Here is a 576,716-nt window from a genome sequence, read left to right as displayed (position 1 = left end):
TCTATAAGAAATAACTGCTCTAATGGTACAGATAGATACAGATAGATACAGATAATCAGAGTTGGAAGGGACCTTGTAGGTCATCTAGTCCACCCCCCTGCCCAAGCAGGAGACCCTACACCATTTCTGACAAATGGCAGTCCAATCTCTTCTTGAAAGTCTCAACTGATGGTGCTCCCACAACTTCCGAGAGCAAACTGTTCCATTGGTTGATTGTTCTCACTGTCAGAAAGTTTCTCCTTGTTTCCAGGTTAAATCTCTCCTTGTTCAGTTTCCATCCGTTATTCCTTGTCTGGCGGACAGGAGCTTTAGAAAATAGCTTGACCCCTTCCTCCCTGTGGCAGCCCCTCAAATATTGGAAGACCGCTATCATGTCTCCCCTGGTCCCTCTCTTTACTAGACTAGCCAAGCCCAGTTCCTGCAACCGTTCATTGTATGTTTTAGCCTCCAGTCCCCTAATCATCCTGGTTGCTCTTCTCTGTACTTTTTATAGAGTCTCAACATTTTTTTTATAATGTGGTGACCAAAACTGGATGCAGTACTCTAGGTGTGGTCTTACTAAGGCTTTATAGAGTGGTATTAGTACTTCCCTTGATCTTGACTGTATCCCTCTATTAATACAACTTAGGATTGCATTAGCTTTTTTGGCTGCTGCTGCACACTGCTGGCTCATATTTAGCTGGTTGTCCACTAAGACTGCAAGATCCCTCTCACAGTTTCTGCTATTGAGCCTGGTTTCACCCCAGTCTATATGTGTACTTTTAGTTTTTCTTGCCTAAGTGTAGGACTTTACTTTTCTCTATATTGAATTTCATTTTATTAGATATGGCCCAGTGTTCTAGTCTGTCAAGATCCATCTGGATCTTGAGCCTATCTTCTTGGGTGTTAGCTGTTCCTGCCAGCTTAGTATCATCTACAAATTTGGTAAGTTCCCCTTCTATTCCCTCATCTAAGTCATTAATGAAGATATTGAAGAGTACTGGGCCTAAGACGGAACCTTGTGGTATCCCACTGCTTACTTCCCTCCATGTAGACTTAGACACATTAAGGACTACTCGTTGAGTACGGTTTGCCAGCCAGTTGCAAGTCCATCTAGTGGTGGTGCTATCTATTCCACTTTTTTCCTAGCTTACTAAGAAGTAAGTTGTGGTCTACTTTATCGAATGCCTTGCTGAAATCTAAATATATTATGTCCACAGTATTTTGCTGGTCTACTAATTTAGTCACTGTGTTGAAGAATGAAATAAGACTGGTTTGGCATGATCTGTTCTTAAAAAACCCGTGCTGACTGCTAGTTATTACTTTACTTGTTTCTAGTTGTTGGCAGATCTGTTTTTTTATTATCTTTTCCAGTATCTTCCCAGGTATTGATGTTAGGCTGATTGGTCTATAGTTTCCTGGGTCTGTTTTTTTTCCTTTTTTGAAGATGGGAACCACATCAGCTCTTTTCCAGTCTTCTGGTAGTTCCCTGGTGCTCCAGGATTTTTGAAAGATATGGTGCAGTGGTTCTGAGATGTCCTCTGCCAGCTCCTTTAAAACTCTGGGATGTAATCCATCAGGCCCCGGTTATTTGTTTTCATCAAGATCAGACAGGTGTTCTCTTACTATATTTTGCTCTAAATCAGCTCTCATGAAAACACCCCGCCTGATTATCACAGGCTATTATATTCCTTTATTGAATCCAAGACTGCTCACAAATTGTCATAAAGAATCCCCTATGGATAGATCCATTCAAAGAAACTCATGGTGAAACCCATTAAAACAGGTTGTCTATTTGTATTTGGGGTACTCTGAGCCATAAAGAATCACACTTAAGTATTACATAGTCTCAAAGATAAAATACTGCAGCATTTGGTGAGCAGCTTTTTCCTACCCAGTACTGTAAACATGTTCAAAGGAGTATTCTTCCTCCTTTATAGAGTTCTGTTCCTAAAAGTAGGAGAATATCAGGTTTGGAAGGGACCATAATCCAAACCACTGTTCAAGCAGGAGACTCCATTTGATACAAATGGTTGTCTAATCTCTTAAAAGCCTCCAGTGATGGAGCACTGATAGCTTCTGGAGGCAAGCCGTTTCACTGCTTAATTGTTCTTACTGTCAGAAAATTTCTCCTTAGTTCTATGTTGGTTCTCTCCTTGATTAGTTTCCGTCAATTACTTCTTGTTCTGCCTTCAGGTACTTTGAAGAATAGGTTGACCCCTCTTCCTTGTGGTAGCATCTCCAATATTGGAACACCAAGGGGTGGGATTCTACCAGTTCAGTAGAGGCTCTGGGAAGGGGAAAAACGGGCCTTCCAGAAGTCAGGAAATGGGCTTGTTTCTGGCTTCCAGAGGGCCTCCAGAGCCTGGGGGAGGACATTTTCGTCCTCCCAGAGGCCCAGGGGAAGCCTCTGGACCCTTGTGAAGGCAAAAAAAACAGCCCTCCCAGAAGAACCAGAAGTGCAGAAACAGGCCTGTTTCCGGCTTCTGGTGGTATCCAGAGACCGCAGGAGGCCGTTTTTGCCCTCCCAGAGCCCCAGGGGAGGCCTCCGGATCCTTGAGAAGGGGAAAAATGGCCCTCCCAGAAGTACCAGAAATGCAGAAACAAGCTTGTTTCCAGCTTCCATTGGGCTTCCAGAGCCCGGGGAAGACTGTTTTTGCCTTCCCAGAGGCTGGGGGAAACCTCCAGATCCTTGGGAAGGCGAAAAATGGCCCTCCTGGAATTCTGGTAGGTCACGCCCACCATTGCCACACCCACCCAGCAGCTGGGCAACAAACCAGTTGCTGGGATTTTTGAATCCCATCCCTGAGAGCACTGCTATCATGTTACCCCTAGGCCTTTTTTTCACTAGACATACCCTATTCCTGCAACTATTCTTCATATGTTTTAGCATCCAGACCTCAAATCATCTTTGTTGTTCTTCTCTGGATTTGTTATAGAGTCTCAACTTTTTTATTTGTAGATTAATGAGATTACATGCAGTAGGTACAGAGAACTACTGAGTGTATCAGCAGGATGCATTTTTCAGTTGTTTCCTTCTTTGTGGTTTTTATGCAAACACACGAGAAGATTCACTGAAAATGGTACTGAAACTAAACAGAAGTTCAGCAAAACAATGCCATAAAGATTTCAGAGAGAAGTCAAGAAGGAAGTATGAGCTCTGCTGGAATGAATATAGGTAACTTTTTATATATTCCTTAGACTCAGAACTTCATCTGGTAATATAAAATATTAATACTAAGTAGGCCAAGCCAGGCGTGAATGCTCAGATAGAAAATAAGAAATGTTGAGAGCTACCTGGAATTATCATGCATAAAGTAGGTGGCAATATATATTTTCTAAAAATAAATAAACCAATTAGGATGAGGTTAGTGATAAGAGAGGGAAAGATAAGTTGATTGTGCAGATTCAGGTTACAGTACATTGGAAAGAAATCATAAGTACCTTACCATTAACAATTGTAATGCATTAGAACCCACTAATATTTCCAGAAATCTCTTGATGAATGTGAGTTCAGAAATTTCTCACTCAATGATGCTTTTAAAATTCCACTTTTCTAAATAGGATTCATGAAGTCAATCAGTACCTTATTTTCTAAATCCTATTTAGAAAAGTAGAATTTTAAAAGTATCATTGAGTGAGAAATTTCTGAACTTTCTTGAAGTCCTAAAGATGACTTGGTTTGCAACTTGAGAATTTAGACAATTTGCTGGAAATTCTGAGTTGCAGATTCAACATATCTTAAGGCAGGCATGGCAAACTCAATTTCATTGAGGGTCGTATCAGGGCTGTGGTTGACCTCAGGAGGCCTGATGGGCATGGCCAACTGGGTAGATATGGCCGGCTGGGTGGGCGAGCCCAACTGGGTGGCCATGGCCAGCTTGACGCCATTTCCCAAACTGCTGGCATGTTTCCTCTTTGCATTGGGTAGACTGGGCTGAAGCCATGCTGGTCTGATATTTCCTCTTCACATTGAGTAAATGGGGCCGAAGCGATGCAGGCTGGCCCCTTATATGTTCCAGGATGGCCAGATTCGACCACATTTGTGTTTAACACCTCTGTCTTAAGGTATGAAACTGAGGAAGACTGTCAGGGAATTTATAAAACTGTGCCATTATCAGTTTACCATAAAGGGAATTGCATACAAGGTAAAGATTTCCAATTCTATCCATACCTCTTGACATGTGCTCAAAAGGGATTCAATAACAATATATTTATACACCTTCAAGAAATTAGCCCTTTTTCCTATATATAAAACCCATATAAACATATGGGGTTGAGATTATATATTTAAAAAAGAGATCTTGGAATATTGATTCTTTTACAACCAATCAATTTTGTTTCATAAAATAGTCTAAATATGAATTGCCTTCAAAATTCAGAGACCTGTTTGTTTCCATATTTTAAAATATTTGCTTTCCTGAACTCACTTAACGACCTTTGTATGCCTGTTCTTCAATAAGCGTCATTAATATGTAACCCTAATTAATCCTGGTTGAAATGATATCTCATAGTTATGCACTTTATTTACTTCTAAATTTTATATGCCAAAGTCAGTACAATGAATAATAAACTGAATCAGTCTTTTGTATGTGTTATGGTTATCGGCAGTAGTTTTTAATTGTTAACATTAACAGACAGGGTTAATCTTTGCATTTCACATTTCATAGTATAAATAGTGACTGAGTCCAGACAACAACAACAGCCTGGTTTATTTTAACAATGTAATGAATTAATCCAGAATTGCCTGGATATTGCAGAATTGCTTGCAATATCTTCAGACCCAGAACATTATTTATAAGCCACAATAACTGAATTTACACAGCACATTAAGCCTTCCAAATTTTGGAGAAAGTTGCACTTTATTGACATCAGAGAGGGCTAAAAATTTCTTACTCTCAGCCCCATACAACTTAGCATGATGTGAGGACTTCTCCACTATAGTTTATTAACAAACCATGACTAAAACCAGCCCTGACATATTCAGACATATTCATACAACAAATGAGCAAACTGCCAGAAGCTAAAAGGTCTTAGAAAGAAAATATTATAGAGACCTTTATGCTGGCTGAATTAAGACTGAAGAAGTTTCCTTAGCAAGATAATGGTTAAAACTGTAAATTGTTAAACAGTAATAGTTAAATTCAGTAAGTCATTTTTGTTACATAATAAATGTCCAGCAAACTTACAATCATTTAAAATATGTAAGGATATTCCTATCCTTTTATATCTATGTATTTTACTTTGTCTGGAATGCACTAAGCTGGATTTTACAAAGTCTACTTGCCAGAATTCTTAAAAATCAGGAAATGAAGCTTCTGAAAGCTTCAATAGTCCTATAAGACAAAATTCAGCCAGCAAGCCACTTAGGATTCCAATCAATACTGTTTCTGCTTTTGGGCCAATCAGATTATTATGGATAGTAATCTCCATCTGTTCCTAAAGTAAATGCCAGGACTGCTGAAGTATGGCAACTTGCTGCTTTAAGTCAGGACCAAAAATCTTATCTGAGTGTATATAAAAACAGATTCTTGATTGCTCAAAAAAAAAAAAAAATAGAGTGGGGGGGGGATTATATATTCCTGGGTTTAAAAATCTACTTCACTGTAGTCAACAGCTCCATTTGGATTCCATTACCCTTCCCCTCACCCCCATGATTGTTGTCAACCCAATATTATATCATGATGGCAGCAGAAAGTAAGAGCAGATTAACACAATTACTCTGTGCATGGCTGGGTGCTTTTTCCAGCCAGATTGAACAGCACAGAAGACAAATGGGACATCTGAATAATTTGCTATGGGCAGAAATTGGTTGCATATTTCTTTTTTGCATAACTCAGCATCTGCTATAAACTTGGATTTAAGCACTAAAAGGAAATAAAAGAAGTTTAAATTCATAACAAACTGGTCCTAGTAACCTATATGTTGCAGGTACAATATTACTTGGACTGGTACAGTATTACTTGAACTGGGAAATGACATTATTTCAGGGCTGGATTCAGACTAAATTAGTCATGCTTTATTACTATAGTAATCAGTGAGGTAGGCTAATCATCATTAACTTAAAATCCATTGATTTTTATGGGATTTAAATGTGACTGAATTAGCCTGTATCTGTTATGCAGAACGATTTTAGGAACGAACCTTATACTTAAGGCTTGTTTGTTTAGTTGTGGTACTAATAGCTAGATGGCTCCCCCTGCTATATTTATCTATTGTAACATGTTCTAAATGATTAAGTTACCTAAATCAGTTTTCCAAATCGTGTTTCAATAGCTCTGGGATTCTTTGGAAGGTTGTCAAATATTACTCAGGGAGGAAATCAGCATCAGAGTTCAAATTTTCCAGGAAGATAGTTCGCCACCATTGATGAGACATGACATTGCTTGTTGGAACCACATTGTTCTTTTGAGAGAAACTCAAGGGCAAATACAGTTGCAGAAAGCTCTAGGCCTCTCTCCCTTTCTTCAAGGCAGATCCCATGCTGTTAGAAAATAACACAAAATGAATTCATAAATTGTGTTCAACCAATGTGCGGCTTGTTTTGTTTGGATTGGCATGTTAAGAAGATACACATAGGTCAGGGTTCCAAGTAACACACCCATAGCAAACTAAACTCGGAGGCAGTTTCTTTCTTCCTCAAAGAATAATTTTATTGGATATCTCATATTGGCACAGTTCTGGTGAAAACCTACTCTGAAGGTTCCTGCGGTTTTCACCTAATTAAAAGTTTTTCCCCTTCCCCAAACAATTATTCACATGGTTCCAATCAAGGTGCCGTATGGTTGCCTGGTAACATCTCTCTCTCTCTCTCTCTCTCTCTCTCTCTTTTATTTTGTTTTGGCTACAAAACCCAAGCTATCTCTATTCCCCACTCCCTATCCCGCAACTCCAGTATGGCAACACTGAAGCTTCAAAATGGCCTTGGTCAGGTCAGGTCAGCTTCAGGGTTGACACATAGTTTATAAAGTATTGTTTATGAATTTGGGTAATGTGTGATCTTTGCCCCTTTCAAGAACCCACGGTTCAAGTGTGATGCACAACCCCTAACTCTCTTAAAAACATACAATATCAACATAATACATTGTTGACCATGAAATGCAGCAACAAGGTTCAATAATTCTCACCTTACTAAGGTTATAGAAGCACTTGAAAAATATTCAGAAAATGGTTCCTGTTCTTGAGTTTTAAGCAACTGCCCTAAAGGTAAATGCAGGATGAGCACTAATTTTAGAAAATAATGAAAAACATAGAGCAAAGGCACATCAGGAAAGGCAAACCTCAGGAAAAGCAAATGTTGATACTCATCTTTTCGTGTGAACCAATATTTTGGACACCTGTACCTCCATGTTTCCTATCAGTTACTGATATTTGCATATCTTCCCTCTGTCTTTGGGGACATCCACACAACAGTCCCATTTCGGATCGTCCCTTCATCCTAATCATTCTTATTTAATATATAAAAACTAGTTTCACCAAAATAATATATTTGGCCATAAGACTCTGACTGTGCTATGTAACTCAGAGCATTGCATTTACATTATAGTTTCACTGAAATCAAATAGAAACAACCTTGTTGAATCAGTTTGTAAATCATAAGAAATTGGAAAAACGAAAAAGAACATTACATTGCCAACTGCTTAGTAAAGCATAAAAAATGAAACCTATATTAATGCTGAAAAGAGTAAATTTAATATTAAAAGATGAATATTTTAGAGTCTTACTTTTGCAAACTTTTCATTTTTTTCTGGCAACAATAACAACTGAAATATCTAGATAGATTGGTCTAGAAAGCATTAAATGTATTGTCTGAACTATCCTGCCTCAAATATGTTTTATACTTAGATAAGTGGCAATATTTCAATATATCACTTGAATATAAACTGTGGCACAGGGGCAGAGAATGCTTAGCCCTGCTAAGTTGAATATATTACTCTGCTCACTCTGTGTTTTTCATAACCTGCCACTTTTTAAACCAGTGGTATTCTGTAAGCATGATAGATTACAAGAGAATATTTCTCATGCCTAAAAATGGCAAACCTTTGAGTTTATTTTTCCCCCCTTAAACTGCAGTTCTCAGTATTGAATGGATCTGAATTTTTTAGCATAGTTGGTGACTGCTTGGTCTATTATCTTTTAAGGGTATACTACCTTGCAACATATATATGTATGTATGGTGCCTTTAAGATCAATAGTACATGTAACTCTGTTGAATTCTAATCTCACTAGCTCTTTCTGTAAGATGAATATAATGGCAGCTTGAGAGCCCGTATGAAGAGATCTGTCATTCTATAATAAGTGGTATATATATATATATATGTAGAACAATTAGTGATAAGTTTTTAAAAAGAGTAATAAAATGTACTTTACATATTTTACAATTCAATATAAATACGTTCAGATAGGTTTATTTGAACAATATATACCTGAAAGTATCTTAGAATAGGAAAGAGGAGGAGGAGGAGGAGGAGAAGGAGGAATGACAGAATAACAGAGTTGGAAGAGACCTTGGTGGTCTTCTGGTCTAACTTGCTCAAGCAGGAGACCCTAAACCATCTTAGATAAATTGTCCAGTTTCTTATTAAAAGTAATGAAGTTCTGAAGGGAAATTGTTCCACTGATTAATTGTTCTCCCTGTTTGGAAATTTTTCCTTAGGTCCAGGTTGGTTCTCTTCTTGGTAAGTTTCCATCCATTGCTTCTTACATTGCCTTCTCATGCTTTGGAAAAACAGATAGATCCTCTATTTAAGAGGAGGAAGAGGAGGAGAAGGAGAATGAGGAGGAGGAGGAGATGATCCCAGTTGTAATTAAAATATTATTTTAAAAAACTGAAGACAACAATATTGTCCCTAAAGCAGTTGGTCATATTACTTGTCTTTAAAATCAAATGGGCCAGATAATCTCCATGAGGAGGGAGAAGCACCCCAAGTCCAGAGTCCAGATGTCAATACTGGAAACAGCCAGACATGCCAATTCCTTACTGTTCTCACAAATCAACTGGGCAATAGCTTCTCTCCGAGGCAAGAGGAAGGTCCACAACCTCTTTCTATCCCATTGCAAGACATGAATATATTACATATTTTTCTTGTGTGAATCCACTATTATAATTATTATGTAAAAATGTATAGGACTGAAGTACTTTAATAAACAGTCAGGACTTCTTGAATTAAAGGATTGTTTTCCATGCTAAGTTATAATACATTTCCCACGTATGGGTTTCCAAATTTATTTCTAACATTGTTGAATCTTGCTGTCGTAGGACAATTCCTTTGGTACAATGTCCAATGATCATTTGATTAATAGGATTTTCAGAGCAAGAAGCTTATTTGGTACTTAATTAGAATCTGGGAACTGGCAGTACTATCCATCCCTCTCTATAAAGGAACTTATTGAACCAGGCTGCTTATTTGAGATTTGACTGAAGCTCCCCTTCAATTTAACAGGAGATTATATTCAGAGCTTAATTTATCCTGATGCATTTTGTCAAAGCGAGTATTAATGTATTTTGCTACTGGCGTGGCAGCACACCAGAGGCAGATCTGTTATGCATGCACTAGAGATATAAGATAATTAATCCATAGTGGTTGGAAGAAACAAGACATATCAATTGAGTTTGGCACTGGGCTATTTCCCAAATATCAGGGTCAGCAATAAATATCAGAAAGCTTGGAGTTGTAGAACAGCCTTGATTGCTAAATGGATTGCATTAAGAGCTTGGCAAGCTAAATTCCTGCTAAGCCACAAAATGGGGTTATTGGAGCTATCTGCTTTGGAAGCCAGCAAAATATTTGCATATGAAATAATGTTGCTTGAGATAATACCTTTCCTGTAGTGCTTCATATGGATAGCAGGTCAGCTGCCCTTGATTCTACTCATCTTCTTCATATATATATATATATTTAAGAAAGCCTTTTTCTTAAATTACTTTTGTGTAATTTGGTGCCATAAATTTGATATGTGTAGTAGCTGGAGATCATTATTCATTGTAACGTGCTTCACAAACCTGCTTCACAAAGCAATATTATCAATAAAAACAAAATGAAAAAAGTGCTTCTGTTTTAATTGTGATTTATATTACAGCAAATTTGGCTGGGACTCAAATTTCCAGCCCTGTATAACAATAAAAAGAAACCTGACAGAATTGAATGTTTAAAAAATGATGATAGATAATGCAACCATTTATATTAAATATATTTTAAGAGCTGTAATCTTTAAATATAATTGGAATACTGATTTTAATTTTTCCCGCTACCAGTCATGCTTTTGAGAGATTGATTTCAGAGCTTACCCAACAGTGGATGGTCAAGAAGTAAAGGTGATAGAGGTTAAGATGAACAGTGTGCTTGAAAAGTACAGAAGGAAAGCAGTGTTAAATGTAGGCTTGAGCATAAAATTATATGTATATTTCTATGACAACAAAGATCAGTACAGTTAAAATAATGCAACCTATCACAGTCTGCAGGAGAATAGAAAGGTGGGTTCCTGTACTAACATTTTTGCACTTTTCCATTAAACATTTATTCAGCAACTCATCTAGATTGACAGCTGATAGCGAAAGCTTTATCTAGAAGCTGTTTCATGTAATAATAGGGAGGCTGTGCCCATCTGTCCTTGTTGCTTTTCAGATATAGCAGAAGTTGCTGGATTCAACTTTCATGGAATGTAGAAGAAGCATATTCTTAATTGAGGATCTTTCTATTGCCTAACCAATATCCCTGTATATAACTAAAAGTTTTCAGGACCGTTAAAAACTAAATTACATGATCTGAAGAAACACCAGAGTAAAGTTGGCTAACTTCTGAAGATTCTGGCTCCTAATTACAATTATCAACATGATTTTTCAATATTCCTGAATCAACAGTGTTCCTCATAATTGAAAACTGTGACTATTTTCCTCTATATGATACTACGCGGTGGTTTACTTCTTCTCATGCTTGTTGCTGAATGAGGATATACTGTATGTGGGCTGAACATGCCTCAAACTGACGTGTTAAATAATGCTGAAGAAACACTTGTCACCTCTGAAATAAATACCTTAAAATTTTTCCAATGCAATGTTAAATAGTTTGAATGAACCATGTAGGTTTTAAAATTGTTTATTTTTCTATCAGTCCCAGAACATATGTTTTATGAAATATTCATTTCTGCACCTATTTGCAAGTATGTATTAATGTCAGTGGAAATAATATTTATCATCAATTTGTGTTGTAAAGATTGTACTCATTATTCACTGATATGTACTTATGAAGTTATAATCCTTCTGAGCTTGACTAGATAATAATACAATTGACAGTGTCCCAATGGGTGAGAAGAATGGAAGAGCACATATATGGAAGCGTGAGAAGAATGGAAGAGCACATATATGAAAGCATAGAGTCTAAGAAATAATTAGAACAAGTTGATACAGAGAGAATGTGCCAGTATCACTACAATAGCATGAACAAATTTTAAACTTTGTATTAAGATATAGCATTGACATTGTGCCCACACCATTACCAAGTATTTGTAACGTATCCGTTATTTATGAAAAATAGGATGATTTTTTTTTGTAATTTACTTAAGGCAGAATCTCATCTCCCTGTCTCGAAATATAATGTACTCAGTGAAGGGAGAGACTGAAGTCATTTGAGGTGCATTTGAAGATGCCCATCTATACTTCACCATTCCAGCCTGTTCTGATGCTCACGAATCCTCCACTAGATTCAACTGAAGTTTTATCTTAGTGCCTAGGAGCTGTTGGGATATGTATGGGGAAAATCAGATTGAAGTTGAACCCAAGCAAGTTACAGCTGCAATGTTCTTTGTCAGCAATCATGTTATTTCTCAAAGAGGTGGCATGTGAATAGATCTGTGACTTTGGAATCATTCTGGTCATATGGCAACTGCTGAATGGTCAAGAACAGATAATGATCAAGAGATCTTCTGCTCAGTTTTAGCTGATATACCAGTTATGATTCTGCCTGGAGGAAGGAGGCTTTGCAAGTTAACTAATGCTCTCAGCACCTTGGTAAAGTTATCATAATGCACTCTGAATGGGACAATTATTTGAAGCCACCCAAAACTCTAATTGATACAAAATGCAGTAGTGTCTCTATGTTAAGTGGTTTTAGATGCATGATGTCATACCTGCGCTATGGACGCTATGGTTGCCAATAGGTTTCCAGATGCAATTGAAATTGCTGATTTTCACCTATAACTATGTTCTTCAAGTAGTACCTAATTATCATGAAGTTGGAAATGGGAAGTTGAGGCCAGGATGATGTATTTTTCAGTAGTAGCCCCTGAAATATGGAACAGCCTTTCCTAAAAGCTAACTAACCCCAGTGTTATTGTATAGAACACTTCCATAGGTCTCTATAAATGTGATTTATGGAAGGAACACCCAAGACTGAGGTAGATACATACCACCCATAGGGTTAGAAGGGATTTTTAAAAAATATTTTAAAATATTTAATTTAATATTGCTCTTAGTTGTTTTAATTTTAGTAATTGCATTATTGTATTGTGGATATTGTATGATTATGTAGACCACCAACAGTAACTTGACTGTGGCCATTTAGTAACAAAATAAATGAATAAGCTCCTGTCTCCCTGTTGGGAGCAATGGATTTTTACATAAATATTCAGATACTCGTTTAAAAATAACGTGCAACTTATCTGAATAGCAAACTTTGCTAATCATTTCCCTAGCAAAACTATATTTATAGTAACAAGCTTTTAATGCTTCTTCACTAGGCTCTACAGTATGACTATCAAACTCTGGAGCAAAACCAGAGCTTGTTGCTCTATTTAAATAATAATCTCCATCTAATCCAAGACAAGATTTTCAATTGCACTGTTGTTTGTTAGAATAACCACCTGCTTGGGTATTAAGAGGAAATTCTCAAAGCTCACTAACTTTGATAGATTTGATAGTGATAACAATAGCATTTAGACTTACAGTACTATATATACTGCTTCATAGTGCTGTTTAGCACTCTCTAGGCCAGTGTTAGTGAACCTTTTCGGTACCAAGTGATGAAATGGGAGTGTGTACGCACATGCCGGAAATCGGAAGAGCAGCCACCCAGCAGGCATGTTTGTGTCAGGTGGCTGCTCTTCCATCTTCCAGCATGCACATGCGCACCAGCCACCTGGTCTTCCAGTTCCTGGCGTGCAGCACACACAAAGACCATCTGGGCAGTGCGCATGCATGTGCCGGAAAGTGGAAAAGGAACCGCCCAGTGTGCATGGGCATGTTGGGAAGATGATCTTCTCATTTCTGGTGTGTGCATGCACAGTGGCCAGATGGTGTTTGCATGTGCATGAATGCCAGAAACCAAAAGACCAGATGGCCAGTGCACGTATGCGCTGGAAACCGGAATATCATCTTCCTAGTGCCTGCATGAGCACTGGGCAGCTGCTCTTCCATTTTCTGGTGCTCCAGTGCATGTGAAGACCAGATGGCCAGCGCACCAGAACCCAGAAGAGCAATGGGCAATGGCTCAGTGTGCCACTTCTGGCACACGTGGCATAGGTTCGCCATCATGGCTTTAGGCCATTTACAGAGTCAGCACATTGCCCTTCTAAATCTGGGTCCTCATTTTATCGACCTTGGGTGGAAGGTGAGTCAACCTTGAGCTGGTCAAGATTAAACTCCTGGCTGTGGGCAATTAACCTGCAATACTGCATTCTAATCTCTGTGCCACCACAGCTCCTATCAATCAATAACAATCAAAGTTTATTTATGGACTAAGGCCAAACACTGGGTATGATGGGGTGTTATTGTTTTAAGCCACAGACAAGATGGGTTACATCTTGTTACAGGTCATTCAGGGGGATTTGCCCTGGAGCAGGATAAATATGTTCAGAGCATTTCTTTTGCTACAAATCCTTGAAAGCCAAAGCTTCCTATCCTGAGCTTAGTGGCCAGAGGCTGAATTAAAAGACTGTCTTTTAGGGAGAACAGGCTTCCTAAAAAATGACCAGAACCTGTGCTCTTGCTGTCCTGCCTTTTTAAGCCATCCCACCAGAGTTTTCGATAAAAGTTATGATGCGAACAGCTGAGTGTGGTGGTATTGGTTTGTGTGAAAGAGGGAAGGAGATGTTTGTGTGTAGAAAGAATGCAATCTAAAGCAGCTAGAAAGATATAATTTTCTCCAGTAGCAGGACTCACAATGAATAGTGGTTGGAAGAGCAATAGCGGGAGGGGTAGTAGCAGTGGTGTAGAGTGGGTAGTCCTCAACTGAGGACCACAACAGAGCCCCAAATGTCTGTTTTTGCCACAGTTGATAAGTAAATTGCTGTAGTTAAGTGAATCATGAAATTGTTAAACAAATTCCATCTATTGATTTGCTTGTTAGAAGCCAGCTGGGAAGGTTACCAATAGTGATCATATGAACCCAGGACAGTGCAATTGCTATAAATACATGCCACTTGCCAAGCGCCTGAATTTTGATCACGTGACCATGGGGCTGCAACAAGAGTCATAAGAGTGAAAAACTTATAAGTCCCTTTTTCAGTGCTGTTGTAACTTCAGTCACTGAATCAGAGGTTTCCAAACTTGGCAACTTAAAATTGCCATGTTTGGGGGACCCCTGCATTAAATGAATGCTTATAAATCAAGGGCTTCCTGTGTTGAGCAGTGAGAACTAGTGTGTGTGTTGCCTAGGGAGATGTATTGTTGTATTGGAATTTGGCTCTCTTGTGCTTTGGACCCCACTAATTTAGACATACTTAAAAGAACCATATATGTATTCAAAGATTTTTCCAGATTTGCCTGACTTCTGAGCTTAAGTGGATAACAACAATCAAGAGGGGTCCCCCCCGCCATCATTTAATAACCAAGCCCCATTTGGTCTCAAGGGATTGCCTTCATGCCATGATGGTAGGTAACCTGGTAGTTTTAGCAACACTAAGAGTAAGGCTTTGGGAGCAGAAGGTCCTGCCTCCTTTGCTATAAAACCAAAGGGAAATTATGAAATTAAGGCTAATCTATAATGGAATAAAAGCAAGAGGGGCTTCAGAGGGAAGTCAAGTCATGTAGCAGAACAAACTCCAAAGCAAACACTTCCTGCTTTATTGCCAAGAGAACTATACAGACTTTCCGGCAACATTTAGATGACTTTATTTGCCAGATAATCAGAACTCCCTGCCTGGAAGAAACTCCTTTAGTTACTGTGAGAAAGCACTGAATTTTCATAATAGAATTGGTGGTAACAGTATAACCAGACCAAAAGCGCAAGGAAGTTTAGACACTGGTGGTGTCAGGTTTTAAAGAGTTCCTCATTGTCTAATAACTCATAGAATTGGAACTAGAAAAAGGGGAAGCATATACTCAGGAAAATTTGTGTACTGTATTCTATCTTCCAAAACAAGAAACATGTATTTCCAAAAGCCCTGGATTCAACTGATCCCTGTTAATAACATAGTAATTGATTTAATTTATGCTTTGTTCAAAATATGTTTTTAAACCAGAGATGTTTAATAGAGATAAGAATAAATTGCACATATTTGTTAACAGGTATTCCTTTGGAACTCATATAATGCTAATAGCTATTATAAAAGCTAGTGGTATTTTGTTAACTGTATAGCAAATCCTATTCACCAGAGCATAAGAATGACCCCCATCCATCCTCATGTTTATCTTCCTATATAAAATTATAACCACTTCCTATTTAATTGTAACCACGTGTTGATAAATTCCCAAATATTTTAAGTTCATTGGGTGAATAAAGTACCTGACTTCATTCATCCAGGCAGTACACATTATTAGAATGAAAAATATCATATTAAGGTGTGTTTTTCACTTCTCCAGTGCTTGCAAAAACAATTTAACCTTTATCCTGAAGCAACCACAGCTACGTTAGTCTTCGAAAGATGAAATCGTGCTTAGTAGTGAATTCAACATCAACCTGACCTTTAGAATACATCAATGTTTCTTGGGAAAATATTTTGGGCAGAATGCCTTCCACAGTAAACAATATAGCTGCTCCAACCCATTGTTGCTTCATACTGTGCTACAGCTTATCAAAATAAGGGGTTAGAAATCAGCAGGGACCAGAGTTCTTCTGACAAAACTCCACAGGATATGAAGAACAATGTAAATTCTCCAGTCCTGGCAGATATTTTTCTATATTACTGTTCCAGAGATAACAACTACAGTGAATCATTTCCAACCACCTACAGTACCAAATGATTTCAGATTCTGAAGGGATCATATTTATTTCATTGCTAGCTAGCAATTTACCTACCAAAAGATCATTATATTTATATGTATATGAAATGCTCACAATAATTACACATCTGAGTTCCCTCAGAAGATTGTGTGTGTGTGTGTGTGTGTATGTGTGTGTGTGTGTGGCATTCAGCTTTGTTCGGGTATTTTCCCACATCATTGTAGTTGTGCTTTTAAAGTTGTAGCAACGTTTCGGCAGAATCTCATCTGCCATCATCAGGCTTCTGTATTGTGTTCGTCTGTGAGTCAGACTTTCACAGCCGTTTCTGTTTTAAATTTGATGCTAGCCTACGCTGTGCCAGAATGGTTTTTTTCTTTATCCATAGAGATTGAAAAAAGACCTGAAAGCATGAATAGAAGAGATGACTCTACCAGCCAGTCAATTATTTGGAAGCCTGCACTCACAAACAAAAAAAATTTCCACACCACAAGCCAGGCACAATCAGACCCCCCCTGCATATCTCCAGCTCAAACACACCCCAACCAGGCACCCAGATGAAACCTAGCTTCCTAATAAATGATAGCCATCTGTTTACTCGGAGTTAAGCCACACTAAAAGCCTCCAATACAGGAAACACAATGTTGCCAGCCAGTCAAGACAAAAAAAAGCTACAAAACAGACAGAAGATATTAGAAACACCAATCAAGCAGAACACAGCAAACTCCAAGACCAATAAACACAGACCAAGACTCCCAACCAAACAGGATGAAGAAAAAAAGCTGAATACCATACATACATACATACATACATACATATCCTCATTAGTCATGTATTTCCAAGAATTACAGTTTCCCTCCCCGACAAGCTTTGTGATGAAAATGGAAAGTGCTATACTGCATCTGGCTTCATCTAGTTGTTTTTAAAAAAGACATTAGTTTAATCAAACAGCAGGGTGGCCAATACAGTATTCACATGCAAATGCTAGAAATAGTGTTGAGGAATTAAACAAAATGACTTCACTATAGTATTTCCTTAAGAACAGAGTGAAATGTTCAAGAACACGAATAAAGTTTTGTTTTTTATTAATTTCCATGGAAGCTGTAAGAATGTAGTGGGTTAGATTAAAATGATTGTCTGAGATTCAAGTGCTCACTGTACAAGGAAAAGTATTTTCATGTTTCTTGTTAATTTCCTCTCTTATGGGTACATTGACTAGGGAATTCTGGAAACTGAAATCCACACCTCTTAAAGTTGCTATGTTTGAAAAATACTGGGCTATATTATCTTGTTTATCAAATCTTACTTCAGAGACAGGTATCGGGGTATGTGAGGCCTGGCTACAACTGTGCAAAGGTAAGCAGTAGGGTAACTCTACCCCCCATTTCCATCCTAGCTTAATTTTTATCCATCCACTCTGGAGTGGGCGGGATCTTAATTAGGGCTTATTTTAGGGGTAGGGCTTATATTGAGCGCATGTGTAAAAATCAAGCTAGGACTTATTTTCAGGGTAGGTCATATTTTCAGGGAAACAGGGTAGATGGCCTCTTTATTCCATCTTTCAAACTAGCGGTCCTCTCTGTCCAAAATGTGAAATTTGCTATGCTCTCTGAATACAATTCAATGTAGTGGCTATTACTTTTAAAAACCCTTCGTGGCATATGGCTTGGTTATGTGAGAGATTGTCACTTTCTCATCATTTCTATCTGCCCTATAAGATAGGACAAAGTGGCACAATTCGTGCCTCATTTACTAATCTATGACATCTGATGGGATCTAGAAAGCTTTTGTCTTGCAGTGCTTGATCTTTGGAATAGCAAATCTGCCCCCCTACAGTTGAGATTGGCCCAATCCTGCAAGCTTTTAAATGAACTCTGAAATCATGCCCCAAACACCCACAAGCTCTGGAATAAATCCAGCTATGCATATCTGGTGTGGTATCTATTTCAGTTAGTGAATATCTTATTCCTCCATTATATTTACTGATTTTGTTTTGTTTTAGGCACTGTGTTAATCTGTATACTGTTCAGAGACAGTGTTGAGTGGGCAATCTTACAAATATAAATTTTAAATAAGTAAACATGTTTAAATTTTGGGAAAAATCTATCAGTGTTGTATATTTACTCAGGAAAATTAGATGTTTTTCATGTTTATTGATTTGCAGTGGTTTCAATAAATTGTTAAACTAAAATATATTCAGAGACTGAATTGATATCTGCCATCACATATAAAATGCTTATAGCTGTAGATTCATATGGGGTATTTGTACAGTTTTAAAACACTGGTTATATCAAATACAAGAATGCTGTGCTGTATAATTTGGGGGCTCAATACAAAATGCAGCATAAAAATTACCATTTCTTCATTATGAATGATTTCTACTCCACCTCCTTGGACACAACTGTAAGCTTGAATTCCCACTGCATCTAATTTATTATTACTGCTGTAGATATTGTTTTGTGTTACATTACATAAAGTATTTCTAGAAATATATTGCAAAAACCTACAGGGGAGGAAATGGCAAAATAAAACTGCTTTGGAAGTTATTACATTTTTATAATAGACTAGCACATTATTCCCATAGAAAAGCACTTTAAGAAAATGGTTTGGGTATTTTCATCATTTTTTTTTTTGCAAGCCCATTTTATTTAGACTTTGTGCTGGCAACTTGGAACAGATATTTCAAATAAATTACATATGATGTTCTAGTACATGACCTAATATGCTTAATTTCTTCAATTAGCATCTCCTATCAATGAACTCTTTCATCAGAAACACAGGAAATAGATGTTTTTCCTTCCATCTACTTTCAATTCTGAAAGCAGAGAAACAGTTTTCCTACCCAAATTAAAATTAGATAAATTCTTAGAAACTGCTTGTATAATCAGAAACTGATTGCATTCAAGTTCAGGGGACTGATTCCCAATATGTACATACTGTACCGAACTCTTTTTCAACACTTTCTTCTCCACTGGGAAGATCTAAATAACTTTCCTTTAAAGATGCTTGGAGACAGACTTGCAAGACTGGAATTTTCAAACTACTTATATAATATGGGCAGTTGCCTATTGAGAATTATTTTTTTAAAAAAATCTATATTTAAATATATCTATATTTTAAAATTATATATGACATGGGTGAAGATAGACAGAGCATTTAATAAATACTGAAATATTGCTTTGGTTTGCCTGTATTTGCTAATGACAAAATTCCCTCAATCTGAGGAAGGAGACATATGCATCCATTAGAAATTTGTATTCCTAGCAAATTTTACGCTATGTGGTAATCCTTTATTGAGACTCACAATAGGTTATACAGCATTCATGTGTTGAGATTACAGACAGGTCACAAACAGTAGCATAATGCAATTGATGGCTCTCCTGCCTGAAATATGTGAGAAATCTTAATACTATTGTACCATTACTTATGAAAAATAAGTAGTAATATCCTTATTTATTATGTTCTACTCACAATAATCTTTTGTTAATGTTACACTTTATCCTGGGTTAATTATATCAATGGTCCTTTTGTCCTGCTTTGCAAGTTCAAGATGCTAATGCCATTTTCCATAAGCTCAGGCTCATTTTTCTGTGCACAAATATTGGTCTAATCCTGTTAATTAGAATGGATATCATCTAATAAACAGGGATCTACATAATTATGTGCAAGTGAAATATAAAATTGAAAATCTTTATGAAATCTAGATTATATAGAATTAGGTAGAATAAAGTAATTTGGAATCTTTGATTGCTGCTATAAAATGGCTTGCTGTATTCATTTGTAATGTTAAACCCGCGATAAATATTACAAATGTAAAAAGAATGTGTTTTTCCTTCCACAGGAGGACCCAGACTGCCCTTGCGTATGCCCAAAAGCATGGAGTACTTCACATACTATGCAACTGGCGTGCATTTTAGTTTGGAATCTGCTCAGGGATGAAATTCTTGGCTAAAGTTCTGGAAATTCTGATACTGCAAGAGAGTCCAGGCTGCTTTAATCAGTGATGACGTAAGAAACCACTTCCTTTTAACAATGCCATGCTCTTGGCTTTGTTACTTTCTATTGATAATGTTAATTGTTACTTTCTATTGATAATGTTAATTGTTTTGTATTTAAAAATGTGCAGCAGCACACAGGGATCTCAAAAGGGAGTCTTTTGGAAACGAAATCATCACCATTTTTACCATATTTGTTGAGGGTACATACTACATTCATTTGGAAATATTCCATAAAATGAAGTATATCATCAAATGGCGTACAATTAATATGCTGAGTGTGCATACTGCACATAATTTAAATGAGATGCTTCTGTATTGGCTTAGAATTTTATTGCTGATTCATCTCGCATTAGTACTTTTGGCAAAAAGGCTTAACTGCATCTTGATGGTTGTATGCTTCACACAGAAAACTGCAGAATCTTCTAACTTCAGTAGACAATTTTAACAACTAGCCATGAGAAAACAATGATATTTCAATCAGAGCTGAAGAAGCTTCTTGGATGAGAAGTGAAACGTCTTCAAAGAAAAACAAGAAAGTCCAGTTGCCTCTTGAAAAAAACATCTTTGGGACAACCATAACCTGGATGACTGAGAATCTCCATAGATATTCAATCATTAAGCCAAATTCATTTCAACCCAATCACTTAAAAGGCCTTGAGTTTGGGTGGCATATGACCTCAATGGTTGACAACAGTTGATAACATTCAGCAGAATTAATGAGATTGTGCAAAATAAAGAATAACTGATGACATGGTCTGTACTGTAAAAAAGTAATGTTGTCCAATAATCATGTATTCCTAACACTTTCTTTGGTTGCGAAAATGAATTTTATAAATATAGTTATAAAATAAGTGATGTCCATGGATTAGTGTCTTGATCAGGGAAGACAATGTAACTAACTGATAGGTCTTATCAATTAAACCTTCAAGATCTCAAATAGGCATGGAAAACTTCAAGTAGGCATGGAAAACCTTTGGGCAATTCACAATGATCTTAGTTGAAACCTCTTTCCAATCCACACTTCCTTTGTTTTCTTATTCGGGATATTTACTTCCATCACTTCATTCTTGCCTTATGTTTCCTATCATTCAGATCATAGTTTTCAAGACTTTTATTGCCATGTTTTCAATCCCCCTTTATGCTTTCTATGTAAGAGATGAGAGCAAACTTAAGATTCATCTCTAGTGTTATGGCCTTCTATAAACCTGTGGCTCAAAATGGAGACCTGATACCAGGTCTAACAGACTGGGGAGCCATCAGGCAATCAGACAATTGCGGCAGTTCAGAGTCAATGAACCAGAACAGGTGAAATCTAACTCAAATCATAGGGGGCTTGATCCAGAATCCTAGTCCAAGAATATGTCAACAATTATGAAGGGAAGGACAGAAGTAGTCAGCTATTTTCCTCAAGAGATAACTCCCTAATTATGTTATGCCAGGAACCAGGGCTATGTAAGAGTTGTTGTTGGAAACAGCTTCCTGTTTCAGGACTGGCATGCCATTGGCTTCTTGTTTTTGTCTCCTTGCCAGACAATCTGAACATCTGGTTATAATCCTGGACTCAATTCCTGGATTTCTCTGCCCTGGCTATTCTCAGTGGCAATTTGCCCTGGTTAAAAGGTAAGAACTTACCTTTTCTGTAAATGGCTCTATTTACAACCTCTCAAAGTGCTATGTCTGCCCCTTAACTCTTGCATAACCCCCCCACCCCCACCCTTTCCCCCGTTAAACTACACAATTATTGCTTGGGTGAATATCGGGGATATTCTGTCTTTGAGTACTATAGACAATCAGGTTTAAATTTACATGTTCATGTATATGAAACAGTTGTGTAAACATAACTTCAAGCACCTCAGAGGCTACATACCTTAATGGGGTGACAGTGACCACTGCGTGTGGACTTCTATGCATCTGACATAACAGGTTCCTCCATCTTGGAGAACTGAAGTACCATTTCCCCATTTTTTCCTAGCCTAAAAATAGCTTTAAAGATGTCTGCTTATGACAAATGAATAGTCCATTTAGTATGTATGAGCAGATTATTATTATAGTTACTTTATAGGAGTAACTAGATGAAGTCACAATAAGAAGTGAAACAAGTTAATATTTACTCTGAGATGGGAAAACTAAATGCATATTCAAAGCAGTATTAAAAGTTTGCTTTTCCTATGACAGCACTGATCTTGTAGGAAAATAAACTGTATGAATACAACCATTCATCCAATTGTCATGACTTTAATGCCATTTAGATTATTGAAATCATTTCAGAGAAAGATTGGATCCCTTATCTTTCTTTAAAAAGCATTTTTAAGTCCTACATGAAATATGCTTTACTATTATGAAAACCTGAAGATTTATTTTATTTCTTCTTCAGCCGCTGAATGTTTTTCAGGTTCTGAGCTTTTAGCGGCCTCTGTAGGAGCTATATGATTAGAACCAGTGTAATATTTTGAAAACCACATGTAATCATTCTTAGGTGCAGAATGTAGAGCAATGCATTTATCAATATGGTTTTTAGGATACCGACCTAGAATGGAATGTTTAATATCTGGATATTGGACAAATGAAGTCTGATAAACAGAATGGTAGGCATTGCTGCTAGGAATTTGTTCATGGGCCAAAAAATAGTAGTTTTGAGAATAGTGTTGACGCTTATCTTGAAATTTTCTTACTCCTAGTCCCTAAAAGAAATGAGGAGAAAGCATTATTTTAGAATGATATTTAAGATAGCATGTTCTGTATTGTGTTAAAGCACCATCAGGAAAGACTTTACTAAAAGATCTTGGCTAGCTTGTTGATAATTAGTTACAAACTATTTCTCAAATTTATTCTCATCTGATACTTAGTAAAAGTAAGTTCTTGCAACCTCATTGCAGTAGAAGGGCAGTAGAAGTACTGCATGTTCATAAAAACATGTATCTTGGCAAGACCAATCTCTTTTCCTCAAATGTGAAAAAGATGTGTAATTCCTTCACTCGTTACTGAATAGATGCAGGTAATACATTTTTAATATGTATATGTTTCTAACTAAAGAGTGCAAAGCAGTTCTGGTAAGTACAGGTAGTCTTCAACTTCCAATAGTTTGTTTAGTGACTGTTCAAAGTTATGATGGTACTGAAAAATGTGGCTTATGACCATTTTTCACAATTACCACCTTTGCCGCATCCCCATGGTCATGTGATCAGATGCTTGGCAACTGGTTATAACTGCTGCTGTGTCCCAGGGTCATGTGATCACTTTTTACGATCTTCTCATAAGCAAAATCATTTGGGAAGCTAGATTCATTTAACAATTGAGTTACTAAGTTTTCAATTGCAGTGATTCACTTAACAACTTTAACAAGGTCATAAAATGGGGCAACTCACTTAACAAATGTCTCACTTAACAACAGAAATTTTGGGCTTAATTGTGGTGGTTAGTCGAGGACTACCTGTATTTCAGGCCATATATAAGACAACTTCTGGATGGATCTTAGATGACCAAACCTGCATGTCAGTATTTTTTGATATTACAGGCAGTTCTTGACTCACAACAGTTCATTTAGTGACCATTCAAAGTTACAACAGCACTGAAAAAAAGTGACTTTTGACCATTTTTCACATTTATGACCATTACAGCATCCCATGGTCACGTGATTTACATTTGGATGCTGTACAACTGACTCACATTTATGACAGTTGCAGTGTCCCGGAATCATGTGATCCCCTTTTGTGATCTTCTAACAAGCAAAGTCAATGGGGAAACCAGATTCACTTAACAACCATGTTACTAATTTAAAATTTGCCGTGGCTCACTTAACAAATGTGGTAAGAAAAATCGCAAAATGGGCCAAACTCACTTAAGAAAATTCTCACTTAGCAACATATATTTTGGACTCAATTGTGGTCATAAGTTGAGGACTATCTGTATACATATGTCTCTGCATTTTCAAGAACTAAATAAAGATCCTCTAGTACACGGATGTCAAACTTGATCGTGTCACGTGATGTATCGTGACATATCGTGACATTTTTTGCCTTTGCAGAACCAGGGTGGGTATGGCCTGTGCATGATGCATCTGGCTCACAGACCACCAGTTTGACAGCTCTGCTCAAGTATGTCTCAAATTTTGGGGAAATATGAATTGCTCTACTAAATAATAAATGCTATTAATATACCTAAATTTCTACAAAAGAAAATTAACAGCCTATAACTTGATATATAATCAAGTTTAGTTATGTGGCATAACATTTCAATAAGCTGTCATCAATTTTTCCATTCAGTTTAGAAGAAGGAAATTCTGTAATACAGAATGAATATAAACATTTCCATAATACATTACATACCTTACAGAGAATTATTAAAGAATATTTTAAAGAAAATACCATTAAAACAGAATACTTACAGAATCTAAATACTCTCCCATAGACAATAAACAATGTCTATTGTCATGGATTGAAAATGGAAATGTATTTACTGGTTTCTAAAAGAAAATGAAAAAAAGTCTTGCACATTCATACATAGGATCATAGCTTTCATGTTTACAGAAATTAAAATTACATGCATATATATAAATATGTCTGATACAAACCTACTTTTTCTATTAGTAAAGAATGTACACTATATTAACAACAGAATTTAATTTCATCTCATCTTATGCTTGCAGAGCTATTGAATTAAATCAACTTTATTTTTATGGGAACAAATTACTAAAATAATTTCAAGATATCTTTTAGCGGCTTACTACTGAGTCCACTGCTAATAAAAACTCAGCTTCAAGAGGAAACTCTTAATTAAATCAACCTGAGATTTATGAGCTCAGTACAAAACACTGATACTATATATTAAATGGCAGATTAAGTATTTAAAAGGACTAAATTCCAAATCTAGAAAACATATGGATGCATGTTATATTTTATTATTAGCCATCTCCTTGGTTTTGCTCTCCTCACTAAACAAAATCAAAGAAAACTCTAGTTTTCTTTGAAACAAAGTCAACACATTTCTACTTTCCAATAAGACCCTAATAATGTTATTATTCTTAATTTAGAATCATAGAAAGCCAAGCAGTGTATTTACCTGAAAAAAGAATATTTTTGGTGTTCAAAATATAACCAGAATATAGACCAAAAAATGCAATGTATCTAAATATTCTCAGGATTGTGTTAGGAATTAAAGGACAACAAACACTTGGAACCAATACATTTCTAATTTTTTATAACTAATATTTTTAAGATATTCCACCTTCAAGTTATTACAGATGTATAAACACAGTACAGTTGGTAAGCCTCTATCTTCTATCAAAATAAGCTATTGGCATTATTTGAAAGCAAGGTTCTGTAAAAGCTTGTCTTGGGCAATGGGATGTGAGTGACTGTAAATAATGTGACATTCTTTGTCCTTCTTTAAAGAATTGGCATTACTCAGCTAATTAATATGCTGAGCTAATGAACATACATACATACATACATATTACAATCTCTCTCTCTCTCTCTCTCTCTCCCTCCCCCCCCCCCCCATGTTTAGGAAATTTACTAAAACTGATTGGACAATTTGCTGTGATGTATCATTAAATTTTGATATATAGCATTCATAATTTTTATTTAATTCAGCAATTTTAATACTTAGAATGTCCTTCAGACAGGTTAGTGGATTCAATATCAAATTAAACATATAAAGGGCATTGTATAATATAAAATACAATATATAATATTCTTTGTTGGCCAAGTGTGACTGGACACACAAGGAATTTGTCTCCAGTGCATAAGCTCTCAGTGTCCATACAAACAACAAAGTAATACAATCGTAAAATACCAATAGTAGACAAGGTAATAAGAAAGATAAGAAGAATACTATAATATAGCCCTACTACATGGGTAAATATCCTTAGACACAAGATAGTGCTGTGGTAATTAAGTGTTCAGCAGAATGATGGCATGAGGGAAAACCTGTCGTTGTGTATGGTTGTTTTGGCATGCAACGCCCTATAGTGGCATCCTGAGGGGAGGAGTTGAAAGAGTTTATGTCTGGGATGTGAGGGGCCTGTAAATACTTTCTCAGCCACTTTCTGGCTTGTCCATTATACAAGTCTGCAGTGGAAAGCAGGCTGGTTGCAATTTTTTTTTCCGTAGTCCTAACTATCCGTTGAAGTCCGTCCTGTTGGGTTGTTGCACCAAACCATACAAAGAAGTACAAATGACAAATTAATAATTCCTCTATCATCCAATTAATGAAAATGGAAATCCATATTTGGCCTAAACTTGTCCAAAATCCTTATCTCTACCATACACAAGGCCCTTTCTGCATGCAATGAAATTCTGGACTCCCTTTTTTCTGAACGTGTAACTAAAGTATCAATATTATCTGGGCCTTGTCATCCTTTTATAAAAAATCAGATGGCACAATAGACAACTAAAAATCATGTTTTCTGTAATCGACATGCCAAGTTCACTGTACAAATTCTGGCAACAACTTGTATGAAATTGGGAAAACGGTACCACAGCAATAATAAATAAAATAAACAATAAAATCTCCAGCAATATAGGACTGAAAGAAGATCAAGATATTTCTTATATCACTCAACAGGATAGCTATCAGGACCAGGAATTTTTCTGTTTCATATATTTAATATATACCTTTTGCTCCCTAAATAGAAAAAGGTGCAGCCTGATATTATCTTGACTGCATGTAATCTTTGAAAAAGCTCTTTATCTTTTTACAAGTAACCAATTTCTTCCTTGGTAACCTCATTCAGTACTACCTGCTGATTTACTATTTTAGAGTAATTATATAGGTTGTTCCAAGCATCATTAATAGCAGAATTTTTTTAAAATAAAGTTTTTTATTTTTAAACACATACACATACAAAAACATAAAATCCTCTTCCATTTTATATACATACAGTATCAGTTGGTTACGTATCTTTTGTGCTATACTTTTGTAGTCATTTACTCACAATTTATATCGGTTTTCACATTGTCAAACTAACATATGTTTATCTATTTATCAGTTATTAATCATCCATGACTAAACTATTTATTCCATCATTTTATACGAGATGTTCCAAGTTTTATCTTAAAATTTATGTTATACTTTCAACCAGTGGTTTTATATATATATATATATATGTTTTATATATTATGTTTTATATCAATCTATTAGATTTCTATCACAAAATTATCTAGTCTATTATATTACCATGCCTTTTTATCCAACCATTGATAAAACAAATCCCATATCAATTAATAGCAGAATTATTATTACTTAGTTGCTGCTATTTCAGTCAAGAGGTCAATAATTGATCAGGTATTTCATCTCATCTTTCAGCTCACTCCCCATGTTTGCTTTTTTACAATTCAGTGAATATGCTGTATATACTTCACAAAGGAAATTAAGTTCCAATTTCACAGACATGAAAGGTTTATATAATTCCAGCTAACGGTGTTCAGATATATATGCCATAGGGAAGATCCTTCTGTTTCTTTAATTTAAATGATCCCAGATCAATAAACATTTCTGCAATCTCTAGATTGAAAACTTTCCATATCAGAATCCAGGGGAAAAATTAAAATCGCAGGGAAAAAAGAAGATATTGTCTTTAATATCCTATTTTATACACAGATCTAAAAAATGCATTCCATTCTGATGATATGGTCCTGTATTACAAGTATTAAAAATATCATACTAGGATTTGAATTCTGAAGTGAATAGCAATGGAGGCACACACAAGTAGCTATTTTAATTTTCAGCTTATATTTCAGCTGCACTAAGAAAAATCTCCCATATAAATTTGTCTCCAAAGACTGATCTTGCTCCATTCCTCTCAGAAGTATACCTGATGTAAGACTACAAATAATGGAAACTAATATATTACTTGTAACCAATATAGTTTTAACTGTTTGTAATTTATGAAAAGAGAGAAAGCAAAAAAGAGAAAGCCATGTAAAAACCTTTTGAAAACCAGCATTTTTCTTTTCTACTATTAAGTATTTCCTATTGCCAATTAATAAACTTTAGTACTGTACCACTTTCTTTATGTGCTGCTTTTAATCTCTTCCTTGCATGCAAAGACATATCTTTAAAAGAACAAGTGTGTAAGATTCAGTTGCTTTTTAGAACCATTACTAATTATTGTATGAAATTGTCAAGTGTGTACCTCAGAACTCAGATGTAGGATCAGGGTTATTATTTAAAATATTTATGAATTGGATCAGGGCCTAAATTTGTATGACTATCAAAAAATAGAAGTGAGATAATTAACACCCTAGAAGACAATATCACAAATCAGGAGAATCTTACAGTATATGCTAGAACAATGGATGGAATTAAATAAGATGAAGTTTAGAAGGGACAAATATAAAGTCATACATTTAAGTAGGGAAAATCCAAATCATAAATATAAGATGGGAAGAGATCAAACTCAGCAGCAATATATGCAGTAAAAATCTGGTTATCTTGATACATCATTAGTTGAACATGAGCTTCTAAAAATCAAAAGCAATTCTAAGATGCTTCAGGAGAAATACAGAATCCAAAACTAAATCAAGTTATAATTCTTCCCTATTTTGCTTTGATCACATCACATTTAGTTTACTGCATCCAGTTCTGGGCACATTTTAGGAAGAGCATTGACTAATATGCAGAGAGAAAAGAGAATAAGATAAAGGGATTGGAGAGAAACCACTAAGGAGCAAGTAGAGATACCGGATGTGTTGAAGAACAGAAGAGATATGAAAACTGTTTTCAAATATCTGGAGGGTTGTCACTTAAAAGATGGGACAGAATTGTTCAGATTTGTTCCAGGACATAGGACAAGAAACAATGGTTTTAAAACACAAAGAAGTGGATTTTATAACATAAATAAATATATGTTGGAGCAATGAAAGATCATTCATTTGATAAACCAGTAAAGTATAAACCAAACGATTTTCACAAAAATGCCTAGCTTTTGCTTTATTACTCAATATGCCTAAAGTGTGCTTGCAATTACTACAAGCACAACACCTACCAGATTGCAAAACTGCTCAGATATTATAGGTTAAAAATGTATTTCCTTCCCACAAATAAACTCCTTCTCTATGAAAACATACTATAAAACATTACACTGATTAAAACTATAGTTAAATATATTTCTTAACATGTCAATCTTTCCTTTCTAAAAAAGCAACTGTTCATTACAATCATTAAGGTGAGACATTTTGCATTCCATAATATAGTCTACTTAGTTTTGGCTTACAAAATTGGATAATGAAAAAATAATATAATTTCTAAACCAAGCAAAGTTCATACACTGAGTTCTGGGCTACTTAACCATAATTGACTTTGAATAAGTTCACACCATTAAGCGAAAATCCATTGTTTTATAAAATATTAGCCGATAACTGGGCGTTGCCCGGATATTTATTTATTCCAATCCTGTATTAGACAGGAAATCTGTAGTCGGGACTCACGCTGTTGTACTATCTCTTGCACATCGTCACAATTTCTTCTATTCCTCCACAAGAGGGAGCCCCCTTGTGGAGTATTGTGAAATAGTTACCATGGCAAGTCCACTGTGCTGTCGGGTTTTCTCCCACGTAAGATTCGAAGTATCTAGGCAACGTTTCGATGAAGTCTCATTCATCATCTTCAGGCTTCTGTCTCCGGCTCTGTGCTTCTCAGAGTGATGTGAGATTGCAGCTGCTTCTTCCTTTTAACTGCTAGTGGGGTGGGACTTGATTGGGTGGGGGCTTGGCTGTGTTCTGATTGGGTGGGGTGTGTTCTCATTGGTAGGGGTTTGGCTGTGTTCTGATTGGCTGGGGGTTGGCCGTGTTCTGATTGGTTGGAGGCGTGTTCTGTTCAGGTGGGGGCTTGGTTGTGCTCAGGTTAGTCTTAGTTGCTGGGGGATTTGAGTTGGTGAGCTGTGATCTTGCTGTTTGGCTTCGAGTTCGTGGTCGTGCTGCATTTTCATAGTGGGTGTTGGTTTGCTTCATGTATGGCTCGGAGGGGTTTGAAGTGGGTAGTGATGCAGCTGCAGTGCAGCTTCTGGTCCATGGTCGTGTCTCATCTTCTGAGTGGGTGTGAGTCTGTTTTCTACATGGAAGTGTGGTGGTGGCATCTTGTGTGGCTCTCATGGGTGTGGGTCTGGTGTCCTTCTTCATGTTAGGCACTCATCTGTTCATGAGGGCGGGTTTCCAAATGGCTGGAAGGCGGGAGGTGTCATCTCGTTTGTTCATGCTGTGTGGGCGTTTTTCTATCTCTATGGCTTCTCTGATTATTCTGCTGTTGAAGTGTTCGGTTTTGGCGATAGTTCTGGTATTTTTAAAATCAATTTCATGTCCTGTGGCTTTGAGGTGTTGTGTTTCGGCTCTCCAGACAGCGAGTTGTTTGGATTTGTCCCAAAGTAGGGGGTGAATCTTGTTGCTGAGTCTGAGGTGGAGTGTGAGGAGATCTTTGTTGATTTGGTCTAGGAGAAACCTTTTTGTGTGAAGTTCATTTCTAATTAGGGCCAGTTCTGTTCTTTTTAGGATGCGTTTGGTGGCTGCTGTGTTGGTGTGGAATTTCAATTGGAAGCTTGTGGGAATTAAATTTTGATCTCGGCAGTTGCATAGGAATGCAAGGTCACATAAAATGGAGGCTCTTTGGACTTCAAGTTTTTCATAAGTCCTGGTCAGATGGTGGGTTTCCTCCCCGTAGAGGTGCAATATTTGTTTTCTGAGGTTCTCGCGGGTATTTGTATGTGGATCTTTGGTTGTTCGGCTATCTACATGCACTCTCACACCACCACCCAGCACAGATCAATTCCGTAGCCAAGACACTCATCTCCAGAACAAAATGCTTAGCCGATGAACAACACCAAAAAACCGAACTACACACTCTCACCAACGTACTTACAGCCAATGGATTCCAAAGAAAGAAGATTACCCACCTAATCCAAAAAGAAACCCCAACCAAAATCCAAGACAGAGAACAAGAAAACGGCAAAGCCCTCCTCCCATATATAAAAGGCACTACAGACAAAATCAGCAAGATCCTCCAAAAACACAACATCAAAACAGCATTCTGCACAAACAGAAAAATATCCACCATCCTAAGAAACCCCAAAGACAAAATCGAATTAGAAAACCAAGGAGTATACGAAATCCCCTGCACTGCCTGCCCTACCACATACATTGGACAAACTAACAGAAGAATAAGTGCACGCATTGAAGAACATAAGAACTCAATCAAAAAGAAGAAACGACCTCTTCCTGGTCCAACACCTCAAAGCCGCAGGACATGAAATTGATTTTAAAAATACCAGAACTATCGCCAAAACCGAACACTTCAACAGCAGAATAATCAGAGAAGCCATAGAGATAGAAAAACGCCCACACAGCATGAACAAACGAGATGACACCTCCCGCCTTCCAGCCATTTGGAAACCCGCCCTCATGAACAGACGAGTGCCTAACATGAAGAAGGACACCAGACCCACACCCATGAGAGCCACACAAGATGCCACCACCACACTTCCATGTAGAAAACAGACTCACACCCACTCAGAAGATGAGACACGACCATGGACCAGAAGCTGCACTGCAGCTGCATCACTACCCACTTCAAACCCCTCCGAGCCATACATGAAGCAAACCAACACCCACTATGAAGATGCAGCACGACCACGAACTCGAAGCCAAACAGCAAGATCACAGCTCACCAACTCAAATCCCCCAGCAACTAAGACTAACCTGAGCACAACCAAGCCCCCACCTGAACAGAACACGCCTCCAACCAATCAGAACACGGCCAACCCCCCAGCCAATCAGAACACAGCCAAACCCCTACCAATGAGAACACACCCCCACCCAATCAGAACACAGCCAAGCCCCCACCCAATCAAGTCCCACCCCACTAGCAGTTAAAAGGAAGAAGCAGCTGCAATCTCACATCACTCTGAGAAGCACAGAGCCGGAGACAGAAGCCTGAAGATGATGAATGAGACTTCATCGAAACGTTGCCTAGATACTTCGAATCTTACGCGGGAGAAAACCCGAACAACCAAAGATCCATATATATATATAAATAAATAAATAAATAAGATAGAAGAAGATAGAATAGATAATGGTTGGATTCATGCAGTGAATTAAATTACAGTGTAGTTTCTTCACTTTTGGATTAGCATGTTGAGTGAACACTGAGTAAGTGACTGGAGATAAGACATTTTCAGTAGTGGCTACAACTTTTGTTCCAGAGAATTTTGCCTGCCATTCTTTTTGACATGAAGTAACAGATTTCTTATTTAATCAAACCTAACCAATAGTTTATACTGCAAATCTATTGTTCTTTTTGGGGATTAAGTAATGTAAAATGAAATGGGCTTTACTTGTCTTAAATAGACATTTATAGGATATGTTATATCAACCTAAATGTTACTTTATGGTCTCTTTATATTAGTCTATTGAAATATCTGATTTGCAATTGTGTCTGTTAGATATTTTCCTGTTTTCTTTTTTCAATTCTGAAAGCTACTGTGAGGGCTTAGGCTGAAGAGCAGCTAAAAATGGCATGTATACATAAATGAAAAGGAACTTAGAGCAACTAGTGGGAATAAGCAGAATTCTAATACATGCCACTTGATCATTTTTATATGGCAATGCCTGCCAGGGAGTACAGCTAATATTGATTGCTGCATCCATGGTTAGTTAATTATTAATTAATTCCCGGTTTCTGTGTAGAAACAAATTATGCACAGAGGCATCTAAGGTTGTTATCCGCACCCTGAGGCAGGAGGAGTAAAAAAGGGTGATCAAGCATATTGATCAACATACTAGTTATTATCAGATATGCCAGCATTAAAATGCAAAGTAGATACCATACTTTGATACAAACACATACATACTCTATCACTCCATATAACATCAACTTTATCTGCTTTGGATAGAAATAGAAAGCGGAGCAAACTGCAGTTTTTGATTGGAATAGTCAGCTCAGCTAAAGCTTCAGGATTCTATAAGAACAATAAAAAACTCCAGGTGCTATACAATCATTTCATTACTGTCTCGAGCACATTTCAGACACAAATCCTTCCTCAAGGGTTAATTTTAAAATCCTTCCTATAAATTACGTATCAATTTCTTTTAGAAGCTGTGCTGTGTAAAAAGTTTTGAAGAAACAAAAGCTCTTCAGGATGGATTTGTACACTATCTAAAATATAATAAACAATTTTATCAAGAGCCTGAAGCATTTTTGTGTCTTTGCTTCTCCCTCATTTTTTTATTTTATAAAGGGATTAGAGTTAAGCCTATGGTGACCTCATCCCAAACTGAACTTGATTAAGTGTTCTGAAACTGGAATTTCTGGCTCCTTAGAGAAATTGAAGCAAACATAAAGGAATTTGTACTGTTTATATCAAAAATTGTTGCAGCACATGTCAGTGATCAGGTCAGACCATATTTATCTATAGGTATATGTTTGAGAAAAGACAGATATATTTGCTTGGGAAAATAATGTCTATATAAACTGTCACCTTACAATTGCATAGTGTAAGGACAGTTTGTATGGAGAAAATGACTTTAATTTGTATTCTTCTAATAAGTGAATGTAATATTTATTAATATCACCAAGGTATACTATCAAAGAAACCAGGTTGTGGTAGATTTATTTTAATTTACTGTATTTGTTAAAAGGCACAGGCACATGACTCTAGGTCATGAGGTGAAAGTTCTGAATAAACAGGAATGTAACATTGAGATAAACACAATTTCATTACATTTTACTGGCAAGTGCTATCTTAGTAGCTAAAAAGAATTATACATTTAATATAAGGGTTATCAATTTCACTGTACCACAGTGCCTTCCCCCATGATAAATATTTGTGTGATGGTATGTGATTAAAACTACATAATTAAGAAATAAAACTGCTACTATTGGTAGTTATGCATATGGCTGCAACCAGGTGCTATATTGATCAACATGAGATTTAGCCATCTCTCAAAACTCATTTGGTATTTTGCTCTGTCCACTACAGAAATATCTAAGCAACAAATTTTGATAGTGCTGCCACTTTGCCTGTGAAAGTCTGATTAGCTAAAAAGAGAAAGAGAGAGAAAAGACTATCCCTCTGATGCGCTCACAACAGCCCAGGACTTTGACTAGTCTGAGAAATCCTGCATCAATTTTGAAATTCCAAAATAGGTTATACTGTAAATGAAAATCTGTTAATGCCAGAAACAAACAGCTGGTCTTACCATACCAGTACTGACTTAGCAACAAATTAAAATTGAGAAGTTTCAAAATTTAAAATAAACTTAGATTTGTATTTATGGTAAGCTGGAGCATTGGAAAAATTGAAAAAATACTTACTTTCTCACGTTCTTTGTACACCAGTGGCACATTTTTTTCAGTTTGACAATTGGGATCTATATTAAATATCTGCTTTTGCATTGTAGCTGTAAGAGATTCTGGATATATTTGCAGGTGTCCACACTGTTTGAACTGCAAAACACAAACAAAATAATCTATACAACTCAATACTTAAAAAATGAACAAGAGATTTTATAATCTGTATTTTATTGTTTGTATTACAGCAACACCTAGAGGCTCTATATAGAAGCAAAATCTCATTCTATTTTCACTTTATAAAAATATAACATAAATAATTTCTATTTTCCAAGTTACATGATATATAAAATATGCTAATACATCACACACACATATACACTTCTTGGTGGATTGCATTTGAACAGAACTATTTTATTTATTATCTCATCTAGAGGGGGATCTGAACAGAGCACATCACATTCATGTTGGAAGCACCAAAGTGCTTCTAGGCTGAAAGGATTAGTTAATGACATCATCATTGCCTAGAGGAAGCCCAATAGGGGGCTCCTTTCATGTCTCCAATAGGACATGAACAAAGGATGGGGGTTCACCCCAACTCTCGGCAAGGTACAAACATTAAAGCCAATAGACATTAAAATGATATAGCAATAAATAAAAAGTACGATTAAAAGATAGGGAGGAGGGAAAGCACGAAGGAGATGGGGAGAGGAGGGGTCACCTACAACAGAGTAAGAACTGTAACTGTCACTATGTAGGACATACAGGCTGAAGACCAGCAGATCATCAATGAACACCAAGTAGTCAGATGACATGATCAAAACTTTTTAAACTCTCAACACACGGACAAAGTCAACCGTGGAACACCATTAAAAAGAAACAATAAGCCAAGAATGAAACAAAAAGACAGAAAATATATTATACAGTAACCAATAGCCAGACAAGCATAGATTAATCCCAGAAAAGCAATCAAGCAGAAAACAATAGCCTAGTCAAAGAACTACTAAGGAGAAAATCACACCTCTACCAATACTGGCAGGGCAAGATACTGTAGATAAATAGGGAGCAAACCTCACACTCTTTAGAATTGAGGATGTTAACTATTAGGTTAATGAAAAGTCTGCAAGCAAACACGAGTTTTTAAGAGCATCAAGGACTCCACATGAATTTCTGTACTACGGTATGTTAATAAAGCCGCCCAACTCAATATTGATTTAATGTGCAAATTAAAAACAGATACAATACTTACGAACAAGAGAGAGAGAGAATTCCTTTAGATAGCCAGGCTTTATTTCAATTATACATGCCAGGTTAGCAGTCCTGAGTGGGAAGACTTGTTATACACCGATCTGTTGTTTAATTGCTAGAGTTCAGAGCAACTGAGGATCTAGTTACCTAGCAATGGAACTAAACAGTGGAAGCTGGAAGGCATAACTGGCATCAGATATTGACTCAGACATATATATGCGTAAAACTGGTAGAAAGATAGTAGGTAATAACCGCTAACTCATAAGTAGAAAGAAACAAAACGGCTTTGTGTGCATCTAGCCACCTTGTGGGAATGATATCTAGAAGTTGAGTGTGTTTGAAGAAACATAAAATATGTGTCAGAAGAAACTTAAAAATATATAATTAAGTGTGCAGGGTAAAACAAAAAGATTCTTGAGAATGAATGGGTGCTGAACGAATATGGATTAAATATAGAAGTGATTGACTAGTATAAAGGAAGTACATTAAAGCAGTTTGGTCATACAGAGAGAATAAATGAGGATTGCAAAACAAATATATGAACAAAGAGAATGGAAAGGAATGGAAGATTCATAAAGATGTGGATAGGCAGATTTGATGAGATTCTCAAAAAGAACTGTGAGAACAGCAAAGAACAAAAAGCAATGTATAAATGTTGTGTGAATTCAGCCAATTTTATTCAATTAAATAATGTTGAACAAATTATCCCTTAGTGCAATACCCAACCAATTAAGTATTATTATAGGAATAAAAAAGACAATTCATAAGAATAAAGGGCAAGCATGTTTGACAAGGAGACTTGCTATTAAGGCCAAATTAAAAGTGAAAAAAGAACATATTAAAGTGCATCTTCAGCATGATTGCATTGTACATATTTTCAACAAGAGCTTTCATAAGTTTTATTTTGCATGATGTAGAACAATAGCTCTCTACGTTCAATATGAAAGAAATAATCTATATTAACACTGTGTGTTCCTTATTAAAGCACAGAGCAATTTGGCATTTCATAACAATAATAGTGACTGCTTCTATTGTAACATATACTCCCATTAGAGAGCAAGGTAATGAGCCATTCTCTTGCCAAAAGGGGAAAAAAGAGGAACAGGGGAAAAAAAAGCAAATTAAGTAGATTGCATGAAGAAGGAAACAATAAATTGGAGGGTGGAAAAGGATGGAGGCAGGAAATGCTAAATTGTATGCAAAGAAAAGCATTACTATTATATACAATGCTTCTACATCACAATTATATTTTCTTCAAATAAAAATGAAGAATGGTTTAGGAAACCATTTTTGGAGCGGGTGCTTTAACTGGTAACATTTTGCACAGACATCAGTAATACTAGGCAGATAAATGTTTGTGTACTCTATGTTAGACTGCAAGTGTTATACTCAATATATTTATTATATATTATTATATTTATTTATTTATTATATATTAATATATATTATATATTATATTGAGATATTATATGTGTATATATATATGTATATATTATTCCTTATTCTTCGGCCTCCTTTCCTCCAAGCAGTCAGAGCAACATTTACTATAGATTGCTCTTCTCTCACAAATCTGGTGTGACAAAACTAGGATGACCATAAGAGTCACTTCCTCCAAGATATTATAAGTTTTTACACCACACAAGCTGTTAGTCAAACTCAAGGGGAGAGGACAAGTTTATCTCCATATTAATTTTAATATTTTAATCTATTCAACCCAGGTATATGCTTTGCGAATTATAATTCTGTTTCATAAAGTTTCAAATTATTTTCCTTAAATCACGCAACGAGGCAGAGGGCAATACTTCGCTAAGAGGTATAACTTCGCTTTTAAGTGCTTTAGTGCAAGAGACAGGAATCTCTCTGTATTTACACCAGAGACCGGGATTTAAAAAGAAACGAAGGGCGAAACAGAGACATCTTTCCTTGGACGAAGCAACATTTGGCACCCCTATATCGGGATCTATTATGCCTTTTTTTTTCGCGGACCGTCTCTCCTTCAGGTTAGGGCTCTTCCTTGTCTCCATGTGCCAAATCGACCAAATGAGCTGGACTCTGGCCTGACCGTTGCCACCTTCCTTACCCAGATACCATCTCGGGTGGTGTTTGGATTGGCCCGCCTCCCTTTCGGCATGGTGAGGAAACTGAGGCCGAGCACTCCGATGACTCCTCGCGTGTGGGTGTTAACTTCGCCAGGGAGCTAGAAGGAAGGGTCGCCTCCTCCAAGTCGGAGGAAGAGAAAGAAAAAGAAGAGCAAAAGGTACAGGAGGCAGTTCTGGTTGCCACGGCTACCGTTGTCAAGTTCCTTGCTTCTGCGTCACGCTGAGGGACTTCTGTTGTGTCCAGCGCTCTGAACGGCTTTCCCGACCATCGAAGAAAAGGCGGGAAATCGCTTCTGTGTCTCTTTACTTTTCTGCTTGAGGTAGTTTCTGTCTTTTAAAGAGCTTCCAGCTGACATCTGGGGAGCTCAAATTGATGCAGGGAAATCGTCAGGCCAAGAATTAAAGAAAGATGGAGGAATTCTTTTTGAGGCGGGAGTGAATAGACTCCAGGGTATGGAGCGATGTCAACTCCATCTCTCCACAAGAGAAATAATAGGTTTCTGAATGGGACTTCTCAAGCAAATATATTATGTGATAATTGAATTGCAGAGTTTAGCTTATTGGTGAAACTAATCTAATTACTGCAGCCTGGCATGTTCCTGTCACAAGTTTTCATCAAAACCTAAATAAGTTGCATGGAGTCACCGAGACAGTTGTATGGCTATGTACATTTTTGTAATAAATAAATATAATAAACAGCATGAGCTATAAAATGTTTTTGGGAAGTTGCCGACACTGAAAAGAGTGGTACTTTTTTAGTGATCATTTGGGAGAAAGCTTATATAAATTAGGATTTCTACCACAAAGGAATGAGTGGAACTAAAAAGGTGAGAAGGCCAATGTTCATTTGCTCATCTACAAGTAGATCTCAATTTACAACAGTTTGTTTAGTGACTGTTTTTAACACTTGTGACCATTGCAGCATCCCTATGATCACATCATCAAAATTCAGATGTTTGGCAACTGGCTCATTAAGATGGTTGCAGTGTCCCAGGGTCATGTGATCACTTTTTGCAAAAATCTGATAAGGAAAATCAATGGGGAAGCCAGATTCACTTAAAAACCATGTTACTTAACCACTGCCCTGATATACTTAACTGTGGCAGGAAAGGTCCTAAAATGGGGCAAAATTCATTTAACAAATGTCTTGCTTAGCAACAGAAATTCTGGGCTCAGTTATGGTCTACTTGTCATTGTATGTATGTACTCCAGATATTGGGAAACATTTATATGAAATGTGGGTTCTATTAACATTTAGTTCTGTAGCAATCTTTTATAGATCAGTTTTGGTCCATGTTAAATAAGCAAACTGGCAGACCTTTTGTACTTCATTTCCTATTTCAAAGCTTTTGACCTCATCTAGAGGTCAATTTTTCCACAAACCCAATGTCATACTTAAAATAAACTTCCTAATTTTAGTATATTTTTCACAGTGTATAAAACATAGTAACATAAAATAATTCTGTTTAGAATACATTATCCTAGATTGCTGTATAATTCCCTGCTGTGATTTCTTCTTGCCCGATTACTTCATATTCCTACTGGAAGCAATGAGACATTCTGTGAATAAGGCAAGATAAGATTTATTTTTACAAAGAGAAAACACCAAGTTAAAGAAGTCCCTAGAAAATTGGCAGTCAGATGCTCTAAACTTTTTTGGTTCAAATCTTAAGAACATTTAATAGGCTCTCACAATATACTGTGGTTGCCATGGAAAAGCTTTTTCAAAATGACTGTCATAGTGGTTAGGAACACAAGGGAAGGAAAAAATATGCATCATCCTTACATTTTATATTTATGCTTTAGTTTGCTTTCTTTTACTCTTTTGTATCTATGTTTTTATCAGCTTGAAAATGTGAACTAGTTACATATATACTTTAAAAAAATCAACAGTAAAACCAAAATCAATAATCTATGAAGTAGATTATGGCCATCACAAACATTAATTTATAGTTACAATGACCATATGTCCTTTATTATAAAGGACAATTCAATATTTCAGAAATCCGTTCATTAGACTTTTTTCAAAATCTCTTGTTTTTTAATGCAGTCTTTCACATTTATGTGAAAAATATGGAATTTGAATTTCAGGTATTTTGATTAGCATGTCTTTTTGTACAGTTTTTGTTTTGCTCCTGAATTTTCCTTTGTAGGTCAACATTATAAATAATTAAGTTTAATCCTAATGAACCTTTTTCAGATCTGCTCCATTCTCACTTTTGTCTTTTTATTTTTTTCAAATAAAATATGTCTACCATTTTTATAATAGGCTTTCTGCTGTGACTGTCTGTCATGCTCCTGAATAAATTTCACCTAAACTTCAAGCAATAGTCCTATATTCTCTGGAAAACCTGGCTTGGATCAAACCAATAATTTATTTATATGCTTCTCGTCTCACTGCTAAGCAACTCTAAATAGTAAAATTAACAAAGACTAAATGATTTATTTTAAAAAATAGAATACAATGGGATGGGATCTTCTTCCTAGTCGACTATCTATCTCCAATATGGAGTATCCCCAGGCCAATTGGCAAAGCCAGGTTTTGAGGCTGTTTAGGAAGATCAAGAGGATGGGGGAGGATCTCACCTTGAGGGATAACATAATATTCTGGTGGATGAAAGCCACAGTAAAAAAAGACCCTTCTCTTGAATCTTACAAACCAGACCCTTTTGGATTAACAAATTAGCATTACCCTTCTGCCAAAATGAACAGGCCAATTCCATTGGGGAGTTCCTTTGGTAGCTTGACCCACGCCCTAAAGTTTTGCATTCCCTTTAAAAAACAGGCCAGCAGTTTGGACAATTCTGCATCTTCCACTATCACTGAATTTCTCTTTAGGACTAGTTTTATATAACCAATACTATGTAATAGTATCTGTGGCAAGGACTGTGTTTGGGGAATTGCTTCTAATATAATCAGAGTTTTTAGGTAAACAGAAAAGAAAGATGAAAGCTGAATTAAAAATTCCAAATAAGCACACAGTAATAGAATTCTGCTGGGTATGTTATAATTTGCTGCTACACATATCTGTTCACAAGATACTTTTGTGAAGTAAAAGCTGTTATTTAGAGCATAAAGAAGAGTTAGTAAAAAAAAAAAACTGAGCTACGGGAATTATGGAATTGCAATAAGCAAAATAAAAGGAAACTTAAACTGAGTTATTTCAGCACCATTAACAATATCACTTCATAATTTTATATTCCTGCAAGTGAGCCTTGGTTACACCACAGCTATACCACTGCTGCATAATTTTCTTTTCTCTTTACAATTTTAACTTCTGTCATTTGAGGAGCTCATCAACTCCAGTCAGGAATTCCTTGGTCTTCTTTTTGATTAATTTACTCTTCCTTCATATATATGTTTCTTCAAGTCAGACTTCATTTGCTATATGTGACCAAATTTTATAAACTGCTTAGAGCGGGCTGTAAAGCACTTAAAGCGATATATAAGTCTTAAGTGCTATTGCTATATCCTGTATCTACCAATATAGGTATCGCCCCACCCCCACCCCCACCCGTGCGGGTTTCCTGAAAATAAGAAGAAGTCTTATTTTCTTTTGGGCCCAAAAATAAGCACTAGGGCTAATTTTGGGGTGGTGTCTCCCCGCCCCCATGTATGGGAGGCCCACTTCTTCTGCTTGCTTGCAACCAGGCAACCCATCCCGCCACATCTGCTTCATCTCATGGCCACAGAACCAGCACACTGCTCGGCCTCCTGCTCCGTTGTGGCCATGAGCAAGCAGGTAGCCACTTGGCCTGCTGCTGCACATGGCTGTTAGTGCTGCCATGAGGCAGGTATCTGGGCGTGGAAGGCCGGGTTGCGGGGACCCTGAGGTAAACCAGTGTGAGGCGCGTGGGACAGCTTCACCACCACTACCTTGCCTTGTGGCTGTGGCAGTGTGAGGAATGGGCGGGTGCCACCCCCCCACCCCACACACAGATGCTGTATCTACCAATACAGCTTTAATTGTCTACTTCTTTATGCAACACAGAAAATACTTCTGTATGGATGTCTCAAAGCAATATACATCTAATATCACAAACATTCATAATGTGTTTATAAATTAACCAAGGGGAAATCATATAGTATTGTCTTTCTTCCTGTTCAGTGCTAAAGCATTCACTATGCCTTCTATTTATTTCACATGTAGCGTATTTCCATAATATATGCCTTTATTCTATTCAGCAAATAGTTCCATATTTATGCAAAACATCTCATGTTATATCCATTTTATTGTAATTTTCAGATTGCTACCTGGCAAAAATGCTGTGCTGTGTTCCCAAATTGTACTCATTTTCATTCAATCAAAATTTTGCCAAACTACATACCCAAGGACACTGAAGAAAAGAATTCCCCTGAAGTTTATAAACTCCCTCTTCCCTCTCCCTTCCTTTCCTTTGTATGAGAATAGCATTCTTCCAGTCATCAGACATCGATACTGTCTTTACATATTTCTAATGTTCCTTCTGCATTCTTTCTTCACCTAATCATGTCATCATTTTTTAAAAACTTCACAGCATTTCATTATTTTTTCTTGGATACTAATATTTATTCATTTCAATTCTACTGTTTAGTATATCACTAGCATTCCTATATAGTGGCTAAAATATTTTTTTCCAGCAATCCCTCAGTTTCAACCTTAGTAATTTCATCACTTTTATTTTTAATTCTCTTCATTTTGGGGAGCTACTTGTTTAATTTCTTTAATTGTTCTTCATCCACTTCAAAGCAATGTTGTATTTACATCAAAATTGCTGGGCATTTATTCCGCTTCAGTAACTTGTTCTCTTTGACTGTTTTCTCTTCAACAAACTGGATACATTATGTAATGTTTTACTTTTATGTTTTCTAGCAATGATTATATACAAAGTTATAAGTTATCATTTACAATCTACTCTACCTCAGGATTTCACCAGAATCCTTTTCAAAGGTCACATTAGCACACCTGTGTCGGTCTGCAACATTTTTACTTCCTTACATCTATTTCCAATCATTCTTTTTCTTACATCTATTTCCAATTATTCCTTTGAGAGACTAATCTATTTTCTAGGTCATAATGGATTTATGATTTGTCCTAGAGTAATTTTACATTCAGTGTAGTTTCTTTCCATATTTTCCACATGCATTGTTTCAACTGTGATAGTATCTAAAATCAATTTATAGATTCTGTATCTCTAACCACTGTCTATTTTTAAATCTTTTGTCATAAACAATCTAGATATTTTTAAATTTATATTTGTTTCTTGTCATGTGTTTCTTGCCATTTTTCTAAGCAGATATTCATTAGACATCATTCTCATTCATTCTTGTCTCCAATTGGAAAATAACTTTTTCTGTATTTTCTTATCTCCACCTAATGTTGCATAATTTCCCCCAAAACTCAACTTTATTTCTTTCATTATTACCACCTACTGTCAACGTAATTTGCAACTATTTTTTGCATCACCACTCTATTGGTTCCTATTTTCCAATCCGCTAACAACAGTCTAGATGACTTCAATAGATACATATTATAGCTGTTTCACTCTTAGTGTATATCTTCATTGCATGTGTTCATCAACTGCATGGCATATAAGCTCAGTGTACTTTTCCAGATTTATTATATTCTCTTTTCTCTCACCATCATAAAACACAATAAATCTATTTTTCTCTCATATTATTAATGTATAGTATTTATTTACAATTCTTATATTCCAAATCATAAGCTTCCATATAACATGGTCACATATCTGTGTGTGTTTGTATGTCTATCTACTTACCCATTATGGCTTTTGGTCAGTCAGGGCTTTTACAAAATATTTGTTTAAATAGATAGAGAAAATGTGGACTAGATTACAGCTTTAATCACACTTGTGACATATACATCATTCCCAGCTTGGGCAGTAATAATTCATTTTTGCACATTTTATTTAATACACCACAATCAGAATTAAAACCCAGTTTTATCCTGCCGTGCTCAGGTAATTCTATATAAGCAAGATTTCTAATTTAAAGGCTTACCTTGAAAATCAACATATTGTTACCTCAACTCACCAACCAGATGTATGCAGTGTATAAACAAACTTTGAAGATATTGAACATGCCAAAAAATCAACCAGAATTGAAATAGTAAAACAGATAAGAGATGATGGATAAAAATAGAATACCTACTAATACAAGATTTGTGTTATTAAGCTTTAGAATAGAGATAGAAATTAGAAAGGGGGAAAATATTGTTATGCATATTCCTATATAATATTTTAAAAACAGTATATAGATGAAAGGATCAGAAGTTAAAGATGATTGTATTATGTACATTTAAACAACATTATTATGGTTAGTACTGTGTATTAAACTACTGAATAATTAAATGATGAAGGATTATATACATGGTGGAGCAAATACTAAAATGTTAACAACTTTAATTGTAATATTTATAATGTTATAATGATGTATGATTAATGTAATTAAGATTATCAATATTGTCAATATTATCACTATTATTTGGTATCAAAATTAACAATACCCAGATGCCACACTGTTCATGTATTCAATACTTATATATATTTAAAAATAAAACATTATATATAGATATATATAGATATGAACATGTTCATAATCATAACCTAGTGTAACTTGTATAATTTACAAATACAATAAATGATTTGAGCCACTAATTTAAAACCTATAATTTATGGGTTAGTTTGGTTAGTTTGGCTGGACATGTTTATATGACAAGCTAAATTAGTCTACTTGATAATGGTTAATAGGCAATCTTAACAGATTTAACAGATAATCAGAGTTGTTAGGGACCTTGTAGATCATCTTCTTCTCTCTCCTTGGAAGCCTAATAATAACATGAACTTTAAGGATGAACGTATTATTTGGACCAAAAGTGGCTGCTGTTTCAAGGTGATTTTTAGACCAGGGGTTGCCAACCTTTTGGGCCTCAAGGACCACCAAACTCATAATTTTAAATCCCAGGGACCACTAATATGAATTTTGACTGACAGTGGCTTGCTGACATTGGTGGGAGAGAGAGAGAGAGAGAGAGAGATCTGATCTGATCTCTCTCCCCCCCATACACACATAAGCACAAACAAAGAGGCATGGGTGGGATTCAAATTTAACAACTGGTTCTGTGGGTGTGGCCTAATTTGTGGGTGTGGCTTGGTGGTCATGTGACTGGCTGGACATGGCTTGTATGTAAATATTATAAATATTTATATAAATATTGATTTTTTTATAAAAAAAGAGCAACTTTTACCCAAAATCAGGCAAAGCAGGCAGGCAGATTGAGTTGCTCACAGAATAACAGATTCACTTAGAGATCTGTGTTTCTGCCATCAGCTAGCTGAGTCTGCACTGCTTCAGTCCTAAGGAAGATTCGGCTCTACAGAGCCGGAGATTTAAAGATTAGCTAGAAAACAAGAATCCAACGATTTCCTGGTTTCTAGCTAATCTAAATCTCCCAGCATAGCAGAACAACTGATGGTCGGAAAAGGAAAAATAGTAATTTAGCAGCCAAGTTTGCCAGGTAAGGAGTGAGTGGGCGGGAAGGATTCCCACGGGCCATGTGGGTGGTGCAGCCTTGTGTTTCTGTGCACCCTGGATTAATTGCTTTGGGGGATGCTCTGGGGTGACATTTCTCTGCAGACCACCGGTTGGAGACCACTGTTTTAGACCATGGTTAAAGAGTTCTGTGGAACACAATGATGGAGCAAAGATGGGATTTATACTAGAAGTAACCACAATAGCCTAACAAGTCATGCATGAAATCCAGCCAATTGTGGATTATTGTAGAGCTAACCATGGCTTAATACCATATATATATACTGGCTGTGCTAAGTTTTCATAGATTTTCTATATAGTAAAATCTATTATGGGCTGCAAAAACAAAATGTGATTTGAACTTCATTGTGTACTAAAGGCTTACCAGAGAACTTGCAACACTGGTAGTGCGGTGGGGGGGAGACAGTATCCACTTGTGTTTCACAATTATTACTGTTCTTATTAATGCGTTTAGTTTAAAACAGTGGTTCCCAAAGTGGGCGGTATCACCCCCTGGGGGCGGTGGGATGCCTTAGGGGGCGGTAAGAGGCAAGGGGGCCGGCAGGGGGCATTAAGATGTGGCGGGGGCGTTCAAGGTGCCGGCCCCGCAGGCTCAATGACTGCCGGCCACGCAGCTCATTGACTGCTTCATCGCTCCGTAGGTGGCACCTCCAATGTGGAACCCGCGCGTGGTGAGCCTTGCTAAGCCTGGTGGGGAGAGGTGAGAGGTGGTGGAAAGAGGGTGCCTTAGCTTGCAGGCTGCCCTCTCCAGTGGAAGTGGTGGAGGCGCGCCAGAAGGCCCAAAAGCAAAACCCTCCCAAGGCACGCAGTGGAAGGGGTGGGTGGTCCAGCGTTAGGGCCCCTCTTCCCTGGAGAACAAGGGAGCGCACAGCACCCGCCCAGCCTCCGCCTCTCCAGCCAGCTGGGCTTGCGCGCAGGATGTGGGTGGGTGCAGCTGCGGTTCTCCAAGGCACGTGGCTCGGTTCGGTTCAGCTCTACGTGGCCATCCCGGACCTAGAACCTAGTCTTCCTCTGCAGCCCGGTTCTTCCAACTGAACCCTGCTCTTGCTTGCTTAGTTTCCAAGTGATCGTTCCATCTGCCTCTGCTGGTCTGGGCTGCTTCCGCATGCCTTCCTCCTCCTGGGAGGAGCATAAAGGTGGGCAGAATGCTTCACTGAAGTTGGGAGTCTCTGAGCGTGTGCAGAGTACCTCCCCTTGCTTGGCCCAATGGAAGTGGACCTTGGGTTGAAGCAAAGAGAGTGAGGTCGGCTGCATCGTTGCCCCAGGGAGTTTGGCATTGCAAAATTGGATGCCAAAGGGGGCTGCAGAAGGGGCAGCTGCAGGGGCTGCAGAATGGGCAGCTGCAGGGGGCTGGAGAAGGGGCAGAGGGGCAGCTGCAGGGGGCTGGAGAAGGGGCAGAAGGGCAGCTGCAGGGGGCTGGAGAAGGGGCAGAGGGGCAGCTGCATTAAGGAGCAGGAAGATCTTAGCCATGGTTTATTGACTAAGCCAGAACCAAACAGCATGTTAAACTCTAAACCAGAATGGCTGGGTTGATATATTTAGCCTGTGTTTCTCAACCTTGGCAACTTGTGTGGACTTCAATTCCCACACTGGCTTTGCTCTACTTTCTCAAAATGCCACCGCTGTCGCATTCTTTCTTTCTGTCTGTCCGTCCGTCCATCATCCATCCATCCATCCATCAGGTCTGCCTGTCTGTCTGCCTGCCTTTCTGTCTACCTACCTACTTACCTATCTATCTACCAATACAGATCTATCTATCTATCTATCTATCTATCTATCTATCTATCTATCTATCTATCTATCATCTATCTAGCTATCTATCTAGCTAGCTACCTAGCTAGCTAGCTAGCCATACATACATCCAAAATGTCTGTCTGCCTGCCTGCCTATCTACCTACCAATCTATCTACCTACCTACCTGTTTCTGTCTGTCTGTCTGTCTGTCTCTCTCTATCCATCCATCTATCCATGTTCGAAGCACCAGCCCCGCAGGCACATTGGGAAAGTAGAGCAAAGCCAGTCTGGGAGGGAGGGAGGGAGGGAGAAAGAGAAAGAGAGAGAGAGAGAGAGAGAGAGAGAGAGAGAGAGAGAGAGAGAGAGACCTGATGCATCTGATTGAAATGAGGCCTAGTTTAGACCGAGGCCCTTTTCCACATGGAGACATCTTTGCCAGCACATTGAAACATCTTTGGCTTCTATTAAAGATTTTGTGGACAAAACATAGTCAAGACTATCAGGAAGCTCTCACATTTTGTTGAGGCTTTAAACAAGATCCATTGGACCAGATCTCCACCCTAAAAATTACTTTTCCCCAATGTATTACAGTGCCAATTCTGAAGAAGGCAAAACCAAAATGTACTGGTAAATTACAACAAAACACACACACACACACACTGTCTCCCTTCTAACCCTCCCTCCCTCCCTCCTTTATTTCTTTTTATTTGTCCCTTCAATGCCCCCTTTCTTTGTCTCTTTTTCTGTTCCCCTTTTTTCTTTTTTTTCTTCCTTCTCTCTCTCTCTCTTTTCATTCTCTCTCTTTCCCTCTCTCAGGCTCACCCCATTGACTTGACTTACTTGGGCAGGTCCCTCCAATGCAGTGGGCTCAATGGAGTGGACCTGTTGAGCCGGCACCTAGAACGCGGCAGTGTCGGCATGTTTGAAAAGTAGAGCAAAGCCAAAGGTCGGTAATTTTTGCTGCAAAGAATCACAAAAGCATCTAGGTTGTGCACAAGAAGGGACACACACGTCAATGCAATTCAGCAACATAAAATAATGAGATACAAATAAAACAAATCAACAAGAATCAGCAAAGCATCTCTGATTAGCTTTTATTCACTGCTAGAATCTAATCAGAGATGCGTTGCCAATTCTAGTGCAATGACCTGCTCCAGCAGGGTTAGAAGGGAGTGTGTGTGTATGTGTGTGCATGGCTGTCAAAACTCCAAAAACGGGTCAAGTATCTCTGGGGAGGCCAGTCATAAATTAGAACACTTGCTAAACAACTGGCCATCAAGTGAGGACCACTTGTATTTGGTTTGCCAGTCACCTGGCCACACCCACCCAGTCACATGACCACTAAATCACCGTATTGTGACCAGCATGCCCAGCCAGCAAGCCATGCCAGCCAGCAAGCCACGCCAACCACTCACGTGACCAGCAAGCCACACCCTCAAATTAGGTCACGCCCACAGAAATTTGAATCCCACCCCTGGGTGGGGGGCACCGAGGATGAGTTTGTAGCACCAAGGGGGTGGTGGACTGAAAAAGTTTGGAAACCACTGGTTTAAAAGATTATGTAACAGTAATGTTCTCAGTTGTACAAAAATAACTGCAATATCAGCAGACAGACTTGTGTCATGATAAAATCATGCTTTGTGCCTGAGATATAGAGTCTAAACATAATGAGTGGGTATTATATTAGAAATTAATTGAGTTATTTTGATTTAATAGTGAATACATAGTTAGACTTATCAAAAATCCTGGTTTACCTCAGTAGTCTGTTCCAATCACAGCATCTTGCTAAATTGCAAAAGTCCTGGACTACTGTACAAACCCACAGAAAACAAGCAAAAGCATTAGCCATTACAACCTTTTTCCTAATTTAGAGGAGCAATGGAATAGCCATTAGATAAAATTCACACCCCCTTTCTCACATGTACAAACAAAGGGGAACACTTTCAAATGGCTAAATCTACCATATGCTCTCCCTTTGAAAGAGGATGCACATTTGTCACATACCAGAAATTGCAAGATGAATTTTAGACGACACAGCCCTGTTCCCTAGCTTTGCCTACTGACTGGCACCTTGCCTCAGTTTAACCACTAAAAAGCCCACACATAACAATGCATTAGTATTTTTGAGAAATAAAAGTTCCAAGAAAGCATTAAGCAGCATTCCTTGTTCTTGGAAGGTATGTTAGTAGACAATATCGTTGGAGGTAACTATTTCAACTTCGAATGTAATCCTTAAACAGTTTGTATGGTTTTTTTTAACAATTTTTTAAAAAAATATAGAAACCCCTACCCTCAAGTGATTAACGCAGGTGTATGTGATGACCTGCAGTCATTTAATGGCATTTGAATATACATATTTTTTAAAAAAATTCTGATTTCAGCCGAAGCCACAGCATATCTCGAGAATGGGGTTCCAAGTACCAACTCTGTTATTTTGTTATTCTGTCTATTACGGGCGATGTCCTCCGAGTCAACAAGTAATAGTAGCAACTAATCACGTCTACGATTCCGCCCAGCGAAGTGAGGAAAGCGCCGCTTCTGCGCTTTTCCCCTCGGCTACCCCGCTCGCCTCCTTTTCCCTCCTACAGAAGAGATCTCGCGAGATCTCCCCTGCGCGCGGGAGCTTTTCCTCTAAACGAGGAACGGAACCAAAGAAACACAGCGAGAAAGAAGAGGAATGGCTGGGCGCCCGGCGTGGCTCCGCGTTCTTTCCGGTGGTGTCTAAATTGCAGGCACCTCCTCCTGCCAGACTTCCTGTGGCAACTGCTGCTCTCTTGGCGGCTGCGAGCCGAGCGAAACGAATGGGAGACCTCTGGGAAACGGGGACTGGGGTTTGCCCCAGTGAGACAAGCTACCCCGGGACGTCCGAAGCCGGGCAGGTAGCGCTGACAGGAGAGCAAGAAGAGCCCAAACAGGTATCTCAGCGCGGCTTTACAGCAACTGTTAACTCCTTCCCGGGAGTCCCCAAGACTCTGTGTCTGTCCTCCCAGCGGTCCCTTTAGCTCACCAGATGTGAAACCCACATCTGCCTTTGTGTGGCGGTCGCCTTGGGTTTTCAGTTCCTTTTTCACATGGCAGGACCTGGCAAATGGGTGAAGTTGGGACAGACAGAAGTCAAACCATATCTGTCTGTTGATACAGAGTCAGAGAAGTCGGTTTTTCTGGGACTCCTCAGGCACAACCTCTTTCCATGGTTAGTTGCTTCCCTGGTGTTTGTGGTTACCTAAATAGGTTGCCTAAATAGAGAGTGGGACAAGCAGAGTCCTTGTGAAATGGAATTCTAGGGATGGGGTAGAAATATCTGGTGTATTAGACACAACTACCTTGTAATAATATAATATAATATAAAATATAATTAATATAACATAACATCATAATTAGGGGTGACATGATAGCAGTATTTCAATGTTTGAGAGGCTCCCACAAAGAAGAAGGGGTCAAATTATTTTCTAAAGCAGGGGTCTCCAACTTTGCCAACTTTAAGCCTGGTGGACTTAAACTCCCAGAATTCCCCAGCCAGCAAAGCTGAAAGAGTTGAAATCCGCCAGGCTTAAAGTTGACAAGGTTGGAGACCCCTGCCCTAAAGCACCAGAGGACAGGACAAGGAATAATGATTGGAAACTAACCGAAGAGAGAAGCAACCTGGAATTAAGGAGAAACTTCCTAATAGTGAGGACAATTAACTAGTGGAACAGCTTGCCTCTGGAAATCGTGGGGGCTCCATCACTGGAAGTTTTTAAGAGTCTAGACAGTCACTTATCTGAAATAATATAGGTTCTCCTGTTTGAGTAAGGGGCTGGACTGGAAGACCTCCGAGCCTTCCTATTCCTATTCTATTCTATTCTATTCTATTCTATTCTATTCTATTCTATTCTATTCTATTCTATTCTATTCTATTCTATTCTACCTTATTGTTGTAAAGGGGCATCAAAACGGCTTCAATGCATTTGCTAGTCTTCCTTCTTTTGTGACAGTAGAAATGTATTTATTCCTCAATTGGTACTGAGAATCCATCAGAAAGCCTTCCTCATTACCCCTAGGGATGAACTCTGTTACACAAACTGCTGATAGGCTTAGCTGTCACATATCAAAACTGAAGAAGCTTCTCGGAAGAGAAGCTAAACGTCTTCAAGGAAAAATAAAGTCCAGCTGCCTCTTGAAAAAGCACCTTTGGGACAACTATGACCTGGATGACTGGGAATCTTCATAGACATGTCAAAACTGAGTAGTTGTTTTTGCTTATTCTTTTTTATGATTTGTTTTGAAGGTGATCAAATGAATGTACAGAGTATGTGCAGTTGAATTTTTGTAATTCTTCATTTTTTTAATATACAATTTAGGGATCTACTGGTGTGCTATTGCTTGGTGGCAATGAAATAAAGAGCAGTGCTGTGGTAAAATATTCATCGGCACCACCACAAGCAGCATTTTCTCGTCTTCAAGAAAAGACTGATCTAAAACTTCCACCTGCTAACTGGCTGCGTGAAAGTGCAAAACTGGGACCAGCAGGGGCAGCTATTCTTGGCAACAGCAAGAAAAGCAAACCATTTTCAAGGTAAATGTTGAGAATCTTTTTTATCCCTATCTTACTAAAAATAATCTCAACTTTCTTAAAAGACAGTTTGTGAATTATGATTTACGGATAAATTTGATTGTGTGGAAGGTGAAATACAGGATCTCAAGTAGTTTTCAACAGTTCATTAATTCATTCATTTATACACACAATTCAATTTAATAACTAAGGATATAGGTATATATAGGTATCCTCAATAGATACTGAGTTTAAAAAAGAAATGTTTTTCTGAGGAAAAGGACCAAGATCTCTTCCTCTAAAAATCAATAGTAATAATAGAGATGGTAGATTGTGGCGCTCTCTTTTTCTTCCTTACAACTGAATGTGTGATAATGATGGGTTTTCTTAGCATCTCCCTGCACAGCCTTACTGCCAAGAGGTCAGAAAGAAGCAGTGGTCTAAACTCCTGATATTTAAACGATTTATAATATTTAGATATATAATTTGGATTACATTTAAAAGCTATGCATTGATTAAAAATTATGGAATTTGGCAGTTCTTCATTCTTTTTTGGTTTTAGAATAAGATAATTCCCTTTTTTGCCAGGTTTTTAAAAATTAGATTATGGTGATTTTAACACCCGTTTTTAAGTAGGTTTCAATTTAAAAAAATCTATTAGCTGCTTTGAATACCTTGGAGATTAAAAGATGGGGTACAAAACTGAAATAATAAAGTTAGCACATTGATTTTGAAAAAGGAATGCAAATTTGATTAATTTCATATCTTTATTTAAAATAGTTTTGGCATGGCGTATGATTTTATCGACTCAGTTGGAAATGATGTGGATGTTGTATCTGATTCTGAGGTATGTATATTCTTAAGTAATGTAACATAGCGTATAATCCAAACTTGCTACACTATTTAATTGATCTTATTACTTTAAAGGGGAAGAGTTTCATGCTAAAATTATTTTATTTATTACATTTATATTGCATTTATTTATTATATTTATATTCATATATTTGCATTTGTATTGTAGTGTTTATTGTCAATTTTGATTGATATATTGATATATCAGTACTGATTTTAGTCATAAGTGCACACTAAATAACAATTACTGCTACTATTTATCAGCATTAAATGTCTACAGCTTTTAATGTTGAGTTAGGCATATTTTAGAAGTATAGGGTTGTCTTTTAATAGGATAATTGATAAAAATGGTTGATTAAATGATCGAAAACTTTGTAGAGATCAGTTTTGACCAACTTCCAGAAGACAGTCGATGTTCAGACAAATCTCACCTCTAAGAGCAGATTGCTTCATAGCTCTCACAGATAGATCTGTGATGGAGAAATATTGCCTCCTGGCCACAGTGCCGCTAGTGTTATAGAAGTGCTATGGTTTGTTCCATTCCTGAAATTAAAATATTCATTAAATCTTTGAGAGTTCTCAGTATTTTCTCATATTTGTATAATTCATTATTTTTTGTAGTGTTTTTAATAGCAAATTTTAAAAATCCTGTTAGGGATATAAAGACGTCAGGCTAATGTCTTTGTACTATACACTTTGTACTATTCCAGTTGGAGATGGCTATAAACAATAGATATTGATTATGCAGTTTAGCACACCATCTTCACAAAGACATGTTTTCACCTTTTCCAGACCAGCCTTAGTTTGCAATAGATTATGGGTTTGTCTTTGGTTAGGCCAGATCAAAATAATATCTGCGTTCAGGTTGTTAGTTCCTACAATAGAAGTGGGTGATTTCTGAGTGAAAAAGAAATGTGGGTGTTATTTTAGAGTGGGGGAGAGATGCAAGTCATTGAGATCTAGCCCCATGAAAAGCTGGAATTAACATTTCAAAAAGAGAGCTCTGGACCTCAATGATCACTCCTGCTGTATATTAACTAGAACTATTACAAAAAAAAGTTTTCAAAAATGAAAACTAAAACACTATGAAGTATGTTAAAACTTTTCTGTTAGTACTTCCAGTGTACTCCTACTTCCACATAGGAATTTTTGCAAGTCGCAATATTTGACAGTATACTATTTAGATAAGCCATGTTTAAAGCCTTTCAGTTTCCCTCTGCTTAATATTCCAGTTTTTAGTTACAGCAATGCTAGGATTAGAGAAATATCCACAATTTGTTAATTTGGACAACATTCTCCTAACTTATGTTTAGTATAAAACATAATTTCTGAACACGTTTGAAACCAACATCTTTGATTCACAATTTCAAATTCATAGGAAATGTGGAGTGCTTATTCAATGTTACACTAAACCATAAGGCGTAAGGCGGCTTCCTTAATCAGAATCCACAGAGATTTTGCTGAATATCTGAACTATTTTCAGATTTCACAAAAAGCCTTTCAAAATTTTGATGATGTTCACAAATGTCAGTAATTATGTTCTAAAACTGATTCCTTTCTCTTTTATGATTCCTCTCAAGTTAATCTATGTGGAAACTTCTGAGTTGCCGATTTGCCTAATTCCTTAAAAACATGTTTTCTTATTCTGCAGAATATTAAAAAACTCCTTAAGATACCTTACAGCAAATCGCATGTCAGCATGGCAGTACATCGAATTGGGAGAACACTTCTGTTGGACGATCTAGATATTCAAGAACTCTTTATGAGATCATCGCAGGTGGTTACAATATATTTTGTAATATTTTATTTAGTTTACAGTGTTGCTATTTATCCTTCAATTATATTATCAGAAACACAATTCTTTCTAGGAGAGTTGGGACAGGGAAACAATTTGTGATCCTCACGAGAATTCTAGGGTTAGATTATGGCAGTCAATTGAGCCCATAATTTCTGTTGCTAAATGAGACATTTGTTAAGTGAATTTTGCCCCATTTTATAACCTTTCTTGCCACACTTAAGTGAACAACAGTAGTTGTTAACAAGGTTTTTCAGTGAATCTGGCTTCCCCATTGACTTTACTTATCAGAAGACTCCAGGACACTGCAACTATCTTAAATGAATTAAGCATCTGAATTTTGATCATGTGACCATGGGAATGCTGCAACAGTTGTAAGTGTGAAAAATAGTCATAGGTCACTTATTTCAGTACCGTTGAGTACCTGTATTTCAGAAATAAGTGTGCTGCCTGAATACTAGGCTTTATGTATGTATATACTGTTGTCAAAAAAACAGGATATGTCAGTGTAGAATCCAGAACTATGTTTAATTCAAGGGAATCTTTATCTTTTTTTTAACAATTAGTAAAGTAATTATTTATCTTTTTGAATACTTATTCTTGTTTGTCATCTAGACTGGAGATTGGACATGGTTGAAAGAATTCTATCAGAGATTAATAGATCAGAAGTGGCAACGAAAAAAGAAAAGCAAAGAACATTGGTACCACAAAGCTATACTTTCCAAATTTTTATATTACAGGTACCTTTTGGTAACTTTTTTTTGTAATTTTGTTAAAATTGTTCCTTTGTGTTTACACTGTATCTACATCCTAAAAAATCGTCAATTCAAAGCTTAGGCAACATTATATCTCTTGTTTCTGAACATTGACTGGGAAAAGAAGAGCACATACAAGGTGATTTTTCCTCCTGATTTTATAGTCCCTCATTTGTCATGGAATGTCATTCCAAAAGATTCTGCTTTGGAGAGCTGCAGTTGCCTGTAGCAAGACAAGGAAATATGCATATGTAGCAGTTTGAATCCAGATGTAATATCAAAAATGAATGATTTCTATTTAACCTTTTTCCAAAGGATCTAAAGAAATTTAATTACCAGACCACCTTAACAGTCTGAATATTGCTACAAAGATAGGCTCATAAGTTTATACTTTTGTACTGGTGAATCCATATGGTTGAATGGTAGCACATTGCATGCCTGGGAAAATATATGACTTTGCTAGTCTAATATATAATTATCAGAAGCAAAATGATGAGACCCAGGGACAGGAAACTTCTTCAGGAAACTGGGTCCAAAGCAGAGACAGGGCTGAATCCCAAATTATACATATTGACCTGTACAAACTACTAAAATATTGTTTCATGGAAAGTAAATAAATGGCAAATAGAACAATCTCCACAAAAGATAGCACAATACACAATGTATGTTATATCAAAATGCACCAAAACAAAACATGGGCAACATATATTAACGTATTATTTACTCATCCCTTATCTAGTACACCCATGATATTTTTCCATTATCCTTTCTGCATGTACTTCCTGGTAGCTGGGCATTGGGATAAACTGCAAACACTTTTATAGACTTAAGCATTATCCTTGGAAAGAAGTATGGCATTGTAAACTAAGGCTAAGTTTTAAGTATGGTAGACCCCCATTTAAAAAATGATAAAATTATTATGTTGATATCTTGAGAACTTTAGTTTTATGTAGATAAAAACAAAAGTGGATGATTGAAAAGTGTAATACTTATATTCTCTTCTGTTGAAACCATGCTACAGTATGTGATTAAAAATACATTACAAAAAGTTCTGTGTGTGCATGTTGTAACTATTAGGATGTTATTAAAAATAACAATATTAAAATGTAATGTTTTGTGAAAATGGTTTAATTAACATTTTCAGTTTCTTTCTTGTCAGTATCAATGGTGATGAAGCTGCTCAACCTGTTCCTGGTTCCAAAGAGCAAAATCAAGAAGAGACAACAGAAGATGAATCGGATGAACCTAGCAGGGTTTCTTGGCCAGCTCCTTTTGAAATGCCTTCCTCCCTTTCTGAAGATGCAAGTACTTCTAATCAGGTAAATATTGTGTCCTTTCTATCTTGATAGCCCCCATTGCCAATGTCTAGTCTGGTGACTGTGGAATAGCTGGAAAATTTGCTACTTCCTGCCCTTTTTTATAGATGCAAGCAAAATATACCTTACAAATGAGTGTACAAGAGCTCACTAGGTAACATAGTGTGGAGTGTGTTCAGGATTTCTAAGTCATTTATGTACATGACCTTAAGTATAAGTTCTAAATAAATTAGACTAATTGGGCTGCTTGATTTGCTTTGATTGTATTTCAGAAGAGATTACAAAGTGCTATGGGTAACGTGAATATTTGTCAGCTTCCTAGTCATACAGAAAGTAAAAAAGTTTGTTTGAGAAAAATGCTTAAATTATGCTCGTTTCTGGTTTGATGTGGTTTTCTTCCTTATTTTAAGCTCTGAATGTAGAATGGAGAAGAAACATGGAAAAATAGATTGCTTAAAGTCTATATAATACCCCATGTCCTCATGTCAGGCCAGCTTTAATTGTTATTACTTTGCTTCAGGTAATCCTGTTAATAAGGAAAATCTGTAATTTAATCTCTGCTAATTAATCATTATTTCTGCTGCTGATATAAGGTGGTCTTCAAGTATATTCCTATTCTTGATATGTTCCTGAATTTGTTCCATAAATTTCCCCATCTCTTTACGATCCTTCTTTACAGAAATTCTGGTGCAAAATGTTCCAGAGTCCCAAGTATCTAAAAAAGGAGAAATCTGTGTTTTGGTCTATCCCAAACTCCCCTCCAACACCCCTGCAGCACTCTTTTTTTTTTCTAAACAGGTTTTACTCAGTTTTCTACATTTTAACATCTCTTTTTAGTGAACAGCATGATTACAGATTCCACATATACATACAAATATGACCATAGTTACATATTCAATTTTTATATTCAATTTCTAGTCTTAATATTTTTATGCATTTTCTATATTGTTATATTATTCCAAGTGCTTATCTCATAATTTAATTCACATATATTAACTTCATAAGTAGTACTGTAGTACTTTTAATTGTCACATTTGTATAATCCTCTTAGATTCTAATTAGTAACACTTCTATAAATTGGTTTCCCCCCTTTAATATCAATTTAAGTGTGCCACTTCAAAGTTACATATTATTTCCCTTTTTAAATCACATCAAATATTTAGCATTTTATTACCTACAACTTTAAAATTACTAATCCCCTTTAAAACTACATAACATATATAAATCAGATTCTGCATGGTTTCCCCTTCCTAATTCCATAAAAATTTATCTACAATTTCAGAGAAGAAAAAGGACATATTTATCTACTCATTTAATCCTAAACCCTAATGCCAATTTCATTTCAGCTCTTCTCCTATATCATTTCATTTATTTCAGTCTTTTTATTACACATATTGTATTAATTATTCCATTCATATTTAAACCAAAAGAAATAAAAAGGAAAATCAGCATTCCAATCCTCAAAGTATTTCAATATATTTGATAAACATAGTCCATATATTTATTGTATTTACCTCTTAAACATAAAGGAAAAAAGCATTGCCAAAAAAATAACAATTCTATTATCCACCTTATATGTCCCAATTTCACAACTACAAATTTATCTATATTATTCTCCAGCACCTTGCAGAATCCCCTCTCCCAGTATCATTCAGCCATTATCTCTGTGTAAGAAATTTACTCCCATTTTAAAAAAATTCCCATATTCCTTTGTTCCCAAATCCTGTTTCTTTTCGCTTCTTTCCCCTAACATTTCCCCCTTTATTATTTCACTCCAGTTTTTAACCCCCTCTCTATTTTTAGATATCTTCTGCCCTTAGAATTTCTGCTGATTCTTTTCTCCTTTTTTCATTTTCTGGATATTTCCCTCTTTATTCAATTTCCCAGACCTCCAATATTTATTCCCAATTCTTTTTCTTTTTCCTTCTGGATTCCTTTGTTTTCGATGGTGATTAAAGATGGCCCCTTCTGAAATTTGCTCCACCTCTTCTTCTGTGCTTTGTCTTTGTTGTTCATACTCTGCAATCGCCTCTTCAAAAAATTTAAAAACTAAGCCCAAAGTTTCACCTCTTTTTTGTAAAGTTTCCTTAATGTTTCCAAGTTCCATTTTTAGTGCCTGAAGAGATATCATCATTTTACAATTTTCTATTTAATCCAATTAATGTCTTTAAAGTTAACTTCCAATCGTCTGCTTTATTTCCTTTCTCTCAGCTTTTAGTCCTCAGCTAGTCCAAAACCAAGTCCATAACAGAATCAACAATTAATCCAAGGGCAGAATCTTCCTGTATCTTTCTTTACTTCAATATTTCAATTTTCCAAAACACTTATTTTATTGTATCAATTTTCCTTGTATTTTTAAGAAACAGAGTCTTTTTTAAAAAAAAAAGTCAAGTTGACTTGTTGTAACAAGTCCACACCTCCTCTTTTCTTTTTCTTCCCAATTATTCAGAGCTTTTCAAACCACAATCTTCCAAAAAGATCAAATCCAATTAATATAAGTTTCCTCTTTAGCGATCTATAGTTCAGCTTGAGTTAGTGCTTATATGAAATCAAAATATACTCATTCAAGTTAGTTGTGTAATTCCTTCTACAGCTTCTACCTCTCTTGACTCGAACCTCCGTCACTGTCAAAGGCAATTCACACCTTTTTTTTTAACTTCTTTCAATTCGCTGCTTTGAGTCCTTTCTTAAAGATACTTTGTGATGTTAATCCAGAGGGTAATTTCCATTTAATTATATCATCCCGTTCCTCCTGCTGTTCGCTTCTTCCACTCTCTCCTGCCCAATACTTATTCCAGTCGAATCTTCCCCTTCAGGGTGGCCATTTTAGACCACCGCTTCAAGTGTCTTCAGGAGGGAGCTTTGCCAAATGGAGGGGGAGGATTTGCGTCTCCCCTCTACCCAGCTGATGGTCTCCCTTTCCTCCACCGCCCTTACGAGGCAGCTTGTGCCCCAAATCTAAAAGATAGGGGCTCTCCGACGCCGAAGCACAGACCAAAGCCGCGCACAATCGCGGTCAGCGGTCTGTCTTCGGGGAGGCTCAAAACCGGAAAGCCCCCCCTGCAGCACTCTTGTGGTCCTAATCTGGAACTCCTGCTGCTTCTGTTTAGCATCCCATGCATCCTGAGATTACGACTCTTAAATGATGTGATCACATGATGTTGTACTTTATAAATAAATACTTCTCTTAATGATGGCAATCTCTTCCAAATTGCCATCTTAACCTAACAACCACCTGCACTTGAGAAAATTCCCTTTGTATCAATGTCACAGAATAGAAAAAGACAGACATAGGAAGCCATAGACTCAAAGTTGGAAGGGATTGCCTCTTAGTGGAGGAATCCAGAAATAAAATAAAAATTGGATAACTGGCCAAGTCCAACTTCAACATATTCAGTGAAGAGGAATCCCTTACCTTCCTAAGTAATTGTCAAAACTACTCTGATTTGTAGTATGTTCTGGTTTCCTATAATCTCTTCATAGGATTTAATTGCCAATTGCTTTATCATCCCCTTTTTAATTTCAGATGGTTCCAAGTCTAGTTCTTAAATGGTAGTTCTTAAATGGTAGTTCTTAAATGGGATATGATACTTTTGAGGTGGGGTCTGATCAATGTAGCATAGAATGAGATTACTAGAATTAGGAAAGCAAAGTTGTTCCTCTGTGCAAATGTAGTTCTTGTTCTGAAAATGAGAGCTAGTCTTAAAAGAGAAGTCAGGGTTTGTTTTTCCATGATTGGGCTCAGAAGTTGTAAACCAAAGACTATTTATAATATAAATGCAAGCAAATATTTTGTCATCTATTGGGAACATTTATAATTTTATTATTACAAAACATTTCAGTATCTGTTTAGTACATATAGAAGACTAGTGTATAAATAATCTTGCTTGAATTTTATGCAGAAATTGGTAGAATCATATTTTCTGGATAAGACTGCTTATATGAACAAAGAAATTGCAAAGACTTAACAAGGATTTGTTTATAAACAATTTTAATGATGGACTGTTCAAAGGTATTGGTTGAAAAGAACCAAAATATGTATGCTCAGTGACAAAAGCTTTCACAGATAGGTTTTCCAATGTGCAAAGTTGGTACTTTATTAAAAGCAGAATTTATATCATTTCAACAGTAGAATCACTTATGCCCTTGTGCTTTTCACAGGGAAGTGTGCCTCTTGAATCCTCATATGTAGTGGGGCATGTGGCCTCAGCCCCCAAAGAACAAAACCTAACTACTTTGTTCAGTGACGGGGAAAGCAGTCAGGTATGATTTTATGTGGAATTTGACCTGAGGAAAAACCCTTGCTCAGTTTGATTTACAGTGCAGCTGAGGGGAAAAAATCATTTTTATCAATCTTTTTGTGGCACCTGCAATCTTGATTTTTTATTGTGAAAGTCTAGAATAGCTACCATGTATTATGTTTTATTTGCTCTTTGTGCACCTTGCTTTATTTTAAGTCTGCAAAGCTATGCTACCTTTTCTTTATAATAAAGAGAATAAATGTTTATACATGATATGTTCTTCAAATTTAAAGGGTCTTAAAAATGACTTTGTTCGGAACATCTTATGGACATTTGAAGATATTCACATGTTGGTAGGTTCAAATATGCCCATATTTGGAGGAGGAAGATACCCTGCTGTCAGCTTGCGTCTCAGGTGAATTAAGTGAATTAGATAGCTCCCTGTTGAAAAATGCTACTGTTGTTTTTCCTTATAATTCGTTGCTAAAAAGTCACTTCAAAAATGAATTCCTTATTCAATATGAACTAAGCTTAAGTAATTCCAATAGATGAGGAGATTTTAAAAAGTCTAATCTATGTTTTGCCTATTTGGCAAAAAAACCACCAAGTGCTCAGTGTGTTTAATATATTAAATACGAAGGATTTAAAATATGTAAAATATTGATAGGTCAAAGTCTTTTATATTTTGGTTGTATTCTGTATAGTTCCTGTTTTTGTGCTCTGTACTTCACTTACAATTAATTATTTAATTTTTATGATCTTCTGATCACTTGGTTTTAAAGGACAACCTTGACGTTGCTTCTTAAATTGAAGTTTCCAATACATAATAGAAATAAAATTACAAAAATGATCATTATTTCAAAATTACTGTTGATTTCATATCCACTGTAAATGTTCCTATTTTCCTGTTAGTCCTCCTGATAGTTAATATTCACAGGTTTATATTGTATTAACTTAGTATTTAATTTGGAATCAACACTTCTATTTATATTTTTAATGAGCCCTAACTATTATTTTATTGAAATAACATTAGAACATTTTTATTTGAAGGGATAACAATAAGCCAATTAATGTGCTAACAGGAATTGATTATTGGTTGGACAACTTGATCTGCAATGTTCCAGAACTTGTTATGTGTTTTCATGTAAACGGAATTGTTCAGGTAAGTTTTCAGTCAAAATACTCTGATTGCTTTCTTAATCTCAATCAGCAAAAGAATAAGTCAGAGGCTTAACATATACTTTTGCTATGATTTTATCCAATGTGGTATCCCCTATATATATAACATATGTATATATGTTCTGATGTAACCTTTGAAGTTCCTAGCTAGCTTACCTAGCTAGGAACCTACCTAGCTTACCTGAAGAACGCACCAGTTGAAGAAAATGAAAAGCCATCCATTTCAAGTAAAGTTGCTATAGCAAGTAGAGAGCAGCCCATCTGAGACTTCATTGTACGCACATATTATTTGTAAGCAGTATTGTACTTTCAACAGTAACAGAAACTTGCATTTATGCATGTTAATAACTGTGAGTTCTATATTATACATAAAACATATAAAAAGTTGTGCAAGCTTTTCAGCTGTACAGGTAGTCCTCAATTTAGTGGAGCCTGCTCATTATGATTGCAAGTGGTGACAGCCATTAAGCCTTGCTTAACAATCCCCACCCCCTGCTGTTCCTGGTGCAGTCAACAGGAAGAAATGGAGTTAAATGGAGTATGGAGTGCCTCTGGTGGAGAATCTTGCAGTCCCGGTCCTCCCAAGCTCTCCCCCGCCTCCTGAAACTCCCTGTACCACACCCACCTCTCAAAGTTGCCATGGGCTGTAGGGAAAGCACTGCCGCATCCCTCTTGGTTGGTAGTAAGGACAAACTACTGCAAGCGCACTGCAGTGACCGTAACGTCAGGACCAGGTTGTAAATAGCTTTTGGGACATCCACCATAACTTCAAACAATTGCTAAATGAGGACTATCTGTATAATGAAACTTTTGCAACAAGTACCCCAGATAGTATATTTTTTTCAGTTCTACAAATTATTTCATTTTTGTTGCAGAAATATGAAATGATTAAGACAGAAGATATACCCAATTTGGAAAACTCCAATTTCTCTACTAAAGTAATAAAAGATATTGCTCAAAATATCTTATCTTTTCTGAAATCAAATTGTACAAAAGAAGGACATACATACTGGCTATTTAAAGGTAAACTTCCCCCTGGCCAATCGTGTTTTTTTTATTTTGTTTTTGAAAGGGTGATTTGCCATATGGTTATGATTGGAATGAAATACAGTAGAGAAGGCTCACAGTTCTTAGAAAATGAAGAACATAGTGAAGTAGCAATCTCTTCCCCCAACGTTTCTAATCACTGGCTTCATTGACAATGCATAGAATGTCTCTCTTCATTTACACCAGGATAAAGAGATAGTATTTTGTGCTATTAAGTTTGTGTTTGCCACTACTGTGATCTTGTGAGCTTTCAGGCTTTCTGAAAGGGAGTAATAGCAATAGCACTTAGACTTATATACAACTTCACAGGGCTTTACAGCCCTCTCTAAGCCAGGGGTCGCCAACCTTTTAGACCTCAGGGACCACCAAACTCATAATTTTAGATCCCAGGGACCACTAACCGGTTCTGTGGGAGTGGCCTAATTTGTGGGTGTAGCTTGGTGGTCATGTGACTGGCTGGGCATGGCTTGTATGTAAATATTATAAATATTTATATAAATATTGAATTTTTTATAAAAAAGAGCAACTTTTACCCAAGAGCAGGCAGGCAGATTGAGTTGCTCACAGAATCACAGTTTCATTCAGAGTTCTATCTCTGCGCAGCCTGGATTAATTGCTTTGTGGGGGTGCTCTGGGAGTGAGATTTCTCTGCGGCCCACCAAAATTTTCTCACGGCCCACCAGTGGGCAACTGCTGCTCTAAGCATTTTACTGAGTCAGCATATTGCTCCCAACAACCTAGGTCCTAATTTTGCTGACCTCAGAAGGATGGAAGGCCTTGAGCCTAGTTAGTTTCGGACTCCTGGCAGTGATCAGAATTAGCCTGCAGTACTGCATTCTAACCACTGCACCACCACAGTTCATACGTCTAACATCTTAATGTACAATATGCATGTAACCAAACAGGAAAAAAGTTTCAAATTTTTCAGTTACCCGTGTTGTTTGGAAGACCTTCAGCCATAATAATGGTTAGGTAAACGGAAAGGAGAGCATATCTTAGTCATTAGCTTTATATTCTAAAATACTACTGAATTACCAACAATTCTGGCTTTTTATTCTTTGGACTTCTAATTTTATCAGACAAACTGATGGAAAACATTTTTCTTTTCAGCAAGTGGAAGTGATATAGTGAAGTTGTATGATCTCACTACCCTGTGTGAAGAAACAGAAGATAAATACCAAAACCCTTTCACAATGCCAGTAGCAATTCTTCTCTACAAGTAAGTTATTCTATATATCATGAGGATTCAAATCTTTATAAAGAAGGGTTGGGTGACTCTTGTACTATGTACACTCAAGATCTTTACTGAAAGTAAAATGTTAATCCTAGTGGCTATGTAAAGTGTTAATTCTATAGGCAGTTGTTTTGAATCAGCACTTAACTTTTTAAAAAGTAATTAAATGGAATCTGGCAATGGGTTTTATATTGTAGGAGGCAAGAATACAAGGGAAAAAAGCGAAATATTTTGTTGAGCAAATTGTTATATTGTTATAATGATAACATACTATCTGTATAGCAACCTGTCCTATAATTATGTTGAGTAATAATGAAAATTCATTTTCAATTACATCTCATTAAATGATTTATTACAGCATTTGATCCCAATGTCGAAATACTAATAGTAGTAAGTGCTAATTTGTGTACAAGAAAATTAGAAAATGCACTGTTGGATTTTATTTTAATTTTGTAATCATCTAGGTCCATGTTGACAAATCTATGCCACGTGTGCCAGAAGTGGCACGCAGAGCTATTTCCCCCTGCACACGAAAGGTTGCCCGGAACAGTCCCATTGCTCATGCGTGCGTGCGCCACCGCCCGATAACTGATTGTCGGGTATCTGGTGCGCATGCAGAGGGTGTGTGTGCGGGAAATGCACATGCATGCATAGAGATACGCTGTGTGTGAGGGGATTGCGTGTGCATGCGCAGATGGGCTGTGCATGAGGGGAATTGCACATGCATGCGCAGACGCACTGTGCTCAAGAGAATCGTGTGCGCAAAGATGCATGTGTGCAAAAACACACAGCGCACGAAGGAATCAGGCATGCGCAGATGCGCGGTGTGTGAGGGGGGTCGTGCGCCAATGTGCAGGGGGCGTGGGGATGGCCAGCATGCATTGCCTTGTGGATGTGCCACCACTGATCTAGGTATTTGAAGAAGTTGACATGAAAAAATGTAATTTATAACTCATACTGGTTTGTACCACAAGAATAGACAAGATCTTTTGGGAGGGTAGGTGTTCAGTTTAATTATTTTCTCTTTTGAAAGCAAAGAAAACATTAAGCCAACTTTATTTAGCTTGCTTTAGCCAAAATGAACCGGTGTGGGGTCCATTAGAACTAAAGCCAGCCCTAGCAAACTGTTTATCAGAGAGTGAAATACCTCATAATCTTTATAGGATTTTTATCAGTTGTTTTCTAAGACAAAAATGTGTTGGGGGGGTTGATGTATGTTATGTGTTTAAAAGCAAAACTTATGCTGAAGTACTACAAAGATAACATTCAAAACAGTACGTGTGAAATTGAGAATTAATTTAAAGCATGTAAGAAAAGTTTGTCTTCAATGTTATCAGCATTTTCTTGTCATTAAAATATTTACAATGCATTCTTTTCTGATACACATTTAAAATAAAATTTCAGTAGATATTTGAAATGTGAGAACTTTTTTTATTTTTTGCTCCCTTTTGCTTAGAGTTGCGTGCAATATGATGTTGAAAAAAACTCAAAACCGGAAATATTATGGTACTATTAGGACTTTACTCCTTAACTGCGTAAAATTATTGGACAAGGGCAGGCATCCTCAAGTAAGAATTAATATACTCTTGTTTCCATATCACCTAGTCAAAAACATTTTATGTAGACTGGTTAAAATTAAGTATATATTTGATTTCCAATTACAGTGGAAGACTCTTCATATTTATGCAATCTCGCTGAATTCTAGATTGCACATAATGTTAAGGCACTTCAATGAACTTTGGCTGTATACATTCTCTTCATGTGGTTTAAAATATCTGTAATTTGGTATATCTGGCTTATATTTGAACCTGGCTTATTTTAATAAAGCACAGTTAACTCAATTTGCCTTTTTTCAGCTATAACAGTTAAAATACTGGAACCATGACCTTACTGGGGAATTTTGGGTTGAAAACATATTTTCACATTCTGCCAAAATAATGTTTAGTGTTATAAGTGAACTATGAGTACATCCTACTCTATCATTTAAAATAATCATGTTTTAACTACAATTTTACCTTAAATCCATTTTTAAATCAATTTGTAAAAAAAAAAATCTAGTGCTGGGAGACCTTTTGAATTCTTATTTCTGTCTTTATTTCAAATAAGATTATTGCTTCAGCAAATTACATGCTCTCAGAACTGTTCCAATTAGATGAGCCAAAAAAAGAAGAAAGTGAATTTCCTTTAAATGGCAACTCTGATGAAAGTTATAGTGAAGATGAAGAAGAAATGCCCGATAGTGACGAAAATGGATTTTATAGCACCAGCTCAGATTTTCCAGATGACAGCAAAGCTGTTGCTATAATCAAATCTGTTGGAGAATTGTCGGTACCTGAAAAATACAAGTCTACCCATCAAATACGTGTAAGTTTATCTACTGCATTTGAAATGCCACCAGTTAATATTGGAATTATATTTTATGGTCTAAATCTAAATATGTGGGATTCCTTTCTGTCAGGGTAATTAATATGAGAGGAGGAGATTTCAGTTGAAAATTAGCTCCATTGGGCCTTCAGTGAAAATGTGTGCCTTTCAAAAATAAATGTCCAAATAATTTATTTCAAGTAAATAACTTCATATTGCTTTTTTTCTGAAGTCCTGCATGATAAATTATCAACATTTTTGAGTTGTTAGAATCTTTTAAACGTATGTTAGAGAAATCAGTTATCTTGTCATCCCTAACCTACCACTGGTCTTTTTACTTTTTCTTTCTTCATTCTTAATTCTAAATTTATGTGTTCATTTTTTTAAAAATGTGCATGTATCTGTATGTCCTCTGTGTATAATATGGATTGCATCCGTACACTCTTAAACAATTCGCCAAATCCCAACAATATCATTTGACTGTATACAACCACTACTGCTTCTGGTTGTCTTTGATGAGAGGCTATTCCTTGCTGCAAAGAATCATTGGAAAAAGTATATTCATAACTTTCTGGAGTGACAACAGGGAAGGGATCATCATTACTTTGGGGTGTGTGTGTGTGAGAGAGATATACTTTAGAGCAGGAGAACTACCATACAACTAAGAAGCTTTACTTATGAATACTGGATTTCCTAACATCTTTGGATGAAGACTTTATAACATGAATTCTGAACCCATAGATATTGGATAGACAGATTCTACATAAAGTAGATGGTGCTGTAGGCCTTTCTGGACTGTTTACAATAATTAGTGAAAAAAGGTTGCATTTCAAATTTCAACAGTTATTTATACATATTAGAAATCACATGATTTTCATTTGTATATAATTCTAATTTTGTCCTATGTCTGGTGACTTTCTGTCCGTATTAAACCTTTCCCTTAATTGTGTATATAAAAACCATTGAAAAGTGAATCCTGCAGTCAACTGTTCTCTTGATTTCATTTTAAGCTTATATTCTTTATAAGAATGGTGTCTTCGTTGGTTTTCAATGAGAATATAAGCTGAATTCCACCTTCTTTTGTCTTTTCTATAAAGCCTAGCTGTTCCTTTCCTGTTTGCCATGACACTGAAGAACGATGCAGACTAGTACTCAGCTATGTTCTTGAAGTAAGTTATGTAACTGAGAAGTGTGCTATTTAACAGTTTTTTTTTAATGGGTGCATGGTGGTACAGTATTGAAATGCTTTTTTCTTTTAACAAATAGGGCTTGAAATCGGTTGATAGGAGTATCAAGAAGGAAAATGATCTTCCTGCAGCGGACCCCAATATACCTATCCCTTTAAAATACGAAGATGAATCATCAACAGCTAGCCCTGAGTGCCTTGAAAAACAGATGGCCTTGTTTTTAGGCAAGAGTAAGTTTGGTTTGTTGCATCCTAAATGGCTTTTCACAGACGCTAAACCTCTTTGTCAAGAAAGCTTTTAGCCCAAAATATTGTTTTCTTTATAAAGTGATTGTGTTACTTTGAATTATATGTAAAACTCTGCTATTTTAATGTGTTTGTCTACATTTAGTGTATTTATTATGAGACCTTTGCCAATTTGGTCTAGTGGGGAAAGCACCAAGCTAGAAACCTGTAGACTGTGAATTCTAGTCCTTTCTTCAGACATGAAAGCCAGCTGAGTGACTTTAGGCTGGACTCTTTCTCTTTGTCCATGATGTTGGGTTTTGGGTGTCAAGCTAGTTTGTCAGTTCCTGTTTTACAACCAATGGATTAATATTCAGTGGATCAAAAAACCAAAAAAAAAACAAAAAGCAGAACCTGCACTTGCGGGAAAATGCTAGGGAAAAAAATGGTTATGAGATATTTGAACATTCAGTTACTGTTTTAACAGTAATAGCAATAGCACTTAGACTTTGTCATAGGTAAGTTGTTAAGATATATTTTAAGTAAGTGGCTTTAAATAATTCAATGTGTTGATAGAACATTGTTTTGATCCTATATAAAGTAATCCTATATAAAGTAATAAGCAAAGGTTCTCCATGCCTTTATATGTATGTCTTCAAAATTTATGGTACATATTCAGTTTAATTTGAATAAGGAATTTTATCCCAATATTCAAAATGGCTAAATTGCTCATTTTAAGCTAAATTGAATTAATCCTTTTAACTTTTATGTTAAGATTGCTAATCATTCTGTCATTTTTAATTCTAGTGGGGTCATTCCAGGAAGTTAAACATTCCAATCAGTCAGGAATGATCCCTGGATCCTGGCAATATAAAATGAAACTTCAGCTAATTTTAAAATCTTCAAAGGCTTATTATGTTCTTTCTGGTGCTGCTGTGAGTCTTCAGAAATATGGGAGAGCATTACGGTACATAAGATTGGCTTTACAGTGTTATGGTAAGTAGGACTTTTATTATATATCTCAGATGTATATTTTTATATCTACTCTAACACTCCTAATTTCTTTATATCTGAGGGTTTTAAACTGGCTGCTTCAAATACAAATTATTTTACAGTTTAATTATTTCTAATATCTCTGGAGATGTCAGTCAGCAGGCAGATTGGTGAGGTTTCTTCCTACCCCTCATTCCCCAGCCTCCTAGGATGCTCAGACCCACCCCAGTTTAACTTTCAATGAAGCAGGAGCATCCGGTTAGTAAATGTATAAATAAAGCATTGAATTGTAACCCTGATATATTTTTATTTTCTAAAAATGTCTAAGAAAACTGGGGAGCTCAGAGGTATCTTATTCCAGAGATATGATGCTAGCAGTTTGTTTTACTGCATGCTGACTTCTGATTTGCTATTTTTTTAAAATCAAATCATTACAAAATCAAAAGAAGGAGATTGACAGTTCGCTGATACCCACCATCTGAATATAAATATAGATTCAGGCAATTATATTTGCTACTAGAAAAACACTAGTAAACACCACTTTTAGTACTTGCAATTTATGCAGGTATGCTTGATGTTAGAAGTTAGATAAATCGACTTTTATTTCTTGAATCTGCCAGAAGGTTTAAGGTTAGAATAGTACAATTCTTCCTAATGTGGTTTCTTAGTAATGAGATATACTAATTTCCACTTCACCAACATCCTTTCTGATTTTTCCCCCAATTAGATGCATATTGCTGCCTCTTCATGAACATGCTTTCTGAAGTACTCCTGTTTCTTTGTCAGAGTTTAACTCTTTGTGGTGATATTCAATTAATGCTGGCTCAGAATTCAAACAACAGAGCTGCATATCTTGAAGAATATAACTTTCAAACAAAAGAAGATCAGGAAATACTGCATAGTCTACATCGAGAGTCTAGCTGTCAAGGTAATCATGACTGCAACCTGTATGTAGCAATATGTCAAGCAGCTCTCTAAATCAAAATAATTAATAAAAGAACTATACTTTTTTTCAGCAGCAATATATTGCCCTTTGAATTATTTTTGCCATAAAATGTTTGGGTTCAGTAAAATAAGCAATAGCTGTGCATTTTATTATATAATATAAGACTTTTAATGTATGTTTTGTTTCCTCAAACAATTTTTAAGGAATTGTTTGAAGCTGATCTCTAGCCAATATCATTATGAAGGACATGTATACTCCATGTAATTCCAGAATAATTTGACTATTGGTCGTGCTTGTTTAACAGTTTAGCAACTGTTCATAGTTATGAGAGTGATGAAAAAAATAACTACAACAATTTTTCACATTTATGACTTTTGCATGTCTCTGGAACAAAAGAAAGCTGAAATAAGATCAAAAGGGCAGTCCTCATTTAGCAACTGCCTTACTTACAATGGTAATGGAAAAGTAACTTTATGACTAATCTTTACATTTATGAATTTTTCAGGTCTGTAAACTAAAAGAAAGCTGAAGCCAGATCGTAAACACAATTGTAATTTCATTCAACTGACTTGCTGGTCTCAATTGTGGCCTAAGCAAGGACTAACTGTAAAGTCAACAGATAGAGTTATATGATATAGATTTGTCTGTATAGAGATATAGATACAGATATAATAGTAATCCAAATGGCTGTAATGAGGAGGCTAGTTTTCTAAAATCTGGATGTTCAGGTTCTGATCTGTATTCCAACCAATAGATAGCACATTGTAATTAACCTTTTATTTGTTTGCCCGTATCAAATTTGTAAATGATAATAGACATTGATTTAAAACTTGAATTTTTATATAGTATTTAAGCTTTCTTTAGTCTAAATGGAAAGAATAGGAGTTGGACACAGCTCTAGACAACTTTCAAGAATTGAAGCCATCTTAAAAGATGGTGGCTATGTGGGTCAAAAGGCCTCTGCTGACAGTATTGAAAATTAATGAGGTACAGCAAAACCTAGATGGGAGTACCCCCTATATTACTTTATTACTTTACTGTATTACTTATTACTATGGCCACTGAGTTTGGCCACTATGGCCAAAGATTCCATTTCATATCAAATTAGAATGGATCTAAACATAACTTTAGCTAGAAATATCTAGAACAGATCTGCAATAGGATATTTTTGTCTTCTTGGTCAACAATGGATTATTGGCTCAGTTTATACATAGTAGCTCTTACAAACACTTAACAATCTTTTGCATGTACAAATAATGTATAACTAATAGCTGATTCCAGAATCCTCCTTAAATTGTTTTTCAATAGCTTTTCACATACTTCTGTGTTAATGGATTTAATATAGAAATATCCATATAGTAAGTATTTGGCCATTTATTATGCTAACTTTTTCTTGCAGTATTTTCTTGGGCTACTGACCTCTCTACAGATTTGGAATGCCAGCTTTCTGTTAGCTGCAAATGTTATGAGGCAGCTCATGAAATTTTGGTTTTTAGTAATTTAAAAGAGCAGAATCCAGAGCAGTATACCCAAGTGGTGAAGAGAATGGGCAATATTCAAAATGAAATTGGAGTATTTTATATGAACCAAGCTGCTGCTTTACAAAGTGAAAGAGTAGGCAAGTATATTTATGTGTGTATGTCTGTATTTTAGCCAATCTGTATATGTATATATTCTATTGGTATTTTAAGCATGGATCTACAATTGTCAGAAAACAATCCAAAAGTAGAAGACAGTGTGTTGACTTTGTACAATACAATTGAGAAACTGCTATGCAGAATATAATTAAGTATAATTGTAAAGCATTATGAAGTCACTTCCACAAAAGTAGGTGATACTGATTTCATATGCATACATTGTCAATTTAGGAAAATAATTGAAAATAAGCTATAGAACTTGATGCTCCTTTGCCTAGTGTTTCTTTCAAATGCCAAGCTGATTTCTCAATCCGGCTACTAGTTGCACATTACTGGCAGAAAGCAAAAATAACATTTATTTTATAATTTTATTTATTTATCTATTTATTAAACTTATATTGCTGCACATCTTCCCAAAGGTGAGTCTCAGTGGACAACAGACAGATTAAACTGCGTATAAAGAAAACAATGTAAAACATATAAAAATCATTTTAAAAGGTAAATATTATATTTAAAAAAAGATATAAACCTTAGGTGAGAATAATTATAAGAATAACAACAGTGAAGCCATCTAAGAAAGTCTTTAGGTCTTAAAGGACCTTCCGGAATGTCAGAAAAGTTGGAGTTGGGGGAAGGAGAGAATATAAGAATGCTTATCTTATGCAAAATTTTCCTAGGTTTTTTTTTTTTTTGGTGGGGGGGGGAAGGGTTCATTTATAACTTGATACTATATAGAAAAGATCAAGCAGAATTTGCATCTGTGATCTGATAATTTATATATTTTAATCAGATCAAAACTTATGATTTCTGTGCTCTTTTTCAAAACAAAATCGGCAAACATTTTAATAACATACACAAGATTGTTAACATGAAAACATAATTAAATATGCTTTTTGAAGAATAGTCTGTCTTAGGAGTAATTTTCCTGTGAAGTCTAAGAATTTAGATTTAGATCCTTAACTATTTATGACGTTTTCACAATTCTGGTAGTCATCATGGAACCAAAAAGTTCAGGAAGAAAAAAGTTGGAAACAGTGTTTTAAAAGTACTTATTTACTTGTTTTTGTACTGCCATGCGGCTGACTCCTGAGAGCTTCCACTCTGTCTCTTGGAAAAACAAAAACATTTGAAATGTTCTTTATGCATTTGAAGTAAACACATTTTACTTCATTTTCCAGAATGGTGTTCAAATGTTTATTCCATATTTTTTTTTCTGATTCCTTTGAATGAAATGGGTTCCTTTCCTTTTTTTCTGTTACAGAGAGCAAAATGGTATCTACAGCAGAGCAGCAACTTTGGAAGAAAAGTTTCTCTTTTTTTGAAAAAGGGATTCAGAACTTTGAATCTATTGATGATTCAACCAATGCTGCTCTTCTCTTGTGTAACATGGGAAGGTTAATGCGGATTTGTGCACATGCGCACTGTGTTGTGGGCGGAGACTTCAAAAGAGAATTTTCTCCTGAAGAGGCTCTTTATTATAATAAGGTAAGGCTAGGCCTACACATTTAAGCGGCCTGCAATACATCCATAGAAAAATATGTCTGCACACTATTTTTATCATCATGGCATAGGCTTAAGTTTTCAGGTATACTACAATAACATTAGTATGAACCTCATGGACTTCTAAAGCTAATATTTATTATGCAGTTTTATCTTTGCTATGGGCAAGAAATTCATATTAGTATCTAAATTTTATCCTAGCAATATTGTTTAAATCATTTTTTCAAACTTAAAACTACTTTAAATTTTTTTAAAGGTTTTTAATAAAATATGGATAGGTAGCTTTTACTGTTCTTGATTCAGATTGTTTTTCCACTGGATTATTTATATTAGTAAGTACTTTCATTGGGTCTTCGCGTTGTAACATTAGATAAATATGTTGTGGAAGCCCAAATAGCTCTTTACTTTATCTTTTTCCACATTCTTACCTTAATAGAAAACAATCACAAGGGAACTATAGAACATTGTTTTTCAAAAGTGTAATGAACACTTTGGGTATAAGGCCCTGATCTGTGATCATAAAAGGATATTGCTTTGCATATATAAGAATTTATACTGAATCTTTCATCAATTGATATTTGAAAACTTGATAAATTGTGAAAATATTTTCAGAATCCAGAATGTGTAGAGAGATTTAAAAACTGCAGTAATATTCTGTAATTTTTGACTCTTTGATATACTCAGATATCCCAAATTCCCAATCAGTATTCCCAAAGGTTAGGAATTCTATAGTCCTTTATATCTGGAGAATTCCACATCGAGAAACTCTGGACGACAGTCCTCTTATTATAATTGTATTTATACTTAGTGTTAAAAATCAGCCCACACTATTGACTGCCCTTTGTGAAAATTACAATAATATTATTACTGGTTTCCATACATCTGTAAATGTCTCATATTCCATAATCATTAAATCTTATAGGCTGTTGATTATTATCTGAAGGCCTTACGATCATTGAACAAAAGAGAAGTCCATCCAGCTGTTTGGGATTCTGTCAACTGGGAACTGTCCACTACATATTTTACCATGGCAACTCTGCTGCAAGATTATGCACCGTTATCTAGGAAAGCTCAGGAACAGGTATCAGATTTGATCTGATTATTGAAAATCAACTATTTGCTTTACCAATGGGTAAATAATGAGGATCTATATGTGCAATAATAATAAGATAATAATTATTATGCCATAATAATAAGATTGTTAGTTACTGAATGGCTATATTATTTTTCTGTTAAGTTTCTATCAAATAATTCTACCGAATTTAAGCTGAAGTTTAAAACAACTAAATCAAAAACTGTATTGTAATATACACATTTACAAAGGTCCAAAAATCTGGCATTTGCATCTTGAAACAAAATTGTTGATGATTTCTGACACACCTCCAAGACAAACGGAAGTTCATACAAGGTTGCAATAAATAAGGAAGGCTATATTCAGATAACTGTTCCTTAGGAATCCCATTGATAGGATTATGAACAGGATTATCAAAGTGCTCTATTGGTTATTGGTACACTTGGGACAATTTTTCCAAGAGATAGGTGCCTCCTCCATTATTTCAGACAGAAATGCACAATCTGAGATCCTTTTCAGAGGCCCATGGGCCTTAAAGCTATTTCAATCATTTCTACTGAATTGTAAATACTGTATGAAAAAAAGGTCAAACTGTGCATATAGTGAGTATTCACTTTAACTGTATTCAGTTAATATAATTTATTTGTAAATAAGTATACTTCTAAATTAAATCAGATCAAGTATATTTTTTTTGGTCCAGGCTCCACTGACCATGCTTTAGACTGTCATGCCATTCATCTGATGTCCTGGTCAGCTATGGAAACCTGGAAGGAAATTCAGGGAAATCAACATCACTTTCTGTCTCTCTCTGACATAGGTCATTCTTGTGGGATTACCAATGCAGTTTCAATGGTGAACCTAGGCCTGAAAATAGATTTCATGTGATATCATTGGGAGACAAATTATATGATCACTTTCAAGGCTTATAATACTTTTATCACTTTGGAAAGGATTAGAAAAGGGGTTATAAGTTGAAGTGATTTTCATATAAATTTTGAATGTTTTTCTTTTGCGTATTTTAGATAGAAAAAGAAGTTAGTGAATCAATGATGAAATCTTTGAAATACTGTGATGTTGAATTAGTGACCACAAGGCAACCTCTTTGCCAGTACCGGGCAGCCACAATTCACCACAGGTTGGCTTCCATGTACCACAGCTGTTTGAGAAATCAGGTATTTTCTCCAAAAATGTACGGTTACATGGTCTTTCTTTCACTGTGCATGCTTATAAACGTGTATGTTGGCAAAATGTTCTAATATAAAACACTGTTCTCATGAACTGACTTGTCAAAATACGTTATTGTTGAAGGTTGGGGATGAGCATCAGCGAAAACAGCACAGGATACTGGTTGATCTTCATTACAATAAAGCTGTGAAGTTTTTTCAGCTCTTGAAGGATGCACCATGTGAACTTCTCCGTGTGCAATTAGAAAGAGTGGCATTTGCTGAATTTCAGATGACAAGTAAGTAAAGTAAATTAAAGCATTTCCTTAATTTAGGATACAGATCCAATTTTAAATAGATGAGTAGTTTCTGAGAACCTGTTGGTAATGGCTTTGAACAAAATGTTCAAAAAAAAAGGTGCAGATTCCTATTTTGATGAACTATTTATGTTGCTTACCTTTCTGATTCTACTAGGTCAGAATAGCAGCACTGGAAAACTAAAGACTTTGTCTGGGGCCTTAGATATAATGATTCAGTGCCAGTCTGTTTTTCAATCTATCAGGAAAGAGCTTGGTGCTGAATGTGAACAGGTAACTATTACTTTTTAATTTGCATATTATGTTCAGATTTTTTTGCATATTGTATATCATGGTTAGTCAAAGTATCAAAGTTCATATTCTTTACAAATGTTTATATTTCAAAGTTCATATTTGTTAGAAAAAGATGTTTGACTGGACAGATTCAATTTTATCACTTCATTTTAATTACTTTTAAAAAAAATTATAGAGTTCTGATCTAATAAAATTCCAAAGGGATACTATATAGACATTAAAGTAATTCCATAACACCCTTTTGTTTAGAAATGTGTTGATGACTCAAACAATGCTGAGAGAGTTCCTATTGAAGATCTGTCTACTGGTACTAACCTTAATAAAGAAGAAGTATTGAAGCTCCTTAGTATATTTGAATCTCGATTGTCTTTTCTTCTTCTTCAATTCATCAAGTTACTTTCGTCAACCAAAAAGAAAACTAGGTAAGTGCAAGCATATTTTGTTACTTTCATTTAAGATTTAATTCCAAACCACAGAGAAATTTCTCTTTAAATATGAATTTGAATCACTGGCTGGCTATCAGTACCCTAAATAGAAATCCTAGAATAGTTTTATGAAATCTGCAGAGTTTCCCACTGCTATTTTATGTGTGTTCTATGCAGGGGTAGGATTCAATTTTTTTAACAACCGGTTCTGTGGGCATGGCTTAGTTGGTGGGCATGGCTTGGGGGTAATGTGACTGGTTGGGTGTGGCCAACTCAACATCACTCACATCGAGGCACGCATCTCCTCGCCTGGCCTCTTGTGACTGTGGGGATGCTGCAACAGTCGTAAGTGTGAAAAATGGTCATAAGTCACTTTTTTCAGTGCAATTGTAACACTCCACACAAGCAAAGTACCAGCAAAGGAGGGTACCAGTTTCTTCAAAGTACCAGTTTCTGCCCATATGCAGGGGTGGGATTCAAATTTTTTTACAACCAGTTCTGTGGGCGTGGCTTGGTGATCATATGACTGGGTGGACGTGGCTTGGTGGTCATGTTATTGGCTGGGTGTGGCCAACTCAATTTCACTCACATCGAGGCATGCATCTCCTCAGCTGGCCTCTTGTGACTATGGGGATGCTGCAACAGTCGTAAGTGTGAAAAATAGTCATAAGTCACTTTTTTCAGTGCCATTATTTTGAATGGTCACTCCACACAAACACAGTACCAGCAAAGGAGGGGAAAAAAACTCTAGAGATGTTCCTGAGACAGGAAGTCTAGTCCTGCCAAGAATGTAATAAGGGTTAACTGAGAGGCAGTTTCTGTAAGCAACACCAGAATGTTTCCTTCCTGCCTTCCTTATAGGATTAGGCCAGTAATTTCTTCTAACAACCGGTTCTCCAAACTGCTTAGAATGTTAACAACTGGTTCTAGCGAATAGGTGCGAACCTGTAAAATCCCACCCCTGGTTCTGTACGTATGGTCATATTTCAAGATGCACAAACAGTTGGGCAAACTATTCATTTTAGTGTTTCATTTTATTTATTTATTTGATTTGATTTGTCAATCATTTACAAGATAATAGGTATAAGTATATACATAGTTATGAATACATGAAATGGGTACATATAAGAAAAATAAAAGAAACAATAGGACAGGGACAGTAGGCATGTTGGTGCGCTTATGCACGCCCCCTACAGACCTCTTAGGAAAGGGGTGAGGTCAATAGTAGACAGTCTAAGGTTAAAGTTTTGGGGGCTTGGGGAAGAAACCACAGAGTCAGGTAGAGTATTCCAGACATTGATCACTCTGTTGCTGAAGACGTATTTCCTGCAATCAAGTTTGGTGCGGTTAACCTTGAGTTTGTATCTATTGTGTGCTCTTGTGTTGTTATGGTTGAAGCTGAAGTATTCATTGACAGGTAGGACATTGCAATGTATGATTTTCATTTGCTCCATGTTCTTAGCTTATGTGAGCCATGTTGTGATGCTACATATATTCTGTTGAACATAGAAGATTTAGATAGGAACTGAAGATACCGTAAAAGGGTATTTATCCTTGTTTTCAGGTATCTACATGTGTCAGGCAAATTCTGATTTCTTTCATATGTGCTTAATTCATGCTTACATTTCATATGTGGTAGTAACGATAAAAGTAATAAATGACATGCTTTTGTGTAGTTTACTGAATCTAGGAGCTGTTATATCAAGTCATGAAAGTTTTTGTTTTTAGCATTAAGCTCTTATTACTTGATTCAACCAAATGGGGAAAAGCTGTCAGTGTTTGTTTTTATAAGAAAGGAAGGGAAAGATAATCTGCAATCTTGCCAATAAAAAGTAATCAATTTAAAACTAACGATAAAAGAAAAGGAGATGAATGTATGGCAGGTTGAAATTGTAATAGAAGAGTCACAGGAATTGTATTAGAATTTCTAAATCTCCACAAGATGGCAATATAAATACAGAACATAAAGAATAAAATTCCTATTTCATAAATGATTTCATAAATGATTTATTTCTTATATAACCTGTTGATATCAATAATTGCTGTAATTCTATTTATACTCTATAGTAATATAAGTTTATTGTACATGGCCATAGTTTTAGAAGTTTGAAATTTTCATTTGGGGCAGATGGAAGGGAACTAAAAATCAGTATTTTTTTTTTCAGAGTGTGATATAAATCACCAGCTGTATTATATTTTGCTCAGTAAGACATGATTTCTGAAAGATCATACAGGTAGTCCTTGTTTAGCAACTGCCTTGTGTTATATGACCCATCTTCACAACTACGCCCTTTGCCGGTCTGTAAAGCAAATCAAGATAATAAATGCAATTGTAGTTTTACTTAATGATCACTTCACATCACAACCAAGCTGATCCCAATTGTGGTCTCTAAATAAGGACCACTTGAACTTTTGAGATTATTTTTGAACTCTTTAATTATGACTGATATAACACTTCTGTGTGCCAGCAGTGAAGAGCCATAATAGCAGAATTGCCATTGTTCTGTGGTTTGGGACTTGGTATCTAAATTCAAAGTTTAGGTTTGATAAATTTTAATCAGCATATTGTATTGTATCACGGTTTTCAAGAGATAGATGATGTGAATATTGCCCTAGTTTGCATCTGCATTTATATAATTTGATAACTTGCAGATGTCAACAGAGTCCATTTAGAACATTTTTCTTGCTGTGACATGGAACTTATTCAAACATTGAAGTTACAATGTGATAACCGATTGTAAGCTTCAGAGAAAATAAATAAAAGAGCAAAAGGCACGCTTTTAGAATTCCTTTTGATTATATGAAATTAATTTTGCTATTAAGAAACCAACTAACCTTAAACTACCTAGGGAGACATTTGAGTTAAATATTCTGTATAGAAAGATTAGGAGTGCTCCATGAATTTATTTAAACTCTCTGCTAAACTTCACATTTTGAAATCCAAAGCAGTGAGAGTGTTCATAGAGATACAATTTCTTAATTTGATACTTTTCCTCTTTGATTAAAATAAAATGTAAGAGGTTTTCTTCATAGAAATCTATAGATAGTATTGCATTAAGAGAATATATAACCCAATCAATATAACTGCAGTGCATGAATCATGTTGCTATTATTACATGCCTTTCAATATGTTTGGCTATATAATCCATTTTAAATTGATAATTAGAAAAACAATTAGGGATATTCTGATAGAATTATTGCAATTGGAATTGTCTAACTGGTACGTATAATAATTTAGGCTGTTGCTTCTGTTGCCAAGCGTTAGTACTTTAATTGCTTCTTGTTTTGAGTGAAAATATTTGCAGAAAATATCTGCTTTCTTATCAAAAAGGATGGGAAAGAAACATGGAGATGGACATCTTCAGTTATCTTTATATAAGGATGCATTTTTAAAAGATTATGTTTTTGATCCAATAATTACCACCAAAATGAAGCTTTTGCACCCCTTGAAAAACTGTTTTAAGGATTTGGACAACTTTTGGAACCTTCAGTTTGCGGGGGAGGGGAAATAGATGTATATTAGGAAACTCTCCGTCTTGTTCCTAATGATGTGCTGTAGGAAAGACAGTTTATTTAATTAGGGATGCGATGGCTCAGTGGATAAGATGCTGAGCTTGTCGATCAGAAAGGTCAGCAGTCTTGTGGTTCAAATCCCTAGTACTGCATAACGGGGTAAGCTCCCGTTATTTGTCCCAGCTTCTGGCAATCTATATTCAGCAATTAGAAAGCATGTAAAAAAAATGCAAGTAGAAAAATAGGGACCACTTATGTGAGAAGGTAACAGTGTTCTGTGTGCCGTCAGCATTTAGTCATGCCGGCCACATGAGCACGGACGTCTTCTGACAGCGCTGGCTCTTTGGCTTTGTAACGGAGATGAGCACTGGCCTTTAGAGCCGGAAACGACTAGCACGTATGTGCGAGGGGAACCTTTACCTTTACCTTAGGAAAGACAATATTTTTCAGAGTTCTTTATGCATTTGGATAACCTCTGTTCCACTTTACTTTTCTCTAGCAGTAAAGATGATGAAAACCTTAAAGTGAATAAGTATGCTTACTCACTTCTCCTGCGATCAGCAGCAAACAAAAATCTAACTTTACTGGAAAGAACAGATGTTATTTTAAGCATACTTCAGCAGCTGACTCAGGACAATGAAGGACATAATCTGGGAATTCAATGATCCACCTTAATGCCGGCATACTGCATTGTGGTAAATCAGTGCCTTGATCAAAATGGAATGTGTGCTTCTGTCCAATATGGACTTCTTGATTTTATTTATATTGTTACATATTTAAGATTGTACAGTTGGAAAAATAAACTTTCACCATTATTCTTTAAATGCCACTATGAAGGATTTTTTTTTTTGTTTATTTTATTTATTTGTTAAATTTACTTGCCATCTGTCTCACCATGGGGCTACTCTAGGAGGCTTACAATAACAAAAAGGAAGAAAAATGAAAAGACGTGTAGAAGAGAGAAGTGAAATAATAGAGTAATAAAGTAACAATGACAAAGGAACACAACAAGAATAAATACATCAATATAATAACAAAAAGCTGAAGAGCAGAAAGCGGGGTGAGGAGTCTGCCATCAATCTAGCAACCACACCGAATGTGGGACTCACCCATTTGGACCCCAGGCCAACCAGCAGAACCAGGTCTTCAGATCCTCACAGAAGGATAGGAGGGAAGGGGCTGATTTTACTTTAGCAAGATACCTGAACCATGCCTGGCTCAGGAATTTTGGGAGTTGAAATCCACAAGTCAGTAAGAGCTCATAGTTCCCCACCTCTAACTTATTAGAGGATGAAATGTTCCAGAGGATGGGTGCTGTAGCAGAGAAGGCTCTTCTTTATCCTACTAGTTGGAGTTCTTTGACTGACAGGATCCAAAATCTGCCCTCTGCCAGCATGGATAGGATGGGCTTGTCCTTACAGGATAAGACAGGTCATTATTTATCAAATGTATAGGGGCACCCATTTATGTCACAAAAGTGGGTGGTGTATAACAATTAAAACTATGTATAAAAAGATCAATGATTAAAAATGTAAAGTAATTATTATTAAAATATAAAAGACCACCAGGCACAACTGAGTGAATATTTACCAGTGTCCTTGGGTTCTCAAACCTAAAGACATAGTCAGGTCTTGGGAGACTTCAAGCACATTAAGAGGATAGAGCTAACCTCCCTTCAGGGGGAAGAATGTGGATAAGGCAGATGAACTATTTTGCATTTCAGCCACCATTTTCTTCAGAAATGCGAATAAAGTTGTATATGAAAATGTGTTTTATTGAAAATGAGCCCTATAGGCCAGCATTTTATAACTTTTGTTTTGTGTTCCTGTTGCCTACTCTTCCCAAAAGCTACATTTGTATTTTACAGAGTTAGCAATGATAGCATTTATTGCAACCTAATGGCACCTTAGCTATTTGTTTAGGATATTTTGGTCTATATCTATTTTGCATTAGTAGACACCTCTGAAATTTTTATGGTGTCACAGATGTCTCATTAAAAGCTTCCCATGGCTAATTACTGTACAGTTTGTCAGGCATGCCTGCTAAAATTTGTGCAGGAACCTAAATAAATGGCAGAGGACAACTCCAATCGGAAAAAACACAAAACTGTTTGCCATGAGGTTATTTAATAACAGCTGCTTTCATTTGTCTTAGAGTGAGAAGTTCACATGTTAAAATAACAAAACAATATTATGATTCTATTTATAAGCACAATTCTTGCAGCATATACCTCTTGGGATCCCTGAGTGATTGCTTCAAACTTCTGTTGCAAGGTCTGGTCAGAACAATTCTGCCCATGCAGCAATTCAGCATATGCAAGCTGGATATTGTGTGACCTCTTTTCTGTCATATCCATGGTTTTACAGATTAAATATCCAATATTTTTCTGTCACTTTGAAGATAAGTCCGCCATTTTTGACCTAGCCCTTTCACTTATTTTCTTCTCGTTAACCGCAGCAGTTTCTATGTACTGATACCCAACTTCCATTTTTCTGTCTTAATTTCCCATCTACTTCCACCCTCCAATGTTTAAGTTGATCATTCTTTATTGTCTTTTAGTCATCATCCAAAATTACTATATAGCAGCTTTCTTCTTTTTCTCTTTTTTTAAAATGAGTTTCAGTAAATTTATAGAAAATATTTTTAGAAGTGTCTCTAGACCATCTTTCAATCAGAAATACATTGTCCATGTTTTAAAAATATTTTTAAGTTCAAAAAAACAAAACAATTTATATGGTAGTGTTAGTAGAATGCTAGCTTAAAAATCAAGGTGACTATGTTTCTAACAATAGGTCCTGAGCGCATATGAGCAATTTGGTTTCTGTATAGTTATTTCTATAGAATTAACTTTCAGCGGTGTAGGGAAATACCCACCTGTGTGTAACATACTCAAGGCATTATAGCTTCTGTTTTTTTTAAAAAAAATGGAGGCCATAATGTAATCATATTATGTCTGAGAATTGCCCCATTGCTTAATCAAATATTCAATGCAGCCTTTAAATGTGTTCATTTTTCTTTCCTTGGGCCAACTTCTATTATTTTGCCCTCTTCTGAATGCTTCCCACACCAAATGTTAAAAAAATAATTTCGAGATTTCGCTATATATTCCAGTGTGGTGTAGAATCATTTAACAGAATTCCTAATCTTAGCTCTAGTTACTCATTGCCCTAATTTTCATTCTGACAGCTTTTTCTCTGTTCCTGGAGACTAGAGAATACTTTGGACAGCTATCAATGCAGTTTTGGCAGAAATCAACCCCTTTCTTATGCAGTGGAAGAGATGCAAGCTATTTAATTTAAATTAAGTACTGTAATTAATATCTATTTGACAAACTAATTTATAATGGTTGTACTATAGAATGAGTTAGCGTCCTATGTACTGAGTTACAGTATTAACAAACCAATCCTTTGAAGCAACAGATTCCTTAAATGGTTTGCAAATTTTGAAAACAATCTAAAACAGAACCTGTTAGATGAATTTTACCCATCACTTTTATTTATAACTAGCCAATAACCCAGCGTTGCACATGTATTTATCCCAATCCTGTATTAGACAGGAAAATCCTGTAGTCGGGACTCACGCTGTTGTACTGTCTCTCGTGCAGTATCACTATTCTTTTATTCCTCCACAAGAGGGAGCCCCCTTATTGTGAAGCCATTACCATGGCAAGTCCACTGTGCTGTACAGTAGAAACCATTTTAAGGCACACACCTTCGAGAGGTGTTAGGGGTGTCTTACCCCCACAGTATTTGTTTCCAGAGGGTAAGTCATCTGTGTACTAAGTTTGGTTGAAATTGCTCAAGGCATTCCAGAGTTATGCTGGAACCTACACACATACACACATCAGTTTTTTATATAAGAAGAAAAAAAAGCTGATAGATAGAAGATGATTTGATAAATATTAATTTGCAGAAGATTAAATGTAGCCTATTTTTCCTCCTTAACAGCAATTCCTACTTTATCAAATGTTAAACAAAAGATTTTTTTTGAACAGCTGATGGTAATACCCCTGTTACAAATAAAGCTGTTTTGGACCATAGTTCTATTACTATCCCTGTGTTTTATGTTTCATTCTCATGAGACCGATCCTTTTCAGTAGAAAATGTGTAAGGAAAATGAAATACCTTTAAGCTAATAGGTCCCTCTAATTTTGGTTGTTAAAATGGATATCCCAACACCTTCAAAGATTATTGTAGGCTTTAAATTGTAGCAAAACAACACACACGGAAATTATATATTATTGAATGTCTTGCTTATTATTTATGCCCTTTAATGAAATGGTAGCATCTCTCATTAGGCAGCCAGATGTTCCTTTAACCATATTAAGTAGCAACTACTATTCTCAAAACAATATTTTCTGAAATAATGCTTTTTATAATTAGTGGGTTTTAAAGAGTGAGATATTAGATGATGAACAAGAAAGTTATCTTCACTTTGAAATGTAGTTGATAATGTAGTTTAATGTGTGGCTCTTATGTAACTTGTATGCGAGGATTTGACTTGAAAAGGGCTTTGTTGTCAGAATGGAAAGCTTAAATAGATTGTGGATGAAGAAAAACGTTCAGTGGAGTTTGAAGGGAATTCTCCAGAACAGAGAGCATTTTAAGACTAATAGAAACCAGATGGGCTTCTTGCTGTGAGGGGAATGTTAAGCTGTCTACCTGTTACTTTGTGCTCTGCACTGTAGAATCAACACTGTAGCCCACTGCTATGAAGCTCTTATTTGAGGAGAACTTAAGAGTTGACATAAAAATGAAAAACAGAAACACAACCCTTGAAATACAGGAACTGAAATAATTCTGCAAGAGCTGACTGGATCATACATATAATTATGCTGACCAGTGACTACAAAAACAGCGGAATTGCTTTAGTGCCCATAAACCCTGTCCTTTATATTATATAAGCAGCAATTCTCTACCCCACTAGCTTTATAGTTAATGTACTTTGGCATCAGAGACAAATTGCAGAGCAGGAACTGTCAGTTCTGAAACCAGAGCACTAAATAACTAGTGTAAGGTACCTTTTGTTCTCTACTGGAGCAGTAGGGCATCATACTTTCTGTCCGAACAAATTACGGGGATACTAATGTGTAAGCTTTCACATACGTATCATGCTTTCTAGTGAGGCATCTGAAAGACCTCTCAGTTAAAAACTGTCACACAAGGTTCCCTAACAGAACAGTGTCTCTTACCTTGTCGTTCTATTGGATCAGCTTTGGCAAATTCACTAATATGTTCTTCGGCTTACACAGAGCAGATTTAGAAATATAAAAAGCAAAGTAATCAAAGATACAGTACTGTTGTCTAGAGCAGGGGTCACCAACCTTTTGGACCTCAGGGACCACCAAACTCATAATTTTAAATCCCAGGGACCACTAACCGGTTCTGTGGGCGTGGCCTAATTTGTGGGTATGGCTTGGTCATGTGAATGGCTTTACTTTTTTTCTTATCTAATGCGTTCAATTTAATTGGTTGTTTCTGTGCTCTGCTTCCCTAACATACAGCCTGATGAATGTATTTATTCAAGTATGATAATCATCTATTTTTAACTTCTACTAAGGAAATGCAAAAACATGATTTAAAGCTACAATTCAGATTCTTTTTGTATAAACGAAGTTAACTTATCAAACATTAGTTAGAATACTCATCATATAATCTAGGTTTAGCAGTATTTATCACTACTACTAATAAGCAGAAGTGTTGAAAACATGAAAGATGTATGCTTCCAATAATTTCCAAAATAACCCAATATTAAATAATAAAGAAGGTATTAATTTTAGACATTAAAATTTAATTTTAGGTATTACTGCAAATTACATAATTTCAATCATAGAGTTTTCAAATGTATTACAGCTACAGACATTTTCTAAGTTCAGCAGCAAGATCCTGGGGGGTAGGGCGACTGGCAGTACAGCTTACTAAGATTCCTTCAGTTACAAGAGCTTCAGCTGTTGTGGGACCTATAGCAGCAAACTGAAAAGAGAGGCAGGTTATAGGATTTATTTATTTATGGATATAGAACAATAATTAAACTTAAAATAAAACAGAGACATGATGGAGAAAAGCAAGATAAAATGCAGTAGAGATATGCTTGCTGCGTTGGTCATCAACCCTGATTTAAAAAATGTGTTCAATGAATTTATGGCTTTCAGATCAGTTCTGTAGCAGTTACAAAATACTACCTCTTAAAATTCTGGTATAAAACTTACCTTAATTTGAGAAATGAAATCACCTGACAACTTCAAAATTTGCTTCAGACAATATTTGACACCAGAAGGACTGAAGAAAATAACACTAGCAGGAACACCCTGTTCAAAAATAAAAATATTGAGAGGGAGAACAGGTATTTCTGTATGTTTTCGGTTTTCCAATATTCATAGACTTTTATAACTCTTTAAAAAGATAAATTGCTTCAGAAGTTAAAAGTCACCTTCATTCCTAATCTAGGCACATGACTGCAATGGAAATGGCACTGCATTTTGTTCAGCAAAACCACTCTACGACTAGATGAAAGAATGGCATCTTTGAAGCTAGGAAGCACATTTGGCATGTTGAATGTGTGAACTGTGAATGCTGTCATATTATGGTTACCAGAAAGCCTGTCAGTTCACAAAGCCATAGAAATTCTCTCTTAGTAGCAGGGCAAAATATCTCCAAGGCATTTGCTTGATCTAATCTCTGTTTGTTGGTAACTCTGTACCTGATAAATGGAGACAATACCTTCTTGAACTGCAACATGACTCAGAAAACAAAATACCTCTTGTGAGAAGTAATTCGTCAAGGATTCCTGGAGGTCAGGATGTTGACTGGTTTGATAAACAGTAACAGATTCCAACATAACATCTGCAATATGAACAATGAAACTTGGTTGTGATTTAAGTGTTTATCAATTCAATTCAAACATGAATAGAAATACATTTAAATCAAAATGTATTCTTCTACCAAAAATGCAGACAAAGCCAATTGATTATGAAAGCAAAATCCTTATCAATACTAGGGATATTTTCTAATGTATAATTTTATAAAGATATCACAGATTTTTCATTGACTGGATTTTTCCAAGATAGGAAGAAATGTGACAGTTTGATGGATCTGGAGAATTTGTTTTTATTTTAGAACAACTAGATTTAGAACAACAACTGTGATTAGTTTATTGCCAGCAGATGGTAGTCATAAAGCCTATTTAGGCTTTCCTCTGCTATTTAAAAAAGGATAAAACCAATTAACTGAGCATTATAGAAGTGAGATGACAGACCAGTACTCCTTTCTGGTGTCATACATATTGATATAAATGGCACACTATTAACTTTCTTCCATTTTTGTGTTGTCCTTAAAAGAATTAATAAGCTGGCCATAATTCAGTGTTTTACTTGTCAATGTTGTGAAAACAGACATCTGTGCAAGATTAATTATGTGTAGGGGTGACAGAGAAAATACAAGTGAATGTCATCTCAAATATGACCATAAAAAACTTGTTTTCAAGATAACTGCCATCATTTTAAAAATAATGAATCAATCGGTGTATTCTTTATGCCAAAAGAACTTGGTTAGCAAACGTAAAAAGTGGTCCATCTTTGACAGCTAAAATCCTCTTAAGTGTTTGAGTGACAAGTACACTTAAAAAATAATATAAGCGCTGTCAGGGCTATTACTAAGGATTGTTTGTTTATTGGATTTATCCCCATCTCAATCAACTAACAAACTCTAAGCAGAAAATTTTATTTATTTGATCTTATGTGTATCTCCCCCTCCCCCCTCCCCCCATAACCACCAGCCTATGAGGTTGATGAATACAAAAAGAGTGACTGGCCCAAAATTATCCAGACAAATTCCTTGTGTGTCCAATCACACTTGGCCAATAAAGAATTCCATCTTCTATGGCTGAAAGGGGGTCAGAACTCTGGTCTCCCTGCTCCTAGTCTCACCCCTACTCTTATTGGCTCTCCTATATGAATACAGCAATTATAATAATGTAAGCTAAGTTAATAACATTACAGTAACATATTAAATTAAAATGGCACCAATCAGTGAATTTAGAGCTTCCAGAAATCTGTATGAGGAGGGCCATCCTCTCCTTGTTATTTCCAAGGAAGCAGCCCTGGAAGAGAATGCCTGCCTTCAGGCCCACTCCTATGAGCCTCCCAGTAGGTGAAGTGCCTTAGCACATACTGTCTCCCTATGCTAACCAGGTGAATAGAAGGTTTTGGAAAAAGGGGACTCCTATTTTTTTTTTTGCATAGGAACTTGGGAAAGTATCATAGTTCAATTCGGAACATTGGTCTATCCTAGTTGTGTCTTGTTTTGTTTTTTGCATTAATTTTTTATTTTATTTCCAAAGTTAAAATGCAAACTCCAATACAAACTAAAAGAACAATAAAGCAAAAAATAAAATAAAGAAAATTAAATTAAATTAAATTCCAGGCTTTGTTCCTAGGCAGGATTTTTTTGACCCTACTGATACGAGCTCCTATCTGGCAGGATTTTTTTCCACCTCTAGGTGAAGATACTAAGGATTGAACATGAGACTTTCAGCATTTATTCTACAATGAACCTGCACTCTGAGCTTGTTTATTCAATGTATATGGTTGCCCACTCTGGCCGACTCTTAAGGTGCCTAGAAGACATGTCAGTCATCGTAAGATCTTCTGCGTCAAGATCTTATTCCATGTTTTAAACAATGGGATTTTGTTTAGTTTTTTTTCATTGCACAGAAGTGAAGTGACATTAGAGAGATTAGGTTGCACAGTAATATACAAACCATACCTACGTCTTGTCTGTAAGCAGATCAGTTCATTACATAGAATGAGAAATGGAAAACAACAGTTGCTTGTCCATAACCATAGTTCTAGTGGCCTTTACAAATCACACATATGGTTGTTCCAGACTGCTGGCATTGTTAGAACATTCTAGAGTTTAGCTGCATTTTGGCGGGTCCACAAGAGTCCTATCCACTGCACACAGGTGGATACTTAGCTTAGTTTCTTAAGATCTGCCCAGGGGTGGGGTTCAACCGGTGTTACTACCAGTTCGGTGACTATGTTTTGCGCGCGCATGTGCACCTGACATGCACTGCACACACGTGTCAAAAAACCTTAAGCTGTGCCACCCGGACAGCTGAAAAGCGCTGCACACGGGTGCGCACTTTGAAAAGCCATTTTTTTTCCTGCTTTTTTAACCTCAGCTGTGCCGCGCAAAGCAGTTGAGGTTGAAAAAGCAAGAAATAAAGGACAGGTAAGAGCCCAGGTGGGCGGGTGGCCCAAACAGCACCAACACAAAACCGGTTCAGTGTCTGCTGTTCTTCAGAGCTACCGGTTCTTTAGCATCCCACCCCTGGATCTGCCCAGAACAGTCATGGTGACTAGAATATATAGTCTTTTTTAAAAGTGGAGTTGGAATCAAGAATTATATGAAAGTCAAAGTAATTAGCCAATTTCCAAGCTTTAGGTAATAAGGTTAATGGCAGCAGTGCAGATCTTTCTGAGAAGTCTGACTTAAGGCCCCATCAAGCTTCCCTGTGCTTATTGGGCTCCAGAGTGGCCAATTCCTCTGCTTTCACTATATTGATATTACTGGTCTCCACATTTTTATGAAGATTCAGAAAATCTGGAATAGGTGCAGAGAAGGGCAATGTCAATGACCAAAGGATTATTATAAAGTAGAAACAGGAGACAATGGATAGCTCAGTCTTGAGTAAAGAACAGAGGAAAATATGACAGTACTTTCCAAATACCTACAAGGACTGCCATAAAAAAGATTTGTTATCTAGCAGCCCAGAATCTAGAACAAGGGTGTCAAACTCGCAATGTCATGTTGTCATCATGTGACTTATCACAACTTCCCCCTCTTCACTAAACCAGGGCGTGGCCAGCCCGTGATGCATCCAGCCCGTGGGCCACAAGTTTGACACCCCTGATATTAGATAATAATCTTATGTTACAGAAAGGCAGATTGGGGGGGTGGGGTTGGTCAAAAAGCCTGAGAGCAAAAATGAGGTAGCAGAACTAATCACTGAGGGAGATAGTGAATTCCCTTAACTAGATCTGTGCAAGCAGAGTTTGGAAAGCCATTTGTGGGAGGAAGTTTCAATTTAAATTCCTGCACCATGGAGAATTGCATATTGTGAGACTCTTTCTAACTCTTCAGGGTCATTATTATTTTTTTCATCTTTTATCCCACCTTTATTATTTTTATAAATAACTCAAGGTGGCAAACATACCTAATACTCCTTCCTACGTTCCTCACAACAATAACACAGTGAAGGGAGTTGGGTTGGCTTAATAGTCATCGTCTTATTCCCTCTGAGCTTCTTGGGAGTAGAAAACTACTTCTCAAAAATATGTTTTATATCAAACCTTTGTCCTTGAGCATTGTTGGAAGTGTTTCCCTTTTCAGAGCACCACATGGAAAAAGAAGAGGCAATGAATTGGATGGCTCTCCTGTTTAAGAAATAAAAAGGGATTTGATTCAGATTTGACTTGTAGGCTTACAATTGATGAAAACATTTAATGCTTAAAACTAAGCACGCATCCTATAGAGTAGAAGCTATTTAGCATGTAAATTAAAAAGGAATCCATTGCTGAGTTATAGAAGTTTGCCTAAAAAGATCTGGCAAAAAGATTAATTGCCTTGCTATTCTTGTGCTATTCAACAGAGAGCTCAGAGCACAATGCTTCCAAACATTTCAATACATTTTCTCCTCCCATTCTGACATTTGGCATTCTTCAGACTTCACATATAGGCACACATGTAGAAAGTTAAAGACTCAATTCAGCAGGATAAATTCATTTTCCACACAAAAGGAAAGGTCAAGATAGTCACAGAAGGAACAACTTGCTTTGAAAAGAGCTCCCAATTCTAATAGGTGTTTCTGTTGTTATTGACTGCAGCCAACATCCTTTTTAACATTAGGACTGTTAATTGGAATTATATCTATCACTCTCATCTTTAAAGATAATATTCTGTAATCATAGCTTTGCTGGAATAAATACTGTTTGGAGATTAGCGAAGAGGAATTTTTTTAAAAAAGAAAAACAGTTCTTTGCTTATGCACTTCCATGACAGTTTTTCCTAACATTTTCTCATTAATTTTAATACTCACACAAAGCATACCTACAGGCTTAGAAACATTAAAAATGACTCGATTGCAAGTAGATTGCAGGTTCATTATTAGTTCAGGTATACATGCCAACACTTTGCAGCCAGAATGGCACCACTCATGTAAAGACAGCAGATAAGCAGTGAAGGATTTTTCCCCTCCGAGTACAAATTTAGTTCCAGTACAAATAAATATTTAGGAGAAAAAATGAAAGGGAAAGAGAAAATTAGGCCCATGGATTATTTTATGGTAGTAGTTCGAAGAGAACATTGTGAAGGAAAGATGAAATATAAGAGGTAGGGGTACAGAGGATGGCCTGAGAAGAATCATTTAATTGAGTTGGGTGGCTATAGAAATGAAATGAATCAATAAATAAGGCAGATATGGGCAAAAGATTGGCAACCTTTGGTGCAGCTTATCTGCTACATAAAAACGGAATTTCTATTCTTTTTTAATTTTAATTTTATTTTTCTTGGTCCTCATATAGCCAAAAGTGGCATCAGCTAGAGAAATCATCAATGAGAGTAATCAGTACACATCTTTAGGAGGCAAACCTTTGGGAGTCAACCCAACGGAAGCCTAAGCAACCCATGAACATTGTAAGGAGAGCAAATGGAATACTTTGTTTTTATTAGATTCTATTTATAGATAGCCCTCATTGTACAACTGTAATAGTAATGAAGCCTATCCATTATGGTCATATGTCGTGACCGTCATAAATTGGGTCAGTCATGTGACTGATCCAATTGGTCAACCTTTTTTATGGGGATTGTTACGTGAACGCTGTGGTGAAAAAATGAATGCTGCTGGCATTAAGCGAACCCATTGTTCACTATGGTGTAGTTTTGCTGACTATCAGTAGTAACTGATTTTCAACAAAACTGTTATAAAACATAGTCACATGATCATAGGATCCTGAAAATAGTTATAAATATGACTGTTACCAAGTGCCTGAAATGCAATTGATATGAACAAAGCTTGGGTGTTAATATCAACTGGTAATTTTCAATATGGGCTTGTCCCATCCCGATGGTCTTCTGTATCTCCAGCAAGAGTGCAGTTATCATGTCTCCTTTGCCTGTGGTGCACTTATAATGAATTTCTTTGTAAGGGATTTAAAGACAAGTGAAGACCTTTTGATTTTGTTGAAACCTGTCTTTCTATTAGCATCCCAAAAGCACCACTTGCTTCCTAAAACCAATGTACATATTTCTACCAGATTTGTATTCTTTTGCTTGCAGTCATTTATGTGTGAGGGAAAATGGGAAGAAGGAGAACAGATCTATTTTAAAAAACAGTTGAAATACTTATTTTAAACAGTATAAAATATTTTTGCCTTTAAAGATTCCTAACTGAACAAAATCTAATAATCAATAGAAGGACCTTATTAAGATCTAATCATCTTCATCAGAATAACCTTATGTTTTATTAGGCACCACAGAGATGTCAGTAACATAAAGCAAAAAAAAAAAAAATTAAGGCAAAATGCAGAGAGAAAAGGAAAATACATTAACATCGCTGCTTCTGAAGGCTTAAGTCAATGTGATTCCTGAAAAGGAAAGTTAATCCTTTTAAATTGGTTTAGAACTAAAGAATAACATTTTGATAGCGGTAGACGATTTAACAAGGACAGATTTTCCTTCTGTATAACTACCTACATGTGGCATTGCATTGTAAAAAACCTGTAAGATTTATCTTGGGAAAAAGACAAATATTGATGCTACCTATTTAATTAAGGGAGCAACTAACCTTTTTAGCACAATAGATCAGCCAAAGTTAATACCAAAGACAAAGCTACTTGAATAACAGGAACTGCCCTGGATCCAAACTAACATACCGGTAGTTCTACTTTGGCCCAATGCAACTCAGTGAGATAATTTAAGTGTCTTTGGTTTATATGTCCAAACAATTGTAGAACTAAAGTGCTGTATGAATTATGTATTTTAAACGTTCTACTATCAATCACCTTTGTTTTAATTAACATGTAGTTCTTGTGCTTTCATAAAAATTTCATGAGATATTGAAATAAAAATTAAATAGGGAATTGGCACGCTGTAAAACGAGGCACCCATCTTTAGCCTTAACTTACACAGTATCTCTACATGTTGCAGATCCAATATAAGTTTTTTTAAAAATCAACATAATTGGTGACTATAGTTCATGCATTGTGTGAAAGTAGATTGACTGGCTCAGTAAAAAAAAAAGTCAGAATTGTAGAAAGTACTATAGGAAATCAGAAAGGAAAACAGGGAATAAGGATTACTTCTGGTAAATGGATGTTCTAACACTGGCCAATAACCACTGTGTTGGGTATTACATAAATAACACCCCCTTAACAGCCATTTTGGGAAGTCCTTTACTGACATGCTCTCAATATGCCAAATGTGACATTTGGTCCAAAAAGATATTTTTGCCATAGACAAAAAGTAACCAATCCCTCTCTTGGCAAAATAGGAGAAAATCATGCTGCAGCATCCAACAGCAAATGTCCTACATGACTTCTCTTTCTTGCAAATGTTTTCTCAAGAGAAGATTAGAGACTTTAATTCTGTGAAGGAGCAGGTTTCCCTCTCTAAACTAACATTGCATTTTAGCATTTATGAAATGCCACAGGATGCTATTTTTTTGCTATCACCATTGATAACATATTTCAAGTATAATGAGAAGTTTTTGGAACTGCTTTCATTGTTACCCAGGGGAGAAAACATTGTGTATTTTATGTAGACCATAAAATTAGATCATAGTAACACAGACATGTTGAAGATGATAAAGTCATACACCTGTTATTGAAACGTATGTTTCCACTTACGGGAGCAAATGAATCTGGCTAGTTTTTCAGCATTTCCACAATCTTCTCCTTGTGGTTTGAGACCTATTTCAGTTACTGATAGGAAAAGGAAGTGGAGGAGGAGGATGAGACAAGATAAAGAAGATGATGGCTTATTTTATAGTCGTTGTTTAAAAGTAGAATTTTGTTTTTAAATTATCATATGCAATCCCAGGACTTGATTAAGTATGGAGGCACAAGAAAATTGTGTAGCAACATGGTTAAATCACGTTAGTTGTTCACCCTAATTCTGGTAACCAGATCACTGTAATTAGGCAAAAGATTACTTTTTTACATGTAGTATAAATAAAAATATGTTAGCATTATATTCTGCTGAAAAACATGACTGTTGTCTCATCTATTTGGTTCCTCATGTTATTTTTGCAATAACTTAGCCTCTGTGTAGAGTACAATCATTACAAAAATTATAGCAGGTTTACAATCTAGGAAGACAATAAAAATATGAGATTATACAGCTACAAAAGAGAACATTTTCAGATGATACTTAAAGTAAGGTTGAGTTAAATATTTCATGCACACAAATACCTGTAGCTCCAGTGGAATTGAAGGAGGAATATTTGATGGCTTTTAAGAAGTAGATATATTCAATGTACTTTTAAAGTTGATATTTCACACAGACAATTTTTTATTTGCCTTGCCTTTAAAAACAGAAGCTTGTTCCTCACCTATAGGCAACAATCTTCCTAAACTAAAGCAGACTACTTGCATCATAAAACATATACTCTGGGAACTAAGGAGGAAGCTGTCTTAACTCTCTTTCTCCCACACAAACTGTCTAAAACTGCACTGTTATTTGCTCTTCTGGAATGCAGTCCTTCCATCCTGGGAACCTGACAACATCAGGTGAATGAATGACCAAAACATTTTCTAATGCTAATAATAAGTAGCTTCCATATATATAATATGGGGGACCATGCAACATACTATTTTCTCCTGTATTTTCTCCTCTAGCACATCCTCCTTATATGAGCAGTCTGACCACTTTGATGCCTTACTTATTTGTTAGATATAAATCCCACCTTTCTTCCAACAGCTCAATCAGCCTTGTAAAGCACCCTAGATTAAGGGAGAATGACTGGCCCTAAAATACTCAGTGATATTGCATGACTAATGGAGGACTTCCTTCTGGGAGAGACTCCAGCCCTGGATTGCTTTCCTAGAGTTTTAGATAAGCTGACTGAATCCTTGATCTGCCAGAGAGGATTAAGGGGCAGAGAATAAGACAATGCATTTGCTAATCTTGTTTTAACTTTTTGTCCTGCAGTCAAAATAGAGTTTATCTGTTAAAAGGCATAATGTATACTTTTCTTAAACATTTTTATATGAATCTAAAGAAGTGTCTTACCTAATCCAGCAGTAGCTTTCCCTACCACATAAATAGGTTTAGTATTCCATTCTCCTTTTAGATAATTCTTCCAGGCTAAAAATGAAACAATGCATCTTTCAGATTTCATGCTATGTTAAGCCATAAGAATTAGTGAACAACCCACAATTAGGTGGATTCAAACAATCTACTAAAGTAAAACCATGCAAACAACATTATGCTCACCTTCTTTTGTATAACTATCCACTAGGCATAATTTAATAGCTTCTACTGCCCTTGGACTGGTAAAAATTAGTCCATGGTATTGATCAGGATGAAAGAGCTGTTTGTTGAAAAGAGAAAAAATATAAGTAAAATATTAACAGAACATTCACCACCAAGAAATCTTAAAAAGCGAAGTGTTTGTTTCAGTATTATTTTCACCAAAATCTCAATACATGTAAAAGCACTAAAACTTGCCATTTTAAGGAATAATGGGAACCCATTATACCAAATCTGTGAAAGCTTATTGTGTCAACCTGGGATTGGCATATGGAAAGATCCTAGGGCAGATAATACAAGTGCTAAATCGATAAGCATTTTGAATATAATGCATGGATCATTACAAGACAACATAAAAGCTATCAAGTTTAAGACTACTAAGGCATTTTTTAAAATAGGGTACTTCTTTTGTAGGTTATCAGAATGCTGGGCTACCACATGTCATTATGATTAATAAAATAAATTAAGTGTGGAGATTTTTTTAGAACTATTCCCATCAACGTTTTGTAGGGATGTATCTAATTTTTCAAGCCAAGTCAACCAATACTGGTGATCAAACAGCATTTGTCATCACTTGAATAGAATAGAATTCTTTATTGGCCAAGTGTGATTGCACACACAAGGAATTTATTTTCGGTGCATAAGCTCTCAGTGTACATAAAAGAGATAAGTGATAAATTGTGATCATAGCCATCATAAAAATACATTCATCATAAAACATTTAGTAATAGTCATAGGATACTATAAGCAATCAACATAAATAAAACTAGGAAATAAAATAATATAAATCATAAAGATACAAGCAACAAAGTTATAATCATAAGTAGAAAAGGAAATAGGTAATAGGAAAGATGAGAAGAGTAATAGTAATACAGCCTTACTAAATAGTTTGACAGTGTTGCGGGAATTAGTTGTTCAACACAGTGATAGCATGGGGGGGAACTGTCCTTATGTCTAGTTGTTCTAATGTGCAATGCCCTAGAGCCGTGATGGCGAACCTATGCCATGCGTGCTGGAAGTGGCACGCAGAGCCATTTCCCCAGCACGCGAGAGCTCACCCGAAAGAGCCCCACTGCACATGCATGTGCACCACCGCTGCCCAACAGCTGATTGTCAGGTATCTGGCATGCATGCATAGAGAGGGGCGGGGGGCATGGGAAACAAACGTGCACGTGCAGAGATGTGTAGCGCGTGCTCGGGGTTGCGGGCACATGTGCAATAATGTGTGGCACACGGAGTGATTGTGCGCATATGCACAGATGCACGACACTGAGGGGATTGCGCACGCAGGCTCAGGGAGCGTGGGGGGGGCAGCATGCATTGCCTTCTGGGTGCTGGCACGCGAGCATGAGTAGAGTGTGTGCGCAATTATTGGCATGGGAGCTGAAAAAGTTTTGCCACCACTGCCCTAGAGCATTGTTTTGAGGGTAGAAGTTGAAACAATTTATGAATGCTGCTCTCTTTTACATTTTGTTGTTTTTGCCTGAGAAAGCTCCTTATTGTGCTTACTAGTATGGCTCAACCTATACCTAACAACGTGACAAGGTTTAAACTGAAATAACAAGATTTTTATATTTAAAAATCCTGGTTATATATAATTGATAACACATTAATATGGGTGTATAACCTTATATCAGCATGTTTACAACTCTGTTAGCATGCATAGTTTTTACACACACACACACACACAAGATGCTGTTTCTTTTAAGAGACCTTTCAACCATCTGCTTTGTGTACTGTTTATAAGATCCAAGTACCATTACAATTTAAAAAAACAGCATAATTTCTAACTCGAGAGATCCATTCTAGTAATCAAGTTATTTATTGTTACTATATGTTTCCAGACTCATAAAGCAGAGAAACTTGGGTAGATTTCTTCCCTCTGTGCTTTGCTTATGCGTTTTCATTCAGAACCTGCTTAAAAGTTGGTGTGCCTTAAAATCATTTTGATATTTAGATTGCTTGTTTTAAATTTGTACAGTTAGCCTTGACTTATGAACACAATTGAGCCCAAGATTTCTGTTGCTAAGCGAGACATTTGTTAAGTGAGTTTTGTCCCATTTATGTCCTTCCTTGCCACAGTTGTTAAGAGAATTGTCAAGTTAATAACATGGCTGTTAAGTGAAACTGGCTTCCCCATTGACTCTGCATATCAGGAGGTTGCATGACCCTGGGACACCACAGCCATCATAAATATGAGTCAGTTCCCAAGCATCTGAATTGTGATCACATGACCATGGGGATGCAGCATAGGTCTAAGTATGAAAAATGGTCATAACCCAGTTCTTTTCAGTTCTGTTGTAACTATAAATGGTTGCTAAGTGAAATGTTAAGTCGAGGACTACTCACATTTAACGTTTTGACCTCACTTCACAAATGCTCAAAATGGTGCTTGTTTTGTACTGTAAATTAAAACATCCGAATGATAAACTATTTTAATCTAGTTTCATTCTCTTCTTCCCTCACCCTGTTTTCGATGGTCTTGATGGTAAGCTTGCTTCAGAGATTTAGAATGCAACTTTATACTAATACACATTGGAAGCAAGTATCTTTATAATCAGAGAAACTTTCAAATTAACATACAATAATGTGATACTAAGATATACTAAATGAAATTAAATGCAAATGCTATAAACTTTTAAAATTATTTTCTATCTAATAGTTGTTTTTAATGAATGTAAGCTGTCCAGAGATATAGACGAGTGGGCAGACATATACATTGAATGAATAAATAACATTAACATTAATACATTCTTAGGTTTATAATTTGTTCCAACCACCAAAATGTGGTCGCAGTACTTCAACTCCATGATAGTAATTACCCCTCTCTCAGAATATTAGAACATTAAAGTTAATTGCAGAGCACCAATAAAAAGGGAGTCATTCTTCATGCAAAGAATAGCATTTGCTGCCATGAAAGATTCAAGTCACTAAATGATTTTAAAACACGACAGACTATACACAATGGTGAATGATGGACCTATTAATGCAATCATCAACATGTACAATTATATTTACTGCTAAAAGCATTAAAGATCAGTTCATATAAAGCAACAGTGAAAAATGTTTTGTGAGTTTTCTGAATATATAATGATACAATACCACATGCTCAGAATACTGGGTTAAGAGGTTTTGCCCTGGATTAACAAGATTATTATTACAAATCCATTATAATTTTCTCATAATTCTTGATTACCATAATATTAGGATAGAAGAATTTGTTATTACCAAGCTGTTAGGAATCAGACATTTTTGCTTATCTATTACAATTCACACGACTACAGTCATACTTTACTATAAGTGTCCTGTCCTCAATAGGATTTATAACATCAACATTTGAATTGCTAACCAAATAAACAGAATAAAAGGAAACGTAAATGCATAGTCACAATAGCATGGGATATTACTAGAAATAAATTTCAAAACTTACTTTTTCAGAGAAAGTTTGAAGAGAAGTAAATTCAAATGCTAAAACTGGAATTAAAGTTGCTTTGAGTCCATGTGAACCGAATTCCTTTTAAAAAGAAGTACATTTTATGGAAAAAAGGAATCCCAATTGAATTATTGCCCATTACCCATTGAAACTCCTAAAATTATGGATTATAGAATAGAACAGAACAGAATTCTTTATTAGCCATGTGTGATCGGAAACACAAGAAATTTGTCTCCTGTGCATAAGCTCACACATAGCAAGTAATAAGTCATAGGTCATAATCATAATTACAATAATTAATCATAAGTTACAAACAATAATTGATAAATTATAAGAAACCAATAGGAGAAGATAGCAAAAAAATTGAGAAGATGAGAAAATAATATAAATATTGCAGTATTTTTTTAGTTTTTTGACTAATCAGGAACCTGTGAGCTTTAACTATAGCACAAGATGAATGACCCATGTCATAAACATAGGCATTTACATTTTACAAGTACTGCTGGTAATTCTTAAAGTAGCAGAACAAGTCAGTTCAAAAATTATATAAACATCAATAAACAGGACTGAAAATAAAGAGCAATATATCTAGCCATGAAAATCATTTCACAAATAATATCATGTCAGGGGGGAAAAACTATGGTTTGGAAAAGAATAGCTATTAGGCATATTTTATCCCCCGGCCCCAAGAATATATGGTATATATATATATAAAACTTTGGCAACAGTTCCTCTGAACTGTTTTCATTGTGATGTGGAAAAATGACTGAATTCATACTAAGAGTCTTGCACATGATTATACATGCTAAGTAGATTACTTCATTAAAAATTAATTTTAATGCTGTTAATCTAGTCTATATGATATAGAATGTGGAAACTGGCTATAGAAATAAAACCGGCATTCCTCTATGTAGGAACAAAAATATTAGAAGAAAGTCAGATATTAAAGGCATCAATCACCACTTCTACCATTCATTCTAATTTAAATAAGGAAGAAGAATGCTATCATGAAACCTAGCTTTATTCCTGAGCAAGGGACAGTCTAACAGATCTTCTATCTGCTGAAATACTGAACAGTGAATTTTGAAAGCAGTATAAGAAATAAATCTTCAGTGTAGTAGCACGCCAAATAAATATTAGGTATTAGAGGCCCTTATCTTAAACAGTCATTATCTATTCCTTGTTAATGTTCCTTACTTCATAAAGGGCTGATAAATTATTGTGAGAGCTTATGCAATTTTTTGACACTTTAAAAAAGACTTCTTTAAAATAAAATCTGTATATTATTCACCTATGGTACATCAATTTGATAAAATACCATGTGTTTCATTTTCAGGAAATAATTCCTATAAAGTTGAAAAGAGAGGCCACAATATATTTTTACAATAAAAATGAGTCACACATTCAATTACTTCTGGCTTACTGATGTCATGACAGTAGCCCTTAATTCATAGCTATCACGGAGTGTAAAATATTTCCAAAAAATAATTGAAAAGAGGCATAAACAACTAACATATTGTCTGAGCTAGTCTAGCTGGGGTGGGTGGATTGTTTAATCATTCAATTCTTAGTGAAATGTTATCTGTTCAGTACATCCATCATGCTAAAATAAAGAATTACATTTTGGATGAGCTGGAATGCAATTCCAACACAAATTTTCTTCTTAGGTTACTCACCTTTATGTAAGAATCTGGTCCACCATCACTTTCCTTTGGATCTTTCAGTAACAACACTTTCATTGTTTACTTATGAAATGCCTTGTAATAGGAAAGCACAGAATGGAAATAAATCTAAATTAGGATTCTTTTTTGTACAAGAATTATACTGGTTAACAGTCACAAGAAACAGGATAATGGTGTCAGTCACACGATGAGTACGCACTTAATGTGCACCCTCTGCAACTGCATATCAATCCTGATAAGGCTAACAAGATGCATGTTGTTTTTAAATGATACAATATGTCTTCGTTTCCTGAAAGGAAAAGGTGAAAAGAATTTGCAATAGTGGCGAATAGTGGTAAAAAGAATTTATTTCACAAATATGCAGTATTCTAACTGTATGCTATGTATCTTGCATTTAACTTTATAATATAGAATTTTGGATATTCCACCAAAGTGTTAGAAGAGTCTGTAACAACTATTATAATACATGCTTTCCAATGCCCTTACAGTATTTGCTTGTAGACACCTAAACAAGCCCATCCCAAATGGTGGTGTTTTTCCTGCACAAAAGAGATAAGCTATATCTGCCAAGAGGTTTCAGATATACTCCAAGTTAAATGTGAACATACAGCTCTTTTTCAGAGCAATATTGCAGTATTTGGCAGATAACCTAAGGTCCAGCAGGAGAGACATCCATTTTGTTTAATGTGCTGGGGGTCAAACCTAAGGGATATTCTCTTTTCACAGCATGAAAACAGTCTCAAATCCACCAGAATTTCCCGAGGTCTAGGTATTTATAGTGTACTTCTCATCTGCCTTTCAAATGTGTGGATAATTTACAGTATAAAACACACAATAACATTAAAACCATGCATTTTAAATGAGCCAATTAAAGCAAATTAAATTTAGATTGAAATAAAAGTAGTGGAATTTTCTAAAAATGTGGCCGGATGGTCTGCTGCTGTCAGAAAGCAACCAATCTCACTGGCACCGTTTCTGTACAGCAGAACCTTGCAGGCCTCTCTCCTGAATATTTAGGCCAACTAACCCAATTAACCCTGGAGAAGGTGAACTCATTTGTGAAAGAATGATTCAGGGGCACTGATCCTCAAAATAGTATTACCAATGATACCAGAATTCTATCACCAACAGTTAGGTAGCCATACACCCACTACTGCAAGATATCTATGCAATCTGACTCTAAGCAAATAAAGGTGCGCCTTTTCAGAGCCCACTTTGATGGTCTCCCATCAGCACTAAATGTATGCATTAGTCATCAGGTTGATTTCCTTGTTTAGTGTGATTCTTTACTTGGGGTGATATATATGTTGTGTGTTTGTCTTCCCTAAGCCAATGTATAGTTTATTGGAGCTTTTTTTATCTACGTATAGAGTTTGGAGGGGTATTTAATTTGTGCCTGGTTCTGTATACTTCTTTGAATTCTACCAATGCATTTTGTGAAATACCTATGGGTAGTACTCGATCTACAGCCATTCATTCAGTGACCATTTGAAGTTCCGGCAGCAGGAATTCGCGATCGTGTGCAGTTTCTGCTTGCGCTCGCCACTGGAGTGCCCCGAGCCAGCCGGCTTCGGGGCTAAAGTCACCCTGTAGAGGTGGCTGAAGACAGGGAAGACCCAGCGGGGTTTTGAGGGGAGTCCGCACCTCCCCTCCTCAGCTGGCTTAACTCCCTTTTCCGAAGGCGGTAGAGCGGCGGTCAGAAATGGCCACCTCAAAGAAGCACTCATCCGGAAAAGAATGTGCAGGAGGAAGCTAAGAAGTGAAAGTTTTGGCTGACCGGGATAAGAAGCAACATTCAAGATATCCTGGAATTTAAACCTTAAAAAAGATTCATTGTTCCCAAGGAAGATCCGGAAGCAGCGAATGAAAGTGAAAAGGGAAAGTTTGTTTTTTCTCACTCTCCTTCCTTACGGTGACAGCAGATGAATGAGAAATCGGAAAAACCTGCTTTGGCATCAGCAAGTAATTAAACTGAAAATTAAAGCCAGGGGGACAATAAAGATTTAAACACTGAACACTGAAAAAACTTTTTTTTTGCTGCAAGTGGGAAGGGAGAGGAAAAGAATAAGAGTAAGATTTGGCTGGAGGAGATTGCTTGGAATTTAAAAGAATCGAAAGTTAATTTGTAACAAGACTTCTAAAAGATACATTTTAATTGGAACTTTGTAACTGAATTGAAACCCCAAGAAGAGAAAGTGAAAAAAGAGGAAAGTGTTAAATGAAACAGCTTGTGTGCATTTGGACTGCTTGGTGACTTCGGGACTTTTGGAAATTATATTTTAATGATTAAAAATATTTCGGTGGTTATTTAAAAATATTTTTTATAATGGCATCACTTGTGGATGAACTGAAAATTGAATTTAAAAAATAGAAAGAAGAGGAACAAGAAGGGAAGGGCACTTTTGGCTCTGGTTTCCACTTTTTAGAAATCGCGATTTCTACCTATGAGAAACTACAAGAACAAGAAGATTGGGACAAAGAAGAAGCCATCTTTAATGAACAAGTAACTTTATCTGGGGAAGAAAGGGGAAAGAGGGGAAAGAGAATGGAGAATTTAAGACCTAAAAAAAACAACCAAAAAAGGGAAAAATAAGGTGAAAAGTGGATATAATGTCAGAAAGCAACAGAAAAGAGGAATACAAAAGAGAGAAATGGAGATGGAGAGACAAGGGGTAAAAAGGGCGTGAAGAAGCAAGGGAGGAAGGAAGGGAAGAGAAGCTACAAGGGTTTGAAACAAGATGTAAAGAAACAGGATTTATTCAGAGATAATGGGTAAAATATAACTGAAAAAGAGATTCTGCAAAGGTATATATAGACTGTATTGTTGTATTTGTATTAGAAATAATGTTAGAAAAATGGAACAACATATGATTATAAAATGGGATAAAATATTCATTGTAATTTAGTGAAACTTTTTCTTTTTTGAACAAAATAAATGAAATGAAATATGAGAGAATTGAATTAAAAAGGAATGGGAACATTTTAATTACATAATTTTTTAAAATATAAGTGAAATGGGGGGAAGTAATTACACAAAATTTATAAGGGTTTCCATAGAAGCATGATACTTATTTGAAAAGGAATGTGTAAAATGTTTAAGATTTAAATGAATATTAATTTTAACGATACAGTTTAACTGGTATCAATTGTTGTTTTAATTATATTATATATTTATATTTTTTAAAAAAATATAGTGTGTAGCTTTAAAATGTACTAAGCAGAATCTGAATGAAAGTTATGTATTATATTAAGTGTTAAATTTAGGAGAAAGATATAAAGGTGTCATTCTTCAATCAGTGATTACAGGAGAAATTTAGTGTTAATGAGAAAAGATAATAGACAGTTGAAACAGGACAGACAAAGGATGTAAGTATAATGATTTAAATTGAGATGAAATAAATAAAATAGAATTAAGAGTGAAAAGAGGGGAGAAGCTATATAGAAAATTTAGAATGGTAATAAGATATGGAATTGTATATAAAAGTGAGCATGAATTTGAATGTATGTCTGTACAAAGAGATGTAACCTGGCTTTCAAGCTGCTTTCAAAAAAGATGTTTTATGCTTTTATGTTTTGTGTTTGGTCTGTATGTTTGTTTTTAAAAATTAATAAAATTTTTGGAAAAAAGAAAAAAGAAAAACATGACTTATGGCTGGTTTTCACACTTAAGATTGTGGAAGATCCCCAAGAACACATGATCATAATTTGGATGCTTGGCAACTGGCATGTATTTATGATGGTTGCAGTATCACGGAGTCATGTGACCACTTTTTGTGACCTCCTGACAAGCAAAGTCAGTAGGGAAGCAAGATTAACTTAACCATGTTATTAGATTAACAATTGCAGTGATTCAATTAACAATTGTGGCAAGAAAGGTTGTAAAACAGGGCAAATTTCACTTAATTGTGTTGCTTAGGAAATTTTGGGCTCAGTTGTGATCATAAGTCGAGGACTATCTGAATTTTGCTAATTTGTGATATTTGGGGTTTTATTTGGTATCTTAAAATGTTACAGCAAGTTCTTCATTGCTGAGTTTCTTAAACTTGCTTTCTTGGAATGGAATGGAATAGAATGGGAATAAGAATAGAATTCTTTATTGGCCAAGTGTGATTGGACACACAAGGAATTAGGCTCCAGTGCATAAGCGCAGTATATATGTATATACTGTACATATAAAGCAGTAATAGGTTATAGATCACCAATCATAGATACAATCATTAATCATGTTACAAACAACAATTGATAAATCATTTGGCGAGAAAAGATGAGAAATGATAATTAAGTGTTTAGCAGAGTGATGGCACAGCGGAAAAAACTATCTTTGGGTCTAGCTGTTTTGGCATGGGATGCTCTATAGCAGCATCCTGAGGTGAAATAGATTATATCCAGGATGTGATGGGTTTGTAGATATTCATTTAGATATGGTGGTAGAGAGAAGAACACCAAGTAGAAATTGAAAGAATGATCTGTGGGTCCAAGGACAAGCTTCCCCGCCTCCCCCTTTATCTTTTTTAGGCTTTTCTTGTCAAGCCTATATCCCAAAGGTGCTTTTTCAGGAAGCAACTGGACTTTCTGGTTTTTTCTTTGGAGATGTTTCACTTCTCATCCAAAAAGCTTCTTCAGCTCTGACTGGACGGTGGAAAAAGCTTCCCTATAAAATCTGGGGGTGGATGGGGGTGAGGAATAGAATTATCTAAAGCACTTGTCTAATATGGGAATGATACCAGGCCAAATTAAAATAATTTTAAATTACATCAGTCCGATTACCTTGTCTCCCATTTCCCATAAGCAAAATACTGGGTTATATTTTAAGGATGATTTTGGAACATAACTTCACCGCAATATTGTGCTGACCTTTTTTCGAGGGAACTTTAGGGAAATACTATGATAACAAGAAAATGATAAACAGGAAACAAGGGTATTTTATTCCTCTCATTCTCGCACAGAAAAATAAGACTATTTTTTCCCCTCTCTACTGAATGCAGTATTTCTCTCCCTCTGTCTCTATGGGGATGAGGGTGGGGGACCTTCAATTGCAATATATTCTTAGCTGGTGTTAACACAAGAAATTTAAAGATCAAGTTTACACTTGAAAAAAAAGCTAAACACACATATCCAGGTAGTCCTCAACTTAACAACAGTTCCTTTAGTGACTGAGGATACGATGGAAAAAAGTGACTCATGACCATATTGCCCCTAACAATCTGGGTCCTCATTTGACCCACCTCAGAAGGATGGAAGGCTGAGTCAACCTTGAGCCTGGTGAGCCTCGAACTGCCAAAAAAACGGAGCAAACTCATTGAACAAATCTCTCACTTAACAGCCTAAATTTTGGGCTCAATTGTGGTCGAAAGTTGAGGACTAGTACCTAGTAGAGTATAGCAGGGGTCTCCAACCTTGGCCACTTTAAGCCTGGCGGACTTCAACTCCCAGAATTCCCCAGCCAGCAAGTTGGCTGGGAATTCTGGGAGTTGAAGTCCGCCAGGCTTAAAGTGGCCAAGGTTGAGACCCCTGTGGTACAGCATACAGGCTGACTATATTTGAGAGGTAAAGTCGCGGCAACCAAGCATTAAAGCGTTACGCAACCACTTTGCAGCCCCCTCCCCTCAGAGGTCGCCCGCATTTTTGCAACTCGGATCCGAAAGGCTCTAACTTAGAACCAAGGAAGAAGCCAAGCTCCACCCTAGACCGTCGCAGCCCTTCTGACAGAGGGGAAGTTCCGTTCCCGGAGCGCGCGCTCACTACCTACCCTATCTAAGCCAGCCAAGCGGTCATTGGTTGAAATAGGAGCAGCTCCCCTTCCCTTCCCCACCCCTACCCTCGCTCCCGCCTCGGGTCCTCCCCACAGGAGGCAGCGGCTCCGAACCACGTCGAGACCCGTCGCTCCTCTCCCAGACTGGCGCTCCTCGCCTTTGCTTTCGCTTCCCCGCCGCCCGCGTTTCCGGCTGGCGGGCGCATGCGCGTAGAAGAAGAAGGGAGGAAGGAAGAAAGAAAGAAGCATGGCCACTGGGGTGAAGCGGAGGAAGGCGGAGGGGCCTTCAAAGTCCCGGCTGGTGGAGGAGGAGGAAGAGGAAGACAGCGACGACCAGGAGTCCGATTCGGAATTGGAGAGTGATGGCGAGGAGGACGAAGAAGAAATTAACGAGGTGAGTTGAGTCTCCCCACCCCTACCCTAGCCCGGCAGCTTCTCTTCCAACCTCTGCCTGCAAGCAGACGAGACTTTCCCGGCTTCTTGATTAGAGTTGTCCGCAGCCTCGCGTCCGGGAAGGGGTGGTGGTGGCTCCCAAAACGGCGCTTGGTTGCTGGTCTTGGCTTCATTCCCCCTGAGAAGATCCCGCTGTTTCCACAGTGTGGTCCTGCCTGGAAATCCCTTTCATTTCCAACTTGCTTCCCATTCATTCCGAATTCCAGAGAATCCTCGCCTTACGACCGCAATTGAGCTCAAAATTTATGTTGCTCGGTGGGAAATTGGTTAAGTGAGTTTGGCCCCGTTTTACGACTTTTCTTGCCACGTTTGTTAAGTGAATCGTGGCAGTTGTTAAATTAGTAACATGGTTGTTAAGTGAACCTGGTCTCCCCTTTTGCTTGTCAGAAGGTGATTGCATGATCCCCGGGTCTGTGGGAAGAAATATCCATCTGGTTCAGGTCCAGGCTGGGAGAAAGACACTGGAAACATGGAGGCTAATTGGAAAGATGGTTTAATGATGAAGCAGAACCACATGTGGCTCTGGGCAGCTGACCACATGGAGTTGAAAGTGGGTGGGTTTTTATATCTTCTTTGGGCTTTGCACTTAAGCTTCCTGTTCCTGTGCAAAAACATGTATTCTTTTTTTTTTAAAGTTTTTATTTTTTACAACAAACATACAGACAAAACCTAAAACCCTCTTTCAATTATATACATACAATGTGTCAGTTGTTTACAATCTTTTATGCTACCCTTTTTTTTTACCATTACAAGTTATATAAATTCTCACCTTATCAATCTAGCTTGTGCTTATGTAATATCAATTATTAATCATTCATTTGACTAAACTATTTTTCCATCATTCTATACGAGATATTCTAAATTTCATGAGTTTAAGATAATTGTCCTCCTTAAGTGTGCTACATCTTGGTGTTATGTGTATCCCTAAATACTGTACTTAACCTTATTTGTGACCTGGATCCCCAAAACTTCCTCCAATTCTTTCTTTCGTCTTGCTAACATGTTCTTTGCTAAAATCTTTGTTTTATCTTTATTTATTTTCAAACCTGCTACTTTTCCATACTCTTCTATCTTTTCCATCAGTTTAGATGCTGACTCCAATGGATCCTCTAATATGAATACCAGGTCCTCTGCAAAAGCTTGTAATTTATACTCTTCTTTTTTAATTTTCATTCCTTTTATTTCTTTTTCTTCTCTGATGTTCCTATTCAGCACTTCCAGTGTTAACACAAACAACAGAGGCGACAGTGGACAGCCTTGTCTAGTCCCTTATATATATATAAAATCTGTTAACTCTCCATTTATCATAGCCTTTGCAGTTTGTTTACAATATATTGTTTCTGTGGCTTGAGTAAATTTTCCACATGTATTCTATTGGCTGTTGTCAGGCTTCATGGGGCCATGTAGGGATTATGTAGAGGGTCATAGCTGGCTCTATAAGGAAAAGAGGAAATGCAGATCCTAGGTGCTTGTCTGAGCTAATTTGGTTTACCTCTGGCTTACTGTTTATCTGAGTTCCCAGGTGAAGTTTGGACTGCTCTGGAGGGGACATGCAATGTCTGAAACGCCCTTAGGAGATTGTGCAATGTAGTGAGCTCTGTGTCTTCTGCTAAATGGTAGTGGTTTCATCCTATTATGTCCTGAAGGACCATGTCTTGTTCTTAATCCCATCACCCTGAAGCTTGAAGGTCTTTTGTTCTGTAGATAGGCTGGCCCAGTCTTTCTTAATGGGCACAAAATATCTGCGGGGGTAGGGGGGCTAGACTGAGTCTGCTGTCTGTCTTTTAAAAAAACATGTTTCTCCATTTCTCATTTAGGGAAATATAACATCTTGCCTTTTTAATATTCCTCAAAATATTTCACTCTTTGGGGGGGGGGAGCTTCCCACAATATACTGCAAATTGTAATAAATGTGAGTCAATTTTCAAGCATCTGAATGTAAATCACATGACCATGGGGATGCTGCAATGGTCATAAGTATGAAAAATAGTCATAAGTCACTTTTTTTCAGTGCAGTTGTAACTTTGAATGGTCACTAAATGAACTGCTGTAAATCGAGGACTACCTGTACTGAACTCATGAAAAATCCTTGTGAACAATCAGTTAAGATGAGCCAGCAGTGTGCAGCTGCTTCCTCCAGAAGCAGCTGCAAGCTCACATTACTCTGAGAAGCACAAGGCTGAAGACACAAGCCTGAAGATGATGAATGAGACTTCATCGAAACGTCGCCTAGATACTTCCAATTCTACGCGGGAGAAAACCCAAATAACCAAAGATCCACATGCAAACACCCGCGAAAACCTCAGAAAACATCTCTCTCTCTCTATATATATATATATATATATGTATGTATGTATGTATGTATGTATGTATGTATGTATGTATGCATGCATGCATGCATGGTATTCAGCTTTGTTCGGGTATTTTCCCACGTCATTATAGTTGTGCTTTTAAAGTTGTAGCAATGTTTCGGCAGAATCTCATCTGCCATCAGCAGGCTTCTGTATACAGCTTCTGTATACAGAAGCCTAATGATGGCAGATGAGATTCTGCCGAAACGTTACTACAACTTTAAAAGCACAACTATGATGATGTGGGAAAATACCCGAACAAAGCTAAGTACCATACATATATATATATATATGTTTTTGTAGATTTTCATGGGTACAGGTATGTAGGTCTAGGTGTGTTCGGGTCTTTTCCCGTGTAAGATTAAGAGTATCTTGGCGACATTTCGTTGAGGTCCCATTTGCCATCCTCAGGCTGGTGCTTTCAGCTTTGTGCCAGTGCTTGCAAAGCACCAGCCTGAGGATGGCGAGACATCCTCCCCAAAACATCACCAAGATACTCTTAATCTTATATGGGAAAAGACCTGAACACACCTAGTCCTACTTATACATATACATACACATACACATATGTATATATGTATGTATGTATGTATGGTATGGTATTCAGCTCTGTTCGGGTATTTTCCCACGTCATTATAGTTGTGCTTTTAAAGTTGTAGCAATGTTTCGGCAGAATGTCATCTGCCATCATTAGGCTTCTGTATAATGTTTGCTTGTGAGTCAGACTTTCACAGCCGTTTCTGTTTTAAATTTGGTGCTAGCCTACGTTGCTACAACTTTAAAAGCACAACTATAATGACGTGGGAAAATACCCGAACAAAACTGAATACCATACATGTAAGTACCCGCGAAAACTTAAGAAAACAAATATATACATGTATACATACATACATACATACATACATACATACATATGTTTTCGTAGATTTTCATGGGTACAGGTATGTAGGTCTAGGTCTATGTAGGTCCACTGCCAATCCCTCTCCTCAGACCCAGGCCCAAACCCATCCTATAAACGAAGGACAACCACCATCCAGAAATCAGACCACGGCTGCTTCGCCAGCTGTCGCATCCCCGACCCCAAAACCAAACAAGCTGACACACCAAGAACACAGACCCAGACCCCAAACTCGAAGCCAGACCAAAACCCAGAATGCTACATCACAGCCACTCGCTCAGAATATCACATCAGAAAACTCAGGAAATTATACCACAAGAACTCAAGAAGTTGCAACATAGCAAACAATCCAGGAAATCATAGCACAAGACCAAGGATACCACAGCAATAAAACTCGCAAGGCCATCACACAACCCATTACCCAAGCCGTTAAAACCCGGGAGGCTAATGGAAAAAAGATCACTACAAAACAAACGACCGGGAGATTACAAGATCCAGGATATCTCCACTACAAAACTCACAAGGCCATCACACAGCCCATTATACCAACATCAACTCCATCAACCAATCAAGAGGCAGCAGCGCAGCCAAAAAACCCAGCACAGCATCCTCCCCACCAGTATTTATAGAGAGACGGCAGCTCCGATCACACACTGCTTGCACTGGCACGAAGCCAAAAGCACCAGCCTGAGGATGATGAGTGGGACCTCGTCAAAACGTCACCAAGATAGTCTTAATCTTACACGGGAAAAGACCCAAACACACCTAGACCTACGTACATACCTACATACCTACCTACCTACCTACCTACATACATATATATGCGCATACATACACACACACACACACACACACACACACACACACACACACACACACAAATATATACCTAGCAAACATATGGCTAGATTTTAAAAATGGATAAAGTTAGATGAATACTAATATATATTATTTCTCTTGGTTCATAGGAAGTAAACATCGAATTTGAAGCACATACAATAACTGATAGTGATAAAAATGGAATGCAAAAGTTACTTCAACAGGTATGTATGTTGTTTTTGTAACCCTGAATTCTAGTTTTTGTGTTTTAAAATAACGATTCTTGACTAAATATTGATTCTTTAACTGTTCTCAAATCATTGTGGACAAATGAGATTTTGTTTGCCACATTCTGAGGACATAGGAGCCTTGGTAATGCAGTGGTTAGAATGCAGTATTGTAAGCTAACTCTGCCCATAGCCAGGAATACGATCCTGATAGGGCTTGAGGTTGACTCAGATTTCCATCCTGCTGATGCCGGTAAAATGGGGGCCCAGATTGTGGAGGCAATATACTGACAATGTAAATCGCTCAGAAAGTGGTGTAAAGTACTATGAGGTGGTATATAAGTCTAAGTGCTATTGCTATTTTTAATCACATGGCAATACTATTTTGTTATTTCTGTGGCAGCTTGCTATTGGGAGGAAAAGGAATATAAAGTTTATAATTATGAATTCCAATTTGATTTAAAAAATGCATAGCTGTGGTTCACGTTAGTTTACCAAGGTGAATTGGAATATTACATTTTAATAAAGAAAATGAGTACAGAATGGTTAGATATTATAAATTAAATCGTAAGCACATTATGCAGAAAGTTATAAGTTCATCTGAATATTGCCTTAATTCCTAGAAATGAATGCTACAGTTTTCTACCTGCCAAGTGCTAAAGTGGCTTTATCTGTTAAATCTGATTTTACACAATTATATTAAATAAACATCTCTTTTATCTCAGCTATTTCTAAAGGCTCCTATTAATATAGGTGATCTGACTGATATATTGATACAACAAAATCACATTGGAAGTGTTATTAAGGTATAGTGTGTTCTCATATTTTCTTAATTTACATACTATTTTTTTTTAGTTAGAATAAGATTTTACTCTTGTTCTCCCATTGTTGTGACTCCTATATCATGCATTTATCTGTAAGTAATTTTATTTGGACAACCATACATTGCTGAAGATTCATCTTCACAATGCTCATGTTTCTAGGTCCATTTAACTTCATAACTTCTCTTCTTATATGCTATTTCTACAATATAATCATAATTAACTTGAATTTCCCACAGAATTACTGGAATATTATTGGTCAGCAAAACAGTTCCAACAATTTCCTTGTGCTACAGGACTACAGGTCTCCAAACTTGAAACTTTAAGACTTGTAGAGACTTTGAACTCCCAGAATTCCTCATGCCTGGCTGAGGAATTCTGGGAGTTGAAATCCACAAGTCTTAAATTTGTCAAGTTTGAAGATCCCTGTTCTAGATTTTCTGCATTTTAGGCAGAGCAGTATCATTTTGCATAGGCTGCCAGTTATCTGCTAGAATCAGAGCAAATCAGTTACAATTTTGATATAGTTGTTTAAATTCACTGTTACTACTGAAGAAGATGAAGCTGCTCATAATTGATACAGTATTTCAGAGACTAGATAGAATTGTTCAAGTTCACCTTTTACGTAATTCATTATATAATTCAGCAAATTGAGGAAAGTGCCATTTCCTGCAATATTGTAGTTCTAAATATTGATCAGTATGTAAGCAAGTACAAAGTTGCACAAATATGTTTGTGGGATTTGAGCTGATAATGCTTGCTCAGAAAGCATATATTTGAGTCCTGTCAGCTGTCATTACAATTGCAGGTAATTGTTACAAGAAAAAAAGTTTCAAGGGAATTGAAAATAAAACTACCAATTCAGTACAATCATAAAATATATAATCAGAGTTGGAAACATTGTGCAATGTGTAATTTTGGTCATCATAAATTTGAGAATGTATTGTGGAATTGAAGAGATGCAGAAAAATCACAATGGCAACAAAATGATTTAAGGAATTTGCAGATTAAAATACTCTCATGGAAATGATACAACACAAGCCCATGTGTTTTGTATCTCTACTATGCTTAATAAGCATGTTTCTGAATAATCTTGCTTATTTAATAACAAAAATATATGTGCTCCACTGCTCCCAAAGTTCCGAGCACTTTACAATATAAATACATTTTCTTCTTCCTTTTGCTCCAATTCTGTGGTTAGTCACAGATTCCCAGGCATTTGCTAATGTGGTTAATATTCTAAGGTTTTAATTTGGATAAGTTGCCTGACTCTTCTTAATGAAGGTGGCAAGTGCAAAACAAATAATAACTTCATAAATGTTGGTTCCACAGATATGGTACTCTGAATTGATTTATCTTTGGGTCCTATAACACAGATAGTTAAGCTGGTGTTGAGAAACTAAATACTTTAATGCTCCCTCTTCCAATGAAACATTCTCCTTTTTTCTACTGAATGTAACTCTTTACAGTGTTTTAGTCCTTTTATGTTACATTGCTCTGAAAAATCAGCCCATATATTTTAACTCAAATCTAGCCTTTTCAAGCTTGGTTATTTTTTAATTTGTTGGACTATAAATTCTATTGTCCATGTGGACAGGAAATTCAGGGAGTTGAAGCATGTCCAGTTAGGAGGGCTATATTGGGAAAAATTCTTCTTTAAAATGTTGAACAGAACAAGCAACAGCTATATTTAATTTTTTTCTTTTCATAGCAAACAGAAGTCACAGAGGAAAGTGATGACGACGATGATGATGAGGTTTTTGGCTTTATAAGCCTTTTAAATTTAACAGAAAGAAAGGTCAGTGCTTATGAGCATATAAAAATCAATATTAGCTTAATTTGGCAATGAAATATTGGAATGTTTAACAGTTATGCAATTAGTCCTTGTTTAGCAACTAATTGGGATATGTTAAGCAAAGTAGTCACTAAATGAAAAATGTGACTGGGACTGGGATTTCTAGCTGGAAAGAGAGAAATTACTCAGTTTGCTACCCCTTCCTTTGAAAACTTAGAGTGCCTACTTACTGCCTTGTAAACACTGAAAGCAATGAGACTACACAGGCAAGCCAAGTCTGGGAGCTTTGGGTACATACTCAAACAGTCCATTCTCTTGAAATTCCTTTCTCTAATATCTCTTGGGGAGATGAGGGAGAGACAAGCAGTTTCTTTAGCCGATCTCTTCTTTACCTGATCTTACCTCCCCCATGCAATCATATTGCTGGAAAAATCATTGTTTTCACTATGTAGAAGAGCAAACATTATACTCTCTTACATTCCCTTTCTCTCCACTCTGAGCTTCAAAGGGAGGGGGAACTTTAGGTCAGGCATAGGACAAGGCTTACTGACCGGAAGGGACACTATTTGAGGAATGCTGCAAGGTCTTTAAATGATCATAAGCATAAAAGAATTTTTTTCAACAGCATCATAACTTTGGTGGCTGCACAAGTGGTTAGAAATGATTACTGTAACTAGAACTGCTGCCCCCAAAATTTGTGAAGACACAGCTTCTTTCAGTTATTCAGAAAAACGAGATATAAGTCTTTAGATTCCCTTTAATTATCAAGCATAACACACCAGCTGTCTTTATAACTGCTTGCGTTATATCATTAGTCTGCTTTTGGGGTACCTGGTGCTCTAGAAAATAGTTAAAAACATGACCTCATGTAAGTTGTCTATTGTAATAATGTTAACCCTTGAGATTTGAAATGGTTATTCTCATTTGTAGCAGCAGAAATTTTAACAAAGAACTGGTTAATGCTAAGTTATGTTTTTTGTTGGAATTTTCAAATAATGAGGTTACTTTTATTTCAGGCATATTTTCATTTAAGGTAGAAGTTAGGCATTGGTTTGTTACTATTGGTTTGTTGAATTAATCTAGGCTGGAAGCATTTCATATTTTTATTAGGATTTCAATTCATATAGCTGCTTTGTGGCTGAGCTAGAATGGAAAGTAAGTCTCTTTGTGAATCCATGAATAGATTTCAGAGAATGGAGGGGGGTGTCCAAGAATTAGGATGGAGAAAAACATTCGTTTTTATTTTCACATATACTACTATACCATATATTCGATATTTTTAAATATTTTCATAACTGTATAATCCGTTTCCTTTGTAGTACAGTCTATATGTATTTTATTTTAATACATTTTTCTGGGAAGGGGTCTCTAGGCTTCACCAGACAAAAGGGTGAATGACACAAAAAGTTTAAGCATTTCTGTTGAGAGAATTGAATGGATAATTTTAAAGGAAATCCTTTCAAATTATTAAAAGCTGCAATTTTCCTATGTCTAAAGAAAAAATGCCCAGTAATTTGCTTTTTCAAGTTGCCTTACGTAAACAATTATTTTGTACCACAAAAAACTATCTGTCTTTTGATTCCTAGGGTACTGAATGTGCTGAGCAAATTAAAGAACTGGTCTTAAGTCAATGTGAAAAGAACTGTGAACAGAATTTGGTTGAGCAGCTGGATAAGCTTTTAAGTGACACCACTAAGCCTGTGGGCTTCCTACTAAGTGAAAGATTCATTAATGTTCCTCCCCAGATTGCTCTGCCTATGCACCAGCAACTACAGTAAGTGCTTCTCCCAAATCATTTTTGAACTGTAATTTTTATCCTTGGATGACCTCTGAAACCTTATTTAAATGGAAATATCTAGAATAGGAGGCAAAAAGAGAAAATACACGTAAAGAACAGGCCAGAGAAATGAAGTCCAGCATTTTAATATTGTCTAATATGGCCTTTAATTCCAATTTATTGTGAATGGATTATTTTACTTGATTGTGGAAATATTGTTTGTAAGGAACATAAATATTTAGCAATATATTGCAGGCAAATTGAATTATGTAGTTTTCAGAGTTGTACGATAGCTGGAGAAAACATTTAAACAATTCCATTTTCTTCTAAGTGTTAAAATGTTATTGTAGTTACAGTTTGTGGGATGAGGGCTGGCTATATAACAAGTGCTTTGCCCCTGATTTTTAATGTAATTAACTTGTTCACTTCTAGAAAAGAAATAGCAGAAGCTCAGCGTACAAACAAACCTTGTGGCAAATGCTACTTCTACCTTCTCATTAGCAAGACTTACACCAATAAGAAGAATGCTAAAAAAAGAGGAAGTGGTACCCACCAGAAAGCGGAGCTAATGTTTTCAAATGCCGAAGAAGAATTTTTCTATGAGGTGAAACTATTGTTTAGTTCAATTTCCCAAGTGCATTTTAATTCACACATTTACTTATTACATGTATACACTGCCTGATTCCCAGCAACTTTAGGAAGTGTTGCAGCTTTGTGGTTTAAGCTTTTTGTTTCTACTATGAAATTACTCTTGAATATAGACAATAAATGTATTACTGCCATAGTGACTTATTACTGCCATACATGGGTTTACCATGTATGGTTTGACAACTTACCCTTAGCTCCTGTGTCCTTATTCTGTTGATTACCATTACAGATCTAGTTAAGAAGCATCTGCCTTGAATAGAAAAGTTTTGGAATTGGTCTCTAGAGCTGGATGCTCCACTGTTCTAAATCTGAAACAATTGTTTAACCTTATGCTTGGCTAACAGAGGAATGGTAATTAACGTTTCCACTGCTATGACTTATATCCTGATTTAGGGGGAGGCAGTTCCAAATCTTCTGATCAAGAATTTCAGTTATAGCTGGTTTTCATTAAGTGTCTTGCTTGCTATTTAATTTTGTATTCTCTAATTGTACACTATTTTCTCCACTTGAGAAATAATCCAAATCAATTTAGTTTTGTTTTTTCTTTTTTTTAAATAGCAATCAGCGCTGAAATTCAGTTATTCAGTAGAAGAAGAGAGTGACTCATGTTTGGGAGGCAGATGGTCTTTTGAAGATACACCTATGAAGCCTTTACGAACAGTGATGGTAGTCCCTGCTGACAGGATGAGTGCCGTCATGGAGAAGTTCAAAGAATACCTTTCTGTCTAGACCATTTTCTATGCAAACTGTATTGAAGGATGAAGTCGTCCTGTAAGACGTTGACATTTGAGTCATAAATGGACATTTTTTTAAAAAAGTAGTTTGCATTCTTTCAAGGTTTCCTTCATATTGTAAATGTCAGGTATATATCTGCAAGATCTTTATATGCTGTGAGTTGTCATTTAAAATTGTGCAATTGGAATTTTTAAATAATTGTCAATATTTATTTGCTGCATACTTTTCTTACTGACTTCTGCATGCTGAATATATTGTAGATTTATTATATCAACTGCTAGAAGACATTTATGAAATTAATTGAGATTGCCAGGATAGGCTACCTGACGTTCAAAATGTAAAATTACCTTCTAGTGCTCACTATTGCTCTACATTATCCATAGCGATGAGACTTTAGCCATTTCTAATGAGTTACATGTTGCCTATCATTGATACGTGGAATTATTTTTGAACAAATCACAGTGAATTCTACTTTTTTAATAACTATAGTATGTATAAGACTGATATGCCAGAGAGTACAATAATCACCATATACACAGCCTTCATTGATTAAACCTGGTCACAAGATAGAGAAAATTAAATGCAGTGCTACATTTTATCTTGTTTTATGTAATATTTAGCTTTTACAGTTGTGTTTTTGAAGAATCTCCATAGTTTGGACTTGTTATTTTACACAAGTATTCTCTTTATTGTTCTCTCTCTCTTTAATCTATGGCCCATGTATCGTGTAGTTATCAAGCATCTTTTTTCCTCTGTTCCAGCATGTCTCTATGGTAGAAATTTCCTGAACAAATTCATAATTATTTTACTTTAAGAAATGTGTTAAAAGAACCCTTTTCATTTGTTTTTCTTACTACTTGTCATAACATCCTATACTTTTATTTTAGAATTTCTATACAGGTAATCCCTGACTTACTATACTTTATTTAGTGAATGTTCAAGTTACAATGGCACTGAAAATAGTAACTTACGACCATTTTTCACACTTATAAACATTGCAGCATCCCAATGGTCATGTGATTTACATTCAGATGCTTAACTCATATTTATGACAGCTGCAGCGTTGAGTCATTTTGTGACCTGACAAGCAAAGTCAATGGAGAATCCAGATTTACTTAACAGCCATATTAGCAATTTAACAACTGCTGCAATTCACTTATTAAAGGTGGCAAGAACAGTGTAGTAGTAATGCAATCTAAAAGTTACAATAAAATTGGACACCCTTATATCACTTAAGCAAAATTCATGTTCCTTATTTACTTTTCCTCCTCCTCATATAGTTTTATTGCCTCCTATTGATTTTGCCTTGTTAGGCTCTTACAGAATTTAGTTTTTCCATTGATATTCTGTAAATTCCGTAGTGATATATAGCAAAGTTTTATTGTTTTATTATTGACTGGTCCTTGTTTTATTTAAAAAACATTGCTCCCCAAACACCTGGCTTTAAAACTGGATAAATACAATTGTTAAAATCATATACATCCATCTGTACTAGTGACAATGAAACTTTTAGTCGGTTTAATAAAACTGTCTAAAACAGTGCTATATTTAAGTGTGCTGATTTAGCAGGGTAAAATAATGTATTTATTCCTCGCAGAAAAAGATTCTTGCATATAAATAAAATGCACAAATCTTTTTTTCTAAAATGCCACATGTATTAGGATGCTGGCAAAGAGTATACATCCATTTTATGAAAGCTCTCAATTTTCATTTGAAATGATATTATCAAGAAGAAATGTGCTTATCACTTATCTTTATGAGACAAAGATACTTAAATAGTATGTAGCTACAACTGTGAAAAGCAAGCTATATTCCTATGAATAAAATTTATTTGCACTTTGAAATATGTGCAGTTATACTGCCAGTCTTTTATTATATCGGATTAAATCCAATATCAGTTGTCCATGCAATGTAATATAGACAAGCATCTGTAGAATTGTACAATTGTATTTTCATTAAAGATATTGTGAATGAAGTCACATTACCCAATCTGAATTTCTATGTCAAACACACCTGCATAAGTTAAACCTACATTTCCAGACTGCATTAATTACAAATGTTGTCATTTTGAAGCATCCAATATGCATAAAATAGATAGTCAAAAAAATGTTTGATTGATGAATTGATAGGATACATTGTGAAATGAAGAAACTGTTAATGGTAAATGATGCCATTTTTAAGGTATATTTTAATTCAGGTCAGTTTACACAAGTAGAAGCAATGTTTATGACAATCAAATAAGGCTAGAATTCCTATTTAGTCATGCTGAAAATGTATTAATTGTTTATGAACCAACTTTTTTTAAAAAATTGGTTATCAACAGTTATTTATAGATATTCTGGGAGTCACAAGAGTTTAAAGCGTATTTGTTGCTATAACAGCAATTCTAGAAGCAATCAAATTTACATGAAGCTAAAATAGCTTTTGACAGCTGTGGATCAACAAGAAATTCAGACATCATTGTTCCAAAGTTTAAAAGGCTGTCGTCATTACCAGAGCAACTAAATAGTCCTGATTCTGCAATGCCTGCTTTTAACTTTCAGGTACTAAGATCAGAGGTGGTATTCTGGAGAACCGGTAGCGGAAATTTTGAGTAGTTCAGAGTACCAGCAAATACCACCTCTGACTAGAAATTTTACAGTATCCTTCCCCTGCCACACCCACAAAGCCACGCCCACAGAACCGGTAGTAAAAAAAAAATTGAATCCCACCACTGAGTAAGATAGATAGAAATTATTAATTAAAGTTTCAGAAAAAGATTCAGTATAACTTCAACCAAGAAATGCATTTTTCACCCAAATAAACTGCAATAAGTCAATAATTTAAAATTGCTGATTCAATACATTTTCCTTCCACAAAATTTAAATCATCACTTGGTCAAATATCTTTTAATTGATTCTGAATATCAAACGAGAAGCTATTTTTCAAACCTTCTATTTTATATATTGCTATTATGCAATAATCATTGCATCAATCATATATTACTATATATTCTTAAGAAAGACAGACTGGAAGATTTTTTTTCAATAAATATTTCTAAAAAGTGAAGTACCAAAAGTTTAAAACTGGGATACTAATCTTCCAGGTCTGGATTACATATATATTTGCTGCCATCAGCATAACTCTTGTATCTTAGTTTTTAACATTTTCATTTTCTCTTTCACTCAATTATAACAAATATAATTCTGATGTTGCTAATATAAATGGTATAAACCAGAGGTGTCAAACTCACGGCATCATGGCAGCATCATGTGATGTATCAGGACTTTTTCCCCCTTTGCTAAACCGGGCATGGGCAGCGCGTGACACCTCTAGCCCGCGAGCTGAGATTTTGACAGCCCAGGTATAGGCATACATGGTATGTTCATTTCTGGTTGAAAATGACCAGGAACAAATAAGGAAAAAAATAATGCAAATAGTTTTGTTTATTCCTGGATGGTGATGTTGGTGTGTGTGTGTGTTGTATAAGAGTTTTTTGGGGATTAACATAGGAAAGATGCATAGAGATTTTCACCAGCCTAAATAAGGTATATCTACCTTGAGAGTATGCAGCTTATGCTAATTTCTCCCTTGGCATTATATGTGATACTAGGAACAGGTATAGCAACATCTGAATCTGAAGTCCATTTCTGAAATAAATCACAAAAGATCAGTTTTGTTTTAAAGCCATGGTTTATAAAGCACACTTTTATCAGAATTAATATGCTCTCAATCTCTTTTCTACTGCATTGTCATTTCTAATTTAATGTAAAGGCAGCTCAGATTTTCTTGAATGTAAGATTTTAACCACATCCTCAATTATGCTTTTATTGGTGCAGTTTCTATTTGCTTGAATAAGACCATACTCCGTTTTCACCAGGAAATGGGTTTCCATTTCGATTCTCAATGTTACAATGGTGCTTTATGCCTGGATGCGTATATTTAAGAATCATAGCAATGGATTTTTCTTTTTCTAGCAATACTTCATGCAAAAGAGTGGGCAATGAACTCCAAAGATCTGTCACTAGAACCATCAAGAAGCAAGACCAACCCAACCAAAGATATTGCTGTATGCAGATGACAGAGCTTATAGAACATATGCGGGATGTCAAGAATGACCTCATTCCTGTGCTGACATTAGTGACAACTATGGCCATCAGGGCATCATTAAAATTACAGCCTTCTTTCTCGGATATTAGTCTGGCCCCATACATACAGTTTGTTCTGACCCAGCCTTTGCAAGTAGTGATAAGATGTTTACTCATGAGTAAAACAACATCTTTTTATAACAAGGCAGTAACAGTCTTTTATTCACAGGGATAAATAAAAGATCAAACATAATTAGTCCCAACAAACCTGGGTTTATCCAAGAAATCCGAATTGTTTGCTGTATACTAGAAAGGAACAATTGTCTGCAACAGCCAGCCACTCCCAAACCCCTCCTATTTATTTCCCAGCCAGGGAGGGGCTGGCTATCCTCTGCGTCTGCCTCTCCCTTAGACCTGGCCTACTGCTTTCCTTTGCTCTCCTCCTCTGCGCATACATACATCTGGGATGGGCCTCGTGGTGGGTTTCAACCGGTTTGCATCACTTTGGCCAAACCAGTTGTTAAATTGCTGGTTGTATATAAAATCAGTTCCACAACACACTTGAATAAATTTTGGAGTCAGTCATATATAAGTTTTATATCCGAAGTCAGACCTCTGATTACTGCTTGTCCTAATGGCTGGCTTATGATATTAATCATGCTGAGTAAGAAAGTAATCTATGTGATATCTATTAGTTTTAATGTTACTACTAGGCCTGGCAAAAGGTTGAGGGACCATAAGACTTTCTTGAAAAACTGCAATCCTGTGTACATTTACTTAAAACTTACAAATAAACAAGCATACTATTGAAGTGCATGTTGGATTTGAGAATGATTACCAAACTGCTTGCATTTTCTAGTCATTTATTTTGTATTGTGCAGCAAAAATGCCATGTGTTTACCTAGAAATCCAGTTTAATATCATTAAGATTCAGATCCTTGTCTGCACATCATGAAAAAGAGAGAACATTTATTAGCCTGCAATGTTTAATGTGATAAAAAATGAGTCCTTGAGAAAGTCAAAGCAGTGAAGAAGAAAACAGGTTTGGTGTCTAGGTGGGAAAAACTTAGACAGTTTTATCACTGAGCCATGAAATGAAAAGTAACAGCTGATGAATGGGAGAAACCAAAAGGCATTGACAGAAAATAGGGATGCAAGATGTAAAGGTTGGGAACATGAATGGCTACTGTGTCTCCAAAGTAATTACCAGGGAATCCTGGTAAACTAATTTCTATAAATCAGTATGATTGTTGTATTGTGAGCTGAATATTCAATTATTCTCCTTAGTAGCATTTGGGTCTGCCATCAGTTGTACAAACCTTACTATTTTGCATATGTTTATTTTCAAGTTGGTTGCTATAAGTTCAACAAATAGAGGGGTAACTAAAACTCGCTTCAGTGTTGTTGTAAAAGGAAATTCTTGGATTTTTATTAGAAAGGACAAGTTGATAAACGCAGATTATATAGGTGAAGGAACAGTCATAAAACAAAAAACCTTGAATGGGATGTTCAGATATTGCTCTGTGCTTGCTGGTACAAATGTAGCCAATAAAAAATAGTTGTAAAAATGACAAAGGTTTATTAGGAGCTTCTTTATGGTAGTCAGAATTAAATAAACTTCTCATAAATACTCTGAATTCAAAATCCCATCTTTATATACCGTATATTAAAGTTTTTAATTGAGCTTACATTTTTATTATGTCTGACCATGCTAAAGTGAATGTTATCGGGAATCAAATAGGAAACTTTATTTAAGACTTTGTTAAACAACTGTTACCTCAGTTACATAAACAAAACCAGTTATATAAAATTTTAAGCAATTTTTTTTCAAACTTACTGCAAGCATTGATTGCTACCAAGTTGTTTATCCCCCACAAAAATTGCTCAGAAATATGACATACAAAAATGGATAAATGGCTAAAAAATGATAACAGTCCTGAATAATTAACTGTAAAGATTTCTAAGTTACATATTCCAGACTTCTCAATCATTGGCCTTTAGAAATATAGAATATGATGTAAAAAAAAGGGAGTCCCTGTGGATTTTACTCCGCTAGTAATTGCCGACTGTAGGGGGCAGTGCTCATCTCCATTTCAAGGCCAGCAGTATCTGAAGACATTTCCACAGTCATGTGGCCAGCATAACATCACAAAATGCTATTATCTTCCCAGTGAAATGGTACCTATTGATCTACTCGCATTTGCGTGCTGGGTTGGCAGTTGATAATGAATTAAACTGCAAAAAAAATTTAAAAAAGTTTTCAGTGCCATTCATGAACTACAAACTACAAATGCATTACCAGTGTAGCATGGATTCATACTTAATACTATGCCATGCCTTTAACTCATAATTTTTTAATGATCTATATGGGCTGACTCAAATATAGTACTTATTTATAATGGCTCATTAACTAAGCTTAAAACAAACCTTATTAATCGAATGGGTAAACAGGATTTACTTACAGTATATGTCTTTCAAAATTTCACATTTGCCTTCAAACTTAGTTCCATTTTAGAAATGCCCATATGCAGGGGTGGGATTCAAATTTTTTTACAACCAGTTCTGTGGGCGTGGCTTGGTGATCATATGACTGGGTGGACGTGGCTTGGTGGTCATGTTATTGGCTGGGTGTGGCCAACTCAATATCACTCACATCGAGGCATGCATCTCCTCAGCTGGCCTCTCGTGACTATGGGGATGCTGCAACAGTCGTAAGTGTGAAAAATAGTCATAAGTCACTTTTTTCAGTGCCATTATTCTGAATGGTCACTCCACACAAACACAGTACCAGCAAAGGAGGGGAAAAAAACTCTAGAGATGTTCCTGAGACAGGAAGTCTAGTCCTGCCAAGAATGTAATAAGGGTTAACTGAGAGGCAGTTTCTATAAGCAACACCAGAATGTTTCCTTCCTGCCTTCCTTACAGGATTAGACCAGTAATTTCTTCTAACAACTGGTTCTCCGAACTGCTTAGAATGTTAACAACTGGTTCTAGAGAATAGGTGCGAACTGGTAGAACCCCACTCCTGCCCATATGACATAATTTTATAAACCAATGGCAGAAAAGTCAGATTCATAACTGCATGGTTATTAATACTGTTAGGCTGGATTTGCACCACACATTTAACATGGTTACTAAATTAAGCAGTTTGCTAGATTTGCAAATATAGTGAGTCATAAACTATTCAAATGGGTCAGGAGTATAGAACACATTAAGCTACAACATTTTTTAACCTGTATAAAACTCGCTGGGTGGAAATGTAAACATTGCCCCCCAGTTAAATGTCCTGGTTATACATTGTACAGCCACTGTAAAATGTTCAGATAGAGAAAGTATTAAAGCAATAAAATATCTGCAATGACAAGGATCTGATTCATAAAGCGATTATAAATAGGAAATGTGATCACAATGTGATCTGGAGGACATACTGAACATTCTATTGGTCTATTGCTTCACTAGGCTATTTTTTTTCTAAAATGTAAAGTGATAATATTGATCAATGTATTTTCATCTGTTAGTAAAATGTATTAAAATGACAAGGGAAGAGAGGGGAGGTTCATATCAATTATTTGCGGCACAAGTCACCATCTGAAAACTACCACTTTAGTTAAGACATAGCATGGTTACAGAATATTCATTAAGCATAAAAGTGCACTCACACTCACCTTATAACAGGGGTGTCAAACTTGATTTCATTAAGGGCCGTATCAGGGTTGTTTGATCTCAGGGGCCAGGGTGGGCGTGGCCAGCTCAACATCACTTATGTCAGGAGCGCCATCAGCATGGCCCAAATGTTCTGCTAGTGAAAACAAGTTCCTGAGCTTTGTTTTCGGCTGCGATGGCCTCCTGCAACCCTCTGCCAGTGAAAACGAAGTTCAGGATGGTTGCATGCAGTCCACGTGGGCTCCCTTTTCAGATGTAATGGCCTCCTGAAACCCTCTGCCAGTGAAAACAGAGTTTGCAAGGGCTGTATGCGGCCCTCTAGAGCTCTGTTTTCACTGGCAGAGGCACTCCAAGCTGATCCTTCGTTGTTTCCAGGGTGGCCCCGCGGGCCACATCTAAGCACCCCATGGTCCAGATCTGGCCTGCAGGCCTTGAGGTTGACACCCCTGCTTTATAATATCTTAGGAATATAAATATACTTGCAGGAGGTGATTGTTAGGGTTAGAGTTAAGTACTCATCTCATTTAGTGTTAAGGTTAAGTACCCATCTCCAGAATGTAAATAGTGCAAGATCTATGCTTTCTAGATTGTTTTTAAAACCAAAGAAGTAAAACCTCAACTTAAAATTCACCTAGGGTTCAAAGTCTGCATTGTCCGTTAGATAAAATGATATAAAAAAATTATCTTGTAGTTCTATGTCCTTTAGGACCAACAGGGCCCAAGAAAGAAATATGAATTAATCCTATGCTTTTTACAATATTCCCTTTTTAAAGTATATATTTTAAGTACACAATAAATGAAAGACGTACTTAAACATGGCAGCATCTGGCTGTCCTTGTCTGGGCTTGAAAGAAAACCAGGATCTGATCCTCTTAGTGCTTGGGTGGGATTTCACCCAGAATGTAGGCTAACTATTGTAGAAAGTTGGGAAAAAAAACCCACATCCTGGAAGAAGAAAACAGCAAATGACTTTAATCCCATTGCATGGATGTGCTTGTGTAGTCATGAAGAATCATGGCTTGATTAAATGGATTTTTTCCCTTCTTAAAGATCTAATATGAACTCAACACCTATGACGACAGTTCATAAAACCACCATTTCCAGGTAATAGTGATTTTCAACTTAACATCACATTACATTTTAAAAATGAAATATATGGTTACTTATAAAAGTGAATATATAGTTTCTCTCAAAACTGTTTCATTTGAATGACATTCTGCAACCATCAACTTTTCCTTTAACATTTAGGAAGTGTTCTCTATATGTCTCTGAAGATTATTAAAGATAACCTGTCAGATAACCTGCCAAACAGAAGAGCAATGTAATCTGCACTTCTGTGAATAATAAACATCGTCTGGTAGCTGATAGAGGAACTCCCATAAATAAAACCTCATTTATAGAGTTAGCTAAGTGGTCCTTTTGCATTTTAAGTTGATGGAAGTCATAGCCCTTATTTTGGAGTTATTCAAATAAAATACTTTTTAAAAAGTCCCTCAGGTAGGAAAGACGAGCAGAATGTGATTTGCCTTCAAATGGGAGTGATAAGCAATGTTAATGCTATTTTTCCTATCGAGGAATACTTCTTGGTATTATCATTCAGGTAATATTCTGTGTATAGCTGGAGGCAAGGACTGCATTTTCTTTTACTGCTGGCTTGACTAATTTAAAGGTGAAGTTTGTTTTGGGTTTTTACTGGAAACAAATCAATAAAAGAATAAAGGTCAACCTAGATAATACAGACTATGCAGCTTTCACACTTTTAAATTATTGTTGCTTCAAGCAAGGGATAGTAAAATAACAGAAGGCATGAGAAAATGAAGTTCATATTAGGACAAGAAATCCACTGCTTCATGAATGCTATTGCCATTTATAAATTTATAAATTAATGTATTTTTTATTGGGCTTTGATATCTTACTGTTCATTGCAATCCTGTGGTTCTGATTAAGCTACTTTGAAGAGATACAAATAAATGAAATAATAAATGTAAAGCAATCCAGGAAAAATATAAAAAGTAAATGATTAGTTTCTCATAGTTTCTCATAGCCTATGAAGCCAAAAGGATCTAAGCCAATGTTTTTAGAAAGAGAACCATGCTAGTGAAGTTAGATTGCTGAATTTTGACTGGTGGTATATATATTAAGGCTGGTTAAGTCTTAATATAATTTTTTTCCCGGATTTTGCTTAAGGGGTTGTATAACCACAATACAGTAGTGCTCAACTTAAACCATTCATTTAATCATCATCCTCATTTAATCAATGACCCCCATAATCCCTTGCGAGGTGGAGCAAATGAATGAAGCTGAGTGTTTACTGGCCAGATGCCCTTCCTGTCGCCAATGAGTTTTTTCAGCAGATACATTCTCAGTGTGCCCAGAGAGAGAAATATCTGCCTCTACCTAGGAGCAAACTCACAGCCTCCTGATTGTGAGGTGAGAGCTCCACTTCTAGGCCACCGCACCACTCAAACCATTCATTTAATGACCATTCAAATTTACAACAGTGCTAAAAAAAATGCTGTATGAGTGCTCTTCCTAGTATGCACATGGTCACATGATCTGAATTCATTTGCTTGACAACCAGTACGTGTTTACAATGATTGCAGCATCCTGAGGTCACATACTTGCTGCTTGCAATCTTCCCAAGGGGCTTTTCTAATAAGCAAAGTCAATGGGGGAAATTGAAGTCACTTAATGATCATGTGATCTGCTTAATGATAGCAACAAAAAAAAAGGTCATAAAAATAGGACACGGCTTGCTTAGCAACTATATCATTTAGTGATAGGAGTTCTAATTCCAATTATGGTTGTAAGGCAAGGACTACCTATATCCGCTTTGATTTAATGATTATACGATATATTCTATAATATAAGAGGGAAATTATTGTGGTGAACAAATAAGGACTGATCAAACAAGAATTAGAACTGAACTGAGGGGTTATATATGTGTGATAGAAAGGGTGAGGTTTTTCTTCTTCGTGTTTAGTAAAATGCTTGGCTACAGACTTATTTTCTTCTCACAAAATTTATTTTTGTTTCACCTGTCTTGCAATGAAAAATGAAAGCATTTAGGTACATTGATTGAAGTACTGCTAGTTGCTGTCAGAATCACTATAGTTTTCTTGAGATAAACACTATTATTTTCTAGTGAATTTATCTTCAATAAAACATGTATGATCCATTTCGCGAGGCTGCTGTGTTTATAGACAGAATATTACCACTGACTTTACAAACCAATTTACTCATACATGATACTAAATGATGTTTAAAAATAGGAAGTTCAAATGTGTTTTCCAACATCTCTATCTAATACCCCCACAATACTTTTGTTTTACAGTAATCACAGTGAAATATTATTTAGCAAACTATCTCGGGGGAAGAGGCTTCATTCTTCCTGAATGTCTGTCAACTCAAAAAATATTTCTATGGTCTTTTAGAGTTGCCAACAGAAAGGGAGGGGGGAGCAGTTAAACAGCTTGCAAACCAAAACTGCATTCCATACATTTTTCAAAGATAGTAACTAGGTGACCGAAGTTTCTGCTGCTGCAAAATTATAACTGGAGAGCATAATTAATGACTCTTGGATATGGATGCGTCCCGTTGGAGAATATGAATTACGATGCACCCAGGGGGTGGGGGAAAACCTGGGTCAAGGGTGACAATGAATGATGTATGTCAGAGTCAGCTACATCCAGGCAATGCCGCACCTTTTAACTTCCAATAAATCCTTTTGAAGTTTGGAAGTTTGGCTCAAGACTCATGATTTAAATAGGGTTAAGTGCCGGAATCCTGACAGCGTCTCTTAAACAGCAATATTTCATCATCTGTGTTGAGATACAAAATTTTCATATTATAATTATATAAACAATGTAAATTATACTATTCATGTCAATTTGTGTCATTTGAATTATTATGCCATATAAAAATGTAATTCGTCCCAGAATTAACATTTAATTTAATGAAATAAGTTTTGAAACAGATGCATTAAATAAGAAAAAAATGAGATGTCCTCTCTTGGGTGATGCCATTTGTAATTCTCTCTAAGGCAGGGGTGCCAAACTCGCATTGTCACGGCGGTGTCACGTGACGTATCGGGACTTTTTTCCCTTTCGTTAAACCAGGCAGGGGCAGGGCCAGCACGTGAAGCATCCAGCCCATGGGCCATGAGTTTGACACCCCTGCTCTTAGGCCAAAGAGAAGAAAAAGAGAATTGGGGAAAGGAAGTACAACTGAAAATACTTGTTCTCCATGATTATTACCTAGCATTTGTATCACAGTTGTGTTAAGTAACAATGGTAATTGCAATAGCAGCATTGTAAATAGCATTTGTGATCCAGAGATGATTTTACCCCAAACCATGTTTTTCAGAATATATTTATATTATATAGCAATAGCACTTAGACTTATATATCGCTTATATAGTGCTTTATAGCCATCTCTAAGCAGTTTAGAATCAGCATATGGTCCCCAACAATCTGGGTCCTCATTTTACTGACTTTGGAAGGATGGAAGGCTGACTCAATCTTGAGCCAGTCAGAATCGAACTCCTGGCCCCAGAAGGTATTCTTTTCAATCCCATCCATATTTTCTAAAGTATCACTGTTGAACAGATTTGAGAAATTTGACAATCTAACCAGGGGTGGGCTGCTACGGGTGCTACAGGTTCTAAGGGTTTGCCCGGGATATGCCTGGTTCATTGAACTGCCAAATCCCACCCCTGGCTGGACCCGCCCACCCCGCCCCACCCCTCTGGAGCCTGGGGGAAGCAGTTTTCACCCTCCTAGAGGCTTGAGGAAAGCCACTGGAGCCCGGGGATGGCAAAAATGCACCTCCCCAATGTGGTGCAGGAGGCCAACTAGGCCACACCCAGCATGGCCATGCCCACCCAGCAACCGGGCAGAGAACCTGTTGCTAAAATTTTTGAAGCCCACCCTTGAATCTAACCAGGCTAAATCAACCTCCTTCTCCAGCTAAACCAAGACTCTTCTATCAGTAATAGTGCATGTACACCATGAGTGTCCAAGGGGGACAAAAAGAACAAATGATAAAATACTATGACTTCTACGCTTTCATCAGTTATTCAGACATAAATACCAAAAAAGCAGAATTGGCATTGTGGGTTGCTGTAGATATGATTGATTAATATGCTACTGGAAATCTGTATCCATGTTCTCAATCACCTGGTCCCAGAAACAGTAAGAATTCATTTGAAAAATTCTTAGTACTGTAAACTGCTATTGTATTTTTAATCAGTGTAGAATTTAAATGATCAAAACTGCTATAAACAGGTGAAAATGATTATATTTTCATTGCTGTTATAATAACTGAGTTTATAGAAGGATTGTAAATGACTTTTATAGCAATACAGTATTCCCACTATTAGATATCGCCTTTGGGGAAAATAAAAATCAATGGAATGTTTTTAAAAACATTCACTAAAAATTAAGTCTAAGAGATTAAAAGCATACATGTCCAAAAATTGAACAGCTGAAAATAACTTCCTGAATCTTTATTAAATTATGTGACATCATTTTTCCTATAGAATTGTTGCTTGCAAGATACAAGAGAGGAATATGATATAAATATACTTTCCCTTCTTTTCTAAATTCTTTTAAAAAATCAGTTGAGTTTGCTTTAAGGTAATCATTTCATTTATAATACTAAACCAGAGATTATTAAGTTTTTAGGAGCAGTTTTTAAATTGAGTAAATAGAAAATAATTTGGACCTCTGGTCAGGCAAAGGGTGGTGATTTCCCCATATATGATTAGCACTTAGTAGTATTTAATATAGTTTATAATTTAATATTACTTATACTAATATTAATATTTAATATATTATAATATTAGTATAAGAGATTTAAACTACAGGTCTGACAGGAAGGTCTTCACTATGTGTTTCATATGGTAAATGAAAAATATATGCACAAAATGGAAACATTTATTTTAATTTGCCCCCATTTTCATGTTATTTTTTCCCAACTTTCTAACAATCAGTCAACTATCTTGTGAGTTATCAATTTGGCAGCACAAATATGACTCTATTTTGTGCAGGATACAGACATATTCTAACAGTTATCCTCTGGGGAAAGGTTTGTGTGTATAATCACCCTGTGATCCAAAATCTCTTTGAAGTTCACTGAAGCACACCTGTCTTTAAATTCATTCCATGTGCTTTAAATTTGCTGTCTTCAATACTTGCATTTGCCTGAAAAACAACTTGGCATTTATTTGCAACTGCAAGCTTGTAGCAGTAGTTAAAATAAAGCAAAGAGGGACTGGAAAAGTGACTCACCACAGTTTAACTCATAACATAAAATAATAGATCAAATTGTAATAGATCAAATAAAGGAGTCACTACTACAAAAGCTAAAAGGGAAAACAACAGTCGACCAAGAAAAAAAATGAAACAAAGGAACAAGTCCAGTGGATAAGAATGACAATCAGAAATAAAATAGGAACGGTTTTGCCTTGGTGAAATTCAAAAATACTTTCAAGTACTCTCAGTCCCCAGGAAAGAAAAACAAGGTCAGGCTGAATAGGAGACTGAAGTTTGAAAGGACAAAGAAGAAAAGCATTGATTGCTGTCATCTTATTTTGAGGAATGTCTCTAATGTATGATGGCTCAAATCAAAGGATGATGAAATGTTTTGTCTCCTGTGAGCACCAATCAAATATGAGATGAAGCACCTACCAAGATTCATCAAACTCATTGACATATTTCATGATGATCACCAAGAGACAAACAGTACTGCCAAGAGCAGTGATGCCCAGTCAACTGAACTTCCAAGTTCTCAAAAAGAAGCGAAACAGATCGACAGCTCCTGAAACAGGAAAATGCAATACTGTAGATGAGGCTATAATGGGAAAACAGGTTTTCTGGGACCATGACTTGCAAATACATTATCTGGATGGGTGACTGCAGCCAAGAAGTTTAAAGACGCTTGTTCCTAGGAAGGAAAGCTATGGCAAATCTAGACAGCATACTAAAAGCAGAGACATCACCCTGCCAACAAAATTGTGTATAGTCAAGGCTACGTTTTTCCCAGTTGCAATGTAAGGCTGTGAAAGTTGGACCATAAGAAAGGCTCTAGTGCCAAAAAATTGAGGCCTTTGAACTATGGTGCTGGAGAAGACTCCTGCGAGTGCCTTGGACTGCAAGACGATCAAACCAGTCAGTCAACCCTGACTGCTCTTTAGAAGGCCAGATCCTTAAGTTGAAACTCAAATTCTTTGGCCACCTAATGAGAAAGAAGGACTCACTGGAGAAGAGCCTTATACTGGGAAAGATTGAGGGCAATAGAAGAAGGGGACAACAGAGAATGAGGTGGCTGGATGGAGTCACTGAAGCAGTAGGTGTGAGCTTAAATGGACTCCAGAAGATGGTAGAGGACAGGAAGGCCTGGAGGAATGTTGTCCATGAGGTCGCGATGGGTCAGACACGACTTCACAACTAACAACAACAAATGTATTTGAACAAGGACACAAAGATTGAATCTGATCATAAATCAACATCATATGATATCACAGCCTCCATTACACAGGTAGTCCTCGAGTTATAATTACAATTGAGTCCAAAATTTCCATTGTGAAATGAGACAGCTATTAAGTGAATTTTGTCCCATTTAACAACCTTTCTTGCCATTGCTGCAGTTGTTAAATTATTAACATGGTTGTAAAGTGAATCTGGCTTCCCCATTGCCTTTGCTTGTTAGGAGATTGCAAAAGGTGATCACATGACCCTGTGGCACTGCAGTCCTACTAAAAATGAGTCAGTTGCCAAGCGGCTGAATTTTGATCACATGACCATGGGATGCTGCAATGGTCACTTTTTACAATGCCATTGTAACTTTGAATGATCACTAAATAAATGGTTGTAAGTCAAGCATTACATTATATTACATTATGCTTATTGGGTCTTATACTGTATAGTGCTCCATTCCAAAATGCAGGTCAAGATCCCAGAAATAATCATTTTTTTCAAGCCTGTCTTATCAACGTTTCCTGGTAAAATACATGGGAAAATTCCATTGGAGGCAAATCCATTTAGGATTAAGATTATGTCTCCATGATTTTGGAGAGCAAAATGGACTTCACCAATGGATTTGTAGTGAGTTGATATGCTTAGTAGGGCACTGACTTTTCAAGCCTTTCTTATCTACGATTCCTGGTAAAATACCATACATGGGAAAATCCCATTGGTGGACAAATCCTTTTAGGATTAGGGTTAGGTATCCATGAATTTGGAGAGTGAAACGGACCTCATCAATGGATTCATAGCACATTGATATAGTTGGGAGTGCACTAACTTTTCTTGCTCATTTTATCTGTTTCCTGGTAAAATAATTGGAAAATCCAATTAAAGGGCAAATCTAATTTGGGTTAGACTTAGGTCTCTATGAATTTGGAGAGCAAAATGGATTTCTCCAATGGATTTGTAGTGCGTCAATATTCTTAGGGTGGGGCTGACTCTTCTAGCCTGCCTTATCTACATTCCCACATAAAATACATGAGAAAATCCCATTGGATCCAATCCACTTAGGGTTAGAGTTAGGTCTCCATGAATTTGGAGTACAAAATGGACATTGAAAATGCATTTGTAGTACGTTAGTACACTTATGAGGATGAATTTTTGAGCTCACATGATCTACATTTCCTGATAAAATCTGTGTGAAAATCCCATTGGGGTGAATGGACATTGGGAAGGATTAATGGTGTATTTATATGCTTATGAGGGCACTGACTTTTTGAGCCCTCCCTTATCTATGTTTCCTGGTAAAATACATTAGAAAATCCTTTTGCAGGGAGGCAATTACACTTTGGGATAAGGTAAGGTCTACTTGAATTTAGACAGAAAAATGGACATTGCCAATGGATTTGTAGCTCATCGGTAAGCTAAAGAGAACATTGACTTTTAAGCCTACCATACGTATGTTTTCTGGAAAAATTCCATTGGGGGCCAATTCACTTAGGGTTAGGGATAGGCTTCCATGAATTCAGAGAGGAAAATGGACATCACCATTGGATTTGTAACACATTGATATGCTTAGGAGAGCAGTAGATTTTTGAGCCTGCCTTGTCTATGTTTCCTGATAAAGTACATGGAAAATTCCACTTAAGGTTAAGGTTAGGGCTCCATGAACTTGGAGAACAAAAGGGACATTACCATAAGTCCCATAGCATCTTGGTATGCTTACGAGGACACTGAATTTTTGAACCCACCTTATCTACAGTATATTCTGGGGGGGAAATACATGGGAAAATCTCTCTGGGGGGGAAATCTGTTAAGGTTAGGATTAGGTCTCTATGAATTCAAATAACAAAATGAATATCGCCAATGAATTTGTAGCATTGATATATTCTGCAAGGCACAGATTTTTCAAGCCTGCCTCATCTACATTTCCTGGTATCTATTGCCAACAGACTCATAGCATATCAGTGAGCTTGAGAAGGTGCTGACTTTTCAAGCCCACCTAATTTTTATTTCCTGGTATAATACAAGTCTTTAAAGCAGAGGTCTCCAAACTTGGTAACTTTAAGACTTGTGGACTTCAGAAGTCTTAAAGTTGCCAAATTTGGAGACCTCTGCTTTAAAGAGAGACTAAGTTGCCATCTATCTAAAATGCTTTAGCAGGTTCTGACTAGATGATTCCTGAGATCCTTCTATGATTTTGTATTACTACAATAGCAATACTGTTATGTCTTGGAAACCGGTTGGGGCTCCAACCGGGTCCGCTCTTTAAGCAGGTTCAACAACCATTCCTATTGGCTGGCGCCGTTTGACAGCCGGCTATATAAAGCCGGCTGTCAAGCCAAGCCAGCCGTTGTTCGCAAGCTAGTCTACTCGTTGGCTGGCAGACGCGACAACCACTGTTCCTTCAATAAACTTGTTAATTGCATGCCCTGGTCTAAGCCTCTCCTTCCTTTCGAAATACAACACTGGCGACGAAGGTGGGATCTGAAGGCTAGCCAGGAGCATTTTCCCAAGGAACAGGAGCCTGTCATCGGAAGCCGCAGCCACTTGCCGTCTTGCTTACCGAGCCTCGGACTCAGAAGCCTGTCATCGGAAGCCACAGCCGCTTGCCGTTTTGCTTACCGAGCCTCGGACTCAAACGCCTGTCATCGCGAAGTGAAAGTGCTAGAGCCGCTCAGGTTAGATCTGCCGCGGTTAGAGAAGGCCGGGCGCTGTCAGTGAAAGTCGCGATGGTTAGAGCACCACGGATAGTGAAAGTCGGGCGCTGAAGCCGCAGCCGCCCGCGCGCGCGAAAATTCTAACGGCTGTCACTGAACTGCAGCCTCTAGAGCAAGCTACGCCGCTGAGAGCCTCAGCCGCCTCGATCACAAAAGGGCACTAATTACAGTAGCTGTCACTAAGTGAAGTCTCCAAGTGAAATTGCGAGCGCCTCAGCCGCCTCGCCAAAAAAAAAAATAATTATAATAAGAAAAAGGGCTCGAATTTTAAAGCGCTGTCAGTACAGCACCACAGCCACAGCCGCCTAACGCTCGCAAAAGAGCACGAAAATTCAAGCGCCTCAGAAAAGCCGAAGTCCTTGAGTGAGAATAGGGCACTGTAGCCACAGCCGCCAACGCCCTCAAGCAGCATCAATCCAAGACAACGAGCTCCCAGTGAGGCAGACCAGTCTACCAAGAGACTGAGGGGTCCAAAATGAATGTCAATTCAGTATTCCCCCCTTTTAAACCTGATGAGGAAAAGTGGGATTCGTATAAGAATCGCTTCAACCACTTTATCGATGCCATTGGACTGGCTGAAGTTTCGGAGCAGAGGAAGAAATCCTACTTCCTCAGCTACTGTGGGGCTGTAGTATACGACACCGCCACAGCACTCCTGGCCCCATGAGAAATCAGGAATGTCCCATGGGCAGAGTTGGTGGAAACTCTATCCAACCACTAGTCACCAAAACCGTCTCAGATTGCTAGGCGCTTCGCCTTTAGGATGAGGAAGCAAGCCGAGGGGGAATCCATAAATCAATATATGGCAGCCCTGAGGACAGCAGCTCTACAATGTGAGTTCAAGAACTATTTGGACGACATGCTGCTCGACCAACTCGTCTGTGGGGTGAGGGATCTAAAACTCCAGAGGCGTTTGCTGGCTAGAAGAGACCTCAACCTCCCCCAGGCAGTTGAAGAAGCCTTAGCTGCAGAACTTGCAGCACAGTCCGCAGCTGAGATCCAGGGCACCACTCCCAGACCCAGCACTTCCTCCGTACACTCTGAAGAAGCGGTTAGTGAGGATGAACCTGCAGAATACTCCGATGTGCATCGCCTCAAACCAACGAGACAGCCGCAGGTAGGAGCGAGGCCAAGAAACAACAGTGGCCCAAAACAAACTCTTTTATGCCTGACCTGTGGAGGTTCCCATTCCCGGGCATCTTGCAGGTTCAGAAGCGCCACCTGCCACAACTGCCACAAGAAAGGTCACCTCGCAAGAGTCTGCCAGGCAGCGCGCACCTCTCCACAAAGATCTCCTTCCTCTCCTGTTCCCCGAAGGCAAGTAGAAAAATGCCATACTTGCTACCAAGCCAACCACACACTTTACACCCCCAATAAAATTACACTTTCTGTCTTACTAGAAGGTAATCCCTGCCGCATGGAGGTAGACACGGGGTCAGCGCTCTCAATCATATCTTGGGACACGCTTAAGAAGATCCAGCCCAGACTGACAAAGAACCAGCTTCAAAAGTGCCATCTCACCTTGAGAGACTACCAAGGAAAGAACATTCCCGTCCTCGGGAAAGGCAAGTTTCTCGTGAAATTCCAAACCTTTAAAGGCCATTTGCCTTTAGTGGTTGTTAATGGTGCCCTCCCTAGTCTTTTGGGGTTGGATTGGTTCCCCTCTCTCGGCCTTAGTATAAAAGGAGTCCATGCTGTCTCAACTTCTGATGTTGACTCCTTATTTACAGACTACGCTGACGTTTTTAGTAGTGAGTTAGGCTGCTATAAGGGCACTCCCATCTCCTTCTCAGTAGACCCACAGGCAGTCCCTGTTAGCTTAAAACCACGTAGAGTACCTTTCGCCATCCGCCCCAAATTGGACGCGGAACTAGACAAACTACTAAAACAAGGGGTGATAGAACCCACAGATTTCGCTAAGTGGGAGACCCCAATAGTCACCCCGCTAAAAAAAGACGGTAATCTAAGAATTTGTGCTGACTACAAGACGTCAATCAACCGTTATCTACAGGTTAGCGCATATCCAGTCCCAGTAATTCAGCACCTGTTACACACATTCGAACCTGGCACCATTTTCACCAAACTGGACATGTCACAGGCATACCAACAGTTCCCCGTGGATAACCAAACAGCTGACTTACAGACCATAGTTACACACAGAGGGGCATTCAGATGTAAGCGTCTCCAGTTTGGCGTAAGTGTAGCCCCAGGTATTTTCCAATCACTGATGGAGCGAATCCTCCAAGGTCTCCCCGGCGTAGTGCCATATTTCGATGACATCTTAGTCACAGCCAGGGACAGACCCCAACTCATCCAGAGAGTCAGGGCAGTATTAGAGAAGTTCAGGCAGCATGGCCTCAAACTAAAACGGGAGAAGTGTACCATCGCCACTAGACAGGTGGACTTTCTAGGCTACAGGCTAGACGCCTCAGGCATCCACCCAGTGGAATCGAAAGTCAAGGCCATCCACGAGGCGCCCACGCCTACCAACAAAACCGAGTTACAAGCCTTCCTGGGGTTATTGAACTTCTACGCTTCATTTCTCCCACACAAGGCGTCAGTTGCTGAGCCATTGCACAGACTCTTAGACAGAAACACACCATGGCACTGGGGACCCAAAGAAAACCAAGCATTTGTGGCAGTCAAATCTCTACTCACCTCTGAGGCTGTCTTAATACAATTTGACCAACGCCTTCCTTTGGTCCTAGCCGCAGACGCATCCCCTTTTGGGATAGGAGCTGTCTTAAGTCACAGGCTCCCCAATGGCTCCGAGGCACCAATTGCCTTCTTTTCAAGAACCCTTTCAGCGACAGAGCGTAATTACAGCCAGGTTGATAAGGAGGCCTTGGCTGCAGTAGCAGCAGTCAAAAAATTCCACGAATTTCTATTCGGACACCAATTCGAACTTATTACTGATCACAAGCCGCTTTTAGGATTATTATCAGGGGAAAAGCAAACCCCACAGATATTGTCGCCTAGAATGACCAGATGGACCTTATTCCTGGCGGCTTACTCGTACAAACTGGTCTATCGTCCCGGTAAAAATCTAAACCACGCTGATGCCCTCAGCCGCTGCCCCTTGCCAGCCCCAGTCGAGGACCCAGCTCCTGTGCATGCCATTTTTGATGTAAACGAACTCAAGCTGCCGGTGACTGCAGACGACATAGCATCACATTCCAAGAAGGACAGAACAATCGCCCAGGTTCTGGACTGGGTAGGGAGGGGGTGGCCGGAAACTAACTATTCAGTTGATTTCGCCCCATTTAAAACTCGCCAGCTAGAGCTCTCTAAGTTGCAGGGATGCCTATTGTGGGGTACCAGAGTGGTCATACCAACCACCCTTCGCATACCCGTCCTGAAGATGCTGCACGAGGGCCATCCAGGAATCGTGCGGATGAAGGCGTTAGCTCGAGTTACGTCTGGTGGCCCGGGATGGACGATCAGATCGCCAAGTGGGTAAGCTCGTGTCGACCCTGTCAGGAATCTAGGGCAACCCCGCCAACCGCCACACCCACAAAGTGGGAAAGTGCCAATGCCCCGTGGTCACGGCTTCACATCGACCTGGCCGGGCCAATGCACGGCAAGACCTTCTTGGTGGTCGTGGACGCCTATTCAAAATGGATAGATGTGGCCTTACTTCCCACGACCACCACACAGGCAGTTGTTAAAGCCCTGACTTACCTTTTCGTAACTCACGGACTCCCTGACACACTGGTCTCCGATAATGGCCCCCAGTTCACCTCGAACGAATTTAGTAGGTATGTCACCAATCTAGGCATCAGACACGTCCTCACGGCCCCCTTCCACCCCGCCAGCAACGGGTTGGCTGAACGGGCAGTCAGATCAGCCAAGGAGGCGTTAGCCAGGTTCGGCCAAGTGGATTGGCATTCTAAACTGTCTCAATTCCTCCTAAGCCAGCATACCACACCGTGCACAGTTACGAACAAATCCCCGGCTGAGCTGCTGATGGGGAGACGCCTGAGGACTACCTTAGACAGGCTGCACCCCCACTACTGTCCAGACACCCCTTTGGGGTCTGACAGTCTGGCCAGGAATTTCGCAGTTCAGGACCTAGTGTTTGCTAGGAACTACGCGGGGGACCCACTGTGGGTGGCCGGGAAAGTCGTGGCTGTCACAGGTCCGAGATCTTATCGGGTCCAACTTGAAGACGGTCGTGTGTGGCGAAGACACCTGGACCAGCTGCGGAGACGACGGAGCAGCCTGACCGGCCCAGACCCGTCTCCACCAGATGAGCCGCGGGCGCCACTCCAAGGTCCAGCTAGTGATCCCCAGAGTGACCACCCTTCACCAACGGAGCAGAGGGAGCAGGCAGTAGACCGGGACTGCCAGCCGGGAGCACCACCGTTTATCCCCAGCGAAGGCAGAGACTTTTCCCTGGCTCCAGTTCCTGCACCGAGCCCTGTTCGCCCCCTACGTACCCTGACCAGGGGTCCGCGAACTTGTCTTCGCCCAATGACTCTCCTGAGTTACGTCGCTCGGGTCGCCAACACAGACCACCGGCGTATCTCAAAGACTATATGTGTTCCCATCTAGGGGGAAGGGGTGTTATGTCTTGGGAACCAGTTGGGGCTCCAACCGGGTCCGCTCTTTAAGCAGGTTCAACAACCGTTCCTATTGGCTGGCGCCGTTTGACAGCCGGCTATATAAAGCCGGCTGTCAAGCCAAGCCAGCCGTTGTTCGCAAGCTAGTCTACTCGTTGGCTGGCAGACGCGACAACCACTGTTCCTTCAATAAACTTGTTAATTGCATGCCCTGGTCTAAGCCTCTCCTTCCTTTCGAAATACAACAAATACCATGGCAATTCAACAACTGAAGGATATAAGTGGTTCAAAAAGAACAGAACTGATATAAAATGATGAGAAGTTACATTATAAAAAAAACAGAAAAGAATGGATTTACTGGTGCTATTGGGAGCATCTCAATTAAAATAAATGAAAGAATAAGTACCGTTATTACTGTTCCTCCCTGTTAAGCCAAGATGTTTATGGTATTTCCCCAAAACAAAATGTGCTGGGCAGATTCATAGAACATGTGCAAAGAAAAACAACAAGGATTATTAGAGTTTAAAAATTAGGCTCACAAAGGGAGACTAAGCAAATTGAATATGTTTAGTGCTGAGAAAAGAATATTGAGGGGAAAGATCAGCAGAGGCATCTCATAGAAAGCTAAGGATTCTTTTTTTTAAAATAAAGTTTTATTTCGGTTTTCACACATACAAAATACAAGTAAAACATCTTTTTTGAAAATAGCATGGTCCCGGGTTGAACTTTTTTATACAGACATAAAACTCAATTTCATGCTCCTTTTTGTGTTCTATTCTATTTCTTACACTATTCTACATTTTCTATATAGTTTTCCCCTCTTTAAATTTTCTCAAATTTATTTTGATTATCTCATCTCAATTCAAATCCTTATATTTATACTTTTGTCTGTTCTGTTTCAATTTCATATTATCTTTTCTCATTAAACAAATTTTCTCCTTTAGTTACTAATTGGAGTATGACACCTTTATATCTTTTAATTACATCAATTCAACTTTTATTTAAACTTCAATATATACCTTAAGTTTATAACCTTCAATATAATACATAATACATAACTTCCAATCTTTGTTTTGGGTCTACAATGCAGGACACAACAATCTTACTGGAAGGCAAATTCCAGATGAATGAAAAGCATTCTAATATTTAAAGAATTTATTTTAGAGAGTTTAACAGCGGAACCAATTGCCAAGGGAGATGGTAAACATCCTTTGACTGGACGTATCCAAGCAGAAGTCATGTAGAGAGGATGATTCATCTGGTTTCCCATAATAAAAAAGAGGGTAAGAAGAATTCAGTGGCCTAAGTGACTCTTTCCAGTTCTTTGATAGTAATTATGTTTTTCTGCTATGAATCCTGTTGGTCAGAATAGAAGGAAAACCTTCCACTCACTTATTTGCAAAAAATAATGATAATCCTCTGTCAACATCGAATTTCTTGCCCTCTGGCATCAACAGCTAATAGGCTGGATTGTCTTTCAATACATTAATATAACATATATTAATATTATGAAATGTGTGGCAGCTTATACATATATGTGACTTAATTATGACATGGCCATTGAATAATGCAATCTTTTTCTTTCAATTGGGCCAATTCAACTTCGAATACATTTCTGATGAAAAATAATTATTTTCAAAAATACATGTTGGGAAATTACACAGATTTTTTTTATAAACAGTATGACATAGAACTCTAAATTTCCAAGAATTTCTGAACATCAATTGATAGTTTAAAACAGATAAAATGGAACAAAGAAAAGGAGGAACTGCCTTTCTCAACTCTTCAAGAATAAATAGCAATGTTGATAGATGGCTAATTGAGGAAACACACAATACTTGTTAAATTCTCCATTCCTATGCTGGATAGTCATGTAGCAATAATCTCCCAGGGCTCGGATTGACAGAAAACCATTTATACAGTACAGCAGAGAAGGACTGGGCCTTCTTTTGACTAGGGAATCAAATGGCTGCTTAGAAACTACTTTTGATTAAGTTAAAGATGTACTTTACTGCAGTCCGTGGATATGTGGATTGTTAGTATGAAAATGACTGTGAGCATATGTAGTTAATGTAATTCTGTTAACTCTAAATAGTCAAACTCCACCTTACAACCAGAAATAAGAAGATTGCATCAAAATCTAAAACAAAATTGCCATGGAAGCTGGATCCCATCAGTTCGTATTTTAAAAATGTGCTGAGTGAAGATATTGTTTTCCAATTGTTATGCCTCAGATCCAAGTTTCCACTATAATAGAAGGAGGGGCTTCTCTCAGGAAACCTGCTGGTTGGCTCCTCATCAAACAGCTGCTTTGAAAAAAGCTGCTTTGAAAATTCCTCCAGGTTGTGTAGGAGAACATTTGAAACCAGCCCACTGCCTGTGACTTAGTAGCAGTCTTATATGAATGTACTTATAATCCTGCGGACTGCTTTCTATGGTTTGCTTACAGCCCTTACTTGTGCAAATCTACTCAGAATGCTATTTAGATCAATGGAACATACTCCCAGATTGATGTATAGAACCACACGCTTAATGTAAATTGATTATTTTAACAATTCAGTTTCAAAAATAAGTTATAAAGAGGCTGAGCCCAGTATAAAAGAAGAAATGTGGCAATCATTTTACTTTATATTAAGCAAGCAACTTACTGTATTCGTTCACAGATTACCTCTTTCTTTGAAGTTATGAACCTCAAACAGTCCTAAAGCAGACACAAAATACTCTGACTGCCAGAAGTATACATAAACTCTGTCTGATTCCTGCTTTTCTTTGTTCCATTTTATCTGTTTTAAACTATCAGTTGATGTTCAGAAATTCCTGGAAATTTAGAGTTCTATGTCATACTGTTTGTAAAAAAAAATTGTGTAATTTTCCAACATGTATTTTTGAAAATAATTATTTTTCATCAGAAATGTACTCAAAGTTGAATTGGCACAATTGAAAGAAAAAGATTGCATTATTCAATGGCCATGTCATAATTAAGTCACATATATGTATAAGCTGCCACTGTTGAGAGATCTACTGTCAAAATATGGTTGTGGTTTCCCAGATATTTGAGGAGATGTAATTATAATTAGCTACAGATCTGTCAACATATCACAACTTCTTTAGGAAGCTTAAGTAATATATGCTTGAGCACTTTTCACTTCTTTTATGAACATAAAAGAACTAAGTGGCCTAAGTGTTGAACTGATACTACAATCTTATATGGGTTGCATATGGTCCCACAGCATTCAGAAAACATTAAAGGTGAAGTCTTAAGTCAAACTTGAATCCTGATGACTTCATCAACATATTCATATAGTTCTCCTGGCAACAGGATAGAAGTAGTTTGCAATTGTCTCCCAGGTTGCTTTTTTGACTTCCCACTCTAGCTTATGGCTGTATTATTTCCCATCTTATTGTTGTTAGTTGCGAAGTCATGTCCAACCCATTGCAACCCCATGGACAATGATCCTCCAGGCCTTCCTGTCTGCAATGACGACACTATTAAAACCAACCTCTTTAACACATTCTTTGGCTCAATATTTGTAAACAGCAATGGATTATTCCCAGTATTTTCTAGTCAAACAGACAACTTCAATGATCTAATACATATCGATTTTACAGAAGACAATGTTGAAAAAGCACTACGCAATCTAAAACCATCTCTATCTATTGGACCGGATGGAATATGTGCCTACTTCTTAAAAAAGCTATCCACTGCCATAGCTGAACGTCTAAACATAATCTTTGAAAAATCTTTCAGGACCAACTCCTTGCCAAAACTATAGTCACAAGCCACGGTCATTCTCATCTTCAAAAAGGGAGACCCCAGCCTAGTTGAAAATTACAGACCAATCTCTTTATGCTGCGTCACTTGTAAAGTCATGGAATCAATTATTAACCAATCCATCATCTCCACTTAGAAACAAAACAACCTACTATCTAATAAACAATTTGGTTTCAGGAAAAAACTAACATGTAATCTGCAACTCTTACACTGCAAAAACATATGGACTACACAACTCGGTCAGGGCAAAGCAATAGACGCAATCTACATAGACCAACGGTTGCCAACTGGTGGGCCACAGAGAAATGTCACCCCCAGAGCACCCCCTCAAAAGCAATTAATCCAGGCTTCACAGAAACACAAGGCTGTGCCGCCCACATGGCCCACGGGAACCCTCCCCGCCCACTCACTCCTTACTCAGAAAACCTGCCTGCTGAATTGCTATTTTTCCTTTTTCTGACCAACAGCTGTTCTGCTGTGCTGGGAGATTTAGATTAGCTAGGAAGCAGGAAATGGTTGGATTTCTTGCTTTCTAGCTAGTCTTTAAATCTTTGGCTCTGCTTTTAAGCACAGCCGAACCTCCCTTAGGAGGTTCATTCAGTGCAGACTCACAGCAACCAATTTTTGTGTGACAGACTGAGCTAGCTGATGGCAGATAGATTGACCACTGAATGATTCTGTGAGCAACTCAATCTGCCTACCTGCTTTGCCTGATTTTGGATAAAAGTTGCTCTTTTTTAAATAAAAAAATCAATATTTACATACATGGCATGTTGTGAGTTAATTTGTAAGTTTGCTTGCTAGCAAATTTTGTGTGACAGATTGAGCTAGCCAATGGCAGATAGATAGATCTCTGAATGAATCTGTGATTCTGGGAACAACTCAATCTGCCTGCCTGCTTTGCCTGATTTTGGGTAAAAGTTGCTCTTTTTTATAAAAGAATTCAATATTTATATAAATATTTATAATATTTACATATAAGCCATGCCCAGCCAGTCACATGACCACCAGGCCACACTCACAAATTAGGCCATCCACAGAACCAGTTAGTGGTCCCTGGGATTTAAAATTATGAATTTGGTGGTCCCCGAGGTCCAAAAGGTTGGTGACCCCAACATAAACTTCTGTAAAGCCTTTGATTCAGTGGTACATGACAAACTACTCCTAAAACTAAAATATTATGGTATCTCTGGACACCTGCATAACTGTATAGAAGCATTCCTGTCAAACAGACAACAAATTGTCAAAATTGGGAGCGTCCTATCAAATTCTGTACCTGTCAACAGTGGTGTCCCCCAAGGTAGTGTTCTAGGATGAGCTCTTTTCATACTCTACATAAATGACCTCTGTGATCATATTAAGAGCAACTGCATTCTCTTCGCTGATGATGTAAAGCTACTCAACACCACAGACAATACTGCTACCTTTCAAAAATGAATCAGAATGGTCAAGCAAATGGCAACTTCAAATCTCAACAAATAAATGCTCTGTCTTACATATTGACCAAAAAAATCAGAAAATAAAATACAGGCTGAATAGTCAAGACCTTGTTGATGATCCAAACTCTATCAAGGATTTTCGAGTACTCATCTCTAATGAACTAAATGCTAGAGCCCACTGTAATGACATAGCCAAAAAGGCGTTAAGAGTGTTAACCTAATCTTACATAGCTTTTTCTCTGGTAATATTACACTAATAACTAGAGCATACAAAACATTTGCTAGACCAATACTCGAATACAGCTCATCAGTCTGGAACCCACATTACGTATCTGATATTAACACAGTTGAGAAAGTCCAGAAATATTTCATAAGTAGAGTTCTCCACTCCTCTACTTGTTGTAGAATACCTTATGCCACCAGACTTGAAATTCTAGACCTAGAAAACCTTGAATTACTCTGTCTTCGGTCTGATCTAAGTATGGTATATAAAATCATACACTGGAATGACTTACCTGTCAATTAATACTTCAGATTCAGCCATAACAACACAAGAGCACACAATAGATACAAACTCAAGGTTAACCGCACCAAACTTGATTGCAGGAAGTACGACTTCAGCAACAGAGTGGTCAATGTCTGGAATACTCTACCTGACTCTGTGGTTTCTTCCCCAAACCCGCAAAACTTTAACCTTAGACTGTCTACTATTGACCTCACCCCTTTCCTAAGAGATCTGTAGGGGGCGTGCATAAGTGCGCCACCATGCCTTCCATCCCTGTCCTATTGTTTCTTTTATTTTTTATTTTTCTTATATGTATCCATGTATTCATAATTATGTTTTTACTTATACCTATTATTTTATAAGGAATTGACAAAAACAAACAAATAAATAAAATAAAATAAACACATTTAAAACCCAAATTATATCTAATGTTATATGAACAACAACCTAGCACCTTCTAGATAAATTAGATGATGACTCTCACTATCCATCATTATGGACCATACTTTAGTCTGTGCAAAAAGAAGGACTTAATATTTTAACTGGCAATAATGTCAAGAAATTAACTTGGCAGTAAGGTTTAACAGTTGATAAAAGATATTTTCCAGCTGGGGAACATTTTGCTCAATTTGGACTGCTTCCCCAACCATGGCAGTTGCATATTTAAACTGCCTGGCCAGAAATCTACTCACATAAGAATTGAACCCATCAAAGAAGAAGCAATTCATTTACATGGGGAAATGAAAAGAGGTATTACCCACACATGTCTGTGCGTGTTATCAATTATCAGTCCTTATTCTCATTGCCAGTAACTAATTTCCCATTCTAACTGTATCTCAGATTGCAGTCTTTTATTTTATATGTAAGCCATATAAAGATTAAGACAGATGATAGCTTTATAATTCTCTACATAATGTTCATAATAATATTCATAGACTGTGAAAGAAATTCATAGACTGTGATCAACAATATTCACACACTGTAATAGACTATGTATGTAGGTGTGTGCATTAGAGAACCAATAGGGAAGCAGTGTAGTTAGGGTAATGATTGCTGGATTACAAGATAAATAACCATGACTTCTGGTCCTTCTTTAGGAATGGGAGCCAGCTGGGTGACTTTGGACCAGAGGTGATATTCAGCAGGTTCTGACCAGTTCAGGAGAACCAGTAGTAGAAATTTTGAGTAGTTCAGAGAACTGGCAAATACCATCTCTGACTGGAGATTTTACAGTATCCTTCCCCGCTATGCCTACCAAGCCATGCCCACAGAACCGGTAGTAAAAAATGTTTGAATTCCACCACTGCTTTAGACTAGTCTCTACTTTCAGCCCCAGATTGGGAAGGCAAAAATTCTATATTTTAACCCACACCATACAGGCACAGTAAATTACAGTTCATGATCTTCAGTGATAGGTCTTCATAGTGTATATGTGTATGTGTGTGTGTATACATATGTATGGAATAGGAGTGCGCTTGTGTGTAACTAAGGACATGATAATGTAAAGGATATTGGGACACATTGTCTTTTACTTTGAAGGGGTAGGATTTTTCTTTTTAATTCTGTTAGTACTATTTTAGCTTAAGCTGGTGGCATACATAGTCAACCTCAGCTAATCTTAGACCACATAAGGTGTGCCAGTGTGGGCAGCAGTACGTGGTTGTGGTGTTACAAGTTATTCACCTCTGCTTTCAGGAAACTAAATAAAGATGCATAAATCACAGGATTGCTTACCTTTGTAGCAGGTCTCACATTTATTGATTACTTCACAACCAACACTGACATTCATTTCTTTAACCCCTTTCAGTGCCAAACATTCTGCTCTTTGTTGCTGTATTTGTGTGCAAACAATTGTGTCATGTTGAAAATGGACAGAAAACAAATATTCTGCACACATTTCTAAGGAAACTTCAGAGAAAGAATGACTTTATTATGAAATGAACCCATACAGTGTTTTTAAAAAAATAAATAAATACTGCAAGCACTGTCTCAAATGAACATCTATAGTTTGCTAGCTGTCTAACTCCTAGCAACTAAACAGTTCAATAAATGGAAATTATCAGCCTGGATAAATGTCAAGACCTGGGGTCAGCCAAATGGTCAAATCTGAAGTGAAAAAAGATTTGGGAATTTCTTGTTCTGACCTAGATTAGACTGAGTATGTTACAGAGTGACAGAAATGATTTATAGGGTAAAAGGACTTGAACTCTCAGTCTTAAAGACTCCATGTATTCCTTTGGTTTAACAATGAGAGAGCATTTATGGGGAGCATCAGAGCCGAAGTCACATCTTCTCCAATGGGGCTAGTCTAGAGCACAGACCTTCCTCTGTCATTTTAGCAGAAACTGAGCTGTCTGCCAGCAGCATTAATGTTTATTTGGAGCAGAAGGATTTATATTTAGCCCTGCAACTCAATATTTCTGGAAGAATTCCATCATGATCCTATCTTTTGTAATGTGTGAGCAGCAAAGTGATTTGAACATGACCTACATGACCATAAAAAATAAGGAAAATACAATCTATTATTTCTTCTCAGAAGAACACATTACACAAGTTCAGTTTATCTATATCAGGCAATCAATCCTATCAAAAACGACTCCATAAATCTATTATTGCCCCATCTCTAGTTCTAGCTTCCATCAACCTGACACAGAATAGCCAAAAAACATATAATGTATTACTTCTTCATGACAACCCAAATTTACAATTCAGCTACCTTTATTCATGTAATGATTCTGAGACCAACCAAATGGAATCATAAAGATTTTTAAAATCCCTTTAACTGGTATTGGATTATCAAAAGACATTGCTGAAAAGCCTGGCCAAATTACTGAATCTACTAAGTGTGAATGGATAAAGCAGTCATCCTTTGCTTTCATCTAGCAGAGCACCAATTAAAAATGGCTAGGTTCCAAATGACATACAATGACATTGAAGAGAATCACTTCTTTATAACAAATGGAGTTATTTTTCATTTGTTTAAGTAGGTTCAGATATCAAAGGAAACATTTCTGTTGCTAGGATATTTCATTTTCTACACTCAAACAAAACCTATCTGGTGGGAGGGGCAAGAAAACAATGACTCTCTGACTAAATAACTCATTTGCAAATATAATGATTGTATGGAATTCAGTTGCATTAATTTAACAGGAAACTATTATAGGATTAGTGATTGAATCTATAGTATCTATGAGTTAGAGTAAATAACTGAATATTACTGAATTTTCTTATTGCATTTGTGACATGGCTTTTATTCCATCTCATTTAAAGCCTTGATTGCTATAAGAGTACTCTAGTTTTACAACTCCTCCATCTCAGAACCTAGGAGCTTTGCAAATCCTTATTAATTAAGTATGCTGTGAGCACATGAAAATCCCAGAAGCAACCAAGCAGATGAGCATATTAGGGTCTGATGTTTTAATGTCTACCTTCACGTTATTCCTGGTTAATATTAACTCATATTGCTGGAAATCTTCCACATAGTCTCTCTGAGCTATCTTGGATATGGAAGTGCTCCCTTTCTAATTCTCTAATGAGGTCTTGAGATGAAGAGAACAAATGTAGCATGTAGGATAGTTCTATTGTACAGGGAAATTGTTACATCTACTGAATTTTCTATCATATTATTACGCTGCATATTCTATCCCACACTCCTGCTATCCTAGCTGAGACAGAAAAAAACAGTTTATTGTATCTGATGCAGCTTCCCTACCATTTGCATAAGGCTTGATTCCATAATAATATTTGGTTGGATTCTTTCAAATAACACTTTATAGATAGGAATTGAATCCCTAAAACACTGATCATATTTTGGAGAATATTAAAAATGTAGACCATAATAGTATTCATATAAGCTGGAGAAGGAATTAACTCTTGTTTTTCTTTAGGCCAAAAGAGATTGTATGTTACCCAGGGCATACATCTTAGATTTCACGATGGTGTTTTAGTTTGAAGTTTTCATTCATTACTTTTTGTACATTAAAGTAGTGTTTTTCTTTCTTCCTGGAGTTATAGGAAACATATGGAAAATGTAGTGACTACCCAATTAAACACACTCTGTATTTTCTTCTTTAAGAACTTGTATGTTCACATCTTGGAGACAAATGATTACAGTTGCATTTTTATACAGTATATGCTCCCAATCTCGCTAATGTACAAATGGCAACGGCCATTCCTAATGCTGCCTAGGACGTGCAACTTCTTGATTGTTTTTCCTTTTGACAAGCCAGAAGGATGTTGCAGTCATAGTTAATACACAATTCTGCTTAATGATCTGCCATGGGAAGGAAAGAAGGAAGGAAGGAAGGAAGGAAGGAAGGAAGGAAGGAAGGAAGGAAGGAAGGAAGGAAGGGAGGGAGGGAGGGAGGGAGGGAGAAGGAAGGGAGAAGGGGGAAAGGGGAAAAAGGGGGAGAGTGTGTGAGAGTGAAGGAAGCAAGAAAAGGAGGAGGGAGGAAGGAAAAAATGATGATTCTATGACAGAGAACCCTAAGAATAGGAATATTGTTTTCCATTCATGATTATTGTCTATAGCACTGACTGCAAATTTTCTCCTACATCCTTGGTCACAGGTATGGTAAATTAAGATAGGAAAGGCTCCTTTTTGTGACAGACCAAAAGCATAACTTGGATAAGGTAGGACTTTACAAAAAGGATGTGTATGACAAAGACTTTCTCTGTCACTCTGGCTACTTCCTACTTTTAAGCATGGCTAATAGGGCTAGAGGTAGTCCTCGACTTATGACCACAATGGAACCCAAAATTTCTGTTGCTAAGAATAGAATAGAATTCTTAATTGGCCAAGTGTGATTGGACACACAAGGAATTTGTCTTGGTGCAAATGCTCTCAGTATACATAAAAAGAAAAGATACATTCATCAAGAGTCAAGAATCATAAAGTACAACACTTAATGATAGTCATAGGGTACAATAAGCTATCAAATCATAACTAGGAAACAATCAACATAAATCCTAAGGATACAAGTGACAAAGTTACAGTCATACAGTCACATGTGGGAGGGGATGGTGATAAGGAGTGATGAGAAGATTAATAGTAATAGTAGTGCAGATTTTATAAATAGTTGGACAGTGTTGAGGGAATTATTTGTTTAGCAGAGTGATAGCATTCGGGGAAAAAGCTGTCTTTGTGTCTGAGACATTTAAGTGAATTTTGCCCCATTTTACAACCTTTCTTGCCATAGTTGTTAAGTGAATCACTGCAGGTGTTATACTAGTAATATGGTTAAGTGACAAAAGGTGACCCGAGACATTGCAGTTGTCATAAATATGAATCAGTTGCCAAGCATCTGAATTTTGATCATGTGACTGTGGAGAAGCTGCAATGGTCATAAGTGTGAAAAATGGCCATAATTTACTTTTATCAGTGCCACTGTAACTTTGAATGGTCACAAAATGAACTGTTGTAAGTCCAGAACTATCTGTACTTCTTCGTTCGAGAAGCTATACAATTAATCTATCTTTTTGCACATTGGGAATTTCAATGTCCCATCCAATGCACCGTACAGTATGGTCACTAGGACCTACTTTTGATATAAATTTTAATGTATTTTAATATATATCAAATTATATGTTAGTAGATTTCTGAAAAATTTAAATAATGTTGAAAGCATTTTTATAGCATAAGATGATATGGCAGGGACCAAGATTCCAGAAGTTAAATTTTGAGCATATGTTAGAGAAATGGCATTTTAACCTTTGCTATACCACTCTACTATGATCTTAAAATCTTGTAGATGCAAAAGTGCTCCATAACTAGGGAACTTGGATACATATCTACAGGTGATTCTTGTTTAGAGACTTTAATTGGGACTAGCAACTATGTTGCTAAGCATTTTAGTTGCTAAGTGAAACATTATATGGCTTTGATTTGCTTATGACCTCATTTCTCCTTTGGTTGTTATGTTAATTCCTGGAATCATTAGTAAAACACTATGTGACTATGACCTGCAATTTTACTTTCACCTTCTCTATTAATTCTGCTTGTTGCAAGTCAATTGCAAAGCCCTTGAACGTGATCATGTGACAGTGATTGCTTCGTGGTTCTATTGAAATCTTGGTAACAGCCTAGAATCACAGGTGGCTTAGGGTTTGAGCAGAATCACATCTATGCTGTCTCTCTTGATCCAGGGTTTGAACAGAGATGCTGCCACAGGATTGGCAAAAAAAACCCTATTTTTATACTTTGTATACTCTTTTTTACACTATTGTTAAATGAAACAGTTGATAAGTGAGAATGTAGAATGTATTGTTTTGACAGTGTCCTACAACTGGGTTTTCACATCTGTGTGATCTTTAGTTACTGGACTATATGGGTTTTAGTTCAATTAGAACAATTCTTCTTATGTTCCATGAACCGTAATATGTAAGACAGAGTATTAGAGTATGACATGCTGGAGACCTTGAACAGACATTACAAATTAAACAGCATTAACAAATAATATTTAGTTCATAATTCATACTGTATTGAAACCTTTCAAGCATCAAGTTTAGGTTTCTACAGGGTCCCTCTATGGGTGAGAAGGACACTTTCTAAATTCGATAAATAAAAGAAAAATAAAATCAGATTGGAAATAAAAGTATATAGTATGTAAATTGTACATAACAAATAGGGAGTCAAATTATTCTCTAAAGTACTAGAGGGCAGGACAAGAAACAATGTTTGGAAGCTAATCAAAGAGAGAAGCAATCTGGAATTAAGGAGAAATTTCCTAACAGTGAGGACAATTAATCAGTGGAACAGAAGTTGCCTTCAGAAATTGTGGGTGCTCCATCACTGGAGGTTTTTAAGAAGAGACTGGACAGTCACTTGTCTGAAATGGTATAGGTTCTCCTGCTTGAGCAGGGGGGCTGGACTAGAAGACCTCCAAGGTCCCTTCCATCTCCTATCCTATCCTATCTTCAATGAAACTGAGTTTCTAAATAATACCTTGGCCTGAAGTTCTAGGGCTCCTAATTAAAAATTAACTAAATAAATATCCACAGTTATACAATAACATTATTTTGATAAGACAACATGAACAGTTACAAGAATTATGTTAAAAATATAACTGCAGTTATTAAATCTATATAGCACATTGCAAATGCTTGGAACCTGAGCACTCTTGCCTGTTTTAACATCCCTAAAACAATCACAATCAGATAATAATGTGAACTTTCCATGAGTGAATGTTTCACTTGCCAGCTAGGTAGTCTTTCTGGTTACTAGAGGGACTGCTTGCCTCCCATAACATCTGCCCAGGCATGTTCAAGAATCATCTGATTAAACAATGTCATGTCTCAGGATCCAGGAAGTATGCTTTCTCTGTGGCAGTGTTGCCTTCAGGAACAAGGTTCCCTAAGAACCAGATGGCTCCCACTATGATTTTGTTTAGAATTACTATGAAAACCTCCCACCTTATCTTTTCTATGATCTTATTATAATTTTATTGCTGCAAGCCACCCCCAATCACTGAAACCTGAGTAGCATAATTTATTACCGGTAGTTATTATTATTAGAATCATGAAAAGCAAATCATTAAAAAGCCTCATTTCTAGCACGGGGCTGACTAGATGATCTCCAAGTTCCCCTCCAGCTCTGTTCTGATTCTAAATCTTCTATGTTTCAGCATTTTTCCTCTTCCAACTCTTTTCCATTGATTGATAGAGTCAAATAATTCTGACAAATACTGTTTCTTAGAGTAAAGGGTTAAGCAATCCATATTTCTTCATATGCTATTCCTAACAATTAAACAATGACTGGGTTTTTAGTGAAGACCATGACATTAACAAAATGCCAAAGTGTTAAGAGTGCAGGTGAAAAATGAAAGCCATTAAAATAATTTAGTTCAAAGGTTATACTACTTATTCAATTTGAAAATTTTGGTACTCGTTATTGCTTTAGACCTTGAGGTTCATAAAATTTTTTAAATCAAAGTTCAAACATCAAAACACCCTCATTTAGAATGTGTATCTGGAGATACAGTTTAGGAAAAAATCAGTAGTTTTTGGCATGTTCAGTTAACTTCTTTTTCAGTTTGGACTAATTAATAGCAAAATGGTTTTGTTCTCATGCAATGTAGTCTCCAGCTTCTCTTTTGCTAATACAGAATACGATTAAGAATACTGCTGTGCCTCGCTTTTGCCAAAAACCTGTTTCCCAATTCCTATGAAAAAGTGTAGTACAGAATCGGCATTGTGACTGATTGTGAAGACAGTCCCTTAATCTCAATAGTTTTTAATCACAGGAAGTGAATGTTTGATAAGTGTATTATAACAATCTTTAGTTCTGTGTCTAACATTTAAAAAATTGCAAGCTTGAGCTTTCTGGGATTTGAGAGCGAGAAATGAAATATTATTTCACAGCACTGTTTAATAGGAAACATCTGGAATCAGATCAAGAATTTAAACCGTTTCCCATATGTGTGTGTGTGTTTATGCATGCAAATCCACACACAAACACACCAGCGCCTAAAACACAGGCACATCAAAATACAGATGCGAGAATCTTCATAAGGCTGTGAAAATTCTTCCTCTCGCTAAAAATAACCTTCGACGTTCCGTTTGCCTCCTCATTCGTTTGTTTCCTGAACAGGAAGGCAACTCGAAACTGGAAAATGGGACAGTCTCAAGCGGAGTTTACTCGCAATAAGACTCGGTTATTTTATCTAGCCGTGCCACCCTTCCCCAGTAGGCATTCCGGTCAGCAATACATAGCGACAAATTTCTGCCCCCCTCCCCCCCAAAACACCCACCCACACGCCTCTCCTTCTCCCACCCCGCCCAGAGATCAATCTGTGAGCTGCGCGCCTAATTGGGCCGTTACGTTGTTATGGCAACCGGACGCCGGCGCGGCCTTGTAGACTGGAGTACAGCTCTGAAGGCGGATGGTGATGGAGCCGGGGATAGGTGAGGGAGAAGGGACGGAAAAGAGGGAGCCGGGTGATTTGAAAAGGAGGGAAACGCGGGAGATCCCCTTGGGGGCAGAGAGAGGGGGACGAGGGCTGTCCCGGAGACCCAGGAAGAGGAGCCCTGAAGGCTTCTTTGCAAGCTGAGCGCGGGAACTTGTTCCTGGCAGCCCAATGCAGCTGAGCCTGAGAAGAGGCACTTGTGCAGTGTGTAAATCCCCAGTGGCAACATTTCTCCAGAAAGAAAATGTTTTTAATACACTTTTCATGGAAAAGGAGAGGCGCCAGCTTTTTCTGGAAGAGTATAAAGAGACTAGTGTGGAGTAGACCTGTAGCTCAACACTTCTGTTGTTAAATGAGATAGTTGTTAAGTGAGCTTTGCCCCATTTCACAATCTTCCTTGCCACAGTTTTAAGTAAATCGAGACAGTTGATAAGTTAGTAAACTGGTTGTTAAGTGAAGCTGGTTTCCCCATTGACTTTGATTGCCAAAAGGGCGCAAAAAGTGAATTTACACGATGACCTTGGGAACAGCAATGGTCATAAATGTGAATCATTGCCAAGCATCTAAATTTTGATTGTGGCATTGTGGGGATGCTGCAAAGGTCGTAAATCTGTGAAAAACGGTCATAAGTCACCTTTTGCAGAGCTGTTGTAACTTTGAACCATCACTAAATGAACTGTTGTAACTGAGGACTACCTGTATTGTATTCCCTTGAGAGTAGGAGACCTTGGAATGGGTGCAAAATTTGTCCTTTTAAATTTAAAGTGAAAGGACAGGAGGAGGAAGGATTGATATAAATTGTCTTTTTTTCTTTCTTTTTCTGGTAAAGTTTTCTCTGCAATCCTCTGCCATGAGAAACAAGTTTCACCTGTTGAATTTGTGGTTGCTGAACAGCTGTTTAAAGCAGAGGGATTCTGCCAGTGAAAAGGTGGCAATCCTCAGAACCCTTTAGGATGCTTGGATCTTTGTGCCCTGACTTTAATATTCCAGATCCAGAAAAATAGAACAAGCAATGATTTGTCCCATGTGTATCTTGATTTATAGGGATGTTTTAGCTCTAAACTGATCTCCATTCTGAAATTTCTTAAGAAAAGGAATCCTGTTGATTTAAACTGAAACACTGGGTCAAGTTGAAATAGCTTGATGTTATTTCAGAGATAGAAGAAGAATATGATAATGTTGGTTTAAGGAGAAGCATACAGAGTAAGAGTCCAGTAAAAAAGGAATATTTTCTTAGAATGGGAAAAGAATAGAAAATGCAGGAAAATTGGATGATGGAATTGTAAGGAGCAGATATCCAGGTTATAGTGGGGAATAATAGATAGGTATTAGTGCTGAAATCTTATAGTTTAAGGAGTTGGTGAAACTTTTAAAGAGTTTTTGCAAAGATCATAAACATTTTCTTAACAGTTGAATGATATATGATATAAAGCTTTAACGCAACTTTACAATCTGCTGACAGGATGTTTGAATTCTGTAATTTTTTCTTGGAAAGATTATTAACAAAAAATAGCCATTAATTTGAGATAACTAGAATTTATTTTTTTTGATAATATGCCTTTGAAATTTAGAAATGTAATTCTTTGCCAAAGATCTGCACTTGCCTTAGTAGTATTTGTAAATATTTTTCTGGTTTTCTTTGGTAAAGTTTGCAATTTTAGAAATGTTATCCATCAAATAACAAAATAATAAATAATTAAAATATGCTGCCCATCTTCTCAATAAGGCAACCCTGGGTGGCTTACAGAAAAGCATTTGAAAATTTAAAACTATGCAAATTAAAAATGTAAAACACTGCAAAAAAAAAAAGATAGATGGCACAGAGATGAGATCTTCTTATCCTGAAAACCACCTCTGGCAATGAGAGCCCCCCCTCGAGGCCCCAAGCCAATTGGCAAAACCAAGTTGGGCCCAAATGGGCAAGGTTCTTCTCCTTGACCCTACCCATATCATAATATGATCCTAATTAGTAATCAATATATTTTACATATACCTACTCAAACAAGTCATTTGGGCTCAGTGCTCCTCCCTGCCCTTTCCCTAAAGTCTCCAAAAGTATTGAATGAAGAAAGAAAGGATGGCAAATTAGAAATGCATGTCTATCAAAAAGTAATCTCACTAACCTAGTGCTCTGTGACCAAAGTAACAACCTAACTTCCCACAAAAGGAGCTATATAAAAACATTCAGACAAGCACAAATGCACTGCAGCAACCTGGAACACTATAAAAAGGAAATAGACCATCTATACTAGAGGTTGTCAATCTGTGGCCCATGAGGTGTTTGTAACCGGGCTGCGGAAATTGCCGGTGCATGCTCATGCACGTGCATCCTCATTTAACAGATTTAACAGATAATAGCAGATAATCAGAGTTGGAAGGGACCTTGTAGGTCATCTAGTGCAACCCTCCTGCCCAAGCATGAGCAGTGGGCTAGCACAAGTACGTACACTTCATTTAAGTGAACAGCAAACGTGTGTGTACACCACTCACACCAATGAAACTGCATGCACATGTTTGCTGGCTGCTTGCACAGAAACATTCCCTTTCCCCACTGACAGTCTGCAAATCCGAACACATTGGAGAACTCTGATCTGTACAAAATCTAACAAAATAGATACCCATGCACCAAAAAGTACCTGACCACTCATTCTTCTACAGCAAGAATAGCTACCATACATCAAAAAGTCCCAAAGGTGCTTTTTCAGGAGGCGACTGGAATTTCTTGTTTTTTCTTTTGAAGATTTTTCACTTCTCATCCAAGAAGCTTCTTCAGCTCTGACAGGATAGTGGAGAATGGAAGGATTAATAATCCTTGCAGATAGCTGGTCATTCGCATCCTTTTAGAGGGTCATTGAAGCACTTGGAGGTTTATCTGTGACCTCAGGGTCACCTGAGTAGTGCTCCTAGTTCCTGTAGTTTGCAATTTTTCCTCTGGAAATCTATTTCTATTCCCATACCATTCAAATGGTGTTCATCCCAAATTGTATAACTAAAAGTCTGTAGAGATTCTCAGTCACCCAGGTTATGGTTATTCCAAAGGTGCTTTTTCAGGAGGCAGCTGGACTTCCTTGTTTTTTCTTTTGAAGATGTTGTACTTCTCCTTTTAGCTATACAATTTGGGATGGATACCCTTTGAATGGCGTGGAAGTAGGAAAAATTGCAGACTATAGAAAGCAGAAGCACTACTCAGGTGATCCGGAGGACACAGGTAAACCTCCAAGTACTTCAATGACCCTCTAAAAGGATGCAAATGACCAGCTCTCTGCAAGGAATATAAATCCTTCTATTTCCCACTATCATGTCAGAGCTGAAGAAGCTTGGATGAGAAGCGAAATGTCTTCTAAAGAAAAAACAAGAAGGTCCAATTGCCTCCTGAAAAAGCACCTTTGGGACAACCATGATCTGGATGACTGAGAATCTCTACCCTTTCCTCACATCAAAAACTTATCAGAAACAACCAACAGACTATTATAACCATATGGCATCATTGTAGCATACAAACCAACTAAAGACTTAAAAACATCTTAATGTAAACCAAAAGATCCAGCAGCCCCAGAATTACAAATATCTTCTAGAACATATAGTGTAGTGACTATAAAGCCACTATGTAGGAGAGACAGGCAGAAGACTAGCAGAGTGCATCTATGAACACCAACTAGCATGAATAATGAAAACTTTCTTAATCTCAGAACATATGAACAGACCCCCAACACAATTCCAGCTGAGGAACTGTGAGCAATCTAGGCCAAGCCAAATCCCCAGACATTAGAGAATTCCTGGATATGTGGCATTCAGACAAATAAACTATCAATAGACATAGAAATAAACCATATTAAAACATTTAAAAGAGATAACGGAAAGCTAAGAAGGAAATGAAAAGATCAGAACACATAACCTGTAGCAATCGACACCCACATAAGCAAGGATTAACATCAAGCAAAAAATCAGGTAAAAAACAAAACTCTAATGAAGGAACTACCAAGGAAAACTATGCTCCCACCAATATTGGTAGGGCAAGCTATTAAACATAAACGGAACAAATCCACACTAGCTAATATGTTCCCTAGTTGGATAATGAAATGTTTAGAAGCAAACAACCAAGGCCAGAGAGCACCAAAGATTCTACTTTTATAAACCAGTTAACAGATAACAGATAATCAGAGTTGGAAGGGATCTTGTAAGTCACCTAGTCCAACACTCTGCCCAAGTGGGAGACCCTATATCATTTCTGACAAATGGCAGTCCAATCTCTTCTTGAAAGTCTCAACTGATGGCGCTTCCACAACTTCCGAGGGCAAGTTGTTCTATCAGTTGATTGTTCTCACTGTCAGAAAGTTTCTCCTTATTTCCAGGTTAAATCTCTCCTTGTTCAGTTTCCATCCATTATTCCTTGTCTGGCCTATAGTTGCTTTAGAAAATAGCTTGACCTCTTAGTCTCTGTGGTAGCCCCTCTAATATTGGAACACTTATATCCTGTCTCCCCTGGTCCTTCTCTTTATTAGACTAGCCAAGCTCAGTTCCTGTAACCATTCTTCATATGTTTTAGTCTCCAGTCCCCTAATCATTCTGGTTGCTCTTCTCTGTACTTTTTTTAGAGTCTCAGCATCTTTTTTGTAATGTGTACAAAACTGAATGCAGTACTCTAGGTGTGGTCTTACTAAGGCTTTATAGAGTGGTGCTAGTACTTCCCTTGATCTTGATTGTATCCCTCTGTTAATGCAATTTAGGATTGCATTAGCTTTTTTGACTGCAGGTGCACACTGCTGGCTCATATTTAGCTGGCTGTCCACTAAGACTCCAAGATCCCTCTCACAGTTACTGCTGTTGAGCCTGGTTTCACCCAGTCTATATGCATACTTTTGGTTTTTCTTGCCTAAGTGTAGGACTTTACTTTTCTGTACATTGAATTTCATTTTGTTAGATATGGCCCAGTATTCTAGTCTGTTAAGATCCCTCTGGATCTTGAGCCTATCTTCTTGGGTGCTAGCTGTTCTTGCCAGCTTAGTATCATCTGCAAGTAAGTTCCCCTTCTATTCCCTCATCTAAGTCGTTAATGAAGATATTGAAGAGTACTGGGCCTAAGACGGAACCTTGTGGCACCCCACATTTGTCTGAAATGGTATAGGGTTTCCTGTCTGAGCAGGTGGTTGGACTAGAAGACTTCCAAGGTCCCTTCCAACTCCTATTCTGTTTGCAAAGGTGTATCTGAATTATACAGTAGTTACTCTCTAGAAGAGAAATCTGCTTAGAACACCCATGGCATGCTTTTAAATAGGTCTACAAGCAGGAGAAAGTGGAAAGTTACCTATCTTAAAATAACCAAGAGAAATACAGTGGATGGAGTGTATAATATGTTAATTCATGAGACTAGGTTATGGTGATTGTGTTCTGTGACTCAGACTGATATCATAGTGGCAGTCCATATATGTATACTGCATGACTAGATTTCTCAATCCTGGGATGATTATTCCATGTAAGTAGTGCTCTACCAGCATTCATAGAGTTTAAAGGTTATCTTTCAATTGTTACCCCATTACAAGATGGAGGAACAGTGAAATATTAATATGTCTGTGATTCCTTTTTGTTACTTTTCCTATGTCGCCTCTTTATTTTTTCTTCATGAGTTTTACTTTCCCTCAGGACAAGATAAAGTTGATCCTGAATTAAGTAATTCTTCTTAAAGTAATTGTTTTCAATAATTAAAGCAGATTCCTGAAAAGAAACCCAATTTTTCATTTTTCATAAGTTTTAAATGTTTCCAGAGAAGCTAAAGTAAACTACAAAATTGACTTTGCAGCAGGAGGGTTATAAGATTAGCTGATGGAAACTTTGGCTGATTTAATATTTTTTCATTATTAAAAATATAAAACAGTTCACTAGAAAACTTAGTGAATAGAATTAGATGAGCCTGTTCTTTTCTTTCTTTTAAAAGACATGTTCTTATGATAGGTCTATATAATTATTTATGTACATATAATAATTATGTAGCTGTCTTGCTTACTAAAATTACTATGAAATCTCATTTTTACAGGCTAATTGAGGGGAGAAGATTTTGTTATTCATGAATGGTCCATTAAATTGGAGGATGTCATCTTTGCAATATGACATAAATAACTTAATTGTATCATTTGTATAATAATGGCATGCAAAGGTGTAAGTTACTGCAGGATTTGATATGTTGCATGTAAAAAATCATTTCTAGACAGATCAAGTTAATCATATTTCACACTATGTGACTTTACTTTTCTAGATCTGCTTAGGACAGACCTTACGTATGTTAAAATAATGATTTAGGTTTCTGAGTACTGAAAATATCTTTAACTGTTTAAAACAAAAAAAATATTGGCATAATTGTACAATAATAATGTTTCTGTTTTAATATAACTGTGATGTCATAAATCTCCAAGTTGGTCAAAACTATAAAATGAATATCCTATGCCGTATCTAAACTGAATTTAACCCCCAGGCATCATTTTTATAGCCTTCGGTATTTTGTTTTGCACTTGTTTTTTTAATAGCTGGACTATTCTTACAAGCATACATTGAAACAAAATATTTTTACTCACTATAAAATCATATAATAACTTCCAAGTTGATATTATGCTTGATCTTAGCCAAAAGGCTAAGAAGCTAATTTAAATAAGAGATAAAGAATCGACGTTTTGCAAGTTTCCACCAACTATGTTTTTGTGTTTTTCAGATTGATCAGACAAGCACAAATTCATCTTGACATTATTTCTTCATTTCTGCACCCACCATCTATAGCAGTAAATAGTTTAGAATTTTTATCTGTTTCTAATGCAACTCTTAAAAACATGGAACCCCTCTACTGCGTGGGAGGGGGGACACATTGCATTGTGGGTGCGGTCATGCAAGCCCCAGCCAAACTTAAGTGCACTGCCATGCAGGAAATACAGGAAGTGCCGAAACGGGCCTGTTTTCAGCCTCCAGAGGCCCTAAGGCTTTCCTCGAGTCTCCAGGAGGGCGAAAATGGCCTCCCCCGGGCTCCAGAGACCCCCCCGGAGGCTGAAAATGGGCACTTCCGGTATTTCCAGAAGGCTTATTTTTCTGCCTCCCGAGGCTGTAGAGGCTTCCCTTAAATGGGCTGAAAATCAGCTGGGAGGCTCACACATGCACAGTGCATGCAAAGGGGTGGGGGTATCGTGCACGCATGCATGGGGAGCGCATTGCATTGTGGGTGTTGGCGCAAACACACACATTGTGTGTGCTATTGCGTGCACACACTTTCAGCACACTATAACAAAAAGGTTCGCCATTGCTGGCCTAATCTATGGTTTAGGCAGCAAAGCAATGTTCATATGACTATGGTATTTATTAGTTCTAGGAGTGGTTTTTTTTCTTATTTTAATCTTAGGAATCATACTTTATCTTTTCTTTAGAACTCACATAAGCCTTGTTAACCTTATATTTATCAATTAATTTTACATTCTTTGTCAGTGTATAGGAAACGTAACCATTGCTAGTTTGTTACATTGCTGGGTTTGTACTTTGTTTCTTAGAAAATATGGGAAATAGAAAATATATTATTTTAATCTGATGTACTAATTTATTATATTACAAATAATAAATTAGAGGGAGTTGTGTTTGAAGCCAGGATAAGAAGGTTAGGTGAACATTCAGTATGCCTGTCTTTTTCTTCCCCTACAATAAACCTAATAGTATATTTAGATTTTCAGCTGACAATAATAATAGCATGGAATTCTGTCCCTGTTGGCACTCATATAAAAAGCTAAAACACTTTTTAAAAGGTTTAAAAGCATAAGGCATTTTTGAACAAACAACAATCTGTTCTGCTGCTATTTTATATTTCTGTTCTGATTTACTGCCATTTATTTTAATTTATAGTTTGCTTTTTTCAGTTCTTGGAACTTGTTTATATATATTATCATACTAAATTAATTTTGATGTGGTTCATTTGTAGGAAGACATTCTATAGTAAAGCCACCCCCTCCAGTTGTAGGCCATGTGAGCCATCATAATATTGAACTGAGTTGGAACTTAGAAGAACAACGAAAAGGTCCTCAAGAGCAATGGCTAAAATTTTCAGTTGAAGAAGAAGATCCCAAGTTGCATAAATATGGTCTGATTTACACGTAAGTTCAATTGTACCATTTTGTTTCTACAAGTAAAAAAAAAAGACTGAGCATACAAGACTAATTCAACTAACATAACTCCCTGGTCAGTTTCTGAAATCAATTCTTAGATGTAGTTTTAATGTTACTAGAATACAGTGTTCAGTTCTTTGGATTGCAGAACTCTATCACTATTTTTATGTAGCTCAGTGGAATATTTGAAATGAAATGTAATAACAGATGGATCAAATACTACCAAGGGGTTTATTGCATGGGAATGTGCAATCTTCTCTTTTACTTACTTTCTTATTTTGATATAACCAAGTTCTTACAGCATTGTACTGTTTGTCTATCTGTTCATAGACACCCAATATTTTCACCTACATAACAACTGTAGATAGCTTAAAACAACTTAATACAAAATATTAAAAAATGACAGTACTATCAATATAATTAAAATCAATTAACAGTTAAGACCAAATTTGTGACTAAATGCCGAAGGCGCACAGAACAACTTCCCACCAAAGTGGTCCCTATTTTTCTACTTGCATTTTTACATGCTTTCGAACTGCTAGGTTGGCAGAAGCTGGGACAAATAACAGAAGCTCACTCCATTACACGGTGCTAGGGATTCGAATTGCCAACTTTTCTAATCAACAGGCTCAGCCACCGTGTCATATATATACACAAAGAAAGGTGAAAATTGTTCTGACTGTTCCAACCTCCTGTTTACACTAATCAGAGAACATGTTTCAGAATATGGTAAATTACTGTCATTGCATTTGGTGCAATACAATGGAGGCAGATAAATAAATCCTTTTTGCTGCATTTGCTACTATTGAGTATGAATTCAGATGACTCTTACAATATGTAGATTCCAAATTAGTGGCCAAATTGATCCATCTTTGAGATCCTCCACTTAGACTATCACTCTCTACCTTCATTAGTTCCCTAGAAAATCAAGTTGCTGATGTAGCCCTGCTTAAAGGAAAGATATATAGAAGTTATTGTATCAACCATCTGGACCATCTCTCTATTCCACAGATCAGCCAGAGTTTGAACAGTATCACTGACTGATCAGATGAAAAATTCCCCAAGCCCATTCAGAAAATTATTCAAATCCTTCAGGTATATGGTCAGATTATTTCAATCAATCAATATTTATTTGGTCAATGACCAGCAAAATTTAAAAGAACAAAACAAACAAATGTTTCAGAGTAGATGTTGAAGATTTCCAGGATAATAAATCTTGAATAGTTCACTACCATCCCAAAGATTATTTGGGCTGGGAAGAGATTGTTATGCAGCAGGTAAACAGTACATAAACAATATCAGCATACTATAGAAATCATGGTTGCAAACACTAAGATTTCTAGATAGTCAATGAGATAAGTAGAATCTTAATTTCAGAGCTAGCCTTTTGCATTATGGGTTAACTTAGAAGAGAATACACATTCCCCTTTGAAGTTGCTCTTCTCATGACTTCACATAAAAGCATCATTCATTTTAAACATATGGATAGATAATGATATCTTTTCAAAATTGCTTCAGCAGACCTTCACTGGTTCTGTTCCTTTTGTTTCTCTGTAGTTTGATTAAATTTGAGGAACAAATATTTCACAGTTAAATTGATATAATGAATCTAGAGGCAATTTTCATGTTTCTTTATATCAACTATTTTCTACACTTGGAAATTTATCATACAGGAGAAAAGAGAGAGGGTATGGAGTTATTTTGCCTATCGGTGGTACCCTAACTGCTGTTACTTGCTTTGTTTTAAATTACAATAGGTTGGGTTTTTTTTGGAAGATTCTTTGGAATTTTTCACTAGGTGGCAGAATTAGACTGTTTCAGTATTCCCTTTTACATCATTTATCAAACTAGCCATCTTACACCATCAACAGTATTTTAAATTTTAAATTATTCTGAAAGGTCTGGGAAACAGTTTTATAAAGATTTTTATTAAATGAAGCAGTAGTACATGGCAGTTTTGGTGGTATTCTGGTGTCTTGGTCTAATCCTAGTGCACACCATTAGAATAATCAGCCTTGTCTTTTCATCCTTGAAAATATGTTGTAAATGTATATCTGATGACACTTCTGCAGATATTCTGACTCTTGTTTTCAAAGATGTTCAGTTCTTGCATCTCTGATGTTGTTTTTTTACATCTGCATATTTTAAATATTTATGCAAGAATGGGTTTATTCTGCATCTGTTTTGCAGTCATCACATGATAACATTGGATGGACACACACACATATGAATATGCAGATAGTTCATTGATGCATAATAAAGAAAAATAGTATGTATTTTTAAAAATGGATTCACTTTTACCCACAAAATGAATTTTTCTTTCCGTAGCATTGACATTTACAGGTATTAAGTATTAGAGATGCTAATATATTGTTCAAATTTGTACCTTTAAATATGAATTATTGTCTAAAATTGTAGAAAGTAATTAAAAAACTAAATTACTTCCTTTTTAGGGGATATGCCCGACAGCATGTTGTGGAAGGTCTTGAACCTAGAACAACGTATAGATTTCGACTTAAAGTCACAGATCCTAAAGGAGAATCTGTTTATAGTTCACCTATTTGTGTAACTACAACAAGTAAGGTCACAATATGTTAATAAAATGTTAAGCAAACAATTTAGAAATATATGCAAAATGAAAACAGCTTTGGAAGGAAAGCAGAAACTCATTCATTAAAATAAAGATATAGTACTGCTCTCATTTAAGCATTCCTTTTAGGGCTATATTTTAGACTTATTTTGTATTTGCCATTCCTTATTATTATTTGGTCTTTGTCTTTATTTATTTCATATTATTCAAACATTTAGCCCTCCGTAATCAAAAATGTTAATTGGTCGCTCCTCTCTGTTCAGCAGTTCCAAGAAGATTCCACAACCATTTGCATTCCAATTCAGGTTAATCCTGAGGGCATAGATAAACCCCCAAGGGGCTTCAACACTCTCAAGAACCCATCTTCAAAATGCTAACAAAAATCCTTCCATTCCCCAGCTAATCTGCCTAACATTGGACTGATGGACCCCAAACTTTTTGGAAATAGTTTGTAACCTTTCCACAACTGTTTTCAGAAATTCCATTTGTTTGAGCTATGACACACTTCTATAACCTGTGTGGTAAAATTCAGACTTCAATAGTGAATACCCAGAATTCTTTAAATGAGAAGCTCCCACATTCACATCAGATTATCTTCCCATTGATTGAAACACCTGACTCCCATTTCTCTTTCAAATGTACTAATGGTTCTAGAGGTTTGCATATTTTTCTACACACAAATATGTAGCATTAGATCATTTTCTTCAGTAAATAAATGAACAAATATAGTGTTTTGACTCTTTTGTAACCTCTTGTTTCGAGTGCTCCATACTGTCCTGATTGGGTGCCTTCTGGTTTCAGGCCCTGTTCCTACTCAGTCTCTTCATACTAGGTCAGGCAGCTTAATGTGAATAAGCTATTTTTCCAGCCATATTAGCTTGTCCAGATAACCATACGATTTTTGTCAGTTTCAAAGTGCACTCTTTGCTATCTGTCTCATAAGGAACCCCATGTTAACAAATTGGAGCCATATTTCTATCTGTAAAGCCTACCTACCTGGATTGATGAGACCCCATAGCCTGACTAGAATAAAGGTGCATTGCAGCATAATAAAAGACAATTTAAATATTTTTAAAATTTTAACTGTCCAGTGCTTTTGTGAACATACAACAACTCTATTATTAATTTCTCCACATTGTAGATAGTTAAGATGGCAGAAAAAAAACCTGATTACTTAAACACTTGACTAACTTTGCTTTTAAATAGTGTTGAACCTGATGGAAGTTCATTAGCAAATAGAGATGTTGAGGGCTTGAACTGGAAATCGAAAACAATCCAAAAGATAGCATTAGAAAACCACTTCTGTTGTATTGTCAGGAAAACTGAAGAGTTCTATTTATGTAAATCTCCAGAGTCTGTCTATATTTGAGAGAGCCTTTACTGTTTATTACCTAAAGTTCTTACGCATCTCATGAGATGAAATTTGGGCTAGGGATTTTTCTAGCTCATAATTTCAGAATAATGGTCTTACATTTTCTAGTAGAAGTCTTTGAGGTAATCTTTTAAACAATTCCTTTGTCAATAAAACAGGGACTTTTAAAGATATCCAAATGCTATATTGAAACACATGAATGTTAATAAATTATATTCGAGATTTTTAATCATTGACAAACACAAACACACACACACACACACACACACACATATAAACTACCTTTCTTTTCTTTAGGTGAACCAATGAGTGGAGAACAGCTCCACCGTGCTGTAAGCAGAAATGATTTAGAGGATGTTATTCATATTCTTCAAGGAAGGTAAGAAAGGATACACACACACACAGAGATGTGATAGCTAATTAAAGAAAATAATGAAAATTGAATAAGCTTCTAAATATTGTACCACATTTATTTTAAACCTAATAACAAATTTCTAACATGAGTTATCATTGTGTCATACCAATTGAATATATATGATTTGTATAATGGAACTTTCTCATAACATTGGCTTGGATCCAGCAATGTTACAGGTAATCAAAGACAATGCATCATCAGTAATGTGTGCTGCTAAGAAAGAGATTCCCCCTATAGAGCAACAATATAAAACGATACAATGGGTGTCAGGCTCATCTACAAATGCAAGATTCAGGATTCCCAATTTCAGCATGGTGCAGCTAATGATTAGACTACTACAGGTGAAACACGAAAAATTAGAATATTGTGAGATTGTGGATTTGGGGTTTTTGTGAGCTGTAAGCCATAATCATCTCAATTATGACACAGCACAGCTTGAACTATCTTGCTTTGCATGTAATGAGTCTATCTCATATATTAGATTCACCTTTTAAGTTGCATTACTGAAATAAATGAACTTTTGCATGGTATTCTAATTTTTCGAGTTTCACCTGTATAAGAGATTAGTAGTCTATATTGCTTCTCAGCCAGTACAGAGATGCCAATAGAGCATACAACCTGTATGTATTAAGAGATGAAGCTGGATTTCCTCTGAACATTTTAAATGTGTGTAATGATAGAGTTGGAAGCTATATAGTGCATAGGAAAGGAATGTCATATGGAACAGAAATAGGACAAACTTGATCCAGAGTACTATAATCAGGGACGGAATTCAAACTGGTAGTTTCAGATATCATTTGGCCCCACCCACCTGCCCCTGCCCTAGTCTGTCCTTTATTTGCAGCTCAGCTGATTCGTGTGGCACAGTGGATTGCTGCGCCTCAGCTGTTTTACTCACCGGGGCTGCAATAGAAGGTAAGTATTAGAGCTGAAAATGGGCAGTTTTCAAACGCTGCAAGCACGTGCAAAGCACACACTCACCGAACCAATTGTTCTATCCCACCCCCGGCTATAAGCCTCTTAAATCATTGATCAGTTTTCTGAAAGAGTATAGAGATGAGAAGAAAATTGGAACGTAGCAGCACTCTCGGGAGAATATCAAAAAGATCTTATATATCTTCTAGTGTGGGAGAAAAAGTTATCATAGGCACTGCAATTTAATAGGGGAAGTAGAGGGGATTTCACAGATCTTGAATAGCCAATTCTGTACCACTGTTCATCATGGTGGATGTTTTAAAGAAAAATTCAAAGATAATTGTAGCATTAGGCTGAGAGAAGCAGCCTGCATAAGTGTTAATACATACAATGCTGTCTGTCATTCACTCTCATGGCATGAAGGAAGACAGTATGTTGCTAAGATCTATCTGTGCTTTGTTTTTGTTGTCTGCTGAACAATAGTGGCCATTATTTGGAAAGAAATTTAGAGTGGGGTCCCATTCATAATTTGAAAATATTTCGGCATTTAGTGGTTGCACTTCTGAAAAACAGAGATATTTGTATTTGAATCAACTGAGGAGAAGCAAAATTATTATCATTACTTGCTTGCTCTCTTGGAACCTGTTGAGAAATAGTTACTAAATAATGATTTAGCACAATAGATGATAGACCTCATTGGCCACCAGTTTTAGAAAACAAGACTACATCTATCATAAAAGTCTGAAAAGCAGCAAAGCCTCTCATAAGACCTTTTCACTCTCCAGTCTTTTTAAAAGATACCCAGATTGGTGGGCTCCTCTCTCAGGAGGTTTACTTACTTGTATAAATAATAACCACCATATCCTAAATTGATGGAAGATGGCAGTTGTAATTCCCACTGAATATACTGAAAAGGAAATGAAGAGGATCCTAACAATCATAGATCCTTCAGTCTAATAGCTTTTGTGACTAAAATATATGCCAGATTGTTCTTGAATAAGGAGACTTGTCATATATTTTATTCTGTTATATGTACATTCTTCTTCTTCTTCTCCTTCTCCTTCTCCTTCTTCATCTTATCATCATCATCATCATCATCATTATTATATATTTTATACTCTTGGACTAGTAGAATGACAAATGAGTAACTGCAATGACAAAATTGATGTAGTAGTAGGGAGAAGAATGGAGCAAGAACAGATAGAGCTAATTCTTAAAAAAACCCAACAGGGAATGGCTTCATTTCTGGCTGCACATGGAATTGAAAAATATATAGTAGTGATTACTATATAGATCAGAAGTAGAAATCGGGGTCCTCCAGATGCTGCAATTCCTAGCATCTTCAGAATTTGAGGTTTTAACTGAAGTTGATGACCACCTATTTAACAGTGCCTGAAGGGTAAAGATTTTCTACATGTGCTCTAGATTTTCCACATTTCAGTATAAATTCAAGAAAGCAAATTCTTAACCTTTAGGCACATTTGGAGATCCTTGTTCAACATTTGGTACCCTCTGAATAATATGTCATTGTGATCAGAAAACTAATCAGTAACTTAGTTCAGAGCTTTCCAAGCTTCTTGATATATTGCAGCCTTAATATCTCAATAATTTTTTCACTGTGCCCTGCAAATATCCAGATATCTAGATGCTCCTGTGAATTTGATGCAGTAACCCAGGGTACCACAGCACATAGTTTTGGAGCTAAAGTTATTAGGTACCAAGAATATACAAATTCCTGCATACATTCTGTTGGAATCTAATTTTGTCCATCAGACTTTTGTTGATTAGAACTACCTTTTGCATCAGATTAAAAGCTTCTGGTTAATCATGAATGGGGTTAGTCATAATTATTAGTCATTGATTAATCATAAATGATTAGTTAATCATAAATGGGAGCAAAATACTGTTCTGACAGTTCTGAAAGTACTTCACAAATAGTGATAAATATGTTGAAATATTAGACTATATTGAAAGGGTTTACATTTCAACATTTATCTCTGAACTCTTAGAATGAAATTAAAAAGTAATATGTCACAGAGATATGATGACAGAAGAAACCAGACTGACCAGATTCTAAGCTTTTTCTTTCATTAAAGCTGTTGTTGTACCTACTGCAACCATTTAGATAATAGTATTTATTGAGCAAATCTAAACTGTATTGATTGGTCTTGAGATGCTGGTCTCCCCCGCAGATCAGCATCTTATATAGAACTTTTGGGTATCACTGGATAGCAATTTATGTTCTCTATATATGTACTTATTTTCTATTTACTGTGTATATAAGCTGCCTCAATAAACTAGCATGGCAAACAACATAACTGGTATACACAATTAAAACCATAATATAAAGTGCATACAAATACAATTTGAAATTAAATACTCAAAAGCCAAAGGAGCTGAATGCTGACTATAATAACACAAGTTTTCATTTGCTTTATAAATACAAGAAAGGGGAACCTAGCCTTACTTAGGAAGGTAAGATGTTCCAAAAAATTAAGTCCCACACTGAAAAGGCCTATACCTCACAGACCTTGCAGAAGAGAAGCGTGGTAAGGGCTGTCCCTTTAAGTGTTCATATTATAACTTGGTTGCCTGATATAAGCCAATGCAGCCAGTGAAAAGTTTAAAAGCAATTACTAGGATTTTGAACTAGTCTGGAAGCTAGCCAGCAGCCAAAGGAGAACAGATGTAATTCTACTCTAGTAGAGGTTGTTTTATAAGAAGCCTGTTACCACATTTTGTACCAATGTAGGTTCAGAGATACTTCCAAAGACAGACCCATGTAGAGCATATTATAGTAGTCTAACCATGTGGATCAAGGCATGAATCCTGAGGCATAACTTACAGAGCAACCAAAGCTCAGCAATAGTCCACCCAGCCATATGCTGTTTCAGAAAGAACTGTTGAAAATTTACCTTTATTGGTGATATCGACCAAATTAAGTGCTGAACTGCTTTTATGTACTAGATGATTTTGCCATAGCAGTACAAGAAAAACACATGGAGATGGCAAATAGCCACCTGTCCAAAGATCTTAAAATCTTAGGAAAATTCTTCTCTGACTGGAGGCTTACTCCTAGCACCAGCAAAACGGTATCTATGTGCTTCCACCTTAACAACAAACTAACCTATGAAGCCCTGATGGTCTACTTAAACAGCTTACTCCCATGCAATCCCCATCTAAATTACCTTGAGTAACATTGGACCAGATTCTCTTCTATAATATAAATAGCATTTAGACTTATATACTGCTTCACAGAGCTTTACGACCCTCTCAAAGTGGTTTACAGAGTCAGCATATTGCCCCCAACAATTTGGGTCCTCATTTTACCCAACTTTGGAGGATTGGAGAGATTTGAACTGCCAAATTGCAGTTGGCTGGCAGTCAGCAGAAGTAACCTGCAGTACTGTACTCTAACCACTGTGCCACCATGGCTCAGTACAAGATACATTTAATGCTCATTATAAGATACATTTAAAGAATTTGGCTGCCAAAATCAATACTAGGAGCAACATACTCCAGAAATTGTGGAACTAAATGGAGAGTTTCAGCTGCCACCCTCAAGTCATCAGCACTCAGGTTGGTCTACTTCGCAGCAGAATATTGTGCCCCTATATGGCTTAACAGCTGCCATACTAGTAAAGTTATACCACCATGAGAATTATAAGTGGATGTATTAAAACCACTCTGACTTGCTAGCTTCCTGTTATAAGCCATATAAAACTGCCAGCTTTATGGGGGCAAGAATAACTAGTGAGAGAAAACAGAAAATTATGAACAACTCAATCCTAATGGTGCATGCCGACCTTCCTCATTTATCAGCTGGAAGTCTCAAATCCAGGAAGCCCCCACTGGAATTCGCATAACGTGTGCCCATCAAATTTAACATCAATTCCCAGTAGAAAACCAAATGGATTGCTGAACTCCCAGACATAGAAAGACATATAAATTATGTCTTTCACACACACACGCACACACACAAAGATAGTGCCAGGCTTTAAACTATCATATCAGCTATGGACAATCCTGAATAGGATTCGCACCTCACAAGGCATTTGCCAGGATTCTCTGCATAAATAGGACACAATATCCTCACCTCAGTGTGACTATGGAGTCCCACATCAAACTGTAGATCACATCATGACCGGCTGTAAGCTGAGGATATACACTGGTCCAGTCTCTGATATTTTTAATATAAATGGTGCTGCACTTCAATGGTTAGCTGTTTAGACATTGATATTTGAACATAGATCCTTATTTATAATTTATTGTGCTCTACTAATCTAGGTTTTATATATATATATATATATATGTGTGTGTGTGTGTGTATGTGTATATGTATATATATATGTGTATATATATATGCGTATGTATGTATGTATATATATATATATATATATATATTAATTAGACAAGTCCATATATGATATGCCATACACTAAATAAATAAATATCAACATATTTTACTTAAACCTCTATCTAGTCTTTCCATCAGTTCAAATTAATATTATACTCCCTACTTCAATTTTCTCCCACAACAAATTGTGACCAGTTCCACAACAGTACAACAGGATCCTCTTGAGGTCCTATGGCAGTTATACAAAACTATTGAAATGATTAATACTATTTTTATTTTTTAATATTATTTTTATGGTTAAAAAGTGCAATAACATTACAAAATATTATTCAGAAATGAGATGAATGAAAAACTGTGGATAATGATTTTTTTCCCCTTAAAAGGCAAACTGTAGTAAATACACTCAATAAACTAGGACTTTCAGCATTGATGGTTGCTTCACAAAAAGGATATACAAGGTATGGCATTATCTTTCTTATATATTTCACCTGAGTATTCTTAGATTTGTATTTTAGCATTTGTTTAGATCCTCATTATTAATGTCTTTTTAGAACTATATGAACATAATGTTTTCAAAACAGAATGACTGTATGGTGATGCACTTGAAGATTTAACTCCAAAAGACTTACCAGTTCTTTCCCATCACTCTCCATAATATTATGTTAATTTTTCCTTAGTCATAGTTATAAGTATTCAGTAATTAAGATGTAACTTTTTGACTTTTATATGAAATATATGTAACTCTGAGTATATAGAGTAATATTGCTACTCTTGATCACATATTCTATAGCTGTGAACCCACAGGGCAGGCTGTGCTATTCAATTATTGAAGTTCAAATATTAAATATCAGTTTGAATTATAGAAGATATGCCCACCTATGCTGTCAGATACATTGCTCTCATTTATGGGTGTTAATTTTTTAAATATATTGTCACTGTGCTTGGATATAAACAACTATCAAATAAAAGTATTATCACTAGTATACCACTAGAATGATAGTCCTAAGTACCCCTTTTCAGTCTTCTGATTTTAATCATTATGTCATTGTAATATAATTAGCAATTGTTCTATATTACAGTATTTTATTGTACTGTACATTGAAAATCAGCTGCCCTTTTTTGCTCCATATTATTTAATCAATTATAGGTTAAAATACATTGAACCTATGGTTGCAATGGCTTCTAAATAATATTGTTAGCTTATAAAACAGAGTGTTTATAAAATTGAGATTGAAAGTTATTTTTAATTTCATCCACTTCTTACTAAATGACTCTAAAATTGGCATCTAAATCTGAAATGTATTTTTACAAACTATGGAAGGAAGCTAGTTATGAAAACAATATAAGGTAAATATAGAAATAATATGAAGCTACTCTTTTATATCTAGCCTTGTACAGGTTTTGGTAGAAAATGGAGCAGATGTGAACCTGAAAAATACCAGTGGAAAAGATAGGTATATATAAGATTACATTAAATATATGTATTTGTTTGAAAGAAGTAGTTAAATAATTGAGAATATCAATTAGGCTATGTAAACTGGAAAAAGTATTTTACAATGCAGGGAAATACTACAAAATACTTCTTTGGGGGTCATAAAAGCTGCAGCATCTTTCCAAGCTCACTCAGCTACTTCAGAAGTTGTTCAGAGCTATCTCAGCATGTGTGTACATACATTACCACTTCATTCATTATCTTTCCTGCAACAGGCTATATGTGCCCCAGCATGCAAAGTCAGCCTGAGCCTGTCTGCTAATTATTTGAAAGGAGGTGCTTTGTAGATACATATTGTGAAGCATCTTCTTTGAAAGCTTTGCACAGTCTTAGTACCAATAATATATAAATGTTTAGTACTAATGCATTAATATTGCAATGGACAATATAGGTAGAACAAATTGCATTGAGTTCATTCACTCTTGAGGGAGAGAAGCATATAATCCTTCATGGTGCCTTAATTCTAGATAAATCTACTTGGCAAATGAAAATGTATCTTAAGTAAACAAATATAAATATCAGGTAGCGTTTTATGGCATTGTATATAACTATTTTTATTTTTCATTATTAGATATTAGGTAAAGTAATATTTACTTATGATCTAGTGCCAATCTGATGTATATAAATACTTAAGCAGATAACATGTAATTAGAGATATACAAAACAAAGTTCCTGAAAAGTGATGAAAATATAGTCATTTAATTCTGAATTTCATGAAAAAAATCACACGTATATGAAGAATGTGTCCTACTGTATTAATGATCTCATTCAACTAAAAATGTATTGTTTATTCACTTGTAAAAATTATAATGGAAACCAGCTTTACAAAGTACTTACTTCAGTATGATCATATTGATCTAATTTAACTGAAATCAATGTTAAGATCATTGTCTGAAATCAAGACAATTATATTGTCCAGTTTCTCAACTGCAGGATTAAGCAACTGACTTTATTTTTTTAAATCTTTGAAAAAGTAATTTTGTGTCAAACAGCTTTGTTCTTTTTATTAATCAAATCACTTCTATTGTCAAAAGAGAATTTCTTGTTTATTTTATGCATTTGATTTTCATCCAGACTTTATTTTGTGTATAAATAATTCAAGGCCGTTCTCTAATTCAATCCTTCCTTCTCCTATTTTCCCCACAACAGCCCCGTGAAGTGAGTTGGGCTGAGAGTGAGTGACTAGCCCAAAGTTACCCAGATGACTTTCATTCCTAAATCTTCTGGTGCCTAGACCAGCACTTTAACCACTAGACCATCCTTCTCTAAAATACTTAACAGCCTTCACAAAAAGAGCATTAATAATATTGTACATATGAGGGAATATATAGACCTCTTTCAAGTCAGAAGACTTAAGACTGAAGACTTGATATATGCGTCTTGATTTTGGACTGTGTAATAAACCTGCTTAATTAACTTTTATCCTCCTTTTGAAATTGCTGATACAGTACATAGTTGGAAAGATAATCTTTCTGCAGTTTTTCCCCAGAGCTGTAGAGAATAACCTATAGTCTAGCCTTTAAACTGATGGACTCTACAGGCAACCAGGTGAACAGCTAAAGTTTGTAAAGGCCTAGCGTCCTCCATTTTGTTGCACATGTTTTTACAGTGATTGGCTAACTTTTGGAGATGAAGTTATTTTCCTCCAGTGCAAGGGAAAAACTGCATAAATATTTTTTTTCTCTCCTTGCTTCCATTCCTCTACTCTTCTTCCTGGAATAGAGATTTGAGAGCAGAGGTGGAGAATTTAGTTTTAGAACTTAATTTGAACGTGAGGGTGAGGTGGAATAGATCAACAAGTCCATTGCTCCCAGATTTGCTTGTCTGGTTTATTGAAGAAATGTGGTTTTCTGGGGGAGGGGATTAAGTATGAGAAAGGTTTGGGAAGCTCATCCTGAAGTTGCTGCCTTTTATGCAGGGGCCAGCTTTCCAAAGCCTAGCTGGAAGCATGAAAGTTTTGCATCCTTCCAATCAATGGCTAGCTGATCGGCCATTGGGAGGCTCTAAAATGTTAGGAACTGGTCCTTCTTTCGCCCGATAAAGGCAGTGTATCTTGGCAGAAGGGAGAGTAGGGGCAGAATTAGGAAAAGTGGGTGAGCCCAGCGTTTTCCTTTCCATTGTTTCTCACTGGCAAGACAGCTTTGCAGTGGCGGAAATGGAGCATGGGGTGGGGAAGGCCTAAAGCAGGTGGGCTTGTGCCTGCATTTGGCTACCCAGGATCTCCCCCAATTCTGAGCTCCACTTAACGAATGCATTGGGGAGAGCAGAGTTGGTGGTCGTTGCTTGAGACAGTTCATGTTGTCCCAATTTTTGATCCTAATGGACAGGCTCCATTGCAGGTGCAACTTGAGGTTCACCTATAGTTGAAATGAGGTACTATTTCAATGTGGTTGCTCTTTTTCGATTTGCTCCCAAGCTGCAGGCAAAGCTCTAAGCACTAGATAAAGCCTCCACCAGGATAATGCTGCTCACGGTGGGTTGTGATCCTGGCAGTTGAATTAAAATCGTTTTGCCTGCTTGCAGGAGGTTACATCACCTCTTGCAAGCAGACAAGAGGACTTTAATTCAGATGCCAGGACCATAAGCCATGGTGAGCACCATTATCTTGGCAAAGGGATTTTAATTCAGTCTGCTGACATCACCTCCACTTCCTTATCTGTAGGCCATTTGTGCTTACCTTTCCTGCTGTGCATGCCCCTTACCCCACTCTGTCTTAGCATTTACTTTTATAAGGTCCAAAGATTGAGTGGGGTAAAGTTGCCTCTGGATACCAGCATGTCCTAGAAAAACATCAAGGTTTGGTTCTATTAGCCAGGCAACGCAACATTGTTTGAGTGCCTATGTACATACAATTCTGTGGAAATTTATTTATTTAATTTTATTTATTTATTATTTATTTAATTTGTCAATTGCTTACAAGATGATAGGTATAAGAATAAACATGAGTAAGAATACAGGAAATAGGTATGGATAAATGGGGACAATAGGACAGGGATGGTAGGCACGATGGTGCACTTATGCACACCCCTTACAGACCTCTTAGGAATGGGGTGAGGTCAATGGTGGATAATTTAAGGTTAAAGGATTGGGGGTTTGAGGATGTAACAACAGAGTCAGGTAGTGCATTCCAGGCATTGATCACTCTGTTGCTGAGTTGTACTTTCTGTAATCAAATTTGGAGTGGTTTACATTGAGTTTGTATCTGTTGTGTGCTCTTGTGTTGTTGCGGTTGAAGCTGTCATTGAAGTAGTCATAGACTGGTAGCACATTGTAGCAGATAATTTTATGTACTACGCTTAAGTCCAACCATAGGCGGCATAGTTCAAGGTTGTCCAAGCCCAAAATTTCAAGCCTGGTGGTGTAGGGTATTCTGTTGTGAGCAGAGGAGTGTAGTACTCTTCTCGTGAAATACTTCTGGACTCGCTCAATTGTATTAATGTCCGATATACAGTGCGGATTCCAGATTGATGAATTGTATTCCAGTATGGTCCAGCAAAGATTTTGTATACCCTAGTTAGCAATTCAATATTACCAGAGGAGAAGCTTCGTAATATTAGGTTTACAACTCTTAGTGCCTTTTTGGCAACGCTGTTACAGTGAGCTCTGGCACTTAGGTTTTTTGACATGAGTACTCCAAGGTCCTTGACAAAGTGAGGGTCATCAATGAGGTCATATCTGCCTAGCTTGTATTTGGTGTACTGATTTTTTTTACCAATGTGTAGGACAGAGCATTTGTTGGTCAAGATTTGGAAATGTATGAATGCCTGAAGCAAGCCAGTGTTGCGTGTGTGTGGAAACTTGGATATGTGACTGCACCTACTTTTTAAATAAGCAGATAGAAACTAGATGCGCTCAGGTGACTGAAAAACATTGGTTTTGGCTATTCATTAAAAACCAGCTGCTTGGAGTGCAAATCTCCAGATCTCTCTTTATTCTAAATGGAATTTTACAGTCACACCCAGTTGTCTTTTCAGTTGTAATACATACCCCTGGCAAACTTCAGAGCATTAAAAAATATGGGCATTAATTCACTTGCCTCATCAGAAACCCTAATCAACAACTTTCATTTTTAATGAAGTTTGGTTTTTAGTTTCTGAAGCTTTGAGTCAAGGAGGAAGATAAACATCCTTCTTGCATGCCCATCTATGAAAGAATTATTTTCTTACATTAGTGTGAAGAGTGAAAGGAACCTGATGTTCTAGCAATGTTTAAAAAAGTTATATGCTACAAAATATTTCTTGCTATCTGGCATTTTGGGATGTAGGAAATTAATTACCTATTTACTAAGAAAGGAATCAAGATGATAATCACCAGAAATCCAAACAAAGGATTGCAGTCACAAAAGGTGAGATCATCTCATACTTCTACCATCTAATATAGCAATATACAATGTAAAAGAATAAATCTTCCATGAAAACTAATATTTAACTAGAAGTGTATGTAGACTAACATAGGGGTTAATTATTTATTTTCCACCTCTCAGCAATTCAAAATGAGTGCTTTAGCCTTAATAAATGCTTTTATTTTACAGTTTAATGATAGCTTGTTTCGCTGGTCACCTGGATATTGTCCAGTATCTCAGATCCCATGGAGCTTCCTGGCTAAGCAGGGATTTCGGTGGATGTACAGCTATGCATTGGGCTACGGATGGAGGTCACTGTGATGTTATTGATTGGATGATCCAGGATGGCTGTGAGGTATTGGAAATATTTGTCCAAAAACAGCATTTTACATTGTGTTTTCTGATATGTACATATTTCTTTGCGTGAAATCCTGAAGAAGATAAGAGCAATGCTAATCAATAGATAACATGTGTAAAAAATACATTACAGATAGTCCTTGACTTACAAGCACAGTTAGGACCAGCATTTAGATTGCTAACAAGGCTTTGATAAGGTGAGTCATCCCCAATTTTACAGTCTTTTTTTGCCATGGTTGTTAAACAAATCAGTGCAGTTGTTAAGTGAATCACATGGTTATTAAGTGAATCTGGCTTTTGCTTGTCGGAAGCTGGATGGGAAAATAGCAAATGGAGATCATGTGACCCTGGGATGCTGCAATAAATATCTGCTGGTTGCCAGGTGCCTGTTTGTTGAACACATCACTGTGGGGATACTGCAACAGCCATAAATGCAAGGATCCATTGTAAGACTCTCTTTCAGAGCCATTGTAGCTTCAAACAGTTGCTAAATATATGGTTGTAAATTGAAGATCATCTGTATTTATGTAGGGATGCTTTTATAACAGTCTAATTATTGTAAATGGACTGTATCATACTACTGGATTAATTTTCCTAGTGGAAAAACTGTTACAACTTTTATTAATGTTCATCATTATTATCAATATGGAAAAATAAGAACAAGCTTAGAGATTAAAAAGATTAAAATGATGCCTTTACATTTTATTTTAATTTAGCAAGGAAAATATTAGTTGATCTGGTTTGGTATGACTAGAAGCTCACGCAGTGGAAATATTTATTTATTTATTTATTTATTTATTTATTTATTTATTTATTTGGTAAATTTATATCCTTCCCATCTCCCTTTACATTACATTAAATATTACATTAACTATTAAAATAAACAGAAATTAAATAAGAAAAACTAAAATATAAGAGCATGCTTTCCTATTTCAACTCCTGTCCTCCTCCTTCATCATCATCATCATTTAACGACCCCATAATCCCTTGCAGGGTGGAGTCTGGACAACTGAATGGAGCTAGCAGAGTGTTTTAATGGCTGGATGCCCTTCCTGTCGCCAATGCAGAGTTTTGTTCAGCAGATATATTCTCAGTGTGCTGTCCTTTCTGTCCCCTGAAAATCTCTTCACTCCCACAAGTTGTTTTTGCCTAATTGTGCCTTTCCACTACATTTCTCTTCTAGATCCCAAGTCGTCTTTGGATCCTTCCCTCCCCATCTCTAACAGATATTTTTGGAATGGTAGAACACTAGGCTGTGATAAAGAAAAAAAAGGAGAAAAACCCATAGATCCAAGGCACTGATACCACCCATACATTTTAAGATAGAACATTTACATATATAATTTTAATATTGTGAGGCATATTTCAGAAGCCAAAGTTACAGTGTTAACAAAATAAAATTCATTTAATTATGTAAACGATGCTTTATCTAACAAAGTTACTTATTTACATAAATGACTGCTCAGTATTGCTAGGGCTAAGGCTGTAATCTTTTCTGAGGCTGACTTCAAAATAAGCCTCATTAAACTTAATTATGTTTAGTTTTTTAAAGACATGCTTAGGATTGTGATATACATTACAATAACTCCAAATGGATTAAGACTGCTATATTTCCTTTCCTATTACTTCGGGAAAACCTTTATTTGTATGAAAGGCTAGTTAGATGGAAGAATTGTTGTCCTAATCATTAGGATAAAAGATCAAAATGGAACAGTGTTTGTCTTCCAGCCTTTTTAAAGAACATCTTTGAGATCAGGTATTACAGAGAGCATTATTCCACTAACTTATATCATTTTTCTGTCAGCTATTTTGCAACCATTCTGGTATACCTTTTTGAAAAAAGAATAATTTCAGCATTAAGGATTTTTAAAATAGAATTAATATTAGATTCTAAAAATAAAACTAATACAAACTAAAAAAGTAGAAAATGCAGAAGAAATAGAAAAAATAAGAATATAATAAAGAAAAAGAAAAATATATATCGAAATGACTTCCCCCTTCATCACAAGTATAAACAATTTTAATAACATATTATCTTCTCATAAAATACAAATGATCTCTTCCTCCCATATCCCATCTTTGTCTACAAACAAATTCTTAAGGCCTGTCATTCAGTTCTGATCAACAAAAAAAAACCATTAAAGGGAGATAGCAACATATCTATTTTAACCTTAATTAAATATACTTTATATTTCTTTTTACTTCTAATAATCTTGATCTTTAGTCCCTTCAAATAATGTCCTAGAGCTTGATTTCTTTTCATGTTTTCTTTTTATCTTCTCACAAAATTCTTCAAAGCTTTATTGTATCCCTTTTGTAAATATAGGAAAATTATTCATGTAACTCTTGGGTTTTTTTAATTTGTATGTCCTTTTGATTATTAAAATGTTAGCTGGTTTCATTTGTATATCCACTGTATAATTTTTTTCCATATCATTCTTGTAGTCTGTTATTTTACCCACTTTCAAATTAGTCTCCATCTTGTCCAGTGAAACTATTTCCTCTTCCATAAAATCTTTAAACATATAATAAAGACAGATACTCTTAAAATTAATTTATTGGTCTATTGTTCAAAAAATATCCTTCAGTATGTCCAATATTAAAATATTTTGCTCCATTCTGTATTATAAAGTCAAATTTGAATAATCTTTAATTCCTTCTTATTCTTTCTATTTTCTAATATTCAAACTTTCATTCTATCATTTTTTAAAGAGAAGTCAAAACAAAAGCATTTTCCCATAGGAAAGATTCTTATAATTAATCCCAAAGTCTTATTTCATATGCATCTAAACCCTTAATCTGCTTGTATCTTTCCAAAATAAAGTTCTAATCACTCTTTTGCTGTTTATTCCAAAAGAAAAATGTTTAAGTCCTTAAACCTGTATTTTAAACTTATTTTGCTAAGGATTAAAGAAAATACCCAGTACTGTAAAATTTGCTAATCCAAAGGTTTCTAATAGCTGAGAAACAGTTAACAATTTTAAAAGTGATTTGAAAAGGAAGCGTACAAAGTGTCCTTTTGAAGGTACCAATCACAGTTTCAGCAAAAAGGTGATTATTCCCTCATTTCCTAGAGTTGTAATCCTGCTGGAAGGTGCTATTGTGGCTTCCTTGCTAGGAGCAACTCTATGGAATTGTACTTATGAACAATCTCAAACCCTTTCCTTGTCTAGAAAGGAAATAGTCTACTCACTGTCTTTTCATTCTGCTGCAGTTATTGGCTCCACTTTTAGTGGAGCTAACTTTAGTTCACCATTTCTTTCCCAAATGTCCCTTACAACATTAAGGATTAAGGAAATCAATCTGATATTTTATTTCTTTGCATGGGGTGGGAGTTCAGATTTAGTTTCAGAAGGAGAAATTCAATTTTCTTATATCAATTTGGATACTTTCCCCAAGTGTGTAGGATTTTCAGCCTTAGAATCTTATTTTTTACAAGCTGTTGATATTCAGTAGCATTTAAGGAAAGGCAGGTGCCATTCTTCCAACAAAATATCAGTGTTAACATCGGACTGCCATACTTGACTGCTCTGCAATTATTGTGGTTTATTTTAGAATTAATTTGTTCACAGGTCATGTCTGCATATTTAGAATTATACTCCTCTGATCTTTTTTCTAGCATTTCCACTATCCTACATGTATATAATGCTAGAAAATATAATTGGAATTATGTTTAGCATATGTGTTAAAATTTTGCAACATCTAATGTTAATACTTGTATTACAGAATCATGTAATTTGCAGTAATGTAGTAGCAGCACTTTGAAGAATGTAATTACACAGATTTCATCCATGCCACACATTCAAAGATTACAAGAAATCTTTTTAAATCTACTATATTCTGTATAAATGAGTCCCCTGCAATTTCATTATTCTTGTCTATACAAAGTCTAAATCTATGGGTAATCTGTTCATAATTAGCATGTGCAATCAGGTTTTCAATCCAATGAATAAATGCAGCCATACGATTATCTTTCCAATTTTGCAATATCAGTCTTTTAGCCATAATAAGAATATAAAGAATCCATTTATGTTGTCCGGTTATCAATTCCATGTACTAAGTATATAGTTCAAAAGAATAGTATCCTCTGAAAATTTTAGCTTCTGTCACACAGTCATATTTATGTGATCCATTACTTTCTCCCAAATCTTGGTAAGTATAGGATATAGTAGAAACATACGTTTTAAAGAAACATTATCCTTATTACATCGCCAACAAAATGCTGTTTTTGACACTCTCTATACAAATGTAACACAGATCAATAAATTCGGAATATTATGTTGTTGTATAACTTGCAATTTCAGATCCATTGACACCCTTGCTATTGAATTTAAGATGTTTTCCTGTTGTCTAGATGATGTAGGAGTCTCTAATTCTTTTTTCCACTCATTTCTTAACATCTGCATATTGTATTGATTTATTATAAAAACTAATATGGTTTTTTACTTTTAAAGAATTTAAGAAGTTGTTCTAGCATCTCAGATGTCTCTACTTCCATCCAATTTTTCCATATTACCCTCCTTCTTCTAATTTCCCCATAAATTTGGTATGGGAAAAAGAGTTAAATCTTCTTTATTAGCCATACATGCTATAACTTTCTATTTGTCCTAATTGTTTCCAGAGATTAATGAGTTTTAGTATATTTGGATACTAATATTGTCTAGCCAACCAAATGATACACACACACACACATACACACACACATATGCATATACAGTTTTACATATACATCTCCTTCAAAGTTGCCCAAATTGGAAAATTAACACCAAATGTTCACTTCAGTATTTAATACTTTACTACATATTAGCATGATGATATAACTCCAGGTTCAGAAAACCAAATCTCCATTAATTGATAATTGCATTTCCTGTGAAGATATTTAATGTTGAAGAATACCATAAAAATCTTCTACACAAATAATTTATTTTTTGACAATATTTTCTAGATATATAAACTGGAATTCCTCTCAGAATATAAATTAATCTGGAAATAATACTAATTTTAAGAGCATTCATCTTTCTCCATTGGGAAATAATAATAGTAAATAATGATAAATAATTATCAGTCTGAAGGAATCTCTTTATATAATTTATTCATATTATATGTCACTGAATTATGTCCTATATAATCTATATTAAAGTTAAGTTAAAACTGTTATACACATCATTTTTAAAACTATTACATGCATTTTGTCCATTATTACTATTGTTACTTTTATTAATCTGTTTTTATCAACAAAGTGGTCTTAAATCTAGAGATGATAGTAGTGATACCCCTGTTGTCCACACGAAGGAAAATGAAAACAATAAGTATTAAAATTAAAGATATACTAAAGATGGTAAAGTTAGTCGGTCAATTCTTGTTTTAAATAATGAATGAACATTCAGTTGATTCAAAATAGTAGGCCCTGTATCTGTGGGAAGAACAGGAAATAAACTCTGAAAGATAGTAAAATGTAAAATGAGACTGTTCACCTGGCAGGAAAAAAAACTAGTGATGCCAAGTGGCAGGAGAAAAAAAAATAGAAATAGTTTTTGAGGCAGGCTATAGTGAGAAAAGGAGATTGAATTAGTTTAATATAGGAAAGATTGAAAAAGTTGTTAAAGACAAAAAGACCAAGATTGTGTAAAGCAAACTTTAAAAGGAAATACAAAATATAGATGCTATTGAGAATAACATTGAGGTTCTGGATTTTCTATATCTGTAACAGGTTGACTCTAGAGATTCTGGCTTGGAATGGACTCCACTATTGAGATTATGTACATTATCAGGAAAAACAGATGTAGCCACACTTCTAATAAATGCTGGAGCTGATGTGAACGTAAAAGATAAGGATGGGAAGACACCTCTGATGGTATGTTGTACCGCTAAGTAGCGTTAGATTGTTTCTCAGTAAGGAGAATGAGAGAGTCTTGAACGGTTCCAAACATTCCTAGGTCTCACTTCATTATTCACTATTATGTCCACCTTAATTCACAATAAATTCAAAGGTAATTCATTTTTAATTTGGAGGAGGAGAATGATGCAGAAATCTTTTTTTTTGTACTGCACATGTGCCAGGGCTGTCTTGATTATCACTTGTCTCCAAGAAAAAATTATTGGTTTATAGATACAGAAAGAACTTTAGTCTAAGAAAACAGAAGAATGCTCCTTTCTCCCATATCAGCTTGAGCACTCCCTTTTGTTATTGTTTTACTTTTCATGGATATCTGATGGACGGAATGTAGAGAATTCTCAGCAATTGTACTTAAATTCTACTGTGGGACATAGGCATCCCCTAATAGGCTTTCACCATTTTGTGATGTTGTTCTTCTTCAGAATGATAATGTTGTTCCTCTGTACGTGGTTGCTTTTAAGCCTACTGAATGATGTGTGATAATAAAAATTTGTACATAAGGATACGAGGTGCAGACTTTTAAAACATATACTCTAACCTCAGTCAGAGTGATGTCTGAAATGCCATAGCCTCCTTTTTGGTCAATATTCATTTGGGGAGTATACCGTATGCACAATTATTACACAAGTGAGTATTTTGACCATATTTTAATGCATATTTTCCACCTCCAAGCTGTATGAACTTGAATGCTTAAATGGCATAAGCATATCAGGTGATGTGTATTTTTGTAATGAGAGAAGGTGTGGTCTAAGGATATCAACACCTATGTCAAAGTGTGCATAATTATTAGACAGCTTCTTTTCCTCAGGCAAAATGGGCTAAAAAAGAGATTTAATTGACTCTGAAAATTAAAAAATTGTACAAAGGCTTTCAGATGGACGCAGCACTCTTTAAATTGTTATGATATTGGGGGGTGATCACAGAGCCATCAAATGTTTTGCTGCAAATAGTCAATAGGGTCACAAGAAACATGCTGAGAAAAAAGACACACCTTAACTGCCAAAGATTTGAAAAGAACCAAACATGAAGCTACCAGGAACCCATTATCCTCCAGTGCTGTCATATTTCAGAACTGCAACCTACCTGGAGTGCCCAGAAGTACAAGCTGTTCAGTTCTCAGGGCATGGCCAAGGTAAGGAAGGCTGAAATCTGACCGCCATTGAACAAGACACATAAGTTGAAACAATAAGAGTGGACCAAGAAATGTTTGAATATAGATTTTTCAAAGGTTTTATGGACTGATGAGATGAGAGTGACTCTTGACGGATCAGATGGATGGGCCTGTGCCTGGATCAGTAACAGGCACAGAGCTCCACTGGTATGGGCTGGTATAATGAAAGATGAGCTAGTTGGATCTTTTTGGGTTGAAGACGGACTCAAAATCAACTCACAAACCTGCTAGTTTTTAGAATACACTTTCTTCAAGCAGTGGTACAGGAAAAAGTTTGCATCTTTCAAGAAGACCATGATTTTTATGCAGGACAACGCTCCATTGCATGCATCAAAGTACTCCACTGTGCAGCTAGCCAGTAAAGGCCTTAAAGATGAAAGAATAATGACACGGCCTCCTTCCTTACCTGGCCTAAACCCTATTGAGAACTTGTGGGCCCTTTTTAAATGGGAGATTTATGGTGAAGGAAAACAGTACACTTCTCTGAATAGTATCTGGTGGGGTTGTGGTTGTGCTGCTTCACAAAAAGTTGATCGTCAGTAGGTCAAGAAACTGACAGACTCCATGAATGGAAGGCTTATGACTATTATTGAAAAGAAGGATGGCTATATTGGTCACTGATTTTTCTTTGAACTGTCAGAAATGTTTATTTGTAAATTTTGAATTGTTTGTTTATTATTCTCACTTTAACAGATGAAAATAAATGAGTGAGATGGGAAAATTTTCATTTTTCATTTAGTTGCATAATAATTCTGCACACTAATAGTTGCCCAATAATTGTGCACACATAGATATTCTCCTAAGAAAGCCATAACATCACTTTTATTTTCTTAAATATTCAGGTTTGAGGTTTATTAACATTTTGGATTGACAGAGAGCATTGTAGTTGTTCAATAATAAAATTAATCTTCCAAAATACAGCTTGCCTAGTAATTGTGCACACAGTGTACTGTCAAAAATAGGTGCTTGTAGGTGGGTGGAGGGAGGGGCAAATTATAACATGTTAATCATGAAACACTATGGCATGTGCTTCTATCAGTAGCTGTTACAATTATATTGTTGCATAATAAGTGTGATTATGACCCTATGATTATGAACCTACATTTTAATATTATCATGGATTGTTATGCATATGCTTCAAAGAGTTCCAGAACTCTTAAGTTCATTAACTTGCATTTGGGGAAAAAAACATTAATACTACTGGCAACCCAATGGACAAATTTAAATCAAGCTCAGGAAAAATGCTTGAACATTATATTATACTTCTTCACATTGTTATCCTGCTCTTTGCTGCTGGGAAAAAAGTAGTTTTCAATTATAACTTATTTTCCATAATAGGAGAGACATTATTCTGTGTCTTAAAATATATGGGATCATTTGAGTGTCCAATAAATAAGATAATAAACTAAAGAATAGCAATTTGCATACTTAATCAGGCAATCAGCATGACCTTTTTGGCTATGTGTGGTATCATTACTAATTAGTTCTAAGTATCAATAATTAGTGATAGATGTAAAATTTTCAAAGAAAATATTGTACATCTTTAACATTTCCAATTAATTACACTATGAGCATAATTACCTTTGAGTTGTGCATATTTGCTCATTTATGTTCACTTCAAATTTGTTATTATGACCATTACATCATACTATACTTGCATACCATTTGATTATATACAAAAATCAGTAAATTTCAAAGTAAAAGTAAAAACATTTATTTATTGAATTATATGACTGCACATCTCACATAGATGATTCTGGATGGTTAAAAGCACAAACAATATACTTTTTCCTTGCTAGGATCAAACAAGGACCCCCACTCATCAAAACAAAACCTTCAACAGGAGCAGAACAAGCCTAACCTTCTGACCCAAATATCTGGGGAAATTTGCATGATACTTGTTCAGTCTATCTCTATATTTGTATAAATATAGGTGGAAAGCCTGCCAGATATCATGTATTATTCCTATTTGTCCATAAAAACATAATCTATGCCTGAATAAGAACATTCTTTCTTACCATTACCAAGCTCAAGGCATTTTCAAAACATGACTTCATTTCCTGTTAGATTTCTCCTTCCAAAGCATTTTACATCAAAATATCATTTCTGCTTTATTGCATGAAATAGAGTAGTCTGAGTAGGTTCAGATGTTTCTTTAATGGGATGAGGCTTCTTATTCCTTCTTATTGGAAATTCATCTTTCTGAACCACTGAATTTGTAGATGTTATAAAGATCAAAAAGCACTCTATCATGTTTTTAGCCCAACCAACATAGTGAGCAAGTATTTTTCTGCACTTAAAAATAGGTGTTTGGGATGGTGCTTTAATGATATGAGGAAGGGGAAGTACGTACAGTATAGTACTGACAAACTCTGATTGCTGATTAATATTCAGTTCCCTCCTATAGAGGCCTATTTTACTACCTCTATAAAATTATCAACAGAATTCTTAGAAAGCAGTGGACTTCAATATACTTACATAATATGTCCTCAGTTGCTGGAGAATAAATTAGTTCTAATGATCTTGCAAATTACATTTTTAGGACCATACATATGTTTTAAATATATACTACAAAGAGAACATGTAAATGGAATCAGTGTATTTGAAAATACTCACATTGAACAAGAAAACACATTAATGATTTCTGTTCAGGTTTTATTTTTTGTTGAGTGCCCAAATTTGCCACAATGAAATCCTAAGATCTTCTTGCTACTGGATCTGCTAACCAAATATGACAACTTGGTGCAGCCAATGCACCACAGCCAATTTGCTACAGGACAACTCACTGCGGGACAAGAATTATTAATATCAAAGAAATGGTGGAATAGAATCTCCAAAGAAAGGATGCAAAAGGGGCGGACAGAATGAAATGTGAACAATGAAAATTAAAGTATTTTTTTAAATTTTAAATAATTAAATAGAATTGTTAAGTTGTCCTGTGGCAAGTTGGCCGCAGCAAATTGGCCAGGGCAAGTTGCCCCATTCTGCTGCTGGCCTGCCTTTTATGCAGGAAACTGCCCATTCTTGCCTGTTTCTCTGTCTTTGGCAGAAACACAAAATTGAAAGGCAATAGAAAAAGCAGCGTCAATAATATGATACTGTGCTTATGCCCAAAGCAGAAAATCAAGAAATCTTGTTGATTTCTCTAGAATAACTAATTAGATAATGCCTGTATTATCTCAGTTGTCCTTATATAACAGCACTTATATGACAGAATGCAAACACTAATTTTCACTGAAAAGAAAGAGAGTTGTGTATTTGTTCTCTGGAGAATTCTATTTCTTTTGTATCTTTTCTGTGAGGGGGAAACCTTATGCAGAGAAACAACTGTGGCATATAAACCAACAAAAAAGAAATGGCAATTCATGAGAAGCTCATGAAGAATAATACTCCATTTGGGATTAAAACACTCTTCTCATATGCACTGTTTTGACTATAGATGAAACAAAGCTCATTAAAAAGTCAAGTCCAATGTAATGATCTCAATTTCTAGTGACATTAGGTACATACCTGCATACAGTAAGTGTTAGTACCATTTTATAAAGCCTTAGTAAGACCACACTGGAATATTGCATCCAGTTTTGGTCACCACATTACAAAAAGATGTTGAGATTTTGGGAAAAGTGCAAAGAAGAGTAACTAAAATGATCAAAGGCCTGGAGACAAAAATATATAAAGAACAGTTGCAAGAAGTTGGGTATGGCCAATCTAGAGAAAAGAAGGACTGGGGGTGACATGATAACAGTATTCCAATATTTGAGGGGCTGCCACAAAGAGGGGGGGTGCCAATTCATTTTCCAAAGCACCAAAAGGAATGGAAACTAATGAAGGAGAGAAACAATCTGGAATTAAGGAGAAACTTCCTAACAGGATAATTAACCAGTTGAACAGCTTGCCTTCAGAAGTTGTAGGTGCTTCATCACTGGAGGTTTTTAAGAAAAGACTGACAGCCATCTATCTGAAATGGTATAGGGCAGTGATGATTAACCTTTTCAGCACCAAGTGCCAGAACGGGAATGTGTGCATGTCAGAAACTGAAAGAGCAGCTCTCAACATGCGCAAGCATGCTGGCTACTTGGTTTTCCAGTTTCTAACGCGCACATATGTACGTGCTGGCCAGCTAGTCTTTGCGCACGCATGTGCGTTAGAAACCAGAAGACCAGGGGCTGGCACACATGTGCGTGCTGGGAGCTGCTCTTCCAGTTTCCAACACTCCTGGAAGAGCAACAGACAATGGCTGGCGTGCCCTGAGACATGGCACGCATGGCATAGATTAGCCATCACGGGTATAGGGTCTCCTGCTTGAGCAGGGGGTTGGACTAGAAGACCTCCAAGGTCCCTTCCAGATCTATTCTGATTGAAAGATAATACAGAGGTTTGTCAATGGATTCTTTGAGTGCTTTTCAGATCACAAATTTACTATGTAAGAAATTGAAGGAATCCCTCAGTGAACATATTTATTTTCAACACATTCAAATCTTTGCATACTTTCATTGCAAAAGGCAAACAACATATGAGATTTAGAGAGTGTTTATACACAAGTGGCATTTAGTATGACTTTTGTCATGTGCAAAAAATCCCCCTTAAGTTCCCCAGTGGCTGAAAAAGATGTAACATTAAATGACATATTTTTCTTTCCTTGTCTTACAGGTGGCAGCTTTAAATAATCATGAAGATTTGGTTGCATTATTATTAGAGAAGGGAGCAGATCCTGATATTAAAAATGAGGTATTATGTTTCTCTCTCTCTTTCTCTTCATACACGTACTTAAAAAGTAAGTTGAATGTGTCATTTGTTTGTTGTGTTATTTTTCAGTTTGGTAAGGGTGCTCTGGACATGGCCAAAGGCTTGAACAGACAGGTAGGGATCTATCTTTCTTGAATTACTCATTTCTAGTTTTTTTTAAACATTTTTTATCCCCTGGTGATTAACTTGCTCCTTTTTTTTAAAGAGTGTGGTTTCAATAATAGAAGAAAAGAAAAAGCAATTAAGCAATACAGCTGTTGATCTTGCATCTTCCCCATTATGTGAAGAAAGTGCATCTTAATCTTTTTTTCCCAGGAAGGTGAGACTATGAAGATTGATTTCTGCTTGTTTGCTTTTTTCCTGTAAGTTTTTTTTTTAATCATTCTTGGACACTTTGATTAAAATGCTTCCTTCTTGAGGATTTTCTCTGGCATTTTACATTTATCTGAATTTCAAAACTGTCTTTCTTTAACGATCTTTTTACAGTAATACCATGTTTTTCTATCCTTTGGAGATTGATTTTAAAACCCAAATGCTAGTTATAATTAGCACAACTCAGTATGGAGTTTGTCACATGATACATCGTGCTTGAATTTTTCACTAGCTGGATAGGAACCACAGAATCAGGGCATTTTAACTCTTTTCTCAACCATGAATCTGATTAATGTTAATGAAAACATTTTCTGTTTGGAAAGTAGATTCTATTAAAGGTATATGTCTAGAGCAAAAATAAATAAATCACCCTGCTCCTGCTCCTATCATATGCTGATTCCTCCCTGCCCCTCCCCCAGCTACCTGGATCCTCTGTTTTTTCAAGAATCAAGCAGCTAAGGACAAACTGTAAGAACCAGTTTATTAAAGCAACCAATGTCAGGGAGTTGCAGTGCAGGGTTTTAGTGTAACAGGTTTTCTGCAATGGAACACGCTGAGAATAACAATTGACAAAGTAGGAAATAGCTCATGGTCAGGATCTTGAACATAATCAAAGACTGCTCATATAATTCTGAGTACTTAAGGCTAGTGCAGCTTTACATCAGCCAGGAGTATAGTAGTTGTAACTTGGTCTTGTATAGAGAGGCAGCTGAAGCAGAAATCACAGTCCCCATAATAAAGCATGCCATCCTAACAGACACTTAAGACTGAGAGTAGTGTCTGTTAGTGGGATTTATTTCTGAGTAAACATTCATTGGGGTGCTCTGTTAGGGCATTAGACTGTTCAGACCTCTCTCTGAATATATTTCATTGAAGTGGAAATTCTGTTTAGATGTTTGGAATTGTATTGTAAAATACAATTTGCAATTGTAAATCGTTAGTGAAATCAATGTTTTTTGATTGAAAAAAATGAATTTGTTTTACACGGCCAAACTGAATTTATATCTGTATGTAGACTGTTCTCCAAAGACTATATTCCTGTTTAAAGGTGAGAATAAATGTAACCAGCTACATTTCTAATATTTCTGTTAAAGCCTGACATCCACAAGCCATTTGAAATCTACTGGGATTTCCATTTGGATTCAATAATTGTTTTGATCTAATGAAGTAGGAATGGATTCATAACTATTTTTCTTCCTATATTCTAAAGTCAAGGGAAGAAATGCTACAATTTTTTTCACAGACATGTGAGTCTAAAACCTACTCAAAATTTCACTGGGCATATTTTCTACCTACATTTTATTTTGCTTTATGAAATGCAATTCACAGTGCAATTTAAGGTATTGTCTTATGGGTTTAGAGAGGTTATTCTATGACTGTAGAATAGAACCATTGAGGAGATTCAACCTCAAAACTGCTATATACAGCTCATAAGAATTATTTAAAAACCTCAGTTACCCAATTTTGAATCTCTGATGCCAAAGAAAGAAAATAGAGATATTGTAGGTAAGTAGAAAGGGGAATTTTCTAACCTCTAGACTAGAGCTAGAAAAAAAATTACCTTTTGGAAAGAAAAAAAATACTGCTGCTCCTTCTTTTCGTTTCTGCTGACAGGTTCCAGAAAAGAATTTGGATCTCTTGGAGATTTTAATGTAGAACTCTTTATACTAATCTTCGGGATTTCTCTTTCTAACCAGAAGAGCATAATAACGTAAGGAGACATCTAAGTTTCTCATAACATTTTTGCAGTAAAGCATTCTCCCCTTGTTCTCTGTATGTCTAGAAAGAGATAGATATTAATATAGGAAGATATAAAACAGAAATGAAACGTTTGGAAAAATAATTGGCCCATTCTCATTTATCTCCCAATTCAATTTGTTGCCTCAAACTGCATTTGCTAAAACAAATTAACATTACTATTACAGCCAAGCTTCATTCCTTACCTTACTTTTACATTTATTCAATTTATATTGCCGCCTAGTCGCCCATGGCGAATGAAGGTGGCTTACAGAATATAAAACCACATTTAAAACAATAAAACTAATAAAAAGAATCAAATAAATTAATATAGTATAATATAATAAAATCACTCTCCATCCCCTGCCCTGGTGACTGCAGATCACACACGAGCCATTTCATGGGCTCCATTCCGTTCTGGGTTCTCCAGGCCTGTTGGCAGAATCAGGTCTTCAGTCCCTTCTGGAAGAGTATTAGAGTGGGGCTACTCTAATCTCTGGGAGAATAATGTTCCAGAGAGAGGGAGCCACCATGGAGAAGGCCCTTCTTCTGGGTCCCATAAGGTGTATCTCTCTTGATAATGGGACCCACAGCATTTTCTGCCTCCCCACTCTGATGGGTCAGGTAGATGTGACCAGCAAGAGACAGTCCCTCAGATAACCTGGTCTCTAGTCATGAAGGGCTTTAAAGGTGACAACCAGCACCTTGAATTGCACCCGGAAGCAAATTGGCAGCCAATGCAGCTCCCGTAGGAGAGGTGATACATGTGCACATTGGGGTCTGCACAAAACCATGTGGGCTGCTGTATTTTGCACCAACTGGAGCTTCTGGATGCTCTTCAAGGGCAGCCCCATGTAGAGCGCGTTGCAATAGTCAAGATGGGAAATTACTAGGGCATAAGTGACTGTGAATAGGGATTGTTCATCCTGGAAAGGGCGTAACTGGCGCACAACCCACAGTTGCGCAAAGGCCCTCCTGGCCACAATCTCCACCTGTTCTTCGAGCAGGAGTCATGAGTCCAGGAGAACCCCCAGTTTACGCACAGGGTCTGTTTGGGGTAGCACCATCCCATCCAAGACCAAAGGTAGCAATTCTCCCTCAGCCAACAAACCACAAACTCAGAGCCACTTGGTCTTGCCAGGGTTTAGTTTCAACCTGTTGCTCCCCCTCCAGCTGAATATCTCTTGTTCTTTAGCATTAGGTATTTATTCTTAAAAGATAACCCAACTTTGGAAACAATTTAAAAGTTCTTCTTTTATACCAGAATGTGAGCCAAATTTCCATGTTATATCATAAGCACACCGTTTATTAAATTCAGATTCTGCCATAGTAATTGCATATGAATTTACCTCAATTGTTGTTCTTTAACATAAGCAACATGAAATAATTTTTCAAAGTATTTTGTTATAGAATGATCAGTGATGCAAAATAGATCAGATTCACCAAGCACATAAAAGTTTAAAACCCAAACTTTTTCTAATTTTGTAGAGATCTAGCTTTTCTGGGCATGTCAAGATTCACAATTACTATTTAAAACATGTGTGATGTAATAGAACCAGTGCGGTTGTTTTCAGAAATATGGTTTAATTTTGAATTTCTTACAATACCTGAACAAGTAAAATATTTTATCACCTTGGCAGAGCCTTTTTTGACACAAATGGGTAGAGCTGATTAGTGAGTAACATAAAAGCAAACATTAGACTCTCCAAAGGTGTAGAGCTCAATTACAGATACAGATAATCAGAGTTGGAAGGGACCTTGTAGGTCATCTAATCCAACCCCCTGCCCAAGCGGGAGACCCTACACCATTTCTGACAAATGGCAGTCCAATCTCTTCTTGAAAGTTTCAACTGATGGCGCTCCCACAACTTCCGAGGGCAAGCTGTTCCATTGGTTGATTGTTCTCACTGTCAGAAAGTTTCTCCTTGTTTCCAAGTTAAATCTCTCCTTGTTCAGTTTCCATCCATTATTCCTTGTCTGGCCGACAGCAGCTTTAGAAAATAGCTTGACCCCTTCCTCCCTGTGGCAGCCCCTCAAATATTGGAAGTCTGCTATCATGTCTCCCCTGGTTCTTCTCTTTACTAGACTAGCCAAGCCCAGTCACCCCAGTCTATATGTGTACTTTTGGGTTTTCTTGCCTAAGTGTAGGACTTTACATTTCTCTACATTGAACTTCATTTTGTTAGATATGGCCCAGTGTTCTAGCCTGTCAAGATCCATCTGGATCTTGAGCCTATCTTCTTGGATATTAGCTATTCCTGCCAGCTTAGTATCATCTGCAAATTAGGTAAGTTCCACTTCTATTCCCTCATCTAAGTCGTTAACGAAGAACCTGGGGAGATATATTCTGCCCAGTCCCTTGAGTATTTAGGGATAGAAAAATCAAAACAGATTCAAAGTAATCAAGCAAGTGTCTGGGACACTCTATATTTCTCTTTGTTGATCTCTGATGTTTTTTCTTCTCTTCAAAACTCTGAAACAGAACTGACTTCTAGTAGCTCAGTTAGGCAGCTCGAAGGCTTTTTGGGGTCCTCTCTACATGAACTTTGCCTCAGGGATAATCTCAAACCAAATTGTTGTCTGTGAATTGTGCAGTATTGTCTGGATAAGTCAGCTTTTCAGGGACACCACTATTTCTATCCTTCCAAGAAAGGTGCTTTCACACTTATCAATACACTTTGTATAATATCCTTCTGAATACTCTCTGCAGCATTATAAATGACATCCACCATATGCGAGATTTTTAGAAATAGCAGCCCCATGTGGTGGTGGTGGTATAAAACAAGTTTACAATATCTCTGCACAGGAGGGATAGGAAGCCTGAGGCTTTTTTTTGTTGATGTTGGATTCCAGTTTGATTGCAAAGCAATAAGAGGAAATAAATTTAGAGTGGCTATCTAGTCGATCTGAATTATTCTCATGTACAGAGGTGAGAACTTGAGATTCTTCTCAGGCTTTCTGAGGTAGAAGTAGATAGCTACAGGATATGGCCAATAAGCAGCAGAGGAAATCCAGGAATGGATTTTTTCTCCTTCTGCTATGTAATCCTGTTTTCTGCTTCAGAGAAATAAATATGTCTGATAAATCCATTTGTCCTGATGACTTTAATCATTATTTCAATCACAGTAGCAAAGATTTGCTATGACTGAGAAATTTATTGTTCTCTCAGTCAAGATCTTAACAGCAGCAACAAATTTATATACAATATAAATTACAATATATGAATAGCATAAACAATATCAGTAGCTTAATAAACATTTCTCTTCCTTCAGGCTGATAACGCTGTAATTACATTTTAATTTTCTTCCAACTGTGTCCATTAACATCTTCATACTGAATAAAAGTTAACTTAGTGTCTTACCTGTTAGCAGAAACCTATTGTTTCTCATCTTCCTGCAATTGAAACGATGTGATTATTTTCTTTTTTTTTCAGAATGATAAAAGGATAGTAGTTGATTTCTACGCTTCCTTTCAATCTTTATTGTGAACATAGCAATCAGCACCGAGAATTTGTTTACTATATAAACTTTTTAATGAAATAGTTGCTTTAGACTTACTTTCCATCTTATATCTGTAGCTGTATGGCATAATTTTCAAGAAGACTTGAAAATGTTTTATTCTGAAGACATGTACTATGATCTAGAACCTCTATGCATTCTGAGTTGCATAGAATTTTGACCCAACCAATATTGTCTTATTTATCAAGTGAACAATATAAGAAATGGTCAGTGTGATGTCTTCTCTGCCAAAGAAGAAATTGATAAATTTAGCTGCCTAATTACTTTTTTCCTAACATTCTGAGGCCATACTTATTAAATAACTGCAATATGCATTAAAAATTACTGACTTTAAAGAGATTTATTCCTCAATAAGTCTTTATACAATTGAATTGTTAAATGTAAAACAAAATCTTTATTCTTAGTTAAATGTGTTGATTTATAAAGGATGCCCTATTTGAACTGCAGAATAAATAAACATTTATTTCGTCAATAAATCTCAATTTGAAAAATCATTTAATAAAATAAAAAATAACAGGTAACTAAATGTGTATTTACAATTTATTTGATATAAAATATTTAAAATAATATATAGTGTACTGATATTGAAACATATATATGTATATGGTCTGGACAGAAAGAAGATAAACTGTAATATAGTGTTGTATATCAAATAAAGAAAATATAATTGCAACCATTGTAGAGATGTATTTCATAAAAATGAATGTATTCTAGTATACATGTATAGTGTATAGAATGATTTTGTTAAAATAACTCCACACACACATAAAATAGAATAATTAATTTCGTTGAATGTGAAAATGTTTCAAGAATCACGATAGCAACAGTTCAAATTATACATCAGTTGCTGTTCCTTTAGTAAAGAAGAAATGGTGTTTGGATCTCTTGTTCCATAGTATAAGTCCTAAAGGCAGCTCACATTGCATCTCATGCAATCCATTTCTTGCTGTAAAACATGTCTGAACAATAAATATTCCGCATAAAAATCTTTCTTTTGGGATAGGCGCAGTTCCTAACATTGCTGCATGTACTTTCAAATCTCTCTCTTATTTCATTACCTTTAGTTTCAAAAATATTTTTTATTTACTGATAGTTCATTTGCTAGAAAACAAGTTAAATGCAGTAAATATGTAATCACAGATTGATTATCTGTTTAGGTTTTAAGTTTGAAGGTACCTGAAACTTATTAATTCTGCTTCCTTCTTAGTTTACGCCTACAGCTTCCAGTCCAATGCTTTGGCAGAGTAGAAAATAAATCCCACCTTTTAGATGTCTGAAGAATGGTCGTTATCTTGTCAGCCTTTCTCAGACCTTTTAACTGTTGTATATTGGGCTTCTTTCCAAGTCTTCAACATCTTTGTAACTCTCTTTTGAACTCATTCCAATTTGCTGTTGTCCTTTTTTGTATCCAGAACTGGACACATTCTGTGTCTGTTGCTTTTTTCTTTTTATATTAATTGTAGTTCAGAAAGTAATTTATAAGCATTTGTTATGTACCAATCAAGAGCATTATCCTACCAGTTCTCAATTATTAATGGGGATGTAAAATCATTTGTATCTAAAGTAAATGTGGTTCGGGTAGAATTTGAAGTTGCTTGTTGCACCTGCCAAAGCCTTAAAGATGTCCCGACTTTTTCTGGTTTCACACAATAGCTATGTGATCCTAGGAAAATGTTTATACTATGGAGGTAATGACAGAGGCCTAAAAAAATCAGCCATGCAAATGTTTATCCAAATGAACAGCTTGTTCGTTACCTCTTAGAGTCTACTTTTGTATTGACCTGCTTTTTGGCCGGCCAGCCTTTGACTGCTGTATCTTTGTTCAGGACCAGGTGAATCGATTTAAGAATCTGAGAGGCAGATAGAGGATTCAGGCAGTGATTCTTACTTGGATCGGCTTCAGTAAGAGTGAAGTGGGAATAATTGGCTACAACAGTGCTGGAATCAATCAGAGGTGGTATTCAGCCAGTTTGGACCGGTTCTGGCATATCGGTAGCAGAAATTTTGACCAGTTCAGAGAACTGGCAAATACCACCTCTGGTTGGCCTCGCCTCCATGGTTACCTCTCCTATATTCTCTTGTTTTTTAGCTCAGCTAAAAAACAGTTCAACTTACCAGCGTTGACAGAGTTCGGTCTTTGAGCCCTACGCGTGTGCTTAGAACCACTCATAGAACCAGTAGGAAAAAATTTGGAAACCCACCACTGGAGTCAATCCCACCAGAGTTATTATTCCTAGATGTCCCTAGCTTTTTTTCATCCTCTTCATCAGAAAAAAAGTCCAGCAGGGCCATGACCATAGCAAATAATCTTTTGAAAACGAGGGCTTTCTTTTGAAAACTGTCTCTTTCTAAAGCCATAACCTCCAGGTATGGAGATTATCATGTCCAAACCACCAACCCCCTTTTTTCTCCAAAGCACAGCTTCCAATGGCCTGAGATTTGCTCTCAAGCTGGAGTAGTCCCCAATTGTTTGGAGGGAAAAATAAGATGGCTTAATATGCTACATATCCTAAAATGCCCGAATGCAGACCAACAAAGCAATGATTGAAAACATCACAGATTGGGCTAGGCACCTGCTTTGGTCAAGATGAGGTCTACAAATATTCTGTTGGGAAACTAAGAGGAAGACCTGTTTCAGGAAATAGTAGTAATACAACTCTAGCTGTAAAAGTAAAATGATGTGCTTTGTTGTAATTAAAAAAAATATTCTCTTAAGTTTATTGATACTTTTATTGACTCCTTTTGTGATAAGGAATAATGGACTCAGTAACAGACACGTAGAACAGTGTTTCTTTCCACTTATATAATGCTAGATAAGATCAAATTGACTGGATCATTTGCTGATTTTGGTTGTGATATGCATTTGACTCCTGCCTAACTTATGCACATTGTACATGTTGTGAGAACCTACACAGAGTTAGTACACAACCTCACGTCTACAATGCCTGCTAGATTGGGACACTAAGAATGCATAGTGTCTTCTAACTGAAGGTTATATCTCTTAAATAGTTTTGCTTCCACTTTTTTTTTATAAATAAAGAGGAAAAAATGATGGGGAATTAATATAATACCAAAAAAAGACTAAATCTTACATAGTTCAATATTTTTATAGGCAGTCTCTTCCTGGGTTTCTTGCTAGGTGAAATAAGTGTCATATTTTTAATAAGCAATTACAAATTTATTTTGAGTGACAGTTAAATAGAATTAATTTTCTTGGAGAACGGAGGGTCAATGCTCTCAGAAAACCTACAACTATTCAAGAGGCATGAATTATAAAGAATCCTAATAGCACTTGCCAAATCTCATTTTAGAAAACAGAGTTCTACAATCATCAATAACTCTTCCTACTTAGCATAAATATTACATTAATATTTCCAAATGACTTATAAATTAAAATATCAATTATTACTTGGTAACATATGCAAGGTTTATAAACCAAATTGTTTTCTAGATAATTCCACTTTGCTTTATTTTGAGATACGGATATTTTTAACTGATTTCTTTCTAGGTATCACTGTTCTTGTTGCCTAGATACAGAGCATAATAATTGAAAAGTTAAATTAGGTACCAAAAAAGAAATAAAGATCATTTTGTCTTGGTTCTCTCTATTAGGAAACAAGGATAAGTGACTTTGGAAAATAACATGTTACATATACAACTGGAATGACCCAAAGTCTGGGAATTCAAAGCAGTTTTACGTATTAACAGATGATATTATTGGTCAATTTATAATAATAGGAAATATGTAAAATATAGGGATCCAATTGATTAAGTATTTTTATGAGAAAGGAAAAAATAAATGTAGCTCTGTCACTTAAAAAAATGCAGTTATTTTTTATAAACTTGCTAAACCAAGGACAAATATATTTATCTTATGCTTCCCAGCTGCTGTTTGGGATAAAATAATTTTAATGATATCCTTTAGATGGTAGGTCAGTAATCCATGCTGCTAATGAAATAAGCCTTGAATTGCCGTTTTGCTAGTTATCAGGGGAGAAAATAAATGGTAGAGACTTTCTGACCATAAAGAGACAGCATATGAAAGAGCCTACATTTACATTAGAGGCATTGGAAATTCAATAAATTTTAGGAAGACAAATTGGAAATGACTTACTTCTCTCTCAGAAATCTAAGTGATCAGTGTACATACTACTAGGATAGCTGAACTCAAAATTTGCCATTTTCATAAAAGCACTAGAATTCTGCCCTCTTAAGTGTGGTTCTTTATGATTGGAGATGATCTGAGTGTATCTTCAAATAATGAAGGCTCCCTTGGCTAAGCAACATAGATGAACACTGTCCACTAGAGTCAGATACGACTGGACAGGAGAAACCTTTACCTTTTCTATTGTAGCTAATTACAGAGCTACATATTTGGTCATCACCATGCATTAAACTAATGAACAAAACGTTCAGCATAAGAGGAAGGCAGGTAAATATCAAAATGTTTTTGAAGTGTTGAAGTGTTCAAATTGTTTGGCATGCAACAGCCCTCATATAAGAACTGATTAAATTATTTTTATAAAATCAGTGGACATATGGAGATGAAGAGTTAAAAGTGATGACATGGCAGAGTCACATGTCTGAGAAAGACAAAAGACTGGGTGAATGATTACCAGAGAGCTGCAACAACAACAAAATGAGTTGTCTATCTCCTTGTTGCCATCTAGCTGTCTGCTATTTTTCAGCCTAAATATGGTAGCTTAACTCAAACAGTACCTCTATAGGAATCTACTCTTTGTAAGTGCTAAACACTGTACTCTCATGTGAGTATTCTCAGTTTTCACAAAATATTTTACTGGGTTGATTTTTTCTTTTAGTATGAAACAATGCATTTTTGTTACAGTGCACAGCTATTTTTTTTTAAAAATATGACTGCTACAATATGGTTTTAAACCCATGCTGAGTTACTTGCTATTCTGCACATGAAAATATCATATAAATGGTAGGTAAGCATCTGAACTGGGTGTTACGGAACTATAAAGCTACCTATAGGTTTTATGGCTATATGGTCTGTTGCATCACAAAGTAAGAAAAGGACAAGTAGCTTGTGCTGTATTGGTGGAAACCATCAAAGTGTGAGCATCATGGGCATTGTGTGGCATCATGTGGCATTGATGCATCATGGGCATCGTGTGCATGCAGATGTGTATATATCTATACTCACACACATACAGATACATAAACACTGAAGACCGAAAAAATTGAAAAAGACATTATGATAGAAATTACACACCATTTCTAATTAAAATAGTGTTCAATATACAGTACTTTAAAAGCTATTTGAAAATCTATACACTATCTTGGAAAACAGGCATTTAACATTACAGTACATTGAGTTAGGATATACAGTTATGGCTAACTATATTTTTGTGTATTACAAAAAAGAAATCACTTGTGTTAGTACAATTAATCTGAAGATTTCTCTTAACCCATTGTAATTCTGGAACAGATGACTGACATGTTATAGAACTGAAATAAATACAAGAAATATACTTGAGACTCTTACAATTGAAAATGGATTCTGGGTACTGGATAAAACTGCTGATCTTGGGATAGGTATTTAAGCTTCAAGAGATAATTCAGTGTATATTTAACGTGCATCTGTACCATGATGATGGAAATAACTTTTGTACAAATGACATTTTATTTTCTCCAAAGATGGTTATGTTCCATATGCACAGTTCACTAGAGGTAGGTTGGATTTCCATTTGGTACATGCATAATTACAGTGAATTTTTGGTTGCCTTTGCTTACTATAAACTTTCAAATTATAAGAAAAACAGTATTTCTTGATTTTTGCAAATAGTATTTTTCCATCTTTCTAATGGAATGTCAATAGGAACAGCATTGGCAGTTGTTTGCTTTACCTTCCTGTAATTTGTGCACCACAAATTACATATTGCCTCCATTTTGCCTTTTATTAGCAAACAATAAAAACATAGCTGTATTTGAACTTTCATTGGTCCCTTGATCTCAGCAATTTTATTTCAGTCCTAGTCAGCATCCTACAAAGAATAGATCTAAATGGAACAACAAACACTGAGAGGTATTATATATATATAGCCTGCTGTGAAATTTAAAATGAAGGATGGTTCAAGACTGCTTAAGCATCATAAAAATGGCTTCCATCCTAGGAAAACTTGATTATGATGAAATAATATTTACTACAGTGCTCTGCACTGTAATAAATATGAGTATAAATTAATAATTTATTAGTACCTGAGCAAGGACGCAAACCACCTTCACACACTGTAGCACCAAAGGCAGTAGCTCAGAGTTCTTAAAACAATGGGATATAGAACATTAAACATTCTATTGGTTGATATAAAAATATTAATTTCCAGCTGAAAAATAGTGCAAACTTCTATTTTTTCAGAATAAAAATGGTCATTTCCCCCCATTTCATTTCATATAGACAGCATTGCAGGGCCTAGGCACATGAAGTGGAGGTTTTGGTGCAGGCCTGTTCAACAGAAGAGGGTCAAGGGACAAAAAACAAATACATGAAAATCGGGAATTACTAAGATATTTATTTACTTAGTTATTAAATAAACAATTGCTACTTATAGGGATGGGCATGCGATGGTTTCAGGTCACATAAATATCTTGGACCACTTTCCTGAAGCCCATCCATGTGCACCATCAAGTTTAATTTCAGGAGGCTACAGATGGGTATGGGTGTGCATGTGTACGTACATGTGTGTGTGTGCAGCTGCACCCAGGACAAGAGACTTTGCTGCAACAGGAGCTAATGGCCTTATTGCCACCCATTTGGATTACGTTGTTAGGTTCTAGTTGGGGATTGCTTTAAAATGGCCCAGAATGCTGTGGCCTATAGGTTCCCTAACATCTGACAGGAGCACATTACACTATAACACAGTGCTTGCACCGGGGTGGGATTCTACTGGTTCGCACCTATTTGCTAGAACCGGTTGTTAACATTCTGAGCAGTTTGGAGAACCAGTTGTTAGAAGAAATTACTGGCCTAATCCTGTAAGGAAGGCAGGAAGGAAACATTCTGGTGTTGCTTACAGAAACTGCTTCTCCGTTAACCCTTATTACATTCTTGGCTGGACTAGACTTCCTGTCTCAGGAACGTCCCTGGAGTTTTTTTTCCCCTCCTTTGCTGGTATTTTGCCTCTGTGGAGTGACCATTCAAAGTTACAATGGCACTGAAAAAAGTTGAGTTATGACCGTTTTTCACACTTATGACTGTTGCAGCATCCCCACAGTCACGAGAAGCCAGGCAAGGAGATGCGTACCTTGATGTGAGTGATATTGAGTTGGCCACTCCCAGCCAGTCACATGACCACCAAGCCATGCCCACAGAACCTGTTGTTAAAAAATTTGAATCACACCCCTGGCTTGCACGACTTACCAATCAGCTTCTGAGTGCAATTTAAACTATTGCTTTTAACCTTTAGGCCCTGAGCCTGGTATCACAATCTTCAGCTAGAATCAACCTGACCAAAATGATCTTTCTGGGAAAAGCAGCTTGTGGTTTTCCCACTTTGGGGAGGGAATAGCTTAAAAGATCTCTTTCATAGAACTTTGGGTGTGATGTCTTTGATTTCTGATGTCTTTCAATTATATTTTAAATTTTACATGAATTATAATTAATTCCTCTCTCTGTGTGTGTTTTCATAATATTGGAATATTTTATTCTGATCATTGCCATCTCTAGACCACTAAAGAGCTGGGACAGGTTTATCTCTTTAGCATACATATTAAAAGTATTAAAATTATGATTTGGGGGATAAGGCAAGAAATGGTTTTTCCACAGTATTAAAACCTGCTAAATTAAATAGTCAAAGTTCAGGGCAGATAAAAGGAATTTATTTTACATTGTGTACTGCCAGTCTGTGGTGGCTTGGTTTATGCTGAAGTTGATTCTTCACGTGACATGTTTATTGCAAAATTAAGCAACTTTGTGCATCATGGTGCTCATAAAATCTGACTTGGGTAACTTCCATCAAAAGCTTAGCGTGAAACATACTAAGAGACAACCAAACTAACCTGACAGGAGCAATTTGAGGCCTAGGTTTTGGAAGCTCAGACATTGTCCTAGAAACAGGATCAAACTGAACAGCTTTGTTCTTCTGAGGATTAGCTGGCAAAGGCTTCTGAGGAGGACTTGGTTTGTAAGATTCCTACAGTGTGGGAACAAAATCACAATATTGCAATTCATTTATTTTCTTTTGTAGATTTTATCCATGCACAATACAGTCAATGATAAAATACCAAAACATTGTGTATTTTAAAGAATGCTACTAAACAGTTCTTCACAATTTTGTAGTTATAATTTGTGATAGTTCAGTCAAAAACTGCAGCTCTTTTTGATTTAGCTTTTAATGTTTCTATTATTCATCATCCTGCCCATCCCTCATAACATGCTTTAATTAAAACAACATTTGCATTATATGAGTTTCCATGATTTCTATTTCTAGTAAATAATAATTAAAAAAACATTAAGAAAAAAATACAGTCAGAAAGGACTTCTTGGAATGTATTCAGGGGAGCTATGAAAGAGCTGGCAAAACTGAAGTGCAACAAAAATGCATGGCTTTATTAAGCATACAAAGTTATCAACTCTTTTAAAATGTTTTACCTACATAAATCTGTTCTTTATTTCAAATAGAGAACATGACAAGGCACCTAATAAATATGCCAAGAGCGGAAACACAAGATGATCATTGTGTACATTTGTCACTGAGACATTTCCAAATTATAGCAATTTAATATCATCTTTCTGCCAGGCAGCCTGCTAAATGTTATCCTGTCAGTTATACCCTGGTCTTTTTCCTATTAACTGCTTTAAAATAAAACCCAAATTCTTATCAATTCTCATATTCCCCCAAAAGATGCAAAACCAATAAGCATTTTATCATAAAGCACAATAAGCAGGTTCCAGAGATAAGGCATAACTTCAAATAAATGTAAAGTTAATTAGAAGTCTGGCTTTATGAATTATAAACCTGGTGATACATCTAGGCTCAAGAGTGAATAAAAAATATCAAACACATTGCTGTTTTTGTTATTTTGATTTATATCCAGTGGTTCTGGCCATAGGATACTTGAATAAGTAGCTCTGGGTTAATTGAAGTGTTTTCTTAACAGTTACAATCTGCAATAAACTCATCTATGTCCTCTAACAAAAAAGGCTGCTATTAAAATTGCATCTGTAATGGACATTTAAAGTTGCTGACTTTTATAACAGAAAAAAATATCAGCTTCTATGCCATTCTTCTGACAGATACAGGGAGAAGAAATACTACTAAAATGTTTATTATGTTATAAATCATGGTTGTCTTTTTTATAGCTTCCAGAACACAATAGACACTTCAAATATATACTGTGTGTTTTGTCATGAAAGAAATGGTGGCTCCATTTTTTTTAACTTCACTGTAATTTGTTCCTTTTTAGTAAGTACACAATTTCTGAAAACGGCAAAAAACAATCTGAACTCAGAATACAGCTATGTAAACATTGGACTTCTATCTACAGAGATGCTAGTTTGTGAGGCACAACAATGTTATTCAATACCTTTAGCAATATTCTTCTAGGGGATGAAATTATAGCAGCATTTTACCATTTATTTATTTATAACTTATCAAACAAATAAAGTTTGTTCTCCCTTAGGCATGGAAGCTGACTAGGTGACTCACTCTAAGCTTTCGCTCTCTTTTACTCACCTCACTTTTTTTTAATTGTAAGGAAAATAGGAGGAAGGAACATGTGTGCACCTTCAGTTCTACAAAATAAAAGGCCTTATAAATCCAATAAATTAATAAGCACTTTGGCTATATTCTTCAATCAACTAAAATCTATAATTATACCTATATCAGAGATGGGACAAAAAGACAGTGGATATTAGCTAAGAGTGAGAGGGCAGTAGCTAAATTAAAGTCATGCTTTTAAAAATTCTACATTATAGTCTTCATCGGGTATTTGCTTGTGTTTATCAGCTTTATTTGACTGAAACTGTCTAGATTCTAGACACCTTACAGAATTTACATAGTAAAAGCAATACAAAATTAGAACAAAGTTAATTACAATAGCAAGTAAAGGTAAAAAGTTAAAATTATTCAAAATTGTTTTATATTGCACCTAAATTTCCAAACTTTGTAGAAGAGATCATTCATGTGTGTCTGGAAACCATGGATTGTGTTTCAGAAGGAAACTATTCCAGAGTTTGGGTGATGCCATCAGACTCCCTCATCCTATACCTCCTCTTATTTGGGGATACTTAGATCTCTCTAATTGTCTAGGTAAGGCAAGTGGAAACTAATCAGGAAAGTGGTTTCTAAAATGCTGCCAGGCCCCAAACCATATGTGCTCTTATAGTGATCGGCATTTTGAATTATATGCACAAGTCTATTGGTAATGCAACACTTGCAATAGAGATAAGATATGGTTGTGTTATGGCTCATCACTAAGCAAGCATTCCTCTGTGCACCAGACCAGCTCAAGCTTCTGGGTTGATTTTCCAGTGTAGCTCCAAGCACAGCAAATTACAGTGGTCTAATTTCAGCTTGTTTTTAAGACAAGGGCCTGATCAACTGTCTTATGGCTGGTGGTCTGTGTCTTCAGTGAACAGATGTTGGTTAAGGCTCCAAGCATCAGATTCCAATACATTATTTGGGAGGGACGGGACTCTAGAGCAAATTATAGATCATGCTTGCACGTATCTGTGGCAGCTTATTCTTAATTCTAAATCTGAGTTTTGCTAGATCCAGTCAAAAGCGTGCTTACGATGGAAGAAACTTGATTCTGAATAATACTAAGTTGCAGACTAGATAACAACTAACAGTGTGCTTGTACTGTATAGGTAAACCAGAACTTGCAGATAAGTGTAGTAACGTAATCACACAATTAACTGACCTACAGTTTTGTTTGTTTGCTTATTACCAAGTTTCAGGAACAGCTGGTGATTAGGTCAAACTGCTATATTAATGTTGACTCAAAAAGCAAAGGTTAGCTCATATGTACCCACATAAGCACCTCATACTGCCTTAATATGAATAGAAATACAAATCAGGTAACTAATAATACTAAAGATAAATTAAGAAGAGGGAAAATCCTGCAAGAATCCATCAATTCTCCAGTTTCCCTCTAAGCAAAATGGCATTTTTTATAGTCTGGCTCAGACAATTCTAGGGAAGAGGATGAACAAAAACAAGATCAAAGTAATTTCAGTACAGAGACTGGCAATTGCTAAAAAAAAAAAAAAGCTGCCAGCTGCATCATACAGTTCCAGCCTAGTGCTTGCAAAAGATAATGAGGTGGTATCATAATTAACACCACCACATTTAGGAGGTTTGTAGAAAGCAGGAGATGGAATAATATAGTATTTAATTCATGTTTCTTTCAAAAAAAATCTAGATTTGTGGTCTGACTAATCAGATTCCATCAAAAAGTTATTTTACTGTGTTCTGATTTTTGAAGGAATGTGAAAGCTGGCCAAGTCAATGCCAATTTTTTTTTCAGATGTAAGATCTGCAAGTAAATAGATAAAGTTTAAACAGTGGCAACTTCAGAATTATAAAAATGTTACAAATGAAATATCAAACTTTATAGATTTCTTCAAGCAAGAATTGATGTGGAAACAAAACCAGCAGCAATGTACTGAGGTTACAGAACCCGCTCCACTTTTAATTGTTGTTATGAAATGCAGTTGTGGTCAATCTGTGGGATTGGTTCAATGTTTCAATCGTTATTGTAACTCTCAAAATTATGGGGTTTTGAGGCTGGCTGTACCGTCAAATGCTTTCAACAAATGTTGAGTGGAGCTGTAATCAGAACATGTGAAGCGGTTAAGCTACCATCCTAGCAAAAGAACAATAATAACACCAAGCAACAACAGATGGAAGTGGGCTGGCTCAGAAAACAATAGCTTTGACCAAATTAAATTGAACAAATTTAAAAAGTTGTAATCTGAGAACCAAATAATACACAGCTGGCAAAACCTTAGGATACTGGATGCTGTCCTAAGATATGTAGTTCTAGATAGGGCCAACTACATAGGATAGCTCATTTTCGGATTCCTTCCAAAATGGAAATTTCATCAGTTGCAGTCAAGCCCTGCGATGCCACTGTTCCTGTTCAGAAATGAATGTTTTAACACATGTTTTAACATATCAGAGGCTCCTAGTGCAGAAGTGTCTGGAGAGGGATAAATGATGAAAGGAATATTGTGCCATAATCCCCATTTGCCATTGTGTATGCACTGTGATGTCACTGTGTACAAAAGGGGCAGAGCTTACAATGCAATGATATGACACTGTTTGCGTCATTTTGATGAGAGTATACAATCCTGCAGATGCCTCTACCACATTATTTTCCAGGATGAATCAGCTGAGAGCATAGGCTGAGCACAATTTCTCATCTGTAGATCCCTGCTAGAACTACTCAAATATAACATCAATTATTTAGAGACTAGTGACATCCAGCTCTTCTGACCCAAAGCAGCAATGTGCCTTGGAGAGGATGTTGGCCCACTAACTGCATCTTTCAGCACTCCCTTAAAGAAGCTTCAGCTTCTTTATGTTTCAATTATGAAAGCACCAATAGAGTGTGACAGTATCACTGTACCTTGTCACTGCTTCTTTAATGCCTCTTTAGTTCAAACATGTTTCCTGTGATCATGCAGCTGGTGCAAATGCCGAAGAAGGTGCAGCTTTTTTTTTTTTAGTGATGTGCCAAAAAGAACACTCACATTCCCTCTAAAGCAGATTTTCTGCTTTGAATCTGAATAGGTGCACTTCTATACTACCGCTCCTCTTCAACAACGATCCTCCCCTTTTACAACTTTGGTATTAATACTTCCACACTAATACCATTGCATGACCTAATGACATGTACAAGCAGTCGTGTGATTTTTCTTGGAGCAAAAATAGCAATAGCTTTTACATTTGTGTACCGCTTCATAGTGCTTTTACAGCCCCCTCTAAGCAGTTTACAAAGTCAGCATATTTCGCCCAACAATTTGGGTCCTCATTTTACCGACCTTGGAAGGATGGAGGGATGAGTCAACCTTGAGCCTGGTGCAATTCGAACTGCCAAATTGCAGTCAGCCGGCAGTCAGCAGAAGTAGCCTGCAGTACTGCATTCTAACCACTGCACCACCGTGACTCATAAGAAGAAGCAAAAATGGAAGACAGCTGTGGCATTGTTGAATTCTAGACAATCTAGCATTCAAACAGCTACTTGACAGCATGTCACAAATATTGTAACACTGGCACTGGAGGAAGACATGCTGAGGGTGACTGGGAATGTTTAGATGAACTAGAATTAATTCCCTTTACTGTAGCCATTCAGAATGAAATAAGCTAGTAAAGAAATGCCCAAAGAAATCGAGATTGAAACTGCCTAGGGTTTTCTTGGTAAGACAGATAGAAATAAAAGATTAGAAAGGACTATTTATTCTCCATTCAAAGAAATCTCAATTTAGTTTGGCCCTCTGGAATTTGCAGGTTCTGTAGAAATGGAGGTGAGGCGAAAACAACATACCAGGTCAAATTTCAGAGGGGGCTTGGTGGGCAGCACCTTTCCAAATACAGACTGTTGACTGGAAAGCTCACAAAGATGTGGCTGGACCCTCTCTGGTGGACTCCATTTCGATACATCCTGGGCCTTCACAAAGTAGCTAATATCCCTTTTCTGATACTGGAGCAATTGTACGTTGTTTCTCTATAGACCATAAAAACAATATGCAAATAAATTGCAGTTTAAGTACACTGCATATGGCACAACTAAAACTAAGCATTTCAAGTTCAGTTTATTGCCGTTAAAGAAAAGCAGATGAGAAGAACCCAGGGAAAAAGTAAATGCTATGAACAAAATTATCTTTCCCACTGAAATAAATGTTAAAATCATTTTGGCTGAATTGTGCCAATATGCTTCTTCTCAGATATACAAATTAATGGTTAAATGTCACTGCTTTCAGGGCTGGTTTAAATGGCTCTTCCTTTTTAATATGCCCTCTTTATTTTTCCTGAAGTCAACTAACAACCAATTAACAGCATACTCAAACACTAATCCTTGGATGTTTAAAAAGCATTATTTCTGTCTAAGAGAACTGGCTGCAATCCAGAAACCAGTACATTTATTTGTTTCAGCTCTTAAAATCTTCATTCGTCTAGAGTATGGAAACCAGTATGCATTTTCCAATCTGGCTGTGTTGATTTGATTTCAGTCATTAACCAAATTTGTGTTTTGCTTTCTTTATTTGACAGAGGCTCTATTGGTGCATACCTTAGTTGTTCAATGCACAGATTATTGCAATAGTCTCTTGGCAGGGTTTTTCCATGTTCTTAGACAAACCAGAACAATGACATTCAGGCTATTCTGGACCCTATGGGTTTTTTCAGAATTCATTGCTCAGGAGGGATTCTAATTGGCTCCTGAGAATAGCCAGAATCTGTTTTAAAAAAGAAACAAGTAATCAAATGTGCATCACTATGTGGCATTTGCCCTTTATGTAATTCCATTGTCACATTGTAATAGGCATTTTGTCAGTTTGTCATCAGTGGTAATGAACTTCCTAATACCAATAGGAACATCCTAAAAACCTCTTTATTTATTAACACCCCCCTCGCTACAAACCTCTTGACTTATTATGTTCTCTGGGCAGGTTTTTCTTTCTGTTGCCCCCTTAAATGGATGTATAATTTCTTTTATTTAATTAGCATGTTTAACTAGAAGGCTCTGTTTATCCCACCTTGCACTCATTAGGATTGGCAGTTTCAAGGTTAATTCCTTTTTTATAGAAATTCTGGATATATTTGCACTTGGCTGTACTGTAGGGTGTTGTCAATAGCATGGTTGCAATGGTTAGTGTGTATTAATTGGCAGGTTGTTACATTTTGAATTCTTTGGGGGATGACAGTTTTGTAATTACTGTGTTTCTCTGACTTGTGCTGCAGGTTGGAAAAGGCATATAACACATAAAAATTATAAAAAATAACTACTGAGAAAAACATTAAAATCATTTTTAATGATATCCAATTAAATATCCTTAGACATAGGTGCTAACAGGTCCAACGGTTGTTCAAATCCTGGAAGAAGGCAATGACAAATTATTGAAAATAAAGAAATTACACAGCTATGTCCATATAGACACTTGAAGCTGAGTTGACTCTAGGGAATCTTTAACTTTACTTTATATAAAACGCACCTTGGGTGTGGTTGGATTTTGTGGCTGTTTGGCTAGTTTCTTACTGATGGATGCTGCAGTATGAACATGATTAGATTCAGATGAACTGGAAGGCCTTGTTTGACTCACAGACCTGCAATGCAAACACACTCATTAAAAAAATAGCTACTGCTTGGAAAATATAACATCAGGGTTATAGTTTGATATAACGCTCCTTTATCTTTATTTTATTTTTTTAGTAACAGTGACTGCAAAATCCATCCATTACTCTTGCAAGAATAAAAATATTGATTTTGTTGTTGTTTAGAACCACTAGTCTGTTAAATTAGCTCTGGCAATCTGTGGAAATGATGCCTTATAGCCCCCAAGGGATACTTTTAATGAAGCTGGTGTTTAAGAAGTAATGACCTTCGCTATGGATATTGTGCTTCATTCAACGGGCTAGAGACAAAAGGCTACTTCCAATCTTTCAATATTTCAAGCAGGCAAATGCCTTCCACTTTTTAATTGCTTACCACAAAACAAAATGAGAAACAACAACAAGAACATCACAAAGTGCTGTGGTCTTGATTTAGTGCAAGAAAAAACCCCAAACAATTTATATTCACGATACAGTATTTCAGCTCATCTTTCTAATATACCTACATTACACAAAACAACTACACTTAAATTATCTACTATAAACAATGATATCAATCAAAAGGTAACAAAGGTAAGCAAATGAGGTTAAAAATTTTTTTATTTCAAATATTACATAAGGTTTTCAAGGTCTTAAAACTTGGCATTCCTTTTCGTGAAATAGCAACTGAAAAGCCTTTCACTTTGTTTAGGTAATTTATTTCATCATAGGTAGACTAAAAGCTTCACTATCTGAGATGAATGAATAGGAGAAAATAACCCCTTCAATATCTTATCCATTTTAGGTATTAAAAGAAACATCTCCAGTCCCACCCAGTAATGGATTGTTAACTGGCTCAGATATAGCAAAATAAGCATACGAACTCCCTGACAAATACAAATACTGAGTGTAATATTTATATGCTTTAATTATGCTGATTGTTTTGTTTTACTTTGTATCTTGATGATCACCTTGGTAGAATACAAAGGTGGGATATCAATCAAATTAATAAAATAATATCTCCTTCTTAAGAGAAATTTTCCTGGACAAGGAAGGAAAAAGTTAATTCCCTACTCCACATCAGCTCCAATCTCATTAAGACTACTTTCCTCAGATGATGCTTTACATTTTTTAAAAAGAAGAAATCCATATGAGAGACATGATGCCTCATTGTTGGCAAAACCAGATTTTATTCTGTTGAGGGACCCAATTCTGCAGCGATACTGAGCTGGTTAAATGCTAATGACTAGTAGAGCTAAAGCAAATTGTTGATGGAACTAGAATGCAAAGTGAGTGAGGTTAACTTTTATTTCTTTTTCTGACATATTTTTTTCTTTCTTCTCTTCCCAGGCGATAGCTACAAGCGAAGAGGCATTCAAATTTAAAAAACAAAAAAAGCGTCCAAGAGTTTTGATCACCACATGTGATTTTATACTGTTGCTCCAGGCCACCCATTCCTGCTTTAGTGGATCTTCTGTGTTTTTAATTCCTCTAATAACTCCTCATATGTTGCTTCTGTTTTGAACTAAGAGCATCCCTTTTGACCTTTGACACACACTACACTTGTTCAATTTCATATATGAATAAGAACAAACTACACATTCACACAGAACCTTACTTCTAACTGAATAAACTGAAATGTGTCATTGTAATACATGATATTAATGAAAGAATACAGAATTAGCTATTGGTCTGAGTTCTGAGCTCGGCAATTTGTTTGCAAACGTTTCATCACCATTCGAGGAGACATTGCCAGTGTGCTTTGAATTGCACTCATCTGTCAGAGCACTGGCCTTTAAATACCTTTTTATGTAATGCAAATTAGTGTGGATGTTGTTTGTTCGGCTACTTCTGAGTCATGGTCTGACTTCGGACTGTTTGATTGGCTGGCTGTTGTTACCAAGGCATGGTCTTTGGTTTTAAGTACTGTCTGTGTGATGTAAATTAATGTTGTTTGTTTGGATACTGCTGAGTCATGGTCTGGTTTCTGTCTATTTGAATGGCTGGTTGTTGTTCCTGAGACGTGGTCCGATTTCTATATAGCCCAACTACCAACCTGAGCTACTTATATTCAAATACATTTCAATATAGGTAATATTCATTCTGGAAGACATTGATCAGCAATAGACAATGGGTAGTTTTTCCTGAGGTTGCAGTTTCAAAAAAGAACAATGTTAAATACCATACCTAAGTTTCTCTATTGTAGTCTTCTTATTAATAAAGAACACTCGAATCAAGATCTTCCTCTTGAAGTACACAAGTAAACTGGCCACCAGAAGGCACAGGATGGTTATAAGTATTGCAATTAAGCTTCTGTTATCTAAAACAAACAAACCCATCATCCTTAATTAAAAAGAAGGTTAAATAAAAAATCACTTACTTAGGATTTTGGGTAGCAGTATTTCTAATCCGCAATCATGCAAACATACACACACACACACACACACACACACACACACACACACACACACACACACAGAACTATTAAGGACTAATTTTGAAGTTAGATAAAAGGCATGGTTACAGATATTCTGTGCTTTCATCTTCTATGGCTCAAATAATATAGCAATGAATAAACTAGATTTCCCTAAGGCGATAGTCTTACCCAAATAGGGATCACTGTTCCTTATTGACCACTCTGGTTGAGATTATGAAAGCACAGTTCTGGCACATCTGAAGAGCCACACTTGAGAAAAACTAAGCAAAGTTGCCCAACATATATGGGGAAATTAAAGTCACATCACTCCTTCACAAGAAATTGCCCTGTCTTTCTAGAATTGATGTTCTTTATCATTTTGGGGCATATAACACAATATAACTATTACATCAGTATTGATAAGAGATTGTAGGCATGTTTATAGGTGTGTGATGAAGGAAGAAAGGAAAGAGGGAAGGAAGGAAGGAAGGACTCATTTAATTATCACAGTTGGGACCAGCAACTCCATCGCTTTATCCATGATGTTACAGTTAAGCAACACATCACATGATTGCAACTTATAATTTTATTGTCAGCCAATCCACTGACTGGGTCAGAATTTGGCTGTGAAGCATGCAAATGGTGATCACATGACCTAATTTTGGCACAGGGGAGCAGACTTTCATTTTCCCAAGCTTTTTAATCATAGTTTAATTCACATTGTTTTAGATAAGTCAACCTCCTTGCTTCTGCCTAGTTTGTATGGTATCTTTATATTTGGTTGGATATTTATTTATTTATTTCTTGAATTTATATTGGGTATATATTGGAGATTCGAATTTATCATTTTATGCATCCTTTTTAGTTTGATTGTGGTAAACATCCCACAGATGTTCAGCTCTTGAGAAGTTTAAAAAGTCGTATGTAAATACAAATTTAGCACAGAACAGTGGATTTCTACCTCTATTTAAAATTAAAAATATTTTGTGTCTACTTATTTTTAACTTATATTTATTTAAAATGCAATAGCAGTAGCACAGACTTATATACCACTTTATAGTGATTTACAGTACTCTCTGGGTGGTTTACAATGTAAGCATATTTACCCCCAACAATCTGGGCCCTCATTTACCACCCTTGGAAAGATGGAAGGTTGAGTCAACTTTGAGCCAGTCAGAATTGAACTCCTGACTGTGGGTAGAGTTAGCCTACAATACTGTATTCTAATCACTGCACCACCACAGCCATAAATCTGTCCTGTGATATCTCCTTCCAAGCAAAACTAACTAGCTCTGAAATAAATAATACTTGAATGTTTCTTTGTCCTTCTGTTGAAGGCCGAGACTTACATTTCTGGCAAATAGCATAAGCTACTACTGTATCTTGTGACAGGCCAGGAAAAATGAAACAGATCAGGCATCCCTAATGTTTTTGGTGCCATTTTTTACTCTCTTCCCATCCTGCACCCATTTATTTGTTGGCATTATCAATTCTATTCACTGCATGTGTGAAAGGACAGATTGTGCCCTTCCTTGACCTCCAGAATAAATTGAAACCAATGGGAAAAAGATCAATATATCACAATCCTATTTAAATTACCAGGAAAGAGATTGAGCAGAATGTGCTTAGCATTAATGTGATCATATCCATGGAGTTTATTAGGTTTATTTGTTATGATAAAGAGTTGGATGAAACAGGCTTCAAATGAAAAAGCACAATGCAAAGACATGAGCACATCCAAACTTCACAGTGTTGTTACTTGGCTTTATATAGTCAGTAGGAATGCTGCTGAATATAAGTAATGTTGAACTGTGATTAAATTCACTTATTCAACTCCTGGGATTTTTTGTTTTGTTTTTGCTATTATAATTCCAAGAAGGGATTCTTGTCTGAATAAGAACGTTTTTTTAAAAAAATCTAAACTTCATTTTACTATAAAATCATTATGCCACTGTACTGATACAGAGATTTGTATGATGTCACAAACTCACCTCACTACCATAACTTTGCAGTAAATGCCATCTCATTTAATTGGAATAATGCTGTCTATCCCTTCCACCCCTCCAAATTGAGAGCATTTCCAAACTTCAATGGTAGGCATGAATGTAGCGCTGATTCTGTTCTTACACCCAGTCAACACAGAAATATCTTTACAGACTTCAAAGGTTTGGTTGTATATGATTTACAAGAGGAAAATCAATTCCTACCCAATTTCAGGCACAGATAAAGCTGTCTTAAGACTTGCAGGCAGAATAAATATATTTTTAGGGGAGTGCCAAAAAATGAAAGGTTAAGAAACTAGAAAAGTTTTCCTATTAATCCACACATACAATGAACCCTGTGGAAAAATTGATGATTCTTAAGTACATAGGCTGGGAAGGACTCTGCTTTTCTTAGCAATTATTATTATATACCTACTGCCTAGGTATAGCTGTTTATTTAATATGTAGCTCTTTAACAAAGTTAACTTGGAGGATCACAGATATTTAAATTTTAAAATTCAAAAAAAATATCAATGCATGTGTATGTGCTCCTACTCACCTGTATACCTTCTAAATTCTTTTTCTTGAATGACAGTTGTGTGAGGTGATCTTATACGAATCAGTGGATCTTACTTGAATCAACTTAGTTATTACTAAGTTTCCTACTTAATTAGTTAACACATCTTTAGTTAAAGAATCGAAAGAATGATGTGGAAAATGTCATCAATAATCTAATGATATCAAAACTGAAGTCTATACTGTCTGTGATTTATTAAGCCAAGACAGTTTAAGATTAGGGCTGTTGTCTAGGATAGCAAAGTATGCTATATGCAGATGAAGTTTAAGTGACCCATATGAGGAACCTAGTGTTACATCTGCCTTTTTCACACGTGTATAACTTCACAGCTGGCTATGTTACCTAATCTCCCTGAACATCTCTGCAAAATATGTTTAGCTATTTTACCCTAATGGAAGGATGTTTGCCATTTCCCTTAGCAAAAAGTTAATTTCATTATTCTGCAAGAGCAATTCAATATTAACAAATTTCAGAGCCTTCTAGGAATGAAACATTGATATTTACAATTAATGGGAGAAAATTACTTTTGCCTCTTGGAAATTCCCAAACTTTGTATGGGATAGCGCTAACAAAAACACCCATGAAGTTTGCTCTGCAGAATTTAAATACAGTGAAATTATTTGTTTGAGGTGCAAATCTAATAGTGCTGATTTTGCAGTACCCCATGTCCTCCTTGCAACAAAGCAGCAGTAGTGTGTAAATATAGAGTTAAGATTTTCCTCTGCATTCTCTCTTTACCTTTCATTCTCTCTATTCTTGTCCAACACTGCTAATTGGAGATACTTTTTCTGCAGGCACAATGGAATGGAATGGGATAGGATAGGATAGGATAGGACAGAACAGAACAGAACAGAACAGAACAGAACAGAATAGAATAGAATAGAATAGAATAGAATAGAATAGAATAGAATAGTTGAAAGAAACCTTGAAGGTCTTCTAGTCCAACTTGCTCAAGTAGGAGACCCTATACCATTCTGGACAAATGACTGTCCAATCTCTTTTTTAAAACCTCCAGTGATGGAGCTGTCACAGTTTCCAAAAGCAAGCTGTTCCAGTTATTGATAGTTTTATCAGGAAATTTCTCATTTCTAGGCTGGATCTCTCCTTGATTAGTTTCCATCTTTTCCTTCTTGTCCCACCTTCAGGCGCTTTCTTGTCCTGCCTTCAGGCACTTCCTTGTGGCAGCTAGATCCTAGGCCTTTGCCTATATATTTCCTATAAATAAATTCACCTTCTGTTGTAAGTATTAAATCATTCTCAGGGATGCTTGGAAGCATATTTAGAATGGTTCAACCTCCAACATTATTATGTGAGGACTCAAATTTACCATTGCTCTGGCTCTATGGGACAGAAACTACAATCCTGATCTTTGGCTCTAAGGGACAGTGACTATAATCCTTATCTTTCAGGACAATGGGGTTTAAAAAGCACAGCATTCAATCAGATGAAGGAATGGGTAGATATGGAGAAGAAGATTAAAAAACACAGTCCTTCCAAGAGTTCATCAGTGATCTTAAGTTTCCTCTCACTGTATTACATTGCTTGTTCCAGTCTGTCACTTATATTATGCTGCTATCATCTGAAAGACCCAATGTTATTTATTATATAAAAGAGTCAACAGGACAAAGGTGAAAGACATGAAGATGTGCCAGCACAAAACAATGGAAGAGAAAGAATTTATTTGGGAAGGTCTATGGAGGAGAGTCTTTTGTTACCATAAATGGACAAAGGCACAATCAGTGAATTACATCTGTAACTACTTTTGCAATTAAAGTGAAACAAGGCACCACCTTACACAATCCTATTTGTTTATATCTGCAATGGCAGCTAGAAGTGGATACTGAGATAAAAAAACTAGATCCCTAGATAATCTGATGTCCAAAACCAGTTCCTCCATTTATCTTTTCTTTTCTTTTGTCTGTTTACTCACCAGATTGTCGTACTGGCCCACTGTCAACACTGCCGCCAAATCCTGCCTTGTCACAAAAGGGAGGACCCCAATGAGCCTCACAGTGGCAATTTTTTTTATTGTTGCAGACCTCAAAAGCAAAAGCATGTACACATATGAACATGGAAAGCACTACCAAAGATTTATGCCTATCATAAAAATAAAAAAAGTAAATAAGGTACAGCAATCATACTTTGTGATGTTACAAAGACTACACCCTTTTATAGATTGTTCCAAATGTAACTCCCAAGTGGAACAAAACTAACTGACTCCAGAATTAAAGAGTGTAGGATTACAGTACCTGCGTCCAGAATGATTTTGATAGCATTTTTTCTTCTACAATGTCCCCTTGAAGGAATGTAGTCAATTTACTAGTTTGGAAGCTGCAATTCCAAAGGATGTAAATCTGATCTTACAACAGATCAAGGCCCCAGCATTTTGGGTTTCCCAATGGCCATAGTTACCTAACAATATTGTCACTAGATTATTGGCATGCTAGAAGATTATGGAAAGGCAGCCCATTTTTCAAAGAGTTTGTTTGTCCCTAGAGTGTTATATATGCATTATTGTGAATAAGTTTAGTTCTCAGATTTGCTAAATAAGTTTAAATTGCACCTAGTCTCACAAGACTGAAGAAGCTACAATGAAAATAGGTGACCAGTGGGTTCTCATTTGTGGTTTGGGCATAGATAGTTAAGTGTCTTACCAAAATACTTGTGAACGCTGATGTATGCTAGAACAAAATATGCAAAATATTTAAGCATATGTGGCTAAGTTAAGCACTGCCTAAAAAGGAGCCGCCATCGTTGAAATTTAGAAGGTTGATCATCCAAGACAGAAAGAAATCATATCAGCTCCTATTATCATATATACATTCTGTCTTGTTTGATTATCTGAAACACTGTTTACAGTAATGGTGGATTATGCTTTTAATATATTTATATTTTAATTTCATAATTGATTTTCTCCCTGAACATTTCCTTAGGATGGCCTGACTCAGTAAATGTTTTCACTTCATTTTTATTGTAAAACATTTTAAAAATATTTCAGTTCTGTTACATCTCCTTGGCTGAACATGCCTATCCTCTGTTCCAAACAGATGGATATATTTGAAAGAATCCTTCACCCCAGCCTATTATGCTTGAAACATTAACAAGAGCATAAGTGAATTCATTCTAGTTTTTAAACTGCTGAATGTTAATTTTTGTAAAGATAAGGTCACCGTGACCAGCAATATTGCTTTGTCAAATAAAAGCCACATTTCCTTTCTTGGACATTGAAAGGGCATTGAAAATTGATCTTTCTGGAAGCAGAGGCTGAAAAAAACCTGACAGATATATTACAAAAAAATCACCGTTTTAAGCGCTGTAATCAATGAATGATTTATTGCTCAGCTGGAGATTGACTAACTATAAAAAATTGAATCTGTAATGCTTACCCCACGTCTGTGACATTTTGTCGCACATTCATGAACACCAAATATACTGGTGTTTTGGCAGCGGCGATTAAGACAGATCTGTAAAGACATAAGAACAGGCAAAAGAAAATTTATGGTATAAAGACCAAACAACTGGATTTTTCTTTCTGTACTGTATTTCTAATTCAACACAGAATTTCCAATCTCTTCTGGGTATGATTTTAAACTAAATTTTGATTTAGTATATTTAATAAATCTATCAACCAATATTGCACCATGAAATAACCTAGCAAGATGCTAAGACCTAAAGGGTTCTAAATGAAATATTTATTTATTACTTATTTATTTATTTGATTTGTCAATTGCTTACAAGATAATAGGTATAAGTATAAACATAGTTATGAATATATGAAATGGATACATATAAGAAAAATAAAAAGAAACAATAGGACACAGATGGTAGGCACGTTGGTGCGCTTATGCACGCCCCCTACAGGCCTCTTAGGAAAGGGGTGAGGTCAACAGTAGACAGTTTAAGATTAAAGTTTTTGAGGTTTGGGGAAGAAACCACAGTGTCAGGTAGAGTATTCCAGACATTGACCACTCTGTTGCTGAAGTCGTATTTCCTGCAATCAAATTTGGTGCGGTTAACCTTGAGTTTGTATCTATTTGTGTACTCTTGTATTGTTATGGTTGAAGCTGAAGTATTCATTGACAGGTAAGACATTGCAATGTATGATTTTATATACTATATTTAGATCTGACCGAGGGCGGTGTAGTTCTAGGTTTTCTAGGTCTAGAGTTTCGAGTCTGATGGCATAAGGTATTCTGCAACAATTAGAGGAGCGGAGAACTCTTCTTGTGAAATATTTCTGGACTTTCTCAACTGTGCTAATATCAGATACGTAATGTGGGTTCCAGTATTCAAGTATTGGTCTAGCAAATGTTTTGTATGCTCTAGTTAGTAGTGTAATATTACCAGAGAAAAAAGCTACGTAGGAGTAGGTTAACAACTCTTAATGCCTTGTAGTTACAGTGGGCTCTAGCACTTAGATCATTAGAGACGAGTACTTCAAGATCCTTGACAGAGTTTGGATCATCAACAAGGTCTTGAGTATTCAGCTTGTATTTTATTTTCTGATTTTTTTGCCAATATGTAAGTCAGAGCATTTATTTGTTGAGATTTGAAGTTGCCATTTGATTGGCCATTCTGATACACAGTCGAGGTCTTTTTGGAGGGTAGTAGTATTTTCTGTGGTGTTTTTAATAGCTTTACATAATCTGCGAAGAGAACGCAGTTGTTCTTAATATGATCACAGAGGTCATTTATGTAAAGTATGAAGAGAGTTGGTCCTAGAACACTGCCTTAGGGGACACCACTATTGACATGTACAGAATTTGATAGGATGCTCCCAATTTTGACCATTTGTTGTCTGTTTGACAGGAATGCTTCTATACAGTTATGCAGGTGTCCAGAGATACCATAAGATTTTAGTTTTAGTGCTAGTTTGTCATGTACCACTGAATCAAAGGCTTTACAGAAGTCTATGTAGATTGCGTCTATTGCTTTGTTCTGATCGAGTTGTGTAGTCCATATGTTTTTTCAGTATAAGAGTTGCAGATTACAGGATAGTTTTTTCCTGAAACCAAATTGTTTACTAGAGAGTAGGTTGTTTGTCTCTAAGTGGAGGATAATGGATTGGTTAATAATTGATTCCATGACTTTACAGGTGATGCACCATAAAGAGATTGGTCTGTAATTTTCAACTAGGCTGGGGTCTCCCTTTTTGAAGATGGGGATACCATGGCTTGTGACCATAGTTTTGGCAAGGAGCTGGAATATGGAATAACTTGGAATATGGAACAAATCTCCAGGCATAGAATATGTAGGAGGTATGATGACTGCTTTTTTCACCGAACATTGTGCATACATAAATCTAACCTCTTTTCTTTCAGAAATCTGTTTCTTTCCAGACTGCTATATGTTATGTCTTTAGGACATCTGTATTTCTGTGCCACATTGAGTATGGTGTATGTCGAAGTTAAGAATACAGGGATGTAAAACATAAATGATTTAAATCTGATGTTACATCAAATCAAAGGCCCAGCATTTTGGGTCTCCTAATGGCCATGTACTGTAGGTCCATGAGGAATTCTTAACTAAAGCTTATTGGAAACTAGATATGCATATTTTGGGATGGGATGAGTGGGCCACCAAACTGCTTTTTTTTAAGTGTGTGGCACCTACCAGAAAGAATTTATTTATCTAGATTTACATTGGGTCTATTTGGAAGTTCAGCAAATATTACAAATATACTGTTAATTTTCACCACTTCCTTCTCTGAAGATAATGGAAAGTAATCCTGTATGTGAACATCATTGCTGTGTGTATATGTATTCAAGTTGGTTTTTGACTCCTGCATAGATTTTGGCAACTGCATACATTAGTGTCTGCAATTTTCTTGGCAAGATTTTTAAAAAGTGGTTTGCCATTGTCCCCTTCCTAGGCTGACAGAAGGTCACCCAACTATCTTTGTGCCTAAGATGGGACAAGAACTCACAGTCTTCTGGTTTCTAGCCTGGTGCTTCAATCACAAACTGACCGAATGAACATCACTGTTTGTGGAAACCTAAGTCACCATTCCTCGACCTGATGGAAGAGTTGGTGTACCCTCTTACATCCAACAATGGATGGAAACTAATCAAGAAGAGAAGCAACCTGAAATTAAGGAGAAACTTCCTAACAGCGAGAACAATTAACCATTGGAACAGCTTGCCTCGTGAAGCTGTAGGGAGGTTCACTGGAGGTTTCTTAGGAAGAGACTGGACAGCCACTTGCCTGAAATGTATATGGTGTCCTGTTTGAACAGGGGGTTGGACTAGAAGGCCTCCAAGGTCCCTTCCAGCTCTAATCTGATTGATTGACTATGGCACTGTCCAAATTTGCATGATCCCTGTTTGTCCAATTTGGGGTGAGGTGGAGTTTGGGTTGAGTTTGGGTAAGGTTATATAAGAGAGACAAAAAGGAACAGGAATAAGATAAGGGGGCAAAGGTTCACTTCACGAATTACCATCTGCATGGCAGAAGTGGAAAATCTGCTTTTCATCAATGTGAAGAGAAGCTAGCTTGAATTTAAATTTTAGAAGTCAAAGGCTTCTTACGGATGCAAACACAATTATGCAATATCATGCCAAAGAATTTTTTCATCCTAGATATTTGTCAAAGCCTTTCTCTTCAACAATGGCATCTATATTAAGAGGCTTTAAAAAAAAGAATAATGTCAGAAGCAATTTGTGATAAGGTCAGCATTGGGGTGGAAAGCAACAGCTTGAAAAAACTCCCAAATATTTAAAAATTGAAAATTCAAAATGGGTAATGGCAGCGTTTTCTATTTTTTCAAGACAGTTCTTTCTGAAGAAGAACCCATAATAGCTAAAATATTTCAAATGCTGCCAGAGGTTAATTTCTGTCCACTATATATTAAGCCTATCTCACATCCCTACCCCCCAAATTAAACTGCTTTCCTTTATAAATTAGATGTATATGGACTCAAAGTTTAAACAGAGCCATCATTTTATTGCAGGGTTAAATTAGCATTTGCCTGAGAAAATACATTTATCTTTTATTTATAGGGAAATGAATAAGAGGGAGTGGCATGTAATCGAATGTTCATTGTTCATGGAATCATCATAGAGAGTTAACTTCACTATTTCACTGGAGCTGAAACACAGGGACAGAGAAAGATTGACATCCCTATAAAAGCAGACTCACAATGCAAACTAAAATGACCCACTTACAGAGTGCCTGATATATCATCAGAGTAGAAGAAAGATTATACGGTGCAGGAATGGGTATTAATGCCAGGTCAACAATCAGATCTCTCCCATAATATCTGCTCTCCTTTAATTTGGGGACTTATTTCAGCAGGGCTAAAAGCCAGGCACAATTTTTATGAGCAAGCAGGGGGCAAAATGAAGCAGAACAGAATACTGACGCTTAATCAGGGTAGATTTTCCCTCTAGGGAAAGGGGAAATTAGGAAAGAAATGAAAGGGAACCGGCTTCACAACAAATAAAATATACCACTGAAGCCTCACAACAAACCAACAAACCATTCAGTAGCCTATGGCACACCAAATTGTTTCTTTTTATTTACTTATTGCACTTATAACTCAGCAGAAAAGAGCTCTCAGGGGGTCTATATTGGATCCTCTCCTAATTTTAATATCTCAAAACAGCCCTATAAACACGGCTCAGCTAGGGGAGAGTGACAGGCCAATGGCTGGATGACCACACTCCATTAAAGTGGCTGCTATTAAAATAAGAACAAAGATGAATTAAAACCTCCTCCTTCTTCCTCCTCCTCCTCCTCCTCCTCCTCCTCCAAGTGTATTCCTGCAGATGTAGGGTCTGCTTTTCAGATAATTGAATACCACTTTGCATGGTTAGCTGTGTCTCTTGATGGTATCTTGCCATCTCTGTTTTGGATGACTGCAAGATTGCCAGCCATCAGGTTCTAGTTGGTAGGCTGTCTTGGCAACGGTGGAAGGTGCTGCTCTCTGGACATGTCCATACCAGTGAAGCCATCCAGGCAGCAGTTTCTACTGTTTCCAAGACAGCCTACCAACTAGAAGCAGGTGATTGTACATTTTAATTCCATTGATTTAAATAACTATGGGTCTCATTGTTGGGGAAGAAGTGCAAGCCACTCTCCCCGTCAGCATCCCTGCAGGCCACACGATTTCATCCTGGATATGGGCGCCTTTTATAAAAGGATGGATTATTGGTACAGAGGATTTTAAAGATTAATATTCAACTGAAGCAGGAAATTGTCTTTTAAGGATTAAAGGATAAATATTTAGATAAAAGCCATGGAAGACTATTTCAATATATGATTAAAGCAGCAGAATTATTATATGTGCATAGTTAGAAAGATTCTATGTCGGAATGGTTGGTGAAGTTGACATATTTGAAACAGTTAAACTGATTTCTTTGATTAGAAAAAAGACATTATCTATTTTCATTGATGATAGGAAGCCTCTTATAGACTTTTTGCATAAAAATAACATAACTTTGATTTATGGTTTTGATGCCAAGATGGGATAAATTAATAGAGAGAGGAGTAAGATGTTGTAACTTTAGGAGGGAGAGGCTAGAATATATTTGTAGTTATATATTTCTGTAAAGAAAGTTGAAGACACTTTTTTGTATCTTTTTCTTTCTTCTTTATTTTTCTTCAACTTGTCTGATATTGAAATACTTTAAGTCAAAGTACTCAGGTGCATCTGCAAAGAATTGTAATTCCATCCAAACTATGATGCAGACACAGTGTGATGCAAATGCTGTTCCTGATGTACCATGTGTGAGATGTTGCTGTGGCGTTTTCCTTTCCCTGATCTCTCCTTCTAGGACGCTGATGAAGACATTTTATGGCTATTTCTGTGCTCAATTAAATTCGAACTTCTACCAAAATGAAGATCAGATGGCATGATTTTTTCCCTAGTAAATATATGCTGGTTCCTAGCAAACAGTTTATTATTTTCTAAATATTCACAAACTGACTACTTAATAATCTGTTCTAAACTTTCAGGCTGACTAGCTTGAATTACTGTCTGGCATTTTGAGTTACTTGCCTGTATGAGAGGATATTCTGTCTTCATATATAATGCCAAACTTCTCCTCCTTGTGCTTCTTAAATGACTTGTGCCCTGAGTTTTGCATTCTGCTCATGAGTTCCATCTATCAAGTTTCAGTAATACCTTTTAAGTCATAAGATCTTTACTTTTCCTTGCTTGTTCCTCATACTTTGGGTAGATGGATAAAGGTCATGAAATCCTCAATTCATCAAACTTGACTTGTCCCTTCCTTTAATTATAGGTTCGTTACTGAATATTTCCACATCCTGCTACCCTTCCCTGTCTCAGTCCCTGGGGAAGTAGTATTAATGAGTTCCTGATAGTATTTACTCAATAATGCTCTGAATCAAGCTCATCTCTTGCCAAATGAGGGACTTCTGGCAAGAGATCAGCTTGATTCAGAGAATTATTCAGCTTGATTCAGAGTATTATTGAGTAAATACTATCAGGAAGGAAATGAGAACTCAACAATACTACTTCAATTGTCAGAGAATCCAAACTATTTCTTTTGGCATCATCTGTGTAGCCAGTTTTCATAAACAGACACACAGACACAGACACACACATTTAGTATGTTCAAAGATGTGTCTGGCTGTGTCATGTAGATGAATTTCCATGTGTATCAATAAAAAGGAATAATTATCAGTGAGCTAAGGAGTCTTCTGAACTTTCCCATTACATCCAGGCATCAAGGGGACTGTTCTTAACATTATCAGGCTTACAGATCATTGCTTTAGTATCTCAGAGTAGGGAATCTATCACACATGACGTCCTCATTTTCAGGACAAAGGCCAACATTCTTCCCTTTGTACATCATGCAAGATCTTCTTCCTTGAGTCCTCTGGTGCTTTATAGCAATAGCAATCGCACTTAGACTGATATACCATTTCACAGCGCTTTACAGCATTCTCTAAGCGGTTTACAGAGTCAGGATATTGTCTCTAACAATCTGGGTCCTCATTTTACTGACCTCGGAAGGATGGAAGGCTAAGTCAAACCTGAGATGTGAGGATTGAATTAGCCTGTAATACTGCCTTCTAACAACTGCACCATCACGGCTCTATGCAGCTGTTCTTCATCCAGAGATACATGGGTGGTTAGTAGGTAAACCTCCTGCTAACATTTCTGTGTCTATTGCAATAATTCCTTATCTTTCTTCATAAGCTGGAAAGAGGACTATTTTGTTTCCAGCCTCTTCATCTTCTCTTCCATGAGGATAATCTGCCTGAACTCGGAGCATGTACATTTCTTCTAGTCTTCAGCGAGGAAAACAAATATGGCACATCCCCTACAGAGACCACAAAAGCAGTTTACTCTATTTCCATCTTGCTCAGATATATAAAAACAAAGAACTTGGTCACAAATACTTAGATACTGGCGCAAGCTTATGTATAACAACTGAAGCATATGGACCTCAAAAGTAAGCATAAGCTCAGAGATTTAGATAAGACAGAAACTAATCTTGATCTGTACTCTGCCAATAGCAGGGGATGTTGCTTTAACCCCACCTCTCTCAAATTCTCAGAGGCACTGTTCTCATAGCTTTTCATTATTTTCCTGCCTTGCTTGACTACTCTGGAAAAGCTATGCATAGATATACTGAGCAAGATGTTTTATATATTCTTCTTGGTGTGAAAAGTTTTTTCTTTGCTTTGCAGGAACTGCTTTATGCTTTGGCAACTTTCCCAGGTTTGAATATGCTAAAGCACAGAGTTAATGAAGAAGATGAAAATGTCATCCAAAAGCCGCTAAATAGCATAGTTCCAACCGTTAAGTCAAGGTGTTCTTCGTTCTCCTTTCAGAAAACGAGCATCTCTTTGACACAGTGCTAAGATCCTGGAGTCCGTTTTCATAAAGAATCCCACCCCCAAATCAAGGAAGGAAAACCATAACTCATAATTAAAATCTGAAAACGAAAGGCAGAAGGCAGAAGGACTCAAGCCTATTTGGAAGATCAGTCTAAAAAAATTCAATTCTTATAAATCAGAGGACATTGTCTGGGCTGTGTGTTACTCGTTATTTATTTTATGCTTTAAAGACATTTCTAGGTTACCTAAGGACTAAAGCCCTCCCCCATGAAGCTTATACAATACAATCTAATAAATAATAAAGGAGCAAAAATTAATAAAATCAATAAATCAAGCAATAACCATGTATAGCTAGACAGTATTAAAATATTGCACAAGTAAAGATGAAAATCAAGAACAATCCAACTGAACACAATCACAAAAAGGCCAAGGAAAAACAGATGAATTGTTTGGGAGTTAACGACAGAGCTTGATGGATCCCAGCTGGATTATCATTTTTATCGGCATCTGCAGGAAAGTTTCCAGGAGATAGCAAAGCTAAGCTATATAATGCAACTGTTTTTTGCGTCCAAAATATGTATCTTATAATACACCAGTCCATTTTTTCATATATTTATGCATTGTTCCTCTTGCTGCATTCCATAGAAAAAACATGCTACTAGTTTCAAAGACCTGTATATATTTTGGAATACTCCCTTTTAAATGAATTTGATCATTTCACATGATTTTTCAGGAAAAAAAAGATTTTATATTCTAAAACAGGAACATAGGAAATTGAGTTAAATCACATCATTAGTTCATTATCTTGTCCATGCCAATGGAGACTACCAGCTCCACTACATGGAGAATTTCAGCCCAGCCTGGAACAAATTTTAATGTATTTGAAATAGTTATAACCTGATTGATACAATCTGCATAGCACTTTTGGGATGCTGTAAAGTCAAATTCAAAGAAGAACACCATCAGGTCCCATTTGTTACTGTTCTTCAGCCAGCTTTATTCCATGTCAGTAACTGGATAAAACTCTTATGCTTAATATTGGTGGGGAGGGTGATTGGGAAAATGCTAACTGATGTTTTGGGGCTTGATTTTTTATTGCAGAAGTGTTGAGCTAAGGATTTCTTCCTTTTCACTTGATCTTGCCCTGCAATCACCCACTGCTTGTAATTCATGAAGATTTCTGTTGTATCCTGTTTCCTCTTGTCTACCGGGTTCCATTTTATTTCCATTTCTTACATTTCCATGTGGTATACTATTTTAACAAGAAGCAGGCAGACTATGGTAGAAACTGTTCCTGAGGACTTTTTGATGTTCTTTTCTGCAATATTGCCATATTAAAATAGGAAGTAACCAGCAGGTGGTTTCTCAAATAAGTATTGTTGGCTGTTTTTAATTGTTAAAACTAATAAATTGTTTTATTAAAAAAAAATAAGTACTGTTTTCTTGAGGTGAGCAGGCCTATGAAAGTCTTAGCACTTTTGTGTCTTATTGCAATAATTTCTTCAGATCATCTAGCCTTTTCATAATACTCACTTGTTCAGTATCTCACAAGATATTGAAAAAGTCAGTCAAGTTTATCTCTAAGGGCTCTTCAGAACATTGACTTCTGTGGAAGGTACAGATTGTTTGCTCAGGCTGTCTCTTCTCAAGGACAGTGATGATAGAAAGTCTTTGAAGTTACCTATTGTTATGTTGTTACAATTAAATTTTAATGTAAAAGCACTCTTATTGCCAAGATGAGTTATTAATGAGCTAACTCCCTCTGTGTGAAACACATGCACTGGGAAGATTTCAAAATTGCCCAAAATTGATTTCCTTTTGACAACATTCTGGCTCAGGTAGGATGTTTAAAGGTTAGAAGGATTTGTTTACTCTCCTGGATAGAAGCCATTCAACTTTCTGCAAATCAATCAGCTGCCTTTCACAGTGTAGAAGCTAACGGAGGGAGATAATGGTTGCACTTCTGGGCCTCCATTTTCCTCTATTTACTCTGTTATTTTGAATTTGTAGAGTGATTTGATTTGGCTGTAAGTAATAGTTATGTTGTCTAATACTTCCTGAGAGAGTTCTACTTGCCTTCCATGCTCCTCTGGATGTAGATTTATATTTATTAATTTATGCTCACTCTCTTTTTAGGTTCCAAAATAGGATCAACTTTCCACCACTATTATGTGTTTTAAGACACAGTTGTTTCTAGATGAGCTTGACTGACTTAGCAGTAGTATTTGTATGACTATGTTTAAATTTAATGAGAGTGTCTTTTACAGTGTTCACTTTCTTGTTAATTGTAGTTAGAAGCTCAAAATTGACAATACTATTTATGCTGTCAATAATAATTGTCAAGTTATACAGTCAGTAACATTTTTAAAATCCTTATCACTTTGTTGTATAAGCTTTGCAGTTGGTGGACAAATGGCTTTGTTCTGTGAGGGGGAAACTTCTTCAGGCGTTGAAGCAGAAAGATATAAAAGTCTGGAGCTCTCAATCTCCACCTGTATTTTCCATCCCAGGAGGTCATATCTATTACAGAGACTAGGGGCAAGAGTGGAGGGGCCTGGTTGCTTAGGGCAAGAAATGTTTGCTTTTTTAGATAACTGTCAACTTGGAGCAGTTTTATAGATTTGAGTGAAATTTGAGAAACAGAATGTGAATGTTGCCTCTTCCTTTTCCCCTCCATGGCAAAAAAGGTAAAAATATAGATCTCCAGAAAAATAGTAAATATACAGGTCTCCAGCAGAACAAGAATGGAAATAAATTGAAATAAAAATAAAGTAGAATGGAGTAGAATAAAAAAATGCAAAAGCTAAAGTTAAATTTTTAAAATCGGCAGCTCTTAATAAGTGTTGTTAGAGCCACCTGAGTAGTGCAAATGCATGTGCAGTCTTCTTGGAACTGTTGAAAGGACTGTGTTGTAGACTGGGGATAATGATGTCATATCCTTTCTCCTTTGTTGAGATAGGACTGTTCAATTTTGACGTAGATGGTCTCTTTGACCTTTCTTTCAAACCAGCGGTTCTCTCTGTCCAAAATGTGGACTTCTCTGTCTTCTTCACTCAGAGCTAAAGAAGCTTCTTGGATAAGAAGCAAAAAATCTTCAAAGAAAAAAACAGAAAGTCCAGTTGCCTCTTGAAAAAGCACCTTTGGGATGCTCTTGACAAGGCAAATTTTATATTAATATTTAACTTGTTTAGGATAACAAGCCTCGGGATTTTCAGTACCATACAGTCAAACTACTTCAACTCATGTTCAGAAAAATGTCAGGCTGAGGGAAGAACATCGCCAACAACAACAAAAAAAATCTTAGTCCTGTTTGATTTTCAGATAATTGATACCAGTGTTGCTGACTAATTAAAGGTATATAAAGCAAGGAAGATGAGAGATCAAGAATAGGCAACTAGTTTTGTGGCTGGCAAGTATATTAAATGAAAAAAAATCTCATCACAAAAAATAATTAATTTGTTGCTGGGTTTTTAATGTTGTACTCCTGCGAAGAGGGGAACAAAGATAGTGTTTGAGCTGCCTGTGTTTCACTGATTGTCTGCCCTGTTATATAAATCCTAAGGGATGAATTTGAGAGACTTTTTAATTTTAGGCTTCATCCAAACATGTTTTATGAAATAAATCAATCAGGAAGGAAAGTTTATCCATGTGCATGGTGACAGATATTACAACTTTATGTGTTCAACATTTATTATTCCACACACATTATTCATGTACGTGTCAATGTGTCCATGCTTGAATTAAGCTCTGTCATCAATTTTAGCTGATTCTGCTGGACACAGGAAGTATTGGAAACCATATTACCACTACTTTGATATCACCTCGCACAACAAGAAGCTTCACATCAATCTTTGAATATAAACACTTTGCATATTGCTTCATTGCAAGAGTAACTTGTATAGACCAAACACTTGCTCATTCTCCCCTTTTTTCTAATATATAATTTACCAGAAACTGGTGCAACATAAAAAAATAAGTATTTTTGTTCATACTACATACACTTGTTTCAATTTTTTTATGTTCCAATTTAACGCTACTCCTTCTGGCTAAACAGTAAACTGATTCCATGCATCATCCATAAACCCTTAAGTATACTTAACATTGGAAGAGCTATTTGCATAATCCTTTATGTTAGGTTTGCCAGGCTATTAATTCAAAGCACAGAAAGTAAGACTGAAAAAAAGGACTAGATGTAATACATGTACATATGAAAGACCTTATATATCAAAGGGATTGAGGGAAAGGATTTCTAAGCCTTACTTTTTCATCTTCACATTTCGTTCCAGCCAAGACAAGGCCCGGATCAGGCATATCATCCCCCAAGTAAACATGTGTTCCTCGGCACAGAATTTTGCCTCCTCCTTGTAGAGGGATGTTTGTTTCTATTGAGACAGCATTGGTGCCAATTACAGGTCGACTCGCTCCCCCTTGACATTGAATTTTTCCACACTTTGAATCTCTGAAAAGAGAGGAATAATGTAGGAATAATAGAGATCGGCATCTCTATTAGCACTGCTTTACTTATTTTTGTTTCGGACAGATGCACAGCTTGTACCTGGGTTCACATTTGGCAAAAGTACTTTTGGAATCCTTGCCACAGTTTCCATATGGATCTCCTGCAGAATTGACTCTCTGGAAGCATATCTCAGGGGCAGGTTTAGCGCCTAAAACAGAGGCAAAAATAAGGAATCCGTATGAAGAATGTAAGAAAGTAGAACCTTGGTAGGGAAGAATGAAGAGAGGAGGGAAATTCTTGGATTATGGCTTTAAAGTTCCCCCCTTCTTCCTTCCAAAAGGCAAATAGGCATTTCTACCCACCTCTGTGAAATCACGAGATTATTAGCAATGTTTATGGCAGTCCCTTGGAGGTAAAATAAAATTAAAGAATACATTGTAATTGGAATAGCTATTCACCCGGATACATCTTATTATTTAATATAACTACTTATATTTTGGAACTATAATTATATTCATATTCTTAAGGGTGTGGGGTGTGTGTCTCTCTCTCTCTCTCTCCCCGCCCCCCCAATGGCTGCAGCAAGAAATATTTTGTTCCAGCTTTTAGAATAAACTGTGATGGAATTTAAACTTCTTGGTTTGATTAAACATGGCTTATTAAATAGATTACAATTTTCTGAGATCAAACAACACATTATACCCAAACCATCAAACCATTTTATTCCTTAATATGATACCTTCTGAGCTGCATTAAACGATCATAATAAAGTTAGTGACATAACCTTCTGACATAAATTAATACTTTTTCTTTTAAATATTTATAATATTTAAATATTATAAATAAATATGTGTATTTATCTAACCTTATTTTAAATATTCTTAAACACAAACAGTATTACATTCGTCCCCAAGTGGATTAATTGTGATCACACAATAAATTATAATATTAATACATAAAATCCTATACTTATTAATGAAATAATACTGAATGTTCTTACTATTTTCCCTGTATAACTAATCAAAGTATAACTATCACTATTATTAATAAATCAATAAATCAATTAATTCAATTATTTAACAATCAGTTACATCAATCAATTTTCCTTTCCCCAGTATGCATATTTATAATCATTATAAAGAGAGAATAAAGAAGGAGAGATAGTTCATCATAGCGCCAGATGGTGAGGGAAAAAGAAGAAAAAAATATTGAGCAAATGTATACAGAAAAAAGGGAGTAAAAAAGTGGGGGAAAGGAATTTTGAAGTCAGTTTTTAGCTTTCTGTCTCTAAGTTTGAGAGCTTTCACTCCAAACGCACTGGAAGTGGGGAGGTAAAAAATGCTGAATACTGCAATTACACAGTATCTCCACACATTCAGCAGCTTCCACTTTTACTTTTTGTCTTAGCGTTCCGAAGTTCAATTTTCCTGATTTTCTTCAGATGGAACCACCTTCTCAATTAGATCAGTATGCTCCCTAAAGGGCTGTTAAGTGGTTTATATCAGTTATATTGTTATGATAGCTTCAGGGTTTCTAAGTATCGCCTGTGGCGCCACACTGTCTCTGTTCCGTCAGCTCCGATCTTCCCGTCTCCACTTTAATGAAGTCTTTCAGAATAAAAATCAAATGAGATAGTCCAAATCCTCCACAACTTCCAGGCATCTTCCAGCCGCTAGTCTCCCAACTTCGTAAACTTCCCTTTTTACTCGTTATTGTCCTCTCTCTCTCTTCTGTCTGCCAAGCCCTTTCACTTTCACTTGCCTCGCATCCGCTTTTTGGCCACTTTCTTTTAGGGCTCCGGACAGACACTTGTAACAGCCTTATAAAAGTCTATGGCATTCCAATCCTCCTCTCCACCGCTAATTTTCTCTGCCACACTCTTTCCCAATGATCTCACAAACTGTCACTCACTCGCTTCTTTACATCGGTGGCAGTCCGGACTTCGGAGCCACCATTGATAGGGGGCTGTTTTTTGCTCGTTGGGCTCTGGAGGGCTCCTCTTTGCTGCAGGGGGGGTTGCCTTCCCGACACTGCAACCCGAGTCTCACCCACACCGGCACGAATCTCTCCGGGACTCGTGCACCCTCAAAGGATTGTGCCAACTGCAAAAAGAGATTAACTGAAACCACAGACGGGCTTCTGCACCTCTGTTCATCCTTGCCTTGCCACTGGAAGTCCTATTAATACTTTTTCTAGTAAGAGGGAAAACTCAGTATGGGAAAAGCACAAAATTAGCGAATAGAAAATTATGTTTGTCATAATATAATTAAAATACTGAATGTGTTTACTTTGTTCTTTTGGGTTACCAGCAGCCATCTATTTCACTGAGACAATTTGGTGGTCTTGCATTTAATTATATGACTTCATAATTCCATTCAATTTCTTTATTTCTAAGTAAATAGAAATATATTTGTTTTCTCTATTTTTTCTGTTCAGATAAGCTAAGAAAAAGTAAACAAAAGGTAAGCAAACACCCAATTTGTAGCCCTTCAAGGTAGACCTGATTAGGAAAACAAAGCCATATAGATCAATATCACTTTTATTTTAAGTTATATTAACAGAACCTTCCAAGTCTGAATGTGCTTCCACCCCTCTCCCTTTATTTTTGTGGGAACTAGGGAGGATCTTATCTGAACCATTTTCTCAGGTTATAGTGCTTGTCCAAACTCAGGTTTCATTTATCTGACTGTGGTTATGGTAGTAGATGTTCCTCTTTTCACTCAAAGTTATCCCCATTAATCCAATATATTACTAGTTAAACAATGGATAAGGTATAGAAGTAACTTCTTGGGGACTTCCGGTTTGTAAGGCTTCAGTGGCGGCAGGAATCCGCGATCGTGCACGGTTTCTGCTGCGCTCACCGCTGGAGTGCTCCTGATCCAGCTGGATTTGGGGGATATAGTTACCCTGTAGAGGTAACTGAAGACAGGGGAGATCCAGCAGGGGGTCCGGCGGAATCTCAACCCCCCTTCTCAGCTGGCTTAACTCCCTTCTCCAAAAGCAGTGGAGCGGCGGTCAGCAATGGCTGCCACAAAGAAGCTTTCATCTGGATAAGAATGTGCAGGAGGAAGCTGAGAAGTGAAAGTTTTTGGCTCACCGGGATAACAAGTAACTTTTAAATATCCTGGAATTTAAATTTCATTAAAGATACATTGCTCCCAAAGAAGACTTGGAAAAAGCGGCGAATGGAAGTAAAAAGGGAAAGTTTTTTTTTTCTCACTCTCCTTCCTTACAGTGATAGCAGATGAATAAGAAATTGGAAAAACCTGCTTTGGCATCAGCAGGTAATTAAATTTGAAAATTAAATCCAAGGGGACAATAAAGATTTCTGAACATTTGGGGAAAAAAAACTTACTTTGCTATAAGTGGGAAGGGAGAGGAAAAGAATTAATATTAAGACCTTGCTGTAGGAGGCTGCTTGGAATTTATAAGACTAGAGCTAAATTGTAACAAGACTTCTAAAAGATACATTTTAATTGGAACTTTGCAACTGAACTGTAACCCCAGGAAGAAAAAGTATAAAAAGAAGAAAGTGCTAAATGAAACAGTCTGTGTGTATTTGGATTGCTTGGTGACTTTGGGACTTTTGGAAATTATAATTTGAAAGACTAAAAACATTTGGGTTGTTTAAATTTTTTTTTTCCACAATGGCATTACTTGTTGATGAACTGAAAATGGAATTTAAAAAGCTAAAAGAAGAGAAACAAGAAGGGAAGGGCTCTTCTGGATCTGTTTTCCATTTCTTAGAAATGGCGATTTCTACCTATCAGAAACTACAAGAAGATTGGGATGAAGAAGAAGCCATCTTTAATGAACAAGCAACTTTAGCTGGGGAAGAAAAGGGAAAGAAAGGAAAGAGAATGGAGAATTTAAGACTTAAAAACAACAACCAAAAAAGGGGAAAAATAAGGTGAAAAATCAATACAATGTCAGAAAGCAACAGAAAAGAGGAATAAAGAAGAAGGTGGAGATTAAGAGGGTGGAGATCAAGAGACAAGGGGGTAAAAAGGCTAGATTGGAGAAGAAAGGAAGGGAAAAAGGGAAGAAAAGTTACAAAGGTTTGAAACAAGATGTAAAGAAACAGGATTTATTCAGAGATAATGGGTAAAAATATAATTAAAAAATAGATTCTGCAAAAGTACATAAGATTGTATTGTTGTATTTATATTTGAAATAATGTTAGAAAACTGGAATATTATATGATTATAAAATGGGATAAAATAAAGACTTAACGATTGAGTTTAATTTGCTACGGATTGTTTTAATTATATTATAAATTTATTATTCTTTCTTATTTTAAAATACAGTACGTAGTTTTAGAATGTACTAAGCAGAATCAGAATGAAAATTATATATTATTTTAAGTGTTAAACTTAGGGGAAAGATATAAAGGCGTCATACTTCAATCAGTGATTACAGGAAAAATTTTGTGTTAATGAGAAAAGATAATAGATAATTGAAACAGAACAGACAAAAGATATAAGCATAATGATTTAAATTGAGATGAAATAAAATAGAATTAAGAGAGTGAAAAGAGGGGAGAAGCTATATAGAAAATGTAGAATGGTAAATAAGATATGAAATGGTATATAAAGTGAGCATGAATTCGAATTTATGTCTGTACAAAAAGATGTAACCCGGGAAGCCGCTTTCCAAAAAGAAGTTTTATGTTTTCAGGTTTTGTGTTTTGTTTGTGTATGTTTGTTTATTGAAAATTAATAAAAAAAATTAAAAAAAGAAAAAAAAAGAAGTAACCTTGAAGGAAAATACCTGATTTCTGAATCATAAAATATGAACAGCATTATCTTCCCTTTCTTATTCAATCTGTATATCAAAATGATCATAAGGAAGCTAGAGTTTGAAGAATCAAAAATTGGGGTAAAGATTGGAGGAAGAAGCATTAACAAGTTTCAAGATATTGACAATATAACTCTTCTCTCAGAAACCAAAGAAGGCCTGGAATCTCTGATCAAGAAAATCGAAGAAGTGAGATTTTTGGTCTCTTTCTGAATATCAAAAAGATCAAGCTCACGACCACTGCAAAGAATGAAAAAAAAAATCAAAATAGACATTGACATTGAAAAGATAGAATGTGTGGAAAAATTCACTTTCTTAGGGTCACAGAGCACTCAAAACAGTGAATGCAGCCCAGAAAGAAAACATTGGATTGCACTGGATTGCACAGCAATGATGAACCTGAGCCAAATATGAACATCAGCCTGGCAACCAATGCAGGTGTGTTCACTCTACTGTGTTCCCTGCAGCTACCTATGATTGTGAAATTTAGACCTTAAAAAAGCAAGAAGGAAGAAAATCAATTTGTCTGAGCTGTGCTGCCAGAGAAGGCTCCTATAAATTTTTGGACAGCAAAGGTGACCAACAAGCAAGTATTAGAACACATAAGACCAGACATATCATTGGAAAGAAAAATCACAAAACTGTGCCTCAATTCATTGGGACAAAAACAATTATACTTGGAGGAGTGAAAAGTAAAAGGAAACCAGGCTTCCAAATAACCCAGTGGCTGGACACCATAAGAGATGGGATCAGAGCATAGAAAAACTCAAAGAAGTAGTACAAGATAGGAAGATGTGGAGAGTTCTGACTCATAGAATTGCCAAGAATCAGACACTATTGAATGGACAACATCATCATCACATATTTTTGTACTATCAATTGGTAGAGAAGTGAAAGGCAGAAGACTGGCATTGGTTGGTTGGTTAGTTGGTCGGCTGACTGGCTAGCTGGCTGACTGACTGATTGGTAGCTGGAATTTAAAAGCTTGTGTATTATTGGATTTTTACTGAGACTGGATTTCCAGGGATCAGATATTTTCATACAACAATATTTTAAATCCTATTAAAATATTTTCTCTTCCAAAACATTTAAACAGTAAGAACAGTAATACTATTAACTAGCTAAATACAAATCATAGAAAAAAATAAGAAAATTTTAACTGTGTTTTTAGCCTATTAAATATGCTTTCTTGATTGCTGAATGAAAAATAAATGCATTTGAATAGATTATGCAGCAGCTGTATTTTTTTCTGATGAGACATGCTGAGAAGGAATAAAATGTGTGAATATATTTCTGAGCAATTCGTTTCATTCAAGCTTGAAAACTGTATCTACTGGGACACTGAGTCACATAACTGCAATCTTTCTTTTCTCCTCTCTGTCTCACTTTCCCTGCAATGGTTAAAAAATCCCATTAATTCTGTCTACTTCAGTATTCTATTCCAAAAAAAAAAATTATCTAAATATTTTTTTGATGTCACAGAGCATGAAAGGATCATCTTGTGGTTTATCTCCAACAGCTGAAATCTACAAATAAATGGTGTCTTCATAGGATAGAAAGGATAACGGTGGTGGGAAAATGTCTAGTCTACCACAGATTTATATGACTTATTTATGTGAATATTAATATCTCATCTTTCTTGTGGTTATGCAACAAATGGCTTCCATATACAAGTATAAATTTATTACTGAGACAAGAAATTGAGAGGGTTTAATTTTCAATGAGGAGAAAGAAAAGAAGCAAGCTTTTGTTTTAGTTATTCTTAGATAGTTAACGTTGGAAATTTTAGTCAATAAATTATAAAAATATCCAGCAATTTACTCCAGATATAGAAGCTAACAAACCCTTTGAGGTCAATTAGACTCCTGGTGCCTACTTGGTCACAGCCATGTTGCTTTCTGAGCAATTAATGTAAAAATAATTTTTCACTGCGTTTTTCTGGGTTGCTATTTGACTTCTCAGCCTAGTGCACATCTCTCTATTCCTCATCGCATTCTCCAGTCCAAAGCTTTTTCCATAATCAGGAGAAAGAATTAGTTCTAAAATAAAGGTTTAATTTTTAATATTCCATTTTCTGGGATTCCTGAGATGAAGGAAAGAAGGACTCTGTATGTACTTCCAACACTGGATTTTTAGTATACTGACCCATGTTTATTGCTGGAATTTTCTTCAAAATAGTGTACCCAAAACAGAACTTTGGAAGCACTCAAGAAGGTCAAGTGATTTTTTTAAGGATATTCAGATTCCTAGAGAAGTATTTATTTAAGCCCCAAGAACTACCATCTAGTGGGATCCCAGAAGCCTGCATTTACATCCTCTGTCATGGTACCAGACCTGGTATAAGGTTCCTCCTGAAATATAGGTGGTTTCCATCTGGAAGGCATTCCAAAGGGATTTGAAGACTTGGTTCTTCTCCCATACTTGAAGCTAGAATTCTAGGAACCTGTTGCTGGGTGTATATGTTTGTTGCTATTGAGGAGATCTGCCATTTTGCTACTATTAGATGAATTTTTGTTATATATATATATATATATATATATATATATATATATATATATATATATATATATATATATATATATATATTGTTTTATGCTCTGAGCCACTGAGTGCCAATTGCAGCAGACAAATGGTTATCTAAGGTCAAATAAAATAAATTAATAAAGTATATTCCTGTGTTGATTAAATCTTTCATTGTCAATCTCAATACAAGTTTATATAGCTGAAAGGCCTTATTCCCATTCTTCAATCACTTGGTATTAGCAAATATTAATGGTGCCACTTTTATAGAAAATATGTGTGCATTTTCCTTCCCTTTTTAATTCATCCTATTTAAACCTCTCCAATGAGAGCTGGTTCTGGTAATGGAAAAGAGGAAGATTCTTGCATTTGGAGCAAAGTTTCATCTTTCTTCAGGGCAATCTCTATAGGTATATCTCTATAGGTACATCTGATATCTGTTGCCTGGTTAGGTGGTTAGCCAGCAGTTACCACTGCTTGCCGAGGCTCCCAACTAATAGGCATTTAGCAAGTAAGAATATGCGAAAAATTATCTTGACTTGGTAGTCATTGCTAGAGCACTGATGAAAAAATATGCTTTTGTAACACACACACACACACACACACACACACACACACCCTTACAACAGTTCATTTAGGCACCGAAAAAAGTGATATATGCCCATTTTTCAAACTTACGACCATTGCAGGATCCCCATGGTCAGGTGATCAAAATTCAGATGCTTGGTAACTGACTCATATTTAGGATGGTTGCAGGGTTATTTTTTGTAACCTTCTGACAAAGTCAATGGGAAAGCCAGATTCACTTAAGAACCATGTTACTAACTTAACAAGTGCATTGACTTACTTAAGAATTGTGGCACTTAACAAATGTCTCAGCAACAGAAATTTTGGAATCAGTTATGGCACGCGCATACACACACATACACACACACATCCATTTGTTGTGCACCACCCAAAGTCACCTTCAGTGAAATAGGTGGCTATATAAATTTGATCAGTCAAATCTATTTATTTATTTATTGGAATTTGTCAAACAAAAACGAGAACAAGAATAAGAGAATAAAAATACAATGACAGGGATGATAGGCATGTTAGCGTCCTTATGCACCCCCCCTCTACCGACCATTTAAGTATGAAGTAAGGTCCTTGGAAGTCAATTTGTGACTGAAATTGAAAATTTGTAGCTGGGACAACTGAATCAAGTAGAGCATTTTAGACTTTGACAATTCTATTACAGAAATCATATTTTTTACAGTCAATTGGTATCTAGTAATATTTATGATGTTGTTCTGTTTTGTATGGGCCTTCTTAAAACTGCCTAAACTAAGTTTATAAGCTTTCATGGGAAAGAATCTTACTGAGGTAAGAGATTTTTGGGGGGTGGGATGGGATATAAATCAAAATAATAAATAAAAACAGAATAGCCCTTTTTTTAATTACAGAAGAGAGAAGTTGGCTTGTAAACAAGTCTTCCCAGCATCTCTTTCAAATGGCGTTTAGGTTGCAGAAACACAATAATTTGTTACTAGCTTTCTGTCCCTACAACCCGTATGTCCACAATGTTATTATCATTCAAGTTGTATTCATACATAAATAAGGAGAATTGATGATCCTTGTACAGCCTTTCTCAGCCTGGCAACATACAGATGTAAATGGACTATAACTCTCAGTAGCCAGAATGCCATTCCTGATTAACATATTGGAGAGTGTCAGGTTAGGGAAAGCTGAAATAGTAGTTTAAAAGAAAAGCACAAAGTAAGAAACCTTCAGAAAGATACTTAAGAAAACCAGCTGTGATGTGTTTCTTTAGGAAACCCATTTATCATAATTCTACCAGATAAACTGAAGCAGAAAGCCTTGTCTTTCTCTCTCTCTATTTTGTTACTTGAAGAGGCAAAGTGAAAATGATTGGTGAAAGATTGCTAGCAGATTTTAAACTTGCTGAAACAGAATGAATGCTTATCTTACTTCCTTTCAGCCATCAGAACTTGACACTCCAATAGTTAAGATCTGTCACACTTGTTAACTGAAATCTCCTACCACCATTTTTAAATTGATATAAAATAACAATTTTCAAAGTGGTTCACACACTGCTCTAAATTTACTTAATTATGGTTGTATAATTAAATAGACTACAGTGACAAATCACTTTGGATCCTATAACACACAAAGTGAAATTAAACAAACCATATTGTGCTCAGGATATGAACTTTTGTTCATACTTGTTTCTCTCACTAAATGCAACAGGCCATTTCTCCTCATCTCATTTTACACCAGAACACAGAGATGTTGTGGGTCAGTATGGACTAGGAAATATAGTTTCCTGAAAAATTATTTAGCTCTTATACTTTTGGAATTCTTGCTATTTTTACTATCTATATTTTACCAGAACTTCATGTGGATCTACTAAGATATACATATTTATGTGTGTGTGTGTATTTATATAGTCTGAGTGAACAAAGAGCACCAACTTTTGTTGTTTGACATTTCTTTCATAAACATATTCAGAAAAGTTTCAGTTTTGACTTATCTATCCATACAACTTTCCTCCAGAAGTCTAGGCCATCCAGGTCTTTTTGGGCAACTCTGATATAAACATCAGGGAGCCATGATTTTTACTTTGCTACTTTCCATTCATTATATTTTTATCTACTGCTTTGCTACAATGCTGATAATAGCTGAGAGCCAGATAAAATGATCTGATAAGAAGCCTCAAATACCATTTAAAAGTATCCCTGCCTCATTAGATGAAGAGGCCTCTGTACCCAACTACTAAACTAAAAGAAATGAGAAAGGAAGACCGGTATAGATGACTGATGAAGTAACTCTACAGCCAAGTATCTCTTAATTTGGATAACAACGTAGAAGAACTTAGAAGTATATACCACCCAAGAAATTATGATGGGACTCATGTCTTGAAAGTATTCATAAAGGCCTTTAAGATATGCCTTAGGGCTAATGGCAAAATAATCAAAGCCACCATACAAGTCTTGAATAATCGTACTGTCATGTCTTCAGCCTGCTTGCTGGAGGTGATAGCAACAGAATGAAAACTGTGAGATCAGCAGGAAAACCTGCTGATATTTCTTGGTGAAATGTCTACAGAAATAATCCTTCCATCCTGAAAGATCATCATGGGGTGATCCAGTATGGACTATTTTTATTTGCCCGACCAATAATTTCCTCTAGCTAATGATTGAATTGAAGACAGTGGGTCAATTTATAAGAAAGGGGAGAAATTTTGTGATTTTTTTTGTCTAATATATTAAACATAATTTGTAAACAATTTACTTGACATTTTGATGGTAAATCAAATGATGGTCTGGATCAGTTCACAGCATTGGCTGAGAAACTAACTAGGTTCAACTGGGGAAATCACTGATCAAGTATTGCATAGAGCTGTATCAACTACTGTAACAGAAAAATATTGTAACCACCACCACTATTTGGTTTCATGGATTTAAAGACAGCATTGAATTCAGCACCCTCTTCCAATGTCCAGTTTGATAAATCAACTACTTTTTTTTAATTTGCTGATCAGTTGCTGGTTATCTTCAAAAGGGCATGCAGCTCAAGGAAGTATTTACTTAATATATTATTTTTACCCATATGCATTCTGCCCATTACAGAATCCTCTGCTCAGTTTAATCTCAGTCTGACTATGTTACCCTTTTTACTTTCCATTATCATCTTGATCTTTTGTAAATGAAACTAAGATGTATTTACTTATCATCAAAAGGGGAGTCAAAGCTTATGATATTTATATTAGTCAAGGCTAGCCTAAATTGTCACCATTGTTTAAAGACATGCTCAATTATTGAATCTATTTTTAATTAAATTGATTGCCCTACAGGGGTTGGTTACTTTTTCACACTTGCATGTTAGATAACAAAAGAAAAGCACTTGGCTGTGGCAGATGCTGGTGAGAGTCATGGTGAAGGGACTTTTTGCTCTTGGCTTGCCACCCTATGTCTCTTCAAGGTCTGCTCCAGCCAGAGCACTGTAGTTGTCACCAAGTTGGCAATGGGCAGCCAATGTCCAACTAAGCCATCTTCCCACTAGCTAGGCTAAGTCTTCCCTTCTATGTGAAGGAGGAACTGAGATGCATGATGGTCTGGGGCTGCTGGTGTTGCTATTCCTCTTCCCATCTCCCATGGCCTGGAGAATGAGAAGTAGAGGAGGATGGAGTTTATTAGAGAGTATAAGCATTATACTTTCAATATAAAACTATATATTGTTTTTTTAAATAATACTAATAAAGATAGGATAAAAATAAATAAATAGACACATAGAGAGAGGTGATTCACTTGACATGGCATATTTAGATCTTCAACAGCTTTTGTAACTAAAAATTCTTGAATAGTTGTGGGTTACAGTGACAGGCTCCTCTTATGATTAGATAACTGATTAAAGGGCAGAAAACAGAGGATAGGAATAAATGGACATCTAAATACTAATTGTAGCAAGACTCTCACAATGGTAGATATGCTTGTTTTTCTATTTCAAGACAATTGGATTTAAAATCCAAAGGACTGTTCTGTAAGATGCCTTCTGGAATTTTGTAAAAGCTTTCCTTTTCTTTATAAAAGTACCGTAGGGTATAAAAGTACCGTTGGATGTTTATTTCAAAAAAGACAAAAAACAGAATATAGAGACAGAGACATATAGCTAAATAAGTGTGTGTTTGTGGAATTTTCTGAATAGTTGTCTTATATTTTATCTTGACAACTGATTCTCACAGTAAACTGCACACATTTATATCTGCCAGTCATCACAATATTGGTGATAGTATTTAATTATCCCATTCCCATTAAAACATCTACAGGAACCCCATTTGATTTCAAGAGTTTAAAGCAAAAATTCATTTATTTGCAGTCTGAGAAAGTCCCATTTTGTTAAAGGTTGAGGCTTCTTTTCTCTCAGAAAAATCAATGTTTCTCTCACCAATGGATTTATCTGCATATCTAAGCACCACCTGGAAATGCCAATACAAGCAGTAGATAATATCCAAATGCATTCTACTCTACATAACCATCAATCATATTGCTATAAATAGGTCACAGCTATGGCAATGCAACTTTACAGAAGCGAAGTATTTAAAAATTTCATTTTAATTTAAAGGCAGAGATTGCAGGAAAAAAAGAATAGGATTTTTCTTATGTAACACAGATTCTTGTCTTGAATTCAATCTATGAAATATTTCTTTAACATGGGATTTTTTATAGCACTATAAAACTTTCTTTCTACTATGATATTTTATTGGAATAAATTATGTTAATGTTATTTTAAAAAAATAAGATTTAATGGTATGGTATCCAACAATTTGAAACATTTTTAAATCATGAGAACAACTGTAAAACTTAGTAGAAATTTTGGAGCATAATGGACATTTTGAAATTACTGTATGTCTTTAATTGGATAATTAATTGATATCAATGTTCTAATATCTAAGGGGCTGCCACAGAAGTGGGGGTCAACCTTTTTCTCAAATCATCAGAAGGAAGAACAAGGAGCAATGGATGGAAATTTATCAAGGAGAGAAGCAACCTAGAACAAAAAATGAACACTCAAATCAGTTGACCAACTTATCTCTTGAGGCTGTGACTGCTCCAAACACTGGAAGATTTTAAGAAGAGACTGGACAACCATTTGTCTGAAATGGTATATAGGGTTTCCTGCCTGAACAGGGGCTTGGACTAGAAGACCTCCAAGGTCCCTTCCAACTCTGTTATTCTAGAAGCAAAAGGATTTCTCAGATAATTTAACGATTGGCTACATGGGACTTTTCTTCACAAATTAATTTTTGTTTTTTTCTGTTTTTGCTTAACAGCTAACAAAACTGCTGGGAGTTTGAAAGAAGAAACCACTAGGTTTCCATGTGTTTTTCAGCAGTTGTTAGCACAGCATTTCTAGCATTTCATTAACAGTGTTTCAGTAGCTGTAGCTGAACTTTTGTTTGACTTTTATTTATACTAGGCGATGAAATATCTAAATTTGAAGGGCATAATACAATTTGTATTGTATAAGAGTAGGTCTTACCTGTCTATAATCCCTTATACCAGGGGTGGGATTCAAATTTCTTAACAACCAGTTCTGTGAGTGTGGCCTAATTTGTGGGTGTGGCTTGGTGGTCATGTGACTGGGTAGATGTGGCTTGCTGACTGGGCAGGGTTTGGTAGTCATGTGATTGGCTGGGTATGGCTTGGCGGTCGTATGACTGGCTAGGTGTGGCTTGGTGGTCATGTGACAGGCAAACCAAATATAAGTGGTCCTTGCTTAATGGCCAGTTGCTTAGCAAGTGTTCTAATTTATGACTCACCTCCCCAGAGCTACTTGACCTGTTTTTGGTGTTTTGACAACCATGCGCGTGTGCATGCGCACACACACACACACTTATGATCAGTTACAAGATCCAACACAGTCTTGTGACTGAGGTTTTCTATGTTTTTTGCCAGTTTCCAACAATTCCTTCTGGTTTCTAGTTAAAAATGCCCATTGGGGAAAATGGACTTGTTTAACAACCACAGTGTTTGCTTAATGACCACAAGGTTCACTTAATGACCATGGTGTTTGCCTAACCTGGGGTCTGCAACCTTAAACACTCAGAGTCATTTTTCTATTTTCTTTTAAACAGGTATCTCCCTCTGTCTCTCTTTCTTTCTCCCTCTTTCTCATCTCTTTTTCTTTCTCCCTTTTTCTTTCTTTCTCTCATCTGTCTCTTGTCTCTCTTTCTCTTTCCCTCCCTCCCTGCTCTCTCTCTCTGTTTCTTCTCTCTCTCTCTCTCCATCTTGTCTCTTTCTTTCCCTCCCACCCTCTCTTTCTTTCTCTCTATCTGTATGTGTCTCTTGTCTCTCTCTTTCCCTCCCTCTGTGTCTGTCTCTCTTTCCTTCTCTCTTTCTCTCTCTGTGTGTATATTGTTTCTCTCTATTCTCCCTTTCTCTCTTTCTCTCTGTCTCTTGTCTCTCTCTTTCCCTCCCTCTCTCTCTGTCTCCCTCTCTCTCTGTCAGTCCCTGGGGGGAGGGAATATAAGTCACCTTTTTCAGTGCTGTTGTAACTTTAAATGGAGGCTAAACAAATAGTTGTAAGTCAAAGTCTATCTGTATCTACTGCTTTAACCTTCCAATTAGCATCTCACTAGATTTCAGCTGCATCTCTGCACCAGGCACATAGGATAATTTCCTTATTCCCAAAATGCAGAAAAATAACCCAGGCTCACAAGAAGTTGTACTTCTGAGTGTTTTTCAAGCTTAGCAACTTTAAACCATGTGGACTTCAATTCCCAGAATTCCCCAAGCAACATGAGCTCCGATCATTTGATTACTCCCAAGTCAGTAATATGAAAGTATTACCAACTTTAAAGATACTGAGCATTGTGTCTCTGTATGAATTGATTTAATAAGATCCCATACTTACCACGCTCATGCCTCTGCTTGGACAGAACCATCTAAACACTTCTACTGGATTGCCCCTTGTACCAAGGCTCTGATTTAATATTGCCGCCTCCTCCTCGCTAAATGCATAGATTGACCTCAAATGGATGTTAGCTATTTTCTGCTGGTGGATTAATCTATAAAATGCAATATAAACTACCCCTTCATCACAAGGACACAGCTTTAAAGAGTAAAGTCCCCCCCAAGGGATACTTGCTCCAGGCTACTTTAAAATGCTTTAAAGCCTGGTTCAACTACAGCAATGCTTCCTGGAACAACTTCTTGTAGCATTGAGATCCTTGGCTTTTATTTTGAAATCCAGTCGGGGAAGCAGTGCTGGATTTTAAAAGGCAAGCAGCTCCTCAGTACTACAAGCAGTGCCAGGAAGCCAATGAATTAGTCAATTAAATAATACTTTTAAACTACTTTCTCTCCCAGCAATCTGGGCTGAAGCAGAATTAAACCATATCTGCTCTTTTGTTTCTGAATGGATTTTATAGGAAGAAGGCTTAATTTCACACACACACACACACACACCAGCCACTTCCGATCTATCTCATGGAAACTCAATATTTTCCAAATGGGATAGGGCACAGGTGGTGGGGAGGAGAGAATGGGATTCTTGTTCCAGGCTTAAAGCCCGGGAACTCCAGCAGCATATCTTCAGCCTCATCAGAGGCAAGTGGCTGGGAGTGGAAGGGGTGGGGCGAGCCAGGGCCATGATTTGCCGGTTCTCTGAACTGGGCAGAATCATAACATCCGGTTCTATAGAACTGGTGGGAACCGGTAGAATCCCACCTCTGCCTTATACCAAATGTCTATTATCTTGGGATTGCATATTTGTTGCAGAAGCAGCTTGAATGGAACCCAAATTGAGCTGTGCATGTGGCCTCGTATGCCCTGAATCACACTTTGCCCTTCAGATCCAAATTTCTGCAGAACCCTAATTCGAGCCTTACCTGTCCATTAGTAAAAGTACAATACGGCAAAGCATCATTCACCATCATCATTAGCAATAACAGCAACTGATTTTTTTAAAAAAATGCATTTTAGTGAATGCTGTAGGAATTGAAGTTGAATTATAGAGTGAAGTTGATTGAAGAGAAAATAAGGAATTACTTAATTCTTGGAATCTTTCTTCTGACCTTCCCTCAGAAGGATTCTTGCAATCTAAGTAACATCATATTATTTTAATTAAGTTTCTTAATTCATCACCTATTTGCCTTTTTAGGACCTTGCTACTCTCAATCATTATTTTGCAGTCTAACTGCCCCATTTGGCACTGCTCTATTGTCAAAAGAATTGACTGCAGAAAAAAGTAACAAATAACTGAAATGTTGGAAAAGGGACGGTGCAGAACTACAGCAGCAAAAAGTTTGGAGTGGATGGATATGTGGTTTTCTAAAGCACTTCCTCTGTTCTTGATTCAGATTACTTTATATCAGTAAAAGCCAGATAATGGTTCAAGTTGGTTCCCGGATTGATGGAAGTACATTTGGTGGCACCATTTCATCCTAATTCATCTTCAACTATGACTTATGTTTTCAGAGTTAATGCTGTGCACTTACAGAGTGGCTCTCATCCCAGAAATCTCTAAGTGCTTAAGCAAACGTAATAGTAATTATTTCTAAGAGGAAGGCAAGTATTTGCATTTTTACAGTTAAGTAACTTCAAGCAAAGCAAGTCAACCTTTGTTCAGGAAAGGACGCAGCTGTTTTCACGTAATACCAGTAAGGACAATGATGGTTACTAGGAATCTCCATGTAATGTTTAACTATGTGCACAGGTCTGAAGTGAGACTTATGGCTATGACCCAGCAAGAAAAATCCTGGCTAATTTTGGCAAAACAGATGTTGACATGTATGACCTGTAACTGATGTTTCTGAAAGCCTGAGAGAATGTACCCAGCCTTCTCCAGCCTAGAACCTGTCATTCAATATGTCGGAAGCACAGCTCCATGCTGGTTGGAAGCTACGTACCCCAAATATAACTGGAAGCAAGAGATGGTGAAAGAATGATGTGGTAACAACCACTTCCCAGAAAACTTTAGGCTTAATAGGTTAATAGAGGTAGATGTACACTAAGGCAAAGAGGTTAATGAATTAGAAAATACCATTCTTCGAATATTTTAATTCTATTCTTTGTATCCTTCACTAGCTTACTTGCATCAACAGGAATGCATCATTGACTATCAGCTTGAGGAAAGGATTGGCAGGGGGAAAGATTTATTCTGGGATCATGAATTCTGACAGGTAAGAAATCATTACACGCCTCCTCCAAATGTCAATGCTAATTTTTTTTGTGCGAATAAATATCTAGAGAAAAAAAAACTCAAGTATTCAAGCTCACCTGGTCCCCAGAGGGTGATGCACTGTTGTTCATGAGTTTGGCACATCCCGTTATAGCAGTACCCATCTACCCCGTAGCAAGAGTGCCCATCATGCAAGTAAACATTGGCTGGGCAATGAGGATTGCTTCCAGTACAGAATTCAGGGAGATCACAGGAATTACTGGTAGCCCTGCATAAAATCCCTGCTGGCCTCAGCTGTAGGGAAAAAGAAGGGGCTGCAGTTTCAAAGAAGAAAATGCATTATATTGTGGCTTTTATGCTACAGCCTAAAGTTGTCTTTCTCTCTTCCTAAGATTCTGTACCAGGCATCTATTAAACACAGCATGGGAGGTGAAAGAGCACTTTATATGCATCTCATTGATATACTGCAGAATTGTTTATGGCTTACTTTCAAAGGCCTACCTTCATTCCTCATTAAAATGCAAGCACAGCCCTTTGATGTTCTGTATCACACAGAAACACACATCTTAAACCTCAGAGAACTCTGCCGTGGTAGGCATACACATATAGGGCTCCATCTATTAATACTAGCAGCAAAGGGTATTTAAAAAAATACACACTGTCTTATGGGAGCAGATATGCTGGCTTCTTTCTAAAAAAAATAGTCTTCTCAATAATTTTTTTTTCAACATTATAAGACAGGAACACAAAGAATTCTATTGAAAACACACCCATACCCCAGTCTTGAATATATGAACCAACACAAACACCCCAGCCTTGAATATATGAACCAACACAAACATTACTATGAAATCTTGCCCCTACCAAATGAAGAATGATCAAATATTCACCTTGCAATCTTCACAGCAAAGTCCATGTGCACACACTGCTCCTGGCCTTAAAGTACAGGTTGTGGCATTACAGCATTGGTTTGTACATTCCTAAAGAGGAAAAAAAAACCCAAATGTACTATAGGGTTGCATCAAACAATCAAGTTTGTATACAAACAGACTCAATGTTCAGGATGACTTGATTCTCAGGACAGAATTAAATAAAGTTCAGGCTAAATGCTGGATTATTTTGTGAAGTCCAGGGATTTCAGAATTGTCCTTGCCTCAGTCTTACTTTTTCTTTCCTTAAATGTCCTATCGATGATATTCTACCAAAGAGACCCAGGTACAAGTCCATCTTTAGCCATGGTTAACTTTGGGCTAACTTTCTCTCTCAGTTGCAGACCTCACAATGGATCAAGTACATCCCCTTGAGTTTCTACATGATAGCCAGTTCTCCATCCAGCGATAAAAAAAGCATTCCTAACATATCTTTATTTAAGTTTTTAAGAAATAATAGCATGAACAAACATTGGAAATGCTTGATGGTGTTGGTGGAATCCTATTATGGTAGGAAATTCACTGCAATGCTAATTTTATGAACCAGCACATGTTACTGAGACTATCCAAGCACTCACACTATTTCTGCAACAATAACTCTTATCTGGCAAGGGGTCATAATCATACAAAGGGTAAAGAACCAATAAAATCCAATAAATGGAGAAGTTATTTCTATACAAATCCCATTATATTATGAACAGATTGCAATACTAGCCACTTTTATAAGAGCCATTTAAAAGTTTGAATCAAGACAATATTTCTGCCAGCCTCCTTTAGCTTTATGAAGCCACCAATAACTAAATTTTATAAGGCTGAGATTATTCAACAAACTCTTGTTCTTTGTTTACTGGCAACTGATCTACTAATTTTATTTCCTGTAATTCTTTTAATATTTCAAAACAGTTATTATGGAGCTGTTATTTTTTTTAAAGGGGAGTTAAGGATATTATATTAATTTATAATTTGTTTGAACTGGTTCTGGTCTATTCAGAGCACTTTAAGTGTATGTATGCATATATGTATGTCTGTACATATATATCTCACTTCATATAAATAATTAAACTTCAAGTAATTGAAGCTACAACTAGTAGTATCTTCCTAAGTTTTTCTTTCTCTCAGTGAGAACTAGATCTTCCCTTCTAGAACTTTATCACTATTTGTGCTCTCCCTGAATTGCTTCCAATTTATCATGTATTGATAAGAACTAGAATAGTACATCAATGTGATCTAGATTGAGCAAAGTCATATTATTGGTTCAAGTGTCTTGGAAATGATGCTGTTGTTAATGCAATTTGAAAGGACATTAACCTTTCTTACATGGTAACATATTGCTAGGTTAGTAATCTCTTCTAACCTCTAGGTTTTCCTTAGAGATACTACTCACCTTGGTACGATCTTCTCAACTTCATTTTGTTGAATATGTGTCATATAATGTCATCTGTTGAAATGGGTTGTAGATTTTTCTATAATAGTAGCCACCCATTCCCATGTACTACCCTATTTCTTCTTGTAGATTTTTATTTTCTTGGTATGTTTTTCACTTACTACATATATTTTCCTATTAGTCTGCTGTTTTAACTGAAAATAAATGGAAACATTCAATTCAAGTATCGCAAATGTCCCAGGGAATAGTAATTCTTTTAGATTAAGGATTGGCAGAATTACCTTTTCCCCTTCCATTGAGATTTCAAAAAAGCATAGCAAATTCTTCCTGCTCTGCCCAATTTCTGGAGTAGGTAATGTAATTTGAAATAGCTTCTATAATTCCACGGAAAACTACAATTTGGGTGGCATCTGGAATTCAGAAGAGAGTGTGTACTTCTGCCTTAGGGCTATACTTACACCGTCCCCCTTCATAGACACTTGGGTGTGACAATTTTGAGAAGACAGCTACAATATGTCATTTACTTTTAGTTTTCTTATCACTAAGACATTTTTATATAGATCTCATCCATGACATAACTATAAGTATCATCTATCCCATTGGAAAGCTGAAGAAGGTAGCCAAACAATCTCTTTGCTAACATAGTCAGGTAGTCAGCAACCAGTGATGAACAGGTTGGGTTAAACATACTGATGAAGCCTAAGTTTAAATTAACAAAACACACAATTGTTGTGTTCAAAAATCAATATTTTACCCCAATAAATCATATTATGCTTCAAATATTGTCTTGGATAACACAACATAGTATATAATGATTAATTCTTACAACACACCAAACAAAAATTACCAAATCCATTTTATTCTAATCTAATATGTTGTTTAATGCTTTCTGTTAAAAAAGGGGGAGAAACTGTTTTGGTGTTTGAAGGGCTCTTATGGAGCATCGAGTTAGTGAAAGGCTAGTGAAAGGCATTTTAAATTATAAGCTTTTGTCAATTAATAAATTAATGAAGGGTTAGTTAAAAAGAAACATAAATAATGGATGTGGATATAGTAATTGACCTGAGAATAAATCTACCACTGATATGAAATTACTTCAATAGAAACATTATGTTCATCTGATGATTTGGCCTCAGCTGTACATTCTGTCCACTGTAGATATATACTTTTAAATCTTAGATCTGAATTTAATGAAGGATAGGTTGAAAATATAATCTGCACCATTGGCTAACAAATACATTAACAATCCATGCAGCACAATTTAATCATTGTACTTCTCCCTGTACATAAGATCATAAATATTTTGTTGCCTGTAGATTACACCAATAAGAACACTCAGAAAAAAATTGGATTTGTTTCCAAGGTTAAAGTCAGAAGGAAGTGAGTTAAATTGATGATCCCTGAACATCAGGTGCCTGAGGACCTCACCAAAATAGCTACAGATAAAACTACACCTCAACTTTTAACTGCACCTGACTGAATAAATAAGAAAACTCTAATCCTGTTATAATAACATAAAATAGCAACTAGGTCAGAAGGAGAATCACAAGTTATTACTTTTATTATATTTTACAGACCTTAAGAAAAAGAAGATATGGCTAACTGATCCGGTTGCACATGCTTAAAAGAATAAGGACAGAACATTCGAAAAGTCTTTTACTCGGAATGAAGAGCCTATGTGTTCCACATTTTCAACGGATATAGATATAGGAAAGATTGATTATTCCAGTAGCCTTTTCGGTTGGCGTGTTGTTGTTCAAATCAACTCACTTGAATAAATTGTGCAACAAAGGAGATAGTGGTGATGCTCGTAAATAGTGCTGAAAATTTGCATATTTGCTCTCACTTTTAAAACTTGAAATCAAGAGAATTAACATTGTCTATTTAATAGCAACAAGTAACACTCTCGCTCGCTCCCTCTCTCTTGCGTGCCTCCCTCTCCCCCGACTTCCTCTCTCTCATTTGATAGCACCATAAACACTGTTGGATTCCAAAAATAGAAAAATGCCTAAATTCATCAGAAATATCTAAATATTCCTTTTCAAAAATTACAATCTCTTTTTGGCCAGGTAATTGAAAATACTGTATGATGCAAAGCTCTCTGCCTGGTCTTATAGCAAGATTTTTTGTTGTTGTTGACTATGACAGTTTTGAAAAGAGGAGTCATGTCTGTTGAGCATATTGTAGCAAAATTGCCTTAGCAAAAACAAAACCCAGTAAAAGCAGCAATATAAGTTTAATCTAAAATCCATAACTGTATGAACTATTCTGCACTAGTTTTGAAAGAAAACTGAAGAATCTGAACTTCATTTTGATTTAATGCACTTTTTGACCAGTGTGCAATAATTCCTTATTTACTATATATGAACTCACAAAATTGCATCTAGATTACACCCAATATAACATTACTGATTATTATGTTTCCAGGAGACAATGTTTCATTCGTGATGATTCCTCCTCTGATGGTTGTCTAACCTTAAACGGAAAGATGAATACGCAAACAAAAAAAATCTAATTCAAAATTAGTTGTGAAACCTGCTTTTACAAATAGAATCAAATGTTTTGTTCTTTCACAGAAGGATAATAGAAATGCAGCATTTTATCTTCAAGAATACAATTTTCCAAATAACATTCTAAGGAGATCTCACAAACTTTTGAATTTCTATAAATCTAGACACCTCAAGGCAGGTTGCTGTGGAGAGGGGTATCCAGCTTCATATACAGAATAGTCCTATTTATCAACAACATATACAGAATTAAACTGTGGAAGGCAGATTCAAGTGTTGGAAGTTATGATTCCCCCCTCTTCTAGGAAAACAGCCCCCACCCTTTGTCAAGTAGGGCTATTAAAATAGCTGGAGCCAGCTTACTTTTCACAACAAAGGAAGGAGAAAATTACAGGCATGAGATACAGAGAAAAAACCCTGCAAACTAGCTAAGATCCTTTCCCATAGAAATCAAATAGATGGCAAGTTATAAAAACTTGTGAAAAGCAAACCAAAAGGCATGGCAGGAAGGAAACATGATAGCAAACAAGCAACTACAAAGGATCAGGACCATAAAACCAAGATCCCAGGAAGAGATCCCAAAGAGACAGGAATTCAACACACACAAATCAAAGTCTTCGAAGATTCATACCTACAAATCAAAGAACCTGAAGTGTATAAAAGAGAGGTTTTTCTACTCACTTGTTAGATTAATCCTAGGAATGCTGTGAGATTTCTTACCTGCCTTCCTATTAATAAACTGATTCTGACTTCTAAGCAGCTGACCAAATCATTTTGCATTTCTCCCAGCCCGGAAATCTGAATCCACAAAAGGAAATAACTTTGCCTATTACAAAAGGGCAAGGCTTCTTTTTCCTTTCCTCACAAGCACACAGGCCTAGGCAGTGGCGGATTAAGGCTCACTGGTGCCTTAAACACTGACAAATCTTGGTGCCGCCTCCTTTGTACATACTGTACAAAAGAAGCCATATTCTCAACTTTATGGTGCCCCCTTTGGGCTTGGTGCCCTACCGTCCCTGTCCTATTGTTTCTTTTTGTTTTTCTTATTAGTATCCATTTCATCTATTCATAATCATGTTTATACATACACCTATTATCTTATAATCGCTTGACAAAATAAAATAAAATATAAATAAATAAATAAATAAATAAATAAATAAATAAATAAACAATGGTTAATACACCACTGGGCCTTGGCTGCTTTCAGAGTTACAGAGTATTTCTGCAAATATTTTAAGAGAGTTTTTAAATTTTTGATGAAGAAAAAACAAATCTGCCAAACAGGCATATGATGAAATCCTTACATCTGTACTCTGAGTACTTCACTGTCTGTCAGTGTAGTATCAGCTTCAGTTGACACTGTCAGCTTCAGGTCAAAGTGGAAATATAGAAAATTCCCAATATGCTGGATTTGAACGTATTTGCAGGATGGCTTCCTCCAGCCATGATTATCTGCCTTAATTCAGGCATCTCAAGAAAAGCTGTTAGTAATACCCCATTTCCGCAAATTCTGCAGGCCCATAAATGTTTTTCATTGGTGACACTGCTGCTAGGGAAGAACCTCTGGTAGAGATCAAAAGATCAAAGCTTCACAATTCCCAGACATACTTAGTCTTCTGGAATCTTTTGAAGATTGGGATATTGCAGAAGGCATAGAGGAAGTGAAAGAACAGGCAGAAATGTTGTTTCTTTTTTCTGATTTAATTGTCACGTATACATTGTCTTTATATGGAATTCTTTTATTTTAAAGTTATGTTTTGCTCCTAATTATGGTAATTGCAGGGGCTGTGGCTAATTCCAGTAGGTATTAACTTGACCAATATAGAAATAAATATATTTAAATGTTTGGAGTTGAAATGATCTTGCAGGTCAGTACAGGTATAAAACAATGAATAGCATACTGAACAGATGACTGTTCAGTCTCTACTAAAATAGCAATAGCAATAATACTTAGACTTCTATACCGCTTCACAGTGCTTTAAGGCCTCTCTAAGCAATTTACAGAGTCGACATATTGTCCCCAACAATCTGGGTCCACATTTTACCGACTTCAGAAGGATGAACCTTGAGCCAGTGAGATTCGAACTGCCAAACTGCTGGCAGTCAGCAGAAGTAGCCTGCAATATGGTAATCTAACCACTGCACTACCACAGCTCATGAATAAATACTACCAGCAAGAGAGAATCCATAAATTCTCAAGGAAATCCATTTCACTCAACATTTTCTTTTTTATCATTAAGTCAATTATTCCAATCCTGAGTTAAAATTATCTTCACTGCAAATTCTACCCAGTTTTTACAGAAGAGAAGTAGTTTATGAATATTTAGCAACACTTCTGCACACAGTTATTTATAGTTAGTCCTCAACTTACAACAGTTCAATTATTGACCATTCAAAGTTACAATGGCACAGAAAAAAGTGACATATGACCATTTTTCAAACTTATGACCGTTGCAACATCTCCATGGTCACGTGACCAAAATTCAGATTCATATTTATGATGGTTGCATAGTCTGGGGTCATGTGATCACCTTTTGTCACCTTCTGACAAGCAAAATCAATGGGGAAACCAGTTTCACTTAACAACCGTGTTACTAACTTAACAACTGCTGTGATTCATTTAACAACTTTAACAACTCATCTAACAAAAAAGGAAGAAAAGTCATAAAATGGGGGAAAATTCACTTAACAACTGTCTCGCTTAGAAACAGAAATTTTGGGCTCAACTGTAGTCATAAGTTGAGGACTATCTGTATAAGCAGAGATTTTTTTAAAACATGCTGAAAAAGTAAACCCAAGATGTGTCTCTTGTCAGCTTTCTCAGATAGATCAGATAGGAAACACAACCAGATACTCCATTGTAAGGCTATAGTAACATAAACTTGCCATTTGAAAGTAAAATTCTCTCACCACCAGGGGGCCCCACTGAGCCTCTTTCTCCACCCATTATGCAGCTGCTGGCTATGCCCCTATTAGACAGAGGTGGCATTCAGCAGGTTCTGACCAGTTCTGGAGAACCAGTAGTGGAGAACCAGCAAATACCACCTCTGACTGGAGATTTTACAGTATCCTTTCCCTGCTACGCCCAAAGAACCGGTAGTAAAAAAAAAAAAAGAATCCCACCACTGCTATTAGACCGTTCCCTGGGTCAGAGGTCTCTAACCTTGGCAACTTTAAGATTGTGAAGCTTCGCTGGCTGTGGAATTCTGGGAGTTGAAGTCCACAAGTCTTAAAATTGCCAAGGTTGGAGACCCCTGGCTTAGGTAGCATATCTCCCCATCCCCATTATATTCCCACATACCATTGCATCTCTTTTGGGCAGCAGTCACTTTTAATTATTCAGGTCCACTTCCCTTCTTTTTCATTTGTAAATAATTTTACCAACTCGAGTTCTGTAAGTTTCTTGATCAGAGTTTCAGTCCGCCCCCTCACAGTGACCCAGCTTCAAAGAAATAGCTTACTAAGATCACCAGATACCTTTGTTTTTGTTTTGTTCATTTGAAATATGATATTTGATCTCCATCAGCAAAACATGCATCCTAGAATTACTTAACGATTAATAAAATTAGTTTTGAATGCATGTTTTAGAAGAACCTTCACAGAGGATGCCTCAACCTCTTCAAGGATTTGAATTATACCGATGTGTAGATCCTGGGTTAAGTTACTGAAATAATGTAACTTCAATTAATGTAATAGATTTGGACACTTTGAACTGTTTCATGACAATATTAAGTTATTCTTTTATTTAAAAATATTAATAAGATGGAGAAAAGAAACCAGAAAGGTCTGAGTTAGCATGAATTTTCAAGCATCAGGCAGGAGATGTTTACCTCAAGAAATGAGTGGGCTGTCAGGAAATCTTTATGACTTCAATCAACTTAATAAACTATATTGAAAACTAAAGTAATTTCTTGCTATTTCAGTGCCTCTCAATTTATTATGTATTAAGGGAAGAAACCAAAACAAATCCATCATCTTCGGATATAGTTAGTTTTGATTATCTAAACAATTCCCCCCACTCCCAAGCATGGTGGCAATGGAAGCTAAGATATAAATTAAACAGAGGGATCTTATCCAGCATGTTCTTTATGCTAACAACTCTATACTGAAGAGAAGAGTAATAAATCAGAAGATTTGGGGAAATGGTTTTGTGCATCCATAGAAAATAAAAACAGGATATTAGCAAAAGAGCCATCTGTTCTAGGCCTGCAACTGAATAGCCTTTGCATAATATAGCTCAGGGAACATTCTTGTGCATAATGGATCATCCATCCTTTATGTCAAGGTTTTCCACTTCAACAATTTTAGTATGTGTGGACTTCAGCTCCCAGAATTCCCCAATCACCATGGGAATTCTGGGGGTTGAGTTCCGCATGTTTGCTATGAGTTCTGCATGTTTGCTGAAGCTGAAAAACACAATTTTAGGTAATGTTAACTTTGTAGAATATCATGGTCTTGGATATGGCCTCTAGGTCAGGGAAAGGCCAGCTCACAGGCATTTAGACCATTTTATTTAGACATTTGAGCACTGCAATGAAGAATTTGAAGAAACTAGATGAAAATATGGTGGGATATTCCAAAATGAACTTGGCCTTTCCTTTACAACAAAGAGTGTTACTCCTACCTCAGGTTCACCACAATCACATTCTTCTCCCTCTTCTACATAGCCGTTCCCACATTTGGGGCCACCAAATGATTCCTTAACCTCTGGAAGGTTGAAGAGACACATCCCCACGCCTTTTTCCAAGCTGTTTTCCAAGTCCTTCTTGCTGCAGCTGCTGAACATCATAGGAAACGGATAGCTAGAGAAAAACAGGAGAAATTTTGTTACTATAATGGAATTTAGGTGAAAGAAGACATCCTAATGTGCTGCCTTGTTCTAAATTGTATAGCATCATAATACACTATAATCAACAAGGCAATGACTGTTCCCTCTATTGGAGATTAAATGCAAGCATTTTGACAATTGCTGATGTTAAAGCTTCTTCCACAATGCATACTTTGTGTACATTAATAATTATTATAAACACACAAAACTGTCTTAAGAAAAACAGACTGCATAAAATTAACTGCAGTATATTTTATATATCTTTTAGTAAAATAAACATGCTTAGGGATAACTAATCCTCACTCCTGTACCTCTAAGCCCTCCATATCAAGGCAGATTTTACAAAGTGGGTAGTTTTGGGGGAGAGAAGGAGTAGGAAATGGGACAAAGCAGATTAGAATCTGTAGGAAGGAAAAATTTGCATTACAACTGCTTGCTTGACAAGTTTGAAATTACAAAGGCCCTGGAAAGGGTGATTTATGGCCTGTAAAGCACTCCTAACCACCATAAAACATCCACCCACCCCAAACACATGACCACATTTCAAATATTGGTAACCAGCTCACATTTATTATAATAGTTTGCAGCATCCCATGGGCCAGAATTTTGATGGTTTTGGGGGCATTTCCCAGCAGAAAATGGCAAAAAAAGAAGTGGCATGATCCACTTAACAACCACATGGCTCATTAATATGACTTGCTTTACTATCATCATAAAAGCAGTTGTAAACTCTAGTCAGGTTATGATGGTGGCCCTTTTAATGACTGCCTTGACTGATGACCAACATTCCAGGCCCAATTCTGGTTGTAAATTGAGGATTCCCTATAATACTCTAATAGCAAACCATGGATCAAATGTTTGTGCTGCTTTTGCTACCGATTATATACAAGGACACTCCTATATATTTTTAACATAAAGAGTTTCTGTGAAGTTTCTACATTTTAAATCTTCATTTTTATGCTCTTGCATGCTTTCTTTGGTTTTCCAATGGATGTTTGCCATTCAGTTAATCGTGAGTGAGGCTCAAAAACCTTTCTATTCAGTTTAATGCCAGCTGTAACTGGAAGGTAGCAAGGACATCATGCCACAGCTATGGACACTAAAAGAATGCCAAAACACACATACTAGCTCTTCTGGGACATTTCTTGTGATTACATTAGCTTGAATCACAACCATCTGGCGAATAAAAAGCAAACTGCCTTATTTTCTAGGCTCTGGAACCAATTCTCTTGTCCTTCTGCATTCAACCAGCAGATTCACACTATAGCTGGATAGGGAGTCAGCCAGCTCAATAATCACTGGAATTTGTTCCCAAAATGTCTTACATCAATCCTCTAAAAAAGGTAGGATGAAAACTTAAACAGACAAATAAGGGAATAAACAGAAAATCTGCATAATTGAACGAGAAAGTGTAATGACTATAATTTATAACTGAGAAAGAGTGTGTTCTAACTCAAATAACAGACCATCTAGTCCAACCCCCTGCCCAAGCAGGAGACCCTACATCATTTCTGACAGATGGGAGTCCAATCTCTTCTTGAAAGTCTCAAGTGATGGTGCTCCCACAACTTCTGAGGGCAAGCTGTTCCATTGGTTGATTATTCTCACTGTCAGAAAGTTTCTCCTTATTTCCAGGTTAAATCTTTCCTTGTTCAGTTTCCATCCATTATTCCTTGTTTGGCCTTCGGGTGTTTTAGAAAATAGGTTGACCCCTTCCTCTCTGTGACAGCCCCTCAAATATAGGAAGACTGCTATCCTATCTCCCCTGGTCCTTCTCTTCACTAGACCAGCCATACCCACTTCCTGCAACCGTTCTTCATATGTTTTAGTCTCCAGTCCCCTAATCATCCTGGTTGCTCTTCTCTGTACTTTTTCTAGAGTCTCAACATCTTACTTATAGTGTGGTGACCAAAATTCATCAAATAAGGGAGTCTTATTAAAGGAATTGAAGAAAAATGACATCCCTCTTTCTGTTTCCAGTTAAGAAATTATGGCTAAATAAAAATGTCTCCTCTATATCACAGGTTGGAGATCTGAATTGCGTCCTGTAATTTTATTTTTAGGAAGAGAAGCATTTTCACAAGCTGCTGGTGGAGATCAGTATGACTTTGCTTCATTTACAGTAGTAACCTGAGCCTCCTCACATATATTTTTAATTATTTCTTTTGCATATGCTTGTTGCCATTTTTTGCCATGATCCTTTCTCCCCAAAGTCTTACGTCCCCTTACAAGGAATCAAGACGACTGCTTTCCCCATTTTTTTTTTGCTTTCTTTTAAAAAGAATTCAGACAAGCTTAGAAGCAAAACTATCACTGCACTCAGCATCTTCCTTTCCCCTAAAATCAGCTAGAGGAAGAAGACAGAACTTTGGCTGATTTTTTTAAATGATCTGGGTGGTGAAAATACTGGGTTATGGGACAGTGGCTTTTTGCACAATTGTTCTGCAACAGTGACATATTCATATGACCTGAAGTGATATCAGGAATAAATAAGAGTAATCTGGGAATTACAAGAAGTACAATGAAAGAAGAGTAGATACATTCAATATTCAATATGAATATTTATGTGGCCTTCTAAATACAACTCTTGATACCAACAGTCTTTGTCGAAAAGGCCAACAAATGTGACTACATTATTTCACAGGCCCAAGAACTGCTCAAATTAATGCTCCGTGACAAATTTACAATAGGTGCTTCATAAGTACCTCTTCCACTGGCCCATGGAGTACAGTAGCAGAATTGTTTAGAATCTGTATCTATGTTAACTGATACGTTGTACTGCATAAACTGCTTAGATTAGGCATTGAAAATGTAAGTTGAGATTTCAAGCCAGACACAGAGGAAAGTTATTTCATCTCAGTCTCAGAGATACATTTTTCAGAGCAAAAATGAAGTGAAACAATTAGATATGCATCGTATTCCTCTCTGCATTCAGAAACCAGTCTCCATTCAGATGCAAAATGTAGCCTTCCAATTGCTCTCCATGTAAATTTAAGAATCATGTCATCTTGGTATCAGTTTCATTAATATACAAGTTGTGTCTTGGCTTATTGTGTTGATACTGATACCCAGCAGGTAGCCAATCAGAACTGGGATTGGAAGACAATACGATAGGCTCAAATCATGACAAATGCAAAACAGGGATTTTTTTTTTTTAGTAAATACTAAAAATGTTATATAGAAAAAGGAAGATACACCAAACTACAACCCTTTGGCTTAAAATGACAATGGACAGAACTTCTGGAGCTATCTGGCATCTGAGTGGCACTCAATGTTGAAGTTCTTCGTATTTGTAGTATTTTGCCACCTATATACTTTTTACAACAGTAAAATACTTGGTGATTGCTTGGTAGTGCACCTTATCCATGACTTGGTTACAACTAAGCTAATTAACTTACTGCCAAATATATTGTTTAAGTAATGCATTGTCTCCAGCATGCACCATGAGAAGATGGTCTGGTGACATATCTTATCAATAACTGAAGAAGCCAGACAATGCTCGCTCAAAGGTATTGGTACACGAGACATTGTTTCTAGGATGGGGCTACCCGCTCTCCCTTCTACAGGGATCACATTACAGAGATCATATCCTTCTCTTTATTTTAATTGTTGTAAGTAGCAAAGGTTTGATATGAGAGTAATTACCTACGAGTTGAAGAAGCAAAAGTGATTACTTTCAAATTGCAGTAGATTGTTAAGTAACTCTTGCTTAGCACGGGTAGAGAGTGTGGAAGAGTTCACAATTCAATGATATAATTTGCAAAGCTTGCTAAATACCACTAATTGCTAGCCTGGGGAATTCCATTTTATATGTATATAGATACAGAAAAAAATGGGGTACACTACTACGTCTCCCACTAATTTTTTAGCAGTAACGCAAAACCCCATTCAAAGTGCTGTTTTTACCCAATAAAAATCTTAAACAAGGACATCAAAAAGATTACTACTTAACTTTGCTTATTCTAGTAATCATTGGAAGCCCTGTCATGCACCTTACAACACGCCTCTCCAAATCCTTCTATCATGGTCTATCTAACATGAAACAGTGCCTTCATTTCACCTGCTTCATACCTAGTAGACTTTTGACCGAAAAATTGTTTGTCCCCTCTTTCCTTCCTGACTCATCTCTTCTACCAAAATTTCTACCCTATTCCATTCTAGGATCCTTCTCCCACCATTTAGTTGAGACTAGGAATTAGGAAACTGTGAGTTCTAGTCTGTTTTAGGCATGAAAACTAGTTGGGTGATTTTGGGGCAGTCTCTCTTTTGCAGCCTATGACATTCTTAGGTGATAAACTGATCAATCAGTTCCTGTCATAACCAATGGATCAACACTTGACTGATCTGGGAAAAAAAGCAGACCCTGCACTGGGAGACAACACCAGAAAAGGAGCGAAGGAAAGAGAAAGATTATGTAAGTTTCTGTCTACCAGCATAGCCAGTAAAAGCCAGTGTTTGATCCTGCAGATTCTGCTTTAAAGATTTAACACTTTTTAATGGAAGCTGATCTGAGTTACTTTTTAATGAGCGTTTAAAAAAAAAAAAAACACACCATAGCTGATCCTCTTTTTTCTACAGGTCATTTTTAAGATTGGCACTATTACTTTTTATTCTTTGAAAGATTTTCCATAGCGTGGTTTCAAATGTTGGTTTGAAAGTTACAGGAATAGCAAAATAAAATAAACAGTAACAACGGAACAGTTTAAGCAATTGAGATTTGGAAGAAAAATGACAGTAAATATTTCTGTAATTAACATTTAATATTTATGACCATTTCTGTAGGCAAAGATTTCAAGGGCCTCTCAATGGGATAGCAGATGCTTTGATCTGCGCTGGTGGCCACAGAGTGTCATTATTAACTGATGCTATACTTCAGCCTTCAAAGGATCTTCAAGCTGTTTCCTATTGTGAAGTAGTGGAACCATTACATTTCTGGATTTTCCTCTTCTTGACACTCATTCCCTCATTTATAATCAGTGGCATATTCACTATTTACCAAAGAAAGCAGAAAGCCATTGAAAAGATTTGCTGGAAACACAAAACCCCAAGATAAACAAGAGATGAGCATGAGAAATCTGACACAGAAAAAGTATGAATGAATCTTCTATAAATGAAGAAAGGATGGCCTTATTTTCATTCAAGCATCTGAACTAAACTGGAGGCAATATGAAGCTTCATAGTCTCACCTCAAACAGAAGGGGGAAGATGTTAGGATTAGCCTTATATAAGGTGGAACACACTATTGAGCACCACCAAGCCAAGCTGCTTAACAAAAATGAATATTCAGCCCTGAGGCAAGATTGAAATAAGAAGCAGTTCTGACATTATCAGGATTAACATCAGAAAGAAGCATTTAGACAAGCCTGCTTAGCTATAAGCCCAGACAAAGAAATGAAATCTAATTTGAAGCATAGAGAGAAGGGTATGAGGAATGGGTCTTTAGCCATCGTTTTTGCTAAATACTTCTAAATACCTGTCTGGAGAAACAGCAGTTCTTAGAACTCACATTACATATTTTTGGCTAAACCAACAGATAATTCTGCAGATGTAATTCCACAAGCTTTCATCATAATGAAAGCTACCTAGTATATTTTAATTTTGTTTTCTAATTGGATGCTATATCTTGGATGCATCAAAAATTGGGATGCACATTTTGGATGCAATGCAACACGTTTTGGATGCAATGCAACATAGCTAATTATTGAGTTATATATTACATTTTATATCCCATATTTCCTCTGAGAATCCAAGGCAATGCAATGAGGACAGCACTTTTGTGGACACAACACTCTTATGAGGTGAGCTGAACACGACTGACTGATTTGACAGAGTTGACTGGATCCCAAATGAGCTCTACAATCATGTGGACATTTCAATCAGATCTCAAATAACACATTACTCTTTATATTATTAAAGCTTTCCCAATAATCCCTTTCAGAATGCATCTTGTGAAAGTAATGTGAACCTGGATTAAAACGTCCAAACTAATGAATGAGATACATTTCATATGTGCCTGAACCTAACAGAGAACTTATCATTTTATGTTGTAAGATCACATGGCCATCTGTGGCAGAAAATAAAATGGGGGAGATAGTATATACTTTTCAGATTTTTTATGTGGGGGGAGGAGAGGAGTGAAGAATAGAGAGTTGATGGGTAATTATAAATAAAATATGGAAATTGAGACTATTATAATTAATAGTTGATTTGAAGTTGGCAGTCAGCCTTGATAAAACCAACAGGGCTAGACAGTCTTTGCAAGGAAAAGTTCCCATGTTACCCAGATATTAATGTTTTTTTGCAAAAGACAGTAATCTCTACAGGTGTACAGAATCTCAGCTGCATATTATGGCATATTGTTGTTGGCTACTACTGGAACCCATGGCTGATTTATTTTGCATTAAAAGGAAGAGCAAATGAAAATGAATCTTAGAATATATCCTCTTCCAAATACAATTTAACAAAATGATCAAGGGCGGGAAAAATCCTCCTATTATGAAAAGATTCCAGGCTTTGTACTCTTTAGCTTATTTTTTTTAAAGATAAAACGAATATGATTGAAATATATGTACAATTGTGTCACATTTAGAGATAGACTTGTGTAAAGATTTTATTCTCTCCTTTGATATATTAGAATCTTGGGCCATCCCATAAGGCAAAATGACAGGTGAGTCAACACAGATAAAAGAGAGTGTAGTTAACCTATGGAATTCCATAGCACAAGATGCAGTGATGATAACTAACCATGACAGTTTTATAAAGGTTTTCAAAATTCATGGAGGATAACACTGCCTACTTCATTGCTAGTTGTGACACCTATATCACCTCCAGGGATGAGAAAGATATTAATCTGGTCTCGTGATGTCTTTGCTGCAGATATGACTAGGAGAGTTCACCTTGGCTTGAGGGCTTCCTCTTGGTATTTGGCTCATGATGGCAGCAACAGATACTTGGAATTGAAGGTTCTTCTGGTATTAACTTTCCCAAATTATGCATTGATCCAGTTTTCACATCTGAGTTAAACTGTAACATTTATGAGCAAGGCTCATTGAACAGTATCAGGTATGTTTGAGTTTCCTGAGCTATCAGATCTATTCTGCTATGTTGATAAATGGGGAAAACATGATGTTCATATAATTGTGTTTCACTATTACATCCCCTTGCAGAATGCAATTTGTCAAAATAATTTGAATGTGGAAGATTAGGGTACACATTTGTACTCAGCCATGAAACTCACCGGATGGCTTTGGGCATGTCATTATTTCATAGCCTAATTCGCTTCAGAGAGTAAATTATAGTTACATCTAGGCAGTTCTGAACTGCTTGGAGAAAAAAATGCACCTACCTTCATTGTAGAGACCATGAATAGCATGTTCAATTATGTTTCTCCCACATATTTACACATCTGTAATTCTCATTTTTTTATTTTATAACACAGAGATCTCAGATTTAAACTTTCAATATATCTGTTGATAAATACAAAACAATCTGCTTTTCATAAGCCCCAGATCAGCCCATGAAAGTGAAATAAATCATGGGGGACATATATGGATTATATTTTCTGCAAAGACAAGTTTAATGAATTACATGCAGTGATAATTAGTGACAGTACCGGCTGAGGCTGCTGGGAACTGTAGTTTAATATATCTGAGGAGCCAATTTGTAAAGGCTAGTCAACAATACTAACTGTATTTATGAGTAGGATACATTGGTCTCTGCATATATTTAAAAATCATATCACCAATAGATGTAGATTAAAACCTTAAAAAAATCAAAGAACTAATAGCATCAAATTTTAAGAATTTTTCCATTGCTTCTCTCCTCCCAGCCCCCAAAGTGAAAATTTATCTATGAGAAAGAAGGAAATCCAATTATTTGTATTCCACCTTTCTTTCCTACTAGGTGAAGAAGAGCTTTCATTTTTCACCTGGGCAAAGACTTTGGTGCCCTTGTTGGGAGAAAGAATGTGACTCATCCACAATTTAACTGAGTTTCTTTTTACTCGCCTCTAATGTATGAACTGTTCCCAAGAGCTCAAAATGCATTTATGTTGTTAATAAATAAAGTGGATATTAGCCTAACTTTCTTAATAAGGCTGTTGTGAGGATAAAGTGAGTGAAGGAGATGAGGGAGGGGAAGGAGGCAACACTATGTTTACTGAAGAAAGATTGGATATCGATGCAATGAATAAATAATTGAGACAATTTAATTTTGAATGGAGAAGTCTTTCAACCCTGTCTGACAATAATGGAGCTGAAGGACACAAAGCTGCTATTAAACACCTTTTTGGTTTCAATGTCCATTCTCTTATTTTTTTCAATTTTAAATATAATTACCCTCATTTGCTTCTTTGTTATTTACCAACTAGGCTTCTTTTTGGGGTGTAAAGTAATTTCGGGTTTGTTCCTTCTTTTTTATTCTTTCCAATCCAACAGAATATTTGAAAGGAATTTTGTAAAGAGGCTTGAGATATTGTCTGTCCGTCGTCTGCCTTTCAGCACAAGAAGTCTCCAAAATTCAAACACAACAGGATCAACATGGGTAGAGAAACCATCCAAAAGAAAATGATCTGGCAAATGGCTGAGGAAATCTTCAGGCAGAGAAAATTCAGCATTCCCTATAGGCCATAGCTCGAAATGCTACTGATTGCCCCATTCTAAGTCCCCTTCTCATGTGTGTCAGAGCAAAGCATAGGTAATATATGCTGTGCTTCTCAAAGATATGACACAGGGAGAGAGGAGAAATACACCCAGAATGAGAAGCATTAAATACGTATTGACTCTGGCAAAAATCGTTCTCTCTGTGTGTGTCATATAGTCACACACACCCATCCTGATCAGATACACCCAGATGCAACATATTACTTCATTATCCAGATGAAAATACAGATGTAGCCATTGCCGATAAGGAGTTGGAAAGAATCCCAGTATTCTTGCTTTGCAGAGTGTTGTAAACATCTATGATAAATCTTTTGGTTTACACACATATAAACTCGTCATCTTTTGTTCTCAGAGGAATATATGATCTGAAGAAATTCACAGTGCTGCACTAAAGTTTCAGACAAGTCTTTCCACTGCTGGAGTTACTTATATGAATTATAAATTACCCTTGATATATCCTTGATATAAATGGAGCACAAAGCATATGCTTTGCCATTGAAGTACTCAGAGCAAAGTAGCAAGAATTAAAATTGAGGGGGATGTGCTTTTTGCTTTCTCTGTCCCTCATTTCCTACTGCAGGTCATATATCTACTGTAAGTGGATGCTTCTATCTTTTTGGCAGACATCATATTTTGCAATCATTCATATGAATGTCCACCTGAATTTCAATAAGGACAATGTCTGTGTTGTTTCTATAATGTGTGAATAAACATAGGCAGTCAAGCATCTGATTGTAAAATACAGAATTTAGTACATACCAAGTTGAGCTTCTGAAATAAAATGAGGATTGAATAACAACTCTGTATTTACTCTCCTGGTGTGCCACTGTGTTAATTCAAGTGAGGTGTGCCATTAATAACTTGTCATGTCATTATGGCTCTTTTTACATTGTAACATAAAACATTTTCCAGAAGCTTGTTAGGAAGATGCAACTACACAGGCTGAAGATTGTTTAACAATTGTACAGTTAACCAATCAGGTTCATCTGATATCTTAAGAAAGGATGGCTTTATTCTATTTGTTTTTTCAAATATAACTCAGATCATGAGGTTTAATTTGAGAAATAGTCAAATAAACAGCTCTACAAGGAAAATGCAAGATTCCAGTTAGACAACACTGAAAGGACCAATGGTTGGATAATTTTAAAAAAGTATTTCAAAAGGAAGTAACAACTCCTTTGTAGAGGGCACAGCATAATAATTCCACATTCACAAAACTGCCAAGTAAAACAGTTTCTTTTCCTTTAACAAAGATACAGTAAGTTTTTTTAAAAAAAAAACAGAACTCTGTGGTCAATGCCATTCCTTATTCCAAAAGTGAAGCACACTAACTCAATTTATCAAGCTTGACATTCACTTCTAACTGTATTCCAGAGTTATCTGCTATGCAAACTCTGTGGAATCTGTACACAACTACTGCTCCTGTTGGAAACTAAGCAGTCAAGGAGAGTACTTAAAATCAGTTTACATTTGCCTCTTGTTCATCTATTATTCCATTTCCTTTTAAATTGCTACCTCATTAATAACAATTAACTTGACAGCAAAGGGTCTGGATTTCACAATTTACTGTGTAGATTTGATGTCAACCCAGTGATTTAAGAAAACAAAAGAAAACCAGAAAGAGGAAGGTCACCCTGGTTTCACATTTCAGGGAGTAAAAAGAGCAAAAGTTGTAACATGCTTTGTAGCTTTTGCCAACGTTAAAGAAAATCGTAGATAAGAAACTAAATTGAATTAGTTTGTGCCTAAATTGTTGCACTAAACATGACATCTATTCCTAACAATAAGTGAATCATGATAAATGGCCAACATTACAATTGGAAGCACATAGCTTACAATCAGTTTCCAAGTTGCCTTCTCTACTCTTGTGATTAAATGGATGCTGCTGGACAAATATTCAGAAAATCTTCAAGAAATGTGTAGCTTTCACAACATGATTAGGGATTTTCATTAGAGTAAAAGTTATGCTAGGACTTAACTAATATTTAAACTATTCACAAAGCTTTGGGTTTTTTTACCCTTTTCCCTGATGACAAATCATTGTTATAATGCAAAACAGAGAAAAAAACCTAAAATTGAAGATAGAACCTACACAACAGAACGCAACATTGGTGCTTTAGTAATGGGTAGAGTGGTAGAGAACAACACATTGTTCTCACACACAGAAACCCTATCCAAAGAGATATTTGCCAAAAGAAGATTCTCAGAGTTGTCAATCAATAGGCATCTTGTAAGCATTTTTTTTTCCTGGCACTTTGATATATAAAACCACAGCTGGAAGCACTAGTATTATATCCTAGGCTCTTTTGACACAGCTTTTTGTCAAGATGTCAAAAAATCTACTATGAAAAGGATTGAGCCAGGGAAACAACTTCCATTTTGATCATTGTATTTTATATACATGTCTTTATATACATATAGAAAAATTCTATACATGTTCTGATCAAAAAGGATATATAGAAGAAGTTAAGACAGATTTTACTATGGACAGCAGACTGACTATAACATATTAGTTTTGAAAATTGCAAATCATGACAACCTGTGAATCATAAATAACCATCAGATTATTAGTGAGGCACTAATTAGAGAGCTGTTTCATGCAGTGATCTATGTCAGCAATGCACTGATGGAAGAATATGTAGCTCTTGTCTTACCTCACAAATAAAGGACAAAATTATATTAATCACTGGCAAACTAGTCACTGATACACACTGCATTATTAACTAAAATCTTCCAATTGCTAATCTGTGTCCTGTATCTTGACTGTTTTCTGCGTGCATGTAGAATACAGTTGTCTTGCCAGGTAATTGCTAGATTGAAGGATTTAGCTGACCTAGAATAGGCCGTGCACGGTTGACATGTCATATGAATCACACGTGTCATATGGCCAAAATGTGCTTCAGTTGACTTTATCTATAGTTTTAGCAAAAGAAAATATCTATACCATCACAAACACATACACACCAAGTATGTTTGCGTGTATGTATGCATTGGCTATTTATCTTTTTCATATTACATAAAAAACCTAGAGAATTAAGTAATATTTATAGCATCTACCTTACATGAAGAATAAGCAAACAGCATGGCTTAATCCATCATCTTAAAATAACTTTCATTAAAGAAAGCAGCTGCTTTAAATTTAGATATATTTATAAAAGGAAAAAGAAGACAAATGACATAGCATTAATCAAGCAAAGGTCTGGTTTTCACAAAGAGTAAACATATTTTTCAGCAGACACATTATATAGTTGGATGCTCACATTGCAGTGCTTATTTTTCTGTTCGTTTATTAGATTTGTACAGCTACCCGTGTGGAGCTTTCAGCATTCTTGGAAGCTAGGCTGTTGCTTGCAAATGTTTCATTAGCCAGCTAAGTAAGATCAGACTTGCACTGATGATGTTACCTAGTTGAATAATGAAACATCTCCAACTCAATAACCATGCTCAGAGAGCACCAAGAACTTCACAGTTCAACCCTGAGCTACAGATAGTGTCTCTTTTATTATCATCACCCATCTCACCCACATGACTCTGTATGGCATAGAAGGATTAAATATACAGATATCCATGACATAATCCAAAGTGTCCCAAGATAAGCAATTACCCCTCTCAGACAAAAAAGAAACACACAAACAATAGCAGAACTTATCTAGCTATTGACTAGATAGAACTTATGTAGCCTGACCCAAATACCTGAGGAAAAAGTCCATTCTTCAGGTCCCTACAAAAGGCTATCAGGATTAGAGTAATACGACTTGCCAAATGCTCCTTCCCTTTTAAAAAACACACACACAAAGTGTTTATACATAGTAAGTTAGTCTAACTAGAAAAATGCTTAATTAAGTACCTTATTTTGATATGCTGAGGGTTTTTTTTGGGGGGGAGGGTTTTTTCTTTTTCTTTCACGTATTATAAAGAATTATTTTGTTTCAATGTGCATTCAGTCACAAGTATTCCACGCTATGCATTAAAAACAAAAGTCTAACATCATTAACTGTTCACTGTAGGCATTAGGCTAGATATGCTTTTGAAAAAAACATTTGCATGTTGGAAAATAAAATAAGGAAGCATGGAAAATCCAGACATTGTTTAAAGTTATAATTACGATTTTTTCCATTGGAAAAAAAATTAAAGATATTTATAATGGTGTTACATGTTTAATAACAACTGAACAATGATTGTCCCTCAGCTGCACCCTGTTGATTTCAAGAATGTAAATGAGATGCTAACATAAGACTATTCTGACATTTCATGTTTGTTTTTTACAATCGAAAATGGGGAGACATTAAACTGTATCAACTATATTTTTTGTTTAAAAAAATGCAAATTACATTGCTGGCAAAACAGCAAGTCTGTCACAATTAATTTATTGGATAGGACTGTATTTGTGGGTATGTGTATTTAAATTCAGACTGGACTGGAAACATAGATGCTGTAGAATTTAATTAGGAATGGTTTACCTTGCCAAGATAATTTCATTTTCTAAAAATCATTAAATAGATAAATTCTGAGGTTTCTGCTGAATCTGCATCTAAATATCTACAAACATCAGCAGGCCTGAGAAATGCAAAGCATTTCTAATTTAAGAAAAATCAGTTAATTTGGGGTTAACCATTCTTGCCTGCGAATAATAATTGTTCTGCTTACTGAAGATGTTCAGACGTTTTAATCAATTCTCTCAATTTTATTTCCACCACACATCCATTATAGCAAACTACCACATGTACAATGGACAGAAACAACGAGGGTTATTCTTTGCCTAAGAAGTAGATGGCACAAGTAGAAATTCAAGCTTCTCCTGCTTTACCTCATTGTGTCCAGGTTTCCACACAATTCCCTTCCACCTGGTTTGTTTCCGATGATGGTATCATTCAAGGCAAAACACAAGCACAGCATAGGAGTCCAATTGAAAAGAAACTCTAAGTACATGAATGGGCTGTTTCCCAAGCTTCAAGATATTATCCCTCCATTTCTGCTGAAGCTCTGAATCAAATCGGGGGGAAGCCCAAATTCCAAAGAGGATGGGGTAATTTGGAATGGATTTTCATTTGTATTTAGTTGAGTGGAAAGATCTCATTTGTTCCACTTCAAATTCGAGCTCTCCCCAGAGCCCTGATCTGGATCTATTGCTTAAAATCACAGCTACATTATATTATAAATTATGGTTCCATTGCCTGCATTTTTTTTTGCCCATGGGGTAGGAAATGGGTTTTGTGTAAGATGCTCTGATGGAGAGCAGAAGGAAGGAGAATACTGATCTGCCCTTAAGTAATATTAATCTTTGCAGTCCCCCTTCCCCCTTTCAGTACTGTGGGAAGTTGATCAATCTTGGAAAATATTATTTTGCTACTTTATGATGATGTTTTATGATTTGTCTTAACTAGCTAGCTGGCTTAATATCTGTCTTCTTTCTTTATATTAATCTTTTAGATTTCTTCCTACTTCCAGAATTGAAAGAGGCACCACTGATCTTTACACAACTCCTTTCTTGCCTAAATTCCTTCCAAGTCTTGACATCTGACAGATGTCTTAATAAACAGAAACATCAGGGGTGGGATTCAATTTTTTTAACAACCGGTTCTGTCGGTGTGGCTTAGTTGGTGGCTGTGGCTTGGTGGTCATGTGACTGGGTGGACATGGCTTGGTGGTCATGTTATTGGCTGGGCATGGCCAACTTAATATCACTCACATTGAGGCATGTATCTCCTCACCTGGCCTTTCATGACTGTGGGAATGCTGCAACAGTTGTAAGTGTGAAAAATGGTCATAAATCACTTTTTTCAGTGTCATTGTAACTTTGAATGGTCACTCCACACAAACAAAGTACCAGCAAAGGAGGGGAAAAAAACTCCAGAGATGTTCCTGAGACAGGAAGTCTAGTTCTGCCAAGAATGTAATAAGGGCTAACAGAGAGGCAGTTTCTGTAAGCAACACCAGAATGTTTCCTTCCTGCCTTCCTTACAGGATTAGGCCAGTGATTTCTTCTAACAACCGGTTCTCTGAACTGCTTAGAATGTTAACAACCGGTTCTAGAGAATAGGTGCGAACTGGTAGAATCCCACCCCTGAGAAACATTTTTTGTTCATAATTTCATGACAGTCTGCCCCAAAATAAGAAAGATGTGGTCATTTTATTTATTTACAGTGGTACTTTGGTACTCAACTGTTTTGAAACACATCAAATTTGGTATTCTGCGCATTTTGATGTGAACATTTTGTCTCGGTACTCATTGTTTGTTGATTATCTGTTTCTAATACACATAATGCAGATAGGAATGAATCTTTCTCTTTTTTAACTCATAAAAAGGTTATCCTGATTTTCACTAAAGTAACTATTGTTCTGGGAGAATTAAAAAAACCCTGGATATTACTATTTATTAAAAATGTGTAAGTCCACAGAGAGAAAACATCATACATGGCTGACTGTATAAGCAAAAAAAGTCCTTGTATTTCAAGAATCAAACGTTAGGAAATGTGCTCCCTATTGCAATTAAAACAGAGCACCCTCATTAAACTCAATAACTCAAAAACATAGACTTGAATAAGGGCTCTGAAAAAAAAGGGCAGAAGTTTGTTTCTGATCTCATTATGTGTAGAAGTGAGCGTGCATATGTACTGGAAATCATTGTTCAGAGAGACCCAAAGACTCTCCAGAGAGTTACAGCTTTCAATGTACATCAATTGGCGGTGTTTAGGTAGGTTACTTGCCAAAACAAATACATTGCTTTAAACTTCCACTGTCTTATTGTTCCCAAGCTACCCATATGAAATGAATGAAATGAGAGATGAAAGAATAGTTTTAAGCAAGCAGGATACAAATGATATATGGTGTATTGCTAGTATCACTGCCTTTCAATAGCATCATATGGGTATTTTCCTTTTATCTCTGAATTTTCATTGAAGATGGCTTCAAAGAAGCTGAATTCTTAATATACCAACTATTTAAATAATCTGTTAAAAATCAAGTTCAGGAAAATCTTTAGTTCTTACTGTTGCAGTTGCTTGGTCCAGTTTAATACATACAGTAGAACATATTCACATGTGTCCATATATTCTTTCTCCATATGTTGGGACCAGGAATCACAGTAACAAATGAAATGATGCTCAGTATCATGAATTGCGGTTTTTGAATGACAACACTTGTTTAATTAATACCTTTTCAACAGTATAACTTTTTATCTACAGGTAGTCCTTGACTTACGATCACAATTGAGCCCAAAATTTCTAAGTTGATAAGTGAGACATTGGTTAAATGAGTTTTGTCCCACTTTATGATCCTTCTTGTCACAGTTAAGTGCAGTGTTCTTAAGTTAGTAACACCGTTAAGTGAATGTGACTTCCCTATTGACATAGCTTGTCAGAAGGTCACAAAAGCTGATCACATGACCACAGGACACTGTGACTGTCATAAATATGAACCAGTTGCCAAGCATCTGAAGTTTGATCATATGATCATGCAGTTACTGCAATGGTCGTAAGTATGAAAATCGATCATAAGTCACTCTTTCAGTGCTGTTGTAACTTTGAACGGTCATTAAGCAAACTGTTGTAAGTTGAGGTCTACCTGTATTCATTTTATTTTTATTTTTTTCTTGTTTGATACATTTAGCCAATTATCCTGATTTTGACTATGAAAAAAAAACCACCTGGATACTGCTATAATCTCAAGATGCACTATTTTTTCTTATTACTATTTATCCGATGTTTATGTTATAAGGCACAACCTCATATTTTATTTAAAAAATTGCAGCGCTGTTAACTGTGCCTGTTTTACCCAGAAAGACTTCAAGAAGTGCCAACTCCCTATTGAAAGTCAAAGAATGGTAAAATGCATCTAGCGTTTGAATTGCAACCATAGGCAATCAGCTGGCTTGAACTGCTACTGAATAGGAAAGGATGGCAAAGACATTAGTATTATAATGATTCTACACTAGGAGCAAACTTCTTTAAAGCTTGAAAGAGACTTTTCAAAGAAGTATTAAATCATGATTGTGTCTTTTCCTCCCTCCTTTTCAATGTCTACACTGAAAAATATTGGATGAACTAAGCACTGGACCAGGTTTGAATATGAGGAAGTGAAAATAGACAAGATATGCAGATGAAATTGTGCTCCTGGTAGAAAAAAAAAGAACCAGGAGTTTCTAATTGAGAATATAGCAAGAGAAAACTTTGGGTCATCAATAAATATTTTTTTAAAGGGAAAAAAATCTCCAAAATTTAAATCAATGGTCTATAATGGCATGTTTAAATAACTCAAGAAGTGTACCTATCTTGGACAGTTGTTCCCAGAAGATAGAAAGACAGCTGATGAAATAAAGAAGAACATAGAAATTGCCAGGAATATCCTTAGAAAGGAAAACCTTTCTAAGCACGAAGAATAATCTGACCTCAAGGAAAATTGACTTAAAATTAAGAGTAAGAATGACTAATTAGAACATCTGGTGAATTCTTCTTTGTAACTGTGAGACATGAACCATATTCAAGGAGGCTTTGAAAAGAGGCATTTAGGATGAATAAAAAGATGAAAACCTCAAGTCCAAAGGATGGCATGGGAATAAAGAAGCCTTAAAAAGGCCATTGAAGAAAGAAAATGGAGACATTGTAGGATCATAGACACAAGTCTATAAAAAGACTGCTGGAAGAAATTAGGGAACAAACAAAGCAAGGGACTAAAAATATATATTTAGAATAGCAATATGCACATATAAACTGAACTGGTCTAGTCTAGTCTGAACTGGTCTAGATTCTGCAAGTGTGGCAGAGAGGCAAGCACAAAGTTTTGCTTACCTCTACAAATGCTCTAAAGCAGGGGTCTCCAACCTTGGCAACTTTAAGACTTGTGGACTTCAACTCCCAGCATTGGCTGAGGAATTCTGGGAGTTGAAGTCCACAAGTCTTAAAGTTGCCAAGGTTGGAGACCCCTGGCATAGAAGGATTAAATTTACAGATATCCATGACATATAATCCAAAACATCCCAAGATAAAAAATAACCCTTCTCATAGAAAAAAGAAACATATGAACCTTTGCACTGATGATGTTACCTAGTTGAATAATGAAACGTCTCCAACTCAATAACCATGCTCAGAAAGGACCAAGAACTCTACAGTCCAACCCTGAGCTACAGATAATCTTTTATTATCATCATCCATCTTGCCCACATGACTCTGTATGGCATATAATAGGGGTCTCCAACCTTGGCAACTTTAAGACTTGTGGACTTCAACTCCCAGAATTCCTCAGCCAGCGAACCTGAAGTCCACAAGTCTTTAAGTTGCCAAGGTTGGAGAGCCCTTCTCTAAAGTATCTTTCTGGAATCAAATCTGAAGTGCTGCACACAGTGGTGGGATTCAAATTGTTTTACCACCAGTTTGGTGGGTGTGGCTTAGTGGGCATGGCTTGGCAGGCATGGCTTGGCAGGCGTGCTTTGCCTAATGCCGGCGTGCAGCTTTCCCCATACCAGTGGAGACCTGCAGGGCTAATCAGCTGAGAGGATAAAAAAGAGAAAAGCGCAGGGGTGGGTCGGAGGGCCGATCTTGCACTTTTCTCTTTGTTTACCTCTCAGCTGAGAAGGATTTTTTTTCTTCCTCTCAGCTGATTGTCAGCTTTTTTTTACTACTAGTTCGGCTGAACCGGTCCAAACCAGTAGCATACCACCACTGGCTGCACAGCCCTAATAAGGAAGGTGTCAGGTTCTTTGACAGCCGCCTAAAACCAAAAGTAATTATTTTCCAAGAAAAGTTTTATTGTGAATACAATTCTTATAAAGGCTAACTTACATGATTCCCAAAACGCTTATCTGATCTCTTTATTTGTATTCAAACTTTGGCTTGACCAAGACTTGTGTCAGTGGTGGGAGTTACAGAACAATGCTGTGGCCAATCATAACATACTTGTGTATCAGAAAGCAAATTTAACCTGTTGGTGTCTTTCATCCTAAATAGCCTACTAGAATGCTTCCTATTATTTCAGCTCATCTTTATTTTTTTTCTGGACAGGGTGAGATGACATAATTACTGGACAAAGCAATGAGTGTTAGTCAGTTTCTCAGCATTTATTCTGCCCCTGCGTATACTCCTTAATCCCCCAAAACATCTAGTCAAGTGCAGCAGGAGTTTAAGCAAGCATCTGAGTTGTTTCCATGAGGCTATTTGCTGAATCTCATGTAAATTTGTAATCTACACCAAGGGTCCACAACCCCAGGGCTGTGACCAAGTGCTGGGCCATGGCTGTAGGCTACTCAAGTGGCTGTCTTATGCACACATGCACACAGCTCAACTCATGTGAGTTGTGGGCCAGTGCACAGGCACTGGTCCACTGCTTGCACAGGCCAGTTTCCCGCTCCCCTTGCCCAGCCAGGCCGCCAAACCATAAAGGTTGGGGACTGCTGGTCTACACTTATTTATTTCCCGTTTGCTGTCTCTTCTTTCAATAATTTCAAGAAACTGGATCAAAATTGTTGAGCTGAAGCAATTTAATTATGTTCTACTGGGAGGCATGGTCTCTCCTAAGCCAGTAAACTAATTAGTGTCGGGCAAAGGTTACAAATGGCCCATTTTCAAATTCATTATTGAAATAAAATAACACAAGTGTCATGACATGCTCCCTCCCCCCTAGCCACAAATCATTTAATAGAGAACCAAACAGAGAAATCTTAACAGTGACATGTTCAACTTCAAAGTTTCTCTATTGAATAAGGTTTCCTAATACTTTGTTTAAGCTTTTTGCAAGCACTTATATGATGGTATGGTGAAAGTGTAATGTTCCAGAAATTATAAAGGTCTCATGAGAAGAAGGTTCAAAATAAAGAAACTTAATTATGCCTGTTACAATCATGCAATCTGGATACACTAATAATATAAAAATGTATGCAAATGGTAGAATATACTGACCTTGTATCAGTATTTGCATGTTAATATTATTACTACTAGCATAAAATGCCAACCAATATATTGCTATGGAGCAGTGGTAACTTGTAGCTTTGTATGTATAGTAAGACATCAGAAAGGCAGAAGGGTTTCTTCAGGAAGATTTCATGTGAAGAATAAAAATGGAAGAAATCTCAACAAGATACAGGAACTAAAGTTTTCATGATAAAAGAGTGTTCTCAAAATAATAAAGAGACTCCGTGTGAATTGGATAAGGCAACAGCATCCAAAATGAGAAAAATACTGGTAGGTGTGATAGATGTGCAAATGTGTATTGGTGAAACTTAGTTTCTACAAGTCTTAAGTCTCTGGAGAGAGGGGAAAAAAGAAGTAACACTGGTACTCCTTTGAGGTCCTCATTATGAGTGAGGACTACATAAGAAAATATATCTCATTATTGTTATTATTTTGGAGATCTTATCTCCCAACCTTAATCATCATTTCTCCTACATAATATAAAAACAAATTGTAGCAGTTGCTTGTGACAAATAAGAATAACTCTATAAAAGTTGTTCAAAGATCTAAGGTTATCTTTTCTATCAGAACCCAGGTATCTAGCAAAAATCTGTTTGTTTAGAAGGGCTGGTAAATGAACTGGTGATTTTTCTGGGCTAATTCCAGGCTAATGAAAATGTCCATTTATAAAATCAGCCAAATTTCCTTTAAAAATTCTGATATAACATTCAAACCAGTAACCCCGCTAAAATATTCAGTATGGCAGTACAAATTCTTGGTCCTGGCTGATTCAGAATTAAGCATTTTCAGCTTCCTGAAGATAACTTGAAATACAAGAGGGGGGAAAAAGAATATTTATTTCAAACCAGAAGTGAAAAAAAGAAAGGAAATTATAATAGAATTGACATCTGGATATGATTGGTAAACTAGGCTATCATTAGCAAGCACTTGTATTACCATCGCCACCTGATTTTGTTTAAACAATAGGCAGCAGAGCAGAAAATAAATTCCATGTATATTCATAAATAAAACCACATTGACAGCAGTATCTTTAACTAAAGGGCAATGCTTACGCTTATGTGCATGCACACATTTAAAAATAATGAAAAAGAAGATCAGAACTATCTTAAAAGCAAAAAATAAAAGTAATCTACTCCCTTAAATTGAGCACACTAATTTAATTAGTTAAAACATGTTTTTTACTCTCAGGGAAGTTTATTTTGATTTTGCAGGCCTTCAGCTTCAAACAATAAATGCATGCAATAGAAAAAAATGAAACAAACAAACAACATAAGCCACAAATTCTGTGAAAGAAAAAAGCACTGCATTCAGGATGAGGACAAAACTATTTGAACCAGCAATAGAATACTATTGGGCTGTGACTGGGATAGAATTGGATCAGTTCTGATGACTTAAATTGTGTGTTCCTAGTAATGTACTCCAATATGGCATTTGAATTTTTAATAGCTACATCACTGGATCATGTTTAATTGGTATTCTACAAGAACTCCCAGGTCCTTTTCCTATCTACTGTTGCTAAGCTAGTTCTCCTCACCATATAATTGTGGCTTTTATTTTTTTTTACCCAGATGCAGAACTTCCTGTTTGACTTCATTAAATCCATCCTATTTATTTCAGCCCACTGCTCAAACCTCTCTAGATCTTTTGGAATCTACCACTTCTCAAGTATTAGCCACTCCTTCCCAGTTTTGTATCATCTGTAAATTTGGTATACATCTCCTTAACCCCCAATCCAAACCCTGCTGCTCAACAGCACTGGGCAAAGGGCTGAGTCCTGGGATGCTCCACTCAGTACTTCTCTCAAGCTGAAATTAATTAGCAGACTTTGAGTGCAGTCATTCTGCAATCACCTGTACCCTTCTTTACAATTTTAATATGGAGAACATCATGAGAGATCTGTCAAAAGCTTTACTGAGGGGCAGGTACTCTACACTCCTTACATCCTTTGATCTACCAAACTACCATTGATCTACCAGACTATGATACCTTGGTATTCATCATTAATTGATTCTGGGAGGTGTGAAGAGTACCAATATATATTTCTTTTCTTCAAGAATTGAAAATTTAGAATATTTTTATTCTAAAAAATTATGTAGGGTCTCTGCACTAATGTCCAGTTGTTATAAACGGGATTTATTCCTCTTACAAAATTTGCAGAGGCATACATCTCACCTAAAAAGGAAAGCTACAGAAACAGACAAATACAATTTGCACTTACGCAGTTGAAGGGTTCATAATGCAGCCCCCTTTGTCTGCAGTTGTTTTGCAGTTGCAACCTCTTTCCAGTGTATCATGGTTCATACCAAAATTGTGGCCCAGTTCATGAGCCAGAGTTACTGCTGCCCCCAATGGATTATCTGCATGATCCTACAAAGAAAGCACAGAAATTGAGAACACAAATCCCATTGTAATAAACAATCAAATCCTGGAACACACACTGATTTCTTAAAAATTATTATTATTATCAGAGAGTGGTATTACCAGATACCTATTACTACTATACTCAGATGCTTGCTGTTTTCCAAATTCATATTTGCCTTAACTAATTAGGAGTTATACATGCAAGCAGCCTTGTAATATTCTTTGAAAGGCAATAATTTGAGGCAGTAATAGAAAGCTATTTTTATATCAGCAGTTATCAATGCAATTTCATAAATGTTGTCTACAGAAAAAAACATAATAAAATTATTGAAGAAAATGTTGTTTATAGAAAAATATACTCTAAAAAGCATGAATTACATTAGTTGTATGTAATATTATTTGAAATAATTTGCAGTATGAAGGGGATGTTTAAAATAGTTGCATTTCAAGTGGTACAACATTCAGTTGTTTGTGTGCATAAACTAAGTCTATCTCCAGCTTGAAAGATACCCCAAGTTGGCCTGTTATACCCATGCACAGTCTATTTCACGTAAACTAATGTAAAGCAACCAGAAATAGCTACTGTGTGCAAGAGAAAACCAAGGTAAAGTCTTCCAGAGAGAAGGTAAAAGTCCTAGGTGCTGAGAAATGGAATGAGATGAAACATTCACCCATTGGGTAGCTGTCTATTCAATAGCTTCAAAGAAAACAGTCCAAAATTAATTTTGTATTTCTACAGGAACAGTAGGTATTCTGATTAGTGTTTGAAGCCTTCACATTTCTATAGAAGCCCAACTACATCATTGCAACAAAGGGCTGCATTGGTGATCTCAGATTCAGCTCTTATGAACAGAAAGGGACTCTGTGTTGTAGATGTGACTTCCTATTCATGGTCTGGTTCACACATGAATGTGTAGCACTGATTGAAACATGAATCAGAGACTTGACTGATGGTCCATTCAAACACAGACAGAGCTTTCACACTGCCTTAATGTAATGCTTTAACTGTATATAATGATATGCCTTTCATGAATGGCGAAGGAATAAAGTAATGCAAATCCACAAGTATACCAAACCTAAGTAATTATTCATCCAATATTATGATGCAAGAAATCATGCAAAAACTTGGCATAAGTACATGTTTTCCAAAATCTTGGTAGAAAGCATATTTTCCTTTCGCTACCAGTAGAGTAATATAAATGAACTTTCAATTTTCTGGGTAAGCATTTTGTACTCAGCAAGGGTAAAGGTAGCATTAAGTTCTTTTCTTTTACAATTATATCCCTGCAGGAACTCATTTCAGTGATTGACATCTTGACTCAAACATTTACATGACAACCTTTCCACAATATTCTCTATGACATCCACCTAATTCACTGCAAAACTGATCTTCTTATACCCCTTCCCCCCCCTCAATGGATTAGACATATTTCATAAATGAACGCTTGGCTATAAGTCAGTAATTATTATCCATATCTTTTTCTAAATGTCTATTCTTCAAATGGTTCTTCAAACTGTACTCTTCAAAAAGAAGTCCTCATCATAACCTCTCAAGCACTCTTTTGAGCACTGAGAAAAGATGTTCAGAACTGTCTAAAATCTAAAGAAAAGACATTTCCAATATATTAGTGGTTCATATTTCATAATTTTCTGATAATATTATGAATAAACTGTCATATGAAAGACAGATGAAATAAAACATCCTTTCAATTCAGAAAAACATTATTTTTTGATCATTTGAATGAATACAATTACTTCGATGTATTTCATCCAAAACTTTATGATAATAATTTTAATACATTCAGTTGTGCCAATTTGGTTTTGAAGGTTTTTTTTAGAGAATGAAGTCGCCAAATATTATCTTCAGTTGTGGGGTTTTTTGTGGGGGGAGGGAGGAAAGGGTACTGCTTTTTTTCCCATTCATTGTATTGTATTGAATAGGATTTGTCATGGGTCTTGAGGGCCAGTCATCAGCCCAAAAACAATCACATCAGCCATATCATACTCTAAACAAGGGACATCTCCATGAATTCTACCTCAATTTATAGCAGTAGCATTGAGACTTATACACCACTTCATAGTACTTTACAGCTCTCTCTAAGCAGTTTGCAGAGTTAGCATATTGTCCCGAACAATCTGGGTCCTCATTTTACTGACTTCAGAAGGATGGAAGGCTAAATGAACCTTGAGCCTGGTGAGATTTGAACTGCCAAATTGCAGCCAGCCAGCCAGCAGGGAGAAGAAGCAGTACTGCATTCTAACCACTGCGCCACCATGGTTATAAAGAGGGAAAGAAGAAATTCCAGCATCACAGAGGCTACTAGTTTATGCTAAATTAGTAAACTCTAATATCTATTTTCAATATAATTACTTTCTTTGCTCTATAGACAGCTGTAAAACAACTGAAACCAATTTCTATTTTAAAGCACTCAAATACTTGTATGCTGCAAACCACATTATTATCCTCTGCAGCCAGTAGGAAAAAAAAAAAAACATGGCAGAGAAACCACTGGATCATGAACTCTGTTCGACACTTGTCAGGATGAAAAAGAAATGAATATGCCAGTTTCAGGCTAGTAAATGTTTTATTTTCCCTTAATATATCCTATGAGTGCCAGAAGTTGAAGGATTGCAACAACAGCATCATGAGAAAGACTTTTTCAGATGTAACTTAGATATGGCTCCAGAGCCCCTCAATATCTGGAGGGCTGAATTATAATTATAATCTGAATCATAAACTTGTTTATGTGAGGAATGGGAAATTATAAAATACTTGGGAATAATCACATTCTGGGAAGAATGGGTCAAATTCTCCCAAGATAGAAAAATCGTACACCCTGAACTTGGACAGATCTGTGTAGAATTAAAACCTCTGAATTTCTGATTTATTTAATGAACAATTGTTAATATTATTATTCCTTATATTAAGAAATATAGTGAAAAATAATGTTATAGTGTCGCAACTTCAACTAAAAAGGGTTTTATGGTGGAAAAGAGTGTTGTAAAGTGTCTCTACTTCAACTAGAAAAAAAGATTGAAGATATATTGTTATGTAGTTTTTCCATTTGTTTTTGATATGTACAAAAATAGTAAACATTTTAAAGAAGCAAACCAAGCCCCAAATCATACTTCTGGATTTTTCTTTAATGTAAGAATGCTCATACTTTTAAATAATCACAGAAATAAATAAAAGCAAAGATAGTATCACATCTGGAGCAAAGCAATGAATGATATAGCTTGAAGACAGCATCATTATCATCAAGTAGGAAATCAGAACTATTTGATGCCTTCTGAATAAAGGTTTAATAATTATCTAGACCAAATTCTGCAAAGCAGGAAGTACCAAAATGCAGCAAAATTATTACACAAAGACATTCTAAACAAACAATTGAAAACTTCCATGTTGATGAGAAAATTACAGGAAGCAGGAAGAATGCTCATGTTTTCTGGTCTGTTTCACCCCCACCCTCTTCCTTCCATTTTTCAATTGTTTTCCCTTGTTAATTGATTTTACAAAATGTTTCATAGTCATCAACCTGAAATCATCCATGATTCCAACCACTGAGCCCCAAATTAGGATGGTTTCAATGAAGCATGGACCTTAAAAGTTTACAATCAAATCAGGTTTTGAGAATCAAATTGAACAATTGGACAGTAGAGCCATTTCCACTATCTGGTTTTGTAATCAGTTGCCTTAGAACTGGATTGTTATCAGGGTTATCTGCATAGGAAGCCAAAACATTAAGAAGCCAATCAAAGTCCTGCTTCCCCCCCCTTTTTTGTTTACATTTGCTGAATTATATAGGAGGGAGATGATTGCCCCATCCTCCCAGCACACCCGATTGCTACTCTGTTTTGCCTTAAATCTCAGAGTAGGGAGGCAGGGACAAAAAGACCAGCTCAAAGAAAAAAAATAAAACACTTGGAACAATTGGAAGAGGTCCTGTATTACAGGATTCAAGACAAAGTGTTCCAGCGTATGTATCAATGATTAGGTTGAATTCAGAGGGTTAGATTGAATTATATTCCTTGACAGACACTATCTTTTATATGAGTGTATTTAAGTTTATCTCTAGTATTGGCTCAGTGGCTAAGACGCTGAGCTTGTCGATCAGAAAGGTCGGCAGTACGGCGGTTCGAATCCCTAGCACAGTGTAACGAGTGAGCTCCCATTACTTGTCCCAGCTTCTGCCAACCTAGCAGTTCAAAAGCATGTAAAAATGCAAGTAGAAAAATAGGCACCACTTTGGTGGGAAAATAACAGTGATATGTGTGCCTTCAGCATTTAGTCATGCCAGCCACATGACCGTGGAAATGTCTTCGGACAGCAATGGCTCTTCGGCTTTGAAAAGGAGATGAGCACCATCCCCTAGAGCCAGAAACGACTAGCACATATGTGTGAAGGGAACCTTTACCTAGAGTTGCATTGTCCTAAAGCTCTCCTTTCAGCCAACTGTAAGTTATGCTGCTGTCCTTCCTTCCTATTTTGCAACTCTACCTTCTTTTCATTTCACCTGTGAATAAAGCTCTTTGTAGGCAATATACTGTATTTTACTTGACGATAGCCAATAAAAAAATGGGGCAGGGAGTTCACTTCACAAAATACCTTACAATTGGATTCTCCTTACATCATTATTGTATATATATTGATCGAACAGCATGGTTGCCATGCTGTCACTAGAGTATGTGTTATGACACTGTGCTCTCACCACCATGAACAGGCTTTGTGCTAAATGCTACTGGCCAGTTCCCCCAAGTTGTTTTAAAGGACAAAATCTACTGGCTTGGCACCAAGTACTCTGATTTAATTAGTTGGTGAACTGCAGCCAAAGTATTCCATCATTCTTCCTTCCTAAGTTTATTAATACTACCAAGCTAACAGCAAATGCAAATACGTGAAGCTATTGGCAAGGGAGTTTTTAACTGTTGTGTCTCCATCCTGGACTGGTTTTCTAAAGCCACCTGATGGCCCCTGACTCCCCAAGGATGACCACAATGTGCCAAACTTAGCCTGGTGCAGCTCTGTGCAGGCTCTTGAGCTTTTAATTCACTAGACTTCACCTCTACAATAGCTTGCAGATTTGCACCATCCATACAGCTGGTGGGTGAAAAATAACAATCATTGTGCAGCTGCTGGGATATTTCATTATATTCCCCTTTTCTTTTGTTCTTTTGTTTTTATTGTTGTATTGCTTTACCATTTGGGGCCATACATTTTGTTCCAATCTGATCTGTAGTGTTTGGTTTTATTTATTTGAGGTGCACATATGCACATCCTGACAATACTGAGAATGGAAAGGACAGTATTATGCAAACACCCCAAGCACTTTGATTTCTGCAAACCCAACAAAGAAATAAAAAAACACACCAATATTTCCTTTAAAAAACAACTAATAAGAGGCAAACAGCAAACAAGGAAGACTAATTAAATTCTTTTCCAACAGATACAATGTTTCTGGAATGGGAATTAGTGCCTGAATTGTAGAAGCAATGTATAATCCACCTCCTATCTTCTTTCCTGGAGAAATGATCACAGAAAAATACATTGTCTTCTGCTTCTCTACTTTGCCTTGCTGGATACAGTTAAATGCCCCCTAATCATCTCTTGGGGACCCTTTATCCGCCCTTTGTAATGAACAAGAGAAATTATTTCTGAAGGAAGATGTAGTTGTAATATGATCATGTTATAAATGTCATGGTTATTTCTGGATGTAGACATTAAAAGACTTACAACCAAATGGAGTCCAGAATATTGGTCAGAAGTTATTGCAGAGACATCAGCGGACTTGATTTTATGACTGGTTTTATGATGTTTGTAAAGTGAATTCAGTGGTGTCATAAAATGAATCACCTGGTTATTAAGCAAACCATGTGGTCATTTAGCGAATCTGTTCTTCTGAATGGCTGCTTTTTTACTGGAGACCATAAAAAAATGGGGGTTTTTTTGCTGGAAATGGGCAAAAAGTGCTGAAACCAGCAAAAAACATTGCAAATCGCAGTCCTATAATTCTGGTCTCTGCAATTGCCTGTAAATGCAGGCTGCCCACCAAATGCCCAAAATGCAATCATGTGACTGTGGGTGTGGGCAGTGTCACTGTTGTAACATCGAGGATGGTTCTTAAGTAGCTTTTTAAAAGTCCGTCAAAACTTTGAATGTTCGTTAAACAATCAAGTCAAGGACTACTGGTACTTCAAAATGTTTGTGAAAAAACATTCAGATAGGCTGACAGATTTTGTAAAAGTTCAAGATTACTGAAGCCTTCAGCAAAATGACATACTGCATAACTATGTATTAACTGATTCCCAAGATAAGACTGAATAAAAATATTCACAAAAATAAAAGCAACTCCAAAACAAAATAGTTGGGCTCAATCTAACCAGATCACATTACAGATTCTCTCTAATACAGTTAATAGAGGTCACTGGTTCTCTTGGAAAGCATGTGTTCATTACTGAATCCACTCCTTTGCTGCTAATATCATCAGACTGGTTTGAAAGCAATCCAATGGTTGCCAAGCATGAGAGGAAAAAGAATCTCACCCTGGCAGAAAGAGGAATCTTCTCATATTAACTGTCCTGCTGTCCAAATTGTATAAAATGAATACCTTTTTGTAATAGTAGTTTATTGACTGATTATTTTTGCAACCTTATTAGTAACTTTTTATAATTATTCCACCATGATTGTTTTCATAATGAGAAAATAAACCTGTTGGTTATTTCAAATGAGACAGCTGTTGCAAATGACATTGATATTAACTACATGGGTATAGTGCCAATTGATAATGTCCCCAGTGCTCCTGTACTATCTGTGACCTTGACAACCAAGTTTAAGCAGCTACTCTGTCTAATGAAAATTCTTTAAATGACACCTTAGAAACCGGGGTGATTAACTCTTTTGGCATACCATCAAGGTATGAACGATCAGAAATCCCATATAGCCTGGAGAGATTTAAACAACATTAATGTCAATTACTGGTGCAGCTGAATTATGCCACGCTGCCACTCTGCCTTCAGAAGCCAGGCCTAACAATAACCACGAATGAAGGAAAATATACATATCTTAGGATAATGTTGCAGGATCCAATCTGGGTTGGTTACTGGGCTTTTGGCTTCCGAGCTTTTAAACTCATGCTAGAGCCCATCTTCAAAAAACTTTTCTCACGCCAAAATGTGTTTGGTAAGAGAGAAGTTTCCTGAGGATGGGCTGCAGCATGACTCTGAAAGCTCAGAAAACTAAACCTCTGGTCCTGGTGACTGACCCAGATTCTAACGATAACTGTATAAATTAGGAACTATTTCTTCAAGTGGATGCTCCAGTGGTGGGATTCAATTTTTTTTAACTACCGGTTCTGTGGGTGTGGCTTGGTGGGCATGTCAGGGAAGGATACTGTAAAATCTCCAGTCAGAAGTGGGATTTGCTGGTTTTCCGAACTACTCAAAATATCTGCTACCGGTTCTCCAGAACTGGTCAGAACCTGCTGAATACCACCTCTGGGATGCTCCTAAAAAGTGAGAATTCTGAAAAGTTGCTGCAGAGCCTAGATAAGAAAAAAAGACAACCAAACAAAGATTGACTCAATCTTTATTGAGATGCTTTTGCTAGAAGGAATGGTTAAGAGGCAATAATCTGGTTTGTTTTGAGGCTGGTCAAGAGGCAACAATCTGGTTTGTTTTGAGGCGTCTGTGTTTAAAAAGCAGAGTCGGAGAAGTGTTGACTCTCTGAAGAGAATAGATCCCTCTCTTCTTTTCTTCTCTGAAGACTTTGTTATCACTTTCTAAATGTCATTTGGGACTGCATCACTTGGAAGCTCCTGACAACTGTGCCATGGGAAATTAAGGGTTGATTATCTATCACAGGAGAAGATTTACAACTACCAACTGATTAGCCACTAAATTTTATCGTAAAGATTTGTATTGGTTGTCTGTTATATTCTGATGATTTAATTAAATTAATTGACTGTTATGCATCATGTTGGAATGTGCAATAATAATGATAATAAACTTTGATCTTATACGGCAAGAATTAATAAAATCTACTGTGGGATGCACTTATGTTAACTGATTTTTTTTACTTTGTATTAATCAAACATTCCATATACCAGAAACTGGAGTTTGGCCATAGGAATCCCAGTCCATAAAAATAGATGTTCTCATTCAGTTAATTACAGAAGATTTAGTCTACTTAAGTAATAACTATCTTCTTATGAATTTATCAAAGTGGATGGACAGACCAGGAAGAATAATCTGGCTTTACAGTAGTTAGAACCAAGGATTATGTATTAGCCCTGCAATATCTATTTGAAAAATATGCAGGTGTCGCTAAATTAACTCTTTATGCAACTTGTGTCTTTAACAAGCCAGTTTTTGTCTCTGTATCCAGAGAAAAACTTAAATAAAGCCACTGATTTTCACAATGCAGCATAACTTTCCAGCACTTCTGTAACCAATATGACAATATTCTCCTACGGTTAGGTGCAATCCAGAGGGTTAATGGCATTCTAGCATACCAGTTTTGCTCCCATTGCTTCCTTTGGAGTGAATAGACCAGGTAGCCCTGATTGATTTATTATTTGTATTTGAAAAATATTTTTTTCTGCTTTGCCTGCCATGACCTAAGAGTTTGACCTGTTAATTTAAAATATTTAAATAGATTGGCAATGTGATATGTTCATGTATTTAGCCTAAAATTATAATTTATGAGCAGTCTTTCCTCTCTGTTTGTCTTTTTCTCTCTAACGTTCTCTCTTGATATTTGATACTGGATTATTCATAAACATTCATTCATTCATTCGTTCATTCATCATCTCATGTATATGAGAGATCACAAGGCCTAGAAAAGCATCGAAGTTTCATTTAAAAATAACCAAACAATAGCCTGAATGGTATTTATGTGTGTTATTTACAAATGCAATAAGAAATACTATAAAAGTAATTACAACAGACTAATGATGAATACTAAATCTTCCTTTAATACACTATCCTCTCATATTTTTTTCTGGATGACTCATTTCTATTAAAATGGGTGCTTTTTCCAAAACCCATTTCTTTCCGAGAACATTTCAATATTAAAACATCAGCACTGAATCATAAATACATTAAAGTGGCATGGAGAGAAAAAGAAAGACAAGATAAAATTGTGATGATGCCAAGAAGAAAGAACGTGGGGAGGAAAACTAGCAATTCCCAAAATATGCATGCATTACCCTGTAATCAGCCTGAAGTGTTAATTAGACTCACATGAATGATGTGTATTTCAGAATGTGTTTAGGAATTGTAGCTTATTTTAGAAGTGTATTATAGGCATTTCTGTAGCTGTTACCAAGGGAAAAGTTCTTTATCAATTTGTTAAGCATAATTTTGAATGTGAATATAAGTTTACCCTCTGATAGATATTTATTTATTTAAATTGTATACCACCAGCCTCAACTGACTCTCTGGAGTCTACACCATAGTCACCTAAATGATATACAATGAAATATCACAAACAATATAATAATGACAAACTAGATCCACAAGCACTACAAAGATACTATGAAAGAAACCCTACACCACTGTGACACACAGCCAAAGGAATTAAGGCAGCTGCTGACAGAACCCACTGTGGGCCCTGGGCTATTGCTATGAGACTTTGCCAGCTTTGAAGAAAGTCACCAAAACCTGATAGAAAACCATGAGTGGCCTCACAGAATCACATCTACAATTACTACAGCAATGGACTGTCAATGCCTCCATTTGTGCTTCTGAACTGGGATTTCAGAATTACTTCTACAAATGAACTGTATAGGTAGTTGTTGACTTTTGACCACAAAAAAAAAAATCTGTTGCTAAGTGAGACATTTGTTAAGTGAATTTTGCCCATTTTATGACCTTTCTTGCCACCATTGTTAAAGTGAATCACTGCAGTTGTTTAATTAGCAAACATGATCATTAAGTGAATCTGGCTTTCCCAACAGCTTTGCTTGTCAGAAGGTTGCAAAAGGTGATCACATGACCCCAGGACACGGCAAGTATCATACATCTGAACCAATCACCAAGCACCTTAATTTTAATCACTTGATCTTGGGGATGCTGCAACAGTTGTGTGAAAAACGGTCATAAGTCACTTTTTTCAATGCTATTGTAACTTTGGTCACTAAAGAAACTGTTGTATGTTGAGGATTATCTGTACAACCATGTTTCTCTTTCAATCCCAAAAGATTACAATCAATTAGTCAATCAATCAATCTTGGGTATAATTATCAAGGTGCAGTTTTAGATTTACTTTTTTCTCCTTTCTAAAGATAAGGGCAACTTTTCCTCTCTTCTGGTCTGCTGGCAGTCTACCAGACTAATAAATGAATTTGAGCGATAACAATATGGTAGCACCAGTTAATTTCTTCACTGTCTGAAGATAATTTTTTCATTATATTAAGATGCAGTTCATTTGATATTGGAAATTAAACTCTAAGTAAACAGTTATATTACTAAGCAAATAGTTATTCTCTGATCATTTTTATTAATCCTGCTCTTCACAATTGTTTGATGAAGCACATAATCTACTGTTGGAGAGAGTTGAAGAAGATGAATAGTTTTTCTTTTTTCTTTATTATCTATAAACTTTCACTCTCTTCCCTTTTTAGTTGACTATGTGAAAAGAAGCCCTTTCTTAGCATGTTAATTTCAGTTCATTCTGTTGCTTCATAATTTTTTCCCCCCTGAATTTCTTATAAATGTCCTTTTTATTTTCGGATTTTCACTTACTTTTTTTGTATAGTCTGATTTCTTCTGTTGTTTTCCTTCCCCACCTCATTGGACTTATTTGTAATTGTGTTTTCCCATCAGTCTTAAGGTCCTTTTCCCTTTAGCTTTACTAACAATTTAACTTACAGACTTCAAAATCCACTTTAAAAAATCTAAACATGTGCTGCACCCAGTTTTATTTTCCTTTAAAGTAATGAACTGAACAATTATAAGATCATTTTTTCTTAATATTCCTACTACTTTCTCATCTTCAAGAAACCTTTCCCAAATATTTAAAATCAATTTAAGTGACTAAAAGTTATTTCACTTGCATCAATCCCAAAATCTGATGATTGATATTGCTACTATGCCTTCTGAAATAGTGTACTGTAATTATCTTTCTTCATTGGATACAACCAGTTATGACATGTCTGTAAAAGTAAACAGTTTGATTTATTATTTAACAGTATTTTTCAAACTGAGATCTCCTTACTGAGTCCATCTGTTAATCTTCCTTGAAAAAATATCAGCTGTTAAAATATACAAATACTAATTGCTGTGATTTCACTATTGTTTCTAAACATGTTACAATCAGATTGCAAATGTTCTTACTTGTCAATTGCAGATGTTTTGGAGGGAGAAATTGCTGGGTTAGTTTAAAATCTGGGAGGTTTTTTTTTGTTCTAACCAATTAAAGCAATGAGTTTGTTTATGGCATAAAAGGGAAATGGGGAAAGTGGGAGATACTCCTCAGAGACATTGTGATATGTTTGAGTTTGGGAAAACAAAGAATTTTAACCATACAAGACATGGAATTAATGCTGATATGATGCTTTTTCTTTGGGTTTTGAAAAACATTTATTTTTCCTGGTTCTTTTTTTATTTGTGTGCTTTATTTGTGTAGAACTCCTCACTTATTTGCTGCTTACTGTGCCATAATCGATTTCTTAGCTGAAGATTTATGGGCATTTGTTGCTCAAAAAAGAGGAAATTACTGAAAACTTGAAATAGATATATCAGTATCTTGGTACAGAAGCTACCAGTAACTTGGTACAGAAATATTAGTACTGTTGCCTCTCTTCAGCCAGCAAGTAATTTGCATTGTTTTATATTTAAATAAATTTACTTTATGCTCACTGGGGAACATTATAAATGCTTGATTTAAATGGCACACTGTTGGTATTCTTAATAAGAAGGGATGAAGACAAAGGATGCCTTTACTCAGTTAGAAGGGAAGTTATCCGTTTCTGGCAGGGCAGGGCAAGTCTTCAAGAGAATATTTTACTTCAATAAAGGCTTAAATGAAGCACTTCCTCGATGCTGCTTCAGGATTTAACAGGGAATTCTCAGAAATAAGAGTTTGCTGAAGAATCAACTTCCCATCAACATTTAGAGGCTTAACTGAGCAATTTCAACATTGTCTGTTCCTGTGGAGATCTATTAAATTACACTTAGTGGAATCCTTCAATCTTCCTTTGGTATTCTTTCTGGACTTATACTTTAAACCATGCATTTTATCTTTAATTTATACCCGAAAACAAAAATATTGTGACACTACTGTTATTTTTAACATAAATCAAAATCTTCAGGTAAAGAACAGCTGATATCTGAAGGATAATTCTTTGAAATCCATGACTACACTGTATTTAATAGAAGCGAAGTCTATCATTTTCATTCATACATATACATTGGAAAGGCTACAAAAACAACATTAAAATATTTTCTACCAAAAATACAGTCAATATGAAAGCTTTTTCAAAGTTATGATAGCATATTGTACTTTGTCACCTGTCAGTATAACAAAAGCTTATTATTGGGAATTGGAAAAAATAAGCAATTATCTTAAAAAGTTGTCTGTTACATCTCTCTGGACAGCAGCAAATTGTTCTGACCAAGCCTTCCTAGACCATAACCATGCACACACTTATTTAAAAACAAGACTTATTTTATTGCAACACTGGGAATTATTTTTTAATTCCCAGCCAGAATTAATCTCAAACAGTCCTTTCTTTTCTGTGAAGTGCTGCCAATAACAGTATCAAATGAACCAGAAAAAACAACAACCGAAGTACAAAGAGCTTCAAGAATGAATCTGAACCGAATGAACGACTTTGCTTCCTGCAAAGGTTTTGTCATCTTTGCCTGACTTTTATGCCTTATGGGAGGGGCAATCACCTCGCAGCCTTACTCCTGAGTCATCCCTTTTGTTTCAACTGCTCTTGCCTTCTAGCAGCTCTGTGCACGGACACATTGGGAACAGGCTCCCCTGGATCTTCTGCCTCACTGCTGCCAGACTCCGAAGGCTCCAGGGCAGCACCCCACTCCCAAATGGTCCTGGCCCCATCTCTGCATCAGATGCAGGACCCTCATCTGAGTCCTCTCAAAACTCCCTGACTGGTCCCTGTTCTTCCCCACCATCTGATTTTGATGCCATCTACACTGGCTGTTAGCGAACCACAACATAAATTTAGCATGTCTCAAAAATATCTTGGGAAGGCTTTCGTATTAAACACAGATAGCACAGTTTCAATTTATGTGGCTGTTTTGGTTTTGGTAGAACATTTTTGTAAAAAGTACAAATAAAATGCTATAATGGAAGCATCTATTCAATCATTTGTAAATTCAAATAGCTGCAAAAAAATGGAAAAAAAATTAGGCAGAGATTTTGAAAACAGGAGTATTTTATTTTGTCCCTGCTTATTTCTTTCCAGCCATATAGAAGATCAATCTTGGTACCTGTAGTACTTACCATAACAATACCTCCAGATTGCTCTTTGGTGCACATGCTCATTATAGGTGCCATGCCAATGGTGGTACCTTGGAAATAGATTCCACTAATGGAAGACAAGAAACTATGTTAAACATAATGAATACAAGGACAACAGTTATATAGGAACATAATTTTGGATTTTACTAATAGAGATGTGATATGGATGTAGGATTTTCTATATTATTGTCATTCCTCTAGAATCCTGCATTGGATTCTATCAATATATAGCCTATGTATTGGCTTTCTATTCACCAATTTCCTTTTTGTCATATCACTAGCAACATAATGTATCTAAAATTTTAAGTTCCAGTTTTGGTTTTGGTAGGCTTACCTGACTAGTTGTGCATTATCATGTGGTTTACGAGGTAGTAGTTTCATCTTTCGCCAATCCAGAAACTCGTGAAGAGTGGTAAAAGGATCTTGAGTTACTGTACACTTATCCACATCATTCCAGACTTCTATTCCAACCAAGGCTATTCTAATATTTAATGGCCTGTAGAACTGATGAGAAAACCAGATCAATATTCTGGAAGTATATTTGCGTAACTCCTAACGTTAATAAAAGAGACAAATTATTGATGTATAAATTATATAAAGACATTTTAAATAATTCATTGGACAACTTCCTACACAGTTTCTTGTCTCGGTCAGTAAAAATGATGCCTTCTAAAATATTTGATGGCATACAAGAATGTACTATTTGATTAAGAGCTGTGTGTCAGCATATGTGTCAAATTACACAGATGATTGCTACATTATAAGAGACAACAATCGATTCACAGCATTTTAAAATAGCACACATACAAGGGAATACCTTGAAATTATGTCAAATGTGTCATAAATTACTACTACTACTACTACTACTACTACTACTACTACCTCTGAGCTGGCTGAAGTATGCATCTAAATAACACTTGCAGGGAAAGAACAGCAGAAATAGTAGAAGAATCTGCATCTCCTTCTTAGAGTACCAGATAGGTCATGATCTGGTCCAGCAATTATCATGCTTTTGTATTCTTATATAATACAGATTTTCTATATACAAGTGTATTAATATGACCTGACTGTAAATATCTATGAATTGTCCAGGTCATGGTTGTCCCAAATATAGAGGCAACTGGACGTTCTCTTTTTTCTTTGAAGACATTTCGCTTCTCATCCAAGAAGTTTCTTCAGCTCTAACTGGATGATGGGGAATGGAAGGATTTATATTCCTTGCAGACAGCTGGTCATTTGCATGATGCATCCTTTTAGACAGTCATTGAGGCCACTTGGAGGTTTATCTGTGCCCTCTGGATCACCTGAGTAGTGCAAATGGGTGTGGGAGCCTTCTTGGAACTGCTGAAAGGATTGTGTTGTGGAGCTGAGCTTTCTGCAGGATGTTTTCTGCCCTGTGTCCCTTCATTGTTGAACACAGGCACAGACTGTTGGGGATGAGTCTGCGTAGTCTGAATCTAGTATGGCCATGAAATAGATTATATAGTATAGGTTAATTTGGATGAGAAGCAAAAACATCTTCAAAGAAAAATAAGAAAGTCCAGGTATCTCCTGAAAAAGCACCTTTGGGATGACCTGACTGTAAGATTAGACTCAACTGGTTAGTCAAGCAGACTGCTCTATGGCAAGGAAATTATTATAGCACCAATGAAAAACTTACTCTATCAACGTAGTTTGCAATTTCTATCAGTCTCAGTTTCACTTTTTCCACATCCTTGCCTTGTCTCTGAAACTAGAAAGGATTTTTAATCATTTGAATTATCAACAATTATATTTATTGCTCTATAAAGCTAACTTTATAAAGCTAACTTTCAGAAAAGCAATAACACCAGTGTGATTTTACATGGAAAAAAGGCCAGAGGCAACTTTCTACTGCTTATAAAGTAGAATTCTTATATAATTGAAAGAAGAACCGATTGCGTGAAAGAATATAGTTTTTCAAATTTAAAGAAAATGTTGCTTTTAATTCTGCTTCTCACACAATTGTTTCATTGGGACACTTCATGCTGTACAAAAAGGGAAAAAATATTTAGTTGTTTGCCATGGATGGACAAGGAGAAAATATTGCTATTTAACTAACCAGTACTTTTTAAATGTAGAAAAATGCAAATGAGGATATAATTCAATTTTTTTAAAAAAAAATCTGATTACACTTCACAGCTTCCACTAATTTTTATGAAGTGTGTCATCCATCTATTGTGAATTTCTTTAGCAAAACATTAACAATTTATGCATCCTTGAATGTAACTTGTAATTGGTAAGCTACATCTAAAGCAGGTGTGTCAATCTCAATTTCATTGAGGCCACATCAGGGCTGTGGTTGGCCTTGGGGGGCCAGCTGGGCATGGCTGACTGGGTGAGCATGGCCAGCTTGATACCACTCACTGTGTGTAGTCTACTCAGTGGACATGGCTGACTGGGTGGGCGTGGTCAGCTTGACACCACTTCCCCAACTGCTGGCATGTTTCCTCTTTGCATTGGGTAGACTGGGCTGAAGCCATGCTGGCCCAATGTGTTCTCTTTGCATTGGTAGACCAGGCCGAAGCTATGCTGGCCTGATATTTCCTCTTCACATTGGGTAGACTGGGCCGAAGCCATGCTGGCCCAATGTGTTCTCTTTGCATTGGTAGACCAGGCTGAAGCCATGCTGACCTGATATTTCCTCTTCGCATTGGGTAGACTGGGCTGAAGCCATGCTGGCCCAATGTTTCCTTTTTGCATTGGGTAGACCGGGTCGAAGCGACGCAGAACGGCCCCTTACATTTTCCAGGACGGCCCTGAGGGCCAGATCCGACCACATCAAGGCCTGCATATGGCCCATGGGCCTTGTGTCTGACACCCCTGATCTAAAGAAACCAATACCATAAAGGTTTTCTTATTTGCACAAGAATTACCATTCCCTCTGATTCAAAGTTAGGCAATGCAGCAAAGATTTAAATGTCCAAATGGGACAGATTATTATTTTAATATTGCGTAGAAAATTCAGAATAGGATTAATATTATTCCATTAATTTATAAATACATGTATGTCAGGGGTTTAAACACATGGCCTGCAAACTGGATGCTGGCCACATCCATGCCTGGCTTAGTGAAAAGGAAAAAAGTTGTGATACGTCACATGACACCACCATGATGACATGAGCTTGACACCCCTGGTGTATGTTTTTATACCCACAATCTTTTTTAATTTTAATTTTTGCTTACCTCACGATTATCAGCCACAATAACGAGCTCCACATACTTGGTGGATTTTAGAGTTTCTCTTTTGTGCTATCAAAACAAGCATGAGATAAGAGCTGTTATTGTGTTAAGAAGATCTACATTTCCACGTATATCTTTCCACCACAGTGCTGTATTACCAAGCAACTTAAATATTACAAATAATTTATTGATAAAAAAAATTAACCAATCATTTTGAAGGCGGATTGGGCATCCAGGTAAAAGGAAAATCAAAATTTCCTTAGCTTTAATAAGCACCAAGGTTATTTCAAATATCATATTCTGGATATATTACTCATTTGTACTTCAGTGTTGAATAAAATTTGATACTTTTCAAAATTAACATATCACCTATAGATCATTCTATACTCTAAAAGCTGCTATAACAACCACACCAGCCATATCATACTCTAAACATGGGATATTTCCATGAATTCTACCACTCTTATACCTCAATTTATAGCAATAGCAACAGCACTTAGGCTTATATACTGCTTCACAGTGCTTTACAGCCTTTTCTAAGCAGTTTACAGAGTCAGCATATTGCACCCCAAAATCTGGGTGCTCATTTTACTGACCTTGGAAGGATGGAAGGCTGAGTCAACCTTGAGTCAGTGAGAATTGAACTACTGAACTGCTGATAGCTGGCAGTCAGCAGAAGTAGCCTGCAGTACTGCATTCTAACCACTGCGCCACCTATGCAAATAGCACCTACTTTACAAAGCAGTGTAGTTGTTTATACACTTATTGTATTCAGATATATTTTCATGAATAAAAGTGATACATTTACAAGTACATGCCTTAAACAACTCCCAAAATGTGAAACATATATTAACATAAATGTATATGTGAAATTATAAATATAAAATTAATTTAAGATATATGCACATAGTTACAATGGGGAATATTATATATTCTGATTCTTTTTCTTTGCATTTTAAAAAACATTTATTTTTCCTGGTTCTTTTTTATTTGCATGCTTTATTTGTGTAGAGGTCCTCACTTATTTGCTGCTTACTGTAGCATAATCAATTTCTTAGCTGAAGATTTATGGGCATTTGTTGCTCAAAAAAGAGGAATGATCCATTTTCTAGCAATTAAAAAAATTAAAGGAACTTTCAACAGTATGTATTATGTATCACTTAAAGCTTTTATTGTATCAAATTAAATAGTGTTTAGTGTGGTGCATGTTAAAAATCATTCCTATTACAATTCCTACAAATAAATAGAGCAGTCCAATTTGATTTCTTGTTCTAAAAATTTCTTGTTCTTTGATTTCCAAATCATCTCAATCTGACATACTGAATTTAGAATCTTTAGCAAGTATTTTAGAAGAGACACTATGCTTGGCTAAAAGACATCAGTCCATTCATCATTATTAATCACTTACAAAAAGTAGTTACTTTCAAGAACATCACTCCAAAATACACAACAGGTAAGCTTTTATTTTTGTAAATTATGGATCTGATCTTCTATTATTAGGAGTGTGGTAATCTAAATATGAAGACCTTGGTGCTCTCTGAGCTTGGTTGTCTGTTAGCAAACATCTCATTACCCAACTACATAATATCATCAGTCCTGGTGTGGGGTTTGCTCCCTCTTTATATACAGTAACTTGCACTGCATTGTTGGTGGGAGGCTGTTTTTCTCCCTGGGAGTTCTACAAACAAACAGACAAACACATATACTTTTATCAGCTGGCACCTCAATTTTGAGCCATAACACCACATTTGTCTGAATATATACTATAAAAATGTGAGAAAACTAAATTAAATCAACTAAAACATGAAAAAATTAAATTAAATTGTCACTTACTCTGCTAGTAAATGTCTGTGCAATAAACTGTGCAGTATCCCGCAAAGTGAGGCCTGTAAGATTGAGATGATGGCCACATGTACCCAGGATTAGGTTTGGGTGTTTTAGTCTATAGATTATATGTTCACTCACAGCACCTTCCAGTGGCTCCAAAATGTAGGCTCTATCTTCAAAAAAAATAATACCCCTGTGATATAAAAAAAATACAAATGAAAAATTCCTTTATTGTATTTAGTTTATATTTTATTTGCAACCAAATGATATTTTTGTAAAGAGGCAATATGCTATATATTTAAAGTCTGAAAATGTACAAAGAAAATTCTGCAAATTTGTAATGTTGGTGTACAGTCCATTACTTTGAAAAAACGATTATTCCTTGTATTTAAACACTGGAGACTGGCATCAAAGTATATTTATGCTTCATAGTAATGCATTATCATCACTTCAGATTTTCAGTTGTTTTAGTTAACATGACTGCCTATAAAATTAGCCTTCATCCTGTGGACCACTCAGCCCAAGAATATTACAAAACAAGAATTATGGATATAAAAATAGGAATTTGGGTCAGTTTACTAAATCAAAGTAATTAAGGGAAAATTCAAATTGGTGTGTTGAGAAGATAGAGAAGAAAGGTGTGCACATAATTTATCATCAGCGATACAGCTGTCTGCAGTTGTTTTAAGACAGTGATCCGAGGGTGGGATTCAAATTTTTTAACAACTGGTTCTGTGGGCGTGGGTGTGGCTTGGTGGTCATGTGACTGGGTGGGCATGGCCAATTCAACATCACTCACATCAAGGGACACTTCTTCTCGCCTGGCCTCTCATGACAGTGGGGATGCTGCAACTGTCGTAAGTGTGAAAAATGGTCATAAGTCATTTTTTTCAATGCCATTGTAACTTTGAATGGTCACTAAATGAACTGCTGTAAATCAAGGATTATCTGTACAAAAATACAAAAAGCTTCTTTGCCTGCATAAAGCTGTCCTAAATACCAATCTTCAGATTAAAAATACCTGCAAGCCAGAGTTACAAATCAGGCAGGGTGCCAGAGTACCTTGAGAAATTAAAATAATTAAAATGCAATGATAACTATCAGCAGCCAACTTTTGCTCATAAAGTGAAACCCTTTAGCTGAGAGGTCGTTTAAACTCTCCAGAAAGAGCACATGGGGAAAAGCAATCTTTAGATCCATTTGTACCACTTAAAGACACCAGCTGGTCTCACTCACCTCACAAGAAACCATCCAGATTTAAGGAAAGGTCACATGCCCCCCAGAAGTCAGTAAAAAAAATCAGTGCCAAGCTTGCATCCTGCCTCTTGGAAGTACACCCCAACAGGACAGTGCCAGATGCCACTAAAGCAGTGAAGGAAGACTCCCTCCCCAGGTAGAAAAAGAAACCATGATGCAGGAAAAAATTCAAACACAATACAAATAATTAAATCACAACAATAGCTATTGCTTGTTAAACCAATTACCAGAACAAATAGACACAGGAACTAGCAGATTTCTCAAACCAGTTTCTTTTCAGGAACAGAGATTAATCTTTTTTTCTTCCAAATAAAGCTGAATAGGGAAAATTAACCCATCAATAAACACAGGATTAAACATCACCAAGCACAGAGTTAAACTTCACCAAAAAACAGTTTTAGACCAAAATTCAGAAAGGGTATGTAAACTCACGTTTGAAGGTCAATCTTTCTAGCTAGTCAAGAAGAAGTATTTCCAGAGTACTTCCTCCCAACAGCAGTGTAAAAAGGTTAAAACAACCCTTCCCCTTTAAGAAAATGTCAAGGGGAAAAAAACCTCCTTCTGTGACTATTTAGGTGTAATTTTATATATTTAGTTGATAGGTAAACATAGTCACCAGGTTTGAATGCTTTATACTCTTTTCTTTTCTTTTCTTTTCTTTTCTTTTCTGCTTGTTATTTATATTCTAGTGCTGTTTTATTGAGAGTCTCTTTTACTTTATCCCAACTATCCTGAACTTTTTTCGGCCACATTTGGACATTTATGGGTTGTTGTTCATCACATTGTGAATCAAGGATTGGTACAAATTATATCCCATTTACTACCTGGAATGGCTATATCCTGTGCTTTCATGTAAAGCATTATTATATGCTTCTTCAGCAAATGGAAATAAATCAGCCCATTCTTGCTGTTGGTAAGATGTATATGATCTCAAATACCTTTCAATCATCGCATTAGCTCTTTCAGAAGCACCATTGTTGCTGGGATGGTATGCAGAGCTAAGACCTTGACAGCATCCTAAAAGGCATACAAACACCCTCCAAAATTGTACTGTGAATTGCACACCTCTATCCAAAATTATCCTCCTGGGTGTGCCATGTAGTCTATGTACATGTTTTATAAACAGGTTGGCTAATTTTGTTGTCCTTTACATGGTATAAAGTGAGCTTGTTTTAAAAACAAGTCTATAATAGTCCAGATTACTGTATATCTGTTACTACTGGGCAACTCCACAATAAAGTCCAGGACTATATCTTGCCATGGCTGGTTTGGATCCAATACAGTTTGTAATAGTCCTAAAGGTTTTCCTATTTGAAGTTTCATAGCAGCACAAATGTGGCATTCTTTAATGTACTGTTCAATGTCTGATCTCATATGTGGCCACCAAAACTGCCACCTAACCAAATGTAGTGTTTTTAAAAATCCAAAGTGTCCAGCCTGCCTTACATCATGACATTTGGATAATATCTTTTTCCTACAATTTGATGGAACATACATTTTATCCCCTCTCCAATACAACCCATCTTTATCTAAACAGGCAGTATTATTTGTTTTTATCCATACATCCATTTTTGTAGCCTCTTGTAATTCCTTTTTGGTTATCTCTTTTGTAGTCAACATCTGAATTTGTTCGGTTGACAGTCCTACAGAAATCATGGGCTGAATAGCTTCGTCTCTAGACACATTGTATTGAGGTAGTCTAGATAGTGCATTTGCCATGAAGTTTTTACCTCCTGGAACATATTGCACCTGGAAATCAAAATGTTTAAAATACAAAGCCCATCTTACTTGTTTAGGGGATAGTTTTCTCGGTTTCTATTCCTTTATTGGATATTCTGTACCCCAAATAATCCAATGGTGTACAGTGAAACTTGCACTTCAAAAGTTTCACATATAACTTGGCATCAAATAATTTTTTCAGAACTTTCCTCACTAAGGCCACATGTTCCTCCATTGTTCTAGTATAAATTAAAATATCACCTAAATATACTAGAACGCCACGATATAAATGTTCCTGTAATACTTTATTTATAAGTTGCATGAAGACAGTGGGTGCCCCTTGCAACCCGAATGGCATAATGTTAAACTGAAAACTTCCAAAGGGGCAATTAAAAGTAGTTTTCCATTGATCCCCTTCTCATATTTGAACTTGATAGTAGGTTTCTTGTAGTCCAATGTCATAAAATACCTGCCAGTCGCTAACGTTGCTAACAAATAGTTGATTAGTGGTAAAGGATATACATTGTCTATACAAATAGCGTTGAGCCTGCGGAAATCAACACAAAGACGTAATCCACCATCTTTTTTCTCACAAAATAAAACAGGGGCAGCTATATGTGATTTCCCGGGTTGAATAAATCCACGTGCCAAATTTTTATCTATATATTGTCTCATTTCCTCCATCTCTTTTGGAGTCATGGCATACATTCTTAGTTTTGGAAATTTTGCTCCAGGAATTAAATCAATGGTGCAATCAGTTGTTCTGTGTGGTGGTAATGTTTCACACTCCTTTTCACTAAACACACCTGTCAGGTCTTTATATTCTTCTGGATAACGTAGTTCTTCAGAATTGTCTATAGCTGTTACAACTTCCCTATTATTTATATATGGAGGGGACATAGGACCAACTGCAATTCGTAACTTCCTAAAACTGTCTTCCCACCATATTGTGGGCTTCCATTTGTCTAACCTTACTAGACCTAAAAATAGTACCTCCCTCATCTGTACTACAATAAATCGTAAAGACTCCCAATGACTCCCTATCTCTAGTTTGATAGGGGTTGTCTTTATTGTAGCAGGACTCTCACCTAATAATGAACCGTCCACTTTTTCAAAATGCATAGGTTCGGGCAGTTCTTCCACTGCTAACTGTAATTCATCTACCACTTTTTTACTAAGTAAACATCTAGTACATCCAGTGTCGATTAATGCTCCATACTGACCCCTCAATTTGCTTGTTAGTTTTTCCAATACTACTGGTATAACAAATGGTCACACAGGATTATGCACCAAATCATCCTCATCTGGACTGTCATCTCCACTATCATATAACCCCGAGACTACCTTGGCTAGTTGTTTGCCATCAGGTGTTTTCCTCTCATGCCTATTTGTCATTACCTCCGTGTTTGTTTTTTGTGACACCCCTTGAGATCTTTCGGAGGTAACTGTCCGTTCTTTTGTACCACGGGGCATGACACCACTTGGTAAATTGCTACTTGTGGCACTAGGAATGCAAGTCACCTGTTTTCTATTATTTAGTTCTATAGATGGACACTTGATGTATCCTTGACCTATCTTCAAATTGAACCTTGAGTGCATCCAAAAACAAACCAACATCAATCAATTCCTTTGCATGCACACTATGCAACTCTGCAGCCCAATTGGCAGCATCACCTGTTAACACTGTAGTTATCACAACTTTAATAGACCATTGAGAAGGATAGCAATCTGAATATAATTCTAGGTGGTTCACAATTTGGCTTACAAATAATGCTAACTTATCAGGGTTCCCATCAAAGGAAGTGTTTATAGGAGGAGGACCACCCCAAACCATTATTTGGCGCCAATATCCAGATGTGTCTGATGGACCCCAGGAGTGAATTGTTTGTCTATTCCCCATCTGCGCATTCCTAAATTCAATCCTGGAACCTGGGACTGGTTTAGAGGTTTTACTCTTTCCTGATACTCCTACTACATCTGCTAATGATTCATCTACTTTCATAGAAAATGCTCCCTCTGACCTCCTCCTACTCATATCCCTGCTATCTCTGGCACTTGAACTAAAGAAAGATGTGTCTTCCATTCTAAATCCCCTTCCGGGACTGTCCAAATGGTCTGGGGAGTAGAGTCATGAATGCTTAAGTCACCATACTTGACACGGAGCAGTTCCAATGTACTAGCGTTTAAACTGGTTGTAGAAGTATTACATTCATTTTCGTCAGCAATCCGTCATTCCCTCCACTTCTCAAATGTCCCAGAGAGCAGCGGCATAAAAGTGGGAAGTTTCCCTTGCGAAACCTTCCCCTCATATCATCCCTCAACTCCAATCCCAATTTTCGTTCCTTCCAGATTTTCAGCTGTACCACAGGCTGAGGATCCTCTTCACAACTCATGTTATCTGTTTGTCCACTTTCCAAAGACACCACATTATCATCCAACTAAATTGAGGGCTGCTCAGGCACCACGCCAGGCCCCCCAACAGCATTATCCACATCCACCTCCAAAACGTCCTCAAAACCTCCGTCAACAGCAGTACCTTCAGCCATAATATCACAGGTAACGAAATATTCTAGGAAGTATGAGATCCAACTTTCCACTCAGCTACTCTTTGGCACAAATGCAGGGAGAAAATCAGACACTCTTCACTTCAGTATTTGGTAACACAAAAGCTTATTGTTTATTCCTTCCTCTGCAAGGAGTCCAAGATAATAGCTAAGCAAACAAAATAAAGTTGGATCTAACCCGAGTTTCCTGGGATTTGATATTTATAATAATTTCCCCTCATTACCCTTCATTACCCCTGATTACCCTTATTACCCCTTATTACCACTATTAATGATAATTATTCATATGAACTCAATCACATGAATCGTGGTTAATGCGTAGAGCGTCACCTCACAGCATTTTACATAGACCGCGCATATTATTATGATACAGAGTTTATTCTGATGAAGAGGAATGCCATCCTTCAGGTTGCTGTGGCTTCGATTCAAACGCATGTGTTGTGTAGTCATGACACCTGGATGCTGCAACAGTTGTAAGTGTGAAAAATGGTCATAAGTCACTTTTTTCAGTGCCATTGTAACTTTAAATGGTCACTCCACACAAGCAAAGTACCAGTAAAGGAGGGGAAAAAACCTCCAGAGAAGTTCCAGAGACAGGAAGTCTAGTCCTGCCAAGAATGTAATAAGGGTTAACGGAGAGGCAGTTTCTGTAAGCAACACCAGAATGTTTCCTTCCTGCCTTCCTTACAGGATTAGGCCAGTAGTTTCTTCTAACAACCGGTTCTCCTGCTTAGAATGTTAATCGGTTCTAGAGAATAGGTGCGAACCTGTAGAATCCCACCTCGCTTCTAAGGAAAATGCATCAGTAATATGGCAATGAAAGAAATAATGAAAGAAATAATGAAATAAAACCACAAGGTACCAGCAGAAAATTTTCTACAGTGATATTGTTATGTGATCCTTGAAGGAGCCCACTGTGTTGGAACATGTTCTAAGAGCTTCTATGTATTTCTACCACACGCTTTTGGTTTGTTTGTTGTTGTAGTAGTAGTATTTGTGGTAACTATGCAATGCCTTGGGAACTAACATATATAAATCAAATGAGTACTTTTTTTTTTTTGCCATAATGCCAAATTCTGTTGGTAACACTTTATTAGGATTAGACCTGTGTTTTTCAAACTTGGCACTTTAAGACATATGGACTTCAAGCCCACCATGTTGTAAAATTGTCAAGCTGAAAGACAGTGGATTAGATTGTAAGAACGTACCATGGCAGCCATGAAATTACAGCAGAAAGGAAAGACGTCATAAGAAGTGCTAGAAAGCTCGCTTACATGCCCTTAGATTCACCCTGTTTCAGCACATTGGAAACATTGTGTCCATCTGCTAATTCAGTCATAGCTGTATCAGAGAGTTGCAATCTGAACTTATGACCTTTGGAGAAATCAAACAACAGGGAATGCTGTGGTAGACTATTATAGCATAAAAGAAAGCAAAGGAGATACAGTTCAGGTCCTCCATTTGTTTTGATTGCATTATATCAAAGTAATTGGAAAAGGTGAAATTTACAAATCTCATTTTGACTATTGTATCTGAAATTAAAAATAAGAAGCACTTATATTTTTGCTTTCCCAGTTTTTTTTAAAAAAATCTTTTCTCCAACACTTTGATAAACTCTGATTTTTCCTCCAAAATTATTTTTGGATACTTTATCCAGTTTTGTATGCACCCACCTCCACTTTGTGGCTTTCTAATAGAGTGCTGTGTTCTCTAAAACTGGGGTCTCCAAGCCCCAGTCCGCAGATCGCTGCCCCAGAAACTGGGCTGTTCAAATGAGCAAAGCCCCATCAGCACACACGTGAGATGCAGGCAGAGCACAAAACCACATCACCTCCGGTCCGCCAAAAAACCTCTCTGTAAGGAACCAGTTCTTGGTGCTTAAAAGGTTGGGGGGCAATGCTCTAAAGCATCACTGCCCAAATTAACCTATACCCGTGATGGCGAACCTATGGCACACGTGCCACAGATGGCATGCAGAGCCATTTGTGCGGGCACGTGAGCCCCAGCCAAACTTACCTGCACTGCGCATGCGTGCACCTCCCAGTTGATTTTCAGCTGGTTTCAAGCCATTTTTGCCCTCCTGGAGGCTTGTGGGAAGCCTCTGCAGCTCAGAAGGCCGAAAAATGGGCCTTCCGGAAATACCAGAAGTGCCAAAATGGGCCTGTTTTCAGCCTCCTGAAGCTCCAGATGCTTCCCTGAAGCCTTTGGGAGGGTGAAAATGGCCTCTCCCAGACTCCAGAGGCCCTCTGGAGGCTGAAAACAGGCACTTCTGGTATTTCCGGAAGGCCCATTTTTTGGCCTCCCAAGGTTGCAGAGGCTTTCCACAAGCCTCCAGGAGGGCGAAAACGGCCACAAATCATTCTGACCCAAACCTGCTTCCAAGAGAGCAAACACAAGACAAAGGTAGCAGTATAACCTTTTAATGTTTCAGCTAAGCATCCTGTTTCTTCATAGATAAAAGGCTGCTTCCAGCTAATTAGCTCCGACAAGAAAGAGCCTTGCCAAGTTTTTTCAAGTCTGCCAAAAAACAATAGATAAGAAATAGTTTACAAGAGTCTTCAAATACCAACTGTAATGTCCATGAGGCAAAACTTCTTTGCCCTCTACAAAGTGAGTTCGTTCACTGCTGGCTTTTATCTTCTTGAAGGAGGGGCCATTACCTTGCAGCCTTACTCCCCAGTCGCCTATGCTGTTGTAACTGTTCTTTCCTCCGAGCAATCCTGCATGCATGCACACTTGGCATAGACACCTCGGGAACCTCCTCATTGCTGCTGTCAGCCCCACAATCTCTGAAAGCAGCAGTTCACTCTGAGTTCTCGCTCTACGGAGCCATCTGCACATGCTGCTGGCTAACCACAACACAAATGGGCTGAAAATCAGCTGGGAGGCACGCACATGTGCAGTGTACCTAAGGGGCAGAGTGGGGGTGTTGCATGCCCATGCACGGGGGGGGGCACATTGCATTGTGGGTGCTGACACACACGCACATGTGTGCACTTTCGGCACACCATATCAAAAAGGTTCACCATCGTTGACCTATACAATATTATCTATTTTATAGCCATGCTAGATTTGAGAACAATCCTACATTAGTGAAGCATCTTAACAATACATATTTTTGTTTCTTTGTGTTCTTTAACTAATCTACTTACTCTTAAGAGTAGTTTTTCTAATAGTAAACTATAAGCTACAGACGGCCCATTATTCCAATACAACATGTTTTACTACACATGGATAACGTTGAAAAGGGAATCCATTGATAAAATATTTCAACATGTTTAATACAATGGAAGAATCCAGATGTCCATTCATATCATTTACATTTTAGAGACAGATTTTAGAATTGTAATAATTACAGTATTAGGTACCCTAATGTTATGCAATCTGTGCAGGATTAGAAGACTCCAAAGTATTTTATTCTATGGAAACAATGATTAATATATCTAATTTTATCAGATTTTATTTCTTCCTATTTGCAAATATGCAAAAAGGTAAATGGGAAGAATTGTCTAATCATGAACCACAGAAAAATTAAAACTTGAAGTACAAGTTTTAAAAATAAAAGCAAGAATACTTTGTTCATTTACAGTGTACATGCAATGGAATTTTCCCTTAATAAATGAACACTTAAGGCCTGATTAAGTGTTCATTTCAAATTTGTGTTAGATAAGGGTGAGACATTGGGTGACTTCATGCAGTCTTTGGTCTATTTTCAATGCTTTGAAAACTCTTTGCTACCTTTAATGCAGCTGTTTCTTGAAGAAGAAGAAAACAGTGTCAGCAAATAGAAAATTGCAGGAATCAGAACATCTCAAGGGCAATGGCCTCACCTTGGGGAAAACCATCTTCATGATCACGTTAACTTGCTACGTGAAATATTGTGCTTTGCCTTGCTTGGTGTCCCAGGTTAATATTCTTCCTCTCCTTACTTAAATGCATGGGTTGCCCTGAAATGAAGGTGGTGAACTTTCTACTAATGGATCGATCTGTAGAGATTTATATGAAATCTACCAAATTCTGTTCAGTTTGCAATTACCACTGGAAAACACAAGCTTGAATGAGATTTCAGTTTAGCCTGGCCACTTATGCCTTGTGTAGATCACAATAATTTAATGTCCTCCTCTTATATTAATTTTTCATCTTGTTTTGTAAATGTATAGTATAATATTAGAGCCAATTTGGTGTCGTGGTTAAGGCATCAGGCTAGAAACCAGCACACTGTGAGAATCCTAGTTCCACCTTAGCAGAGGTAATATTCAGCAGGTTCTGACCATTTCTGGAGAACCAGTAGTGGACATTTTGAGTAGTTCAGAGAACCGGCAAATACTGGCCCCGCCCCATCTATTCTCTGCCTCCCAGTCCCAGCTGATTGGCTGGGTCTTCTTTTGTTGCCCTGCACAGTAGAACGAAGCTGGAAAGCAGGTTAGTGGGGTGGGAAGGGAATGGGATTTTGCAGTAACCTTCCCCTGGAGTGGAGTGGGAATGTAGATTTTGCAGTATCCTTCCCCTACCACGCCACACCATGCCACGCCCACCTAGCCAAGCCACTCCCACAGAACCAGTAGTAAAAATGTTTGAATCCCACCACTGCACCTTAGGCACAAAACCATCTGGGTGACCTTGGACCAGTCACTTTCTCTCCGCCCAAGGAATGGGCCAAGGCAATGAGAAACCACTTTCAGAGCTTGCCAAGAAAACTGTAGGGATTTCTCCAGCCAGTTTTTGAGAACCAGACACAATTGGATAGAAGACAAGAATCCTGTATAGGTAGTTGTCAACTTACAATCACAATTGAGCCCGAATTTTCCATTGCTAAGCAAGATGGTTGAGTGAGTTTTGCCTCATTTTATGACTTTTCTTGCCATAATTGTTAAGTGAATCACTGCAGTTTTTAAGTTAGTAACATGGTGGTTAAATGAATCTGGCTTCCCCATTGACTTTTCTTGCCAGAAGATCACAGAAGGTGATCCCATGACCCTGGAACATTACAACTGTCATAAATACATGCCAGTTGCCAAGCATACAAATTTTGATCACATGATCAAGGGATCCTGTAATAGTTCTAAGTGAGAAAAATGGTCATAAGTCACTTTTTAAGTGCATTAAACATTTAGTGCATTGTAACATTAAACAGTCACTAAACAAATAGCTGTAAGTCGATGACTACCTGAAATATTATTTTTATTTTAGTTTTTGATCATGGAATGGAAAAATGGGATATCATAAAGAAAAGGACTGTCTGCATATACTTATGGATCTTTCACACCTTTATTAAGTTCCTGTCACCTTCCATGCAGTCTAAACAAATTATTTAAGAGTGTAATGGTACTATTGGTTTACAAATGCTTATGTTGAGCTACAGTATATTTGAATAATAACGTAATTTGGAACTCTGGCAAATCTTGGATCAGATATATAGGTAATCCTTGGTTTACAATGTAATGGAACTTGCTCATAGCAATAGCACTTAGACTTATATACCACTTCACAGTACTTTACAGTCCTCTCTAAGAGGTTTACAGAGTCAGCATATTACCCCCCCCCCTCAATCTTAGTCCTTATTTTACGACCTCAGGAAGATCGAAGGCTGAGTCAACCTTGAGCCTGGGGAGATTGAACTGGAAAATTCCTAGCAGCCAGCAGAAATAATCTGCAGTACTGCATTCTAACCAATGGTGGGATTCAAAATTTTGTACTACTGGTTCTGTGGGCGTGGCTTATTTGGTGGGCATGGCTTAGGGTCACATGACTGGGTGGGCATGGCTTGGTGGTCATGTGACTGGGGTAGTCATGTGACGGGGTGGTCATGTGACAGGGTGGTCATGGCTTGGTGGTCACATGACTGGTTGTGTGGCTTGCTGGTCATGCGACTGGGTGGGTGTGGCCAACTCAATGTCACTCACATCAAGGGGTTCATCGCCTGGCCCCTTCCCTCCCAGTCATTCCTTGTCACACCCAGCCTCAACATATCTATAGTTTTGTAAAAATGTTATTCACCTTTTTTTGACTTTATTTTCTACGTACTATAGATGTACTATCATGGACCACTGAAAGGAGGAAATGGCTCACATAGTTTGCCCAAGAAGGTGATAGGCAACAGGCTTTTAGGGGGCTGCCAGAAAGAGGGGGGGCAATGTATTTTCCAAAGCACCAGAAGGATGGAAAGTAATCAAGGAGAGAAGCAACCTAAAAGTAAGGAGAAACTACCTGACCAGTGAGAACAATTAACCAGTGGAATTGCTTGCCACCAGAAGTTCTGGGTGCTCCAACACTGGAAGTTTTTAACAAAAGACTGGACAGCCATTTCTCTGAAATGGCATAGAGTTTCCCGCAAAGTCCCTTCTAAATGTTATTCTCTTATTCTGACACCTTTCCCAGGACCTCTACTCAGAGTTTGGCATCCTCAGTTTTCCTGCGTAAGCAGGGGGTTGGACTAGAAGACCTCCATAGTCCCTTTCAACTCTGTTAACTGCACCTGTATTTAGGCTCTGGACTATTGACATGTAAACCCTGAAAAATACCTGGGCAAAAGAAAGGCAGTAAAATAATCTAGGTGTAGGGACAGTGCAAAATATTAATATACAATAAATAATGGAACAATTAAAAATAATAGCACAGAGTTTTCTCTTCCCCCCTTCCTTCTTTTTTTGTTTCTCTCTCTCTTTCTTCCCCTTCCTCTTTCTTTCTTTCTTTCTTTCTTTCTTTCTTTCTTTCTTTCTTTCTTTCTCTCCCTTTCTTTCTTTCCCTTCCTCTTTCTTCTTCTTTCTTGCTCTCTTTCTTTCTCTCCCTTCCTCTTTCTTGCCCTTCCTTCCTTCCTTCCTTCCTTCCTTCCTTCTTTCTTTCTTTCTTTCTTTCTTTCTTTCTTTCTTTCTTTCTTTCTTTCTTTCTTTCTTTCTTTCTTTCTTTCTCTGTCTTTCTTTCTCTCCCTTCCTCTTTCTTGCTCTTTCTTTCTTTCTTTCTTTCTTTCTTTCTTTCTTTCTTTCTTTCTTTCTTTCTTTCTCTTTTCTTCTTCATTTCTTTCTCTCCCTTCCTGTATCTTTCTTTCTTTCTTTCTCTTTCTTCCTTTCTTGCTCTTTCCTTCTTGCCATTCCTCTCTTCCCCCCTCCTTTCTTTTCCTTCCTTGTCTCTCTCTCTCTCACACACACACCTTTTCTGAGAAGAACTTATTGGGAAAACTTCAGAACAGTGAGCGGCAGGACAATGAAGAAAGCAGCAGCCCCAGGACACCCCTTTCGAAGCCAAAGGGCAGTGGCGGCAGTGGGGGCAGTGGGTGCGGCACAGCTATGAGAAGCAGGGCACAACAGCGGCGGTGGTGGTGTGGGTGGTGCAGTGGTGTGGAGAGCAGAGGAGTGGGGGGCGGTGGCAGCGGCAGTGCAGCTATGGGAAAGCGGCGCAGATGTGCCCCAAAAGGCAAATGGCTTTCCATTCACTTTCTCCGCTCTGCTGGGGTGGAGGCGTCCTGAAAGGGAGACCGGGAACTTCTGGGACTGTTTCCAATAGCCAACTGCCACCGCCACTGCCCCCCTGCCCTCTGGACTGGCCTGAAAACTTAGCCCCACCTTGGTTTCCTCCTGCTTGAAAAGGTCCCGGGCAGTGGGGTGGAGACACAGAAAGTCCCGGAAGGCCCTGGGTGGTGTGGGGGAGGCCCAGAAAGGCCCTGGGCAGTGGGTGAGAGGCCCGGAAATGCCCTGGGCAGTAGGCGATGGCCTAGCGCAACTCGCAGGCTTACCTGTAAGCAGGCAGATCAGGGCTGCTCAGTTGGGGCATAGGCACCATGTGGGGAAGTCAGGTTAGGCAAGCCATGAGGGCCCAGTGTGCCACATAAGAAGGGAGGAGTGACTGGGCGGGGTGAGTGGCAGGGGTGGGTGAGCTGTGCACGCGAGTGAGCATTGGGTGGATGGGGCAACTGGGCAACTGGCCACTGGGGAACCAGTTCAGGGGCCTGGCCAGCCAGAAGTTATTACCAGTTCCGCAACCCATGCCAAATTCTTGCTACCGGGTTGGCAAAACCGGTGCGAACCAGCTGAATATCACCTCTGATTTTAACCACTGTGCCATGTTGGTTTTAAGTTGTGACTACTTCAAATTGGATTACCCATGTTGTCAATTGGATTTTATAACCTTTTTTGTGGTAGTCGTTAGGTGAACTCCATGGTCAGTAGATGAACCAATGGTTCCCTGGGGACTGGTTTGGCCAAAAATAGAAATTTTAATGCTGGTTTTCAGCAAAAGCGGCATATAATGAAGCCACATGATTGCAGATACAGACTGGTTGCCGAGTGCCTGACATGCAGTCATGTGACCAGGGTGCCTGCAGTCATTGGAAATTTGAATCTGGGTTGTAAGTACTCCCAGGGAGATCTGTTGTTACCTTGAATGGTGGCTGAATGACCAATTGTAAGTCAAGGACTACCTGTATCTCATTCTAGCTTCATTTTCTTTTAGTTTGCAAGAATCAAGGAGGTAGATAGTTTCATAGATGGCTTGCTCTAAATAATTCTTGAATCTGGAATGATGGGCAACAAACAAATAAACAACACTAAAAAGTACACCACAAGTCCAGACAAACAGCCTCTAATATAACAATTGAGAATGTGTTGTCATTTAAAGACAACACAAGTGAAAAAAGGCTGCTAACTACACCAAACAAATCTGAATTTTTAATATCAACATTGAGAAAAATCAAAAATTTAAAAACAGCAATGCCCCAAATGAAACAAGATAGCATATAGAAAGGTCTGCAATAAGCCAGCTTGTGATGACCCAGGGTGGGATACAAAACAAACACAGTCACAGAAAACAGCCCCTTTTATTCCTTCAGTTTGCTTCCAAGCTCGGAATATCTTTGACGGAAGACAAAAAAAACTCCCACACAGTTATGTGAAGAAGGAAAAAAGCAACACAACCAGGCAAGATAAGGGCTGGAGAATGTCCACAGATAATACACACTGGGAAGGACGCCAAACTCAGAGAGAAACTATAAACTAGAGATATTTACATGATTTGTTTCCAGCGTTCACCAGTATGCAGGCCCAAACTCTTATTCAGTTGTCACACTTGCAGCCCATGAAGAGGATCAAGGCCCTCTCCTCCTGAGGAGACCATGTCTCTCCCTTATCCTCTCCTCCCTGCATGCTCTAGGATAGATAGGGGATGGCCTTGGGTCCTCCTCTAACTTCTCAGCCGGTCTCTGCCCTTCCCCAGCCTCCTCCACAACCTCCGGAGCCACACTTCACTCCCTGCCGGCTGTTCCTCCTCTTCCTCAGAGTCAGGCTCCACCAGGGGAATGACACAGCTCCTCTGAGGCCAAAGAAGGTTGTAGGAGTCCATAATATCTGGAATATTAATTAATAAAACACTCACAGGTTTTCATGGGCAATCAGTTCATTTTGTTTTGTATAATACTAATAAGAGGTACTTGTGTAAATAACAATAAAGCTTACAGCAGAGAATTTAGCAGTGATTAAAATGGCATGCAAAGTAATCCTTTACTGAGTGTCTCCAAGGTAAACAAACTTTTGAGATATATGCAACTGGTTTAGAAAATGGATGGGAGGAAGAAGCTCCAATAAATCATTCTAAAGTCCTCCCTGTGAAAGCTGAAGCAGAATTATCTCTAAATTCAATATCCTGAATAATTTGCTATCAGTATTTCTACCACAGCAATCTCACTTAAATGGAAGCTACTTTCAGCCAATTCCCATTTGAAGATGTTCCAGTCCCACCATAACCTACTGAAACTTTTGATAAAAATAGTGAAATTATTGTTAGCCTCTTAATGATATAAAGACTAAAATGATAGTCCCAGGATGTTCAGAAAAACAAGTTCAAGATAATGAAGACAAAGAAAACTTAATACAAGTTGATTATATCCTTAGGAGAAATAATGATATTTAAATGGTACTCTGTACCATGACTATTTTAAGTTCCAGAAAGACATGACACCAACCAATATGGCAATAGTCCATAATGGGGAGTAGTTGTAGAATGAGGAGACCTTTTCATCTTTCATTGATGAAATTTATTTAATGATCCAAACTCTCAGACACCAGAGGAGAATCATAATTAATTAAGTGATGGTCACTATGCATGATTTAATAGAAATATCTTCAGCACAAGTGAAGGTCTTCTGTGGAAATTCTATAATTCACTGCACTAATTTACAGCACTGCACTAATTTACAGCACTATCTAAGGTGAAAATAGATTTCAGTGAATGTACATTATGGGGTAGTTTTAGTTTACCCACAATAGATTATGCTAGCATGTCTCAAAGCATTTCAGAAGTACTAGCAGATTTTAGGATTGATGTCTATAAAGGCAATGACCACTTCTTTTTCACTTTATCACTTATAACCTCTACCAAGTGTGGCACCAGAACAGCTGTCATATTCCTTGGACCTAAGCCTCACTTGGAATGTCCAAATTCAGAAAACTGTGAAGAAGTCACTTAATTTATTCATATCATTTTATGAGCTTGGGAATGTTTTTCCAGATACAATCAATGGCTACACCAGTTTTTTAGAACAGTACTTAACTATTAATTAATAGTTGAAAGATGACGGGGCTGTTTCCATTTTCTAGATCTTATTGGGTGAAATATAGCAAGCATCTCCATCAACAATGGTGTCATACCCATGATGCACAACAGTATTTTTTTTTCTAACTGGTGACCAAGCCATACACATACATTCATAAGATGGTATAAAATAGCATAAAATAACCCCTATCTAAAACCCAAACCATGTTATTTTATAGACATCATAAATGGAATTTGGGAAGTTTCCTTTTACTGATCAAGAGAAAGCAACACTTTTTAAAATACTCTCACAGATCACTGCAGAGTGTTTAGCAACTGCAAATATTTTATATCTATGACACCATTGTTGATGGAGATGTTTGCTTTGTTGGTAAATTTAATTATTGTTTTTAGAAGGCTTCATTAAAGCTTCTATCTTTCCAGGAAGCACTGCAAAGAAGAAACGACAACCTAAGTGATTCAGTATCCTATAAAAACAAGTCAGAATGCTAAAAAAAACTTAGCAGAAATTTCCATTTGGTGTGGAAAAAAAGAAGTTGAGCCAAAGAAAGAAATCTATTTTTAAGAATAACAGATTCTAAAATATTTTTATAAACTTTGAGTTTCTTGCAGCACTGTGGATTTACCACCATGTCAAGATTCTGTTTCAAGAGTCTTTTCTGGATTAGGAAAACCAGGAAGCAGCATCCACAAGTAAAACATGATGCTTGCAGGCCCTATGCCAAGCCTGTAACAGACTCCCTTATCCTGTCCTAGACCTAGAAGACTTTGACCTATATTAGGATCCTTGAATATGCTGCCATCCAATCATAGAAGATGGAAAGGCATAATCACATTGAGAAACAGCTACACCAGGCAGAGTAATTCAGGATTTACCTACTAAGGAAACAAAGTCTCATCAAAGGGTTGTTTCGGTCTCTTGTAAAAAACCTCCAGTGGTGGAGCACCCACAACTCCTGGAGGTAAGCTGTTCCTTGGATTCATTGTTCTCCCAGTCAGGAAATTTCTCCTTACTTCTAGGCTGGTTCTCTCCAGATATGTGCAGCCAACCCGGTGTTTCCATTGAGTATGGAAGAGCTCCTTCCTGCTAAGAGTATTGTATTCTTGTATTCTTCCTGCCTTCTGAGCAATGCTTTTGAGATGACTGAAACATTTTCTCCAACCGTTTCTCAATTTTATCAAAGGGCCATCACAACTGGCACCACTTACAGCACAAAGACGGAAATTGCTCCAAGCTTCAACCACTATATTTTATCACAGTGGTTCTGAACCTGCGGTCTTCCTTTAATTAGGAGAGGAAAACAGGAGATGAGGGTTTGGAGTTATGGCAAACCAATAGGATGTCCCTGCTTGTACAGACAATCATCTGACTAAGGGGTGAAGGTCTTTAAAAGTCAGTGCAACCCCATTAAATTCACCACAAGTCGAGTCTTTAATGATGGAAGTGGGGTTACTTTTACAAACAGAGAAGCTTGGATTTGGGATTTGTCTATCATGTCTAACCCTGCTTGGGTGGGGGGGAACGCAATGTCATACATGAAGGCTTGAGGAAATGTCAGGATTTAAATCTTAAGTCTTTGGAGTCAGTGGCCACAAATGGTGCTTAGAAGGGGTCCACGGTGAAGAAAAAATTGAGAATCTATCAAGATTGAATGGAGACAAGTGACCAAGACTCATGTAATGTCCTCTGATGAGTGGAGCTGTATTCTGAAGCTATCCATGCTTATCTAAAGCAGGAGAATTGGGTCATTCTAGGGTGTTAGAAATCCAGGAATCTGGCAGCCCCTTTTCCAACCTTAATTCACAGGCACCCACTTGGGCAATCTTAATTTATAGTTCCAACTAACAATGGGGATTCTCAGTCATTCATCCTGTTCTGGTTGTCCCAAAGGTGCTTTTTTATCCCCAAGAGGCAAGTGGACTTCCTTTGTTTTTCTTGGAAGGTGTTCTGCTTCTCGTCCCAGAAGCTTCTTTGGCTCTTCTTTTTCTTTGGAGCTGAAGAACCTTCTGGGATGTGAAGCAAACAGTTGGCTGTTCTCAAATGAACCCCGCCTGAAGGAAAAGTTGCAAAGTTGAGGCCTCCCCCATTATCTGGTCATCCCAGGAGGCTCTCTGGATTCCAAGGCAGAGGAGATGGGCAGGCCGAAGTGCCCAAAGCTGTTTCTTCTACACGGATACTCATCAGGCCAACTATGCTGGGTAGAATCAGAAGTTTCAAGTTTAGGAAACAATCCAGGGGCAGTAAGATGCTGGAAAAATACTGCTTCCCAGATGTTTACAGATCAATTGTTTTATGAGCTGTTTTAGATTCTTACCACTTACTGATGCCTACCTGATTAGCTGGTAGTTCCTTTTTTCTCACCTTTTGAAGATATTTTTATCTTCATCTTTACTATTACTACATTAATTTAGAGCTAGAGGCAGAAGAGAGTACATAGCAACACAAAAAACACCTCAGATTATATAAGGAGATTAGTAATAGCACTCTAACAATTTTTATTTATTCTTTGTTTATTCTATTTATCTATAACTATTTCTCCACATCAAAGACTATCGGTTTAATTATTTGCAGGGCTTTGTCTATTCCGATTACTACTACCGTAAGAATTTTAATGCTGTAAGCCAATGGCCCCCAACCTTTTGGGCACCAGGGTCTGGTCGATGGAGGGACGTTTTTCCATGGACCAGAGGGTGTGTGGTTTTGTGTGCTGCCTCCACTCTGTGGATGGGGCTTTGCTTGTTTACGCAGCCATTTCTGGCATGCTAAAGACCATTGCCAGTTCACAGACCAGGGGTTGGGGATTCCTGCTATAATCCACCCAGAGTTACTTCAAAACAAGATGGGTGGCAAATAAATTTAATAAATAAAACTAAGTAAAATAAAGTAATAGACTTAAATAGAATTCAATACAGAAAAAAGAGACAGATATGTAGATGGATATATAGGCAGACAGACATGGAAGTTCAGTGTCCTTAATTAGCATAAAAATCAAATATAGAGCCTTCTAATAGCAATTGCAATTGAATAAAACTTGGTTCCTTAACCCTAACCCTGAACATTTCAATGGACAAGTTAGCAAGTAAAAAAATACACGACTATTTTCAAATGAGTCAGGGCAATGAGTAAGGAATAGCATTGTAAGCTCTACACACCAAGCCTGGTAAATAGGACAGGGTATGGCTTCAACTGCAGAAACAGAATAAATGGAGAAATGGTCTCCACTAGGGATGTTATTGTATCTCCTCACTGTTGGACACTGAGCCTTCCTAAAGCAAATGCTCTCCTCTATGAAGTGGAAGTATCCTATATTGATAATTGAGGAGCACAAGCAAATTATGGAATAGGTCATTGAGTCAATAGTATGGGATTTCATTTACTTATTTACTTATTTATGTGGTCAACCATATCACAACTTGGAACATGTCTCTGTGCTAGAACTGGTGGTTTGAGTAGAAACAATGGGATCAAGATGGTCCCACAAATAGATCTGCCATTCTATTTATCCAGGTCAAAGATTGTCTGTTAATTATTGGCAATGACTTTGTCTGTTCTGAATACTTTTAAGAACAAGTGTAAGAAAAGTCACAGAAGGACAAATTGTTGGCAATGTTCTTCTGTGTGGAAGTAAACTTCTTTTCCAAAATAAGCTGGGCCAGCATTTCACCTAAAGAACACACACACACAAAATGTTTTTGTCAGAATCTCAGTTAAGAGATCTTTTGAGCTGCTATAGAGGGCAACCCAGTTCCTTCCAAAGTAGCACATTTTCACTGGAGTGGGAAACTTGCAGCAAAGTTTTGATGATTGATTAGATGTCAAAACGTGAATCATCAGACTATGCACTAAACTGGGTGTTTGAACAACAATAGGCTCAGCATTTTAGCACTAAAAATTTTAATGGATGCTGGGAATAATATGTTCTTTTTGCAGCTGGCTAATTTGATGACTGTACTGGTAGCTTTCTGGGATTGGGCTGTGACCTCTTATATTTGCTGTATCAGGGAAGTGGATGACTAGAAATAGGAGGAAATTTACTTACTTAATGGAATGGCAATTGATTTTCCACCCGTGTTGGTATCATCCCTTGATGAAAAGCACAGCTTTGGTTTTGCATATTCAGTCCACTAGAGTTGGATGACCACCAGTTAAGGTTAGATCTCAACCAGCCTTTCATAATAAAGAGTAACTGGCAGGAAATCTTCTTTCAAGAGAGGAGCTCTTTCTGACTCAATCATCCTGTCATTTTATTCAATCCAAAAATAGGTTAATTTGAGTTGTTGTTCCTGCTGTTATTGTGGTATATATTTAAGTAGATTCATATCTGAAATTCTGATCATCCTTGATATTACTGCTTCCTAGTTCTTTTCTGCATGCTTTCTAAGGTTTTGTTTCAGTGTGCAAAGTACAAAACTTGTATTCTCATTTTAAATGCCTTTCCTGTATAATGAATTCATTTTATTTTCATAAATATAGAGGATACACATTAGCATCCTGAAATCTATTTAGCATCCAAAGAAAAGGATGTGCATATTCATCATGTTATCAAGAGACACTAGTTACGCACACTAAATCTTTCATACTGCAAATCCTATTTATCCAGCAGGGCTTTTATGTCTGCTATCCAGGAATTTAAACCTTGAGTTAAAATGTGAGTGATAGCACTAATAAGATTAAAAGTCTTGCAGTTAGGAATCATGGTACTATAATCTTGGTATCAGCAAAAGATTTATGTACAGGTTTTTTCCCCCCTGTACAGACAATGGATAAAAAATGTAGAACAAAGCAAAGAGAGGAGCTTAGCTTCAATAACATTTAGCTGGATTTTTCAAATAACACTGCAGATAAAATGGTTATAGAATAAATGCACTCCTGTTCCTTCAAGCTTAGTGTAGCACGTAGTGCTGCATGAAGACCTTAAGCAGAGCTTGAAAATTTTTCAGGTATCATCAAATAATTATGCATGGTGGAGGGAACCAAATATTATGATAAGGATACTATCCATTCAACCATGCCTGATTCCCAGCAATTCTATTGACCAGGTCTCTCTCCATATTTCATTATCTTTTTACAGCTTCTTTTGCTTGTTTTATGCCCTGGCTGGTAAGTAATATAATGTATTATATCATATACCACATTGTACCATATCTTATCAACATATCATATCATTATGCCAAAAATACAGCATTTCAGGATTCTTTTCCAAGATATTGAAGAACTGAATTTTAAAAATAATTTTCAGACTTCAGGAGAGAAAAATGAAATATTGTGAGGGGCGCTGTGATTTTGAAATAAAAAAGATATATCTGTGGATGCAACATTACCAAACTCTCCATTTATATATGTCTATGAATTATCCTACTAGAGAAAAAAATTCTCAATAAATATCATGGGGTGATGTACACATACACATGTTCACAGTAAATAAATAACTGCAGCTGTGAATCTGAACGTACTTTCCTTAATTTAATAAGCTTTCAAAAGCTAGCATTTTGTGATTTAAAATGGTTTTTACAACCTAAGGATAGGAAGAAATGAAATAATAATTGGAAATCTTTCTCAACATGAAGTCTTCCTGCTATATTGGACTTCAGCTTCCAGGTTTATGTGCACAAGGTCAAGGAGAAAAAAAATTAGAAAAAAAATCTGCAGTCTGGAAAAATCAGCAGTGTCCACCACAAGGTGGAAGAACTCTCAGATGACAGTGTTTGTGTGATGACATTATACAAATGCCACCATTATGTAGTTCCATTTTGCTGTCTGAAATATGTATGCGAATTGTCCAATGTCATTGCTATTCACCTTTACTGATTTGTCTTCCCCCTTTTGCCCACCCCCATGGACACCCATGAACTCCTTAATTTAGAAAATGTCAATGAAATGTCATATAGGCTCAGGCAAGCTGTAATCAAATAAAAGGGATCTTTAGGTTACCAGCTGAGTCGTACAATTTATTTCTCTGTTTCACACAGCTATAGAAGACAAGTAACCTGCTGTGGATTTATGTAGACAATTACCTTACTAACCTCGGCCCCACTTCCTCAACAAGACAACTCAACCATATAGTGATTTTCCCCTCATTTAAAAAAATGTAACATTCCTATTATGCAAGACTTTCTAATTAGTTAATGAAAATAAATAAATAAATAAATAAAGGCCATCAGAATATACATTAATTAAGCTGCCATATGTTAGAATTACAACGGCGTTAAAAAAAACATTTCCTTCTCAACTCTTATATGTTTGTTTCTTCACTATGTGTTTCTACAGAAATCCTTCACAGCATCTAGCATAACAACATAAGAACTCTGCTGAATCAAGCCAAGGATCCATTCAGTTCAATATACAGTATACTCACAGTGGCCCACAAACTTTATTCTTCTTCAACTTTGTGTTTCAATGATTAGTGTAAGAAATGCTATTCCTTCATGACTGGATGTAATTTATAGGTATCATGATTAATGGCCTTAGTTACCTTTATTTATCATACTCATATAAATTTCCAAAAATAGATCTTGAGCATTTGAAGTCAGTCAGGATTCTCTCTAATTGATAAACAAACCTGTATATTCAAATGTAAAATCACTGTCCTTAGGTATTGCAAAGGTGCCTTATTCAGATCACACTACAGACTGGTTTTCAATTTTTAAATGTCTTCATCCTTATTTTTAATGGTACAAACACTTTTACAATTAATTAATCCTTGATCTCTACCCTTCTTTAACTTTAGGGCCCACAGCAACATTTCATATTTCTTTGCACTGTCACTCTTTGAAGCCTCTGTAAATATATCTTCCTTTTGTTTCTTTGTTTATAGCGAGATGTATTTTCTCCCCAACATTATTGAAACGTGTTTGAGTTCAAATGTCCTAATATTAAACTACATATCAACATCAAAAGAAATCCAATTATAATGACACATAGTATTATGAATATTTCTGAAAACAAAACAAAAATCCCTTTTTGGCCTAAACCATAGAAAAAAAGACTATGCAATAAGTTGTTAAGTCCTAGAAAATGAGTTGTATTGCTTGCTAGTTATTATTAACCAGCTCTGATTCTAATATTATAAGACTAAAGGTTATTAAGATTAAATGGTGCTACCAAGCTGTGAATTAGGTTTATTAAGTTAAAACAACAGATGATTCTGTGTGACATATCATCTCACATGAATATCTCAGCTGTATTGATCTGAATTTAAATAGGATAAGCAGAAGAATAGGTACGGTATATGAATCACTAAATGTTGCTTTTTGAGATGAAGATAAAACAAACTGAGAGGAAAATCTCAAAATATTCATAACTGTCTACTTCAGAAAATGTTAAATATATTGAGCTAGCCCCTTAATTGGTTATGTATCATTGGCAATATCACAATGACACTAAAGATATTCATCCTGAAGCAAATGAAGAACAATTATACTTAATTCCAACCTTGCTTTTCTAAATATATCCACAATGCAAACTTACAGTAAATTACATCATGATTAACTCAGAATGATTTAGTGAGCAAACTCCAGTGTTCTATGGGCTACATAAAATATAGATTCATGAACTGGATCCAGGATATTAAAAACACCAATTAAAATTTTCCCAACAGATTTGTGACTTTTCCCTGCATTATTAAATTTGCTTGATTTTATTCAGTTTCTCAAATACAAGTTTCCCTAGATTAGTAAACATCTTACATACTATGTGAAGAGTTTCATCTATGTGTTGACATTTAGATTTCTCAGGAAATAGGTTGATTACCTTAAGCAATACAAAGTTCATTCCTAGCTTCTCTTTTTGGGATAAATTCGAATAATATTTTTTAACAAGTGTCAGCACTCAGATTGTTTGTTTCCAGCATCTGCTAAATGGTAGCAATCAACCAATAGCATCCTTACAAAACCAGGATGGTATCAATGTAACAACACATACCTACAATGATATCATCATGTCAATGACATAATCGTGTTTTTTGCATCACAACATTTGACATATGAATATTGTCACTTTGGTGCCCCATTCAGCTCATGTTTTATATTTAAACATTTTTAATATTCATAATTTATATTATTATGGTTGTTGTCCATATATAATTCAATACTAGCATACTTGAACTTCTCTCAAAAACTTTTGAATAATGCAGAGAGGAAAGACAATTCCTATCACAGACAACAAAAAGAGAGGGATATTTATAGTTTCAAAGAGATTAATGGAGATTCAGAGAAATGCAACTAATGGACAAAACAGATAAAAGAACAAAGAGTAGGAGAGAATCCCTGAAGGGATAAAAGTATACCATAAAAGTTTATGATGATCAAGTGACCTCTGTGGTGATCCCAAAATCACAGAAGGTAGCAGGAGGCAAGAGAGCAAGAGATCCCGAGATACCTGTTTTATTGAAATGTTCTACTCTTTAGAGGTGGCCATCCATCTAAGTATAGGCCAATACCTTTATCTCAATTTCATTTAAGAGCTTCTTACAAAATCTAGACTAGGCATTAATATTGACCGGCAGCACTTTATTATATCTTATGCCCATAATCTCAAATACTTTGTCTTACCTGAGTCCAGAGCATGTACTCAAAATTACTGCAGATTCAGCATATTCTTGTACATGGCCATGATAGAAGCAATGATTCTAATGAGACAGAGAAAAAAGGATCAATTCCAATATTCCATATATAATCTTAGTACAGATGTTTAATGTGTTCCATTCTTTATTATTATTATTATAAAGATCTGTTCTGAATTCCAGTGATTGAGGAAATAATCATGCTGAAAGCATTTTTCTGCCTAGTTTGAAATAATGCATGCAACTTTTCAGGGATTAATGCCCGATTTATATGAACTCAAGGCAATATCTATGCTCTACCTCATTCGCAAAAGACAATGATCAGACAAGTATTTAAAGCAATTCTCCTGGACACGCCTGCTTTTTAAAATTATATTATTATCGGAAACCTATGATGAGAACAGTTTGTAAAATTAAACAGCAGAGGAAATTATATTGTCATTCACCTTTAGGCACTTGCTGTAGATATAAATTTTAAATTATGCAGATCCATAAGACATAATTAAGCATACTACACAATGTAATAAAACCATTTCCTATTTTACAGCTTCACAAAGAAATTGATCCTGGGAAATAGAGTGGAGAGGAAAGAGAAAGCATCTTTTATCATCCTGGGCTGACTTGGAAGCAGATTGTTATTAAGAACAGGAATGAAAAGGAATTCTACTTTCAGAAGGCCACTCCTGTTTCACTTTGTGGCAGGTTATTGTATTTCTTTTTAATAAATCCAGATGCTTACCAAAAGAACCATAACAGAAGATACATAGTCAATAAAGTTGCGAATTTGCCTGGAATTCAAGGTTAATGCTATTGCCAATGAAATTTAATACCTTCTCCCCAGTTATGGATCTGGTTATAAAATCATGTTTGTGTCATAAACAGCATTTCTAGCTCCTTTGAATGCCACCTTAACAAAAGAATCTCTCTCTCCCTACCTCCTTTGTGAAAGGTTGTTATCTTATTAATGCAAAGAAAGCTGTCTCTCATATTTCTGCATAACAGTCATCTCACCAACCTCTATTTCTTGGTTCATTCACATCTAAGCTGCATTAATTAACCTTTCAGTATCAGGGCATGGTTTTCAATTACATCGTCTCAGACAGTAGCCTTCTAAAAACCACCCTGATTTGATTAGAGAAAGTAATCATATGAAAAGATCACAATCAAGTTTTAATAGTTCAGGTGTATAAATTTTTGGCAGATTTGATCACCATGTAAAGAAAATATTAGCTTAGCCCAAAAGCTTCCTTTTAGATGAAGACATGTAAAAAAATGACAAGTGTTCTAGAGACAATATGCAGGGCATATCTACATGAACAAAGTGAACATTATAAAATAAGACGGTTGCCTGGAATCTTTACTAAATTACCTTTATAATCTGTTCTGGTATCAGCTTAATAAAAATAACATAAAAGGGGAAAAAGCCACATAAAGGAAATGGTGTGTATCCATGTTTATGTGTTCATAATAAAAGGAGAAATACCATGCATAATAAAAAAACTATATAAAAATAATGTTCAACAACACATACTCATTAAAAGGATAGTGGGAGGCGGGGGAGGAAAAAGAGAGCCCCACTCTTCCAACATGATTTTGTGGAAGACTGGAGAAAGTGGTGAAACTCAATAAGCCTCTAACGACAGAACAGCACAGGGTTTCCCAAAATGGCTGGCTGGGGAATTCTATGAGTTGAAGTCCTCCCATCTTAAAGTCACCAAGGTTAGGAAACCCTTCGATAGCAGATGCTGCCCAAATATCAGGAAGCAGATATACTCTTTTTGACAAGATTCAGTCTTTGCTTATTAGCCCCCATCTACTGTATCCTTATATCAGATATGTTTCAAAACATTTATGTTCCATCATGGCCACCCTGAGATTCTGTGAGCTTCATAGTAAAGTACCATTGAATTAATGCATATTGCAGAGCACATCTTTAGTTTTCTTTCCAATTTAAGTATGGCCTTCCTTAAGTAAAGGGGTGCCTAATAAGTCCTCTCTGCAAGTAGATGTAATTGAGAGAAGATCCCATAGATATCCAGAAACTGAATCAGGAAAGGATTTAAAGGTGACAAATATCCCTTTAAATTGCACTCAGACATTGAGTGGTAATTCATGGAAGAAAGCCTTTTAATCCCATTAACTATATATTATGGCTCTGAATATCAATTGCAGGGGAATCCAGCTCAAAATTTATTTTGAATTTGGAACAGCTTCCCTTTGCCAGCTGCATGTTCATTCTGAGAGAGAAAAAAAGTTTTGGAAAAATGACTTATTTGCATTTCCCCCCCTCAGAATACCGAGAATGAGAAACAATAGATAATTTTGTACAATTACATACATTGAATGTTGTTTCCTGTTTCGCCTAAAAATTTGGAGCAAACTTCAGGGAAATCTCCAAAAGAACCTTTAATGAAATTATTGATTATAATATTCAGTTTAGTTACTCATTGCTAATACCACAGCCCCAATATAAGACAAAAGTCATTCTGTAACTTCATATTTTACTATCTACATAGTTAATATGAAAAGCACTGAGTTCAACAGCTCTCTCTAATATATAATTTTAATGTTGTAAGTTCAGCTTGAATTAATTACATTTATCTATTGCTTTAATTAAGAAACTTTACTTATAGCTAGAAAAAAATAACGTCATTACAATCTTAAATTTTTTGTATTGAAAAGAATGCTTTGTAAAGCAAGGCTCAGTATCAACCACAAGTAGAACTTGGAGTAACTGCAAGGTAAAGAGAGAGAAATAATTAGACTTAAACTTTCAAGAAGAATAAGACTAATCAAAAATAAAGAAGAAAAAACAAGAAGTAAGAAAAATAATTCAGTAACAACAAGAAAGAGAAGATTTTAGATTAAGATCACAGGAACTTGAAAAATATACAAAAACAAGAGAGAGAAGAACCAGAGACGCACAACCAGCCACAAAGAGAGACAGGAGTAACTACAAGGCAAAGAGCAAGAGTCAATTAGGTGATGGATGAAGAAAAGAAAATATTATCAATTAACATAAATGGCCTAAACTCTAGGATAAAAAGGAAAAGAATACTAACCAAACTAAGTAAACAAAATGCAGATATAATATGTTTACAGGAAACACATATAAGGAAGGAAGAAGAAAAATATCTAGAATTCCCCAAGCTAGGGAATTTGTATATGTCATGTATAAGGCCTTTGACAACCTAAATTGGCAATTCCTAATCCAACAACTTTACAACATAAATTTAGGCACTAAATTTGAAAACATTGTGACTACAATTTACGATTCACAAAAGGCGAATATTATAATTAATGGAGAGTACAAGCGCTCAATAAAAATAGAGAAAGGAGTTAGGCAGGGATGTCCATTATCTCCCTTGCTCTTCATACTATCTTTGGAAACATTGCTTACATGAATTAGACAGAACCCAGGAATAAAAGGACTAAAAATTAAGAAAGAAGAATATAAACTCCAGTCATTTGCAGATGATATGGTTTTTTTCATAGAGGAACCAATTGAAACAGGTCAAGAACTTTTTGAAAGAGTTAGATCAATTTGGGGATGTTGCAGGACTTAAAATCAATAGGGAAAAAATGAAATTAATAACTAAAAATTTAACAGAAAAATAGAAATTAAAATTGGAAAGGATAATGGGGTTACAAATAGTAAAAAAATTTAAATACTTAGGAATTTGGTTGACGGCTCAATGCAAAACCCTAATGGAAAATAATTATAATAAACTACTACAGCAAGTCAAATAAGATTTAGAGGTATGGGTCAAATTGCAAATCTCTTTACTAGGGAGGATTGCTACTATAAAAATGAACATTCTGCCCAAATTTATTTACTTATTCCAAACAATACCAATAAAAATACATAAAAATTACTTTGGGGGAATCACCAAATTCATTTGGCAAGGGAAAAAACCAAGGATAAACCTAAAGGCAATGCAAGATATGAAGAGCAGGGGAGGTATGGCACTCCCAAATTGGGAAATATACTATAGTGCAGCCTCCTTATTTTGAAAGAGTGGGTAAACCTATCGAACAAAGGAATCTTATTTCTAGAAGGCCATGACTTACGGGGGGGTGGGGTGGCACACATTTTTATGGGACACTGGAAAAATAAAACAGGACTATTTCCACAGACATATAATTAGAGATTCGTTATTGGCTAATTGGAATAAAATAAAATAAAACATTATTTAAAAATCCCAATATGGATCTCAACTATGGAGGCGATGATCCATCCAAATAATGTAGACCTTAACAAAATGATAAAATACAAAGACCTTCTTGATACGCAAGGAACTTTAAAATCATGGCAAGATCTCCAAGAACAAGGGCTACAAGTAGACCGGTGGGCTTACCTGCAAATTCAAAATAGATATAATCAGGATAAGAATTTTGGAATTTATGCTGAGCCACAACAATTAGATAAAATCCTATTAGGCCCAGATAAAAAAAAATATAACTAAATTTTATAATTATTTATTAGAGATAGAATTAGAATAGGAAGTAGTCAAAGGCAACATGATAGCTTGGAGTAGAAACATAGGACGTAGCATTACATTATTAGAATGGGAAAGGGTCTGGACAACGAACAATAAAATCACAAAATCAGCAACATATAAAGAAAATGCCTATAAAATGTTTTATAGATGGTATCTCTCACTGGTATCTCTTGAGAATAGCGAAGATGTCTCCTAACATGAATCAGAATTGCTGGGAATGTAAAAAGAAACACGGAACATTCTTTCACATGTGGTGGTCCTGTACTGAAGCCCAAAGATACTGGCACAGAATAAAAAAATGGTTGGAGGAAATAACGGCAGAGCAAATTGAATTAAAACCAGAATTCTTCTTACTGGAGATATTTAATAGACAAATTTCTAAAAAGTCAAATATATAATTGTTATGTCCTGAGGACTCAAGGAGTTCTCACTCAGGTCCACTCACTTTGTGTGGGCGATATTCCCCCATTCCCATTGGTTGGTTCTCCCCAGCAGCCAGCTATAAAAGCAGGCTGCGGGGTCCAACTGGTTGCTGATTGCTGCGAGCCAGTTCCAGGCTTGGCAAGCACGGTCAGCCCTTTATTTGTAAAATAAAGTACTGTTGCACTCATGCTCTGGTTCAGCCTCTCATTGCTCAAACTTAACACTGGCGACGAGGATGGGATGGCTACCAGATGCACCTTGCAACCGCTGAGTCACTAGCCACCGATCCGCAGCCCAGAGAGAGCGATCGGGTGGCGATAAGGGAAACGCTGATCCACAGCCAGAGAGAGCGGTCAGCTAACAAAACGAGCGATCAAAAAGAGCAAACGCAGATCCGCAGCCAGAGAAAGCGGTCTGAGTCAAAAAGTTAGAAGCGTCTGTAGCCGCTTGTTAGCCCCGCTACGGGGAAAGTGAAGCGCTGCGAGCCGCAGCCGCTCTGCATTTGGCGCGAAATTCAAACGGGTGTCATTTGAATTTCGAGCCAGTAGGAATCACAGCACAGTGCTGTAGAGAGTCACTAACGCCCACTTTTTGGCGCGAATCTAGACACCTCCAACGGCTAGCAGCCAACGTGGTAATCCAGAGAGAGGAAGAGAGGTTAGCAAAAAACCTCTCCAGAGCTGATATCACTGGTAACTCACGAGCGCTCGTAGTCCCAGAGAGATTTTTTCCGCAGGTAGCCCAGCCGTTTCCAGCACCATGAGTTCCAACCCAGTATTCCCAGCGTTTAAACCAGACGAAGAGAAGTGGGAGTCGTATAAGAACCGTTTCAATCATTACATCGATGCGGTCGGCCTGGCGGATGCGGGAGAGCATCGGAAAAATCCTATTTCCTAATCTACTGCGGAGCCACCGTTTACGATACCGCCGCAGCACTCGTAGCGCCGAGAGAATTAAAAAACGTTCCGTGGTCCGAGTTGCTTGAGATCCTCACTAACCACTACGCTCCCAGGCCTTCACAAATCGCCAGGAGGTTCACGTTCCGTATGAGGAAGCAATCAAGTAAGGAGACCATCAATCAATTTATGGCCGCCCTCAGAACAGCAGCCCTGCACTGCGGGTTTGGAACATACCTGGAGGACATGCTCCTCGATCAATTAGTTTGTGGGGTCAAGGATCTCAACCTACAGAGGCGACTGCTAGCTAAAAAAGACCTCAACCTTGCGCAAGCAGTAGAGGAGGCCCTAGCAGCCGAGCTAGCAACGAACTCAGCCACCGAAATTCAAGGCCCAAGTGCCAAGCTAGCATCGTTCCCAGTCCATTCCGAAGAGGTGGAAGCGGAGGAAGCCCACAACGATGAGAACGATGTCCATCGCCTCACCAATGACAGACGGTCGCAGGTAGGGGCCAAACAAGAATACACCGGTCCACCCAAGCACATCACGCTGTGCCTAGCCTGTGGGGATCACATCAAAGGGCCACCTGCAAGTTTAAAGGAGCCGTTTGCAACAACTGCCATAAGAGGGGGCACATTGCGAGAGTCTGCCAAGCCCCCAAAGCGCTGCACACAGACCCCCGTCCTCGCACTCGGGACCACAGAGGCAAGTATTAAACTGTCGCACGCACCGCCTTCCCAGGCGTACTGGCCACACTGTTAGTAAAATTTCTCTCTCCGTTTCCCTAGAAGGTAAACCGTGCCACATGGAGGTTGACACAGGGTCAGCGCTCTCAATAATCTCGTGGAACACCCTCAAGAGACTCCACCCCAGCCTATCTACTACCCGGCTTCAGAGATGCCAGTTCGGTCTGAAGGACTACCAGGGGAAGGCCATTCCCGTGATCGGCAGAGGCAAGTTCTTTGTCAGTTTTAGAGCTTTTAAAGGCCACCTACCTCTAGTGGTAGTTAACAGCAATCTACCCACCTTATTGGGGCTCGATTGGTTTCCCCACCTCGGCCTAGGGTTAACAGGAGTCCATGCTGTCTCAACCTCAGACACTGACTCCTTATTCGCTGACTACGCAGATGTGTTCAGCGAGGAGCTGGGGTGTTATAATGGAACCCCATCTCGTTCACCGTTGACCCCCAGGCAGTCCCAATCAGATTAAAACCACGTAGAGTTCCATTTGCTATTCGACCAAAACTAGACGCTGAATTGGATAAACTACTAAAACAAGGGGTCATTGAGCCAACAGATTTCGCCAAGTGGGAGACGCCCATTGTCACACCCTCAAAAAGATGGTAGCCTGAGAATTTGCTCGGACTACAAGACAACAATCAATAAATATTTACAAGTTAGCGCCTACCCTGTGCCCGTCATTCAGCACTTATTGCACACATTCGAACCGGGCAATATTTTTGCTAAATTGGACATGTCTCAAGCATATCAACAGTTCCCTGTTGATAACCAAACAGCGGAACTTCAGACCATCGTCACTCACAGGGGTGCCTTCCGATGCAAGCGTCTCCAATTTGGCGTAAGTGTTGCCCCGGGTATTTTTCAATCCCTCATGGAGCGGATTTTACAGGGCCTCCCTGGTGTAGTACCCTACTTCGACAACATCTTGGTCTCGGCCAGGGACAGACCCCAACTCTTCCAGAGAGTGCGAGCAGTGTTAGAGAGGTTCAGACAGCATGGCCTCAAGTTAAAAAAAGAAAAATGCGCCATTGCCACTAGACAGGTGGACTTTCTGGGTTATAAAATTGACGCCTCTGGCATTCACCCCCTGGAGTCCAAGGTTAGGGCGATCCACGAAGCTCCCACACCGACCTCCAAAACGGAGCTACAAGCTTTCTTGGGGCTCCTAAACTTTTATGCATCCTTCTTGCCCCATAAAGCCTCAGTAGCCGAACCCCTACACAGATTACTAGACAAAAAGTCGCCGTGGCACTGGGGGCACAAAGAAGACCAGGCGTTTAACGCCGTCAAATCACTACTCACGTCAGAGGCAGTGCTCATCCAATTCGACCCCAACCTTCCTTTAGTACTGGCAGCAGACGCATCCCCTTTTGGAATTGGGGCGGTCCTTAGTCACCGACTCGCCAATGGCACCGAGGCCCCCATCGCCTTTTTCTCCAGGACGCTCTCGGCCACGGAGCGAAATTACAGCCAAATAGACAAGGAAGCCCTAGCAGCTGTTGCAGCCGTGAAAAAGTTTCACGAATTCCTTTTGGCCATTTCTTCGAACTGGTCACCGACCATAAGCCCCTCCTGGGCCTACTGGCCGGCGACAAACAGACACCTCAAGTCCTCTCCCCTCGTATGACAAGGTGGACACTTTTCCTAGCGGCCTACTCATACAAACTTATCCACCGCCCGGGCAAAACTCTATCCCACGCTGACGCGCTCAGTCGCTGCCCCTTACCCGCTCCGGCTGAAGACCCAGCTCCTGTCAATGCCATTTTTGAAATCACTCAGTTGGACCTGCCCATCACCGCCCTTGACATCGCCGCCAAAACCAAGGCAGACCAAACGCTCGCCCAGGTGCTCGACTGGGTGAGGAGGAGGTGGCCGGGAGGCAACGTTGATAACAAATTCGCACCCTTTAAGACTCGCATGCAGGAGCTGTCCAGTTTGCAGGGTTGTCTACTGTGGGGCACTCGAGTGGTCATTCCGACCTCGCTGCGTGCACCCGAGTCCTGGAGCGTTACGAGGGACACCCCGGCATTGTGAGAATGAAGGCATTGGCACGCAGCTACGTGTGGTGGCCGGGTCAGACGAGGACATTGTCAATTGGGTAAGTTCCTGCAGCATTTGCCAGGAATCCCGTCCTCTGCTCCCCCCATCGCCACCCCTACCAGATGGGAGAGCGCCAGCGCCCCTTGGTCTAGAATCCATATCGATCTGGCCGGCCCGTGCATGGAAAGATGTTCCTAGTGGTCATGGACGCTTATTCCAAATGGATAGACGTGGCACAGCTATCCACGACCACCACACTAGCAATCACCAACGTGTTAACGCGCCTGTTCGTTACACATGGACTACCCGACTCCTTGGTCTCCGATAATGGCCCACAGTTCGCATCAGTAGAATTCAGCCGTTTTGCAGCCAACCTAGGCATTCGCCACATTTTCACAGCCCCATTTCACCCTGCAAGTAATGGGTTGGCTGAAAGGGCCGTCAGGACCACCAAAGAGGCCCTCGCTAGGTTTGGCAGAGATGACTGGCACCACAAACTCTCACGGTTCCTGATGAGCCAGCACTCAACCCCCTGTGCAGTCACCAATAAGTCCCCAGCGGAACTTCTGATGGGCCGGCGCCTGAGGACTGTATTAGATAGACTGCACCCACAATACTGCCCTGACTCTCCCCTCGCTTCCACTTCGGGGGTTAGGCATTTTATGTTACAGGAGCCGGTATTCGCAAGGAATTTCGGCTGGGGACCCACTTTGGATTCCGGCGAGGTCATCGCGTCACCGGGCCGAGATCGTATAGAGTCAGGCTGGAGGATGGTCGCGTCTGGAGGAGACACATAGACCAACTCAGAAGGCGCCTCAGCAACCTCGCAAACAAGAATCCAGAGTCTCCAGTCGAAGGGGAACTGTCTCATCCGCCGCCCAGCCACACCGCACCCAGCGACCAGTCTGCGCCAGCGGTCGTTCCGGTCAGCCCAAACTCGGACAGCAGCGCCCAGAGAGTTGACCAACCTGATCCAACCCACGAGAGCTCGACCCCAGAAACCAACCCGGTGGTTTCCGAGGATGCCCAGTCCAGAGAGAGTGTTGGCGACACTATGCCAGCTCAACCGTCACAGACTGATACCGAACAGACAGACAATGTTCCCGAGTTGTGCCGCTCCGGGCGCCAACACAAACCCCCCGTCTACCTCAAGGACTATGCGTGTTCGCATCTGGGGGGAAGGGGTGTTATGTCCTGAGGACTCAAGGAGTTCTCACTCAGGTCCACTCACTTTGTGTGGGCGATATTCCCCCATTCCCATTGGTTGGTTCTCCCCAGCAGCCAGCTATAAAAGCAGGCTGCGGGGTCCAACTGGTTGCTGATTGCTGCGAGCCAGTTCCAGGCTTGGCAAGCACGGTCAGCCCTTTATTTGTAAAATAAAGTACTGTTGCACTCATGCTCTGGTTCAGCCTCTCATTGCTCAAACTTAACACTAATACTACACATTCTTACTGCAGCCAGAATAATCTTTGCACAGTGTTGGAAACAAGCAGATATTCCAACAGAGGAAATGGTCATTCAGAAAATAACAGCCTGTGCAGAGATGGATAAATTAACCTCAGCACTTAAGGAAAAAGAAACACCAGAATATTATAAAAGCTGGGAATGCTGGTATGACTGGATAGAACAAAAATAGAAAATATATTAGTAAACACCGTAAAATGTAAAAGAGGTAGTAATTATATACTCGCAATAAGATGTATTTGTAAATATGTCACCAATATTGATAACAAACAAGGAACCATAGACTGTTGAGAATAGAATTGCTAGGGTTTTTTTTAATCATTTTTTTTCTTTTTCTTTCTGTGTGTTGTGTATGTGTTTGTTTGACATTTTAGTTGTATAATTAATAAAGTTTGTTTAAAAAGAAAAGAATGCTTTGTAAAGATATTTGTTAATATTTTAATAAATATCAGGCAAAGCTTGAATTCGTTCATCAACTCTTCTTCCATAACCTCATCTATAATATATTTTAAGGGTCTGATCCCATGAAAATGAAATAAAAAAGACTTTCTAGCTCCTGTACTGAAGAAAGCCAGGAAATCTTTATAATCTTTTTTTGAGAGCTTCCATATCTCAAAATCTGGTTCTCATGCTACATATTTGCAACCGTAGAGCTTTCAACCTGTTTGAAACCTCTAACAGGCATATTTTCAAAGAACATTAAGTTCTTTGAAAATATTATTGTTATTTAAAGTCCTGACATCATAGTTCAATTGGAGCATTTCCTTCCACAGATATGCATTTTGAACAAAGGGGTGAGTAAACTACAGCAGCCAAAATCTAAAATCAAATCTTGGCTACCCACTTTATTTGCATTGACTTCCAACCACAGGAATTCACAAAGCTTACCGTGTAATTACGCGTGATAATAGTGCTAGTACCATCTTCCAAATAATGCATTTCTGTGATGTTGCCAGCAAAGAGACCACTGGGGAAAAAATTAAAAGGAAATCTTAGACAATATTTCTGCACCAAATAATTGTGATTTAATTTACTCTTTTCAAAAATAAATGGAAATAAGAGGAAGCTCAATTTAGGAACAAAAATAGATATAACATTTGGATAATGTCTGTAAACAAAGAAAAGGACAATTCCACAGTTAGTCTTTCTTCCTGAATATTAACAAGTGTTCCAGCAAAAATAAATCAGCACTTTTGATACAATAATTTGTATTGTATCCAAATTCCAAATACATTTTAAAGCATTATCTTTCATTCATGTCTTTCCATAATCAGATACTTCAAATCAATTGCTTTGAGCTATTATGGAAAAAAGTTGATTATAAGGCATGTAAAATTTGTTCAAATATAAATTATCTGGAATTGTCTCAAAGGGCTTACAAGCGACATTTTACACTCTGTTCCCCCCCTCCCCGCTTCTGTTCAATCATTTCCTTTTCCTAATTGGGCAACTCCTTACAATTTTAATTTTACAAAGTGGTTTGCCGTTGCTTTCTTCTTAGGTGTGAGAGAAAGTGAGTGGCCTAAGGTTACCTTGCTGGCTTTGTGTCTAAGGCAGGACTACAACTCACACTTTCCTGGTTTCTAGCCTAATAACTGAACCATTACACCAAACTGGCTCTCTCAGCAATACATCATATTTTAAAATATTCTACCAGAAGATTATGTATGGATTTTATAGACATATGATATGCAGGGGTGGGATGCTACTGGTTCTGCCCGTCTCTATAGAACCAGTAGCTTCTGAAAAGCAGCAGACACCAACCGGTTCTGTGTTTGCTGCTGTTTGGCCCACCCGCCTGCCCGGGCTCTTACCTGCCTTTATTTCCTGCTTTTTCAACCTCAGCTGCTTTGCGCGGCACAGCTTGAAAAAGCAGGAAAAAAGTGGCTTTTCAAACGCTGTGCACCCACGTGCAGCACTTATCAGCTCTCCTGGTTTCACAGCTTAAGGTTTTTTACATGCACGTGCAGTAAAATGCAGTCACCAAACCAGTAGTAACACCGGTTGAATCCTACCCCTGGACATATGTAGTTCTTTCTTAAAGAATCACTGGAGTAAGATTTGATTATAATATTGGAGTATTGGTTACAGGAAGGGAGAAACTGAAGACCTAGTGAATTTATAACATCTGCACCATTCAAGAATCGTGCTTTGATAGTGAGAATGCTATTGTTCCATCTATCTCTTTCTAACATGTTTAGTAGTTTTTATGACACTAAATGTGAAATCTAGAATGCCCTGGGGAATTTCTGTGTTAAATGATTGGAGTTCCTTCCCCAGACCTGATCTTACATGGAACGTCGAGATGAAAATTTCTGCCAGCATGTCACCTCCCAAGTACCCTTTATAGCCTGTGATTTATTATATAGTTCTGGAGAAAGAAAAGAACGGGGAATGACTCAAGTCCTAGATGCTTATGTCCAATGTTCAGATATATTTTTTAAAAGTAATCTGGCTTTTTATGCATTAAAAATGTCTTGATCTTTGGTCTTAGTTTTTGAGATTCGGATCTAAATGTATTGCAAACAGAATGTTCTGGAAGAGATTAGATTAGAAAGATTCGCTATGGCTGTGTAATAGCTTACTATGTTTCTTTGTATAAAGAATCCATTTATCTAACTGGATCACTCAGCTCATGCTAATGTTTCCCTGAAGAGGCACCAAGAAAAAGTTTTATTACTTAGACCTTGGGAAACACATCCCAATAGCAAGCACCTGGACCATTTGGCTTATGAACAGTCACCGGTATGAACAAACCAGGAAAATGACTCTCTCAGAGCTGTTGGTGCAATCCTGAAAATGTCATGGATTTTTCATTCTTGGCATGTATTTCATGCTAAAGTAATCTCTATTTATTTCAAACCTCTCCCCCCTGCTTTTTTTTTTAAAATAGCAGGATCTCTGGAACTGGTGAAATCATTTCTATCATTGTTTTCTTTGTTTCAGATTTTTGGCAACCTTTAACCAAGTTATTTGAAAGTCAGAGGCTGTACTGTTTCTACCTTGATTATGCCAGAAAACGACCTGCAGTTTGAGTTTTAAAAATTTATTTTGCATGAACTAATTACTTCCACTTTAGAACTGCCTATTAATTCTCACAAGTAAAATAATTAGAATATCTCTCATTTTCTAATTCCCAAAAGAACTTATGTGAACACTTTGATTCAGCCAAAATTGTTGTTCTGGGGAAAATAAGGGGCTGGAATATTAGGTATGTCTGTCACCAAACACATATAGGCAGGATAAAAATTAATAATAATAACAATTCTTGTATGGATGGCTAGCAGCTATATTCAAGACATGTTTAGAGAACAATTGCCCGAAAGTATGATTCTGGATTCAAATCACTCTTAAGCAAAACATGGGACATAATTTTTTTTTAAATATACTGATTAACTTGCCATTGCAAAAATAAGAACGAGACTCAACTAAGATTCTTTCATTGCATCCTCATGAAGCCAATCAAAAGAGTGGTTTGACAGTGAAAAAGCTATCTAATCTAGGCTATGTGAGAAATATTTTGAAACACTCGAAAGTTTGATGTGACAAGTTGGTTAAGTATTTATGCAGTGAAATGAATTATATATCCTTCAATCTAGACATTAATATTGTACAATTTCAAGGGAGTGTCCAGTGATCCGGCTTTATGCAATTTATTTTGGTTATTTCATCTATAACAGAGATACAGTACGTACAGAACTATGCTAAATCATTTGTATGCTCCCTTTCCTGGGTATTGATTGGACAGCTCCAAGACTGTATTAGTGCCATATTAAAAGAGGAAGGGGCTACATTTATTTGAAGCAATAACAGTGACAGCATGCCATCTCACTGAAATAAAAACTGCATATAAACTATTGCCCAATTCTCAAACAGTTGCCAAACAGTTGTACAGTTGCTCTCAGTTAAAACATTTGTGCCTGTTTAAATCAGGCCTAAAGGATTGAATGTGAAATCTTTTTTTGACCATCCTATTGGACCTAGATTTGAAAAAGAAAGCAAAATGAAAATCCTAATTATTCATCTGTATCTTTTAGCAGCTTTTGATATCAGCGGTCATGGAATCTTAACCAATCTGCTTTCAGGGTTGGGGCAAAACAGCTTCATCCTGGAGATTCAATTTGTCTAAACCAGGGGTGTCAAACTCACATTGTCATGTGACATATCAAGACTTTTTCCCCCTCCGCTAAACCAGTTATTGGTGGGGCCAGCGCGTGATGCATCCAGCCCGTGGCTGTGAGTTTGATATCCCCGGTTTAAACATTTCTTAGAAGTTCAATTGCAAAAGGTAGTATAGAGAACTTCTTTGGATTTTTTGATTCTTAAGAACTTTGATGTTGTATCCTCCCTCCGTTTTCTATAATATCTATATAAATCTGCCAGACAAAGCCATGTAAACATTTGGAATTAAGTTTGAAGTATACATTGAGGATTTCTAATTCTCTTTTAAATCCTGTTATCAGAATCAAGTGAAGCTATAGAAATGCTCTAGATTCAGTAATGAAATTGAACTGGAAGTGAAATAACTGAAAATGAAATAATTAAAGCTGGAGTCTATTACAACAAATGGTTTCAATATTCCCCCCACCCACCCCCATGCAGAGTACCCAACCTTTGTAGAAAAGAAGTATAATTTGGAGCAACTTCTGGATCTAACATTACCACTGGAGAACCTTAGTAGCCTAGAGTATGCAATATTTTTTTCAAAATATTCAGCCTTTCTAGACTGTCAGAACCTGGCTATGCTTATCTATGTTCTGGAAATTTTACATGGGAGTCCTGGGATTTAACATGAAGTCATAAGTCCAGGAGGACCCACCAGTTTGCCCAGGGTCAGGTTGGCTGTCATGGGAAGCATGGACCATTCCTGTCCTCCAGCTCTGCCAAACATGTGGGAGGAGCTTCCTGTGATGGCCAACCTGACCTGGGCAAACTGGTTGTTAAATTATCCCCCCTGCTATCAAAGTGGATCCTGGGCACTGCGCTGCAATGGAAAAACAGGCAATGGGGTGGCTGGCATGAGGGGAGGAGGAGGAGCAGGGAGAAGAAAGAGGGAAAACGGCTGTTATGTCCCTGGAACTTAAAGAAGTTCCCACCCAGGTCCATTCGCGCTGCGGGGGCGGTTGCCCTCTCTCATTGGCTGGTTCTCCCCAGCAGCCAGCTATAAAAGCAGGCTGCGGGGTCCAACCAGTCGCTGTTCGCTGCGAGCCAGTTCCAGGCTTGGCAAGCACGTTCAGTCCTTTATTTCCTAAATAAAGTATTGTTGCATCCATGCTCTGGTTCAGCCTCTCATTGCTCAACTACAACACTGGCGACGAGGGTGGGATGGCTACCAGAGGCAAAATGCAACCGCTGAATCACTAGCCGCTGATCCACAGCCAGAGAGAACGATCAGCAGGCAGCGAGAACGAACGCTGATCCGCAGCCAGAGAGAGCGGTCAGCGAACAAGTGAGAGTGAGAAAGCGTCTGTAGCCGCTTGTTAGCCAGCTACAGGGAAAGTGTAGCGCTGCGAGCCGCAGCCGCTCTAAACAAAAGGGCGCGAAATTCAAACAGCTGTCGTTTGAATTTCTATACAAAACACAGCACGGTGCTGTGTTCTTTTGAAATCACTGACGCCAACACAGGCGCCAAATTCAAAGCGCTGCCAAACAGCCGTTGCTGCTTACAGCGTGCAAACCCAGAGAGAGAGCGGGAGGCGCGGAGCCCCCCCCCCAGAGCTGTAATCACGTGCCTGCCTAGGCACAAGAGTTTTTTTCTTGCCTCCACTGTGGTCCCAGAGAGATTCCAAGCAGCTAGCCACTAGATTCTCAACATGAATTCCAACCCAGTCTTCCCATCGTTCAAGCCGGATGAGGAGAAATGGGAGTCATACAAGAATCGCTTTAACCATTACATCGACGCCATTGGGCTGGCTGATGCAGGGGAGCACCGAAAAAAATCATATTTCCTGATCTACTGCGGAGCCATCGTCTTTGATACTGCCACAGCACTCGTGGCTCCACGTGAGTTAAAAAACGTCCCCTGGACAGAACTGTTAGAAATCCTTACTAACCACTATTCTCCTAGACCCTCACAGATTGCCAGGCGGTTCACCTTCCATATGAGGAAACAATCAGACAAAGAAACTATCAACCAGTACATGGCTGCCCTCAGGACTGCAGCACTCCATTGTGGGTTTGGGACCTACCTGGATGACATGCTCCTCGATCAGCTAGTCTGTGGGGTCAAGGATCTTCACCTTCAAAGGCGCCTACTTGCCAGGAAGGACCTCAATCTCGCTCAAGCCATCGAGGAAGCCCTGGCAGTGGAGCTGGCAGCACACTCAGCCACCGAGATCCAAGGTCCTGTCTCCAAACAAATTGCAGTTTCCGTCCACTCTGAAGAGGTGGTCATCGAGGAGGACCCCAGTGATGCGGCCGACATCCACCGCCTAGCCCACACCAGACACCCGCAGGTAGGAGCCAAGCAAGAAAGCATCAGTCCATCCAAGCACATTACCCTGTGCCTATCCTGTGGTGGATCTCACCTGAGGACCACCTGCAAATTCAAGGGAGCCACCTGCAACAATTGTCACAAAAGGGGCACATCGCCAGAGTCTGTCAAGCCACTCACAACTCGGCACAAAGGGTCCCTTCCTTTTCACATTCCGGACCCCAAAGGCAAGTATTGAACTGTCGCACCCGCCACCATGCTAAGCACGCTTGCCATACCATTAGTAAAATCTCTCTCTCCATTTTATTAGAAGGTAAACCTTGCCGCATGGAGGTTGACACGGGGTCAGAGCTCTCAATTATCTCTTGGAGCACCCTCAAGAAACTACAGCCCAGTCTATCCAGAAACCGGCTCCAGAAGTGCCAGCTTAGCCTGAAGGACTACCAGGGGAAGATCATTCCTGTAATCGGCAGAGGCAAGTTTCTTGTTAATTTTAAAACTTTCAAAGGCCACCTACCTCTAGTGGTAGTTAGCGGCAACCTCCCTACACTTTTGGGACTTGATTGGTTCCCCCACCTCGGCCTAGGGTTAACAGGAGTCCATGCGGTCTCAACCTCTGACACTGACTCCCTATTCGCTGACTACTCAGACGTATTCAGCAATGAGCTGGGGTGTTATAACGGTACCCCTATCTCATTCTCCGTCGACCCCCAAGCAGTACCAATCCGGTTGAAACCTCGTAGAGTTCCATTCGCTATTCAGCCTAAATTGGATGCGGAACTGGATAAATTATTAAAACAAGGGGTCATTGAGCCTACAGATTTCGCCAAATGGGAGACGCCCATTGTCACACCCCTCAAAAAAGACGGTAGCCTGAGAATTTGCTCGGACTACAAAACCACAATTAATAGGTTTTTACAAGTTAGCGCTTACCCAGTGCCCGTCATTCAGCATTTATTACACACTTTTGAACCTGGCAGCATTTTTGCCAAATTGGACATGTCTCAAGCGTATCAACAGTTCCCTGTTGACAACCAAACAGCGGAACTCCAGACCATTGTCACCCACAGGGGTGCTTTCCGGTGCAAGCGTCTCCAATTTGGCGTAAGTGTTGCCCCTGGCATTTTTCAATCCCTCATGGAGCGGATTTTGCAGGGCCTCCCTGGTGTAGTACCCTACTTCGACGACATCTTAGTCTCGGCCAGGGACAGACCCCAACTCTTCCAGAGAGTTCGAGCAGTGTTAGAGAGGTTCAGACAGCATGGCCTCAAATTAAAAAAAGAAAAATGTGCCATTGCCACTAGACAGGTGGACTTTCTGGGTTATAAAATTGACGCCTCAGGCATTCACCCCCTGGAGTCCAAGGTTAAGGCAATTCACGAAGCACCCACTCCAACCTCCAAAGCGGAACTGCAGGCCTTCTTGGGGCTATTGAATTTTTACGCATCTTTCCTGCCCCATAAAGCATCTGTGGCGGAACCCCTGCACAGACTTTTGGATAAAAAATCATCTTGGCATTGGGGACACAAGGAAGACTCCGCTTTTCGCGCAGTCAAATCACTACTCACGTCGGAGGCGGTCCTTATTCAGTTTGACCCCAACCTTCCATTAGTGCTAGCAGCGGACGCTTCCCCTTTTGGAATTGGGGCAGTGTTAAGCCACAGGCTCCCCAATGGCTCCAAGGCTCCCATCGCTTTTTTTCCCAGGACGCTCTCTGCAACAGAGCGCAATTATAGCCAAATCGATAAGGAAGCTTTAGCAGCTGTCGCAGCAGTGAAGAAATTTCATGAATTTCTTTTTGGCCACTTTTTCGAGCTGGTCACGGATCATAAGCCTCTCCTGGGTCTACTAGCAGGTGACAAACAGACCCCTCAAGTCCTGTCTCCTAGAATGACGAGGTGGACTCTTTTCCTAGCAGCATACTCGTATAGACTCATACACCGTCCAGGTAAAACATTGTCCCACGCAGACGCCCTCAGCCGCTGCCCCCTGCCTGCTCCAGCTGAGGATCCTGCCCCGGTCCATGCTATCTTTGAGGTCACCCAACTGGACCTCCCCATCACTGCCCTTGACATTGCCGCCAAATCCAAGGCAGACAAAACGATCGCCCAGGTACTGGACTGGGTGAGGAGGGGGTGGCCGGGCAGTGATGTTGAAACCAAATTCACGCCTTTTAAGACCCGACTACAGGAGTTATCCAGTTTGCAGGGCTGTTTGCTGTGGGGCACACGAGTGGTCATCCCGACCTCACTGCGTACCCGAGTTTTGGAGGCATTGCATGAGGGCCACCCTGGCATCGTCAGGATGAAGGCATTAGCACGCAGCTACGTATGGTGGCCTGGCCTCGACGATGACATCATCAGATGGGTAAGCTCCTGCCATCCCTGCCAGGAATCCCGTCCATCCCCTCCAATTGCCACCCCCACTAAGTGGGAAAGCGCCAGCGCACCGTGGTCCAGGATTCAAAGCGACCTAGCGGGCCCGATGCACGGCAAAATGTTCCTGGTGGTCGTGGACTCTTACTCTAAATGGATTGACGTGGCACAACTATCCACAACCACCACGCAAGCGGTTACCAAGGTATTGACTCGCCTGTTCGTAACACACGGGCTACCAGACTCTATTGTTTCCGACAATGGCCCCCAGTTCGCATCGGCCGAGTTCAGTCGCTTCGCTGCCAATCTGGGCATCCGCCACATCTTCACGGCTCCCTTTCATCCTGCCAGTAACGGATTGGCAGAAAGAGCCGTTAGGACCACTAAAGAAGCTCTAGCTAGGTTCAGCAAGGAAGACTGGCACCACAGACTCTCCCGTTTCTTGCTGAGCCAGCACTCAACCCCGTGCACAGTCACTAATAAGTCCCTGGCTGAACTCCTGATGGGTAGACGCCTGCGGACTGTATTGGACAGGCTTCACCCACATTACTGCCCTGACTCTCCCCTCGCTTCCACATCGGGGGTTAGGCATTTTGTCTTACAGGAAACCGTGTTCGCGAGGAACTTCGCTGGAGACCCTCTGTGGATCCCGGGCGAGATCGTGGCCATCACCGGACCCAGGTCGTATCGAGTCAGACTGGAGGATGGCCGAATCTGGAAAAGGCACCTGGATCAGCTGCGGAGGCGCCAAGGCACTCACGTCAGCAGTGACTCATGGTTGCAGACCGGTGCGAGGCTACAGCATCAACCCCACATCAGCACCAATTCCGGTGACCTGTTTACACCTGCAGCCGAGCCGGGGAGCCCAAACACGAACCGTAACCACCAGACGGCTGACCAGTCCGAACCAGTCAACGGGAGCACATCCCCAGTGACCAGCCCTACGAGTCCCGAACCAGCACTGACCGAAGAACGCATTCGTGACACCCCACCGGTCCGACCTTCCTCTGCAGACTCTGAACTACCAGACAACTCACCAGAGTTGCGCCGTTCTGGGCGCCAGCATAAGCCTCCCGCGTACCTTAAGGACTATGCGTGTTCGCATCTGGGGGGAAGGGGTGTTATGTCCCTGGAACTTAAAGAAGTTCCCACCCAGGTCCGTTCGCGCTGCGGGGGCGGTTGCCCTCTCTCATTGGCTGGTTCTCCCCAGCAGCCAGCTATAAAAGCAGGCTGCGGGGTCCAACCAGTCGCTGTTCGCTGCGAGCCAGTTCCAGGCTTGGCAAGCACGTTCAGTCCTTTATTTCCTAAATAAAGTATTGTTGCATCCATGCTCTGGTTCAGCCTCTCATTGCTCAACTACAACAACGGCCTTCTCCTTCTCTTGCCTTGGCTGCTCCGTTGCCCATTTCTTGATTGCAACACAGCACACAGGATCCACTTTGATAGCAGGGTGGATAATTTAACAACCTGTTTGCCTGAACCAGTGAAAATTGGGTGAATCCCATCACTGGTGCAACCCTCTCCAGCATTGGAGATGTTTGAGTCCTAGAAGCAGAGGGCCCTAAAACCCAAAATCACACAGCTGAAGCCTGTTGTTTCCCTTCCATTCATTAATAATCTGGGAGCCAACCATTACATATATAGTCAAATTCAATGTAGATTAAAACTGAATTCATAAAACTGAATGTAAGCAACAGAGAAATAAACTTTCTAAATCACAAAAGTAATAATGCTTTATATCACTATATATCTGCAACACTCAAATTATTTGAAGCCAAGCCTATGAGCCAGGCATATGATTGTGGGCCACTCATTCTCCCTCAGCCTAACTCACCTCACAAATTTATTGTTGCCGGGGAGGAGAAAGATATCTTTGATATGTTTGCTGCCTTGAGTTATTTGTAAAATAATAAAAACAGGATAAAAATCAAATAAATAAATAAATAACAATAAATAGCACAACTTCTGCATGGAGCCCAGCTGGGCTCTTCCTCCAATTTTGCACCCTTAAAACTTGTTCCATCCAGATTTCTAATACTGGCCTTTCAAATCCCAAAATGTCTCTAATGACACCCTAAGACTAAACACAGTCCTCATGAAAGTAGAGGCCAGAGTGTCTGTGACCATGCTCAACTATTGGCTCACGCTATTCCTCTTGGCCTTGCCTCATTAACTTGAGGGCTGACTTTCAGTCCACATAGAAAAAGGCAGTGACAATTAAAATCCCATTCTTGGGCTCTTCTCTATGCACCATGGGAAATGATCAGGCCAAAGCATGCATTAAATTGCAAGTAACAAAGACAGAGCACCCATGGGATCTAATGAGGTCCCCAAACTTTACTGTTAATAAATCCATCAAGTACTCTGCTTCCCCGATGACATAACTAATTTCAAAGTACCTAGTCACTCAAAGGCCTTTTCTTTGGCATGATGACATGTCCTCCCTCAGCTGTCTATCCCATCAAGAGGCGTGGTGGCGCAGTGGTTAGAATGCAGTATTGCATATGCCAGCAGTTTGATTCTCACTGGCTCAAGGTTGACTCAGCCTTCCATCCTTTTGAAGTCGATAAAATGAGGACCTAGATTGTTGGGGGCAATATGTTGACACAGTAAACTGCTTAGAGAAGGCTGTAAAGCACTATGAAGCAGTATATTTGTCTAAGAAGTGCTATTGCTATCTGGAAAGACAATGCCACTATGACTCTCGATACATAGAAACAGAGCACATGCTATTCCCATTTCTGTATTCATACTAGCCTCAGCTCACTATTACTGCAAAAACACTCAAGGGCACACAAGACAATTCTATACCTCCCTGCTGCTTTCAGATACTAATAATGTTGCCAGGTTCTGCACAGTAGTGCTTAAAATCCTGTGCCATAAACTAGCCTTAATGAGCATCTAGTTCGTCATACTAGAGAGCCCTCAACTGTGATAGATTTAGTCTGCCACATGCTAACTCTTATGCTCTGCTACACCCATCTAATGCTCCTCACCCTCCTTTTAGATTTATTGTAGATTTTTATATATGCTTTCTGTTTTATATCCAATAGCTTTGTAAAGTTCAGCCATAACTTAAGATCACGATGTGCCAAAAATGAACTTAAGCAGAGGCTTTGAAGAACAAAATCTAACTTTGATTGATCAATAAAAGGGTAAGACCTCTCCTCGCATACACACAGATATGTGAGGAAAGTTACAAAGCACATAGACGAAAGTAACTCTTCTTATACCTTAAGATTCTTTTAGAAGTAGAGTAATTGCATTGTAAAACACTCTACATCTTTCCTGCAAAAAGACAAATGTCCTCCTGGCACTTGTTTATCTTTCAGTATCCTATTGTCTGTTAATCGATCACAATTGACCAAGGGCTATTAACAGTTTACTTCAAAAGGTGTATATTGCTCCAGATGTAGGGAGTTACATTCCCAGGGCATACGTTCCATTCAGATTGATTTAGTGGGATAATCATGTGTCTTCATATGAAAGAGATGTAACTAATTGCAGGCTAGTTTTACAACACAAAGGTTAGAGAAATATTTTCCACAACAGCAAGATAAGAAATGCCTATAGAGATAAATACTTCTATATACATAGGAAAACAACTGCCTAACATCAAGATAAGACATGCCTATAGACTAACTCTCTACTCTCTCTCTATAATATTTTTTATTTCTTTCGTTTCTTTATTACCCTAACAGCTTTTTACTCTGATGTATTTTCTATACTTTTTAATTGACCATACCAGGCCCTCCTTATGCTGGTATTTAGCCACAATAAGGACTTGACCTTAAATTGAATTAGTAAAGTCCAGGTCATGTATTGTGTTTATGGTTGGACATCATACTCTAAGAAGCATCCAAATAAAGTGGAACAAATTCAGGAAAAAAAAAGTGAGGATAAACAAATAAGATAAACAAAGACTAGAAATGATGCTCTTCTGATCAGTGTCTGACGCTTAACTGGGCACTACTAAGGCAACTCTGCATATGAGAAACTCTTGAATAAATCAAATTCTTATCAATGAAAGCTGCTTCTGTGTACTGTAGAGACCATTTTGCAAATAAGCACACTGTATGCATTGGAGGACAGGGCTGCATCAGCATGATAAAGAGTTGAGAAAAAATAAGCAATTCAAATATGGGGAAATTTTAAAATATATTTCCCCTCAAGACATGACATTATTTTATTGCGGGGGCGGGGGGGGAATATACATTTGTAATTTTCAGTGGTTGCCACTTCTATAGATTCTTTTCTTCTTCACTAAAGACCTCTGTTACCATTCAAAGCATCAGTCTTGTTTATTTATTTTTTATTTACCTTGCTTTGCTTGATTTCTTATTTAAATTGCATCTCAACAAAATGCTTTTTAAAAATAATTATATAATGTTGTTGGGCCTTCCTACAATCCCTATACATGCTTGACTTTCTGACATGAACCTCCAAATTAAATAATAAAAATCCAGGTGGTATCACCGTTAACCACGATACTAGGAAACCGGTATATAAAATACAACAACTGGATGCTTGAATTCTTATTTATAGCTTTAGTTTGGTTTTGACTTAAACTTATAAAAGAGGTGTTTTTTAAGAAACAGAGTTGCAACGAGAAAAACATCTTTTGTTTTACCTTTTTCACCATAGGTCTTTAAAGCAAGGATTTTATGATTGTTGATTTTGCGGGAGGTGGGGTTGCCACCTAATTATTATGTATTTTACTCTACAATCTTGGTCTATGACTTTTGGTATTGTTTTGATAACTAAACGAAAACTTGGGTGCTGTATAACATGTCTTTCCTTTCTTTCTCTTTCCTTCTTTTTTCCTTCTTTCCTTCCCTTTCTTTCCTTCTTTCTTTCCCTTTTTAGCAAAAGCAATCTTCCCTTTTAAAAATGCATGATCCTTTAAAAAAACTGTGTTGTGGTATAAACAGTGTTGCTGTCAGGTGATTACAAATCAAAGGTGACCTCATTTTTAAAAGGATTTTGACAAGAAACAAGAAGGAAAGATGCATGCATTGAGAGGTTGCAATAACATACTGCTCATACTTAACTATCAAAACCATATTCAGCACATACAAACCTATGAGATAACTTGTCTCCCTTTCAAAGCAGACATAATTTACCGAGTTGATTTACATGGTTTAGTTTTTTTTAACCACCTCCCCCTTAAAGGAGATAAACACAGAAAAGCAAACCAATTTAGAGGGCAATCTTCTTAATGTAATTGAATCAATGTTACTGGGAAAGGACATGGATTTAAACAGCCCTAATCCATCACACTTCAGGATCCACACTATGAATTGTCACTATGCCTGAGAAAGAGTGCCCCCACTAGCATCTTAGCTGTTGGTTCCGAACTCTTTTGATAACAAAATGAGAGCACAGCTTTCTCAAATATGTGTCAAGTCCTAATTAATCCCTCAACTGACTGAAGTTGACAAAACTGGCAAAAAAACCCTCAAACAAACCCAACTGCCATCTTTTGCATGCCTTCAAGTTTTCATTCTGCTCCAGTGTCAAAATAAGATGAAAAGTCAAATCTGTAAATCAAACATAGGGAGTTATTTGTCATAAATTACGCTGTTCATACATCTATCTCAGTACTGTTGATAAATTTGCTAAACATGCTGATTTATGGTTAACTGATCCTTGTTTCATTGAATTAACTCAAATAACTTCACAATGCACCGAAGAATAAAATTACCACACAGGCAGGGTCTATTGGTCTAAATGTTGTTGGCTAGTTTGCACAGCAGATATTATTACTTGGTAAACAGTAATATCTACTTGATTGATAAAAGCTAAACAGAGTTGTGCATCATTAAGAGTTCAATGGGATATCCATTTGTTGTCAACTAATGTGGCATAGGACCAGGGCATCTGAGGAGCTGTATCACCCCGTTCATCCATTACATATAGAGGGACAAAAAAAGCAGCAAATTGAAGACTTCTAGTTTTAAGACTTAAAAATACTTAGTTATAAAAGACACCAAATTTAGTGGGACTACTTCAGAAAGAGCGTGTGCATAAAGTGCTTTTTGTAGCACTGCATAAAGGCTTCTACTAGTCATTTCCTTGTTGCAAATAGAAGGGGAAAAACAGCTCAATATTGCAAAGAACTCTTCTCCTATTTCCTCTCTTGTTATGCAGTTTAAGCTGGATGACAGATCTGTCCCTGCATGTTTCCCTAACAATAAGGCAATTTAGCTCATGAACTTAACAAAAACTGCATTTTTTGCTGTTTAGATTTCCAAGCATTGTTTGTGAAAGACAAAGTGTGAGTGTGTATGCATGAATAACTTAGATGAGAGTGATTATATGTGCATGCGTAGGTTTGTGTGAGATTGAATAGTGCATGATTATGTGTGTGCATGCAAGATTAGGATAAGAATTTGGTTTTAGGATGTCTAATTTTTCAGGCAATTAATATTTAACAGCGCATTCATATTTATTAGCTAGTTGGTACTTACCGTATTTTTGAAGGGGAGAGTAGCTCCCTACCATTACTTATTATCTATTTAAAGTTAATTAAACTGACACAGTGGTGGGGTTTACAAATTTTTTCCTACCGGTTCTATGTGCGCTGCAATCAGCTTTGCTTCGCACACATGCAGGGCTCAGATAATCTCTTTCAATGCTTCTGAGCTATCTGAACTGTTTTTTCACTCAGCTGAGGTGCAGCAATCCGCTCTCCTGCACAAATCAGCTGAGCTAAAAAACAAAGAAATACAGGAGAGGTAACGGTGGGGGTGGGTGGGCAGGGCCAGTCAGAGGTGGTATTTGTTGGTTCTCTGAACTGGTCAAAATTTTCGCTACCAGTACACCAGAACTGGCCCAAACTGACTGCATACCACACCTGGACTGACAGCACCTGGCTAAAAGTTATATTATTTTTCTAATATATTGCTATCGACATGGAAACTGTTATATAAATCCTCTATGCATAATATAAAATGATTATATTATAAAATACAAAAAGTCTTGCAAATTTCAGGGCTATGAGATATACTGGTTGTTCCTTTTGAAATGCATTAATATTTCTTCCTATTGATTCCATCACAATGTGAAGAGGTTTCTCCTGTTAAGTCAGCTTGACTTTCGCAATGGAGATTGCTATTGTTTTATTCAACTGCTAGCATTCTGATTATTAAACAGGTTCACAATAATAAACAGGTCCTTATTAAACATGTTGCCACTTGCAGGAGTTTGGATTAAGGAGAGATACACATGCATTTTCCAGGTTGTTCTCATTACGGTATAAAAAATTTAAGAATGCCTGTTTCTGGGTTTTCCCATTTCTGGTATCTAACACTGAAAACAGACACAGATAATTTCTGCATACTTTTTAAATATGCCTTATTCATTCCCTCTGGTTAATTACTTAATATGATTTAAAATGCTGTAGGATGTTTGTCCATTCAACATTTTTATTCTGTAACATCCTAGGGGATAGCATTTAGCATTTAAATATTATTTAACAGCATTATGAAACAAGTAGTTAAGGAGAAAAGTTTACAAGGTAGGCAAGGAAAGAAACAACCAAGAATTTTATGTTTTATTAGCAAATACATTAAACAGCTACTTTCCTTATGTCCTCATGTCTAAAGGACAACAGTATAAGGCACCTTTAAAATAGAGCTCTATAAGAAACAGTCCAATTTTTATTTACACTTTTGACTTTCTGCATCTTCTATACCACAGACGTTTTCTGTGACAACCTGAATATTATTAGGAAGAGCTGCCTAAAAACCATCTGTCAGATTGAGAAGATCGATGTGATACTTTCAGCAGGTGGTGCCAGCTGAGGACTGAGCTATTTTCCATAATAAGGCTCTGGATCATTCTGTTCAGATACTCTCTTTGGGATTTGACTGGGTGACAGTCTTTGGCATTCAGGGATATAAACGGAGAAGAGGGCCCTTGAATTAGAGCCACCCAAAAGATTAAAAACTACCCATTGTTTTAAAATTTATAATTAAAAAAACAGCAAACAACATGCAAAAGTAACAAAAAGCAATATATATAACACATCATAAAACCAAAACAGATAAAACAAAATAAAAATGCTCCTTTATGAAATAATGTCCTAAATAAATAAGTCACTGTGTGTGTGTGTGTGTGTGTATTGTATATATATGTCATGCTCTTAATAATAGTATATTAATAACAGATACAAACAAAATTGCCTAGTCTTGTAAAAGGGAAACATATCATGTTACACATTTATTGAATCTAGTCTTTGATATCAGTAGTAGTAATACTTTTCCATTTTAAGTATAATTATCTTGGCTATTTCCGATGTCAAAATAACCATAATTCCTAAAAAAATGGTTGGATTCCACAGTGTTGGAGTCTAATACAAAATAGCATTAATATTTACAACATCAACATATTTCCGCTTATATCTACTTAAAATCTTTGGTTTTTACCGTCCATTTTTGCAGTGTTATTATGTTGAACTATCAAGGTAAAACTGTATTTTGCTGATTTTTGTTTAAAGTTGATATCTGGCTGAAAAATAATTCTAACTAGATACTCATTAAATAATTACTACTCACATGGGCAACATAAGTCAGAAAAAAATTGAAGAGTTGTATCACCTTCTTTGTTCCAATTTACTACAGTTGTTGTATTCCACAAAAATTTATGCAAAAATTGAGTTTTCTTCAGTTCAGCAAACAAGGTGAACTGAAGGGTAGCATTGCCTTAGCCTGATTAGCAAGACAGTATGTCATTACTTAACTCCGATATGCAAAAAAGATAGATATCCGACATGCAAAAAAGATACCAGCACTTCTTTTTCCTAGCAGTTCTACAAAGCTTGTAATTTTATATTTTTCCTGGAATAAAATAGAAGAGTTGTTTCAACATGTCTGGGAAATGTCTAAGGCAAACGAGTTTAATAAAGAGCCATCACATCTGAACAACTCTATAACACCACCAATAAGCAATACTTGAGAACATAGATTGGAAAGCACTAGAGACGATAACAAAGATCTCAACAAAACAGACAACTGACCTTGGCAAAGGAATGAGAAGTCATAAATATACTGCAATCAGTCTACAACAGTATGTAGCCTGCTTCAGCTCCTGGTATCTTTCCATAATATAGTTGTTATTCTATCAGCTAGTGGCTATCTTGCCAGATGAAACAACAGGAGCAACAGTTGAAAATGTATTCCTACTGATTCTTAATGCTTTTTTTTTCTAACCACCAAGAGACAGCTGCCTACAATATTATATTTGAATTAACCCTTTATCCCAGCCTAGGTGATAATGGAAGTTAGTCATGAAGGGCTTTTCAGCAGAAAGAAAAGACTGACAAAGGTTAAATAATTATTTATTGCTCTATGGCAGGGCTGCCAAACTCATGGGCCACAGGCTGGATGCATCATGTGCTGGCCATGCCCATGAACAGTTTAGCAAAGGGGGAAAAAGTTGTGATATGTCATGTGATAATGCTGTGATGATGTGAGTTTGACATCCCTGTTCTATGGGATGGATAGATGAGAGATAGATTAGATAGATAGATGGATGATAGATTCTAAAAGAAGTTCCCTTAAAATTATATATGTCAGCTCCAGGAAAATAAATACAATTAACACATTTATTCATATATTTAGATCTGTTGCTCAAGAGCTAAAATAATCAAGATCAAATCCAAATCATATTATCCTATTCTATGCTGCATATCAACTTACTTACTTTCTATTTTACCCATCTTTTTTTATTGCAAGTGCCCTCATCCTACTATCAGATATTCCAAAATATAAATGATAGTAGCAGTGAGATACAGAAAAAACTTATTGTCATATTGTGGTCATACCAGATCTGGAGAACAAATTTTCTTTTATCAATTTTTGTTTTCCCACAACAATGTAACTTTCACCTCTTCCTCATTAGCTAGTCAATTTATTCCATGCTAAGATACCTAAATATATAAACATTATTTATTTTTTCCATCTGAAAAGACCCCCCCACTCACCCCCAAAGCAGCATAGCTGATGAAAACAATGTGGCACTTTCAGCAGCTAATTGCAAGATTATTAGGAATGTAGGTTCTGTTACTGAGCAATTTACTTAGATCATAACATCATGATCATATAATACTTTGCTGGATTGGGCAACTACCTGTCAGGTTTCTCAGTGATAATGATGATGTTATCCATTCAGTCGTGTCTGATTCTTGGCAATTTTATGGGCCAGGACTATCCACATCTTTCAACCTTGCACTACTGCTTTGAGTTTTTCTATCCTCTGTTCTGGTGTCAGCTTTGATGGTGAAGTTTCTCAAAGGGACTGTTTTTACCTTACCAAAAATACAGCTTAAAACAGTGAAACTAAGGAAGAGAAATGAGCAAGAAATGGACTATAGGTAACAATGTCCAAGTAAGAAGACTAGATGATCTACAGCAGGGGTGTCAAACTGGCAGCCCACAGCCCAGATGTGTCACATGCAGAGGTGGGATTCCACTAGTATAATAACCAGTTTGGTAATTGCGAACACGCTTGGCTTTTTAAAAAGGCAAGCCCATACTTACCTTCAACTGCAATCTCTGTGAAGAAAACAGCTGAGGCGTGGCAAACTGCTCTGCTGCGTGAATCAGCTGTGCTCTAAACAAAGGCCCCAGAAAGAGCAGGGGCAGGTGGAGGTACACTTCCTCATCGCAGCGAACCAGTTTGGAGCAAGCTGAGCAAGGGAACAATGGGTTTGCTCAATCAGGTCCGAACCAGTAGAATCCCAACCCGATCACACATAGGCCATGCCCACCCCAGCTCTGCAAATGAGAAGAACATCATGAAACGTTACGTGATGGCAATGTGATGTTGCGAGTTTGACACCCGTGATCTACAGCTATATTTCTTTCTAATTCCTAGAGCTGAGATGAAGTAAAAAGTCCTGATGGAAAAGCTAAGAATTCCTCAATTGGATAAAGCAGGGTTGTCAGGAGGTTTAGCCTGATTGGAATCAGCCTATAGTAATTACCTTTTACTTGGGATCCCTTGAAAAGACAGAGCTATCAATATGCTTTCAGTCTTCTCTCCAGCCAATTCCTACCTTGTAACAGTATGACTGATTCCAATTACTCTGAGACCTTTTCTCACTAAGAAAACACCTGAACTTCCAATCCAGATCCAATACAGGTATATCTCCAGAGGTGGGATTCAAATTTTTAACAGGTTCTGTGGGCGTGGCTTAGGTGGTCATGTGACTGGGTGGGCATGGATTGGTGGTCATGTTATTGACTGGGTGTGGCCAACTCAAAATCACTCACATTGAGATACACATCTCCTCACCTGGCCTCTCATGATTGTGCGGATGTTGCAACAGTCGTAAGTGTGAAAAATGGTCATAAGTCACTTTTTTCAGTGCCATTGTAACTTTGAATGGTCACTCCACACAAACAAAGTACCAGCAAAAGAGGGGGAAAAACTCCAGAGAAGTTCCTGAGATAGGAAGTCTAGTCCTGCCAAGAATGTAACAAGGGTTAATGGAGAGGCAGTTTCTGTAAGTAACACCAGAATGTTTTCTTCCTGCCTTCCTTACAGGATTAGGCCAGTAATTTCTTCTAACAACTGGTTCTCCGAACTGCTTAGAATGTTAACAACCAGTTCTAGTGAATAGGTGCAAACTGGTAGAATCCCACCCCTGTATATCTTTATATCTGTGAAGAAGCTAAAAATGATTGTTTCCTTTCAGGCTTCAGAATAATTTTATCAGAATTAAGTATTTAATTTTCATTACATTTCTAGTGACACATAATGTCATGCAATTGCTATTTAAGAATATTTTATCATGACTTTTGGTTCCAGTTTGTCAGGCTTTGGCGGCGGCAGGAATTTGCATTTGTGCATGATCCCTGCCATGCTCGCTGCTGGAGTGCCTCCGATCCAATTGGATCTGGAGACTATAGTTATCCTGTAGGGATAACTGAAGACAGGGGAGATCTGGGCAGGGGTCTGGGGACATCGTAACCCCCTTCCTCAGCCGGCTAAACTCCCTTTTCCAAAGGCAGTGGAGCGGCGGTCAGCAATGGCCGCTACAAAGACCTCTCAGCCGGACAAGTTTTGTGCAGGAGGAAGTGGAGAAAGTGAAAGTCTTTGGCTGAATCGGGACAATAAGTAACATCTGAACACCCTGGAAATTTAGCTCTTTAAAGGATACATTGTTCCCAAGAAGATTGTAAAAAGCTGCAGATGAAAGTGAAATGGGAAAGTTTTTTTCTGCTTCACTCTCCTTCCCTACGGAGATAGCAATGGAAATCGGAAACACCCACTTTGGCAACAGAAGGTAACTAATTTTGAAAATTAAAGCCAAGGGGACATTAAAGATTTCTGAACATTGATATTTTAAAATCATTTTTTTTTTTTGCTATAAATGGGAAGGGAAAGGCAAATGATTTATATTAAAATTCTGCTGGAGGAGACTGCTTGGAGTTTATAAGATCAGAGATTAAATTGTAATAAAGACTTCTAAGAAATCATTTTGGAATTGTGTAATTGAACTCTACCCCAGGAAGAGAAAGTATTAAAAGAAGAAAATGCTAAATGAAACAGTTTAGGTTGATTTGGATTGCTTGATGACTTTGGAACTTTTGCAAACTATTTTTTGAAAGTTTAAAAACACTTGGATTGTTTAAAAAAAATAAAAATAAAACAATGGCATTATCTGTGGAAGAATTAAAACTGGAATTTAAAAAGCTAAAAGAAGAGGAACAAGAAGGCAAGGGCTCTTTTGGATCTGTTTTCCACTTCTTAGAAATGGTGATTTCTACCTATCAGGAAATACAGCAATCAGAAAGTTGGGATGAAGAAGGAGAAGCCATCTTTAATGGACAAACTATTTTAGTTGATGAAGAAAAGGGAAAAGGCGGAAAGAAAATGGAGAATTCAAGATTTAAAAAAACAACCAAGAAAGGGAAAAAAAGGGTGAAAAATCGATATAATGTCAGAAAGCAACAGAAAAGAGAAATACAATGGAGAGGGGAGACTAAAAGGGTGGAGATTGAGAGGTGGGGGGGTAAAAAGATTAGATTTGACAAGAAAGGAAGGGAAAAAGGAAAAAGAAGTAATAAAGGCTTAAAACAAGATGCTAAAAAGCAGGGGGCTTTTAGAGATAAAGGGTAAAATATGATTTAAAGAGATTCTGCAAAAGCACACAAGACTGTATTGTAGTATTTGTATTTGAAATAGAGTTAGAAAACTGGAATATTATATGTGTTAATAGAATATTGTAGGGAATGTGTAAAATATCTAAGATTTAATAATACCTAATATCTATGTGTAAAATATCTAAGATTTAATAATAGAGTCTAACTAATTAATTTGTTATGGAACATTGTTTTTTACTATATTATAAGCTTATTATGTTTTTTTTATTTTAAAATGTTATTTAGAATGTACTAAGCAGAATCAGAATGGAAATTATGTAGTATTTTAAGTGTTAAATTGGGAGAAAGATAGAAAGCCGTCATACTTCAACCACTGATTACAGGAAAAATTTTAAAGAGAAAAGATAAATAGACAATTGAAAAAGAATGGACAAAAGATACAAGTATAATGATTTAAATGAGATGAAGTAAATAAAATAGAATTAAGAGAGTGAAAAGAGGGGAGAAGACATATAGAAAGTATAGAATGTTAAATAAGATTGAAATAGTATATAAGGTGATCATGAATTTGATTTATGTCTGTACAAAAAGATGTAACCCGGGGTTAAGCCGCTTTCTAAAAAGAAGTTTTATGTTTTCATGTTACGTGTTTTGTTTGTTTATGTTTGCTTATTGAGAATTAAGATTGTTGGATAAGAACATATGAAATTGTAAATAAGATAGATGAAAGTATAAGTTTAATGAATAAAATTGAATAAAATTGAATTGAATTGTAAAGGGAAAAATAGTGAGAAATTGGAAAAAGAGTAATAATATATGAAGTTGAATATATAACATGCATATTAAATTGTGTCTGTATGGAAATGGGATAATTTGGAACTATGCTATACTTAAATAAGATGTTTTATTTGCTTCTTAAAAGATGTTTTATGTTCTTACGTTTTATGTTTTGTTGGTTTGTGTATTGTTTTTGAAAATTAATAAAATTTGTTCTTAAAAAAAAAATTATCATGACTTTTCTTGTAATAATAAAGTATAAATTGCTTTCTGAATCCGTCTAGAATAATATGGTACTATCCCAAAGGAAATAGGTCTTTGGTAATGACTACTAAAAAGTTTCACCAGAAATGTTTAGGTTAATTTAAGAGAATAAGTTAATTTGTAATTTACAGATACAATGTCACCTGGTCAGACAGGACTTGAAAATAATTTGTTTGCTTAGCATTTAAATATATAGCCCTAATTAAAAGGGTTGAGGGTTTGTTTTGGTTAGAATAATGTAGCATGCCCTTCTAAAGAGGTTTTAAAAATAAATTCAACACTTCTGATACAAATCACAGTGTTATGCATTAATTAGATATTGTTGATTTCATAAACTTGGAAGAGTTACAGTCCAAAATCCAATAAACAATTTGAGTTTTGTGGGCACTTGTCTATCTACAAGAACATCTATATCATAAAATATGTGCGTTCTCATGAGACGTATCTTGAATTTTTTTTCTAAAAAGAATATGATTATATACATATGCAAACCCAAAGTTACATAAAAGCAAAAAAACCAAGAATATAATTATAATATATAAATGCATTTGGCATATCAAAGAGAGATATTAGATACCCAAATTCAATACTTCTATGCAGAAAGACATTAACACAGACAGATATAATCAAATAGTAATAGCTTATTCCATAACATTAAAAACGCAGGCCAAATGTGAAAAAAGTAACGTTTAATTAAAGCATTTTTCTAGGGTCTTTAATGCTGTGTTCATTTTTAAGTACAATTTATACAAAGAAGTATGAAAATCAGTTTTTAGTATTTTGGTATTAATTTGCTATAAATATAGCCACAAACAATAAAAACTGAATAAATTGTTTGTATTGCCACATGTCATATGTCCTGAGAAAACTGGATAACCAAGCTACAGCAGCATTAATTTTTAGAAACAGTGGCCTTTTGGGATTTTCCCAGCTCTCTGCCTAGTGTTTAGTGGCTGTTGAAGGTTGGCATCAGAAAGTGAGCCAAGCACTAGACTTTATTGTGCCTAAACATCCATTTTCTGGGAGCTGATCCCACAAAGTGCCTTCATTTGCTGATGCCATTGCTTTATTTGTTGAGGAGACAAAGTGCCAGAAATGACACCTGGAACACTAATTTAAGGTGCTGGTTCTGACCCATAAATGTCTTGAAGAATATTTTAAAAATTTTCAGGTTTGGTGTACTGAATCCTCCATCATATCACATTATTGCTAATGGAAACTATAATGAAAAAGCATCATAAAACACAGAAAGGAACCATGGGTAAGACCATTCACAGGCATCAAGTTCTTTGAAGGTTTATACCAGTGATGGCTAACCTTTTTGGAATGAAGTGCCCAAAGTGCATGTGCGCATCCCCAAATGCAATGTGTGCACAGCCTGAGTGTGCGCCCTGCTCCAGCACATGAATGCATACCCCCCCACAGACTCGCACATGCGCAGGTGACCCCCACATATACAACCCATTCCCCACGCACATGTGCACAGCCCCTGTGCATGCAACCCACCCACCCCACATTCATGCATGACCCCCACCCCCGCACATGCATGGCAGAGACCCAAAGACCAGCTGGCTGGCGGGAGGCGTGTGTGCATATGCATGGCAGAGCTGAGCCGGGGCGATGGGTCGCATGTCCGGAGAGAGGGCTTTGTGTGCCACCTCTGGTTTACCATCACAGCTTTATACAATTGTTTCATTTTACAGATGCTTTTTACCTTTTAAAAGTTCCTTTTATTTGAGATTCCCTATTTCTGGATTTAGTTACAGGAAAGAGCGAGAATTTCTATTTCTACAAATTACAAGATTACATTCAGATCCTAATATGATAATTCAGAGATCAGCCTGATTTAACTCAGATTAAATTGGAATCGGACCACCCAGTCTAACTTGAGACCAAAATGAAATTCAGAAACCTGAGCCTTTTTTTTCTGTTGAGATGCAAGGAAATTCAACATGTGGCTATACTGTTTGCATTTTCAATAAATAGATGAGGGATCCAACCAGAGGTGATAGTACCGAGGGCTTAAAATTTGCCAAGAAAGTTCAGGTGCCTGGCTTCTTTTGTTTTTATTCTGTTAAAGGGAAGACATGTTTTTTGTTTGTTTGTTGACACCCCAGCTCCACTGAAAAGCTTGTAGATTCCATCTCCAGAGTCTGACACTGAATTAGAAACCATATTCACCAGCCTGCGGGAATGTTCCTGGTTTTGAACAGAGACAGAACTGGAAAGGAATATTTGTTTGTGGAAAAAAGTTCATGGGGGAGTGTGTCATTTCTAATTGGCAGGGGGCACCTGTTCAATAATTAGGACTGATATGTGAATTGCCTTGTGTCAGACCTGCTCCAACTTGGTCCTTTAGGAAAGAAAGACTCTTGACTCCATTCATAATGAAAAGTACACTTTTCGACAAGCTAAGTGCTTTACAGTGTAACAAAGCCAGAACTGCAATTTTAGCATTAAAGTTGGTGCAAATTAACTTTTCTCCAATTCCTCCCCTTGCAGGCCTCCCATTGTCCAATAAGATTGGTATAAATTATTTTGAAAACAATCTCTGCAACAGCAGGCTAGTTGCTGCGTCGTTGCGTTCCATTCCCAGGATTTTGACCTTGGGCTGTTGAGATGATGTCTCTGGAAAGTACGATGAGTGGTTAGTGTTCCATCCTCCCCGCATAGTTCATGACAGGCTGGCATCTAGCAATGTGAAACTGAAGCGTACGATGGGATCTCTGACAACTTGTCAGGGAGATGGGTAGCATATAAATTTAGTAAATAAATAAAAATAAAATTTACTGGTTGTGCTAAGATGGAAACTAAGAGCATATGTTAAATTGGCTTCCTGTTTCTAGACCATTTCCATGTGGATATTTCATTGAACTTTGTTAGGTCTTGATATGTCCCTGTCTCATTTTAACTGCTGTGCTATTAGTCTTTCTTGAATTTCTGCTTCACTTTGACCTTGTACTTCCTTTTGAATACAGTTCAAAATAACTGATAATTCAAATCAAGATATAGAATAACTCTATATCTTGGTTTGAATTAAATTAAAGGGTCTTGTTTTGCAAATTACCTAAAACACCTTCAGTACAACCAGCAGGATATGAATGAACATTGGCATGCCAGCAAAAATTCTGTCTATACTTTCTTTATCTCTCATTGGGATCCAATCCCTAGCCTGATGGTTATCAAAGTAATATGAGTCATGATATTGTATGAGTTGCCCACACCTAAAGTGAAGATTAATGACACATTTTTCCTATTTTCTGACTATTCAGAGGAAAAAGATGGATGTTCAGTTTCATTTTTGTTTTTCAGTATCTTCACTGAACCCTTGGCTTGTGCTATTAGTTAGCATAAGGAAATCTACGGAGTAGCACATAACTCAGTTGAACACAGATATGTTTTATTTGCAGACTATTGCCTTACGTTTACTTCTAAATCTCATATTACTATTCCAGTATTGATGCAAAAAATGGATGCCATTAGTAAAATAGCAAAATAGTTTATTGGTTCAAATAGCAATTGATATCAATAGGTGAAAATTGGGTTACCCATCAATAATATGAAAACATTGGATGGAAGTGGAGATATTGACTTTGGACCAAGATGATGATGAATTTTATCATGAATTGATGAATTGATAGATGATGAATTGATAGATGATGAAGATAAATGTTAGCATATACTATATTTGTTATCAATAAATCAATTTGTTATGCAAATATTAAGAAATGAGTGGAATAAAGAAGTAGCGATCCCTATACTGTCTAGACAAATAATGTAGAAATCATATACTTACTGAGTTTTGCAAGAAAACAGTGATATAATTATGATTGAGATGATTGAGACAAAAACTAAAAATTTTAAGGATATTATTCTTTTGAACTATATATTGAGTACATTTCAGTAGTCCTAAAAGGGGGCAATAATTGTATGCCAACACCATAGAAAAGGAAATAATTTAAATTTAATCAAGTGCTAAAAAATATAACACTCCATAGGGCAAATATGCCCTGCTGGGCATTTTGGACACTAAAAATTATGTTCTTCATCCAAACGATAGAAAATAATTATATAATTATATACAATTTATAACTATGTAAAATGACTAAATAAATACATAATGTGTGTTCCTTTGTGATTATTACAGCATTTCCCTTAAGAGAAGAAACAATGTCTCTTATACAGGATTTCAAAAAGTCATGATGACTTAAGTACATACAGTTACAATGTATTACAATTACAGAAACTTAGCTAAGTGGCAGCTAACCTAGCTAACCTGGGGTAATCTGTCAAAGTTCAGCAGGCTAAACTTGCTTTAGTATTTGTGTGGAACACCATGAGGAAATTGCAGACTAGAATATGAAGCTGAAAAATTATTCCAAAAGAAGAAAATAATATTCCAAGTTGAAATTTATAACAAGAAAACCAGATGGTTCTCGCCATGGGGATAATTATAGAGAAGGGTCTCTTCTCATTCGTGTATTAAACCTCATCTCCTTTTTTTCTCACTTTTTCCCCTATACTTTTTCTATATCAAGTGCTAACTTTCATTTTATTTGAGCAAGTGATGCCTGCGCTGATAGGCTATGCTTATCAGCATTATTTTTATATGGAAAAATAGACATATAAAACTGATTGTCACAATGAATGAATGTGTAGCTGATAAGAAGTGTGGTGAGCCAGTATAATCCCAACCATCTCTCATGAGAAGGGATGATTGTGTAAAAGGGCCCATATTATTCCCTAAAGTAACAGAAATTATTAAAGAGAACAAAGCAATATTTGTTGATGCAATTCTATGAACACAATAAGCTCACACTTGGGAGTTGAGGATGATTGGATTCCAAATATCTTTAAACTAAAAACACAGAAATATGACTTTGTGTGACAAGTATATACATAAAACTTCTAGCCATTAGTTCTAAACAAAAAATAGATAGGCCAATAATCTTTAACAGAAAGCAAAATCTGCTGTAAGTAAATAGCAAAAGATTTTTTTTTTTTGGTTTTCAAGAAAGGAACCTCAGACAGAGCTGAATGTCATATTTTTTTCTCTTCCAGATGAAGGCCACCACTACATATGAAGTTTTGTTGTTTATTCCAGATCAAGCTGTCTCTTCGTAGAATGTAACTATTTGGGCATCCTTCTATATTTCTTTATAGGTAATAACTTGCTGTTCATTTTCTGTATGTTTTGGTTAATGTGTTCCTTGCATTCAAGTTGCTAATTTAGTGGACTTACAACTGCATCTCAAAATTGCTTTTCAATTCTATAAATCATCTAGTTCTTGGTGCATAGAAATCTAATTTGCTCTTTGAAATTCACAACTCAAGGACCTTTTAGTATAAATCAAGTCAGTTAGAACTTGGTTGTTGAGAGTGACATTAGGTAAAATATATTTGCAGCATTGATTCTCCACAACTTCCATCTTGCATATTTATTTGCATGCACTCCTAAAAATTGATTTTTTTTTCCTGAAAAGGGCTTATTTTGTATTAGGCCACTGTATTGTATTATAGTCTGGATGAGTGTTTTTGTTAATCCTATTGCTTGTTAATATCTTCATTTTAATTAGTATTATTAATTACATTTTTAATTTTGCCTTTCTATCAAAGTCTAAATATTTATTTGTATGAAATCCAATTTTCTCACAAATGTACTATTGCCACATTAATGTTGTTACATAGATTAGACTAGGCTGTTTTATTCATGTACTGAATATCCAATATAACTTCACTTAACTCAGTCACTAAAGTTGAGACATCTTCATTCAGCATTGCAATTCAGATCTTAACTCAGAAAACTAACTTAGTGAAACATTTTTTTTTATTTACCGGGATGATACAAAGGAGAAGACGCAACTTTACTTTCTCTTTAAGATTCAAGAAAGCTTTCTACAATATTAATCAGCCTTTATCAGTTCAGAGAACTTTGCTGAAACAACAGTTTGCCAACTGTAACCAAGACCATGCTCTGTCCAAGGTCCTGAAGTGTCCTGTAATTCCAAGTTGAGTTGTAAATGAATTTCACCTTTGCTAAGATTTTCCCCAATCTAAGTTCATCATTTTCTTCCCACTTTTTTCTCTCTTCCAAGCAAGCAAGCAAGCAAGCAAGCAAGCAAAGGATTGGTTTGGAGTGACAAAAATATATTGGTTCTGGAACAGAAAGCTTAAGGCAAAAGCTTAAACAGATATATAAAGTAATTGGACAGTTGATTCTGAATACAATGAATCAAATAATGCAATTGCAGAATCCTACATTCTATCCTTTGCTCTATAGTAGGAATTTTAATCTGTAATAGTCTATCCAAGAGCTAATTAAAAATTAAATGTTTGGAGACTTGCTAAGATCCAGGTGTGAAGTTTAACAGCTAAAGAGAATATCACAGTTTAGCACCTTTTTACATGTAGATACACATTCAGATTTGTGCTTATGTAAGTTTGCAAGTATGTAAATGTAACTATGAAGGAGAGTACATTTTAAAGAGTACATTTCTATAATCTTTGATGAGAGCCCAGCATGCCAAATGTCAGTATCTTAATTTTTATAGAAAAATATGCTAAATATAGTTTTATCAGCATCTTAGCAAATTAACACACACAGAATAAAATTGTGCAGAGATCCAAGGAAATGCTGATTTTCATTGCATGAAAGCACTAATTCAGCACCTGTCAGTAACTCCTTAAAGCAGCTGTGTTTATGCATTTAAGGAGACACCAGCAGGTGCTACATGTATCCTCAAGCACATTTCAAAATCACCTTCCCCCCTTTGAAGCTGGATCACTACGTAGCTCTACACAGTTCACTGAGTATACTGTATACTGTATGTGACTGTTCCAACCATAGCAAATTAATCTACATGCCTGCACAATATTCTGTATTTAAAAAAAAGTTTAAGGGAAACACAATAGTATAAAGAGTAATAATATAAAATAAATAATAAAAAAGATGCTTAGATACCAATGGGACTCTCTAACTGTGAAAAGAAAAACATATATAGTAGAAATACAGAAAAAGCATAAAAATGCTGGGAAAAAAATCAGTTAACAAACTGGCAGTAGAACATTCAAGCCCTCTACACTTTCTTTTTGCTGTTTAATCTTATTTTGATAGCATGAGCTCTGTGACTTTACTAATTGCCCTTTGTTCTTTAGGAAAATCTCATTATTTCTCATAAAGTGACCTTTCTCCCAAGATCAGAAAAGATGGGATGCACCAAGAATGTGGCAATATCTAGCTGACCTTCCTTGATCTTAAAAAAAAAAAAGCACCCCACAGCAGGCTGACATCTGCTTGATGCTGGGATAAGAGACCTCCAGATGATCTTAGAGCTATTGACTAAACAGAGCTATTGAAAAGTCATGCTAAAAGAAGGCAGTGTCAACATGTAATCACCAGGAACTGAAGTTGACTTTATCTTCATCAAATACTGGCACTGATGATGTTACCTAGTCTAGAAAATAAGAAAATAACGTAATAATGTCTGCAAGAAAATAACCAGCCTCAATCAACCAAGGACCCCTCAATCTGGGTTTAACTGAACATGAGCCATACTTACATGTAGTTTACTTACATGTATTTACATCAAGTTCTCATACTCCCCCTTAGTCTACCTGCCTTCAGCTGTGTAGGATTTCCTGACTGACAGAGGCTGTGAGGGCCTTTCTATCTTTGTCTTAATGTCTTATTCTTGAATATTTGAATTACTTTTTTTGGGTTAATATTCTTCAGTATTCCTAAATATTTTTGGATTACTATTTTATGTTATGCAATTATATTGTTTTCTTATATTACCTTGGAATAAAGAACTCCTCTTGGTGTAATACTTGCTACTGACCCCAAAAGTACCTGCAGAATCTGGGACTCAACTCTGTTCAGTTGGGAAGGCAGTGATATAGTAATGAATATGCTGATTTTGGAAAATCATATTTGGCTTTTTTTAACCTCTCGATACATGTACTTTTTCATTTTATGACTGCACTCCCTTAGAGTACAAAATAGAATTTGAAAGTGAGCTAGCATATTTTCCCTACTTTTTTACACTTGTCATTTTTAAAAATCTAATTCTCATTAATATGGTTCAAATTCTTTTTATCAGAACTATTTTATATAAATAGAATTGTCTCTCCATAATATTTTTATTTGTTTACATTATGCTGCTGGTATAAATCAAATGCAGAGTAATATTGCAGACTTAAAGCTTTTGCCATATTTCTATAAAGGGCGTTATCATTTTGGCTTGTTTCAAGAAAAAAAAAACTGGCCAGAAACCTTCACAAAGAGTACTAACAGCTCATGTTTTTCAGGTGAATGAGTTCGTGGGAATTAACTGTTATAAGATTGCTTCACGATACAAGAGTACTTAAACTATTCAGAAGAGGAAAAAGTGTATCACAGAATATGATAGGCATCTCAGCATAATTTAGATCTCTTTTTTTATTGCTTTGGACCAAGGTGTTTGACTCTTTGCATGCCAAAAAGGCAAGGGTTGCCTCTGTTCTGGATACCTACTATCTCCCTGAAAAATGACAAGAAGTAAATAAAGCACAGAGAGCCAAATACCTTGCTGCAACTAGCATTTCTTTTGTACCTTACAGGGCCCAATTTGCACATCTATAAGTTCTCAATTTTCTAAGACTATTTGGTGTAGACAAGGCTTGAAATTTAGATATATTATTCCTTCATCTTACTTGTATTAATTTTTAATTATCTTGCCTGTGGAAGCTTGCAGCTATTTGATTACCTTCAGTGTGGATTTTGGAATGCTCCGTTACCCTGTTTAACCCACTTACTTGTGTGTTATAATTCTGCAGTGGATTATATTGTGAGAGGTAGGTGAGTATTTTTTGTCAATTCTTCATATTTTTCTTCACTAAAAACTTTAGTTTTAGGTTCCTTGACTGAAATAACAACTTCAGTCTATATCACATGCAGTATAGAGATGTTGGGGAATGCTATGTCCCAGCCAAACAGGGAGAAAGACTCAAGTAGGGAATTAGCCTTGATCTCACTGCACAGCCACAAAAGATCCAGGATTGATCACTGCCCTTCAATCTCCAAGGGACCTTATCTACTTGTTCCCAAAGGAAGGCATGGAATCTTGGGAATTTCCAGTATTATAGGCAGAATACAAAAAGTAATTAGCTCAAATGCTATAGCATGTAATTCTAGTTTCTTGTACCTTCAAACATTCTACAATCTCAAAAAAGAAAGAATCAGATGTTCTCAAGACTATGGTTAGTTCTACTACCTTGACTATTATGCCAAAACAACAAAACTCTATTTAGCATGCTCTTGATTAATTTGATTTCCTAAGATTAATTTAAGAACTCTGAAATAGAGATGCATATGAGGAAATGAGCAGGAAATGAAAAGGAAATGAAAGTTTTAATGGCTACTTTTTCAATGCCTAAGAAGTTACAAAATGAACAATAGGAGAAAAATGGGAGAAAAACGTGTACGGTCTTGTCTCTTATCTCAGCTGTAAGTTGTAAGGCAATTGCACAATGAACAATCAATAAATGAATAATTAATCTTCCACTTTTTAGACAACTTTTTTCCTCCTTTCAGAATTTGTTAAATGAGATTGCAAGATTCCCCCCTCCCTCCCAGGAAAAAAATTAACCTATTGCAATTGTAGTCATGCTTTGACCAAATTTTCCACCTGGGAACATCCTTTAAGCTTTGCTAATGGATGTAATGAACCTTGCTAATATGACTTACAATTAATGAAATGGCAAGGAGAACAGAATTAACCATGGCAGTGTCACCTCCAGATAGAATGATTGAAAACTGCTGTTTGGAATTGACCTTGATACTTGGGCAAAATGTCAATCAGTACTACACTATAGTCTGATGTGTGGTGCTTCTGGTCATGAGACATTTTGGGATAATCTATATTACTCAGAACACATGTAATTTAATTCATTCTAGTTTTGACTTAAGAGTTCTATTTTCTCTTTCTGATTCAATATATTTCCAGGTGTTACAACAGCAAAATCAACCTCACTAGTTTATCAACATGTTTTCTTTCTGGATTCATGCAGATCCCCATTTTTGTTTCAACTGTTGATTAATATACTGTATGTGTCTGATTTCATGTATCTCTTCAATCAAGAGCACAACAGTTAATAAAATGAAAATAAACTGGTTATCTTGTAGCACGACATCTTAAGATGTATGGAAATCCATTCCTATATATGATATTCATATTCACATGAAGGACTACATTATGTCATGTACATGGAAAGAGCTTTTATAGAAATATATTGAACTGAACATTTTATTCTTAAAATGGAAGGGAGGTTCAAATCTGCAGATAAAGTATTCTATCTTTGTTTGTGTTTGACATTATTGAGAAATACAGAAACAACAATGCTTATCTAAAATTGAGGCATTTTAAACATCATATCACATGATGGAGGAAAAATAATTAGTCTTTCAATCAGGCAAAACTGATAAGACATCCAAAAAGTGGAATAAAATAGAAAGTCCTATTCTTTTTCAAACTCACACTCCTTGACATGGTATTCCTAATTTTCAGCTAGTTAAATATGTATCACAAAAACTGATGAAAAAGCAATAAAAAACTATTTTCAATAAATGTGCCTTGGTTACTACATATATTTTATTCTTATCACTTTACCATATGTGAAAAGAAAATTTTACATTACAATAACATTAAAGTTAAGATTCATAATAGCAGATCTAAAGATCTCAGAAACATTTTTAGTAAAATAAGCAAACAACACAAATTCCCCAAGCAGTCTTCCAACAGGAAACAAAATCATTTATAGTAGCACCCTAATTTAATTTAGCAAATATGAGTTGCATCTCCCCCCAAAATTAATATCCACAAATTTTATGCATAATTTCAATTGTGTGGGCTATTTGCATCTCTCTTAAAGTGCCAAGATTATTTGGACTATATTGAAACTAGCAGAGTAAAATTATGTAGCAGTGAAGTATGTGTAATCAAGAGTCAACTTGTTAAGATTTACAAGTTACAGGTGACATTTAAAAAGATGAACTTTTTGGTATATATATCACTCTTCATAAAAATGAGGCAAGTCAAAAGCTTAAAGAATATGCAATCATGAACAATCTTTCATTTCTGGAATTGCACTATGACTGCACCTTCAGATTCAGAAGGCATTACAATTTATGGATCTTAGCTGAAACGTATTATGTAAATCAGTACATTCATCTTGAGATACAGCAATCTGTTTTTGCTGTAAAATGGACATGTCTGGGTGTGCTAGCATCACTCTTTCAGATTTTCAAGCTTTGTACATTTACTTCTTTTTAAGAAGATATGTGACTGCAATCAATGATACCATGTTCACATGTATGAAAGGCATCATCATGATGTATGACTTATGTAAATATTACCAAATGATGGAGAAACTGTAAAAGATGCAAAAAATGTTAAGTTGCTGGGGGAAACTGCAATCATTAAAATTTGAGCACGAGTTTGACAGCCCCATCTGCTCCTTAGCTTAATTATTTCAAAACATAAATGATACCTGCTATTTAGTTAACTACTCTCCTGGCTAAATTGAGATAACATTTCTAAAGTGCTTCCTAGTTCTTAAGAGAGTAAACACAGCATGTGTTTTGTTTTTTCTCTTTTATTCTACTTCTTTCCTTCCAGGTATGGAAATATGCAGCTGATGTACATTTCTAAACAGATTTATTCAGGAGAAAATCACATACAGTTCAAACCAGTTTACCTCCCTTTTCTACCTTCATTGTGCATAATATTGCAACTTTTTTTCTTTTAAAAAGAAAAGTGAACCAAGTTTGAGAAAGTTGAAAAGTGTAGAAGCAAGAATGAGAAATGGTTTGGAAAACAGAAGCTTAGCGTTTATGAATTTGTCTCATAGAAATGAGAAAAAATAGACAGACAGACAGACAGACAGACAGACAGATAGATAGATAGATAGATAGATGATAGATATAATTTCTCTCAATTCTATGAGAGTATGTACAGATATACACACACACAGGAATGTGATGTTACATGTGGATGACTGATTCCAATCAATAGTTTCCACTAAGACATATGGGTCCCATGTTCAGTATGAAGATGCATTCATATTACCATTTATTAATTATTTAATAAAGTAATTATTAATACATTAATAATTAATTATTGGTGTAATTATTAGTGGAGAATTATAAAAAAATATTTTGAAGACACCAGGAACAATTAAACTACTAAATCCTTATTAGCTAGCATCAAAAGGACATCATTACCATTCAGTTGCATTACAAAAATTAATAGAGGAGACCTTTCAACTATCATTAATTCAGAATAAAGAAATTCCCATTATGAGGCATTAGCACCAGATGGTCACCTAAGATAATGACTAAGTGAGAAAAAAGAAATTGGCAGCTATATAATTACATATATGTCTGCCCAATTGTTGGTTGGTCACTGTTCTTTCCAAAATGATTGGTTTTAAAGTTTATAGTAGTAAACTTTACTACTTTACCTTCTAAGACCTTTTACTTCCAAATATCATTACAGTATATAATACTAAAATGTCAAATGTTCATGCAACAATAACTTTACACAATTCCTTTCGGATTATGATATTCTATTAAAGTAATTAGCAGCATATGTACAACACAATAGGCCCAAAAGGCAGTGCAAATTCTAAACTGCTCACTTCCATAAGACACCAATGAAATTAATCCTTAGATCATACTTAGCCGCTTAACTTTTTTTGAACCTCATCATAGCTTTGGATAATAATGGAACAAAATGTGGGATCAGAACAGAAGGACATTCTTTTAAATGTCAAGTGAGCCTCAGATATCTCATCCTACCCCAGATAGTATATCATCTCTTTATTTTGTTAAATAAATAGAGTAGTCAATGGAAATGAATTTTCCACTGAATGGAAAATTCAATGAATGGAAATAATTGGAAAATGGAAAATTCAAATGAATGGAAATACTTGAATGCTCACAATACTGTGGAACAGGGCTCTCCAAAGTTGACAACTTTAAGACTTGTGGACTTCAACTCCCAGAATTCCTCTGACAGTATGGGAAGAATAATGGCAATTCAGAAGTCTTGAAGTTGCCAAGGTGGGTGATCCCTTTCTACACAGTAGAAAGGAAGACAGCTGTTCTTCTCCTTGATTCCTCCGCACATGAAACACTAGAATTTGTTTAAGATTGTGGTTTCATTATGCTCGATGTTCGATGAACTTATGTAGCAATATCATGATTTCAGATTACGTAAACATATATAGATCTTATATACAAGTTATAAAATGAAGATGAAATTCCAAGAAAAGCAAATATAGCAATGAAGGGATTATAAAGTAGCATCAGGTAATCCAAATCATTGGAGGAGGGGTGGATTGGATTGGGGTGTAGAAAATAAATAGATATTATAAGAGACAGAGAACCCTGAGGAATTGGAAGGATGCATGAGGATTTAGTCCAAAGACTTAGCCAAACAGATTTCATTATTAGGATGCAAATTTAGTTGAATCAGAAAGGAATAGAGAAGCTATACTGTACATAATGGGATAAACTCCCTAGTAGGTTGCTATGGAAATGCCAGTCTTAACAATACACATATGCAAAGGTAAACTTTTGGAGGATTTGCTACTTGCTTCAAAATGTGTAAATGACCAAATGTGGATTAGCCAATGTGACAACACCCCTGAAATGCCTAGTGTAAAATAGGCTATATAAAGTTATTTGTATGTGTGTTTGTTTTATTTACTAATCAAATTTGTATAGCCACCCACCATGCGAAAGAAAACTCTGGGTGGCTCACAACAATTGGATAATATATATATTAAACTACTTTAAGAAATAAATAGTAAATAAAGTTTAAGGACTTTCATCTGGGAATGTTAATTAACACATCCTTCCATGTCTGACTAAGATTTTTCAGATTCTTGCCATTTTAAAGATTTTAATACATGTCCTGACTGAACAGAAGAATCGTTCAACCACACCATCCAGGTAGCAAAGAAGGAAGATGGCTACTGGGGGTTTTCTCAGGGTTATTCTCCAGCAACAGATATAGATAGTTATTGATATGCATATACATATGTAAACCTCTGTTGGAAAAAAATTGATCATAATCTTTGCCTTGAATCTTTTAGCAACAAAAATAAAGAAATGAGACTAGCATGACTGGTATGGTTAGATTAAGGAAGAACAATATTTCTTTATCATAAAGCATATGGTTCTAAAGCATATGATTCTAAGAAGTGCTGGAACTAGACTGGAGGCAATTTTGTCATGCTTTAAATGGCATCAATATTAAGAGAAGTTTTGTGCTGTTGATAAGGGATAATTGTTAGGTACTTACATAATGAAGTTTTGATCCAATCATATTATATCTTCCGTAGACCATAGCCAATGTAAGCATGCTTAGAATTTGCAATGAACAACAGAGATTTCCTAAGCATACTTGTTCAGCACTAAATCCCATGGTGTTCAAAACATATTATTAGTAAGTATGTTCAGAATAACAATATTACATTTTAGATTTGGAATAAGAGGATAATAATCCTTATGTCAGTCAAGTTTGCAGTATAATCCTATATGCATGGAAATCTCATTATAAACAATGAGATAAAGCTATCTAAAAATAACCAGTTCAGTGAACATTGTCAAAAAGTACAAACAAGAGAAAAGCATATGAAGATGCCAGAAATGTCACAGCAATTATATTTGTACCATTGTTTTTTGAGAGGAAAACAGTTGCTTGCACAAAAATAGATGGTTTGTTTAATAAAGCAAAACAATTACAGCTTTCTAAATCTTTTATGCAGACAAGCCTTTCATCAATTAAAAGTTCCATCTAGATCTTAGGAACATTTAACTAAGGGTGAAGTTTATCGCATAGAAATTGCACAAACTGAGCAAGGTTTCACTCACAATTAATTCAGCACTTATTGTCTCTCCCAAATTAAGCATCAAAATGCTTGGTGCTCATCTGAACATATGGCACATTCAGTCTATAGTCTATAAATTGAAAACTCTGTTTCTTAGTTATTAGAAGGAAAAAATTAGAAGCTATATTGCAAGAGTCTTGATTGCAAGAGTCTTGTTGCCAAAACGAATCCATTCTTAATTTCTAAACAATAATATTGTTATCAGTATCAAAAAACCCAAACACGTTACATTTTGGGGGGCAGTAACAAAGAAACCCAAGAGTCTTGTGGAATCTTGAAGACTAATCAATGCTATTATCACATGGCTTTGTAGATTGTAGGTTTTTAAAATCAGCTTTATGGAGACTAATCCAGAATGAAAAATACATTCAAATCCCTAGAGCTGAGGAAGGAGAAGAAAAGATAATATAGTAAAGACAGAGATAATTATTTTAAAGGTGTGAGATAATAATCTAATCAGACTGTACACTTTCCCTTCTCCCAAGTCTCATTGCTTGGAAGTCAAAGACAAAATGCATTCTTATTGTCTATTTATTCTGTTACATAGAAGGCTTTATCCAGTATAATTAATTGATACAAATCTGAAAAGCAAGAAAGGCAATATCAAAAATCAACTAGGGAAATCCTTCAACTCCCTAAGAACTTTTTGTCTTTGACCTCAAGATAGTGATGTCTTAGAAAAGGAACTAAAAAGACTCACTTCAATTAAACTGGACTTCATTCCATGATTCAATACCATTTTTTCACGGATTAAACATAGAACAAACCTTGGAATCAAATTAGGTTAACTCCATTTCTGGGTGAGAATGATCATGCTGGGCAATAATAACTAGGTCCTACTTAACTGGAACTTATGGAGTATTCTCTTCCATTTTTATTTCCACCACTTATCCTTCTCTCTCTTCCAGCCATATAAATCTGCCTCTTGGAATGAAAAGCTCATTCTAAGCTTCATTGATCTCTGTGATGCTGTAAGATTCATAGCTGTTTTTGCTGCAGTAGATAGACATAGCTACTTCCTTGAAACACTAGGTTTTGTGGTTTGTTTAGTTTTACTGTTTAAAACCATTCTTTTTTTCAACCTTTAAAATAATTCTGTATCTGACCCTCTCCTCATTGTTTTATTGCTTTTTATTTTTTCTAACAATTGTGAATGTATAAAATGTTTTCTCAAGATCACATTCCCCACATCTGATGAATTGGATTATGACACACAAAATCAGATATGGTAATACACAAAATCAAATATGGTAATAGTTAGGCTTTAAGGTGATATGTTTATTTCTATTTTTATCCATGACTGATCGTCATTAAAAGAACTTTGGAAACAAGCAAAACTTGCCAGTTGATCTAGTTCTCCTCTTTCATAAATCCATGAAGCTGATTCATATTGGGGTAATGAAGTTTTGAAGCATTTTGTGGAAATGCAAAGCACACATTTACTAAGATTGGTGTCTAATACAGCTGGTCCTTCCTTAATGACCATTTGTTTAACAACTGTAAATGTGACAATGCTAAACAATGGGTGCTTACAATCAGTCCACAGTAATCTTGAGGGCTCAGCTCAAGAGTACAACATTGCTGTATGATATTTGTTGATGTTTCATGATGTTTCATCTATATTTTTCTTTTCCATGTCATAATAAATAAATACATAATTCAAGAGAAAGACCTTGAACAAAGATTTTAGGAAATAATTACTATAGTTATTAATATTTAAACAATTACATATTGAATTTCTGGGATGTATAAGCTTTAAGACACAGGATTCTATTTGCAACTCTAATTCAAGGTTCTGTTTTATTTTGTTTGTTTGCTTATTTATTTATTTAGTATTGCCACCTATCTCAAAAAATGACTCTGGATGAGGAACAGTTTTAAAATTAAAACAAAAACAATTACATTGTCTAAAGTCAAAATATACAGTAGCTAAGAAAATGCAACACTCATTAATTCAGCCAGAAGATGGATTACTTCATACACACAGAGCCACGGGTCTGGGCACAAAACCAATTCTTTAGGACATTATGAAAGGGCAGGAAAGTTGTCTGATCAGGACCAACCTGATGTCCAGATGGAGAATGTTCCAGAAGGCAAGTGCTATAGAAGAAAAATTCAATCTTCTGGGCCACATCAGCTGATATTCTTGATATAACCTAGAACATGTCCTATGCTGTCCAGCTGGAAACCACATTGAAAAGTATCTAACATGTTATTTATTCATTCATTATATTCCTATACTTCTCTTCCCAAAGAGTAAGCACAGTTTACATTAACATTTAAACCACTTAATTAAAACATAATAATTCTAATCAAAACCATTGTATTTAAATTATTGTGAAATCATAAAAATCACTAAAAGCCAGAGTGAAAACATTTTTTAAACTACTGACAAAAACCTCTAAGGAAACAAGATAACTGATAACCATAGGGAGGGATTTCCACAATCCAGGAGAAATTATGGAAAAACAATTTCCATATCACCGCCTAATCATGTCCAAAAGCTTCTGCTGATTTTCTTAATGAACAGGGGTATTAAGGCAAAAAGAAAAACAGATTATCTCAGATTAAGTGAGTCTGAATTATTTATACTTTATATTTTGCCCAAATACTTACAAGAACTCTGTGTAATAGGTTTTTTTTAGAGTTGTTGAAAAGAGGGTTAAACAGTGAAAATGATGCCCACATCCATGCAATAAAAGTCCTGCCCATTTTTCAACGCATCGTACAAGCAACACAAGTAAGAAAGGATGGGGCTCCAGTCATGTATTGGAATCTTGGCAAGATGGGTGGTGTATAAATTTCCTAATAAACAATAAATTGTATGATTTCAGTGCAAAGGCAACTGAATACAGAATGTTTGGCATTAATCCAATCTAGAGTTTGCCAACTGATGGTACATCAAACTCTCTTTTCATTTTATGCAAGATTCCAGAGAACATTCATATCCTCATGAATCCTAATTTGAAACAGATCTAAATAAATCCTATAAGAAAGGGTTCTGGACATCTCTTAGCTGGCTTTGCAGAAATACTGGAGCCCAGGCCAACCTAGATACCAGATGTTTTATCTGGAAATAAGCATAGCTTCCTACAGCAAATTTGAAATTAAAGGATCTAAAATTAAGCTCTTAACAGCTTAAATATGCTCCGATGAAAGTGAATTAGCTGATACAACATATTTTTGCTTAATATTGTCAAAACATAGACTTCTGTGCTATATATTACCATGTTAGATCAAACTCCTCCTTCATTTGCATCCTAGTAATTTACTTTGCTACTTAATCGTTGCCCTGATTTTAAAGCACATTAGAAATTATATTTAAAAGCAATTATATGAATTACTTTAATTTCTCTTGTTCCAGACATCCATCAGGTCACTGAAAGAATTATCAGCCAAAACCACTCTAAAACCTCCAAGATCTCATGGAATCTCCTTTGATCTAATATTCTTCCAAGATAGGCCACTGCAAAAGGAAGAATATTTGTGAAGAAATCAATTGAAATTACAAAGCAACCTTAATCAGCAACTAAACCACTAATCCTAATTTAAACAAAAAACCAAGTCCAACACATGACAAGAAGTATGTATCTCAGGACCATTTCTTTCATGCTACTACAAATTCCTTGCATCAGGTCCCAAATCAAAAGTTTTGTTTTGAAACAGCTAGGTCTCTCACACAGAGAGTATCTATTTTATTAGATTATCACTGGGGCTAGAATTTTGATCATTAAGTGATATGGTCATTAAGCAAATCATCACATGACCAGACCAGACCCAATTTTATAACCATTTTGAGCTATCCATCATTAAACAAATCACATAGTTGATAAGTGCATCTGATTTCCCAATTCACATTGCTTTTCAGAAATCAACTGGGAAAGTCATAAATTGTGATCCCATGACCATAGGATGCTGCAACCAGCATAATGTGTGTTATGTCCTTGGAACTCTAGGAGTTCTCACTCAGGTCCATTCACTTTGTGGGGGCGTTTTTCCCCCTCACTCATTGGTTGGTTCTCCCCAGCAGCCAGCTATAAAAGCAGGCCGCGGGGTCCAACCAGTTGCTGATCGCTGCGAGCCAGTTCCAGGCTTGGCAAGCACGGTCAGCCCTTTATTGCTATAATAAAGTATTGTTGCACTCATGCTCTGGTTCAGCCTCTCATTTCCCAAACTTAACACTGGCGACGAGGATGGGATGGCTACCAGAAGCACCATGCAACCGCTGAGTCACTAGCTGCCGATCCGCAGCCAGAGAGAGCGATCGGCCGGCGATAAGAGCAACGCTGATCCGCAGCCAGAGAGAGCGGTCAGCAAGCAACGAGAGCGAACGCTGATCCGCCGACAGAGAAAGCGGTTAGCAAGCAGCGAGAAGCGAACGCTGATCCGCAGCCAGAGAAAGCGGTCAGCGACGATAGTAAGAAGCGTCTGTAGCCGCTTGTTAGCCCAGCTACAGGAAAAGTGAAGTGCTGCGAGCCGCAGCGCTCGTTGTTTAGCGCGAAATTCAAATGGCTGTCATTTGAATTTCAGACCTAAAAGGTACAGCGCGGTGCTGTAAGTCAAGTCACTGACGCCCACGAAGGCACGAATTTCAAAATGCTGCCAACGGCTGACAGCCTAACCTCGTGTTTTGCCCAGAGAGAGAGAGAGGATTGTGACAAAGCCTCCTCAGAGCTGAAATCACTTGCCTACCACAGGCACTAGAAGCTTTGCTGCTGCCCCAGAGAGATTTTTTTCCACAGATTCTACAACCGATCTTATCACTATGAATTCCAATCCAGTCTTCCCAGCGTTCAAACCGGATGAGGAGAAGTGGGAATCATACAAGAACCGCTTTAACCATTACATCGACGCAATTGGGCTGGCTGATGCTGGGGAGCACCGGAAAAAATCATATTTCCTAATCTACTGTGGAGCCATCGTCTTTGACACTGCCACAGCTCTCGTGGCTCCACGTGAGTTAAAAAACGTTCCATGGTTTGAACTGTTAGAAATCCTTACTAACCATTATTCTCCCAGACCTTCACAGATTGCCAGGCGATTCACCTTCCGTATGAGGAAACAGTCAGACAAAGAGACCATCAACCAGTACATGGCAGCCCTCAGGACAGCAGCACTCCATTGTGGGTTTGGAACCTACCTGGAGGACATGCTCCTCGATCAACTAGTCTGCGGGGTCAAGGATCTACACCTCCAAAGGCGCCTACTCGCTAAGAAGGACCTCAACCTCGCACAAGCCGTCGAGGAGGCCCTGGCAGCAGAACTGGCAGCACACTCAGCCACCGAAATCTATGGCCCAACTTCCAAGCTAACGACAGTTCCAGTCCACTCCGAGGAGGTAGTAGCAGTGGAAGCCCTTAGTGATGAAAACGACATCCACCGCCTCACCAACACCAGGCATCCGCAGGTAGGAGCCAAGCAAAAAAACACCGGTCCACCCAAGCACATCACCCTGTGCCTAGCCTGTGGTGGATCTCATCCGAGGGCCACCTGTAAATTCAAAGGAGCCACCTGCAACACCTGCCACAAAAGGGGACACATCGCGAGAGTCTGCCAAGCCCCTCAAAACTCAGCACAAAGGCACCCCCCCTTCTCACACTCTGGACCTCAGAGTCAAGTATTGAACTGTCGCACTCACCACCATGCTAAACACACTTGCCATACCATTAGTAAAATCTCTCTCTCCGTTTTGTTAGAAGGTAAACCGTGCCGCATGGAGGTTGACACAGGGTCAGCGCTCTCAATTATCTCGTGGAGCACCCTCAAGAGGCTACAGCCCAGCCTATCAACAAGCCGGCTCCAGAAGTGCCAGTTTAGCCTGAAGGACTACCAGGGGAAGGTCATTCCTGTAATTGGCAGAGGCAAGTTCCTTGTCAATTTTAAAGCTTTCAAAGGTCACCTACCTCTAGTGGTAGTTAACGGCAATCTCCCCACATTATTGGGGCTCGATTGGTTTCCCCATCTCGGCCTAGGGCTAACAGGAGTCCATGCTGTCTCAACCTCTGACACTGACTCCTTATTCGCTGATTACTCAGATGTATTCAGCGATGAGCTGGGGTGTTATAACGGTACCCCTATCTCATTCTCAGTCGATCCCCAGGCAGTCCCAATCAGGCTAAAACCACGCAGAGTCCCATTCGCTATTCGGCCAAAACTAGATGCAGAATTGGATAAACTATTAAAACAAGGGGTCATTGAGCCAACAGATTTCGCCAAATGGGAGACGCCCATTGTCACACCCCTCAAAAAAGACGGTAGCCTGAGAATTTGCTCGGACTACAAGACCACAATTAATAAGTTTTTACAAGTTAGCGCTTACCCAGTGCCCGTCATTCAGCATTTATTGCACACTTTTGAACCTGGCAGCATTTTTGCCAAATTGGACATGTCTCAAGCATATCAACAGTTCCCTGTTGACAGCCAAACAGCGGAACTCCAGACCATCGTCACCCACAGGGGTGCTTTCCGGTGCAAGCGTCTCTAATTTGGCGTAAGTGTTGCCCCTGGCATTTTTCAATCCCTCATGGAGCGGATTTTGCAGGGCCTCCCTGGTGTAGTACCCTACTTCGACGACATCTTAGTCTCGGCCAGGGACAGACCCCAACTCTTCCAGAGAGTTCGAGCAGTGTTAGAGAGGTTCAGACAGCATGGCCTCAAATTAAAAAAGAAAAATGTGCCATTGCCACTAGACAGGTGGACTTTCTGGGTTATAAAATTGACGCCTCAGGCATCCACCCCTGGAGTCCAAGGTTAAAGCAATTCACGAGGCACCCACTCCAACCTCCAAAACTGAGCTGCAGGCCTTCTTGGGGCTATTGAACTTTTACGCGTCCTTCCTGCCCCATAAAGCATCAGTGGCAGAACCCCTACACAGACTGTTGGATAAAAATCACCTTGGCACTGGGGTCACAAAGAAGACTCTGCTTTTTGCGCCGTCAAATCACTACTCACGTCAGAGGCGGTACTTATTCAGTTCGACCCCAACCTTCCATTATTGCTAGCAGGAGATGCATCCCCTTTTGGAATCGGGGCAGTATTAAGTCACAGGCTCCCCAATGGCTCCGAGGCTCCCATTGCTTTTTTCTCCAGGACGCTCTCTGCAACAGAGCGAAATTATAGCCAGATCGATAAGGAAGCTCTAGCAGCTGTTGCAGCAGTGAAGAAATTTCACGAATTTCTCTTTGGCCATTTTTCGAGCTGGTCACGGATCACAAGCCTCTCCTGGGTCTACTAGCTGGGGACAAACAGACCCCTCAAGTCCTTTCTCCTAGAATGACGAGATGGACCCTTTTCCTAGCGGCCTACTCGTATAGACTCATACACCGCCCAGGTAAAACATTGTCCCACGCTGACGCTCTCAGCCGCTGCCCCTTGCCGGCTCCAGCTGAAGACCCTGCTCCAGTCCACGCTATTTTTGAGGTCACCCAATTGGACCTCCCCATCACTGCCCTTGACATCGCTGCTAAAACCAAGGCAGACAAAACACTCGCCCAGGTACTGGACTGGGTGAGGAGGGCGTGGCCGGGTGGTGATGTTGAAAACAAATTTACACCTTTCAAGACCTGCCTGCAGGAATTATCCAGTCTGCAGGGCTGTCTGCTGTGGGGCACTCAAGTGGTCATCCCGACCTCACTGCGTACCCGAGTTCTGGAGGCGTTGCATGAGGGGCACCCTGGCATCGTCAGAATGAAGGCATTAGCACGCAGCTACGTATGGTGGCCGGGCCTCGACGAGGACATCATCAGATGGGTAAGCTCCTGCAACCCCTGCCAGGAATCCCGTCCAGCTCCTCCTATTGCCACCCCTACTAAGTGGGAAAGCGCCAGCGCTCCGTGGTCCAGAATTCACATCGACCTAGCCGGCCCATTGCATGGGAAAATGTTCCTAGTGGTCGTGGACTCCTACTCTAAATGGATTGACGTGGCACTGCTATCCACGACCACCACACTAGCAATCACCAACGTGTTAACACGCCTGTTTGTAACACACGGGCTGCCCGACGCCATTGTTTCCGACAATGGCCACAGTTCGCATCAGCCGAGTTCAGCCGTTTCGCTGCCAACCTGGGCATCCGCCACATTTTCACGGCCCCATTTCATCCTGCCAGTAACGGATTGGCTGAAAGAGCCGTCAGGACCACCAAAGAAGCCTTGGCTAGGTTCAGCAAGGATGACTGGCACCACAAACTATCGCGTTTCCTGATGAGCCAGCACTCAACTCCGTGTTCAGTCACCAATAAGTCCCCAGCTGAGCTCCTGATGGGCAGGCGCCTGAGGACTGTATTGGACAGACTTCACCCACATTACTGCCCTGACTCCCCCCTCGCTTCCACATCGGGGGTTAGACATTTTATCTTACAGGAACCCGTATTCGCGAGGAACTTCGCTGGAGACCCTCTGTGGATCCTGGGCGAGATCGTGGCCATCACTGGACCCAGGTCATATCGAGTCAGACTGGAGGACGGCCGAGTATGGAGAAGGCACCTGGACCAGCTGCGTAGGCATCACAGCATCCTCGCCAGCAGTGACCCAGAATTGCAGACCGGAGCGAGGCCTCAGCATCAACCCCACATCAGCATCAGTCCCAGTGACCAGCTTACGCCAGCAGCCATTCCGGGGAATCCGAACACGGACAGCGGCATCCAGATGGCTGACCAGTCTGAACCCGTCAACGAGAGCACGTCCCCAGTGACCAGCCCTACGAGTCCCGAACCAACCCGATCCGAGGGGCGTGTTAGTGACTCCCTACCGATCCTGCCTTCCCCTACAGACTCTGAACTGACAGACAACCCACCAGAGTTGCGCCGTTCTGGGCGCCAGCATAAACCTCCTGTCTACCTCAAAGACTATGCGTGTTCGCATCTGGGGGGAAGGGGTGTTATGTCCTTGGAACTCTAGGAGTTCTCACTCAGGTCCATTCACTTTGCGGGGGCGTTTTTCCCCCTCACTCATTGGTTGGTTCTCCCCAGCAGCCAGCTATAAAAGCAGGCTGCGGGGTCCAACCAGTTGCTGATCGCTGCGAGCCAGTTCCAGGCTTGGCAAGCACGGTCAGCCCTTTATTGCTATAATAAAGTATTGTTGCACTCATGCTCTGGTTCAGCCTCTCATTTCCCAAACTTAACAATGTGAGCTAGTTGCCAAGCTCCTGAATTGTGATCTCATGACTGTGGTGGTCGTATGACAATCTTAACTTCAAAAACAGGTCATAACTCACTTTTTCTAAGGTGGTTGTATAATTTTGAACTATTGTTAAATTAACAATTGTACCAAGTTAAGAACTACCTGTATCTATTCCCTAACATATTATCTTGATACAAAAATGCTGAGCCTATGCTGGGCATTAACTCTCCCACTTGTGGCTCCTTCATCCATGATTTAAACAGGGATGATTTTACTTTTGTAGTCTCACTGATCTGGTTTTACAGAAAAGCAAGGAAAAATTCTGAAAGCAGTTCTACTACTCCCAGAGATTTCGCAGTTGCCAAGGCAACAGTTTAGGAAAACAGTAAATTGAAGGTTACCCTTTCCTGTAATAGCTTGCAAACCTGCCAGTGACACATCTATACCTCACTCTTACTCGAACTGCTACTCCAGGTTTACTGAATGTGTTTTCCACTCAATTCTCCTGCACAAAAGCACCTTAAAATTGAATCTGCTTTGATGATTGCTTGGAGACAGATAATCTGGTGGCAACCACATTGGTCACTGTGCCATCAGCCAAAATCAGCAGCCTGGTTTTACTTTTTCAGGCTAACACATTTTATTAAAAGGCTTTTATGAGCTACAGCTTCTTTCCTCAGATGCTGTTAGAGCTAATGAAACCATATGCCTTTGAATAAAATGTGTTGGCCTGAAAAGGTGCTCTTGATCTTGGACTAAAGAGTCTAATGTACCTTCCTTCATTCTGTGTGCCACTGGCATGTTTCTTCCTTTTAAGCAAAAGACCCCAAACTCTCATCTCTCAAATAGGTTGTAAGGCTTGGATGATGAAAGGTCTTCAGAGGTGGGATTCTACCAGTTTGCACCTATTCGCTAGAACCAGTTGTTAACATTCTAAGCAGTTCGGAGAACCGGTTGTTAGAAGAAATTACTGGCCTAATCCAGGAAGGAAGGAAGGAAGGAAGGAAGGAAGGAAGGAAGGAAGGAAGGAAGGAAGGAAGGAAGGAAGGAAGGAAGGAAGGAAGGAAAGAAACATTCTAGTGTTGCTTATAGAAACTGCCTCTCCATTAACCCTTATTACATGCTTGGCAGGACTAGGCTTCCTGTCTCAGGAATGTCTCTGGAATTTTTTTCCCCTCCTTTGCTGGTACTTTGCTTGTGTGACGCGACCATTCAAAGTTACAATGGCATTGAAAAAAGTGACTTATGACCATTTTTCACACTTATGACTGTTGCAACATCCCCACAGTCATGAGAGGCCAGGCGAGGAGATGCGTGCCTCGATGTGAGTGATGTTGAGTTGGCCACACCCAGCCAGTCACATGACCACCAAGCCATGTCCACCCAGTCACATGACCACCAAGCTACACCCACCACCTAAGCCATGCCCACAGAACCGGTTGTTAAAAGTTTGAATCCCACCCCTGCCTTCAACCTTTAGCTTGTGGAAACATATCGAAGGGGAGGGGGCAGGTGAGTTATGAGAGAGGCAAAAGTTATCAGGTGGAAGCTTACAGCAACATTACTTCCACGAGGCCAAACCAGAGGGCAGAGCAGCCTGAGTAGGTATCCAAATTCAAGCTAGATTAAGATTACAAGAGTCCACTTCCAATGAACCCCTCTGATATTAACTGAGACAGAAATTTTGTGTTGGAATTCATTGTTAGAATGTATTTTGTACTGAAACAACTACAGAATTAATCAGCCAGGAAATGGCAGTGTTTAGTGTGCCTCTATGATTATAATCTATAGTTCCTTTATGTTCTGAGGAGAGTTTCCTGAGACCGTTGAAACGGTTAAGCAGCAAGGCCCATGGTGACTGTACCCAGTACATTTTATTTGATCTGTATGGCTATGTAACTATCCTCCGCTATAATTTCTATAGAATAAAATATTTTCTAACATTTTGTTTAGTAAGTTAAACAATATTTAATATTTAAATATCAATAGTTTAATATTTATGCTAATATTTCAGATGCTTTGAGTTACTACATGGCATTAAGACTTAAAATTGGGTTGTTTGATCATATTGTTTATTTTTTGGCTGAGGGTCATCATTCCTGGTCAAGTCAAATGGAGATGGGTGGGCTGTTCCATCAATGTTACAGCAGCACCTGTTATACCTAAAGCAGCAGCAACTGGGGAGCCCATTCCTGAATGGGTTTTTCTTTTGTAGATATGCCTACCTCCTTTCACAGTTATGTGATTGAAGAAAAGTGTAGCAGCATCTGTTGGCTTTGCCAGTAACATTCCACTCTGTGCTACCTGATTGAGCCAGAGGAAAGCATCAAGTTCTATTGGATCTAGTTCTATTGTAGGTAATCCAAACTAAGGTATGATCAGACTTGGGAACAATTGTCTGGCGGTATATCTCTTGCTCATCAACATATGTTTGGGGTGGAATGTGCCAGAGGTGGTATTCAGCAGGTTCTGACCAGTTCTGGAGAACTGGTAGCGGAAATTTTGACTAGTTCGGAGGTGCAAATACTAGAGATTTTACATTATCTTTCCCCCACCACGCCCACCAAGCCACACCCACAGAACTGGTAGTAAAAAAGTTCGAATCCCACCACTGGAAAGTGCTCTCTCCTTCCTGGGAGATTCACACAGCTTCCCCCTTCACAATCCCAATCTATCACACCTAAATGTCTCTCTGGTTCCGTCTGCACTATTTCAACATTGGTTAAAAAATCCGTCTGGTTGTGGATATCTGCAGGGTGGTTGAGGGGTGGGGGATAACAGTCATAATGCAATTCTGTAATATGCATAATGACCTTTGCAACACCATTTTGATGTCATTGGGGCACCAAGTGGGTTTCTATGTAGGTAGCTAACCATCTTTGAGCATGGCCAGTGATGTTGCTGCATCTCAGATGGACCATATATCACATAGCTCATACTGTATTATTCACAGGTAGATGATACTCTAGACCAGGGGTCCCCAAACTTGGCAACTTTAAGACTTGTGGACCTCAATTCCTAGACTTCCTCAGACAGCTCTGCTGGCTGAAGAATTCTGGGAGTTGAAGTCCACAAGTCTTAAAGTTGCCAAGTTTAGAGAAATCTGGTATAGATAGCAGCAGAGCCTAGGTAGAAGAAGAGGATTGCTCATAACTTCATGCTGTTGTTGGTTGGTAAGTAAAGTACTGCTTCTTTCAAGATTCTTTGTGAAGGAGAAGTTGGGACTCATAGAACAAGCAGTGGAAATATAATCTACAAAAGCAAGCAGCTCCCTTCTGAGATAGTGTGTCTTTAAGAGACCACTCTGGGCCATTAGAGAACAAATAGCACATTCTCTTGCTTGGGTCAGCTTCTTCCTATTTCTTCATATTCAGAGTCCAGGAGTTTCTAGACAACAGGACAAGACTTCAACAGTATCTTTGGCACATTCTGGTATGGCAATGTATGTCACAGTTGGGAATCGTTAACACATTGCTGAAACCACACCCCAAATTTTCTCCGTAGCCTATTGCAGATATTAAACAGCAGCATGAAGAAGGCTGAAGCTTATGGCACCCTACAGGGAACAGCCAGTGAACTGATTTTTTTCCCTCCCAGCTATTGACTAGAACTGCACACTGTTTTGCACAGGAATAAAACTGCTGTTAAAACAGTGCCCTTGGTCAAGACTCTCACTGAAATCAAGAAGAATATAATGTTCAATAGTACTGAAGGTAGCTAAGAGATCTTTCTTTTATGTATAGAGTATTTGCACCAAGACAAATTCCGTGTGTGTCCAACCACACTTGGCCAATAAAGAATTCTGTTCTATTCTATTCTATTCTATTCTATTCTATTCTATTCTATTCTATTCTATTCTATTCTATTCTATTCTATTCTATTCTATTCTATTCTACTCTACTCTACTCTACTCTACTCTACTCTACTCTATTTTTATTCCTGTCCTATCCTATCCTATCCTATTCTATTCTATTCTACAGAACAGGGGTGTCAAACTCAAGGCCTAGGGGCCCAGATCGGGCCAGTGAGGTGCTTTAATCTGGCCCATGAGGCTGCCCTAGAAACAGCAAAGGACTGCCCCGCGGTTCCTCTGCCAGTGAAAATGGAGCTCAGGAGGCCACATGCGGCCCTCCCAGGCTCCATTTTTGTCTGCAACGGCCTCCTGCTGCCCACTGCCAGCAAAAACAGAGCTTGGGAGCCCTTTTTCGTTGGCAGAGTGCTTGGGCCACCACAGATGCCCCTGACACAAGTTATATAAAGCTGGCCATGCCCAACCTAGCCACACCCACTCTGGCCCCTGAGATGAAACACAACCCTGATGTGGCCCTCAATGAAATCGAGTTTGACACCCCTGAACTAGAAGGAGCACATTCCATGTTGCTCAAAGATCATCTACCAACAACAACTGTCTATCTCTGATCTATGTCCAGATCTGAAACCCCACTAAAAGGGGTCTAGATAATCTGATTATTCTAAGGCACTCTGTAATTTGTAACTCTTATTCTGGCACAATCAACCTCAGATTTTAAGAGTTTGAGAATTATATTTATTATTTGCTATTTTCCAACCTTCTTGGAAGAACTGTGGATAACTTTGAAATACGGGTTGAACTATCAGTTCTAGAGCAGATGGAAAATTGTACCTGGATTTTTGGCATATAATTCAGTGCTACTTCACCTTATTATAGCCATGTTATAATAAAAAAAAAAACTTCTGTCACATACATAATCCATGATTACATTTGTAGTGAATATAAGCACATGAGTATTTTAATATTAGTTTTATTGTTAATACATTGCTTCAGAGGTTAATGAGATCTTGAATGACAACTTCTGAATCATGGACAGATTTTATGTTAAAATTAATCTAGTTAAAATTAATCTAGTTAAAAATTAATTTAATTGAAATTAATCTTTCCAGAGAGTCGGCACTGATTTCTTACTTTTGTTTATTTATTTAAGAAAATTTATATGCCTGCCCAACTCAGCCTGACTCTGATTGGCTTACAAAGATAAAACCTCAAAACAAAAAGCAATAGCACCCCACTGCCCAATGACAACGATCAGACAAGTCATTTGATGGGCTCCATATCACTGTGGGTCCCATTGGCAGAACCATGTTTTCAAGGCCTTGAGAAAGTGTATCAATGTGAGCCCAATCTTATCTCTGCAGGGATGATATTCCACAGGGAGGGAGCCACCTTAGACAAAGCCCTTCTTCTTGGTCCCGCTAGATGGATTGCCTTAGAAGAGGGGACCCGTGGCATACCCTACCTTCCCATTCTTCTAGGACACATAGATATAACAATAGAAAATAGCACTTAGACTTATATTACCTCTTCATAATGCTTTACAGTCCTCTCTAAATGAGTTACAGAGTCAGCATACTGCCCCCAGCAATCTGGGTCCTCATTTTACTGACCTCAGAAGGATGGAAGGCTGAGTCAACTTTGAGCCAGCTAGGATTGGACACCTGGCAGTGGGCAGAGTTAGCCTGCAATACCGCATTCTAATGACTGCACCACCACAGCTCTTATGACTGGGATATGACTGGGAAAAGACAGTGCTTCAAACAACTTGGTCTCAAGGCATGAGAAACTTTTGACAGCCAGCACTTTGAATTAGTCCCAGAAGCAAACCTGCAGCTAATGTAGCTCCTGCAGGAGCGGTGACATACAAATCTAGGGTTGCACAAAACCATGAGGACTGTTGCATTTCAAATCAATTGAAGCTTCCAGATACTTTTCAAGGGCAGCCTCATCTAGAGTGCATTGCATTACTCAAGGTGGGAAATGACTACAGCATGGATAACTGAGGAGAGACTGTTGGTACAGAAAATATTCTATTTGCTGCATAATCCCCAGTTGTGCAAAGGTTTCTGCAAAGCAAATACAGCTATGGAAGATGATTCTTAGGAGAGCAATAAAGGTAGTCCTTGACTTTCATTTAGTGATCACTCAAAGTTAAAACAGTATTGAAAAAGGACTGTTTTTCACACTTACAACTATTGCAGCATCCCTGGTCATGTGATCCAAGTTCAGATACTTGGCAACAAACTCATATTTATAGCTGTTGCAGGGTCCCAGGGTCATACGATCACCTTTTGCAACCTTCTAACATGCAAAATCAATGGGGAAGCCAGATTCCCTTAACAACACTTTGTCTAATTTAATAACTGCAGTGATTCACTTAACAACTGTGACCAGAAAGGTCATAAAATGGGGCAAAATTCATTTAACAAATGTTTTACTTAGCAACAGAAATTTTGGGCTCAGTTGTGGTCATAAGACAAGGACTACCTGTACATTAGGAAACGAAGGAGTCAAGCTCAGAACTAAAGGCAACTTCTTCCTAAGTAAGCATATGTGGGATTTTTCTGTCAATTGATGCAAAAATCAGGATTCTGATGGCTTACATTGAAAATGCAACAGTCTGCATGGTTTTGTGCAACCCTAGATTTGTGTGCTTACAATCTTGCAACACTTCCAAAGATTCCCATAATTACTTTCATCTTTGCCACCCATCTTATTCATTTGCAGGCCCTTCAACTTTTTTCAGTTTTCCCAGAGGTGGTTGTGAGTTCTGGGCTGCCCCGTCGGTCATTCGTATCATACGCCAGAGATATGTGTCTTTTATTATTATCCTTCACCTTGAAAAGTATTAGTGACATGACTTGATTTGCCCACAATACTACATTTAATTAGTGGTGTTAGCTACAGCAATCATATGTTTCTGTTCATGACTGCTGATACAATATTACAAATAATAGATACACAGAATTAAATGATAGTGTGAGAGAAATAAATCAAGAACTATTAGGGCAAGGGAAGAGCTTTATGACATTCATTAAAAGTTATGCAAGAATATATAGTTTAGGTTTTATGATAATCTGGAACAATTTTTGTATTGTAAAATTTAAGCCTCCTTTGAGGGGTGAGTCTAAGCCATCAATTATATAGGGCTCAGAACCTAACAATGTTCATAAAATGCAAGCAACTAATATGTAGTTTTGATTTAAGACTTCTCAAATATCCGTTAATCAAGAAAAAAACATTCTGTCTTATAATAAACGTGGAAATGCAAAGCAAGCATCTCTTTACGTAATACCTCTGGCACTGGATTCTGACTGTTGGCTGTGATGGGACAGAACCCTGTAGATATGCACGATGCTATGATACACTGGTTTCAATATAATTTACAAATGTTGGCTCACACAGTATTTAGTCAGTGCTGGCAGATGCCATGTGAAAACTGTGTATCAACAAATTCATTTCAAAGAATTAATCTCTGCCCTACTACAGATCGGAACAACTAAAAACTGTTTGGAAACCAGCCTAGTGAAGTGTCAATGCAAAATTTGATAAAAATAGGAGCGCAGCCAGAGAAGCTCAACTGAAAGCCTGGACATAAGTGCCAACCCTCCCGTCCCCCAATTCTCTGCAAAAGAGGACATTAAGAGTGGCCAGATGTTCTCTCCAGTGCCACTGTAGCTCTTTCAACGAAATGCTAGCCATCTGGTATGTCAAGACAAAATGGGCAGATGAATAATTCCCCATATGAGCCTCCTGCATTTTAAAATTCTGTTTGCAAAGGTATGAAAATGTTTGTTTGTGGCATGTAGAAGGGACAGCAACAGAATAGAGAATGATTTATGTAAAATTTTGCAATTCACCAGTCTAACAAGGGGAGGGATTTCTTCTCCTCTGTTTCCATGCTCTATTGTTTTATTTCTTTGTTCTGGATTTCATACAAATTTTGGAGAAAATCACTGCTGATGAAAAAGGAGATAAAAGTCTTATCGAACAAGCAGAAAACCATCTTCTCCCCCATCCCAATTTCTGCAGCAATCTGTAAAACCAATCTCTCAGATGAAGGGCCTCACAAGTAAATAAATAATTGTGGTTTTAGATTTAAGGTAGGGACGTTTTCTCTTTCCAATGCAGCCATAACATTCTGAAAGACACTTTTCCTGAACTCATTTCATGTGAGAACTTCCTGGCTTAGCCATCTTTACTCTCCAATACTCCAATACTCTTCAATACTCTCCAGCAAAGATCAGGTGGGTGGTTTGGAAATACGAACGTTTTCTTTGTTTCTTTTTTTTATAAAAGAGTTTTTATTTTTTAAAACAAACATACACAAACAAAACATAAAAACATAAAACCATCTTCCATTTTATATACATACAGTGTGTCAGTTGGTTACGAATCTTTTGTGCTATCCTTTTGTAGTCATTACTCACAGTTTATATCAATTTTGACATTGTCAAACTAACATATGCTTATATATTTATCAGTTATTAATCATCCATGATGAAACTATTTATTCCATCATTTTATATGAGATATTCCAAATTTTATCTTAAAAATTATGTTATACTTTCAACCAATGGTTATATATATATTATGTTTTATATCAGTCTATTAAATTTCTATCACAGAATTATCTAGTCTATTACATTACCATGTCTTTTTATCCAACCATTGATAAAACAAATCTCATATCATATAAAATTGTTTTCTCTTCTTGTTCTCTAATTTCAAATGTCAATTTACTCATTTCAGCACAGTCCATAATTTTCTTAATAACTTCCTCCTGCATAAATACGAGCATTTTCTATGGAAGGTCAATCTCTCTCAAATATAATAAACATGGTGCATTTTTCAGTTTCCCCCAAAGAAAAGTGAAATCAAATTAAGAAAAGTCTCACATTTATAGCAAACAGTTGTTTACAACATGTTCAAATTCAGTGATCTTAGCAATAGGATTGTGTGTAATACTATACAGATAGTCATTGGCTAACTGCCATTCATTTAGCAATTGTTCACAGTTGCAATAGCACTTGAAAAAGTGACTTATGATTGGTCCTTGCACTTACAACTGATGCAGTATTCCCATGGTCATGAGTTATGAGATTACTATTTGCGATCTTCTCAGCCAACTTCTGAGAAACAAAGCCAATGGGAGCAGCCAGATTTGCTTCATGACCATGTGATTCATTTAACAACTGCAGTGATGCTTAACAACCATGGCAAAAAAAGTTTGTAAATTGGGTGTGAACCATTAAACAACCACCTTGCTTAGGAACACAAATTCCCATCCCAGTTGTGGCTGGAAGTCAAGTATTAGCTTTATACACATATTAAAAATATATTTCAGAGACATTGGCTTAATATACTCCTTTATATATTAGTATTTTAAGGGCAGTTAAAGTGTCCAAAATATATAAAAGAAATTACAGATATTATTTTCCTCTGAAATTGAAACCATGGAGAATTTGGAGAGAAGTCTTGTCTCACATGCTTCTTTTTCCACCATTTTTTCTTTTTCTCACCATAGATAGAAGTCAGTAAACAAAATCTGGTATTGATTTGTATGTGGAATTTAATTGACTCTGTCCTGAACACTCTTTAGGATATTATCTCACAAGTGAAAGATAATGTATGTTTTTAAAATAAAAACATGTACTTCATTCTTCATTCTTTTGAGAAGACCAAGACAGTATGAAACAGTAGAAGTATTCATTCCTGAAGAAAAGTTCACTTTCTATGTGGACAAATTTTATGTTCTATCAGCAATACTATCTTCATTTTAATTGTTCTATATATCTGAAAAGATGATAAAAACAGACAATAAAACTATAAAACTATCATCATGAAATAAAAGTAATGAAAGAAGAGCAAACCAAACCAGTATTTAAAAGTTTTGAATAAATATAACTTTCTTTAAATGATAAAAAACTCTAAATCACATATCTTAAAACAGGCAAAAGGTAGTGTTCTCTTCAGCAGAGTTTTTCTCAAAAGTTGGCATTATGATGAGCAGTCCTCAGTTCTTGTTTTCATCTATCTAAGCAATGAAATCTTTAGACAAGGGGAAAAAGCTTTTCAGTTGATCTTATCATTTACAATTTCCCTCTACATCTGGAAAGGCTAATATGAGAGAAAATATTTCTTGACATTAATTTGTTAATATTGGTACTGTGATTTCATCTCTGCAGAATGAAATCTACTGTTTGGTCAGGACATCTATGGAGGGCCTATTCAGGGACCCACCTTCTCAAGAGAGTCATGTGACATGGACCAGTTGACAGGTCTTCTTGGTGGAATTTATGTATTAAACAAATTTATTTGGCCACCCAACTCACACATAGGTGGGCTTATAGCCTTAAAAATCCACAACATAAAAACCATGAAATCCTATCCCAATCTATCCCAGGCAACACCATCAAATTATTTATTTATGAAACAAATTCATATGGAATACTGTCCCTTCTTGGTCCACATGATTCCTACTCTGTTCTCACTTTGAAAATAAACTAAAATTGATAGCATACTAATCAGAATCCATTCAATTTGATCATGAGTCACCACCTAATGGCTTATAATTCATAAAATTATCTGGTTTTTTTTTTTTTTTGCTTCTCTTTTGACAATAATCTAAATTTCTGGATATTAACCTTGTTTATATGGTTAGTTTTGCAAAATGGGGTCAATGCTAAATACAATAACAAAGAAATAAAAATAAATTCTAAGAATAAACAGGTAGCCAGTCACGCTTGAAGGTGACCTATGTCTGTAATAACTGGAGATAAATATAATTCTATAATTGCTAGTAGATAAAATTTCAGCCATTTGTAAATTGATCTAATTTTTAAAAAACAGTTTGCAAAGAAAGAAGCACAATAACCTAGTGTGATAATAACATGTTTACGAAAAGAGGTTGAGGTTAGACCAGAACTATGTTGAGATCTACTTATCCTGATTTCTAAACATTCAGAATGTCCCTGCCTGGTAGAACTCCTTCGACAGTTCTTCAAGCAGCTGTTTGAGCAGCAGGCAGCCATGCATGACATGGCAAGCATTCAACCATCTGTTGTCTCAAGACCTGCTAGTTTCTGTACCTGAGCCATTCTTCATCAGAACAAACCTCTTAAGTGTAGCGACAGCCATAATAAGCCAATTCTTACTCTTGTTTATTTCCTTAGGAAAATCCTTGTGAACTCCAGAATAAATTCCAAATACAGCACAGCATGTTAGTTCATACTGTAGTCCAAAGAATGCATAATACGATTACTTCATGCAGCAATTATACACTGGCTGAAGTCCTTGTATGCTAAGCATGCATTTGTCCTTGTCAGCAAAAACGTTCCATTGGTAATCTCTACCTTATGACAGAAGCAGCTCAATAGAGGAGACTAGGAAGCACTCCGGAGAAGAGCACTGATTGATCCACTAAATGCTGTACCCCAAGCAACACCTAGAGTCCTAGTTTTGTTACAGGATTCTCTTTTACAAAGCTGAGGATGCCAATGTTATCTTGGAACTGCAAGCTGGATTGACAATGAAGGAAGAGAGGTATTATCTGATAACTTGACCAACAGTCTATGTCTTTCTAAGCAGCCCAAGGAAAGATGAAAGAATGGACCTAATTCAGTTTTGGGCAACCACTGCCAAACTTTAACATGCACACTACCCTGAGCAAATGATTACCTCATGCCTGGACAATGTAAAACAGTTTCTCTTCCTGAATTAAAGTTATCCCCACTTCCAAGTCATACTAAATACATTTATTAAATTTGCAAAGTAAATTCTAATCTACAAACAAACTTCTGCTGGCTACTACAAAACTTAGATGAAGAATAAAACTATTTTTTGAAAGAAATCTTGTCTTTTATTGTCTTTTTATTTATTTCATTTGTTTGCCACCTATCTCACCACTAGGTGACTCTTCGTCAACAAAGTGAGTAGATTTATTTTCTGCTTGTCTGTTCAAATTTTAGGCAGCCAACTCTAGTGGAGAAAATGTGAAATGTCAGTTTGTTTTTTGCTTTTTTAAAAATGAATGTAAAGTGTAATCTCTCCTTTTTCAGTCAACTTCCATCCAGAGCAAAGGAAAGTAACACAAGTCTTTGAGTACCCACAAGGAAAGAAATTATTTCCATATATTTTTAGTATTGAGTATTGATTTTTTAAAGTAAAAATAATAATCTTCAATCATTTTTTTCCACAAAGAGTCTACCTAACAGCATTTAGCAGGAACTTTCACCCTATTTCTAGGGCCTTTGGATGAAAAAAAAAAAGAACCAACTGTTTTGTTCTGACCCAGCAAGCCACAACAGGTTTGTTCTATTTTCTTATTATGTCTTATGGTTGGAATACTTGAAACATGGAACATTTATTTTGATTGAACACTTGACTTATTTTGTGTTTTGTTTATCAGAAAGCAGCCAACTCAAAACATTTGGGTGGAAGTAATACATTTGTATGCTGCCCATCTCACTATCAAGTGTTTCTGGGCAGCTTAGAATATCCTAAATAAGATAATAGAACAATTACATAATTAAAACATTAAAATCTTGAGCAGTAAGTTAAAACATTAAAATTAATATTAAAGCTGATAAATGTGTAGATAGGGTGGAGGTAGGCTTTGATATTCTTCTACTAGCCACCTCCATCAGGGCCTCAAGCCAGACACTATGATCTAATGTTGGATAGGAAGTATAATTTCCTTTCTGTATATACTGCTAAAAACTTGCAATGCAATCAAGACCATTATAACCAACAGATTCAGCATTTTGATCATATATTTATTATTCATGAATCCTGGCTAATCTACCAATTCTTTTATTCATTAAATTGTTATTATTGGTAGAAGTAGTAGTAGTAAGAATAGTAAGAGAAATGGCTAAGGTTTTAAAACAAACTAACACAGAAAGAAAAGCAACAATGAGTAAAGACCATACTACTAGAAGAAAAATGATACTTTTACATAAATATAATTTCTTAGCAGAATTAACAGCTTCAGAAAAAAAAAAAGTTAGTATAAAGTTGAGGTAGCAATAACATAAAATGAAATAAAACAATAATGTATTATTGTTCCTATTGTGCTAAAAGCCAAATTGCCTTACCCATGATTTTTGTTTGTAAATAGCTTAAATTATATATTATGATAATAGTAGCACCAGGAATAGGTTTCCAGTTGAAATAGCTAGTCTGGTTGAATCTGGCATAATTCTTAATTGCCACTTCTTGTGTTTTTGAGAGAAATCCACTGAAGCAATAACATAATTTTAGATATAAAATAAATAGATGAAACCAGAGCTCAGCAACAATTATATTTAGTTCAAAAGCTTCAGACATTTTTCCTTTTCCTTTCTAAAAGCCACAGCAGTAGAATTTCTTTGTGGAATGTCTACTGTTTGGCCAATAAAAGTCCATCCATCCATCCATTCCTCCATTCAGGCCTGTCAAGTTAAACAATCCATATACAACCAGCAAGACCATTTTGTAGTAGTAGAGATAAAAGGTGAAACCCTGAAATCTTGACATTTCTAAGTAGATTCTTCCAAACTCTAGTGATCCGTGTATTCAGAATACCAGCCATTTGGCTGTCGTTTCTTCTAGGATATTCCATAACTCCTTCCCACTCATTTTCCATTCCTTTTTTCCAAAGTCAATCAGCATTTCTTGTCCTGTTCTCATTGGGACTGCTTAACTATGCTCACCCATTTTTTTTTTCTGTGTTGGGTTTTGGTACTTCTCTAAGCCTCTAAGTCTGTAGAGATTCTGTCATCCAGGTCTTGATTGGCCCAAAGGTGGTATTTTTTTTCCCCAAGAGGCAACTGGACTTTATTGTTTTTTCTTTAAAGACATTTTGCTTATCATCCAAGAAACTTCTTCAGCTCTGACAAAATAGTGAGGGATTGGAAGGATTTATATTTCTTGCAGACATTTGGTAATCTGCATCCTTTTAGGGCAGGGCCGTCAAACTCTGCCCATGGGCTGGATGCATCATGCACTGGCCACACCCATGCCTGGTTTAGTGAAGGGGGAAAAGTCCCAATATGTCACGTGATGCCTCCGTGACGATGCGAGTTTGATGCCCCATGTTTTAGAGAGTCATTGAATATAGGTAAATCTTGGAGATTTATCTGTATCTTTAGGGTCACCTGATTAGTGGTCCTGGTTCCTGTAGTCTGCATTTTTTCTCCTGGAAATCCCTTCCTACTCCCACACCATTCAAATAATGTCTTCAAAGAAAAAACAAGGAAGTCTAGTTGCCTCCTGAAAAAAAATAAAGCACTTTTGGAACAACCATGATCAGGATGACTAAGAATCTCTTCAGACTTCTCTAAGCCTTGTCTGTTTTCCCTGAAATCAGCAGATACTTTACCTTAATGGGACTAGTTTATTTCTCTTTTGCTTTTCTGAGAACACACACTTGGAAAACAAATATGAAATTACCTAGGTCTTTCCAGATTTGCCATTCCAAACAGCAGTTTGGGAGTTCCTTTTCTGCTTAGGAACAAGTTTAGTGTCAGATGATGATCACGTGATGTTTTACCTGACTAGCAAAGATACTTTTATTCTTTTGTATTATTATACAGTTAGGATTCTGCCATGTTGCACACAGGTTAATTTTTTGTTCATGTGCTGGTTCAGGTTATTCTGGGAGTTGAAGCCCACAGGTCATAAACAGGCCATATTGCCTACCCCTGACTTAAGCCCTTATTATTATTGAGAACAATTGGTTCCTCTTTGCTTGAGAAGGGCCATGTGTTAGCTCAGGACAGAATGCAAAATGTCTTATGTTCATTTTTAGGTACAATTTTAAAAGCCTCTCTCTGAAAATCTGGAGAATCCCAGCTTGTCAGGCTAGATAATTGTACACTAGAAAGACAAGGCTTGACATGGTAAAAGCAGTTTCTTATATCCTTTTCTCAGCTCCTTTATTGTTGTCTTTTTAATATTCTTTTTATAACTTTAAAGCACACATTCAGCTCTTTATGTTACTATTCCCAGGGTAGTTTTACCTTTACTTCAGAGTCTTTCACCCACAAGTGTAGCCTTCAATTACCAAAGGGTGAACTGAATACACAGACTATAAAGAACTACAAGCTATTAAGAGAACAAAAATAACATCTCCTGTGTAAAATAAACTTTGGATCCTTATATTTGCAGCTAAATAAATTCATCTGCTACATCTGACATATTCTATTCCATGACTTTTATTATTGATTTTCCAACATGGCTGGACTGGAAGCCAAGGAAAATTTTGTTTCTGTTTTTAAAGAACTGACAACATTACATGGGATTCCTGTTTGTGGATGATGTACACTATCAATCCACTTCCAATTTTGTTGTCTCCCTCACTTAACTTTTACTGACATTAAAAGATAACCTTAGCAGCTTGAAAGTATATGCTCAGAAATTGGGGAACAAAAATGGATATGAATTTTACATACAGATGTGACAAATATCTATAAATAATTCATCTCCCTTTTCCTTTATTTGTTGTCTTGTCAAATAAAGAATTCTAAAACCTTAAAAGTTCTTGTCGTTTTGAGAAAAATACAGTAACTGTTTATACTGTTTCACAGAGCTGCACATTTTCCAAAACCATAAGCAGTAGAAGAACAAGAAAAGTTATTGTTTGTACTATAAGAAATTATACTTTCTTCACTCTTTCTGCTGTGTTAAAACAATCTTCAGCAAAAGTACACATTTTTTTCTTAAGAAACCAAAACTGCTAGTTTTAGTTTTCTTTATATCTCATTGCATTCTATGATTGGAAATGCGGAAATGGCTGCACTCAAATATACTATGCTGTCTGAAAGAAGGATTTTGCTTCACTATTACAGTTTCTTGAAAATGTTTTTAGGATAACAGTACACAATTTAAACAAAGGATAAATATAAATAAATATAAAAGAAAAAACAATTACAACTGTCATAACAGTGAGATTGTCTTTCTCCAATAATTTGAATAGTGTACACTTTTCCCCAGAATAATATTTTGTAGCACTATAGAACTTAAAAGGCACCATGTTGGTGTAAATTAGCTCAGAGAGATAAAAGCATATGTGAATGAGAATAGGCAAGCAAAAGAGCATATCAGTTAGATAAGACTTGATGACAGTTACCAAAATAAGGAAGTGAAATCAACTAGCAGGCAATTGATTTTATTTAACCAAGCAACCAATGAGCATACAGCTGAGGTGATAAATGATATAGGACTTCCAACAAGAGATAAACAGGAACATTGGACAGGAAACAGGTGGAAATATTTATTTATTTATTGTCCTGCCTTTATTGTTATTTTATAAATAATTCAAGGTGGTACACATGCCTAATACTCCTTCCTCCTCCTATTTTCCCCACAACAACTCTGTACAGTGACAAGTTGAGAGATAGAGAATAACCCAAATTCATCCAGTGGCTTTCATGTCTAAGATAGGACTAGAACTCATGGCCTCCTGCTTTCTGGCCTGGCGCCTAATCCTCTAGATTAAATTGGCTGGCAGACCAAACTAGCTCAAAAACATGGCATCAAAAGATTCCCATTTTGTGCAAGCAACTGTCATCCATTGAGTACTCAGCCTTCCCCAACACCCTTTATGTTACATGGATGGTAAGGGGTGGATGTGGTGAATATGAATATGCAAATGTGTGTTGGTTATGCAAATTATATGACATAAATCTCGGGGGTTAACACACTGCATGCTATATTGATCTTGAGCTATTCAAGTATTCTATTAGATCCTAAGGGTGACAGATCCTGGCCATAAGTCTGGTAAATGGTGAAGTAGGAATATGTGTGTCCTATTATAACATCTTCCAATGACTAAGGCTATGTTCCATGAAGTCTTAGTCTCACAAATTTGTTCCTCATCTGCAGTTGCATAGAAAGAGGGATTGAAGAGCTGTATATGCCTGGGTGGATTGGGCATGATGGTTGACTGGTTTATAAGCTTCCAGATTGAAATAGCATTGGTAAGAAAACAATTGTCCGTTAGGCCTTCAAAGTTGAGGAGGAATAACAAATCTGAATCTCAATGATCTGAGCCACACTCTAACCACTGTATTACTCTCTTCCTTCCAAGCCACTTCCCTTCAAAATGTTTGCTTATGTTTGTGGCATACAAATATAAGTGTGAGAGTGTTCTTCCTGAGACTGTAATTAAGCACATACTTAGTCCAAACAACTCTTGCTTTATTTCAGCACTGGGAATTATGTTCATTCCCAGCCCTTAATGAGTCTCAAACAGTCTCCCAAGATAAGCATCCACCTTTATCTCCTTTGAATTTCTGCCAACAACTAAAGTGCCAAATTAACTGTAAAAACCCAACTGAAGTACAAAGTCCACAGAGCTTCAAGGTTTAATCCGAAGAGAGCGAATGACTGCTTCCTGCAAATTTCTCTACCTTTGCACTTCTTTTATACCTTAGGGGAGGGGCAATCACCTCCAAGCGTTACTCCCGAGTTGCCCCTTTTGGCTCAGCTGCTCTTGCCTTCTAGCAGCTCTACGCACACATGACATAAATCATAAATCACTGGGAACAGGCTCCCCTGGGTCCTCTGCCTCGCTGCTGCCAGACTCTGGAGGCTCCGGAGTCAGCACACAACTTCCAGATGGTCCTGGCCCCATCTTTGCATTGGACGCAGGACTCTTGTCCGAGTCCTCCCCAGACTCTCAGAGACTGGTCCCCCGTTCTTCCCCACTGTCTGATTCCACTGCCATCTGCACAGGCTGCCGGCAAACCACAACAGAGAATACTTCCCTGATGACAAATCTGCAGGTATACAAATTTATGAAACTCACTGTTATGTCCTGAGGACTCAAGGAGTTCTCACTCAGGCCCACTCACTTTGTGTGGGCGATATTCCCCCATTCCCATTGGTTGGTTCTCCCCAGCAGCCAGCTATAAAAGCAGGCTGCGGGGTCCAACTGGTTGCTGATTGCTGCGAGCCAGTTCCAGGCTTGGCAAGCACGGTCAGCCCTTTATTTGTAAAATAAAGTACTGTTGCACTCATGCTCTGGTTCAGCCTCTCATTGCTCAAACTTAACACTGGCGACGAGGATGGGATGGCTACCAGATGCACCTTGCAACCGCTGAGTCACTAGCCACCGATCCGCAACCCAGAGAGAGCGATCGGCTGGCGATAAGGGAAACGCTGATCCGCAGCCAGAGAGAGCGGTCAGCTAACAAAACGAGCGATCAAAAAGAGCAAATGCAGATCCGCAGCCAGAGAAAGCGGTCTGAGTCAAAAAAGTTAGAAGCGTCTGTAGCCGCTTGTTAGCCCCGCTACGGGGAAAGTGAAGCGCTGCGAGCCGCAGCCGCTCTGCATTTGGCGCGAAATTCAAACGGGTGTCATTTGAATTTCGAGCCAGTAGGAATCACAGCACAGCGCTGTGAGAGTCACTAACGCCCACTTTTTTTTGGCGCGAATCTAGACACCTCCAACGGCTAGCAGCCAACGTGGTAACCCAGAGAGAGAGAGGTTAGCAAAAAACCTCTCCAGAGCTGATATCACTAGTAACTCACGAGCGCTCGTAGTCCCAGAGAGATTTTTTCCGCAGGTAGCCCAGCCGTTCCAGCACCATGAGTTCCAACCCAGTATTCCCAGCATTTAAACCAGACGAAGAGAAGTGGGAATCGTATAAGAACCGTTTCAATCATTACATCGATGCGGTCGGCCTGGCGGATGCGGGAGAGCATCGGAAAAAATCCTATTTCCTAATCTACTGCGGAGCCACCGTTTACGATACCGCCGCAGCACTCGTAGCGCCGAGAGAATTAAAAACGTTCCGTGGTCCGAGTTGCTTGAGATCCTCACTAACCACTACGCTCCCAGGCCTTCACAAATCGCCAGGAGGTTCACGTTCCGTATGAGGAAGCAATCAAGTAAGGAGACCATCAATCAATATATGGCCGCCCTCAGAACAGCAGCCCTGCACTGCGGGTTTGGAACATACCTGGAGGACATGCTCCTCGATCAATTAGTTTGTGGGGTCAAGGATCTCAACCTACAGAGGCGACTGCTAGCTAAAAAGACCTCAACCTTGCGCAGCGAGAGGAGGCCCTAGCAGCCGAGCTAGCAACGAACTCAGCCACCGAAATTCAGGGCCCAAGTGCCAAGCTAGCATCGTTCCCAGTCCATTCCGAAGAGGTGGAAGCGGAGGAAGCCCGCAACGATGAGAACGATGTCCATCGCCTCACCAATGACAGACGGTCGCAGGTAGGGGCCAAACAAGAATACACCGGTCCACCCAAGCACATCACGCTGTGCCTAGCCTGTGGGGGATCACATCACAGGGCCACCTGCAAGTTATGCCACCAGATATCATAGTCATCAGACTTAGCTGATCATGTGATAGATCATGTGATGCTTCTTTAATATTACAGCCTGTATCGCCCAGTGATGGCTGAAGCCGAATGATTTTTAAAGCACAGAAAGATATATGACAATCATGTTAAATATTTTAGTGTATCGTAACACCACCAGAAAATCAATTAATTGTGATTAGTGTTCCATGAATAATGGCAAACGAAATTATTGCTAATACTGTTTAAATGTTTGCTTAAATTGCTGCTAACAGTGGTATTTGATCTCCATTGCTCATTCTAAGATAATTAATAATCCATCAGGGAAGATGCCATTTATATTAACTAAGCAGGAAATTGCAAATGGAGTTGATTCAGGTGCTAGTAAATAATACCTGCTTATCAATTATGTCTCCCCTGACTATTTCTTGTTTACAGCAAGTAATGTTTAAGAACTGAATGATTAATACTTTTATACAAGCCCAACCATTATTATGGTGTCCCATAATATCTAAAATTATCTTGTCAAATATTTAAAATTGGTAAAAATACCTGCTCTATGTACACATATATTTACCTATGCCCAGGAATGGGGTTCTACCCATTCTGTCCGTTTCTATAGAACTCCTTGTTAACTTTCTAAGCAGTTTGGAGAATTGGTAGTTAGAAGCAATCTCCTTTCCCCCCCCACCCTTATTACATTCTTGCCAGTACACCTAGACTTCCTGTCTCCGGACATTCAACAAGGCTTCTTGGCTAGCTAGAAGGATTGACATTCAAACATGAGTTTACGTACCTTTTCTGAGTTTTGGTCTAAAACAGTTTTTTGGTGAAGGTTAATTCTGTGCTTGGTGATGGTTAATCCTGTGTTTATTTCCCTATTCAGCTTCAACAAGCAACAGCTATTGTTGTGATTTAATTATTTGTATTGTGTTTGAATTTTTTCTTGCCTCAAGGTTTCTTTTTCTATCTGGGGAGCTGGTGTTCCTTCATTGCTTTACTGGTATCTAGCACTATCCTTTTGGGGAATACTTCCAAGAGGCAGGATGCAAGCTTGGTACTGATTTTTTTACTGCCTTTCTGGGGGACATGTGACCTTTCCTTAAATCTGGATGATTTCCTTAGGATATCTTGTGAGGTGAGTGAGACCAGCTGGTATCTTTAAGTGATGTAAATGGATCTAAGGATTGCTTTTCCTGGGTGTGGCTTTTTCTGGAGAGCTTAAATGACCTCTCTGCTAAAGGGTTTCACTTTATGAGCAAGAGATGGCTGCTTGATAGTTATCACTGCATTTTAACTCTTTTCATTCCTCAAGGTGCTCTGGCACCCTGCCTGATTTGTAACTCTGGCTTGCAGGTATTTTTAATCTAATGATTGGTATTTAGGGCAGCTTTTTGCAAGCAAAGAAGCTTTTTGTATTTTTGTTCAAATAATCTTTGACTTACAACAGTTCATTTAGTAACCATTCAAAGTTACAATGGCTGAAAAAGTGACTTATGGCCATTTTTCACACTTATGACCCTTGCAGCATCCCCACTGTCATGAGAGGCCAGACGAGGAGAAGCGCCCCTTGACATGAGTGATGTTGAGTTGGCCATGCCCACCCAGTCACATGACCACCAAGCCACACCCACCAACTAAGCCACGCCTACAGAACTGGTTGTTAAAAAAACTGAATCCACCCCTGCCTATGCCAAACTGTCTTACATATTAAACCATTGATTCAAAAATGCAACTAAGCTGAAGTTAAGAAAAAAACCACTACTTTAGTCTTAAGTACTTACATTTAGAATGTTAATATGCGTCTGAAAAATGTGTAGTGTAACAGCAATATCTGAGAGAGATTTATTGATCTTTCTGTGTAGATTTATTCATCCATGCAGGTTGTGTTAGTGCCATAATTCTAGATAAAATCCACTGCATTATAGTAACGTATTTGAAAGTTATATATATATATATATATTTCTCTCTTTATCTATCTCTCTGTCTATCTATCTATCTATCTATCTATCTATCTATCTATCTATCTATCTATCTATCTATCTATCTATCTATCTATCTATCTACTCTATCTATTATCTATCTACTCTATCTATCTATCTATCTATCTATCTATCTATCTATCTATCTATCTATCTATCTATCTATCTATTTCTAATTCCACCCATTTATACAATAATTCTGTATTTTGAACTTTTGGAAAGGCAACTGTACACATTTCACTTCCTATCAAAATGAATCATATTCCTTGAGGAACACGTACTATTTTACTGGAATTGTAATGGTTTGGGTATGTGTGAATGTTTGATTATGTTACCATATCTGTGAATGGAAGCAGGTGAATCTCTGAAATAGGTGGCATATAATTTTTTTAAAAAATAAATAAAAAATATTAATCATACAACAAAAGAGAAAAAAACCCACACCATACCACAAATCCTAGTAGAGATAATATAAACATTTGCATCATGAGTCTATAATGTGTTACAATCTTACTTATGAAAATTATTATGGTGCACATTCTTTCAAGAAATCAGATCCAGGATATTTATTTCCCCTACAAAAGATGTTATTTTCTTCCTCTTCCATTTCTGACTTTTTAAAATTTCTGTGTTAAAATTGGATGCAAAATATTACTAGTCTCCAATATACAAATAAAGTTCAGCATAAATTCAGCTTTTAAAATTCTGTTAAGTATTTCTCATTTTAATCAAAACAGCATTGCACACATTATGGCATTTAAACAAAATATGTTTCCAAAATTCTTTTCACAAATGTCAACAAATATAAAACAATAGCTTTCTGAACCTAATCTCATTTCGCTTACACATCAAATATTTGGACATACAGCTAAGACTCTTTTCGTCAATAATGAGTCACTTGTGGATGTTCCTGACACAAGGACAAAGATGAAGCCATTTTATACCAAAACATTCATTTTTATCATTTATCAGTTTTTGTTTGATTTCTAGGTCCCAAGATGTATGTATCAATCTATGCCATTTTTGACCATTTCATTGTGATTTGCAAATCAAGTGATTTCCACTTGATTTGCAAATAAAATTTGCAATAAGGCATGTCAGGGATGGACAGCACAGCTGGAAAGAAAGAGCAACCAACCCAACAGGTACCCATATTTAATTATCCAGTTAACTGAAAAAGACAACCAGAGTTAAAGCTATCAGAATGGCTGGACTGGAAGCAAGCAGTCCATTAACACCAGCAGTCTATATCGTGGTATTTGCCAGCCTCCCCATTCCTTCTGAGTTTAATAGCTAAAAGATCTTTAAAATATCTACTGCAGTATTTGCATAAATGAAAATTTGGAGTGCAAAGCAAAGTACAGGCTGAAGTAGAGTCATATTAATCTCCAGGAATGTTGCTAGCTTCTATATAGAACTATAAGGAGCATTTTTAGACACTTTCTCCCCAGAACATCCTCCTACCCAAAATTAAGTTGTAATAATAGAAAGTTTCAGAAGGGGGAGGGAAATAGCAATAGCACTTAGACTTATATGCCGCTTTGCAGTGCTTTACAGCCCTCTCAAAGCAGTTTACAGAGTCAGCATATTTGCCCCCAACAATCTGGGTCCTCTTTTAACCCACCTCAGAAGGATGAAAGGCTGAGTCAGCTTTGAGCCTGGTGAGATTTGAACTGTAAAATTGCAAGCAGCCAGCAGGCAACAGAAGTAGCCTGCAGTACTGCACTCTAACCGCTGCACCACTGCAGCTCATAGAGAGAGTGATAAGAAGCAATAGCTTGCCTTTTAAATTTGTCCTTGGTCGTACCGACCATGAAAACCCTGGACGAATATGCAGTCTTCAAATAGCAGTGATTTTGTTCAGAATGTTCAAAATATGCTCTCAAATGTATGCATACATACGGGTTTTTTCGGCCTACAAGCCCAAAACAATGACATATCCATAACCCATGTATTTGTGTCTGACAACCAGATTCATCAGCCAAAGCAGGCAAACAGAGTCAGCCGCTTGTGTTATAGGACAACATGGAACCTTCTGGGCCATTTGTGGTACCTGATTATCATGCTACAGGTGAATGGTAATAAAGCAATCAGCAGGCTAGTAACTTCTTCTTCTAATAATCCACCCTAAAATTAGAGAACCTAAGAAACTCTTGCTATGAAACCTGGTTCAAGGAAATTGAAAATCCATATAAAAACAAAGTCACTTTTAGCCTCTTCTGTACAGGATTTCTTATTTGATTAAAACTTTCCTCTGGGTGTGCTTATAATCTTTTTAATTTTATACATTCAAAATTGCAATGTTCCCTCAATAATTATACTTTGTATATATTTTAATTGCTGGCTTTTGCAATGGAAATGTAGTGCTTAATCAGTCTGTTATATATTGTTTAACAAACATAGTTGTCTGAAAAACAGATCTAAATAGACTAGGATAAATTGTATTGTTGGAAGTTACTGAGCCATATGCCTGAATTTCTTGACATGAAAAAACCACTTCTGGTAATAACAGCTAATTGATATGCAAGCAGACAATATTTTGAAAGAACTTTTTAATTGTATTGGTATCCATTCTCATGACACTGAATCACTTTTGTTTAATAATGACTCTAGCTCAGTACCGAATTTAGGCATAATCTAAGGAAGCTTTATCTCAAGGCCCCACAATTCACAAGGGCTCAGAAAATTTCAGAATTTTTTGTTCTGCTTTTTAAAATTTTATGTGCTTTAATTGTATAGTAGTTTTTTAAAAATCTTATGTAGCAAATCTCTATAGTTTTAAAATGGCTTTATATGCAATTCAAATATACAGTATCTTTCCATTTTTTTGTGGTCATTCAAAGTCCTTCTTTAGTACTTTCTGGTGTAACTTTTAAATAAAAGCATTATGTAGGTCAGGAGCTCACCAAGTCCAAATACAGCAATGTTGTAGCCTTATAACTTCCTGGTAAATCTTGCAAGCAACATTAATACAAAATACAAAATATCATTAGCTCAGAATATAGACAAGTCATATAAAGAAGATGTTTATGCTAAAACGTTCACTGTAACTTACTATGTGTGGCTATTAAAGTGGTAGGCTATTTGAAATGACAGAGTGCCAAACTTAAAGGAAGAACAACTATAAAGTGGGATTTGGCATTTCCTTTCATTCTGTTTTCCATATACTGAAAATGGGAGAAAAATCACTTATTTGTGTATCAGTGTATTCCATTGGACTGAGTTCCTTACAGCATGTTCAAAGAAAAGGGTACTTTATATATATATTTTTCTATGTTTCATCACTTCAGCCCATTCCCAATGACATTCTCAAAAACAGATTTCAGAAAAAGCAAACCTTTCCTTAGATTGCACAACTCTCCCTATCACTTTCTTACATCTGTATCTCATCAAGTCAAATAAACAGCAGTGGATATATTTCTTTTTCATACAAAAGGAAACTGTATCCTGTGCAATCTATTTTAACTGAATTCTTTCTACTAGTATCAGTAGCAAGCAATTCTTAGTAATCTGAGTGTTACTGAGTGAAGCATTTATCTCCTTCTTGGCTCATTTTAAAATCACCCTATATTTTGCCACGACAATGGAATTTCAAGTGCATACAAGAAAGTGTATCTGCATTTTAGGGGTGTATGTGAATCCATGCTAAGCAAATGTACTTGCACAAATCTATCAAGTGAAATACATTGGGTCATGAACTCATCAAAAGGAGTGGGCTGCATGAGTTCACTGTTATCTGGTATAAAAAGATGAATAATATTTTGGATATAAACCATTTATTTTTTGAAAAGAAAGAACTATTGAAAAGACAATGGGCTACTAGGAACACACTCTGGTTGGAATCAGAAAACTCAAATTAATTAATTAGAAATAATACAGCCTTTGCCTGTTGGCAAAGAATGAATAGAAAGTAAGTAATAGAAAGTAATAGAAAGTAATAGCAAGATTACCATATGTGTTCTTTTGACCTCCAGACAAATGAGATTTCTTGAGCACTAGATTGTTAATAATGTTCATTTGCAATGAGGACTCTGCCACTCCACATATTCTTTTAAGTCCACATATTCTTTTAAGTATAAATACAGCAATCCTTTGTAGAATTCATCTTCTGGAGTAGTGTTGTCTTAGCAACATGATTTAGCAAAGCAGAATGTATAGAAATCAGTTGAACTATGATAGATTAAATGTCATCATTGACAGTCTGCAAAAGTAATCAGTTTTCATACCTTTAAAAAAAATATTTAAATAAACGGAGCAATCTTAAAAAGTCATTAACATGGTGTGGCACTAAAAGTACATTGAAAGATCATTTCTTGTTAGAAGGATCATTTTTAGTAGATGGCATCAGATATTTGGTTTCTTTAAAACAATCTTGAACGTACATTAAACCAAACTCCATATCATTCACTATATTATTATCTAATGAACTACTCTGTTGAACTGTTGTGTGGTGGAATGAGAGCAGTCACAGAATACCTAAATTTATCCATGGCCCATTTATCCATGGCCAGAAAAAAGCCTAAAGAAAACAATTTTATTCTGCTTTTTCATTCACACCTCAGTACATCAAATTTTTTTGGCTGTTTGAAAAAGGAAAATTGTCTAAGATGTTGAGCATTCAAGTATGGATCCATCTCATTATTGCATTTCTGTGGTTAAAAAAAGATCATTATACGGAAAAGGCTTCCTTCCCTATTATCACCTTTTCCTGATTCTCTTCTTAGTTTGCCCATCTGGTTCTTTGCAGCCTTCATACTCTCCCAAATATTGCTTTCCTGTTCTTATCGTTGTCTTTGTACTTTATCACTAACTTCATTTTATTAAGTTCTCAATTAAATCCTCATGTGCAACATCTTTAGTGGGTTTACAGCTTCTAATGGAGAAGGAAACAAACATTTGATTCCCCTTCCATGTAAAGACTAGTCACCTATTTTAATTTAATGCCCAACTTTGAATTTTATCATCTTTTTACATTACCTCTCTCCTTTCCCAAGGAATTTACCAAATGTCATGGTCTGATATCGCCTTTTAGTTGAGAAGATCACACAACTGAGAAAAACGTTCTGAGGTCAGAAGTTTTTGTTTCACACATTTCCCTTTATCTTAAGACTGTCTTGACTTTTTTTGGGGAAGATCTACATGAAAAACTAAACATGATAGCCGCAAGATTGTTTCATTTTACTTCTAGTAAGGAAGAACATGTCATATTCAGCTTCACTCTTCTGACAGGTAAACCGTGAAATATTATCAGCTGTTTTTTTCTGGTGTTTCCATTCACTTTTTAACGTAATATTGTGGATGTTGAAAGACTACTTATACACAGTATGGGTCTGAAAGAAAAATAGGTTGGAGGTTCCTGCATGTTCTTTGAATGAAGTCTAAGTAATTCCTGAAAATTGTATCTCCATCCACCTCACATAAAATACCTTTCACTATAGCATATCCTGCTATGGTGCTAAAATATGCTCAAATGTTATTCGGCATGCTTGTGGAGCTTGGTTACAAGCAGCTGACACCACCCTAATTTAGTCATTGACTAAATATGTTCAGTCCTATAAAACCAAAACAAAAATCAGGCTCTTGATAACACTGGGAACCTGAGATCTTAATCCAGATTGGTTTTTATTATATATAATAAAGTGTAAAGCTAATAATTCCATTCTGTTTGTAATAATATTTCCAAGAATTATTTGGACCCGACACTGATGTTTGCAAACAAAATAACTGGAACATATTTGCTTCATTTATAAGAAGTCCTGCATGAAGTCCATCATTTCCACATCAGTGGTGATATTCTACCAGTTGGGCCCAGTTCGGCTAAACTGGTAGCTCTGACGATCATCTGTGAGCGAATGGGTTCACTCCAATGATCAGCTTCTGGGCACTTCCACTCACCCCAGCTCTATACTAACCTTTATTTCCTAGTTTTGAAGCTCAGTTGCTTCACACAGCACAGCAGATTGCCACGAGTCAGCTGCTGAAGACACAGGGAGAGTGCAGGATAGCAGGAGGTCAGTAGAAACCTGTGAAGCACGCCCACCAAGCCACACCCACAGAACCGGTGGTAAAAAAAAATTGAAACCAATCACTGTTCCACTTGTCTTATAGTTAACATCGTTTGAAAGGTCTACAGGGCTTCTAGAAAATAGGTAGGCAAAGGAAACTAGCAGCTTATTTGGCCTGAGAAAGGCAGTTGATAGTAGAGCGATTAACTATACAAATGCATTGCTAGTTTTTTTTTTTGTAATGTTGGTGGCATGCAAATAATTCCTTAATAAAGAACCAATACATTATAGTGAACTTTAACCTTCTCAATCTATCAACATAGTAAAGAGTAAATAAATAACTTGCTGGGAATTGTGTTATTTCTTTGCTCCTATGAACTATTTTCATCATTAGGGCCAATGGTGAGAACAGATAATGGGAACTATCTTCACACACTGTTTCTGTGTATCTTTTTAGCCTGGCCCCTTAAAAAAAAAGAATCTTCATGTTTAAGAGGCAAGGGAAGTTTCTTTTCCCCCATTTCCCTTCAAGTTATAGTTTAGGTAAAATGAGACTTTCCTGCTCTTTGTATTTCTTAACAAATCTACCTTTGTTTCTAATGTACCGAAAGTACTGTATATCAACATTCACTGATACTTGGGCTCAAATTTAGTCTGAATTCATGACAATTACATAATTGTACAGTATGAGCATTTTTTTTCTTTTTTTTAAAATGGGATTTGCTGCTATTTCATTCCTTTGTTTACTTTTAGCACACAATGTTGCCCAGAAATACAAGAATTCCTGCTAAATTCAAATCTCCAACATAGCTTATAAATTCCAATATTGTTAATTATCCTCATCATCTCCATAAAAGCCCCCTTGTTGTGGGGGAGAGGCTTGTGATCTCTGATGAGATTAAGAGCTATGCTGGAGGCAATGTATTCTACCAGAAGGAGCAGCCATACAAGCCAGGTCTTGGTGGAAGATCTAGACTGAGTGTTTCCTCAACCCATTTAATATGGTGAGAAAACAGAAAAAGAGCCCTATACCAGATTGATGATTGCCTAGGTCAACAAGGATCATGTCAGATATGAGAGTTCCTGGGCATCTGTCCACAAGTGAATGAAACCTACAACTACATGGGTATTTTACAGTGTTATAACATCAAGCATGGACAAGATATAAATGTGATCAGTAAAGAATACATCCAAAAAGTGAGGAAACTGACGAAGCAAAATTAAACAATGGAAACACAATGAAAATCATCAGTACCTGGACCATACCTATGATAAAATACACTGCTGGTTTTATTAACTGGACACAAGCCGAACTGCATGGTTTGGATTGAAAAACAAGAAAACTGATAACTATTCATGATGCATTATATCCCCATGGTGATATTGATAGATTATACCTGCCCTGCAGAAAAGGAGCACAGGTTTATTTCAGGACAAACAAACTGTCAAAGAAGAAAAACATATATTGGCTGATTATATAAAAGACAGCCAACAACAGGCATTGATGCCAGTTAAAAAATTATTAAATATACAGGAAACAAAAATGAATGCCAAAATAATGTAATAAAAGCATGAGCAGAATGCTGGCAAGAAAAAAAATATTACATGGTCAATTTGTACAAAAGATTAAGGGGAAAATGGGTAAAGGTAAATGTAGAGATAAAGATTTTTGTTGCATACATTGTATTGTTATTCTTTACACAGTTTCTTTAACAAAAATATAATTTTAAATATTTACACGCCTACATATATACAAGAGTAAGGACAAAGCTTAGTAAGCGAAAGGCAAACCAAGGGATTACCTTCATGTTTTTTTCAAAAGACTTTAGTAGGAAATGAACAAAACAGGGTTGTATAACATTCATAGTAGAAAAATGCAGATCTACAGCAAAAGTAATGTATGAAAAAATAGATTTGTAGGCAATCATTGTGTGATTTCTGGAACCAAATCCCAAATCCCACTTTATAACTGATTCAAATTCTCTCATGATTTGTTTCCCAGAACAAGGAGATCTACATGTGATTTCAGGAATGCCTATTTAGGTTTATTGCGCCTGATCATAAAACAATGGATCATTGTGGATTATTGGAATAGCAGATTATTCCTTTAATCTGTATACAGATTAATAGCCAGATCATCTGTAAATGTTTGAAATTGTACGTACAGCTAGAAAAGGACACTCCCACTCTACCTATAACTCACCTCCTCTTTTAATAGGCAAAATTAATGCCCTTCCATATGAATTGACTGAATCTGAAGATAGTCAGAGAAGGATCAGCAAAACACATTCTAATTTGCCATTACTTCCAAGACCAGTTTCAACATCTCTCTTGGCACCAAATGCTCTGCAACAGTTTATTAGTCTTAATAGGACTGTTGTGGAGAAAAATGGTTTTACAACATTACTTGTTGACAGACATAAAATCAGAGAACAATGAGGTCATTTGGTTGAGGCTTTCCAAAGAAATGTGCTGATTTAGCAGAGCTTGCTAAGTGGATGGATGACTCTACTCCCTGGTTTGCTCCCCAGAGTTCTCATAAGATTTTCCAAATAAGACTTTTTAATGAAGTCCAAACCTCTTATGTTAGGGGATGGTAATTCCATGTTTTAGATTTATGTTGTATATTCAGCACTGAAAGATACAATGAGGGTCACGATTTCAGATTAGATTGCAAAGCAACAGCATTTTTTCTGTTTTCTTACAAATTATTTCTATGCTTCCTTTTGAAGTGCCTTAATAATATTTTTCATTCTTTTCTCTTGATGTCTAACCTATAGCATTAGGGTCAGAAGTCATTTTTTCTTTCTTTCATATATTTGTTGCAATACGGAATAGACAGTTAATCAAATCTCTTTCATGGCCAGATATCCATCAAGGATAATGTGCCACATTTAGTGTAGCTAATACAGACCACAATTTCAAGGTGTCAAAGGAATTATTTTAGCATTTTTAAATTAATCCCATACATTCATGACACACCTTTTAATTTGTATCCTTTGTTTTTAGTGATTTACTATATATTTCCAAGGCTGACATACCTTTCATTAGCAGGCACACTTTTTAAAAAAATTCAAGTGGAGGCAGTTAAATATGTTTTTCCTGATTCAACAGCAATAGACTCAATGGAGTAGACATTAAGAGTTGTTAACCTAATCCTGCATAGCTTTTTCTCCGGTAATATCACTAGATAATATTACTAGTAACTAGAGCATACAAAACATTTTCTAGACCAATACAGCTCATCAGTCTGGAACCCGCATTACATATCTGATATTAATACAGTTGAGAAAGTCCAGAAATATTTCACAAGGAGTGTTTTCCACTCCTCTAATCATTGCAGAACACCTTATGCACCAGACTTGAAATTCTAGACCTAGACAACTAGAACTATACCGCCTTCGGTCTAATTTAAGTATAGTACATAACATTGTATATTGCAATATCCTACCTGTCAATGAATACTTCAGCTTCAACCATAACAATACAAGAGCATACAACAAATACAAACTCAGCACCAAACTTGATTGCAGGAAATATGACTTCAGCAACAGACTGGTCAATGTCTGGAATACTCTACCTGACTCTGTCGTTTCTTCCCCAAATCCCCAAAACTTTAATCTTAAACTGTCTACTGTTGATCTCACCCCTTTCCTAAGAGGTCTGTAGGGGGTGTGCATAAGCGCACCAACCTGCCTACCATCCCTGACCTATTGTTTCTTTTTATTTTTCTTATATGGATCCATTTCATGTATTCATACTACATTTATTCTTATACCTGTTATCTTATAATCGCTTGACAAAATAAAATAAATAAAAATAAAATAAATAAAATAAGTGGAATCCATACTGTTATTCAACCATATGTCACATGTGTTTCTCTGAATTTTTATGCATTCAAGAATAAAAGTCAAACATCAGACCAATTTTTAATAGACATCCACTAAGAGTTCTTTAAAAATGGCTCTTGATGAATAAAGTCTAGTATTTTGTATACTTTTTTAAGGAAATGGGTACTCTGGAGAGAAAACTAGCCAGACACAAATTTGGAATCTAAAGGAATAAGGTGTGTCTTCTTCCCCTCTGCCTTTTGAAAGTTCTTTAACCTACTTTGTTCTGTTGAGCTTTTAGTATGAATGATGGACCTGTCCTGCATTCATAACTTTTTTTATAACTGGTCTAACTTATTAGCTGTTCGTTTTATATTATTCATATTATAACCACCCTAACCTCTTAGAAGCAAGAATCTATACCAGTATCTACAGGTTTGTCTAACAGATGTATTTAATCATCAAACTATATTTATGGGAAATTTAAATTTATGCTAAAATATGTGACCTCAATATGAGTAAAGTCATCTGTATTGGCATATATATCGTTCCATGTAGTATAATGCTATAGTAAACATAAAAATATGGAATCAAAATTAATCTGAATTCTTATCTGGATACATTCTACTTTTTGTTATACCATGAATTTTCACTTCAATGTTCAAAGGAAAACTGAAGAAAATTGATTGTTGTATATATCTCTATGGAAATTTGACTTATAATTCTGAAGAGCTCCTATCTGTGCAATGACATATCTGTTTTGTATTCAAAAGATGCACTTGTATTTCATTCACAGCGAGATAGCATTTGTATATTTTGACTTTAAGTGTGTATGTGCATATAGCATGTAAATAGCATGAAACATGATGAAAATCCATTCTTAGAAATGTTTTAAATATTCTAGGTAGTGGCATACTTAATGCAAGAATGTCAGCTGTGATTCAATACGCCAATGTTTTCTTGAACCTTTGACTCAGGAAAACGTCAAAATATTACTTGCATGCCAAATGTTTATGTAATATATCACAGTTTATAGATACATGATTGCAATATAATTTGGCAAGAGTTATGTTTAATGAACAATAAATAGTTAGATTCCAAGCTCCCACTGAGGGCACCTGAATAAAATCACACTCTTTTCCAATTAAAATAAAACTAGCAAGCACAAAATAAGTATTTCAGAGGTGTTCCATATAATTTCTTCCAGATTCCAAATAATTTCTGTTATGCAGTATGAGACAGACTAGTATGTAATGAAGAGCAGAGTTAATTTAAATAGGCTTACAGGAACCACTTAATCTTAAACTCATTATGTTAGATAAATAAAATTATGAGTTTGATTTTTTTGAATAACCAGTGTCTGGAATGATCTCTCCATGAAATACAATTGGCTCTGAAGCTGTAGGCCATTAGAAAGACAGAGAAAACCTGGCTCTTTCTTCAGGGATTTGGGTCAAGATGCAACAAATCTTAGATCCTGACATCAATTAATATTTTACGTTCATTTGAGTTTGTATTATTTATTTTTGTTATGTCCTGAGGACTCAAGGAGTTCTCACTCAGGTCCACTCACTTGTGTGGGCGTTATTCCCCCATTCCCATTGGTCAGTTCTCCCCAGCAGCCAGCTATAAAAGCAGGCTGCGGGGTCCAACTGGCTGCTGATTGCTGCGAGCCAGTTCCAGGCTTGGCAAGCACGGTCAGCCCTTTATTTGTAAATAAAGTACTGTTGCACTCATGCTCTGGTTCAGCCTCTCATTGCTCAAACTTAACACTGGCGACGAGGATGGGATGGCTACCAGAAGCACCTTGCAACCGCTGAGTCACTAGCCACCGATCTACAGCCCAGAGAGAGCGATCGGCTGGCAACAAGGAAACGCTGATCCGCAGCCAGAGAGAGCGGTCAGCTAGCGAAACGGGCGATCAAAAAGAGCAAACGCACATCCGCAGCCAGAGAAAGCGGTCTGAGTCAAATAGTTAGAAGCGTCTGTAGCCGCTTGTTAGCCTCGCTACGGGGAAAGTGAAGCGCTGCGAGCCGCAGCCGCTCTGCATTTGGCGCAAAATTCAAACGGGTGTCATTTGAATTTCGAGCCAGTAGGAATCACAGCACAGCGCTGTAGAGAGTCACTAACGCCCACTTTTTTTGGCGCGAATCAAGACACCTCCAACGGCTAGCAGCCAACGTGGTAACCCAGAGAGAGAGAAAGAGAGGGTAGCAAAAAAACCTCTCCAGAGCTGATATCACTAGTAACTCATGAGCGTTCGTAGTCCCAGAGAGATTTCTCCCGCAGGTAGCCCAGCCGTTCCAGCACCATGAGTTCCAATCCAGTATTCCCGGCGTTTAAACCAGACGAAGAGAAGTGGGAATCGTATAAGAACCGTTTCAATCATTACATCGATGCGGTCGGCCTGTCGGATGCGGGAGAGCATCGGAAAAATCCTATTTCCTAATCTACTGCGGAGCCACCGTTTATACCGCTGCAGCACTCGTGGCGCCGAGAGAATTAAAAACGCCCGTGGTCCGAGTTGCTTGAGATCCTCACAAACCACTACGCTCCCAGGCCTTCACAAATCTCCAGGAGGTTCACGTTCCGAATGAGGAAGCAATCAAGTAAGGAGACCATCAACCAATATATGGCCGCCTCAGAACAGCAGCCCTGCACTGCGGGTTTGGAACATACCTGGAGGACATGCTCCTCGATCAATTGGTTTGTGGGGTCAAGGATCTCAACCTACAGAGGCGACTGCTAGCTAAAAAGACCTCAACCTCGCGCAAGCGTAGAGGAGGCCCTAGCAGCCGAGCTAGCTACGAACTCAGCCACCGAAATTCAGGGCCCAAGCGCCAAGCTAGCAGCGTTCCCAGTCCATTCCGAAGAGGTGGAAGCGGAGGAAGGCCACAACGATGAGAACGATGTCCATCGCCTCACCAATGACAGACGGTCGCAGGTAGGGGCCAAACAAGAATACACCGGTCCACCCAAGCACATCACCCTGTGCCTAGCCTGTGGGGATCACATCAAAGGGCCTCCTGCAAGTTTAAAGGAGCCGTTTGCAACAACTGCCATAAGAGGGGGCACATTGCGAGAGTCTGCCAAGCCCCCAAAGCGCTGCACAAAGACCCCCGTCCTCGCACTCGGGACCACAGAGGCAAGTATTAAACTGTCACACGCACCGCCTTGCCAGGCGTACTTGCCACTCTGTTAGTAAAATTTCTCTCTCCGTTTCCCTAGAAGGTAAACCGTGCCACATGGAGGTTGACACAGGGTCAGCGCTCTCAATAATCTCGTGGAACACCCTCAAGAGACTCCACCCCAGCCTATCTACTACCCGGCTTCAGAGATGCCAGTTCGGTCTGAAGGACTACCAGGGGAAGGCCATTCCCGTGATCGGCAGAGGCAAGTTCTTTGTCAGTTTTAGAGCTTTTAAAGGCCACCTACCTCTAGTGGTAGTTAACGGCAATCTACCCACCTTATTGGGGCTCGATTGGTTTCCCCACCTCGGCCTAGGGTTAACAGGAGTCCATGCTGTCTCAACCTCAGACACTGACTCCTTATTCGCTGACTACGCAGATGTGTTCAGCGAGGAGCTGGGGTGTTATAATGGAACCCCATCTCGTTCACCGTTGACCCCCAGGCAGTCCCAATCAGATTAAAACCACGTAGAGTTCCATTTGCTATTCGACTAAAACTAGACGCTGAATTGGATAAACTACTAAAACAAGGGGTCATTGAGCCAACAGATTTCGCCAAGTGGGAGACGCCCATTGTCACACCCTCAAAAAGATGGTAGCCTGAGAATTTGCTCGGACTACAAGACAACAATCAATAAATATTTACAAGTTAGCGCCTATCCCGTGCCCGTCATTCAGCACTTATTGCACACATTCGAACCGGGCAGTATTTTTGCTAAATTGGACATGTCTCAAGCATATCAACAGTTCCCTGTTGATAACCAAACAGCGGAACTTCAGACCATCGTCACTCACAGGGGTGCCTTCCGATGCAAGCGTCTCCAATTTGGCGTAAGTGTTGCCCCGGGTATTTTTCAATCCCTCATGGAGCGGATTTTACAGGGCCTCCCTGGTGTAGTACCCTACTTCGACGACATCTTGGTCTCGGCCAGGGACAGACCCCAACTCTTCCAGAGAGTGCGAGCAGTGTTAGAGAGGTTCAGACAGCATGGCCTCAAGTTAAAAAAAGAAAAATGCGCCATTGCCACTAGACAGGTGGACTTTCTGGGTTATAAAATTGACGCCTCTGGCATTCACCCCCTGGAGTCCAAGGTCAGGGCGATCCACGAAGCTCCCACACCGACCTCCAAAACGGAGCTACAAGCTTTCTTGGGACTCCTAAACTTTTATGCACCCTTTTTGCCCCATAAAGCCTCAGTAGCCGAACCCCTACACAGATTACTAGACAAAAAGTCACCGTGGCACTGGGGGCACAAAGAAGACCAGGCGTTTAACGCCGTCAAATCACTACTTACGTCAGAGCCAGTGCTCATCCAATTCGACCCCAACCTTCCTTTAGTACTGGCAGCAGACGCATCCCCTTTTGGAATTGGGGCGGTCCTTAGTCACCGACTCGCCAATGGTGCCGAGGCCCCCATCACCTTTTTCTCCAGGACGCTCTCGGCCACGGAGCGAAATTACAGCCAAATAGACAAGGAAGCCCTAGCAGCTGTTGCAGCCGTGAAAAAGTTTCACGAATTCCTTTTTGGCCACTTCTTGAACTGGTCACCGACCATAAGCCCCTCCTGGGCCTACTGGCCGGCGACAAACAGACACCTCAAGTCCTCTCCCCTCGGATGACAAGGTGGACGCTTTTCCTAGCGGCCTACTCATACAAACTTATCCACCGCCCGGGCAAAACTCTATCCCACGCTGACGCACTCAGTCGCTGCCCCTTACCCGCTCCGGCTGAAGACCCAGCTCCTGTCAATGCCATTTTTGAAATCACCCAGTTGGACCTGCCCATCACCGCCCTTGACATCGCCGCCAAAACCAAGGCAGACCAAACGCTCGCCCAGGTGCTCGACTGGGTGAGGAGGGGGTGGCCGGGAGGCAATGTTGATAACAAATTCGCACCCTTTAAGACTCGCATGCAGGATCTGTCCAGTTTGCAGGGTTGTCTACTGTGGGGCACTCGAGTGGTCATTCCGACCTCGCTGCGTACCCAAGTCCTGGAGGCGTTGCACGAGGGACACCCCGGCATTGTGAGAATGAAGGCGTTAGCACGCAGCTACGTGTGGTGGCCGGGTCTAGACGAGGACATTGTCAATTGGGTAAGTTCCTGCAGCATTTGCCAGGAATCCCGTCCTGCTCCCCCCATCGCCACCCCTACCAGATGGGAGAGCGCCAACGCCCCTTGGTCTAGAATCCATATCGATCTGGCAGGCCCCGTGCATGGAAAGATGTTCCTAGTGGTCGTGGACGCTTATTCCAAATGGATAGACGTGGCGCAGCTATCCACGACCACCACACTAGCAATCACCAACGTGTTAACGCGCCTGTTCGTTACACATGGACTACCCGACTCCATTGTCTCCGATAATGGCCCACAGTTCGCATCAGTAGAATTCAGCCGTTTTGCTGCCAACCTGGGCATTCGCCACATTTTCACAGCCCCATTTCACCCTGCCAGTAATGGGTTGGCTGAACGGGCCGTCAGGACCACCAAAGAGGCCCTCGCTAGGTTTGGCAGGGATGACTGGCACCACAAACTCGCACGGTTCCTGATGAGCCAACACTCAACCCCCTGTGCAGTCACCAATAAGTCCCCAGCGGAACTTCTGATGGGCCGGCGCCTGAGGACTGTATTGGACAGATTGCACCCACAATACTGCCCTGACTCTCCCCTCGCTTCTACGTCGGGGTTAGACATTTCTTGTTACAGGAACCGATATTCGCAAGGAATTTCGCGGGACCCACTTTGGATTCCAGGCGAGGTCATCGCCATCACCGGGCCGAGATCGTATAGAGTCAGGCTGGAGGATGGTCGCGTCTGGAGGAGACATATTGACCAGCTTAGAAGGCGCCTCAGCACCCTTGCCAACAAGAGTCCAGAGTCTCCAGTCGAAGGGGAACCGCCTCATCTGCCGCCCAGCCACATCGTACCCAGCGACCAGTCTGCACCAGCGGTCGTTCCGGTCAGCCCAAACTCGGACAACAGCGCCCAGAGAGTTGACCAGCCAGATCCAACCCACGAGAGCTCGACCCCAGTAACCAACCCGGTGTTTCCCGAGGATGCCCAGTCCAGAGAGAGTGTTGGCGACACTATGCCAGCTCAACCGTCACAGACTGATACCGAACAGTCAGACAATGTTCCCGAGTTGCGCCGCTCCGGGCGCCAACACAAACCCCCATCTACCTCAAGGACTATGCGTGTTCGCATCTGGGGGAAGGGGTGTTATGTCCTGAGGACTCAAGGAGTTCTCACTCAGGTCCACTCACTTGTGTGGGCGTTATTCCCCCATTCCCATTGGTCAGTTCTCCCCAGCAGCCAGCTATAAAAGCAGGCTGCGGGGTCCAACTGGCTGCTGATTGCTGCGAGCCAGTTCCAGGCTTGGCAAGCACGGTCAGCCCTTTATTTGTAAATAAAGTACTGTTGCACTCATGCTCTGGTTCAGCCTCTCATTGCTCAAACTTAACAATTTTAGTTTTGATATTGTGGTTTACTGTACACAACATTCAGAGGAAAATATGGAACCTTTAAATAAAATAAGCAAACAAATAAGTAAGTAATTGTCTGAAGCTACCCATTGCTTTTTTTCCATCACAAAGCAAAAACTAGCACACTTCTTGGTCTGTGGTAACATGGTAAAATGTCAAAGAGAGCAAAGTGTAAACAGGGTTGTCTTTATATTAGGCAGTTCCCGAGCAGGTAATGGGCAGGGCAAGGCCACTGGCAGGAGATGAGCCAGTGGAATCAACATAGTCACAGAAGATTCCCCACTTGGCCTCTCAGCACTGGCCCCAACTACATTCTTAGTATGATAATCTGGCTGGTATTGACAGATGCCTTAGGTGGAGTTGTGCTGCTGACCCTTCACCATCCTTAACCCACTGCCCAATATTTTTGCCTGGTAAGTGATAAGGCACACCATCCTAGAAAAAATCAAATCAAACCAACTTTTATTGCCAGAGTACAACTTGTGTACAATGAAATTGGCTGAGCCTCCCTTCATGCATACCCCCCAACACAACTCACAGTGAAGACAGAAAGTCCCTAACCCAGTGAATCCTATTAACAAACACACAATCTTATTACACCATGTGAACTTATTGTACAATGCGCCGGCCACGCAAGTCTATCATACTATGTTGACATGAAGATATTTTCCATTCAGGAGTCTGACAACCCACAGCTAGAAACTATTCTTCAGCCTGTTGGTGAGGCTAGCTATGCTTCTATATCTCCTGCCTGATGGTAGGAAAGTGAAGAAGTGCTGACTAGGGTGTGAGTCATCTCTAAGGATTTTCCTCACTCTCTAAGGCAGAGAGCCTAGCGATGTCATCTAGTGATATCAGGGAACAGCCCACGATGTTTTGTGCTGTGCTCACTACCCTCTCTAGTGTCTTTCTATCCATGGCTGTCAAGCGTAATGTAATATGAGAGGATGCTTTCTATTGTGGACTGGTAAAAGGAGGTCATCAGTTGTTGTTCCACTTTGTTCTTTCACAAGACCCTGAGGAAATGGAGTCTCTGTTGGACCTTTCTGGCCACTTGGGTTGTGTTGACTTTCCAGGTGAGATCTTCACTGAGGTAGTCTCCCAGAAATTTAAAGGAGGAAACTTTCTCCACACAGCAACAGGCTCTTACAAGCTGAATCAAAACTATTAAATAAACTCCTGGTAGCAAGGTAATCTAGTGGCAGCCAATGGGCCTGCCAAATTCACATATTCTTAACATTTGAAATATTTTACTCTCATGATTTTTTTCACAGTGTAAAAGTGGAGTCATTTCCCAATAGAGGCAGGAACTATAAGGACAGTTTGTAAGGTACAGGCAGTCTAAGTTGTGGAATGGACTAAAATTATGTTTTAGGAAAACAGGGCAATTTGCAACCAAAACTAAAGGTGTTTAAAATAATCAAGTTGGGAAGTAAGATTAAAAATTATTATTGGTTTCTCATATGGTTTTATGAATACTGATCTCAACAATTAGAGTAATAAGATAGCCATTTGAAGAAAGTAAGAATGCCAGGGAAAGATTTGCCCATCTCACAATAAAAATGAATATTAAAAGTAGTGGAAAAATGTTGAGAAAAATGAAGCTGAATGTGAAATTGCCAACATATACATTATATGAAATACAATTTTCTTTAATTCAGATTTAATTGGAAACATAGGTTTTACAGCTGTTATGTTAGCATAGCTAGGAGGATAACAGTTCCAGTTACTATTTGAATGGATCACTATATTTATTTTATATACTGCACATTTGATCTCTGCAGGGAAATATTATGGGCCTCTCTATTTGTATATGGATCCATGCTTACAAAGTGTGGACTATGCTGTGAGGAAGTAGATTGTTGTTCATGAATGCTTATGTTGCAATAAATCTCTTAGCCTTTGAAGGTATCATGGCCTCTGCTGTTTTTGCTACAACAAACACATTACTCTCTCTTTGGAACATAAGCAGATGCAGTTTGCTCAGTTGGAAAATGTACAAAATGTTGATCATGCCGCAATATAAACGATATTGAAACACTACAACTCCTGACTTGATTACACAGTTGTAACAATAATGATAATTTCTTAATGCAAAAGGAAGTATGTGGAATACATTTTCAGCAATGGTGTGTTATTTGTAGTGGCTGCCAACGATTTTCAAAGTATCTCTTCAAAGCCAAGCTCTCTCAGAGGGGAAAGGGGATTCCCAGTACAAGAAATGTTATTTCATTAAGCTTTGCAGTAACAACAAAACATCTACTAAAGTCACAAGTCATCATGAAAATACCAGGTTGTGCTTTTACAACTGGCCTTCATCAAGATTTTTCCTTTTGTAGGCAAAGTGTTATCTCTTCTAATGATTCATGATGAAGATTCATTCCAGTTAGCTACATTTTTCTGGGTCAGACCATATTTGTGTTAGCATGCACTCTTTATACTAGAGAAGCTATTAGCTCCCTATTTTCTTTATGCACAATCAGCTAATCCATGCTCTCCAAGAAATAATGGATGATGTGAGTAAAAGAAACACAGACATGTTTAACATTCCCTACCAACAGGGGTGGTATTCAAATTTTTAAACAACTGGTTATGTGGGCATGGCTTAGTTGGTGGGTGTGGCTTGGTGGTCATGTCATTGGCTGGGTGTGGCCTACTCAATATCACTCACATCGAGGCATGCATCTCCTCACCTAGCCTTTCATGACTGTGGGGATGCTGCAACAGTCGTAAGTGTGAAAAATGGTCATGTCACATTTTTCAGTGCCATTGTAACTTTGAATGGTCACTCCACACAAGCAAAGTACCAGCAGAGGGGGGTGGGGGGGAACTCCAGAGACGTTCCTGAGATAGGAAGTCTAGTCCTGCCAAGAATGTAATAAGGGTTAATGGAGAGGCAGTTTCTGTAAGCAACACCAGAATGTTTCCTTCCTGCCTTTCCTACAGGATTAGGCCAGTAATTTCTTCTAACAACTAGTTCTCCGAACTGCTTAGAATGTTAACAACTGGTTCTAGCAAATAGGTGCGAACTGGTAAAATCCCACCCCTGCCTACTAATAAGGTGTTTATTTGGCATTCCACTAAAGCATAACAAATAGGAGTTACAGTTAGTTTCATTCTAAAATTATAAGTCCATTAATACAAAACTTGTCTTCTGGCATATGTACTTGACTCATCTAAAGGCAGACCAAATCCTGCTTACACCAGCTAGTCCTAAAAACATACCACAGGATGTGCATCAAGTCAGAATCTAAGAAAGAGGCCATTACAAATATGAATAATATCATTAATAAATGTGCAATTTTTATAACTAGTGAAATGATAAAACTTTGGGATTAGGGGAAAGGAATAAATAAAAATGGTATCTGCAAGTTTTGTAAAAAAAATAAAAATCAAGATGATAACCCGAATAAAATTTTCATGTGTGAGAAAGGCAGAGTTTCGATCACACTGTTGAGCTAAGGATTTCTTATTTCCCTCTCTCATTCACTCAGATGTACAAACATAGTAGCTTAAACCAGGAGTCCCCAAACCCCCAGGCTATGGACCACTGCCAGTCCATGGCCTGATAGGAAATAAGTTGCACAGCTAGAGGTTTGCAGCAGGTGAGCGAGTGAAGCTTCACCAGTATTTGCAGTTGCTCCCCATTGCTAACGTCATCACCTCAGTTCCACCTTAGATCATCAGGCATTAGATTCTCCTAGGTCTAGGAGCATGAACCCTCTTAGAATTGTTCTGGTAATGGGAGGGGAAAGCAGAAAGACAGAAGCAAAACCACACTTGAAACCTACAAAACACAGACGGGATTTTTTTTTTAAAAAGGAATATTGAACAAAGAGATAATAATTAAGCCCTATCTGAAATTCAAGATTGTTATCAGAAAACAGTTTAACTCTCTTTCATATAATTAGATTTAAGAGTTACATTTTTTAGAAGGAGAGTTCAAGAAAAAAAAAACATCTTACTACTCTAATAAAAGAAATTGTCCCTTTATACTTTGCTTTCTTTCTAATGTTTAGTGGATATGCCAACCTTTCACTATTTATCATTTATGTATAGACAAATGCAGGTAGTCCTTGACTTACAACAGTTCATTTAGTGGCTGTTCAAAGTTACAACGGCACTGGAAAAAGTGACATGACTGTTTTTCATACTTATGACCATTGCAGCATCTCCATGGACACGTGATCAAAAATCAGATGCTTGTCAATTGGTTCATATTTATAACGGTTCCAGTGTCCCAGGATTTTGACAAGCAAAGTCAAGGGGGAAGCCAGATTCAATTAATAACCAAGTTACTAACCTATCAACTGCAGTGATTCATTTAGCAACTGTGGCAAAAAGTTGTAAAATGGGACAAAACTCACTTAACAAATGTGTCATTTAACAACCGAGATTGTGGACACAATTGCAGTTATAAGTCAAAGACTACTTGACTTTTGGGGGAATCTTTCTTAAAAGCAGGTGGAGTGTCTGTGTGTATTTATATTTTATATTTCAAGGATAACACTGACTGTAGCAGGAATCTCCAACCTTGGCAACTTTAAGTCTGGTTGCCTTCAACTCCCAGAATTCCCCAGTCAGCTTTGTTAGTTGGGGAATTCTGGGAGTTGAAGTCCGCAGGGCTTAAAGTTACCAAGGTTGGACTATAGTATAAGGTAGTTAATTTTCTAGTAAATGTATTATAAGGCAGTATAAATCAGCCTCCTTTACAAAGCCAATAGGAGAGGCAAAATATTTTATTTAAATATTTTTTTCATTTTTAAAAAAGTTCTGAACATATGCCAAAAGATTGTATGGAGAAGGAAAGAAATTTTAAAAGAGCATAGTGTCATCTATTTTACTCAACAAAATTGGGCCCCAGGGACAATGAATCAAGATGAAAATACCAAGCAGATAATTAATAAGATCAGGTTCAACCCCACTTTTGAAAAGATATTTACAATTCTCTTTGCTGATTTAGAGCCATTATGGGGAAACTGCCAAATATTTAGACTCACAGGGTGAGAAAATCCATTTGGTTCTATCACAATAAAATAAAAGTCCAGGCTTTACAAAGCATTACAATCAGTTAATTTTCTGAAAAGTATGAGTTTGCTTTTTAAAAAAAGAAAGAAAGAAAAACAATCACCTCACTTCCTGTGTTATTGCATTTTGAAACAAAACTGTGGCTGAATAAAAATCCCTTTTAAAGATAATAAACTGTCTTGCAAAGGAGAGAGATTTTTACATTTGGACATTTTCTTATCTGTTTAACAGCACGTACTTGGCTGTAATATAACTTAGGGCAAATTACATGATAGCAGGAGGGTCATATATTTTCATTTGGGCTGTCCTGACCCAGTATAAATAAGGAACCATTCCATTAAAGAGCCACAGAGAGGAGATACATGCGAATATGGAAACTTTCCTATAACCCAGCCCTGAAGAGCTTTGTTTCTAAGCAGATCAAATTCAGATAACAGAATACAGCTGTTTTGGAAGAAAATTCATTATACAAACAGCAAGGAATATGTTACGGACTGGTGAGATTCACCACTCCCATCCCTGCCTCCTTTGCTACATAAATCATACCCAATTTGGAGTTGACTGGTTACACTAACATTTAAAATTAACATGTAAACTGCTCAGAGAATATTGTAAAGCACTGTTGGAAGAAATATCCATCTGGTTCAGTTACAAGCTGGGAGAAAGACACTGGAAACATGGAGGCTAATTGGAAAGATGATTTAATGATGAACAAAACCACCAGCGGTTATGGTTCTGGTGCAGCTGACCAAATGGAGTTGAGAGTGGGTGGTTTTTATACCTTCTTTGGGCTTTGTATTTAAGCTTCCTGTTCCTGTGCAAGAACATGTCCTTTAATATTCTATTGGTCGTTATCAGATTTCTATGGGGTCATGTAGGGGTTATGTAGGGGTCATGGCTGGCTCTATAGGCAAAAGAGGAAATGCAAATCCTAGATGCTTATCTGTGCTAATCTGGTTTACCTCTGGTTTATTGTTTAGCTAAACTCCCAGATGAAGTTTGGATTGCTCTAGGATGGTGAAATTGGGGGGGCTTGTGTTCTGAATGGGTGTTGGGCAATTCCTATTGTGGCTTAATGGTTTTGTCCTGTGTTGGATCTTGGGAAAGGGGCTAATCATACCATTCTGCCTTTGTCCAGACTTTGCTACAGGGAGTTTCAAAATATCCTGTCTTAAATGGATTACCAAATCTGCATTTCTAAAAGCTGCTTCCTCAGTTTCTGCTTGGGGGAAGGGAGACACGGGCTTCTTCCTGCCTCTAAAAAACATGTTTCTCCGTTTCTCTCTTTGGGGAACTAGAATATTCTGCCTTTTTAAATATTCCTCAAAATATTTCATTCTTCTAGGAGGGGGTAGGTGCTGACTTCTACAGCACCAGGAGTGGTATATATGTCTATGCACTATTGCTAAAATAAAATGATGGCTAACCCTATATAATACTTTTCAGGTGTGGTGGGACTTTGAATTCCCAGAATTTCCCACCATCCTGTGATTCCCCACTGCATTTGTTGACTGGGAATTCTGGAAAATGAAATCCTCACACTTCGGGGGATAGTTAATGAAGAGCTTTCCTATTCTTTGATGTATATTTGTTTCCATACCTTTTTGATACTATCTGGCTGAACCAAATAACTGGATTGTTCATGAACATCTGTTGTCCTTTCTTGTATACAAACAGGCATATCCAAACACTTCACAATATGGACAATGAAATCAATATCTCAGAATATTGCAACACTGTGACTGATGGCTGCAAACTGTAACACGCAATATGAAGTAATCATAAGACTGCCAGAAATCCACAAAAGCAAGTTGAGAGTACTAAAAAAAGAAATCTAATACTTCTTCACAGCATCTTGAGTATGTTCTTCAGTACTTATGTTGGCACATTCTTCATTAAGTAGGAAAGAAAGAAAATTCTGTATAATTTAAAAAAGACACAACTGATTGATCACATTCCCATATATCTAGTCATATTTGAAGATTTCATGTGCTTGTCATTTCAGGAGTGATTCACATATCTGGTTTCTCTGTTTTGCTGAGTCACATTAAGTCTGTTTTAACTATTACACAGAGATTTTCTTGTACCACCAGTTTGTCAAAGGATTTGGTAAGTTTCAGAGTTGAGGTTGAGTTAACGTATGGCCTGAGTCCCCAGTTTTTTTCACTGCTCTCTTACCTCATTTTCAGTATTACATTTCTTTTGTCAGTTTTCTGCTGGGCTTCTGAAATGAAAGAATCAGATTGTTGGGACTATAGAACTGCTTGGACTATTTGGTTCAAACGATGCTCATCCAGATTGAAAATTTCTTCTCTATGCCAGAAGATGTACCACAATTAATTGGTTTTCAGCTATTATAAAAATGCTTATCATTGCCAGATGTTTAGACCAATTTGGCATTTTTATTCACGTATCCAGCCCTTCCCAAGCACCTGGGATATGCAGATAGCACTTGTACTTAGATTTATATACCACTTCGTAGTTCTTTACAGCACCCTCAAAGCAGTTCGCAGAGCCAGCATATTGCCCCCAACAATTTGAGTCTTCATTTTACTGAACTTGGAAGGATGAAAGGCTGAGTCAACCTTGAGCCTGTGAGAATTGAACTCCTGTCAGTAAGCTGAATTAGCCTGCAATGCTGCATTCTAACCACTGCACCACCATGGCTCCTCAGATATTGCCCTGCAGGTATCATTGTCGTTGTCGTCATCATCATCATCATCATCATCATCATCATCATCCTGCCTTTTCTTCAACATGATTGAGTTTTCATTTTTAACTTTAATTTTATGAATGAATAATACATTAGGTCCGGATTTATGTTTATCATGCATTTAGCACTGATAGAGAAAAAGCTATTCTTTTGGCTCAGTTCATTGCTTCCTTCACTATCACAGGAAAATTTTAGTTTATATATGAAACCTAGGCATACACAGGGGTGGTATGCAAATATTTTTACTACCAGTTCTATGAGTGTGGCTAGGTGGTAGTGGCTAGGTGGGCATGGCCATGTGACTGGGTGGGCATAGCTTCTTTTTTTTTTGCAGTGCCCCTCCCTGCATGCCCCTTTTTGCCTCCTGGGCCTCAGGGAAGCCTCCTGGGGGCTATTTTTGCCCTGAGACCCAGGAAGGCAAAAAATGGAGCGCAGGGGGGGCACAGCAACCTACCCACCCCCGTGCTCCATTTTTTGGTCTCCTGGGCCTCAGGGAAGCCTCCTGGGCAAAGCAGCAAGACAGTGAGGGGGATCTGGCACACCTGATTGTCAGGAGGGGGAAAAAAAGCAATGTCGGCCTTGCGAGCGATGTTAACTTACTAGAGAAACTTGTAAAGTTAACAAAGGAAACCTAATAAGCTTTTTCTCACCTAAAGTAAAAGTAATTTGTATATGGAGTATTTTGACTAATCTTCAATCATCAATTATTCTTCCAACTATCCATTTCCAATGCCTCTTCCTCTATTCACAGCTGCAAAAAAGACAGCAAGCCCAACCAATAATTTGTAACCCCTGTGAAGCTTTGAGAAGATAGATAAAAATACTGTACATACCAAGGATAGGAAAATAAATGCACCACATTTTCGCAGCAATTGTATTCCCACAGCAATGTGTCAATATCTCCAACTGTATTAACTTGTTAGATTTTCCCTTTGGGAAGTTGATGGAAATAACAGACTATCTATTTTCTATTTTCATTCTGCATTTATCCACTATTTATCTATTATTAATATTTATTTATTTTATTTATCATTTCATTTATCATTCAGTCATTCTTTATTGTCTGTAAAAATTGCTCCCTATTTAGTTTTCAGGGAACATTTGTCCCTTAGAAATATTAACTTTTCAATTGTTACAGCCATAAACAATGAAATATGATTAATTTCACTTCAAATATGCTTATCAACCAGAACAAAGCATAAACATATTGCAATTGCTTCTACAAATTAATTGCAATCAGCTTAGAATGGTTTGTCAATCAAAATGCATAGCTAATTATAGAAGGTTGCCAAATTATTTTAAGCTGAATTTCAAGTAAGAATTAGAATTTTATGTACTATAAGGACCTAATTGTGAATGGGATAATTCAAAGATTGGCCACATGACTACATGATACCAAAGGCCATTTCCTCACTAATGAATACTATAGCATTACTCTTCCATTGTTGCAGCAATAAAGCCTGCTTTCATTACTGCTATATTGGGCTGCAGTGCTTGAATGATATTATAAGGCACTATAAATCACCACTGAGAAAATGGCCAAAGCATTGTCCCCAGCTGAAGATATTCCTTGGATATCTGCCAATACCTTGGAAACCAAAATAATACAATTGGAATGTTTCCACATATATACTTCGAAGGGAAATCTTGGCTCTTCTGAAATGTTGTAGGTTCCTCAAACATGTGAGGTTATGAAAAGCTACAAAATGAATTTCTAACTTGGAATATTTCAGCCCTAGCTATTCTTAATAAATACAGTAGCTTTTGATTTGAACTACCAGATCAGATATCTGTTTTCTTCAACATATTTCACACATTCTGGTACTTCCTGATAACATAGAAATAATGGATAATTGAACAATAAAAGATTATACATTAATGCAAATACGTGTATTATTATTAGAATTATATAAGCTTGTTAGATGGAACAAATATGATTAAAATCAATTTATTTGTACTGAAATATATGACCTCCCAGGTATCACATTGTTCACACATTGATATGTTTGTAAATAAAAATAAAAACTTAAACATTTTTCAATTCAATAACTGTACTAAGGTGTTGGATTCTTTTATTTTTTTTATAAAAACAAAGATACGTTTTTGTTTAAGGCAGATATTCTTTCCTTAAGTAATGTACTATTTGCTGTACTAGCCTTCTTGATGCTGGGCATTCATATATGAATGTTAACTCTTGAATTGGGAGTTGATGTTTACACATCTAGAGAGCACATAGATTGGGGAAGATGCAGTGTTGCAGAATAGACATGTTTTTCAGGAGATTCCTCTCAGTATAATGAGCACTAGAACTCTCAGATATGGACAAAATAGTAATAAGCAAATAACATTATCATTTAAGAGGGAGAAATGAACTTGTTTAAATTTCATGACTATCTTGCTTAATAGTAAAAGAAAAATCCATGCCATTATTTCCAGAATTTAACATTAGCCATTTGTACCACTAGAGAATTTTTTTATCTTTTTCATACAACTCATTGAAAGTGATATGCAAAAGAATTCTTACAGAACTAATTTTGACAAGAGTAATAGCAGAAACATTATAACAATGCTTGAAAATGATTGACTCTACATATATATTAACATTGATGCAATGTTGGGCAGCAACTTTTGAAAATCACACTGTTTATTTTAATTGAAAGGCCACTCCAGCTGTCAACTTTCTCTGACACCACTGCTCATTCTGAGTTCACAGATAAAAACAACTCAGTCAGCAATAGAGAGAGCCATTTGTAATATTTTGTGACTATTTTATAGCAATAGATTACCTCAGCAAAATACGCCTGGGAGGTCCTATTTTTCTCCACATGATTTTGTTTGTTTTTATTATTCTTTCATTTATGTTTTTAGACACTGATAATAAACATGTCAAATTATTCACAGACTTTGTCAGTTTAAATCATATTGGAAATATATTATTCCGGTTCCTTCAGCCAACAATGTTAAAAGTAAAGCAGTAAGATCAACCAAAAATATCAATTTACATAAAAGTAGGGGAATGAACTTAAAGAAATAGCCACAGAATCTTGGGAATTAGGAAGATATCTGCACAAAACAATCACTGTTTTGACATGAAAAGATTGGCTATATTTGAACATCTTCCAGTAACAGAGCTTTGATGATTATTTGAGCAGGAACTGGATAAAGACTACAAATGAAGCCTATCACCTGTATTTACACGTACAGCAACAATTTTGTTTGGAGACATGCCAGACCCAGATAGTCTTGCAGAAAGTGTATCACTTGAGTTTATATAATTCCTCAATTTGTTTGTTTGGTTTTGTTGTAACAACTAGTATTAATGCAGATTAATTAGACACTTGAGCAGGGAACAAAACCAAACAATGAATAAGCTAGGAAACCACAAACAAAGAAACAGCCAGATTAACATGCTCCATTTCATATGTCGAGGAATCAGAACAATCTAATGACTCTACAGGAGGTGTAATTCTGGAGATACTTGACTACATGATCAAGAACAGCAACAGTACATACTGAAACCCACCTCCCAGAAAATAAGATTTGAGACTAAAATCAAGAGAAGTTGGTGATCTGGTGGAACTATAGAAGAATGGAGATTAGGATAAGACATGGCTACTTCAAAAAATACAAAAACCTGATTCTATCTGAACCTCAAGAGCAGGGGTGTCAAACTCACATTGTCCTGTCGTCATCACGTGATGTTCCAGACTTTCCCCCCTCCCCTAAACCAGTATGGGCATGGCTAGTGCATGATGCATCCAGCCCATGGATTGACAGCTCTGCTCTAGTGACTGCTAAACAAAGAACTCACAGTATTGGCTACCAGGCTAAAGAGATACACTAGAGATTTAATAAAATGAATATCTAGATAGCACCTGTCCTGGCCATGATCCATATCTACCTCTACCAAACTAATTGCAATGCATGAATACCCACCACCCCACCCAAACTGGATAACACAAGGAAGGGCAGTATATCATAAAATATACTTGCAAAGGAATAGTTTCTCCATTTTAGAATCTGACTCATCAGAGAAGCCCAAAGGGAAAGGTCCATTCCCCTCTTCTGGAAATTATGTGGACCATCAAGTCTTAGAGAATCATTCTGGGCCCTCAAAGAACATGGTCTTGCTCCTTTGTAAGTCTTTGGATTTCTGTTTTGTTCACTCCAAAAACAGAAAGAGAGAGATAACGGAGGAGAAGGCTGACTTGCCTTGTTTAGAAAGGCAGAGGCCTGGTTTTGGTTCATCTTTTTTTTGTAATAGAACAAGCCAAGAGAGAAGGTGGTATGATGGTGATATATAAGTACAATATGTCCCTTGAAAGTATACTTGTGTGAGAGCTGATTCATGCTGTGTGTATATGTGGGTGTTTGTATACATACTTAGTCTTAGAATCACAAAATGTTTGCAGATTCTACCTAACCGAATCCATGAATAAGCTAGTGACTAACATCTGGTTTTGGGCTTATGACGTTTGTAGTTCCCTATTCATTGTGGGGCTGGTTTGTTTGAAGCAGCTCTATTGTTCATAACAGAAATGATGACTATTAACCAATAAAAACTGATTACAGCACCAACATATGGTATTAGATTTGATTTGAGCCTCTTTTTTTTGAAGAAAAAGTATTCTATGAATAGGGATCTTCCATCATAAATCGATCACCATCTGATTAAGGTAAGATTAGTGACTACAACTCACTTGTGTATGAGTTTATTATGATACTATTCCTCAAAAGATTATTGTATCTTTCTGGGTTCCAAGTTATCTTGAAAAGATTGGGGTTGGTTTCATCCATAATTCTAGAGCAGGGCTGTCAAACTTGTGGCCCGTGAACTGGATGTGTCATGTGCTGGCCAGCTCACACCCGGTTCAGTGAAGGGGAAAAAAGCCACAACACATCATGTGACACCGCCATGATGACGTGAGTTTGACACCCCTATTCTAGAGGTATAGGCAACAGAAGTGTGCTTGGGCAGTCAACCCAATCCCTGCTGAGTGCCCTCTCTAATTTGTCTCAAAGATGGTCCCGACTACTCAAGTGAATATTAAAGCAGCATACTGCTGGAGTGCAAGTGAATGATAGGACTACCATCTGCTAAGGATCAGGATCAAGTCCATTTCAAATTTTACGCTATAATGATAAGCGCCGTAAAGAAACAGTTATTTTCTGCTTGATTTGATCCACAAATTCACACCCCACTGACTAGAAGTGTAAAATTTCTGGAAATGGTGAAGCGATGTAAACATTTTTATTCTTCTTTATTTTGACAGGAGAAAAATATCATTTTTTGAAAAACTGTAATACAGTGAGTGTTTATGTTTATGCCACTGTCTGATCTGGTCACTAGGCTATTTTAAGATCAGTGTAGTGTGTGTGTGTGTGTGTGTGTGTGAGAGAGAGAGAGAGAGAGAGAGAGAGAGAGAGGAAGACAGGGAGGGTGGGTTTGGTTTGTTCAAGTATCAGGTTTGGTATGTTTATTAAATGTAAAAGTAAATTTAATCAAAATATAGTCGTGCTTACATTTTTTATTTTTTGTTACAAATGAAAACATAAGCTGAACACCTAGGGAGTTTTTTCCCCTCAAGCTGAAGAAGGAAGGAACTACTTGATAACAAAATAAAGTTATGTCCTTGGGGCCTAATTAAAAGCAGCAGATGTAGGCTTGAGTTGACCTGTAGCCTATTGGATTTGCTTTAGGAATTAACAGAAAAAATGTAACTTGGTTGATTCTTCTTGATATCTCAGCATTTGTCATAAAATTGACCACAGTATCTTTCTGAACCACCTGAGAGGAGAATATAGGATACAACTTTTAGTGCTTCAGTTCTTATCCCTGAGGAGAATTTCAGGAAATATTGCCTAGAGACTATTGCTTCTCAAAGTGGAAACTATTATATCACATTTCCTAGGCCTCTATATTGTTTCTACTGTTTCTATTGTTTCTACTGTTTCTACTGTTTCTATTGTTTCTACCAGGTGGTGCAGTAATTGAAGTGTCGTATTGCAGACAAACTCTGCCCACAGCCTGGAGTTCGATCCTGACTGGGCTCAGTGTTGATTCAGCCCTTCATTCTTTTGAGGCTGGTAAAATGAGGATCCAGACTGTTGGGGGGGAATATGCAAATATTGATTACATTGTAAAATGCCCAGAGATTGTAAAATGCCCAGAGATGTATACTGTGAGGCAGTATATAAGCCTAAATGCTATTGCTATTTCATTTCAATATCTAATGAAATTGCTATATACCTACTGATGATAGTCAGATCTACTTTTCCTGTGATCTCCTCCAGAAATGATTTGGCTCCACTGAATATCTGCCTATAGTCAATAATGAGATGGATGAGGGGCAGCACAATACAAAGTATTCATTGTGATGTGCTGTCATTTCAGAGGGAGGGTAGATCAGCCTATTCTCAGTGGGATTGCATTCTCCCAAAGGAGAAGGAAGGAGGAGGAGGAAAATTCTGTATGGGGTTGACTCACTTGGCAGCCTGACTTTTAAGATTCAAGAAGTTTGTTTACATAGTCCTACAGATCAGTAGGAAGGTTAATCTACTCTATTCTTTCTAACAGATTGGTGATAGACAAAGTTTGAATAGTCAATTTGTTCAGCATGTATTTCCAACATTTAAATACTGAAGAAGGTATTGAAGAAGGCCAAAGACTCTTTATCTAACCCCATTGTGATTCAGATGAAAATGAAGAAACGTAATTACAATCTGAATTCTGCAGTTAGGAATCTATATTTTCATCTAAAAGTAATATTTTCAAAATCAGTAATAAAGTAATTTTGTTAATCAGTTCATCCTAGCTTGGGTGAAAGACTCCTCTCATTTGCAATCTGAAATGCCACTCTTTATTTAGATTCCACCACAGCAGCAATATGCAATGAACCCCAGTGTGACCCATTTGGAATATGATGAATTTATAATCTAGCACTATTGAACAATCACAGCTTGCCCATTGATTCTCTAATTTTTTCAGTAACATGATGTGAATGTTATTTATACCTATTTTGGCCAAGTATAAGCAACTGTATCAGAGTTTATTTTAATTTAATTATCTAGCTGAAACAGAAATTGTAACATTTCACAAGCAATTTTCTTCCATACTTTGCAAATTATGTTTTTTTTTAAAAAAAAGAAAGATTAGGCAATATAAACACAGATTTTAAATGCCTCTGTTTTGATTTAAGAAACACAGAATCGGCAAAAGTGTTTGTCTTCACATTTTATTCACACCTCAAGCACACTTATTTATTTCAGCATCTTTGCGGAGTCAATTTACATTTCTCATGCAAAAATGCATTCTTCAAAAACCCATTATCTTATGCTTCATTAGAGAATGGAGGGGTATATATTATCAGTTCATAAATAATGAATCCATTTTAACTGCTTCATTACAGAGGCATTTCACCAAGGGGCAATCCTAAGTATGCTACTGAATATGGACTTAATGGGGAACTGTAGTTGAATACTGATGTGTGTGTGTGTCTATACATACACAGACACATACATTGATACATACATACACACACACGTGTGTGTGTGTGTGTGTGTGTATACACCTATACATACATACACACATCATTATTCAGCTACATAAATTTTTATGCAACAAGAAAATTACTTTGATGATATTCACAAAAGAGTGATTACATAGTAAACAGAGATCAGATCATAATATGTGTCTAACGCCACTGTTGTAATATCAATGACAGTAAGCTTAACCTCCAATTAAAAAATAAATTGGGAGGAAAAATATTATTCTTTTTAGCTGATACAGTGTCTTGGTAGCCATACCAATAATAATTGATATGGTGTATTTAGGCACACTCTGTGCACAATCCACACTTAAGGATCAAAGCACAGTGGTAGGTTATTTTGGCTCTGTGAGGGAAAATTATTTCAAGTTGAAGGGAGCAAACCTCTGATGAGAAAGCTTTTTTCCCCTTCTGATTTAGCTCGTCTGTTACACAGAGTACTTTGTAAACCAACTTATATTTGCAAAAGAACAATAAAAACCTAGAAGTACAATTAAAATAATATCTTAACTGAACTATACTCTTCCTTCCTCTCCAATACTCCAGGCAGTTTTCCCAGTCTGTTATTCTTCAGAGATGTCCTGGACTTCAGTTCTCATAATCACTAATTAATATTATTGAGAACGAGATATTTGAGAAATCTGTCTTAAAGAGATGCTATCAGGTAGATTAAATTTGGAATGTTTTCTTTCCCACTCTCCTCTATATTCTTTTCTATGTATCCTCATTAAAATGTTCGTATTTTAATTTTGGTATCTTCTCTATTCCAAGACAGATAAATAATTTAATTATTAGCACAATCTTGTGTATACCTTCTGAAAAATAAACACCATATAGCTTACCTGGTCTAACAAGGTTAGGGCTGCAGTCTTATTAACAAAAGATAGAGTGCAATGTTGTCTCACACCATTTAGAGGAAGAAAATACTGAGTAATAGTCATGAACTTTTCAAGAAGAATTAGGAGTTCTGGGAATTGAGGGACACCATAGTTTCATTAAGACAGATTTCCTTGACCTGTTGTCAACAATGAGATCAGGGCCCACACAGGATGCTTTCTTAGCATTATCAACCAGAGACCCATTTCTTGTCTTCAGAATTTCATGTACAAAATTATGAAACTGCAACTTGTAAATCAGGCATTGCTGAAGCATTTGATTGGCTGATTGAAGGAAAGCGCTTCTGAGAGTTCTGTCTACATATAGTATGAACTTTGAACATGATGCTGGATATATTAAAAACAAATTGTAGACCCTGAGGGACTAGTGGATGATAGCCTTATATTGTAGCAGTATAGACAAATAACCAAAGAAGAAGAAATATATCTTGATAACCACCAAAGGGAGAGTAGATAGGTCACATTAGATTTCATAAGACTGAAACTGGGGACAGTAAATTAATGTAGTTCATAATGACAAATGCTACACTGCCAATTTCTAGGTGTTCATTATTGTTTGCGGGAAATTCTAGAATTTTAAATGTTAAACCTCAACCTTGCAATCCCCTGGCAACATCATTGGTTTCTCTCTAGCAAAACTAATAAGGAATCTCAGTGGATTCCATTGGGAGCCAATTTGGATGATTTTCTCCTTTATTAAAGCACCATAGAATAACCATCTGCAGAAAGTCCAGCTCACTTTTGCCTTCCTGAGGGAGGATGGGAATTGTGGCAGGAAATAAAGGGGCTCAACTCCTTAAATGTATGAAATGGCAAAGGATTTGGCCTTTGTTTTTTAAACTGTAAAACTAACTCCAATGCTCCCATCAGTGCTCAGGTGTTTGCAGAAAATGTCAGTTTCTCCCTCACTTCCTGAAATAGCTAATGCCTACGCAAAAATGTGGGAAAAAATGGAAAAATCTCTTATATTAAAAACTCTGGCTATGCTTTGGCAACTTCCTTCCTTGATGTTTATAACTGCTCAAGAATCCTCTGTACATATACCTTGTCATTCCTGGTAACTAATTCAAATTCTGCTCCACTCTAGTTATGTGCTTGCATTTAGAGGCAGAGTTCTGGACCAACACATTTTTATAGGACTTTTTAATCTTGCTCATTCACACTCATTCTTAATTTGAGGAAATATTTGCCCATACTACGTCTTGGATGGATGGACTACTCAGCCACACCATTTCAGCCAAGAGTCTATAAAAAAAGTAACACGTAATCACTTAACCCAGTCTAGGATGACTCAATGCTTACAAATAGAAGATTACATATGGTTTATTTTTTAGTTTTACCAAGCCAAGGATTTCAGTCTGTCAGTTGGAGTAAATAGAGATGAAAAACTATATTTTCAGATGCCAACAATAAAAGGTATAGATTTTAAAATGTCAATGCATTCAGTCAATTAAGTAATGATATTTGGAAGTATCAGACTGATACAAAGTAAGCAGCCTTTATCCCTAAGCAAATTATTGGTTTATCTATCTTAAAAATAGCCGATTCTCCTGATTGTGTAGAAGAATTGTGTATATGCGTAGTGGTCATGTACATCCTTCTGTGAAAAACAGATATGATAGACCAAGTCCATGTGCCAAGATCAGCATATTACTGTAGAGAAAGATGATAATACAGACTACATCCTTTTGCCATTCTCTTATTAATCTTTGATGAACTGATGGGTGATTCTACAAGACTAAGATTACTATGCTGCCATTCATGCAATAAGCTAGACTATAATTATGAGATGGTTCAGTAAAATTTATTACATTTCTCCCAGTTTTCCTACCTCCAACTACTCAGTCAGATAGAATTTAACTTTTTTTTAATTGCAAAAAAGTGAATAGTAAATTAATGATAGTCCCTAGGCAGGTTAACACATTTCAAACTATGAAATAATATCAAGACAAAGCAATATCTGTCTAAAATTATTTATCATGATGTGAACAAGCAGATTTAGTTAAGTGTGAAAGTAAAACAAGCTTAAAGTAATGCCAAAAGAGATGCATGGTTTGTGCATGAAACCTCACAGAATTGCCACCTCGTTTTAAATAATGAAATAAATCTTTGGAAACATTGTTATACCAGCCTATTTTTCCAAGGACAGAAAGTGGGCAGGGACATACCTTTCGATACATTACAAATATAAACCATCAATTTTAACTTAGTAATCCATAGCACTACTATACTGCAGGGAATACAAATTACAACCACTTACTCATTTCTCTCCAGACTGATGACAAGTTGTTCACTTTCAGCTTGTATAAGAAATTTCAGCATTGCTGGGTGAGTCTGAAAAATGAAATGGAAGAATACAAGAAGTCAATACAACAAAAGAATCTCTGCAACAAGTATAAAAGTTGTAAAATTGGGATAGAAAAACAGGAGAATGGAATTCAAAGTAAAGAGACAACAAAGAAATTTTCGAATTGAAACAAGAATCTAAAAAAATTCATTTAACTTGACAATTAAATTTATGTTAGGCAACTACAGGAACCCTTAAATATGTTAAAGGTACTTTTAATTTAGCACTTTGAAGAGATATTTGGTTAAGTGCTTGAATTGTCAGTCTTTATTCTGCTATAGACTTATGTATGAGTTTGTACTCAAGAACAGGAAATCTGTTCTTAATTAAAATCTTTCCCAAGTGGGATAGTGAATATATACATATATACATACACATATATACAAATGCTAAGAATTTAACATGATGGATATCTAGAGGAAAAAATACCATTGTATAAATATGACCTCTGGTCCCCAAATAACATAAAATTCATATTTCATTATGAAATGTAGACCCTTTTCCCATAGGTAGGTCGCACAAACAGTAAATGCTCTAGCAACTTCTGATTTGCCCAACTTAGGCATAATGATATGCAGCATTTTTAAACCGTGAATAAGAACTCTCCATTCTCTTTTTTCATTAATTTATCTAGAAATATTTGCCTCTTCCTTCAGGGCAGTCTTTCTGTAATGTCAGGACCAGTTAATATTTTCTTCATGCTATTCCTTTCCATTTCATTCACATTATTCATGAGTTTAGTCATAAAATATTTCAGTCACATGCTTCATTTTAAAATCTACTGCACAAAGAATTAACAAGACTTATTTGCTCATAGTTCTATCCACCTCTGCCTAAGAATGGTAGAATGCAATCATTGTATAACAGCTTTTAATATTTTCTCAGTAGATGTTACGCTATGACTAACATACTCAATTACTGATGTATTACCAAAAGAAGAGAATATCTGTAACCCAGGATTGAACTGTCGGGTTCTTAATGCTCTCTAAACTTGGTTGTTTTCTGGCAGATGTTTTATTGCCCATCTAAGTGATATCACCAGTGATGTACTCTCCAGAGTGGTGTTTCTTCAACCTTGGCAACTTTAAGGTGTAATCTGGCTGGAGAATTCTGGATATTGAAGTCTACACATCTTAAAGTTGCCAAGGTTGAGAAACACTGTGCTGGGGCTTACTTCTGTTGATACTGGTTTTTGTCAGACAAAACATGGATTCTATGGGAGGAAGGAAGGCACCAGTTTGAACGTAGTGGGAAAATAGTTTTGTGTTTACTCTGGTGGTAGAAGAGGCATCAGTACAGTGTGGTGTGGATTGCTCAGTTTTAAACTAGCCTAAGTTTCAATGTAATTTGACAAATCATAGTGGGACAAAAAGTCAAAAATCAAGGCTGATATAGATTGTTTATTTCCAAAGTCCTTTCATTATATAATGGTAAAGTCAGGACAAGGTTGTTCTTAGAATAATTTTGACAAAAAAAAAATCCATTTATGTTATTTCAATCCTCATCTTATAGAATTAAATTAACTAGAATAAGCTTATGTGTTGGGCAAGGATACAAAGGCAAGTTATTTTCAAAAACAAGGAGATCCCATACTCATTTGTCTGATTCTTTTGTTTTTCATAAATAAATCTTATAGGGAACATATGTGAGAGAAAATTTCCCTAATCAACACCCAAGGTACTGAAAGCTCTTCTTTAATTTTTACTCTTTTATATGGACTAATAACTATATTTTTACTCCTCTATTCATGAGGCCTTCCTTAGTAACCTAGAATTTGGTTTAATAATTTTCCCATGACCTTCTCCATGTTCTTTTGGATTATACATATTCCTTTTTAATGACGCATGCACAAATGTTGATGCTATGAGAGCTTTCACCCCCACATTTCAAAATACTAAACAGCTTCAGTGTGGAAGAAAGCTCTCTGTTTGCACTCTGAGGTAAAATCTCTTCCCCTAGGACTGTGTGGGAAAAGACAGAAGGTTTTCTTACACCAGTCTGTTGTGGGATCTATGAAACTGTCAGTGGGAATAAGTTTGATAAAAAACAATTACAGGAAACAACATTTCCCATGAACTCACAGAAAGTATTTTTACAATACAGGAGGATTCCAGGTGACACAGCCACACATGTACAAAAAGTCTCTGCTTTAAAAAAACCCACACATATACATATTCTAGAATTTATGCTCTGGAGATGACTATTTGATTTCTAAAGTTTATAAAATATTATTTTATAATAAAATTTAAATTAATACTATAAAATAGTTAGGATAAACTTGGAAGATGAATGTTTTGATTGTATGGTAAAATGGTTACAATGTTGGTTATAATGTAATGTTAGATCAATGGGAAAATACATGAATTAATGTTTTAAAGTTTACTTTGAATTACGGTTTGAAAGAAAATTTTTATAACATGATGTATCAATGAGATTTGACTCCAAATAGATTGGCAAGAATGAATAATGGAACTTCCAACAAATTTAATTTAATCAAACTACAGGTACATTTATACTTTATTGTTGTCAAGTGCAGGAAATCAAGGCAGTTGAAATGAATTGATTGTATTCTAATACTCTCTACAAGAATCTGAAGTACTAACAGATAAAGCAAATCCTGCTGCTATGCTTTCCTACCTTTCAGTTCCAGAAAAAAGAATGCCAAATGGGCTGGTCTTTATGCGTCTATACATTTGTGTGTTTGGGTAAATGTGTCCCTTTGTTTGAATTTATGGAGCCAATTAACATCTGAAATTTAGATGCAAAAAACTGAATAGTGTAGTCCTTCAGTTAACAGAGTGTAACAGAGAATATCAGCAACACAAATATACCGTGGGAATGGAGTACAATAATGGAAGCCATTTTGGTGATGAACAGGGATGAATACAAGGTGGCACAGTCAACTCCTGCCCTCTAGAAATGGTTGCTTACCCATTCTGGTAGTGAGGGTTAGCCCTTAGTCATCAAAATGTGAATCTAATTATGCCCTTTTTTTCTAAAAAAAAAATTTACACTATGTTTTTAGTGTCCTAATATAAGGAAATATTAATTATCAATTATTTTATTGTGTATCTCTATCTTTGTATCATATTATATATCTATAAACAATTCCCTTTTTAGAACATGAACAGATAAGAGATTAAGTTTTCTTAATATATGAAATAAATAAGTAAAATATATTTCAAAGAAGTATAATTCCAAGTGAAATTTGGTCTCTATGTTTTATTGTTATAGATCCCAAATTGTCCTTTTCATACACAAGAGTATAATAGCAACAGATTGAGGAAACTGCAATGTTTACAGTAATATGGAAAATCTTGCTTAATTAAATAAACAAACCGCTGAGGAGTCCGCATGCATGGAATAATTCAGACATTAACAGAAAGAACAATAAAAGACATATTTTGCAATTATTACAAGCTCCGCATCAAAGCATAGCCTCTTATCTAAGAGCATTTCATGTAATTTTTATCTTTACTGTGGACAGTTAAACACTAAGCAACTATTACATTATATAAATGCAATTGTTTCTTATGGTAGAATGTAAATAACACCCACTGACAGATCACTAGAACTGAGAATTTAATTCTTCCATTTTCCATAAACACTATAAAAATAGATTCATCTCCAAACCAGATGTTTACATGCAGGATATATTTCAATGGGGAGAAAATTAACAAAGAATATCTAAGCATCAGACAAAAGTTTTCAGTTAGGAACTTGGCAAAGGGGGGCAGGGGAATTTAAATTCCTTTCTTTACTCTTTCACTTAAAGTTTGATACATCCTTTTGGATTTTCTATTTACACTCTTGAAAATCAATCAATTAAATGTCATTCTAACTTCATCCCTAATTATTTCTAGATGAAAATAGGAACAAAGTTTCAATATATAAACTTCAATAGTTTAACTTTATGGTGGATAGATAATTAAATGAAAATATTAGCTACTTATAAAAGATTGCAACTTATTTGTATTATGATCTTAGAATGTCAAGTGATGTCAACTTTATTCTATTAATTCAGCATATATTTAGAATTCTGATTATAATACAAGCTGAATTTAATTTAATCGAAGAACTATCAAGACTTTGCTTCTCTGGATTAAAACTCAATGTTAGGTATCTTCATGCACTGTTATTTGATTACTTGCTTAATTAACGTATTTTTCTCTTCTTTATTTCAAGTCAAATCGCTATGACTCATTACATGGGTTTTACGCAAGGATCGCTTTAGAACCAATTTCAAACTCTTGTAGCATCTCTCTATAAAATGAGCTTCTGGTGACTATTTTTTCCTTGGCTCATTGTAAGCCAGTCATTTTTGCATGCATGTTCCATATTTTTGCAGGAGTTATGTGGAATTTAGGTCAAAGTTAAGAGCAAGCAGTTAACTTTTTCTCTTAAATTTTCCATTGTTTTTTGCAGAACTTTTGACAGTGATAAATAGAATAAGTAAAAAGCCAGATATATTGCTGTTCATGTTTTTTAAAAATGAAAGTGAAATTTTACCTCTCATCTCACCAGTATATTTTCGATAAAGCATGAATCATTCAAACACTGTGTTTCCAAGGGACACAATGTTTATACATTGAAGGATTATGTCTACTGGAAAGTCATTTCAAAATTATATAATAAAATACACATAAAAAGAGGATGAATTGGTGTAAAGATAGAAATGTCTACAATATATATTTTAAAAGTACATTTTAACATCGTTTGGGTAAAATAGAAATTCCAAGGCCATTATTGGAAAATCTTGTTATATAGAACAATAGGAAAATATTAACAATATTTTTTAATTGTTAATCACCTGAAAACATTAAGTCTAATCTTTAAAAGGCAGATAGTTAGACTCGCATTTTGAGAACTACTATGTTTTGAGAGTTTTCACATCGTATAGATCTTTTCATAATATTAAACCTTAAGGATTTTTAAGCGCAATGGAATGTTAGTAGACAAAAGTGATCAAACCCTTAAAGTGTTAACAACAAAAAGCATTTCACTTGGAATTAGACTATGTGCTGGGTGGTGGTGGGATTGGGTGTTGAGGTAGCGGTTGGTCTGTGTTTTCTTCTGATATATGGTGTGTCCTAGTGTGCCATCCGTTTTTTTGTAGATTAGTATATCTAGGAATGGTAGTTGCTTGTTTCCGTTTCCATGGTGAATCTGATTTTGGAATGTGTGCTGTTTAGGTGTGTTAAGAAATTGTTTAGGTTTTCTTTTCCATGGAGCCAAATCACAAATGTGTCATCGATGTATCTTAGCCATAGTTTGGGTTTGTGGGTGGCATTGGCTAGGGCTCTGGATTCTTCCATGAACAGGTCTGCAATGATGGGTGGCAGTGGTGATCCCAAAGGGGTCAATGTATCTTCAATTTCCTTGTATCTTTGTCCTTTGTATATGAAATATGTGTTGGTTAAGCAGTGTTCTGCTAGTTCCATGAGGTGTTTGAGTGGTTGGTATTTATTTTTGATGATTTCTAGGATTTCTTTTATCGGGACTTGAGTGAATAGTGAAACCCATGAAAATATATATATATATTTCGGCAAAATCTCTTCTGCCATCATCAGGCTTCTGTACAGACAAACACAATACAGAAGCCTGATGATGGCAGATGAGATTCTGCCGAAATGCTGCTACAACTTTAAAAGCACAACTATAATGACGTGGGAAAATACCAGAACAAAGCTGAATACCATACATGTAAGTACCCGCGAAAACATAAGAATATATATATATATATATATATATATATATATATGTATGTATATAGGTGTGTGTGTGTGTGTGTGTGTGTGTGTGTGTGTAAAACGTATATAAAAGAGAGAAATAAGATCAGTCATCTTTCTATATTATTACTCAAAGGAATGTGGGAGAGAGAAAAGATTTATTGAACTAGTCACATTGTAATATTCCAAATATTTTTATTTATCTGGACTTGTTTCTTCAGAAAATATACTCCTTTTCCCTGCTCAATTTCTGAAACACATTTTGGGAACATACCTTATTCAACTTTTCATATTACAAGCTTTTCTCCCTTTCTGGAGTCTCTGTAAAGTTTTCATGTGGATATGAATAAAATCTTGGATTTTAAAAAGAAATATAAGAAAATTGCATTCATTCACTCCATTCATTCATTTAGTCGTTCATTAAGCCGAAAGGTTAGACTTCCTCATACAAGCTACTACGGGCTTGTAGAGAGGAAGCATTATTGCAGAGCTAAAGAAGGCAATGCAGCAGATGATTGCTCCGGATAGAAGCAACAGCCAAGGTATGTACTTATTTATAGATGCCTACAGGGAATGCCTGGGGACGAGAGAGAGAACTTCTTAAATAGAACTTCTTTCTGCAGAGCTGATGTTTATAATTCCAAGACAAATAAATTCTAGTAGGTCAAGAATTGGCACCCATATTTCCAAGATCAGAGAGGTCACCAAAGTCAACCTGATATGTTATATGTGGCATTGGGGATGGGACATGTTGCTACACCACCATGATGTCCCAGCTTCAGTGCCTGTGTTTCACGAAGGTGATAAACTTAGTTTATTGCACTGTATATCACAGGTGTCAAGCCCACAGTATCATGCTGCCATCACATAATGTTTTGCGACATTTTTCCCATTCAAAGAGCTCAGGTGGGCGTGGCCTGTGCATGACATATCTGGCCTGCGGGTTGCCAGTTTGACACCCTTGCTTTCTGTATTCATGCCTGCCACTTAGATAGTTTAGTGGGGCATGGGTTTTATTACATTTAACGTGAAAAACCTAAGTCATCATAATGTGGCATCATTATATGTTGCTAATCAAATTGTACAACATATCAAATATTTTTTTTCTATTAACCATTCTTTTCTCCTTCTTCCCTTTCAAAGAAGTTGAGAAGAAAACAGAATTCTGAGTCAAAAATGCTCTTAGATGCAATAAGAGGTTCCCCCACTTTTCTGAGATGCTTTCTTTGAAAAGAAATGAAATCTGTCTATTATAATGTTATATTATATATAATATCATTATCTATCTATCTATCTATCATCTATCTATCTATCTATCTATCTATCTATCTATCTATCTATCTATCTTTGGTTATTTGGGTTTTCTCCCGCGTAAGATTGGAAGTATCTAGGCAATGTTTTGAAGAAGTCTCATTCATCATCTTCAGGCTTGTGTCTTCGGCTCTGTGCTTCTCAGAGTGCTATTATTATTATTATTATTATTATTATTATTATTATTATTATTATTATTATTATTATTTATAAGGGGCGTGTATAAGTGCACCATCGTGCCTCCTGTACCTGTCCTATTGTTCCCATTTATTTGTACCTATTTCCTGTATTTTTACTCATGTTTATACTTATACCTATTATCTTGTAAGTGATTGACAAATAAAATAAATAAATAAATAAATATTTAAAATTTTCCAATTGCACTCTATTCTTAATAAATATATGCACAAAAAAGCATACCTTCAGAGAAAGAAGAAATGGTATTCAATCCATTTGCATATATTGAAAGGTAAATCAAGGGTAGAGAGAGGAAACCCTTTCAAACACTTCATCTTAGTCATTCCCTTAAAGCTATGAAGCCTGTTTCCAAAAGCTGTCTTGGTTCTGGGGAAAAATCATATTCTGTCTCTCAACAGCAATATGGAGGAAACTAGACATTTGCTCAAAGTGGAAGAAATATACTCTACTCTTCTATGTTGTATATAAATAAAAAATAACTTTCATGGTGTCACTTGGCTTTTATCTAAGACCAACATCTCAAGAGAAAAGAAATGCTTCTTTTTAAAAACAGTACAACTTAACACTCTAAATATATTGGATTACTACTCTCAGTATTTACAGCCAGGGATGGCCAAAGGCCATGACTGTTGTGGTTTGGCATATCTAGAAGACTATGATCCACTAGAGAGATGCCATGCCATTTTCTTCTGGTCTATTCATCATTCATTTAAAAAAAATGGAGAAAAAACATGCTGCTGGTAAATAGGAGAATGTAGGACTATTCACCTACTCCAGAAGTCTGATACAGGAAATAGCCTGAACCATTCCAGGTGTCTTGGGCATCAGTTTATTACTTTGTTGTCTTGATTTTTATTTATTTATTTTTATCCCACATTTATTATTGTTTATAAATAACATTTTTTTTTAAAAAAAGCAATATACTGATACTTGTTCCATCTGTATAATTACGGGATCAGAGGTGGTATTCAGCAGGTTCTGACCAGTTCTGGAGAGCCAGTAAAAGAAATTTTGAATAGTTTGGAGAACCGGCAAATACCACCTCTGACTGGCCTCGCCCCTATCTATTCTCTGCCTGCCGAGTCCCAGCTGATCGGCTGGGTCTTCTTTTGTTGCCCTGCACAGGAGAATGGAGCTGGAAAGCAAGGAAAAGAGCTGGAAAGTGGGGTGAGGAGGGAATGAGATTTTGCAGTAACCTTCTCCCAGGAGTGGGGAGGGAATGGAGATTTTACAGTATCCTTCCCCTGCCACACCCACCAGAACCAGTAGTAAAAAATTTGAATCCCATCACTGTATGGGACTGTAACTTTTCATCCCAGCGTGGGGTAAAACTGACAAATAAGCAAGAGCTTTCGAAGTTCTGAGGCCTCCTCGATTTAACTAAGGGCTGTACTTGGGTATTTAAGCTGTGCCTCTTTAATGTATTTGTCAAAAACCTGTGACTGTTTGGGGGCAAGTTTGCCACACACCACCTTTTCTTTAAGAAACACCCATGTCAATTTTTCTTCAGGATGAGGAGGTTTGCCACTAAGAGAAGGATTGCTAGAAAATGGAGAAATATTTTTTTTCTTAAAAATAATGAACTAGCAGCATATCATTTTTCCCATGTGTTTTCCCACATGTGCAGGGTCCACTTTTTTCGACAACCAAATGTTGATCCAGCAGCTGATCATGCTTAAGGCAGGACTAGAACTCACACACATTTCTAGCCTAGTGCCAAACTAACAGTCTTAACCTCTTATCATTTATAACCAGATAGACAGACAGACAGACAGATGCATGCTATTTGCTATAATCCTTTCAAAAATTGAGCCACAGATGTAAAATTCCCAGTAAATGAGCTTGGGGACAAAGCACCTCCCTATGTGAGCTCTTCAAATTAAACCCAAATAAGAGCCATCTATGCCTCAGCTACAGATAATTGAAAATAAACACCGAAGCAACATATTTATTCAGTTACTATATGATTTTATATATTGATGAGACAATGCATTAGTTCTTTTTACCAAGAGCCCTGTGAACTTGACTTTCTTTGACTATCAAGCAGGTAGTACAAATAATGATTTTATTTCTCTTTTTGCTTGATGTTTTTGTCAGAAGTAAATTATTATCTTGTAGCACTAGACATTTGCCAATGCAGCAGCAACCCAGACTTCAAACTTCTTTCAGAGATGTAACACAAATAATATGTCCCTTTTGGAATAACCAGGCGAAGTAGAATTAGATTCTATTTCCATATGGGCAGAGAAATAAATGTTTGCAATGTTTGTGTCTTCTTAAATAACTCACGGCATTTATATCTACCAATTTCAGAACCAGTGCACACACAAGCTTCACCTTACATTTATTTTATAAATAAATAAATGAAATAAATAATTCACCAAAGCCTGCATACTCACAGGATGGTCTGATTTAAAAAAAAACATCAATTCAACTGGGCAATTGACTGAACACACAGGCTACAAATTCTGAGAGCTGTAGCAGCAGAGCTTCTAAAAGACAGACAATGGGGAAATTGTTCCTCAGTTCTGGCAAGATATCAAATATTATTTTTTGAACATATACTTCTTCAAAATTGCAAACTACTGATTTGATCAGGAAAGGATTATATTCTTTAATATTTATGTCTTGGTTGATGCCATCTATACCTGCCATCTCTCTATTTCCATGCTGCTATTTCCTATCCATTCTGTGTAGGAGTAGAGTAACACGCCTCCCCTTTGTTTGGTTAGGAGTATAATTGCCTAACAACCAATAATAAGTCAAAACTGCTCAAAAGCTCCTAAGTAGGCAGTTATGTTTATATTCAGGTCAAGTAACCTATGATTATCACTAAGTGTTGTATCTTATGATTCTTGATGACTGTATTTTATTTTATTTTTTCTTATGTACTCTGAAAGCATATGCACCAAAGACAAATTCTTTGTGTATCCAATAAAGAACTCCTATTCTATTCTATTCTATTCTATTCTATTCTATTCTATTCTATTCTATTCTATTCTATTCTATTCTATTCCATTCCATTCCATTCTATTCTGTTCTATTTTCAGGTCAGATACATCCTATGAAAGCCAGATGATAAGTTATTATAGGACACAGCCCCGTTTTTCCCCATCTGTGCTTCAACTCCTGCTAAAGGCAAGCTACCGATATGATTTATTTCTTCAGCCTCTGTCCTGCCCTAAAACTTTCTGGAGTGTGAATAGAGTATGAATGGGAGAATCAGTGGTGATCCACCACACCAGCCTGTTAAGGAGTGGGAATATGCCATGCCTGGCTTTTACTTTAATCAGATGGCCAAGTTGAATAATAGTCAAAGAAAAGCACAAGTAAAGCCCCCCTTTCCAGAATATTTCATTAATTCCCCAATCCACTCCAGTCTAATCTAGACTGGGCTTTTTTTGGTGGGGTGAGTCTCTCATTCAATTTCTAGCCACATCCATAGCCTTTTCTAAAATCTATAGCAGTAGCAATGCCTGGTGGACTGAGAAGCACTAACAAGAGTTGGCAGTGGGAAAGGAGGATCATGTCATAAAAAGGTAGAGCAGTAGCTAATAAGAGAAGCGTGATTTGTTGTATTGTCCCAAACTAATATTCATTTTGTTCTTCTCTTCCATTCCCCTGCCTAGCTTCCTAAAATTATGCCAACATTCCTAGGAATTGATAAAACTGCTATTCTATGGTCTGGTGAAGATCTGTTGAATAGTTCGGGGACCCCAATTTAAAGTTACTGTTCATGTATAACTGGGGAAAAATTGACTGAAATATGCAAGAATCAAAGCCAGACAGTTTACACATGACATAGCTATATAATATGATTTGTTTGGTTGTTTTAGCACAATCTGTAATCCACTCTAATGTGGCTTATTTAGCAAACCAATGTCAAAAGTACTAAGCTAAGTGAACTAATGCTTTGGCTCAGTAGAAGGAAATTTCTTCTCTTCTCATAATAATCTTCCAGGGTGGAATATTATTTCTTAATAAAATAGCACTCCTGAATCTAAGCAGCAAAGAAGCTCAGCCTGTGAGGCTGATATCTATGTGAATTAAAGAGATTTGACAAAAAGTAGAAACATCTAGTCATTCAGTCACTGTATATCTATGTGTGGAGATGCATATATGAAAGTTTATTTTAGAATCAGTCTGCTTAAAGATTAAGACTTTTAATACACATCGCCTAGTCCCAACTATTGTTCTTATGTTAGACAACTTAAATGGGGATACCTGACCAGCTGATAAATTAGTAACATGCAATGCTCATATGATGAAGAAATAAAGATGTACTCACTAACTTTTTGTTTCCATGCTGTTAATGGAAGAATGCAGAGGCATGCAGGAATGTTTAATGATCTTAACTATTGTGTTAAATTGATGAATATATCCAAAGAAATCTTCAAGGTTAGACATTTTTTTCAACAATAATTTGAAATTCAATTCTTGCATTAATTATTCCGCACCAAAGCAGTCCAAAATTTAAACTACAGTTAACAAGTTCTGTGAGCAATGCAAAATAAAAATGGAACCTATTGCATAAAGGCAGTCTTTGTTTTTTTAAAAAATTAAGGAACTGTTTTAAAGGAATAATATTTTGTTTTTCTACAGAATCATGAAATATACTATCATTTTAAAGTCTCGCCAGAGGGAAATATCTAAAATTACATTGAAATATATAGAATTACATTGATAAGTGTACCAGTTTTGCTTTCGGACCATACACATAAGCAACAAATATAAACAAAAGTTCTACATTTATATATAGCATACGGAACCTCAATCCCAGTCCTTCAGCTGCTAACTTTCCTTGCCAAATCTTCCTATAAATGCCCAGAAATATTCTATTTTACATAGTATGTATGCCTATGGTATCTAATTTTTTAAAAAGTCACTTAATTCCATTCTATTCTTTCAATAATCTTCTCAAAAGAATAGAATATTGCCACAGCTTGTAGAGTTTTGAAGGTGACAGAACAGGACCAATTGGTTTTAAGAATTATTGTTGTCTTTCATTCTCAAAAACTATTTTCCAATTTTGAAAAGGCAGATTATTACCCACTGAAAGTCAGCTCTCTTAGAAAGAAGACTTAGCTGAATCATTAACTTCATGACTCAAAATAGCCTTTGTTTCCTTTATCAAACATCATCATATTCTCCTCTTGCTGTTAGCCACACTTTTAAAGTGTAAGAAGTAAAGTTAGATACATTATTGAAGTATGCTAATTTCCTGTAACATATTCATCCAGATCTAAAAGTTATTTAGACCATGGTAAAAGTTTAAGCAGAGTTTCGATACTTCAAACAAGTGAAATATATTTCTAAAGTATCTATAAGGCATTAACAGAAAATGAACATAAAAGTTCTAGAAAGGGGTTTCCACATTTCCCAGACTTAAATTTCATTGAAAATCTTTGGGAACATCTTTAATATGCAGTACATGCAAACTGATTTAAGAATATTTCTAAGCCAAAAGAATTGTGCAAAAGAAGAGTGGGGAAAAATCCAAAAACAAGACTAGATTTTTAGCCTGCTATGGGAAATACGTGATTTCTGCCAAGGAACATGTAACAAAATACAGACTGAAAGAGTGAGTAAATTTCTTCACTTGCCATTTTCATATTTCTTATTCTGAATCTGTAAAACAAACCTGCACATACACTAAGCACACATTCACAGTTGAAAAACAACATTATGTTTAAGTTGGTATAGCATAGAAGTTACAATAGCTTCTAACCACTTAGAGCAGTGATTCTCAAACTGTGGTCCCCTGACTTTGGGGGGCGGGTCACGCTATCCACAAAAGCTTGAAAAAATGTTATGATTTAAATCTTGAGTTAAGATTTAAATGGTGGCCCATGGCCATAATCCATGGCCACAAAAGGTATTTAAAGGCAATCCGTGGTGAAGAAAAGATTGAGAACTACTGGCTTAGAGATTTACACAAATACTGGAATACTTTCTTCTGTCTTGTCAATCATGCTGCTTTTTCCAATTTGGTGGTCTCCAGTTAAGTTTGGTATACAGCCCCCAAATTCCTCATCTAAATGTATTCCCAACATTGCCAGAAACCACTAGAAGGGGAAAATTGCTTATTACCCAACACACCTGGCATTTAAGAGAATAACCAGACAAAATACATTAAGCCTGAGAACTGCAGAGATGAATAATTACTTGTTATTAAATACTTTTCTTAAAACACTTACTAGAGCCCGAGATAAATATTGATACATACACTCATTTTAGAAGAGATCCCTGGCCTCCCCAGTGGCTTTCACAGGATGCTTTACTAAATCACACTGCTTCACAAAACCTCAATGGTCTCCATTCTAGCTAAAGGCAACAAGGGGGTAGAATTTGGTTCATTAAGACATTTCAGCATCTTCTTAAGTGTGAATAAATAGAAGTGCAATCTGTATAAAAATGTAAGATATTAAATTGAGTAAAAAGTAAACATATTTTACAAATGTTAAAAGTGATTTACTTCTAAATTGAGTTTACTACATTCTTCCCTAACCTGAAGCTCCTCCAGATGTGTAGGAAGTATAACTCCCAGATCAACAACCAACATTGTTGTCCTTGCCCAGGGAATTGGAACGAATTATATTGGGGCTTGAATGTTGTTTGGGACAAAAAAACAACACACAAATGACTGCCATTTCACCCCTTGGAAAACAGTAAGACTGAAACAATGCTAGACAGATCAAATTAAAAAAAACATACAAAAGTGATAGGGAGAATATTTCCAATTTCAAAGGCTTTCTTTTGAAGGAAAAAGAAAGTTCACAGAGCTCTTGCCTGCTGCAGCATAGTTGTAGTTTAAAGATTCACTTGTACTCTGCAAAATTAGCTCCTTTAGAGACTATCCTAACAAACACTATTCCAAATAAATAGATTCCTGTATGTCCACGGTTATAAAATTCTGCATTTTAAAAAAATATTCATTAAATATGGCCTGGAAATTTAAAAAAAAAAAATCCTGGAAGAAGGCAATAGCAGACAAGTTCTTACTAAGAAAAATGCATGGATATGTTGAACCCAACTTGGATAGACTTCATTGAAAGCTGTTGTTAGCCAAGGTTCTAAGGCATATGATTTACCAGCCCAAGTTTTCAGACATTAATACATTCCTTGCAAATGGAACAGCAAAGAACAAAATGAAAAAGATATTGAGAACCTGGAAATTTGGGTGGAACATAATAATCTGCTCTTAAGGTATATTTACCCCAGCCAATAGGAACTAGCAATCTTAGATTATAAACTATGTATTTAGTGCCCTAATAAATAATTTTATGTAGATTAATTTTATTTTGTTAAAATATGTGTAGTTCCCAGACTCATACCTATGCCAAGGCTCTAAAAGACTTTCCTGTTTCCAAAATGAAACTATGTTAAGCTTTCCCGGTGTTAAAATCTGTTTATGCAGGCTCATAAAACATTTTAATTGTTGGAAGTGCTATATAAATGACAAGGAGCAAGAGCATCCGTTTACTTTGGTGCTAGATGGTTAACAGTTTTTGTATACAGGACTGTCTAATACAAACACAATAGGCTCATAAATTGAAGCATAGATAATTTATTATACTCCTAGACCAACAAACAGAGCCTTATATCACACTAAACAGTCAGGGTCTCTACAGCAAACAAAGCATTCCTCAAAGCATTTATTGTGTGTGCATGGCCCCTTGCAGGGAGTCCCAGTAGAAGCATGGATGAGTTTGTGAGGGAAAGTATATGGTGAAGTGATAATTTCAGGGTTAAGATTTTTTTGTACCCAAATGTCTCAAAATCAGGCTCGGGGTCATAATGACACTGAGAAGATTCACCTACCCTATAGCTTTGACAAAGGATAAAAACATTAAGTAGTGTATCAAGGAGGAAGAGTTGGAGATCCAGCAGGACTCAAGAGAGAGCTATAGAGATCAGGCCACAGCAAAACTGGCAGTTTTCAGACTTCAGATCAGACATCAGACATTGCTTGGTGTTGTCTGCAAGTTTGATTAATTCCCCTTCTATCCCATCATCTAGATCATTTATGAAGGGTTCAAAAGCAGTGCACCCAAGACAGAGCCTTGAGGTACCCCACTACATACTTCCCTCCATGTAAATGTAGTTTCATTGAAGACTACATGATGAGTATGATTGGTCAGTCAACTTCAAATCCATCTGGTGGTTTCTATCCCACATTGTTCTATCTTACCAAGAAACAGACTGTGATCTACTCCATCAGATGCCTTACTGAAGTCTAAATAAATTATATCCACATAATTTCTCTGATCCACTAATTTAATCACTTTACCAAAGATTTGGTACAGAATGATCTGTTTTTAGAAAACCCAGGCTGGCTTCTAGTGATTATTTTGTTTATTCCTCGGTGCTTGCAAATCTACTGCTTGGTTGTCCTTTCCAGGATTTTTGCAAATATTGATGTCAAACTGATTGGTCTGTAGTTTCCTGGATCCACTTTTTCTCCTTCTTGAATACTGGAATCACATCTGCTCTCTTCCAGGCCTCTGGCAGTTTTTGCCCTTGCTTCAGAAACTCTGATTATGTTCAGTGGTTCCAAGATCACATCTGCCAACTCCTTCAATACTGGGATGTAAACCATTTGGTCCTGGTGATCTGACCTCATCTAAAGTGGATAGGTGTTCTTTTACCATTTTTTTTTACCTATTTTGATCTACCTTCCTATTCTGTCTCCCACTGATATGCTTTTTATAGGTTGGGCTGTTTTTCTTGTGCATAAAGATAGATAGAAGGAATTAAGCTGCCCGTCATCTTTTTACTATTTTCTCCCATTAGTGAACTGATCATTCCCTTGACTTATTTCTTTTTCCTTAAATATTGAACTAAACTTGTTGTGCTACTTTTGGCATCAAAAGTAATAAAGTATTAGTCAAAGCACAGAGAGAAGCTACAGGAAGAGTGGAGAAAGAGGAGAGAGAGAGGAGCAGATTAAGACACTATAAAAAGCTGCATTTGAAATTTCCTGCATAGAATTTATTAAGCTAAGGCCACAGCAGATATTAAATATCAGTGTGAATAGAGACATGCTGTGTACATGTGTCTGGACATTTCCTGTCTTTTTTTCTCACCCTCCAATACACACATAGGTAACAATGTTATGTAAGTCTTCCTAAGTATGTAGATATTTTAACGCAGGGGTGTCAAACTCAAGACCCAGGGGCCAGATCCGGCATGTGGGGTGCTTAGATCTGGCCCATGGGCCCGTCCTGAAAATAATAAAGGACCAGCCCATGGTGCCTCTGCCAGCGAAAAGGGAGCTTGGGATGACCACATGCAGCCCTCCCTGGCTCTGTTTTGGGCCGCAATGGCCTCCTGCAACCTCTGCCAGCAAAAATGGAGCTCAGGGAAGCCGCACAGCAGAGGGTTGCAGGGGGCTGTTGTGGCCAAAAACAGAGCCTCAATGAGTGACATTGAGCTGGCCATTCTCCCCTGCCCCTCCCAAGGTCAAACACAACCCTGATGCAGCCCTCAATGAAATTGAGTTTAACATGCCTGCTTTAATGCCTTAAAGAAGGGACATTATTCCTTCTAATATGATTAGTAAAGTGTCCCTTTCAATGCTTTGCATAGCCTTAATTAGTACGAATTAAATGTTCCAAATTTGATTCCAGAATTTCACAGCTCACAATAGTACAAATGTACCACCTGTCAGTTCTGAAAAAAGATGCACCTATTTTTTAAAAAAGTTGCAGATATATGCAACATTCATGCCTCCAAGTTCTTCTAAGAACATTTTTGGAATTTAATCTGAAGCACACAGCTGAACTAATTAAAAGAATAACTAATTAGTATAATAACTGTAGATGCTACATATAGCACATTATATGAATATATTGCATGCTTCCTGCAATTTCCAGGGTTGAAAGATTAGATAAAGGTGGCATAGGCTTATGGTTACATTTGTCAAATGAAAACATTGTAGAAAAAATTTTCTACTTGCAATAAAAAAAATCACTTTACTTTCATTTTGAAAAGACTAGTCAACTGAATTAGTTTTCGGTAAATAAGTGATAGTCACAAGATTCAAACACGTTCATTTGTTTCAGTAGAACAGTATACAATACTTAAAGTAACTAGCAACATTATAATAAAAGTAATTGCATTAATGTAAGTGGCATTTATTTGTTATATCTCCAGGTTTCAAATGATCTTTTGGCAATGTATTAGGAGCTAACAACTGTAATATATAAACAATGTATTCTAAAATAAAATAATATTTTTTAAAACCATTCACATCATGAATTGCTATGACAAAAAACAGGCATATTTAAGAATAGGTCTTAATAAATTCCATTCTGAACAGCTGTGTAGTGATGGACATGTCCAAAGTTCTGGTAGGAGACTGTTTCTGCCACTGGGGAAAATCTGAAGTTTCACATTTTCTCAGAAAGGAATCTAACTATCTCATGTGCACTGGGTGCATTAGGGCATACTTGAAGCTATGGGGCGGGGGTGTTGAATGGCAGGATGATGCATGCATGCACAATTCCATTTGTGCGAGTGATGTGAGCACTCTCCACTTGCATGAATGGAGGGGGCGTGTGGACATGCTTGTGCTCACACACAAAGCTCCACTCACTCAACTGGATGAGTTTCACTCATGGGTGAAACTCCATTGGACAAATGGAGCTACATGCACGAACGCAAGCACCCATTGCATGTATAAATGGAGCTTCATGTGTGCTTGCCCATCTCTCCTATGGCCCGGATTCGAACAGGTGGCAGCCCGATTGCTATGTCCCGGGGGTTGGGAACCTCTGCTGTGGGAAACTATGTCCCAGATTGCATATTGTTTTCAGGGCAACCCCGCTTCATTAATTTAAATAATATTTTATTTTCTCCAGTATTAATAACTCTATAGGGTATATCATATCTTAGTTTACCTTGGTTTTTTACATTTATCACCACAGTTTTAAATGTTGAATGTTGAAATGCATCCTTAGAATTGGAAGAAGTAAAATGAAGGATGCAGAGAAAATAAGGAGATAAGGTCACTAGTTTAAGTAAAGAATTAAATTCTTTAGTACCAGCCTTAAGAAATTATTTAACTGTCACTGAAGCAGTTGATGTGAGCTTAAATGGACTCCAGGGGATGGTAGAGGACAGGAAGGCCTGGAAGGAACGTTGTCCATGGGATCGCATTGGATCGGACATGAGTTCGCGACTAACAACAATTACTACTACTACAGTTCTACAGAGCTGTTTAAATGTGTGCCTGAAAAAGCTTTTGCAAAACTCAGTTAAACATATAATGATCTAAAAGGCAAAGAAAAAATTAAAAAGCTATGGTTTAAAAATGCATTTGCACACAGCTGTCTTTTCCTAGTGTTTATGATTACCACCATTTCACACACAAAAATAAATTTCTAGGTATCTAAACAATTAGTGATATAGTAGAGTGAGTCCAAAATTGTGGAGTAGAGACATCACAATGCTACATTGCAGATGTACTCCTAGAGTTAACTTTTATTGATTGGCTCAATGTCAAATGAGACAGCTCATATACGATTTCTGGTAAATAATAGAAAAATTGCCAGAGAATATGTATATAAGGCAAACTCATTGCAAATTCAAGGTCAGACGTTTGCAGATTTTTTTTTATCCTTATGCATATGGCTAAAGTACAAAGTAATCACAAAGGTAAACAAGGAAGTGGTTCATCAAGCATGGAATAGCAGAACTGAATGATTCATCAAGTCCTATCTCAAAGACATTAAGGCCAGTTTATTTGGTTAGAAAAAGCTATTCCCTTAATTAAAAAAAACACAAGCCACCCTCCATTTTGTCAAAATGGCTGAAAAATCTGAACAATTTATTGAATTCAGAAAGAATAATACAAGATATCTCAGTTATGCCACTTTCATTTTAACAAGGGGGAATAACATGGTTGGGAATAGCTTCCTGGGATCCCACTAAAGAATAACACACAGCTGAAAGAGATTTTCAAAGTCTGTTTATTTATCTATTTATTGTCTATCTGTTCATCCTGAGTCAGACCATGAACAGGATACACTTTGATAGTAAGGGGCGGGTGTAATTTGACAACCTGTTCACCCAGCGTCAGGTTAATCATCGCTGAAGGCTTGTCCCACATGTCTGGTGGAGCTGGAGGACGGAGATGTGCCACACCTTCCATGACAGCCAACCTGACCGTGAGTGAACTGATTGTTAAATTATTTGAATCCCACCACTGCCCTCCATGTGTGCAGGAGAACTGCTACACTAACCCAGAGAAAGAAAGCTTGGATCTTTGGGACCCAAACTTTGTTTCTTCAGCTCAGTTTGGTGGTTCTCCTCCCTCTGTTTGCAAAAGGAAACCATTGCATTCAGCTAGACTATAGAAAGGAAGCTCATATCTTTTTCTACCCTTTCTACCCTTCAGAAATATTGCATTCATTAGCTTTCCAGTCAGAAAGCTAGCGAACATGATGTTGCTCAACGGTAGAAAGAAGCTCTTTCTAGCCTTCAAAACAACTGCAAGAAGACTGCCAGCTCTTGCAATCTTTCTGAAAACAAACAAAAAAAAGTCCAAAAAGAGATTTTCTACCATTCAGTAACATTGTGTTTGCTAGATTTCTGGCTGGATAGGTAGCGAACAGTGTTTCTAATAGAAACATTGATAGAAATGTTGGAAAGAAGATTGGATCTTCGGGACGCAAGCTTCTTTTCTCCAGACCATCACTGGAGTACCCTTTAGTGTGGGAAGAGAGGGAGAAGATTCTGGTGCTGGAGAAAAGAAATTTGCATCCTGAAGGTCTTTGTTACTCCAGCCCCTCGCAGGTATTCCCTCACACACACATGGAAGGGAGAGGAAATCTTTCCCCAGGCGGCAGAAGCTTACTATCTTCTGCACTGAATTTTTGAGGAAGCCAGTAGAGAAGATTGCAAATGGTGATCATAAATGCAAATAGGTTGCCAAGATCCTATGATCATAGGGATGGAGTGGCAGTCATAACTTCAAGGATGGGTCTCAGGTGATTTTTCCTGATCTGTCTCTGTCTCTCTCTCTCTGTCTCTCTCTCAAAAAAGAAAAAATGTTAAGCAATCAGTTGTAAGCTGAGGCCCACCTGAGTATTATGAAGGTGCAATACTTTTCCTCAAAGAAGACAGAATCTACATGATTCCTGATTTCCTATTTGGGGAATTTCTCATGCCTTTGCTTTTTAGAGCTGATGATAGGGAAAGAATCATTAATTGCATTGAAAGAATCATTAATACTTATTTGGCTGGTTAGTACTTGTAATAAATTATTTTACCCTATGAGAATCCCTTCATTTTCTAAGGCCCATATACTGTACTTGACATCAAATTGATACTGTAAGAGAAAAAGAAACTTGCTTAACCTCACCAGGTTTCTTTTTTAAATGAAGCAAATATATTCATTTCAACTGCTTCTAATAAAATGTAGGTGTTTATCTTTGTTAAGAAAAAAATGCAATGTGGGTAAAGGAGATAGCATAACATGAGACATGCTACAAAGACTACACAGTTTTTAAAATAAGGATGCAAAAAAGATTCTTCTCTTCCTAATTGGGGATCAAGTGTTGCCCTGTGTCTTTTATCTTCTCTTTATTTTACGGCTGCCTTTGGAAGGTGAATTAAATAAGGTGAATATTTTACTTAGACTTAACATTTTCCTGTCATAACGTTTTCCTGTCTTACAGGAAGTTTGTGGTATGTGTAATTCCATAATAATTTCTCATTTCAAGCCAATGCATGCTTTCTCACAGAAGATTTTGGGGGCTGAAATATATTTAATGCCTGATGCTTTTTCTAAAGTCATGTGTGTCCTGTTAGATTGTTTGACTTTTTAGATGTTATTTCAAGGCACTGATAAGTATGTCAACAGTGAATTTGGCTGATAAATTGGAGATTAGAAGTGCTTTGGTATTTGAATGCTTATACAGAGGCCAACTAAATGCAACTGTGGCAGCTGAGACTTTGCTTCTGAAATGGCACATCTAGCATTGCCAAAGCTTTGGGGAATGTGGCATATCCCTTGGTGGATGACATGATATCTGAATGGAAAATATATATTTATAGCTGTAGGTTTGTAACTTTTTATATAATTAGTTTCCTTCAAAATCTCATTTTTGACCAATTAATTCAAGTCAATATAAGATATACAATCTACTATTCCAACAGTTGAATCACATAGGCCTCATGATCATTGTCCATAGATTATTGGAGCACATCCTGGATCAACTTTAGAGTGAACTGTGATATTTGGTTCTTCAAGTTGCCTTCTATACTCCATTTGGGGTACAATGACTTTGTTTGTTTGCTTGTGTCAGGTTTTGACTCCTGGTGATTACCTGGGCAAGTTCCTGAAGTTTTCTTGGCAAGATTTCAGAAGTGATTGTCATTGCCTCTTTCCGAGGGCTGTGATGTTGTAACTGGCCCAAGGTTATTTAACCAGCTAGTTTTCTGCCTAAGTGGGGGATCAGAACTCACTCTCCTTGTTCTAGCCAATGCCTTAACCTCTATTCCAATCCGGCTCCATAATGACATTAGAGTTCTTGATGTTTATAATATATACCTACGTTCTAAGGTAATGCAGTAACCTAAAGTGATGCCCACCTTATTCCTGGTTGCAATGTAAGAGTTGAATCCAAATGGCAGAGTCTATAATCTTTCATTCACTGGAATCTTTGCCAGAGAACAAGGTTTCAGAAAGTCTCTGTGAATAGCATATATATTTGCTGAAAGCTGATACACTTAACATGTCACAGAAATCAACAGTGCAGGTCAATTCAATTAGTTTTAACTTTGTACAATTTAGTTGTATTTATTTAATTATATTTATTAACAATATAAAAAGAACTATGCTTTATGCAGTTGACAATGTCCATTGGGTGAATGCAGATGGCAGGACCTGTGGGACAGGAAAGCACAGAATTCTAACATTTGTCTTGTCTTTGTATCCACTGAATCTCTCTGTGCATGTCCTGTTTTCACTTCCTGGCACTGACTCTATGACTACTCACCTTAAGTCTCAAGAGTCCCAACTGCACTGCTGTTCTGTCATTGGAAAGCAAAGAAGATAGAAAGCAGACTGTGTTTCTGTCTCTGTCTCTGTCTCTGTCTCTGTCTCTGTCTCTCTCATCTCTCTCTCATCTCGTCTCTCTCTCTCTGTCTCCATCTCCGTCTCCCTCCCTTCCCCCCCCTCTGTGTGTGTGTGTGTGTAAAAAGCTAATCTTACATAGCTTTTTCTCTGGTAATATTACACTAATAACTAGAGCATACAAAACATTTGCTAGACCAATGCTCAAATACAGTTCATCAGGAACACACATTACGTATCTGATATTAACACAGTTGAGAAAGTCCAGAAATATTTCACAAGAAGAGTTCTCCACTCCTCTACTCGTTGCAGAATACCTTATGCCACCAGACTTGAACTTCTAGACCTAGAAAACCTAGAATTACGCCGCCTTCGGTCTGATCTAAATATAGAATATAAAATCATACATTGCAATGTCCTACCTGTCAATGAATACTTCAGCTTCAATCATAACAATACAAAAGCACACAATAGATACAAACTCAAGGTAAACCGCACCAAACTTGATTGCAAGAAATACGACTTCAGAAACAGAGTGGTCAGTGTCTGGAATACTGTACCTGACTCTGTGGTTTCTTCCCCAAGCCCCCAAAACTTTAACCTTAGACTGTCTACTATTGACCTCACCCTTTTCCTAAGAGGTCTGTAGGGGGCGTGCATAAGCGCACCAACATGCCTACTGTCCCTGTCCTATTGTTTCTTTTATTTTTCTTATATGTATCCATGTATTCATAACTATGTTTTTACTAATACCTATTATCTTGTAAGCAATTGACAAACCAAATAAAATAAAATAAATAAAATAAAGCTGTTGTGACCAAGACTGCCAACAGACACATTTGGTTAAGTGAGCCTAGAATGCAGGGGAGGCAGAAAAGCTTAAAAATTGAATGACTGTTTACAACTGAACCATATTGTTACTGTACAGGACAGGGGAGGTTAAAGATGTTCCTTTGAGACAGTCCATCAACTATGAGATGTTTTAGAAGTATTTGTTCATGTATTTGATTTTTATCTCACCTTTTTATTTTGGTCAATTCAAATTTCAATTGCTATTTCCTCACAACAGTGACTCTGAAAGGTGAGTTTGGCTGGGAGATAATGACTGGTCCAAAACCATCCAGCCAGCTTTTATGCCTGAGAGAGGACTAGAACTCACAGTGTTCTGGTTTCTAGCCCAGCCCCTTAGCTAATATACCAAGCTTTGGATGTTTGTCCAAATGGCTCCAGTGAACTGAAAACCATAAGAATTTGCAATTTCCTGACTCAGGCACATTTGATGTGGAGGAAATTTACTCCAGGAAGATTTTGACAAAGAAGAAAATAAAACAATGCATTTACAGTACTCTTTTTTTGAGAGAGATGGAAGGCTGTGACTGTTACAAAGAGAAAAGGAGCCTTGTAGTTTGAGAAGCAACTTAGACAAATGCCGTGATGGGGAAGAAAAGGGGAAACATGAAAGAAGAAATAAGGAGCAGAGGCATTCTAATTGGGATATGTTCAAATCAGTTTGGAAATGTCACCACTCCTTACTGTCAAATTGTAAGCCAGCATGAATGTATCCTTGGGGTCTCCCACTGGATGTGCCCTCAGGTTTATTATTAAAAGAAACACCAGAGGATATTTTAGATCTTCGTATTACAGTGCTTTCACAACAAACTATGGCAGTAGCAACCATCTGAGCAATGTGCAGAATGTGGAGAAGTCATTTTCTTCACAGCTAATAGTATGTGAAGACCTAACTAGAGGCATTGGGAGAAGCAATGAGGATGGCTCAATAAATAGCTGGTTCTCTTATGCAAACAGGCACAGCAGTTTCAAAATCCAATAGAAAGAATATTAAGATTCCACCTGAAAACTACAACCCAGCAGATGAACTTTAAAAACCAGCAACATTGCAGTTACATCCAATGGGCCTGTCCCAATTCTTATGAATTGGAGGAACCATGTATGTTTATGTTCTCTGGTCTTCCGCTGATCTGAAAATATGGCCATCACCATTGATTCTTGAGGGCTTGAGAAATTTTTTTAAGAACTAAAAATTGTATTACTAGTTTATTGCCCTACCTAGAGTGATATAAATCGGTGATTGGGTCATATTTTACATACCAAACATAATAGATTACAAAGGAAGGAGAGATGGCCAGAAACAATTCCTACTGCTGATGAATTTCAGGAAACATTGGGTTGGCATTTATTGTGTGAGGTTTTCCATCATTGTACAGTTTTATTGCTATGTTATTTTCTCCTTTATTTCTCTTTGTATTAAACATTTTCCCAGGTTTTCTGATACTTTAACAGATTGCAAATACTGTTAAATAATCAAACAAGCTGATACTCTTTTTTTGGAGGGAGATATGTTAAGGTATTCGAGAATAGTGCTAAATTCCTGTCCAAGGTAAGCCTAATTATCAATTTTCTTTGTGTATCAATCAAATGACTTGCACAAAAACTGAGAGAATATTGAAAGATAGCTTTTTTTAATGTAGTATCTTCCACACTTGCTTTTTACCCTTTGCCTCCACACCAAATTAAAAAAGCAATTAGTAGGCATTTTCCCATCATAATTCATAATGTTTGGTGGGATGGGTAGAAAATCAACCCTTGCTATCAACAAGCCACTGTATCTAAAGTGCCTGGAATGCTATACATAAGGATAGCACCATTTGCTGGCATCTTGCCATTGGGCAGGATAGAGACTGTCAGTGAAGATAACAGTTTGCATGCTGATGCAATCTCCTCCTGGTCTAAAATGAACAGCAATTTTACTCAACCATGAAGGAGAATCCTGGTGCAGACATGGATGGAATGAACTTAACATCCTGACTTTATTTTATGAAACTCAAGACAGAATGCATAATGCTCCCTCCGTTTTCCCCACACAGAAAATCCTATGAAGAGAGACTGGCTCAAAGTCACTCTGTCAGCTTCTGTATTTAAAGACAAACTACAACTCAAGGTACCCCAGTTTCTAGTCCAACACCTTAACTGCTACACCAAGCTTCATCTGTTTAAGAACAATCATAAAGCTTGATTTTGTGAGCAACAGTATAAAAGGAACATGATCTTTGGTAAGGAGTATAGAACAGCAACAGAGCAGTGGCTCAGTAGCTAAGATGCTGAGCTTGTCGATCAGAAAGGTCAGCCGTTCAGAGGTTCAAATCCCTAGCACGAGTGAGCTCCGTTACTTATCCCAGCTTCTGCCAACCTAGCAGTTCAAAAGCATGTAAAAATGCAAGTAGAAAAATAGAGACCATTTTGGTGGGAAGGTAACAGTGTTCCGTACACCTTTGGTGTTTAGTCATGTCAGCCACATGACCACGGATACCTCTTTGGACAACGCTGACTCTTCAGGTTTCTAACGGAGATGAGCACCGCCCCCTAGAGCCAGAAACGACTAGCACATTTATGCAAGGGGAACCTTTACCTTTACCTATAGAACAGCAATGAAATTGCTAAATGAATCCTACATGAGTGAACACTGTACTTTATAGTATATTATGCTCCACAACTGTTTCAAATTAGTTCTAGTTTCAAGCTATTGTTAAGGCTGTGGGGGATTCCAGACTTTTGCTGTATTCTTAAGTAAGAGCAAATCGTATTTTATGATAAGATTAAGACTTGAATTAAGAATATATCACATATAGTATCACGCAGCAGGTAGCTCAATAGAAGTAAGTGCTACAGAGATATTCTTATCAGGAAACAGCCTTACATGAAACTCTGAAGAATTTTCAGCTACAGCAGCAACCAACAATCTTCACAAGCTAAACTGGACACCCAGTCACATTTCTTTGTGATAGACGAGAATAGCAGAAGATTATTCAGATTACTCAACCTGGCCTTGGAAGCAACAGGTTAAATTGTAATCTGTCCAGAATATTTTCCCCACAGTATCAAACTGCTATCTGAGCAGGAGTAAAGGATTACAACCATAATTTACAGGAAGTTCAAAACAACAAAATATACCACAAAATTTGCAGAGGTTGCTGTGATGGAGATCAGTATGTGTATAGTTTAGCATCTCAGGGAATCTGCATATTTAGCATGCAACTGTTCTGTTTCATGGAATAATATCAGAAAAGAGTTCCAGATGAGGTCACTTCCAAATTTCCAATTATATGCTTTCAGGTTTCTTCACTTTTTCTTCCATATTAACACAACCCTGATTAGGAGAAAAATGTTTGTTTGTTTGATTGATTGATTTGTATGTCACCCATCGCATGTAGAAGTGCTATATTAATGAGATGCAGAATGTCTGAATTGGAGTGATTCAAATGGATGAATTTGTAATGCACCGGTATTTTAATCATATTGTATACTATCCTTCCCAACCTGCTGATGGTATCCAGAAATATTAGAATACAATGAGAAATTTTAGCATCTGAAGCACAATCCAATACTTCTAAATGAATTCAACTTCTAGTATTAAATTCTGTATATGCAACCTATATTAGTTTTCTCTTTTGGAAACTGTAGTATAATTTACATGCCACGTTTTGTGGTGGAATAATCATTGAGGAACTCACTTTAATAGCTTTTTAATTTCAAAGAATTAAGGCAATTGAACTGATTACATAATAATTCCCTCCCCCACTTCTGTATTACTGACATTTTTTCCCAACAAAACTCCTTTTAAAGAACATATACCATTTTTCTAGGCTCAGGTAAAAATGTTTTAAATAATAATATGTGTGGGTAAGACAGGGATTGGTACATTTGCTTCAAAAACTATTATTTTTTTCAGTAAAAATCATTATTGGCGCAACTGTATGTATATATGTATATGTGTGTGTGTATGTACTATATATGTATATGTATACACTAACCTGCCATACTGTATTCTAACCACTTCGCCACCACAGTTCATTAAAGGAGAGAGCTTTACTTTATTCTTGCTTGAGCAGCAGGTTGGATTAGATGTCCAAGGTCTCTTCCAACCCTGTTTTTCTGTGTCATTCTTTCTTAATTTAAATGAGTGGGCTTGCAATGTTGATGCATATGCAAAAGGGGCATGGTCTTAATCCTAATACTGTATCCATTATCTTAATTCTTTTTATCTTCTAACCCTAGGGATGCTATTGCTACAGAAGGGAGGGAGGGAGGGAGGAAGGGAGGAAGGGAGGAAGGAAGGAAGGAAGGAAGGAAGGAAGGAAGGAAGGAAGGAAGGAAGGAAGGAAGGAAGGAAGGAAGGAGCCGTATCATTAGGAGATCTACATCCAATAGAACTGGCTTTTTTTTTCTTCATCACCAGTCAACTGATGGGATAAAAGAAATTATATCATACCACCTGAAGATATAAGAATAAAGATCATTTAAGTAAAATATTCAGCTTAGTTTGCCAGAATTTAAAGAAAGAAAGCATAACATAGCATGTATGTAATGCATCAAAGCCTTGCAAAATTATATTTTCAAATGTAACATAATGGAAAATGTATTAAAAACATGAGGTAATTATTTTAATACTGCTGAAATAATTTAACATATTTACATTTGACCCAATGTTACTAACTACTTTGTTTCGGTATTACTCACTTATTGGAGCGAGATCATAAGCACATAATCAAAGGGCAGTGTAGTCTCTCTCTCTCTCTCTCTCTCTCTCTCTCCCTCCCTCCCTCCCTCCCTCCCTCCCTCACTACACACACACACACACACACACACACACACACACACAGAGCTAAGTTTATATTTTATGAATTATGAAATCTTGCAGAAATTAACATATATGAACAACGCTAGTTTACCACAATAGTAAAACAGGATGTAAGAAAAACAGGACTTTAAACCTAAGATTTAAATCGGAATTTTCAAGAGCAAAAAAATTGCAATGGTTGAATTTCAGCAATCAGAAAGTTTCTGAAACAGTGTAAACTGTGGGTCCTCTTGCCTCTTCTCCATTCCAGGTCTTTCTCTATTTCTAATCACATCAGGAAGTCCAATTCTTCCACTTCTCCCTGCTCTCCAAGTTGCATCCTCATGGGCCAACTCTGCTGGTAATCCTCAATTTATATCAGTTCATTTAGTGATCCTTCAAAATTACAATGGCACCGAAAAAAGTGACATGACTGTTTTTCATACTTATGACCATTGAAGCATACCCATGGGCACATGATCAAAATTCAGGCACTTGGTTCACATTTATGACAGTTGCAGTGTCCCGAGGTCCTGTAATCACCTTTTGTGAACTTCTGATGAACAAAATTAATGGGAAAGCCAGACCACTTAGCAACCATGTTATTAACTTAACAACTGCAGTGATTCACTTAACAAGAAAAATCGTAAAACAGGGCAAAGCTCACTTAAATTTCTCACTTAGCAATGGAAGGTGTGGACTTAATTTTGGTTGCAAGTTGAGGACTATCCATAAACATATATCTTTGCTGTCATAGATCTAGAGCAGGGGTGTCTAACTCGTGTTGTCATGGCGGCGTCACGTGGCATATCATGACTTTTTTCCCATCGCTAAACCAGGCATGGGCGTGGCCAGCATGTGATGCAGCCAGCCTGCAGGCCAGAAGTTTGACAGCCTTGATGTAGAGTTTGTTTCACATTTTTTCAGTCCAGTTTTTCAGTCCACTTGGCATATTCATAACTCTTGGTTAATCTTGGATTTGACAGAAATGTTTCTTGAGCTTCCTCCTCTGATTCAACTTCATTCTTATCAAAGCTAAAAGCTTCATGGCCATAAACAGCTACCGTGGAAAAAGTGATATTTCTGAATCACCTTCTTCTCAAATTCATCTAAATCAGACTGGTTCATAATAAATGCTAGTTTTTGTATGATATAAATGTAATAAATTGTTATATATCTCCCTTGCTGAATTTCTCAGAAGAATCGAAATATTTTTATTGCATTTTCAGTTTCCAAGGGAATGGGACCACTATTATTCCATGCAGCTCTCTGTATTAAATCAGCATTTTTATTTAACATTCACCTTGAGTTGCAAGCAATTGGAAAGCAAATTAATGACATGAATGCCATTATTGTACTTTTCTGAAAATTTTTATACTGAAGCTCTTTCAATACACTGTATTCATCACTTTTGAAAATCTCTGAAGTAAAGATGACCATCTGTTTCTAATTAAGCAACCCAAAAATAGATTTAGATGGGTACTAAATACATAGGATATCTTATGTTAACTAGCTTACAATGCCAGGTGTAAGTCTAATGTCCTTTATAAGCTTTTTGTTTGTTTGTTTTACAAAATGGTAAATTTTCTTTTTATATAAACATAAACTTTTAATACACACTAATATAGTTTAGGATACAAATGGAATAAAGGTTGCCTGTAAAAGCAGAATATCAATTAACATAAATGGGATTTTACACATATATTTCTTACATACAATACGTTACAAATGTATAAAATGGAAATGGGTTTATATACATGTTCAGAACTTACAGGATACAGATGTCTTATCCATTGCATCCAAAATCTGGTAAAACCAATTCCTTTAAAGTAACGATATATTGTATAGACACATACAAATGCACACACACCATGACTTAGCTTTTAAAAGATGAATCATTAACAAAGGATAATTGTTAAGACTGCAGTCATCCTGAAAAATCATATAAACCCATCTGAATGCAATGGAGTTTAACTTTTACTAAATATAGATTGTGCTTCAAGTAATCCTAAGTATTTGATATATAAAGATATAAATGAGCAAAAAAATGCTTTTGAATGGGCTATAAACATTGTAATTCATTATTCAACCAATCTTATTTTATTTGTTCTGGTAATTCCTTGTTCTAGAAGGATTGAAACTGGTAAGGCAGGAACCCACACTTTCCAGAAGGCAAAACTGCTATGTCAAAAGAGATCAAGTGCTTCTCAGGGCCAAATAAAAGAATGACAAAATGTCTGCTGACTTGGAAAAGCAGGAGGAAGAAGCTTAAAATATGAATCCTGGAACGCAGACTTTTATACAGGTTTTATCTTTTGTGTATACCATAGCACACCAATATTTTGTGTGTACAAATGACTTTGCTTTTATCTACAATAAAAAAGGGAATTATTCTATATGCATCATGTTTGTGTGCCTTTTTCTGAGAAGCTACAGACAAGGTCATGTGGAGAGATTCTGCCATATCTGTGCAAAGCCTGTTAATTGGTTAACAAATAGTAAAACAAAATATATTAACATTTTAAATGGTTTTTCACCTCAGATCAGAATGTATATGAAGAGGAAGAAAGAATAACCAAGAAACCTCTATCTAAATGACACTTTAACTTGGGTAAGTTAAAAGCCCAGAATTTCTATCCTTGAAGCAAAACTACAAACCCCAGAATAACAAGTTATTCTCCTGGAAAGCGTTTTGAGGAAAAATAAAATTATTTGTGACTACATCTCTGAATAATGAAGGTGATTCTGCACGGTGACAGAGATATGTATACCTTCAATCTGAGAAACATCAAATATATTCAATTTCCCTAATTAGCCCACCCAAAATTCTAGAGTGCTTCAGTTTGGGGGAAAGAGATATAAATATTGCTTCAGACAAAAGAAGAAGGCTTTAGTCCTATATATTTCTGTACTGTAATCCATGAAATTATATTATAAAAAACAATAGTCGAAACAGAACTTACCTGTTCAAAAATATTTTTTATTGGTTTCCATGGTTTACCACTCAAAAGATAAGGGATGGTTATGCCAAAGTGTTCTACTTGTTCTCTTCGAATCCATTGCCTAGGGAATTCCAGTTTACTTTCAGCAGTTTCTCCTAGTATAATGTTTTAAAAATATTAAATGTTAGTGTAGGACTGGCACCAGCAGTATAGCAGTACAAACTATTGCTAAGTAAATTTGAAAGTATAGCAAAAGCACTTAGATTTATATACCACTTTACAGTACTTTACGGCAGTCTCTAAATGGTTTACAGAGTTAGCATATTGTCCCCAACAATCTGGGTCCTCATTTTACCAACCTTGGAAGGATGGAAGGCTGAGTCTACTCCGAGTTGGTGAGATTCAAACTGCTGAACTGATAGCAGCCGGCAGTCAGCAGAATCAGCCTGCAATACTACACTCTAACCACTGTGCCACCATGGCTCTTATAAACATAAACCAATATACAAAAGTTATTAAAATACGTATCAGAATAAGCTTTTATATGTTTTACATTATGTTGTGTTTTATATATTTTGGTTGCAAGTTGCAGTGATCTCACTTTGGAAGCACAAATAGGGCAAACATATGGGGGAAAGTGTAATGATTCACTTGTGATAGATAGAACAACAAGGCATAAACCAAAAAACCTTTTTTTTTGTTATTCTTCTTACCCATTTACTTCTTACATTATTTTGGACACAATTTTAGAATACTTCACTACTGTATTTGATAGGGATTACTTTTAAGTGGCTTATCCAACTTGATAATAAAGAAGCATTAAGAAATAAGATTATAGGGACTGATATAGTTCATGATGCCCAGCATATGACAATAAATTTTTCTTCCACATTACTTGCTTACAAACATTCTCACTACTGGGGAGTAAAGTTGGAAAAAATACCTTATGAAATCCCCTCTGCAATACTCCCCCTTTCTAATATTTCATGGCTCAAACAAATGCATAAATGTAGACAAAATCTAAGGGTATTTAACCATCTCTCAAATGTTAGACTATTGTCAGCTGATGCAAAATGTTTGATATATTGACATCTGAAACACCTTCTCAGAAAAACCAGCATCAAAAGCCTTCCTCAATCTATATCCAAAGTAATAACAAAAATTACACCATACTTGAAATTAATATTAACATGGAAATTAATTTGATTGTATTACATTGTGCATTCTGTAACATTGACAGCTGTCTAAATACAGGTTTACAATAGTAAAGTCTACATGAACGTATTAGATGCTTTTTCTGAAAAGGCAGAAGAAGGTATCAGTAGCCTTCAAAACGCCTTTCATCTCATAATGTCTAAAAGAGGATGGGAAAAGTGAGTGAACTATATATGGCAGTGACTTCAAAAAAGACGGCTTGATTACCAACGGTGCACACAAGAGCGATAAAATAGCTGTTTTAAATTAATGATTATGCTATGGTGAGTAGGATGACTATTTTGCCATACTTGCAAGAAAAGGAGACCAGGTTTCATAGAAGACTTTTTAGGTATACAGCAAATATTCTTTCTCTTCTCTGATGACAGAAAACAGAATTCCAATTCACATAATTGAACAAGCAGAAACATTTCAGCCTTGATGACTCTTACTAACTTATATGAAGATTTAAGGTTTAAAGGTAGGAAGTGCTAATGTACATCAGAGTCATTTTCCTTTTGATAATCAGATCTGATTCTTATTGACACGATTAACCTGTAACTGGACTGTGCCATTTCAATTCACAGCATCCACATGAATAGAACCCTGATAAAATACCATGAATGGAGCAGGATGAGTGTAGCATAGCAATCATGTTTCAAATTACCTTCTACTACAACTAGTATGTTGATGATACCCAATTATTCACTGCTAACTTGGGTCATATAAGTGCCAATGTCTCATCAGTATCTGGAAGCAGATGAATAAGTGGAAATTGAATCTTAGTTAAATGGAAATGTTGTTTATCTATCAGAACTTCTTGATATATGTCTTGATGGGGTCTCTGTTGCCTTGTAGGAACAGGCTTGTGACTTGTAGTCCTCCTAGATCCAGAACTACTGCTAGATGGACAAGTGGAGAGGTTATGACCACTGCATCTTTTGTCAGTTTCATCAGGTGCACGAATTGCAAACTTAATAGAAGAGAAGGATGCCTCAATTCATGCTGTCATCACCACTCACCTGGACCAATGAAATTCTATCAGCACTTAGGATTGCCTTTGAGGCAATCAATAAGCTTCAATTACTCCAGAATGTAGCAGCCCAAATGTTGGCAGGTAGTCACTAACTAATGCTCTAGGCACTAATGTCACTCTGATGCTCTGAGCATAGTTGAGACAGCAAAATTAAACTGTCTGATTAGAGAAAGATGAATAACTACATTTCTCATTGACAGGAAACCTCTTACAAACCTTTTGTTGAAAAGAAGAGAAAATGTGATTTGGGGGTTTGAAGATTAGGCAGAGTAGCTTATGGAAAGAAGGAAATAACTTCAGGAAGATCAGGGACCTTATCAATTTTGGTTTCCTTTTCTTTCTTTTTCTTGTCTATTTTCTTTCTCACTATTTACAGTTTTTCTTTGTTACACTTAATTTCTTTTATGGCTTTAATTTCATTATAAATATCTTCAATAAAATTATTTTTTAAAAGGGAATTCTTTGTCCTCTGAAATTCAATCAGCACGTATTAAATTTTAGAAAATTATTGAAAGCACAATTAAGAAGACTTTTTATTTTTAAATGACACCATAGTTTTTTCTCTTTGGTTGTTGGTTGATTTTTACTTAAGTTTCCTTCCTTTTATTGGCGTTTTATAACTGCTTATAGTGTTATACCATTAATGTTTTAATGGCATGATTGTATTCCCTTGATAGGTTCTTAATGAAAACAGGTAAAGCAAATAAAAAATAAATAAATGTGAAAGTCGTATCATGTTTCATAGTTGCTCATTTAAAAGAATGTGTAGAGCAGGGGTGTCAAACTCATGTCGTCACGGCAATGTCATGTGACATATCGGGACTTTTTTTACCTTTGCTAAACTGGATGTGGGCATGGCCAGCATGTGACACATCTGGGCTGGGAGTTTGTCAGCTCTTGTGTAGAGCATGTAAAAATGATAATGGGCCCTTAAGAACTATTATTTCTATGAATCAATTCCTTAAATACAGAGACACAGATATATACACAGAAACATATGCTCCTGGCCTGATCTTGTTTAGCTTTTTAAGATCAGCCAGCAAAGATACTGATTCACTCAAACAGACATAAGCTCTGTCCATTTCAGTAGAAAAGACTACTGTCTCTAACAAAGATCTCTCCAGCCCAGCACTATGTTCCCACAGTGACCAAACACATGCCTATGGTAAGCCAATAAGCACCTTCCTGCTTATTTTTATTAACAACTGCCATTAGGAAACATAATGCCTTGGATATAGAAGCTAATGCATAGATACCACTATTACCAATTAATATTCCCGTGGGTGCCCCATGAGAGTTTCAAGCAACTGTGGACTGTTTGTATATAAATCTCAAGCATCAAAATATTCCCACATGTGGCAAGTATATGCAATTCATTACTTCTTGGAAGTACACAAGCATTCACCACCAACTCCTACCCCATCACTTTATAAGAGTTCCATTACATCAGTTGTTTAGTTGAGTCACCAAAGGATGATGTTGGCTTGTGCAGTATTAATTCAGCCATGAAGATCTGCCCAAATCATATGTCAACTATTCTTAGGACAGAAAAGACCCTTGTATTTAATTAAGGCAGATTCTTTGTTCTCCTTGTCAGGCAATAAATTGGATTTTACTTACACAAGAATCAAATTTTTATTTGTAAATTGTAAGGTTAGGTTTCCTGTAGAAAACGTACCACATAACCCAGGCAGAAAACATTTTCAGAAATAAAAAGTTAACTAAACTGAAAACCAAACTTCCAAGAAGACATACAAGTTAAATAAATTCTAACGGTAGTTTTTAACATAACCTAGAAATATATCTGAAAACAGAAGCTGACAGAATATATGAGAGCAATGATATTTATATGAAACAAGGAAATATGCCAATATGAAATAAAGGTTGTGAAGCCAAAAGGCATAAAGAAATATAGAAAGAAGATACATCAAGTGGACAGAACAATAAAACCAAATAGCAAACAGAATTCATAACAACTGAATAAAAATGTATGGGAGAATACAGATGTCAAAGCAAGGAATAAAGAACAGCCTCTGAAGCTGAAGCCATTTTGCATGTAGCCTTATTTTTATATACATATTTGGAGAGTGTAATTCAGAAAAGACATATTTCCAAACTCACATATTACATTAAATTATGGCATTCTTGAAACAGAATAGAAAAAGCCATAAACATCTAGTTAAAACATACTGCTAGACAATATAACCATGTCCTATAAATGATATCACAATAGAGTAGTGCTGTTGATTCATTTTGCTAATCCAAACCCAAACAAACCATATTATGGACCAATAGATGAACTGTTTATCTGTTTATTAAACTATCCATCAATCTCAGCATTACTGAATTGCCATTTTTGGTATGACATATCTGTAATGTTTCAACTTTCTACAGATATGCATGTTGCTGACATTTTATACATAATTGTTAATTTCTAGCTTTTCAAAATGGGTAGCAAAAGAAAAGCTAAAGATTACTTGTCCAAAAAAGTGCTTTTTTGAAGAGGCAAATGGACTTTCTGTTTTTTTTTCTTTGAAGACATTTCACTTCTCATCAAAGAAGCTTCTTTAGCTCATCTATCTTGGATGCTTTAATTTGGATTTCAGAATGCAGTTGGGATTGAATCTGATAGTCCAAGCAGCCTCTTCCAGCTTAATGATTCTAGTCACAGTTAACAATCTCTCTTTTGTCACAGGTCATCTGTGTGTAAATGGAATGATGAAGAAATGCTTTTAAGGAAACACCTTTCATAAATGTGCATGTTCAAAATCTTTCAAACGAACTAAATCAAAATGAGGAAAAAACACGAAGTATGAAACATGGTTTTATAAAACACCAAGCAGCATTTTCATCATGTAACTGAACACCAGAGCTGTCCTGAAGACAGGATTTCTTTAAGGATACCCAGTAGGCACAATTCTATATTCATATTCTCAGCAGGAATTCCCTTTCTGTAGAGTCAAAATGACAATAATAGAGATAAGAATATGAAATTTCCATCGCATGTTAGTACTGCTGTAAGTCAAGGCATCATGTGATGAGATGCATTTTCTGACCATTTTTGGCATGTGCATGAGTCATCACCATGGTCGTAAGTTGAGACATGCAGTCATAAGTGCAAATTCTGCTGGAAACCAACAAAAAAACATTGGAAATCATGATCACATGACTGTGGGATGTTGCAACTGATCCTAAAGAAGTGGATGTAAGTCCCGGATACAGGCTATAAGTTTTGAAGTATAAACTACAGAGGTTAAGGTGGGTGGGGGCCTAGTTCATTCGACTTTATGTTTATAGTAGTTTTTGCTTTGTGTGGGGTAGGAATGAAGGCTTCTGAGATACTGCCTAGTTATCTGATAATGTGGCAACAGTTATGTTCCCAAACTGAATCCGACAGTATAGATTATCAAATGAAGACACCACTGACATTGATGGAACCTATGGCTGAGGCTGGAATCTTGTTGCCAAGCACCTGAATTATGAACATATGGCTGCAAGAGCAGGATGATGGACATAAATTCCAATTTAGATTGTAACTTACTTTTTCAGAAGCCATTGTTAATTAAGTGAATGGTCGTATGATGAAGATTACTTGTATGCAGGAATCATTACCAGGGCAAAGCTAAAATTCTGAAACTGAAACTTGATTTTTTTTTATTAATCCAGAAAAAGATAACATTTGGAAGTGACTCAGACAGACATACCTCTGATATGCAGATGAGATATCATTCGCAAGAAAGCAAAGAAGATCTGGAGTGGCTAATCCTGAGAGTGAAAGAGAAAAGTGAAAAATTTGGACTGCATCTTAACATCAAGAAAACAAAGAAGATAATGGCTGCAGAGAACACATAGGTCAGAGTGCGGATCAATGAGACCACTGAAACAGTGAAGGAATTCATCTTCTTGGGCTCTAAAATCAACCAACATGGTGGTGACCTGCAGACCTGAGATCAGAAGACAATATAGTACTTGGAAGAACTGCAATGTCCGGCATGAATAACATCAGGAAAAGTAAACTTATCAGTCTACCGACCAAATACAGATTAGTCGAGACAATAATTTTTCTAACTGCTACTTCTGGCTGTGAAACATGGACTCTGAAAAAGGCAGATAGGAAGGAGAAGGGTGGATGGCTTTGAATTATGATGCTGGATATGATTATAATGTATTCCATGGACTACAAAAATCACAAACAAGGAAGTCCTAGACCAAATCTCACCCAAACTATAGTATCACTTGAAGCAAGATGGCCAAGCAAAGGATATCATACTTTGGCCCTGTCTGCAAGTGGATTCACTTGAAAAGTTAATCATGCTGGGAGTGACCAGCAGAAAAAAGGAGCAGGGGCCATACTAGTACCCAGTGGCTAGACACTATAAAGAACGACATCAGGATGACTATGGTGGGATATGAAGAATGAGGTGTGAGACAGAGGGACATGAAGACTGTTGATCCATAGGGTAGCTGAGGGTCAGGCATGATTGAATGGCTGACGACGACAAGCAGAGATTTCCCTAATTGACAATTATAAGAAGTGGGAGGAGATAGAGCAAAATCAAACTTGTAAGATAGACAATTTCAATAAAAGCTGTTTGAACCTTCCTGTGGGATTGACCTCTGGTGTACCTAATAGGGCAGACGTTCACTCTAGATTTCAGGGGTGTCAAACTGGCAGCCTGCGGGCTGGAAGCGTCACATGCAAGCCACGCCCACCCCAGCTCCACGAATGGAGAATACATTGCAAAACATCATGTGATGGCAACGTGACGCAGGGAGTTTGACACCCGTGCTGTAGAAAATCCTGCCCACTGTGGGGAAATGGTTGTAATCCGATGTAAGGATATCAATTTAAGGAAATTATTCAGTTTTCCCACAACTACTCCAAATTTGTGCAAGCCATTATAACAAAAGTAACAATTTATTCTTCAGAAAAGAATAATCCAAGATCTAATAATAATTAGATCTAGAACTGCATGTTAGGAGCATACAAATTCAGCATTAGGTTAAAGACCTAAGATTTGGATATGCAAATCCTATGTTTACAGCCAAAGTGGCTCATTTCTCCCTCAAAGAATGTATTAACATATTCCTCATTTTCTTGAAACCTTGAATCTACTTTGCTCGTTTATCTTTCATAGTTCTCTATAAATTCAACACTCTTGTAAAAATATGTTAGGAATGTTAAAAATTAACTACATCTTTTGATGGGCCTGAAAATGTAAGAGCGGCTGAAGGAATTCATGTATTTCTGGATGTAATGTTCAGTTCCTCCTGCTTCTAATTAAAACGTATCTTCTCTCTAATTTGACAGGGCTGCCAACTTCAAACTGATCTACACAGGGGTTTTCTGCAAATCCATTTGATCTTTTATGTTGCTTAGATTCATGACTTCTTATATGAGAAAAAGATGAGTTCAAACAATTTAGCTAAATAGCCTGCTTAACCAAAAATATAATGTGCAAAGTTCCAATTATGCAATTCAAAGAAAGATTAACTGTTGCCACTTTGTGAATTACTTCCTTCAGTGTTATAATGTATTGATTAAAAAGGCTGCAGAAAGAACTGTGTCTTCCTTCAAATCCTCTACAACTTTTAAAAAGTTACCTTTGACATGTTAACATGAAGATGGTAATTTAGCAGTGCTAAAATGTCTTTCAAAGATAAAAGTTAAAATGATACAGTTGTGATGGCTGATTTTATTTTTTGGCCCACTGAACTCTGAATAACACAAGCAAACACAATAGTTGGATCTTCTTAATCTCAGCATAATCTCTGTAGCATAACTTTTGGAAGTCTGCAAAACTATATACAATAAAGTGCTTCATTCTGTGAACCATATGACTCTATTAGTCATTCAAGCATATATTTGGCACTTGGTGAAAGAACAAAACTTGTTTAAATCAAGTATTTTGAGCCTGATTTGTATATTGATGTAGCATTTCTATAAACTCTTTACTTCTTGTATATTGTCATTGCTTAACCAAATGCCAGAATGTGTTGTACTTCACCATACCTGGTATTTTCGAGAGCAAACCATGTCAAAACATAAGATGACTATATTAAAAGAGTTCAAAAATGAGTACTTCAAACGCATAGGAGCTGTTTTTATACTTCTCTTTCTTTAATTTGGACTCTTGAACATGCACTGCATCTGTTTTATGAAACAAAGTCAATATATTTTAGAAGTGTGTGTACATACATACATGATTTTTTAAAAACAGTATTAATGCTGACTTTGTTCAATTGAAGAAGAAATCAAGGCACACAGCCTATGTTATATCACATGGACTTGGCCATACAAATCGCCAGACTGTAAAAAATACTGTGAGTCTGATGCACCAAAGAAATATGCAAGAAACATTAGGATAATGGCCAGATTTCTTCAGTACTAAAACAGATGCAATCAATCTGGTGCAAAAAAGGCTCAGGGCTCTTTCAATATGGGTTTTTTAAAAACATAACTTTTTACAAATTAATGTAAAATTGAGATTAAATTAGAATCTTTTATCTGTAATCTTCAACTGTGTCAAAAAAGTCTTTTGTTTCATAAAAATATAAGTGTGGCACATGAACAGAATAATCTTATTTCCCAAAACAGTTGTATACATGAGACCCAATCATTCACATTATCCCATAAATATATAGTAGCATTGTGAAAGCTCGGGCTTTTTGAATGTTTTCTCTTGCATTACTTTGTTAGATACTGACTTGGCTTAGGAGCTTTCACAATAACTTTAGCAGAAATTCTCTAATGAAAGAACAATCCAAATTTTAAAAAGAATAGTCCCGCATCATAAAAGCTGAGAGCTCTGGATACATTGTTCTTCCTATTAGCATTCTGCTAAGGATGTGAACACATGCTTGTACCATGATAGAAGAGTTTCTGCTTGCTACCTTTCAGGACAAATATAATATTTCTTTCAACAAGTCCTTCAGGGTTTGCAGAATATGCTATTTACAACCAGCTTAATTCTGCAAGCAATGCACCACAATGCAAATGCAATGGTAGCTATTTTGGACTGAATAGTAGCTCTTATTCAACATTTCACTATAATTATCCCTTTTGAAACTTTACATTTATAACCAAAAGCAGGCTTTTTGTGGAACATAGAAAGCCATAGGTAGTTATAGTGGATAAAAGCCCATAGTCAGCTTAAAAATGTATTTTATGTTAGCAATATCTTGGCTCTTAAGAGGTTTACAGGGTCAATTGTTCTGCTGGAATGTTGCGATGTACAATAAAAAATACATACTGAAACATATAAAATGCATGAATCCATGGTTAGGAGGTTGAGATCCAAATGTTTCTAACTCTTATAAATGCTAATGTCTGGCATTTTGTTTGTTTAATGTGATGTCAAGCAAAGATTGAGAGGAATTTTCATATAGGAACAAATATAAAATTATATCTCATGAAACAATGCATTCATCTTGAATGCTAGGAGTGAACTCCTGTGATAACTTAATTGGTCATGTAATAGCCATTTAAAAGTTTTTGTCTGGCTTGATTTCCTGCAGATAAATAATGAATTGAAGATGGCTCCACCAAAAGAGAATGACATGGATCTGAAAGTGGATTTAAAAATGACAGATAAGGAGAATGATATGGGAAAAGATGCTATACATTGTATGCTATACATATAAAAGAAACCAATTGTCTTAATAAATTAAAAGGCATATCCAAATAATAAGCCAAGAGAGTGACATGGATAATTTTCTTATATTGGATTTACAAAAGACTATTGTTAAAGCTTTGAAGAATTTTGTAAGAAGAAAGAAAGAAAGAAAGAAAGAAAGAAAGAAAGAAAGAAAGAAAGAAAGAAAGAAAGAAAGAAAGAAAGAAATTAAAATAAATGGAACAATGGAACAGCTTGCCTTCGGAAGTTGTGGGAGCGTCATCACTTGAGACTTTCAAGAAGAGATTGGACTCCTATCCGTCAGAAATGATGTAGGGTCTCCTGCTTGGGCAGGGAGTTGGACTAGATGACCTACAAGGTTCTTTCCAACTCTGATTATCTGCTATTTGTTATAAATCAAGTTTCAGGACATTATATGAACTAAGGATCAAGACTGTGGAAAGGAAAGGAATATAAAGTTGGTTTATATAATTAAAGTCAAAATAGAAGTGTCGTTATCTCTGATAACCCTTAATGCAGAGTCCCTCAACCTTTCTGGCTTTGCAGACCAGAGGGGGGAGGAGGATAATTCTGCATGAGTGGCACATGCAGCTTCACTTGCACGAGCAGTGAGCATATGCATGAGCAGTCCTCCATTTGCATGAGTGGTCCTCATTGCTTGCGCAAGTGGGGATTTGCATATGCATTTGGTCAGCCAGCACTTCCGTGGTCTGGTTTGGAACAACTCAAGTAGCGGGTCATGGCCTGTGGTGGGGGAGGTTGGGGACCCCTGCCTTAATGGACATTTGCTGATCAGGACTGAATAACAAGGCTTTGAGGATTTGTTTATAGCTTAAAAATGGGATACGAGAGGAAGGGATCACTTGTATTTCAAGAGAAAGAAATAAGTTACTAAAATTGTTTATATTTGTTTTAAATGAAGATTAACTTTTTACATAGTTTTTTTTAAACTTTATTATGTTTTCTTTTCTGCACCTTCTATTTTTTCCATTCATTCTTTTATTTTTTAAATTTGTGTTTGTTTTTACCTTTCCAACTATAATTTTAATAAAATTACTATTAAAAATTCCTCGGGTCTTTGTAAAGGAAAAAAACATCTTGAAGTGTTGATTATTTGATGAACAAATTAAAACAGGAGTTTTCTGCCTGTAGCCTTCCCACAACTTCCTGCGCCTTATTAGTAACTTAATTTTTATAGCTGCTTTGCTTATAAAAGTAGAATAAAAGCTCTGTGGCCAAATTTAAGGTTGTAAAAGTCTGCACATGTCAAGTTAGCTAAACTCAGGGAATTCTAACCACTGCTGTGAGCACATACAGTAAAGAAGTGACAAGGCTAGTGACAAATTTGTTCCATTTACTTTTTCTGTTTCTATCACTCTAAAAGGGAATGGAGCGAGGCCAGCAGTAGTAGAATTATGCACCACCCAAGGGATGGCTTCAAATAAGGGTTCTGGGTGGGGGGAAAAAAGGAAGGATTTTCTTCTTAGCTAAATGTACATGTTCCAGTGCCAATGCACTGACAGTAAGAGTCATCAAAAGCTACCTGTCTTTTTCTAAGGCCAAAGTTACAGAAAAAGGGGAATCTTCTAGTTAATACTATAAATGTCCAAGGGACAGATATTATTCTTGAAAGGATCTAAATTGTCACAGCACAATAAAAGAAAAAAATAAAAATAAAGAAGAGCTATATTGGATCAGACCAAGGAACAAACTGATGATACCTATGAAATTCTATAAGACAGACATGAGCACAACAGTATATTCCATTTAGTTCCCCCAAAACACAAAAGCAGTCCTCAATTTTACATGATAATACCTACAAAAGCTTTCAGTTAAGGCTGCATGGCTTAATTACTGCTGTGCAAGTAAAAGATTGTTGAAGATTTTGTTATGCAACTATATTAAATTTAAAAATCAAATGTAGGAGTAGCGAACAGAATTTGTAAGCTGCTCAGATTTGTTGGACTACAGCAACAATACTAAATACATGGTACACTAAACACAGTACAGGAGGAAAAGTGATGAATGAAAATCGAAATTGCTCCAGGAATATACAGTATATTATATTCAATATATTAACCTTCCTCCAGGTCAAATCTAATAACGTATATAGATTTTGCTCATTTCCAATAATGGCTTAGATTCAAAAAGTTTTCTTTCACCCAGAATTATTCCCTTCTCCCTTCTAGGTTGGAATCCGAATTAAATTCAAGGATCCTATCGAAACTGTAGGCATTTAATTTATTGGGACTTCCTGGATGGATAATCTCCCAGTTTTATTCTTCAAATTTTCACATAGCGCTTTCTATTTTTTTCCTAGTTTTTCAGAAACCCTGACTAAAAATTGACTAAGTGTAAGGGATTTAATATGTAACATCAATATAAGGTATGCACATAAAAATAAAACTCACTCAATTCTCATATATGTGCATATTTCAACTTCTATGATTTATTCCAGAATCACTCACTTCACATACAATGTGAGATGTGGATGTCTTTAAATATTTTAGCTGTATATTCATTGTATTTTTCAATCCATCCCTTATTTCTATTTCACCTTTCACTGTTCATGAGTAGATGTCATTAATTACATTACTTTTCCAAAGATTAGCTCTTAAGTGTCTGGCTATCAACTGATAACATAAACACTTTTTCAAATGTTCATTTGTTTTTCATCTCTATATTAAATATATACATTGCACTGTAATCTGACAATCCTTAGTTCTGTTCATCTTCACAGGAAAACATGCAAAGTAAGGACAGAAAACCTGCAGCATGGCAAGATAGTCGCTTGATTCCACAATTTCAAACAAGAGCTAATGCCTTCTCCCTGGTACTAATAAGTTCCAATTCCTTCTCTCTCATGTTTTGTAAAGTGGTGAATTGAACTGAATTAAATCCACTCAAATTAAATTGATTAAAATAAATAATGAACTGAGTGATGTAGAAAGTTAGCACCCATCCTACTCCTAGAAAAATGAAATATTCTAGAAAATATTAAAAAGGCAGAATATTATACCTCCCTGGATGAGAAAGGGAGAAACATGCTCTTGGAAAGCAACCCCAACCTTTGTTAATAGCTCCAGAAAGACAAAAGATATCTTATTTACAACACAAAAGACCTTCAGCTCCAGGGTGATGGGATTAGCCCTCACTCAGATCCAACCAAGACAAAGCCATTAAGCCATAATAGAAATTGCCAAAGCAATTACATCATCCAGCAAGATTCAACCAAGCTTAGGACTCAAGACAACCTACAAAGTTACCCCTGCATGGCCCATGGCAGTCTGACAGGATACATTTCTTGCCACAGGAACAGGAAGCAGGTTCAAAGCCCAACAGAGGTCATAAATCTCTTTCCCTCCCTCACCCATGTGCCTTTTTTTGCCCCAGACCTCAATGTGGTCCTGTCCACCATTAAACCATCTTTCCAAGCAGTCTCCATGTTTGCAGTGTCTTTCCTCCCACTTGGAACTGAACCCAGATGGACATTTCTTCCCACAGTGATATTCTGGCTATCCTGCCTTTCTCTCCTTTAGGCAAGATGCAAATCAGCTGAGATCTTGTTATTGGGTAAATTAATAGACATATTAAAGTGGAAGAGTTATACTCACAGAAAGTGATGTACGCTTGCAAATATATTCAGAGACATTTCAAGATATACCAGGCTTTGAAGGGATAAAGAATTTACAGAAGCCATCATTCCAACAGTATTTTATACTCCCTGAGATTATAATATGGTTGGATATAGACACAAACAGGAATATTCTAATTATGCCCACAAAGGTGAATGACCTATGCAGATTGATGAAGAGTCATCAATCAGCTACAACAGGGGTTGGGAACTGAAGCCATTTGATGACTTTTGGACTTCAGTTCCCAGAATTCCAGAAATTCTGGGAGTTGAAGTCCACAAATCATAAAGTGGCCATAGTTCCCCACCTCTGGGTTATAATATGACTATAATACTGTGGTAATTCAACCTTGCCTATAAAAAGAGAACTGAAGGAGAAGTTAAAAATCCCACCTTCTACTCCATTGAAGATCATCTCAGAAAATCCCCGAACTTCCCTCTTCCCTGGCCAATGGCAAGAAGGATTTATTGTTGTGTCATGTTTGTGTGGTTAAAATACTCAATATGAAATATTTACATTCCTAAAATAAAGCTTTTAAAATTTACTGGTGCTTCTCCTGATATTGTTGGATGGTGTTCAGAGTCATTGGAAAGAAAAACCAAATGAACAATAGAAAAGAGACATGGCAAGGCAAAGTATTACATGGTCAGTACACAAAGAAAACCTAGGAGGTAAAGCAAATAACAAGACTTGGCGATGATTATGAGCAGGAAAGTTGGAAAAAAGGGACAGATTCTGGCTGTACAAGACCAAGCCTTAAGAACAAATGCACACAAAGCTGGAATTGAGAAGATAGCAACAGAAAGCAAGTGCTTTTTCTACAACCTAGTTAGCTTCTGCAAGAAGACTACAGAGATTGATTACAAACAACCACATGATAAAATAGCAACAATGGCATATTGGAACGATTACAAGAAATGCCATTTGCCTGCCAGCAAAGAATTGGTGGGATTATAAAATAGACAAAATAATAGCAAATAAAGAAGCTAAAATATGTTCTGACTTTAGAATACTAACAGACAAGCACTTGCCATGTAACACGCCAGACCTAACAACTGTTCATAAAAAAAAAAAGGCTGAATAGTAGAGGGTCAGGACTTGAAGAAAGCAGAACAGAAAAGAATGAACTGGAGACAATCACAAAGACCTGAAAATAGAACTAGAATGACTGTGGCAAATGTGGTACCAATATTAAAATGCACCAATATTAATACACTCCAGGGGTCCAATCCAAAAATATATGGGACTGAACACTGCACAGATTGACAAAATCATCATCAGACAGTTGCCAATGGCAGCTTTACTTGGAACAGCTCACATCCTGCAACAATATGTCTAACCCCATCAAACAACATTTGCCTATCCCAGGTCCTTGGAAGGATTCAGTGGGTAGACAAAAAGGCAGAATCTAGTCTAAATATCTATCTGACGGTGTGACCAACCATAATAATTCATTCCTTTATGCTTTAATGCTGCTTAAGGAAGAAGCAGCAGAAGTCAAACCACTTGTAGCATAAATTTCTAACCATCTTTACAGCCATGATTTCAGGAAAGACAGCGTGCCCAAATACCTATTAGCACAATTCTACCCTAGCTACTTAAGGCTTTCCTCAAAAGGAGAAAATCAAGTTGGTCAAAATGTCTGGAGTTGTTCTAATATTGCTTGGTCTAAATAGTTTGAATTTGGCCACCCAGGACATTCTCCAGGGAGGAAGATAAAGACAGTTGAGTTTAGGCTGATCCATTGTTGAAGGTATTCAAGTTGGCGGTCATGCAAGACCAGGGAAGCTTCAGCTGTACTGGACATTCCCCAAAGAAAACCACAAGGATGGGAATGTTTGGGTCTTGCTCTGTCCCTATAGAAATTGTAGTTTTACTCCATCTACCAGTAAGCAAAGAGAATGGTTCCTTTCCTATTTGTTGCATGAAGAATGATGTTAGACATGAGCCTCAGTGGGAGGTATCCACTTTTGCCTCACTGAGATAAATGAAAACAGCTGGCAAGTAAGTGCTCAGAGTCCTGTGCAATGTTCCGTTCCACAGTTCTCTTCCCATATCAACACAATGTATTTTTTGCACAATTTATAACATGTCCATGTTAAATCCAAACTTCTTAATGCTCACGAGATGACATTGCTTCACTCCAGTCCTAATATTTGTGTTACCTCCAATATGGCTTGTTCTCTCTTCCAATATTATTACTGTTCATATCTACTACTTTTTCAAAGCATCTATACAGCTGAATATGTTTGACTAGTATCTGTTCCAGGTTTCAGATCAGATTTAAAAACTCAGAGGTATTCATTTCATTCTAAATGAAAACACAGCAAATCATTGAAATCAAGCCTAGACTAGGAACTCAATGAGTACATAACAACAGTACAACAACCACAACAAAACAAAACAAAACATTGTTTTAAAACCACTCTTTAACATCAGGGTCCAGTAATTGATGTAAAATTCCTAATACCGGTAACTAATGTATTACAAATGTCTGGGAGAATAGTTTGGGAACAAATCCCAAAGTCAGGACAATTACTAATAGCCTACTAATAATTCCATATCATGATTAAGGCAGTATTTTAAAGTTCTTGGAAAATTCTATATTTGTTTGTGAGGATATTACCGTGAAGGGAAAAAATGCTTCTTTATTGTCATAGCAGACTAGATAATGAGTTTTTACTCAAATTTACTTACATTTGTTTTTATTTTCTATCTTCTTAAATTTAAATATCTCCCAACTACCTTCTTAAATCTTAGCACAGAACAACAACAAACAAGTTCGTTTTGTTCAATAGTACCTACTAATTCACTATTACTGTGCAACTAATTATTTCTGCATCAGGGCTTCAACAGGTCCAGAATCAAGACAATCAAAACAAGAAAAGCCTTTTTAGGATCTGAAAGCCAATGACGTTTATACATCCTGAACTCTTGCAAAAGAGAAATTCACCATCATTCTAATTCTCCATAAAAAGGGAACTGACTTGAACAAGCAACATATTCTAAATCCTTCACCTTCAGACCAATAAACTTTTGCCACAGAGAGAGTATTAAATCTAGTCTGTGTCATACAAGAGAGTTGGAACAATTGCATGACAGCTGCTATGATGGATGTAAAATCCTAAACTGACTTAGATCCAAGAAGCTTAGCAGAAAGGAATGTTTGTTCTCCAAGAAAAAATGCTTGGCTGATTCTGCAACATTAGCAATGAGATAGCTTCTTTCACTTCAGACTGGGCAACGTAACTTCTATTTGTTCTGCTCATTCACCACAAAACACAAATACTGCAAAAAAGACATTCATCTGTGGAGGAAACCTGGTCAAAGATTCCTTCATATCATAACAATTAAATAGAAAATAGCTCTGGAATTGAAAAATAATTATGTTTTATAAGTAAAATGTATCTGAGATTATTCTCTTTATACTAAAGGAGTATGCCAATTTGCCAATGTGTTTGCACTTTAGACAGGCCAGTTCAATTATTGATTAATTCTAAAGTGAGATGCACACATGATTTAACTTTCAACAAGTGTAGTATTTTGGCATACCAGAATAAAAACGTTCCCATTTTTCTAACTTATTTTGTTATTGCATCATATGTCTTGCAAGGGAAAGAAAGTGTGGATGATAAACACACTGTCCATTACTTCAGGTTTACAGTTAGATCTGATTATTGTTAGAATAATATTAGAATAATATATTAGAATAAAAAATTAAGCCACAAAGCTCATTCTTTCAGTAATTTAGCATACTTTAAGGACAACAGGATACTGAAGAGCCTGTTCCCAAACTAATTATTTTAAATATAGTCCTATTTTGGAAAAAAAATTAAAGAATGTATAATCCTACACAATTTCACTTGGGAAGGCTAGCTCTACTGAAGTTCATCATAGGCTATTTCTGAACTTCTGTAGGATATTAATTACTCTCAATTATATCAGTGTAATTCCATTTTAAAAAGTGGGAAACAGCTTAAACATGCAGGCAAATCAACATTTTCCTTATTTTTGCTGCACCCAACAATATTCTGAAATAAATTCTATCTCCTTCTATGGAAACAGGCAGAGGATTATAATCTAACAATCCTCCATGCCCGTGGAAAAAGCCTGGAGGCACTCTTTTCAGCAGTGTAATTCTTAACAAGGATGTATAGAAATAAAAAAAGATAAAGATATGCTTCTATTTGCAAATGATAGCAATGCCAAGAGAAGACAAGGCAGAATGCATTATGCAAATAATTAATCCGATATCTATAGCTGAATGTGTCAACAGGTACCGTGATGCTCCATGAAACTAGTAAGCTATTAAGTCACTGCCCTCAGTGTCTGTCAGAGAATGACATGGTTTTCTCATTTACAGGTAGTCTTCAACTTACAATGACAACTGAGCTCAAAATTTCTGTTGTTAAGTGAGACATTTGTTGAGTTTTGCCCTATTTTATGACCTTTCTCACCACTGTTATTAAGCGAATCACATTGATCAGTTAGCAAGTCGCTTGGTTGTTAAGTGAATCTGGCTTCCCCAATGACTTTGGCTCATCAGAAGGTTGCAAAAGGGGATCCTTGGGACACGACACCGTGTCACAAACATGAATTGGGGAACACAGGATCATGGCAACGCTGCAAAGGCATCACTGTGAAAAATGGTCCTAAGTCACTTCTTTCAATGCCGTGGTAACTTTGAACAGTCCCTAAACGAACCATTGTAAGTCAAGGACTGTCTCTATTTACCACAGCAGGCAGAAATCCAACTGGGCAGATTTCTCCCACTTGGAACAATCCTTCACCTGCTATTACCCACTTCCACTTTACAGCTGTTATCCTGGTGCTGAGGTGATGGTGGAGGAGGAGGAAGAGGATGATGGGAGTGGATGGTAAGGAAGAAGCCCATCCACCCCACAGCTAAAGAAGAGTTAAGGGACAGGCGGCTGAAGGGAATTTCGCCCAAGGAAGGCGTGAAGGGGCGTGGGAGGGCCAAGGCGAGCCAGCGGGAATGTCTTTCGCGCCGGGTGAGCGTCGAAAGGCGGCAGCCGCGTCCCTCTTCCACCTCCCATCCTGGAAGCAGACACGGTAACCGGCCCGGCGGGAGTAGCTCTCTGCTGCCTGCCCCGAACTTGCTGCTTTCCCCGAAAGTGAGAAATCAAAAGTCAAAGTTAGGAAATCGGTCGAGAAAAAGAAAGGACGGTTCTTTGTTTGGCAGGGGGAGGCAAAAAAAAAAAAAAACCCACTCTGTGCAACATGTGGGCGCTCGGGAGAGGCTGGCTCCGTCGATAGCGTCCTAGCCAAACTTGTGGGGCGCATGGGAGGGGGAGCCTTTACTCAGAGGCGGTTTGAGGGTTTGGGGGTCTTAGATCTGAAGCCGTGAGGGGTTGCCAACTTACCTCGGGCCCCGGGTGGCGGTGTAACGAAGAGGCTGAGCAGCAGGCAGAGTATCTGGGTCGGGGGGCGAGGGAAAGGAGGGCTGCGTGGTCGTTCTGCCTGGAAGCGCTCTGACATTCTTAATCCAGGCTGCAAGACAAACTTGGATCAGCTGGTCCCAGCCCCATGAATGCACAGTTGCAGAGCGGAGCGAAAAGAGTCCTGAAAACTCAGGATGTGAGATATTTCCTGCATGCAGTTCACTCCGAAACCCCTCCTGCTCCTGCCTAGGCTGCTGATGAGTTGGGCTTTGGTTTCAATTTTTTTTTTTTATAATTTTAAACTGTTGGTGGGTTGGCTTTTTGCCCCCCCCCCACCTCCTTGGCAAGAACAAATCTGTTGACCGTTTGCAACAACTGAGCAACTCATCCAAGCTGGCAACAGGAGGCACTAAAAATCTTTTCCTGAAAGAAGGCAGGCCTTGTGAAAAACTGCCCTTGCCAACTTTTACAGTTGTCATTATAATGGAACTAATTGTTGTCTTCTTCGCTTTCCTCCTGCTGCTCCTGTGCCGGGTCCTAGCGCCCTTCCAAGCTTGGGTAGATAGAACCCGTCCCTTTACAGAGAGGTTGACCTGCTTGCCAGTTTTCAATCGGTTTGGAAGGAAAGGCGTTCATTTGGAATTCATTTTTAAGGTTGGCTGTAAAATCCCTTTTCTCCTCCAAGGATGATAAATGATCTTGTTTTGTCTCGAAAGTCATTCCATCTCAAGTCTCAAATAGTTGAGTTTGCATGTCTGGAAAATGATTAGGGATAAAAGCTGATGGATTCTCATTCTTAATTTGATTTCAAGTGTTGGTTATGATCCCATTCCTTTTAGGAGAAACTGAGGAAGATTGCAAATCTACCTCTATAATGGTAATAGTTATCCACCTGGTAGATACATTTGAAATAAATCCTGAAGGCAGAGGGATTTACTGGTGTAGAGACCACACAGACACAACTGCTACTATTATGAAGAGGAGGGGGAAAAAAGACTGTATAGTTCAGTAAATTTAAAATGACAGAACTTGGCTATCCCTGATTGATTTCTTTTATTTATGAAATGCTGTGACTGAAAAAGTTCTGCTCATATGTCCGTGCAAAAAAACAACAACCCCAAAACATTTAACCTAGGGACCTCAATATCTAACAGATCTTTATAGCTTATGGAGGTCAGATGAATCTGTGAACCTTGCTTTTTGCATCCAAATCTCTGTGGGGTTTAGAGTTTCTCCTGTTTATTTTAGTATTTCTCATCCCTTCCTATTGATTCCAGTGAAAGGGAATTTACTCTGCCATCTCCAAATCTAATTAATTTCTGGACCCATTTTAGAGATTTCTGAGAGTTTTATTTTGCTGACCTATTGTGTCACTTAATACACCTTGTTCTAGTTTCACTTTCTAGCAAAGCATTTTTGATGACACAACAATCGCGGCACATCTTTTCCTGACAAACAAATGGGAATTCTTCAGCATTAACCCTCCCTCTTCAAAGACGAAGTAGATTACAGGGGTGTCAAACTGGTGCTCCATCACTTGAGACTTTCAAGGAGAGATTGGACTGCCTTTTGTCAGAAATGGTGTAGGGTCTCCTGCTAAGGTGGGGGGGGTTGGACTAGATGACCTACAAGGTCCCTTCCAACTCTGTTTAACTGTAAAAAAAAAAAAAACCCGACCCCAGCTCCCTGAAGGGGAAAAACATCACGATATGTCATGTGACGGCAATGTGATGCTGCAAGTTTGACACCCGTGAAATAGAATGTCCATAAAAACTTGTTACATGCTTTCTAAAATAAACTCAGTCTCGATGAAGAAATGTAATCATATATCATTAACTGCAACGCAAATCTTATGCAAGAAAAATGTTCTTAGGGATGCTTCTCCCCTAAAATACAAATGTACATATTCAGTCAGAAAAAAAATACTGGGTGCAATGTTCATGGCCCATCTGTTGCCACCAACTTGTAACTGAAGGTGGAAGACATTAAAGTAGTCATATGAATTGCAATTAATGTAATGTTAATTCCAATTTAATTAATTGATTTTAGTTTTAGTTTTAGTTCTGGTCCTGCAACATTGTGCATCCTTGTCCTTTCTCTAGGTTAATATGTTATTGTAGTGGAGATGGGCAGCTGAAGCTACTAGGTGACTATATTTATATACAATCCGTATCTTTTTTCCAGTGACAGATTTTATTCAAATTGGAAAAAGTTTGTTTTGCCCCAAAGTGGACTACAAATCATGGGAGCAACAAGGACCGTGGAAGCACATTTTCTGGCTAGATCTGGATTTGGGCCATTTGTCCTAATCCCTGAATTGGAACCTCTAAAATAAAGCAGGGAGGGAAAGTACAGATAGTTCTCCCTTAATAAGCGGTCACTTAGCAAATGTTTGGGGTTATGACGGATCTTACCAGAGCTACTTTGCAACCCATTTTCAAATTTCTAATGCCATCTCTCCCGCTTTCACAATCACATGGTTGCATTTTGGGCCCTTGGCAATTGGCTCAATTTTCAGTATTTTTTTTTGCCAGTTTCCAATGTTTATTTGAAGTTTCCAGAAAAATGCACCTATTGCTGAAAATAGATTTGCTTAACTACCACTATGTTTGCTTAATGACCTCTGCAAAAAATAAAACAAAAGTTTGTAAATCAGGCACAGTCCTTTAACAACAGCCATGACCTTAGACCAGGCGTCTCCAACCTTGGCAACTTTAAGCCTGGAGGACTTCAACTCCCAGAGCTGGCTGGGGAATTCTGGGAGTTGAAGTCCACCAGGCTTAAAAGTCGCTGGCTGGGGAATTCTGGGAGTTGAAGTCCACCAGGCTTAAAGTTGCCAAGACTGAAGACCCCTTAGACCAGTTGCCAAGGTTGAAGACCACTTAGACCATATTTCTGGGCTCAATTATGGTAATTAAATTGAGGACTTGTATAGGCAGAAGCATCAGAAGTATTTTTTTTTTCAGTTACGCTTTTGCTCAGATGTGTAGCTTTACCCTTTCTCTCATTTCCTGTAAGGCTCTTCAGTAATCTAGATTTGAAAGCCAAAATGCATTGTGGGCCATAACAGGAATACCCTAGTCCTGTATCAGAATGGGTTAAAGCAACTCTTATCTTTCCTTGGCCATGTCTGGCTGTCCTTCCCATGTGTCACATGATTCTGGGCAGAAATGTTCAGGGTAAGGAATTTCCAACAAGCCCTACCTATATGCGCATGCATGTTCCAAATCAAATTTTGATCTTTAAATCTAGATCTAATTTCCCACAAAACTGGGACTTTTCATAACACAAATTTCCCGCTTCTTTGAGTCTTTTTAATCATTGCTAGCTTTTTATGTATATCTAGGCCTCCCATAATTTGATGCAACTATAATCACACAAGCACTTCTTTTGTGCCATTTATTAAAACAAACATCCTACGTTTATTTTTTTTACTGCTGCAGGGTTGAGTTTGCATAAGTTCCACATACTCTATATTGGTTGGCCCAGTAACAAGCTTAAAAGGGAAAATATAGCCATTTATTTAAAAACAGAGTTTTCAGAACAGGATTGCCTCTTCTACCTCACCCCAATTCCTGGTGAAATTCCCCAAGGGATCTCCCCATTTAAATCAAATGGTGGCAGCTTTAGTATCCAGCCATTCTAGAACTCAGGGTGAGAGGCTGTGAGTGTAGAAATCCCAGGACAGGATATAGCAGTCCTGTGGACAGTGTTTATGACCAGATATCCTGTTACAATTACTTGTAAAAATCCTCATGTAAAGAAGAAGCCAGAGCTCTGGGAAGGATGCGGCAAAGCAGACCATGAAAGCTTCATGTTAGTGCATACATATACTGGTAACATTAATAGGTCATCAACTGAGGTTATCTCTTCTGGAACAGCTTTGTTCCCTATGCCATCCGTCTGGTAAACTTGCAAGATTAGTTTTTCTCGCCATGCGCATATATACATCCAAACTAGAATATGTTGTTTCTCTGTGGCATATATGCATAATTTTGTATTTATTTATTTTGTCATGTTTATGTGTTATGTGTATATTGGAGGTGGAGACCCTTTGAGAGCTGTATGCAATGAAGTTTCATTTTAATGTATGCCGATTAGTGTACATTTAAAGTGACAATAAAGTTATTCTAACTCTTCCAACTAACTAACTAGTGTATTGAGGAAATAATCTGAGGTAATGAAATATGTGTGACACTTTTTTTAGTCACTGCTGGTGTGCTGCATTTTATTGAGTATTCATCTCAGTGCATTATTCAAATTAGATGCCATCATAGACCTCTTTATCCTAGATGTTGTAATCAACCATGGAGCTAACATAAACCATCATCTGTCAACTGTGGAAGCCTAAAAGATGATTTGTGACTTTGGACTAGTCTGTCCCTTTCATTCCAATCTATCCCTTAGGACAGTTGTTGTGGATGGGAAAAAAAAGCAAGTCTTCAAGCAAATGGAAGTATAACCTTAATCTGGTTTAAAAGAACTAATACAGAGTTACTTGACTTTAAAGTGAAATACCTTGGATAAACATGGCACATGAGGTAGGGATAAATAGGAGCTGACATTTCTTCCTTTTCATTTTGCATGAATTCAATCTAATGAATGGCAAAGGGTTATCATGTCTTAGAATTGATCAGAATTTTTATAAAGTTATAAAATTATTGTATGAAAATCTTCCTTCCTGGTCAGTTATGAACACTTGCAAGCTCACACCAGGTACAGATATTATTTTGGTCTTATTTTAACATATGAGCTTCAAATGGATTGTCTCAAACAGATATTAGGTATGGATTGTGTCATATAATTAATTAAATGCCTTTTGGATGGACAAATAGAGAAATTAATGGACATTTTGCTACTATTCGGGACTTCAGTTCCTTAACAGAGACTACATGTATTATCAAAAGTTACAAATGATCCCTAAATCTATCCCTAAAATTCTCATATTTACTTGTTTGTAACCTTTAATTGGGTAAAATGTTGCATCATAGGGCAACAATTTTTTAAATCACATACCTCAAATGGGCTAACGTAAAGAATGCATTCAAAATCTGGGACCCATGATTCCCATGGGACTAAAATTTGGCAACTATGTGGCTGCTTCACACTTCTGCACTGCCACTAGCAGCCATAGTCATATGATTGTCATTTCTAATGTTCCCTGTCAGCTTCCTTCAAGGAAAGTCAGTGGGGAAGATGACAGGAAGTCAGAAGTTGCTCCTACTCCCATCGGTGGTTGTTTTTTTTTTTTGGCTTACCCACAGTTATTCTGTTTTTCTGTTTAGGTAAGGCAATATCTCTGAAAAAAAAATGATACAACAGATCTACTTTTTTAGTCTACTCTAAAAGTTGTGACTGGATAGTAGTTTATGATGTGACAATTTAATTTTTAACTGTACAGAGTATAAATGCATTCACAGTTTATATTAAATGGTTTCTTAATTAAATATTTAACTTCGGGATGTGCTATTCTTGAGGAATGCATGGAAGCTTCCGTTTGTGTAAAATGCAGTAACCAGGCAGCTAATCTGCCCTTAATACTAGGACTGACTTAAATCCAAGTTTTTTTAAATTTTATTTGTTGTTTGTCAAGCATGTATGAGACAACAAGTATAATTATGAACATAACATATAAACATATAAGTATAAACAGGTATAAGTATATACATAATAAATGAGTATGAATGGGAACAGTAGGACAGGGATGGTAGGCATGCTGGTGCACTTATGCATGCCCCCTTACAGACTTCTTAGGAATTGAGTGATATGGTAGATACTTTAAGGTTAAAGTTGGGGGTTTAAAGTTGTGAGACCAGCATTGTTTGACAGTTATTTTCAAAAGCTTGGAGGTTGAGTATATAAAAAATCGAATGACCGAGTATGAACTTGTCTGGATGTTAAAATCTTAAAAGATGCTCTTACTTTTGGAGATCTCTCTATCAAGGCCATGAGAAAATGCTTTCAGTACTTTCAGTGGAATTGACTTCAACTTCCATTTTGCTTTAAGGGGAATTCATAATCAAATCTTACAGCAGCACTGATAATGGTGCAGCAACTTTCACCATACATTGCAGTAGCTGACTAGTTTAGGAAAAGTAGAGGAGACCACATGGAACAAATGTTCCATTCTCTGAAACATCTGCTGTTTCCTGCTCTCATCATTTGCTTCCAAAGTTGGCCTTCATACACTGATAGTGCTGGTTGGAAAGCCTTTTAAAAAAAGAAACCATATCCAAACAATCCACAATCATGCACTCAGTGCAAAAAAGCCTATTTAGGTTTATTCAGGACACTCAGCAGGAAAAAAAGTGAACTACTCTGTCTCCATCTCATGTTGAACCAAGTTAAAATCTCCCAGTGAATTCCTGTATTTAAATTTTTGAAAGGATCACTTACAAATCCACATTTCCTCTCCTACTAAAGACTTAATTGTTCCAAGAAATATGTAACTTTTGGTGAACTGTGAGAAGATACAGAGTTAATTTCAAGCCACCATTATTACACTAAACAAGTGGAGGCCTTGTATTTTTCAGAAGTAATGTAAAAATAACCTGCAGGAGTGATAATGACTTTGTTTTTGTCTATAAATGCTCATTAAAGATACAAAAGCAAAATGAACATTTTATCACTTCAGTCTTGCCTTGCTCCAAAAGCCTGGCCTTCAAAATATAACTGCAATATATTTCTGGAATTCTTAGTCGTAGACCAGAACACAGAAAAGCAAAATAAATAAACACACATGCATACAGTATATATAAATAAAAATTGTAACAATAAAAGAAAAACCTGTCTCAAAATTTGACAGTGTGAGGATCTGTGTTAAGTCTTTCCTTTTTGACATTGCAATCTTCTTCACAAAATTAAGCTACATTTGGATATAGTTTAAAATTTGGCTGGAAAGTAAGGTAGAAACATGACACTTCAAAGTCACTCAAATAAAGTAATAAAACAGAAACAATTGGGGAACTGTGAATATCTTAAATGAAAGTCAAATCTTAACAATACATGCTGGTTGCATTGACCCACAATGGCAGATTCTCACTATATCATATTTTCCTATATTTTCCATATAGCACAGCAGGCAATAGAGTATTGTCTATTGCGAATGAGTACCCTCTTATATTTAGCGATAGCAACAGCATTTAGATTTATTTACTGCTTCACAGTGCTTTACAGCCCCCTCTAAGTGGTTTATAGAGTCGGCATATTGCCCACAACAATCTGGGTCCACATTTTACCAACTTTGGAAGAATGGAAAGCTGAATCAACCTTGAACTGATGAGACTCAAACTGCCGAACTGCTGGCAGCTGGCAGTCAGCAGAATTAGCCTGCAGTACTGCATTCTAACCACTGTGCCACCGAGGCTCATTTTGTAATTGTTCAGTTATAAAGCTATTTAATTGATTTGAGGGAGTCATTTATGCTATCAAGGATGTAATAGCTGGAACCAGACATATTTTATTAGTGTTCCAAATCACGGACTCTTACTTTAATTTTTGCTTTTGCATGATCAGGCTTTAAAGTCAAGAGTGATCACATTGAAAAGCTGTATAAGCTGAATGTAACCTCTAAAAGGTATCACCCTGAAGATTGCTAGAAATCATTCCATACTAAATGGGCAAGTCCTGAAGAAGGTAGACTGAACTCTAATCAAATATTATTCATGGTGACTAATATCCTGATTTCAAATGGCAGTAACCCAGCCTCAAGTATTAAAAACATTTGGAATGCATTTGAGAACTTGGCCATTAGATCTTACCATTTCATATTTGATTATTTCCAGAATAGGGAGATTAGATTATAATGAAGACAGGCTCCATACAGTAACTGAACATTATCGTTTGGATAATTAAAACAAAGTACTTAGGCATTTTCAGATATAGCATATTTGGGTGGGGGAGAGTTCCAAAAGGTCAAAAACCAATCACACGTTTGAAATTTTGGACCTATCGACCATGATGATTTTTAGGTCTCTTCACAAAAATGTCTGCTATTTAGATTGTTGATAATTAATCTCCATCTCATTATCAGTGTTCCATTGTGCAGGAACATTTAATGCTTCTTAAACCAGTTTCTATTCTATAACAGATGGCAGCTTCATACAACTTACTAAAAATATTCAAAAGGCTAAAAGGGCAATAGTTATTTTGGTCAATTTGGTTGCTTTTCATGAACACAGGGATGATAATTACAATTACCCAGTCTCTTGGGTCTCATATTGTGCTATCTAGATAGGGAAATAAAGAGGCCAACCATCCTAAGATCGATTTTTAACATTCCAGTGGAATAAAAACCCTGATCAAGGCCCTTGCCTCCTCTAAGTTGTAAAATAAACTCCTTTATCTCCTTAAATGATATTGACAACAATTGGCTATTAGCATTCAATGTTTTTGTTTTCTATGCACTTGCAGTATATGTAAGCACAATACAAGACCTAATTTCCACCCCATAATATGTCACCCATGTCAACAACTCAGTGAATTAGGTTGGATTGAGAGTATTACTAGCCCAGTGTAATCCAGTGAGCTTCTATGTCTGATTTTAATTCAAAATTTTAAACACTATACTGGTATCTACGGTAAACAGCAATGGATCATGCCCAGCATTTCCTAGCCGAACCACAGATAACTACAGTGATCTAATACATATCGATTTTACAGAAGACAATGTTGAAAAAGCACTACGCAATCTAAAACCATCCCTATCTATTGGACCGGATGGAATATGTGCCTATTTCTTAAAAAAGTTATCCACTGCCATAGCCAAACCTCTAAGCATAATCTTTGAAAAATCTTTCAGGACCAGTTCCTTGCCTAACCTATGGTCACAAGCCACAGTCATCCCCATCTTCAAAAAGGGAGACCCTTGCCTAGTTGAAAATTACAGACCAATCTCCTTATGCTGCGTCACCTGTAAAGTCATGGAATCAATTATTAACCAATCCATCATCCTCCACTTAGAGACAAACAACCTACTCTCCAATAAACAATTTGGTTTCAGAAAAAAACTATCCTGTAATCTGCAACTCTTACACTGCAAAAACATATGGACTACACAACTTGATCAGGGCAAAACAATAGATGCAATCTACATAGACTTCTGTAAAGCCTTTGATTCAGTGGTACATTACAAACTACTACTAAAAATAAAATCCTATGGTATCTCTGGACAACTGCATAACTGGATAGAAGCATTCCTGTCAAACAGACAACAAATGGTCAAAATTGGGAGTGTCCTATCAAATTCTGTACCTGTCAATAGTGGTGTTCCCCAAGGCAGTGTTCTAGGACCAATTCTCTTCATACTCTACATAAATGACCTCTGTGATCATATTAAGAGCAACTGCGTTCTTTTCGCTGATGATGTAAAGCTGTTCAATACCACAGACAATACTGCTACCCTTCAAAAAGATCTTGACTGTGTATCAGAATGGTCAAACAAATGGCAACTTCAAATCTCAACAAATAATGCTCTGTCTTACATATTGGCAAAAAAAATCAGAAAATAAAATACAAGCTGAATAGTCAAGATCTTGTTGATGATCCAAGCTCTGTAAAGGACCTTGGAATACTCATCTCTAATGATCTAAGTGCTAGTGCCCACTGCAACTACATAGCCAAAAAGGCATTAAGAGTTGTTAACCTAATCTTACATAGCTTTTTCTCTGGTAATATCACACTACTAACTAGAGCATACAAAACATTTGCTAGACCAATACTCGAATACAGCTCATCAGTCTGGAACCCACATTACGTATCTGATATTAGCACAATTGAGAAAGTCCAGAAATATTTCACAAGAAGAGTTCTCCACTCCTCTACTCATTGTAGAATACCTTATGCCACCAGACTTGAAATTCTAGAACTAGAAAACCTTGAATTACGCCTGTCTTCGGTCTGATTTAAGCATGGTATATAAAATCATACATTGCAATGTCCTACCTGTCAATGAATACTTCAGCTTCAACCATAACAACACAAGAGCACACAACAGATACAAACTCAAGGTTAACCGCACCAAGCTTGATTGCAGGAAATACGACTTCAGCAACAGAGTGGTCAATGTCTGGAATACTCTACCCGACTCTGTAGTTTCTTCCCAAACCCCAAAAACTTTAACCTTAGACTGTCTATTATTGACCTCACCCCTTTCCTAAGAGGTCTGTAGGGGGCGTGCATAAGCGCACCAACGTGCCTACCGTCCCTGTCCTATTGTTTCTTTTATTTTTCTTTCATTTTTCTTATATGTACTCATTTCATGTATTCATAATTATGTATACACTTTTACTTATTATCTCGTAAACAATTGACAAATAAATAAAATAAAATAAAATAAAATAAAATAATTTGTAAACAAATGCCTGTCCCATTCTATTGGTAGAATTAACTTAGAAAGATGTGTATTTACACCAACAATAATAATTCACTAGAAAAAAAAATTTTTTTGCTGCCAAGTCTTCATGATCCTATTATTTAATCTTTTATATTCTAACAAATCAAAAACTGATCCTTGAATTGATTAGGATCTCTGGGGTAATGCTCCAGTTTCTTTTCCTATAGAGTTAGGATTGCCTTAGGAAATTTTTCATTTGGTTTCAGTCTTTGTCAAGCCAAGGTTGTCAAATTAAAATATAGGCTATTAGGTTTCCTAATTTTCATTCTTATCACATCATACAGTTTGTGTAATGATATGAGAATTAATGATACAATAGATAAAAAGCTTGAAGATGCATACAGAAATCTGAATATAGTAATTTCTTCATATTTTTCTCCATTGGAGGATACCAGATGAGTCATAAGAAATAGATGGCCATATTTATATTAGAAGAGGACTTGACTTTGCTTTCCTCTCACCCTAAAAACATCTAGGACAAAAAACAGAGGAAAATTATATGTGTGTAGTCCCACATCTATTTTGAAACCTGAAATTTGCTTTAAAAGGTCATGAGATACAGATAGTCCTCAACTTACAACAGTTTGTTTAGTCACCATTCAAAGTTACAACGGCACTGAAAAAAGTGACTTATGACTGTTTTTCACACTTATGACCTTTGCAGCATCCCCATAGTCATATGATCAAAGTTCAGACCAGTTGGCAACTGGTTCATATTTATGATGGTTGCAGTGTCCCATGTGATCCCTTTTGCGACCTTCTGACAAGCAAAGTCAATGGGAAAGCCAAGTTCACTTAAGAACCGGGTTACTAAATTATCAACTGCAGTGATTCACTTAACGACTGAGGCAAGGAAGAACATAAAATGGGGCAAAACTCACTTAACAAATGTCTCACTGAGCAACAGAAATTTTGGGCTCAGTTGTAGTCCTAAGTTGAGGACTACCTGTACTATCAAAGTAAGCAATGGAAAATGTATTATAGTGCAGTTTTCCCATGGACTAGAATAGTTGACTGACTGATCTCATGGTTAAAGGATAAAGATTCCAGAGTCATCTTAGAGGAGAGGTGGGTGGGTGTAAAAATAAAGTAATAAAATAGAAATAATAATAAATAATAAAATAAAGATGGATTGTTCTCTCAGTCATTCCTCATGTAATTTAGCTTCTTAAAGCCATTTCATTTAGGAAAGCCATACAACTTTTTTCAATTCATTTGGGTTAATTGAACAACATGTGAGCAAATTCAAGTAAGTTTTGATATATCAATTGCATCATTTCTTTTAATTAATCTCATTTAATGCTATCAATAACACTATAGTATATTTCTGAAATAATTATAAATTACCAGAAGCATCAAAATGTCTCTCTGAATCATTTCATTTGGTAAGTTGAAATATCAAATCAATAAATATAGAATATTTTTTTTTTCTGCCTTTGAACAGCCTGGATGCCAAATCTGATAAGGCAAGTCCGTGCAGAGGTTGGTTTGTTTTATCCTTTTCTCCAGTGGGTTTGATTTTTTTCCTCACCAAATTAACTAGAATTATCTCATTGTCACTCAACCCTCTAGTACCAGTATCATAATTCATACTTACTTTCCCAGTGATACTTTCATATGCAAAATAAAATTAATGTCAATCAAGAGTATCTAAAATGAAGATTCACCTGACAATAATTTCTATCTATTGTTTAAAAAATGAAGTTTGAACTTTGTGATAAGATTTAATATTTTCAGATGCACACATTCTTTTGAAATATATTGCTATTGATAAAAAAGGATAGCTGGACAAATGAAAGTTGATTTTCAGTGACCTACTTAGAAATGACGCTTATTCAGCACTGGAAAGATAAATATATGGCCCCAACTACTCTGTGGTTTGCAAAATTGATATTTTAGCAACTTTAAACAATTCACTTATTAATATAGATTAACTATGATTATAGTGAAATATGGCTATCCATTGTATCCATTGCTCTTGTAGCTGATTATGACTATTCACTGAAATGCTTACCCAAACCGTTTTTATGTATAAATGAATCTGTTAATATATTTCCTGCCTGTTTATGTTCCCTTTTTATATTTTTGTTTTGTTTTTCTCTTTTAAATAATTTTGTTTCATAGATGGATGAATAGATGAATGGATAGATGATGGATAGATAGATAAAATGAGATGGCCAAGCAGATCCCAGGAGATAAAGAAGTTATGCATTCTAAGGTTATAGTACATGAGACTTTATTAAGGTAAGTAAATATTGCAGAGAAAAGAGTTTGAATTATATCCATGCCTAAGGCTAAAAAAAAATATTTTCCTAATTTACTGAGAATTATTTCAAGGGGGATAGAAGGTAAAAGAGTCATGCTGTTTGCAGATGGTTATATATTGCAGTCTATAAAGTTAATGTCTTATTTTACCATTCAAATTATGGTTCAATACTTCTCCTTGGAAGTCCTCATTCTGTTGGAAAAGTGAGAGGAAACATGAATGGAAAGAAAGTGTTCGGGCAAAGGTTTGCTCTCATCTAATAAACCCTAGATCTTAATCCATAATTTTTATGTCTGAGCCAGACTATTGCATTATATCAGTCTTTGATCCTAGAAAATTTCTGGAAGATTCCTATCAAATGATAAATTAATTTTTTTAGACTAATCACAGCTTGACCTATAAGTCTTATCTGATTCTATGTGCATGTTTATTAAGCTGTTCCCTTTGTTCTGTAGATGAGTGGAGCTGTGCCTAGATAACCCTAGATCATGCATGCTATAAAGATAGCAATATAATTTGGCTGCAATCATCAATAATATTGATGAGGTGTGACTTCTTCATAGACAACAATAAGATGATAAAAGCAATTGTTCTATATCTCAAAAAGGATGATTCATGCTCTGGAATGACAGAAATTTGGAGGCTTTGTAGGGATATTTTGCCAAGCCATTGTTTCATATTAAAATGATAAAGCAGTGTGAAATTTTGTATAAATATATAAATATAACAGCTCCACCATGAAACATTATGAAAAAAGATAATGCGTTTATAGTCTTTTGTAAGTCTTTCCAAAAATAAAATCACATTTGAAATGAATGTTAGATATCATTAAGTAGAACTTCTAGCATGCCACCAAGCATACTTGAAATTATTCGGTTAAGAAAGGGAATATCATATAAATTGTGAAAATGTCATTTTCAACACCTCTACTGCTGAGCCTCCTGTTTCACTGAGAATCTATATTTTAGATACAGGCTTTTGTTGTTGTTATTGGCTTTTTTCTACATTACTTCAGATTAGATTATAATAGTTTGACCAAATTAATATTTTTATTAATATTTTAGGACATATTTTTTATTTCTGTATATATAATGGGGCAGGGATGGACCTCTTGATGACCTCCTGACGTTATGGATTGCAGCTTACACAATTCATTGCTATTGGCCATGCAAGCTGGAATTGAGGAGATATGATATCCAAAACATCTGGAGGATACCCATGAGTACAGATAATTTAAATGTTTTCTTCAATAGTTATTCCCTCCCCCCAAAAAGTTTCAGTACAGGTAGTTTACTGATCCACATCTGTTTACCTTCAACAATCATCATGGTTTAAAAGTCTGTGTTTGCTTATATCAATTTTTAGCATATTTAATTATTTTCCTGACAACCCCAGCATATGCTTTGAATATTATAGGCACACATCTCATATCTTATCATTTCTTTATCCCATGATACGCTTGATGGCCAAAAGAAAGATTATCCCTCACTGAATCCATGGGTTGGGATGGGAAAGTCCTATAATAAACTAATTATAATAGTGTGCCTTCCCATTCTCCCCTAGGGATTCTAAGTCGGTTAAAACTTTATGTCATGAAATACTTGTTCTGTAAAATACTTTATAGCCTAAAGATAATAAAATAACTTAAAAACAACCCTTTTGAACTTCAGTCTGATCCGTCATCCCCCCCCCTTTTTTTAATTGCTCGCAGAGCTCCTTATTTTGTATTTTTATGCTTCTGAAATATTGCAGGTTTCTGTTTGTTCACTGTCTGTTACTTGCCATACTTTCTTTCCATCACCCACATTCTTCCTTGTGAAGTGATTGCTCAGTTTTGCTTTAAGCTCAAACATAATTTTTTTCCTAATATTTACTTTTTAACGAGGAAACAGTTATATTAACAAATATTTCCAGGCAAGTCATTATATGTCTACGGTATGAAATGCAACTTGAATAACTACACTTTCTAATCAGAGAAGAGAGCACATATTTCAGTAAGGGATTCAGATACTGAGGCTGCAATAAACATGCCAACTTAACTTACTATGAAACACATAAAACATTGCTAGTAAATAGCAATAGAATTTAGTGAAGATTTCCAAACCAGAAATATCCTTAGAAAAGTGGTCATAAGGAATATTCTAGTTCACTCTCAGTTACAGATATAAAAGATTCTGCCATGTATTAAGGTTGTTTCACTTTTTTTGCGGGGTAGGGTCTAATTGGATTTCACAGCATGAAGGTTTGCTGGTTTATGCTCTATCACTGTCTGGTTTGGTTCTGCAACCCAACAGGACAGATACAGACTTCAGAGGATAATTAGAACTGCAGAAAAAACAATTACTACCAACCTGCCTTCAATCGAGAACCTATGTACTGCACAAGTCAAAAAGAGGGCTGTGAAAATATTTACAGACCCCTCACATCCCAGACATAAACTGTTTCAACTCCTTCCCTCAAAACAGCACTATAGAGTATTGCACACCAGAACAACTAGACACAAGAACAGTTTTTTCCCGAAAGCCATCACTCTGCTAAACAAATAATTCCCTCAACACTGTTCAACTATTACAAAGTCTGCACTACTATTACTGTTAATCTTCTCATCACTCCTTATTACCCAACCTCTCCCACTTGTGACTGTATGACTGTAACTTTGTCGCTTGTATCCTTATGATTTATATTGACTGTTTCCTAGTATGATTTGATTGCTTATTGTACCCTATGACTATCACCATGTGTTGTACCTTATGATTCTTGACAAATGTATCTTTTATGTATACTGAAAGTATTTGCACCAAGTCAAATTCCTTGTGTGTCCAACCACATTTGGCCAATAAAGAATTCTATTCTACTCTATTCTATGTTGGGTCTTCGGGCAAAATGTACTAAAATTACACTTTTGTTGCAATGGATTTCCATGGCTATTTTTCTGGCAATATAATCCCATCAAGTCTTGTTATACTATTCATTGTGGTGGGAGGGGGATGCTCTTGGGAGGGATGAGCAAAGAGCACCAGGAGCATATGCCAAAGGCATATATTCACAGTAAGGTCACCCAAAGTCTGGTCATCCCAGCTACCCAGTAAAAACAAGTAGGCACCTATGTTGGGCAACAGAAATAATCAAAGATACTTGGGGCAGATAATCACTTTATTGAGAATTGCAAAGGCAACATGTCAACTGCATGAGAGAAGACAATAGTAAACCACACCTACATTTTACCAAGAAAACTGAATGGATAGAGAGTCTAAAGTGATTGACAATATGATATTGGATAATGGACCCATCAGGTCAGATAGCATTCTATAAGCTATTATCAGCTTTTCAAAGCCAGGGTCAGGAAACATTGGAAATCTATTTTACTGTTACCAATTATGATATAAGAATCATGAAAACCTGACAGAATTTCTTTCTTCTTCTTCGTATACAAAGGAAAAATCAAAGTAGACTTTCTTTTTTTCAGGGCTAAGCTGAAAAACTGATATAACTCTCCTTGTGTTGCATTGTCAAAATTGTCTCATTCTTTTCTACAGCTACTGAGAAAAAGCTGAGGATTTTTTTGAGTACTAATGGTATTTATGACTTACTAGATTAATGTCTTCAACGCATCTAATGGCTGATATTTCCATGCAGGAAAAGAAAAGAAAATCTGAAATTGCAAACACAGAATTATACTGAAACATAAGCATGAACACGAGAATGGCCAACACAGTGAAATATTTTAGGCATCAGCTATTTAAAATGGGTTGGATTTGGGCTCTTTTAAATGGAATAGAATAGAATTCTTTATTGGCCAATAAAGAATGTGAGTGGATACACAAGAATTTTTTCTCCGGTGCATAAGCTCTCAATGTACATACAAGCAACAAGTGGTAAATCATAGTCATAATCATAATACAATCATAATGAAACATAAGATACAACATAAGATAGTCATAAGATACTAAATAAAAACATTCAGCATAAATCATAAGGTACAAACAACAAAGTGATAGTCGTAAAGAACATACTGTTTACTATTTAGACCTGAAAAACCAAGGATTGAAGTTATTTTCGTATTTCTTAATTTCAGAACATCATAATAATGTTCAGAAGGAGCTCAAACAGACAGTTCACTAATTTACTAAGCTGTATCAAGTCTCTTTTGTTCCAAGTCATCTGCAAATGGGATTGGGAAGGAATGCTTTTAAGGAAGCATTCACCATAATTGTGCATGTTCAGAATCTTTGAATTTCCAAATGAAAATACAAAGGAATGTATGAAACAGGGTTCTCTAAAACACCAAGCAGCACTTTTACCATGTGTTCTGAAGAGAGGGTTTCTTTAAGAAAAGGAAACAGAAGATTTTTAGTAGGTATAAATCTATTTTTAACTTTCTCAGCAAGATATGCAGGAACCATTACTCGTAGGACCAAGTGGAGCTCAAAGGCAGGGCCAGATGCATTATCAGTTTGGAGTTGCTGCACCCCCACAAGAGTCCAGCCTCTGTGAATTCTGTTGACTCTTATCTAGTGCCAATTTGCCTTGACCATTAGTAGACCAGATTCTACTAATAGAAGTAACAGGTAACAAACCTGAAGTGTTTTAAATTCAACTCCTATTCCTGGTTACTTGCACCTGAGGCAAAAAGGGCTGAAACATTTTTTTCAGTACTGAAAAAAGATAATATTCAGAAGTGGCTTAGGCAGATACTTTTCTAATTCACAACTGTAAGAAAGGGAAAAGTGCACAAGGTATTATAGTCAACCTCAATAAAAGTAGTTTGAACCTTCCTGTGGTGTTGAATTCCTGGTCTGGCCTACTTAGTGAGGCTGAACATATGACCAGGGGCTGACTGTCTAACAGATGGCAAACTGTTCATGTGCAGGTTCTAAATAGTAGATTATGATTTTGAGCATACACCCACCATTGAAAATGAGAATATCAGGTATTTCTTTCAAGTCCTAAACTTCATAGAAAGAGAAGCAGAGGAACTGTGGATTGAAATCAAAGAAGCTGTTAAAAAAAGTAGGTGAAAAGAGATTGCCAAAGACCAAGAAACAGAAGACCCATTGCTGATGCATACTGGCTAAGAACAAGGTGATGAATACAAAAAAGGAAAGCAACATGTGCTTATTGATTATTGAAAGGCCTTTGATTTAGCTAGCTATGTCATGTTGTCAAAAAGTCCTTAGGAAAATGGGAACCCAGCACATCTCAGTGTAAAATTCTATATACATCTTAATTAAAAATCTATACATAGGATAGGAAGTTACAGTCCAGAAAGAACATAGTGGAAAAGACTGGCAGCAACTCAGCAACTAAGTGAGAGAAAGCTCTTTACTGTCTCCCTACTTATTTATGCTGAATATGTGTTGGACAAAATTAGATTGAAATAAAATGAGCATGGTTTTTTTGAGATACTGGAAGAAGAAACATCATAACCTCTGCTATGCTTCCATTCTAATAGCTGAAAACGCAAATGATCAGCAAGCTTTAATATTGAAAGTCAAGAATTATAATTAAAAAAGAGACTATGATTAAATATAAAGAATACCTAACTAATGACAACTGATATAGAACACAGCCTTAGAATTGACGATGAAGAAATTGAAGTAGTGGATAGCTTCAAATTTTTTAGGATGGGCTTTCAATAGTTAAAGAACCAGCAGTCAAGAAATATACTACAGAACAGCAATATGTATAATTAAGGCCTTGGAAAAGATATGTATTTAAATATACAGTGATCAGAACAGTCCAGGTAGCTGCTTTTACTGTGACATTCCATGCAAGGCACACAAATTCAATTACAGTATTGATTGGTTCACTATTGGAAAACCTGGAGGGCATATGCAGAGGAAAGATTATCCTGGAACAGTGGTAATATGGAATCAATACCAGCTTGATAGTGTATAATTAATCAATAGTGCTTTGCATATTTAATTCCAAAGATCTCCTTCAAATAGGTGCAGTTTTGTGCTATGGTTGGAAGATTATAATAACTAAAGCTTAGGAGCAGATGAAATCTTAACAGCCGCATTCATACTTTCCTCTATTTTCTACTCAGATGTTGTGATTCTTCTGTGCCTTTTATAGAGTACCAGACTGTGAAATACTGTTACTATTTCACCCAAACCAGTGAGTGTGTGCGTGTGCGTGTGCGTGCGTGTGTGTGTGTGTGTGTGTGTGTGTGTGTGTGTGTGTGTGTGTGTGTGTGAAATAAAATGAGTTTTGCCCTTCTCAGCCTACCTTTTACTGGAAAACAAATTGTTTTATCATTTGAAGTATCTTATGGTTTACATTTCTGGACACATCTGTGCATTTATTCTCAAAGACTTTTTGAGTTTTTTAATTGTCTTAATTTATATCCTCTTTAAGGACTGTTTCCTGTGCTGTTTCTTATCAAAAATGATGTTGCCAATTACTGTGTGTTTGCATCCTGCAATTCCAGCTGCTTTTGTAAAGATATGAATGTTAGAAAAATAAATTAGCATTCGAATTAAAAAAAACCCAAAACCTCGATATATGCTTTGTAATTGAGAAGAAAATTTGAAAACATCACCCTACAGCTGACGCCGTTTAACTATTTGCTGTAACATATATAACTGGCCATAATTTTTCATGAAATTTTGAATTTTTTAAATGTAATGGGGGAGTTGAGCCTGCAATTTTCAGAATCAACAATGTATAAACAACATAGCTGTAGAATGCTTCAATATTCCTTTAAAAAAAGTTATTTTAAGACAACTCATTAAAGCAACTGTGTCATTTTTGAATAGTGCTCAGCATAGCTTTAACACATTTAATACAAACATACAATAGCCCTCAACTTGCAACAGTTCATTTAGTCACTGTTCAAAGTTACAATGGCACTGGAGGGGGGGAAACTGATTTATGGCCATTTTTCACACCTATGACCATTGCAGCATCCGCATGGCCATATGATCAAAATTCAGATGTTTGGCAACTGGTTCATATTTATGATGGCTGCAATGTCCCAGGGTCATGTGATCAGCTTTTGAAAACTTTCTGACAAGCAAAATCAATGGGAATTCCAGATTCCCTTAACAACCATGCTGCTAACTTAAGAAATGCAATGATTCACTTAACAAATGTGGCAAGAAAAGTCATAAAATAGGGCGAACTCACTCAACAAATATTCCACTTAGCAACATAAATTTTGGGCTTAATTGAGGTTGTAACTCAAGGACTACCTGTATATAGAAGCTTTCATAAGTTGCTTGCCGGTGCTGCAGCTACATTTCCCTGTCCTATAAATTACTTTTTTTGAAATAAAATCTAAAACACCGTACAATTCCAAAATAATAAAATAAAAAATAAAATAAAATCTGCAAAAGAAAGTGACATACATGAACTTTGTTAAGATACTGGTTTTAGACAGGGGAAAGTTATGATGTCAATCTTGCAAGCCAGAAAGCATGCCCAGAACTACAGAGAGTCCTTGACTTATATTTAGTGACCATTCAGATAAATACAGATAATCAGAGTTGGAAGGGACCTTATAGGTCATCTGGTCCAACCCCCTGCCCAAGTGGGAGACCATACACCATTTCTGACAAATTGCAGTCCAATCTCTTCTTGAAAGTCTCAACTGATGGCACTCCCACAACTTCCGAGGGCAAGCTGTTCCATTGGTTGATTGTTCTCACTGTCAGAAAGTTTCTCCTTCTAATACTATTCTTAAGTTATTACTGATTTGTCTGGTTGGGAGAAATCCATTTTGGTCTTCATGTATATGTTCATTTAACATTCCTTTTAGTCTACTAGCTATAATAGAAGTAAATATATTGTAATCAGTATTTAACAATGAAATCAGCCTATAATTTTGTATATATCGGGGATCTGAATCCTCAACGAAATCAATGCCGCGCTCCATGAGTCCGGCATCCTGGCTGCCAATAAGACGTCATTAAAAATTTCCACCATAAGAAGTCCTATTTGTTCTGCTATTGCCTTGTACAGATTCCCTGGGATCCCATCAGGTCCTGGGGATTTGTTGTTTTTCTGGTTCTCTATTGCTGATTTCAATTCGAACCAAGTCTTTATTTAATAATTCTTCCATTTCTTCCCCAATTGCTTTATCCTTCATTTCACCTAAATATTTTCTTATCCTATCTTTGTTAACTTCTTCCTTTTTATATAACTCTTCAAAATACTTATGGGCAATTTCTTTTTTCTGTTCTATCTCCTGTTGTTTATCCCCCTTTCCATCTATTAGCTGGTATATTAATCTCTTTTCTTTCCTTTTTTTAAGTCTGTATGATAGCCATCTCCCTGGCTTATTGGCATTCTCAAAATAAGTTTGTCTAGTTGTATTCAAATTTATAATCATTCTCTCTTGTTCAATTAAATTCAATTTATGTTTAGTTATTGTTATCTGATTTTGCAATTTTGAATCCTTTGGGGTACTCTGTAATTGAGTTTCTAATTCCTTAATTTTTTGTTGTAATTTGTTTTGCTGGGCGTATTTTTTCTTATTTCTCTTGGCATTATAAGAGATTGTTATACCTCTTATTACTGCCTTCATTGTATCCCAAATGTTTTGTTTTGTAGTTGCTCCATTATCATTTTCCTTTAAAAAATAGTTTAATTCCTCCTTGAGTTTGTTGGTATATTCTTTTTCTCTTACTAACTGTGTATTTAACGTCCATCTTTTCTTGGGTTTTTCCCTAACCTTCCATATTATCTGAATTGGATTGTGATCTGCCCATTCATTGGGTAAAATTTCAATCCCTTTGATCTCATTTGCTATTTCCCCATTCATCCATACCATTTCAATTCGTGTCCATATTTGTGAGAATTTGAATAGAATGTAAATTGTTTTTCTTCGGGATGTAATCTTCTTCATATGTCAATCAAATTTAACTCCTTCATCATTTCCATAGATATCTTGGGAAGCTCTCTTTTTTCCTCTTTGTTCCTTCCCCCATTACTGTGGTCTTTTTCATAATCAGCAGTAGAATTAAAGTCCCCTATAATACAAATATTTTTTTCCAATCCTACTATTTTTCCATAAAGATGCTTAAAAAACTCTTTTTGATCTCCATTCAGGGCGTAGATTACCACTAAGAGAATTGGGATGGCATTAATCCAGAACTGCTTTCAAATCCTCTTTAACATATACTGCAATCCCTTTCTTTTCCCCCGCATCTGCTGGTGTGGTGAATAGCTTCCCTAATTTCAGATATTCTAAGTATTTTTCATCTGTTTTCTTTATATGAGTTTCTTGTAGACATACTATATCAGTATTTTGTTTGAATAGTTTGGTTATTATCCTTTTCCTTTTTATCATCGAGTTTAAACCATTTATATTAATTGATAGTAGTTTTTCTTCTTCTTCCATTTAATTAGTTCAGTTTCGCTCTTTGTCTTGTAATGGCTCCGGTCTCTTCTTGTGCCTGAAGATGTGTCCTATTTTCTTCTCTCTCCTGTTGTAATTGGGTATTTCCTTGATTTCGTAAAGTTCCATCTCTGTTCTTATGATAGCCTTGATCTTCCTGGGAGTTTGTTTCCAGTTCATCCTTACTGCTCTGGTCTTCCGGGCCTACCTAGCTCATAAAATTCCTGGGCCTTTCCCATCGAGTCTATTTTGATTTTTCTTTCATCCCAAGAAACTAACATCCCCTCTGGGATTAGCCATTTAAATACAATTCTTTTCTGATTTAGGTAAGCTGCTAAGAATTTATAATCTCATCTTTGTTCTCTTACTCTTCTTGGCATTTGTTTGAGAACCAAGTCTTCTTTGCCTTTAAACATGATTGTTTCATCTCTTGACATCCTATATATGGCATCTTGGACACTCCTTCTCGCAAATCGTATATGGACTTCTCTTGGGCATTTGTGGTGTCTCGCATAATTAGTGCTAACCCTGTAAACTTCATCAAACTCCCTCAAGATGTCATCTTTATCCTTTTCCAATAGTCCAGCCAATATTCCTGTCATTAGTTGTTCCAAGTCTTCTTCTTTGGATTCCACTACATTTTGGAATCTCAAGTATGTAGCAGCCTTATCCATCTCTTGGTAGACCAGTGAGTCCTCCATTTTTTTACTCACATTCTTTAATTCTTCATCTACCCTTTCTAATTTCCTTTCAGTTCATTCAGTCCATTTCTCTACCTCTTTGATTGTTGCTTCATTTTTCTCCAAGGCCTGCTGTAATAATCCAACTTTGTCCTCTACTTTGGAGATATCCGCTTTCATTTCTGCTTTTAATTTCCCCATCTTCTCTTTTAGTTCATAGCTCTTGTCTCATTATGGTTTTTCATCATTGTTACGATAACTTCAGGGTTTCTAAGTATTGCCTGTGGTGCCACACTGTCTCTATTCCATCAGTTCTGATCTTTTTCCCATCTCCAATTTAATAAAGTCTTTCAGCATAAAAATCGAATGAAATAATCCAAATCCTCCACACCTTCCAGTCACCTTCCAGCCACTAGATTCCCTTCTATTATTATCGGTGTGGTATATCTCTCGACCTCATAAACTTCCCTTTTTACTCGTTATTGTCCTCTATCTTTCTTCTGTCTGCCAAGCCCCTTCACTTTCACTTGCCTCGCATCCGCCTTTTGGCCGCTTCCTTTTAGGACTCCGGACAGACACTTGTAACAGCCTTATAAAAATCTATAGCATTCCAATCATCCTCTCTTCTGCTAATTTTCTCTGCCACACTCTTTACCACAAACTGTCACTCACTCGCTTCTTTACATCGGTGGCAGTCCGGACTTCAGAGCCACCATTGATAGGCAGCTGTTTCTTGCTTGTTGGGCTCTGGAGGGCTCCTCTTTGCTGCAGGGGGGTTGCCTTCCCCACACTGCAACCCGAGTCTCCCCCATGCCAGTATGAATCTCTCTGAGACTTGTGCACCCTCAAAGGATCACACCAACCACAAAAAGAGATTAACTGAAACCACGGACGGGCTTCTGCACTTCTGTTCGTCCTTGCCTTACCACCGGAAGTTTTAGAATTTTACAAAGCCCACCCCGAAAAACAAATTGCACTTATGTCTTTAGATGTAGAGAAGGCCTTCAATAATTTAAATTGGCAATTTTTAATCCAAAAAATTTATAATATGAATTTAGGTACCAAATTTGAAATATTATAACAACCATTTGTGATACACAATAGGCTAATATTATAATAAACGGGGAATATACCCATCCAATAAAAATAGAAAAAGGAGTCTGACAGGGCTGCCCACTCTCACCCCTGCTCTTCATATTTTCTCTAGAAGCATTATTAACGTGAATCAGACAGAACCCAGACATAAAAGGATTAAAGGTTAAGAAGAATATAAGTTGCAAGCATTTGCGGATGATATGATTTTTTTCATTGAAGAACCAATAGAAAGAGGACAAAAAATGATGAATGAATTAGAACAATTTGGAGCAGTAGCAGGACTAAAACTTAATAGGAAGAAAATAAAATTAATGACCAAAAATTTAACAGAAAAACAGAATTTAGAACTAGAAGAAGTTATGGGAATACAAGTGATAAAGAAAGTTAAATACTTAGGAATATGGTTGACAGTACATTGTAACACACTTAAGGAAAATAATTATGATAAATTGATGCAACAGGTAAAGAAGGATTTAGAAACATGGGGCAAGCTGCAACTTTCATTATTAGGCAGGATCGCTGCTATTAAAATGAATATTCTTCCAAAATTCCTCTATATATTTTAGACGATCCCAATCAAAGTACACAATTATTTTTTGAAGAACTTAATGAAATAATTGTAAAATTCATGTGGCAAGGGAAAAAACCTAGAATAAACTTAAAGGCAATGTGGGATATGAAGAGCAGGGGAGGGCTGGCACTTCCAAATTGGGAGTTGTATTACAGTGCAGCCTCTTTAGTATGGTTGAAGGAATGGGTGAATTTAACCAATAAGAGAATATTATTCTTAGAAGGCCATGACTTGCAGAGGGGGTGGCATGCTTTTTTATGGGATGTAGGGAAAACTAGCCAGAAATATTTTCACAGACACCTAATCAGAGATTCATTATTGACTAATTGGAAGAAAATACAGAAGAAACACTATTTAAATATGGCAATTTGGATCTCAACAATGGAGGCAATGATTCACCCAAATAATCTGGATATTACTAAAATGATTAAATATAAGGACCTATTGGATACGCAAGGAAATCTGAAATCGTGGCAAGAACTTCAAGATTGGGGATTAAAAATTGATCAGTGGGCATACCTTCAAATTCAAAGTAGATATAAACAGGACAAGAAAGAATTTGGAATTAACAATAAACACCAGCAATTAGATTAAATTTTCTTAGGATCAGGTAAAAAAAATATAACAAAATTTTATAATTATTTATTAGAAGTAGAATTACAAGAAATTGTAAAAGGGAACATGACAGCCTGAAGTAGGAATATAGGACGTAGTATCACCATAACAGAATGGGAAAAGGTCTGGGGTAGAAATAATAAATTACAAAATTGGTAGCATACAATGAAAATGCCTATAAAATGTTTTATAGATGGCACCTTCCTCCTTCGAGATTAGCGAAGATGCACCCCAATATGAGTCAGAATTGCTGGAAATGCAAAAAAAGAGAGGGAACTTTCTTCCATATGTGGTGGTCCTGTACAGAAGCTCAAAAATATTGGCAGAAAATTAGAAATTGGCTGGAGGAAATGGCAAGAGAACAGATCGAATTCAAACCAGAGTCCTTTCTGTTAGGGATCTTTGATAAATAAATACCAAAAAAAGTGAAATATATAATAATACATATTTTGACAGCGGCCAGATTGGCTTTTGCACAATGTTGGAAACAGCCTCATGTTCCATCAGAGGAAATGATTATTCAAAAAATTTCAAGTTGTGCAGAAATGGACAAATTAACCTTGGCATTAAAAATAAAGACATTTCAATATACTACAACAGCTGGAACTGCTGGTACAAATGGATAGACCAAAAATAGATTTCACACTAAAAGGCAAAAGAGGATAGGATAAATCCATAGTAGTGATACACAGATATATGTAAGGATTGATTAAGTGTGTATATGGCATGAAATAAGGATAAAAAGGAGGCCTCACAAACTGTTGAAGATGAAAATGTTTTTAATTGTTTTCTATCTTTTTCTTTCTATTTTCTTCTTCCTTTCTTCTTTTCTTTTTCTCTCTTACATTTATGTGTTGTTGGTCTGTTTTAATTGTAAAATCAATAAAATTAATTTTTTTAAAAAAGAAAGTTTCTCCTTATTTCCAGGTTAAATCTCTCCTTGTTCAGTTTCCATCCATTATTCCTTGTCTGGCCTACAGGCGCTTTGGAAAATAGCTTGACCCCTTCCTCTCTGTGGCAGCCCCTCAAATATTGGAAGACTGCTACCATGTCTCCCCTGGTCCTTCTCTTCACTAGACTAGCCATGTCCCGTTCCTGTAATTGTTCTTCATATGTTTTAGTCTCCAGTCCCCTAATAATCCTGGTTGTCTTCTCTGCACTTTTTCTAAAGTCTCAACATCTTTTTTATAATGTGACCAAAACTGGATGCAGTACTCTAGGTATGGTCTTACTAAGGCTTAATAGAGTGGTATTAGTACCTCACTTGATCTCAATTGTATCCTTCTGTTAATGCAACTTAGGATTGCACTAGCTTTTTTGGCTGCTGCTGCACACCACTGGCTTATATTTAGCTGGTTGTCCACTAGGACTCCAAGTTCCCTTTCACAGTTACTGCTATTGAGCCTGGTTTCACCCAGTCTATATGTGTACTTTTGGTTTTTCTTGCCTAAGTGTCAGACTTTACTTTTCTCTACATTGAATTTCATTTTGTTAGATATGGCCCAGTGTTCCAGTCTGTCAAGATCCATGTTACAGATAGTCCTTGACTTATATTTAGTGAACATTCAAGTTACAATGTCACTGAAAAAGGTGACTTACAACTGTTTTTCACAGTTACAACTTTTGCAGCATCTCCATGATCATGAGATCAAAAGTCAGGTCTTGGCAACTGGCTTGTATTTATGACCATTGCTGTGTCCCAAGGGCATGTGATCAATTTCTGGGACCTTCTGATAAGTAAAGTCAATGGAGAAGCCAGATTCACTTACTAACTTTTCAACTGCAGTGATTTACTTAACAACTGAGGCAAGAAAGGTTGTAAAATGGGGCAAAACTCATTTAACGAATGTATCATTTAACAACAGAAACCTTGGGCTCAATTGTGGCCGTAAGACAAGGACTATCTGTAATTTTACCCTATTGTAAGGTTACGTTAACAGAATCTTGCAAGTACATTTCTCCCTTGTTGCATTTGAAAAGCAATGCAAAGACAGTGTAAGTAAATCAACAGAAATTTGCTTTATGTTATGTTTTTGTATATACTACAAAGAATAAACATGATTTGATTAGATATTACTAATTACTTGATATTTGTTTTAAAAAGAAAATATAAGAAATGAAGAAATAATTTTAAATAATTGGTTTGGTGTTTAAAATCAGTTTTAGAAATTGCAGTGTTAACATTTTGCTGCTTTGGTAAATGGAAACCAGATAAAAAATATCAAAGATAAATAGTATCAAAGATTAACAACAGTAACAATTCAGTATGTTAAAATACCAGTTACAAATTTCAATTAAAGTGCAGTTCTGAAAGGCAAAAAATAAAATTCTGCATAGTGAGATGGGCAGCATATACATTAAGATTACATATATCTAGAGAACTGTTTCAACCAACCTTAAATATTTATTTCTGAATAAATATTTCTGAATCAATATAAAATTTTTATTCTTGAATGACCTGTGCCTCTCAAGACTAGCATTTCTTACTTTACTGTTCTTTGTTTGAGGCTTTACACTACAACCATGAAATAATCCCATTGTTGATTATACTTAGCAAAATATCAGCTCTAATAATGAATATGTATTTGCTGTAAAGTGTTCTAAATAAGCATGTTACAAAATAACTAATAAAGTTCTCTTAATAATGGAGCAATAAATCCATTTTGAGATATTAATCTGTCAGCATTATTGCCTTAAGAAAATGGAGAAAATTAAGAAAATTAAGAAAATTAAGAAAATGGAACTATTTTTCACAGTTATTGATAACACTTCCCTACTTCTTAACCTTGGACTCTTCTCTACGTAATTGCTTACGTTATCATCTGTATGAGCATTTTTTTTCTTCATGCCAGTTTTGCATCTGGTAGACAGATGATATTCTTTGCTATCCAACTTTGTAAGTCACTGAAGATGGTTAGTGAACCATTTTCCCTCCTACAGTTTTGGTAAAATGCCAGACCCAGTTAGGAAAGAAGAAATACTTCAATTTGTTATCCAAGCTTTAAAAAAAAAAATCTTGAAAATTTAATACTTGCTAAATGTGTTAATCTTACAAAAGTGGGGTTATTTTGAAAAGAGAACTTCCAAACACTAGATTTTTTTTCAATAATATGATCAGAGGGAGGCATAGTAATTAATCTCAAAATTATATTAAATGTAATTTAAAGGGTTGCATTATGATTCATTTCAAAGCCTGAATTGATTAAGGAAATATAGGGCAGATGTTTACTTTCAGGAAGCAAATGGGCAGTTCAAATTTGATCCAATAAAAAAAAGGAATGTAAAGTTCTTCTTTCAAAATGCTATTCAAATGCACTGAAGATGACCATGCTGCAATTGTTGCACCAGGATAAATTTAAATCAAATACTTTGGTGCTTCTTGACAAAAATGTCTTACCGGAAAAGAAGACTCAATGATCAACAGATCACAACAATATCAATATGATTTTTGAGATTAACTACTATCAGTAATGGAGTTAGCAAGAGAGAATACCTTTTGGTTTATATAGGTTGTAGGTCTTATGTAATATTTCAGAGTTCTCAAATGTATTAGCAGGTGTTTGTCCCCAATTCTAACCAGATATTTAGGGCTGCCATGGAAACAAGGAAAACAAATTATAAAATATTAATGTTACCTATCATCCGTTACTCTTCCCCTTAATACAAGTATGGTCCCAATTATTCCCACTTGCTTTCTTACTTCTGGGGTAGAAGGTCACATTTCCAGACTAAACCATTGGTTGTCAATTTTTTAATTTTTTCTATGAAAGCTTAAGGGCTCCAGCTGGGACCTAGAATTATGGCCAAAAAAGATGATTCTGGGGATTGAAGCTTTCCTTTATGCCTTATTTTAGAAAATTGAAAGCATGTTTTCGAAATGTAGTCAGGTGCAGCTAGAAATCAGTGAGTGCCAGGAGACCCATTTTAAATGAGATATATAATGGGAGAGCAACCAAGTCAATAGTACTAGCAATAGACTGTCATCTGTGGAAGCAACATTAAAAAGTCAGAGGGGAAAAAAATAAAACACAAATAGATATCTAATTTACCAGTTTATGGACAGCAATCTTCTTAAGCCTCACTTCCACTTACTGCTAAGGGTTATGTATGCTTTTCTTGAGTTAGTTGTTCATGCCAACCCAGTTACAACAAATAGAAAAAATAATGCAGTCCCCTTTGTAAATGTCCAAGACATTTAATGTAAAATTCAGATTCCAAATTGTTTGTTTGGGAGCCTGCTTCTAATCAAGAGCCTCCAAATAATTCGAGGAAAATCTTGGATATGAAAATAAAATCTTGGATTTTATTCAAACCATTAAATCAAAGGCTAAACAAAGTCTTGTAATAAGATCATACAATATTTTTGAATCATACGGATCATGTCTCCAACTGTTATGTATAAACATTTTTATAGACAAGCAGTTCTATACATACAATATCCATAAAGGAATCACTATTAAAATACAATACAATAATGCAATAGTTGCAATTACAAATCAGTTTCTCATCTCACACTGTATTCTTCGTTGAGCTTGGAAAAATGTTATTAATACCACAATATAGATTATGAAAATTGGAACTTTGAAATAATACCATGTGAACAGGTATTCTGAAATTGCAGCTGAAACGATATTTAATTACTTACTGCCTAACCTTAGTTTTCCTAAAACAAAGATTAATTTCAAAAAATAAAAAATGCAGAAGTATTCAGAGACTTCATAAACATCCAGACATTTCCCCAAAAATGTCTTCTCTTCCACTCTTAATAGTATGAAGCAACAGAATAAGAGTTGAGTTAAATATTAAATACATATTTTAAAAATAGACACAGTAGCTCTTTTTCCTTCTTCATAACCTACATTCATATCTTACAATTGTTTCCTGCCAATGGTTTGCCTCAGGCTCCCTATTTACTATTTGCTAACAACTGTATTAGATGCTTTTTTTCAGATTTGCTATATATTTTATCTTCATTCTTCAAAAATTAGTGCGCATATATCTATGAATATAAAAGAAACAAGATTAATAAATTTTAAATGCCAAAATGCAGTTTTGAACAAATTCAAAACTTTCTTCCAAACACTATGTCATTTCTGATATCAGTAGAATAAATATAGCATGATTCTTTAGAATGGTTCAGGTCAAAGGTCAGGTTATAGTAGCATAAAAATATTCTGTGCCAAGGGTGTCAAACTCAATTTTATTGAGGGCTATATCAGAGTTGTGTTTGATCTTGGAGGGGCAGTGTGGGTGTGGCCAGTGTGGGTGTGGCCAACTTGATTTCACTTGTGTCAGTGCCTGTGGTGGCCTGGGAGCTCTGCCAGCAAAAATGGGCTCCCAAGCTCCGTTTTCAGCTGTGATGGCCTCCTGCAACCCTCTGCCAATGAAAACGGAGCTCAGGAGGGCTGTACACAGCCCTCCTGAGCTCTGTTTTCACTAGCAGATGCATCGTGGGCTAGTCCTTCGGTGTTACCAGGATGGCCCTGTGGGTCAGATCTAAGCACCTTGCAGGTTGGATCCAGCCCATGGGCCTTGAGTTTGACACCCCTCTTCTATGCCGAGGAAAGAGAATATAGCAACAGGCCCTTAAACAAAATTACTAGATATTATTTTTTTAAAGGATCAGACACAATTTTTTTAACATAAACATTGAAGTCACCCTACTGATCCCTAAAGTGGTAAATTCTTTACCCCAATTGAAGTAATTGAGTTCAGCTTTCTGATAAGGTTGAGCCCAGCATTTCTACATCAACTCTGGCAATCTATTATTTTTTAGGTCAGATCATGTTACTCAGATTTCTGCATCATTGTGTACAAAATGTCATATGTCTTTGTCTTTTTGCAATACCTGGCTTGTTCAGATGGTGTGTGTTTACAAGCACAGCATCATCAATGTAGAGTCGACCCCCCAAGTCTGTATGAACCAATTATGTAAGCATTACATTTAATTAGGTCAGTAGGAGAGAGGGATAGAGCACACTGAGCAAACACACTGAGGTGAGGGGAAGGTCTTCATTTGTTTTAATCCCAAACAAATCGTTGTTTAAAATTAAACTATTTAAACTATTTGTTTGAATGATTTTAACTGTCAGAAACTAAACCACAATCAGCTGTGTCAAGAATGAGAAGGTCATTAAAAAGATCAATACAAAGTTAACTCTTTCATTAATTTGCCTGTCCTTCAACAATATACTTACTTACTTACTTACTTACTTACTTACTTACTTACTTACTTACTTACTAGTGCCAGTCGGTCAGATTCTTTGAGGCAATTGGCTGGCTTGTTCCTTTGATATATCAATAGAAGAGAATACATGTAGGATTGAACTGTGAAGTCCTTGTGAAGTGCTCTCTGAGCTCAGTGGTTTTCTTGCAGATGTTTCATTAGACAGCTAAGCAATTACTAATGTCAATATCAATAACTTTCCTTCACCACCATCAGAAAGCATGTGTGGGTGGGTAAGGATGAGTTCTTTCTCCAAGCTTTGTGTAGCAAAGGCCTTCCTTCCTTCCTTCCTTCCTTCCTTCCTTCCTTCCTTCCTTCCTTCCTTCCTTCTTTTTTAGTAGCAATCAGGTATGGGACATATCCTTAAATCTGAAAAATGTATTATGTGTTGGTTATCTAACATTGGTGGAAAATGGAAGCTATTAAGGATGTTGTCCCAAAAGTGCTTTTTTAATAGGCAACTGGACTTTCAAGTTTTTCTTTGAAGACGTTTCACATCTCATCCAAGAGCTTCTTTAGTTCTGCCTTCAGAACTGATATTATGCTGATAGAAATGTATGAACATTATTTTGCATTTTAATAGTTTTGAGATTAATAAAATTAATGGAACTTCATCTGTTTTATTTATTTGAATAAACTTTAGCTTGCTTTATTACCGAACAAATAATAATTTGAAACATTTATGGAGCATACATTAGTTGTTTTGAATTGTGTAATCTTTCATGCTGACTGATCGAAATAACCAAGTTTTTAAATATATCACTTCTAATAAATATAGAACAAGGCAAAATTACATGGCTTAATAAATAATGTTTGATTATAATAACTAGATATTAAATGTTATTTTAAACTGGTATCCTATTCATTATATGAAACAGAAATATAGTTCATAGATTAAAATATTTGCTTATTATATTAGCCATTAATTTAAATTTTAAGTTCAAATAAATAGTCAGCCTTCCTATTATAGGTTTGTTTCTAACCATAATAACAACTATATTCATTTATTTTATTTAAAAGTTATAAACTTGATGCAGTATATAAATGGAATACATATATTAATGTTTATTGTAGGTAAGCTTAAATATCCTGCAGTCATAATTTAAAAGTTGTCTTTTGGTTTAAAATACAGAAAATAAATAATATGTTTACCTTAACAATTGCATAAAACCATTTTTAAAGCTGTTTCACTAAAAACTAATCCAGTAACTTTCCAGAATTACTTTTAAAAAAACCAAGCTATTTTCTTTGTCTATAAACAAATAAGGCTGCTTGTGATTAAAGGTCATTCTAGATTTATATGGCTTTTTAATTTTCAAAAACCCTGGAGTCCCAAGAAGAATGATGTGTTGCATTCAGGAATCTTTATTCATTCTGTATTTCTTTGAAGGAGTTGGTCCAATAATTGCTGAAGGAAAACAAACATAAAACAAACATAAAAGCTGTAATACTAAACATTTTAAGAACAAAGGATGAATAGAATAATAATATAAGCAATTATACATAAAATATAAAAATAATGATGCATGATATAATTACAGTGTAATAGACAATATTTATAACAATAGAAACCATATATTCTTATTACAAACCTTTTTCTTCATTGTGACAAGAACTTACTTTCTTTAGAGATATACAGATTTATGTTGTTCAGTAGTTCCTCAGAAATGAATTTTATAAATCTGGCTAATTGTCCATCTCTACAATTCTCACAAGCGGATCTAACAGAATTCTGTTACATATAGTTTTTGAGCCCGTTATTACATTTGAACATGTCCAGGGTAGGCTTCAAAAATGTTAGCAATGAGTTCTCTGCTTGGTCGCTGGGTGGGCATGGCCATGATGCGCATGGCCTAGTCGGCCTCCTGCACCATGGTGGGGGGGCATTTTTGCTCTCCCTGGGCTCCAGAGGCTTTCCTTGAGCCTCCAGGAGGGTGAAAACAGTCTCCCCAGGTTCTGGAAGCTCTCTGGAAGAAACGGACCATTTCCAACCTTTCCAAACTTCCGGGAGGCCTGTTTTTCAACCTCCCTGAGTCTCCGCGCACACCCTGCACTTACCTGCATCCAAAACGGGCTGCGTGGGGACTCCTGGGAGGGGAGGGGTGGGCAGGGCCAGACAGGAGTGGGATTTGGGAGTAGGATTTCTCCGAACCATGCAGAATCTTAGCTAGAGGATCTCCTAAATCCCTGCGAACCCCCAGCAGTCCACTCCTGAGGGTATGGGCAATAAGATCTCACACTTACGGGCAAAATATCATTATAATTTCATACTTATTTACACTCCCCATTGATGTTCAAAGCACAAATAGAGGAACATAAGATATGAAATTTCTGCTTTATTATGCTAAAGCTTTAGGTCAGCTATGAGGAAAAAAATAGAATGAGAACATTGATGATTCAGCTTCCTGTTTTGCTATATAAGAAGAAGGCGGATTGTATTTAACAATTGATTGGAAATCTTTTACCTTTTTAAATATTTCAACCCGCTTTCTGTTGCTCTGTATGATTATCCGTTTCTGTTTCTCTTCTTGTTTCTTCTTCACTTCAGGAAGATTGTTATAAATTCTGCAATAATTAAACATAATCAATCTAGAATGCAGCTCTCAAGTGGCTTTTGATACGATGCATTTCAAAATACGTTTTAATTGTGTTTCAATATATCTAATTTGCCACATGTTAAAACAGCATGGCAGGTAAAAACTGTTCAAAACAATAAGGCAAATAAGTAAATCTACATGTTTTAAAAATATTATATTCTATCATTTCAGTTACTTATGTTATTCTACTAGAACCATAATGTCCTCTATTATGGTTTATGTTAGGGTATCTACTCTAAATATGTCAGCAAATTCAGAATGTAATTACTGATTGTGAATTGTGCCTTTTCAATGACTTTTGGGGAGAATCAAATGTATATAATATATAAAGGCTCCATTTCTTCTCATTAATTTTTCTGAAAGATAAATCTCATGCATGCCTTATCTAAGAAGCATTTCTTGTACACCTCTTCTCTCCTTTCTACATTACAAAATGTAGACGTGCCAGAAACACACACCTGCCCAAGAAAGTATTGAGAAATTGGCTATTATCAAATCATATTTTACTCTGGGTGTGCTAGCTGGTGTTTGCACTTTGATAGGAGGTACCTAAAGGAATCACTTCAGCCAATGGCTAGGATGATCTCCCAGGCAGTCTAAGAACACAGCCAAGAACATTCTGATCCCCATCAGCTGCCCAACAAAAGGCAAAATAACATAGGTGTGACACACATTCAAATGAAACTAAGAAAATACAAAAGAAATCAACATAGAAAGAAATCAACATCAATAACATAGTGTGATACACATTCAAATGAAACTAAGAAAATACAAAAGAAATCAACATAGAAAGAAATCAACATCAATAACATAGTGTGATACACATTCAAATGAAACTAAGAAAATACAAAAGAAATCAACATTGTTTATTGCGATGTCCCATGATTACATTCAATATGCCATACAGGATGAATTTAATTTGCATCAAGCTATAAAGTGAATCAAACCAAACTTGAGGATTCACAATTGCTTATGAAGAAAGGCAAAGATGAAGGGAAAAGGATCACGTTCATGATGCCGTTTAGGGAGCTCCTACCTTTTTGATCGCATATGCATCTCCTTTTCTGAAATGTACCGTTCCTTTGGTTTGAACAGGTTATCTAATAATTAGAAACAAAAGTTACATTGTACTAGTAATATTAGCAAACTTCAATGAGACAAGTAGCTGTTTTTCTTTTTCTTTTAGCAGACAGCAAGAGCTACAATGGCACTTTTTTCTGATTCAGTATCACATAAAATTCAGATGCTTCTTTGAAGAGGGGAGTGGGGGTTATAGACAATACTCCCTCCTACTTACTCTTGCTTTGCTTCCCATTTCTTCTGACTCAAGTTTAGTTTTTCTAAGTAGACTGCTGCATTCAACCACTATTTTATACCAACATATATTTTACAATAGTATTATGCCTTGCAAAATTAGAATGATTAGGAATAGCAAGGTGTTTTAGTTTTATTTATCTATTTATATCCTGCCTTTATTATTTTTACAAATAACTCAGGGTAATGAACATAACTAACACACTTTCCTCCTCCTATTCTCACCACCACCTGTGAAGTGAGCTGGGATGAGAAAGAATGATTGATCCAAGATCACCCAGCTGTTTTTCATGGCTAAAGTAGGACTTGAACTCACAGTCTCTTGCTTTCTAGTCTGGGGCCTTAACTACCAGACCATATCGGCTCTCTGTATATCTCCATATAACAATATCTTGCAGGTGTTGTCTGAGAATTCTTAAAATCTTTGAATGGTAAGCACATTTGGGATTCTGACTACATTGTGGTGCTCCTGCAAAATGGCTATCATGCTGGGCATGAGAACTTGTAAAGCACAGATTTGCCAGAAGGCCAACTAGTAAGGATGCTGTTCAATGTGGCTTCAAGCTCCTCCTTGTCAGGTGTTTCCTATTGTCAAACACACAATCAAGGAAGCAAAGTTCATACAGATTTTCTTTAATGAGTTCTAATTCCAGAAGTTAGGTTTTAAAATACTGCTTCTGGAGGACTGAAATAGTTTAATCCAGTCCTCCTTGATTAAGGTGTTCTGAATCACATTTCTCTGAATGTTGCATGACGAATACCCATTTATTTGATAATTTGATTGCAGAACCCATCGGCTGATCATTTGTGTTTAACCCTAACCTCCCTCTTTTTCAGCCCCAAGTGCAATCTCACATATAAATCACACCACTTACTTCCAAACAAAGTACTAAAATGCATCTACCTGGAGATTCAAATACTATACATATGCATAGACACAGACATATCTAATTCAGTCAACTACCCACTTTACCTTTACCAATATTTTTAATTATGCAAAAGCATCTGTGGTCCCACACATCTTCTTCACTGTTCAACTTTCACAGAATATGTGTGTGAATATATGTGTGAATTATGTACGTGAATTGTGTGTGTGAATTATATGTGTGTGAATATATGTGTAAATTAGAGGTCTCCCTAATAATCAAGGTAGCATCCTGTGTTCACCTACTTAAAGCCCATTGAAGAAATTTTGGATGGTACCACTTTGCTACAATGCACGCATATTTCAGATTTGTTTGAAGTGTGTCTTCCTCTTATAAACAATCACATTTGTAAAGCTAGGTAAGCAGGAGGATACGGTAAGCCCCCCATTTTAAGAGATTCTCACTGTATCCAGAGACATTGGATAACTGTTGCACAATCTCCACTCTTCTCCTTTTTAGTGAAGATTGTTGAGAAGATGGTGAAGAACCTACTACCTAGTACCCTAAGGAAAGGAATTGTGTGCAATTTGGTCAATCAGGATTCATCACTTATTCTATTGTGAAGACTACTTTGGTTATACCAGTGGATGATCTTAGAATCTGGATGGTCTTTTGGGGGCATCTTTTAATCCCATTGATCATGGTATCCTTCTGGGCCAACTTTGGGAAATGGGGGAAAGGGACACTATTTTACAGTGACTCCATAGCTAGTTTTAGTGGTAAGAAAGGAGAGATTAATTTGGTTGGTGCTCTTTTATAGGGTGTCAAAGGGTTGATTTTGGCAGGAAAAGCAGCTGGTGATTCATCTGGTTTGGGGAAATATGATAGGCCAAGACACAGAGCTCCTGCTTCTGTATAGTAGTGTCATCCTTCTAGAAACAATTTCTACTGCAAATTGGATTATGCTTAATTTTAGCCACCTTCCCAAAAAGTAAAAGATTAAGCTCTTCCAAAGAGCAACCAGATCTTTTCTGGATTGTTTTTCCTGGTTTTTTTTTTATATCCTGGCCTCTATCTGATGCACTTGGATTGTATTGAACTGTGAATTCTTAAATGTTTGTATTTTTGTGAAACCCCTGAAAATCCTATGGGAATGGGATGGATTTCTTACACCATTCTTTTGCTTTCTAACACTAATGAAGCTAAGAAGTTTGGGGCTTTACAGCAATGACCCCAGGACTGTGGAATGATATTTCCTGTTTGAGGTATCAAATTCTAGCAAAACTTTTCCCCACATACACACCTAATTTTTTTTCCATTGAAACTACAGTAGAGGAAAGAAATCTGTACCACATCCAAGAAATGTATAGCTTACACGCTAATATTAAAATATATTTATCTTAAGTGTGACTCCTTTCCCTGTCTCTGAAATTCTGAGCTGACTCTTTGGCTTTGGAGAAATGCTCTGATGAATCTTTTGATCTCTAGATAACACAGGTACCATAGGACTGAAGTCTTAAAATCTAATGAAATCAATTTATTTCCAAGTTTTTGTATTTATACTGCCAGTTGCATTCTAATCCTAAATATACTTTTGGCTCAGAAAAACTCTGATGACAGATGTCTCAAAAGAGCAGAGACTCAATTGCTTGATGCTCTTTCAAAATAAGAGCCAGGGAGATAACTATTGGGACTTACTTCAAGCTATGTATAATTAGAATTGATCTGTTAATCTGTCAAATTGTTTTTGTTGCCTTCTTTTGAGACACCTTACTGACTTGAAATAATGCATGTTACAATTTGGCTTAGTATAGTATACCTGATAACTATTTTCCAGTGCTCTGGAACAAGATCTTCCCTATTCACATTCTGTTCCTATATTCTAAAGGTACTATGTGTATTTATAGATATTTATGGAGTTTCTTCAGGCAATTCATGAACCCAAGGTATGTGTCCTTTAGTATTTACTTAAAAGGAGAAGAACTCTTTTTAGTTTCAAAGTGATACCATTTACAAAGTCAATGTGCAACTATATATTGATGTAGCAAAACTGTTTCCCCTCTATTCTCTGATAAGTTTCTAAGCCCAATTTAAGATGTTGAGATTAGTTTATAATGGTCTTCACAGCTCTGCTCCTAAGAATTTACAGGACCTCCGTCTCCCAGCTCTACAGGCCCAAACTGTCAGATCTTTCAGGGAACAGCTGCTAGTGCTTTCTGGGAAGTGAGGAGAGCCAAGAAGTTCTGGATTTTAAGTGGAAGCTTTTGAATCCAGTCGAGGGATTCAAAATTGATGTCTAAACGAGGAAATGTTAGCAGGTCGAGGAATAGAATTGAATGAGCGCCCAAGTGGATGAATCTGATCTGCAGCACAAGGAAAACATTCCCAATTATTATATTTTGTGTAAATGGGGCAGTCTCAATATAATAGCAAAATAGAAACACTCTAAGAAGAAAAGATAATTCATAAGCCATAAAGCAAAACATGAAACGCTATTGCAGATGAACTGTCTTTTTTTCAAAGCCCCTTTCCTAAAGCGTTAAAAAATTTGGGAAGAGACAGAAAATTGGCTTCTTTTGCTAAAAAGAATGTATTCATAAGCTCTAAACAATTATTAATCCACTGAAGGGTGTCTCTGAATGTCTTCAAAACCAGCACAGAAGTAATTACTTGAAAACACTAAGGGAGACTGTCAATTTTCTTATTTCTAAGTCTTGTGAAAATATGGATTTCAGAAGCCCACTGTAACAAAAATCTATGAAATGCCAACAGAAACAAACAAATATTAGATGCAGAGATAGACATCAGCTTTACAATTCTCTAAGCTGTAACTTTTGGGGAAAAATAACTTGGGAAGGGAGAGGGAACTTACGTTAACATATAAAATAACAAAGATATATCTATATCTATATCTATCTATCTATCTATCTATCTATCTATCTATCTATCTATACACACACACATTATACAATTACTCATAGATTTTTTTTATATTAAGACCCCAGGACTGTTCATTATGTAAATTTAAAGTATTATAAATAGCTGGTATCTTTGTCACTAAAATAAATACATCATAGTTTTTGAGATTTAAATCGAGTTATTTCAACATCATTCTTATTCAGTTCATCACAGTGAGATCTCTAATTTATCCAGTATTGTACACAGCAGTAATTTGTCTTAATTAGTTTTATTGAAATGAAACATTAAAGTTATAGACAACATGAAGATTAATAAAAATGAGTTTTACATTGTTTGGCATAAGGTGGTTTGATGATAACACCAGCTATATAACATTCCTTTCTAAAAAAACAAATCCTGGCATCTCTTGCGTATAATACAACTACAGCTAATAAGCTTCTTAGGAGCAGAATATGTAAATAGGAACTCCATCAATAATTCACGAGGAATCTAATGCTCGGTCAAGATCCGATTTCACACATGAAACAGGTACAAAATAATCTTCACTGTTCTTTGTTTTGGTATCACAGCAACTCTAGAACTGCAGCTGAGACAGCATTACCATGAAAAATGCTCATCTGAATCCAGTTTATTCATGCTTAGAAAGAGCAGTCATCACCTTTAATGCAGTATCAAGAACACTTCAGTATATCCAGCGCAGGTTCACTTGCCAAGAAATCTCTAAAGGCTGACTATGTGCATTGATTTAGCATAATTATAAGGAGACAGTGGATAGCTTTTTAAAGAAATAGGCACATATTCTGTCCGGTCCAATAGATAGAGATGGTTTTAGATCGCGTAGTGCTTTTTCAACATTGTTTTCTGTAAAATCGATATGTATTAGATCATTGTAGTTTTCTGTGGTTCAGCTAGGAAATACTGGGCATGATCCATTGCTGTTTACAATTACTGAGCTGAAGAATGTGTTAAAGATTTTGGCTTTAAGGGTGTCGTTGTTGCAGTCTTTACCACTAGGTCCTATCAGGGGTGGGATGGACCTTGAGTCTTTTAGTTTGTTGTTTACAAAATTGTAAAAAGCACGGGTGGAATTGGTGCGTAGAAGGTTTTCCTCTTGTTTAATGTGATAATTGGTGCATTCAGTCTTTATCTGGTGGCATAAATTTTTGTATCGGCTTTTGAAGTTGGCAAAGTGACCAGATTTATTTTTCCACCAGAGTGATCTCTTTTTTGGATTGAAGTTTCCTTATTGTTATGGGTAATCTTTTTTTGTTTTGTTTTGGGAGTTGTTATTGGTACATATAGTTTGATGACTCTTTTGACTTCAAGTTAAAATATGTTGTAATGGTCTTCAACAGTATTGCATCCAGTGAATAGAGATTGCCAATCAAGGGATGAGAGATCATTGTCTATAAGATCATAGCTGCCTTTTTTGAAGTTACAATTGGGGATTACGTCATTGTGGTGATTTTTGTGTGGGCGTATGTTGAGACAAAAGTCAATCATATTGTGGTCACTGTTGGAAAAGGGTTCTTTAGCTTGTATTCCATAAATTAAATTCAAACTATTGCAGAAGATGAGATTGAGGCTGTTAAGTCTAGTATTGTTGGTTACTAGTTGTTCCAGTCCCAGATTTGTAACAGCATTGTAGAAGGTTGCATGTATGGGTTCAGTTGTACATTTGTTTAGGGTCCAGTTAATATGAGGTAGATTGAAGTCACCAAGAAAGATACGCTGTCTCTTCACCACTGCTGAGGAATAAAAGGGGACATTTCCCCCTTCACTTCAGGCAGCACAGTGTCTTAAACTGTCGGTCCTAACAATTGAAGAACTCAACCAAGCTGAAAGCAATGAAGGGGATGTGTGAAAACTGCTTTGTTAAGAGGAACAGCTTGCAGTCGAATTGAGACACACCATTTATCAATTTTAACCGTTTTCATATTGCCACTGAACTGTCATTTTTAATATGACAGAAGAGAAAATTATTAAATACATGACGTATGATCAAAGTAATTGTTTCATTAACATCATAATTAGATTTAAAGTACATTAAATTTAATTTTTGCCCTGTCTCTTATGGTTTATACAATACAGATAGTCCTCCATTTATGACTACAAATGGGATGAGAATTTCCATCATTATGTGATGTGACTATAAAGTGTAACATCATGTGATCATATTGCTTAGCAACAGGAATCCTGGCACTCCCCATTTCTGTTGTAATTCCAGATGCATGGATTGTTAAACTGGAAGTGGAGGGAGTCCCAGGTAAGAAGAGTGTGTGAGAGGGGAGGGAAAATGTTGTGGTGCAAGTTGGGGAGTGCTGCAGTGTGACACAAGCTCAAGGAGACCAGGAAAAAATGGTATGAGAACAGGCAAACTGTTTGGAGACAGGCAGATACCTCATTTTCATGATGCTTCAGAAAACCCCAGCAGCTTTCTAAAGGTCTTTAGAAGCATCTCAAGTGTGAGCACACTATTTGCAGAATACCTATGGATTCTCAGTCATCCAGGTCATGGTTGTCCCAAAGGTGCTTTTTTCAAGAGGCAATTGGACTTCCTGGTTTTTCTTTGAATATGTTTCGCTTCTCATCCAAGAAGCTTTTTCAGCTCTGACTGGATAGTGGGGAATGGGCTTCCAGTCAGAGCTGAAGAAGCTTCTTGGATGAGAAGTGAAACATATTCAAAGAAAAACCAGGAAGTCCAGCTGCCTCTTGAAAAAAGCACCTTTGGGAATATTTGCAAAATAGTGCACACAATTGGAGAATAGCATGACTGGCTTTGGCAAGAAACCCTGGAGCAGTCAGCAATTGCCTTGCATAGAGTCAGACCAGATGTACCTCAGCAGCAGGAGGAGGAAGGAGAAAGTGAAGGTCAGCTGGGCTTTGCAGGGCCTATGGTTTTGCAGAGTGGCCGGGCCAACTGGGGCTTTGTGCTGGGGTGGATGGTTGTGATGTAGGGCTTGTGGAATTATTTGTCAGTGGCAGTGGCAGCACTGAGGCTGAAGTAGAGGCCTGGGACCAGTGGCAGCTGGCTGAGAGTGCTGAATGCCCCAGGCCTCTACTTCAGTCCCAACTCTGCCACCAAGGAATGCTGCTGGGCTGGGCAACCAAAAGCACATAAATGGGGAGGGAAAGATTAGATTGCTGCGATGGAAGTTAAGAAGGAATTGAATCTTGTATTTTGTGTGTGTATGTGTGTGTATGTGTGTGTGTATATTTTCTGAGGTTTTCGCGGGTATTTGTATGTGGATCTTTGGTTATTTGGGTTTTCTCCCACGTAAAATTGGAAGCATCTAGGCGACGTTTCAATGAAGTCTCATTCATCATCTTCAGGCTTGTGTCTTCAGCTTTGTGCTTCTTGGAGTAAGCCTGATGATGGCAGATGAGATTCTGCCGAAACGTTGCTACAACTTTAAAAGCACAACTATAATGACATGGAAAATACCCGAACAAAGCTGAATACTATTCATATATATATATATATATATATACATACATACATACACACACACATACATACATATATATACACATACATACATACATACATACATACATACATAATACAGAAGCCTGATGATGGCAGATGAGATTCTGCTGAAACGTTGCTACAACTTTAAAAGCACAACTATAATGACGTGGGAAAATACCCGAACAAAGCTGAATACCATACATGTAAGTACCCGCAAAAACTTAAGAATATATATATATACATACATACATACATACACATATACATACATATACATACATACATACATACATACATACATACATACATACATACAAATACAAGATTCAATTCAATATTTATATTTAAGGAACATAGTGAAAAAATAGGACTGAAAATAAATATAAAAAAGATATATAGATATAATGACAATTGGTATAACAACCAGTTTAGAATTGATAATGTAGTGCTGTTACTATAGATAACTTCTGCCTTTTAGAATCAACCATCACAATAAAGGAACAAGTAGTCATGAAATATGCTGCAGACTAGCACTTGGTCGAGCAGCTATGAAAGCTTCAGAAAAGATATTCAGATTTATTTATTTGATTTCTGTAGCCATCCATCTCAGCAATGACTCTGGATGGCTCACAGTTCAGGTGCTGTGTGTCTATACTTTCAAAGAACTGTAACAGGGCAAGCAACAGTATTCTCAGGGACACATTATGGAAGTGAAAGTTTGACTTTGAAGAAGCAAGAAGTTTGGTATTAAAGAAGACTCTTGAGAAAACCATTGTCAGCCAAGAAAATAAATCAATGAATCAAGGGATCACAAAAAAAACCCAACAACACCCAGAATTCTCACTTGAGGCATAGATTTCAAGGCTCCAATTATCTTATGGACAGATTATGCAAATATCTAGGTTTCTAGAGAAAGCTCTAATGCTGGGAATGGTGGAAAGAAAGGAAAAAAAGAGAACAACAAGCAACCAAGTTGATGAACTCGGTTACAGCAATGTTGGGTGCACTGTTGAAAAAGGTTAGGGATGGATCGTCATGGAAAAAATTCAGAAATGGTACCAGATTAAAGACTATCGCCTATTCTGTCTTTCCAGATATAATGGTCTCTCAATTTAAATCTGTTTTTAATATTAGAAAAAAAATTATTAATAACATTACAGGGAAGCACATTTCAAAGGAACATAACAAACATTACATTCCTAATTGTAAGAGTTTTTTGATCTTGAACCAATTATGTAAGGAGCTATTAGGCTCTTCTTTTGTTGGTTATTTTCAAGCAAACACTGCGATAACAACTTGGAATCAGAAATATAGATTCCTATGCTATGTAAGGGGACTAGACTCAGTTTGTCTAAAATGACTCTTAAAACTACTATTTTATTCATTTTATCAGATATAAATTGATACACACACACACACACACACACATACACACACACACACACACACATATATATATATACATATATATATATATATATATAGTGACAAAGGTTCAATGCTGAAACTCTATAGGTTTGTTTTCATTTTTCAAAAACAAATGTTCACTGTATGCAGTGAGCCAATTTCTATCACATTATTATATCCTCTAAGATTTTGTTTTTCACATGTTTAAATAAACATCTAACTCCCTATGGATCAAGAAACTTGTAGAAAAGTCATTTTTTGGCCCTCTTATTATAGTTTTCCTAAGTTGTAATCAAAATTGATACAAGGAAAGGAATAGCTAGAGAATTCACATTATCTTTTATTCCTAAATGCTTGATCTCACCCTTGATTGAGTCTCACGTATTTGAACACAGCCTTCATCTTCCCAATCCACATTTTTACAACTAAAACTTTGCTACTAAGGTTTAAACTTTCTGCAGCAGTGTATTTGTTTCCAAGAGAACTCCGAGAGAAGAAGTGCTTTCAAGGTTATTTTTTTTTCTGCTCACTAGTAGAAGTCAAATCATGAAACCATTGGTTCTCATCTCCCAGCTGAGCAGCCAAACTGAATATAAAAAAGAATAACCTAAAGGAGTCTTTGGGAAGGAAAAAAAAACGACAAGGAAAAATATGTGTATGTTTTTTTAAATCACTCAAAATCTCTATTGTATTTAGGTCATGATTTGGCCTTTAAAAGTCAGGTTAAAAAATGGAAAAATGGAAAAGACAATAATGAAATAAGTTAAATTCATTAAGTTGCATCTGAAAGAATTCAGATTGTATGAACATGAGTCTCTTTACCTACATGAGAAAGTTTGATGAATAATATTAAGCTATAGTTTAATGTTATTTGCACAAGCAGAATATTTCTGAGTGAACTTCAAACTTGTTTTCTTTGTTTCTCCAGGAATCAGCTTTACTTTGCCTACTTTTGACGTTACACCACCAAAAGGAATCATATAATAAAATGAAGTGTAACTGCTAAAAAATAGCCACTACAAAGCATGAGTTTTGAAGATTAGAAAAGCATTATAAAATCTGATAGATTCTATTCTCTCTAGAATATTTTAAACCCACACAAATAAGATGATAACCATTGAAGTATGGGCAAAAGTTAATGCAAAGATATTTATCATTCAGGAGAGATGGCAGGCTATTGTTCTTTGGCTGAATAAAGATATTCACCGACAGAATATCTTCAGGAGAATTAGCTGTTCTTTTAAAAAGTTTTTCAAAATGTGGATTTGATGGCTTTGCAGTTAATTTGAGAACAATTCATTTTGTGACTACAATCAAACAACCGACTTGATGGGACCTGTATCATCCTGGGGTGCTCAGGCCTGCTGGCAAAACCATGCCTTCAGAATCTTTCCAGAGGGTATCAAGGTGAGGGTCAATCTTATCTCTGTGGGGATGATGCTCCACAGGGAGAGAGCCACCAGAAAAGGCCCTTCTTCTTGGTCCCACTAGATGGACCTCCTTAAGAGAGGGACTCATAACTTACACTGCCTTCTCATTCAGAAGGAGGAGGATCAGATAGATGCAACTGAGAAAGGACGGCCCTTCAAATAACCTGGCCCCATTCATATATAAGGATGGAGTCTCGTGGATAAAATCTATCCATGTAGTTGCTAAAAGTTGAACACAACTTGATGGCACATAAGTAATCAATCAACCAACTAATCAATAGAGACTGAATCCTAAAATATATTTACATTTTCTCTAGAGAACCTTTAGGGAGAAAGGCAAGGACAACGCTGAAAATTCCTATGACAATTTTTCCCCTTAAGAACCAAGCCATTATTCCTTGCACCGTTTTCTTTTACGCTCTGCCTACAATGGTAAGCAAGATAAACAATAACATTTTTCCCAATTAAGCTCTCAATATTTTGAAGATTAGTTGATTGCTGGAATAAAGGGGACAAAGAAGTGACTTTCCCAGTACTGTATCTGCCTTTGCTTAAGTTAGCAACAGACTCTTTGAAACAGAAGGTGAATCATCTCTAGAATTCTGTCAATTTGTAACTATAGCAGGGGCACCTTGAAACTCTTTCCTGTAGGGATTTCTCCTGCCACATTCTATCAGCAGAGAAATAAAGATTCAGTGACTACTCCTCTCTTTTCTGCTGAATTACAAATGAACAAGGATTTACTGAAGCTACAAAGTCAAGCACAGCAAAATAGATTTTCTTAAAAAAAAAATATTTTAAGTAAACTTTATTTACAAGAATTAAAAACACTAATTTAAAAAATACAAAAACAATAGTGTAAATAACACATACCTCTTTACATTCGGTATCAAAATTGATAAGTCCTAATAGTCAGTACTAACTGATATTTATCACATTTTCATTTACTATCACATCTTGATCACTAAATAACTCACAATACTCTACTAATCTTCTCATTGGTTTATAACTATTATTTAATTAATAATACATTCATATTATTTAAATAAAAAGGTATAGTAAATATATAATGATAATAATGTAAAAGAAAAGAGGATTTAAAAGCTTTGTTATTCTTATACATTTCACATATACAGCTGAATATAATTTGTTTCTTGGGTTCATTTACATGTTTTGCCCTTGTAATCTACCCAATTGTACCATTTATCCCATATCCTGTAGTAATCTGTATCCTCCTTCCCATTGATTTTGAGCATGAGCCTCTCCAACTGGGCACACTCATATGTTTTTTGAATAGCAACATGTAATGGTGGTACATTTCATTTCTTCCAATATTGTGCTAATGAAAACTGTGCCACTGTACCACATGGATGATCGGATATCTTACTTTAGAGGTGTAATCCCCTTTGATCATTCCCAAGAGGAACAATTCCGGTTTCCACTCCAGCCCACGCTCTATGATTTCTTCTATCCACTCTTTTATTTTTAACCAATATTTCTTTGTCTCAGGACAAGTCCACCATAAATGAAAATAAGTACCAAATTTCCCTTTGCATTTCCAACAATATGGGTTTGCTGTCGGAAATATTTTGGCCAATCTAGAGGGTGCCAGATGTCATCTATACATCATTTTATATAGATTCTCCTTATGTGCTACTGATTTAGTTAATACGAGATATTTTTTTTTGCCAAATGTCTTCTCAGTCGTCCAGATCTATACTATAACCAAAAAATTTTACCAAGCTAACATAGGTCCTTTCACAATTCTCTCAGCCATTTCATGTTCTAATAAATAATTATATAGTTTAGAGATCAACCCTTTCTCAGGACTTGAAAGTATTTTGTCTAAATGCGTTATCTTTTACCTCAATTCCATATTCCTTTATGTCTTTATTATATCTCAATTTTACTTGAAAATATGACCAATTATCAATGACTATCCCTTGTGCTTCTAGTTCCTGTATCATTTTAATTCTTCCCTCTTTATCTAATATTTGATGATACTTACGTTTTTTTACTGATATCCATCGTGTTTAAATGAAACATTGCCTCCATCATTGAAAACCACCTTGGAATTTTAGTATAAAGTTTTCTTTTTAATATCAGCCCAAATTTTAAGACTTTTGGACTTCTTTACTGTCTAGTAAAATATAGATTGTTTTTGCTATTCAGATTCCACAAAAATGTGTGCCAACCTAATTGTAAGTCGTGACCCTCCAATTTTAAAATTCTATTATTCCTCAGATTAATCCAATCTGTTATCCACACTAATGCCACCGCTTTATAATAGATCTCCCAGACAGGGAGTCCAAATCCACCTCTGCTTTTGTTATCTTGTGAATATTTTTTTTATTCTTGTTTTTTTTCTTGCTCAAAAAAATTTCATCACAATTTTATCTAATTCTTTGAAAAAAAAATTATCCAATAGTATTGGAATTGTTTGAAACAAATATAATATTTTAGATAAAACATTCATCTTGATTGTTGCTATTCTGCCTAATAATGATATTTGCATCATATTCCAATTTTCCAAATCCTTTTCGATCTGTTTCAGTAATTTGGTATAGTTGTCCTCCTGCAGGTTTAATGTTCTAGCTCTTAACCATATGCCTAAGTATTTGATCTTATTTACAATTTGTAATCCCATCTTTTCTTCCAATTTTTTTTGTTTACTATTTGTTAAATTTTTAACTAGCATTTTAGTTTTTTCCATATTAATTTTTAATCCTGCTAATTTACTGAATTTATCTAAGCAAAATAGATTTTCTTTCCTTTTAAGGTAAGAAGTGATGGTTTTTTGCATTAAAAATATTTCCAAATTGTGTCATTTACTCTTCTTTTCTCAAAAGTAAGGTTTTTTTTCAATGACAGATTATTTATCTTCTGGAGAATGAGAAAAATTATATCAAGCGGCCTTCAAGTACCTTAAGGATTGTACACAGAAGAAGGAATAGACATATTCTCTATTCTCCAGAAAGCATAATCAGAACCAATGGGTTAAAACTATCAGGAAGCAAGTAAACACAACAGGTCACTAGAATATCTAGATTGTATGCACTGCCAGCCAGCAGAACAAGCTGCCACATGATGTAGTGAGTTCTTCATAAAAGATCTTCAAACAGAGGTTGGTCAGCTGGCAAAGGAATGTTAATAATGCACTGAAAAGAGGTTTCAACTGGATCACTGGTCGCCAACCAGTGGGCCACCAAGCCGTGGTGGTCCGTGAGACAATTTTGGTGGTCCACAGAGAAACGTCACCCCCAGAGCACCACCCAAAGCAATTAATCCAGGCTGCACAGGAGCACAAGTCTGCACTGCCCATATGGCCCGTGGGAACCCTCCCCACCCATTCACTCCTTACCTGGAAAACTTGCCTGCTAAATTGCTATTTTTCCTTTTTTTTCCTAACCATCATCTGCTCAGCTGTGCCGGGAGATTTAGATTAGCTAGAAAGCAGGAAACTATTGGATTTCTTGCTTTCTAGCTAATCTTTAGATCTTTGGCTCTGCTTTTAAGCAGAGCCAAACCTTCCTTAGGACTGAAGCTTCTATTATTCAGTGCAGGTAGCTGATGGCAGAAAGATAGATCTCTGAATGAATCAGTGATTCTGTGAACAACTCAATCTGCCTGCCTGCTTTGCCTGATTTGGGGTAAAAGTTGTTCTTTTATATAAAAAATTCAATATTTACAGAAATATTTATAATATTTACATACAAGCCATGGCCAGCCAGTCACATGGCCACCAAGCCACACCCACAAATTAGGCCATGCCCACAGAACCGGTTGTTAAGAAATTTGAATCCCATCCTTGCCTATGTCTCTCTCTCTCTCTCTCTCTCTCTCTCTCTCTCTCTCTGTATGTCTGTATCTCTCTCTCCCACCAATGTCAGCAAGCCACCGTCAGTCAAAATTCATATTAGTGGACTCCAGGATTTAAAATTATGAGTTTGGTGGTCCCTGATGTCCAAAAGGTTGGTGACCCCTGAACTAGATGACCTCTATAGTGCCTTTCAACTCTAGGAAAATTGTCTGCACCTGTATTTAAACCTGTAGGCAGTATTCTTGTCCAGGCCATCAAGAACCACAATGGAGCAGTTGAATTGGATTGGATTGGATTGGATTAGGGAGACCTCAGAATTTTTCCCTCTGGTATGAAACTGCATGAATGTTTTGGTCCCAATCATGATTCTTCAGCCCAGTATGCTCCACATGTTTGTTAAAGCAGGAGTGCTGGGTGCTCTGTCTTGCATTTCAGTCAAGGCAGAATTGCAATAAACCAACTAAAGTTTAAATATAAATATAGAAAAGGTCTTAACACTTTCTCATTGGGTCTTACAATTCAGCAGTTAAGATTTATGTGTATATTGTGTTTATAAAAGAAATTTTATAAATGAAGATATATTTTACAAATATATTTGATTAAGGGAACTAAATGTACAGCTCAAAAACTTTGAATATAAATAAATAACTTTGTTGTGTATTTATAACTTTGAGTTGAGTTTGGGTGATCTTGAAAAACTAAGCAATTTTAAACCTTGTCAGGAGTTGCAAATATCAGAGGCCCAAACTACAGTGAAAAGAGATCAATGGCTAGCCAATGCCATATTGATGCCAAGAAAACTACGAGGATATGTTCATGTAATCATCAAAGTTATGTGTAAATAAATGGAGACTTTACCTCTTGATTCCTTATTCCTTATAAAAAGGTCAGCTTGCTATCATTTCAAGACCGTAGTTGACAAGGGGCTTTTAAATGTAACAGAACAACCCTTCCTAGCAGCTGCTTGGAATTTATTTCCAAATAATTAAACAAGCACACTCAACAAAAGCTGAAAATGCGGGGGGGGGAGACTGGAAGATGCTTCTCATGTATTTATATATGTTTTCTATGAAATGTGATAGGGGTGTCTGTGGCTCCAGAACCTGAAATACCTCATGGACTGTGGCACTGACTGAATTAGATTTTGGAGTATTCTGTTACTGGCTAGCTGGGTGTGATCATTGGTTGGTTTATGTTGTTCCCTGAACACTCTGTGTTTTGCAGACAGAAGAAGTGAAAATTGGATTGAAATTGCTTTATGAAGAACTGGTTGGTGAAAACTATGTAATGTGGAAGAACATTGAATTGAACTGACCTCATTACGCTGAAAGCAAATTCAACTCCTATTTTCCTTAACTTTTTTTTCCATTTCAGCAGTCTAGTTCAGTGGGAAAAGTTAAAACATTGCCGCTACTGCTAGAATGATTGGGAATTCAAGAGATTCAGAATCATCTTTTGTTCATTTCTTCCTTTAGACATCCTGTCTCCATGCATTCAAACAATTCTGTGTTTTAACCTCCGCATCGCACTGTGCAAACCCAGACATTGCACAAAGCTTTCTTTTGTTAGGTTTAGAGGTAGGGTTATACTCCTTAATGAGTTTCATTTCTTACTTTGTATAAACTTTAGTTTCAGAAATCAAGAGCACTGTAAACAGACTAAAAGGCACAAAGACAATCTAACGGAATATATACATACAAAGATAATCTAACCAAGCATATACCAATCCTTCATAAGGCAATTTGAATCTAACCAAATATGTAAGCCAGAAAATGTATTTTGCAAAAGATATTTCCTTTAAAATTACTGAAATTATATTATGGAATAATATTATCATTATAGAGCAGGGGTGTAAAATTCATGGCATCATGTTGTCATCATGTGATGTATTGCTACTTTCCACCCCTTCACTAAACTGGGGGGAGGGAGGCAGCACATGACGCATCTGGTCCATGGGCTGCGAGTTTGACACCCCTGTTATAGAGGAACAAATATCCTATTCTTCAAGTCTTAGGATTCCATTCCATATTGGTTCGAAAATCACATAGAGGACTCCCAATTTTTCTAGGAATGTAGCACAATTTGTTAAATTACTATTATTTGAGTTACAGAAAGTCATCTCTTATGCCTACAACTATAGTTCAAGGAAACATTAACCAAAAAATGTGTTCTGTCTGATCTTATGCTTAAACCTAAATTACATGGCCTTGCTTCCACGCAGCTGAATCCCACACTGCATTTATGAATGGGCTGGGAGGGTCAGTCAACTGACATGATTGGTTTTTAAACTAATTAATCTGACAAGATTAATTTTACACAAATAAATCTGAGAGATTAATTCATACATTAATGTTGCCCTTTCCTGCCTGAACAGATTTCTTCTGACAGATATTATTAGTGAAGCAAGAAATAGTTTACTGATGCTTTTTAAACTATATGGAAGATGGTACCATGATTTAAATATTTCCTTTATGATATAGTCTAGGACTATGCAGAATCATTTTTAATTTAAAAGTGTTTGCTTGTCATCATAAATTATTTAAAACATGTTGCTACTTCCCAGTATTTTCAGGAACGTAATTCTTAAGGGACAAACATTTGAGTATCTAGTTTAGATATTTCCACTAGAACATTAGCTCCATCAAAAACTTTTGTGAACAAAACTAAAAATGTATGTTTAAAATTCTTAATCATAAACATGAAAGTTACTTAGCTGAATTGATATACCTGAGACATGTAGCAGTTGAATGCAAATCTGCACATGCAATGAAGTTACAGAGGAAATCTTAATGAAAGTATTTACTTAGTATAGTATTCAGCAGTCTTCATATTTCTTGGTTATGTTTTATTTAGGCTTCTTACAAAACTGCTCCTTTTCTTGTTTGAATTCTCTTTATCTGCCTGTGGGACATCATCACATAGTTAAACCTAATTTGCATCACTATATTGTGACATCATAATTCATGATAACTGGGGGAGATCACCCATGTTATTCATCCATGAAGTGGGTAGAAGTATCCTACAATATTGGGAAAGCCACAGGAGATCCAGTAATCCAGAAAAATGGGTCAAAGCAAGACTTTCTCTTTTTAAAAAACAATTTAACTATTTACTCATTTAATGTTTTAGCCAAAGACATTTCTATTTCTCTAAGAATAATAGTCCTGGACACAGAATAAATGACAGAGAATCACCAAACTACTCCTTAACTGTAAGGGGCATTTAAATATTACAAATTTCCTAGAGATGATTTGTCTATTCTAGGGGACACCCAGTAATAGCTTTCTGATATAGAAATAATGGCTGAATGGCCTCATCTAGGAAACAGACAGATTATCTGGATGTTCTGTTTAGACAAGAGAGGTGCTTTTAGATGAGCCAATCTACTTGAAACTGGAGGAAAAATGCTGGCGCAATATTCCTAGGGAATTTTTACTTTACCACCAATTCCACTCCCCTATTCTTAAAAACAGTTTGAGAATAATTTTCTGAAAACAAAGAACAAAAATAACTGCCCGGCTCTTAGTTGTTTCAGTTCCTGCAACAATTAAATCCCCTCCCTAATCTCCATGCCAAAGGCAAAGGCAGAGAAGAAGTCTCAAATAGTCCATTTTTTTTGTAAACATGCCTGTCTGAATTAATATGTTCATTATTTTTATGAAATAATAGATTTACTGGATTTGATCCAACTGAAACCTGCTCATTTACTTCACCTCTTTATTGTCTAGTTTCTTTACTGTTACAAAACAAAATGTTCTACAGAACTCGAAGGTTTCTGGAGTTTATGAAATAATATATTTTATTTAAATCTATACTGGGTCATATCCAGCCAATCACATATAGAATTCAAACAGACCAGCACCTGTCTCATAATACCTCAGATTCAACAATTGTTGATAAGACAAAAAAAATGGATATTGGATGTTCTGCTGGAGATAGCAAGAAGAGAAGAGAAAGAACTGGAGAAAAATGACAAAATATAGACCTGCAAATAGAATGGCTGTGGCAAAAGAAAGCAAACACAGTAGCAATAGTAATGGGTGCTTTGGGTGGAATCTCAAAACATCTGCAGCACCACTTGAATATCACTGGCAAAATCACCAGCAGACAATCGCAAAAGGCAACTTTAGTTGGAACAGCTTACATCCTGTTGTTTTTCAACACCATCAAACAACAACATCTTTCTCTCTCAGGTCCTTGGGAAAGACTTGATATGTAGATAGAGGTACCAAATCCAGTCTCAACATCTGGCTGATGGTGTGACAAGCCATAATAATAGAAAAAGTCTTGATTTACATAAAACTGTTCCCCCACAATAGAGAAAGAGGATACTGGCAATTTTTTATGGGCTGAATCTGCTGCTGAGGAGAAAATGGAATATTGACAGCTAGTCAGCATGCATATTACAGGACCTAAGAAAAGCAGAATCTCAGGAACAGGAAGGAGCAATGGGATAAGATTTCCTTCCTATGGGGAAGCAGCTTGCCCACAAACACTACAAAGCTCCAGGGTTCCCAGCTGAAAATCAGCCTTCAGAGTATTTCATCTTGAACAGCATCTAAGGCAGAAACATTGGTTCAGCTGCTGAACAGAGACAAGATGCCCGTATAAGGTCATTTTTAGCTAATCCATCAACAGCTTGACCTGATATGGCTTCAACATCATTACATCCAGCCAGCATGTGGTTTATTTTCCACTAAACAATCTATCCATATAAATAACTTTCAAAACAAAAGCTTTCATAAACAATATTTATAATTTAAAACAACATCAATTAATCTAAAACTTCTCAGGACTCACCAGGTGAAACCATAAATATCGAATTCTTCTAAATGTAAGAAATAAATACTCAATATTCAAGCATTCTTGCCATCCTTTTATCCATGTCTTTTATTTTACCCAGCAACAACAGAATTTCAGGAGTTACAGCTACAAGTCACATCAGTGAATATTTATCCAAATTCCAGAGGAAAGTAGAAAAATGTTTCAGATGTAAGAAAACCTGAATAATAACCATCTTAAGATCCTATCCTTTCTATGTCTGTTGTTGAACTGTCAAGAAATGAAAGCTAGATCTAGATAGCTTTTTGTTTTGGTTTGTTTTATAGGTAGAGCTTCAATAGCAAAAAGGGTGTTCTACTTTGCTTTAAAGTATGTATTTTTAAAACATGTTTCTAACACATTAATGAATGTACAAATTATAAGACAGCTTCCAGATAACAATAATTAACTATCATGCCAACACATGAGAGCTAGGTAGGTTAAAGATAGTTAATTTGTCCAAATATGCTAGGAACGAACAATTTTAATGGGCCATGCAAATATATGGAATTTTAGAAGAAGATAGGCACTCTGACAAAATGGTTGCCCTGGGGAATGAGGCCAATCACAGTATAACAATTTACCTGAAGGGGAGTTATCTGATATAATGGTATGTGGGATTGACCTTAAGAGGCAGAATAAAGGTCTCCAGCCTAGGGAATGGTCTGATAAGAGGTAGATCAGTCCCCACTTGTAGTGTTTTAGAAGAGACCATCCCTAGTAAATCAGCCTTCAGATATTTCTACTTGAAATGCATCTAGACTAAAATGAGAGGAGGGGAGAAATACTTTGCAAGATGTATGTATGTTAGCTTTCATGATAGTCCAGACAACAAGCAAAACTGGGAACATTTTATTTTAAGATCACATTAAACAGAATCGCACAATATTGAAAGAATTTCTCCTTTTTGCTCTTTTTAGTTTCGAGAAAATCAGGAAGGGTGTCTTCCAAAACATTTCCTATGCTTTTCCCCAACTGAGGACTGAGTTGCCTCTTATCCAGTGGTAGGGTTCAAATTTTTTATTACTGGTTCTGTGGGCGTGGCTTGGTGGGCGTGGCAGGGGAAGGATACTGTAAAATCTTCAGCCAGAGATGGTATTTGCCGGTTCTCCGAACTACTCAAAATTTCCGCTACCAGTTCTCCAGAACTGGTCAGAACCTGCTGAATATAATCTCTGCTCTTATCCCACTGCTGCTAGGCTTCCCCTTATCTCCCAAGTTATCACACCTGCTGACGGAGTCCTGGTCAGTCTCTTGCGCCCCTCCTCACTTCCACTATAAACTTGATTCCCCTGCTTGCCTTTGTCTGTTTTCCCCCAGGGAGATGGACCTATTTCTAAACAAATGCCTTGACTGCAATAATCAATAATTTCCATTCAACCAATGTTTATGGGGTCTTCAGCGTGTGGGTACAAGTGTGTCCCAGCAACATTTTTGTCAATACAGATGATGCTATAGACTTGTGCTCTACTTCAATTTCCTCCTCCATTTAATCAGACAAATTCTAATTAAAATGGGTGGGGAGAGGAAAATATCCTCAAGCACACTGGAACCTAAAGGTACCATACTGCCTATCCTATCCTATCCTATCCTATAATATAGCATGGGGCAAAATAATTTCCCCTTTTGGAAACAATGGTTGGGAAAAGGAGAGCAAAATTAATTCATTGCAAAGATTTGAAGGGATTATAGATTAATACATCAATGTAAGCCAACAACTCCCTTACTTAGATTTATTTTTTAAACTGGGGTTTTATTTTTGTTTTTATTTGGGATTTTACAATACATCTATTACATTGGAAACTGCTACTGTTTAAATTTGCCAATACATAAAAGAACAAATAAGTAAATAAATATGAACCTGATATTTAGCCATATCACCAATAGTGAAAACAATGTTGCACAGTTTCAAAAATGTGGCAAAGAGTAGCATGCATGCATAAGACAAAAGATAAATTTTGAAGAGGCTTAATGGGGCTTACATAACTCAACTTACCACTCAGTGGATGAGGAACAGTATATTGTTTCTTCTTACTTGTAATGGAAGTTGAGGAAAGCTTGCAGGATAAAGCACTTCCTTGTTTTTCCCCCAAATCCTCGCTTTTTTGTGCTTTTCTCAGTTGCACAGTGTGTTCAATTTTTCTTAATCGTTCTTGTGAGCGGGAAATAAAATGAGGCTTGTGAACTTCCAGTGCCTCCTAAAATAAGCAGAAATAAAAGGGATATCATTCAGTCACCCTTAATGATATTTCTCTATTGTCCCAGGAAAGGATTCTTTTCAAATCAGTTATCTGAAACTCTAGATGTAGTGGCTATAATGGGGCATCTTTTGGCAATGTAGACTGTGCAACTTCATAAAACAAATGAGTACTGGCTTTTACCACATGTATTAGAGCAGATAACCAGTGCTATGCACATATTCCTTAATCAAATTTGTTCATTTTGTTCTGGTAGGGTATTTTATTTATTTGTTTGTTAAATTTTTATGGTGCCCATCTCACTATCCAAAGCAATTCCAGCTGGCTTACAAAAAAAATAAGAATGCAGTAATAAAGGACTGAAGAGGGCTGGAAATGTCTTCAATTTCCTATATTCCAATATTACTTACATTGGGAATTTGAATAGAAACCTGTATATAACCAGCATGGCTTTCCTGAAATAAATGCAAGTAAAAACTCATTGCAGAACTCAAAAAATGGTAGATTGGGGGAGAGCCCAGTATATAATAAAGAAATAAGAAACAGGTGGGCATACAAGGCCTGACCCCTTTACTCAATCTTGCATATCCTATGCAAGTCTAATACTTGAATGGACTATACTTTGCATGTGCTATTTCAAACCAGGATGGACAGCTGAAATTCCCAGGACCACACATAAAATAATCCCCTGAGGCTGCTTCAACCCCTATTACTTTCTACTATTTTTGAGGATAAAAAATACACAGGAATTGTAATGTAAGCACTAAAATATGCTTAATATAATTCAAAAGTCAAAGATCCCCCTCTCCCAGGGGTGGGATTCAAATTTTTTAACCGGTTCTGTGGGCATGGCTTAGTTGGTGGATGTGGCTTGGTGGTCATGTGACCGGGTGGATATGGCTTGGTGGTCATGTTATTGCCTGGGCGTGGCCAACTCAACATCACTCACATCGAGGCACGCATCTCCTCGCCTGGCCTCTCATGACTGTGGGGATGCTGTAACAGTCGTAATTGTGAAAAATGGTCATGTCACTTTTTCCAGTGCCATTGTAATTTTGAATGGTCATTCCACACAAGCAAAGTACCAGCAAAGGAGGGGAACAAAATTCCAGAGAGGTTCCTGAGGCAGGAAGTCTAGTCCTGCCAAGAATGTAATAAGGGTTAACGGAGAGGCAGTTTCTGTAAGCAACACCAGAATGTTTCCTTCCTGCCTTCCTTACAGGATTAGGCCAGTAATTTCTTCTAACAACCGGTTCTCCAAACTGCTTAGAATGTTAACAACCGGTTCTACTCAGAGGGGGCAGATTATCGCTGCAACCACATGTTCATCCCTCTTCTTTACATAATTGCTCCGTCCTCTGAAAAACATTCAGTATTTTGATTTTGAGAAGAGATATTTTCCCAGAGCAAGTTATACAGAAATCCTAGGATATGAATTCACCTAATCTTCTACAGTTAAAGGGAATTACCAGACTCATAATAATTGTAAATAATGAGGAGGGAGATGGTTAGAAAAAGTATACAGTATACATCATAAATATTAGCATGTGTAGACCAGTATAGTAGATAAGTCACTTCCAAATTCAGTTCTCAGTGTATCATGTAAGCAAAATGCTTCTCAGCAAGAAAAACACATTCATAAAACTATTGTTTTGCCTCTTTAAAATATATATATAGGAGCAATGTAACTCATCACGTTGATATGGTTATTTCCTTGGAAATCTCTAGGGGTAAAAAGACATTTATTGCTCCTATAGGGAATGTGGATATTTTGTGGATATTTTACCCTGAGAGTCAGTGGACTTGCAGGAATTTTCTCAGGCTCAAAGCAGACCTCTGAATGTTGGAAAGCTTCATATTTCTCACGAGGAACATCTGGTTCATGGGCTGCAGAGGTGGTTAACCTATTGACCATCTCTTTCTTCACATTTATCTTATGTTCCTTGGACTGGCTGGCTGATTCATATAATTTGTAATCACCTAAGAAAGACAGAAAGGCTTGTTTATTAAGGGGTGATAGCCAATTTGTTTTTCGCTTCTTCTAGATATTTTCAAACCCAGGAGGCATCTATAAAAGAAATACATACATTAAGTTGTTGAGTAGAGAATGTAGAGTTTTGTGCTTGTTTAACCCTAGAAGTCAAATCATACAAAGTTTCATAAATAAGCATAAGTATTATGAAAGTTTTCCTTCAGCTGGAGATCCACTAAATCTGGGAATATACCAGGGCTATTGTATTTAACTAATTACACACCAGGAGAAAATGAAAAGACAGAATCTATATATTATATATTTCAAAATCCTTTTAAGTTATTTCTGAGCGCAGGAAGAAGAGGCAACAATAGAAGTAATTTTCCATCTGCTTGCTGAGGCCAGATTCTACTAGTTTCTCCTCAAAGCATTCACTCAGACCTATTGACTTATTTCCATCAAGCCATTATAAGAAGTGTAATTTTCATTTGTCTTTTTTATTGTTTTCTTCCTTCCCAATACTCTTTTTTGTACAGTGCATATTACATCTTTTAAATAGCAAATCTAAAGATGCTATCCATGTTACTTTATTGATCTCTTAAGCCTTTCCAGAATAGCTGTAGAAAGACCTCTTTAAGCTAGATGAACAATCACCCTGATGGCAAATGCTGTTCTGTTCAAGTAGGTCTAAAGTGAAACAGATTAGGGGCAAAAAGCCTTTAGCTTCTGAGATGTCTGTAACTAACCAGAAAAAAAAAAGGTGTGTTATGGTGACTAGCACTTAGGAGATGTCATTTCTATATGCAGCAGCTGTGTAAAAGGCAAATTGCATGCTGTAAATCATTAGGAAAGTGACCGAAAATAAAAACTCCAACACTGTAATGTCCTGATGTGTATGTTCATATATAAATTGCTGCATATAGTTCGGGTCTACAGATTAAAAAAGCAAGACACATTAAGTGCCTTCGCTATGCTACCATCTAGTCCAGGGCTGTCAAACTCCCAACCCACGGGCTGGATGTATCACACACTGACCACACCCATGCCCGGTTTAGGGAAGGGGGGGAAAGTTCCGATACATCACATGATGCCACCGTGATGACGTGAGTTTGATACCCCTGGTCTAGTCTTAAAGGAAGATGTCAGGTGGGATTGTGGTACACGATCAAGATGTATAAAATCATGCATGAATGGAGACAGTGAAGAGGCAGAAGTTCTCCTTTGTTTATCAGAACATTTGGACTGAAGAATTGTTATCCAGTGAACCTTTTTGGAAGGAGATACAGGGCAGGCAAAGGAAACATTCTTCATATAGCAAATAATTAACTTGAAAAATTCAGGTATAAATTTGTGATGACCCAGGGTGGGATACAAAACAAACACAGTCACAGAAAACAGATGAAGCCCCTTTTATTCCTTCTCTCTCTCAGAGTCAGTCTCCACCAGGGTCATGACAAAATTGCTGCAGGATAATAACATTAGAGGTAGATCTTTCTTCCTCCTGGTTGAGTCCACTGCAGAGGACTGCATCCTAACTATGATGATCCTAATTCAGCAGGGCCAGTTTTAGATTCTTGTGTCCTTACGTTCTGGGATCCCTTGTGGCTGAAACACTCTAACCAACCAATGAAGGAAGAAGTAATAATGCTGGGAAGAGATGTGAATCAGAAAGTTAAGCCTACAATTCATACTCTTGGTAGCTACTTTTAATCATTTCTAACAAAAAATGTGAAAATTGCTTAAAATTCTATTTATTTTATTACCCATTTCACATTAGTTGGGCAATATCGTAGACTGGCAGTTCTCATTTGTTTTGAACTGTAAATTGTCATAAATCCTTATAACTTAAAGGCTTTATATCCAACCTCTAATTTATGTAGCAACTAATGAAAATTGCAACAACTTATTTCGATGCAGATAATTTTACTTTAATCCTTTGGCATACAGCATTTTATCCAGCTTTTAAAATGCGAATTCCTCTGATGGCAACACTATATTGCATGTAACATTCACTAACATATTTTCAGAAACTGTACTTAATACTAATGTTTAACTCTTATGAAGTCAGTAGGGTGGTCAGTGGGGTGGAGCATTCTAAAAGTCCTCAAAGAATTCAACAGAGTTTACGATATATTTCTATACCAATTACACATTTCTACTCATAACATCATATATGGAATGTTTTGATCTAACTTGAGTTGCTTCACTAATGATGGATAGAATATGTTTATATTCTGGATTATTCTTTCTCTGACAATTATATCCCCTAAAGTGCTATTACTAATAGATGAGAAACTAATAAATTAAATATTAAAATATGATACCAATTCATTATAAATTAATCTAGTCAGATTTTTAAATTGTTTTCATTATTTATTATCCTGATTAACTGTTCTTTTATGATCAACATTTTCTCGCTCAATTTATTAATTCAGAGAGGAGGAAGTTGTATCTGAAATTCAAATAGCCATTTACAAAACACTGTATGAGCCTCTCACTAAAAATGCAGGTTTAATTAGAATAACAAATAAAGCATCATTGATGTCCCTTTCTTGCCAGGCTGACAATAAAGCTAGTGCATTGTTTCAAAGAGTTAGTTGAGCAAATAAATTATTTTGTGCGTGCTTGAAAATTTTCAGACCAGCAAATAAGCAAATTCTGCTTTCTGCACCTTGTTGGAACAGTAACAAATATTTTATTATTGCTTGGATTATTTTGCGGTCCCACTAGTTATTGCTTGCAGGCAAATGGTATTTCTTGCAATGCACCATTTGCTACTTTGTCATGCTACTGTTTGTAGTCATTCTGTTCAGTCTTCTTGTAGCAGCTAACTAAATGGTCAACCCTTTGTTCAGCTTCTTTGCAGAGGTTGCATTTACTATCTGTTCTCAATTTTGGGATGCATTCTCTTTTGTTCTTAAGTCTTAGTCTTGTACAAGCAGATTAGCCCTCAGTCTCTTTCTTAAACTTCCATGCTCTTTATCCATTGTTAGGCCTTATTATTTGCTTTGCCTGCCGTTATTTTTTAATGCATTGGCCATAATGTTTTGCTTGCCATATCTATTTTCCATTCTTCACTTGGTCTTTCTTCCAGGCCAGTTTGGTCTCTTCAGTACTCAATCAATCTTCATGGTATACTAACTTCAATGCAACTTCTTCACTTCAGATACTCTTCCAATATCTTTATTTCTACTTCAACTCACTGGTGTACTTGTAACATTCCATGCCCACCTATTTTCCTTGGTAAGTAGAGCCTGCCAACATTGCTGCGGGGATGAAAGGCATGATTCTTTGTAATTATTTTTTCTGGTCTTCCTATCCAGGACTTTTAGTTCTGCTTGAGTCCAATCCACAACTCCAGCTGTGAATCTAATGATTGGAATTTCCCAGGTGTTAATTGCTTGATAGTATTTCCTCCACTGAGTTTGGAATTTAATATCTTCTTCACTCTCATGATATATTCACTACTAACTTTCCTAACTTCATTATCCTTGATGTTGTTGGCTTGAAGGAGGGACAGATATTTCTAATGTCTTCATCCAGGCTTTTGATATTATTTCCATAAGACATCTTGATTACAGATTTCTTTGTTATCCCAGTTGATGGTAAGGATAGCATATTTGTTCAATCAAAACTCCATTGCAATATCTTGGCTATATTAATCTTTGCACAAAGCTTTTGTTATTTCTATTGATTTCTGTTATTTTAGGTACTTGACTATCCAGCCATGTGGCAGGGAGTCAAATGCTTTGTTGTAATCAGTGCAAGCTACGTTTAAATTAGTCTCCTTCCCCTTGCAATTTTCCAAAATCATCTTATCTATTAGAAACTGATATTTTGTTCCTCAGCTCTTTGGGCAGTTTCTATTCTGCTCAGATGGAAAGAGCTTATTTTCAACTAGATGCCTGATCTTCCATGCTTGTGGTGCACTGTATGGCTCTTCTTCTTGATTTTTTTATTTTGTATCCAAGGTATTCCATTATAACAGCAGCTGTGCTATATATTACTTGGGTTGTTCTTTGCAGTGAGCTAGTGCTTATATTTGATATTATGGTATTGGCATCACTTAATACTTGTGCTATTTCTTTGGAACAAGCTTCAATGCAGGCAAGCTCTTTCTGTGCTTTTGTGCTGTTCTAGATGTCAGGCAGTGAGTATGCATGCCTGCCGCTCACATAAATGGAGCTGTGCACACATGCTTGCCCTTGCCTGCTAATCACCTGGAACCATCCCTCCCCCACCCCCCAGTGGTCTGCAAAGCCAAAAAAGTTGGAGAATTCTGATCTAGATGTTCAATTATTCTTTCTTCTGATTCCTCAGCCAATACTCCTGAGCCCTGTAGACCATTTATCACCAGATGTTCATGGAATCCAACATCTAGCATGGTCCTTGCTGACTTATGCAATGGCTGGTCCAGTATGGGTTACTGTAAATTTCCTTTCACTATATTGTTTATAAGACGTACATTCTTTGTATAGGTCCTCTGAAGGGAACCTCTGATGAGACCTGTCCACTGTTCAGTATGGCTGAACCTCTTGCAACCTTCTCAAAGTAGTGCCTCAGTGAGGTATTAACAGAATAACAGATTCAGAAGGGACTTAGGAGGTTTTCTATCCAATCCATTGCTCAAGTAGGAAACTCTATCGTATTTTGGACAAATGGTTGTCCAATCTCTTCTTAACAATCTCCAGTGTTGGAGCATCCACAATTTCTGGAGGCAAGTCGTTCCATTGATTAATTGTTCTAACTGTCAGGAAATTTCTCCTTAATTCTAGGTTGATTCTCTCCTTGATTAGTTTCAATCCAGTGCTTTTTTTCCTGCTTTCAGATGCTTTGAGAAGAGACTGACAAAACTCAGCAACACTTTTTTGTTCAGCTGTTGATAAAAATAGGATCACCAACATGATCGCCAACATCCGATAATGGATATGGCACAAGAAGAAGTAGTAGTATTACTTAAAGTAGCATTTATTAAATTATTTTAGTATAATAAATATTTGTGGGTTGATGAACAAACTAAATCTTTATGAAGGGATTGAGAGTTTGGGGACCTCTGCTAAAGACCATGGAAAACTTCCTGGAATCCATTGCATTCCAATGCAAACATTTCAAAGCAGACAGTTGCAGACAAACCTCCTAGTACAATACTGTGCCATTGAATTATAATGTAATTTTTTTTACTTCTTATAATTGAAGCTATGCTTACCTTTGGAGAATGAAACTTTCCCATTACAATCATTTTCATCCAATAATGATTTTGATGATATTTTGATGTGGCATGCATGATTAGAAAACTTTTGGTTTTGGAAAGCTTGAAATTTTCTGTCTTTGGACTCTGATGTACTTTTGGGTAGATGCTTGTCTTTCCAAGAAATCCTACCATCTATTAATAATTCTTTTTTAGATGATTGCTCCAAAAAGGAAGCAGATGCAACTTCGTGGTATTTGTCCCTCCTGCTTTGTTTTTTGTTGTTTCCTAAGAATCCATGTGCATCTATTAAAAATTAAGAAAAGGGAACTCAGTTGCAGACCATGCATGATATACCATTTCACACTCCTTGTGTTATTTACAAAACAGCATTTTTTTAATTGAAGGATCTAATTCATTAATATACTTTAACATTTCAGAGAGGTAGTGCTGTCTCACCATGACTAAAAAACTGTGTACGATCATTAGCCTCTTTACTTGCTTGCTCCCTAAACTGCTTTTAATCATGTTTTTTTTTTCTAACAAGACTACCTGTGATTACAAAATTAATGTCTTCCTAAGCAGCACCTACATTTTATTTCCATTTCCACAGTACAAGATTGTACATGCTAGGAACTGGGGAAATAATTGTCAAGAATTAAGGTACGCTTCATAAAAGATACATTATTGGTGTAATTTATTTCATAAACATATTTCAGTGGCTCACTGTTTGACTCAGGAATTTGACTACAGATAGGCTTTCTCTATTTTGGGGGCAGAAATTTATCGCAATTTATGTAGCTTTCTGTTAAGTTTCTTGGAGTGGAAATGTGAGAAGATTAGCAAATGATGTAATCTGATTCAGAACAAAAGCCAAATTAATAAATGGCCATTAGCCCAAATGACCGTTATTGAGATTCCAGTATAAAATGGATGAATAAACCTAGATCCTTGGAACTGAGACTCTTCTGTAGGGTTTACCCAGGAAAAAGCAGCTGGCCTTCTTGTCAAAAGAGATTTATTTTGCCAGATTCATATTTCCCAACCAAGCCCAAAACTGGCTTAATGCTACTTAGAAACACAAGGAGCTGAGGGCAACAATGGTGGCAAACTCAGATCATTCTAATATATTATTTAATTAAAACTTGCCAAAATCATAAGCTTAAGTTTGAGGATTTTTTTTTAAAAAAACTATTTAACCAACATTTATGCTATTCCTTATGAAGAAATATCAATCAACCAACTGTATGGCTTATGACTTCTCTTTTCTATAATAAACTTTAAAGTTCACTTGTACTTTTCTAAGTAAATTGGAATAATCAGATTTAATTGCCCTGTTCTAATCTTATGTTGGCACTTATGCATGCTTATTCTCCTGTACCTTTGAATAGGTATGGGAATTAAGGAATTATTTGATTATTATGTTTGGGTGTGCTGAATTGCTAAAAGACCTGAAAATCCATCAACAAGGTATCTTTCCTATCAACCAAGGCAACCCAAAGGCATTTGGCAGCCAAGTTATTTTGATATATTGTCTGAGAGAAAATCATTGTTCCTCCCTAATTTGATAGTAAAAATATGAAAAATTAAAGAATAACTTTCCAAAACTATAAATTTGGTGATAATTTGGTTTCATAAAGATTGGAGCTCAAATAACATTTGCTATTATTAATTTATGATAAATGGGCAGAAAATAAATGTGGATCCATTGATACAATTAGCTGTCTCTTGTACCAATAATATAATACTCAAACTGCTAAAATGAACTGCTAAAAATGAAGGTGGTTGAGAAAAAATTAGCATGTGTTTTTATGTGTAAAGACATAAACAGACATCTGTTCTGAAACTGAAAATATATTCTTAGGCTGAGCTCAAGTTCAGATATGCTCTTTTCTACAATGTTAATCATCTATTCCCAGAATGATTAATTTGCACTTGTTTCTGATAATAAATCTCAGGAGTCTAATGGGAAAGAAGAAGTAGATCATATTTCTCGATCTGCTCATTATGATATAAAATACCAAGCTGATCGTATCTCAGGTGACACTAGGAGGTTAGTTCTTAAATTGCTACATTGATGTTCTTGTAATAGAGACTGGGTTTTCCCCCTTCCATACATTTTCTCTTTTTCCTATCCCATCTCTCCTAATTTCTTAAACATACTTAATATATTAAGTATGCTCCCAGTTGGAGCTACAAGGAGACTCTAGCTGGTTCAATGACTTTTTTGGTAATGGAATTAGAGTAAGCTGCCCCTTAATTACAGCAGTGAAGCTAAAATAAAACAATTTTTTGCAAGGGAAAAAAATGAAGCTCATCCTATTTGGCAAGAAGATTTCTTTCCAGCTGTGATTTCTATTAAACTTTGATAGTTTCACTACAGACTTTTTCTACAATCAGAATGGGTTCAAGTTTTCTGGGCCCACTCAGCTAGAACCCTCCTTCTAAATAATCATTCACTTTCCTGTACCCTATGTAAGACAAGTCTAAAATTAAGACAGTGTGATCCATATAGTTTGCAGAACTATAAAAGATAATGCATTTTGGACACCAATGCATAGAGGCCTTGTAGAGTGGCTTTTTCAGAGAAATAAACAGACAATAGAAGAAAGTGGTATGCTGTAGGGAGGGACAGAAAACAACTAACAAACACCAAATGTCATGGAAACAACAATATAACCTAATCAATAATGTAGTGCCAAATTGGAAAAATTCCTTTGAAATGAGAGATGTACAGAGCGTGTTGTGGCAGAATGGCATGATCTGGCATTGTGTACTTCCCCACATTCCACTCAGAACATTTCCACCCAAAGTGCTTGTGCCATTCCCATATCTGCATATCTTCTTACAATCCCCAAATGTTGCTTTTTGGGGGGGTTGGTTGGGTACTTCCAACTCTGTTGTAGTACAGAAATAATTGCTCTGAGGTAGGGCTTAGCTGGTAAACCCTAGAACTCTGTGGAAGTTGGTAAGTGGAAACAATAGAAACCATGATTTCCTCACCCTTTCTCATGATTCCTGAAGTTTAGCTGCACTAGTACGTCCTTTAAAGACCTTAGGACCCATATGTAGAATTAAGTGACAAGATTCCTGCAAAATTCCTCCTAATATTCAGCAGTGGACCTTGCCCAGAATGCTTGAATTTTTATTTTTCCCCTTTTGAGTAAAACATTGGAGAAACGATTTTTGTTACTAGAGGACCAGTGTTACCTTGAGTATTTTTATGTCTTGTGCTTAGTGCTGCAAAGCCAACACGAATGAAGGTGCTGTAATTCTGGCTATTTGCAAACTCTTGTTAAGGAACTGTGGAATAGAAACTGTTGTAGAATAGATGTACCACGAGATAAGAGGTAACGTGAGCATTTATTAGCTTAACAAAATTCACAGGTAGTTTACCATACTTAGATAATCTTCTGTGTTAATACAACAATTTAAGTTACAATGTAGAAATTTCATCTGTGAGAACGATAGGCTTCTCACAATTGGTACTGCCATTCTGACAAATACAAAGATTAAAAAAATGAAAAATAACATAAAAAAAATCCATAGAAACTATCTGGCTCTGTATCATGGAGGTGTGTTCTAGAGATTTTAGCTATTTCTTTTCCTTTTTGAAAACAAAACAAGCTCATAAAAAATGAACGAAATCAAGCTTAATTTTAAAAAACTCTAAAAGATGTATTAAACTTGGTTTGAAAATGTATGTAGTGTTCTGATCAGATCCTGAGAAGTGGAATTCGAGGAGTACACTCAAACTCAGACATGGTTTAGTCTCTGTACTGGCAAGAAAGCTGCAGTACTACAATTAAAGATGTTAGAACTAAACATGAGTCAAATTGCACATTTTTTACCTTCCTAAATTATAACTGCTTCTAAAAAAGCAGCCTCTAGCTTTTGATGACCTTGTCTGTTTCAATTTGTGGTTTCATCCTCACCCTTGCCTCCACTATTCATTTCCCATGCCTTCTGCCTGTTGCTTATTACAAACACTACAAAAATTAAAATACTGGTAGCCAAGAAACAACAATCCAAATTACTAACACAACCAGGTGGCTCCCTGCAGTACTCTGCGTACAAGACAGGGGTGGGATTCTACCAGTTCACACCTATTCACTAGAGCCGGTTGTTAACTTCCTAAGCAGTTCAGAGAACCGGTTGTTAGAAGAAATTACTGTCCTAATCCTGTAAGGAAGGCAGGAAGGAAACATGCTGATGTTGCTTACAGAAACTGCCTCTCCGTTAACCCTTATTACATGCTTGGCAGGACTAGACTTTCTGCCTCAGGAACGTCTCTGGAGTTTTTTTCCACTCCTTTGCTGGTACTTTGCTTGTGTGGAGTGACCATTTAAAATTACAATGGCACTGAAAAAAGTGACTTATGGCCATTTTTCACACTCACGACTGTTGCAGCATCCCCACAGTCATGAGAGGCCAGGTGAGGAGATGTGTGCCTCGATGTGAGTGATATTGAGTTGGCTGCAGCCAGCCAATAACATGACCATCAAGCCATGTCCACCCAGTCACATGACCACCAAGCCATGCCCACCAACTAAGCCACGCCCACAGAACCGGTTGTTAAAAAAATTTGAATCCCACCCCAGGTACCAGACCAGGTATATAATGGTCACTCACCGCTGTGGATAAAAACACATTTAAGTTTGGGGATTTTTAACACCAGTTCATACAGACTACCTCAAATCTTTTCAGTTTTGCAAGTTTTGATAGCAGTAAATTAGAGAAATATAGAAATCCAACATTTCTGTACTGTACAATAGTATATCTATTGTGTTGTGTTGTTGCTTTTATTCTGTTGTACTATATAAAGTTTTGTTTCTAGGTTTATACATATTCCTGGTGAAAGTGAAGATGAAGGACAGATTAGATATACAATGTAAGTACCAATAAAGGAGACTATTTGTAGCTCAGGGTGAATTGTGGGGGGCGGGGGAAGGTAGGTGGTGGCTCTCTGAGCTTAGTTGTTTTCTTGCAGATGTTTCATTACCAAACTAGCACTGGGACTAGCACTGATGGTGCTACCTAGTTTGGGTAATGAAACATCTGCAAGAAAACAAGCTCAGAGAGCACCAACAACTCCTCACAGTAACCAGTACTTAATATGATTGTATATAGGTCAGATTTAGTATTTTTAGTATTTATTTGATTTGTCAATCGTTTACAAGATGCAGGTATAAGAATAAACATAGTTTTGAATACATGAGATAGATACTTATAAGAAAAATAAAAAGAAGCAATAGGACAGGGATAGTAGGAACAATTGGTGCGCTTATGCACGCTCCCTACAGACCTCTTAGGAAAGAGGTGAGGTCAATAGTGGGCAATCTAAGGTTAAAGTTTTTAAGGTTTGGGGAAGAAACCACAGAGTCAGGTAGAGTGTTCCAAACATTGACCACTCTGTTGCTGAAGTCGTATTTAATGCAGTCAAGTTTGGTGCGGTTAACCTTGAGTTTGTATCTATTGTGTGTTCTTGTATTGTGCATCTTATCCAGGATCCCACACTATTATATTATATATGTTGCATGTTTCACATAGGCATCTAACTACAGTGAATATTACAAAAATGATGTACTACTTATAAAGTTTTAATTAGTAATCCTGGGGGAAACCATTTGAGATAGAAGTTTAGTAGACAAAGTATGTATATTGTGGCGGGTTTGAGGTGGGTAGGTTTTTAATCTTTCTGCTTTCTGCAATGTTTTAAGAAAGAGGATAGGAGAGGCGATATCCTTCCCTTTTTCCTTGAGTTTCTCACCATAAAGCTATAAAAGCTCAGATTGCAGGCTGGAACCAATTTAGCACTATGCAGCACAGCAGGGGAAAGCTAATTTACAGATAAGAGGGGAGAAGAACAAAACCACACTTTCCCTTTCCCCATGAGATCTGAACAATATAGTCAAACCCCAGCCCCCTGTTCTGACTGGCTGCTGCTGCCCTGAATAAAGTAATTCTTTTAAAAGAGTGAGGATCAGGGCCTGCAGTGCTGCTAAGCTGAATGAGATGTTTGCCTCAGCTGTCGGTTGTGTGGGAGGAACAGCAGTAACCGAACCAGAGCTGTTTCTTTGCTGCAGGACAGAACTATAGCTTCTACACAGCATGCTCTGCACGCCCTATGCTAACCTGCTGCCCTCATCTGAAATGAAGCACATTTTCCACTCTGCAGTATTGAAGAAAAAATCATTTATCAATCTGGTCAGTTACTGACTATGGAAATAGGGAAAGTCTCTTTTGTCTTACACTGCAAAATTTCTTGGGCTGGCTCTGATGACGATGCATTAGCAATATTCTAAGGGAACATTTATATTGTGTGGAAGATCTCCCCTGTCTAAGGATAGGTTTCTCTGGCACATTATGGAAGGTTACACCCAGATGGATAATCCAGATTTCCTCAGCATTAAAATCATAAGATAAATCTAGCTGTCTAGTGAATTGGAACTGACTTTAATATATTTAAATCCAAATCAAAAATAAATTGAAGCACTATTTTTTTTAAAAAGTAGCCTAATGGTATACACATCTATATGCTTTTCTATGAACAAAAAGAAAAGTCTTTATTATATTAAAAGCATACAGGTCATCCTCAACATAAGATCACAATTGAGATCAAAATTTACATTGATAAGCAAGGCTGTTGTTAAAGGAGTAACATTGAATTCTACAATCCTTTTGCCACATTTGTTAAGGAAAGTCAGACTAGAAATAAAAATTAAAATAAGCAAGAAAATGGTAAGAGAACACCTGCCTGACCTTGATGAATGTAAATCACTGGGACCTGATAAATTACATCCCAGAGTTCTGAAGGAGCTGGCAGATGTTATCTCAGAACCATTTTATAGTTAAAAAGTCTTGGAGCACCAGGGAACTACTAGAGTATTGGAAATGAGTTGATGTGGTTCCCATCTTCAAAAAAAAGGGGGGTGATGGTACCAGACCCAGGAAACTACAGATCAATCAGCTTAACATTAATATCTCTGAAGATACTGAAAAAATAATCAAAAAACAGATCTGTGAACATCTACAAACTATAACTAGTAGCTAGCATGGGTTTATTAAAAACAGATCATGCAAAACCAATCTTATTTCATTCTTTGACAAAGTGACCAAATTAGTAGACCAGTGAAATGCTGGGGAAATAGTATATTTAGACTACAGCAAGGCATTTGACAAAGTAGACCTCAACCTGCTTCTTGGTAAACTAGAAAAATGTGGGATAGCCAGGATCACTGCCAGATGAATTTGTAACTTGCTGACAAACTGTACTCAATAAGTAGTCCTTAACAGTCCTACATCTACATGGATGGATGTAAGCAGTGGGGTACTACAAGGTTCCCTCTTAGGCCCATTACTCCTCAATATCTTCATAAATAACTTAGAAGGAATAGAAGGAGAATTCATCAAATTTGCAGACGACACTAAGCTGGCAGGAATAGCCAATACCCCAGAAGACAAACGAAGGATCCAAAAAGATCTTGACAGACGTGAATAATAGGCCCTATCCAACAAAATGAAATTTAATGTGGGAGAAAAGCAAGGTTTTATTCATGAGCAGGTAAAACCAAAGGTACAAGTACAGATTAGGCAAAACCTGGCTCAAATACAGAAACTGTGAGAGGGACCTTGGAGTCCTAGTGCACGATCAGTTAAACATGAGTCAGCAGTGTGCGGCAGTAGCCCCAAAAGCTAATACAATCCTTAGTTGTATAAACAGAGGCATAGAATCAAAATCATGTGAAGTACAGTATTAGTACTGCTTTATAAAGCCTTAATAAAATCACACCTGGAATACTACATCCAGTTTTGGTCGCCACATTACAAAAAAGATGTTGAGACTTTGGAAAAAGTACAAAGAAGAACAATGAAGATAATTAATGACCTGGAGACTAAAACATATAAAGAACAGCTGCAGGATTTTGGTTTGGCTAGTCTAGAGAAAAGAAGGGTTAGGAGGACACGATAGCAGTATTCCAGTATTTGAGAGGCTGCCAAAAAGAGGAGGGGGCAATTTATTTTCCAAAGCACCAGAGGGCAGGACAAAAACAATGGATGGAAATGAAACAAGGAGGGAAGCAACCTGGAATTAAGGAGAAATTTTCTAACAGAGAGGAAAATTAAGCAATGGATCAGCTTGGCTTCAGAAGTTGTGGGTGCTTCATCTCTGGAGCTTTTCAAGTCAGATGGGAAGGTTGCAAATGGCAATCATATAATTCTGGAATGATGCAACCATTATAAACATATGCTGGTTGCCAAGCACATGAATTTTGATCATGTGACCATGGGGATGCTGAAACAGTTGTACATGTGAGGACTACTTTTAAGTTACTTCAGGGATGGGATTCAAATTTTTTTAACAACCGGTTCTGTGGGCATGGCTTAGTTGGTGGGCATGGCTTGGTGGTCATGTTATTGGCTGGGTGTGGCCAACTCAATATCACTCACATCGAGGCACGTATCTCCTTGCCTGGCCTCTCATAACTGTGGGGATGTGGCAACAGTTGTAAGTGTGAAAAATGGTCATAAGTCACTTTTTTCAGTGCAACTGTAACTTTGAATGGTCACTCCACACAAGAAAAGTACCAACAAAGGAGGGAGAAAAAAACTCCAGGGACATTCCTGAGACAGCAAGTCTAGTCCTGCCAAGAATGTAATAAGCGTTAATGGAAAGGCAGTTTCTGTAAGCAATACCAGAATGTTTCCTTCCTGCCTTCCTTATAGGATTAGGCCAGTAATTTCTTCTAACAACCGGTTCTTCAAACTGCTTAGAATGTTAACAACCGGTTGTACCAAACAGGTGTGAACTGGTAGAATCCCACCCCTGAGTTACTTTTTTCAGTAGTGGTAACTTTGAATAGTCGCTGTACAAGTGGTTGTATGTCAAGGATCACCTGTACATAGATAGGATTGCTAGCAGACATTTGACTTATGTCTCACCCTCCCTAGCAAATTATTAAACCACAGGAATGCAACCTCCCAGATTTACAAGGGATAATCACTGGTTCAAAAAATATAGAACTTGCATTCATGGCTAGCAGCAAAGCAGTGTTTATAAATTTTGATTGTTTAGACACTAATCAATAATGGAAGACTGATGAATCACCTTTAAAAAAATCAATTGTAATATGGACTTGGACACAGCTGTAGCAATTTTAAGCATGTGTTGGAAACAAAATCTAAAACCAGACCCTTGGCATTAGGTGCCATTTAGTTGGCAAATATATGAAAGTATTAAATAATTTCTGGAACTGCATTTGGTAACCATTTTCTTTTAGCATTGCACAATAAATCTTTCCAAAGGTTGCCTCATGTTTTTCTACAAGGAATCTTAGATCAGGCCAAAATAAAATACAAACAGCTGTCAATTATTTCTTATGGAGTATTTCTTATACTAAGTACTGGACAAGGGACAAAACAAGAGAAAGCACTTAAAAAGATGAGATAATGCAAGGCACTTTTCATATTCTGGGAACATTTTCAGAGTATTGTTTGGAGATTTAGGCATGTATCTCTCATTAAGGATATCTAGAATAGTATTTCTAGCTTTCCAAACAACAAACTGAAAGTATATGCAACCCACAGAGAACAGCTAGAATGGCAATTGGATGGAAATAGAGTTTAGCTACTATCCTAGTTGAAAAAAAAACTTAAAAGCTAATGAAAAAAGGCATGAAAATCTAATGCAGTGGGGAAAACAAAAGAACAAATAGCTAAGAAAGAAAGAATACAAGATACTTCCATTAGTAATATTCACACAGACTCTCTACACTGTATAAAGCACAATCTTTATGTGTTGATAGAGTGAGTTGCAGTTTTTCCAACTTAAACTTAACATTCCTTCTGTTTAACTTTTCATTGAGATGTTATTTCCACTTTTGACCAATATAAACTAGCCATACCTTGAACCATCTTTGTTGCCTTTCCATAGATGGCTTTTTGTTCATGCTGTGGAAAAGCAATCTCTTTTATAAAGCAAACAGTATCATGCAGCTGGTGGGTAGTCTGGATAGGTTTCTGTTAAATTTTTTGAAGGAAAATACTTGGTTAAGGACAAAGCATACACTGAGCCAATCACTAATGAGTCTAAATCCCCATTCTCAATTTTCGATATGAACACATATAAAAGTGTGCATAAAGAGGAGAGTCTGTACTATGGCAGTAGCAACACATACTCCCTTTATATATTACCTTATCTTGCATATTGAGAGAACTCAATTCCCAATCTCCATAAGCTCTTTACTTGAAGTATAGAGCTATAAGTCAGAGATAGCCCCTTTCCAATGTACACAACTGTCCAAAAGAAAACTATAGGAGGTCAATATTACTGCATTGCTTCGTTTTGTTCTAAATCACCCCCACACTCAATGAAGCCAAAACGGCAAGGAAGTTAAACATCATAACCAGCATGACAGTACTAGTGCTGATCCTAAAGTAATATTTTGTTTACAAATGCAGGTTGATTAGATATGCTGAAACATCTGGAAAAAATAAAACTCTCAACTTTTATAATCTTATCTAAATTAATTCAACCTGGAATGAATATTCTAAACAATTGTGAATTAAGTCAGAAATTTTTAAAATATACATTAGATTTTAGAACTGAAACAATAATTCTGTATCAGAAATGTTTTAATCACGATGCTTACAACTGTCATCACGCTATCCATTCAAGTGAACAGTTATATACAACTTAAAATACTTGTATAAATCTTGCGCCAAATAAAGGTATTTAGATATGGAGGAAAATATGCGGATATTATATATTGATTCTCCCTGGATGTCTTAGTTTGGAGTAAAAGGTTGGAGTTTTTTTAGATTTAATATGGCTAATTTTGTGGCTAAGATGCTTATAGAGAACAAGAAAGTGTACTGCTTTTATTTTATCAGACAGGAAAAAACAAATCAGTTTCTCAAAACATGTTTACTAAAACTGATATCCATGTATAAGAAAACATTAGCATGAAACAAAACAATTCAACCTTATATTATGGATTGCATTGATGGCAGACCACAATAAAAGGATCTTCCTGCTGTGTTAGCCACATTAGTAACAGAAGGCTGAAACATTAGAGAGCAACATTTGGAGAAGTAGAACCAAACAAAAACTAATGGAAAAAAAATGACTATGGAGATTCTCAGTCATACAGGTCATGGTTGTCCCAAAGGTGCTCTTCGAAAAGCAGCTGGGCTTTGTTTTCCCTTGGAGACATTTCTCTTCTTATCTAAGAAGAAGCTTGGATGAGAAGTGAAATGTTTCCAAGGAAAAACAAATTCCAGATGCCCTTTGAAAAAGCACCTCTGAGTCTGGCATAATGGGGAAAAATGAAAACGCCCTCCCACAGACCAAATATAGACAGCAAGTCACATGACTAGGTGACTTCATTTAACTTTAGTGCAAAGAGGACAAGCAGAGTAAAGTATCTTAATAACTTGTTCAAATCTTAAACCTCAGTATGTCAGGCTATATATTTTGTTTTGGGATATTCTTGTTTTTAAATTGTAATCTCCAAGATACTTTTTTTTTTGCAACTTCCATCCTTTTAAGTTTCAAGGTGTCTCTACAACATCTTATTTCAAATTACCTATGTATATACAGATTCTGTCCCTTGATAAACACCAAAATTTTCTTTGCATTTCTGTCACCCTTTCCATTCAATGGGTTGCACTATATGCCGGATATCTTTGAGTAGCAACTAACTAGAGACAATGAAGCGGTTAACCAGATGCTACAGTATTCAGCAACAATATGGATGTTGCTAATATTAATAAGCTTCTTATTTATGGCAAATCTTAATTAAAAACAAGTTAGCTGCAATTACGTATTTCTATTTGCACCCTAGATTTCAAAGGGGGAGATTAGATGGGCAGTAATAATAGCATGTATTATTTCATTTAGTTCTATTACACTGAAGGCCGATCTATTCATCCTGCTTCTATAAATCAGTGCATTTTAGAAGTAATTTGTAGAAAAAGTAGTTGAATCTCTTTGAAGGGATTGAACTCTCTGTGTGCCCTTTATTTGACATTTGTTAAATACCTGTGCAGAAAAGCCTGCTCAGTCAGTCATATCTCATGGTGCAACTCATTCCCAAATAGAGGAAGTTTGCACATGTATGGCTGCACAAATATATTACTCTGCATATATACAGCCAAGTCATTGATTTGAAAAATCTCAAAAATTGCATTTATATTTACCTTTTACTACTGTTCCTTCTAAAGTATTTCTGAGGTTTGCTTTGTTTTGACACACTTGATTCACTTTTCATGGATGATTATGAAGACATTCAGGAACCAAAATCTTTTCATCCTCTGTCCTCATAACAAATCTATCAGACAATTTCAGCTAATAGGTAATATTTATTCCTAAACAGAGTTGTCCTACCTTGGCAAATTTGACTCAAGAACCTCAAGTCCCAAAACTCCCCAGCCAACTAGGGGAAATTTGGGTGATTCTGGAAGCTAGAGTCCACAAGTCTTAAAGTTGCCAAGGTTGGACATTTAGAACCACCCCTGGTTGTAAAAACATTTGCAGATCTCTAGTAAAAAAATCAAAAGCCCAGCCTTTGTTGCCTGTGTGTGTTTTTTATGTGACTTGATTAGCTGAAATGGATGAAGTCTGGAGTTGTGGATTTGCGGTCTGTAAACTCAAGCAAATTCAATCCTGCAGCCATTCCCAAACCCCACTTCTGTCACATACATAAGGGCAAATTACTCTAATGTCTCCCTTAGTTACTAAGGATCAATTCCCCCAAAGGAGATGACAACTTTTGAGCTACTATGGCAAAAATCTTAATAGTTTGAGACCAAAACTGTACAGTACTAGAAATAACTGGGGATTGTCTCCATTATTAGTTTCTGAGTTCTACTTGGCTTTGTGCAGCTATCCCTTTAAGATTTAAAATATACAGTATATGTTTATACACAGAGAGTTGCCTTTTAGATATTGACATTACCAATAGCAGAAGAAACATAAAGGCAAATGTTGAGGCAGAAAGGAAAGTGCAAAAAAAGTTTGAAGCCAAGGATGGATTATTTAAGATCAACTCTGATATCTGGAACACTGAATCCAACATGCCAAAATCATGGATCAAATATCTGTATTCTCTTCAATTCCATCTTTTGAATTAATTGAAGATCCACTAATGTTATCATGGTGACCATAGATGGGGAATCCCAGAACTTACTTGGTTTCGCTAAAGTGCTCATTGAAAAATGTTTATATTTCTTAGAGAATGTGCGAAGTGCAGTATATAAATAGTTGTGGTAAATAAATAAATAAATTTCACAGTAAACAATATTTCCTTTTCTTTGAATTCTACTTGCATCCTTTTATACTTTTTATGCCTGCCAACTTTTTCATCATTGCCGGTATCTGCCAACCTTAATTAAAAGCAGGTTGGTTTGCATTCTTTAAAGGACAATATTTCTGTTTTCCTTGCCTGCTGAATTATGTTAATTCTGAGATATCTACATGGCACTCATGGACATTAGCCTGTCTAGGGGCAACTCACTTGGTGTCTACTAAGCCCCGAGCCTCTTTACATTTTCAGCATTTTTAATGATTATTTCAATATTAAGCAAAAGAGAATTTGAATACTGCAAAGGAAAGTGTTGTCTACAGAATTGTATTATTTTGTGGCGTATCATATGCTAACACATAAACTTTAAAATCATTGTAGGATATATGTTGCTGGAAAACAACAGGTTTACCTGGAGTCTAGGGAGAATGATATGGAACAGATTATCAAACAGGACTTCTGATAATTTGTGTTTCATCACTTGTTTTGTTACTGGTCACACTTAATATTGCAGTAATTTTGTGAATGAGCAAATCCCATGGTTATTATTTTCTCTAATTGCCCATGTCTAGATAGATAGTTTTGATAATTCTGTTCTTCCACTATTAAAAGTTTGAACTAGAAAAAATAGCACCAAGAGCAGAGGAAATATATATTTATATCACACAAGCAGAGCTTTCCATGAAAGCTACAATTATCTGCCCCAAATTTGCTTGAACTTAAAAACAACCTTAATGTTATCATAGATTCAGACAATTAGTTTGGTGACAGTGTAAGCTGAGATACCAAATATGGCTTAAATAATAATTATATTTCTATTCCATTTGTAATATTCAAAATAATTTCTGAAAGGGAAACTGTTTCATAGGATTGTTTTAATTATAGTACTGAAACATGTCTGTAATAAAACAGGGCCTTAATCTCCAATCTAGCCCATCCTTATAAGACAAGAGTTAACCTCAAAAGAGATAAAGCTACAAATGCAATATTCACATCATTTTTGCAAAACATGCCAAATTAAATTCCCTATTATTAAGTCTTCAATATTATTGTGTTTCAGCAGAACTAAATAAACATTGTTTTAAAGGCTCCAAGATTTCAAAACTTTAGCTATACCTAGCAATTACATTAGGAAGAAATCTTTGCTAGTTGATTAAAAGAAACATAAAAAAAATATTCTGACTTATGATTCTATTGCTGAGATAGTATTTAATATAAATAAAATATAATGTCTCAAATTACCTAACATGATTTAAACAAAATAATTCTAAAAATATCATTAACACAATTTTGGGATGGAACGCTTTATACAGCTTACCCAATATTTACAAGACATCTGATAAATATAATCACACAACTGGCAAACACCACACTGCTAACTGAAGGTAGGTTAATGAAAGACACTGATACATTTAAAAAAACTGAGTAATACCCATTGGAGCAAGATTATGACCTAAAGGACAATGATGTCAATATAGTATTATTGAGAATGGGGCTGAAAGAGTTTGTGATGTCGTACACAAAATGCACCTTAATAATGAAAGACCAAAGTCCTGTAAACATTTGGCAAAAATAATATTATTCAAGTCAAGGCTCTTTACAGTATTACTGTTATAGTCTTGAGATATTTTAAAAGGTAGGCAAATTTTTATATATTTATAATGTATATTCAATTTTAAACTGGCTTAAGTCATTTAAATATAAATATATTTTAATAACTGAAAAATGCCATTTTTGTATTATTCTAATCCTGAATACAGAGCAAAGGTGACACGCTCATAAGTGGTAGAAAACATATTTCTTTCTACTACTGATAGATGTATCACCAATAAAATCACATTTATAAAATAAGACAAGAATGAACATAGAAATTATTTGAACATCATTCATCATTTGGATATAATTCAATTTAGTCACCGTCTTCTGCTATATACAGCATAAAATACACTATCATACTGCAATAATGCCACTCAAAACCTGTGAAAACTATTCTATAACAGAACTTCACCCAGGATAAACTATGAGTAAACTGATAACAGATAAGGATTACATAAAAAGAGTTCCCCACAATATCGATCATAAGTTAATAAACACACAACACGTTTTCCAATGGGACTGAAAAAAATTAAAATAATGAGGCAGGAATGTGTATTAGCCCTAAATGCAATCTGAAACTATTCTAAATTATGTTATTTCATAGTTATTTTCTAAATTATGTAAAGTTCATATAAGCATAGCTTCATTCACGCTTCAAAATTACCTTTCTCAGATAGCAGCATAACATTTAAAAGAATTTTTAAAATTGAGGAATTTCTAAAATGCCATCACAAATACATTTTAGATAGCTCTGTTGTCAAATATTCAAAGAAAAATATTAAAACTTACGTTTTTTTCAACTTTTAATTTTTACTGTTTTCATGCTTAGAAGTTTGCTGTTATTTGCAAATCTGGAGGCTGACCTTAATCTGAGCTCTCGACTTTCAGGATCTAAAACACAGTATGTTTTTGTTTCTGATCCTATCCTATTTCCATCTGATGTATAACTATAGCTCTTTTAAATTAGGAAGTGCACATCATTTTTTTTAAGGTGTTGTCCATTTTGAGACAACAGATTAATCCTTGTGAAGAGAAACAAATTGCTGATTTTTGTATTTTTCTGTGTGCAAACTCAATTCAAAAGTGACTACCAATATAACAAAGGCACTGCATTTTCTAATAGATTCTATGGACCTCTGGAATCTCCCTCTATAGTATGCTAGTGAATAACTTGGAAGACAATATCAATCCAGTCTTCATTCTGCTTTGAAATCTACTGCTGTAAACAGTAGAAAATTGTGTATCCAATTGTGTAGCCAATAAGTCAAGGGCAGACAAGGTATTGCATTTTCTACTAGACTTTCTGCTCATTCTGGAATTTCTTCTAGTTCATTAGCAAATAACAAGACAGATACTACATTCTCTTTGGAGTCTATTATGCATACGGTAGAGGATAGCCAACCTGTGAGGCATCATATGATGGCTGAGAAATAACTGAAGAAAAGTAAACAACTAAGAAATAGGGAGTCAACTGGTATCTTATTTCACAAACAGCAAGTCCAAGAAATCCTTCAGATCATTTGAAGAAATTCTGCCTTAACATTATTGTTAATCACCATTATAAATAAAAGTTGAAAATTCTTCTTTGTACTAGTAATATAAAGATACCTTATCAAAGACTGTGTAAATCTTGCCCAGCCGCTGCTTATTAGATGACGGCTGACTCTAGGCATTAAGTTGATGACAAGCATTCCAATATAATATTGTAATAGTCAAGTATCTGAGCAAACAGAAATAATGAATATGGCTTCTAGTGGAACCCATACTGGTTCCAAAGCATTCTTTATCAGTTCAAAGTATGGACAAATACTAATTTGATAGAAAAAATCAGCAAATCTTTTTCCCCAAGACTTGAAGCAAATTGACATGCTCCTGTAGGAACCATCACCTCCAAATAATCTTGACTCATGCAAATTTTAGCATATGAAGAAATTACCTAGATCATACAATTCATTAAATTAGATTACCAGAAAGTCCTTGATGTTTTTTATGACAACTCACATGAAGAGAAGTAGTTGCTTTGGAGCAAAATATCTTGCCTGGTGCTAGGCTTCTATAGTATGATAGTGTAAGGATGACATCCTATATATGAACTCTAATTATTCTTAACATCCAAGTATTTTATCAATGGAGGCTTTTTGAAATATGCTTTCCACTGAATGATATTCTTCACAAAGAGGACTCTTCTCTGTAACTTTATGAAAAATTGCGGGATTACATCTCAGAAAAAAAAGCACCTCCTAATGTTGCTCTAGACCAGGGGTATCAAACTGGCAGCCTATTGGCAGGATGCGTCACGCACAAGCCACACCCACCCCAGCTTTGCAAAAGGAAAAAACATTAAGAAACATCACGTGATACCAACATGACACCACAAATTTGACCCCCGTGCTCTAGACATGGTTGAAATTATATCTCATTCATCAAGGGTTAATAAAGGTTCTGGTATGACACTACAAGAAAAAGCAGCAGACTATCAAATGTGTGATGTTTCCTAATAGCATCAAAACTCATGGTTGAAATATGGATAATCATTTTTAAAAAATTAGGTGCTTTAAATTTCAAGAAATATTTCAATCCTCGAAAGAAAAGAAAAAACCCTCTCAATTGAAATATGCTTCCTTTCTAGCCCAAAAGAGTACACCAGTAATTGTAATAATCTGCTGGGAATGTAAACATATTCCTGCTGCAATTTAGTTATTTTCTGCAAAAACAGTTGCTCTGCTCTGGTGGGCTGCAATCAGATCCCATTCCCACTGTTCCTACTTATGCAAGAACACAGTCTTCCTTTTTAAGATCCAGTTGTGACAAGGTTAAGAAGGTGATTAAGCAGATTGGAAACACTGGATAGAACATGAATTCAGTCAGGCTATTACAGCGAGTCTAAAACAATCCGGGGATTGTCTGAAATCGCTATCCCTGGGCCTTCCCCAGAACCTGTTTTAATGCTTTTCCTTCAGCTGTTTTAGAAGGCAGATTTTACAGTCCTTCAGGCACCAAGAGACTTTGCTGTGCAAATCTAGGGAGGTTGAAATGCCAGAGAAAGTATATGCTTACAATGTAGGTTGTTGTATTGATATCTAGCTAAGGTTACTACAGAAGATAAAATCTCTGGTCATCCTGATGGTGTGTGTGTGTGTGTGTGTGTGTGTGTGTGTGTGTGTGTATTTGGCTGACAGAATCCCAAAGGTGACTTGGGGCCAAATTTCTGCTCTCCAGGATCTAGGACCTGTTGTTTTATGATATTTCCAGCAGGGCCCATTTATTTATTACAGTACTAGCATATCACATGCAATTTGACTTAAGGTTGTATCTTATGTGTGCCTGAATTCTAATTTCAAAACCATAATAAAGTATTGAAGAAATCTTTGGTGGGAGACTTTAAGGTTGGAATCCAGGAACATACAACTAAGACACAGGATTTAAAATAATTAGTATTCTTACTATATAACCATGTTTGTTACATATCTTTGTTTACCTGAAACTAGGGCCACAGTTGGTTTAAAAACCGAGAGAAAGGAAATAATATTCTTTCCAAATATTTGTGATATTTTCATCAATGGCAAAGAAAATCTATCTACATACTATTAAAACTCTGATTCGGTAAAGAAAATTGATCTACATACTATAAATTCTGATTCTGTAATTTAATTGGATGAAATCGTGCACAATAGAGCAAAACATTTTGAAACAAGGTACCTCAAATGAACTAACTTACAGAATTGTCCAAAATTAGGGACCCATGACTATATCATTAAAATTCAAACAAACAACCATCTCTTTACAAGGCAAATATAACCATTCAGCTACCATAACATCCCTTGTAAATGTAGTTCTGGAAGACATTAAAGACTTTGGTCACCATGGCTCAAGTTGAAGGGCCATTTCTGCCTTTGCCAAGCAGCCAATGAAGTGTTAAGGATAGCCTGGAGCAAAGTAAAGTGCACTTGTCAAAACAGACAAGACTGCTTGAGGCAACATAAGAGGGGAAAGCGTACTTCAAAATTGCAGCAAGAAAATGTGCTCAAATGTCAGAGGGGCATTTACAAAGGGGGAAGGAACTGAGTATAAAGTGTTATCATTTATTCCTACCCTTTAAAAGTGGTCTGGGGAGGGTGAGAGAGCAGGGCAGAAAAGCTCTTAGAGACGTACCATATATACGATACACTATACTACATCTTGCTGTATCTGGGCTGCAAAATGTTCTCTCCACATCTTTGCTGCCATTAGTGGTCATCTGAAATTTTGCAGTCCATTTATAGTCACCCTAAATAAAATGAAAATGTTGTTGAAGAAGGAGAAGGTTTGTAGTTGGAACGGTTGGTGGGGGGTTGGAGCTTGCGAGCGTAACGGTTGTTATCGCTGGGGTTATTGTTTTGCCATGGCCCATGGGAACCAGCGTGAACTTTCCCGCCAGAAGAGTATGAAGAAAATCCAAGAACAGAACAAGGGGAAAAGAAAGGAGGACGCTTTATCAGCTTCAAAGGAAACAGAGAGATTCTGAAATTATGCAGCAGAAGCAAAAAGCAGCAGATGAGAAGAAGACTCTTCAGGCAGGAGCAAAATAATATGTGGCTACAAAGAGGGTCTAATAATGCTGCAGCATCTCAAAATATAGGGCCTAAAAAGACATATTTGTAAAGTAGCCAGCCATTAAATGGTTAATGTTTATCTTCTACTTGCTTGCTTGTTCAGTATGCATTTATTTTAGAATGCATGGTTAGCATAGTGTATTTGCAGCTGACTTGGCTTTGACTGAATTACTAGAATCTGATCCAATAAAATTGGATTTTAAGGTTGTATTTCCCTTTGCATGTCTGTTAGTCACAGTAGCAATAGCCAGAATGTATTTTACTGTTAAATTGCTTGTGTGATAAAAATAAAATAAAATAAAATGTTGTTGAAGATCAAGGGTGTCAAACTGGTGGTCTATGGGCAGGATGCATCATGCTCAGGCCACGCCCACCCCAGCTCCGTGAAAGCAAAAAACATTGCAATACGTGATGTGACATCCATGTGACCTGGTGAGTTTGACACCCATTTTGAAGATGAAACTGAGACTCCAAATTGATTGGCCTTTAATAGTTTCAGAGGCAACCAAATTGTTTTCGACTATTTTTCTTAACCAGACAGATACAAGGTACCATGGGCTTCTGGATGTTGTAGAACTGTGACCCTTAATATTCCTTTTTCTCATCACAACCAATAATGAGCAATGTTGGGGATACTCATGATTCCCCACAGTTGCCTGCTGTCCAGTTATCTATTGCAGGTTTTCTTGAAAGATTTTCTAAGACTAAAGCAATTTTATTTCAGTATCTGATAATTCTTCAACACTTTCTAAGAAGTTTGGATCTAGTATTACTCAACCGAAGCATTAAAAATATTCCTAAACTTCTGTTATAAAAAAATGAACTTTTTAATTTGAGGAAATAAAATCAAGAATTACTCATTTCTGGGTGTTTATTTTTTTAACATCCTTTCAGTGTCCTGATCAACAATTGACTCAGTTTCTAGAAATCTAATTGCTTTTGAGTTACCAGTTGGTGCAATATCTAGGGAATCTTGATTACTGTTATTATTACAGAAACAGCCAAGCCCTGAGGGATGCTGAAGTTTTAGATATTTAGTTGCTAACAAACTGGGATCTTCTGAATCAGCAACAAAAGTGCTGCAACAATATTTAGTGAAATCCAGTTGTTGCTGTGGCAATAGAAAGAGCTGCCAACATAATGATATCTTATAATGACTCTGTTTGCTCTCTTAAATGTTTTGCAGCTATCAAGTATGTTGCAGTTTGGAAAATGGCAAAATAAAGCCACCTAAATTGCAGTTGGGGGCAAGACAATGCCAGTGTTAAAGATGCAGAGGGGGAGAAAAGAGATATCATGCTATGAAGAAACATTTAAAGAAGAAAAGCTGTCTGATTCTAGATGAAGTACCGTGTTTCTCCAACAGTACGGCCTCCACCAATAGGAAGGCCCAGCATGTTTTCTAGGCATGAGGTGAAATTAAGCCCCGCCCCCAAAATTTAGGCCTATTCAAACCATGCTTTTCCCCCGCCATTTCTCACATCGTTTACACGAGGTGAAGAGAAATGGGCGGGGGAAGGGTGGGGGGGATGGGGAGAAAACTTGCCTTTAGGAGTGCCCTGCAGGTAGCCTAGGCTAGAATACCCTGATAGCCGATAGAAGCTCCCTGAAGGCAGAGTCCCCAGCCACTTCAGGGCGTGGCATGGTTACCCGTGTCCCCTCACCTTTAGGGCAGTCTCTTTCAGGCGATGGAAGCTCCCCAAATGCAGTCACCAGCTACTTCAATCAACCGGTAGAAGCGGCTTCGCAGCGAGGGGAGTGTGTGTGTGCCACACCTCGCCCCGAAGCAGCTGGGGACTCTGCCTTCAAGGGAGCTTCAATCGGCCGGTAGAAGCAGCCTCAGGGCGAGCGCACACACACACTCCCCTTGCCACGAGGCCACTTCTATCTAGACACCCTTAAGTGACTATGCTCAGGAGTGTTCCATCTTTTTATCACTCCCCAAGGCCCATATCAATTTAATCCTTCTGACTAAAAAATATTTCTTATAGGAAGAACAGGACTTTGCTGTAGCAGACATTTATGATATAGTCATTTTCTATATTATCAGGAAATACCATTTAGGACAGCTCTAGAATATGTTGTAAGGCGTTTAAGGGACCATATTTACTAATAAGGGCATAAAAGAACAAATTGGTCCTAACCAGATTGTATATTTAATTTACAAGGTAGGATTATTTTTGCTCTAGTTTTAAAATATATTAAGATGTCATATGATGTAACATATCTTCCTTAGCATTCAAGGTTAAACTTATAATGGAATGGCCAATTCCCTACACCAGTGATTCTCTGACCAATTACTCTTTTCCCAGTCTTAAATAATGTTATTACCCTGTCTATTGTTTTATATAAGCACTTCAGCAATGGCAGTCCTAACTGGATCCTCGACTAACAACAAGCAATTATAAATTGCCCTATTACTCCCAGGATATGCCTTTGGGGATAATTGTCCAAAGTTTCCGAACCACTACCCTAGAAAAAGTGCCTGGTACCATCTTTTTTGGAGCTGCCATATCACTTGCATAAATTTGTATCCATCTAGTAAAGCAATAGCTACTCCACCAGCTGAAATCACTAAGATGACAAACTAGGTGAGTGAGAAGTAGAACTAGAAGCTTTTGGCAGTTAAAGGCAGCCATGGGTGTGGGCCTTCTCTGTGGTTGCCCCTACCTTCTGGAACATTCTCCCACAGAGACAAGATGGCCCCCACACTTGCTTGGCCTTCTGGAAATATCTGAAGACCTGGCTGTGCTGACTCACTTGGGGCCCACACAGGTACACAGAGCCATGGGACTGGTTAGCACCTTGAAGGAACTCTGTCTTTTAGTCCTGAACTTTAAATGTTTTATTCTTGTTTTAATCTGATTTCTATTATATTTATATGGTTTCTAAATTTGATAAACATAAGTACATGCCCCTAGCATAATTGTGCAAATTAGAGTAATTATGTAATTCGCATCAGTTGCAAGATTGAAGGAATGTAAATCTGGCTTTAGGAAAGGGAAAGAAATCAGCAAATTGTTAAGGAAGAACCAAAAAAGATTATTCAGCACTGAGAATGAGAAAAGCATTCCTTCAGTGCTGTTCCCCTTGCCCTCTACATCTCTGTTTCCTGAACTGCTGCCAATATTGACATACAAAAAACTCCAAGATGCAAAAGATTCTTTGTTTCCTGCACATTGGACTGCCCAGTGGTAGTTGCCATACAAAAACAGGAGAGGGTTGACTTTTCAATGAATTTTGGGATCTATCTTCACATGCAGCAGCGGAATTTGACTATGGCACCAGAATTGATATGAAGGAATGGCTTTGGAAATGAGAAAGGAATGAATGAACCTTTAAAAAAGGACTGGTAGAAAAGATTACTCCATCCTGAGAAAGAAAAAAAAGCATGAGAAAGAAACTCAAGATAACCCCACCTTGATGGTGCAGATAAAAATTAGGACAGGCTTTATTCTACCCTATAACAATAAAAACATTCCTAGACCTGCCATGCCTATTTCTTAACACATGGCATGACTCATGTGTATTGCATAATTCACATCGTTTGCATGATGGCAATATGATGCCTGTGGATGTCTCCTTACTTTGTCTGAAAAAGAAAAATGGTATTGGCATTGCAGAAATGTTTTTAAAAATTTGGTTATTTTGAATTTGCAGAACTTACAAATTTGGAGACAAATACAGCCCCAGATTAACTATATAGTTCAATTCTCTAAAAGACCATAACAACTTATTTTAATAAATTTTATTGTGAATAAAGCTTAGTAGAACTATCTTTTAATCCGTTCCATTATAGAATTAGTTTTTTAAGCAGCAAACATTTCTTAGAGAATTAAAACTCCTGTCTTTAATTATTGTTTCATTACTGCTCGTTTTTTAATGGCAACCTCCCAAATAAAGTAAGATTTAAAAAAAGAAAAGGAAAATCTTTTAAAAACTTCCAAAACTATGCTTACGGGTAAGAAATAGTTCTTGAGTCACAAGATTTCTTTTAACAATGTTTAACGTTTGGGGCCAAAGGGAACAACCACTGAGATACAAATTCAGCAGTTATATGATGGGCTCAGCAAGGATTTATAGTTGCAACATTGTGTCAACATTGTTAAAACAAATAATAAACATATGGTTCTTTCAAACACAGCTACAAACAAAAGAATTACAGGGTACACAAACTGATACTGATCACTGTAGGGAACCTATAAATAATATAGCTGACCAATCATCCTATTCAAACTGTCTAACTCAGGAAAGAAAGAACATGACTTGCCTTTTGATTTCCTTGCATATTTTTTTTAACTTCCTGTGAAAGTCAATACTGGATTACCTACCTAAATACACTCTGCATGTTTTCTATTTTTCCATCAAACTATTCTTTATAGTTTTACTTCATGCCTCATTTTTCAAAAGCTGGTTGAACTGTTGTAAGTAACACAAAGATAACTGAAAGTAATAAGATGTCTACTAGATTGATCCTTTTTGGTTTGTTTCATAGGCATATTGTGGGTAGTCCCTATGGACACATGTCCAAATGCCCAGTAAGTATTGTGCTAAGAGCAATACTTTGACTTTCATTTTTAAACATAATAGACAAACAATATTGGGTCATTGCTTCAGAGATATTTCCTTACCAGATTCCTCAATATCTTCACCAATTGCAGAGCTCCTAAGTATACTTGGAAAGATCTTAAAATTCAGGAAGATACTCAGTCCATGTTGAATTATATAGCATAGCCCAACATCAAGAGCTGATCACAGGAAATGTTTTATGACATTTTGTGTTATGTCATAAAGTGCTTCATGATCATTTTTTGTATCATAAAATGCTTTACATTTGCCAAATTTCAATCCATGGGAGACCCGAGTCACAGATATTGGATGCATTATGTAAATTAGCCCATTTGAGATACTTTGATTTTGCCCTATAAATGCACTATTTCGCATAGTTAAAGGTTAGAGGCACAAGTGTTTTAGTAGTACATAGAGATTCCACAGCCGCAGGAAATCCAAGCAAATTTGGCTAATTTTGACTTTCAGATGGGAAAACAGCTAAAGGGAGCATATTGATATAAAATGTAAATACATAATAGAGTGCTTCAACCTGGATCGTGACATACTAGAGTACCCAACATGTTGAACCCAAATTTCTACACTGAATATGGGCCTCTCATGTTATGTGACACATTTTATTAAACAGTATTAAGTGTTCATTTGGTTTTGTCTGCAATTATGCATTTGTTAAATTCCCCAACTCTTTAGAGCCAATTCTGAGTGGGCAGGGAGAATGCAAGATGTCTGCCCAAGTGTAGTGGTATGTGGGAATGACCTTGGAGGAAGACAAAAACCACAGACTAGAAACCATTGTGCAAGTGGTATCTCAGTCTACAAAAGCAGAGTAGAACATGGGAAGTGTTTCCAAAGGGACCCTCTCTTGTTTTCTCCACAGTGAAGGTAAAAAAGGAGAGGAGTTGAAAGATTCTGCTAATGTATACTTACAATAAAACTAGAGCAGGGGTGGGATTCAACCAGTGTTATAACGGTTCAGTGAATACGTTTTGTGTGCACGTGTAAAAAAAACCTTAAGCTATGCCCCCCGGACAGCTGAAAAGTGCTGCGTGCAGGTGCACAGCATTTGAAAAGCCACTTTTTTCCTGCTTTTTCAACCTTAGCTGTACTGGGCAAAGCAGCTGAGGTTGAAAAAACAGGAAATAAAGGACAGGTAAGAGCCCGGGCAGGCGGGTGGGCCAAACAGCAGCAAACACAGAACTGGTTTGGTGTCTGCTGCTCTTCAGAGCTACTGGTTCTATAGCATCCTACCTCTGAACTAGAGTTAATATTCATTGGTGTGCTTCTTTTCTAGACTATCTCAAAGAGCTACTATCAATCTTGCAAGCTTCTTTCCTTTACTCTTACTCTCCAGAAAATGTTTCCCTCCGCTTCTGTGGATTGGGATAGCTTTTGCATGATGGTTGTCTAATATGCAGCTCTTCTTCCTGTCTCTCAAAATCATTCCCACATCCAATTATACAAATCTTTCTCCAGGTATGGGAACATTCACTATTTTTAAATTTTTGGATGACTATTCCTCACTAGTTGCTGCTTTAGCAACTGTGGCTACATAATTTGTTTTTGCATCAATACACCTTGCATATTAACATTAGGACCACTTTATATTTTAGTGCTTTGATTCTGGGAACCTACTCCCTTGTACAGGTAGTTCCCAATTTACAACAGTTTGTTCGGTATCTGTTCAAAGTTACAACAGCACTGAAAAAAGCAACTTATGACTGTTTTTCACACAACCATTGCAACATCCCCATGGTCACGTGAACAACATTCGGATGCTTGGATGATTCATCTTTATAATGGTTGCAGTGTCCTTAGGTCATGTGATCACCATTCGTGAATTTCTGACAAGCAAAGTCAATGGGGAAGCTAGAATCACTTAAAATCCCTATAATTAACAACTGCAGTGATTCACTTAACATCTGCGGAAAAAAGGTCATAAAATGGGACTTAACAAATTTCACTTAACAGAAGTTTTGGGCTCAATTGTGGTTGTAAGTCAAGGACTACCTGTACAGTTGGACACCCGAGTATTTGTAGATTAAAAAAAAATCTCAAATAAAGGCTATGTTGGAATACTAATGAATTAATAAATTAAATCACAAATGTAAGATTTCCTGAATGGCTCTCAGGTTCATAATATCCAAGCGAATAAAACCAGTGGGCTGCATTAACAAAAGCAATTGGTTCTTTGTACTCTGCATGTATTATACCCCACGTAGAGTAGCATTTCCAATTCTGGGCACTGCATTTTAAAAAGAACATTGAGAAGCTAGAGAGAGTTCAAGAGAGAGCTTCCAGGATAATAAGAAACCTACATTCCAAGGGGGAATCAATCAAGTTGAAATTAAAAGAAAGGAGATTCAAGAGGCACATTAGAAAAAAAATTCCAGATGGAAAGACCTTTTAAAATGCCTTGATCTACAGTGAACTTCCTTTTCCTGGAGGCTATCCGATAAGGGAGAACCACTTGTCAGAGATATTTATTTCTGCCTGGAACAGGAGGATGAACAAGATACCAAAACAAAACCCTGTACTTTTCATAATCCTGTAATGTTTATTTCCTTGTGAGAAAATGTAGAAAAGAATAGCCTCTGCCCCCAAAAGCCCATAATAAATAAATGTTTAGACAGCCTTTGATATCTCATACGCTATGTTAGGATCTCTTTAACCTACTTACCTTCATGGTAAGTCCAATGAGGAATGTAACCAGATAATGTCATGGGATTATCACTTGAAGGTATATCATTGTTCTTTATTTGTCTTAAATTATCAACTTCCTGAGGGCTGATCAGAGTTGACAGAGTTTCAGATCGAGGGGCACTTTTCCAGAAATCTTTAGTTCCTAAAGATTCAATTTTCAGTCTCTGTTTTTTATCCAAATAGATATCTTGCAGATCTGCATTCCAAATTGCTTTGAATGATGTCTTATGATCCTCTGGGAACTCAAGTACTTTTGTGATTAACTTCCCATTAGCTAAACTATCCACTCCATCTGGTGTTGTATTTTGAGAACTGCAATTTATCTGAAAAGACACAACTGACCGGTGCATTTTTTGAGTATTAGTTTGAAGTTGATCAATAGGTACCAAAAGAGACTTGTCTACATAATATATTGATTTTGGACACTGTTGGGAAATACTGAGGTGAACACTTGAGGTGAAAGAAAGAGGTGTTTGCTTCTTATGGGTGTTATCCGAGGGGATCACTCTCTTTGCGGGGCTAGAAATCCAGTCAGATTGCCCCTTGCAGCTCTGCAGACAAGACTCAGAAATCTTTATTTCACTGACACTTCGATTTTGGCCATTTTCTTGAGAATGCAAAGATTTGGAAAGTTTACATAAGCCAGTTACATCTGAAGCGGGAACCGTTGTTATTAGCCAGTTATTTTTCTGGCCTTCCAAGCAAGAAGGGTCAAAAGTATTTGTCTGAATGTTATTGTTTGAAGGTGGAACAACTCGCTTAGCAGTGATTGTAATGGAAGCAAAACCTTTATTCTGGTTATGCCATGGTTTCTCTTCTTTGCTATTAAATACATTGTCCTCTGAAGTTGCCTGGAATCCCAATTTTCTTGGAAGAAATACGAATGCTGTATTAATGCTGACTGAGTTATGATTCTCCACAGATTGGTTCATGTGATAAACATCGGCTTGGGTGATTACAGACTGCATAGGGAAAGCAGCCTTATTTTCTCTTGATTTATTTTCATCAATCGTCTGTGAAATGAGAATAGATGAAATCATTTTTGCATTTTTAATGGAAGGGAGCCCTGCAGAGGAAAAGACCCAAATAAGTAACATTCTGTAAACTGGAAACACAGAGGAAAAATGTACATAGACAAAAATAGAGAGAAAAATATGATAAAATCTACACTAGTTTTACATTGTGCGTCATTATATATTTCTTCCCCCAGTTCGTTTTCTGTAATTTCTAAAACAGAAATGTGCAAAACCCACTTACAGAGGCCTGTGAAAGGAAGAATGAAAATACAATTTGATGTGCAAATTACACATTTCATAGAACTGTTATTTTGAATGATTAATTGATCCGTTCAGTTGAATATGCAGCCTTCTGTTTGTTTAACAATGTAAATGTCAATAGTAACTGTCAATTGCAGATTATAATCTATACCACCCTGTGTTTTTATGCCCATGTACTAAAATATTAAAGTACTT

The 576,716-nt window shown here is 36.9% G+C and overlaps 7 protein-coding genes and 2 pseudogenes across 21 annotated transcripts; 4 read left to right on the top strand and 5 right to left on the bottom strand.

Annotated features, from left to right (window-relative positions):
- Positions 1 to 22,350: 22,350 nt before the first annotated feature.
- Positions 22,351 to 37,907, bottom strand: TEX36 (testis expressed 36). The gene is made up of 4 exons (XM_026704979.2): positions 37,737 to 37,907; positions 34,433 to 34,564; positions 24,516 to 24,593; positions 22,351 to 22,812 (listed from the first exon to the last, which is right to left on the bottom strand). The coding sequence occupies exons 1-4, from the start codon at positions 37,785 to 37,787 to the stop codon at positions 22,486 to 22,488; spliced, it is 588 nt and encodes a 195-aa protein (XP_026560764.1). The 5' UTR covers positions 37,788 to 37,907; the 3' UTR covers positions 22,351 to 22,485.
- An 11,755-nt stretch (positions 37,908 to 49,662) lies between these two features.
- EDRF1 (erythroid differentiation regulatory factor 1) lies at positions 49,663 to 80,449 on the top strand. Of its 6 annotated transcripts, none has more exons than XM_026704948.2 (25): positions 49,663 to 49,955; positions 51,381 to 51,595; positions 52,352 to 52,418; positions 54,075 to 54,200; positions 54,834 to 54,958; positions 56,133 to 56,292; positions 60,451 to 60,552; positions 60,824 to 60,945; positions 61,581 to 61,692; positions 62,585 to 62,732; positions 63,867 to 63,975; positions 65,447 to 65,558; positions 66,097 to 66,354; positions 67,452 to 67,523; positions 67,621 to 67,771; positions 68,573 to 68,761; positions 69,486 to 69,686; positions 71,104 to 71,322; positions 72,603 to 72,826; positions 73,764 to 73,922; positions 74,936 to 75,085; positions 75,222 to 75,375; positions 75,551 to 75,666; positions 75,937 to 76,109; positions 80,125 to 80,449. In XM_026704948.2, exons 1-25 carry the CDS (start codon positions 49,842 to 49,844, stop codon positions 80,288 to 80,290), a joined length of 3,744 nt encoding a protein of 1,247 aa, XP_026560733.1. In that variant the 5' UTR covers positions 49,663 to 49,841; the 3' UTR covers positions 80,291 to 80,449. The 6 variants fall into 6 exon arrangements, with proteins under 6 accessions (XP_026560733.1, XP_026560734.1, XP_087788673.1 ...); XM_087932545.1 differs by having other exon boundaries at positions 49,698 to 49,955; positions 54,834 to 54,919; XM_087932544.1 differs by having other exon boundaries at positions 49,698 to 49,955; positions 80,128 to 80,449.
- Positions 80,450 to 85,398: 4,949 nt separating this feature from the next.
- Positions 85,399 to 106,212, bottom strand: UROS (uroporphyrinogen III synthase). 7 transcript variants are annotated; one of them, XM_087932539.1, is made up of 11 exons: positions 106,017 to 106,165; positions 100,467 to 100,556; positions 100,262 to 100,342; positions 98,583 to 98,666; positions 95,117 to 95,213; positions 94,913 to 94,987; positions 93,529 to 93,603; positions 89,977 to 90,060; positions 86,382 to 86,467; positions 85,834 to 85,932; positions 85,399 to 85,597 (listed from the first exon to the last, which is right to left on the bottom strand). In XM_087932539.1, exons 3-11 carry the CDS (start codon positions 100,322 to 100,324, stop codon positions 85,478 to 85,480), a joined length of 783 nt encoding a protein of 260 aa, XP_087788665.1. In that variant the 5' UTR covers positions 100,325 to 100,342; positions 100,467 to 100,556; positions 106,017 to 106,165; the 3' UTR covers positions 85,399 to 85,477. The 7 variants fall into 7 exon arrangements, with proteins under 7 accessions (XP_087788665.1, XP_087788666.1, XP_087788664.1 ...); XM_087932540.1 differs by lacking the exon at positions 100,467 to 100,556 and having other exon boundaries at positions 106,086 to 106,212; XM_087932538.1 differs by having other exon boundaries at positions 100,262 to 100,556; positions 106,017 to 106,210.
- Positions 106,213 to 106,231: 19 nt separating this feature from the next.
- Positions 106,232 to 118,518, top strand: BCCIP (BRCA2 and CDKN1A interacting protein). The gene is made up of 7 exons (XM_026704950.2): positions 106,232 to 106,413; positions 110,690 to 110,764; positions 111,493 to 111,573; positions 113,300 to 113,386; positions 114,970 to 115,157; positions 115,593 to 115,764; positions 116,367 to 118,518. Exons 1-7 carry the CDS (start codon positions 106,267 to 106,269, stop codon positions 116,535 to 116,537), a joined length of 921 nt encoding a protein of 306 aa, XP_026560735.1. The 5' UTR covers positions 106,232 to 106,266; the 3' UTR covers positions 116,538 to 118,518.
- A 35,059-nt stretch (positions 118,519 to 153,577) lies between these two features.
- Positions 153,578 to 212,480, top strand: FANK1 (fibronectin type III and ankyrin repeat domains 1). Of its 4 annotated transcripts, XR_015743460.1 has the most exons (13): positions 153,578 to 153,638; positions 161,583 to 161,754; positions 164,220 to 164,344; positions 166,026 to 166,107; positions 171,799 to 171,873; positions 172,804 to 172,869; positions 177,439 to 177,604; positions 183,317 to 183,460; positions 189,324 to 189,401; positions 189,489 to 189,533; positions 189,625 to 189,738; positions 191,406 to 191,502; positions 194,962 to 195,472. XR_015743460.1 is itself a non-coding variant. In XM_026704980.2 (12 exons), the coding sequence occupies exons 1-11, from the start codon at positions 153,617 to 153,619 to the stop codon at positions 189,718 to 189,720; spliced, it is 1,071 nt and encodes a 356-aa protein (XP_026560765.2). In that variant the 5' UTR covers positions 153,578 to 153,616; the 3' UTR covers positions 189,721 to 189,738; positions 211,672 to 212,480. The 4 variants fall into 4 exon arrangements, 2 of the variants coding, with proteins under 2 accessions (XP_026560765.2, XP_087788675.1); XR_015743461.1 differs by lacking the exon at positions 172,804 to 172,869; XM_026704980.2 differs by lacking the exons at positions 191,406 to 191,502; positions 194,962 to 195,472 and adding an exon at positions 211,672 to 212,480.
- On the bottom strand, positions 192,002 to 195,092 carry LOC148125790 (uncharacterized; annotated as a pseudogene).
- Positions 197,753 to 485,619, bottom strand: ADAM12 (ADAM metallopeptidase domain 12). The gene is made up of 23 exons (XM_026704952.2): positions 485,273 to 485,619; positions 466,408 to 466,541; positions 435,403 to 435,476; positions 333,241 to 333,319; positions 322,276 to 322,352; positions 297,653 to 297,839; positions 295,823 to 295,888; positions 294,279 to 294,350; positions 292,953 to 293,122; positions 292,601 to 292,685; positions 278,990 to 279,138; positions 257,007 to 257,184; positions 248,453 to 248,542; positions 247,661 to 247,856; positions 230,661 to 230,769; positions 230,366 to 230,564; positions 218,683 to 218,760; positions 217,227 to 217,335; positions 212,509 to 212,641; positions 210,225 to 210,336; positions 208,559 to 208,738; positions 203,066 to 203,199; positions 197,753 to 201,512 (listed from the first exon to the last, which is right to left on the bottom strand). The coding sequence occupies exons 1-23, from the start codon at positions 485,385 to 485,387 to the stop codon at positions 201,452 to 201,454; spliced, it is 2,787 nt and encodes a 928-aa protein (XP_026560737.2). The 5' UTR covers positions 485,388 to 485,619; the 3' UTR covers positions 197,753 to 201,451.
- A 31,743-nt stretch (positions 485,620 to 517,362) lies between these two features.
- C4H10orf90 (chromosome 4 C10orf90 homolog) lies at positions 517,363 to 576,307 on the bottom strand. The gene is made up of 7 exons (XM_026704982.2): positions 575,222 to 576,307; positions 548,502 to 548,789; positions 543,110 to 543,303; positions 541,122 to 541,323; positions 520,113 to 520,176; positions 518,945 to 519,044; positions 517,363 to 517,887 (listed from the first exon to the last, which is right to left on the bottom strand). Exons 1-7 carry the CDS (start codon positions 576,282 to 576,284, stop codon positions 517,849 to 517,851), a joined length of 1,950 nt encoding a protein of 649 aa, XP_026560767.2. The 5' UTR covers positions 576,285 to 576,307; the 3' UTR covers positions 517,363 to 517,848.
- On the top strand, positions 567,697 to 568,181 carry LOC113439214 (small EDRK-rich factor 1 pseudogene; annotated as a pseudogene).
- Positions 576,308 to 576,716: the final 409 nt, after the last annotated feature.

Source organism: Pseudonaja textilis, chromosome 4, assembly GCF_049901715.1.
Source record: "Pseudonaja textilis isolate UNSWEBS1 chromosome 4, rPseTex1.2, whole genome shotgun sequence".
Lineage (NCBI taxonomy): Eukaryota > Metazoa > Chordata > Lepidosauria > Squamata > Elapidae > Pseudonaja > Pseudonaja textilis.
The sequence above is the reverse complement of the archived record's forward strand: the minus strand, read 5'-3'. Positions and strand labels throughout refer to the sequence as shown.

Excerpts from the sequence above, each read along its gene's own strand:
- FANK1 (XM_026704980.2), top strand. The coding sequence starts at position 153,617 with ATGGTGATGGAGCCGGGGATAG. Across the intron at positions 153,639-161,582 it reads GGTGATGGAGCCGGGGATAG|GAAGACATTCTATAGTAAAG; the intron begins GTGAGGGAGAAG and ends GTTCATTTGTAG. Across the intron at positions 164,345-166,025 it reads TATTTGTGTAACTACAACAA|GTGAACCAATGAGTGGAGAA; the intron begins GTAAGGTCACAA and ends TCTTTTCTTTAG.
- TEX36 (XM_026704979.2), bottom strand. The coding sequence starts at position 37,787 with ATGCCGAAAGGGAGGCGGGCCAATCCAAACACCACCCGAGATGGTATC. Across the intron at positions 34,565-37,736 it reads CCACCCGAGATGGTATCTGG|TTCAAACAGTGTGGACACCT; the intron begins GTAAGGAAGGTG and ends TGTGTTTTGCAG. Across the intron at positions 24,594-34,432 it reads TGTACAAAGAACGTGAGAAA|AAACCAGTAAATACATTTCC; the intron begins GTAAGTATTTTT and ends ATTTTCTTTTAG.
- BCCIP (XM_026704950.2), top strand. The coding sequence starts at position 106,267 with ATGGCCACTGGGGTGAAGCGGAGGAAGGCGGAGGGGCCTTCAAAGTCC. Across the intron at positions 111,574-113,299 it reads ACATTGGAAGTGTTATTAAG|CAAACAGAAGTCACAGAGGA; the intron begins GTATAGTGTGTT and ends TTCTTTTCATAG. Across the intron at positions 115,765-116,366 it reads AAGAAGAATTTTTCTATGAG|CAATCAGCGCTGAAATTCAG; the intron begins GTGAAACTATTG and ends TTTTTTAAATAG.
- C4H10orf90 (XM_026704982.2), bottom strand. The coding sequence starts at position 576,284 with ATGATTTCATCTATTCTCATTTCACAGACGATTGATGAAAATAAATCA. Across the intron at positions 541,324-543,109 it reads CAAGTCCACTGACTCTCAGG|GAGGCACTGGAAGTTCACAA; the intron begins GTAAAATATCCA and ends TGCTTATTTTAG. Across the intron at positions 517,888-518,944 it reads GGGTTGAAATATTTAAAAAG|CAATTATTGGACCAACTCCT; the intron begins GTAAAAGATTTC and ends GTTTTCCTTCAG.
- ADAM12 (XM_026704952.2), bottom strand. The coding sequence starts at position 485,387 with ATGTCAGAGCGCTTCCAGGCAGAACGACCACGCAGCCCTCCTTTCCCT. Across the intron at positions 257,185-278,989 it reads ATTATGAACCCTTCAACTGC|CTATCCGTTTCCTATGATGT; the intron begins GTAAGTGCAAAT and ends GTTTTTCTCTAG. Across the intron at positions 230,770-247,660 it reads CATCACCCTCTGGGGACCAG|GCGCTAAACCTGCCCCTGAG; the intron begins GTGAGCTTGAAT and ends CCTCTGTTTTAG.
- EDRF1 (XM_026704948.2), top strand. The coding sequence starts at position 49,842 with ATGGGAGACCTCTGGGAAACGGGGACTGGGGTTTGCCCCAGTGAGACA. Across the intron at positions 62,733-63,866 it reads TACATACTGGCTATTTAAAG|CAAGTGGAAGTGATATAGTG; the intron begins GTAAACTTCCCC and ends TTTTCTTTTCAG. Across the intron at positions 73,923-74,935 it reads CTAGGAAAGCTCAGGAACAG|ATAGAAAAAGAAGTTAGTGA; the intron begins GTATCAGATTTG and ends TGCGTATTTTAG.
- UROS (XM_087932540.1), bottom strand. The coding sequence starts at position 100,324 with ATGAAAGTGTTGTTACTGAAAGATCCAAAGGAAAGTGATGGTGGACCA. Across the intron at positions 94,988-95,116 it reads GGATAGTTATACAAAAGAAG|CCTGGAAGAATTATCTAAAA; the intron begins GTGAGCATAATG and ends TTTCATTTTTAG. Across the intron at positions 90,061-93,528 it reads AGCCAGATTCATTTGCTCCC|GAGAGCCATCCAATTCATTG; the intron begins GTAAGTGGAAAC and ends TTTCTTAAACAG.